The sequence below is a fragment of the Carcharodon carcharias genome, chromosome 1, assembly GCF_017639515.1.
Source record: "Carcharodon carcharias isolate sCarCar2 chromosome 1, sCarCar2.pri, whole genome shotgun sequence".
Classification (NCBI taxonomy): Eukaryota; Metazoa; Chordata; class Chondrichthyes; order Lamniformes; family Lamnidae; genus Carcharodon; species Carcharodon carcharias.
The window spans coordinates 64,629,844-65,124,152 of NC_054467.1; the positions used below are offsets into that span (position 1 = coordinate 64,629,844).

Sequence of the window (494,309 nt, forward strand, 5' to 3'; positions counted from 1 at the left end):
CATGGTCACCAGATCCAGGAGGGGGATCTCCTTCTAGGAGGCTGCAGATATCCAACATCAATTGACATGACAATCCTAGCTTCTAGAGATGATAAGGAGGATGTACTTCTGCCTGCACACATTATCCAGATATTGCCTCCCACAATCTCAATCCATCTCTGCCATTCCCCTCTCTTACCCAACAACTCACCACTTACAAGTCCCTCAAAAGCAATTTGTTGCTGGTGGTCATCTTGGTCCTCATTTAACACTCAATGTAAGGCAGCCATGGCACTGCCCATCCTGATCTTGAATCTCAAATTTTTTAACATGCACCAATTACCTTCCCAATACAAGTACAGGTGTTCTCAACAGACCCATTCCCATAGCAGCCATACGAACACTGACTATTTATTGTTCTCTTATACAAAAATAAAAATACCTGGAAAAACTCAGCAGGCCTGACAGCATCTGCAGAGTTAACACTTCAAGTCCGTATGACTCTTCAACAGAACTAAAGAAAAGTAGAAAAGAGGTTAAATATAAGCTGGTTTGGTGGGGGGGGGGGGGGGGGGGGGGGGCACAGGTAAAGCTGGATAGAGGGCCAGTGATAGGTGGAGATTGCCAAAAGATGTCATAGACAAAAGGACAAAGAGGTGTTGAAGGTGGTAATATTATCTAAGGAATGTGCTAATAGGTGACACTAAGGGTAGAAAGCAGGATGAGTAAGGTACAGATAGCCTTAGTGGGGGTGGGGTGGGGGGAAGGGATCGAAATAGGCTAAAAGGTAGAGATAAAACAACGGATGGACACACATTTAAAAATAATGGAAATAGGTGGGAAAAGAAAAATCTATATAAATTATCTCGTCTTCCAACTAGGCACTTCACAGCTTTCTGGATTGAATATTGAGTTCAACAATTTTAGATCATGGACTCTCTCTTCCATCCCCATCCCCTTTCCAATCCCCCTTTTTTCCTTTAATTTATATAGATTTTTCTTTTCTAAACCAGCTTATATTTAACCTCTTTTCTATTTTCCTTGGTTCTGCTGAAGAATCATACTGACTCGAAATGTTAACTGTGTTCCTCTCCACAGATGCTATCAGACCTGCTGAGTTTTTCCAGGTATTTTTATTTTTGTTTTGGATTTCCAGCATCCGCAGTTTTTTGCTTTTATCTCATTGTTCTCTTATGTCTGACTTTAAAGGAGCCCCATGAAGTGTCTTTCATCTTTCTCACCTTGGTTTCAATGGCTAATTTCAAGAAGACTGAGATATCTGTGTATGTTAAGTTTAAATACCAGTCAAAATCTAATCAAGAGTAGCTCATTTAAATCTTAAACGGTAGCCTGTGGGAGTTACAAAAACACACTGAAATGCACCTAAGTTAAACTCAGAAGCTGTGAAGTTAAAGCCAACCGCCAGAGATACTGACATCAACCCACTCAAACCCAGTGCACTTAACAATTGAAAGTTCCCCCGATCTTCACTGATTAGACCGAAGATGCGTTGTTGACTATATTCGAAAGCCAGGAGAGCCTTTCACTCAATCTGGGCCTGTGCGCGTGACGACTTCCGGTCGTCAAACAATCTGACCAATCAGAGCGCAGATGATACTGGACCGTGTGGGCTGAGCACCAATGGGAGTGGTGAGGTGGGAGGGTGAGTTTCTGGAAGGAGTGGTTGGCAGCTGTTTACGAGGTGGTGCCGGTTTAGAAAACGTTTGGAGAGTTCAGTCAGTTTGAGAAGATTTTGGATTTTGTGCGGGGAGAAGTGAGATAGTAGTCGCCGTGGCCATGTGTGAATTCGTACCGAGCGGCTGAGACCTAAGCCGAGATTTGTTAGCGACTCGGTCTGTTTGGTTGCGAGAGGCCCGGGCTCTAGCTGACAGCATCAACACCCTGCACGTTCCCTGGAGAGTAGGGGTGCCCATTGCAGTGAGGGTGTCCAGGGAGCGGGGTGGCAATTACCGTGAGGGTGTCCAGGGGGCTCGTTGCGGTGAGGTTGTCCAGGGAGCAGGGTGACAATTACAGTCAGAGTGCCCAGGGGGCATGGTGTCCATTGCAGTGAGGGTGTCGAGGGAGCATGGTGCCCATTGCAGTGAGGGTGTCCAGGGGGCAGGGTGCCTATTGCAGTGAGGGTGTCCAGGGGGCAGGGTGCCTATTGCAGTGAGGGTGTCCAGGGGGCAGGGTGCCTATTGCAGTGAGGGTGTCCAGGGGGCAGGGTGCCTATTGCAGTGAGGGTGTCCAGGGGGCAGGGTGCCTATTGCAGTGAGGGTGTCCAGGGGGCAGGGTGCCTATTGCAGTGAGGGTGTCCAGGGGGCAGGGTGCCTATTGCAGTGAGGGTGTCCAGAGGGCAGGGTGCCTATTGCAGTGAGGGTGTCCAGGGGGCAGGGTGCCCATTGCAGTGAGGGTGTCCAGGGGGCAGGGTGCCCATTGCAGTGAGGGTGTCCAGGGGGCAGGGTGCCCATTGCAGTGAGGGTGTCCAGGGGGCAGGGTGCCCATTGCAGTGAGGGTGTCCAGGGGGCAGGGTGCCCATTGCAGTGAGGGTGTCCAGGGGGCAGGGTGCCCATTGCAGTGAGGGTGTCCAGGGGGCAGGGTGCCCATTGCAGTGAGGGTGTCCAGGGGGCAGGGTGCCCATTGCAGTGAGGGTGTCCAGGGGGCAGGGTGCCCATTGCAGTAAGGGTGGTCCAGGGGGCAAGGTGCCCATTGCAGTTAAGGTGTCCAGGGGGCAAGGTGCCCTTTGCAGTTAAGGTGTCCAGGGGGCAGGGTGCCCATTGCAGTTAAGGTGTCCAGGGGTCAGGGTGCCCATTGCAGTGAGGGTGTCCAGGGGACAGGGTGCCCATTGCAGTGAGGGTGTCCAGGGAGCAAGGGGCCCATTGCAGTGAGAGTGCCCTGGGGGCCCATTACAGTGAGGGTGCCCAAGGAGCAGGGTTCTCATTGCTGTGAGGGTGTCCAGGGGATGGAGTGCCCCTTGCTGTGAGTGTGCTCATTTTAATGAGTGTCCAGGTTGGTCAGAGGACATGTAGTAAAGATATCCATGAATTGTTGTGAAGTCCATTGCCTGGGAAACACTTTTTAACACTCAGGAAAATTATATAATTGGGGTGGTTGAGAAAGTGTAGTATATTTTCCTGCCATATGTGGTTTTAGTAGGATCTGATTAACTGAAGTACATTGGCTGACAGAAGCATACTCATATCCTGGAACATGCCGTGCACCTGTGGAAACTGGAGACGGTGGATCCGGCCTTTGGTGGTATTCCTGTATATAGTGGGTGTTGTGGTTGCTGTTCCTCTCTGTGTCTGGGAGCTGCAAAAATCTGAGGTACCATGGCAGTCTCATTCTATTTCAGTGTGAGCCATTTCTGTTTTTGAAAGCTGGTGTATTTAAATCAGAAGTCTTTACTTGAAAGTGTCATAATGTTATTTTAATTTGCATCCAGAAATTCCTGTAAGCAAATGTACTCTTCCTATTCAAGAAGGCAGCAGGTCACACCTGGAAGTTTGTTTCAATTTTTGAAAAACAGTATTTTTCTATTAATGGAGTTTCTGGAGCATTGTTTATGGTATGTTGGAGGGTGCACTCTCTTTTCTTAGCTGAGTGATTTTCTGTCTCCTATCCTGCATGTCTTTCACCTTCTAGGTCTCCCATTTTCCTTTTCTCTTTTCTATTGCTCTTTGTTTCCTGATAGGAGATGGTGTGGTGGTGAAGGCAGCATTTTGTGGAGCTGACTAGATTGCTAGGCATGGAAGTGATGGCAGGTCATGGATGCATTTTAGGCTGCAAGTTGTAGGCTGGGGAAGAGATCCAGGCAGAAGGCTGCATTTTCTCTTTATGAATGCAGGGTGTGGTAACGAGGGGAATCTGTTCAGAAATAGGAGGAGGAGGAGATGAGAGTTGATAGGCAAGGAAGGCAGAGACATAAAAGGGCTGGGATGCAAAGGCTGTGTACTCTCAGGCTAATGGGAAGGAGAGGGCAAGGAAGAAGGATGCTCTGCCTTCAGGACTGAATTTGGTGGAAGGGAGAGGGAAGGGTTTAGAAGGGGCATGTGCTTATTCTTAAATTGGGAAGTACCAAAATGAAGAGGGGAAGAAGTGAGGAATGCATGCTTGGAATTGGAAATAGAAAGAAGGGGCACTCTGGATGATGCAGTCAGAGGAAAAGGACAAGAAGAGAGCCTGGGAAAACTCGGTTTCCCTTTGTGTTCAATTTGGTCCTGTTATTTAAATAATAGTGATTTGGTTACAACACAGAAGGAAGGCATTTCAGCCCGTGTCAGCTCTCTGCAGGGATAATTTATCTAGTCCCACTCCCATGTTCTTTCCCTGTAGCCTTTCAAATTCTTTCCCTTCAGGTGCTTGAGCAGTTTGCATTTGAAAGCCGTGATTGAATCTGCATCCAGCACCCTTTCAGGCAGTGCATTCCTGAATGTAACCACTCTGTAGGAAAAGTTTTTGTCACTTTTGGTCCTTTTGCCAATTCTTAAAATTTCTATCCTGATTCTTGACCTTCCTGCTGATGGGATCAGCTTCTCTTACCTACTCTGTCTAGACCCCTCATGATTGTTCACATCTTTATTGAATCTCCTCTCAATCTTCTCGTCTATAAGCAGAACAATCCCAGTTTCTCCAATCTATCAATGTAACTGAAGTCCTTCATCCCTGTCACAATTCTCATAGATCTTTTCTGTACCCTCTCTAAATTCTTCACATCCTTCCTGAAGTGTGGTGACCAAAACCAGTGCTTTATAAAGGTTCATTGTAACTTCCTTGCTTTTGTATTCCATGCCTCAATTTATAAATCCCAGGATCCTGCATTCTGAGCATGCCATGCCATCTTCCAGTGATTTGTGTACATATACCCCACCCAAATCTCTCTGTTCTTAACACCCTCTTCAGAATTGTATCCTTTATTTCCTATTGCTTCTTCTCATTACTTCTACCAAAATGTATCAATTTGTACTTCTGTGCATTAAATTTCATCTGCCACATGCCTGTCTATTCCACCAACCTATCTGCCCTCTTGAAATCGGTCACTACACTCTTCACAGTACACTATACTTCCAAGTTTTGTGTCATCTGCAGATTTTGAAATTGTGCCATCTACATCCAAGTAAAAGTCATTATCATATATCAAGAAAAGCAGTGGCCCTAGTACTGGCCCCTGGGGAACCCCACTGTATACCTGCCTCCAGCCCAAGAAACAATCATTTACTACTACTTTCTCTGTTTCCTATTACTCTCCCAATTTTATATCCATGCTGCCATTGTCACTTTTGTTCCACGGATTTCAACTTTGCTGGTAAGCCTGTTATTGTAGCACTTCATCAAACATCTTTTGCAAGTCCATAGAAACCACATCAATTGCATTATCTTCATCTGCCTTCTCTGTTAACCTCATCAAAACCTCATTCAAGTTACTTAAATTATTGTGCCCACTTTGTGTTTATAATGGAAAAAGTTGACAAAGTGCACAGACATCAACTCAAACTGCCAGTGATTGATTAGCAGTTATTAATACTTAATGAATATGTCCACTTAACACAACAACTTGCCTGATGATGCAGGCTGCCAGCAACAGAAAAATAGTTAGACAGTACTAGGAAATATTCCCACACTCTACATGGTCATTTTGCATAGTTCCCAAAATCAAATTCTTTAAGATAATCTAACTCAAGATTTTTATGCAGCTTAATTACAGGTAACAAAAATGCAACTTTATGTATCCATGATAGTTTGTTGTTTCCAGTAATGTTTTGTTTCTATTTTTAAATTAAGGTTGGAACTCACAATAAAGCATGGTTCACGGCTGGAATTTTTGTATTTATGACAATTCCAATATCACTTTGGGGTATCTTGCAGCATCTAGTGCATTATACTCAACCAGAATTACAGAAGCCAATAATAAGGTACTCAGTGCACCTTTTCTTTTACTAATTACAATATCAGTTGTACATCTAGAAAAATCAGTAAATGTAGACTATTTAGAAATCTTAATTTTCTGTCAATTTTCTGTCTACAGGATCCTATGGATGGTACCTATTTACAGTTTAGACAGTGTAAGTTGATTTAATATTATGAATAATTTGTGTTGCTATGAAGCCTTGAATTAAAATATATTATTCATGTACCAGACAATTAGTTAAATGTGGAGTTGTGGAGTGCCTTATACCACAGGAAATGTTATAGTAATGTCCCCTCTTGTGGGGGAATCTAAAACTAGGGGGCACAGTTTCAAAATAAGCTGTCTCCTATTTAAGATAGAGATGAGGAGGAATTTCTTCTCCCAAAGGGTCATTTGTGTTTTGAGTTCCCTTCCTTGGTGAGCAGTGGAGGCTGAGTCATTGAATATATTTAAGGCTGAATTAAACAGATTTTCATTTGACAAGGGAGTCAAGGGTTATGGGGGCAGGCAGGAAAGTGGAGGTAAGGCCACAATAAGATCAGCACAATCTTATCAAATGGCACAGCAGGCTTGAGGTGCTGAATGGCCTCCTCCTGCTCCTATGTTCTTAGGTTCTTGTGTTATTGTACTTGCTGTCAGAGTAGCTGTTGCTTTTGCTCATCTGTTTTCAATAATCACTTATTTGTGTTAAGGATAAGAGTAAAGACCTAGTATTTGTGCGTCTCAGATAAATTAATACTGTTAAAAAGATAGATTACTGACTTTGACATTGATTCTTTTGTTGATTTCAACCTGAGATCTTGAGTGTTGTTTACAGTCAACAAACCCAGAGTAAACTGACACAAAAGTAAAAATACCTGGAAAAACTCAGCAGGTTTGGCAGCATCTGCGGAGAGGAACACAGTTAACGTTTCGAGTCTGTATGACTCTTCAAGATGCGGACTCGAAACGTTAACTGTGTTCCTCTCTGCAGATGCTGCCAGACCTGCTGAGTTTTTCCAGGTTTTTTTTTGGATTTCCAGCATCCACAGTTTTTTGCTTTTATCAGAGTAAACTGAGTTTTCGTATATAAAAAAAGCCAAATTGCCTTACTGCAGGTTCCTTTAGATCGATCCTTGCATTAACAATTTGAGAAACATATTTCTTTTCAATAATGTCCAAAAGTAAAACAACTGGACTTGAAATTGGTCCGCATTTGAGGAATCCAAGTATAGCTCCTTTTAGTGTCGCAATATACATAAGAGCATTGTTCACAATACTGGAGAGATTTTAATGGTTAAGTTGAAAATTGGCCGGGTATGAATATCAGAGTAAAGAACACAGAATTGTTTTATCATTTGATACAATATTTAAGATAGATATAACAAATAACATTGTGCACATCAAAGCAATATTCTCTTTGTGATGATTCAATTGCACTCTACTTTTCATCAAAGATAGACACCAGCATGTGACATTTAAAATGAACTTCAGTGCAATTAAGATAATTCATTAGGCAGTTGAAATAAACAATCTGTGACAAGAAAACAATGTGATCACAGTGTAGCCAATAACCCTGAAAAAAGATATGTATATGTCTCACAGGATTGGCAAAATACAAGGCTAACAAAAACATGGCAATGCTTGTAGTGGCAGGTGTTCTGGAGCGTAAGAACTGTTATCAGGATTGACTAAAAATGAAAGTGAACTCCCGACTTCCTGTTTATTTTCCTTTTGAGGTAGTGTGTCTGGTCATCCTTTTAAAGCATTTCCATTCAGATGATTACAATAGGAGATGATTAAAGTTCAGTTCGTTTAATATTTTTTGCATGGTGTCCTTAACATCTTGGACATTTCTATTGCATGAATATAACATTTTCATCGCAAACTTTGAGGTCAATTTATGGGAATTTGTTTTTTACAATGGAAAATCTGGCACTATTTACTCTCAAGCTCTTTCTCCCTAACTCTGTCTATTGTTATGAGGTTGTTGAAGAATTAAATAAAAACCTTGCCTGTTTGTTTTAATGACTGTGAATTTTGATCATCTTTGTCACATTATATACACAAACAGGTTGTTCAGCCATTCAGTTAGATTATGGCTGATTTGTATCTTGGCTCCATATCCCTTGATATCCATACCCAGAAAATCTATCAATCTCAATCTTGAAAATTTCAATTGACCTAGCAGTCACAGCCGCTTGGGGGACATGTTGCATATTTACTCTATCCTTAGTGTGGAAAAAATCCTTCCTGGTGTTGGTCTTAAATAACCTAGTTGTAATAAAGCCATGCTTTATATCGAAAATGATTTTGTGATGGGCTGAAACCACTGGTTGAGTTTTAAAAAACTGAGCAGCAGCATTTCAGTGACGTAAAATAGCAGCTTCTAAGATGGCCGAATATTTGCATAACGGTACGCTACAAATTACAAAGCCATTAAAATGGAGTCAAACTGTCTAGAAGAACCCAACAGAGACCTTGGAGGAATGTGAATGACCCCATCTCCTGAACCATTTGCAAAACATCCAGACAATCACCTGTGTATTATCTGGGCATGGAACAAGCCATTACATGTAATCACCTTCGACAATGGACCATGGCTGAGAAGGGAAGTCCTCCTGCCATAATCCAATCATGTTAAAACCATGGATTTTGAATCAACGTGCTTGAACAGTTTGGGTAACTGGCCAGTTGGTATCATGTGATGAGCCAACTAGCGCTCCTTGTGTTTAAGAAACTTTTTCTCCAGACCAGTCAGAAACAAAAGAAGATGACACAGAAGAAGGTCCCTGAGTGGACTCGCGTTTGCTCTCTCGCACGCGCTCTCTCCATCCATCCTGAAAGCTCAAGTCCTGCTTGTTGACTGTAGGAAACCAAATACAAATTGTCCGTTAAAATCTTTAAATCGCTCTATCACATAATTCGGAAAGACCCTTGAGCCCAGTCTGAAACCTTTCAAGGCATTGAAGTACTGAATGCATATATATAACTGACTTTTTTTGTACTTTTAAACTATTTAATCTATCTTCCCACTTTGTAGTGTGTGTGTGTGTCCATTTTTATTGTTTTTATTTAAATTGGGTGTTAAGTGTAATACATACTATTCTTTTTAAAAAAACTTAAAAGAAAACCTGCATCTTTTACAGTCACAGCCCTTAAACACTTTAACACTCACTGAATTGGCAAGCGTATTTTTTTTTAAAATTGTTGTAGTCAAACAAGGAATGGAAAGAGAGGGGAGCCATTCTACCATTTATCACCTGACTAACAGCAGCTCTAATTTTAACGTTATATCAATTTACTTTGGACTGCCATATAGGAAGTAATTTCATTGTATCATATATCTATCTACCGCTTTAAAACTGTTGAATTTTAATAGTTTCATCTGAAGTTGAAAATGTTCGTAAATCACCAAATGCTGCAAGCATGGGTGATGTGATAACATATTTTTAAACTATACTTCAGGTGAAGAGAGGTATACAACAAAGTGGTGTTCTGTGCCAAAGTTATTTAATCTGTACACAGAACAAATATTCAGAGCCAGATGTACTTCCAGAGATAAGAATTGGAGGCAAGAATATAACAAACTTGCAGTATGCTGATGACAGTGTTATTTGCAGAATTAGAAGAGGCCCTACAAAATATCGTAATGAGTAAAATCTAGAAGCTTGGTTATTGATTGAGTATGCACACCAAAAGGACAAAAAACAATGGTAGAAGGAATATATTAGAAGAAACGAGAGTGAAGATTGATGTGGATGGTGTCATGCTGGAACAAGTTTACCTACTTTGGACAAATAATAACAGAAGATAGTAGGTGTGATGCCGAAGTCAGAAGAAGGATGGATATAGCCATAAGTAATTTTACGAAGATGAAGAACGTGTTGACAATAAGAAAATTCAAGTTTGTAACAAGGAAAATCTCTAGATGCTACATTCCATCCACTTTCCTTTATACCTCAGAAACCTAGACACTAGCTGTGGAAGAAAATCAGACCTTTGAAATATTGATGTTTAGACTTGAGCTTAAAGTTTCATATACAGACCATAAGACAAATGAAGAGGTGCTTGAAATTGCAAGAGCAAAAGGACTCTGTCTTCCAGAAAAAAGAGTGTCGGTATTTCAGCTATTTGGTCAGAGCTGAAAAGCTGCAGAGATCTCTGGAGGGCAGTAGCAAGAGGGGTCGACCTAGGCATAGTTGAATGACAGATGTCACAGAGCAATTGCAGATGAGCAGCAATGGATGACTGAGGATGGCACAAGACATAGGTGTGGCATACCATGACAGCAGATCTCCTGGTAGGAGTAGACAGCAGCTGATGCATTCAAACTACTAACTGCCTATCCTTTGGCCTTCCAGTTGCCACTTCTGTAGCTATCACCACTTGAGACAACTTTCCATTTGTAAGGGCATCCATCAAACATTAGTCTTTGTTTCCTGTTACAAAGCCAACCTTTTATCCAGTTTGCCACATTACCCTGAATCCCATGGGCTTTTACTTTCCTGACCAATCTGCCATGTGGGACCTTGTCAAATGCCTTGCTAAAATCCATGTACGCAACATCCACTGCTCTACCTTCATCAACCCTTCTTGTCACTTCCTCAAAGAATTCAATCTTTGTGAATTCAAATTTGTGAGGCAAGACCTTCCTTTAACAAATCCATGCTGACCATCCCTGACTAGTCCATGCCTTTCCACATGACAGTTAATCCTATCTCTCAGGATTGATTCTACTAATTTGCTCACCACCTATGTAAGACTAACTGGCCTATAATTGTTTGGCATTTCCTTTGATCCCTTTTTAAACAATGGAAATACGTTTGCATTTCTCCAGTACCTCCCCTGTGAAGATTGGAAAATCATCCTCAGTATCTGCTATCTCCTCCCTGATTTCCTTCTGCCTTGGAAGCAATCCATCTGGCCCTGGCGACTGATCAACTTTCAAGGATTTCAACCTTTTGAGTACGTCCTCTCTCCTTATGACTATCCCGTCCAATATCTCGCAGTGTTCCTCCTGGACTACTTTATCTACATCCTCCCTTTCCTTTGTAAACACGGAGACAACATATTCATTCAAAACCCTCCCCACAGCCTCTGCAGCTACACACGAGTTTCCATCATCATCTCTGATAGGTCACACTTTTTCCTTAACTAACCTTTTAGCATTAATGTATTGGTAAAACATCTTTGGGTTATCTTTAAGTTTACATGAAAAATCTTTTTTCATGCCCTCTCTTTTGATTTCCTTATTTCCTTTTTTACTTCATCCCTGCACTTCCTACATTCGTCTAGGCTATCTGCAGTGCTTAGTTCTTTGTGCCTATCGTACGCTTTCTTTTTCTGTTTGATCTTCCTCTGTATTCCTCAAGACAACCAGGGAGGTCTAGATTTGGCAGTATTACTCTTATTTTCGTAGGGGGCATGTCTGCTTTGTACAATTAGGATCTCGCTTTTTAGGGCTTCCCACTGGCTTTCCACTGTTTTATCCTCCAGCTGTGCTGTCCAGTCCACCTCAGCCAAGTCCCTCCTCATTTCTGCTAAATTTGCCTTCCCCCAGTTCAAGACTTTTACTCCTGCCTTATCTCTGTCCTTTTCCATGGTAATGCTAAATCTAATTGAATTGTGATCACTGTCCCCGATATGGTCGCCAACTGTCACTTCACCCACTTGCCCTTCTTCGTTCCCCAAGACTAGGTCTAGAATTGCATCTCCTCTCGTTGGGTTTGTCACTAATTGGTTGAAAAAATTTTCCTGGACACACTGCATGAATTTTTCTCCCTCAGTGCCCCTTATATTGTTTGAATCCCAGTTGATATTAGGATAGTTGAAGTCTCCTACTATTATTGCCCTCTTGGTCTTTCAAGCAGAAATTTGCCTACATATTTGTTCTCTATCTTCCTTTCACTATTTGGGGGTCTGTAGTATACTCCCAGTAGTGTGACTGCCCCTTTTTTATTTCTAAGTTCAATCCATAAAGCCTTGTTTGTTGACCCATTTAGTATATCATCCCTTCTCACAACTGGAATTGATTCTTCAACCATTAGTGCTACCCGCCCCCCTTTTTGTATTTCCTACTCTATCGTGTCTGAAGATTCTATAACCAGGGATATTTAGCTGCCAGTTTTGTCCCTCCTTTAGCCAGATCTCCGTTATAGCAATGACATGTTGCTGCCATGTGTATACCTGTGCCCTTAACTCATCTACCTTGTTTGTAATACTCCTTGCATTGAAGTATAAACAGTTTAACCCCGTCAATTTCCCTTGCTGGACACTTTTTAAACTTTGCTTCTCCTGTAACTCCATGTCTATCACAACGTCCCTAGCTAATGTTCTACCTCCATTTCTCTGATCTGAATCTGACCTATCTGATCCTACTCCTGGGATTCCATCCCCCTGCCACACTAGTTTAAATACTCCCCAACAGAACTAACTAAAGCCCCCACAAGGACACTGGTCCCAGCCCTGCCTGGATGCAGCCCATCAGGTTTGTACAGGTTCCACCTTCCCTAGAACTGGTCCCAATGCCTCAAGAATCCCTCCCGGCTACACCATCTCTCCAGCCACGTGTTCATTTGGTCTGTCCTCTTATTCCTGCTCTCGCACGTGGAACTGGGAGTAATCCTGAGATTACTACGTTTGATGTCCTGCATTTTAATTTATCTCCTAACTCCCTGTACTGAGCTTGCAGGTCCTCATCCCTTAGCTTACCTATGTCGTTGGTACCAATGTGTACCGCGACCACTCGCTGCTTACCTTCCCTCCCCAGAATGTCCTGCAGCTGCTCCGTGACATCCTGGACCCTGGCACCAGGGAGGCAACATCCCATCCTTGATTCACGTTTGCAGCCACAGAAGCGTCCGTCTGTGCCCCTAACTATTGAATCCCCTATCACTATAGCCTTGCCACTTGTTTTCCTCCCACCCCTCTGAGCAGCAGAGCCACCCACGGTGCCGTGAACTTGACTGTTGCTGCTTTCCCCTGAGAGGCCATCCCCACCCAACAGTATCCAAAGCGGTATACCTGTTAGAGAGGGGGGTGATCACAAGGGACTCCTGCACTACCTTCCTGAGTCTTTTACTATTCCTGATGGTCACCCATTCCCTTTCTGCCTGCGTAATCTTCACCTGCAGTGTGACCACCTCGCTAAACGTGCTATCCACGACTTGCTCAGCATTGCAGATGCTCCACAATGAGTCCACCCGCAGCTCCAGCTCCGAAATCTTGTTAGCTAGAAGCTGCATTTGGACACACCTTCCGCACACGTGGTCAACAGGGACGCTGGAAGCGTCCCTCATTTCCCACATCCTGCAGGAGGAGCATATCACGGATCTGAGATCTCCTGCCATGACGTCCCTCTCGATTAAGCTAGTTACTCCCTTAAAAAAAATACGCTAGGTCGTGGCCTTATTTATGTTAGCTAGGAACCTTGTTTCTTGACTAATTATACTTGTACAGTACTACTCTGTACTTTTTTTTAAGCTCTTACCTCAGTAACTTTAATAGATTGAAAAAAAAAATCACAAATTACTCACCAATCAGCTGCTTTTTAAAATAATCCACTTTCAGAAGTGTCTGTCGCAAGTCTGGTGCACTCTTGAAGGCACTTCCTCTTCCTCTCTTTTTTGGTCTGAGGAGGAGGGAGGGATGGAAACACTACAGCAATGTAATGTTTGGGGTTATTCCGTTCTTTGACAGTGGGTCCTCCTCGATTTCCTTCTGTGTCTGCGGTGACTTCTCCCAGAATGCTTCAGTCACTTCTCTCTGCGCCCTCTGGATGCTCTTCCTCCTGTTGAGTGCAAGAGTCCTTCTCCTCGATTCCCTTCTGAGTCGCCGTATCCACACTGACTTCTCCCAGAATGCTTCAGTCACTTCTCACTAGCGCCCTCTGTTGGATCTGTTTCGTTACCTCATGACCATAAACTAGTCCAAAAGGACTAAAACCAACTGATGCATTAGGAGCATCTCTAATAGCAAATAACAAGACTAGAACTTCCCAATCCTGTGGATAATCCTGACAGTACACTCTCATCACAGCTTTTAAAGTTTGATGCCATCTTGCTCCTTGTGACTCCGGATGATAAGCTGTTCACCTAAATTCTTTTATCCCCAAACTTCCTTCATTACTTCCTTAAACAATCGTGACATAAAATTTGAACACTGATCTGATTGTATTTTTTTAAGTAAATTATATCTTGTAAAAATATTTAGTTAACTCTTCCACAATCTTCTTAGTTGTAATATTTCTTAAAGGTATCACTTCAGGAAACCTGGTAGACACATCCATTATTGTCAATAACTACTGATTTCCACTTTTAATCTTAGAGAGGGGTCCTACATAATCAATCATGACTCTAGTAAAAGGTTCTTCAAATGCTGGTATTGGGATTAAAGGTGCCGACTTAATCACTGTTTGTGGTTTCCCTATAACCTGCCATGTTCTACAGAATTTGACTACATCCCTATGCAATCCTGGCCAATGAAAATGTTTCTGTACTTTTGCCTGTGTCTTTCTAATTCCTAATTGTCCCTCCATTGGAATTTCATGATCAATCCTTAGAATCTCATTTCTATACCCTAATGGGACAACAATCTGATATACCTCCCTCCAGCTTTCATTTACTGGAACATGATCTGGTCCCCATTTTCTCATTAAAATATCACATTAAGTTAGAAAAATTCAGGAATACATGTTGCTCCTGTTTCAGAGTAAGCTTTCTGATATAACTCTTTTAATTGCAAATCCTCCTGCTGCAACTTAATTAATTGTCTTGAGTTAAACACTTCAGCTAAATTGTCCCCTCCTGTCTCTTTCTGAACAATGGTATCAAACACAGTGCCTGCTAATTGGATTTCAATACCCTCTTCCTGCCTTTGAACTTCCTGTCCTTCTTGTTTTTCTAGTTTCAACCTGTGTGCCCGTGATCTCGTTATCACACAATCTGGAAACAATCCAGGATGCTCCTCCTGTAACATCTCTGTTGAAAACACTTCTACAGGCTGCTCAACTACCATAGGCATCACCCACATTTGTGATCCAGCTATATCATTACCCAGAATAAATTGAACCCCTGCAATGGGCAATTTTTGCACCATCCCAACAGTTACTTCACCAGTTTTCCATTTATTCTTTAAATTTACCTTCTACAAGGGAATAGGTTTAGCATCTCCATGAACCCCACTTATTATCACCTGTTCCTGCAATACTGCCTCTAAACAACAAATGTCACTATCCCACAACATTAAGGATTGACTAGCCCTCGTGTCTCTTAAAATTTTAACATCTTTACCTACTCCACCTGTACACATGGAAAGACTTTCCCTTCACACAAAAAAATCTTTGAACATTTCTGCAGCCTGCTCCTCAGAATTCTCTTGGGTAAACTGTGAACACATTCCCACTTATTTACCTATCACTGATTCTCCTTGTTTTACTTGTACATAAACCACTGGTTTCTCCTGTGCCTGAACCTCAGAACTCTCAGCACTTTTACTTCCAGAACTTTTCTGCATCCCAATAATTCCACAGATTTTCCCTGCAATGTTCAAAACATTGACTTCATTAGTGCCCCCTTTGTTACAATGAAAACACCTCAATTTTTGAATGTTACTTCTACCCTCAGCACCTTCCTTTTCATTCTGAGAACAAATTTCCTGAGAATTTCCAGCTACTCCTCTTCCTTGACTACCCACTTTCTATCCTTTTCGGATTTAAAAGGGCAACGAGAAAAATGTTTAGCTCTATGAACTAACTCATAATCATTAGTTATCCCTGCTGCTTGCCTTACAGAATGAACCCTCTGTTCCTCCACATGAGTTCTAACTATTGAAGGGATTGAATCTTTAAATTCTTCCCAAAGAATTACTTTGCTAAAAGCTGCATATGTTGTCTCTCTTTTTAATGCCCGTATTGATCGTTCAAAATTTTTTTGTTTTACTCTTTCCCCACCATTTGTATTTTGGAGCATGTTCATTCAATGGCAAATGGATTAAGCTAAATCATGAGATTGTTATGTTTTATTTATTCATTCATGGGATGTGTGTTGCTGGCTAGGCCAGCATTTATTGCCCATTCCGAATTGCCCTTGAGAAAGTGGTAGTGAGCTGCCTTCTTGAACCGCTACACTCCAGGTGATGTAGGTACACCCACAGTGCTGTTAAGGAGGGAGTTCTGGGATTTTGACCCAGCGACTGTGAAGGAGTGGCAATATATTTCCAAGTCAGGATGGTGAGTGACTTGGAGGGGAACTTCCAGGTGTTTGCTGTCTAGGTCCTTCTAGATGGTAGCAATTGTGGGTTTAGAAGGTGCTGTCTGTCTATAGCGCCTTGGAGAGTTGCTGCAACGTATCTTGTAGATGGTACACAGTGTTGCTATTGTGTGTCAGTGATGGAGGCAGTGAATGTTTGTAGATGTGCCAATCAAGCAAGCTGTTTTGACCTGGATGGTGTCAAGCTTCTGAATGTTGTGAGAGCTGCAGTCATCCAGACAAATGGAGAATATGCCATCACACTCCTGACTTGCATCTTGTAGATGGTGGACAGGTTTTGGGGAGTCGGGATGTGAGTTACTCACCGTAGGGTCCCTAGCCTCTGACGTGCTCTTGTAGCCACAAGATTTATATGGCTAGTTCAGTTCAGTTTCTGGACAATGGTAACCCCCAATATGTTGATGGTGGGAGATTCAGCAATGGTAATGCCATTGAATGTCAAGGGGTGATGGATAGACGTTTTCTTGTTGGAGATGGTCATTGCTTGGCACTTGTGTGGTGCAAATGTTACTTGCCACTTGTCAGCCCAAGCCTGGATATCGGCCATGTCTTGCTGCATTTGGAATGGACTGTTTCAGTATGCAAAGAGTCGTGAATGTTGCTGAACATTGTACAATCATCAGCGCGCATCACCACTTCTAACCTTATGATGGAGGCAAGGTCATCAATGAAGTAGCTGAAGCTGGTTGGCCTAGGACACTATCCTGAGGAACTCCTGCAGTGATGTCATGGAACTGTGATGATTGACCTCCCAACAACCACAACAATCATCCTTTGTGCTAAGTATGACTCCAATCAATGGAAAGATTCCCGCTGATTCCCACTGATTCCTGTTTTGCTAGGGCTTCTTGATGCCACACTCTGTCAAGTGCTGCCTTGATGTCAAGCACTCTCACCTCACCTCGGGAGTTCAGTTCTTTTGTCTGTGTTTGAACCAAGGCTGTAATGAGGTCAGGTGTTGAGTGGCCTTGGTGGATCCCAAACTGGGCATCAGTGAGCAGATTATTGCAAAGCAAGTGCCGCTTGATAGCACTGTTGATGACCCCTCCCATTATTTTACTGATGATGGAGAGTAGACTGGGGTGGCAATTGGCCGGGTTGGATTTGTCCTGTTCTTTATGTGCAGGACAAACCTGGGCAATTTTTGACATTGCCGGGTAGATGCCAGTGTTGTAGCTTTACTGGAACAGCTTGGCTAGGGGCGCGGCAAGTTTTGGAACACTATTGCTGGAATGTTGTCAGTGTCCAATAGCCTTTGCAGTATACAGTGCCATCAGCCATTGCTTGATATCGCGTGGAGTGAATCAAATTGGCTGAAGACTGGCATCTGTGATACTGGGCACCTCCGGAGGAGGCAGAGATGGATCATCCACTTGGCTCTTATGGCTAAAACTGGCTGCAAATGTTTCATCCTTATCTTTTGCATTGATGTGCTGGGCTCCTCCCATTATTGAGGATGGGGATATTTGTGGAGCCTCATCCTCCAGTGAGTTGTTTGATTGTCCACCACCATTCGTGACTGGATATGGCAGGACTGCAGAGCTTAGATCTGATCTCTTGGTTGTGGGTTTTTAGCTCTGTCTGTCGCATGCTGCGTACGCTGTTTGTCACATGTAGTCTTGTGTTATAGCTTCACCAGGTTAACATCTCATTTTTAGGTATACCTGGTGCTTTCCTGGCATGGCCTCCTGCACTCTTCTTTGAACCAGGGCTGATCCCCTGACTTGGTGGTAATGGTAGAATGAGGGATATGCTGGGTCATGAGGTTACAGATTATGGTTGAGTAAATTCTGCTGCTGCTGGTGATGCACAGTGCCTCATGGATGCACAGTCTTGAGTTGCTAGATCTGTTGGAAATATATGTAACATGGTGGTAGTGCCACACAACACGATGGAGGGCATCTTCAGTGTGAAGATGGAACTGTCTCCACAAGGACTGTGTGGTGGTCACCTACAAATACTCTCATGTCAGATGCATCTGCAGCAGGCAGATCAGTGAGGATGAGGTCAAGTATGTTTTTCCCTCTTGTTGGTTTCCTCACCACCTACTGCAGACCCAGTCTAGCGGCTATGTCCTTTAGGATTCGACCAGCTCGGTCAGTAGTGGCGCTACTGAGCCACTCTTGGTAATGGACATTGAAGTCCCCCGCTCAGAGTACATTTTGCGCTCTTGCCACCCTCAGTGCTTCCTCCAAGTGGTGTTCAGCATGGAGGAGCACTGATTCATCAGCTGAGACGGGGTGGGGGAACAGTATGTGGTAATCAGCGGGAGGTTTCTTTGCCTATGTTTGACCTGGTACCATGAGACCTGATGGGTCTGGAGTCGATGTTGAGGATTCCCAGGGCAACTTCCTCCCGACAGTATACCACTGTGCTGCCATCTCTGCTGCATCTGTCCTGCCGGTGGGACAGGACATACCCAGTGATGGTGTCTGGGACATTTTCTGTAAGGTATAATTCCGTGAGTATGACTATGTCAGGCTGTTGCTTGACTAGTCTGTGGGATAGTTCTCCCAATTTAATGCATCCATCTTTTTGCACATGATCTGGGTCCCTATGATGCATGCACCAAAAAACAAAAATTAGGATTTAGAAAAAAGTAACTTTTATGCTAAATATTTGGCATATACAAAAATATTGTTGGTGCTAACAATCTACAACAGCTATGTACCAACCTGAATTTTAACTGAGCATTTGTGTTGACTTGAATGGGCAGAACTGGAAAGTCGACTTACTGGGCAACAAAGTATTAAGACAGATTAGAGAGGAGGTGGGTGGGCAGTTTATAATATCAGTTAAAGAAACAATCTCAGTCTTTAGAAGGGTGATATGCTAGAAGGACCTTCAAATGAGGCCATATGGATTGAACTGAGGAATAAAAATTTGGCATTCATACCACTGGGATTTCTTAAGGGAAGGTCTTGTCTGATTGAATTTTTTTGAGGTAGCATTTGACATAGTCCAAGTGAATTTTTGACAAGGTTTCACTTGCCACAATGGTCAGAAAAGTAAGAGTCCGTAGGATCCAAAGGCAAGTGGTAAATTGGGTCTAAAATCGGCTAGGAGATGAAAGCAAAAGGTAATAGTTCTGTCGAAGGGTCATGAGGACTCGAAACGTCAACTCTTTTCTTCTCCGCCGATGCTGCCAGACCTGCTGAGTTTTTCCAGGTAATTCTGTTTTTGTTTTGGTAATAATTGATGGGTGGTTTTGTGACTGGAAGGCCCATTTTTGTGACAGAAAGGCTGATTCCAGTGGATTCCACAGGGCTCGGTAGTAGGTCCCTTGCTTCAATGATTTAGACTTAAAAGTAGGAGGCATAAATAGGAAGTTACCAGATATACAAAATATGGCCATGCAATTGATAGGAAAAAAGCTGTAGACTGGAGGAAGATATCATTGACAGGTAGGTGGACAGAAAAGAGGCAACTGGAATTCAATTTAGAGAAGTATGAGGTAATGCATTTAGGGAAAGTAAACAAGAGAATACACAATAAATGGTAGGACAATTTCAAGTGTAGAGCCACAAGGGAGATCTTGGAATGAATGTCCACAGATCCTTTTAGGTAGCAGGGCAGGTAGATAAGGTGATTAAGGACAAACATGGGATTCTTTCCTTTAATGGCCAAGGTATAGAATATAAGAGCAGGGAAGTTATGCTGCTTAGGCACAGTTAAAATGCTAAGTACAGTTCTGGTCACTGCACTATAGGAAAGATGTGATTGCATGAGAAAGAGTACAGAGGAAATCTGCAAGAATGTTCCTAGGAGTGGAGAATTTTAGCTACGAGGAAAATTTGATGTGCAGGCATTTTTTTTGGAATATAGGGGACTAAGGGGAAGCTTTATTAAGTTGTATTACATTATAAGCGACCTAAATAGAGTGAGAAATATTACCACTCAGGGAATGGGGTTCTGCAACTTACTGCCTGAAAGAGTGGTAGAGGTAGAAACTCTCTTTGCATTTAAAGAATTCTTGGATATACACTTGAAGTGCTGTAACCACTATGAACGAAGAGTTGGAAAGTAGGATTAGGCTGGATAATCCGTAGACACAATGGGCTGAATGGCCTGTGCTGTAAATTTTTTATGTTTTGAATACATTGACATGGAAGGTGATTGATATGTATTTCATGTTCATTATTCATGTCTGATTATGATAAATTCACGACTTTTATTGCTTTGGTTTGGTGTTTGGAGTGGTGTTTTAAAAAAAAGGCAAATCCAAAGTACTCATTATACAACAATTTAGCATCCAGATGCTGAAGTTTGTGCAATACGACAAAGTCCAGCTACTTATTTTCACATGAAACCATTTTTTTTCTTACCAGTGGATAGCCCTGAAATATCCTCATATCGCTATATATGTCGATACATGTCGAGAATGCTATGAAGCATATGTCATCTATAACTTCATGATCTTCCTACTGAGCTATTTGACGTATCAGTACCCAAATTTGGTGATACTACTCGAAGCTAAAGATCAACAGAAACATCTGCCTCCTCTCTGCTGCTGTCCTTCTTGGCATATGGGAGAGTAAGTAGTAATGTTCAACTGTTGATGCTATGCTTAAATGCAGCTAACTTCCCTGCAGAGCTTTAAACTATTTTACATGGTTGGCTTGTACCCTTTCTACAGTACTGTTTTGTGTTAAATTCTAACCTTGGTTTATGTAATATTCCAAAACCTGTACCATGTAATGTACTAACCAGTATGTGAAGATTTTATTAACCATTTTATTTTAGTATTATCTGCAATGTTGCAAGTTTAAAAATAAGCACTGTTCTAGTGATAAATGCAAATGAGTAAGACCATTCTACCCATCTTGGCTCATTCATTTGAAAATTTCAGCATGTGTTGTATCACAGGTTTGAATCAGTTTACTGCAGATGTTTCCGGTCCAATCACATTAGGAGCAGAAATAAGCCCAGAAACAACTTTGCATGGCTATGAGCTGCATGAGCTTTTAGGTCATGTGAACAAAAGCTTTTTTAAAAAGTAAGTTTTAAGGAACGTCCTAAAGGAAAAGAGAGAAAGCTAGAGAGACAAGTTTAGGGAGGAAATTCCAGAGCTTAGGGCCAAGGCAGCTGAAGGCACGGCTGCCAATGATATTCAAGTAAAATCAGGAATGCTTGAGGACTTGGAGGCTTTCAAGGCTAGAGGAAGATGGAGGTAGGGAGGAACGAGGTCATGAAGAAATATGAAAACAACAATGAAAATTTTTAAATTTAGGCCTTGCTGAATCAGGAGCCGCCAAAGTCAGCAAATACAGGGCTGATGGGCAAATGGAACTTGGCATGAGTTAGGATAAGGGCAGCAGAACATTGAATTAACTAAAGTTTACAGAGTGCAAAGTGGGATGAACACAGGAAATAGGAGCAGGAGTAGGCTATTTAGTCTCTCAAACCTTTTCTGCTATTTAACTAGATTATGGCTGATCATCTACCTCAATGCTACTTCTAGCACTATCCCCATATCCCTTGATATATTTAATATCTAGAAATCTAAACGATCTCTGTCTTGAGCATACTCAATTACTGAGCCCCTGAAGCCCCCTAGGGTAGAGAATTCCAAAGATTCACTACCCTCTGTGTGAAGAAATTCCTCCTCATCTCAATCCTAAAGGGCCCAACTCTTATTCTGAGACCATGTCCCCTGGTCCCAGACTCCCCCAGCCAGAGGAAACATCATTCCTGCATCTACCCTATCGAGCCCTGTTTTATTTTAAAAAAAAAATTTTGTACTTTTCAATGAGATCATCTCTCACTCTTCTAAACTCTAGAGAATATAGGCCCAGCCTCCTCAATCTCTTCTCATATGAAAATCCTACTATCCCAGGAATCAGTCTGCTGAACCTTTGTTGTGCTCCCTCTGTGAATATGCCCTTCCTTAAGGAGACCATAAGTGTGCACAACATTCCAGGTATGGTCTCACCAAAGCTCCAAACAATTTCAGCAAAACATCTTTACTTCTGTACTCAAATCCTCTTGTAATAAAGGCAAACATACAATTTGCCTTCCAAATTGCTTGCTGTACCTACATATTAGTTTTCAGTGACTCATGAACATGGATACCCAGGTCCTTTTGGACATCAACACTTACCATCTCTCACCATTTAGGAAATACTCTGCATTTCTGTTTTTCCTACCAAAGTGGATAACTTCACATTTTTCCACATTATATTGCATCTGCAATGGTCTTGCCCACTCACTTAGCCTGTCTAAATCCTCTTGAAGCCTCTTTGTATCCTCCTCACAGCTTCCCACCAAGTTTTGTGTCATCAGCAAACTTAGTAATACTATATTTCATCCCCTCATCCAAATCGTTGATCTAGATTGTGAATAGCTGGAGCCCAAGCACTGATGCTTGTGGTATCCCATTAGTTACAGCCTGCCAACCTGAGAATGACCCATTTATTCCTACCATTTGTTTCTGTCTGTTAACCAATTCTCAATCCATGCCAGTATATTACCCCTAATGCCATGTGTTCTAATTTTGTTTACTAACCTCTTGTGTGGGACTTTATTTAAAGCCTCCTGAAAATCCAAATACACCACATCCACTGTTTCTCCTTTATCTATGCTACAAGAAACATTCTCAAAAATCTCCAACAGGTTTATCAAACATTATTTCCCTTGCTACATCCATGTTGACTCTGCCTTGAATTCATTAGTAATAAGACCACTGAGTCTTATAGATTTCTTACAAAACTAAATTGAACCTTTATTAATAGAAGAAATGATTTTAAGTACATGCATAGATCTACAAATTACTACTATGATAACTTCTCAATCCCATCATTAATCTAAACCCCCCCCCCCAGTTACACCTTTGTTAAGGCAATAGTAGGACACATTTTAAAAGACTCAGGCAAAGTAGCACAATACCCTGAAACAGTTGAATTCAAAGTGAGTTTTCTTAACTTCAGTTCTTTGCAGACAGCAGCTTGAGGCTTACATGCTGAAGGCTTTTCACATTTGTTAGATCTTAGAATGCCTACCCTTACACACAACCTTCGCTCCTTTATACATATTTTCCCCTTTGAATACCCTTTGTTTCACTATGTCTTTGGACTTTACCTCTCTAATAATAAAAATCTCAGTACTAATTTTATCAATAATCTTTGGGAAAAATAAACACACTGTTTCTTAACTTCTGGCTAGGTGAAGTTTCTCGCACACTTTTGAATTTGAGCTAGTCTGGTTAATATAAAAATACAAATATTCCCTTTACACCCACGTCTACCTACTCAACAGTTCAAACCTCGCTTATCTTATACATCAAAGCCTTCAGACCAGCTGCCTTTAATTCAATTAAGACACACACACATCCCATTATTACTCTACAATAAATTCCAATAACATTATGAAAATTATGATATCTTCCTGATACCCACCAATGCATTCATTATCTCTACAGCCACCTCTTTTTCAAGACTCTGGGTAAGTAGATCATCAGATCCAGGGATGTACCATCTTTCAGTCCCATTAATTTCTCTAAAGTACTACCACTTTTACTAATACTAATTTCTTTCAGTTCCTCATTCTTGCTAATCCCTCATTCCTGCTAGTCCCTTAGTTCTTTGGTATTTCTGAGAGGCTTTTTGCATTTTTCTCCGTGAAGGTAGACGCAGTATTTGTTTAGCTTCTCTGCCATTTCTTTATTCCCCATTATAAATTCTACTGACTCCACTTGTAACGGGTCCACATTTATCTTTGCTAATCTTTTCCTTTTTACATACCTGTAGAAGCTTTTACAGTCTGTTTTTATGTTTCTCACTAGTTTACTTTCATATTCTATTTCCCCTTTCTTTATCAGTTTCTTGGTTCCCTCTTTGATGAATTCTAAAATGGTCCTAATCCTCAGGCTTACTGCTTTTTTGGCAGCTTTATAAGCCTCTTTCTTTGATCTAAAACAATCATTAACTTCGCTTGTTAGCCACGTTTGAATCACTTTTCCTGCTGGGTTTTTATGCCTCAAAGGAATGTAAATCTATTGTAAGCCATGTATTAATTCATTAAATGCTAGCCATTGCCTGTCTACCATCATACATTTTAATATAGTTGCCCAAGCTACCACAGCCAACTTGTCCCTTGTACCTTTGCAGCTTCTTTTGTTAAGAGCGTAGTTTCGGACTGAACTAAATCACTTTCAAACTTACTGTAAAATTCTGTTGTCATATGATCACTGTTCACTAAAGGCTCCTTTACGATGAGATTACTAATTAGCCTTTTCTCACTGCACAATACTAGATCTAGGTTTACCCAGTCTGTATGTAGATTGAAGTCCCCCATGATTACTGTATCACCTTTGTTACGTGCAACTTTAATTTCCTGATTTACATCATTTCCCACATTACCATTACTGTTTGGTAGCCTATAAACAATTCCCACCAATGTTTGCTGCCCTCTGCTGGTTCTTAGCTCCACCCAAACAGATTCTGCATCTTGATCTTCTGATCTAAGATCCTCTCTCACTAATGCACTGATTTCATCCTTTATTAACAGCACTACCCCACATCCTTTTCCTTTGTGCCTGACCTTCTCTCATAGCCGATATCCTTGATTTTCAGTTCCCAGCCCTGATGACCCTGCAGCCACTTCTCTGTAATGGCTGTTAGATGGTGCCCTTTTACTCCTATTGTGCCATTTATTCATCCACCTTGTTGCAAATGTTGCGCACAGTCAAAAAGAGTGCCTTTAATTTTGCCTTTTTAACATTCTCCTGTATTTTGACCCTACTTGATGCTGGCTTTGTTTCTGCTACCTTTCAATTTCACTTACTATTTTCCTTCCTACCTATACCAGCTTTGTTTCTCTCATATCTGAATTACCTCTTGGGATCCTACACCTTTGCCAAGCTTGTTTAAACCCTCTGGCTAGAAAAAAGTTACAGCTACGAAATGCATAGTTGAGGGTTTCAGTAAAAGATGAGGGAGAAGCAGCTTATGATATGCCAGTGGAAATAGACAGTCTTTGGTGATTGGGGGGGGATATAGGGTTGTCAGCTCAGTTTGGGGTCCAAGTGGTTGCTAAGATTGCGAATGGTCTGATTGAGCCTCAGATACTGGCCAGGGAGAGGGATGGAGTCTGTGCGTGGGGAATGGTGTTTGTGGTGGTTACTGAATACAATAGTTTTGGTCTTTCCAATGTTTCTTGTAATAAGTATTAACCTTAGTTCTTGCTTCAGAGTCAGAAAGTTGTGGGTTCAAGTCCCACTCCAGAGACATGAGCATGTAATCAAGGCTCACACTCCATCCAATTCTGAGGACACAGTATTGAGGTCGGAGGTGCTGTGTTTGAACTGAGATATTAAAATGAGGCACCGCCCACTCATGATCTCATGCTACTTTTTGAAAAAAGCTGGAGAATTTCCCCATTGTCTTCCCAATATTTATTTTTCAACCAAAATCACTAATAAGAACACATGATCTAGTCATTTATCTCACTTCCGTTTTGGGGATCTTACTGTGCATAAATTGGTTGTTCTGTTTCTTGCATTACAAAGGTGACTACAAAATACATAAAAGCCTGAGGTGAAAAGCACTATTTTTCTTTCCTTTAAAACTTGAATTAAGTGGGTTTAGCCTGAGCTAGGTGACCTGTCAGTGTATTTATTACATACTGTATTAAAGAAATCAAGATTATATGAAGGGTTGCCCAGTACTGTTTTCTGTATTTCCACCCCAGTGCTATAATGGTGGTTTATGAACAGATGCACTTTTTTTGATGAGTTCACTTATCTGGCTGAATTTTGATTCATACAAGATGCAGTTTATGAAAGTTGCCTTGAAATGAGCATGTATGAAGAGCATTAAGGAAGACCTTGTATCCTTAGACTGTTGCTCTAAGTTGTAGCATGTAAGATCGTATCTTTTGTGCATCGTGAAAAGTAGCTCTTAGCTGTGAGAATTTATTTGTTCTGTGAATGATCCTGGCAGAACCCAAGCAAATCATTGGTGAACAGGTTATTGGTGAGCGGGTTATTGGTGAGTATTAATGTGTCCAGCTTTTTGTGGACAGGACATATTTCATCATTTTTCCACATTGTCAATGAATGCCAGTGTTGTAGCTGTATAATTGAGAAGGCTTTTTTTTTAAAAAAAAAGCATTTGAATCCTTGGCTTTATAAATAGAGGCATAGTGCATAAAAGCAAAAAAGTTACAATAAACTTTTCTAAAACACCAGTCAGGCCTTGGCAGGAGTATTGCGTTCAATTCTAGTTATCTTACATGAGGAAAGATGTCAAGACCTTGGAGAGGGTGTTGAAGAGATTTACCAGAACTTTGCCAAAGATGTAGTGACTAAAAAGGCTGAAATTTTTCTTAGAGCAGAGAAGGTTAAGAGAAAATTCGATAGTAGTGTGAAAATCTCAGTGTTTTGATAGAGTAAATAAAAAGGAACTGTTTCCAGTAACCAGTGGACACAGATTTAAGTTAACTGACAAACAAATCAGAGGCAACATGAAGAAAAAACGCTAAGCAACGAGATATGATGTGGAGTGCAATGCCTGAAGGGGCGGTGGGAGCAAATTCAACAATAACCCTCAAAGGTTATTGTAAAAATTTCCCAAACTCCTCCATCACTATCCCTGGGTATGTCCTTACCCACCAGCAAGACAGACCCAGCAGAGGTGGTGGCACAGTGGTATACTGCAAAGGCTATGGGCCCTGACAATATTCTGGCAATAGTACTGAAGACTTATGCTCCGGAACTTGCCACGCCCCTAGCCAAGCTGTTCCAGTTCAGTTACAACACTGGCATCTACCCGGCTACGTGGAAGATTCCCCAGGTTTGTCCTGTACACAAAAAGCAGGACAAATCCAACCAGGCCAATTACCGCCCCATCAGTCTACTTTCCATCATCAGTAAAGTAATGAAAGGGGTCATCAACAGTGCTATCAAGCAGCACTTGCTTAGCAAAATCCTGCTCACTGATGCCCAGTTTGGGTTCCGTCAGGGCCACTCAACACCTGACCTCCTTACACATTTGGTTCAAACATGGACAAAAGAGCTGAACTCCCGAAGTGAGGTGAGAGTGACTGCCCTTGACATCAAGGCAGCATTTGACTGAGTGTGGCATCAAGGAGCCCTAGCAAAACTGGTGTCAGTCGGAATCAGGGGAAAACTCTCCACTGGTTGGAGTCATACCTAGCACAAAGGAAGATGGTTGTGGTCGTTGGAGGTCAGTCATCTCAGCTCCAGGACATCACCGCAGGAGTTCCTCGGGATAGTGTCGGCCCAACCATCTTCAGCTGCTTCATCAATGACCTTCCTTCCATCATAAGGTCAGAAGTGGGAATGTTCACTGATTGCACGATGTTCAACACCATTCGTGACTCCTCAACTACTGAAGCAATCCATGTCCAATTGCAGCAAGACCTGGACAATATCAAGGCTTGGGCTGACAAGTGGCAAGTAACATTTGCGCCACACAAGTGTCAGGCATTGACCACCTCCAACAAGAGAGAACCCAACCATCGCCCTTTGATGTTCAATGGCATTACCATCACTGAATCCCCCACTCCCAACATCCTGGGGGGTTACCATTGACCAGAAACTGAACTGGCCTAGCCATGTAAATACTGTGGCTACAAGAGCAGGTCAGAGGCTAGGAATCGTGTGATGAGTAACTCACCTCTTGACTCCCCTGTCCACCATCAACAAGGCACAAGTCAGGAGTGTGATGGAATCCTCCCCACTTGTCTGGATGAGTGCAGCTTCCACAACACTGAAGCAGCTGGACACCGTCCAGGACAAAGCAGTGCGTTGGATTGGCACCTCATCCACAAACATTCACTCCCTCCACCACTGACGTACGGTGGCAGCATTGTGTACCATCTACAAGATGCGCTGCAGGAATTCACCAAGGCTCCTTAGACAGCACCTTCCAAACCCATGACCACTACCATCTAGAAGGACAAAGGCAGCAGATAGTTGGGAACACCACCACCTGGAAGTTCCCCTCCAAGTCACTCACCATCCTGACTTGGAAGTATATCACCGTTCCTTCACTGTCGCTGAGTCAAAATGCTGGAACTCCCTTCCTAACAGTTTTCTGGATGTACCTACACCACATGGACTGCACTGTTCAAGAAGGCAGCTCACCACCACCTTCTCAAGGGCCATTAAGGATGGGCAATAAATGCTGGCCCAGCCAGTGAAGCCCATATCCCATGAATGAATTTTTTTTTTAAATTGCTTGAAGGGCAAAATATTTGCAGGGCTTGGGGAAAGAGACTAACTGGATAGCTGTTCCAAAGCACAATGGACCAAATGGTCTCTTGTGCTGTATCAATATATCATCCTATGATTGGATGGTTATGTTAAACCGAGAAGCAGTCTTCCCATTTTCTGTAAGTATTGCCGGCTGCTCTTTTCAGTTATGCTAAAATACTTGTATATTCAGTACTTGAGATGTCAATGTCAGTACCTAAAGGTCATATGTCTTCAATTTCAAAAATTTACATGAAATGCTGATGGCAGCTTGACAACATGGTGGAATTACTTCTAATCCTTTCAAAAATTTTGCTATACATATTTTGTGATCTGGCTTTTTAAAAAGTAGCAAATCACATCATTTTCTTATCCATTTTTTGAGACAAAACTGAAAAATGAAAATCTTTTACTCTATATACAATGTTCGTGCCTCTATTCATCTACATTAACTCATTATTTAATACGAAAGCAAACTACTGCGGACACTGGAAGTTTGAAATAAAAAGAGAAACTGTTGAAAATATTCAGGCCAGGCAGCATCTGTGGTGAAAGAAGCAGAGTTAACAATTCAGGTCAAGGATCTTTCATCAGATCAGAACTTACCATCTGACATCAACATCCCACAATTGATACGTAGCTTGTTCTCAGTAGATTGTGTTCGTTGTCTTTAGGAGAAAATGGCAATTGAGAACAGTCTGTGGATATATCTACAAATACTGAATTATTAAGAAACGTCCTGAATTTGATTTGAATTGTATTGCTCTGTTGTATATTTTTCTATTGCTGTGAATTCCAGTGTATAAGTTTTTATTTTTTTATGATCCAGAAATAAGGCATTTGTAAATTATATAATATCTGCCTTTGTTACAGCATTTTAATTGGCTTATAGTATACATAAGTGTCTTAGAGTGTTTATAATTACAAGTTCATTTTCCAGATTTCATATTTATTGAAAATGCTAATTTAATAATGTCTCACTATAGGCTGCTGAAGTTTTCAAGGTAGCGTTTTCTACTACCTTCTAAATATTGCTCATTCTAATAATCTTTTGGTTTGTGCTTTCTTTGATAGGGTGTTGCTGTTTAGGTGCAAGCTTGGAGTTTTGCAGTATACCGTTGTCAGACCATTTACAACAATAATTGCATTGTAAGTAATATTGTTTCACAGCAATGAATGGAAATATGTTTTCCTACCTTTTCTCAGGGGCTTCAAACACTTGCACAACAATCTGTATTTTCTCCAATTTAGTATGCTGCATTTGCTTCCTCATGGCGTCGTCTCTTTATTGGGGATACCTAGTGTAGATAGATGACCACTTCGCTGAGCATTACTCTTTTGCACATCAGCATTATCCTGACCTTCTGTGAATCTCCTGCAAAGAGCACCACCACCTTGTCCAAGCCACCCCAACTTTAACCTTTCCACCTTTTTGGTCTGTTGTGCAGTTCCAGCTGAGCTCAACACTGATTCACAGAATATCATTTCATTTTCATGTTCTTCAGCCTTTAGTTTCCTTCCTGGTTTTTCTGGTGGATTCTCCCAGTGGTCTAACTTACTATTTTTAATAATGGTATGTAACTTGATCCATTGTCTTTTCTATAATCTTTGGCTTACAGGTTCCATGGTATCCAAAACCCCTTGCATGTTGAATCACAAAGCACAGAAGAAGGTATATTGTGCCTGTGCCAGAAAACTTTCCTTTTTCAAGTGTGCATCCAGTTCCCTTTTGAAAGTTATTATTGAAACTGCTTCTGCCACTCCTTCACGCAATGCATTCCAGATCACAAGTCATTGCATAAAAAAATTTACCTCATCTCCCCTCTGCTTCATTTGCCGATTATCTTAAATCTGTGTCCTCTGGGTAGGAGGCAGGGGAAGGTAAATTAGGGCCATCGAGTTAATCCTGTCGGTGGGACACAGTTTTGCTTTATTTTCTCAATCAAAACCCTTGATAACTTTGAACATTATTCTTAACTCTCCACGTAACATTGTCTGCTCTAAAGACAAACAATCCCAGCTCTACATACATCAAGTCCCTTATCCCTGGCACCAATCTAGTAAATTTCTTCTGCACCTTTTCCAAGACTATTGTATGATAGAAAGCCTTTTGCATTTCTTTCCGGCATCTTAATTTCTGTTGTTTCTTACTGAAAGTAGCTGTCACATTTGAACTATAAATCTGTACCTCTTGTTCCCACATCTTCTTGAATACATTCTGACTTGCTGATTTTAAAAAAACCCTTTTATATTTGTCCTCCAGCTTTTCTATTAGTTCTGAGGAAGGATCATTCCTTATATGTAATCCTATCTTAATCTTTCATTTTCTATTTAACTCCATTGTTCATTTCCAACATTTGCATCTATAAATATCTACCTTGGCTATAAATAGACACCCTAACTCATTTAATGACTTATTTATTTCCCCCCCCATGTGCACAAGTTATTAGCAGTAAAGTTAATGTGTGTGGTTAGCTAACCACTGCTTTCTTTCCATTGACAGAAAATGCTTGTAAATGCTTGCTGTACCCTGTTTGAGGCACTTGAGGTGATTCTGAAATTACAGTGCTTCATTGTCACAAAAATCTTTCAAATGCCAGTTTTTATACTGCATGTTATCTTTTCCCCTAATAATGAACAACAAATGTCCCATCATGTGTGATGGCTAATATATGTACCACTCCCTGTTCCTCTTAATAGACAGTAAAACTTGCACAAGGAGGAACTTGCTATGAATAAGTTTCTCAATACAACATAGTAATTCACATTAGACAATATGAACACAAAGGTAAATTATTTTGCCATTGGCAGTGACTGATGTTAAATCTTGTTGGCAATGCCCACTACAAACCCTGCAACAAAATCTAGTAGCCAAAAATTCAGGCTTGTATTCCAAAATACAAATGAGAAGGAGATGATTATATGCATTATAAGAGTACTTGGGAGTATGTGGCATGGAAATTAACTATGGTTACAATGAAAGTGTTGATATTTTCTCAATTGCAAAGTATCTCATGAACTACTACTGAATTCCAAATTTTTGCAACTTGTGCACATAACAGGGACACAAAACAACAACAACAACTTATTGATATAATGCCATTCACATAGTCAAATCACCTTAGGATGTTTTACTATGTCCCACCATAGCCTCAAGGAGGGGAAGCCTCCCTGCTTCCGTTTCCAGATGGCCCAGAAGTGATGGAACGAGACCCAGAACCGCTCGTCCTCCAGGAGCAGATTGTTAGAGTTGCCAGTATGTGGACCCCATCCAAGTGCAGAATGGAGCAAGTTCCACCCACACTATAGACGGTGGTCCAAACATGGCACCTACTGCACAGAAACCACTGGAACACACGACACGAACGCCTTAGGATTGTAAAGGCGCTCAAGTTTGGATACTCTGACTCCAGGCCTCTCAAAAGTGAAGATGTTGGAGTCAGGATGGAGGTATGGTCCCTCGTCTCGGGAGTGCAGTTGAAATCCCCCCCCCCCCCCCCACCCAAGACCCCCCGAGGAAAATGCACTTGCCCACATCAATGAAGCTGAGAATAGTGGACATTTCGTCAAAGAAGCTTGTTTGCTGTGGCCCAGCCTGAGGAATGTATTACATTCACAAAGTGAAGTGTCATGTCCCCCAAGCAGATGGTGAGATGGAACAAACGGCTTAGCAAAGGCCTCTTGACCCCCAAGATCTCCAGCTGAAAATGTGGGGCCAACAAGACAGCCACCCCGCCAGAAATTGAAGCCAGGTGACTCATGGGCCCCTCCTTGCCACTCCAGGAGCCTTGTAGCTTTGTCTCCCAGAATGGTTGGGTTTCCTGCAGGAACCACACTGCATACTTCCCCCTCAAGGAGTGAGAAGATCTGAAACCTGCGCTGTGCTTCTCTGCTGCTGTTGATGTTGAGGCTGCCTATGGTTATCCTCATGACAAAGCAAATTGACACCACCACTATCACCTTACTGTGCAGAGGGGTTTGTAGCCCTCCACTCAGGAGCCCAGCAAGGAACATCTTCAGTCTGCGCTGCTCATTCTGGTCCATGCCCAAGGCTTTTTGGGCCAAGCGCACAGATCGAACAAGCAGCGCCAAGCCCGACTAACGGTTGAAGGCCAGTTGGACTCTGGCACGGTGATTGAGAGTGGTTTCCAGAAAATCCCAGAGTTCTTCAAAGGGGAATGAAGGGGGACTCTGGAGGGCACGAGGGCATCCACCGCCTCACTGACAATGGATTCCAAATTGTCCCCAGTGCCCTTCACCGAGCCACTGTCGTCCTCCTGGCAGTCGCTATCTGAGTCCAAAGCCCCAGGATCAACAACTGAGGGGTCCTCTCTGGGCTCCTTGGGGGACCTCTGGGTCAGAGGGCAGCAGCAGTTTGGAGCCCAGCTCCACCAGGCACCAGGTCACCCGGCATGTGTGGAAAGAGTTCCAAACTAATGGCCGAGGCACCCAGTCTAAAAGGTTGGGACAGAGTGAGGGGGACCTTCCCCATCGTTCCCTCTGCCCAGTGACCCAACGTCTAGGGATTTGACAGCGCAGACCGGAAGGGCAGGAACCCGGAGTTGTTGCTGGGTGGGTTCAGCCTCTTGTACCTCACCCGCATCTGCCTCCAGCCCGTCTGACTTGATTGCAGGAGACTGTGGTGGTCTGTTGGGACACTCCCTCCCAAGTTGGGCAGAGTGGAAGGTCCCTCGGGCACGAACACCTCTTCTGCAGGGGTCAGATCTTCCCTTTAGCCTCGCCTATTTCAGAGGAATGGTGTCTCCCCCTCCTTTACTGGGAAGGGTGCCGAGGGAGGGAGACCTCCATTTCATAAGAGGCATTCCCTCTTGTGCACTGCACCCTTCCATGTATCAGGGTCGGAACCCTGTGATGTAGCAGGCTCGGGCTCCGCCACGGTTGCGACATTGAGGAGGTGACCACAGGCTCGGGGTTGGGTACTCTCTCTACTAGTCTCGGGGTCACGTGCACTTTTGGGGTCACATGGAGAATCAGTTTGGGCACTCAACTCTGTTTTTGCTCTTGCACTGCCTTCCACGTGAGCGTTTTCCCTCTCTCTTCACCCCCCTGCCATCTTGCTGGCAGCTGAGATGGCATTGGTTGCTGGCATTGACCCCCCTTGCAGGATTTGGGATGGAGTGGTGGAGATGTGGCAGCGCCAGCCGTGGCCACCTGGGTTTTGCTGGCAGCCTTCGAGGCAAGGCAGTTCTTCCTCACATGCACCACCTCCTTGCAGGCATGGCATTGAACACCATCCACTGTCCAGAAGACACAGTAAGTTGCGCCCTCATATTCTATATTAAATCCCCCCTCAGTGTATTCTCCTGGCGACAGGTTTTTAAAATCAGGCTGGCCCGGGAGGAAGTATACATGGTGGAGACAAGCCTCCCTGAGGCCAAATGGGATTGGCACTACCCCTGACCTCACCTCCCCCAGTTGGGGTAGGAGGAACTCGCCCAAAACGAAGGACAGGACATTTGAGATTACAACTCGCTGTGCGGTAGCCTTGAGAGGATCCACCGGCAGGAATGTCCCGCACACTGTGAGTCCCTTTGAGGGCCAGTTGCACAGCCTGTTTGGACCTCAGGATAAACAATTGGCCTTGCCGTACATTTTTGAAGCTGCAACAGTGGCTGATGGGCTGACAACTCCAGCCATGGCCCTTACGCAGGCCTCAATTGTCATGTTGGGGTGGGTGTAGCTCTTCATCCAATGTTTTTTAGACAGAATTGGTGACAGGGCCGCAGGAGTAGCAGTTAAAGAAGCAGCTGCCCCCACATAGGTCTTGGTGGACCCTGTCACTGACGCACGTGGTGACGCCACTTAGTATGAGCTACACCACCCCAAGTTTTCTGGGTGAAACAATGTAATGAGCGGAGAAACAAAAATGGAAAGATAAGTAGTCACCCCCAAATATATATATAAAATTATAAAAAGCAAGAGAGAGACAGACAGGAGGAAGGATGAAAGGGCACAGGATGGGTGGGTGCCACTGAGTTGGGAGTAGGGGGGGGGCGGCGGGCTCTTGATGGATGAAGTCGTCTTTTGGTCTTCCTGCAGTGGGAGGACAATATCTTCACCCAGGCAGCTGGTACAGCCCAGGCACAGTCCTTCAAACAGGATTTTGATGACAAGGTCAATTGATTCTTCACTGGACAGCACCCGTTATCCCACATTTGGACAAAGAGGGAGGGCAGGATCTTCAATTGGGCTCAAGTTATTGTTCAGTCACAAGTCCCTGAGCTCACATAACACCCCTCCCTCTCGAGGTCTAGTAGTGTCTTCTCTCCTCCCCCTGCCAAAACAGTTCACAGCCCCTCAAATTTCCCCAGTCACCCAACTCTAGATTTTTTTGAGAAAAATGTCCTTTAGTGGTGTTGCAGTCCTCCCTCCTGGAGTGGTCTTGTCATCCCTCCCTCTATCCCTCTGCACCACCCCCCCACCCCCCCCAAAAAAAAAATTCAAAGGTCCTTAGGCCTCAGGCACCAGGTCTTGTAGTAAGGGCAGCAACAGAATCAGGAACAGCAGTACTTGGCCCGACACAGAGCGCCTCCTGGTGAATGTTGTTAAACAAATTGATTGAAGAAATGGCTTGTAGGGAGAGTTACAGGTCAGCAACTCCCAATTTTTATCCTCCTTGGTGAAGCCTGCAGAACTCAGCCTCCTAAATACAGAGACTTTTCCTCTCCTTGCTGTGAGGGAGTGTTAATTGACTGAGTTTAGGGTCAACAATCCTTGCTCACACCTTGTCCCATCTATCCCCTATTCATGTGTTCAAATACCCATCACCTGTTTCCCTTAGCAATGTAATTGACATTAAGAAACCATAACAATGTATTTGAAAAGGCATTCAGATTCTCTTTTCTTTACATTAAAGCATTTGAAAACACAAAAACAATCTTGCAAACTAATCAAAAAGAAACAAGATTACAATTTTATCTGTCTCATTATAATACAACCAATTATTAATAGATTCTATAGTCCCCTTTTAAACTTTTTCTTCTTCTTTCTCATATAATTACAAAGCAATCAAAGAAAATATTGGCCTTAATATTCTCATTATAATACTAGACATTCCTCTTCTAGTACATCTAGTAATTTCTTAGAACAAGTGCCTCTCTTTGTAAACAGTCTGACAATTCATGACTTGCATGTACCCATTTTATTTTGGAATTCTCCCTTCTTTCCAACATTTCCTTTATGCTAGCAAGGTCAATCTTCAACCTTTTTTCCAGTGACATCCTTTGTCGAAATGAACATTGTTCCAAAGACAGTGGTTATCGACATAACATTCTAAAGACAAACATTTATCCAATTGCCCCTTGTATAATATTTCCTTCAGTATATTAGATAGGTACATCTATTGCTTCTACTGATGCCAGTGTTTCAGCAGCTAAGGTGTTTTTTAACTACTCATTTTATTTTCTTCACTTCCCAGGCCAATGGACAACATTTATTATTCTTTCCCACCAAGAATATGATAAATCCTGCTGTGCTAGAATATCCATCTGGAAGATTGGCATGTGAAGCATTGGTAAAAATGACTAACCTCATATCTTCTGGATCACCCAAAGCTGAAAATTTGAGTGTGCATTTCTCCAAATTTAATTTATTTCATGTTTTATTTGGTTTGAGAACTTCAACCATAGCATGTTTCATCATAGTACTCAGTTTCAATATGTTATAACTGGCATTAGGTCTAGTCTGGGTGCACAACCAGTTTGACTGTCCAATCAAACTTCATAATTGGTCTGTTTCTTCCTTGGATGCAATGTCCTCTCTGTCAGGACCCGACCCAACCTATTGGGATGCAGTTGAATTTTTCTAAGTAAGATTGTTGATTCACTACTGACTTCTTCCGCTTAATGTCTACCCCTATACATTTAAAGGCCCCCGAAACCTGACTTCCAAATTCCTTCTTTATTTTATCTGTCACCCATTGTTCAAATTCTGCAGAACCTCTCTACAGAAAATCATCAACATCCATTATGAAGATGCCTGCTAGTTTCTCCTTGTGATACCAATACAGCATTGCTGGGTTTGTCTTTAGCTAAATACAGTCTGTTTTCAGCAGGATGGACCTAACTGAGAAATACCATACCCTTGATGCCTCATTTAGCCCAAAAGCACACTGTTTAATTTCCACAGTTTCCCTTTTATATCGCAGGCTTCTTTAGGTGGTTTCAAGAACACTTCCTTTTCATATTTCTCGCCCTGCAAAAATGCACCTTTTTATATCAGTCGATTTACATTCCCAGGAATATGTTGCTAAGAGCTAAGAAAATCTTCAAGCTCACTCTTCTTGCAGTAAGGGGGTCCACCCTGACATCCTGATTACCCAGCCTTTCTTCTAAACCCAGAGCTACTAGTCTAGCTTTAGCTTTATACGTGCCATTAGGAAGTACCTTTTCTGTGCATATCCACCTGTAAGACAAGGTTGGTGTCCCGTCTAGTATTTGTGTATAAACCAAATTCTTTCCAACTCTTTTTGTTTGGCTTCATTTATCAACTTATCTTCTAATTTGTTAGTAGTCACTAAAACATCTCAATCATAAGGGCTTCTGATTCTCATGGCATTCCTAGCCTGTTCTAAGGTCCTTGTTCTTGTCAAACTATGATCTCTCTTCGCCTTCCTACCTCTTTCTGGACTACTGCTACATGATCTCTCCCTACTACGATCAGATCTGTGATCTTTTCCTAGGACCGTGATCACTCCTGGTCCACTTCCAGAACACTCACTGCATTTTTTACATCAATTTGCCAATCCATGGGTCTTAACTTTCAGTCCCTCATCTTGCACATTCAGCCAGTGTTTGTATTTGCCAGTGGCTTTTCCTTTTCTCCAATAATGGTGGCATCGCTCCATTCACTGGCCCTAATGGATATGTTACTCTAGTGCCAGCTTTGGGTAATTGTTGTTTGGGATGACAGGCATCCTGCACTTTGGTGTCACCTTGTTCATGTTCAGTCATCTGTTTATCTGCCATAATCTGCTCCTCGTAATTGTCCAACATGTGTATGTGAAGCGTGTGGTGCCCCTTCACTTTGTTACATGTCAGATTCTGTAAATGTATAATCGGTGCCATTTAGCCTAGAGGAATGTACCCTTACAGTTTGATTGCCATGTTGCAAAATTACTGTTTTTCCTTCACTGCCTTACCCAGACCTTTCCATTCGTTCTGCTTTTCTGTTTTGTAATATACCATGTCCCCTGGATTAAAATTTATTTCTGATGACTTTTTGTGGTGCTGTAAGATTCGCTGAATTTTCTCTGAAACCTCAGCATTGATAAATGCCTTTTGCCTGCATGCACAGCATTCAAGTGCTCAGAAAAATATGAACTAATCGTATTTAGTTCCAAAGCAGGGCAATAATAATCCCACATCACCATAATTTTTTTTTTATTCATTCATGGTGTGTGGGTGCCACTGGCTGGGCCAGCATTTATTGCCCATCCCTAGTTGCCCTTGAGAAGGTGGTGGTGAGCTGCCTTCTTGAACCGCTGCAGTCCCATGTGGTGTAGGTACACCCAGTGCTGTTAAGGAGGGAGTTCCAGGATTTTGACCCAGTGACGGTAAAGGAATGGCGATGTATTTCCAAGTCAGGATGTTGAGTGACTTAGAGGGGAACTTCCAGGTGGTGGTATTCCCATCTATCTGCTGCCCTTGTCCTTCTAGATGGTAGTGGCCATGGGTTTGGATGGTGCTGTCTAAGAGGCCTTGGTGAATTCCTGCAGTGCATCTTGTAGATAGTACACACTTCTGCCACTGTGTGTTGGTGGTGGAGGGAGTGAATGTTTGTGGATGTGGTGCCAATCAAAACTTTGTCCTGGATGATGTCCAGCTTCTCGACTATTGTGGGAGTTGCACTCATCCAGGCAAGTGGGGAGTATTCCATCACACTCCTGACTTGTGCCTGGTCGATGGTGGATAGGCTTTGGAGAGTCAGGAGGCGAGTTACTCCCTGCAGGACTCCTAACCTCTGACCTGCACTTGCAGCCACAGTATTTATATGGCTACGCCAGTTCAGTTTCTGGTCAATGGTAACCCCCAGGACGTTGGGAGTGGGGGGATTCAGTGATGGTAATGCCATTGAACATCAAGGAATGATGGTTGGATTCTCTCTTGTTGGAGATGGTCATTGCCTGACACTTGTGTGACACGAATGTTACTTGCCACTTGTCAGCCCAAGCCTGGATATTGTCCAGGTCTTGCTGCATTTGGACATGGACTGCTTCAGTATCTAAGGAGTCGCAAATGGTGCTTAACATTGTGCAATCATCAGTGAACATCCCCACTTATGATGGAAGGAAGGTCATTGATGAAGCAGCTGAAGATGGTTGGGCCTAGGACACTACCCTGAGGAACTCCTGCAGTGATGTCCTGGAGCTGAGATTACTGACCTCCCAGCAGCCACCACCATCTTCCTTTGTGCTAGATATGACTCTAATCAGTTTTCCCCCTGATTCCCATGGACTCCAGTTTTGCTAGGGCTCCTTGATGCCACACTCTGTCAAATGCGGCCTTCATGTCAAGGGCAGTCACTCCCACCTCACCTCGGGAGTTCAGCTCTTTTGTCCATGTTTGAACCAAGGCTGTAACGAGGTCAGGAGCTGTCTGGCCCTGGTGGAACCCAAACTGGGCATCTGTGAGCAGGTTATTGCTATGTAAGTACTGTTTGATAGCACTGTTGATGACTCCTTCCATTACTTTGATGATGGAGAGTTGACTGGTGGGGCAGTAATTGACAAGGTTGGATTTGTCCTACTTTTTGTGTACAGGACAAACCTGGGCAATTTTTCACAGTTGGGTAGATGCCAGTGTATTAGCTGTACTGGAACAGCTTGACTAGGGTCGCGCCAAGTTGTGGAGCACAAGTCTTTAGTACTATTGCCAGAATGTTGTCAGGGCCCATAGCCTTTGCAGTATCCAGTGCCTTCAACCATTTCTTGATATCATGTGGAGTGAATCGAACTGGCTGAAGACTGGCATCTGTGATGCTAGGGACCCTGAAGTAGGCCGAGATGGATCATCCACTCGGCAATTCTGGCTGAAGATTGTAGCAAATGCTTCAGCCTTAACTTTTGCATTGCTGTGCTGGGCTCCTCCATCATTGAGGATGGGGATATTTGTGGAACCACCTCCTTCAGTGGGTTGTTCAATTGTCCACCACCATTCACGACTGGAAGAGGCAGGATTACAGAACTTGGATCTGGTCCATTGGTTGTGGGATCGCTTAGCCCTCACACCTGCCGCAGACCCAGTCTAGCAGCTATGTCATTTAGGACTCAGCCAGCTCGGTCAGCAGTGGTGCTACTAAGCCACTCTTGGTGATGGACATTCAAGTCCCCCACCCAGAAAACATTCTGCGCCCTTGCCACCCTCAGTGCTTCCTCCAAGTGATGTTCAACATAGAGGAGCACTGATTCATCAGCTGAGGGAGGGTGGTACGTGGTAATCAGCAGGAGGTTTTCTTGCCCATGTTTGAACTGATGCCATGAGACTTCATGGGGTCCGGAGTCGATGTTGATGACTCCCAGGGCAACTCTCTCCCGACTGTGTATCACTGTGCCACCACCTCTGCCAGGTCTGTCCTGTCGGTGGGACAGGACATAGCCAGGGATGGTGATGGTGGAGTCTGGGATGTTACCTGTAAGGTATGATTCCGTGAGGATGACTATGTCAGGCTGTTGCTTGACTAGTGTGTGAGAAAGCTCTCCCAATTTTGGCACTAGCCCCCAGATGTTACTAAGAAGGACTTTGCAGGGTCTACAGGGCTGCAATTACCGTTGTTGTTTCCGGTGCCTAGGTCGATGCCGGTTGGTCCAATAGGTTTCATTCCTTTTTTGTGTCTAATTGATAACGACTGTTGCCCCCAACCATGTGAAGTCAGTTCTTCGCATTGACTGCCCATGCCAGTTGGCAGCACAGCCAGATGTCTGTTTACAGCTGGGTTGGTCGGCTAAGATTTTGTGAAGCATCTCATCAATTACTGCGTGATTTATTTCATAAACCCCATTACTAAAGGGATTGTCAGCTGCTGTGTTCATTACTATGATGTTCATATTTTCACACAACGTCTGTTAAGAATTTAGCCGGTGCACTTAGCCTAGTTCCAATCCATTTTCCCATTATCTTGTCCACAATTACCTTTTTGTCTTTGCTACATATTCCTGTTAACAGATTGAATCTAGTTGCCATGTCTAAGAAGTGTAAAAGAAAAATGTTTTTGTCCTTATTCCATGCCTTCAGGTCCATTGCTACAATTTCATTGAAGTCCCAAGACTCACTATGGACCTTGATGGTGTTCTCCTTTTTTTTTTACATATAATCACATTTCTCACTTATCTCTTCTATAAGTTCATTATTTACCCCTGAATGCCTTAGTAGAATTTTTAACCTATGACAAGATGGAAGGGCAAACTGCCAATGTAGTTTTAAAACAATTTGCCTTTTTTCCTTTAAACTCCTACCCCCCCCTGATGTTGTCAACACTTCTTTAACGTTGTGATGAGAAACGTTAGGTCTTGTTGAGGGGGTACATTAATGTCCCGATTGTGTAACCTGTCAATATACAGATTTCACAAAAACAATTGCCTTATCGTGTTCCATATCTAATTTCATTTGAGCCTTTCATAGATGGTTTACTCATCAAAAGTATTTCACTGGATACTACATCTGAGCTGATAAAATGGTTTACCCCGGCTATTTTACACTGAATCGTCACTCACTTTAGTGACATTAACATGTTATTGTCCCCGAACTGAAGTAGGTAGGACTTTCATATTCCTTAACCTTACTTTGGTCTTTACTATTTAGAGAATCCAGGTAACATTTTAACCAAAACAAAAACAGAATTACCTGGAAAAACTCAGCAGGTCTGGCAGCATCGGCGGAGAAGAAAAGAGTTGACGTTTCGAGTCCTCATGACCCTTCGACAGAACTTCAAACCAATCCACTCCACATACAGTGGACATGCATGCACTATCTAACACAACACAATTGAATGAGTCTACAACTAGAACACGCATTACTGGACTAAAGCTTTCTGGTGACCAGTACAATTCCTTCTGACTGATAAGTGTCATTGTTATCTCCTTGCGATCCTTCTATGTCATGTATCATTTCAAAAACCTGCTATTCTATTTTGGACAGTTCATTGCATAATGATATTTTGAGTCACACCTGAAGCAGCTGTTTGCCATTCCTCTGTTTTCCTGAGGTACATTCTCCTGCCATAGTTACCCAAATCCTGTTGTCTGTTAGAGCTTCCAAAAGAGTCTCTATCCTCATTTCTTTTGTTTGTGGTTCTTTCATATTGATGATTGTGCCCCATATCTAAATAGTCTAGAAATGCTGCCAGCATTAAATGTTCAATCTTTTGTGTTACCTCTGAATGTACCATTGGTGTCTGGAAATGAATGTTGCCAAAATTTATTTTTTTTTTAAAAGCTTCAGACATCTGTTGCAAAAGCATCTCTTTTTGACAATCTAACTCCAGTCAAGACCAGGTGTCTATCCATGTTCAATACTTTAGCACAATCTAACACTTTGAAAGCAAGCACTGAATTTCTGAATTGAATTTCTGCAATCTGTATAATTTGTTAAGTTCCATAATATCTTCTTCTATGGAATAACTGTCCACCCTTCTAAGTTTATTAAGATCTGACCATGCCTCATATGCATTTAACAGATCATCTTTCTTATAAATTTTGTCCATAAATTTTAAGAAATTATCCAAACCATCCTCAGTGTCTAAATGAATAGCTTCTAGCTCTGAAAATACTTTGCACCTGATCCTGTTTCTGGTGGGAAGTGAAAGTACCAAGGCCATACCTTACTTTTCCTTTGGTAAGAATGTAACCCGTGTCCATATATCCACTTCATTCTTCCACTGGCCATAAAGTTCAGTTTCACAGAACAGAAGTGGAAAATCATACCCTGATGCTCTATACTTTGTTTCAGCCATTCTTTTCCAAAATAACTCCAATTACAATCTCCTGTCTGAAAAGGTATGTTAGTTTTCAATCTTCACATTTAGGCCAACCATTCTCTGCTACCAATGTTAACAGGATCCACACCATTTGTTGAAGTCAAAATTAAGACACAGCCTTTCATTGTTGAGAGAATTTATTGACTTTGTTCAGTGTCAACTCTCCTCACTCACACCCAGTGTCCCACCTATCCCATATTTGTGTATTCAAATATCCATCACCTGTTTCCCTTAACAATGTAATTGACATTAACAAACCTTCATAATGTAATTGACAACATCCAGGCTTAGCTGACAAATGCCGGCAATGATTATTTTCTCCCTGACATCCCCCTGACCATCAGCAGCACTGTTGCTAGGTATCTCACCTTCAACATTTCAACCTTTTTCCAGCATTTTCTGTTTTTATATTGGATCTAACTGCTGGATCGAACAAACATCACCATGGCTAAAAGAGCAGGGCAGAGGCTGAGGACTTTGTGACGAGTGAAATGGAAAGGCAATATAAAATAAAAAGGGTACAACTCTAAAGGGGGTGCCAGAGTAGAGCGACCTGGACTTTTATGTGCATAAGGCACTGAAGGTGGCAAGACAGGATGAGAGGGCAGTTAATAAAGCATACAGTATCCTAGGCTTTATTAATAGAGAGAGAGAGTACAAGAGCAAGGAGGTTATGTTGAACTTGTATAAGACACTACTTCAGCCTCAGCTGGAGTATTGCGTCCAGTTCTGGGCACCACACTTTAGGAAAGATGTGAAGGCATTAGAGGTTGGTTCCAGGATGAGGAATTTCAATTTTGAAGATAGATTGGAGAAGTTGGGACTGTTTTCCTTTTAGAAGAGCAGGCTGAGAGGAGATTTGGTAAAGCTATTCAAAATCATGAGGGATCTGGACAGAGTAGATAGGGAGAAACTGTTCCTACTGGTGGAAGCATCAAGAACAAGATTTAAAGTAATTGTTTAAAGGAAGCAAAAGCAGCACAAGGAAAAGCTTTTTCACGCAGTGCGTGGTTAAGGTGTGGAATGCACTGCCTGAGTGTATGGAATGCACTGCCTGAGTGTGTGGAGGCAGATTCAGTTGAAGCATTCAAAAGGGAGCTAGACTGTTATTTGAAGAGGAACAATGTGGGAGAAGGTGGGGAATGACATTAGAATTCTGTGACTTGCCTGTCTCAATGTGTCTCCTGCAATAAAGATCGCTGGATCATGGAATTCATTACCTATTGGTTCTGGAGAGCACCATAACCATGTGGATTAGAGTTGCTTCCATAGAAGGCCCACTACCATTTTCTCAGGCCAACCAGGATAGGGAACAAATCCCCAAGAAAAATGTTTTAAAAATTTAAAGTGATTGCTCCATCATTATGCATCAAATATTTGCCATCCATTATACGTGTGTACTTCTAATGTGCTCACATTGAGAAATGTTTTTTAGCTACTGAAAATAATTTTCATCATATTAAGCTTTTTTAAAAAAAATCTTATGGAGTTCAGCACCATATAGGTGAGTTGAATTTTATGCCACCCCTGGGAGCGGACTGGCAGATTGAAGTCCTTAAGTGGCTAATTAATGATCGATTACTGCTTGTTCCTGCTGCCGCTGGTATTTTACCAGTGATGCATGGTGCCTAAGCCACTTAGCGAGGCCAACAGCTAAACCCTTAGCAGCCAGGCTGTGGGCTTGGGTGGGGGTGCCTCTTATTTGGGCATCCTGTGACACCTATCACATCCTCCTACCCCTCATCGGACCTGTTTGGCTGGCCACTGTGAAACCACTGTACCTTGTTGTCCGATCTCCAAAAACACACTTCTGGACTGACTGCAGTGTCAGCAGAAGCAACTGTATCCTCTGATTGGCCGGCAGCTTTCAGAAGTGGGATTTCGTCCCAGATGGGGACAGAAGATACGACCTGAGCCACTTAATAGAAATCGGGCCGTTGTTTCCCAGTGCTGCACAGAACTTTTAAACTGGGGGTGGGACTGTCGCCTCAGTGAAAAAATTCTGTGACTGCAAGTTAGACTGGACAGAAGGAAATATACAAGAACCTGGTGTAAATGTATACTTTCTCAACACCTTATTTTTTCTCTTCTCCCAGTGTGCCCCCTCCTACATTGTTAGTTATTCTCTCTAGCCACTTTTCAGTGCACTTAATCTTTTGGCATGGGATAACAGGACATTGTGCCCAGACTGCTTTCTCTAGATGGAGTTCCATGATTAACCAACAGAAGGTATGGTATAGTGGGATGAGATTTCTATTACAGTTTTTTTTTCTTCCTCTCTTGAGCAGTGTTGCTATGATATATTTCATCTGGCAATCTTGGCAAGGGCTACTAAGGTTTGGGAGATGATGGCAGGAGGCAATTAAGTGCTGTTTGATAATTGGCATTTAAACTGTGGCTCTTTGAAAGTAGGTACAGTAATAGAGCAATCAGTCTGTCCAATATCATCCATTTCTTTAAAACTAAATAGGTATTCACTGTCTGAAAATTGGAGTTTCCCAGTTGTGACAAGTAATATAAGCAAAATGGTTAGGATTATTCAAGGAACTACCCAGAGGATTCAGCAGGGCACTCTGGAATAAACATAAAAATGTTTTTCATAGTTATGCTTTAGAATTTCAGCATTCAAGCTTGGACAGGCAAACAAGTATGTTGTCAGTTGGTACATATACTAATAGATAGATGATCTAAAAGTAATTTTTCCTTTTCCCAAAGAATCTGCGAACTCGTTGGAGTTTATGATGAGGGGAATTTCAGCTTCAAAAATGCTTGGACGTACTTGGTTATAATTAACAATCTTTCACAAATAGTAAGTTTTACGAAGTATACATCTGTCTATAAAATATGTAAGTTTTATGCTCTTAGTTTGTTTCGTTTGTATCAAATATTTTGAGCTGTGTTGGTCTTAAATTTAACATTGGATATACCATGAAATGTAGCTGAATTCTCTCTTCACACCTCCCTATATTGACAACTGAAACTATAATCTCTAACTATGTTCGCTACAGGATATCTACACATTTTACATTCATAATTATGAAATCAAGTGTACCTGTGTTTATCCCTCGACATTTTTTTTTAACTTGAATCTAGTATTTATGTTACATAAGGTTATCAAGTATAGGGCATTTTTATAATAAGTATTGTCTTGTTCTAAGTATTAAAGAAAGCTTACACTCTGTTATAAATATTCAGAAAAAATTCTTAGTTATACCAAAAGTGTAAATCTAAGCATATGAATTGGATGCAAAATAATTGCTGTTTTTTTATATATAAAAACAAGCATCTATTTTGAATTGAACACTATTTCTTATGAACTCAAAATTGTATTCACATTCAGTTATATTTTTTCTTCATTAATGGCGCTATATATTTGCAAGCTATTGTTTATTTTTCCTGTCTTTGGGATTCAGCTTTGCTTTGTTCTTGTAGTTTGCCATGTATTGCCTTGTGCTGTTCTATAAAGTACTGCGAAATGAATTGAACCCCATCCAACCAGTGGGCAAGTTTCTCTGTGTGAAACTGGTTGTATTTGTATCCTTCTGGTAAGTTTAAAATTAAAATTGTTAATTTTTTAAAAAAGCTTTATCTCATTTCATGTTACTGACAGATGGTTTAGACATGGCTGGAATAAACATTTAGAACTATGTTCTATTTTATATTTTGATAAATAAGAATACTACAATTCTCAAAAACTAAAACCTGGTAACTTATAACTGTTGAATACCTTATGCAAAATCTGAATCTAGTTTACTAAATAGCTATGCTTGTCCTCCTATTGTTTAAAAAATGATTTGTCAATTCATTATAGGCAAGCTGCTTTGATTGCAGTACTTGTGAAAGTTGGCATAATTTCTGAGAAACGTACATGGGACTGGGAAAGTGTAGAAGCTGTCGCTACTGGTCTACAGGTAAATTTAACAATTGCAAGTCCACAGTAATCTATCTGAAAACTTGTATTCCTTGCAGGTGTTTTTTTAAATAGGGTTCATTTCTGGTCTTCAAAATTAATTTTTCAAAGTCTTAGAAATGAATATATATTTACTAGTATTTAGTATCTGTGCAAACAATGAAAAATGTCCAATAGAAGTACCTCCAAAATGGAAGCTATTTGCTCACTAGCTGTGCTATCTTGGTGGGTATCTATATTTTAACTACATGGGCAAGGGAGAGAAAGTTAGCGGACACAATCTCTACATTAGTTACAATTTTCCAAAGCTAGTTAGTTTTGTGGATAGTGTTGGGAGATTTGAAGGTAGCAGAAAAAAGAGACAAGCAAGGTAACTTTAGGTGAGTAAAGTTAATATCAGAAATGTGGGAAATTGTGAGAATGCACCAGATAAGTGAGGTCTTGTGGGAGGGAAAAATAACTGGGGAGGGAGAGTCAGCAGTGTTTTGTGAAATATAAGTTATCTCTCGCCTAGTAAAGCTGTTTGATAGCATTGACGTGACACACAGAGGAGGGTAAGAGAATGGCATAAATGTTAACGGCATTTAATTAGGTTCTGCAAAATAAAATTGAATTGGATAGAGTTGGAGGTAACTATACGGTCTTTGTTAGGAAATTAGTTGGGAAGTTGTTTTAAAATAAGAGGGGAAATAAAATTGACTAAGTGATAATTATAAATACTGAATTGTGGTGCTACTTAGTGAGTCAGAGGATGCACTGTTTATTAGGAATGGAATATTTGCGTGTAAAACATACTGGCCTAAAATTCCTAAAATTATTTGCCCGGTCCCCATTCCCCACCCCATGTCAATGGGACCTGTTAGGGAGTAATAGAAATTGATTTCCTTGGCGAGTATGCAACAGATTTCATTGACGACTAAGAAATGACATGAATTTCAATAATAATCAAGGAAAGGCACAAGAACTTTTGCAACTTAAGGTAGCCAGAACTGGAGTGGATACATAATTATGCAGAATCTACAGTGCAGAAGCACACCATTCAGACCAATTTGTCTTTGTCAGCATTTATGCTGCACACAAACCTCCTCCCACCCACTTCACCTAATCCTATCAGCATATCCTTATAATTACATCCAGCTAAATGTATTTAGTTGCATACAGTTAAATGATTTAATGAAAGCAAAATTGTTCCCACAAGTCTGAGTTTTTTGATAATGTAACTAGCAGGGTGACAGAGGGAAACCAGTGAATGTGCATGTTTGGATTTTCAAAAGACATTTGATAAGGTGCTACACGAAAGGCTGCATAAGAATAGGTCTAATAGGGTTGTGATAATATATTAGTGTGAATAGAGGACTGGTTAATGGATAGAAAGTAGAGAATATGATTAAGTAGGTTATAGAAACATAGAGAGTCATACTGCACAGAAGGAGGCTATATGGCGCATCAAGTCCATGCTGTCTCTCCCTAAAGCAATCTAGCCAGTCCCATTTCCTCACTCTATCCCTGTAGCCCTGCAAGATTATTTCTCAGTACTATTTAATTTCCTTTTGAAATCATTGATTGTCTCTTGCGTCCACTACCCTTATAGGCCACTAGTTCCAGGTCGTTATCTCTCGCTGCATTTTTTTAAAAAAAGTTCTTCCTCACATATTCCCTGCATCTCTTGCCCAAAATCTGAAATCTGTGCCCCTTGTCTTTGTACCATCAACTAATAGGAACAGCTTTTCTTTGTCTATATTTTCTAAATCTGACATAATTTTGTGCACTTCTATCAAATCTCTCCTCAATGTCTTTTGTTCCAAGAGAACAATTTGAGCTTCTCCAAGCTAACCTTGTAACTAAAATGCTTCATTCCTGGAACCATCCTCGTAAATCTCCTCTGCACTCTCTCGAGGACCCTCACATCCTTCCTAAACTATTTTTAGGTTAACATGCTGTTCCTAGATGGGTGCCACAAAGGTCAGTGCTGGTGGCTCAGCTATTTAAAATCTATATTAATGACTTAGATGAAGGGATCGAGTGTAATTTACTTGGGTATGCTAATAATACAAAGCTAAATGGAAAAGTAAGTTGTGAGGAGAATACAAAGAGTCTGCAAAGGAATGTAGAGAATAGATAAGAGATTGGCAGGTGGAATATAATGTGGAGGGAAGAAACATTTTTTTAAATGGTGAGAAATTGTTAAATGTTCAGAGGGATTTGGCTGTTCTTGTACAGTACATGAAGCGCAAGGTAACATGCTGGGTACAGCAAACAATTAGGAAGCAAATGGCCTTTATTACAAGGAATTTAGAGTAGAGGAGAAAGGACATGTTGCTGCAAATGTACAAAGCTTTGGTGAGACCACGCCTGGAGTTTTGGTCTCCATACCCAAGGAAGGATGTACTTGCTTTAGAGGGGTGCAACTGTGGTTCACTGGATTGATTCCGGGGATAACTGGGTTGTCTCCAAGGAAAGATTGAGTAGAATGGGCCTGTGCTTTATGGAGTTTAGAAGAATGAGATGAGATTAAACCCCCACTTAGGTTTCTGAGAGGGATTGATAGGATAGATGCTGAGAGGCTGGAGAATCTAGGATCACAGTTTCAGGATGAGGGGTGTTGGCTATTTAGGACTGTTGTGGAGAAATTTCTGTTCGTTCAGCTGGTTGTAAATCTTTGGAATTCTCGACCCCAAAAGGCTGTTGGATGCTCAGTTGTTGAGTACATTCAAGAGGAAGATTGATAGATTTTTGGTGTCTCAGAATCAAGGGATATGGGGTATAGAAGTGAAAGTCGAGTTTAGACCTAAGATTAGCCATCACCTTATTGAATTGAGACACAAGCTCAAAGGGCTATACAGCCTATTCCTGTTTCTATGTCTTATGTTCTAAAAATATATAATTAAAATGTGGAAACTGGCTTGTTTTGTGCAACCAAATTGCGTAACCAAAGACAAAGTAATTTCACCAAATGCTTCTTGTATTTTCCCCAGGACTTTGTGATTTGTATTGAAATGTTCTTTGCTGCGATTGGTCATCATTATAGCTTTTCCTACAAGCCATATGTACAGGAAGCTGAGGAAGGCTCCTGCTTGGATTCTTTTCTTGCCATGTGGGATATCTCTGACATCAGAGCAGATATATCGGAGCAAGTACGGAATGTTGGTAAGGAAGTCAAGTTTTAGTGAGATGGAGCTCATTTCATTTGAAATTTATTCATAAACACAACTTTTTATTCCAAATATCAGTATTCACTTCATGTTTTTGATCTAGGTGTCAACTTTGAAATATTATCTAGAGTCATAGAATCATTTATGGCACAGTAGGAGGCCATTTGGCTTACTGATTCCATGCCAGCTCTCCATAGAGCAATCCAGTCAGTCCCATTCTCTCACTCTATCCCCGTAACCCTTCATGTGCCCATCCAATTTCCTTTTGAAATTATTATTTGCTTCCACCACCTTGGTCAATGAGTTCAAGGTATTTACTGCTCGCTGTGTAAAAATAAGTTTTTCCTCACATTTCCCTGCTTCTCTTGAGCAAAACCTTATATCTGAGTTCCCTAGTCCTCGTACCATCAGCTAATGCTAACAGTTTTTCCTTGTCTATATCCAAAACAAAAACGGAATTACCTGGAAAAACTCAGCAGGTCTGGCAGCATCGGCGGAGAAGAAAAGAGTTGACGTTTCTAGTCCTCATGACCCTTCAACAGAACTGAATATTAGGAGAGGGGTGAAATATAAGCTGGTTTAAGGTGAATGGGGGGAGAGAAGCTGGGGGGGGTGGGGTTGGTTGTCGGGACAAGCAAGCAGTGATAGGAGCAGATAATCAGAAGATGTCACAGACAGAAGAACAAAGAGGTGTTGACGGTTGTGATATTATCTAAACGAATGTGCTAATTAAGAATGGATGGCAGGACACACAAGATACAGCTCTAGTGGGGGTGGGGTGGAAAGATTAGCAGGGCATAAAAGATATAGATTTAAAAATAATGGAAATAGGCAGGAAAAGAAAAATGTATATAAATTATTGGAAAAAACAAAAGGAAGGGGGAAGAAATGGAAAGGGGATGGGGATGGAGGAGGGAGTTCAAGATCTAAAGTTGTTGAACTCAATATTCAGTCCGAAAGGCTGTAAAGTGCCTAGTCGGAAGATAAGGTGCTGTTCCTCCAGTTTGCATTGGGCTTCACTGGAACGATGCAGCAAGCCAAGGACAGACATGTGGGCAAGAGAGCAGGGTGGAGTATTAAAATAGCAAGCGAGATAGAGGTTTGGGTCTTTCTTGCGGACAGACCGCAGGTGTTCTGCAAAGTGGTCACCCAGTTTACGTCTCCTCTATATTGGAGAGACCAAACATAAACTGAGTGACCTCTTTGCAGAACACCTGCGGTCTGTCCGCAAGAATGACCCAAACCTCCCTGTCGCTTGCCATTTTAACACTCCACCCTGCTCTCTTGCCCACATGTCTGTCCTTGGCTTGCTGCATCGTTCCAGTGAAGCCCAACGCAAACTGGAGGAGCAGCACCTTATCTTCTGACTAGGCACTTTACAGCCTTTCGGACTGAATATTGAGTTCAACAACTTTAGATCTTGAACTCCCTCCTCCATCCCCACCCCCTTTCCGTTTCTTCCCCCTTCCTTTTGTTTTTTGCAATAATTTATAGATTTTTCTTTTCCTGCCTATTTCCATTATTTTGAAATCTATATCTTTTATGCCCTGCTAGTCTTTCCACCCCATCCCCACTAGAGCTATACCTTGAGTGTCCTGCCATCCATTCTTAATTAGCACATTCGTTTAGATAATATCACCACCTTCAACACCTCTTTGTTCTTCTGTCTGTGACATCTTTTGATTATCTGCTCCTATCACTGCTTGCTTGTCCCTACAACCAGCCCCCCCACTTCTCTCCACCCCCCCCCCCCCCCCCCCCCCCCCCGCCAAAACCTTAAACCAGCTTATATTTCACCCCTCTCCTAATATTCACTCAGTTCTGTTGAAGGATCATGAGGACTCGAAACGTCAACTCTTTTCTTCTCCACCGATGCTGCCAGACCTGCTGAATTTTTCCAGGTAATTCTGTTTTTGTTTTGGATTTCCAGCATGCGCAGTTTTTTGTTTTTATCTCTATATCCATCCTGTCAATTTTGTACACAACCAACAAATCTTCCCTCAATTTCCTTTGCTCCAACAAAAACAACCTCAGCCCCTCCACTTAAAAGTAACCAAAATCCCCTATCTCTGGAACCATTCTGGTAAATCTCCTCTGCACCCTTTCAAGTACCCATACATCCTTTCTAAAGAGTGGTGACCAAAACTGGACGCAAACTCCACTTGTGGCCTAACCAGAGTTTTTTTTTTATAAAGGTTCAGCATAAATTCCCCTGCTTTTGTACTCAATAGCTATATTTATGAAGCCAAGATCTGTATGCTTTGATAACCATGCTCTCAGTATGTCCTGCCACCTTCAAAAATTCATGCACATGAACCCCAAGGTCCCTCTGTTCCTGCGCACACCTTAGAATTGTGCCAGTGAGTCCAAAATGCCTCCTTAGCCCCTCTGCCAAATGATTCACCTCACACTTCTTTGTATTAAATTCCATCTGCCACTTGTCTGCCCATTCTGCAAACCTATCTATGTTCTACTGCAGCTGATTAATAGCTTCAGTTTTCTACTTCATTAAGTTTGGTGTCATCAGCAAATTTTGAAATTTTATTGTATTTCAAAATCCAACTCATTTATATATGTCAAAAAAATGGTCCTAGCATTGACTCTTGGGGAACACCAATGCACCATCTTCCAGTCTGAAAAATATCCATTTACTACAACTTGCTCTTTTCTGTCCTTAAGCTACTTTTCAAAATCCAATTTGATACTGACCCTCATATTCCACGAACCTCAATTTTGTTAACCAGCCTTTTATGTGGAACTTCATCAAACACTTTTTAAAAAATCCATATAGATAACATCCACTTCATCAACCCAAAAAATTGACTTGGATTAGTCAAGCATGAACTCCCTTTGAAATTAGCCCTTTTCCAATTGAGAGGTGATTTGATAGAGGTGTACAAGATAATATAAGGTTTAGAACAGGTGGATGAAGAAAAGCTGTTCCCATTAGCTGATGGTACAAGGACTGGGGGAACTCAGATGTGAGGAAGAATGTTTTTACCCAGTGAGTGGTAATGACCTGGAACTCGCTGCTTACAAGGTGATAGAAATGGAGACGATAAATAGTTACAAAAGGAAATTGGATGGGCATTTGAGGGAAATAAACTTGCAGAGCTGCAGGGATAGAGTGGTGGAATGGTACTGACTGAATTGCTCGACAGAGAGCTGGCATGGATTTGATGCGACAAACATTGTCTTCCTGTGCCATAGCGACATTGATTCAAAATCTCTTTTCCAATCTGTTTGGGGTCTTTTGAAATTTTAACCAGTTGGGTAGATGAGGTGGAGCCAGTATATGTTGTATATTCGCATTTTCAAAATATACTTAATGTGCCACATAAGAGGTTATTGCACAAAATTGGAGGTAATGTATTAGCATGGATTGAGAGGATTGGTTAACAGACAGAAAATACTAGGAATAAACTGGTCATTTTTGGGTTTGCAAGCTGTAACTAGTGGCATACCACAAGAGTCAGCAATTGGGACTCTGCTGTTTATAATCCATAGAAATGCCTTGTGTGAGGGGTTCAAGTGTAACGTATCCTAGTTTGTTGATGATTCAAAGCTAAGTGAGAATCTAAGTTGTGAGTAGGACACAAAGAAGTCTCGGGGATATTGCCATTTGAATGATTGGGAAAGAATGTGGCAGAATATATTGTGGGGAGAACTTTCATAGTGACACACCAAATGTTATACTACTTTGTTGCTGTTTTGTTTTTGCTGGTGTCTGGGGTCATGTTAATTTTTGAGTTTTTTAATATACATATTTATATATGCAATGTGGGCATCGCTTTGCCCATTCCTAGTTGCCCATTCCTAGTTGCCCATTCCTAGTTGCCCATTCCTAGTTGCCCATTCCTAGTTGCCCATTCCTAGTTGCCCATTCCTAATTGCCCTTGAGAAGGTGGTGGTGAGTTAAAATGGGATCACTTTGGAAAATAGTTTGCAAAATACTGTCATAGTCCTTTGCTTATACATAATCCATCAAGATCACGTTCTGTTGTTAGTGTGGACTTCATCCTGTATTGGTCCACACTCTTGACGGTAATAGAAGGTAAGCAAAGGGAAAACTAATGATTCCACCCATTTGAAATGGCCATGAAGCATTCATATTTCATAAAAAGTCCTATAATTACATAATTCCTTGTCAGAAAATTTTTTAAAGAACTTTTGTCTTCCGCCACAATCACCCTGGTATTTTGCCTGTCATGTGGCATTTTAATCAAACACTTTTTGGTAGTCCATGTACATCACATCAACCGCAATATCCTCAGCTATTTCATCAAAAAACTCAATCAACTTAGTTAAACATGATTTACTCTTAATAAAGCCTTGTTTCATAAAACCTAAGGCAAAATACTGTATTACTGCTGTTCCACGATCAATCACAAGGTGGCCTCCTTTGTCTCAAATTGCTTATAAAAACTACAATTATTCTGCTAGCCACAAAAGATTTAACTGCTAACAGAAAAAATGACAGCCTTTTAGCACTGTTGATTCTCTAATGTACAGTTCATATTTCTAAATGGATTGCGTAGCAAATAAAGCTATGTATAATTGAAGACTGATCAACCACAATCTATAAGCAGCAGTTTGAGCTGGCAGGTTCTCATGCTAGCTGTTTTTCAAGGTGTGTAGAGGGTAATTATATTGCTAAGAGGAATACAAGTAATGTTATGTGTAGAGCTGACATGTTACTAGTTGTTGGATCAAAATCTGCCCTGCACTAAAGCTTGTCCTGACTTGAGGATTCTGGACTATATTATAATAGCTAATCTTCAAACACTGCAGCAGCTGTACTAATGAGCTTTATCTCCTTTGTTTCTTAATGATGCAATTCTGCTACAAGTTTAGCATTAAACTTGCTGCATAAATTCAGAGCCAGGACCCAACTTGACTGCAAATAGTGTGGATAGGTAGGCTTGTGCTGTGACAGTTTGACAACACGTGGACTGGAAATCTATTGCTGCGGCAAACTTGGTATTCAAAATACTCAGGTGATCTGTTCAACCTCGTGGACATTCTTCAGATCTACCTCATTTTAAATTTAAAAGTTTAGAGCACTAGGATTGTCCCTTTGCTGCTCTCTTTAAAAACTTGTTGCTGGTGGGAAAGCGTTCTGAAGGAATGCATTCAGTCAAGCGGAATGCCCTCCTGGGCAACACAGTTAAAGTTCCAGTCAATTAATGTAAGTAGAGTTCTATGTAAGTTGGAAACTAAACTACTCATCTGAGGTGATAGCTGCAGGGCAAATGCATTCTAACTAGAACAACTGAATTTAGTGAATGGCATGTAAATATAGGGGACCCTGCTTCATCAAAATGCTGCTTTTATGGATCTGACTTATAGAAACAAGCTGTTAAGAGTTGAAAATGAATGACGTTCAATGTCTAAATTTTATAGGTAGGACAGTGTTGGGTCGACCAAGGAAAACAAATATTGTGGTAGAAGAGGAGCACAATGAACACACCAGCCTTCTGTCTTCAGCAAGCCAGGACCTGAATTCTGACACTCCATCTCTCCCACCATCTCCAATGGGATACTACCAAGGATTTGGACAAACACATGCAGCTCTTGCACCCCATCCTACAACAACTTTCCCAGCAACAAATGAACCTATTGACAATTTAGCCAAAGAGCAAGAGATTGAAGACTCCTTAAATCCTGTGCCTAATGATTCAGCATGAGTCTGGTAAAGACATGTGTATTGTAACTTCAGCTTCTGACTTGGAGGTCATATCTTTTATTGGTACTTTGAATAATGACTCAATTTGAAACTTGGATAAAACTTAGAAATCTAATTCTGTAAATTAAGAAAGCTAAATAGGAGGAAAGGGAAATATTGATCAAATAGATGCACAAAATTCTAGAATTCATAGAACTAGCATACTGTATATTATGCAAGTAATGTTAAAATATTGGCCAGAGCATTACAGGGTCTTTCAACATGCAATAGTCTCTGAAATTACTAATTAACGAGCAATTTTAGCATCCAAAGTGGCTTATATATACTGAACATTAATAGTCCTGTGATACCTTGGCAACCAACACTACTTAAATACTATTCATTTCCATTCTACTTTAAATTGCTGGAACATTTCTTAGCCCTTTTTGATACAATGCTCATTTAGTCAAAGTGACTAAGCAATTATATTGTATTTCCTATTTATCAGTTTAATTTTATTACTGAGAATTTTGTTTGGAAGTGATATGAAGAGAAACGAGCCTTGCACAAAAGTTGCCCCGATAAAGCTTGCTATTAAATTTAAGAGGAAAATGTGACAGCTGGAAAAAGTGAGACTGTGTGCTGTTAACAGAGGAATAAGTGCAGAAGTGGTGCATAGTAGTTAAGTCAGGTGGAAGGAAGCATGGCCACTGGTGTGAGGGGTCAGTTTAGTTTTTTTAAATAATGGTAATTCATTTTTCCTGAGCCAGCTAGTTGCAGTTCCATATCTTCCCAGCTTACCATGTTTTACTGAAATTCAATCGGAATTCTAATATGCAAGAAACTTGTGCTGGCTAGTAATCTGAAATGCAGGGCGGTGGAGCAGAGAAGGCAGTGGAATCCCAATACTGTTAACAGGCAGGATATTTTAGTACATCTGAGCCACTTTAGTTCCAATAACATGCCAAAATTGTTACAATGCTGAGTTGCTGCTCAGATTTAATTAAATGGAGACTTTTGCATTTCTTACATTGCTGTAACTTGGAAAAGGCATAGTGAAAGTTCAGAGTGTACCAGGGAGACAGTGGACTAGTATTCCAGAGACCCAGGGTAATGCCCTGGGGACCACGGCAGATGGTGAAATTAGAATTCAATAAAAATCTGGAATTAAAAGTCTGACCATCAACAAAACCATTGCTGATTTGTCATAAAAACCCATCCGGTTCACTAATGCCCTTTAGGGAAGGAAATCTGCTGTGCTTACCTGGTCTGGCCTACATGTGACTCCAGACCTACAGCAATGTAGTTGACTCTTAAATGTTGAAGAAGGGCAATTAGGGATGGGCAATAAGTGCTGGCCTAGCCAACGATGCCCACATTCATGAATGAATTTTTAAAAATCTATTCTGGTACAATAGTATTTTAATCGTAAGGTTTATTCCACTGTCCCAAATGCAAATTAAAATGGAATTATGGTTACAAATATTAAGCTGTCAGGCTCATGACTAGTTGAACAAATAACTGACCTTTTGTGTAAATCAAATTGCAATAAGTTGGTGATCTCTACAATATATGTTGGGCATACTGTTCAGAAATGAGTGGGAAATTTCCTGAATTCTGCCTGTTAAACTGTAAGACAGTAATTAAACTTGGCACTTAAGTTACCAATTGCTTAATAAAACATATGGATCATGTGAAACTAATTCTTTAATAACTCCAGTACTTGTTTTGATTCCTTTGTGGATCAAGTTTTTCTTTTAAAATCGATCCTGTTTAGATCAGTATACTATCTGTAAAACCAACTTCAACCAGTAACCAAAGATTCGGATACAGAGGCTTCCTGGAAGTGGTATAATTTTGTTAAATGTTTATGCTACTGAATGTACTTAATATCTGAAAAGAATGAATCTTCAAGGTTATGGGAAAAGGCAGGAGTGGAACTAGGTTGAATGCTCTTTCAGAGATCCAGTGCAGACTTGGAGGGAATGGCCTCCTGCACTCTAAAGATTCTGTGATTCTGCATCAATTTTAAAAAGGGATCAATTAGTTTACAACAGCACACCTCTAAGTTACTTTGTCAAATCTGCAGGCAGTTCTGTGGTTCCACTGCATGATGTAATTCCCTTTCTATCTTAATCTCTGTATTCTCTCCATTTGAACCCCTTGTGTAACTCCTGTCTTCTCTATTTCAAGTATTCACTTCTTTCTTATGCCGAGTGTCTTAAAATTTTAATTTTCCCATCTTATTTCCCACATTGAACAATATATTTCTTTATCTTTGGGAAAAGATTGGCTCGAAATACATTCATTTTTTTGTTCAGCTGACATTTAATTACTTTCTAAGCCTTCATTAAATTGATTTTGATTTTCCTCCTATTCTCTTCATTCCTTATGCTTAATATTGTTTTCCTTTGTTATTTATGATTGTTTTTATTTTTTTTACTTATTACCTCTCCTTCCTAGTTTAAACTACACACTGCTGAATAGCTGTTCTGCCAGTTACATTTATTTGGATGTAGCCCATCCTTCCAAAATAGCTCTCATCTTAACCAGAATGCTGCATAAAATGGAAACTTTCTTTCTAACACCACCCCTTTAGCCATGCAGTGAGCTCTTTCATCATCTTACCCTTCCCTATTTTAGTTTGTAGCTGAGAAAATAATTCTGAGATTACCACCTTTTGAAGTCCTGCTTCCTAAACTCTTATTTGGACAATGAGTAGATGCTGTTTTCCGCAATGCCCTAGCACTGGAAAGCATCTGGAACTCTGGTTGGACTACAACATATAGGGCAGAATTTTCCGGCCCGGTCACAGCGGGGCTGGGGCCAGAAAATGTGGCAAGCCATTCAAACGTCCATTTACTTTGGCAGGGCCGGAAAATTCCGGCCATAGCGTCCACTCTTACCAGCCTCCCAAAATGACTGCATTTGTCTTTTTAATGACTTCAGTAAAATAGTTGATTGTATACGGTGGAGATTTGCATCCAATGGTCATTTTTATCAGTGACAATTTTAGGGTAAATCCCTGCTGAATTAACTTTCTGCTCTGTACGGCTCCAAAATATTGTAGCACTAGTAAAGTCTTGTTTTGAGAATGATTACTTCCAACAAATAAGCACCAAAGAACGGTTTTCTTCCAAATAAGTTGGCTTTATAAGTAACATTAATAATTTGACAAATTGGTAATATAGATAGGAAAGCCTTGATTACAGTAAAGAGGCACAGATGCATGCTTGTACAAATATACATGTAACTATCCAAAAGTGTATTTAAGATATTCAAACATGTGGTCACTTAAATACAGTGGTTGTTGCATTGTTGAAAGTGCAAATTTTCAAATGAGATGTTAAATAAAAGTCCCATCTGCCAGTTTTGGTGAAATGAGTGGACTTTGAAGATTTTATGGCACTATTTGAAGAAAGGCAGGGGATTCTTTTGATGTCTGGTCATCATTTCTCCCTCACCAAAAAGACTAAATTGGAACTTAAACTCATTGCTGTTTGTTGGTTATTAAATTATCTGCCACTTTTGCCTACATAAATAAGTGACTCCCGTGCACATGCAAGAAGGACTAAGTACAATGGGATGCCTGAGGATATGATGTGACTAAATGGAGGCAAATTACTTTATTCCTCTTGGTTTGTGTTTGCAGATGGTAGATCGCAAGTTTCTCATTTGAGTTCTCTTCTGCTTAATGTTTCAGATTGATTGCCTTTCATGAACTCTGATGAAAGGTCATCGACCTGAAATGTTAACTCTGTTTCTCTCTCCACAGATGCTACCTGACCTGCTGAGTATCTTCTCAGCATATTCTGTTTTAATTTCAAATTTCCAACATATTGGTAGAATTTTGCTTTTGTATTGTTCTTTCTCCCCATTTAACATTGCTGATTCTTGGGTACTCCTATCATTGGTGCTATAAAATAGATTAGCTGTACTAAATTTACTATTTTTCCTGAACCTGACTTTAAAATTAACTATCCATGGTTTACAATCATTGAGATATTACTTTTGTGATAGTGAATTTTCAGTATAAGTTCATCTCCTGCATTAACTTGGACTGGATTATCCAAAACAAAGGCAGCCTGCTTCCAATGAGAAGTATCACTCCAAGTATTCAGACTGATTTCTGTGTCCAGATAAATTTCATACCAAAACGGGACTGCAGTTATTCTTCCAGAGGAATATACTTGAACCTATATGTTCAAACAGAAGAACAGAAATGATATTGTAGTTCTGTAAAGATATCCAAAAGAACATGTAATGACCAAGGCTGAAGAAATTAATATTTTAAATTAATGTTGCACTCTCCATAGCACTGGTGACATTTGAGTAATTTCCATAAATGTATTATCTTCATTTCAAATTATTCTGTAAATTTACTTGAAACCAACCAGAAAAACCTTAATAAAAACAAAAAAACTGCGGATGCTGGAAATCCAAAACAAAAACAGAATTACCTGGAAAAACTCAGCAGGTCTGGCAGCATCGGCGGAGAAAAAAAGAGTTGACGTTTCGAGTCCTCATGACCCTTCGACAGAACTTGAGTTCGAGTCCAAGAAAGAGTTGAAATATAAGCTGGTTTAAGGCGGGGGGGAGAGAGACCCCCACAGCACCCCCACCCCCCCCCCCCCCCCCCCCCACCTTAAACCAGCTTATATTTCAACTCTTTCTTGGACTCGAACTCAAGTTCTGTCGAAGGGTCATGAGGACTCGAAACGTCAACTCTTTTCTTCTCCGCCGATGCTGCCAGACCTGCTGAGTTTTTCCAGGTAATTCTGTTTTTGTTTCAGAAAAAACTTAAGTTTTGTAGAGAAATTTATGGAGGGATTCCAGAGCTTAAGTGCAGACAACTGCAAGTATGACAGCCAATGGTGGGCAAAGGAATGGCAGGGGGGGTGGTGGTGGGTGCTAAATACCAGAATTGGGAGAACACCAAGTTCTTGAAGAATTGTGGGCTGGATCAGGTTACAGACATGGGCAGAGGTGGGACCATAGAGGGATTTAAACACAAGGATGAGAATTTTAAATTTCTGCAGCATTGGTAAATGACTAAGGTGCAGGTTATGTCCTCAATTAGGGAACAATCTAAGGCTTTCAGATAAAGTTTACTGTAATGGGGGTGAGGCAGGAGGTGAAATATGTCTCCATACTGTTTCAACTGTCAAATAAGTCTATTGACAAGTGTAGTGAAGTTTCCAATATTTTCCTTCAAAGTTACCCCTCCCCAAAAAAATTTCACTGGATAAAGACATGCATTGATGTTGAAAAATAATGACACTTAATATTTACACTTCATTCTCTTTGTCTTGATGAATTAACAATTTTTCTTATTTGTATTTAACTTTCCTTTATTCCCATGTCCAGAAAACTCTTGTATCATGTACAAAATCAACATTTGGGGATTCTTAATTTCCATTAACATCTTCTGGATTGGATTCACAGTTATTATGGATAATGGAGGGTCAACTGCACTTTATATTCCACAAAAAACAATGCATAGTAAGATCTCTAATTAGCAGTAAAAGATCAGAACTGATTTTAGTTTACTTGTTTGAAGTTTAATGATTCCAAAATCATAATGTTTAAAAAGTAAAACAAAACAAAGGCCTACAGTCTGCACACTGGATGACTTAACTTTTGAAAAATTGTCTTACCCTGATTTCATTGCACAAATCATCAGTGACCACACTCATCAGATCCAGCTTTAATAGTTCCACTGGCTCACTTAATCGGACATGAGGCAATGTTGATAAATGCAAGAATACGTGGACAGGTACCTGTAGGGGAAAAGCAGCTTAATTAAATGCTCTGTGTATTAATTTATAACATGAACCTGTAAGTCTAATATTTACACTATAAAAATATATAAGGAACCTTGAATTGATTGATGAAAGGTGCAATATTGAACCCCAGCGTGGCTTCTTTTCCTTGGACAGCACTTTCTTGCTGTAATGTTTCAGATTCGATGAGCATCCCATATATTTTTATGCACTGAGGCATCAACCTTCCCTCAGGTCGAAGCAAGCATCTAAAAACAAAATACAAAAATACTAGCAGTCCCAGCATTTAAGTCGATTCACCGATAAACTTTAAACTTTGTGTGTCTTCCCAAGATCGATGGAATGCATCAATGTGCTTTGCTCTACTATCTTGTACTTTTCACAGCCAGAAATAATACTGATTTAAAAGAAACAAGGATTCATATAGTGCCTTTAATGTAGTAAAACTTCCCAAAGCATTTTAGAGAGAGAGTCAAGATTGGATACTGAGCCAAAGTGGGATGAATGAAAAGTAACCACAAACAATTGGTTTTAAGGAGGTTATTAAAGGATGAAATGGAGAGGTTTAGGCAGATAATTTCAGAGTGCGGGGCCTACACTGTTGAAGGCACAGATGGTAATAGTGGGGCAAAGAGAGGGAAATGCACAAGAGGACAGAGTCAGAGGAACAGATGGGAATTGTAGAGCTGGAAGAACTTATGGATATAGGGAGAAGCAAAACCATGAGATTTAAATAGAAGTATGGAAAATTTAAATTTGAAGCATTGATGAGTAACAGTCAATGTAGAATGACAAGGACAGGAGGGATTGGCTAGCAGGATTTAATGCAACGGATACAGGCAGCAGAGTTTTGAATGAGCTGAAGGGTCAAAGATGGAAGGGCAGCTAAGAAATAATTGGAATAGTCAAATCTGGAGAGGATAAAGGCATAGATGAGGGTATGAGCGGTAAAGAAGCTGAGGAAGAGGAGGATGATGGTATAAAGGAGTAAATAAGCAATCTTTGCATCAAAGAGAATATAGAATCCTTAAGGTACGGAGTTTGTAGTGGATGCCAGAGTACCTGGCTTAGGTGTACCCAAGAAAACATTTTAAAGAAAAACTGCTAGTCTCAAATTTAGCAAAAGGATTACACAAACATTTAGTATTCTTCCTGGTTGATACTAGTCTGTAAATGGTCGATTTAGTTTAAAAGCTTGTTTTTAGATTTGCCAAAGTAATGTTCATTCAATGCCTTACCTACATTTGTTGAACTTCATAAAGACAGGATTTGTAGGTTAAGTTTTTACAGAATATAATTATAAAAAAGCTTATGTAAATTAAAATTATCATAACTGCAGTAACAGAAGCGTTGTGATGCAGTGTAATATAAGTAAATTAGAATAATTTCTAAATTTAAACTTTCACATGCAAAAACAAATTCTAACCATTTAATATATATGGGAGCAAGAATGGCAATAATTTATAAGAGTTGCAGTTCTGATCTTCACTTTCACAAGGCAACAGTACCCAGCCTATTGGCCAGCCTTTTCCATAGCTCGCTGCATCTCTAACACCAACGTTCTGTGACAGGGTTGCCCAATCAACTCTCCTTTATATCTGGCAATCTAGTGCAAAAGCCTTAAATGGTTCTAAATGCATTCATGGTCATTATTCATTTGCTTGTTCTGTTTGAAAATTGTGGACCTTAGGATTGGAAAGGACTGTTTTAATGCTGTTGCCTAACTGCTGGATAAATATTAAATCAGTACACCAAGTTTGTTAGCAACAGCAAGTTAAGATATATGCAAATTAATGGGAATGTGGATTTAAGCGCTCCATCTGCCCCCGCCCCATCACAGGCCCTATTGTACACACAGATATAGTCCAGAAGAACAAAAGCTCAGGGAATCCCACTACCTCAGGTGAAATGTTACAGATTAGGTCAAATTTAAGTTACCTATTGATTTCCCTTCCCTTTCACCATTGCTCCAACAAGTGATTTTACTAGACTTGGGGTTCAGTTGCTTTTTAAACAATTAAAGAGAAGCTGACATACCTGGCTAGAGCTGCTTTCTCCACCAAACCTTGTCGTATGAGTCCACACATCTCTATAGCATCAAGAATAATCACGCTCCATAGTTTGCCTGCCTGAGGCCTTTGTAATAGTGTAGAGTCATCCTCCAGATAATTATGCCAAAATTCCAACACATCTTTTGAAATTTCATTAGATTCTGCTAAAGCATTTAACGCAACTTGCTGCTGTACTTTTTCCAAGGAACTAAAAACTTTAACAGATCCCAACTTGGCAGTGATCAAGGGCAAAATGGAAAAACCCTCCGATACATCCAACACGCACAACATGTCAGAGGTTAGATCTGAAGAACTTTGGCTGTTAGTATTTTCACAATTCATATTTGAACTCCTGTCATTTATGGTCTGTGAGAAATAGATTTCACCATCCACTGACGTTAATGAAAACAATATACTACTTAAGGCAGATTTGAAATGGTCATTATATTGTGTGTTATTGAGACGAGCTATTTCTGAAGATTCAAGCATACAGTGTAGAAGGGTCGTTCTGGGTTCACTTGTAGTCTGAAGGTTGGCCAAAGCATCACAAAGTTCAGCTTCACTTGCAAGATGATTGCTCATGGTATTCACTTCAATTTCCATTTTGTGTTCGTGGCTCAATACAGCAATGCTGTGAAAAACCAGGTATGAGTTCTTGCAGGAAACGTCAACTACTACAGTATTACCAGGCTTTACTGTCTGGCCTAAATTGGAAAAAAATAGAAGTAAGGAAAATATAAATAAAGAGTACTGCATTTGAATTGAATGACTTAAAAAAACAAAGTTCACGTATTAATTGAGAAGTTTGGATGATATATGCCATAATTCACATGGAATGTTGAATAATTTATAGGAGTCAATAGAATCACTGGAATTATAGCTTTTTTTCAAAACACACACATTCGACTCAATAAAAAATCTTGAAAGTTTACTTTATAATCAATCCACTCTCCCAATACAACTGGTACTCATTTGTACCATTCCTTTACCCATGACACTGAATGAAGACAGGTCTGTGCATTCAATTTACAGTACTCCTAATTTCTGATCAGGCACAGTGATCTCCATATCTTGTCTGATCTGCATTGCTGTTGAACAGGAGCGCAGTTTCCTAATTTTATCACTATGGTCTGCAGGCTCAATTCTGAAAACTTGACTCCCTATGAGAAGTGATACTTGGAGCAAAACCATGCTGTGTTCAAGGAAAATGTCTCACAATAGAACATGCAAAATTTGAAGCCTGCTCCAAGAACTTCCCCTCCTTACCTATTTATAGCTCAATATTCATACTTAAATGTTGAAAGCCCTGTAGCCAAATCAAGTAGCAATATAAACTTCCTCCAATTAAATACTGAGAAGAATGAAAGCATTGTCTTCAGCCTTCATCTTCTTAGCCACGACTTCATCCTTCTTCCTGACCATTGGCTGAGGGTGAACCAGACCATATGCAACCTTGGTGTTCAAGTTGACCTTGAACTGAGCTTCAGCCCCTTATCTTCTCTGTCTCCAGCTCAGCCTACTTCTACATTCATAACAGCACTGTCTCTGCCCTCAACTCAGCCTATTTACAACTGAAACTCTCAAGCATGCTTTTGTTACCTCTTGATTATTCCAATGCTCTATTGAACTGCTCCCATCTTCCACCCTCCAAAACTTCAGTTCATCCAAAACTCTGGTTCCCCTTATCCTAAGCTGCACCAAACCTAGTTCACCCATCATCCTTTTGCTCATTGGCCTATATTGACTCCAGGTCCAAAAATACCTGGAATTTAAAGTTCTCATCCTGGTCTTCAAATCCTGTCATAACCTTGCCCCCTCCCTATCTTTTCTGATTGTGAACCTCTTGTACATCCAAGTTCCTTTGTCCCACCACTGACAGCTGTGCCATTGGCTGACTAAACCCTAAGCTCTGGAATTTTCTCCCCAAACCTCTCTGCCTCTCTCTTCTCTTTAAAGCTACCTCTTTGAACAAGCTTTTGATATTACCTATCCTAATATTTCCTTAAGTAACTTGGTGTCAAATTTTGTCTGATAACCTTGGGATGACTCACTATTTTAAAGGGTGATATATAAATACACACTCTTGTTATATCAGGGATAAATGCCTAATGCTGCTGCTTTTATTCCCTAACATAAAAGGCAATAGATTTCATATCTGATTTGAACAACAAACTTTCACTAAACAGGTTCTGTACCTTACAGCACAGAAGGAGGCCATTCAGCCCATTATGCTTGTGCTGTCTGGTTGAAAGAGCTGTCTGATTTCCATAACCTAGGTTTTCACATAACCCTGCAAATTAGTACTCAAGTTCCTTTGGAATCTGATTCATCATACCTCAGGTGCTGCACCCCAGAATTAACATCCTCTTATGTGAAAAAAATTCTACTCCTTTCCTCTCTAGTTCTTCTTCCAATTATTTTAAATCTATGACCTCTGGTTACCAACTCATTTCTCAGAGGAGAGTTTCTCCTTCCTTGCTCCATCAAAACCCTAATTATTATGAATACTTATGTTTTTGAGTTTTTGTAAATTTCAAGGACTTAAAATTCAACTAATTGCTTCCTTTAAATTAATGGCAACTCCACCATTTACATTATTTCACACTTACCAAGCACGCCCTGTATAGGATACACAGCCTGTTCCCAACAGGTCTCTTCATCAGGACCAGTGGAAAGACTTGTATCTTCATCTAGCTGCAGAACAAACCAGGCTACAATAGCATCCAGCACACCTTCCTTAACTACTGGGAGACAAAGTCGACAAGGATTCCTGGTGGTCAATTCCTCCAATTCCTAACACAATGTACACAAATGATGGTCACAAATTGCTGCAGAGTTCATATCATACTTTGTGCGCAGTATTTTCAAAATAATGAGCAAAATTTTACTTTTTAGAGGCCTTTTAAAATCTTAAGGTTAAATTAAGGTGTTTTTTAAACTAAGAAAATTATTTACAGACCCAGTTACAATGTAGTGAAACAGCGCAGAAGTAGTTACTTTTTAAAACGCCTGCATCCTAGAAAATTTCTTACCACTAACAGAGATTAATATTAAAGGGCTAGCATCATATTTTCAGGAGAAGCCTTGCTTGCTACAAGCACATATTGGAAGTTTGCACATTCATAGTCCAAAATCTTCTGATCATAATGGTCAGAAAAACTTGCAGAGTTTCAGTGAGGCTGTCTATCAGAAAGGCAAAGACCTTGTCTTCTCAACCTCTATAATAATCTATTATTCTACCAATACCCCTGTAACACTTGGAAAATTTACTGTTTCTACCACATTTAACATCCTACAGACATTAGTGTATGTTCACATCCCTCACTACCAGTAGACAGCCATGCTCAAAGAGAGCACAAACTGGGGCTAATTCTATAAAAACTACAAGACCAAGCATGTGACCCAGATTCCCTTCAACTGTGGCAACCCAGTGACTTTTGTATGGGATCAGTGAACTTAGGTATATACTTTGACCTTATAGTTATCTCACCCTGGGAGACAGTGAATTCACAGTGAAACAATGTAAAACTTATCAAGACATCCATGCTCTTGTGCCCAATTCTCCAAACACATACCTTTGTGTAGCTCTGACCTTTCAAGAAAATTGTAAGACAGTTGGCATAATCATGACAACAATGTTAATCTGCCTCATTTGCCGCAAGTAACAAGCAAGATTTAAACAATGAATATGCTTTGTGGGTATGCCTTCATGGAGTTAGTTCTCATACCCGTGGATTGTTGAAATCAATGGTCATGGCCTGGAAGTGGTCAGTCAACGTTGTGTATCCGCCAGGAACTTGTCTCATCCTCTCAGTGGTGTAAGGTTCAGCAGCATCGTCAATACAGGATTCATTGCTAACAGGGCTGTACCACATTACTGCTTCATTCAAACGCAATCCACCAACCTCGTTGAAGCAAACTCTGCCAAACAGGATAAGAAAAACTGTGATACCAGATTTTCATTAACCATTCTACAATTAATTTTGCTCAACATTGTTTTATAAGTTTGTGCATCATTTTAAAACTCCTTTAACGCTGTGAGAACTAGAGTCGTAACACCAGACTGAAACAATCCAAAAAAAGTGTTTTATTTCAAACAGGACAAGTAATTTGGTGCAGAATATTACTGAAAATCACCAATAATTGCTAGTAGAATGGTCCTGGCATGTCTCTCCTTGCACCACTTGTTCTCTTGCTGCACTCTCCATGTTGATCCTTTGATGGTGGGCGTTTTCCGTGACAATGTTTATTTTAATGTTCCACACAGAGCATGCAGTCACTCATTTCCCATGTATGCAATGGCTGGAAACCTCGTAATGACTAGTTCTAGGACTTTAAATCAAAGTTACAGCACATATGCCAAGTGAAATAGTTATGAATTGTTATGGCACAACAAATTGCTTGCCCTAACGATAAATTAGTATTTCTTTAATCCTAGTTTATTCAGCACATTGGAAAATTATATCACAATCCTTTTAATTAGATTACTGGATGCTGTTTAATAAAAATGAAAACTTACCATTGATTAAACCAATTAACCAAAATGCCCAAATTTCTTATTAACTCTAAACCATGCATACATCAAGTTAATAGTAATTACCACCATTATGCATGCTCTAAATGTTATTTTGAACATAGTAATCTGATGATATTGCAACAACTTGCAATTCTTCCCAGCTAATGGGAAGAAGCGCAGTGATCAGGGGATGTTGGCACTGCCATTGTAGATAATCATTTCAACGTGGTGTGTTAAACAACAATCATAAAAATCAATATAGTAGTGGAGTTAACTCATTATTGGGGAGATTAACTGTTCAACTAGATGTAGTTTTTCACTTACTTTCAAACAAGTCAACCTGCAGTGCTCCTTTAAGGAATTCCTCAAGATTGGGTGAGAAAGGATCAAAAATGTTTTCAAAAGCATGATCAGGTTATTTACTACATCTAACCTTTCCTTACCCATGAGTTGCTAAAATCCAAGCAGAGACTTAGAGATCATTTTATCTCTGGTTAACTACAAAGTTTGCTTTCAAAGCCAGCTGTTCATTTGTCCATTTAGATTAGTTACAAAGAAATTGGTATTGGGATAGCATTCTGTCATGCCACATAACTTTGATTCAAAGACAAGCCAAACTGTTGGGATGAAAGTTAATACTCTCTGGATAAATGCAATGAGGTTGGGTAATCTTATAAAGTTGCTAGTCCACAACACAAATCTATTCTCCAGTAGCAAAGTGACAGTCAAACTTGCAGAATATCCATATATAGTTGGTGTGAAAACTATACTGGTTCAACAGAAAATGCCATTAAAAGATGGGATTAAGGGATATTTTATGTCAACTGCACAGCTTTCACTTCAAACCAATAAAAGAAACTCAGTTAAAATAAATTGGTGAGCTTAATCATATAATGCAGCCCTTTCATTTTTGTCTCCAAACTAGGTATGTACACAAACATTGTCCAGAAACTAACCTGTGATGTCTGCGGATCTCTTGACACTCCACTACCATGCCAAACACAACAGCATGCAATGGGATGACACGGCCAAATCCTTCAGTGGGACCTTCCTGTCCTGCTGGCTGAGAAACAAAAAATGAAACGCCATATTTCCAAGAGGAAAATAAAGCTAAATTAAAAGTGAAAGGATGGTACTTGTAGCTCTACATTCCCAAATATACTTCTGCAGATTTTCTTCCCAAATCTAGAATCATTTGGCAGTTGTGGTCAATCTGCAAAACTGTATGGTACAGTGAATTAGAACATTGGACATGGGTTCAAATCCAAGAAGATCTTCTCTCTTGAAAATGAGAAGCTTAAATTAAACAAGTAGTCCCAAGCCATTATTAGTAGGGGGTGTTGGCGTAGCACAACCTATCCATAATCTGGCATTAATTATCCATCTTGCTCAGCGGGTACATAAAATTGGCTGATAGAAGAAATGGAAAAGACTCTGTAAATGCCTAGGGCCTCTTTTTGGGTTGTAGATAATGAATGATAGAAAAGTCCTGAAAGCTTTTATTCTTCATCCAGTAATTACAATACCCACAAGGAAAGAATTCCATTATCCAGTAATAAGGGGCCTCTAAGCTTGATGAGGGCAAAAAAAAACTACCCACCATGAAATCACTGAGTAAATCCAAAAAAAAAACCCCACTTTCAAAATTCCAGAAGCATAGAATGATCACAACACAGCTGGCCATATGGCCCGTTGTGTCCATGCTGCCTCTCGGTAAGAGCAACTCACCTTGTACCACTAACCTGCCTTTTCCCCATAACCCTGCAAATTTTTTCTCTTCAGGTAATTATCCAATTCACTTTTCAAAGCAACAGTTGATTCTACCTATGATGCACTCCTAAGCAGTACATTCCAGATCTTAGCCACTAGCAGCTAAGAATGTTTTTCCTCATGGCACTGTTGCTTCTTTTGCAAATCACCTTAAATCAATACCCTCTGGTTCTTGATCCTTTCGCCAACAGGAAAAGTTTCTCCCTATCTACTCTATCCAGACCCCTTATGGCTATGAATAGCTTTATCAAATCTCGTCTTAATCTTCTCTTCTCTATGGTGAACAGGACCAGCTTCTCCAATCTATCAAATGTAATGGAAGCTCCTCATCCCTGGAACTATTCTCATAAATCTGTTCCATATCCTCTCTAATGCCTTAATTTCCTTTCTAAAGTATAGTGCTTATAATGGGACTCAACACTCTAGTTGAGGCTGAACCAGTGTTTCATAAATGTTTATCATAACTTCCTTGTTTTGGTACTCTAAGCCTTTAGTCCAAGATCCCATTTGCTCTATGAACTGCTTTCTCAACCTGTCCTGTCCCCTTCAATGATTTGAGCACATATACCCCCAGGTCCCTCTGCCCTGCACCCCCTTTAGAATTGTATCCTTTATTTCATATTGCCCCTTCTCTTTCTACCAAAATGAATCACTTCACTTCTCTGCATTAAAGTTCATCTGCCGCTTTTCTGTTCATTCCACCAGCCTGCCTACATCTTCTTGAAGTCTATCACTGTCCTCCTCACAGTTCACAATACTTACACATTTTGTGTCATCCATAAGTTCTGAAATTTTGCCCTGTACACCCAAGTCTAGGTCATCAATATATATCAGGAAAAGCAGAGGTCCTTTTCCTGATCCCTGAGGAATCCCACATATGTCTTCATCCAGATTGAAAAACAATGGTTCACAATTTCTCTCTATTTATTTTCACTTAGCCAATTTCGTATACATCCTGCTACTGTCCCTTTTATTCCATGGGCACCAACTTTTCTGATGACCCTGTTGTCTGGCACGTCGTCAAATACTTTTTGGAAGTCCGTGTATACCACATCAGCCACATTATCCTCATTAACCCTCTGTTACCTTATCAAAACCACAAGCAAGTTAGTTAAACATGACTTGCTTTTAACAAATAAATGCTGGCTTTCCTTAATTAATCAACATTTATCCAAGTGACTGTTAATTTTGTCCTGAGTTTTTGTTTTTAAAAGGCTTCCCACCAACGAGGTTAAACTGACTGGTCTGTAATTGCTGAGCTTATTCTTGCACCATTTTTTCAACAAGGGTCTAACATTTGCAATTCTCTAGTCCTCTGGCACCACCCCTGTACCTAAGGACGATTGGAAGATTATGGCCAATGCCTCTGCTATTTTCACCCTCAGTTCCCACAGTATCCATGGATGCATCTCATCCAATTCTGGTGACTTATCCACTTTAAGAACCACCAGCCTTTCTAATGCCTCCTCTTCAGCACTTTTTAGCCCCTCCAGTGTCTCAACTATCTCCTCTTTCACTGTGACTTTGGTAGTTTCTTATTCCTTGGTGAAGACAATGCAAAGTACTCATTTAGCACATCAGCCATGCCCCCTGCCTCCATTTGCAAATCCCCTTTAAGGTCCCTTCTTTTACCACCTTTTTACCATGTATATGCATTAAGATGGCTTTTGGATTCCCTTTTATGTTAGCTACCAGTTTCTTCTCATACTCCCTCTTTATTTTTCTTATTTCTTTTTACACTTCCCCTTTGAACCTTCATATTCACCCTGGTACCCACTTGCATTATCAACCTGGCATCTGTCATACGCACCCTTTTTCTGTTTCATATTACTCTCTATCTCATTTGTCATCCAGAGTGCTCTGAATTTGTTTGCTCTACCTTTTCCCCTTGAGGAAATGTGCCTTGGCTATACCTGAATTATCTTCCCTTTCAAAGCAGTCCACTGTTGTGTTAACATTTTTGCCTGCCAAACTCTGATTCCAATTTATGACATATTTTACAATCTCTCCTTTGCCTACACCTATCACTGGCCTGCTACCCAGCTTCATCTGTCCCACCCCCTTGTACACTATATATTTCACCACATTTCTATTTCTCTTTGGCTTTGAAGAAGAGTCATCTGGACTCGAAACGTTAACTCTTTCTCTCCACAGATGCTGTCAGACCTGAGTTTTTCCAGAAATGTTTGTTTTTGTTTCAGATTTCCAGCATCTGCAATATTTTGCTTTTATCTGATTCCAATTTATCTGGGCCAGATCTGTTGTTATCCTATTGAAGTTGGACCAGCTGTGATTACCCCAGTGTTTTTGAGGAGGTGGGGTGGGGGGGGCCTATATCTTATCTTGCAGTGATGGTCCCTTTAAGAACCAGGATCTGTTTTCTGATTTTAAAAAATACAGCTGGGTTCCAGTAAATGATTATGTGACCAGGTTGCCTGGGAAATGAACAAAAGGATCAACAAATTAATTGTAGGGATGAGTAGGTTCCTAGAGGTGTTTCTCTGGTCAAGCAGCTTTGTTTCAGAGTTTAGAATAAGCTGGAGTGAAGGAAACAACTCTGTCCGCAGAATTTGGTTAATATTCTGGATATTACCTAAAAGTTAAAATTCTTGTTAGCCGACGGACTCTACTAACAGGAGTTAAATTTTTGGTGCAGCCAAGCTGAGGGGGGAGAAAGAGCAAGAGAGAGAGAGAGAGGGTGAGGGAGAGAGAGAGAGAGAGAGAGATAAACAGACAGGGAGAGTTTTAGATACCGAACTCCATAACTAAAGAATATCAGAACCAGGTGAGTTCTGACCCAAGGTATCTATGCCTTAGCCATGTATGTTGAAGGGGCAGTTTGCAACCTTAGGATGGTTGGAGCAGATGGAAAGAACAACCTTGCCAGAAGTAGCTAGAAGGTTCAAGAAATCTCAGCCTGTAAACAAATTGTTGACATACCATCCAGACCAAGCAGTTAATCTTTTGAGTTTTGACAAGTATCTGACTTAAGGGTGTTGGGGTGTAAGTCTATTGGGTGTAGAAGGAAAGAGTATAGCTAATTGTGTTCATTGTACTGTTATTATCTTTAACATAGCTGACTATTTAAGATAAAATGTAACCATTATTGTTCTTGTTCTTTGATTTTTGTGTAGTAAAATCCTTTTGTTTATAACTGTGAACCTTGTAGCTTAATTCTTTTAGCAAATATCTGGGTTTTCAGATTCTAAGAAAAAACTAAAAACACTACTGGTCTCGACTGAGGTCATAACACAACCCCAATTAACTATTTTTACCCGGAATTGCTCCTTGTCCTTTTCCATAGCCAGTCAAAACCTGACGATATTTTGATCACTGTCCCCTAAATGTTCCCCTATAGACATTTGATTCAATTGACCCACCTCATTCCCCAGAACCAGATCCAGCAACGCCTTCTTCCTCACTGGACTGGAAACATATTGATGTAGAAAATGTTCCTGAGCACACTCTAGAAACTCTAGCCCCTCTCTTATCCCAGTACACTCCAACATAACTATATAATTCTTGCGCCTCTCTGCAATTTCCTTGTAAATTTGTTTCTCTACATCAAAAATACTCCAAAATCTTCATGACAATGCCAGGTTCTTTACAAAATGGCATCTTTCCACTTAAATAATATTGAATAACAAACCTATAGTGTACACACACATTAAGTACTACCAATTAGAAGAGCATAATTAAAACAAAGGAAATTTCATAGACCTGAATGAAAATCTGATTTCATAGACCATCTTCTCCCCATCACCCAGCAGATAATTTTTCAATTCCCTGCTGAAGGCCTCAATTGAATCTGCCTCCACCACACTCTCAGGCAGTGCATTCCAGATCCAAACCACTTGTTGCGTAAAAACATTTTTCCTCATGTCACTGTTGCTTCTTTTGTCAATCACCTTAGATCCATGTCCTCTGGTTCTCGATTCTTCCATCAACAGAAACAGTTTCTCCTTATCTACCATGTCCAGGCCCCTCATGATTTTCAATACTTCTATCAAATCTCCTCTTAATCTTCTCTTCTGCAAAGCAAACAGGCCTAGCTTCTCCAATCTATCCACATAACTGAAGTTCCTCATCCCCGGAACCATGCTTGTGAATCTTTTCTGCACCATCTCTAATGCTTTCACATTCTTCCTAAAGTGTGATGCCCAGAACTGGACACAATACTCCAGTTGAGGCCAAACTAGCGTTTAGTTCACCATAAGTTTCTTGCTTTTGCACTCAATGCCTCTATTTATAAAGCCCAGGATCCCGTATGCTTTATTAACCACTTTCTCAACCTGTCCTGCTACATTCAATGATTTGTGCACATGTATCACCAGGTCCCTCTGCTCCTGCATCCCCTTTAAATTTGTATCCTTTATTTTATATTGCCTCTCCTTAGTCTTCCTACCAAAATAAATCATTTCAAAGTCCTTCAAACCTAACTACTGAGAAAACTACCTCTGAAAAGTTCCTGCTCTGAAGAAGTCATACCGACTCGAAACGTTAACTCTGTTTCTCTCTCCACAGATGCTGCCAGACCTGCTGAGTTTTTCCAGCATTTCCTGTTTTTATTTCTGAAAAATTCCTGTCTGCTGACAGATTGTACACTCTCTCCCTGTAGAGGCACTTACTTAATTCCAGAGAATTTACATGCAGGTTGGCAATAGGCTTAGGGACTCCCCACGTGTGCATCAATGGCACTGGTGGAGTTTAAACTCCTATGGAGGAATGCCAAGCTATTTCTTGCTTGCTTGCAGGGTTGCAAACTTGCCTGGTACAATTTAATTTAATTTGGAAAGCTTCTATTGGTTCTCATCTCCATTCTTACTACCTTGGGAAAGATTTCAGGCTAGATTTTCAATTGATCATAACTGCAAATTCAGTTGTGGGTGTGTATTGAAAATAGCGTTCTCAGATGGCATCACTGGATCTGGCATCTCTGGAACGCCATGCAACTTTCAAAGTGAGGGTGGGAAGGGGGAGCCAGCAACCCGCTCACCTCCCAATTATTGGTTGTTGAACTTGTTGTGGAGCTCATTAACAGGCTTATGAGTAGCAGTTTTATAATTTTAATCAGGAGGCACAGGGAACATGCAATGTCTGGGACACATCATGAAGCAGTTGTTGTGAACACAGCGGAAAACTATTAGTGCTAATGGGTGCACTGGTCAACATATTTAAGAAACAGCTTAGTAGGGGAAGCCCTGGTGAACAAACAAGTGACAGCTGAGAGAGCGAAAATTGGACCCTGACATTGGACACAGTGAGAAGGAACTTCAGCAATGGCATCCTCTGGGTCAGGATGATGGCAGGGAAGAATGTGCTACCCAAGATATCGTGTGTGCTATCCAATAGTCGGCAACCTGCAGATGACAGATTGCCAATGACATAGGAGACTACTTGTCTAGACAAGTTGTCTTAGACATTTGCATTGTGGTCCACCATGACCAGAGGCCTCTTGACTGGCCCCCATGGTGGTCTCCTACCTGAAGCCATCAAGGTCACCATCATCCTGAATTTTTCACTGCTACTGGCACAACATGGGAACAGGACCCGGAAATGATTTGGACGTTGGGTTCCCAACCATGCATTGAAAATCCAGCTCCTCAATTCCAAAGAGAACAAATTTTTTTCACCAGCCTTTCTCCCTACCTAAACGAAGATAAATCACTATGAATATGTTTTAAAAGCATTTCCTTCACTATAAGGTGGATTGGGAAATCCTGAGAACATGAAAGGATTTATAGGTAATACAAGTTCTTTCTCCCTTTCAGACAGTATGAACAACAACTTGTGTAGCAGAACATCCCAAGCCACATCACAGGAGCATTATCAAACAAAATTTGATAGCAAGCCTCAAAAGAAGATATTAGGTCAGCTGATCAAAAGCTTACTCTGAGAGATAGATTTTAAGGAGTGACTTAAAGGAGAGCGAGCTTGGTAGCTGAAGGCATGGTCACCAGTAGTGGAGCAAGACTGAATTGGAGGAGCACAGGGATCTCAATAGTGTGGCTTGGAGTCTTCACATGATGAACAGGAAATACTAGGAGCTCCTCACAAGTGACATGGTGATCAATACAACTTCATATAAGTGAACTGCCACCATTGTCCTGATCACAACATGGACACAACCCACAGCCTGTTGAATGGTGGCTCTAGTACTTCGGGACGTAGAGCTCTGGTATCTGGTGCTTGCTGCTATGCAACTCAATCTGGTAGGCATCACCCCCTGGATATATAAGCACATGTTCTCATATCTGGCCTCAGACAATGCCTACCAGCAGCTATCATCTTGCAACTTAGTGTTTCATCACTTGTTATACGATGGTTATCTCTTTCATGCATGGTGAAAAGACTGACAAAAAAAGCCTGTGTTGTGATAGCTACTTTACTGTTCTAGACGCTCGAGTCCACTGCCACACACCAGATGCACTCATCATTGAATGCTTAATCTAGTCCCTTTGTGAGAGGATTTGGCAACAAAACACATCATTATGAGACTGACTCCCCCACCACTCCCAGAGGGAATCAGTGACAGGTCGGTATAAGCCACATCCCATCTTCCCTCTAGCCAAATCTTCTTTTCCCAGAAACTCATCTCACAAGTTATTCCTGAACCTTACACATAGAATGGAAGAGGCTTTTCTACTGCGTGCCTAGGAGTTATGAACAATGATGGTGTTGGGCATGTCTTATATGCCACTAGTTTGATTTGCTTTGAGATTTTGTATGCATTGAAAAGACAAGACCATTGAAAAAAAGACAAGACCAAAGTGCATTTTTCCCCTTGATCCGGGATGTGTCAGTTGAAGACAGCCACCCGTCAGGACCCACAGATACTGATGATCGATAATTCGAAAAGATATCCCTACATTTTCCAACAATAAGGTTACATCTTGGGCTGAGCACAGCCATAAAAGGTGCAGGGCACTTTCCATTATATCCTAAAAGTTAGCCAAACGTAGATCCTCAGATCAACATAATATTATTAGTGAAAATTGGCACCACGAAAGTCCATGGGCTTCCACAACTTCCAGCTTCTTCACAAGGGCTGAATATTACATTAAATCAAAGTCTTATAGAATCAAATAAATTAAGTGGGTGTCTCTGAGCCTTACAAGCAACGCTCCCACTAAATTTTGTGTGTGCACAGCCATGCAGCAGCCTGGAAGATACTGCGCAAGCCTTGCTCCATCTAAACTACGTTGGTCACACACAACAAAATTTTAAAGAGAGCATTGCTTACAAGCGATCTTGAATCAAGACTACAGGTTTTCCATGAGAGTAGAATCCAGTCTGTTTCCTTGGGATTAGTTTCCTCTGGATTACCTTCAGAGTATCTAATATCCACCATAATAACTGAAAAACCCCCTTAAGGATCACTCATATTCAGAAGATTCTTAGTAGTTTTCAGGCTCATAAGGATCCTCCTTCTCATGGGTAGAGGCCACAAATATGCTCTAGAATACAGGGACTGCATGCTTCAAATGGAATCTTATTCTTCAGCCTTGCATTGAACTAGCTGATTAAAGCCTTCTACCTGTGCAGCAATTCCACCAATTTTTATACACTCCAAACAGATGGGTCACTGATATGGCCTGCTGGGTAAGACATTAATGCAATGTGGTTCCCTTACCAGCCCCATATGATACTGTTACAAATTGGTTGGTTAGCACTGGACTTGTCATTCATCAACATCAACCTAAAGAAATCCTTTTGATCACACTGGCAACAAACCTGATTCAAAAGAAAAATTATAATTTTATTTAATTGGGTGCTCTTGTAGGTTAATGTAACCCACTGATCTCATCTCCTTAATCTCATATCCTCCTGGCCTCACAAATTGCTTTATTATAATCTATCTTTATAGCTCAGCCATGGTTCAGTTAGTAGCACACTTGCCTCTGAATTACAAGGGGCAGAATCTTCTCCTTCTGGGATCTGAAAGTTGGAGTGATTCCTGTTGTGGATGGGGGGGTGGGCTTTTACTCATAATTGTCTGCTCCCCGCCTCATTAGTTATGCATGTGCGCAGTTCGCGTTGAGTCTTGTGACGGGGCTGGCAGAAAGTCAGCTACATTTAAAAGGCACCCGGACAAGCCTTCACTAATGGTGCAGGGACCCTGGAAGAAGGATGAACAGCAGAAGGCAACAAGCCACAGCTCCCCATTTCAGCGATGCATACCTGGAGCATCTCCTCGAGATAGTGCAGGGAAGGCGTCTTCCCCCATGGTTGGTCACACCCAACTGACCACTCCAGCCTGGGAGAGGATTGCCAGGGCGGTGGTTGCCAGGGCAGTCAGTGCTTGTGGGGTGCAGAAGAGGACCGTCCTGCAGTGCAGGAAATAGTCTAATGCACAATACTAGGGTAAGTTAACCTTCTGCTCTCCCAACCCACATCACTACTCATTTGTATTTCTGACATGGGACGTGGGCATCACTGGCAAGGCCAGCATTTCTGTTGCCCAGCCCTAAATGCCCTTGAGAAGGTGGGCTGCTGCCTTACTGAACTCCTGCAGTCCAAGGCAACTGCAGGATTTTCGTCCAGCCACAGTGAAGGCACAGCCATGGGGTAGAGTGCAAGGCAACTTGCAGGTGCTGCTGTTCCTATATGTCTGCTGCCCATGTCCTTCTAGTATGGTACGTCGCAGGGTTGGAGGGTGTTGTTGAAGGAGCCTTGGTGACTTACTGCAGTGCATGTTGTACATGGTACACACCGCTGCCAATCTGCCTTGGTGTTCAAGGGAGTGTTGAGGATGCTAGATGGGGTGTCAATCAAGCAGGCTCCTTTGTCCTGGATGTTGTCCAATTTCCTGAGTGTTGTTGGAGCTGCACTCATCCAGGCAAGTGGAGAGTATTCCATCACACTCCTGACTTGTGCCATGTGCATGGCGGTCAGGTTTTGGGGAGTCACAAGGTCAGTTACTAGCCACAGAATTAACAGCCTGCAACCTGCTCTTTCATCATGCAACCTGCTCTTTCATCATGCATGCTCACAATCCACCTATATATCTTTATGCAGGAGAAGGCAGCCCACAACAGGAGGGAGAGAGAGAAGATGGGAGGGGGGATGCCTGAGCTGAGGCCACTCACCCAACCTGAGCAGCAGACTGCCAAACTGGCAGGCAGGGCCATGATGGTGTCTGTGCTGACAGCGAGGTCGGCATTCCCCAAGCATCTAGTGAGGAAACATGCATAATTCAGACAACCTCAAAAAATGAAAGTGATTGATGAGTGTCCTGTTTGAGCCAGCCTAGGCAGACACTCATTCTCTCTTCTCTCCATTCTAGGTGCCAGTCAGAAGAGGGTGAAGCCAGTCCCCGTACATGAAGTAAGCCCCAGCCCCAGGATACCTCGGAGGACGACAAGGACGACTTCACACCTGTACAGCCATCACAACAATCACCTACACCCTCCATCAGTCCAGAGACACACATCTCGGTGGATCATATTTAGGCTCAGGCTCACAATTTGCTGGTCACCTCACAGACATGTGCCCACAGCAGGAGGAGGCAGTGACAGCCAAGGCACTCAGAGGACTGCTGGAGAAGAGGCCTCTGCTAAGTCTCAGACGATGAGCCTCTGGAAGCGGCCACTGAGGGGATGCTGGAGTATCAAAGGGACGCAGGGGAACATCAGACAGGGATGTAAGAAACCATCAACAGTGGCACGAGAGGCAGAGGAGTCCATCTGCATGCTCTCTGATGTCGTGGCTCTGACATGTGAACACACCAAAGTCTCCATGGGGAGGATGGCTGATTCCATGGAGAACCTGGTCCAGTAGAATGTGAAGTTTCTGCCGGAGATACACTTGGACCTGCACTCTATCGCTAAAGCCATGGGTAAGCTTCTGTAGTGGCTATGCGAAAGGGGAATGGGGCACCTCGACCTCCCTCCAGGTTCTCCTTCTCCTTAAAGAGTCAGAGAGGGGCCCTCAGGCATCTAAAGGGATAAGGAATATCAGGTGAACAGCCAGGGGGCATCCACCCAGGACATCTCCATGGGTGTCCAGGTGTTCCCAATCCCTGTGCCTGTGACCCCCATCAGCTCCAGGCCAAGAATGGTGCACCCAGCAGGAGACACAGAGCAGGCCGGAGCCCACCAGGCCTCGGACCTCCAGGGGACATCCACCGAAGTCATCACAGACAACAGGGCATAATAGTCAGCAGCCTGAGGGCCCCTCCCTGACTCTCAGACTCTTTAAGGAGAAGGGGAACCTGGAGGGAGGTCGAGGTGCCCCATTCCCCTCTCACGTAGCCACTTCAGAAGCTTAGCCATGGTGATCTCTGCTGCGGATGTCAGGGATGCACCTAGGCATAGTGGTAGAGTTAGGAAAATTTAGTATTGAATTAACACTGGTGGCACGGGTGTACAATCTCTGCATATGGTTTTTGCATTTCTAAATATATATCTTGCACTCTCCTGGCGTCATTCTTGCTGCTAGTTGTTTTAATGGTTGCACGCACTCCATCACTTCCAGGGGTCTTCCTACCCCTAATACATCATTCTTTGACAAGGGTGATGACTGCCATGTGCGAGAGGCCTCCTACTCACACAATTATGCTTGCCTTCATTGCCCTCAAGACTCTATGGAGAGACCTTGTCATAAAGGAAAGACTAACTACATGAGCTCTTGTCAGGAAGGTCCATTCCCCCGGGAGGATGGAGGTTTGCAGTGGCGACTTGGCTGTCATTCACCTGTATGTCCCTTGTAGTCATCTCCCTCCCTCCCTTCCCCCACTTCTTGCCTAACTCTGCCTGAGCTGATGGCAATTGACTCAGAGTAAATGGCAGCTCTACACCGTGCTGGGATTTCATTGAGTGAGAACTCCCTGGACCAGATCTGCTGTCATGTGGGCTCCAACAGGCAGTGAAGATTTGCAAAGCAAAGAGCTCTCATACAGTCTCCACATGATCATTAATGTTTCCCTTTAGCTGTCCAGTTTTGCTGACCTTCAGTTCCATCCACCTGAGAAGACCCTCCCTCCACCTCAATGTTTTGCAGTTGGACATCGAGGGCATTGCTTTGCTCTGGAGCTACCTCTTTCTCAGGATGTTGCATGTCTCATATCAGACTGTCTCCTCGACTGCTAATGCTCTCCAAGTCACTAACCAACTTCCTCCCACCACCATCAACCCCCCCAGTGTCACCTTCATTCTCCCCTCGATAACATTTGAGCCTCCCCCCATCACCCCAAACCCTATCATAGTCAATTTGGACATGCCTTCCCTCCCTGCTGAGCCCACACCAGTCACTGTTCTTAGGTCCACCTTGATCCTCCCCACTCCCATAATCCTTGCCAACATCTTTGTCCCCTCAATGACCCCCCTGATGAGAACTACACCCGCCATACACAGACCCTGACCCTACTACCCTGCAGCATCCCACTTCTCCCTCTCAGTCACCGTCCCCTTCTATCACCAGCACCCCTAAGATTCCAACAAGATTCCAACATTGACCCGACTGACCCCGCCCTCTGAAACACTCTGTCTCCAAGTCACCCACCCACCCTACTCTCTTTCCCTCCATGCTTTCCTCCCTCCCCCTTCCCATCCATGTCTTCCTCCCTCCCCTTCCCCTTCATGCCTTCCTCCCTCCCCCCTCCCCTTTATGGCTTTCTTTCCCCCCTCACTCCACCCATACACTCCTTTTCTCATCCATTCCCCACCCACTTCTTCTTATCCACACCCCTGACCTTCTCCTATGGACACCTGTTCCCCCCCCACCCCCCTTCTTGTCTTACACCCAGCACCCTCCTTCGTGCTTTACACCCACCACCCCACTTCATGTCTTAGACATGTCTTTCATGTCTTACACCTAACCTCCCCTAAGTGTCTTCCACCCAAAACCCACTTCATCTCCTCCGGACATCCCCTTCGTGTCTTCCACCCACTCTCCCATCATCTCCTCCAGATCTCCCCCTCACTTTATGCCTTTGCACGCACCATACCTGTGGTGAGCTCCAGTGGTGCAGCCAGCTTTGACTGCAGGGTAAGTGTTCTAAAATTCTCCCTCACCACATGTGTACTTGGGTAACAGAATAGCATGAATTCTCGCTGGCGAGTCAGAAGATTTAACAGTGGCACACAATTGTGGTAGCTGGGGTTTTAATGAGCATGCATGCGATGCAAAATGGGTTCCCACTGAGCTTCAGCAGGAAACCCGCCCGCCATCAACCCACCATGAACACAGGGAACGGAGGAACACAACCTTATTTCCCGGTGTTGGGAAACTGATTTTTTGCATCCCGTCATATCTTCTGCCCCCGCCTGCCATGAATCCTGCTGATGGCAGGAGGGAAAGACTCCGCACAAGGTCCTGGGTTCAAGTTCCACTCCAGCGCTTGGGTGCAAAAGTCAAGGCTGACACTCCAGTGAAGTACTGAGGGAGTGCTGTGCTGTGAGATGTTAAACTGAATCCCCATGATGAAAGGTCATCAACCTGAAATGTTAACTCTGTTTCTCTCCACAGATGCTGCTTGATTTGCTGAGTTTTCCCAGCTTTTTTTGTTCCCCTCCATCTCCTTTGCTTCAAGGAGAACAACCCCTGCTTCCCCAACCTAACTTATGCTAAAATTCTTCATCCCTGGAGCCATTCTGGTAAATCTCCTGTCATGATTTTAAAATAACACAGCTGAAATGGTGTTACTGTACTTCACAAAATATGTTTCATAGCTAACAGCATTACTGCCAGCTGTTGGTAGAATTCTGTTAGAACAAGCTGCACAACCAGAAGCTGTGACCACCAAAACTAATTTCAGTTTCCTTTATGAAAAAGTTTTGTGATGTCTTGACATGGTCTTTATAGTCCATTTGTAAGAAGGAAACTGATGGAAGAACAATTTCACCTTGTGTCCTAAGCAACTTATACCTTCCCAACCAGCACCACTGAAAACAGGTTAACCAATTATTCACCTCATCTGTTGTTTGTGGGACTTTGCTGTGTGCAAATTATGTGTCATATTTACATTTCAATTAAATAATTTATTTGTGAAGTACTGATGATATGAAAGGTGCTATGAAAGTGCAAATGAACTTTATCACATAGTTCATACTTTGGCATAAAATTGCTGTATTCTGAATTATTGCAGACAATTTTACAAAATATAAAACAGGACACTTAAAAAAAAATCATTACATGCTTTCTCTATGCCCGCTGCCTACTGCCTATCCCTTTACCAAGTACAAGGTTCTCAGTTGTAGTATACTGTCTTGGCAATAATATTCTGCTAATCTCTTAATATTTTACTATTATGGTCTGCACTACACCATGGTAATGTTATTGCATTAAAGTGTGTAAAATGCCTGGTTCTGAATGACTATTATAAAAGCAGAGAATACTTTATGTGTGCTTCTAAAAACTTTGGGAAAACTAAATAATTAACCCAGGTAATTCCGGCTGGCACCCAACTACACTGGGAATAAATAAAAGTTACTTTGTCAGAAACGACATACGACATAAATATAACTATTGTCAATCATATCATATTCAAAATGTAATACCATCAAAACATACCCACTTAACAGAAAAAGGAAGTAAATAAGTATGATGTTTCAGGGCTGAATATGATATTGGAGCATCAAAACATTTCTGTTCAAATATTAGATTACTATTGTATAAAACACTCACCCTCGGCGGTAGAAGAAGGTGTTGCCACGCATGTATTAAACTCTCCACAATTCCTTCACCAAATAGCCCTGCATCCACAGTCTCTGTGACAACAAGCGACACCCTGAGAACAAAATAGGAAAGCTTTGGAACGTATTTATAAGTCACAGGGCCCAAAATCCCTGTCTTTTCTAATTTTATTAAATGCATTGATATGGCTATAAAGTTAACGCAAAATACTGCGGATGCTGGAAATCTGAATTAAAAACAGGAAATGCTGGAAAAACACAGCAGGTCTGGCAGCATTTGTGGAGAAACAGAGATAACATTTCGAGTCCACATGACTTTTTCATACAGAGTCAAAATGTTAGCTGTTTCTCTCTCCAGAGATGCTGCCAGACCTGCAAAGTTTTTCTAGCATTTCCTGTTTTTATTACTATAAAGTGATATTATGGCACATTTTACTCCAATCTGCTTTTTCACAAAAATTAATGAAAGTAGGAACTTCAGTCCCACAGTTTACCAAATATATTTATCATAAAAATATTAAATTATAATAATGTTCAATGATCTGTGTGTGAATATTGTGATTATTAAACTGTTGTATTCTGCTTCAATGGTGTGCTGCAAATCCATTCTGCAGTATTGCCAATGGCTCTGAATGGAGTAGGTATTTGTTTACATGTCATATTTTACATAACTTTTCCCAACATTTTTAACAGAAGAAAATAGTAAGCTATGTTGTTATTTTGCCTTTAAAATAGTAAACATCTCTCTTTGCAATTTTCTTTGTATTGACAAAAGATTTGTTTAAAATTAAGACTTTAGCCAAGTACAGAAGCAAAACTACATTTCAAAGCAAAGTTAAGACTACAGAAAAATAACAATTTCTCACATGCAGAACTTATGTAAAAAACTTCAAATTACACTATTTGCAAATGTAAACACTGATTGAACATCCTTTCTATTATGCAGAGAAAAATTCAGGAATGCTACTCCACTGCTAACAAAACAAAGATGTTACAGTCATGTCTTATGCCTATAAAGCTCATTGGGAGATAGACACTTTAGTTATAAAAAGCAACATGGCATGTGAATACTGTATCTTCATGAAATGGACCCCAGAGAGTCAGGTTCTTCTTCTGTGGTTTCTGTACAGTGACAAACATGTCTCAACATATCTCTGAGAAGTTGCTTAAAATGCAAATGACCTTCGCAGGTGCTGATTGACTACCCATCACCATTTCAATGGAAGAGACTTAAAATGACAATGTTGCTCATCCTGAGATCCACACTCAGTGCCACGCGCCGCTGTATGAACACACTCAACCTCTCCCTCCAGCAGCACCGACTCACCCTATATCTAAGCTGTCCTTGCCCCCACTTTCATTTTATTCTTCGTCTCATCCGATGCCTTACAAGAAACTTTGTCTCTTTTTTTCAGATGCTAAGGAAGGCAATCTCATCGACACCAACGCCCATCCAGGAACTTCCACCCCTTCCCGTCCCTCTGACTTCATCCTATCTTTAAATCCCAGCCCCGGCCGTGTATTCACCATACCCCCGATCTTCCCCTCTCTAATGCTGAACGTTCAGTACTCAGCAAGGGACTCAGTTTCATACCCTTGCGCTCTCACCTCATTGAATCCCGGGCTCAGCATGATGCTGAACTCTTCTTCCGCCACCTTCCTCTCCATGCTCACTTCTTCGGGCAGGAGTCCAGCCCCCCCCCCGTTCCACGGATCCTTTCACCTGCCTCCAGTATTCTCCCTCTACCGGCCCCCTCCCTCTGGCCTCTTACCTGCCCTCGATCTTTTCATCGACCGTCTCAATTGCTCTGTTCCTCTCACCCACTCTAACCTGTCTCCTTCTGAACTTGCCGCACACCATTCTCTCAGCTCCAACCCTGACTTTGTTATCAAACTGGCTGACAAGGTTGGTGCTCCTGTTGTCTGGCTCACTGACCTCTACGTCACAGAGGCTGAGTGCCAACTCACAGACACTTCCTCTTACCTCCCTCTGGACCATGACTCCATCATCGAACATCAAGCCATTGTTTCCAGGACTGTCACTAACCTCATCTCTTCTGGAGATCTTCCCTCCTCAGCTTCAAACCTCAGTCTCCCAACCTCAGACAGCCCGCTTCTACCTCCTCCCCAAAATCCACAAACAGGACTGTTCCGGTAGACCAATCGTGTCAGCCTGTTCCTGCCCCACGGAACTCATTTCTTATCTTGACTCCGTTCTCTCTCCCCTTGTTCAGTCTCTTCCCACCTACATCTGCGATTCCCCTGATGCCCTACATCATATCAACGATTTCCAGTTCCCTGGCCCCCAACTGCCTCCTCCTCACCATGGACGTCCAATCCCTCGACACCTCCATCCCCACTGGGATGGTCTAAGGGCTCTCCACTTCTTCCTTGAACAGAGGCCTGAACAATCCCCACTCACCACTACTCTGGCTGAACTTGTTCTCACACTGAACAATTTCTCCTTAAACTCCTCTCACTTCCTCCAAATAAAAAGTGTGGCTTTGGGTACCCGCATGGGCCCCAGTTATGCCTGTCTCTTTATAGGGTATGTGGAACATTCCTTGTTCCAGTCCTACTCATGCCCCCTCCCACAAGTCTTTCTCCGGTACATCGATGACTGTTTTGGTGCCGCGTCATGCTCTCGTCTGGACCTGGAAAATTTATTAATTTTGCTTCCAATTTCCACCCCTCCATCACTTTCACATGGTCCATGACACATCACTTCCCTTCCTTGACCTCTCTGTCTCAATCTCTGGTGATAGACTGTCCACCAATATTCATTACAAGCCTACCGAATCCCACAGCTACTTCGACTACAACTCTTCACACCCTGCTTCCTGTAAGGACTCCATCCCATTCTCTCAGTTCCTTTGCCTCCGTTGCATCTGTTCCAATGATCCCAATTTCCTAAACAGTGCTTCTGACAGATCTTCCTTAACCAAGGTTTCCCCCCTACGATGGTTGACGGGGCCTCAAACGTGTCCGACCCATCTCCCGCGCCTCTACCCTAGCTCCTTCCTCTCCCTCCCAGAGCCATGATAGGGTGCCCCTTGTCCTCACTTTTCACCCCACCAGCCACCGAATTCAAAGGATCATCCTCCGCCATTTCCGCCAACTCCAGCATGATGCCACCACCGAATACAGAGACTTCTTCATTTGGATTTGACCAGAGATGTTTTTTCCCCATGTACTGAGGTCCAATATACAGGCTCTGAGATTGGTTTTCAGAATGTCTTTGTGTCTAAGTTTGGGACATCCTACAGTGCAGGTACCCTAGCTCATCTGGCTGTAGAATACCTCCTGAGGCAGAGAATTCCAAAGTTGCACAGCCCTCTGAGAGAAAGAATTTCTTCTCATCTCTGTCCTAAAAGGGCGACCCCTAATTTTAAAACAGTGGCCCCCCTCCCCCCCCAACCCAAGCTTTGGACTCTCCCAAAAGAGGAAGCATCCGTTCAACATCCACTTTGTCAAGGCCATTCAGGATCTTGTATACTTCAGTCAAATCACCCCTCACTCTTCTAAACTCCTGTAAACAAGCCCAGACTGTCCAACTTTTCTTCATAAGACAACACACTCATTCCAGGTATCAATCTAGTAAAGCTCCTTTGAACCATCTCCAATGCATTTACATCTTTCCTTAAATAAGGAGGCCAAAACTGCACACAGTATTTGAGGTGCGGTCTCACCAATGCCCTGTATAACTGAAGCATAACATCCTTACTTTTATGTTTGATCCTCTCGAAATAAAGGATAGCATTCCATTAGCTTTCTTAATTACTTGCTGTACCTGCATACTAACTTTTTGTGACTCGTGTACTAGAACACCTTGATCCCTCTGCACCTCAGAATTATACAGCCGTTCTCCATTTAAGTAGTACTCTGCTTTTTTGTTCTTCCTGCCTAAGTGACATTTTCCCACATTAAACTCCATTTGCCAGATCTTTGCCCACTCACTCAACCTATCTATATCCATCTGCAACCTCCCAATATCCTCTTCACAACATACCTTCCTACCTATCTCTGTCATCTGCAAATTTAGCTATTATGTCTTCATTCCCCTCATCTAAGTCATTGATGTAAATCGTAAAAAGTTGAAGTCACAGTACAGACCCCTGTGGGACGCCACTCATCACATCCTGCCAATCAGAAAAATACCCATTTATGCATACTCTGCTTTCTGCCAGTCAGCCAGCCAATCTTCTATCCATGCTAATATGTTACCCACTACACCATGCGCTTTTATTTTCCATAATAATCTTTGATGTAGCATCTTATCAAATGCCTTCTGGAAATCCAAGTACAGTACGTCTACAGGCTCTCCTTTATCCACTGTGCATGTTCCTCCTTCAAAAAACTCCAATAAATTGGTTAAACATGATTTTCCTTTCATTAAACCATGCTGACTCTTCAGTGGAAGAGTTCAACATGAACTCAACAGCCATGAGGGCAACTAAGCAAAGCATTGTGGGGTGCTAAGAGAGTGGTCAGAAACTTAAAGTACCATGGTCATCCATCGCATCTAGAGTCAGCTCCAGCCGTGTCAACTTTGTCTTGCCTCTGTACTCAGCTGTACATGGGTGAGAGAGCAAGGTTGATATAGTGTAACTCTCCCTCATTGTAATACATTTCACGTGCATGTCATAACATGCAACAATTCATCATCTTACAGTCTTCAAGTCGTGAGACAATGGGGAAGTGGGAAAGCAGCAGATAAGGATATATTGGAAACTGTAGCCACAACGCTGCAAACAAACCAAGGGGTTGTCTTTCATCGTATAGAAGTGGCGGGGGACTTCAGCAGCTCTGGAATGACTGAGCAACCCTCTCCAAGATGGCACTGCTCACTTCTATGGCATGAAGGCATGAGGAGGTGGCTAAACGTTGCCTGTTTTACCTACCCTGAGCAGTTTACCACAATTGACAGGGATCCCATTACAACGGATGTACAAGTGTAAAGGAAGACAAAGGAAACACCACTTACCAACAGCACATGGAACATTTTAACGCTCATGGATTGTGCCAGAGCAGATAGGCCAGAGAGACGAACAGCACTAATGCAAAAGCAAAATACTGCGGATGCTGGAAATCTGAAATAAAAACAAAAGATGCTGGAAATACTCAGGTTAGGCAGCATATGTGGAAAGAAACAGAGTTAACTTTTCAGGTTGATGTATTTTCAGCATTTTCTGTTTTTATTTCAGAGAGATGAGGAGCCCTATTTAGGACAGAGCTTGTCAGGTACAACATCCACATAGCAGTATTAAGTGAGACTCATTTAGTTGATGAAGTGCAAATCACAAAAGCTGGAGCTGGACACACCTTTTGGAGTGGTCACAGTACAGAAGAGCTTTGTGAAGCAGGAGTAGTGTTTGTTAACAAATCCAATCTAGTCCCCAAACTTTCCAGCCTCCCAAAAGGCAAAAACGACCAGGTCATGACATTGTGACTTTCCCTCACAGGGAAAAGTCACACCACCATTGTCAGTGCTTATGCACATCTGATGACAAATTCTGAAGGGGTGAAAGATAAATTATATGAACAGCTAAAATCTTTGATTGCCAAAATCAGACAAACTCATGAACCTTGGTGATTTCAATGCCAGGGTTGACACAGGCCATCAGTCCTGACAGGGAGTTATAGGGAGGAAACGGAGTTGGTAACAATGATGGCCTTCTTCCGCTGAAAATGTGTGTAAAGCATTATCTCATTTCCAATTCTGGATTCCAACTTTCAAACCGAAACAGGACATCCTGGATTCATCTCGTTCTAAGTACTGGCACCTAATTGACTACATTATTGTCAGAAGGAAAGACAGTGACCAAAACCATGTTTGGAGCAGATAGTTGGACCAACCACAGGCTCATTGCCTCAAAGCTCAACATCCATATTCAGCCCAAGAAACTCCCACAAGGAAAATAAGTCAGCAAGAAACTCAAGATCTCAAGACTTAAAATGGCTACTGTGGGGCAATGCTTCTCAAAAGATTTGTATTGCCAGCTAGATGGTCTTAAATTTGTCTCTTCCAGAGCAGAGGATGACTGGATAGCCTTCAGAAACCTTGTGTGCTCCACTGCCTAGAACATCTGGAACCTACCACTCATAAGCACCAGGCCTGGTTTGATGAAAACAATGAGGAGATTCAAACTTGGTTAGATGAGAAACACCGCCTCCTTAAATCTGACCAAAACGACCATTTATCTACTTCAAAGAAAGTCACTTTCAACAACATTCAATCAAAGCTTAGCCAGATGCATAATCTCTGGCGAAGCAAAAAGGGCAGAAGAAATACAATTATACAAACAGAAAGAACACTAAATGCTTCAAAGATGCTCTGAAGACAACGTAGGGTCTGCAGGCTTCTGGAAACTCCCCCCTCCTTAGAGCTAATGTAACCACACTGATTACAGACAAGACCAAAATCCTGCAGAGACGGGCAGAACACTTCAACAATGTTCTGAACCGATCCTCAACAATCAATGATGATGAGGTGATTGCTCACTTGCCCCAAAATTGAAATCAACATGTCACTTACTGACACCCCCAACAAAGCTGAAATCATGAAAGTAATCAGTCTTCTATCAAGCAGCAAGGTACCAGGATCACATGCACAATCAGGTCAAGTATACAAGACAGGAGGCATTATACACTCTGACAAACTCACCAAACTATTCTAGGTAACGTGGAACCAGGAAGCCATGCCTCAGGAATTCAAAGATGCATCAATTGTCCACCTTTACAAAAGGAACGGAAATTGTCGAGCTTGCAACAATTGTCAACAAATCTCCATACTGTTCATTGTGGGGAACAAGCTTGCAAGAGTCCTGTTAAACTGCTTGACACTACATCTTGAACAGGACCTCCTACCAGAGAGTCAATGTGGCTTCAGAGAAAAGTTGTGGTACAGTTGACATGATCTTTGCTGCACAGTAGCTCCAGGGGAAATACCAAGCGCAGAACTGCAATTTGTACTCAATACTTGTTAATCTGACAAAAGCCTTCGACACAGTTAACCGTGAGGGCCAATGGAAGATCATGGCAAAATATAGCTACCCAGCAAAATGCATCACTACGGTATGGCATTTCCATGACGACACGCTAGCTCGTGTCCTGGACAGTGGAGTGTCTTCTGATTGATTCCCAATCACAAATGGAGTGAAGCAGGACTGTGTGTTGGCTCCTATCCTGTCTAGCATGATGCTCTCTGCCATGCTTTCTGAAGCATTCTGTGTTAGCAAAAGTTAGATATCGCACAGAAGACAAAGTCTTCAAGTTGAGGAGACAACAAGCTAAAACCAAAATGCGTGAAGCTGTGGGTCGTAACTTTCTCTTCACTAATGACTGTGTCTTAAATGCCTATGCAGAACAAGAAATGCAACACAGTATGACCCTTCCTTCATTAACCTGAAATGTTGACTCTCCTTCTGTCTACAGATGCTGGCTGATCTGCTGAGTATTTCCAGCATTTCTGTTTTTATTTTTAAAAGGTTTTGTCACTGGGCCTGAGTTTAAAATTGTTCTTTTCTTTAATGTAGTTCCTTGTCCATAGTTTATCATGGGTAATTTCTGCCCTGGAATTAGGCCAAGCTATTGCAACCTCCAAATATTCAGGTTAACATTCTCGCTAATAATTGTCATAAGATCTACTAAGTGAAACATTTTGTAAGATCATTGAGCATTATTCAAAACTTTTAATTCAACACATTAATCATATTACTGTAGTGTCAGTTGTTCATGTTTGACCTTGTGGTCAAAACTTGTACTTTAGATCAAGATAGAGTGAAACCATCCCAAGGTATCATTTTGGTAACTAGACAAATGCTGTTTATTAATTCATTCTGCTTTTGGGGATGTCATCAAATGAGTAGATCATTCAGTAATGGGGCTAACACTATCAGCCACAATTTGTCTGGATAAATAAGGTGCAATTGCTTCTCAAAACAGGAAGAATGGAATACCTTCCTTTAATGTTCTCATGACATTATAATTGGAGGTGGTAACATCATAACTGGAGGTGATAACATCATCAGCTGTATCCTCAGGTTTTTTTTATTTTCTATGAACTAATATGTAATCATAAATGAACAGAGTGTACCTGTGGTCAAAAATGTTATATTTTTTCTCGTTTTGTTCAGTTTTTAATACCTTCATTTAAGCACCGCCATTTTAGCTCAGTGATGGGATGTCTAATGCAAGTACTTCTTTGAAAAAAAAACAAAGTATTTTGTCATGCTAATATTTATTGTATACCCCAAGAAAATTTTCTGCAACACTGCAAGAAAGGTGCTTGCTTCTTATCAGAAAAATAATTAAGTTAAAGGTCTTTTCTGTTTGTTTGATTAACTTCTTAACAATAATTTTTAAGACTTCTAACACCATTTTAGATTGTTCAATATTGTACCGATTCATTGTGCATTTATCAATAATTCAACCATAAGTCTGCCTAATAATTTAATCTATTGAAAAAAATTATGACTGATATTGCCAGTTTTATGAAATGACTCGAGATGCAGTGAAATTTCCTGTAAAATCAATATAAAATTTATAATAAACGGAATTTTCTGTAGTATGCAACCTTCCATATTTTACCTGACTATAGCTACATTTCAGGAAAAAAGCACTGGGCATAAGCCTACATGGCAACAGGCCCGAACTGTTAAACATTATGGAAAGTTGAACTTAAATTCCAACGATCCATTAAACTCAGGTTGCAGAGGAGAAAACAATGGCAACCTTACCCCATATACCTCTGCACCAGTCCCAAGCTAGATTCTGTTTGGTTGTGTTAAAAGCACAATATAAGTTGTTGTCTCTGCTTCTCTAAATTTCTTTGACTCATCTTTGTTGTAAAGACAGTGATTTTAAAAAAATTGTCAAGTATGTAATGAAATATATGATGAAATAGGAAAGTATATGTTGAAAATTCAATGTATATATTGTAATCAAAGGACCAATTCCCAATTCTGGAGTAGAAGCTCCTTGCTAAATGTCACTTCCACAAATATTTCAACAAAAGCTGAGGCACAAAGGTTATAATTTCAGTATTTTACTGAAAGACTAGTAAACACAGCTAAAATCATTTTCTCCTTTATGGATTTTGGCTAGAGGATGAATTCATCAATTTAGAAACAAAGTTTTAAGAGAATGTATTATAGCTAGCATATATTTTTGTTAGGCTGTGATAGACTGTACCTGCTGGAGAGATCTTTAGGTACTTCCATGTCTAATGATTTCATGTGCAGAATCTTGATCTCTCCTGCCATTTGATTGGAAGCTACTACTTCACAGGCAAGTTCATACATGGTCTTGGACAGCTCACAAGCATACACATGAGAAGCTCCAGCCTCTCTTGCAAACATGCTGAATGGTAGAGAGAAGAAAAACAAACATAGATTTTAAGGTGAGCAAGGAAAAATATGGCTAACAATTTTATTTGTTTATCTTTAGTCTACCACCTGATAAAACTGTAGAATTAAACAAATTTTGTTATTTCATATTTTTCTTCAATTCCAACCTTGAGACTGACAATTAGGATCCCAGAAATTATTTTCTGTGGATATGAAGATGCAAATTACATTAGGGAAGTAGCTAAACTCTGCAAGGTACTTTCCCCAAAAGCATTAATTGCATATTTAAGGGCCTCAATTGGTGGTGAGGCAGTAAGTCATCCACAAGCCTTCCCATCTTCCCACTACAGACTTAATCGGGACAGAGGCGAGAAGGCAGCAGGATCAACACCTGCCACACCCCTGCCCGATTAAATGTCTCCTGCCGCCAAACTCACCATGGGATAGGGCATTAAGTTCCACCAATTGTCTTCAATCGTCACCACAAACTCCATTCCCTAGCCATCAACTCTATACCACTCCCTGCCCACTATCTGAGGCTGAACCAGACTGTTTGTAATCTTGGCATCCTAATGACCGTGAGATAAAGTTCCGACCCAATATATTCAGATTTTAAGAAAGCGTTTGACAAAGTACCATATAAAAGGCTGGCTAACAAAATTGAGGCTCATGGATTAGGAGGGTCAATGTCAGCTTGGATAAAAAAAAATGGCTTAAGGGCAAAGACAGTGTATCATGGTAAATGGTTGTTTTTCAAAATTGAGGATGACTGACAGTGGTGTTCCCCAAGGGTCTGTGCGAGGGCCACAGCTTTTTTTGATAAATATAAATAACTTGGATATTGGAATACAGAGTAAAATTTCAAAATTTGCTAATAATACCAAGGTGTGTAGTAAGGTGTGGTAAACTCCCTTCTCTTCCTCAGTGTATAGTTGTACACTTTCACATTGTTGATAATGTTAAACAATCAGTTAAAGAATGGGTAGGCAATTGGGTGGAGACGTCTAGACCAAGAACCTATGAAAGAGTCCGACCTCTACATCGATTCCTTATCACACTGTTGCTTTGGCATCTGTTACTGAGTTTCTTCAAAGAAAAGACAAGGATGTATGTTTGGGCGGGGTGGGGTGGGTGGGGGGGGAGAGAGAGAGAGAGAGAGAGAGAAATGATAGTTACTTTACATTGCAACACTGCTACTTCCAACCATGTAAGACTTAAAATCCTTTATGTCTGGATTTTATGGTTCTCAGCGGGGTGATGGAAGGGGAATGGAAATTGAGCGGTTCACTCACTCCTGCCATCTCAGCACGGTGAATCAAGCATCAAGAACCAAGGCCAATTAGCAACCGCCTGGCAGGAAGGCAGCCAATTAATGGTACAAAGCAGGGCTCTGCGCCCAATTGGGCTTCTAGACCGGGACATCATACGGGAGAAGGGTTATGCTGTGAATGTGAAGTCATTCACGGCCATCAACTTAAAGGCTCCCATGCGCTCAATATTTCCTTATTTCTTATGGCAGGCTCAAAACAGTGAAAAATGAAGTCAAAAAGCATACAAACACTGCCACCTTCACCAGCAGATTCAGCTGCTACATGCAGCCATAGTTCCGTTGGCAGGGCATTTCTTCTGCCCTTGTGCTGCCTCCTCTCACCTGGTGAAAAGCATTCCCAAACTTTCTCCCGTCTGTCGCCCCAAAAAATGGAGCAGAGAACGAAAAATGACAGTCAATTGCCTCTTTAACAGGTTCAATAGCTTGTTAATTAGTTGTTTCAAAATGGCAGGTGGGCTTCTGATTTCTGCAGCTGCTCGCCTTCCATAGAATTGGAGACTGGCACGATGGCATCAGATTGCTGACCTGATGTCATCATGTCATATTTTACATATGTGTGGGGGATAGCCTGCCCGATTTGCGACTGTAAAATCCAGCCCATATCGTGAGACATATTTTATTAATGAAATTATCCAAATTAACCAGTTAACTGAATTACCTGCCAACAATATACAATTATTTTGTTGCATTGTTTAGCTGATTCTGAGCTGAATTAATATAGTTTATGACATCAGTGCTCTAAAATTAATATGCAGCTGTTTGAATTATTCAGTTATCAGGACTGCTTTATAAACACACCACAGTATGTTGTGTTACAATTCAAGTGCCTGTCTTTATGTGGAGAAGCAGACAACTAAGCTGATGTCACTCAGCACTTACTAAGGTATCAGACTGACTGACATTCTTTCCCATCACAGTCCAAGCAACAAACATATTTTTAGCCAAGTACTCCTATGTACTTTCAACCAGTCTCAAGTGGCTAATTACTAAGGATCATTAAAGTTGTTTTCTTTTAACTGTTGATTTAAAAGCCCATGGTTTTTTTTTTAAGATTCCAAGCGGAGAGAAATAAAAGGGTCCAAAATACTAGATAAATTTAGAGAAAATAAGCAACAAAATTTTTCACATTGGTCAGATCCCACTTTATGAGGTTCAATAAAGAGCTACAGTATACCCAAGTTCATTGTAACTTCCCCATACCATTAACATATGGTCAGTTAAGTTAAAGTTACCAGGTGTCTAGGGTGCACAGGTAAATAATGGGAGCTCTGTTACAGTAGCTACATATAGGGCTCAGAATTCTAAGCCTGATGAACTGCATTAGGACAAATGGTGGATCAATTTCCTCATGCCATAATTGACTCTCTCAAGTTTATCACCTGGAAGTATCACCTTGTGTAAATTTCTTGGAATACAATGCTTTACTGACCAATTTAAAATGTTTCACCTTCACCATAAAACGATCTTTGGGTTCTGTCCAAACACAATGGCAGTAGTTGTTTTCTCCTCATTTTGTAAAGTTGGAATAATCATACTACTTTATATCATAATCTGAAAACTTCCATTGGTGTTGGTCTTCTGTTTCACTTTGTGCAAAAAAAATTGGATTCAGAGATGATTGCACATTGCATATATGAAATTACCATGGCACAGATGGCACATATTGTGCATACTGATGTCATTGTTGCGATTCACCACATCTCTGGTTCTGATTTTTGGTAATGAAAAAGGGCACAGGGAATTTAGGGAGTTTTCTTCAAATCAGAAGACAAAAATCCAATACTTGGAAAAAGAGAGAATTTACAGTCAAAATATACAAATATAATTTTAATGATCCTCACCAAAGCTGCCTTGAATTTTTTTGGAGGGTGCAGGTGATTTATTTAAGTGCAAGGCCCCTTTAATTATTTTCTCTACTGCAGTGCATGCACAGTAACTTAGGGGGGCTGACTTGTGCACAGCCTGCTTGGAGAGTTTTGGGTTCTTTAGAGGGAACATTGATCCTCACTGATGATTTATTAAAAGACATGAACTTAAGGCTTCCCTGAGAGCTCTGCAAGTTTATCCAGTAAGTAATTAAGCCATACAAGCCAGTAAGGTACAGGTTCAATCTCCAGTCTCTGCTGAATTAGATAATCTCCCCTGAGGCCTAAAAATCAGTCTGGTTTCTCATTTTTGACCACTGTTCAATGACCACTGCCTTACAGCTACACGTACATGAATTATGTATGTGTCCAAGATCAAGCTTAGCTTTGATTCCATCTCCCTAACTTTGCCTTTGATTCCTGCTGACATTCACTATCCAGTTAACAATTGCTCATCATTGTTTGCTGGACTGTTGTTGAACTGCTGTACCTCCTGATCTACAGCTGCTCTTCAGACCAGTTTCGTCATCAGCACTAATTCTCTGAGTTTACATTTTATCTTCCCTTGGCTTCTTGGACTTTACTGCATTTGGTCCTTAGGTTTCACCCCCACTTTTCCTTGTTCATCTGCTGATATAATATGACTTACTTATGTGCATTGGTGACTTCTGAGGCCATTTCCCATCTCCTGGACCAACCTCACCTAGCACTGCAGTTGACCATGCTATTCCTAACAGCCCTTAGATCCCACCAGACAACCTCCAGGGGAGTGTTCCAATACTCTGAACCTCAAATGGCCCCTGCATCCACACCCTCCCTGTAACTGTCTTTGAGCTTGAGCGCTGGTTCCTGGACGTCTTAAGCCCGCTCCATGCAGTCTACAAATCAACATCTCACCGCACTGGCCATGCCCCCACCAATAGGTCTCAGACCTTTGTTTTAGTCCTGATAGCCAGTTGATGAAGAAACCAGAGCAGGTCTTTACTTGGAATAGATTTATTCACAGAATATAACACCAGATATATACCTCCCCACACACTGGGCAGAATTTAAGCAGAAGACTGAGGCTCCCAACAGTGGGACCAGTAGTGGTTGCCATTTCCGCTCATGTGTTGGAAGCCACAATGTACACAATTACAATGCCCCATGGGCAATTATGTGGCGGGGACAGGGCAAGAAGTACCCAACCCCGCCATTGGCTGACTCAATTTCAGGTTGGGACGGGCTATAAAAGGCCTACCTCAGCAAGCAACCAGACTCTGCAGGCAGGGAGAACTAGTTCCAAATTTGAATTCAGATCCCCCACCTGCAGGGTCATTTAGAATGTTTTTCTGCGACTCACAGACTCCCTGGACACCTTCCGTCAATTAACCCCATCACTCCTCACTTTCATTTGGCAATTCACCTTCTTGGATTCCCATCACTCCCTCCCCATTCAGTAACATGTCTGCATACGAACAAAGTGAGGCACACGGTGCCTTCCAGCAGGTTCTCCTCCAGGCTGCCTGGGAACAATGGGAAGTGCTCTTCCCCAGAGGTGGCAATAGAAAACCCTCCTGCTTGACCAAAGCATCCTGGAGAGAGAAAACAGAAGAAGTGAGCAGCCATGGGCTTCAGCCATGAACTCATGTGCAGTGCTGCAAAAGGATGAATGATCTCCTCTGAACAGCCAGGGTAAGTGGCAACATGGCATTGCATCAAAGGGCCTCTCACGAGGGTAGAAAGCAAAGAGACTTTGCAAGCAGGGAGAGAGGCCAGGCTGGGAAATGTGTGGTCATCATCAGAACTACGTGCCAGAAGAGGCCATTCCGTGTGGCAGTTGTGCATGATGAAGCGATTAGGTACCAGTTGGAGCATGGGGCCAGTAGGTGGCATGAGGATACATGAGACAAGGAAGTTAAGTGTCTCTTGACATGTCACTAAGTCTCCACTTTGTCATGCAGGATAAGGAGACCTACAATGCCAAGGAGAGGACCAAGGCCAGAGGAGTGGTTGACCTAAAAGTGCTAACATCTTGTGAACAGGAAGCCTTGGAGATTGCAAGCGAGCAGGGCGGCCAGTACTTTGAACACAGAGAGGCTGTACCAGTCAGCCAGAAGAGTAAGAATGTCTCTAACCTGGTGACTAGGCATCAGCACGGGTTGACAGACTGAGCTTCTCTTTAATGGGCAGGATTTTCAAGTCATCAGGCTGGTCCGGAAGTGGCTGGGAAATGACCCACGCCCGCAATCAGCCCCCGAGCACAATTTCATGCTGGATGGCCAATTAACAGCCAGATAGCGTGAAAGGCGCGATGAAGAGCTCAGCGCTGCCAGAGAGGGGGCAAGAGGGGTGTGAATGCTAAAGTCTGCATATGTGCGTGGGAGCGTGCACTGAAAGCTCCCTGACGGCACAGGGCTGCCTCAGGAAGCTGAAGAATTGCAGAAACAAAAATAAAGATTTCAAAAATGAGAGAAACACGTCCCCACATGTGACTCAGTCACATGAACAGGGACATATCAAAAATTGTGTTCAAAATTTTTTTTTTTTAATTATTGTTGGAAACCTCATTCTGCCCATGGATGAGGTTTCATAAAAAATCCAAAGTCCGCCTGGCTGATTCGCCCACCTGCCATCCGTAAGGTTAAGACGGGCAGCGAAAAATGTGTTCCAATTATTTGATTAAGGGCCTTAATAGGCCTCTTAATTGTCATGGGTCACGTTTCCAACTCCTGTGCGCACCCGCCGACCGAAATACTGCGCAAGTGCGTGATGACGTTAGGACCCTTGCCTGACGTCATCGCGTGCTATTTTACGCCCAATCAGGTCGGGCACCATCCACCTGCAGGACGTAAAATCCTGCCCAATGTCTTTCTTGGTGTTGGCCACTTCAGATTATCGCCATAGACAAAGGTCAAAACTCAGTGAAAACTGATGACTCCACCTCTGATGAAAACCAAGGACACCCAGAAGATGCACCATCATCTGTTTCTCCCTCATTTTCCACTGGCAGAGATATATTCATGCAGATTTCAGAAAGGGGCACATGCTGGTGATCACTTCACGGACACATTCCAGCAGCTGAGGGAGGCCGTGTCAGCCAAGGTAACTGAGGGCGGGAGGATAGTTGGGGATCAGATCCATGCCAAACCTCAGGCAGATGATGGGCCTCTGATCTCAGCCACAATAAGCCTGCTGGAAATGCAGAGGCAGGCAAGGGAAAATCTGGCAGAGGTGCTGGAGTTCAGAACATTGCATGGATTTTGGAGGAGTGCATCCATGCTTGACTTCTGCCATGGTTCCGACATGTGAATGCATGGCTTTCTCCATGGAGAGATGGCGACCGCCATGGAGAGCTAGGTCTATCATATGATCCAAATGCATGAGAACCTGTATTCTGTCGTTCTGGCCATGGGCTTCTTTATTCGTTCATGGGATGTGGGCGTCACTGGCTAGGCCAGCATTTATTGCCTATCCCCAGGGATCTGGAGTCACATGTAGGCCAGACCAGGTAAGAATGGCAGATTTCCTTCCCCAAAGGACATTAGTGAATCAGATGGGTTTTACAACAATCAACAATTGATGGTCATCATTAGGCTTTTAATTCCAGATTTTTACTGTATTCAAATTCCACCATCTGCCGTGGGGGATTTGATCCTGATAATCCAAATCATGACTCTGGGTCTCTGGATTACCAGCCCAGTGATAATACCACTACGCCACTGCCCTAGCAGTGGCTAGGCTAGAGAGGAACAAGGCACCTGAACCTCCCTCCAGGTGCCCCTTCTCCTCAGGGATACAGGGAGGTGACATTGCACACCAAGAGGGAGGAGCAGTGCCAGTCAGCCACCCTGGAGATGGCCTCAGGGTACAGGGTAAGCAGGCACTCCTCATCCCCGCTGGAAATGATACCAGAGCCTCGAGTAGACGACAGCACCCTGTACCTGTGCAGGAGACCCCCACTAGGCCAAGGCCCTCGAGGTCTTGGACCACACAAAGACATCACATGCAGTGGGGCATTGGTCTTAGCAGCCTGCCTTCTCATTAGCTGGAGTCGGGGTCGCAACAAGGTTTAGTGGGCGTGGAAGAAAAATTAAGACCTAAAGAGAACAAAATGGTGGCACGAGTGTTCAGTCACTGCAAAGTTATGCATATGTGTATACCTATATAATATCATCTTATATTTTGCTCACTTGGTATTATGTGCATTTGCTGGAATGACCTCCTTCAGAGGGCATATTGCACTGTTAAGCATCATGGTTGGCAGTCATTATTGAATGAAGGCTACTGAGGGAAATCTGACTTATTCAGGCAATAATGTAGCAGTTTGTTAGAGGTCAGTCTTTACTGGATGGTAATGTGTGTGGCCTGAATGTATTCTCAGGGCAATGCAACATGATGGAGCATGCAGCATTTGCTGGCCTTCACATAAATGATGTGCCAAGGAGATTAGCCAAGGTTATGTACAAGTGCAAGAAGTGATGTGCTGCTGGCTCACAACTTCAGTGACTTATATACTATCATAAAGCCTTTATCTGTGGAGGCAGGGAATCACACACTTCATCCTGTGTGATAAAGGTCTGCTCCTCCTGGCCTTCTGGGGTGTTCTATGGGGTTGAGGACATGAATTGTGAGGTAGCTCCGGATGGAGGCTGGCAGAGGTGGGCACACATTCAGAACAGGCAAAGATTTGGAGACGAGGTAATGATGCTCTTAGACCATAAGACTTAGGAGCAGGAGTAGGTCATTCGGCCCATCGAGTCTGCTGTGCCATTCAATGAGATCATGGCTGATCTAATAATCCTCAACTCCACTTTCCTGCCTTTTTCCCATAACCCTTAATTCCCTTACTGATTAAAAATCTTTGCCTTGAATATATTTAACGACCCAGCTTCTACAGCCCTCTGCAGTAAAGAATTCCACAGATTGACTACTCTCTGGGAGAAGAAATTCCTCCTCATCTCTGTTTTAAATGGGCGCCCCCTTACTCTGAGATTATGCCCTCTGGTCCCAGGCTCTCCCACAAGGGGAAACAACCTCTCAGCATCTACCCTGTCAAGCCCCTTAAGAATTTTATATATTCCAATAAGGTCACCTCTCATTCTTCTCAATTCCAATGAGTACAGGTCCAATCTACTCAACCTCTCTTCATAAGAAAATCCCTCCATACCTGGGATCAACCTGGTGAACCTTGTCTGGACTGCCTCCAATGCCAGTATATCGTTCCTTAGAGAACGGACTAAAATTGTTCACAGTTTTCTGAGCATGGTCTATCTAGTGCCTTGTGTAGCTTTAGCAAGACTCCTCTATTTTTATACTACATTCCCTTTGAAATAAAGGCCAACATTCCATTTGCCTTCCCTATTACCTGTTGAACTTGTCTGTTAGCTTTTTGGGATTCATGCACAAGGACTTCCAAATCCCTCTGTGCTGTAGCCTTCTGCAGTCTTTCTCCATTTGAATAATATTCAGTTCCTCTATTCTTCCTGCCAAAGTCCATAACCTCACATTTCCCCACATTATATTCCATCTGTCAAGTTTTTACACACTCACTTAACCTGTCTATATCCCTCTGTAGACTCCTTATGTCATCCTCACCTTCCCCTCTATTTTTGTGTCATCCGCAAACTTGGCGATAGTACATTCACTTCCCTCATCTGAATCATTAATATATATTGTAAATAAATTGAGGCTCCAGCACTGATCCCTGTGGCACTCCACTAGTTACAGGTTGCCATCCCGAATATGCCCCCCTTATCCCAGCTCTCTGTCTTCTATTAGTTAGCCAATCTCCTATCTATGCTAATATACTACCCCCAACACCATGGGCTCTTATCTTATTAAGTAGCCTTACGTGCAGTACCTTATTGAACGCCTTTTGGAAATCCAAATATATTATGTCTACTGGTTTCCCTTTATCTATCCTGCTTGTTACATCCTCAGAGTTCCAATAAATTTGTTAGGCATGGTTTCCCCTTCATGAAGCTATGCTAACTCTGCTTGATTAGATTATGTAATTCTAAATGCTCTGCTATTACATCCTTTATAATAGACTCCAACATTTTCCCAATGACAGATGTTAAGCCAACTGACCGATAGTTACCTGTTTGTGTCCCTCCCTTTTTGAATAAGGGTGTTACATTGGCTGTTCTCCAATCCTTTAAGGATTCTTGGAAGATTACTACCAGTGCATCCACTATCTCTGTAGCTACTTCCTTTAATACCCTAGGATGCAACCCATCAGGTCTAGGGGAATTATTGGCCTTTAGCCCCATTAGTTTCCCTAGTACTTTTTCTCTAGAGATAGTTATCGTATTTATTTCCTCCGCCACTTTTGCCCCTTGATTATTTAGTATTTTTGGAATGCTATTAGTATCTTCCACCATGAAGACTGAAGCAAAGTATTTATTCAACTCCTCTGCCATTTCCTGGTTCCCCATTGTAACTTCCCCAGTCTCATTCTCTAAGGGGCCTAGGTTCACTTTGGCCTCTCTCTTCCTTTTTATATATTTAACGAAGATCTTACTGTCCGTTTTTATATTACTTGCTAGTTTACCCTCGAAGTTTATTTTCTCCCTCTTTATTTTTTTTTGGTCATCTTTTGTTGGTTTTTAAAACTTTCCCAATCCTCTGGCTTACCATTAATCTTTATACATTGTATGTTTTTTCTTTCAATTTGACACTGTCCTTAACTTCCTTGGTTAACCATAGTTGGTTTATCCCCTTCCTTGCATCCTTCTTCCTCACTGGGATATATCTTTGTTGAAAGTCATGAGCTATTTTCTGAAACACCTGCCATTGTTCATCAATCGTCTTTTCTGCTAAACTCCTTTCCCAGTCCACTCCAGCCAAATCTGCCCTCATTCCATTGTAATTATCCTTATTTAAGTGTAACACAGTTGTTTCTCAAGTTTCTCACTCTCAAACTGAAAGCTAAATTCTACCATTTTATGGACACTGTTTCCAAGGGGATCCTTCACTCTGAGATCATTTATTAAACCTGCCTCATTACGCATTACCAGATCCAAAATAGCCTGATCCCAAGTTGGATTCATAACATATTGTTCTAAGAAACTGTCCCGAATACACTCTTATGAATTCTTGCTTGAGTCTACCTCTGCCAATTTGCTTTTCCCAATCTACATGAAGATTAAAGTCACCCATGATTAATGTACTGCTTTTTTTACATGCTCTCATTATCTCCTGATTTATTCTCTGTCCTAAAGTATAGCGACTGTCAGGAGGACTATAGACTATTCCCACCAGTGTCTTCTTCCCTTTGTTATTTCCTACCTCCACCATATGGATTCTACATTTTCCAATCCAAGATCCTTTCTTGCTCTGGTACTTATTACATCTCATACTAACAAAGCTACCCCACCACCCTTTCCTTCCTGCCTGTCCTTTCAAAAAGTCACACACCCCTGAATATTTAGTTCCCAGCTTTGATCTCCTTGTAACCACGTCTCCGTAATGGCTGTAAGATCATACCCATTAACCTCTATTTGTGCCGTTAATTCATTTATTTTGTTCCGAATGCTATGTACGTTTAAGTAAAGGGCCATTAATTTTGCCTTTTTACTATTTTTTCCCCCTTTGACCCTATTTGCTGCTGTTTTTTTTATGTTTGTACACTCTGTCCCTTCCTGTCACACTCTGGGTATCATTACCTAAATAGCTGCCCTGCAAGGCTGCCAAGTCATTTTGCTTTGTAAGCCTACATATCCTCTTTCCTGTCCCCTCCCTCTATTTAGCTTAAAGCCCTCTCTACAGCCCTAGTTATTCAGTTCACCAGGATACTGGTCCCAGTACGGTTCAAGTGAAGCCTGTCCCACTGGAACAGCTCCCTTCTGCCCCAGTACTGATGCCAGTGCCCCATGAACTGAAACCCAGCCCTCCCACACCAATCTCTGAGCCACACATTTAACTCCTTGACTTTATTTACCCTATGCTAGTTTGCTCGTGGCTTATGTAGCAATCTTGTGGAAGCACATGATGGCCCCTGATGCCAAGTGCTCTAGCAACCTGGCTATGAACATTTGTTGTGAATCGAATGAATTTATTAGCCTTTCTGAACAGGACATTGGTCACCTACGATGCTAGTGTTTGCTTTATTGTGTATTCTTAAATATTAAAAAAAGGTTGTTTTTGTTTAAAAACATGAAATTTTGTGGGGTAATTTCTTTCAGTTAATCACTGGGTGTTCAAATTTCTCTTTAAACATTTATGGTCCCAACTGGGATCGTATTGATACAATTAACAACTTCAACTCTGGATTCTCTCATAATGTCTCTTCCCTGAACTCTTTTAATTAACAGGACTGTGTTCATTTGCATGCATATTTTGGCAGTTGCTGCAAACCTAGGCTTATCATCGCCATCTCCCTTTGTTTTTCTCTTAGCCCTTTCTCACCTGTCTTCTCCCCTTCCTTTCACCTAGTCATGCCACTTTTCATTTCTCCCATTTGGAGCTTTGCCCCTCCAAATCCCATCTTTATAATATGCAGACGCAGATATATATTTGCTGTAGAAACACACACATTTCCTTTACAAACAGACATTGCAATCAGGACAACCACATGCAGGGAAATTGTACAGACCTGAGAATGCCAGTTCCTGTTCCAATATCCAGAACAGATGTGCAACCAGACTGCACTGCTTTCCGGATTGCTCTCTGATAGGCAACGTTCCTCTTCTTATCATTCAGCATTAAAAAGTGCCAGCGTTCCACTAACCAGTTGGCAACACGATAAAAATTCTCTCTTGCGTCTGCACAGTCAGGATTGAGCTTAACAGCTTTATGGAAGTAGCCAGCCGCTTCATCTCGGAACCCCATACTGCTCGTAGAGCAAAGAAGATAGCTCAGAATTAACTTTAATTTTTGGATATACTGACTTTCAAAACATAGATATTTGCTTAATTGCTATTACATTTACAATTTTCATAAGAAAGTAATGATTTCTATTAGCTATTATCCATGTGTAGAATCAATTAACAATGCTTTAACTGGCTGGACAGATCAGCTGTTATGTAGAGTACTACAGTAATTTCAATTTGATTGTTGCTGCCTGAAAGTAGTTTGTCTATACTCTGTACAATATACACTACCTGGTCTCGCATTTAGGAAGTGGTTCAAATAGAGTTGTTTTCACCTGTTATTTGGTTTGCTCATAAACAAGTCTTATATAAGTTGGCTAGACACCTAAGACATGGTTGTGAAGGCAGCCAGGGCTATTAACTTTTGATTGTCAGAGCCATTAACTTTGAATGCCTGTCCCAGTAGGATGGAATTCTGTTCACCAGATGTTCAGTTCTATGTTGTCTTAAAAGATGAATGGCCTGAGGCTGGGTCTCATGTAGCCTCTTGTGATAATTTGACTAACAAGTGTGCCATGGCAAGAAGTGATTTCCTGTGGATCAGCTTTGAATGCTTGTGAACAATTGCAGTATTGTATAGTACCATATACAAATCAAGCCAATAGCACAGATTCTTTAGTGAATAAGCAAATAGGAATACTCAAAGTGAAAGAATTTCCTTACCGTTATATTTACAGAGTTAATTTTTATTATTGGTAAGTGGCAATTAACTTATGTGCTACAGAAGAGTCAGGCAATGACCATCTGCAATAGGAAATCTGAACACCTACCCTTGAGGTTCAACAGCATTGCCATCACTGAGTCCCCTACCATCAGTATCCTGAGAGTCACCATTGACCAGAAACTGACTAGCCATTTTATTCTTTTACAGGATGTATCTGTTTCCCATCCCTAATTGCCCTTGAGCAGGTGGTGGTGAGCTGCCTTCTTGAACTGAAGTCCATGTGATGCTGGTAAATTCACAGTGCTGCTGTGAAGGGAGTTCCAGGATCTTAATTCCAAAACTATGAAATACAGCATTATAGTTTCAAGCTGGGATGGTGTGTGACTTGGAGGGGAACTTGCAAGTGGTAGTCGCCCAATGTGTCTGCTGCCCTTATCATTCTAGGTGGTAAGAGGCTGTGGGATTGGAAGGTGCTGTCAAAGAATCCTTGGTGAGTTGGTGCATCTTATAGATGGTACACACTGCTGCCACTGTGCACTGGTGGTGGAGGAGAAGTGAAAGTTAGTGGAGGAGGGTGCAGATCAAGCAGGCTGCTTTGTCATGGATGATATCGAGCTTCTTGAGTGTTGTTAGAGCTGTACTCATTCAGGCAAGCGGAGAGTATACCATCACATTACTGACTTATGCCTTGTAGATGGTGGACAGGCTTTGGGAAGTCAGGAGGTCAGTTATTCAGTTATTCACCTCAGAATTCTCAGCCTCTGATCTGCTCTTGCAGCCAAAGTATGTATATGGCAGGTCTAGTTCAGTTTCTGGTTCATAGTAACCCCCCATGATGTTGATTGCAGGGAATTAAGAAATGATAATGCCATTGAATGTCATGGGGAGATGGTTAGATTCTCTCTTGTTGGAGTTGGTCATTGCCTGGCATTCATGTGGCGCACATGTTACTTGTCCCTTATTAATCCAAGCCTAAATGTTGTCCAGGTCCTGCTGCATATGGGCACTGACTGCTTCAGTATTTGAGGAGTTGCGATGTGGTACTGAACATGGTGCAATCATCAGCAGAATCCCCACTTTCTGATCTCATGATGGAGGGAAGGTCATTGATGAAGCAGCTGAAGATGGTTGGGCCTAGGACGCTACCCTGAGGAACTCCTGCAGCAATGTACTGGGATTGAGGTGGCTGTCCTCCAAAAACTACAACCATCTTCCTTTGTGCTAGGCATGAGTCCAATCAGTGAACCGTCTTCCCCCAGATATCCGTTGACGTTAGATTTGCCCAGGCTGCTTGATGCCACACTCGGTCAAATGTTGCCTTGATGTAAAGGCAGTGACTCTCACCTCCCTTTGGATACAAGAGCAGGTCAGAGGTTGAGAATTCTGCAGCAAGTGACTCATTCTCCCGAACCCACAAAGCCTTTCCACCATTTACAAGGCACAAGTCAGGAGCGTGATGGATTACTGTCTCCTTGCGTGGATGAGTGCAACTCCTAACAACGTTCAAGAAGTTCAAAATCATCCAAGACAAAGTAGCTCGTTTAAATGAAACTCCATCCACCATCTTCAGCATTCACTCCCTTCGTCACTGTGTCTGCAGTGTGTCCCATTTACAATATGCACTGCAGTAACAGTGAGACTTCTTCAACAGCACCTTCCAAATCCACAACAATTACTACCTAAAAGGACAAGGGCAGCAAGCACGTGGGAATACCTGTCACTGAAAGTTTTCCTCTATGTCACACACCAACCTGACCTGAAAATATATTGTCGTCCCTTCATTGTCACAGGATCAAAATCCTGGAACAAGCTCCATAACAGCACTGTGGATGTACATACACTACATGGACCACAGCAGTTTGAGAAGGTGGTGCCCAAATCCCATGAGCAAATTTTTAAAAAGTATTATTTTTATGTAATTTGATATGTTGGGTTTGTTTAAAATCCTCTTTAATTTACGTTTTAATAAACCTGATTTTTAGTTTATAGACTGAGAGATTATACAGTCACAGAGTCAAAATGGCACAGAAGGAAGCCATGCAGCCGATCGAATCCATGCCACCGCCCTGTAGAATAATCCAGTCAGTCTCATTCCCTCACTCTATTCCAAGTTCTTTGCCCTCAAGTGCCCATCCAATTTCCTCTGAAATTATTGATCGTCTCCAGTCGCACCATTCTCATAGGCAGCTCATTACCATTTGCTGCATTAAAAAAAATTCCTCACCTCCCCCCTGCATTTCTTGCCCAAAACCTTAAATTGATGTAGCCTTGCAACACCGGCTAGTGGGAACAGCTTTTCTCTGTCGATCATATCTAAATCTGTCGTAACTTGTACACACCCAGAAAATTTCCCTTCAACCTCCTTTGCTCCAAGCAGAACAACCCCAACTTCTTGGAGTATTTTGTGTCCTTTCAGATGGACGTGTCCAGAGATACTTTTGAATTTTTAAAAAACTTTCACCAGGTTGGATGACAGGTAGTTGCAGATAGACCACCTGTTATACCTAACTAATTTCCACTGGAGTCCATTGAAAGGAAAAAACAGTAGGGTGTATAATGAGTGGAAATCCACAATTGCCATGTCAAAAATTAAAAATGCCCCCACTGTTTCCAGCAAATTAGTTTACTAATCACCCTATGTACACTTGGGTGTATTAGATTATTTAGTATGCAAGATAAGCTATTTGTTCACTAAAAGTATGGGTCCACTTTTGGAAGTAGTCCTACAAACTAGGCGTGAGCAAACATGAGTATTAAAAAATCTCTGTTCGTTCAAAGCTGATTTTAGAATTTCAAAAGATCCTTATATCTGCATACCAGTCAGGCCTCGACATTTACAAGGTGGCAGAGAGGGTGATCATAGTGGCTAAGAAACCTGGAAATGCAGGTAACACAGAGGTCTCGTCAAATTTAAAACAGGACCTCACTTGAATTTTCTTTTTCTATTTCCTGGCTGGCAGTCAGCCCTATCAGGAGGTAGGGTGACTTCTGAGTCTGGCTGGCTGATGGAAGACGTGTGCTGCCAGGCTGCAACCTGGGAGTAGAGAATCTGGCGGGTCAGGGGAAGTTGAACATATCATGTCAAGGGGAGATCATGGGTTGGGGGGAGATCGCTGGGGGTCTTTAGATCATGGGTGTAAGGAGGCTTCAGATCGTATTGCGCGGGAGAGGGGGAGAGGAGTAAAGCAGGTTTATTTGGGGGACAGGGGGAAGGAAGCACTCCTGCCTCCTCCTGGCCCATGAACATTGCTAGAAAGACTCTTACCTATTCGATCAGGTCTTTCTCACCTCCCTACTGGGTTTCCCGAGACCCAAATAACGCAGCCCCCAGGAGTTAAAATTAAAAGTCTGTTCAAATTTGTGCCACATTGCCTTATTAGTACGTTTAGATTACTAACCCATTTCTCAAGAGCAAGGAAGTCATCTCTGCCTCTATTAAAAATGTTCAAAGAATGTTGGGGTCAGGTTTCAAACTTGAAATTTTAACACCCCTCCCAGAAATCAATCCAGCATGCTGTGGAGGGCTAATTTTCCCCCCAAGTTTCTTGTTGGTGAGACAGTTACTTTACATTCTATCTGATAACAGACTTGACTTCTTTGCTTCTCCAGTGGGTACAATTTATAAATGTCAGAAGCAAGCACCATGAAATCATTGGCTCTCCCATGATTTACTTTTAACAGTTGGAAAATCATGAGGACTGTACCTTGCAATTTCCTAATATATATCCCTGGAAGGCAAGGCTCTGTACCAGGAATGCAGTGTATGCCACTGCATACCGTTTTACTTTGCAGTGCAGCAGTAGCCCACATTGATCAGAAGGCTCTAGATTCTGTCTCTAGTCCATCTGCATTGCTGCTGTCAGCCAGGACTGCAGGGCAGACTATTATTTATCTCCATGCCCTATGAAGGCAGGGGGCTTATCTCTGGTTGCTGCCCAGAGATCCATGCTGGAAAGTTCAATAATGAAAATATCGGGAGATGATGGAAATGAATTCAGTTGCCGTGTCAATACTTACTACCTAGACGCTCAGTAGTCACTTGGATAACATAGTACATGTTTGCCAGTATCCCAGGGATAGAATAGAGATGGGAAATTTAAAAAAAACAATTATTTATTGTTAAGCAGCTTATATAGTTAATGTTTTCTTTTTAAACAATGATTGATTTATTTCATACTGAAGGGAATAACAATAATAAATAAGAAGTCATACATATATCTGCATTACTACTATCCCGGCCATGTTTAATACCAGAATCTTTGGAAGGTAAATCTCAATAAAAACACATTTTCTCATTCACTATGACTCAAATACAACATTGCAATGTACCTCAGACTATTGATAAGGGCAAGAACCCACAATGAGCAATGGGATAATGATCATATCTGTTTCAGTGATGTTGGCTGAAGGCTAAATATTGGCCTGGACCCTGGAGAGAACTACCCTGTTTTTCTTCAAAATGGTTATCTTTTTACACTTACCTGAAAAAGGAGATGGGGTACTAGGTCAAAACACAAGGAAATGGGTGACTGTAAATTGTTGTGCATTGGCACAAGCTTAGTAAGATGGATGACCTTCTGCACTGCTTTCTTGATTATATCTGGAAAAGCTGCTTCTCCCAAGTGAAACTCAGTATTGCAGACTGAGGAAGTCCCAAGTTCAATCCTGCTCTGTGCTGAATTAGCTGATTTCAACTGGGGTGAGAAGAGGACTCCTCCAATGGCTCAGTAAATTTGTCCACGTAATCAACGAGAGTCCCAGGTTCAATTATTGATCTGTGCTGAGATAGTTGATTTCAGTTAAAGTAATGGTAGAGAGCCCACCATTGAAATCAGCACATTTTGGTTAAGAGTCCTCTTGATTACCTTCTTGCAATCCATGCTAATGCATCCATATAGTAAGGACATCAGATGAGGAAGGGGTCAGGTTTAGCTGTGATACTCACTTAACAAAACACAGCCAAGGATTAAGTGTTAATAATGCCACTTGGGCAAAATACTGGGGGTCAATTATCACCCATAGAACCATTCAATAGGAAGAATCTTCTTTTGAAGCTCTCTCCAAGGATTTACTGGAAAGTTGATGTCTGTGAATCTTAGATGAAGACTGGATTGGACTTCATTGTTATGACGTTTATGACTGAACTCATCAATACTCAGTTCAAGTTCACTAAATTTTATGTGGTTCTTGGGCGGACCTTGAGGAATATGGGAGGTCACAGTAACAGCTGTTAAGGAGTTATATAAAAGTGGTAACTTATGGCCATTCGATATAACAGATATTCAAATGTAATTGGAAAATACTTTCACAAACCTAAATAAATGTTCTCCCATACTGTTCCATATTACTTCATTATTGGGGTAGAGTTCCAAGGCCTGTTCATAACAGTCAAATATATCCTGAATCCGACTTAAAGAATCAAGTTCTTCTGCCCATTTAAAAAGTGTGTGTTGGAACGATTCCTGTGGTTTCAGAGGTAAAGACAACTAAAGTAAAACTCATGATGAAGAAAAAACATTAAAGCAAAGCCAAATGCAATAAGTCAGATTGAACACGAGGATTCGAATCTTCCTGATCAGGTATTAAACTATCCATGACTTGGCAAGCACGTTAACATTCAGAACAAAAGTTGCATCCCTATTTCATGACGGTCAATTTGACAAAATCCATTGTTGTCGCATTATGTCACTACTAGGATGATAGAAGGCAAACTAGTTGGAGTTGATAGAAAAACAGAAAATGCTGGAAAGACTCAGCAGGTCTGACAGCATCTGTGGAGAGAAAAACAGAGTTGACATTTCGAGTCCATATGGCCCTTCTTCTGACCCTTCTTCAGAGCCCTGAAGGAGGGTCATACGGACTCGAAACGTCAACTCTGTTTTTCTTTCCACAGATGCTGTCAGACCTGCTGAGTCTTTCCAGCATTTTCTGTTTTTCTTCCAGATTTCCAGCATCCACAGTATTTTGCTTTTATCTTAGTTGGAATTGATGTTTTACAATCTAACAATTCCCATGTTCCAAAGAAGGAGCCATCTTACTCTGTGTTTTGTTGAGAGTTGGAACTACCTATTGCATCTGAAAATATCAGTTTGATCAAAAAGCCTTTGAAAGCTCACTTTCTGGGCTAAAACATAATGGGCTGGGTTTTTCTGTAAAAATAATGATAAAGCTAACAGCATTCACTGTTATTGACATGAAAATCAGACAGCAACATCCGATGACCCCACATGCGAAGTTAAATGTGGAAATCTGGAAGTTACTGGGTAGGAGATACGCTAGTCCTGAAAAAGATTCATGAGAGCAGCATCTCGTTGTCTGTCTCACCTTTCAAATACATTGAACAGCTTGTTCCTGTAGTTACCTCATAGATACCAACTAAACTCACCAGAAAATGTAAGGGTTTGTTCATTCCAGTGTAAGCACCCTTTTAATGGTGTGATTAGTCACAACTACTGTCAACAACCTCTCTGACACTGAAAATGAACTTATACAAGCCTGCAGTCTCCTTTCAGATTAATTAATTGTTAGAATTTTTAAGAATGTAAAAAGTACTGTGTCTTTTATTGCTCTTTCTTAATCCAATCTTTTTCCATCTCTATTTCTTTCTGCAACTGATTTGACTTTGAATTCCATCTTCTTATTGGCATTTTCTCGTTCAGACTCAGTGCTGCTTGTTAACGATTGTTCAATCAGTGGTTAAGGACATGCCTTGTTCACATGTCGCAAATGTCCTGCGCTTTTAAGACAGCTGCTGAAAGGAACTTGACAGTGCAAAATAGTTGCTCCAGCCCAATGTTAAACTCCTAGTTGTAAATATTTTTACTATTTGTGCCAGACATAACGAGTTAATAAGTAATTTCTTTCTAGTTTCTTCTTTAATTTGAGGATTCCAATAAAGAACCAGCATCAAATTCAACAGCATGCAGTAGCCTGGTTTTCAATCGTTTTCTTAATTCTTTAAATTATCCAGCACTGCACATGTATATTGCATTTTGCAGATGCTGCATTACAGAAAATATGTGCAACCATGAAAGCTGCTTTCAGTATGCAAAAGGTTAACACATATTTTACATAAAACCTCAAACTGTCTTCTGTCTGGAGTAGAACATTGTTGAAGAACAAAGTATATATATTTTTATAAGTCTTTCGATTTCTGACAGTCCCACATTACAGCTTTGAAAATGCAGACATATATCTATTTTCAGTCTTGACAACTGTAAAAGGATATTTTGTTACCCTCTCCTACAAAATAAAGCAAACTTAAAAAGAGCAATAAAGTAGCAGAATACTTACTTAATTCAAACAATGCTCAGAAACCATTACTGAAGAATAAAGGTTATTTTGAACGAGACAGAAACATAGAACTACAGCACAGAGGTCATTTGGCCCATTGTCCACTACATCTGCTAGTTCTTCAGCTGCGATAGAATCTACCACTTCCCTGGCATAAATGAAGTATTCAAAGTGTAAATAAAATAAGAAACTGGATAAAAACAAGTGCAAAATTAAATTTGTGTTCTGAAGATGTATACCTGCAATATATTCCCTCTGTAAAAACAGTGCACAACTTACTCAATTTAAATAAATAGAATTTAGTTTACCAAGGATGAAACAAGAGGGTACACTACTCAAAGCAGTGAGCACTCAAATAGGTGCAAGTAACATTTGCTTGGAATTTTCATCTCCTGTCTGGAAAGGCAATATACTGAATATCTAATAGGAAATCACAGGCTGAATGACATGCTCTCTCTTTCTGGTCGCTGGGGGTCATTAGCAAGCTATCTTTTCTAATTGAAACGTATGTAAAGAGTTGCATGGAATTATCAAGTGGGATGGAATTGGCTTAACAACCTAATTTTACACAATACTGCAGCATACCACAAAAATATTTGCCCAAGTAAATGAAACATGTAATTTTATAATCCTATAAGTTTAAAGAGGGTTCAAGAACAGAGTCTCCTGGGGATGTTTGTACACAAATCTGTGAAGATGGCAACACAGGTTAACAAAGTAGTTAATAAAGGATATAGGATCCTGGGTTCTATAAATAGAGGCAGAGAATGCAAAAGCCAGGAAGTTAAATACATACATATTAAATGTATATAAATGTATATTAAATGTACATTAAATGTATATAAAACACCAGTTTGGCCCCAGCTGGAGCACTGTGTCCAATTCTGGACACCATTCTTTAGGACGGGTGTGAAGTGCCCTGGACAAAGGTACAGAAGATGTTTACTAGAATGGCTCCAGTGATGAGTGACTCGTTATATGGATTGACTGAAGTTGTTCTCCTTAGAGCAAAGAAGCCCAAAAGCAGCTCTGAAAGAGGTGTTTAAAATCAAGAAGGATTTATAGAGTAAATAAGGAGAAACTGTTTCCATTGGCTGAAGAGTCGATAACTAGAAAGCTCAGATTTAAGGTGAATGGCAAAAGAATCAGAAGTGACATAAGGAAAAACATTTTTATGCAATGAGTAGTTAGGATTTGGAATGCATTAGATGATAGGATGGTGGATACAAGGTCAATAGAGGCCTTTAAAAGGGAATTGGATAAATACTTGAAGGAGAAAAATTGCAAGAATATGGGGAAAGGGTATGGGAGTGAGACTGAAACTAATTGGATTACTCTTCTAAAGAGAGTAGTGTTACAAATGTGAGAATTCAAGTTGGCCAAATGGTGTTCTTCTGTGCTGTACTATTCTAGGAGCAAGAATTTTGTTCCCAGATCCCGATCAGCTGTCAGTACGAAATGTGGGTCAGGACCCACAAATGCCGATGGCAGGACCCAGTGGGAGAGTTTGGAGAAGGCAGCAAGCCAATAGGAGGCGATCCAGCACTGAAAGACCAGCAGCCTCAACGTCAGAGTGGGCGCTGCAAGATGGAGGTGCCCTCCGAGGAATTTAACTCCTCCAGAGAACTGCCTGTGGCCGCAGCTGTGGCCCTCTGACAACCCTGACTACTGGGGAGGCAGAGGGAGTGGGGTAATGGTGGTGGTGCAGGGGAGTGAAAGGGGGTTTTAGCTGAATGAAGCATTGGTGGCGTCCCCTGCCCACCCCACTCCCCACACTTGGCTGCTGAAAGGCTGCTCCCATTCATTGGGGCCAGACTTTGGGGAACCTGCATGCCATCTGGAAAATTCCAGATGGCTTTTGATCAGTGACTCAAATGGACAATTCAATCAGCCTAATTGGCTACCCACCGCTGGGAGGCCATTAGCCATCCTCCCCACCCCCACCGATGCAACCTACTGCAAAGTAGCCCAGAGGCAGGGCCGTGGCAACAAAGCAGCACACTAGCCAGTAGCTGGAAATTGCAGCCTTAGGTGCCTCTGTTCCCGTTGCCCCAGCCTAATGAAAATCCAGCCCAATGACTCTATTCTATCATTCCACGCTACATATCAGGTGTCAGGTTTGATCCTGCTCCATGCTAAGATTTTTGCTATCAGTTGTGGTCCATCTGCATTGCTTCCCTCAAAGTTAAATAACCTGCCATCGCTCACTGTATAAGTTCAAACAAAAGCAGTGGCTAAAACAAAAACAGAATTACCTGGAAAAACTCAGCAGGTCTGGCAGCATCGGCAAAGAAGAAAAGAGTTGACATTTCGAGTCCTCATGACCCTTCAAAAGAACTAACTGAATATTAGAAGAGGGGTGAAATGTAAGCTGGTTTAAGGTGGAGGGCGGGGGGGGGGGTGGTGGTGGGCGAGAGAAGTGGGGTGGGGGGGTGGTGTGGTTGCAGGGAGAAGCAAGCAGTGATAGGAACAGATCATCAAAAGATGTCACAGACAAAGGAACAAGGAGGTGTTGAAGGTGGTGATATTATCTAAACGAATGCGCTAATTAAGAATGGATGGTAGGGCACTCAAGGTATAGCTCGAGTGGGGGTGGGGGGGGGGATAAAAGATTTAAAAATAATGGAAATAGGTGGGAAAAGAAAATCTATATAAATTATTAGGAAAAAAACAAAAGGAAGGGGGAGAAAACAGAAAGGGAGTGGGGATGGAGGAGGGAGCTCATGACCTAAAGTTGTTGAATTCAATATTCAGTCCGGAAGGCTGTAAAGTGCCTGGTCGGAAGATGAGGTGCTGTTCCTCCAGTTTGCATTGGGCTTCACTGGAACAATGCAGCAAGCCAAGGACAGACATGTGGGCAAGAGAGCAGGGTGGAGTGTTAAAATGGCAAGCAACAGGGAGGTTTGGGTCATTCTTGCTGGACAGACCACAGGTGTTCTGCAAAGTGGTCGCCCAGTTTACGTTTGGTCTCTCCAATGTAGAGGAGACCACATTGGGAGCAATGAATACAGTAGACTAAGTTGGGGGAAATGCAAGTGAAATGCTGCTTCACTGGAAATGAGTGTTTGGGCACTTGGCCGGTGAGGAGAGAGGAAGTGAAGGGGCAGGTGTTACATCTTTTGAGTGGGCATGGGGAGGTGCCATAGGTGGGGGTTGAGGAGCACCGGGTGATGGAAGAGTGGACCAGGGTGTCCCGGAGGGAACGATCCCTACGGAATGCCGACGGGGGGGGTGAAGGGAAGATGTGTTTGGTGGTGGCATCATGCTAGAGTTGGCGGAAATGGCAGAGGATGATCCTTTGAATGCGGAGGCTGGTGGGGTGATAAGTGAGGACAAGGGGGACCCTATCGTGTTTCTGGGAGGGAGGAGGAGGCATGAGGGCGGATGCACGGGAGATGGGCTGGACAAGGTTGAGGGCCCTGTCAACGACCGTGGGTGGAAAACCTCGGTTAAGGAAGAAGGAGGACGTGTCAGAGGAACTGTTTTTGAAGGTAGCATCATCGGAACAGATGTGACGGAGGCGAAGGAACTGAAAGAATGGGATGGAGTTCTTACAGGAAGCGGGGTGTGAGGAGCTGTAGTCAAGGTAGCTGTGGGAGTCGGTAGGCTTGTAATGGATATTGGTGGACAATCTATCACCAGAGATTGAGACAGAGAGGTCAAGGAAGGGAAGGGAAGTGTCAGAGATGGACCACGTGAAAATGATGGAGGGGTGGAGATTGGAAGCAAAATTAATAAATTTTTCCAAGTCCTGACGAGAGGATGAAGCAGCACCGAAGTAATCATCGATGTACCGGAGAAAGAGTTGTGGAAGGGGGCCGGAGTAGGACTGCAACAAGGAATGTTCCACATACCCCATAAAGAGACAGGCATAGCTGGGGCCCATGTGGGTACCCATAGCCACACCTTTTATTTGGAGGAAGTGAGAGGAGTCGAAGGAGAAATTGTTCAGTGTGAGATCAAGTTCAGCCAGACGGAGGAGAGTAGTGGTGGATGGGGATTGTTCGGGCCTCTGTTCGAGGAAGAAGCTAAGGGCCCTCAGACCATCCTGGTGGGGGATGGAGGTGTAGAGGGATTGGACGTCCATGGTGAAGAGGAATCGGTTGGGGCCAGGGAACTGGAAATTGTTGATGTGACGTAAGGTGTCAGAGGAATCACGGATGTAGGTGGGAAGGGACTGGACAAGGGGAGAGAGAAGGGAGTCAAGATAACGAGAAATGAGTTCCGTGGGGCAGGAGCAAGCTGACACTATCGGTCTACTGGGACAGTTCTGTTTGTGGATTTTGGGTAGGAGGTAGAAGCGGGCCGTCCGAGGTTGGGCCATCCCACACTACTCTCCTCCGTCTGACTGAACTTGTTCTCACACTGAACAATTTCTCCTTCAACTCCTCTCACTTCCTCCAAATAAAAGGTGTGGCTATGGGTACCTGCATGGGCCCCAGCTATGCCTGTCTCTTTATGGGGTATGTGGAACATTCCTTGTTCCAGTACTACTCCGGACCCCCTTCCACAACTCTTTCTCCGGTACATCGATGATTACTTCGGTGCTGCTTCCTGCTCTCGTCAGGACTTGGAAAAATTTATTAATTTTGCTTCCAATCTCCACCCCTCCATCATTTTCACGTGGTCCATCTCTGACACTCCCCTTCCCTTCCTTGACCTCTCTGTCTCAATCTCTGGTGATAGATTGTCCACCAATATCCATTACAAGCCTACCGACTCCCACAGCTACCTCAACTACAGCTCCTCACACCCCGCTTCCTGTAAGGACTGCATCCCATTCTCTCAGTTCCTTCGCCTCCGTCACATCTGTTCTGATGATGCTACCTTCAAAAACAGTTCCTCTGACACGTCCTCCTTCTTCCTTAACCGAGGTTTTCCACCCACGGTCACTGACAGGGCCCTCAACCGTGTCCGGCCCATCTTCCGCGCATCCGCCCTCACGCCTTCTCCTGCCTCCCAGAAACATGATAGGGTCCCCCTTGTCCTCACTTATCACACCACCAGCCTCCGCATTCAAAGAATCATCCTCCGCCATTTCCGCCAACTCCAGCATGATGCCACCACCAAACACATCTTCCCTTCACCCCCCCGTCGGCATTCCGTAGGGATCGTTCCCTCCAGGACACCCTGGTCCACTCCTCCATCACCACCTACTCCTCAACCCCCACCTATGGCACCTCCCCATGCCCACGCAAAAGATTAACACCTGCCCCTTCACTTCCTCTCTCCTCACCGTCCAAAGGCCCAAACACTCCTTTCAAGTGAAGCAGCATTTCACTTGCATTTCCCCCAACTTAGTCCACTGTATTCGTTGCTCCCAATGCGATCTCCTCTACATTGGAGAGACCAAACGTAAACTGGGCAACCGCTTTGCAGAACACCTGTGGTCTGTCCACAAGAATGACCCAAACCTCCCTGTCGCTTGCCATTTTAACACTCCACCCTGCTCTCTTGCCCACATATCCATCCTTGGCCTGCTGCATTGTTCCAGTGAAGCCCAACGCAAACTGGAGGAACAGCACCTCATCTTCCGACCAGGCACTTTACAGCCTTCCGGACTGAATATTGAATTCAACAACTTTAGGTCATGAGCTCCCTCCTCCATCCCCACCCCCTTTCTGTTTCTTCCCCCTTCCTTTTGTTTTTTTTTCCAATAATTAATATAGATTTTTCTTTTCCCACCTATTTCCATTATTTTTAAAACTTTTCTGCCCCCCCCCACTAGAGCTATACCTTGAGTGCCCTACCATCCATTCTTAATTAGCACATTCGTTTAGATAATATCACCAACTTCAACACCTCTGTGTTCTTTTGTTCCTTTGTCTGTGACATCTTTTGATGATCTGCTCCTATCACTGCTTGCTTGTCCCTACAACAACACCCCCCCTCCACTTCTCTCCACCCCCCCCCACCTTCAACCAGCTTATATTTCACCCCTCTCATTGTAAAGAAAAATCAGTTCTGTTGAAGGGTCATGAGGACTCGAAACATCAACTCTTTTCTTCTCCGCCGATGCTGCCAGACCTGCTGAGTTTTTCCAGGTAATTCTGTTTTTGTTTTGGATTTCCAGCATCCGCAGTTTTTTATTTTTATAAAAGCAGTGACTACTTGGGTAATATACAGGCACTTTGCCAGAACCTTAACTATACAATGGCACATGACTACCTGCAGGAAAGAAAAGAGCAAAACTGGGAGCCAGGGAAAGAAATGCAAGTCATCCCATAATGCCAAAACAAAAGTACATTTCAGCAAGTATCACCAAATGATATTGCCATTCTCCAACAAGATTAACAGCACACTCATTACACATCTAGTCAACCACCAATCAAAACCTCTAACAGTTGCTTCAAGAAAATTAAACCATCTATTCTGACTTTCGGGCAATTACCTTGTGCTGTACGTCAAGGCCTGTAAATTAGCTCATTGTTTAACAACTGAAATGTGCCTTATGCAAAATTTAATGCAGGGAAGTGTCAGAAATATATCCCAGTGAGAAAGCCAGGCTCTTTGATGAGGATGCATCATCCATAGCTGAAGAAGGAAGTTAAGGATAGTATTAAATTGAAAGAAACAGTACAAATCTGCAAAGATTCATGGTAGATCAGCGGATTGGACAGATTGTAAGAACCAGCAAAGAATGACTAAAAAGATTATAAAGAGGCAGAAAGCAGAGTATGAGAGAAAGCTAAGTAATATAAAAACAGTAAAAGTTTCTATAAGTATTTGAATAGGAAAAGAGTAACCAAAGCGAGTGTTGGTAAATTGAGTCTGGGGAATTGATAATGGAAAACAAAGAAATGGTTGAACAGCTATTTTGTGTCTGTCTTCATGGTAGAGGACTTAGAAAACTTCTCAAAGAATCTCAAAAATCAAGAGGCGATAGAGAGGGACGAACTTAATATAATCACCATCACCAGGAAAAGGGTGCTAGGAAAACTATTAGACCTAAAGGCTGACAAGTCCCTGAGACTGGATGGCCTGCATCATAGGGTCTTAAAAGTGGCGACACAGATAACAGATGCATTGGTTATAATCTTCCAAAATTCCTTAGATTCTGGAAAGGTTCCAGCAGATTGGAAAATAGCTAATGTAACACCTTTATTCAAGAGAGGGAGGCGGAAAGCAGGAATCTATAGGTCAGTGAGCCTAATATCTGTCATAGGGAAAGTGCTAGAATCCATTATTAAGAAGATTATAGCAGGATACTTAAATAATCACAATTTGATCAGGCAGAACAAACATGGCTTTGTGAAAGGGAAACCGTGTTTAACTAATGATAGACTCATAGAAACTTTACAGCACAGAAAGAGGCCACTTGGCCCATCGGTCAGAGTTTTTTGATAAATTAACATTCAAGATGGATAAAGGGGACACGATGGATGTGGTATACTTGGATTTCCAAAAAGTATTTAATAAGGTACCACATCAAAAGTTACAGCACAAAGTAAGAGCACATGGTTTGGTTCGCTTACAGGAAGCAGAGTAGGGATGAATGAGTCTTTTTGGATTGGACTGTAACTAGCGGAGTGCCACAGGGATCAGTGCTGGGTCCTCAACTATTTACAATCAATGACTTGGACAAAAGGAGCAAATGTACGGAAGCTAACTTTGCCCATGGTAGGAAGATAGGTAGGAGAGTAAGTTGTCTAAAGGAGGTAGAGCATTTACAAAGGGATATTGACAGGTTAAGCGAGTGGCAAAAATTTGACAGCTGGAGTATAATGTGGGTAAATGTGAACTTGTTCACTTTGGCAGGAAGAATAGAAAAGCAGTATACTATTTAAATAGAGAACAACCGCAGAACTCAGTAGTATGGAGGGATCTGGGTGTCCTGGTACATGAATCAAAAAGTTAGGTACAGCAAGTGACTAGGAAGGCACATGGAATGTTAGCTTTTTTTTTGCAAGAGGAATGGAATATAAAAGTAGGAAAGTTTTATTACAACTGTACAGGGCCTTGGTGAGGCCATATCTGGAGTACTGTGTGCAGTTTATAATCGCGTTAGAAGCAGTTCAGAGATGGTTCACTGGACCCGTTCCTGGGAAGAAGGGGGTTGTCTTATGGAGAAAGTTTGAACATGTTAGGCCTATACTTATTGGGAGTTCAAAAAAATGAGAGGTGATCTTATTAAAACATATAAGATCCCAAGGGGACATGATAGGGTAAATATTTGGAGAATGTTTCCTCTTATGGGGAGACTAAAATTATGGGGCATAGTTTAAAAGTAAGAGGTCTCACTTTTAGGAAGGGATGAGGAGAAACTTTTCCTCCCAAAGGGTCGTTGGTGTGTGGAATTCTCTTCCCCAGAAAGTAGTGGAGGCTAGGTCTTTGAATCCATTCAAGACAGAGTTAGACAGATTTTTGATAGGTAAGGGAGTCCAGGGTTACGGGGGGTAGACAGGAAAGTGGAGCTGAGACCACAACCAGATCAGCCATGATCTTATTGAATGCTGGAGTAGGCACAAAGGGCCAAATGGCCTACTCCTGCATCTATGTTCCTCAGTGATACATTTTGGTAAGAAGGCAGAGGAGAGGAAATGTAAAAGAGAGTGTAATTCTGAAGTGGGTACAGGAACTGAGAGACTTGGCTGGGTAGGGGGTGTAGTTGTGTGCATAAATTGTTGAAGACGGCATGGTAGGTTGAGCAAGCGATTAAAAAGCTATACGGATGGGATCCTGTGTTTTATAACAGAGGCATGAAGTACAAAAGCAAGAAAGTTGTGATGAACCTTTATAAAGTACTGGTTCAGTCTCAACTGCAATAGTGTGTCTAATTCTGGGCACCACACTTTAAGAATGGTGTGAAGACTTTAGAGAGGGAAAGACTTACAAAATGGTTCTGGGGATGAGGGACTTTAGTTTTGTGAACAGAGTGGCGAAGCTGGGATTGTTGTCTGTAGAAAAGTTTGAGAGGAGTGTTCAAAATCATGGGGGTGAAGAACAGTTAGGGAGAAACTGTTCCCAGTTGCAGAAGGGTCAAGAATAAGAGGACACTGATTTAAGGTGATTGGCAAAAGAACCAGAGCAAACATGAGGAAAAATGTTTTTTTCCCAGTGAGTAGTTAGGACCTGGAATGCACTATCTGAAAGTATGGTGGAGGTAGATTCAATCATGGCTTTTAAAAGGGGATTGGATAAGCACCTGGAGAGAAAAAAAACAATTTCAAGACTACAGGGAAAGTTTGGGAGAGTGGAACGAGCCGATTTGTCCTTGCAGGCAGCAGCATGGACATGGCGGCCCAAATAGCCTCCTCAGTACTGGGACCTATGATTATATGAAATGTCTCGTAATAGTGCAAAGGATCAAACAGAATACTGCTACTGCTGTAATTTGATTACTAGACCTCTTGTGTTCTCCTAGTCTTCATTCAGTGGAAGAATAACCATCTATCAAATCATCAGATTTAGCCAAGAATCAGTTCTGAAGAGGAGTCATGGGCCAGAATTTTCTGCCCCAGTTGGCAACGGGCATCATAACGAGCGTGAGCGGACAATATGATGAGAAGACAAAAAAATCAGTTTCATGCCATCATGAAACCTATTTGTGATCGTCTGCTCCGCCCATCAATGGCAGGCCGCCTTTTCCAACGTTGGCAACCGTCAGAATCATCCCCCAACACTGGATAATCTGGGCACATTGGCGTGCAATGTGTTTCACAGTTGAACATAAGCGACGTACACCTGGCGGGCTGCACTTCACTTGGGGCTTTGAGGTTTGTTTGCCTACCTTGCTTTGGCAGCATTCACTGTCCTCAGTGTCAGGCTTCCTAGGCAGCACCACATCACTTTCGGGGGGCTTATGGGCAGGTCACTACTTACCATAAGATCAGCCATAAGGGGTGGCTTTTCAATGGCTGCAAGGCTAGGACTTGCTTGGGAAGGGGGAGAAGTGGCCTCAGGCAATGGAAGAGGCTGCAGGGCTAGGGTTGTACTGGGAAGAGGGGTATCCAGGGTGTGTGTAGGGACACATGTTGATCTGTGCAAGTGGCCTCAAGAGGGTGAAGGCTGAGGAGGCAGTCTCCAGAGGAGATGAGGCCAAATGGAGATGTGAGGGTGTGTGTGAGAGAATGGGTGGTGATGTCCCTTGAGCTAGCAGTGAGTGAGATGCCAGTAAGTGTGTGATGGCCTTGTGAGTGTGAGAGTTTAGAGTGATGAGATGGTTGCCTTACCCTGGCGTCACAGATGAGATCATTCATCCTCTTTCTGCACTGAATGGCGAACCTCATTTGCGCAGCATTGGCACTGACCACCATTGCAACCACCTGCCAAGCCAGAGTGGTGACACTGATGGGCCTCCTGCAGTCAGAGGATATCATGGCGGCCCTCCACGGCATCCAAAAGGCATTCCAGGGAGGTGTCAGAAAAATGATGGGCTGCCGTCTTCTTGCCTTTCGGGGCCATGTTTTCTGTGCAGCAGTCCTGGGCTCAAGCATTCAGAGCTGTGCACACAGCTGCAGTTCAAATATGACACCTGGTGTGAGGAAGTGGTGAGGTGACGGCATGATGAGCAAATTGGAGGAAGCTCACCAGCGAAGCAGCACATTTCCCGTTACTGTATAAATAACGAGACAGGAAGGGGACAGCAAGGCGTGAAAACCCGCCATTGAGGCCGGTCGTAAAGATAGTGGGCAGAATCATCCCAAAATGATGTTTTACCCACTGACTGCAATGGCAGCTTCCCACGCCATATCATCCCAAACCCACCACATTAATTATGCATCCCCGAGAAAAACACCATTTTGATGGTGGATGGGTGCCAACTCACCTGCCAGGCCATCACGTGACCGCTTCATCACGCCAGACACCACATCTCTCAGTGCTTCCAGTCCAGGACTGCTGCAACTAAGACATGGCCCCGAAAGGCAAAGAAGACTGCAGCCTCCAGGTTTAGTGACGTGACCCTCAAGTGCCTTTTAGATGCTGTGGAGCCTCACTGTAATGTCCTCTAGCCCTGCTCTGGCTGCAGGAGGAGCAGCAACATTACCACTCTGGCTTGGTGGCAATAGCAGTGGTGATCAGTGCCAATGCTGCACAGAAGAGGTTGGCCATCCAATGCAGATAGAGGATGAATGATCTCATCCATGCCTCCAAGGTAGAGCAACCATCTCATCACTCTAAACTCACACACTCAAGCCCATCATACATTCACTGGCATCTCATTCACTGCCAGCTCAAGTGACATCACCATTCACTCTCTCACACACAATCTCACATCTCCATCTCCTCTGGAGACTACCTCCTCAGCCCTCACCATCTTGATGCCACTTGCACAGATCAACATGTGCCCCCACACAAACCCTGGGATACCCCCCACTTCCTCAGTACGGTCCTCACCCTGCAGCCGTACAAAGCCACCCCCACATTATGGCTGGTCTAGTAGATAGAGACCTGCCTGTGAGCCCCTCTGCAAGTGCTGTCTGCGAAGCCTGGCACTGATGACTGCAAGTGCTCCCCGAAGCAAGATACAGACAAACAAACCTTGAAGTCCTGAGCGACGTGCAGCCCGCCAGGTGCACATCACTTATGTGCATTTGTGAAATATGTCGGTGTGATTTTTGGCAGATGATCCAGTGTGGGGGGGCGGATGAGTCCAGCAGGCTGGCCTTACAATGACACACAGGTGTATTACAATGAGCTTCCCGATGTCCGATGGCAGAAAACGCAGCCCACCATCACCAGGCTGAGCGGATGATCACAAAATGGTTTCATAACGTCATGAAACTGATTTTTGGCCTTCTCGCCATATTGTCTGCTCACACCATAAAGCGCACCCAATGCCAGCAGGCATGGAAAATTCCGCCCATTGTTTTACACTCCTGCTACTACACTTAGTACAATCCCGCCCATAAGAAGAGTCGCATTCAAGTTGAAACATTAACTCTTGTTTCTCACTTCACAATGCTGCCTGACTTGCTAATTATTTCCAGCCCTTTCTGTTGTTATTTATTGATGAATGGTTAGACCGCACCTGGAGTACGGTGTAGTTTTGGTCCCCTTACCTAAGGAAGGATATTTTTTCCATAGAGGAAGTGCAGTGGAGGTTCACCAGATCAATGGAGATTGAAGAGACTGGGACTGTATTCTCTAGACTTTGGAAGAATGAGAGGTGATCTCATTGAAACATACAAAATTCTTAAGGGAATAGACAGGGTAGATGCAGAAAAGATGTTTCCCCTGGCTGGGGGTGGTGGCGGTGTGTGTGTGTGTGTCTAGAACCAGGGGACACAGTCTCAGAATAAGGGGCAAGCCATTTAGGTCTAAGATTAGGAGGAATTTCTCGGATGACCTTTGGAATTCTCTACTCCAAAGTCTTTTAGAGGCTCAGTCATTGAGTATGTTCAAGACAGGGATCAATAAATTTCTAGACATCAAGGGATATGGGGATAGCGCTGGAAGATAGCATTGAGGCAGACAATCAGCCATGATCTAGTTGAATGATGGAGCAGGCTTGAGAGGCCAAATCGCCTATTCCTGCTCCTATGTTTCTAAGAATCAAGTTTATTAAAAAGTGAAATTGAAAAACACAAGATCTACATAACAGATTTCATTGATTTCAGTACAGTAATTATTGCTCAATGAAAGTTTGTAGGCTCAAGTCCCACTCCAGGACTTGAGCTCAAAATATCAAGGCTGATGCTCCAGTGCAGTATTAAGGACTATTGCAATGCTATCTTTCAGATGAGCCATTAAACCAAGGCCCTGCCTGTCCTCTCAGGTGAGAGTAAAAGATCCTATGGCACTATTTCAAAAAGAACAGTCTCCTGGCCAATATTTATCCCTCAATCAGCATCACTAAAACAGATCATTGCTCATTATCACATTGCTGTTTGTGGCAGTTTGCTGTACTGTAGACAAATTAGCTATTGTGTTTCCTACATCGCAACAGTGGCAACACTTCAAAAGTACTTCATTGGCTGTAAAGTGCTTTGGGAAATCCTGTAGTTTTGGAAAGCACTATATAAATGCAAAACTTTCTTTTTATGTATATCTCACATCTATTATGAAGCTCAAACTGGACAAAGGAAATCAAAAAGACATTCTGACAATTAAAATAAAGCTGCCAATTGTCCATCAGAATAGAACGCAGGGAAAGCCAGGTGCAACAATTGCGCACCCTCTGGTATGTCGGCAACACCCAATGATTAACTTCTTCTACCAGACATTGCACATTTAATGCACAGTATGTCTTTCTTCATTACCAAAAAATAGGACATTAGAGATTCCTTTCTATCTGACTAGACCTAATCTTACATAGCGACTCAAATGCAATTAACAAAGTCTGAGAAGAAATAGACTTCACAGTCTCAATTTACATAGCTACAAACCATAGGTGGTTGAGTACAGGTTGCGAAGTCTCCTACATTCCAATTAACCAGTCTATGCACAATCAGCAGAAAACAAATTAAAATAGTTAGCGGAATCACATTACACAAACATTTGAAAAATGAGGATAAAAATTCCTGTGGGATAATTCCCTTTCTCAGGTCCAAGGATGCTGAAACCGCCACACAAATTATTTCACCATCCATCACTAAATTTGAGTAAGCAGCCTCATTCTCCTATGCCAAAATCAACCATAATTCCAGGGTCATCCTGAAGAAAAAAGGCAATCTCTGCTTTCTTTCTTTCACATTCAACCACCTCCTTAAACCCCTCTACTTTCATCACCAGCAACAGGTGCAAGAAGCTTGGACTTCTTTGGGAAAAAAATTAAGACTCTGTTCATCTGCCTTTAACTCCTCCTTTCCCTTGCCCGCAAAGCTAAAACTGGCCCCATTTACCATGCTGCAGCCTTAACACTGTGGGAAATTTCATGGCTTGATGGACCCACATCGGTAAAATATACCCCAAATTGCACAGTTTTCGCTCCAGGGGTGTGGAATGGAGTCGGGCCTGCTGATCATGGAAGCAGAGCGTAGGTGGTCATGGGGGCGGGCAAGTGCTGGTCCCAGATATTTCAGAAACTGTTATACCCTCTAGCCCTCACCCCTCACACTCCTCACCTCCCCTCATAGCCTCCATGCTACCTCCACAGCCACTCACCCAGTATCCAACATGGGTAGACTCAGGAGCCATGTGGGGATGAAAAAAAAAACTTCTAACAATCTAATACTCTTCTTACTCCTACACACTTGGTAGTGAAAACAACTCACATTCATAAAACCCATTCAAAGCTTTTAAAACTTAAATGGTTAATCTCTTATAAAAGCAAACAAACTTCTATTCAGGTCCTACATCAAAGGCATGAATCCTTTAATAGCCTCTTTAAACTGTCAACCAAATGATGAAATCAGAACCCCTGCTGAGATAATTATAGCTTTTGAAACTCAGCAAACATTCATAAAGATATAATAATAGGCCCTGCAGAAATGACAGCAAAGAATTCTATTGAAGCTGCATGACCAGATGCTGTATTTTTTCTGACCTGCAGAAAAGGCCTCTCAATCAAAGCACTCTAGGAGAGGGTTTTTAACTCTCAGCACACCTACAGCCTGTTTTTCTTTAAAGTTTAAAGAGCTTGGGATTTATCGCATGCTATATCCACTGTTTGGCATGGAAGTGGTCCTGTGTTGTAGCTTCACCAGGTCGACACTTCATGTTTAGGTATGCCTGGTGCTGCTCCTGGCATACTCTCCTGAACTCGTCATTGAACCAGGGTTGATCTCTGGATTTGATGGTAATGATAAAGTGAGGGATTTGCCAGGCCAGGAGGTTACAGATTGTGGTCGAATACAAATCAGAAGCTAATGATGGCCCACAACCTTATTGTCCATTTGTATCGATCAGATGATAGCCATAGAATCTCTAGAAATGGCTTCTCTTCCCATCCCACAAAATTAACTCCTGAGTCGACCAAATATCCACCATTGGCCCCTCTTCTTCATCTACGTCCTGTCCAACAGCATCTGCAGCCATGGCGTCAGCTACACAAGTATGCTGATGACAACCAGCTCAAACGCTTCACCAGGTGCCACAAATGCTGGATTTTTGCCACTGATTCCAACCCCTATTCACCAATTTCTCAGGCTAAACCAGACTGTTTTCAATCCCGGCATCCTACGTGACTACAAGCTGAGCTTCCAACCCCATATTCTCTCCGTTCTTAACTCTGTAATGTTGTCTGACTTCACAGCCGCCCATCAGCTACTGAAAGCCTCATCCATGGGTCGGATTTTCACCGAGCTGGGCCAACTCGACAGCCCTCAAAGAATGGCTGATGGGACCAAATTCCAGGATTCCCATCCCTTCTTCCCATTTCCAGCAATTTTCGAAGGCAGGAGATAAAGGTGTGGATAGCTCGCTCACATGCAGCACTCGCCCCCTTGCCAGCCATTGCAGATGCAAGCAGTTTAACCTACCCCCAATTTAGTGGAGTCAGGCCCCTTCAGTAAGTGGGCATGTATCAAGGCTTCTCAGAGAAAGCGTAAAACATGGGGAGCCCCAGTCCAAAGTAGGGAACCAAAAAAAAGTCACCTTCCCCTGGAATTCTTTCACTGACAGGCTTTGAAATATAAAAAAAAATATTTTTTCTATCAGTTACAATGCAGCATCAAACTATTGAAAGTCAGATGTGTAATTACTGCAGTGATTAATTATGGAGCTCTATCCTGCAAAGGCAAATTTACTATTACATTGAACAGCATTGTCTAAGTGCTGGGGTGTATTAGAAGAATTTCCCCATTAGGAAAAGTACTCTAATGCATTCAAAACTTAAGAAAATCCTGTTTGGGATATCAAGTGTAATGATCTGAAGTAATTGAAATGCCCATTGTCCTTTTAAAATGAAAAGAAAATACCTTCAGGAGCGTTCAATTAGAGAAAAAAGCCCCTCACCTGTACCTGTACTGAACTGATTGACAGGACAACTAGTGTAGCTTAAAAATAATCTGCTTTTTCAGCTTCAATAACATTGATTACACATTTCCTAGGGTTCCTAATTACATCTGATGAATGCTTGGCTGAGTTTAAAAAGCTCCTGAACAACTTCTCAGTAGGGGTTGAGTTCCATTTTGATTACTGATTTTAAGGGGTTATTAAAGGATTATCTTTCTTTGATGTGGTTCGTGAAATGTGGCTTGTTTGTTTTTACACCAGATCGACCACTTGAGGAGATTTAAAATTTCTGAATACGTTTTATCGATGTAAGTCTTTTTTCAGTATGAAACATGTTTGAGTTTTTTTTATTCATTCACGGGATGTGGGCTTCGCTGGTTGGGCCAGCAATTATTGCCCATCCCTAGTTGCCCTTGAGAAGGTGATGGTCAGCTGCCTTCTTGAACCACGAAAGTCCATGTGGTATAGGTACACCCACAGTGCTGTTGGCAAGGGAGTTGCAGGATTTTGACACAGCGACAGTGAAGGAACGGCGATATATTTCCAAGTCAGGATGGTGAGTGACTTGAAGCAGAACTTCCAGGTGGTGACGTTCCCACCGATCTGCTGCCCTTGTCCTTCTAGATGGTAGTGGTCATGGGTTTGGAAGGTACTGTCTAAGGAGCCTTGGTGAATTCCTGCAGTGCATCCTGTAGATGGGACACACTGCTGTTACTGTGTGTCGGTGGTGCAGTGAGAGAATGTTTGAGGATGTGGTGCCAATAAAGCAGGCTGCTTTGTCCTGGATGGGGTCAAGCTTCTTGAATGTTGTTGGAGCTGCACTCATTCAGGCAAGTGGGGAGTATTCCATCACACTCCTGACTTCTGCCTTGTAGATGGTTGACAGGCTTTGGGGAGTCAGAAGGTGAGTTACTCCTTGCAGAATTCCTAGCCTCTGACCTGCTCTTGCAGACACACTATTTATACGGTTGTCCAGTTCAGTTTCTGGTCAATGGTAACCCCCCCAGGAAGTTGATAGTGGGGGATTCAGTGACAGTAATGCCATTGAACATCAAGGCTTAGATTTTGTCTTGTTGGAGATGATACTTGTGTGGCACAAATGTTACTTGCCGCTTGTCCGTCTAAGCCTGGATATTGTCCAAGTCTTGCTACATTTGGACATGGACTGCATCAGTATTTGAGGAGTTGCGAATGGTGCTGAACATTGTGCATTCATCAGCGTACATCCCTGCTTCTGACCTTATAATGGAAGAAAAGATCATTGATGAAGCAGCTGAAGATGGTTGGGCCAAAGACACTATCCTGAGGAACTCGTGCAGTGATGTCCTGGAACTGAGATGACTGACCTCTGAAAACCACAATCATTTTCCTTTATGCTAGATATGACTGCAACCAGTGTAGAGTTTTACCCCTGATTCCCACCGGCTCTAGTTTTGCTAGGGCTCCTTGATACCACATTCGGTCAAATGTGGACTTGATGTCAAGGGCAGTCACTCTCATCTCACCTCAGGAGTTCAGCTCTTTTGTCCATGTTTGAACCAAGGCTGTAATGAGGTCAGGAGCTGAGTGGTCCTGGCAGAACCCAAACTGGGCGACAGTAAGCAGGTTATTGCTAAGCAAGTGCCACTTGATAGCAGTGTTGATAGCCCCTTCCGTCACCTTACTGATGATCGAAAGTAGACTGATGGGGCAGTAACTGGCCAGATTGGATTTGTCCTGCTTTTTGAGTACAGGATGTAACTGGGCAATTTTCCACATTGTTGGGTAGATGCCAGTGTTATAGCTGTAATGTAACAGCTTGGCTTAGAGGTGCGACAAGTTCTGGAGCACAAGTCTTCAGTACTATTGCCAGAATATTGTCAGGACCCATAGCCATTGCATTATCCACTGCCTTCAGCCGTCTCTTGATATCACATGCAGTGAATCGAATTAACTGAAGACCGGCATCTGTGATGTTGGGGTCCTAGATGATCACCCACTTGTCACTTCTGGCTGAAGAATGTAGTAAATGCTTCAGCCTTATCAGTTGCACTGGTATGCTGGTCTCTCCCATCATTGTGGATGGGGATATTTCTAGAGCCTCCTCCTCCAGTGAGTTGTTTAAAATTGTCCACCACAATTCACAAATGGATGTTGCAAGACCACAGAGCTTAGATCTGATCCGTTGGTTTTGGGTCGCTTAGTTCTGACTATCACTTGCTGCTTATGCTGTTTGGCATGCAAGTAGTCCTGAGATATAGCTTCACCAGGTTGACATCTCATTTTTAGGTATGCCTGGTGCTGCTTCTGGCATGCCCTCCTGCACTCTTCATTGAACCAGGGTTGATCGCCTGACTTGATGGAAATGGTAGAGTGGGGGCTATGCTGGTCCATGAGGTGTTCGAGTACAATTCTGCTGCTGATGGCCCACAGCGCCTCATGGATGCCCAGTCTTGAGCTGCTAAATCTGTTCGAAATCCATCCCATTCAGCACGATGGTAGTGCCACACAATGCAATGGAGGGTATCCTCAATGTGAACGTGGGACTCTGTATCCACAACGGCTGCGCAGTGGTCACTCCTACCGATACTGTCATGGACAGATGCGTCTGTGGCAGGCAGGTTGATGAGGATGGGGTCAAGTATGTTTTTCCCTCTTGTTGGTTCCCTCATCATCTGCCACAGGCTCAGTCTAGCACTTAGGTACTTTAGGACTCAGCCAGCTTGGTCAGTAGTGGTGCTACCGAGCCACTCTTGGTGATGAACATTGAAGTCCCCCACCCAGAGTACATTCTGTGCCCTTGCCACCCTCAGTGCATCCTCCAAGAGGTGTTCAATATGGATGATTCATCAGCTGAGGGCAGTACGTGGTAATCAACAGGAGGTTTCCTTGCCCATGTTTGACCTGGTGCCATGAGACTTCATGGAGTCCGGAGTCGATGTTGCAGGTTCCCAGAGCAACTCCCTCCCAAGTGTACACCACTGGTGCTACCACAGGACATACCAAGAGAGGGTGATGGTGGCGTCTGGGAGATTATAAGGTATGATTTCCATGAGGATGACTATGTCAAGCTGTTGCTTGAAAAATCTGAGAGGCAGATCTCCCAATTTTACTAAGGAGGACTTTGCAGGGTCAACAGGGCTGAGTTTGCCGTTGTCAGTTCTGGTATCTAGGTTGATGCCGGGTGGTCTGTCTAGTTTCATTCTTTTTTGAGGCTTTGTAGCAGTTTGATAGAACTGAGTGGCTTGCTCGGACTTTTCAGAGGGCATTTAAGAGTCAACCACTTTCCAGACCAGGTAAGGATGGCAGATTTTCTTCCCTAAAGGACATTAGTGAATCAGATGGGTTTTTTACAACTATCGACAATGGTTTCATGGTCGTCATTAGACTTTTAATTCCAGATTTTAATTGAATTCCACCATTTGCCAAGGCGGGATTCGAAGCCAGGTCCCCAGAGCATTACTCTGGGTCTCTGGATTACTAGTTCAGCAGCAATACCACTATATCATCGCCTACCTATGAGTGAGAGATCTATGTGATATAACATTTTTTCATCTCCATTTCAAAGACATGACTCCAGAAGTCTTCCCATTGTGGATACTGGGTGAGTGGACGTGGAGGATACATATGTGGGGCATGAAGGGATGTGAGGGGGCATGAGGAGTGAGTGGGGATGGGTGAGGTTTTAAGGGCCTGACATTCATCCTTAAAACTGGGGCAATGCCCTAGTAAACAGAGGCAAACATTCTAGTCTGCAGACCTGGCCAACCACCCTCCTCTGCTGCTGACACAGGCCTGCTTCTGGAACTAGGGGCTGGGCTCCATCTCGCCGCACCTCTCTGTAATGAAAATATGGCAGGAGGGGCCCTTTTAAAGAAGGCAGGTTTGTCAAGTCAGGAACCTTCCCAACTCAACCTGTCCATTTCCTCCAAGAAAATCCTTTCCCATGACCTGTCGCCTCCAGACTCAACTATTCCAGCTTCCCATCCCTCTTTCCCACTCAGTTCGTTCAACACTGTCCACATGCTATCCTGTCCCACATCTTACCCATACATAGCCCTGCCCTTGCTGAGCTATTTTGCCTCTCAACTCACAATGTTCTAACTTAAAATATATCTCTTCATAACCTTTCTTCTATTAGGTGTTTATTAGTCAGCAGGAAATTGAGGAGCAAATATGTGTACAATTTGCAGAGGTGTGTAAAAACAATAGCAATAGGGTAATTATATTAGGTGATTTCAACTTTCCCAACTTTAATTGGGATAGAAATAGTATTAAGGGCTTGGATGGAGTGGATTTCTTGAAATATGTACAGGAGAGCTTTTTAGGTCAATATGTAGAGGATCCAGCAAGGGACGGCGCAGTGATGGATCTAATTCTAGGGAATGAAGCCGAACAGGTGGCTGAGGTGTTGGTGGGGGAGCATTTTAGTGATAGCGACCACAATATGGTACATTTAAGCTTGTTATGGACAAAGAAATAGACAAGTTGCAAAAAAATGTTTTGGACTGGGGGACAGTGGATTTTAGTAAAATAAGGCAGGATCTGGCCAAGGTAGACTGGGAACAGCTACTTATGGGAAAATCTACAGAAGAGCAGTGGGGGGGGGGGGGGGGGGTCATTCAAAAAGGAAATGGGGAGGGTACAGGCTCAACATGTTCCCTCTAGGGTGATAGGAAGGAGTAACAAGCCCAGAGAACCATGGATGACCAAAGATATTCAGGTTACGATGAGAAGGAAAAGAGAGGCTTTTAGCAGGTACAAGGGGAGCAAATCAGCGGAGGCATTAGCGGAGTACAGAAGGTGCAGGGTGGAGCTTAAGAAAGCAATTAGGAGAGCAAAGAGGGCATATGAGAAAGCTCTGGCTGGTAAAAGTAGGGAAGATCCCAAGATATTCTATAAGTATATCAATGGGAAGAGGATAACCAGGGAAAGAATAGGTCCCATTAGGGACCAAGGGGGCAATCTATGGGTGGAACCAGAGGACATCAGTAGAGTGTTGAATCCTTCACATCCATCTTCACCCAAGAGAATGAGGATGAAGGTATAGAACTCAGGGAGAGAGACTGCGAAGTTCTTGAGCAAATTGAAATAGGGAGTGAGAAGGTATTGGAGGTGTTGGCAGGTTGAAAGGTAGACAAGTCTCCAGGTCCAGATGATTTGTGTCCCAGACTGCTGCGGGAAGCAAGGGAGGAGATCTCAGGGGCTCTGACCCAAATTTTTAATTCCTGTCTGGCCACGGGGGAGGTGCCAAAGGACTGGAGAACAGCTAATGTGGTTCCGCTAGTTAAGAAGGGTTGTAGAGATAAGCCAGGGAACTACAGACCAGTGAGTTTCACGTCAGTGGTAGGGAAACTATTGGAGAAAATTCTGAAGGAGAGAATCCTATTTACTCGGAGAGGCAAGGTTTGATCAGGGATAGTCAGCATGGATTTGTCAGAGGGAGGTCATGCCTAACAAATTTGATTGAATTTTTTGAGGAGGTGACCAGGTGTGTAGATGAGGGTAGTGCAGTTGATGTAGATTATTTGGATTTCAGCAAAGTCTTTGACAAGTTCCCACATGGCAGACTTATAAAGAAGGCAAATGCACATGGGTAATTTGATAAGGTGGATTCAAAATTGGCTTAGTTGTAGGAGACAGAAGGTGATGACAGAAGGATGTTTTTGTGACTGGAGACCCGTGTCCAATGGCGTACCACAGGGATCTGCGCTGGGTCCCCTATTATTTGTCATTTATATAAATGACATAGATGACTATGTGGGGGGTAGGATTAGTAAGTTAGTGGATGACACAAAAATTGGCTTCGTGGTTAACAGTGAGGTTGAGTGTCTTGGACAACAGGAAGGTAATAGACTGGATGGTCAAATAGGCAGATAAGTAGCAGATGGAATTTAACCCTGAAAAGTGTGAGCTGAGACACTTTGGAAGGAGTAATTTGACAAGGAAGTATTCAAGAACAGCATCACACTAGGAAGTTCTGAGGCACAAAGGGACATTGGCGTTTGTGTCCATAGATCTCCGAAGGCGGAGGGGCATGTTAGTGGGGTGGTGAAAAAGGCATATGGGACACTTGCCTTTATCAATCGAGGCATAGATTACAAAAGTAGGGAGGTCATGTTGGAGTTGTATAGAACCTTGGTGGGGCCACAGCTGGAGTACTGTGTGCAGTTCTGGTTGCTACATTATAGGAAGGATTGCACTAGACGGGGTGCAGGGGAGATTCACCAGAATGTTGCCTGGGATGAAACATTTAAGTTAAGAAGAGAGGTTGGATAGGCTTGGGTTGTTTTCGTTGGAGCAGAGAAGACTGAGGGGCGACCTGTTCGAGGTATACAAGATTATGAGGGACGTGGACAGGATGGATAGGGAGCAGCTGTTCCCCTTAGTTGAAGGGTCAGTCACGAGGGGACACAAGTTCAAGGTGAGGGGCAGGAGGTTTAGGGGAGGATGTGAGGAAAACTTTTTTACCCAGAGGATGGTGAAGGTCTAGAATGCGCTGCCTGGGAGGGTGGTGGAAGCGGGTTGCCTTACATCCTTTAAAAAGTACCTGGATGAGCACTTGGCACATCATAACATTCAAAGCTATGAGCCAAGTGCTGGTAAATGGGATTAGGTAGGTAGCTCAGATGATTCTCACGTGTTGGTGCACACTCGATGGGCCGAAAGGCCTCTCCTGCACTGTGTGATTCGAACTATCTGAGATCTCCTCCAGGCCTACAACCACCACAACCCACAAACTGTACATGGCCTCATGCGCTCCCTTCCTTCGACTTACCTTTGGGGCAGCCATGCTTTAAAACATTTAGCCCCACCGTCAGAATTCCCTCCACAAATCTTTCTATCTCCTTCTCTTTCTCAATTATGCTGCTTAAAACCCACCTCTTCGACCAAGCTATCGGTTATCTTTCCTAAAATCTTCTTTGCCTTGGCATTTATCTTTGTCCAATTACACTTCTGTGAAATGGCTGGGGGCATTTTTGTGTTCCAGTCACATAATAAATGCAAGTTGTTGTAGTGACTTTGCCAGAAGATCAGGGAAAATTCCAGAGAAATGGAATAACCAATTGGTTGATGTTCCACCACTATTTCTGTGACCTTCTGAAGTAATAATCATGGCTAATAAGCATGTCAAATCAACTGACACTAAATCTAGTACATGCTCCAGGTTAAAAGTCAGGTTATTCCACCATGTCCTACAATATTTCTCACCCTTCTAGTCAGATGACAGGCAGCCTGACACTGATGTTAACCACTCATTCACCAGCCAAAATGAAAAAGGATCAACCTGTCATGTACGCACATGTTACCATTTATCTAGCTGAGGCATCTGAGCAGGATACATCATTAATATATTTAAATCCATCACCTACATTGTAATTAGGAGGCCAATTTCAATTTTACAGTTGCTGCGTGGATTTTCCAGAAGTTTTCTGCAATACTCCTTACGGGCCAGGAGTAGCAAGGGTTCTTCATCCAGACCCTCCAGGAAGTCTTTGGCTTCTCTCTGCCCAATCGCAGCTACTTCTCCTCCCACTGTGAACTACAGACCTCTAAGCCCGATTGTAGATGACCTCTTCCTTCAGCCCCTAGCCCTGAATAATGACTGGCCCCCCACTCCAGGTCGCTGGGGGCTGTCGGCCAGGCTGGAAACAAAAGAAATAAGTGCCAGCCGTGGCTCAGTTGATAGCAATCTCGCCTCATCGTCAAGGGTCAGGGTTCAAATCCCACTCCAGGGTTTGAGCACAAAAATCATGACTAACACTGCTGTGTCGTACTGAGAGTGTGCTACATTGTCAGGGGTGCCAGCTTTTGGATGAGACATTAAAAAGAGGCTCCGTCTACCTGCTCAGGTGGATGTAAAAGATCCCATGGCACCATTTCAAAGAAGAGCAAGGGAGCTATCCCCAGTGTTCTGGCCAATATTTACCATCAAGCAACATTGCAAAACAGATTACCTGGTCATTACCACCTTGCTCTTTGTAGGAGTTTGCTGTGCGCAAAGTGGTTGTCATGTTTCCTACAACAGTGGCTACACTTCAATAGTATTTCATTGGCTGTCAAGTACTTCAAGGTGTCTGGTGAGCATGAAAGGCGATATATAAGTGTATGCCATTCTTCCTTTTAAAAGAGGTCCTGCCAAATTTCCACAGTCCCAGCCTTGCTGAGTTTATCTCAAGGTACCTTGCTCCCCGAAACCTCTCATTAAATGTTGGATCCATGTATCAGCACTTCAATGTCAGAAGGTGAACTAATAATCATTTTGAACCTATTTACCTTCAGTGCTGATATCCTGATCTTCAGAAACATTACATCAATTTGCTCAGTTGGAAGGGCTCTCACTGTTGTGTCAGAGATTATTGGTCGGAGCCCCACTTGGCATTCCAGGGAATGTTGCACCTTAAGAGCTCCAGAGCCTTGAGACACGTGGTAAACCAAGGCCCGGTGCCACTCCACCCGCCACCCACTCCCACCCCCAAAACAGTTCTGTGACATAATAGATATTTTTGTCTTCTTTTGGTTTGGTGGCTACTCCTTTAATCTAGCAAGAAACTGTTTAAAAATACCAACTTCAATTCAGATATTGTGGCATGCTCATTGTCACAGTGCAAATTTTGTCAGTTACAGGAGAGAGAATTAATTCTAATCTAAATAATACCACTTGATGTACAGGATTTTTAATTTTATATACATACACCTCAGGGAAGAGCAGAGTAATTGACCACTTAATAATTTTAATAAATTTTCATAAATATGGTTCACTTCCATGGGCATCTGTCAGCAATGTAATGAGAATCTGATTAAATAAAACTGTCTTGCCTAGAAATGCATAACTGATATAAAAGCAGTGGCCGTTTGATTGTAATGTAGTTGGCCATTTAGTCCACTGGGTTTGTACAAATTTCCATAAATACTATCAGTGGCAATTTTTGCAAGGATGGAGCAAAACAACGAAAGTAGCAACTTTAATTTTACCTCTCCCACAATTTATTATTAAACAACAGCAATAAATGTTACAGAGAAGAATAAATAAAATAGGGCTGCCTAAAGTTAATGAAATAATAACAGTGGCTATTTAACCAGGATTGGTCTGGTCTACATATGACTTCAATCCTACACCATTGTGGTGGCTCATGCCCTCTGAAGTGGCAAGCCATTCAGTTATATCAAGTCAACACCAGGGCAACTAAGGATTGAAAATGAATGCCAGTCTTGTCAGTAAAGCACACATCTCGAAGTGAAGTCCAAATATGTTGCCAGAAGGGTGGGCCACAATTGCTGCCAATCAATTAAATCGGTGCATGGGCAGTGGGTGAAGAATAAATAAATGGAAAGATAATGAAAAAATTAAATAGAAAGTATTAAAATATAATTAATTCCTGAACTTAAGATAGCAGCCATTGATTAAATTTAAAAGCTATGTAGTTGGGAGCAAGGGGCTTCAAATCCAGCCATGGAGCAGATGGTGGGGGGATGCATCCATATGTACGATGACTAATGCTGAAATGAAAATAGAAGGCATAATTTTTTTAAAAATCTCAAATGGCATTAGGAGTAGGGCTGCAATTTCCGTGAAATTAATTGTCACTGCAGCAAGACCAGCAGTAACAGTGGCTAAGACATGCAGGGAAGCTGGGCAGGAGCGCAACAGGGTGCTAAAACAGGACTGTGGGCAGTAGAAGAGAGAGAAGAACAAGAAGCAGCAGGAGAGGCCCAGGGGAGAGGTTGCAACAAGACTTAGAACAGGTGGGGCTGTGGCAGAAGGAGCGAGAAAAAAAGGCTGAAAGATTCCAACAAGAAAAGTAATATAAGCATATATAACACTGTCTACCAAAAATAGTGTACATACGAAATAGGAGCAGCAGTACGCCATTCGGCCCCTTGAGCCTGCTCCGCCATTTAATAAGATCATGGTTGATCTGCTTGTGTTTCAAGTTCTACATTCCCATCTACCCCTGATAACCTTTGATTCACTTGTCTATCTACCTCTGCCTTAAAAATATTCAGTGACCCTGCCTCCACCACCTTCTGAGGCAGAGAGTTCCAAAGTTGCACAACCCTCTAGGAGAAAAAAATTCTCCTCATCTCTGTCCTATAAGGGCGACCCCTAATTCTGGACTTACTCACAAGGGGAAACATCCTTTCCACATCCACCTTGTCAAGACCATTCAGAATCTTATATACTTCAATCAAATCACCCCTCATTTTTCTAAACTCCAGTGAGAACAAACTCGTTCTGTCTAACCTATCCTTTAAGATAACCCACTTTTCCAGGTATCAATCTAGTAAAGTTCCTCTGAACTGCCTAACGCATTTACATCCCTCTATAAATAAAGAGACCAAAACCGCACATAGTACTCAAGATGCAGTCTCACCAATGCTCTGTATAACTGAAGCATAACATCCTTACTTTTATGTTCAATTCCTCTCATAATAGAGAATAGCATTCCATTAGCCTTATTTTTTTATATGCTGTATGTGCACACTAACCTTTTGTGACTCATACACAAGAACACCTAGATCCCCTTGCACCTGGAATTCTGCAGTCATTTTCCATTTAAGTAATACTCTGCATTTTTATTCTTCCTGCCAAAGTGAACAACTTCACATTTTCCCACATTATACTCCATCTTCCAGATTTTTGCCCACTCACTAAACTTATCTATATCTGTCTTCAAACTCCTTATGTCCTCCTCACAACATACTTTCCTACCTATCTTTGTGTCATCTGCAAATTTAGCTACCTCCCCTCATCCAAGTCATTGAAATAAATTGTAACAAGTTGAGGCGCCAGTACAGACCCTTGCGGGGTTTCACACGTCACATCCTGCCAGTCAGAAAAAGATCTATTTATGCATATTCTCCCTTTTCTGCCAGCCAGCCAATCCTCTATCCATGGTAATATGTTACCCTCGGCATCATGAGCTTTTATTTTCCACAATAAACTTTGATGTGGCACCTTATCAAATGCCTTCTAGAAATCCAAGAACAGTACATCTACAGGCTCCCCTTTAATCAGCACATGTTACTCCTTCAAAGAACTCTAATAAGTTTGTTAAACATGATTTCCTTTTCATAAAATGTTGCTGACTCTTCCCAATTACCTTGCGTTTTCCTAAGTGCCCAACTATGATCTCTTTAATGATCAACTCCAACACCTTCTCCACGACAGACATCAAGCTAACTGGTCTATTGTTTCCTGTTTTCTGTCTCCCTCCCTTCTTGAATAGAGGGGTTATATTTCCTACTTTCCAGTCTGATGGAACCTTTTCAGAATCTAGCAAATTTTGGAAAATTAACACCAATGCATCAACTACCTCATTAGCCACCTCTTTTAAGACCCTAGGATGAAATAATCTGGACTCGGAGACTTGTCAGCCCATAGCTTCATCAGTTTGCTCAGCACCACTTCTCTAGTGTTTGTAATTTCACCAAGTCCCTCTCTCCCTTCCACTTCCTGATTTACAGCTATTATTGCCAGACAAAGCCACCTAAAAGACACCACTGGATTTTTCATTCTGGACTCACATGAAACTATCACTCTTATTTTTATTGGGGTCTTGCCCTGTACCCCTTTCTTTCCTTTATCCCTCTTTATTGTATGAGTGTAAAAAGGGAAGACTTTGCGAAACCCCCTTCCCACACTTTGTGTGTGTGTGTAAAATAATCCAACCCTCTTATTTTAGTTTGCTGTGGGGTTATTATTAGAGGATTGGATAACTCCAAAACTGAAGGATTGGGGAAAATACACCACCACTTTTAAAGGGGGAAATCAAAAATCAAAAACACCTTTCTGTTTACAGATGGATAGTGAGTGGAGAAATCAGGGCTGTTTAAAGTAATCCCGCTCTGGTCTGTAACATTATACAGGATATTCCCAAGGGAGGTACACTTTTATTTTTTCCCACAGCTAATATATTACTTTCTTGTCCCTGGGCATAAATAGCAATTTCAAGTCTTGCCCAACTCACGGCACATTAGCATTAAGACGCAGCCAGCTGACTCAGGATTCTACATCTGTTACAGATTTAGCTGGAGCCTGTAAAATATGGACCATTGAGAAATGTGACAAAATAAATGAAGCATATTACAAACACAACTCCCTTAAACTATGCACCAAACAACTTTAAAAGGCTCAACTTCGTTGCAGCAGCAGTGGGGATGGGCAACAGTTAAAAAACTTGCGCTTACAATAAATGGAATGCCTTTAATGAAATGTTATTTAGCATGTAGATAAGTTCATTTTTCAAGGAGATAGCTAATGTGGTACATATGGGAATGTCAATGGATGTCATGACTTTCAACAAGGTTCCACATTGTTAACAAAATTGAGAGCAAATGGAACTGGAGGCAACCTACTGACTTGGATAGGGATAAAAGCAAAATACTGCAGATGCTGGAAATCTGAAATAAAAACAGGAAATGCTGGAAAGACTCAACAGTCTGACAGCATCTGTGGAGAGGGAAATAGAGTTAACGTTTTGAGTCCATACAACTCTTCTTCAGACTTGGATAGGTAATTGGTTTGGTGGTAGCAAATAGAGAGTAGGGATAATGGGAATGTACTCAAGTTGGTAGGATATTACTAGTAGTGGCCCCAAGGATCTGTACTGGGGCCTTAGTGATCCATTACATTTATAACTGGGATGAAAGAATAAAGGGCTTCTATTTAAGTTTATTGAAGACACAAGTTGGGTGGCACGCAGTTGTTTTGCTTTTATTTAGGTTAATTGCAAGAGAATGGTAAGAAAAGCCTGCATTACTACAACATCAATTTTATACCCTTAAATTCTAAAATAATTTATTAGGAACAACTCTGAGGATCAACTAATGTGTGACATGCAAATTGACTTCAGAATAAACAGATCTACTCTGATAGGCAGCCAAAGAGTTGAAGAAACCCACAAACACATTGGATTATGCATTGAGAGGTGATTGTGGAGTGACTGGGGAAGATAAAAGGTCTATGGGGATGATTTATTATGGAGAAAAAGAGCCTTGTTTTGGAACTCATCTTTCAAGATGATCCTGTAATAGTAGAAGGATTTAGCTGAAGAGAATGAGGAGCAATTGACTCAAATCTAATGATGAAAAAATAATATAAAAGCAAAAAAACTGCGAATGCTGGAAATCCAAAACAAAAATAAAAATACTTGGAAAAACTCAGCAGGTCTGACAGCATCTGAGGAGAGGAACACAATTAACGTTTTGAGTCCATATGACTCTTCAACAGAACTAAGGAAAAATAGAAGAGAGGTGAAATATAAACTGGTTTAAGGTGGGGTGGGACAAGTAGAGCTGGATAGAGGATCAGCGATAGGTGGAGATTGCCAAAAGATGTCATAGACAAAAGGACAAAGAGGTGTTGACGGTGGTATTACCTAAGAAATGTGCTAATAAGTGACATTAAGGGTAGAAAGCAGGACGAGCAAGGTACAGATAATCCGAGTGGGGGTGGGGCAGGGGGAAGGGATTGAAATAGGCTAAAAGGTAGAATTAAAACAATGGATGGAAATATATTTAAAAATAATGGAAATAGGTGGGAAAAGAAACATCTATATAATTTATAGGAAACAAGGGGGATTGGAAAGGGGGTGGGGATGGAGGAGAGTGTTCATGAGCTAAAATTGTTGAACTCAATATTCAGTTCGGAAGGCTGTAAAGTGCCTAGTTGGAAGGTGAGGTGCTGTTCCTCCAGTTTGCGTTGAGCTTCACTGGAACATTGCAGCAGGCCAAGGACGGACATGTAGGCATGAGAGCAGGGTGGACTGTTGAAATGGTAAGCGACAGGGAGGTCTGGCTCATGCTTGTGGACAAAGGAACTGTTTTTGTCGCATCTGTTCTGATGATGCCACTTTCAAAAACAGTTCCTCTGACATGTCTTCCTTCTTCCTTAACTGAGATTTTCCACCCACGGTGGTTGACAGGGCCCTCAACCGTGTCCGGCCTATCTCCCGCGCATCCGCCCACACACCTTCCTCTCCCTCCCAGAACCATAATAGGGTCCCCCTTGTCCTCACTTATCACCCCACCAGCCTCCACATTCAAAGGATCATCCTCCGCCATTTCCACCAACTCCAGCATGATGCCACCACCAAACACATCTTCCCTTCACCCCCAGGTGGCATTCTGCAGGGATCATTCCCTCCGGGACACCCTGGTCCACTCCTCCATCACCCCCTACACCTCAACCCCCTCCCATGGCACCTTCCCATACAATCGCAGAAGGTGCAACACCTGCCCCTTTACTTCCCCTCTCCTCACTGTCCAAGAGCCAAACACTCCTTTCAAGTGAAGCAGCATTTCACTTGCACGTACCTTAATTTAGTCTACTGCATTCGCTGCTCCCAATGTGGTTTCCTCTACATTGGAGAGACCAAACGCAGACTGGTTGACCTCTTTGCGGAACACCTTCCGTCTGTCCGCAAGCATGACCCAGACCTCCCTGTTGCTTACCATTTCAACACTTCGCCCTGCTCTCATGCCCACATGTCCATCCTTGGCCTGCTGCAACGTTTCAGTGAAGCTCAACACAAACTGGAGGAACAGCACCTCATCTTCCGACTAGGCACTTTACAGCCTTCCGGACTGAATATTGAGTTCAACAATTTTAGATCATAAACACTCTCCTCCAACCCCACCCCCTTTCCAATCCCCCTTGTTTCCTATAATTTATATAGATTTTTCTTTTCTCACCTATTTCCATTATTTTTAAATGTATTTCCATCCATTGTTTTATCTCTACCTTTTAGCCTATTTCGATCCCTTCTCCCCACCCCACCCCCACTCAAGTTATCTGTACCTTGCTCGTCCTGCTTTCTACCCTTAATGTCACTTATTAGCACATTTCTTAGATAATATCACCACCGTCAACACCTCTTTGTCCTTTTGTCTATGACATCTTTTGGCAATCTCCACCTATCGCTGATCCTCTATCCAGCTCTACTTGTCCCCCCCCCCAACCCCTCCCAACCCTCCCCCCCAACCCCTCTCAACCCTCCCCCCCAACGCCCCCCCACCGCCGCCGCCCGCACCCCCCCCCCCCACCACCCACCCCACCACCACCACCACCACCACCACCACCATTAAACCAGCTTATGTTTCACCTCTCTTCTATTTTTCCTTAGTTCTGCTGAAGAGTCATACGGACTCGAAACGTTAACGTTGAAAAAATAATGTTGAGTCTAGTTCTTGGTGTCTATAATTCTTGCTATAAACTTAAAGTATTAATCTATTTGTTCAGATCTTTTTATGAACAAGCAAAACACCACTAAAAGCAGGAAAGTTCTTTATCAGAACACCAACATTTGATAATTAGGTGTACTCACTTAGATAGCAGTGATAATGCTTCAAATGGCCTTGGGCTGAAGACTAAATAAATTGCTCAGGTTACCTATTCCTGATAACTACAGTCACTGCTGTTAAAAATGACACTCAAGTGGAGAGACACCGGGCAAACAAGACAGGGGTTATCTGTGATATCCCAATCATGATTAATCCAACATTTCTAGGCCACTTGGACAAGATGGTAAAGAATTACATCACAGCAAGAGTTGACATTCCTTTCTCTAACAGAGCAGGAGAAACAAGGGAAAGAAATCTGAGAGAAAACTCAGGGGAAACCACATAAATTTTAAAAAAAGGAAATAAATTACATAATTTTCCAGTTTTCAATGGGGTTTTCATTTCTTTGGTGAGCGAAATTGATTTAGCTCTGCAGACACACTTAACTGAAGGTGTAGTTCAAAATCAATGCTGATCAGTACAGGGAATAATTGAAGTGTTAAATGCATCAGAACAGGGAAAGTGGATGCATGGCCATCGGAAGTGCAACAACCCAATACTGACATTTTCGGCTTTTAACTGAGTTTAATCCAAGCTTGGTTATTCATCTTTTGTACCTTTAGCTGTCTAGAAGCAAACCTCAATATTTCTCTCCTTAATCCAGTCTCTTTGTATCCCTGATTTCTTTAAGACCCTCCTTAAAACCCAAACTATGGCCATCCCTCCTAATATCTTCTTCTTCGATTCAGTCTATTTTTGTTTGATTGCGCTTTTGTGAAGCACCTTGAGACATTTTGTACATTAAAGGCATGAGACAAATGTAAATGATATTGTTGTTTCAAGGTAGTTATAGGGTACAATCCTAAAATCAGTAGTCACGTATACTATCAAAAACATGAGCAATAACAAATTTGTTTTTATATGGGTAATGAGTGAAGAAGACTTGATGCAAGCTATGATATGGGCAGCAGACTTTTCGATGAGCTCAAGTTTATGAAGGTGTTAGCTGGGAGGCTAGCTAGGAGAGCACTGGAATAATCAGGTCTAGAGGTAATGGAGGCATGGATAAGGGTTTCAGCAGCAGATGAGCTATGGCAGAGGCAGTAACAGGTGATGTTAGGGAGGAACAAGTGATGGATCCATCTTGGTGATGGATCAGATATGTGACCAGAAGCTCAGCTTAAGTGATGGGAACTGAAGACATAGAAACAATGATAGGTCATTTAGTCCCTTGAGCTTGTTACGTCATTCAAGGAGATCATGACTGATCTGTAACCTAACTCCATGTATACACCTTTGTGCCATATCCCTTGATACCTTGTGGTTAACAAATTCTATCTAGCTATCAATTTCAGTTTTAAAATTAAGAATTGATCTATCATCAATTGCCAGTTGCAGAAGTGAATTCCAAACTTCTGCCTTCCGGGATGAGAGGAGTCGGACCTGCGTGGGAGCACCCTTCCTGAGCTGCTCAGTAGGTTTAGAAAAAAGTGAGAGTGGCATCACAGGAAAGCCATGAGTTGATTGGTCATTGAGCAGCTGTTTTTAGGGACTGTGTTTCAACCCCAGTAATTTTAAAAAACATCAATTTCGAAACTAGGGAAAATAAGAATTTATAGGCACAGGAGAGGGAGCTGATATGTGAGTAAGAGTGAAGAATTTCTACTTTCTACTAATCCCCAGTTTATAGTTATTGTAATAAGAGTAAGGTTAAAGTAAATAAAAGTAACTAAACTTAAAGTAAATGAAGTGATTTAAAAGTTTAAGGCATGGCAGGACAGCTCAGCCAAGTGGAATGCCCATCCTGTGGCATGTGGGAGTCCTGGACACTTCTCGTGACCCAGATGAGCCCATGTGCAGGAAGTGTCACCAGCTGCACAAGCTTGAGCTCTGTGTTTTAGAGCTTGAGCAGTGGCTGGAGTCACTGTGGTGCATCCGTGAGGCAGAGAACTACGTGGATAGCAAGTTCAAAGAGGTGGTCATACTGCAAGTCAGGGGCAAGCAGGCAGAAAGGGAATGGGTGACCGCCAGGCAGTCCAAGAGTCCCCAGAGGTCTCGCTCACTAACCAGCTTTCCAGTCTGGATATTGGTGAGGGCGATGGATCCTTGGAGGAGTACAGCAAAAGCCAAGCCTATGGCACCATGGGTGGTCCAGCTGTACACGAGGGGAGGAAGAAGAGCGGAAGGGCTGTACTGATAGGGGATTCTTTAGTTAGAGGAGCAGACAGGCGTTTCTGCACCATCAACGTGACTCCAGGATGGTTTGTTGCCTCCCTGGTGTTAGGGTCAAGGATGACACAGAACAGCTGCAGGACATTCTTGTCAAGAAGACAAACAGCCAGAGGTCGTGATCCACATTGGTACTAACAACATGGGTAGGAAGGGGATGTGGTCCTGCAATCAGAATTTAGGGAGCTACGTAGAAAAGTAGGAAGCAGAACCTCTAAAGTAGTAAGCTTCAGATTACTCTCAGTGCCACATGCAAGTGAGTACAGTAATAGGAAGATAAGACAGATGAATGTGTGGCTGGAAAGATGGTGCAGGAGGGAGGGCTTTAGACTCCTGGGACACTGGAACTGGATCTGGGGGCATGGCACCTGTACAAGCAGGACGGGTTGCATCTGAAGAGAGCCAGGACTGGGTTCCGTGAAGGGCGTTGTGCTCATGCTGTTGGGGAGGGTTTAAACTAATCAGCAGGGGGTGGGAGCCAGGAGAGAATATTAGAAAGTAGTACCAGGATGCACGAAATGCTGGGAGAAGCAGATAGCACTAAAATAGAGAATAGTAAGTTAATAGATGGAGTCAGAGAAAGGAGCAAGTAATGAAGTCTAAATCAGGGTTACATTGCATGTAAATGGATGCACGGAGTATGGTTAATAAAATTGAGGACTTACAGGCACATACTGCCTTGTCGGATTATGATGTTTTGGCAATAACGGAGACCGAGCTTAAGGAAGGGCAAATCTGGGTGTTAAATATTTCTGATTACAAGGTATTCAGAAAAGATGGGAAAGGGAAAAAGGAAGAGGGGTGCTTTTTTGGTTAAGGAGAGTATTGCAGTACTGGAAAAAGAGAATGTGTCAGAGGGTTCAAGGACAGAATTGATTTGACTAGAGCTAAGGAACAGGATGGGTGAAATTACATTGCTCAGTGTAATATCCTGAAGGGGGTTGAGTGAGAAGGCAGAGGTCATGGTACTTGTTGGTACCAATGACATAGGTAGAAAGAGGGATGAGATCTTGCATCAAGAATTTAGAGAGTTAGGCAGTAGACTAAAAAGCAAGACCTTTCGGGTTGTAATCTCTGGATTACCCCCAGTGCCACGTGCTAGTGAGCTCAGAAATAGGAGAATAGTACAGATGAATACGTGGCTTAAAAGTTGGTGCAGGAGGGAGGGTTTTAGATTCTTGGATCACTGGGACCATTTCTGGGGAAGGTGGGACCTGTACAAGCGGGACAGTCTACATCTGAACCAGAGCGGGACTAACATCCTTGCGGGTTTGCTAATGCTATTGGGAGGAGTTTAAACTAATTCGGCAGGGGACACAGAATGTTCGCAGAATAGTGACACATCATAATAGTGAAACAATCAAGTCAGAGGGAGTACAGATGCATTAAATTTCAAGGGAGTAAGGCAAGGCTGGATGGCCTCTACTTTAATGCCAGGAGTATTACAGGAAAAACGGATGAATTAAGGGTGAGGATTGACACGTGGAATTGTGATATAGTAGCCATCACTGAGAAGTGGTTGAGGGAGCGGCAGGATTGGCAGCTCAACATTCCGGGATATAGAATCTTCAAGCGAAACGGGTAGGGGGTAAAAGAGGAGCAGGCATTGCATCATTAGTTAAGGAGTCAGTTACTGCAAGAAGGAGAGATGATATCATGCAGGGGGCATCGAATGAAGCTTTGTAGGTAGAGCTTAGGAATAAAAAAGGGGCAGCCATATTGTTAGGTGTTTATTATAGACCTCCAGATATTAAGCGGGAAATTGAGGAGCAAATATGTGCACAATTTGTGGAGGTGTGTAAAAACAATAACAATAGGATAATTATATTAAGTGATTTCAACTTTCCCAACATTAATTGAGATAAACATAGTGTTAAGAGCTTGGATGGAGTGGATTTCTTGAAATGTGTACAGGAGAGCTTTTTAGGTCAATATGTAGAGGGTCCAGCAAGGGACGGTGCAGTGCTGGACCTAATTCTGGGGAATGAAGCCAGACAGGTGGCTGAAGTGGTGGTGGGGGAGCATTTTAGTGATATCGACCACAACATGGTACACTTTAAGTTTGTTATGGACAAAGAAATCGATAAGTTGCAAAAAAATGTGTTGGATTGAGGGAGAATGGATTTCAGTAAAATAAGGCAGGATCTGGCCAAGGTAGACTGGGAACAGCTACTTGTGGGAAAATCTACAGAAGAGCAGTTGGGCGGGGGGGAACATTCAAAAAGGAAATGGGGAGGGTACAGGCTCAACATGTTCCCTCTAGGGTGATAGGAAGGAGTAACAAGCCCAGAGAACCATGGATGACCAAAGATATTCAGGTTACGATGAGAAGGAAAAGAGAGGCTTTTAGCAGGTACAAAGGAAGCAAATCAACAGAGGCATTAGTGGAGTACAGAAAGTGCCTGGGTGGAGCTTAAGAAAGCAATTAGGAGAGCACAGAGGGGATAAGAGAAAGCTCTGACTGGTAAAGGTAGGGAAGATTCCAAGATATTCTATAAGTATATCAATGGGAAGAGGATAACCAGGGAAAGAGTAGGGCCCATAAGGGACAAGGGAGCAATCTATGGGTGAAGCCAGAGGACATCACTAGAATGTTGAATGAATACTTCACATCCGTCTTCACCCAAGAGAATGAGGATGAAGGTATCAAACTCAGGGAGAGAGACTGCGAGGTTCTTAAGCAAATTGATATAGGGAGTGAGAAGGTATTGGAGGTGTTGGCAGGCTTAAAAGTGGAAAAATCTCCAGGTCCAGATGATTTGTGTCCCAGACTGCTGAAGGAGGCAAGGGAGGAGATCTCAGGGGCTCTGACCCAAATTTTTAATTCCTATCGGGGGAGGTGCCAGAGGCCTGGAGAATAGCTAATGTGGTTCCGCTATTTAAGAAAGGTTGCAGAGATAAGCCAGGGAGCTACAAGCCAGTGAGTCTCACGTCAGTGGTAGGGAAACTATTGGAGAAAATTCTGAAGGAGAGGATCTATCTCCACTTGGAGAGGCAAGGTTTGATCAGGGATAGTCAGCATGGCTTTGTCAGAGGGAGATCATGCCTAACAAATATGTTTGAATTTTTTGAGGAGGTGACCAGGTTTGTAAATGACAGTAGTGCAGTTGATGTAGTTTACATGGATTTCAGCAAAGTCTTCAACAAGATCCCACATGGCAGACTTATAAAGAAGGCAAATGCACAAGGGATACAGGGTAATTTGATAAGGTGGATTCAAAATTGGCTTAGTTGTAGGAGACAGAGGGTGATGACAGAAGGATGTTTTTGTGACTGGAGACCCGTGTCCAATGGCGTACCACAGGGATCTGTGCTGGGTCCCCTATTATTTGTCATTTATATAAATGATATAGATGACTATGTGGGGGGTAGGATTAGTAAATTGGCAGATGATACAAAGATTGGCCAGGTGTTTACCAGTGAGGTTGCGTGTCTTAGACTACAGGAGGATATAGATGGGATGGTCAAATGGGCAGATAAGTAGCATATGGAATTTAACCCTGAAAAGTGTGAGGTGAGACGCTTTGGAAGGAGTAATTTGACAAGGAAGTATTCAATGAACGACACAACACTAGAAAGTTCTGAGGAACAAAGAGACATTGGCGTGTGTGTCCCTGGATCTCTGAAGACGGAGGGGCATGTTAGTGTGGTGGTGAAAAAGGCATCTGGGACACTTGCCTTTATCAATCGAGGCATAGATTACAAAAGTAGAGAGGTCATGTTGGAGTTGTATAGAACCTTGGTGAGGCCATAGCTGGAGTACTGCGTGCAGTTCTGGTCGCCACATGATAGGAAGGATGTGAATGCACTGGAGGGGGTGCTGAGGAGATTCACCAGGATGTTGCCTGGGATGAAATATTTAAGTTAAGAAGTGAGGTTGGATAGGCTTGGGTTGTTTTCGTTAGAGCAGAGAAGACTGACGGGTGACCTGATCAAGGTGTACAAGATTATGAGGGGCATGGACAGGGTGGATAGGGAGCAGCTGTTCCCCTTAGTTGAAGGGTCAGTCATGAAGGGTCATAAGTTCAAGGTGATGGTCAGGTTTAGGGGGAATGTGAGGAAAAGATTTTTTACCCAAAGGGTGGTGATGGTCTGGAATGCACTGCCTAGGAGGGTGGTGGAAGCAGGTTGCCTCACATCATTTAAAAAGTACCTGGATGAGCACTTGGCACGTCATAACATTCAAGGCTATGGGCCAAGTACTGGTAAATGGGATTAGGTAGGTAGCTCAGGTGTTTCTTATGTGTTGGTGCAGACTTAATGGGCCGAAAGGCCTCTTATGCACTGTGTGATTCTGTGAATATATAGACCACCAGCTAGTGGGAAGGATACAGACGAACAAATCTGCAAGGAAATTACAGAGAGGTGTAAACATTATAGAGTAATTATAATGGGAGACTTTAATTACCTATATATAGACTGGGATAGTGGTAGTGTAAGGGGCAGTGAGGGATTGTGTTCAGGAGAATTTCCTACAGCAGTATGTGTCCAGTCCAACAAGAAAGGAGGCACTGCTAGACCTGATTCTTGGGAATGAGGTAGACCAAGTAGATCAAGTGACAGTGGGGAAACATTAAGGGGACAGTGATCATTGTATAATAAGGTTTAATTAGGATGACGGTGGAAAATGACATTGGTCAATCCAGAGTAAGAATAATCAACTGGCAGAGAGCGGACTTCAATGGGGCAAGAACAGAACTGGACCAGATAGACTGGAACCAAAGGCTGGCTGAACAATGGGCTACCTTCAAAGAGGAGATGGTTTGGGCACAGTCACAGCCATGTTCCCTCAAAAGGGAAGGGTAGGACAAACAAATCCAGAATTCCCTGGATGACAAAGGAGATAGAAATTAAGTTAAAGAAAAAAAAGTGTGCTTACGACAGGTGTCAGGTAGCAAATACAATTGAGAACCAAGCTGAATACAGAAGGTTCAGAAGGGATATGAAAAAGCAAATACAAGAAGCAAAGAGGGATTATGAAAAAAGACTGGCAGCTAACATAAAAGGAAATCCCAAAGTATTCTATAAGCACATCAATAGTAAAATGGTGATAAAAGGAGGGGTAGGACCGATTAGGGACCAAAAGGGGATTTACACATAGAGGCAAGAGGCGTGGCTAAGGTGTTAAATGAATACTTTGCATCTGTTTTTACCTATGAGGCAGATGCTGCCCAGGCCATGGTGACAGAAGAGGAAACTCAGTCACTAGAGGGTCTAAAATTGATAAGGAGGAGGTATTGGATAAGCTATCAGCACTTAAAGTTGTTAAGGCACCGGGGCCGGGTGAGATGCACCCAAGAACATTGAAGGAAGTGAGAATGGAAATGGCAGAGACACCGGCAGTAATCTTTCAATGTTTCCTGGATTCAGGGGGAGGTGCTAGAGGACTGGACAATTCAAACATTACGCCCTTGTTCAAAAAAGGTTGTAAAGATCTGCCCTGCAATTACAGACCAGTCAGTTTAACTTCAGTGGTGGGGAAACTTCTAGAAACAATTATTCAGGATAGAATAGTTACATGGAAAAATGTGGATTGATTCGGAAGAGTCAGCATGGATTGTTAAAGGGAAACCGTGTCTAACTAACTTGCTGGAGTTTTTTGAAGAGGTAACAGAGATAGTTGATGAGGGCAATTGATGTGGTGTATATGGACTTCCAAAAGGTGTTTGATACTGAGCCACACAACAAACTTGTGAGGAAAGTTATAGGTCATGGAATAAAAGGGACAGTAGCAACGTGGATACAAAATTGGCTGAGGGATAGGAAATGGAGTAATGGTTAATGGGTATTTTTAGGGCTGGAAGAAGATTTGTTGTTGAATTCCCACGGGGCTTTTCCATATATATAAGTATATATATATAAACTTGGGAGAATTGTAAACTGTAAAAGTGTAGAATTTCAAAAGGGCATTGACACATTAGTGGAGTGGGCAGATAAGTGGCAGCCGACGTTCAATGCAGAGAAGTTGTAAGATGATGCACTTTGGCACAAAGAATGTAGACAGACAGTACAAAATAAAGAATATTATTCTAAAGGGTGTGCAGAGAGAGGGACCTGGGTGCATGTATACATAAGTCATTAAAGGTGGCAGGACAGGTAGAGAGAGCTGTTTCTAAAGCATACAGTATTCTAGGCTTCATTTATAGGGGCATAGAATACAAGAGAGGGAGGTTATGATGAACTTATATGAGACACTGGTTAAACGTCAGCTGGAGTATTGTGTACAGTTCTGTGCGCCACACTGTAGGAAGAATGTGAACGCACTGGACAGTGCAGAAGAGGTTTACAAGAATGGTTCCAGGGATGAGACACTTCAGTTATGAGGAAAGATTGGAGAAGTTGGGACTGTTTTCCTTGGAGACGAGAAGGCTAAGATGAGACTTGAGAGAAATTTTCAAAATCATGAGGGGTCTGGACAGGGTAGATAGGGAGAAACTGTTCCCGCTTAGAAATGGATCGAGAACCAGAGGGCACAGTTTTAAAGTGTTTTACAAAAGAAGCAAATGTGAGGTAAGAAAAAACTTTTTCACACAGCAAGTAGTTAGGGTTTGGAATACACTGCCTGGAAGGGTTGTGGAGGCAGGTTTGATTGAGGCATTCAGGAGGCCATTGGATGATTATTTGAAAAGAAACAATGTGCAAGGTCACGGGGAAAAGGCAGAAGATAGGCACTAAGTTAAAATGCTGAGAGAGCCAGTGCAACGATGGGCCGAATGGCCTCTTTCTACACCGCAACAATTCTGTGATTCTACCACTGTTTGCATGAAGAAATATTTTCTAATTTCAAGGTCTGGCTCTGATTTTTTTGATTATGTTCCTAATCCCAGACTCCCCAACCAGCAGAAATGATTTCTCTCTACCTGTTCCCCTTAATATCTTGAAACTTTCAATCAACTCACCCCTTACCTTTCTAAGTTCCAAAAATGTGATCCTAGTTTGGGTAATCTCCCCTTATAATTCAACCCCCCCAAGAGTCCAGGTATCTTACTGCTAAATCTACACTGCATTCCATCCAAAGTCAATATATTCTTCCTGAGATGTGAAGCCCAGAACTGCTAACAGTACTCCAGATATGGTCTGACCAAAACTTTGGAAGCTAGATGAAGCATTACTTCCATTCTAGTCCTCTAAATATAAAGGCTAGCATTCTATTTGCCTTTTTGGTTATTTTCTGTATCTGTTCATGACATTTCAATGGGCCTCCAAGTCTCTTTATACTTTGACTGATTCTAGTTTTTCACCATTTAGGAAGTACTCTGTTCTATTCTTTTTTGAGGTCCAAAATGGATGACTTCACATTTGCCTGCATGGAAATTCATTTACCACAGTTTTGCCCATTCACTTAATGTATCAAATCTCTTTGTAATTTTATGCTTCCATCTACACTGCATCTTTGTGTCATCTGCAAATTAGGATTTGATGGCCTTCTATCCCATCATCTAAGTCATTAATGAATTCAGTGAACAGTGCTGGCCCCAACACTGATCCTAGTCACATCCTATCAGTTAGAGTGCCTGTCTATTATCCTTACTCTGTCACCTTTCACTCAGCCAATTTCCTAACCAGGTTAATAATTTGCATCAATTCCAGGAACTTCAAGTTTAGTTAACAGTTTCTTATGGGGAACTTTATCCAATGCCTACAGGAAGTCCACATAAATAGCAACCAAAAACATTCCCCTGTCCAATAATTTAATCAGGTCTTCAGAAAAAAGTTCAATCAGATGTGTCAGGAATGACCTACCCTTTATAAAGTCATGCTGGCACTCTCTGATCAGCTGAAAATTCTCAATGTATTCAGTCACCCTATCCTTAATTATAGGCCTAGGCAATTTACTGACAACAGATTTGGGCTAAATGGTCTATAATTCCCTAGTTTCCCTTTGTTATTTTTCTTCAATAGCGATTGACATGCACAATTTTCTAATCCAAAGGAACTGTTTCCAAATCAAGAGAACTGTAGAAGATTATGGTTAGGGTATCTGCAATATTCCCAAAAGGACTAAAGGTAACATGAGGGAAAAATGTATGCAGTAAGTTATTAACATCTGGAATGCATTGCCTAAAAGAGTGGAGGAAGCAGATTTGGTAGTAACTTTCAAAAGGAAACTGTATAAATACTTTGAGGGGAAAAACATTTACATGGTTGTGAGGACAAAGACAGAACTAATTGGATAGCTCTGTCAAAGAGCTGACACAGGTGCGATGGGTTGAACAGCTTCCTTCTGCGATGCATTATTCTATGATTCTTTGAAAGACTCAAATAGGTGGGGAAGAATGAGGAGGATTTATATGCTATGGGCACATTCATACAGGATATCATTTGTGAATTTGGTAAGGGCCATCTCAGTGTTGAGCAGGACCAGAAATCTGTTTGGAAGAGCTCAAATGTGGAGCTGCAGGACAGGTGGGCAGAATTTGGGATGCAACATTTTCAAGGATTTTGAAAAGGACAAACCAGGAAAGTGGGAAAAAATATTTTTTGAAGATGGGTGTGTTCATCAAGATAAAGAAGGCCACTGATGGAAATGAAAATTTTTCTCCCACTTTGATATAGTCAGCTTTCAGGTTAGGCACAGGATAGAGATTCCAGTACACTAACCTATCAATCCTCAAAGGGTTAAAAAAAAGTCTACAAGAAAGCACATGTTTAAAGGAATAGCTGAGAGGATCCAAAAAAAAAACTTTTTAAAAACTAGAAACAGAAAAATATTAGTTGCTAGTTTTCAAAAAATTGGTAAATGTTGATGAGTTCCACTCTGAGAATGTGGAATTTAGATATCACAAGGAATAGCTAGGCAAATTATATAACCTATAGATGATGTTAAGAGGAACCTAGATAATAAGCATATGAGGGAGAAGGGAGTAGAGGATTATGCTGATAGTTAGATGAGGAAGGGAAGAGGCTTGAGTGGGGGATAAACAGCTGCAATGGACTGACTGGTTGCGCCAAACAGCCTCTGTTTTATATATTCTAGGTAATTCAAAATAATTCAGGTCTTCTTCCCTGAAAACTACTTCAGTGATGCCACTAACAACCAGCAGCCTGTAGCCCAAAACATCTCCATTCGTCTTTAATGGAATTGTAACATTGGACCAGACTTAATCACGTGTAACCGCCCAGCCATGGGAAAATACTATAATCAGCAAAGAATGCAGCATCCTCCCTACATGTTTTGACAGCGCCAGGCGACACTGGATTACACAGAGTCCAATCTGAAGTTTCGTATTCTCAATTCAAAGCAAAACACTAATTGTGATCGAAAAACTTCACATTGTGTTTTACAATCGAGATTTGGTAAAATACAAAGCTGTTAATATTTGGGAAATTTTAAACTTGTCATTTGTGATTCGCAAGATTGTTTCATTTTAATTTGAATTTCCAGTCAGATATCCTGCTGAAATGTTGAGATTGAAGTGAAGTGATTCTGATTAAATGTTGCTTTCCATGCCCGTGTTTGGTTTGCCACAATCTAGGGAAATCTCCTGGTCTCAGGGCAAGACGGGAAAATTACTATAAATATAACACTGCGGATGCGGGAAATCTGAAATCAGACCAGAAAATGCTGGATCCTCTCAGCGGCTCTGCCGACTAGTTCCAGGATTTTCAATTCAAATTAGATCAACGGATCATCCGAACTAAACGGAGTAACTGTGGTTTGTTAAGGAGCGATCAGCAGAACTGGTACCGGCTCGAAGTCAGGCCGAGCTCCTCAGCCGCGGCCTCGGGTTCCGGGCCCGGAGCCCGCGGCTGTGGGCTGGACTCGGCCCCGGGACTCACCCTGATGATGTCCTTCAGCTCCGGCGCCAAGTTGAGCAGCAGCAGGTAATGGGCGAAGGCGGTGCCGAAATCTTCCCGCTCCAGGTAATCCTGGGCGCTCTGTAAGGAGCGGTAAACGAGGCGAACACGGCCCCGGCTCCCACCCCGAGCACGGCGCCCAGGCCTCCGGGCCGACATGAAGCAGAGCAGCGAGGAGACCGAGACCGAGTCAGAGCAGGATCCGCTCCCCGGCAAACACAGGCGGAAACGGTGCAGCGCTGAAGGAAGGTGCTGGAACAACAACAGCCCGTATCATAGTTCCTCCCTCCGTCCAGCATTACCCCTCCGCCCCCTGCCCTAGTTCCCCCTCCGCACCCCCCCCTCCTCCTCCTGCCCCCGTGCTACACCCCCCTGCCACCGTTCCTCCCCTTCAACCTGCCTCCATTCCACCCCAAGTCCCCGGTTTCCCCCGGCCGCCGTTCCCCCCCCCCCCCCCCGTTCCCCCCCCCCCCCCCGTTTCCCCCGTTCCACCCCCCAATTTCCCCCCCCGTTTCCCCGTTCCCCCCCCCCGTTTCCCCGTTCCCCCCCCCGTTTCCTCCCGTTCCCCCCCCCCCGTTTCCCCGTTCCCCCCCAATTTCCCCCCCCGTTTCCCCGTTCCCCCCCCCGTTTCCCCGTTCCCCCCCCCCAGTTTCCCCCCCCGTTCCCCCCCCCCGTTTCCCCGTCCCCCCCCCCCCGTTTCCCCGTTCCCCCCCCCGTTTCCCCGTTCCCCCTCCCGTTTCCCTGTTCTCCCCCCCCCACTGTTGCCCCCTCTCCCCACCCCCCTGGCCCCACCTGCCCCCGTTTCTCCCCCCCCCCCCCCCCCGGCCCCTCCTGCCTCAATTTCTCTCCCCACCCACCCCCCCGCCCCCGTTCTCCACCCCACCCCCGGCCCATCCTGCCCCCGTTCTCCACCTTTCCCCCCCCCCCAAGCTTCTCCTGCCCCCGTTTGACCCCCCAGCACCTCCGGCCCCCGTTTCCCCCCCCCCCTTGGCCCTTCCAGCCCCCGTTTGCCCCCCCCCAAGCTTCTCCTGCCACGGTTCCCCCCCCCCTTCTGCCCCCGTTTCCCCCGGCCCCCATTTCTCCCCCCCCCCCCCCGGCCCCTATTTCTCCCCCCCTCCGGCCCCTCCTGCCCCCGTTTTCCCCCCCCCGCCCCCGTTTTCCCCCCCCCCGCCCCTCCTGCCCCCGTTTTCCCCCCCCGCCCCTCCTGCCCCCGTTTTCCCCCCCCGCCCCTCCTGCCCCCGTTTTCCCCCCCCGCCCCTCCTGCCCCCGTTTTCCCCCCCGCCCCTCCTGCCCCCGTTTTCCCCCCCGCCCCTCCTGCCCCCGTTTTCCCCCCCGCCCCTCCTGCCCCCCGTTTTCCCCCCCGCCCCTCCTGCCCCCGTTTTCCCCCCCGCCCCTCCTGCCCCCGTTTTCCCCCCCGCCCCTCCTGCCCCCGTTTTCCCCCCCGCCCCTCCTGCCCCCGTTTTCCCCCCCCGCCCCTCCTGCCCCCCGTTTTCCCCCCCGCCCCTCCTGCCCCCGTTTTCCCCCCCCGCCCCTCCTGCCCCCGTTTTCCCCCCCGCCCCTCCTGCCCCCGTTTTCCCCCCCGCCCCTCCTGCCCCCGTTTTCCCCCCCGCCCCTCCTGCCCCCGTTTTCCCCCCCGCCCCTCCTGCCCCCGTTTTCCCCCCCCGCCCCTCCTGCCCCCGTTTTCCCCCCCGCCCCTCCTGCCCCCGTTTTCCCCCCCCGCCCCTCCTGCCCCCGTTTTCCCCCCCCGCCCCTCCTGCCCCCGTTTTCCCCCCCCGCCCCTCCTGCCCCCGTTTTCCCCCCCCGCCCCTCCTGCCCCCGTTTTCCCCCCCGCCCCTCCTGCCCCCGTTTTCCCCCCCCGCCCCTCCTGCCCCCGTTTTCCCCCCCGCCCCTCCTGCCCCCGTTTTCCCCCCCGCCCCTCCTGCCCCCGTTTTCCCCCCCGCCCCTCCTGCCCCCGTTTTCCCCCCCGCCCCTCCTGCCCCCGTTTTCCCCCCCGCCCCTCCTGCCCCCGTTTTCCCCCCCGCCCCTCCTGCCCCCGTTTTCCCCCCCGCCCCTCCTGCCCCCGTTTTCCCCCCCGCCCCTCCTGCCCCCGTTTCCCCCCCGCCCCTCCTGCCCCCGTTTTCCCCCCCGCCCCTCCTGCCCCCGTTTTCCCCCCCGCCCCTCCTGCCCCCGTTTTCCCCCCCGCCCCTCCTGCCCCCGTTTTCCCCCCCGCCCCTCCTGCCCCCGTTTTCCCCCCCCGCCCCTCCTGCCCCCGTTTTCCCCCCCGCCCCTCCTGCCCCCGTTTTCCCCCCCGCCCCTCCTGCCCCCGTTTTCCCCCCCCGCCCCTCCTGCCCCCGTTTTCCCCCCCCGCCCCTCCTGCCCCCGTTTTCCCCCCCCGCCCCTCCTGCCCCCGTTTTCCCCCCCGCCCCTCCTGCCCCCGTTTTCCCCCCCGCCCCTCCTGCCCCCGTTTTCCCCCCCGCCCCTCCTGCCCCCGTTTTCCCCCCCCGCCCCTCCTGCCCCCGTTTTCCCCCCCGCCCCTCCTGCCCCCGTTTTCCCCCCCGCCCCTCCTGCCCCCGTTTTCCCCCCCGCCCCTCCTGCCCCCGTTTTCCCCCCCGCCCCTCCTGCCCCCGTTTTCCCCCCCGCCCCTCCTGCCCCCGTTTTCCCCCCCCGCCCCTCCTGCCCCCGTTTTCCCCCCCCGCCCCTCCTGCCCCCGTTTTCCCCCCCCGCCCCTCCTGCCCCCCGTTTTCCCCCCCCGCCCCTCCTGCCCCCGTTTTCCCCCCCCGCCCCTCCTGCCCCCGTTTTCCCCCCCGCCCCTCCTGCCCCCGTTTTCCCCCCCCCGCCCCTCCTGCCCCCGTTTTCCCCCCCCGCCCCTCCTGCCCCCGTTTTCCCCCCCGCCCCTCCTGCCCCCGTTTTCCCCCCCGCCCCTCCTGCCCCCGTTTTCCCCCCCGCCCCTCCTGCCCCCGTTTTCCCCCCCGCCCCTCCTGCCCCCGTTTTCCCCCCCGCCCCTCCTGCCCCCGTTTTCCTCCCCCCCGCCCCTCCTGCCCCCGTTTTCCCCCCCCGCCCCTCCTGCCCCCGTTTTCCCCCCCGCCCCTCCTGCCCCCGTTTTCCCCCCCGCCCCTCCTGCCCCCGTTTTCCCCCCCGCCCCTCCTGCCCCCGTTTTCCCCCCCGCCCCTCCTGCCCCCGTTTTCCCCCCCGCCCCTCCTGCCCCCGTTTCCCCCCCGCCCCTCCTGCCCCCGTTTTCCCCCCCGCCCCTCCTGCCCCCGTTTTCCCCCCCGCCCCTCCTGCCCCCGTTTTCCCCCCCCGCCCCTCCTGCCCCCGTTTTCCCCCCCCGCCCCTCCTGCCCCCGTTTTCCCCCCCGCCCCTCCTGCCCCCGTTTTCCCCCCCGCCCCTCCTGCCCCCGTTTTCCCCCCCGCCCCTCCTGCCCCCGTTTTCCCCCCCGCCCCTCCTGCCCCCGTTTTCCCCCCCGCCCCTCCTGCCCCCGTTTTCCCCCCCGCCCCTCCTGCCCCCGTTTTCCCCCCCGCCCCTCCTGCCCCCGTTTTCCCCCCCGCCCCTCCTGCCCCCGTTTTCCCCCCCCGCCCCTCCTGCCCCCGTTTTCCCCCCCCGCCCCTCCTGCCCCCGTTTTCCCCCCCCGCCCCTCCTGCCCCCGTTTTCCCCCCCGCCCCTCCTGCCCCCGTTTTCCCCCCCGCCCCTCCTGCCCCCGTTTTCCCCCCCGCCCCTCCTGCCCCCGTTTTCCCCCCCGCCCCTCCTGCCCCCGTTTTCCCCCCCGCCCCTCCTGCCCCCCGTTTTCCCCCCCCGCCCCTCCTGCCCCCGTTTTCCCCCCCCGCCCCTCCTGCCCCCGTTTTCCCCCCCGCCCCTCCTGCCCCCGTTTTCCCCCCCGCCCCTCCTGCCCCCGTTTTCCCCCCCCGCCCCTCCTGCCCCCGTTTCCCCCCCGCCCCTCCTGCCCCCGTTTTCCCCCCCCGCCCCTCCTGCCCCCGTTTTCCCCCCCCGCCCCTCCTGCCCCCGTTTTCCCCCCCCGCCCCTCCTGCCCCCGTTTTCCCCCCCCCGCCCCTCCTGCCCCCGTTTTCCCCCCCCGCCCCTCCTGCCCCCGTTTTCCCCCCCGCCCCTCCTGCCCCCGTTTTCCCCCCCCGCCCCTCCTGCCCCCGTTTCCCCCCCGCCCCTCCTGCCCCCGTTTTCCCCCCCGCCCCTCCTGCCCCCGTTTTCCCCCCCCGCCCCTCCTGCCCCCGTTTTCCCCCCCCGCCCCTCCTGCCCCCGTTTTCCCCCCCCGCCCCTCCTGCCCCCGTTTTCCCCCCCCGCCCCTCCTGCCCCCGTTTTCCCCCCCGCCCCTCCTGCCCCCGTTTTCCCCCCCGCCCCTCCTGCCCCCGTTTCCCCCCCCGCCCCTCCTGCCCCCGTTTTCCCCCCCCGCCCCTCCTGCCCCCGTTTTCCCCCCCCGCCCCTCCTGCCCCCGTTTTCCCCCCCGCCCCTCCTGCCCCCGTTTTCCCCCCCCGCCCCTCCTGCCCCCGTTTTCCCCCCCCGCCCCTCCTGCCCCCGTTTTCCCCCCCGCCCCTCCTGCCCCCGTTTTCCCCCCCCGCCCCTCCTGCCCCCGTTTTCCCCCCCGCCCCTCCTGCCCCCGTTTTCCCCCCCGCCCCTCCTGCCCCCGTTTTCCCCCCCGCCCCTCCTGCCCCCGTTTTCCCCCCCGCCCCTCCTGCCCCCGTTTCCCCCCCGCCCCTCCTGCCCCCGTTTCCCCCCGCCCCTCCTGCCCCCGTTTTCCCCCCCGCCCCTCCTGCCCCCGTTTTCCCCCCCCGCCCCTCCTGCCCCCGTTTTCCCCCCCCGCCCCTCCTGCCCCCGTTTTCCCCCCCCGCCCCTCCTGCCCCCGTTTTCCCCCCCGCCCCTCCTGCCCCCGTTTTCCCCCCCCGCCCCTCCTGCCCCCGTTTTCCCCCCCCGCCCCTCCTGCCCCCGTTTTCCCCCCCGCCCCTCCTGCCCCCGTTTTCCCCCCCCGCCCCTCCTGCCCCCGTTTTCCCCCCCGCCCCTCCTGCCCCCGTTTTCCCCCCCGCCCCTCCTGCCCCCGTTTTCCCCCCCGCCCCTCCTGCCCCCGTTTTCCCCCCCCGCCCCTCCTGCCCCCGTTTTCCCCCCCGCCCCTCCTGCCCCCGTTTTCCCCCCCGCCCCTCCTGCCCCCGTTTTCCCCCCCGCCCCTCCTGCCCCCGTTTTCCCCCCCTCCCCCCGCCCCTCCTGCCCCCCGCCCCTCCTGCCCCCGTTTCCCCCCCCGCCCCTCCTGCCCCCGTTTCCCCCCCCGCCCCTCCTGCCCCCGTTTCCCCCCCCGCCCCTCCTGCCCCCGTTTCCCCCCCCGCCCCTCCTGCCCCCCGTTCCCCCCCCGCCCCTCCTGCCCCCGTTTCCCCCCCCGCCCCTCCTGCCCCCGTTCGCCCCCCCGCCCCTCCTGCCCCCGTTCTCCCCCCGCCCCTCCTGCCCCCCGTTCACCCCCGCCCCTCCTGCCCCCGTTTCTCCCCCCGCCCCTCCTGCCCCCGTTTCCCCCCCAGCCCCTCCTGCCCCCGTTTCCCCCCCCGCCCCTCCTGCCTCCGTTTTCCCCCCCCCCCGGCCCCTCCTGCCCTCCGTTTCCCCCCCCGGCCCCTCCTGCCTCCGTTTTCCCCCCCCCCGGCCCCTCCTGCCTCCGTTTCCCCCCCCCCGGCCCCTCCTGCCTCCGTTTCCCCCCCCCCGGCCCCTCCTGCCTCCGTTTCCCCCCCCCCGGCCCCTCCTGCCTCCGTTTCCCCCCCCCGGCCCCTCCTGCCCCCGTTTCCCCTCCCCCCCCAGCCCCTCCTGCCCCCGTTTCCCCTCCCCCTCCTGCCCCCATTTCCCCTCCCCCCCCAGCCCCTCCTGCCCGCGTATCTCCCCTCCCACCCTGCCCGCGTATCTCCCCTCCCACCCTGCCCGCGTATCTCCCCTCCCATCCTGCCCCTGTTCCCCTCCTGCTCCCCTCCTCACCACCCTGCTCCCCCCTTCCCCCCCGCTCCTCCTCCCTCCCCCCGGTTCCTCCTCCCTCCCCCCCATTCCTCCTCCCTCCCCCCGTTCCTCCTCCCTCCACCCCGTTCTTCCTCCCTCCCCCCCCCCGTTCCTCCTCCCTCCCCCCCATTCCTCCTCCCTCCCCCCGTTCCTCCTCCCTCCACCCCGTTCTTCCTCCCTCCCCCCCCGTTCTTCCTCCCTCCCCCCCCGTTCTTCCTCCCTCCCCCCCGTTCTTCCTCCCTCCCCCCCCGTTCTTCCTCCCTCCCCCCCCGTTCTTCCTCCCTCCCCCCCCGTTCTTCCTCCCTCCCCCCCCGTTCTTCCTCCCTCCCCCCCCGTTCTTCCTCCCTCCCCCCCCGTTCTTCCTCCCTCCCCCCCCGTTCTTCCTCCCTCCACCCCGTTCTTCCTCCCCCCCCCCGTTCTTTCCTCCCTCCCCCCCCGTTCTTCCTCCCTCCCCCCCCGTTCCTCCTCCCTCCCTCCCCCCGTTCTTCCTCCCTCCCCCCCCCGTTCTTCCTCCCTCCCCCCCCCCGTTCTTCCTCCCTCCCCCCCCGTTCTTCCTCCCTCCCCCCCCGTTCTTCCTCCCTCCCCCCCCGTTCTTCTCCCTCCCCCCCCCGTTCTTCCTCCCTCCCCCCCCCCGTTCCTCCTCCCTCCCCCCCCGTTCTTCCTCCCTCCCCCCCGTTCTTCCTCCCTCCCCCCCCGTTCTTCCTCCCTCCCCCCCGTTCTCCTCCTCCCCCCCGTTCTTCCTCCCCCCCCGTTCTTCCTCCCTCCCCCCCCGTTCTTCCTCCCTCCCCCCCGTTCCTCCTCCCTCCCCCCGTTCTTTCCTCCCTCCCCCCCCCGTTTTTCCTCCCTCCCCCCCCCGTTTTTCCTCCCTCCCCCCCCGTTCTTCCTCCCTCCCCCCCCGTTCTTCCTCCCTCCCCCCCGTTCTTCCTCCCTCCCCCCCCGTTCTTCCTCCCTCCCCCCCCGTTCTTCCTCCCTCCCCCCCCGTTCTTCCTCCCTCCCCCCCGTTCTTCCTCCCCTCCCCCCCCGTTCTTCCTCCCTCCCCCCCCGTTCTTCCCTCCCTTCCCCCCCCGTTCTTCTCCTCCCTCCCCCCCCGTCTTCCTCCTCCCCCCCCGTTCTTCCTCCCTCCCCCCCCGTTCTTCCTCCCTCCCCCCCGTTCTTCCTCCCTCCCCCCCGTTCTTTCCTCCCTCCCCCCCGTTCTTCCTCCCTCCCCCCCCGTTCTTCCTCCCTCCCCCCCCGTTCTTCCTCCTCCCCCCCCGTTCTTTCCTCCCTCCCCCCCGTTCTTCCTCCCTCCCCCCCCGTTCTTCCTCCCTCCCCCCCCCGTTCTTCCTCCCTCCCCCCCCGTTCTTCTCCTCCCTCCCCCCCCCCGTTCTTTCCTCCCTCCCCCCCCGTTCTTCCTCCTCCCCCCCCCGTTCTTCCTCCCTCCCCCCCCGTTCTTCCTCCCTCCCCCCCCCGTTCTTTCTCCCTCCCCCTCCCGTTCTTCCTCCCTCCCCCCCCGTTCTTCCTCCCTCCCCCCCCGTTCTTCCTCCCTCCCCCCCCGTTCTTCCTCCCTCCCCCCCCGTTCTTCCTCCCTCCCCCCCGTTCTTCCTCCCTCCCCCCCCGTTCTTCCTCCCTCCCCCCCCGTTCTTCCTCCCTCCCCCCCCGTTCTTCCTCCCTCCCCCCCGTTCTTCTCCCTCCCCCCCCGTTCTTCCTCCCTCCCCCCCCGTTCTTCCTCCCTCCCCCCCCGTTCTTCCTCCCTCCCCCCCCGTTCTTCCTCCTCCCCCCCCGTTCTTCTCCCTCCCCCCCCGTTCTTCCTCCCTCCCCCCCCGTTCTTCCTCCTCCCCCCCCGTTCTTTTTCCTCCCCCCCCCCCCGTTCTTTCCTCCCTCCCCCCCCGTTCTTCCTCCTCCCCCCCCGTTCTTCCTCCCTCCCCCCCCGTTCTTCCTCCCTCCCCCCCCGTTCTTCCTCCCTCCCCCCCCGTTCTTCCTCCCTCCCCCCCCCGTTCTTCCTCCCTCCCCCCCGTTCTTCCTCCTCCCCCCCCGTTCTTCCTCCCTCCCCCCCCCCGTTCTTCCTCCCTCCCCCCCCGTTCTTTCCTCCCTCCCCCCCCCTTCTTCCTCCCGCCCCCCCCCGTTCTTCCTCCCTCCCCCCCGTTCTTCCTCCCTCCCCCCCCGTTCTTCCTCCCTCCCCCCCCGTTCTTCCTCCTCCCCCCCCGTTCTTCCTCCCTCCCCCCCCGTTCTTCCTCCCTCCCCCCCCGTTCTTCCTCCCTCCCCCCCCGTTCTTCCTCCCTCCCCCCCCGTTCTTCCTCCTCCCCCCCGTTCTCCTCCCGCCCCCCCCCGTTCTTCCTCCTCCCCCCCCCCCCGTTCTTCCTCCTCCCCCCCCCGTTCTTCCTCCCTCCCCCCCCCGTTCTTCCTCCCTCCCCCCCCGTTCTTCTCCCTCCCCCCCCGTTCTTCCTCCCTCCCCCCCCGTTCTTCCTCCCTCCCCCCCGTTCTTCCTCCCTCCCCCCCCGTTCTTCCTCCCTCCCCCCCCGTTCTTCCTCCCTCCCCCCCCCGTCCTCCTCCCTCCCCCCCCGCTCCTCCTCCCTCCTCCCCCCGCTCCTCCTCCTCCTCCCCCGCTCCTCCTCCCTCCTCCCCCGCTCCTCCTCCCTCCTCCCCCGCTCCTCCTCCCTCCTCCCCCTGCTCCTCCTCCCTCCTCCCCCTGCTCCTCCTCCCTCCTCCCCCTGCTCCTCCTCCCTCCTCCCCTGCTCCTCCTCCCTCCTCCCCCTGCTCCTCCTCCCTCCTCCCCCTGCTCCTCCTCCCTCCTCCCCCTGCTCCTCCTCCCTCCTCCCCCTGCTCCTCCTCCCTCCTCCCCCTGCTCCTCCTCCCTCCTCCCCCTGCTCCTCCTCCCTCCTCCCCCTGCTCCTCCTCCCTCCTCCCCCTGCTCCTCCTCCCTCCTCCCCCTGCTCCTCCTCCCTCCTCCCCCTGCTCCTCCTCCCTCCTCCCCCTGCTCCTCCTCCCTCCTCCCCCTGCTCCTCCTCCCTCCTCCCCCTGCTCCTCCTCCCTCCTCCCCCTGCTCCTCCTCCCTCCTCCCCCTGCTCCTCCTCCCTCCTCCCCCTGCTCCTCCTCCCTCCTCCCCCTGCTCCTCCTCCCTCCTCCCCCTGCTCCTCCTCCCTCCTCCCCCTGCTCCTCCTCCCTCCTCCCCCTGCTCCTCCTCCCTCCTCCCCCTGCTCCTCCTCCCTCCTCCCCCTGCTCCTCCTCCCTCCTCCCCCTGCTCCTCCTCCCTCCTCCCCCTGCTCCTCCTCCCTCCTCCCCCTGCTCCTCCTCCCTCCTCCCCCTGCTCCTCCTCCCTCCTCCCCCTGCTCCTCCTCCCTCCTCCCCCTGCTCCTCCTCCCTCCTCCCCCTGCTCCTCCTCCCTCCTCCCCCTGCTCCTCCTCCCTCCTCCCCTGCTCCTCCTCCCTCCTCCCCCTGCTCCTCCTCCCTCCTCCCCCTGCTCCTCCTCCCTCCTCCCCCTGCTCCTCCTCCCTCCTCCCCCTGCTCCTCCTCCCTCCTCCCCCTGCTCCTCCTCCCTCCTCCCCCTGCTCCTCCTCCCTCCTCCCCCTGCTCCTCCTCCCTCCTCCCCCTGCTCCTCCTCCCTCCTCCCCCTGCTCCTCCTCCCTCCTCCCCCTGCTCCTCCTCCCTCCTCCCCCTGCTCCTCCTCCCTCCTCCCCCTGCTCCTCCTCCCTCCTCCCCCTGCTCCTCCTCCCTCCTCCCCCTGCTCCTCCTCCCTCCTCCCCCTGCTCCTCCTCCCTCCTCCCCCTGCTCCTCCTCCCTCCTCCCCCTGCTCCTCCTCCCTCCTCCCCCTGCTCCTCCTCCCTCCTCCCCCTGCTCCTCCTCCCTCCTCCCCCTGCTCCTCCTCCCTCCTCCCCCTGCTCCTCCTCCCTCCTCCCCCTGCTCCTCCTCCCTCCTCCCCCTGCTCCTCCTCCCTCCTCCCCCTGCTCCTCCTCCCTCCTCCCCCTGCTCCTCCTCCCTCCTCCCCCTGCTCCTCCTCCCTCCTCCCCCTGCTCCTCCTCCCTCCTCCCCCTGCTCCTCCTCCCTCCTCCCCCTGCTCCTCCTCCCTCCTCCCCCTGCTCCTCCTCCCTCCTCCCCCTGCTCCTCCTCCCTCCTCCCCCTGCTCCTCCTCCCTCCTCCCCCTGCTCCTCCTCCCTCCTCCCCCTGCTCCTCCTCCCTCCTCCCCCTGCTCCTCCTCCCTCCTCCCCCTGCTCCTCCTCCCTCCTCCCCCTGCTCCTCCTCCTCCTCCCCCTGCTCCTCCTCCCTCCTCCCCCTGCTCCTCCTCCCTCCTCCCCCTGCTCCTCCTCCCTCCTCCCCCTGCTCCTCCTCCCTCCTCCCCCTGCTCCTCCTCCCTCCTCCCCCTGCTCCTCCTCCCTCCTCCCCCTGCTCCTCCTCCCTCCTCCCCCTGCTCCTCCTCCCTCCTCCCCCTGCTCCTCCTCCCTCCTCCCCCTGCTCCTCCTCCCTCCTCCCCCTGCTCCTCCTCCCTCCTCCCCCTGCTCCTCCTCCCTCCTCCCCCTGCTCCTCCTCCCTCCTCCCCCTGCTCCTCCTCCCTCCTCCCCCTGCTCCTCCTCCCTCCTCCCCCTGCTCCTCCTCCCTCCTCCCCCTGCTCCTCCTCCCTCCTCCCCCTGCTCCTCCTCCCTCCTCCCCCTGCTCCTCCTCCCTCCTCCCCCTGCTCCTCCTCCCTCCTCCCCCTGCTCCTCCTCCCTCCTCCCCCTGCTCCTCCTCCCTCCTCCCCCTGCTCCTCCTCCCTCCTCCCCCTGCTCCTCCTCCCTCCTCCCCCTGCTCCTCCTCCCTCCTCCCCCTGCTCCTCCTCCCTCCTCCCCCTGCTCCTCCTCCCTCCTCCCCCTGCTCCTCCTCCCTCCTCCCCCTGCTCCTCCTCCCTCCTCCCCCTGCTCCTCCTCCCTCCTCCCCCTGCTCCTCCTCCCTCCTCCCCCTGCTCCTCCTCCCTCCTCCCCCTGCTCCTCCTCCCTCCTCCCCCTGCTCCTCCTCCCTCCTCCCCCTGCTCCTCCTCCCTCCTCCCCCCTGCTCCTCCTCCCTCCTCCCCCTGCTCCTCCTCCCTCCCCCCCCGCTCCTCCTCCCTCCTCCCCCGCTCCTCCTCCCTCCTCCCCCCGCTCCTCCTCCCTCCTCCCCCCGCTCCTCCTCCCTCCTCCCCCCGCTCCTCCTCCCTCCTCCCCCTGCTCCTCCTCCCTGATCCCCCTGCTCCTCCCCCCCCCTCCCTCCTGCTCCCCCCCCCTGCTCCCCCCCCCTGCTCCCCCCCCCCCTGCTCCTCCCCCCTGCTCCCTCCTCCTCCCTCCTGCTCCCCCCTCCTCCCTCCTGCTCTCCCCTCCTCCTTGCTCCCCCCTCTCCTGCTCCTCTCCCTCCCCCTCCCCTACCGTCCACTCCCTTCTCCCCCAACCCCTCCTCCACACCATGGCCCTCCTCCACGGCCCTCGTGCTGCCCCTCCCCCTGCCCTCATCCCACCCCTCTCTCATCCCCACCCCCCCTCCCTCTACCCCACCTTCTCTCAACCTCCACCTTCTCTCAACCTCCACCTTCTCTCAACCTCCACCTTCTCTCAACCTCCACCTTCTCTCATCCTCCACTTCCCCCCACCTTTCTCCTCCCCATCCCCCCTTCTATCCCCCACCCCCCCACCTTCTCTCCTCCCCACCCCCCTTCTACTCCCCCACTTTCTCTCCCCCCCACCCCCCCTTCTATCCCCCCCACACCCCCTTCTATTCCCCCACTTCCCCCCACCTTCTCTCCCTTCCCACCCTCCCCCTCTCCTCCCCCCCCCACAGCCTCCTACACCCTCCTCCCCCACCCCTCTACTACCCCCCCCACTTGCAAGTGATTTCCGAAGCACAAAACATAGAAACTAGGAGCAGAAGTAGACCATTCGGCCCTTCGAGCCTGCTTCACCATTCATTATGATCATGGTTGATCATCCAACGCCATAGCCTGCTCCTGCTTTCTCCCCATGTCCTTTGAACCCTTTCGCCCCAAGAGCTATATCTAACTCCTTCTTGAAAACATACAATGTTTTGGTCTCAACTACTTTCTGTGGTAACGAATTCCAGAGGCTCACCATTCTCTGGGTGAAGAAATTTCTCCTCATCTCAGTCCTAAATGGTCTAACCTATATCCTCAGACTGTGACCCCTGGTTCTGGACTCCCCCACCTTCCTGCATTTACCCTGTCTCGTCCTGTTAGAATTTTATAGGTTTCTATGAGATCCCCTCTCATTCTTCTGAACTCCAGCGAATATAATCCTAATCGACTCAATCTCTCCTCATATTTCAGTCCCGCCATCCCAGGAATCAGTCGGGTAAACCTTTGCTGTACTCCCTCTATAGCAAGAACATCCTTCCTCAGATAAGGAGACCAAAACTGCACACAATATTCCAGGTGTAGTCTCACCAAGGCCCTATACAATTGCAGCAAGACATCCCTGCTTCTGTACTCAAATCCTCTGGCTATAAAGGCCAACATACCATTTGCCTTCTTTACTGCCTGCTGCACCTGCATGCTTACCTTCAGCGACTGGTGTACAAGGACACCCAGGTCTCGTTGCACATTCCCCTCTCTCAATTTTCAACAGAGTTTCTAACACACTAACTTTGGCAAATGGATACTGGTAGGTTTAGATATGTGGCTTTGGGGTCACTTTTTATCTGTTGGGAGCAAGAAACGAGCAACAGAATGCCTGCAATTAAATTACAGATAACTGTTCATATTGTAAAGTTCAAATCTAAACATTCACATTGGAAGTTTCAACAATAACTGTTGACAAAAAAGTGTGAAAAAATTATGACAATAGAAAATAAAGTTTTGTGGACTGAAAGCCCGTATGTATATGGTTTTTAATAATAGACCTAAATTTCCTATGCTATTATGCATGGAACGTCCAAGAATAAGGTCGCTCTTTCTTGCCTGTCTATGCTTCTTGTTGCTTTACTACTCTTCTACTCCTGTCTCTTTCTCTTTACTTCTGCTTATCTTTCCCTGACACGTTTTCCTTCTTGCACTTGTCTTTTTTGTATTTTTTACTTTGTGTTTGGGTAGAAGATGGTAGATGATTTGTTCTATGTGAGACAGGGAAAGGAGAGTCAACAGCTGCAAGCTGCATACAAGATAGAGTTACAGAATTTTTTTGTGGTCCCAGTGGCTCCTTTCTCATTCCTCATCTATAAATTGTGTTTCTCCCCAACTTCTTTCACATCCCACCATTCAACTTCCTTCTTCCCCCCCACTTCCTTCCCACATATTCCCAATTTTACTCCTGCATTTTGAATATTCACTCGTATCCTACCATTCCCTTTGCTCTTAATTGATTCTATTACTTTCTTCTGCTGAAATTATCATCTTTGACATTATCTAGCTTGCAGGAACACACCCTTTGGGAAATTGAGGTTGTAAACATTCCAATAATTCCGAGTAATACTTGGTTGAAATTTACCGAGTTCCTGAGCTCTCTGCAGGTATTATAATCTTGGTAATACTTAGAAATACTCCCCTTCTCCTGCACAATGAAGCAGAAGCACATAGAACATTTTCATGCTTTGAAAATTCAAGTGAGTCATGCAGTTTTCTCTCAAGGTGACCCGCTTTGAATATAGACAAAATAACTGAGCTGAGGCGAGTTGTCACAGAATAACACTCTGCACCTATTACAAACTATTACTAGTTTGCTTTTCCTTATCACAATCATCCCAGCAGGTTGAACATTTTGTTCCATTGTCTTTGTTTACAAGGATTTCCTGTGTCAGGACTCTTAAGATTTCTACCATACTGCAGTATGAAATTGCATGCTAAGCAAGTAGTAAGTTGTTCCTCTAATGTCAATACTGCACTTTGATAAGCTTCTTGAATAGTTCAGCCTAATATATATCACTGCTTATGAAGTGACAAATCATAACATATCTAATTGCAGCAGATACTTGGAATTGACAGCTGCATTTTCGTTTACCATTACAGTATTCTTCAGGTAAGCTATGTTTTTCCTGACCTGTACCCAGGATCTGGTGGATACTGAAAAGATTTTAATGGATCTGTGCCCAGGTACAATGGATCACCAGTGAATATTGGAAAATCATGGAATGGATATCTTTACATTGTGTTGTCAGATCCGTCCAGTTTTCCTGTATTTGCTCTGCACAGGCGACACTCTACACTTGAGTGCAGACCCAGGAAAACCTCAGAGTATTTGCTCTTTCGAAAATCTGCTCTCAGGCTTGCTGGACCATTGTTTTTTTGGGAGAGTGTCCTTCTGTACCATATCGGATAATCCTCACTTCTTAAGAAGTACTTCCCTTGCTTTGTTATCCAAACTGGTCATTTGTGCTTTTGGAACCTACATTTTCCTACTCTCATCTGTGAAGTTAGAAGGTTAAATGTCTTGACAAACCATTTTAATCAGTTCTGAAGCTCTGGTGGTCAGGTATGATGCAAAGTCCCATGCCCCTTTTCTGACTGATCCCATTTTTGCTTGGAGGGGAAAGGGGATGGTACATGAAATACATGAACCATTTGAAATTAATGCTGAGTTCAAACAGACCCAATGTTTGCTGTTCTAAGGGCCTTAAACTGTAGTGTGGGAGTCACAAATTTAGAGAGTTGACGTAAATGCTTTTGAAGGGTGGATAAGGTCTCTTTAAATGTCATTATCTGAAAGTTTTTTTTAAATCCTAGCCCTTTAAACATGAAAAAAACTGGCCAAAGCTTTCAGAATTTTTTTTAAAAACACCCTCTGCTGGACTGCTTTGATTGAAAGGCCATTACCATCTTTCTTGCAATTTCAATAGATTTCTTTATTGACATTTCCCTATAGCTGAGATCATTATGAATGTTTGGCTGAGTATCAAAATTTACAAAAGCAGTAATCTCAGCTGGGAGGACTAAGTTCATATTTTTGACATTTTAGAGGATTATCTGTCTTTGATGTGGCCACTGAATAGAAGTTGTTTTTGTGACAGATTGAACACTTGGGGATTTAAAATCTTTTAATGGGTTTCATGAGAACTTTTTCAGTTTCAAGTGTGTATGAGTGAGAGTTCTTTAGATTGTTAGAAGTTTAATTTTTTTCATCTCTACATAGCTCCTGAAGTCTACTCATTATGGATACTAGATGTGTGGCTGTGCAGGTGGGATGGGGGTATGAGGTGGCATGGAAGAGGTATAAGTTGGGATGGAGGATATAAGAGGGCATGTGGGTGGGAGGGCATGGCAAGTAGGTGGGTGATGAGGCGGTGTAAAGGGATAAGGGCTAGAGAGCTAAACAGCTTCTAAAACAACTTGTACAAAATCCTGGAGAATTGAGGCAGCCTTTCTAAACAGCCTGCCTCAGCACTGTCCCACCTCCATGGGCAACTAAGGTCTGCTTCTGAGGTTGGATTTTTGAACTCGAGCTACCCGCCTCCATAATGAAAATCCGGCCCAAACTCTTTAAAAAAAATCAAGATTTTTGGTATCAAAATCATGAGTTGCTTTTTATTCAAATATAGATTGACAGTTGGTTTATTAATCTTTTTTAAAAGAATGCATCTCGTGACAAAGGAGTTGTTGATAACTCATTCTCTGTATTCCTCCAATTCCAGCCTCTTGTACGTTCCTGACTTTAATTGGTCCAGAGTTGGCTCTGTGCCTTCAGTTGCCTATGGCCTTAAACTCTGGAATTCTCCTTGCAGTTTCAGATTTGAGGCAGAAGGTTGTGGGTTCAAACCGCATTCCAAAGACTTGAACATGTAATCCAGACTGGCACTTCAGTGTAATATTAAAAGAGTGCTGCACTGGCATAGGCGCTACATTTCAGATGAAACATGAAACCAAAGCCCCACCTACCCTTACAGAAGAATGTTGAAAATACCATAAGACATAGGAGCAGAATTAGGCCATTTGGCCCATTGCTGATCTGATAATCCTCAACTCCACTTTCCTGCCTTTTCCCCATAACCCTTAATTCTCTTCCTGATCAAGAATCTGTCTATCTCTGCCTTGAATATACTTAGTGACCCAGCTCCTATAGCCCTCTGCGGCAAAGAATTCCACAGATTAACCACCCTCTGAGAGAAGAAATTCTTCCTCATCTCTGTTTTAAATGGGTGACCCCTCACTCTGAGGTTATGCCCCCCTGGTCCTAGACTCTCCCACAAGGGGAAACAACCTCTCAGCATCTACCCTGGCAAGCACCCTAAGAATCTTATATATTTCAATAAGGTCGCCTCTCATTCTTCTAAACCCCAATGAGTACAGACCCAACCTACTCAACCTCTTCTCATCATAAAATCCCTCCATACCTGGAATTAACCTGGTGAACATTCTCTGGACTGCCTCCAATGCCAATATATCTTTCCTTAGGTAAGGGGACCAAAACTATTCACAGTATTCTAGATGTGGTCTAACTATTGCCTTGTATAGTTTTAGCAAGAGTTCCCTATTTTTATACTCCATTCCCTTTGAAATAGAGGCCAACATTCAATTTGCCTTACCTATTACCTGTTGAACTTGTCTGTTAGTTTTTTGGGATTCATGCACAAGGACTCCCAAATCCCTCTGCTGCAGCTTCCTTCTGTCTTTCTCTATTTAAATAAAATTCAACTCCTCTATTCTTCCGGCCAAAGAGCAAAACCTTATATTTTCTCATATTATATTCCATCTGCCACTTTTTTGCCCACTCACTTAACCTGTCTATATCCTTCTGTAGACTCCTTGTGCCATCCTCACCACTTGCCCACCCACCTATTTTTGTATCATTCGCAAATTTGACGTTAGTACATTCACTTCCATCATCTAGGTCATTAACATATATTGTAAATAATTGAGGCTCCAGCACTGATCCCTGTGGCACTCCACTGGTTACAGGTTGCCATCCCGAATATGCCCCCTTTAGACAATTCTCTATCCATAATATACACTACCCCCAACACCATGGGCTCTTTTCTTATTAAGTAGCCTTACGGGTGATACCTTATCAAAGGCCTTTTGGAAATCCACATAAATTTCATCTCCTGGTTTCCCGTTATCTATCCTGCTTCTTACCTCCTCAAAGAATTATAATAAATTTGGCAGACATGATTTCCCTTTCATGAAGCCATGCTGACTCTGCTTGATTAGATTATGTCATTCTAAACGATCTGCTATTACATCCTTTAAATAGACTCTAACATTTTTCCAATGACAGATGTTAAACTAACTGGCCTGTAGTTACCTGTTTTTGTCTCCTTCCCTTTTTGAATAAGGGTGTTACATTGGCAGTTTTCCAATCCTCTGGGACTTTTCCAGAATCTAAGGATTCTTGGAAGATTACTACCAGTGCACCCACTGTTTCTGTAGCTACTTCCTTTAATATTCTAGGATGCAACCTATCAGGTCCAGGGGACTTATTGGCCTTTAGCCCCACTAGTTTCAAGAAGAGCAGGAGAATTCTCCCCAGTGTCCTGGCCAATATTTATTCCTCAACCAACATCATTAACAAAGATTACCTGATCATTATTTAACACAAATTTTCGCTGCTACACTGGCTTCCTATAGTACAACAGACTATATTTCAAAAGTACTTTATTGGCTGTGAAGCAGTTTACATTGACTCCCTAAATTTGTGCCTCCTGAGGTAAAAAAAGATGCTACATAAGCGTAAATTCTTTTTTTCCCCACAAACTCATAGAGGGGACAGAATCATCCCAGATTTGCACTAAGTGCAGTAGCAGGCAGACAAAACAATATTTTACCCACCAGCTTCTCACACTGCATCATCTCAAACCCACTGCATTGATTATGCATTCCTGGGAAATATGCCAATTTGATGGCCAGCAGGCTCTAATTTGCCTGCCACGCTGTCAACTCATCACTGCATCTCGCCAGGCGCCACATTTAACAAACAGCCGCTCTGGCCGCAGGAGGGGCAGCAACATTACTACTCCGGCTAGTAGGCAATGGCAGCGGCGATCAGTGCCAATGGTGCACATAAGAGGTTGGCCATCCAATGCAGAAAGAGGATGAATGATCTCATCCATGCTGCCAGGGTAAGGAAATCATCTCATCACTCTAAACTCACACACTCACAAGCCCATCACGCATTCACTAGCTTCTCCACTACCAGCTCAAGGGACATCACCAGTCATTCTTTCACACATACCCTCTCATCTCCATCTCCTCTGGAGACTGCCTCCTCAGCCCTTACCATCTTGAAGCTACTTACACAGATCAACTTGTGGCCCCACATACACCCTGGGATACTCCTCCCCCTTCCTTAGTACAGCCTTCACCCTGCAGCCTCTTCCCTTGCCTGAGGACACTTCTCCCCCTTCCCCAAGCAAGCCTTAGCCTTGCAACTGTTGAGAAGCCACCCCCGCCATATGGCTAGTGTGGTAGGCAGAGACCTGCCCATGAGCCCCCTAAAAGTGATGTGGTGCTGTCTGTAATGCTTGACGCTGATGACTGCGAGTGCTGCCTGAAGCAAGATAGGCAAACAAACCTCAAGTCCTGAGCGAAGTGCAGTTCGCCAGGTGCACGTCAATTATTTGCCATTGTGAAACACATCAGCGTGATTTTGGGCAAATGATCCAGCATGGGAGGATGAGTTGAGCAGGCTAGTTTTATAATGATATGCGGATGTATTACCATGAGGTTCCCAACGTCCAACGGTGGGAAACACTGCCTGCCATCGATGGGCTGAGTGGACGATCGCAAACTGGTTTCACAACGTCTTGAAACTGATTTTTGGCCTTCTTGCCATATTGTCCACTCATGCTGCCGAGCAAGCCTGATGCCAGTGGCTATGGAAAATTCCACCTAGGGTATTCTTAACTAAATCATATCTTTTTAAGTGAGTCTACTTTATAGCCTCCTTACCTACCATTGGTTTTGGGATGATTGGTGTGTAGTAAACTGGTTTATCCCTTTCTAACTGAGGTATTATTTTGGTAACTCTCCATCCCTCTGGCACAACTTCCATATCCAAGATTGTGGTCAGAACCTCTGCTCTTCCCTCTGACTTGCCAGATCATTCTGCGATGTAACCATCAGAGATCAGAATCTCACTCGTCTTTAGTTCCATTTTCTCAGTGCTACATCCTTATCTAATTACTGCACTTCCTCTGTACCCTTTTATTGCTGTTGCCAACTCTTTGAAAAGTGAAACCAAGTCTTCATTCATTATCTCTGTCATCCCTTCCTCCTTCATAAGATATTCTTTTGCATTTCAAATCAGACCTCTGCTTTTTTTCAACTATTCTTTTACATCTTTATAAAATTCTTTTTATCATTTCCTTTTGTCCCCTGTCAATTATCCTTCAAACCCTTCCACTTTTCTAATTGTTTTTTTCCTTCGCTCCAATATTTGGCTTGATTTTATTTTGTAGCATTAACGGTAGACTTCTCAATTTAATTTTAATTTCTCTTCTCATCCAATGAATTTCAGCTTTTGCAGCTCCCCTTTTGGCTAATAGAAATGTATCTGGTCATTTCCTATGGTGTGTGCACTGTCCTGTTTGCCATATTTTCTTTCAAACATATCCAAGCTACTTCCCTTTTTAACTTGTTGAAATTGGCCATAGTTGTCGTCATTGGCTATCCCTCAATTCGAGGATAACATCTATTCAGGGTCGCGAGTTTCTGCCATGGGTCTTAATGTGGCTGAACAGACCGATTCTTAATCCACAGATCTTTGAGCACATGGAAGGTAATGGGATCCAGAGTGCAGAATTTACTTCCTTTTCATTCCTTCCCTGCCACTGCTCTGCCTCATCATTAAGAAATCGGGACTCAAAGAGTGATGCAGCTCATTGGACAAGCTGTTGTCATTCTGGATGATTGGCAGCAACTGCTCCCAGTTATTAATGTCAGTGCTGCCACACTTCAAGGAGAGCTTCAGAGTGTCTTTGAAGCGTTTTCTTTGTCCTCCACTGGAACGTTGGCCATTTGCAAGTTGAGAAAATAGGACCTGGCTGAGAAGAAGGCCTTCAGCCATCTGGATACAGTGCCCAGTCCTTTGAAGTTGATTTTATAGGAGCTTTGCTCAAGGACCTGGCTTCAAGAAGGACACTAACATTTATTTAATTGTTCCATTGTCTGTGACATCTTTTGATCATCTGCTCCTATCACTGCTTGCTTGTCCCTACAACCACACACCACCCCCCCCACTTCTCTTCTCCCCACCCCCCCCACCTTAAACCAGCATATATTTCATCCCTCTTCTAACATTCAATCAGTTCTGTCGAAGGGTCATGAGGACTCAAAACGTCAACTCTTTTCTTCTCCGCGGATGCTGCCAGTTCTGCTGAGTTTTTCCAGGTAATTCTGTTTTTGTTTTGGACTAGCATTTGTTTAATGGTCCTCCCATTGAATCTGGAGGATGTAGTGTGTGGTCCTTGAGCAATGTGGAGTAGACAGGAGTCTGTCACTGTACAGAAAGGGCCTGCATAAGACACATCTTATGATTGCTGATTTAAAAGAGAAAGCTGTGAATTCTGATTCTGCTGAAAGAGATTTGGTGCCAGTGTTGTGTTGCAGCAGAGCACTAGGTGTTTAAACATTAAGGATCCAGTAGATCCCTATCCACACAGCACCCAACTCCAGGCCACCACCTCCCATGTTCCCCATATGTCCAGTCCAATGCTTCCAAGCTGAAGTGGAAAGCAGCCTTATGGTCATTTGATCCATCTGGGGCTGGAATAGGATGCAGCAGCCTACCATTTTTGAACATCTATGAAAAATCTGAGATTTTAGAGTCCTTTTGCAAGATCGCACGTATGGTTTTGTTTTACTGAAAAATCATATCTTCCACGATAAACTCACAAGAGTTGGCATGTCTGCCCACTGCAAGTTAAATTCCACTCAAAATCCTGAGCAGATAAATACCCTGTAATTAGAGTCTCAAAAAGAGGCACACCTCAGTATGAAATCATTCTGCTTGAGCCTCAAATTTCAGCAGCTACTACCCAAGAACTGGTTAGAACATGCTTCACCTTCAGGCAGTGCATTCCTCAGTACATTTATGGCCTGGAAACCATAGAATGAGGCTTTGACGTGTAAAGAGACTTTTGAAAAAACTGTAGTAAACTCAGATAACAAGTTTACTAGCTTCATTTATCGATGATCCATATTTGGATATTCAATGAGAGAATAAATATGCTATTATGCTGAATTTTCCTGCAGGTATTGAGAAACCCAAAGTCGGGACCATTTCCAGGCCTCCATCCCACTAGTTTCTGAAGTCCCCCTCCCCCACGTCCTCAACACCAGCCAGTGCAATCTGAAAGGAGGTGTTAATTAAGAGGCCACCTCTGCATTCAACATCCAATTAAGGAAGGTGGGCAGAACAGAAACATGGAAGGCTGAATCAGGGCCTGCAGCACTGGATGGTGAGCAGGCCCATTGGGAAAGGTGGGTGCTAATGAAGCAGAAAGGGGAGCTCAAAATAGCAGCGCTCTCAGATGTCTGCAGAGTTTCAAAATAAGGAAGGCCCACAGTTTTCATGGCCATCCATGTAAAGCAGAAGCCCATCCACAAGACTGATTGTGGCCGTTTCATCCTTATGGCTCCTTCATTGGGTTTTTGGGAGAAGGCACCAATGGTTCACTCACCTGCCACTGGGAGGCTGGCACCAAGTTTCTGCCAGGCTTTAAGCTCAATGGTTTGGGCCACTCATCAGATGTTGAGAAAATGCTGGCGGGTTCGGAAAACAGCCTTAATTGGCTGCCTTTCTCTGTGGGGCGTGTTTCCAATTCCCATGGCAGCCTGCCCCTGGAAAACTCACCCAGAGATGGAATGTGTTGGGGAGCTGTCTTGACATCTATCTGAATTTCTCTCCCCAGTTCCAAAGCTGCCTCCATAGAACAGGGAAGATTCTACCCAATGTATCTGTATTATATGCTGATACCCAATATAAACAATATTCAATGTGTACCACTGTACTGAATGAGCTGAGATGAATTAGTTGGTAGATTCCTACCACAGCACTATAAAAATCAGTCAAAGTCACAATCACAACGTGATATTATGAAAAATATGATATTGTTCCTTGATAATGCAATCCTCTTTTAAATCAGGGTACTAGATCAAATTTCACCAAGACTGATGGAATGAAAAGTTCATCTCTTAACAGTCATAGATTAGGTATGTTTGGTCAGTTGCAATTCAGTTCCTTTTTAAGCTTGTGTGCAAAGCATAAAATTCACCAAATTGCTTTTTTTTAATATGTACATTAAATTAATCTCTTTCATGCTGTCTTCATAGGTACTTTCAATCTTGTCTTGTTCAGCAAATCAACAGTATTTTGCAATGCCAGATTACTATAATTTAGAATAGACTATACCCTACGTCATCAATAATTTCATGAGGTTTTGAGAGCAGAGATTGCAGGCTTGTAAAATCAAATACCTTTCTCTAAAAGGGCATTTGTGGTACACAGAGGCAATAAACAGGGGAGAATAAAACTGAAGGTTACACATATCCTCCTGGGTATCACTCTCTTGGAACCTCAATAGCTGTATAAAATTGCAAATGTAATCAATCTCCTATTAAGCCTTTATATTTAATACTTCCAGACAGGCATCTGTGTTCTAGTTCCCTGTGTTTAAGTTACTCAAATTGGCTTTTCTAGCCTGATGGCAGACTTGAAAACACACGGAATATATTGATACAGGGAGGCAGTACATAAATTTGGTCTCATGTGGTACATAATATAGAAACGCTACGTATAAAATATAAGTGCTCCTGCAGTTACTTTACCCATTTATGTCACTGAATGGTGTTACGGCCCACCACCAGGTGAGGTTTCCCGAAGTTATTGATCCAGGTGAGACCCCTCAATTTGTCACTGTCTGCTGGGACACCCCCATATGTTAATGCCCCAGGTGAGGAGAGATGAACTGGCTTCCTGTCTTTATTCACCACCCCCACCCTTTTTGTTAGTCGCAACAAGATTTAATCTAAAAAGGATCCCTTTCGCGGATACCTTTCTCCCAGACACAATCATTCTGGTTTTGAAGGAGCCAATTTGATCAGACTTTCTTGAGTTAAAGGCAAGCTTATTAAGTACTAAAGGCAAGAAAGGATAAAACACATGCCAATACGGTCATGCAGGTTAAAAATAAGAATTTAACTTGAAGTAAGTGAATATGTATAATTGACTCGTGAGGAGTAGGCGATTGCATTGTGGCCATTACGATTTGAGATTCCAGTAGAATTGACTCCAGTACACGAATAGTAGATTTTGAGGTTTCAGTAGTGTTGAATTTGGTAAGAGGGGGAGAGATCAGGATACCTGCAAAAAGCCGATTTGTAGGGGTACTGTGTGTGGATGAGTCAAGCTTCCAGCATCTGCTCTCTCTCAGAACACCCATGAACAGACAGACACCAGGGCAGCGTTTCAGCTCACTTTTAACTCCTCCTTTGTATGCTCCAAGTGGGAAGCAAATTCACAAATCTGTCTGGGCATTGTTCACAGGATTTCTTGATGAGATGATGCTCATCTCCCTTTATATCCTATTGTCTCTATCAGAGGGAGCAATTAGTTTCTGGATGTCTTTAGAAGTACCCTGTCTAGCAATATGGTTGGGTTCCATTGCCTCTTAGGGAGTCACCCTGCAGCATTCCAGCCAGTGGCTTGTGTGCATTTTTAAAACCCAGGTCTTATTTTTAAAAGTCCAATATTTCTGAGCGCAATTTGTTATTTGTTCCTTCATTATTGTGACAATGGGAAATGGGTAGCTTTCAGCATGCAAAAGGCCACCTGGAACAATGGTTTCCAGTCTAGAAATCTGGTGAGTTTTTACCCAATCCTTCATTACAACAGTGGCTGCACTTCAAAAGTGTTTCTGTAAAACACTTTGGGCATCTGGTGGTTATGAAAGATATTACATAAATGCAAGTCTTTATTTTAATTGATAATAGCTGAGGAGATAGAAATGTAGAGGCAGTCTGCTATGAACATATCCTTTTAAAGACATTTTAAAAATACATTTCCTACACTTTTATTGCCACCAGTGCTATGTGGAAAAAAGCAAAACCATGCCTTGAAGCTGGTGTGAATTCTTCTAGCATTAACATGTAAAAGAGAGGATAGTCTCCTTCTCATAAAACTATGCTAGCTCACTCTCATAATTCTGTATTTCTCCAGATGGTTCATCATTTGCTACTTCAGGATAGTTGTCAGTAATTTCCCAAAATATATGTTAGTCTGATTGCCTGTAGGTCTGTGAGTTAACTTTTTCCCCTTTTTTATAGATTGACCTTATATACCCTTTTTTCTAATCCTTGGGAACAGTCCCCGTTTCCAACAATTTCTTAAAAATACCCAATATGATGTATGCAATTTCATAAACTACTCTAGGGTGCAAGAATCTTGACCTGGGTAGCTCCCTTGAATGCCTTCAACTTCTCCTTAACCTCACCCATCATTTCTATATCAGTTATATCTATTTTCTTTGGAATCTCAGTTTCTCCAGAAATTCTACTCCTAAAGTACAAAGGCTCTCTTGAGGTTTCTTCTATAAGCACAAAGAAATAATTTGTATTTGTAGTGTGCCTTTTCTGATCTTCAGATGCCCAAAGCACTGCAGTCCATGAAAGTGTATCACTTTGTCATGCAGGGAAACATGGCTGCAAATTTGCATATGGCAAAGAGGTAAATCTGTTTTAGTGATGTTGGCTGAGGGATAGTTAAATGGCAGGACACCCTTGCATTTCTTTCAATCATTTCATGGGATCTTTTGTGCCTCAACTGAAAGATAGTGCCTCCAACATTGTAGCACTCTCTTTGTACTGCAATGAAGTATGTTTCCAGATTATTTGTTCTAGTCTTTGGAATGGGGTTTAAGCTTTTTGACTTCTGAATAAAAAGAGCTACCCGCTACAGTTAGCAGAAAGAATTAATTTAGAATTGTTGTCACTTTTTGATTGTTTTTTTAAGATGTTTATTCAGAAAGAGTTCCGTTGTTTCCATGACTGTCTACTTGCTACAAATCTATGTGTTTTATTGTCCAGTCCTAATCTTGTTGTTTATATCAGTTATCCTGACCAGTTATGTAGCCCCTGTAACCTTATTATCTTACTTTTTTCTCCTCTCGTCTATGCAAGGCATTATACTTGAAGAAGGCCCCTTTTTATATTATCTTTTTTGCCCTGGTGCAGCACAAAGTGTATTAAGGCTACAATATGATAGAATTAGTAACACAAGGAACTTATAAGATGTGGTATGAAATATTTTCCTCTCTCCACAACAACTTGCATTACTATGGCACCTTTAGCATAGTAAAATGGCTGGGCATTTCAGAGGAATGTTATCAAACAAAAATTAACACTGAGCTACAATAAGGATACATTAGGACAGGTGACCAAAAGCTTTTTCAGAGAGATAGGTTTGAAAGAGTGACTTAAAGAAGGGGAAAGAGGTGGAGAGAAATTTCAGAGCTAAGAACTGTTGTAATATGGGTTTTTTAGATGTTTCAATTATGAGATCTTGAAGCTTGTATACTTAACATGAACTGTTTGTTGTTAACCTTTAACTATTTACAGATCCAAGGTATGGTCATGCATGGTACTGTTACTTCCATGCAGGCTAGTTCCAGAGTGTTCTTTTTAGACTGTTCTCTGAGTCTATTACTGTGTGACTCTATGCATCATGCCATGGGTGATGCTATTCTCCAGTCCCACAATAACCCTTGCTCTGCAGGCACATCATACAACATCCCCCTTTCTTCTCCCAAGAGTACTTTCCTCCCTTCCAATGAAGTATAACTGTTTGTAAAACAATTGTTACTTGCAATCCCTGCTCCCCCATCTCAGGTCTCTGACTTTATAAATTCAGACGGTCTGTCATGTTTGGAGGAATGGTAGCAGTACTCTGTGTTTCTGGTATTTGGCTATCACGGTTTGATTCACTTTTTGTGCTCCTTTGAGTTGTGATTCTCTTTATTAACAACTGGTCTGCTTTTTTCAGACACTGTGGGTTTGTCCTGTTCCTTCCGAGGGGAATGTGCACTCTGTTCATTCCTAGAGTGTACTTGAATTTTCTTTTTCCATGATGTCTGCCATATTCTTGCTGGATGTATATATTTCGCAAATAGGATCTTCATTTCCACTTGTTTCACAATTTCAGCTAAAAATTTGTTTATTGTTTTATTTGCAATTCATTTTGCAAGCTTATGATTTTTTTCATTCAGCTGAATGGTTCTCAGTATGCCTAAGACATCCAGTGCTCTTTCTTCTTCTAGTTCCTTGCACTTCAGTGTTGGATTTACATTTTCCAATCTTATTTCTATCTTTTCTTTCTCTGTCTGCAACAGAACTTTGTCCTTGTCCATCATTTTGGTTTCACTGTTGGCTAGGTCTGTCTCTGGTGAAGTCGGAACTTGTTTCAGTTCTGAAATGGTGCTACTCCTGGCTTCATTATCCACTCGCAGTTTGGAAAGTTCTATGGCTTTTCTTTTCAATGTCTCCTCTATCCATTCAACTGCTTCATCGGCTCTTCGGTCTGTTTCTTGTACCTTTTGGCTTCTTCCTGGAATATAGAACATTGCTGAGTCTTCTCTATCAACTGTTCAGTTTGTTCAGAGTGACATTAAATTCATTTTGCTTCTCTTCGTAATTTTCCAGAGGAACAAATTTTGACTTGAGGGATTCTTATAGCATGTGAAGGTCTTTCAATAGGTTTTCCTTTTCTTTGTGAAACTCCACTTGTTTCATCTTGTGCTTTCTGGTAATTTAGTGGAGTCTCTTAGATTTCTTCTGCCATGCTTTCATTCTGCTGTTTAAAACAATCTTCATTTCTTCATGTTGCTGAATGGTTACACGTTCCTTTTGCTTTTACTCTTGAAGGACAATTAACTATTCTTTCAACTGTTTAGTTTCTTGTTGACCTCTGGCCAACTCACTCTGGGCTTCAGTGCAACATTTTGTTGCTACTGATAATTCCAATGCAACTTTTTCTGAAGTAATATTCAACAAACTTTGTATCTCCCCATGTCTTTCCATGGCTATACATTGATTCTTTCAGGGTCGCGACTTCTTTGCATGCCTTTTCTGTCTGCTGTTTTGTCTAGCTGCACATCTGGTGGAGTTTTCCCAACTCCCACTTTGATTGCAAACTATAGAATTGAGGGTCATGATTTCTTCCTGATAACTTTGTGTTGTCTCTGAAATTTGTCGGATCTCGAACAGCTTGGCTCATTGAAGACTTCAGTTTATTGTGTGTTTTCAAAGGTATAGACCCAGCTTGAATCTTGAGCTTCAAACCTCCCTTTTCAGGCCTAATGCGAACATTTTCCTATAGAACAGCTTCATTTACCTTTTGCACATTTAGCTTCTTTCGAGTTACCTCAGTTTTTCTTCATGCATAGCCATCAGCTCACTCTGTATTGCCATCTGATCCTTCACTCTGGGGTAATTTGGCTCCCTCCCTCTGGGGTTTTCTGTTGCCCTCAGTCTTGAGTCTTTTGTTGCCCTCGCTCTGGGGTCTTTTGATACTCTTGGCACTTTATTGGGAGTTGACTACTCTCTGGCGTCTCTTGTTGCCCTTGGTAGAATTGCCCTCTCTCTGGGGTATCTTGTTGCCCTTGGTGGAGTTGCCCTCTCTCTCTGTCTTCCAATTTTATGTTCATGGCTGTTTTTTTTTGTAGTTACAGATTTAAATTTTGTTACCTCTTTAAGACAGAGTGCAGTAACCTTTTTTTGCAGCCATTGGCTTTCTTTGTTGTGAGTTTCCCGCACTTTTGGGCTTGTACTGGGCTCTCCGGCAATCAGCCACATTGTTTTTTTTAAACTTCAGTGCAGCATGACCATCACTGCTGCAATCTGCTGAGCCCTGGGACCACCACCTATTCTAATATGTAAGTGCAGCTACTTTTTTTTGTATTTCGCTCACCACCTAATGAACTGTATCACTCAAGGTTCTTGCAATTTTCTGTAATGGACTTCCACTTACTCCAGTGGATTCCTCACTTGCAAGTCTGTAGTGAAGCTTCTTTAACTTTTTCTTCAAGTTTTCTTCTTAGGTGGGTGTCTCTTTAGTTAGACTTCAGTTGCTTTTAGGTTTTCGTACATGGTGCCATTCTGGCTTCGTGCATTTAGCTGTTGCCTTTCATATCACCGAGGATCACCATGTCAGATTATGGTACTATCTCTGATGTGATACCTTGTAGAAGTGATCACCACTGTCAACCGTGTTGTACTATGCTGATAGCACTGATCTTGCACACTGTCTATCATGTTGTAATATGGGTTCTTTAGATGTCTCAATGATGAGATCTTGAGACTTGTACACTTAAATATGAACCGTTTATTGTAACCTTTAACTAATTACAGATCCAAGGTATGGTCATACATGGTGCTGTTACCTCAATGCAGACTGGTTCCAGTGTAATCTTTTTAGACTGTTCTCTGAGTCTGTTATCATGTGATTCTATACATCATACTGTAGACGGTGCTATTCTCCAGTCCCACATTAACCCTTGCTCTGCGGAGCACCTTTACATTACAATAGCATGCAGGCACATACTACAACATACGAGGGCTAGAGCAACTGAATGCATGCTCATCAGTAAGGCAGCAAAGAAAATCAAGGACATGCAGGGGCCAGAATTTGAGGCATGTGGGGCTGAAAAAGGTTACAGAGATAGAGAGGGACAATGACATGGAGGGATTTGAAAACAAAGATGAGAATTTTAAAATAGAGGCATTGTGAACTAGGAGCGAACATAGGTCATCAAGCACAGAGATAATGGGTGAACATAGCTTAGCGCAAGTTAAGATTGACCATCTCCATTAGATTTAAATTGCGGATGAACTTTTGGAACAGCTGGGCTCTAATCACATAATTTATAATATTATGTTTGAAAATCTCAATTCAGTTTTGGTACTTAAAACTTACAAACAATTGTTTGAACAAGGATTCTGTGCCAGCTGTAAAGCATTGAGTACAAGATAAACAGCTAACATTTCACAATAAAAAATATCTCCCTTTGAAATAGTATTGGGTGAGACTTTAAGCAAAATGTAGACGTGTTGTCATTAGTCCATACTAAATAATATCTATAGTTCAGTAAACTATTTTAAAGTGGAAGTTAATAGAAATAATTGTATAATTTATAAAATGTATTTCTTGCTTTGTGAATCATTTTTTTCTGAAAAATGTATTTCAAGCATTGAAACCAATGACTAAGAGTTGCCAAATATGCATAGTCAGCTCCTTTAGCTGGTTTTGTTTATCTGCAGAAGCAGTCAGGCAGTATCGGGTAACAGTAAGATAAAAGCAAAAAGCGGATGCTGGAAATCCAAAACAAAAATAAAAATACCTGGAAAAACTCAGCACGTCTGACAGCATCTGCGGAGAAAAACAGTTAACGTTTCGAGTCTGCATGACTCTTCAACAGAACTAAGGAAAAATAGAAAAGAGGTGAAATATAAGCAGGTTTAAAGGGTGGGGGGGTGGTAGTGGGGGTGGGACAGGTAGAGCTGGATAGAGGGCCAGTGATAGGTGGAGATAGCCAAAATATGTCATAGACAAAAGGACAAAGAGGTGTTGAAGGTGGTGATATTATCTAAGAAATGTGCTAATAGGTGACATTAGGGTAGAAAACAGGACGAGCAAGGTACACATAGCCCTAGTGGGAGTGGGAGTGGGGTGGGCGGAAGGGATCGAGAAAGGCTAAAGGGTAGAGATAAAACAATGGATGGAAATACATTTAAAAATATTGGAAATAGGTGGGAAAAGAAAAATCTATATAAATTATTGGAAAAAAGGCGGATTGGAAATGGGGTGGGGATGGAGGAGAGAGTTCATAATCTAAAATTGTTGAACTCAATATTCAGTCCAGAAGGCTGTAAAATGCCTAGTCGGAAGATGAGGTGCTGTTCCTCCAGTTTGCGTGAGCTTCACTGGAACAATGTAGCAGGCCAAGGATGGACATGTGGGCATGAGAGCAGGGTGGAGTGTTGAAATGGCGACAGGGATGTCTGGGTCATGCTTGCGGACAGACCAAAGGTGTTCCAGAAAGCGGTCAGACAAGTATTTTTATTTTTGTATTGGGTAACAGTTTTGGTCTTGGTGATGAACTTGTATGTTTTTGTTTCTAGGAAGTTTAATTTCTGCAAACATCCCACAAATGTCCAGTAATGGTCATGTGGTAACCACCCATTTGTTTATAAATATGCTTCTCAAGATGAAGAGTATTTGTGTTGCAGGATGGAAGTCTTCATAATCCAGACACAGCATCATCATAAAGCACTCTGGCATCAGGTACAGCAATGTTACACATTTTGGGTGTGCACTGGATGTTCTCTTTAGCATCACTGATCACTCCCATAAGTGGTAAAGTACCTTTAGCGACCAAAATCTTTTTAAATGGTACCATCACCTGAGAACTGTAACAGTAAGGCCATTTCATGCATGTATTAAATATGATCTTGTGTTTGCCACCATGTACATTCTCCTATCTTTTCAGAAACCAGACCAAAAGACATTCTAGTAAGATAAAGCACGATTGTAAGCCAGTAATATGATTTATTTCATGAAATACATGAATTAATAGAATGCAGTCTTATGATGAAATACATCTATGACATGTTGCACCATTGAAAACAGTAAAGTATATTAATGGGCTAACCACAATGCACAAGTTAGCAATCCCTAAGCTAGCCAGTGCTAATTTTTCTTTTAGAGGACAAAAGTATTCATATTATAGTCAGCAGATTCCTAGGCCCAGATTTTTGCCAAGTTGAGACAACTTGGGAGACCTTTAAAAACGGCGGGCAGGACCCTGATGTCGAAGTCCCGCTCCCATTTCTGGCAGATACCATTTTTGCCAGCAGGGAGATGGAGGTGGGATGTGAAGCGCACAGACAGGAAACCTAAACTCAGCAGGGCTGTTTGAAATTAGTGCTGATTTCAAACAGACCCAATTTTTGTTGTTCGAAGGTCCTTAACCCACAATATGAGGACCACAATTTTAAAGAGGAAACATAAACACGCCTGAAGGGAAGATTTAAGGTCTGTTTAAATGTCATGATCGGAAGTGATTTAAATATCCAGCCCTTTAAAAATGAAAAAAAAACAGGCTGCAGTTTTCAGTTAGTGTAAAAATGCAAACAGCTGCTGGAATGCATAGATTGACAGACCATCTGGTGTAGCTGAGGAAGTTTCAAAGGAGTTAAATGTTTACATTTCTCATGGGTTATTACAGCTGAGCCCATTATGAATGCATCGCCAAGTTTCAAAAGCTCCAAAGCTACTTATCTCCGCAAGGAACTGAGTTCACATTTTGATTACCAGTTTAAAGAGGTTATTAAAGGATTAATTGTCTTTGATGTGGTTAGTGAATAGAAGTGTGTTTCCACAACAGATTGACCACCTGAGGGGATTTAAATCTTTTTAATAGGTTTCGTAAATGAGAGGTTTTTTTCAGTATCAAGTGTGTTATGAGTGAGATCGCTCTTAGGTTGTTAGATTTTAATCTCCATATGGCTCCTGAGGTCTACCCAATGTGGATACTGAATGAGTGGCTATTGAGGGGGCATGGAGAAATGGAGGTGGCATGGGGAATGGGTGGAAGGGATGAGAGGGTGTGAGAAGTGAGATCTTGAGGGCATAACAGCTTTTAATACAACTGGGATGAAGTCCCAGAGAACTGAGGTAGGCCTTCTAAGCAGCTCACCTCCTTGGCTGCCTCCAAACTGCCTCCAGAGGTGGTGGGCCTGATTTTATCCCGTCTTCACCTCCCTGGAACAAAGATATGGCAGGCAAGGGCCTTTTTAAAGGAGACAGATCTGCAAGTTAGGAATTTTCCTAATTGAGCTTCCCGCCTCAATGGCATAACATTTCTCTGGGGCTGATGAGATAGCAAGGCACTTCTGTCTTTATCACTGTTTCAAGCTCAAACTATCGATAAATACTTTTTTTTTCCCCTGGAGAAAAAGACAAAAGCTGATTCTGGTCCCATCAGGATTGGGTCACTAAGCAGCCAATCAAATGCACCACCTCGAATGTGAAACTCCTCTCCCCACCCCACTTTGCTGTGGCAGCCATGGCAACCACATTATTTGTTTAGCTATGCGACCTGAAGCACCCCTGAATGAAAACCAATCTAATTTTAAAAGTGGAAACATCTCTGGAACAGGTTTCCATTGTCTCTCACTGATCCAGTATGGGATAATATATAATTCTCAGATAAGTGTTTTATCTTGTATTCTAACTAAATTAACATTGCAGATAGTCTTTGTCTCCCTGGGAGAAATGAATCTAATTTGATAGTAACATCATTATATAAATTAAGCCAAACTTGTTCCAGGCCAAAAATGTAGAAAAATTACTTGCCCCTGGAGTCTGAATCCAGCTTATTTGCAAATACTCTGCATCTTACACTGCACTCACCAATATAGCTGCTGATGCTCCTGGACACCAGGATCAAATAAGGTCAGATGTCAACCAAATTATTCGTTCCCCTGCCCCAGCATCAAGTGTCAGCACAAACTCTCAGAGAGCTCCTGTTATGGTACCACTATGGCATTTATTTTCCATTTCCCACACCAGACATCCATCCTGTGGCTTTTCTGACTGAGATTGTAATTCAGAGGAGGGACATTTTTGTGCTATATGCTTATACAAAACTGCATTGTGGCTGCCCAGATTCATTTCACATAGAACCCTAACAGTCAAGTATAAGGAGAATTCCTCCATATCAATCTGGACTGGATTTGAGCCCAGAGTCTAGCGATGAGAGGTCAACATCTATTCCCTGTGCCATCTATTTCCTCATGGTGATTATTTTAAGGGGAAAGCTTTAATGAAAGGTAAATAAATCAATGGGTCCCCTTGCTTTTTTTTCCCAGAAATTACAGCATAAAATTAAATTCGAATCTTTTTGATAGATTGAGTTAGTAGCTTTGTCATTTATATTTGTGTGGACCACAGGATCTTGTAATGGGAATCTAATGGTTTAAATGGATCAGTTTTTCTCCCCTGTATATGATGGAGTAACAGGTATATCAGTGTAGCCATATACTGAGCACATAAGAAAAAATTGTCATGATGCTGCATGTAGGTGGGGCTGGTTATGATCTTGTATCATTTCAAGCCCCAGTGGGCCATTATACCAGTTAATTTTTAACTGGCTGATGACTATTTGCTTCTTGGGTTGGACCTCTCAAGCATTTAAAGGACAGGGCAAAGTCTCCTACCTCTCTACAAGAGCAGATTAGATCAGATAAAATTGTGAGCATCAAATATTTGTTTACTTATCTTCCCTACCAGAATTTCTCTTTCATCCAGAAAATATTATACTCTGCCTTTTTTTTAGTATAAAACAGAAGTTATATGCGTTAGGTCAAATGGCAAGACCAGCAATCAATGCTATGCTCCCTAAACATACAAGAAAATGAAGAGAAAAAATTTGTTATGTGGAAATGGGCTGCTAAATTTGTCCACATAACAGTAGTGATTGTACTTTACAAGTAATTAATTGGATGTAAAGCATTTTGAGACACCCTGAAGACCTGATAATGTGCTGCACATTTGTAAGATTTTTTTAATAATCAAGGACTTAAGAACAATTTTACACTTAGCAGTGTGATTGTCTCCCAATGGGACTTATGCGTAGTGGATAATGGGGAGCATGTAGATGTACTGTACTTGTATTTCCAGAAGGCATTTGATAAGGTGCCAAATCAAAGGTTATTACGGAAAATAAAAGTGCTTGGTGTAGTGGGTAACATATTAGCATGGATAGAAGATTGGCTGGCTGGCAGAAAGCAAAGAGTATGCATAAATGGGTCTTTTACAGATTGTCAGAATGTGATAAGTGGAGTCCCACAGGGGTCTGTACTGGGGTCTCAGCTTTTTATGATTTACATCAATGACTTAGATTAAGGGAGTGAAGACATGGTAGCTAAATTTACAGATGACACAAAGATTAGTATAGTATGCTGTGAAGACGGCATGAGGAGGCTGCAAATGGATATAGATAGGTTGAATGAGTGGGCAAAGATCTGGCAAATGGAGTTTAATGTGGGAAAATGTGAAGTTGTTCACTTTGGCAGGAAGAACAAAAAGCAGAATATTACTTAAATGGAGAACTGCTGCATAATTCTGAGGCGCAGAGGGATCTAGGTGCTCTAGTATGAGTCACAAAATGTTTGTACACAGGTACAGCAAGCAACTAAGAAGGCTATTGGAATGCTATCTTTTATTCCGAGAGGAATTGAACATAAAAGTAAGGATCTTATGTTTCAGTTATACAGGGCATTGGTGAGACCCCACCTTGAATACTGTGAGCAGTTTTGGTTTCCTTATTTAAGGGATAATGTAAATGCATTGGAGGCAGTTCAAAGGAGGTTTACTAGATTGATACCTGGAATGAGTGGGTTGTCTTATGAGGATGGACAGACTGGGCTTGTTTCCGCAGGAGTTTAGAAGAGTGAGGGGGGATTTGTATGAAGTATACAAGATCCTGAATGGAATTGCTACACCATGTTTCCTAAATCATTCAGAACAAAAAAGAGGAAAGAAAGCTGAGAAAATCAAGCAATGCCCAGTCAGGCTTCATTGAACACACATCTGAATTGATTGTTGCTGAGGAAACAAAAATATAAGATGGTACCAATGACACAGTGACTTCAGTTAATGCCAAGGATGCACCAGTGTCAATTAAAGTTGTGATAGTAACTGACACTGGGAACCCTATTTTGCCCTTGTGCTAAAAGTTCACTGATGCCAACTAACATCAAGAAAATGCTAGTTAATACTGGATGCCCCTCAGATTATGTGTCCTCAACAAGAATCAGAACAAAGTGTCAATGTCATCTGGAGCAACTCGTAGGAGTTCTGAATCCTAATCCAAGGAAGAATCTTGAAATGAGCCTGACCATCGGGAATCCACCTCTACTTCTGTTGACATGGTTCCTGTCCATATTTTCACTAGGAGCAATTCAAGGAAGTAGAATCTGGTACCACTTCATAATTGATTTAATCCCTGAAGAAGACTGGCAATGCCTTAATGGAGTTATTCATAATTGTGATACCAGGCACAAAGGGGTCAGCAAGAATCATACAGATAGTGGAACACTACAGGCTGCTTTTGAAAGTTCCCATTTACTCACAAGCTATGGAATTAGAACTCCCTTAAAATAGAGCAGGAAGACAGTGATGAATTACTCCAGGACATATTGCCACATCACAAATCAAAATAGACAGATATTTGATGAAGAAGTCACCCAAGCCTTCATGTACCAACTCCAAAGAGAAGCTTTCTTCTGAATAGCAGTTATGGTTGAAGGTTATCATTCTGAATGATTCGGAAATGTCTCAGCTGACCGATGTGATTTGTTCCAAATTTAATCCAAAAGCAGATCAAACGTATAGCATTCATGGAGACTCAGTGGAATGCATTGTATAGTACACTTGCAGCATAGTTATATTTAAGGCCCTCTCCCAGCACAGGTAATTCATCATGCAAAAGACAAGCGCCTAGAAATTGATCCGTAGCACATTTTTCAGATGTTGCACAATTGCTACCTAAGGACCCAAATTGTGGCTTTGACAAAATGCCCACTCCCCACTGGAGGTATGTATAGCCTGCCATTTTGGTATGGGAGGTAACACTTATGTTAGGTTCACATGCTGGCAAGATTTAAAGCAGCCAGATAATTGGAGGCTTTAGAGAAGGTGCAGAAAAGATTTATGAAGATTGTTCCAGGGATGAGGAACTTCAGTTACAAGGATAAATTGGAAATACTGGGAATGTTCTTTTAGGGAAAAGAAAGTTGAGAGGAGTTTTGATAGAAATTGTCAAACCATAAGGAATCTGAGCAAGGTAGATAGAAAGAAACTGTCCCTCTTGGTGGAAGGGCCAAGACCCAAAAGACAATGACTTAAAGTGATTGGCAAAAGAACGAATATCGACATGAGGAATTTTTTTCGCAGTGAGTGTTGAGGGTCTGGAAAGCACTATCTCAGAGTGTAGTGGGGGAAGATTCAATCATGGCTTTCAAAAGGAAAATAGGTAAGCACCTGAAGAGTGAAGATTTGCAAGGCTATGGAGAAAAGAGCAGGAGAGTGGGACCAGCTGTGTTGCCCTAGCAGAGGGCCAGTATGGACGCAATGGGAGGAATGGGTCTCCTTCTGTGCTGTAACCATTTAATGATTTTTAATTATGCAGATGAGGTGCACCTGCTGCATGCAGAACTCATTCACCATTTTGGACTACCCAGCTACTCAGACACCACACGCTGACTTCATTGAGCACAATGGGATGCTAACCAGCGTGAAGAACACCTTCACTAATGAAAGCTAAAGGGATCATGCAGTACTTACAGTTTAGTTGCTGGCTCACTGCTTCTGGCTACTGTTTGATTCCTAACATTTATAGCTGTGTTCTACCACTGTTCAGATTCACTTTCTCTGCTTAGAGAGACCTTTTCCGGCTTTTGCACTACTTTTGTTTGAAAGAAAGGAAGACTTGCACTAATACAATGCCTTTCACAATGACTGAAAGCACTTTATACAAACCATTAAATACTCTTGACGTGTAGTCACTGTTGTAATTCAGGAAACAAGGCTTCACAGATTTGCATGCCAGCAAACATGGATGGTCTAATAGGACTTTCTCTGGGCACAGAGCATGGTTAGGAGCATCAATGAAAACACCACAGGACAGGACAAGCTACCAAAAGAGATAGAAAAGGAGGAAGAGCAGTTAGCAGGATATCATATCCATGAATGGTCTTAAGGAAGCTTCCTTGGGGAGGAATGCATGAGGCACTTCCTCTTTACCATGCAATTTGTCATCGAGCTATGTCAAGTAATGCAGCCACAACTGCAGCCTCAAAATGGGGCATAGACAGCACTGGCTTTGGTTGTCAAGGTCACCATCATACTCAACTTCTATGCCATGGTCTCCTTTCAGGCTGCAACAGGTAACATTAACAGCATCTTACAACTTACAGAGCCACCGATGTATCAGGGAGATCACTGAGGGTCTCTACACCAATATCTCCTACTAGCAGAGGAAAGTGAGATGAGTGAGCATGTAGTTTTGCCCACATGGCAGATGTCTTCATGGAGCAAGGTGCCATTGTCTTGAGTGTACCAAACCAGCACTGTGGAATATTTTTCAATTGAAAGGGATTAAGAACATAAGAAATAGGAGCAGGAGTAGACCAGGGAGCCCGTCAAGCCTGCTCCACCATTCAGTTTGATTATGGCTGACCTTCAACTCCAATTTCCTGCCCACTCTCCATATCCTTTGATTCCATAAGAGACCAAAAATCTCAGTACATATTCAATGATGGAGCATTCATAATCCGCTGGGATAGAGAATTACAAAGATTCATAATGTTTTGGGGGAAGAAATTTCTCCTTATCTCATGATTGTCCCCATATCCTTTTCTTTATTATTCATTCACAGGACATGGGCTTCACTGGCTGGACCAGCATTTATTGCCCATCCCTAGTTGCCCTTGTCAACTGAGTAGCCTGCTTGTTCATTTCAGAGGGGATTTAAGAGTCAACCACATTGTCAGTCTGGACCAGGTAAGGACAAAAGATTTCCTTCCCTAAAGGGCATTAGTAAACCAGGTGGGTTTTTACAACAATCGACAACAGTTTCATAGTCATCATTAGACTTTTAATTCCAGATTTTTATTTAATTCGAATTCCACCATCTGTTGTGACAGGATTTGAACCCCAATCCCCAGAGCATTACCCTAGGTCTCTGGATTACTAGTTCAGCAATAATACCACTATGCCATCACCTCCCTGACACTGTGTCCCCTTGTTCTAGATTCCACAGCCAGGGGAAACAACCTTGCAGTTTCTACCCTGTTAAGCCCTTTCAGAATTTTGTAGGTTTCAATGAGATCTCCTCTTATTCTTCTAAACTCCAGAGAGTATAAGCCCTATTTACTCAATGTCTCGACCCAAGGTTCAAAATGGTGAACCATAACTTTCCTGCCTCCAATGCAATTAAATCCTTCCTTAGATACAGAGACCAAAACTGCACACAGTAGTCCAGCTGTGGTCTCATCAAAGCCCTATATAATTGCAGCAAGGCTTCTTTATTCTTGTATTCCAATCCCCTTGTAACAAAGGCCAGCATGCTATTTTTCTTCCTAATTGCTTGCTGTACCTGCATGCTAGCTTTTTGTATTCCTGGTAGGAGTACACCAAGTCTCTCTGAACATCAACATTTATAAGTTTCAAGCCTTTTAAAAAATATTCTGCTTTTCTATTCTTACAACCAAAATGAATAACCTCATACTTCTCCACATTATTCTCCATCTGCCACCTTGTCTCCCTCAATACACAGCTGGTTAGCGATGACAGATAACAGTGCTATCCCAGCAGCAGTCATGACTGTATAATTCTGCGACAGTCCTCTGTCGCTTTTTTTGAACTCGGCCTCCAAGCCATAGGCTGGGTCCTTGCAAGGCTCACGATTCTAGTTCAGAGCCTGTGCACATTATACACAGTAGGGTCACAATGAAAGCTATGCTGCTACATGGAACCTTGTCAAGCAAACAATTGTCATGCACAAGCGAAGCTTCTGCAGTCTGAACTGGTCCGGAGGAGCTATTCGTATACCCTGAGCCAGTATCCAGACCTGTGGTCATCTGCTGCATGCTCTGTAACTTTGCCTTGATGAGACAGCAGCCCTTTTTACCTGTAAACCAACAAGATCAGGAAGAAGAGTTGGTAGAGCAGGAGGTGAGACAAAAACCAAGAGAGCCTTGATCTGTCTGATTTGAGACTATCTTATCCAGGAGCTGTTCAACCAAGCTGGATTGCCCTTCTCCACTCACCAACATTCCCACAATCATTATCTCCCCACTCCCCACCTGCCAACCACTAGCCCTTATCCTTCATTCACTCTACACATAGATCTCGCCCTCACTTCAGTACAAACGTAAATCATCCACTAATTCAAATCCAAATCTAAAACCAATCTTATCAATTAAATAATCTTAGTATTTACAGAAAATATTACTATTCACTTCTGTGTATACACTTGGTCCTCTCTTTTGTGTTATTTTATCTACATCACTCCTCTGAGGCACTTCCCCAGTGCCTACAGCTTGGGAAGTGGAAGGCTCCTAAGATTCCATTGAGAAAATTCCAGACTGCCTTTGAGGGTAACCTCAAGCAATTCTGAGCCTAGACCACTGGCTGCAGACTGCACCATTGGACTGTTTTATATATAACAAATAGCACAGATAACTCCAGGACGTTAATGCAATGTAAATGATGAAAAAGGTCAAGGGACACAAGTTCAAACTGGCAAAGTGCAAACTTAAGACTGATTCCAGAAAGCTCTTCTTCAACCAAAAGTGCTGAACACATAGAACTGACCTTTAAAAAGGGTAATGAAGACAATTGAAATTTTTTTTTCATGGGATGTGGGCATCACTAGCTAGGCTAGCATTTATTACCCATTCCTAATTGCCCTTGAGAAGGTGGTGGTGAGCTGCCTTCTTGAACCACTGCAATCCATGTGGTGTAGGAATACCCAAAGTGCTGTTAGGGAGAGAGTTCCAGGATTTTGACCCAGTGACAGTAAAGGAACAGCGATTTATTTCCAAGTCAGGATGGCGTGTGACTTGGAGGGGAACTCGCAGGTGGTGGTGTTCCCATGCATCTGGTGCCATTGTCTTTCTTCGTGGTAGAGGTCACAGGTTTGGAAGGTGCTGTTAAAGGAACCTTGGTGAATTCCTGCATTGCATCTCGTAAGTGGTACACACTGCTGCTACTGTGCATTGGTGGTGGTGGGAGTGAATGTTTGTGGATGCGGTGCCTATCAAATGGGCTGCTTTGTCATGGATGGTGTCAACCTTCTTGAGTGTTGTTGGCGCTGCACTCATCCAGGAAAGTGGAGAGTATTCCATCACACTCTTGAATTGTGTCTTGTAGATGGTGTACAGGCTTTGGGGAGTCAGGAGGTGAATTAGTCAATGCAGGATTTCTAGCCTTTGACCTGCTCTTGTAGCCATAGTATTTATTTGGCTGGTCCAGTTCAGTTTCTGGTCAATGGTAACCCTCAGGATGTTGATAGTGGGGGATTTAGTGATGGTAATGCCATTCAATGTCAAAGGGAGGTTGTTGGATTCTCTCTAGTTGGAGTGGCCTGACACTTGTGTGGCAGGAATATTACTTGCCACTTATCAACCCAGTCCTGAATGTTGCCCAGGTCTTGTTGCATATGGGCATGGACTGCTTTAGTATCTGAGGAGTCGCAAATGGTGCTGAACAATGTGCAATCATCAGTGAACATCACCACTTCTGACTTTATGAAGGAGGGAAGGCCATTGATGTAGCAGCTGAAGATGGTTGGGCCTAGGACACTACCCTGAGGAACTCCTGCAGTGATATCCTGGAGCTGAGATGATTGACCTCCAACAACCACAACCATCTTCCTTTGTACTCAGAATGACTCCAACCAGCAGAGTTTCCCCCCTGGATTCCCATTGACTCCAGTTATGCTAGTGCTCCTTGATGCCACACTTAGTCAAATGCTGCTTTGATGTCAAGTGCAGTTACTCTCACCTCACCTCTTTTGTACTTATTTGGACTAAGTCTGTAATGAGATCAGGAGCTGAGTGGCCTGGCAAAACCCAAACTGAGCAGGTTATTGCTGAGTAGCACTGTCGAGGACCCTTCTCATCACTTTGCTAATGATCGAGAATAGATTGATGGGGCGGTAATTGGCTGGGTTGGATTTGTCTTGTTTTTTTGTGGAGAGGACGTACCTGGGTAGTTTTCCACATTGCCAGGTAGATGCCAGTGTTGTAGCTGTACCGGAACATCTTGGCTAGGGGCACAGCTAATTCTGGAGTACAAGTCGATGGTACTATTGCTGGAATGGTGTAATGGCCCATAGCCTTTGCTGAATCTAATGCCTTCAGCTGTTTCTTGACATCACATGAAGTGAATCGAATTGGCTAATTAAGAAACAGTTGTCTGGTGTTATTAGGGGTAAGTAAGTCAATATGTTTGAATGAACGAGTTAGGGTGGCTCAAGTAACATTCTTCATTCACTTCCATTTTGTCATACAGTGAATCATTGTATTTGTCAATTGAGAAAATGTTTCACTTCTTTAACTTAGGTCCTCACTTAGGTTGGTTTTCTTGAATTTTCCAACTTCTGTACTTAGATTTATGTGGTAAGGCATCATTTAACTAGAACTGCACCATTTTCTTGCCAGTTTATAGTCTTGAGCACGGATTAAACTATCAAATCTCAACATGCCTGACGTTAACAAGGTAAATTTTGAGTTCGCGTGCAAGACCCTCGACTGAGGTTTCCCACTGAGAACAGAATCCCATAGAATTTACTTTAAGGATTACATTTTTAATGCCTCGTTGTTTATTTTTCTTCCTAATTTCCCCACTTACCCACCATCTGAAGGCAGTAACTTATGCTTCCACGTGCTGCAGTTGGCCTTCCTGTACCTTACCCAAGTGGCCATACTTTATGATATATCCTTAAAAGTTACTGGCAGTAGCCTGATTGACCATAGAGGCCATTACAGCCAAACCTAATCCTTTTTTTTCTGCGCATGTTGACATACAAACTTTCAACAGAGGCCAAGTAAAAATGATTGCAGATACTAGAAATCTTAAAAAAATGCTGGAGGAGCAGAGCAAGTCGGTCAGCATCTGTGGAGAGAACAGACAAGTTTCCCATTCGGTACAAACTTTTCGTTGAGCTCAGAACAAAAAAAACTTCTTGCATTTGTATTGCGCCTTTAACGCGAAGAGCCTTTACACAAAATGTAAATTTGTCTGTTCTCTTCATAGAAATGACTGACTTGGCGTGCATTTTCCAGCATTTTCTGTTTTTTTGTTCCAACAGCAGTCACTGGATATACATCAAAGCTGGGTGGTTCCAGAACCTAGTTCAGGGATGCTGAATGAAATATCAATGCACGTTGTCTCTTGGCTGTGATCAGTTGAATCGACAGTGGACCATGGCTCCAATCTAGCATATTATGGTTAAGTCCCGCACTAAGCAGTATGTTTACCGACTGAACCACCTCTTTATATGGCAATTTATTTTTAAAGTACTTCAAACGGGTTGCTTTCGATATTACCGTGATTATTTTTGTTAAATTCATCTCTTTATTCCCACGAATATTTCGGATATAACAAACATTTTGTTCAATATTCATCTTCGTTTAGAGGGAGAGGGAGTGGGGGTGGGTGGTATCAAGGGGTCTACAGTAAAGCAGTGATTCCGACAGTTTTGGTGTGGCTATAGCGACAACTATTTGGCTTCTCATCTTCAACGAAACCCACAGTATTTGAAAAAAAACAAAAACTAACTTCTGTGATTTTTGAAGTGGTTTGGGTGTCGTTCCCTTCTGCTTTCTACCAAAAAATTTCACAATAATCGTCGCTTTCCTCCAGAGGCTCTTCCCACAGGGTGTGAAAGCTCCGCCCTTGGCTCCGCGCGGGGCGGGGCGCGGCGCAGGGGGACCGGTCGCTCCAGCCACAGAAACATTGGAAGTATCGCCTGAATACTTTGTCGCGGCGACCTTGTTCCTTGCAGTCTCAGATTTTCTTTCGTCTTCTTGTCCTTCCTCGCACAGCTCCCAAAAAAGAGTTGCTGTCTTCCTGGAACAGTTTGTGCGAGGTTTGGGATTTCCCGGTGTGGTGAATTTTCCTGATTCCCCCCCCGGGTTGTTGCCGTCTCTGTGAGGATTTCAAGGCGGGAAATAATGGGACTGCAGCCTTTAGAATTTAGTGACTGTTACGAGGAGAGACCCCACTTTCGGGAAAGGTTGAGAGCGCACGAAGCCGAGTTGGAAAAGACCAACAAGTTCATTAAAGAGTTGCTGAAGGATGGGAAAGCGCTGGTTGCAGCCACGGATGGTGAGTGAAGTTCGGCAGGGCTCCCGGTGGCGGGTTCGGATTGAGGGTGAACTGTGTCAGTTCCTGGCCAGGAGGCCGGGCCTGGGGATACATTGGTGCTGGTGTGAATTTATAAAGGTTTTCACTGTTGAATGAAGCCCCCCTCCTCCTCTTCCTCCTCCTCCCCCCTCGCGACCTATTGATCACTGTGATTTAAACGCCTACAGTTGTCAGTTGATTTAGATTGCTTCAGTTCAAAGGACATTATGGATCTTGAAAATATTCTGAAGCAGATCGTGTGGAAAAATCGCGTTTGTGTTTGTTTATTTCCTTTTCAATCAGCTTTCTTGTTGCTGCTCATTGTGACTGCAGACTGTATGTTTCCCATCCACTGGAAATGCTTTAAATGTGCCAAAGATTTCAGGATTTCTTGCTGAAATCGTACAGTGCACTTGGCAAACTGCACTTTAAGTACTGTGCATTTTTTGGTCATGGACGGAAATATTCAAACCTTGCATCTAAGTATCTCAAAGAAAGACTAGCATTTGCAAAGTGCTTTTCACGACCACGGGACGTCTAAAAGCGCTTTACAACCACTGATAATGTTTTGTGGAAGAAGATTGAGTTATGAGGAAAGAATGGGAAAAACTGGAATACTCCAGCCTGGGAAGAAGGAGGGAGACTTTGTACCTGATAGACATGTACAACATACTAAACATAACAGAAAAAGTAACTCTACAGTGTGTAATTCAGCCATCACACCGTGCACTCCGGGATTTTTCTAAACCCTCTCAGCATTGTTATCACCCCCACCTTCAAAAACCTCCTTTAAACCAACTCTTTTTAAATGTGCCTTTGTTCTCTTGTAAGCTTTTTTTTCTAAATTCTTGTGTGAAGTGACTCTCAGTCCCTGTAAAGCAGATGTTTTCTTATTTTAAAGGCATGATATAAATGCAACTTATAGTTTTAGTCAAACAGAGTATGGGTTAAAGGCCACCTGAACACTGGACATTCCTCATACAAGCAGTAACTGATAGTTGGCATAGACTTTCAGATAAAGTTTGAGGCAAAATCTCTTATTTAAGAGACTGCTGGTTGTAAGTATCTTGGGGTCAGATATTTTTCCTCGAGGGATGAGGTCAGGTGGGTTGAATTGCCTCCCTCAATTGTGTATCTTATATTCTGATGGAACCACCCCCTTTTCCTCCACTAGTTATGTAAAGTGCTTTGTGCACCCTCTCTTCATGCTTTTAAGACCCTCTTTCATACCCACTTCTATGATTAAGATTTTAAACTTTATTTCTAATATCATCTTTAGTTTGATGTCAATTTTTGACTGATTATATTTCTCTTAACCTAAAATTAATGTACACTAGAGCCTAGAATAGGAGAGCCCAATATTTTTCTACTGAGAAATTGATTTGTAAATGCTTTTGTGAGCAGTTCACTTTTCTCTCCCACTTTTTTTGGAGCTAGAGACGTGGGGGGAAGAAACCTCTAATATGTTCTTATTACAAATATTGTAAAAATTATTGACTTTTCTGAATTTAAATATTTGTAGGTAATTAGAAGTTTTGTATATTACCAATAATGTATACATTACTAGTAATGGCAAAAGCATTGGAAAAATAGAATTTGGTCATTGATTACTGAATAGCTGAGAGTAGGGAAATAAGTAATTGGCTTGAGCATTATGCAGAATGAAAACCTTGTTAGGTGACTCACTAAAACAATTAGTTTTACATCAGCACTATGGTGATGTTTAATGATATGAACAAAGTTCCTTTTTGGTTGAAACATTGCACTGTAGGTTTATTAGGAGACCTGAACTGCACTTTGTCCTTCCAAATGCTATTCTGGCTAGGTTTAAGCTAAATGTTAGAAGGTATTTTTCCTGGGGCTGATGCTTATTACTTTGCATTTAAAAATTAAGTTTTATTGTGTGCAGGATCAATAGTCCAGAGTTTTTTGGTTTAGCGGGGTGAGGATGCAGCGGCCACAACACAAAGGTGACCAGTCATCCACTTCAGGATTATTAGCGCATTTCTTGTAGATTCCTTTGCCTTGTGAGTTTTCCAGCGTGAGGAAGGTATCTGGCTACAGGAAGTCTTGGGAATCCATGGTGTGTCATTGTTCTTGGTGGTTTGAGATATGATGGTGAATCCTTGAATTAGCAAAAATAAAATCAAAATCTGCAGGTCTGATATTTGTAATTGATTGCTCTGTGAAAGCTTGCATAGGGCTTTTTGATTTCTAAAATTCAAAATCTCCCTTCACTAAAGCAACACTGGGCACCAAGAGCCTACAGACATCCCTGACTTGCAGTGGTGCTCTGGTGCAAATGATGGAATCCATGATGGATGGAGTATTTAATTGCAATAGAAATGACCAGTATATGTTGAGAGTGGCATTTAGAGTTGGGTTAGGTTTGATGAAGAGGACCTTCCAAACCCACGACCATTATCATCTAGAAGGACATGGGCAGCAGTCACATGGGAACACCACCACCTTGGTGTTTCCCTCCAAGCCACCATCCTGACTTGGAAATAGATTGCCGTTCCTCCATTGTCACTGGGACAAAATCCTGGAACTCCCTTCCTAACGGCACTCTAGGTGTACCAACACCACATGGACCGCAGCGGTTCAAGAAGGCAGCTCACCACCACCTTCTCAAGGGCAGCTAGGGATGGGCAATAAATGCTGGCCCAGCCAGTGAAGCCCACATCTCGTGAATGAATAAAAAATATGTTTTAAAAGTTAATTTATTAGAATATCGTTTCCTCAGCAGTTTTTTTGCTCCACTTTTTGCAGATATTGACACCTTGCTGGCCCATTATTCCACAGGCACTATGTGCATTTAATACTTCATCCATTGTTAGATTTGACCTTTTAATAATGTCGTCTGATTTTTCATCTGCGTAGGACATAAGTACTGATCTCAATCTTGTCATCACATGGACTATCAACAGAATCTGCTGGATTGCATTCAGGAGATGGATGCCTCGCTGATATTCCCCCCCACCCCACCCCCTCGTTTTAGCTTAGTGGTGCTAATTAAAATGTCCCAAAAATTGGTAAGACTCTTTGCAATGCCTTCATTGCTGCTCTGACTTAAGACTAGCTAACTCAGCATTTTTGAACAGTGTATTTGAGAATTTTGTGGCTCAGCTACTCAGATGGATAAACTTGGAGTTCTTCCTGGAAGAATCATTTGATGTTGTGACCAGCAGAATGAAAGCAATTTGATACACTAACTCGACACATTTCATGAGTAGTTAATGCAATTGTAAGGTTTATAAGATTTTGATAGCCATGATTTTCCAAAATTCCTTAGATTCGGAAATGGTCCCTCTAGATTGGAAGTTGTCAAATGTTATACCGTGTTTCAAGAAAAAAGGGAGAGAGAAAACAGCTAAATGCCAGTTAGCCCAATGTCAGTTGTTGGGAAAATGCTGGATTCTATTATTAAGGATGTCTTAACAATGCACTTTGAAAAACATAGTATGATCAGACAAAGTCAACATGGTTTTACTAAAGGGGAATCCTGTTTGACAAATTTATCAGAATGTTTTGAGGATGTAACTAGGAGGGTAGGTAAAGGGGAATCAGTAGATGTAGCATACTTGGATTTTCAAAGGGCATTCAGTAAGATGCCTTGCAAAAGATTAGTAGGCAAGGTAAGGGTTCATGCAGTTGGGGGGTAGTATACTAACATGGATGTAAGATTGGTTAACAGATAGCGAGCAGAGAGTGGGTGTAAACAAGGTTTTTTCAAGTTGGCAGGCAGTGAATAGTGGAGTGCTGCAAGGATCAACACTGGGTCTCAGATATTTACGACCTATATTAATGATTTAGGTGACGAGACAGAGTAATATGTCTAGGTTTGCTGATGATACCAAGCTAGGTGGAAAAGTAAGCTGTAGAGAGGCCACAGAGAGGCTGCAAAGAGATATAGACAGGTTAGGTTGGGGGGGCAACAAGATGGCAAATGGAGTATAATCTATGGTAGTGTGAAGTTATTCATTTTGGTTGTAAAAATAAAAAAGAATATTTTTTAAAAGGTGAGAAACTTCTAAGTGTTGATCTTTAAAGAGACTTGGGTGTGCTTGCACAAGAAATGCAGAAAGTTAGCATACAGATGCGGCAAGCAATTAGGAAGGCAAATGGCATGTTGGCCTTTATCACAATGGGATTGGAATAAAAGAGTAAAGAAGTCTTGTGATAGGGTTTTGGTGAGGCTGCATCCAGAGTAGTGTGCGCAGTTTTAGTCTCCACATTTAAGAACTGATATACTTGCGTTGGAGGCAGTACACTAAATGTTCACTAAATTGGTACCTGAGATGAGGGGGGTTGTCCAATGATAAGAGGCTGAGTAAATTGAGCTTATATTCTCTGGAGTTTAGAAGAATGAGAGGTGATCTCATTGAAACTTACAAAATTCTGAAGGGGCCTGATAAGGTAGATGCTGAGAGATTGTTTACATTGGTTGAGGACTCTGTGCTTCCATGTTTTAGTCTCAGGATAAGGGGCCAATCATTTAGGACTGTGATGAGAGGAAATAACTTTACTCAAAGAGTTATGAATATTTGGAATTCTCTATCCCAGAAGGCTGGGATGGACAGATTTTTGGTGTCTCAGGGAATTAAGGGATAATGGGGACTGGGTGGGAAAATGGAGTTGAAGTCAAGATTAGCCATGGTTGTATTGAATGGCAGAGCAGGCTTGGTGGCCCTTGTGGTTTACTCCTCCTATTTTTTTGTGTGTTTATGTTATGTTTTGGACCTGTGCCTATAATGAAGTCTGGCTTGACAGGAAGCCTGAATGGTTTGATTGTTAGAGATTAAAAGGGGACTAGATTGTTTTACTTGAAGAGTTCTTCAGGGCATTGTCCTAGGCCTATTGGTTCACCAATGACCTTTTGTCCATCTGAAGATCGGAAATGTGGGTGTTTGTTGGTTGCGGTGTTTGAATCCATTTGTAACACCTCATAATGAAGCCATCCATGCCTGCATCCAAGAAGACGTAGACACATTCAGACTTGGGCCAATAAGCGGCAAAAACACTCTTGTCACGCAACTAACAGGCAATGATCATCTACAACAAGAGAGCATCTAACCACCTCCCTTTGACATTCAATTGCATTACCATCCCCCACCATCACACTAGGGGATCACCATTGACCAGAAACTTAACTGATGAGCCACATAAATACAGTGGCTGCAAGAGCAGGTCAGAAGCTAGTTATTCTGTAGTGAGTAACTTGCCTCCTGACTTCCCAAAGCCATTCCATCTTCTCCAAAACACAAATCAGGAATACTGTCCACTTGTTTGGATGAGTGCAGCTCCAAAAGTGCTCAAGAAGCTCAACACCATTTAGGACAAAGTAGCCTGCTTGATTAGAATCCAATCTACCACCTTAACCTTTCATGCACTGTGGCTGCGGTGTATACCATCTACAAGATGCAGTGCAGCAACTGCCAAACTATTTCAATAGCACCTTCCAAACCCGCAACCTATACTCACTAGAAGAACACGGCAACAGGCACAGAAGAACACCACCATCTGCAGGTTCCCCATCAAAGCATTGTACCTTCCTGACTTGGAGCTATATCACTGTTCCTTTGTTGCTGGGTCAAAACCCTGGAACCCCCTACCTAAAGCACCCTAGGTTTACATGGACCACAGTGGTTGAAGAAAGCAGCTTCCCAGCATCTTTTCAAGGGTAATTAGTGATGGACAATAAATGCTGGCCCTGCTAACAATGCCCACATCCCTTGAACAGAACTTGAATATTGCTAAAAAGAGATATGTTGCCCCAGTGCTTCTTCATGCACTCACCAAGGCAAATGCAAGAATGCCAAATTTCAAATAATCATAACAATTTACACAAAAGGAGTGGCATCACACTGGCACTGAAAGACTTAATTTCATTGGTTATGAAGAATTATGTGCCAGTATTTTAGAAAATACCTGAAGTCTCCAACCTTTTTTTGTTAAAAGGGTGTGTTTGGCTGACAGGTTTAGAAACAGATGTTTTAGATGAGCAGCAACATGACTCATTTGAACACTAATAGTGGGTGTGTATTGCATAAAAACAGTAATTCCAAACATTGTGTTGGCAGATTAAGTGAAACATGGGTGAGTTTAACGATGAGGCACGAGTAAATGACTCAGTGTTACAGACAGGAAGTATGTGGAATTTAATGATAACCAATTGGGTGTTGTAGCAAATGATACGCACAAATTTAAAAGGACCTTGATCACTTTGATCAGCGGGCAGAGAAATGACTGATATGCTTTAAGTAAATGTAAGGTTATGAAATTGAGCAGTAGGAAGGTTGATATGGATTATGCACTAAATGAGAATGTACTCAAAGCATTGGAAAGAACATTTTCAGAGGACAAGTCACTGAAACCTTCAGTACGTTGTTTTCAGGCTGTTTTTCAAACAGAATGTTGGGTTACTTAGTGGGGATTTAACACAAATCCAGAGAGGTAATTTTAAAACTGTATCTGGCCCTTGCATTTGATATGTATTTGAGCCACATTTGGAGAACTTGATGCAATTTTAATACATTGATTTAAGAAGCAGTGCAGGAAGAGACTTCATGGCCAATTTCATAATACTGCATGAGGAAAAATTGGGCCTTTTGAATATGGAGCAGGGATGTGATAGAAATGTTTGCAATAATTAAAGATTTTGAGAAAATAATTCCAAGTAAGCTTTCCTTCCATGCACAAAGGGTCATGTTTTCACATTAAGGATAGAAATAGGAAATGTCTAAGGAACTTTCATTTTTAAGTAACATATGCTCAGTATGCAGAATAGATTAACAGTATAGATGGTGGAACAGTACACTTCAATGGCTTTCAAGAAGGAGATGGACAAGTTATTGCCAACAATTGAGGTACTTAGAAAATCACCTTGGAACACTGTAGATGGGCCACAGGTCTTCTGCCCAAAAGTGTTGCTATGTTGTATTTGCAATGGTAACTAATTAACCATGGAGTACCTGCAATGCAGATTCCAAATGTGTGTAAATGCAAAATTCAATGCTGTTATGAGGACCAGCAAGTAAAATCAGAGGTTTACAGTATTCATAAAGTTGCTTGGCGAACTTGATTTTGCTTAAAATTTTGTTGTAAACACAGCCACATGAAAATTTCACCTGAAGACATCTATGCATCACTCTGCATTATTTCTGTGACAAAAATGATTTGCTATCTCTCTTTGTTTTCTTCTCATGAAAGGTGTCTTTCTATGCTGCATTTTTGACATGCTGGTGACATCAGCACAATAACATTTCATAAGAACATCAGAAATCCGATTATGACTGACCTTCTACATCACCTAAACCTGCCTGCACTATCCTCATATCCCTTGATTCCCTGAGTATCCAAAACTCTATCATCCTTGATCTTGAAGATGCTCAATGACTGAGCACCATAGCTCTCTGGGGTAGAAATACCCAAAGGTGCACAATCTTTTGAGTGAAAAAATTTCACCTCATCTCAGTCCTAAACAGCTGAACCCTTATTATGAAACTCTGATTCCTAATTCTCGATTTCCCCTTACGCAAGGCATGGATATAAATTATAATTATGATTGGATATAGAGGGTCAAGTACTGATCCTTGCACCATCCTACCAGTTCAGTTGTAACCTGCCAACCTAATAATGACCTCAGGGACTGCAGAGAGGATGGGAAAACTGACCATAGCACTGTGGTCAGGGCAAGGCAATAGTGGAGGGTAACGATGCGAGTAATGATAACTAGAATGTGATAAGAGGGAACAGAGTGTACGAATATAAGAGAGCACCAGCAAATAAGGTAAGAGTAGGGAAATGGTAAAAAGACAGAATTAAAGGCTCTGTATCTGAACACATGAAGCATTTGTAACAAAATGGATGAATCAATAGCACAAATAGAAAAAAATGAGTACGATGTGATAGTTATTGCAGAGACATGGTTGCAAAGTGACCAAGGCTTGGACCTGAATATTCAAGGGTGTTTGACATTTTGGAAGGACTGGCTGAAAGGAAATGGAGACGGGGTAAAGGATGAGATCAGTACAGTTTTGAGAAATGATCTTGGTTCAGAGGATCAAAATACAGAATCAGTTTGGGTGGAGATAAGAAATAGCAAAGGAAAGAAGTTACTGATGGGAATGGCTTATGGTCCCCCCTGGCAGTAGTTGCACTGGAGGACAGAGTTTAAATCAAGAAATAATGGGGGCTTGTAAGAATGGTGTTGCAATAATTGTGGGGAATTGTAATCTTCATACAGATGGCACAAATCAAATTGGCAAAGATAGCCTGGAGGATGAGTTCATAGAATATACTCTGGTCAGTGTCTTGGAACAAGACATTCTCGGATCAACCAGGGAACAGGCTATTTTAGACTTGGTAATGTGCAATGAGACAGGATTAACAAATGACCTCATAGAAAAGGGTGATCATATCATGATAAAATTTCACTTTCGGTTTCACAGTGAGAAATTTGTGTTTGAAATTACAAGGGTGTGAACACTGAGTTGATTGAAGTGGACTTGGAAAATGGGATAAAAAGGAAGACAGAGAAGCAGTGGCAGACATTTTAAGGAGATATTTCATAACTCTCGACAAAAAAATATTTCATTACGAAAGAAAGAGATTCTACGAGAAGGATGCACCATCTGTGGCTAACTAAGGAAATTGAAAGAAAAGATGTACAATGCTGCATGGATTAGTGATCGGCCAGATGATTGAGAAAATTTTAGAAACCAGCAAAGGATGACTTTTAAAAAAAAAAAGGGTGAAAATTGGAGTATAAGAGAAAACTAGGAAGAAATATAAAAACACAGTAAAAGCTTCTACAAGTATGTAAAAAGGAAAAGAATAGCTAAAGTGAGCAATAGCCCCTTACAGGGTAGAGTGGGAATAAATAATGGAAAATGGCAGACACTGAACATTATTTTGTATCTGCCTTAACATAATACCACACAAAAAGCATCCTAAGAATAGTAGGAAAGCAATGGGCAATAGGGAGGTGGGGGGGGAACTTAAAGCAATCACAATCATGAGAGAGAAAGTACTAGGAAAGCTAATGGGGTTAAAAACTGACAAGTTACCGGGACCTGATGATCTGCATTCTTAGGGGTCTTCAAGAAGTGGCTGGACAGATAGTTTATGCATTGGTTGTAATCTTCCAAAATTCCCTAGATTCTGGAAAGTGGATTGGAAAGTCGCAAATGTAGCACCGCTTTTCAAGAAAGGAGGGAGATAGAAAGCAAGAAACTATAGGCCAGTTAGCCCAACATCTGTCATTGGGAAATGTTGGAATCCATTATTAAGGAAGTAGTGGCAGGTCATTTATAATCCTAATACAACCAGGCAGAGTCAATATGGTTTTGTGAAAGGGAAATAGTACTTGACAATTTTATTAGAGTTCTTTGTGGACATAACAAGAAGGGTGTATAAAGGAGAACCAGTAGATGGAGTGTATTTGGATTTTCAAAAGGCATTCGATAAGGTGCCATATAATAGGTTTCTGCACAACAGTTCATGGTGTTAGGATTGATATATTAGCAGCAATAGAGGATTGGCTAACTGACAGGAAATAGTCAGAATAAATGGATTATTTTCAAGTTGGCAAACTAGTAACTAGTGGAGTGCCACAGGCATCAGTGCTGGGACCTCAAGTATTTATGATCTACATTAATGAATTGGATCAAGGGACTGAGTGTATTGTAGTGAAATTTGTTGATGATACAAAGATATGTAGGAATGCAAGTTGTGAGGAGGATCCCAAGAGCCTGCAAAAGGATTTAGATAGGTTATGTGAGAGGGCAAACATTTGGCTGGTGGAGTATAATGTGGGAAAATGAGAGGTTGTCCCCTTTGGCAGGAAGAGTAGAAAAACAGCATATTATTTAAATGGAGAGAGACTGCAGAATGTTGCAATACAGAGGGACCTGGGTGTCCTTGTACATGAATCACAAAAAGTTAGCATGCAGGTAAAGCAAGTAATTAGGAAGGCAAATACAGTGTTGTCCTTTTACAAGTGGAATGGTGGATAACAGTAGGGAAGTCTAGCTACACAGGGCGTTGGTGAGATTGCACCTGGCGTACTCTGTACAGTATTGGTCTCCTTACTTAAGGAGGGATATACTTGTAATGGAAGCAGCTTAGAGAAGGTTCACTAGGTTGATTCCTGGGATGAAGGGGTTGTCTTATGAAGAAAGTTGAGCAGGTTTGACCTATACTGATATGAAGAATAAGAATTGATCTGATTGAAACCCATATGATTCTGGGGGGGCTTGACAATGTAGATTCTGATAGGATATTTCCCCTCTTGTGGGGAATCTAGGACTCGGGTGACATTTAAAAATAAGTGGCCTCTCATTTAAAATGGGTATGAGGAAGAATTTCTTTTGAGGGTTGTTGGTGTTTGGAATTCTTTCCCCAGAGAGCAGTAGAGGCTGGGTCATTGAATATATTCAAGGCTGAGTTTGACAGATATTTGATTCTCAAGGGAGTCCAGGGTTGTGGGGGTGGTGTAGGTGGAGCTAAGGCCACAATCGCATCAGTCATGATCTTATTGAATAGTGGAATAGGCTGGATATGCCGAATGGGCTACTGCTGCTCCTACTTATGATCTTCTGAAATTCTGATATATTTCTAAGTCAGGATGATATGTGACTTGAAGAGCAGTTTGGAAGTGATGCTCTTCTCATGGTCTTGTTGCTCTTGTCATCTTTAGTGGTATTAGCTACACAGCTTGAAACGTGTTGTCAAAGCAAGCATGATGAGTTGCTGCAGTGTACCCTCCAGGTCATGAATTTGTAAATAATGTAATCCAGTGGGTAGATATTGAGTTCAGTGACATGAATACCAACCAGGCGGACTCCTTTATCGTGGATGCTGTCAGATTTCTTGAATTTTGTCATGGCTGACTTCAACTAAGTGAATGATGGGCATCCTATCATGATCATGGCTTAAACCATGTCGATGATGGAGAGGTTTGAGAGATCGTGAAGTGAACCATTCATTGCAAATTATGCAGCTGTTCTTTTGCTCTTGTAATCATTTTGTTGAGGTTACTGGTCCAGTTTAGCTTCTGGTCAGTGGTGACCTGCAAAATATTGGTGGTGAAGTCTTACTGGTAATGGTGCTTTGAATGTCAGGAGCAGTGCTTCAGTTTACTCTTGTTCGAGATGGTCATTACTTCTCATTACAAACCTTAATGATATAGAAACCTTAAAGAGGATTGGCAATGGCTGCTTAATTTTGGAAGATCTTAACAGTGAAATCATCAGTATTTTATGTTGGAGGGGGATCAGTGTTGAAGCAGCTGAAGAGATTTCTCTGAAGGGAATTCATGCAATGATTTCCTGGGAATTTAATAAATGGCCTTCCATAACTGCGAGCAACATCCTGTATAACAATTGTCTGCACTGACCTTAGCTTTGCTTGGGTTTCTTTGGGTCATACTCAGTCAAATGCTGCCTTGACCTTGAGGGCAGCTACTGTCACCACTCTCCTGACATTCAGCTCCTGCATCCATCTTTGGATTAAAGCTGTGACAAGGTCTGAAATTAAGTGCTTCTGATAGAGCCCAAAATGTGCTTTAGTATGCAGGCGAATGGCACAAAAACATAAAATGAGGGAAACACCCTCCAAGGTGGACAAATTCTGTAAAGGTAGGGAAAAAATGTTTCAGTTGTAACCCTTAATCAAAATGAAGCTTCTGGTGGCATTTTAATTGTAAACATTGGCATCTACTTGAGGTTTTCTCAAAGTGAAGGACAACATTTTTGGTGGTAGAGTTAACTTGGCCATGTGCCTGCTCACAGGCATTTGACAGCGCTGTTCCATAAGGAACCAAACTGGCACAGTGCTTTGGCGTTGCTAAGATTGAATTGGCACTATTTGTCTGTAGCATGATACATTGGAATTACACACCATTTGAAAATGTGCTGCTTTGGAATTCTCTTGACATTAGCATCAGTAAGAAGTTTAAATTGATCATGTTATCTATGATTCTGATGTGACTAATGTGGATGGCTGCACTTCAATGGGATTTTAGATACCTGACCTTGAATTTTAGACAGTTCAGTAAATGTGATGTAGAACAACTATTTTATCCACAGAGGGGTGACTCCTGATTTTTCCTTTCAAATGGGAAATAATGGCATGAGAATAGCTACTAACCCATGACCAATGTTCTTGCTGATCTGTGTGGATATGTGGCTGCAGAGCAGCCTGGAAGGTACTGCAGAGGCCTTGTTCCATGCTAACTAATGCATGGGCTTGGCCATGGCCATGCAGAAGTTTTATAGAGACTATACACTGATAAGGTCTGGTCATGAACAGCAACTAAATCTTAAAGGGAACATTGTCCATTGCTCAATTTCCTTCAAGGAGATACTGGATGTGAATCTTGTCTAATGCAGTAAATTACTGATGAAAAGCAGTTAAGGCAATTTAAAGTTACATCCTACAATTTTCTGTGTTCTTATGTTCTGGGTTTCTAACGCTTTTGTATTGATCTATTGTTGAAACTCATGGAGGGTACATTAATACTAATGATCTGTTAACCAAAATGTCAAACAAATTTACAAGAAAATTAATTTGCTGGTATGTACTATATTTGGATCTCATTTCTGGTGGGATTTTGGCAGGTCATATGCTTTGTCAGTTTAACATGGTTGTGAGGATGAAAGGGATACCCTCAGCATCATCAAAATCTAATTATAATCCAAAACAATAATTGTTCAAAAGGCATTTGTGGATGTTGAATGAGGAGAGGACTGAGCTTAGCTGTGAAGTTGTGCACAATCGCCTGTTGCTATATGAAGAATGGTCATTTTGCTGAGCTCCTGAAGGACTATCCTCATTCTAACATTGGAATTATAATGCAGTATACTTTCAGGTAGAACATTATGTGGAACATTCCTTGTTCCATTCCTACTTGTGCCTCCTCCCTCAACTCTTTCTGGTACATTAATTGGGGCCATGTGGGGCCCTGAATTGGAAAATGTAATCAACTTTGCTTCCATCCCTGACTCTTACCTTCCCTTGACTTCTCTGTCTCCATTTCTGGCAATAGGTTATCAACTAACATTCATTATAAGCCCACTGACACCTACAGCTATCTGGGTTACACTTTATTACAGCATATATCCTAGAAGGATATATCTCCCAGTTCCTCCATTTCCGTCGCCTGATGATGCAATCTTCCACTTTGTCCCAGTTGTATTAAAGGGTGTTAGGCCCTCTTGCCCTCACCATCTACCCACTCTTCATGAGAAAAAAATGGAGCTAAGGTAGGTTTCTGAGATTTATTTTCCTCAACCGAGGATTCCCTCGCATTGTGGTTGACAGGGCCCTCAAACTAGCCCTCCACATTTCACTCACTGCTGATCACACCTCTTGCCCTTGCTCCCAGAGCCACAATAGGGTTCCTCCTGTCTGTATCGCCCACCTGACCGGCATCTGTATTGAAGGAATCATTTTCCTCCACCTCCAGTGTGATGCCACTACCAAGCACATCTTCCCCTCCCCTCCCAGCATTCCAAAAGGGACAGTTCCCTCAGTGATGCCCTGATACACTCCTCAGTCGCCCACCCTGTGCCCTTCCCACAGCACTTTTCCACGGATAAGCAGAAGATGTAACACCTGTTCTTTTACCTCCTCTCCGTCCAAGGGCACATACATTCCCTCCAAGTGAAGCAGTGATTTACCTGTACTACTTTTAATTTAAACTACTGTGGGCTCTACACTGGGGAAACCAAATGCAAATTGGGTGACCACTTTGCACAGCACCTCAGTTCTGTCCACAAATATGACCCTGAGCTTCTGGTGGCCTGTCATTTTAATCCTCCACTTGCTGAAATGCTGACATCTCTGTCCTTGGCCTGCTGCACTGTTTCTGTGAAGCCCAGCCTAAGCTTGGGGAAAGCATCTCATCTTTCAGTTAGACACTTTACAGCCTTCTGGACTCAACATTGAGTTGAACAACTTCAGAACATAAACTCTGTCCACTAATTTTTTGTCCTTTTTCCATTTTTTGGCTTTTCTCTTATTTTCACTTTCAGATAGCAGGGCACTTGGTCTAGGCACATCTTTTGTTTCTTTTCTTGCCCCACCACTATTCCCTTTGGCTCTATATAGATCTATATATTTATATATTGGCTTTATATGGCTCCTTTGGCTCTTCTGTCATTCAATCTTTCCTGTCTTCTACCCTATCCCAGACATTCTTCTTGTCCTTACCCCGCTCGCCCCTTGCTGAAAACCTATTACTTTCTAACTTATCCCAGTTCTGATGAAAAGCTATTGACCTGAAACATTCACACTATTTCTCTGCCCACAGATGCTGCCTGACATTTTATGTATTTCCAGCGTTTTTTGTTTTTATTTCAGATTCCCAGCATTTACAATATTGTGTGTTTTGATTCTTATATTTTCCATTACTTTTATATTCTTTGGGCACAACATTGCCATGTGTTACATATCAGCTTAAGGCTAGTTATATGTTCAACATTATCTCTTCATATTTGTATCCTGTGCATTTTTACGCCCTTATATGCATGTGCTGCCTCTTATGATTCTCTGTGCCTTACTAATTAAGATAAAAACAAAAAACTGCAGATGCTGGAAATCCAAAACAAAAACAGAAATACCTGGAAAAACTCAGCAGGTCTGGCAGCATCGGCGGAGAAGAACAAAGTTGATGTTTCAAATCCTCATGACCCTTCAACAGAACTACGTAAAAATAGGAGAGGGGTGAAATATAAGCTGGTTTAAGGTGGGGGGGGGCGGGGGCGGCGGTGGTGGGAGGAGAAGTGGGGGTGGGGTGGTTGTAGGGACAAGCAAGCAGTGATAGGAGCAGATAACCAAAAGATGTCACAGACAAAAGAACAAAGAGGTGTTGAAGGTGATGATATTATCTAAAACAATGTGCTAATTAAGAATGGGTGGCAGGACACGCAAGGTACAGATAGCTCTAGTGGGGGTGGGGTGAAGTAAGCCTAAAAGGGCATAAAAGATATAGATTTAAAAATAATGGAAACAAGTGGGAAAAGAAAAATCTATATAAATTATTGGAAAAAACAAAAGGGAGGGGGAAGAAACGGAAAGGGGGTGGGGATGGAGGAGGGAGTTCAAGATCTAAAGTTGTTGAACTCAATATTCAGTCCGGAAGGCTGTAAAGTGCCTAATCGGAAGATGAGGTGCTGTTCCTCCAGTTTGCATTGAGCTTCACTGGAACAATGCAGCAAGCCAAGGACAGATATGTGGGCAAGAGAGCAGGGTGGAGTGTTAAAATGGCAAGCGACAGGGAGGTCTGGGTTATTCTTGCGGACAGACCGAAGGTGTTCTGCAAAGCGGTTGCCAAGTCTGCGTTTGGTCTCTCCAGTGTAGAGGAAACCGCATTGGGAGCAACGAATGCAGTAGACTAAGTTGGGGGAAATGCAAGTGAAATGCTGCTTCACTTGAAAGGAGTGTTTGGGCCCTTGGATGGTGAGGAGAGAGGAAGTGAAGGGGCAGGTGTTGTATCTTTTGCGTGGGCATGGGGAGATGCCGTAGGTGGGGGTTGAGGAGTAGGGGGTGATGGAGGAGTGGACCAGGGTGTCCCGGAGGGAACGATCCCTACGGAATGCCGCCAGGGGGTGTAAAGAGAAGATGTGTTTGATGGTGGCATCATGCTGGAGTTGGCGGAAATGGCGGAGGATGATCCTTTGAATGTAGAGGCTGGTGGTGTGATAAGTGAGGACAAGGGGGACCCTATCATGTTTCTGGGAGGGAGGAGAAGGCGTGAGGGCGGATGCGCGGGAGATGGGCCAGATACGGTTGAGGGCCCTGTCAACAACAGTGGGTGGAAACCCTCGGTTAAGGAAGAAGGAGGACATGTCAGAGGAACTGTTTTTGAAGGTAGCATCATCAGAACAGAAGCGACCGAGGCGAAGGAACTGAGAGAATGGGATGGAGTCCTTACAGGAAGCGGAGTGTGAGGAGCTGTAGTTGAGGTAGCTGTGGGAGTCAGTAGGCTTGTATTGGATATTGATGGACAGTCTATCACCAGAGATTGAGACAGAGAGGTCAAGGAAGGGAAGGGAAGTGTCAGAGATGGACCACGTGAAAATGATGGAGGGGTGGAGATTGGAAGCAAAATTAATTAATTTTTCCAGGTCGTAACGAGAGCATGAAGCAGCACCGAAGTAATCATCGATGTGCCGGAGAAAGAGTTGTGGAAGGGGGCCGGAGTAGGACTGGAACAAGGAATGTTCCACGTACCCCATAAAGAAACAGGCATAGCTGTGGCCCGTGCAGGTACCCATAGCCACACCTTTTATTTGGAGGAAGTGAGAGGAGTTGAAGGAGAAATTGTTCAGTGTGCGAACAAGTTCAGCGAGACGGAGGAGAGTAGTGGTGGATGGGGAATGTTCGGGCCTCTGGTCGAGGAAGAAGCTAAGGGCCCTCAGACCATCCTGGTGGGGGATGGAAGTGTAGAGGGATTGGATGTCCATGGTGAAGAGGAAGCGGTTGGGGCCAGGGAACTGGAAATTGTTGATGTGACGTAAGGTGTCAGAGGAATCACGGATGTAGGTGGGAAGGGACTGGACAAGGGGAGAGAGAAGGGAGTCAAGATAACGAGAAATGAGTTCCATGGGGCAGGAACAGGCTGACATGATTGGTCTGCCGGGACACTCCTGTTTGTGGATTTTGGGTAGGAGGTAGAAGCGAGCCGTCCGAGATTGGGCGACTATCAAGTTGGAAGCTGTGGGAGGGAGATCCCCAGAGGAGATGAGGTCAGTGACAGTCCTGGAAACAATGGCTTGATGTTCAGTGGTGGGATCATGGTCCAGGGAGAGGTAGGAGGAAGTGTCTGCCAGTTGGCGTTCAGCCTCTGCGAGGTAGAGATCAGTACTCCAGACAACAACAGCACCACCCTTGTCAGCGGGTTTGATGACAATGTTAAGGCTGGACCTGAGAGAACGGAGTGCAGTAAGTTCAGAGAGGGACAGGTTAGAATGGGTGAGAGGAGCAGAAAAATTGAGACGACTAATATCACGCCGACAGTTCTCAATGAAAAGATCAAGAGAAGGTAAGAATCCAGAGGGAGGGGTCCAGGTGGAGGGAGAATATTGGAGATGTGTAAAAGGATCCGTTGAACAGGGAGAGGACTGCTGCCCAAAGAAGTGAACACGGAGACCTTGGCGGAAGAAGCATTCAGCATCGTGCCGGGCCCGAAATTCATTGAGATGAAGGCGTAAGGGTATGAAACTAAGTCCTTTGCTGAGCACTGAATGTTCAGCATCAGAAAGGGGAAGGTCAGGGGGTATAGTGAATACACGGCCGGGGCTGGGATTGGAAGATGGGGTCGGGATGGAGGGACAGGCAGGGGTGGAGGGTCCTAGACGGGTGTTGGGGTCGATGAGTTGTTGGAGCTTGCATTCCTTAGCACTTGAGAGAAAGAGAAAAAGTTTCTTGTTGAGGCGTCGGATGAGACAAAGAATAAAATGAAACTTGGGGCACGCACAGCTTTGAAAAAGGGTGCGGCGGTGCTGCTGGAGGGAGAGGTCGAGTGTGTTCATTTGGCGGCGCATGGCACTGAGTGTGGATCTCGGAATGTGACGGGAACAGCAATCTGAGAAACGTTTCATGTCCCAGAGATACCTGTAATCCTGGGTGGGTTCAAAACATGAGGGATGGAATTTCAGTTGAAATCCCCATGGGGTAAGCCGGAGTCGGAGACAGTCACTGAGAAGGGAAAGATGGCTGTGAAAGCGGGTTTTAGTAAACGCCTTGTCAAACACCAGGAGAGAAATGGAAAGCAATGAAGGTGAACAAGGCAAGAGAGTGATTCGAAAATCCTGATGGAGAGTAGTACAAAACTTCTTCAGGGTAGGCATTTCTTGAAGAGAAGTGACAGTCAATTAAACACAGAGATAAAAACAAAAAACTGCGGATGCTGGAAATCCAAAACAAAAACAGAAATACCCGGAAAAACTCAGCAGGTCTGGCAACATCGGTGGAGAAGAACAAAGTTGACGTTTCGAGTCCTCATGACCCTTCAACAGAACTACGTAAAAGTAGGAGAGGGGTGAAAGATAAGCTGGTTTCAGGTGGGGGTGGGGGGTGGTGGGGGGGTGGGAAGGAGGAGAAGTGGGGGGTTGTTGTTGTAGGGACAAGCAGTGATAGGAGCAGATAACCAAAAGATGTCACAGACAAAAGAACAATGAGATGTTGAATGTGGTGATATTATCTAAAAGAATGTGCTAATTAAGAATGGCTAGTAGGACACGCAAGGTACAAATAGCTCTAGTGGGGGTGGGGTGAACTAAGGCTAAAAGTGCATAAAAGATATAGATTTAAAAATAATGGAAATAGGTGGGAAAAAAATCTATATAAATTATTGGAAAAAACAAAAGGGAGGGGAAAGAAATGGAAAGGGGGTGGGGATGGAGGAGGGAGTTCAAGATCTAAAGTTGTTGAACTCAATATTCAGTCTGGAAGGCTGTAAAGTGCCTACTCGGAAGATGAAGTGCTGTTTTTCCAGTTTGTGTTGAGGTTCACTGGAACAATGCAGCAAGCCAAGGACAGACATGTGGGCAAGAGAGCAGGGTGGAGTGTTAAAATGGCAAGCGACAGGGAGGTCTGGGTCATTCTTGCAGACAGACCGCAGGTGTTCTGCAAAGCGGTCGCCCACTTTACGTTTGGTCTCTCCAGTGTAGAGGAAACCGCATTGGGAGCAATGAATGCAGTAGACTAAGTTGGGGGAAATGCAAGTGAAACGATGTTTCACTTGAAAGGAGTGTTTGGGCCCTTGGACGGTGAGGAGAGAGGAAGTGAAGGGGCAGGTGTTGCATATTTTGCATATGCATGGGGAGGTGGTGGAGGTGGGGATTGAGGAGTAGGTGGTGTTGGAGGAATGGACCAGGGTGTCACGGACCGAACGATCCCTATGGAATGCCCCCGGGGGTGTGAAGGGAAGATGTGTTTGGTGGTGGCATCATGCTGGAGGTGGCAGCAATGGCGGAGGATGATCCTTTGAATGCGGAGGCTGGTGGGGTGATAAGTGAGGACAAGGGGGACCTTATCATGTTTCTGGAAGGGAGGAGAAGGCATGAGGGTGGATGCGCGGGAGATGGGCCGGATACGGTTGAGGGCCCTGTCAACTACCGTGGGTGGAAACCCTCGGTTAAGGAAGAAGGAGGACATGTCAGAGGAACTGTTTTTGAAGGTAGCATCATCAGAACAGATGCGATGGAGGCGACGCAGCTGAGAGTATAGGATGGAGTCCTTACAGGAAGCGGGGTGTGAGGAGCTGTCGTTGAGGTAGCTGTGGGAGTCGGTAGGATTGTAATGGATATTGATGGACAGTCTATCACCAGATGTCACCAGTCTATCACTACTAGCATTCCCAATGCGGTTTCCTCTACATTGGAGAGACCAAACGCAGACTGGGTGACCGCTTTGCAGAACACCTTCGGTCTGTCTGCAAGAATGACCCAGACTTCCCTGTCGCTTGCCATTTTAACACTCCACCCTGCTCCCTTGCCCACATGTCTGTCCTTGGCTTGCTGCATTGTTCCAGTGAAGCTCAACGCAAACTGGAGGAACAACACCTCATCTTCCGATTAGGCACTTTACAGTCTTCCGGACTGAATATTGAGTTCAACGACTTTAGATTTTGAACTCCCTCCTCCATCCCAACCAGCTTTCTGTTTTTCCCCCTCCCTTTTGTTTTTTCCAATAATTTATATAGATTTTTCTCTTCCCACCTATTTCCATTATTTTTAAATCTATACCTTTTATGCCCTTTTAGTCTTATTTCACCCCACCCCCACTAGAGCTATCTATACCTTGCATGTCCTGCTAGCCATTCTTAATTAGCGCATTCTTTTAGATAATATCACCACCTTCAACACTTCTTTGTTCTTTTGTCTGTGACATCTTTTGGTTATCTGCTCCTATCACTGCTTGCTTGTCCCTACAACCAAACCCCCCCCCCCCCACAAACTTCTCCCCCCACCTTCAACCAGCTTATATTTCACCTCTCTCCTATTTTTACTTAGTTCTGTTGAAGGGTCATGAGGACTCGAAATGTCAACTTTGTTCTTCTCTGTCGATGCTGCCAGACCTGCTGAGTTTTTCCAGGTATTTCTGTTTTTTGCCTTGCCATATAAGATCTGTTTTCCTTTCCTTTTATTTCCAAAATGTATTACTTCACATGTTTCTGCAGTAGACATTATTTCTATCTGCCTGCCCATCCTCCTAGTAGCCTATTTATGTCACCCAATCTTCCAAAGTCCTAGTTGCAATTTGCTAAATCTACCAATTTGGCGTTATTAGCAAGTTTTGTGAATAGTCCTTTAATGTTGGACATCATTAGGAGTAAAAATGACATAACTACTGATTTCCTCCCCGTTTGCTGTCCTGCCAGGGCTGCCACGTATAGAAATGCATTAACCTCTAAAACAAAAGTGGGATTTGGGAAAGTGAAACTGGAAAACAAAAGCCCAATGCAACAGATAGTGATTTTAATCTGAAACAGAGTTGAGTACATAATATTCAGCAGCGTAAAGTAAAGATGTTGACAAACCAGATGGATGCCACGCAACCTGAATTAATGATTTTAAAAGTTGAAGAAAATTTGTGACAACTAGAACGGATTTGCAAAAACCAGCAAATAGACATTTAGTTACTTGTGAAACTGTATGGAGTGGAATATATTTAAGCTGTCATTAGTTAGTTAGACTCCGTTATTGAAATTGTTCTGTAGTATTTAACATGAAGCTCCATTTTAAGAAAGACTTTTTTCTTCTCTTATACCTGGAATACTTACCGCAAAAAACAACCTTGAACAGAACATACCAGTAGCCTTAAAGCATTACCTACTTCATCAATAATCCAGGGTAGCATGAGTGTAAACAGAAGTGCAGCACTGTACTAATAATCTTTCTGTTATATAATTTGTGTGTTGGGAATGGAGGTACCAACAGTCAGTGCCTAGATGTTTTTGAGATTTGATTGCAAATAAAATGAACAGGATGTGTTGCCTTTTGAGATTAAGACTAAATGTTCCTGTTTCAACAATAATCCTTAATTTTCCCAACCCATAAAGATGATGTTTCTCTTTGCTGTTTCTTTTGTACACTCTAATATTTAGGAAGTAATATTTTTGTATGTATGTCTTGGGCAACGGGCCTGGGGTTGTGGGTGGTAGAGGTGCCTCCTCAAGCCTTGCGTCAGCAGTACATAGAATGAGTTATTACTGAAGTTAACAAAACCAACAACTTATATGGACTCTAATGTAGTAAAATGGCCTAACGCGCTTCACTGGAGTGTCAGCAAATAAAATTTCACACTGAGCCATATAAGGTGATATTAGGACAAAGAGGTAGATTTTAAGGTGAGTCTTAAAGGAGAAGGGAGAGGTACAGAGGCAGAGAAGTTTAAGGAGGACTTTCGAGCGTTGAAGGCCGAGGCAGCTGAAGGCAGAGTCGGCAGTAGTGGAACAATTTAAAATTGGGGATGGGCATGGGGCCAGAATTGGAGGAGCACAGAGACCTACGAGAGTTGTAGAGCTGGAGGAGGGTTCAAGAGATGGGAGGGGGGAGATAATAGAGAAATTTGAAAACCAGGAAAAAAAATTTAAATCAAGATGTTGCCAGATTCAAAATAAGAGCAAGGATGATGGATGAACAGGGCTTGATGTGAGTTAGGAACTGGACAGCAGAGTTTAAATGAACTCAAGTTGAAGTCATTTGAAAGGTGGAAGGCCCCCCAGGAGAGCATTGGAATAGTCAAGACTCGGGGCTGCAGAAGTGCGGATGTGGATTTTGTCTGCCTGAGTTGGGGCAAGGGTGAAGTCGGCTAATGTTATGGTGCTAAAAGTGGCTTTGGTGACATGGTTGTTATGTGGTCAGGAGCTCATCTTGGGGCCAAATGTGAGACCAAAAGGAGAACAGTCTAGTTCAACTTCAGACTGTTGTCAGCTGGAGGGATGGAGTCAGTAGTGAGGAAACAAAGTTTGTAGGAGGAACTGAAGTCAATGGCTGGGTTTTTCTGTGCCCTCTGGTGCGGGCGTATTCGATGTTGTGAGCGGACAATATGGCAACAAGGCCAAAAATTGGTTTCACGACATCATTTGCGATCGTCTGCTCAGCCTGTTGATGGCAGGCTGCGTTCCCCACCATTGGACATTGGGAACCTCATTTTATTACATCATATCACAAAAAGGCCAACCCGCTGAACTCATCCACCCATGTCAGCAGGGAAACAGGCCGAAGTGTTTCACAACAGCATATATAAGACATGCACTTGGCGGGCTGTACTTCCCTCAGGGCTTCAAGGTTTGTTTGCCAACCTTCCTTCGGTCAACACTCAGTCACCAGTGCCAGGCTTCGCAGACAGCACCACATCACTCTTAGGGGGGCTCACGGGTAGGTCTCTACCTACCAGATCAGTCACATGTGGGTGGCTTTTCAATGGCTGCAGGGCGAGGGCTTGCTTGGGGAAGGGGGAGAAATGGCCTCAGGCAAGGAAAGAGGCTGCAGGTTGAGGGCCGTACTGGGGAAGAAGGGTATCCCAGGGAGTGTGTGGGGGGCACATGTTGCTCTGTGAAAGTGGCCCCAAGATGGTTAGGGTTGAGGAGGCAGTCTCCAGAGGAGATGAGTCCAGGTGGGAATGGGTAGTGATATCCCTTGAGCTGGCAGGGGAGTGAGATGCCAGTGCATGTGTGATGGGCTTCAGTGTGTGAGTTTAAAGTGATGAGATGGTTGCCATACCCTGGCTGCGCAGGGGTAGAGGACATCACAGTGGGCCCCTCCATGATGTTCAAAAGGTGTTTGAGGGCTGCAGTCTTCTTGCCTTTTCGGGCCACATCTTTGCTGGAAGCACTGAGCGTGGTTGTACTTTAAATGTGGTGCCTGGCGTGATGAAACAGCGAGGTGACGGTGTGGCAGGCGAATTGGAGCCTGCTCACCATGGAAACGAAGTGTATCCCAGGAATGCATAATTAATGTGGCTGCTTTGGAACGATACAACGCGAAAAACCGCCTTTGCGGCTGGCAGGTAAAGCCCGCTACCGCACTTAGTGCAAATCTGGGATGATTCTACCCAATGGCTTTGATATTCCCAATATTTAATTGGTTGTAGAAATGACTCCAGCCTTGAATTCAAAAATTAGATTCTGCTGCTAATTTGTTAACTGCTTGCAATTAGACATTGAGTTAATTATGGCTGATAGTATGAACTTAAAATATTGCATTTTGTTTGAAACCCTACTAAATTTTTACATTAGATTTAGCAATATGTAATGGTGCAAAATATGACATTGTGAAATTTTCTTCTTCAGTACCTCTACCAACTGAAATAGGGTGGCCAGGTATGCACATTGCTGTAATCAAACTCTTCTTATCCTCAGGTTCAGATGTTCAGCTGCTAAAGGTACCTGGCTGTCACTTAAGGTTTTTCATACACATGATAGGGATAGTCTTAATGAACACACAGAAATTGAATAATCTGGTCATGTGTGACTGATCTAATAAATTTCTTAGGTGGGATTGATGAGTGTACAAAAAAAGGATGTGGTATATTTGGACTTTCGGAATATTTGAGAAAGTGCTGTAGAAGCATTTTACCATCAAAATTAATGTGGAAGCATTGGAAAAATGTGCAAAGTAGAATCATAGAATGGTTACAGCACAGAAGGAGTCCATTTGGCCTGTCATATTTGTGTTGGCTCTCTGCAAGAGTCTCAGCTAATCCTACCCATCCAGCCTTTTCCTGTACCCTAATAATTATCTGATAATTTGAAAGGATTTAAAAGTGTAAATTGCAAAATATTTTCTTCCTTGATTGGTGTGTCAATTAACAAAAAGGGCTAAACTTGCTTAGTACTTGAAACATCATTGTTAGAATGATTGCATCACTACATGTAGACATTAACTCTGAGTCAGTTAGAAAATTTAAAAGAATTGTGAAAGACCTGGAGGTAGTTATTAAAGACCACTGGTAAGGAGCAGAGAAATGGGATGAAGTAGATGGTTCCAGCAAGCACTAACACCAGCATAAGCATGATGGGCTGAATAGCCTCCTGTGTAGCAATTTAGAATGCAAATGAAATATATCTCAGTGAATGGTATTATATTGATCTTCAAAGTTACAGTGAAAGGGGAAAACAATTTTATTCAGAAAGGATGATTGCCTGGTACAAAAAGACAAAATGATTTTCATCTACAATATACAATCAGCACTCTTGGAAAATGTAATTGTAGAACAGAATTAAGTATTATTATATGAACTCCAGATGTGCATCACTTAATTTTCTGCTAACTGGAGCTTTGTGGAAAAAATGTCCAACAGAAACTGGGCTTTATGCCTTTCCCAGTAGCCAAGTAAAACGCACAAAACCTAAGCAGAACCAGATTACATCTTCACCAATGTTATGCACGTGTTCATTATATTAGAAAAGTGAAACTTCAGCTTACATTATTTATTCCAAAGGTTTTGTTTAGATTACAATTTTTATTTCTAGGAATTGGAAATGTAATTTAAACCTCTAACTTAAATGTAATCCTTTCAACTGTAATAGATTCTGGAAAGAATAAATATATCTGTTATCTTTATGAATGCTAATCTAGGGGGTTGCAGTTAACTATGAAATCTGGAGTAATCTGGCAAATTGATCAGGTGAGTAGTACAAATAGTTGGTGTTTTTGAGTGCTGGAACATATTCAAAATAAAACGCCGAGAAGGTTGAGTTCCATGAAGTTGAATTTTCCACTTGTTAAAAGCAGTATAATGCAGATATATATTTTGCTGATATATTTGTTCTCTATCTGCTAGTGTCTATTTATGGGATGGGGTGAAGGAAACATGGGGCAGTAAGCACCAACTTGCAAGTTTGTTTTAGCACAGTCAACGCAACTTTGGCCGGCAGTGTCGATGGATAAAATGGATTAAACTTGCATGTAATCTTTGTATTTCGCTTTTTGTTTTGTGTTTAGTTTTTTGCTTTGCACACAGTTAGGTACAAAAGGTCTACTCAGCATATGCATGTTGTGTTTTTAGCTGCCAGGAACAGAATAAAAGCTTACATTGTTGATATGGACTGCAAGCCAGTGAAGACTTGGAGCTTGGGGTCTCATTGGCGTGGCTTTGTGTTGCTAAGAGAAGGGAAATATGTTTTGAGTGGTTCTGGCCTAGAATGTAAATTGTGACATGATTCCTGTTGTTTTTCTTGATCTCGATGCAACATGAGAACAATATCATATGGTTGGATGCTTTATGATAGTTACTGAGTTTCTATGACAACAAACTGCAGCCACCTATTGAATAAACTTAATTTTGCACATGACTTTTCATGCTACATAATTCTGATCAGGAATTTATTTTGGTGAGTAATTTTTCTTAATCTTGTTCTTGGGTTTGGCATTTTTGAAACCTTTTAAGGAATGTATGTTTTTTTTTAATCTGTGCTGGAGAAAATTTAAGCAATGATCTGAACTGTAATGCATCCAAGGCTCTTTATATTCCAGGTACTGATTTAAAATTGCTATGTATTGCGCAGTGGTGCTGTTAATAATGTTTAGAATGTTAAATTAAATGTTGGTCCTTTAGGGTATAAGACTGGAGGATGAGACTGGGGAATTAATAATAGGAAACAAGAAAATGGCAAAGACTTTGAACAAATATTTTGAATGTATCTTCACTGAAGATGCAAAGCATCCAGATAATAGTAGAAAATCAGGGGCGAAAGGGACGTAGGAACTTAAAATGGTTATCATTTGAGAAAAAGTAGTAAGCAAACTAATGGGACTAAAGGCTGACAAGACCCTGAATCTGATGGCCTGGATCCTAGGATCTTAAAAGAAGAGACGGCAGAGAAAGTGGGGGCATTGGCTATAATCTTCCAATCCTCTAGGTTCTGGAAAGGCCCCAGCAAATTGGAAAACCATAAGTTTAATGTGAAGACGGGTTTCACATTTTGAATCCCTTTCATTTAAAATTAGGACCACTGGCCTATGCTGTGTTTTTAAATTGATGATGTGGAAATCAATGATGTTGATCACTTACCCCTTGCTCACCCTATCTCTATTCAAGCGGGGGGGAGAAAAGAGAAATGTAGTTGTAATCGGGGGTAGTATAGTTAGGGAAATAGATACTGTTCTCTGTAGCCAGGATCGAGAGTCCCGAAAGCTGTTTTGCCTACCTGGTGCCAGGGTTAAGGATATCTCATCTGGGCTGCAGAGGAACTTGGAGTGAGAGGGGAAAGATCCAATTGTTATGGTCCATGTAGGTACCAACGATATAGGTAGAGCGAAGAAAGAGGTTCTGCTGAGGGAATATGAGCAGCTAGGGGCTAAATTAAAAAGCAGAACGAAAAAGGTCATAATCTCTAGATTACTACCTGGGCCACGAGCTAATTGGCACAGGGTCAATAAAATTAAAGAGGTAGATGCGTGGCTCAAAGACTGGGGTGGGAGAAATGAGTTTGAATTCATGGGACATTGGCACCAGTACTGCGGAAAGAGGGAACTACTCCATTCGGATGGGCTCCACTTGAATCATGCTGGGACCAATGTCCTGACGAATCGCATAACCAGGATTATAGATAGGGCTTTAAACTAAATCATGGGGGGGAGGAGGGTTCAGTTGCAAGGAAATATAAAAAATCAAAGTTTAAGGAGAGGATAAGAGTGCAGGTTGATGAGACTGATTGTTACCAAAAAGTGAAAGGAAGGGACAGAGTGTGTGAATGCCATATTGCACCAAAGAATCATACAAGAGTAGGGAAAATTGACAATAGGGCAAACTTAAAGGCTTTGTATCTGAATGCTCGTAGCATTCGGAATAAAACTAATGAGTTAACAGTGCAAATGGAGATAAATAGGTATGATTTGGTGGCTGTTACTAAGACGTGGTTACAGGAAGAACAGGTACGGGAGTTGAGTATCTAAGGGTACTCAGTGTTTGGAAGGATAGGCAGGAAGGAAAAGGAGGTGGCGTAGCTTTGTTTGTAAAGGAAGAGATCAGTGCTATAGTGAGGAATGATTAGGCACTGGAGAGCAAGACGTATAGTCAGTTTGGGTAGAAATAAGAAATAGCAAGGGAAAGAAGTCCCTGGTGGGAGTAGTCGAAAGGTCCCGAAACAGTAGTTCAGCAGTAGGGCACAGTATAAACCAAGAAATACTGGGAGCATGTAAGAAAGGCATGGCAATAATCATGGGTGATTTTAATATTCATATAGCCTGGACTTATCAAATTGGCAAGGGTAGCCTTGAGGGAGAGTTCACAGAGTGTATTAGAGCTTGTTTCTTGGAGCAATATGTTGTGGAACCAACCAGGGAGCAGGCTATTCTGGATTTGGTTTTGTGTAATGAGCTGGGATTAATTAATGATCTCATGGTAAAGGATCCTGTAGGGAAGAGTGATCATAGCATGATAGAATTTCAAGTTCAGTTTGAGAGTGAGAAAGCTGACCCCCCCACGCTAATGTTCTGGAGTTAAACAAAGGTAACTACATAGGCATGAGGACAGATTTGGCCGTAGTGGACTGGGCAGGAAGACTACAAGATAGGACAGTTGATGAGCAGTGGCTGATATTAAAAGAGATATTCAATTCCTCTCAATTAAAATACTTTCCAAAGAGGAAGAAAGATGGTAAGAGGGGGAAAAAGCATCCATGGCTAAGCAAGGGAGTTAAAGATAACATAAAGGCAAAAAGTAAGGCATACCAAATTGCAAAGGTCAGTGACAGGCTGGAAGATTTGTAAACTTTTAACGATCAACAAAGGGTTATTTAAAAAAAAAATAAAAAGAGCAAAGGTAAATTGTGAAAGGAAACTAGCACAAAATGTAAAAAACTGATAGCAAAAGCTTCTACAAGTATATAAAAAGAGAGTAGCTAAAGTGAATGTAGGTCCCTTGGAGGATGAGACTGGGGAGTTAATATTGGGGAACGCAGAAATGGCAGAGATGCTTAATCAATATTTTTCAGTTTTCATGGTAGAGGACACGGGTACCACACCAATAGTAACAGTTAGTGCAGAGGGCATAGAGAAGGAGGAACTTAGAACAATCGCCATCACTAGAGAAAAAGTACTGAGCAAACTGTTGGGATTAAAGGGTGACAAGTCCCCAGGACCTGATGGCCTACATCCCAAGGTCTTAAACGAAGTGGCAGCGGAGATAATGGAAGCATTGGTTATAATATTCCAAAATTCCCTGGATTCTGGAAAGGTTCCAGTGAATTGGAAAAATGCTAATATAACACCCTTATTCAAAAAAAAGGGGGGGGTTGCAGAAAATAGGAAACTACAGACCAGTTAGTTTAACGTCTGTCGTTGGGAAATTGCTGGAATCCATTATTAAGGAAGTAGTAACAAAAACAAAAACAGAATTACCTGGAAAAACTCAGCAGGTCTGGCAGCATCGGCGGAGAAGAAAAGAGTTGACGTTTCGAGTCCTCATGACCCTTCGACAGAACTTGAGCTCGAGTCCAAGAAAGAGTTGAAATATAAGCTAGTTTAAGGTGTGTGTGTGGGGGGCGGAGAGAGAGAGAGAGAGAGAGGTGGAGTGGGGGTGTGGTTGTAGGGACAAACAAGCAGTGATAGAAGCAGATCATCAAAAGATTTCAACAACAATAATACAAAAGAACACATAGGTGTTAAAGTTAAAGTTGGTGATATTATCTAAACGAATGTGCTAATTAAGAATGGATGGTAGGGCACTCAAGGTATAGTTCTAGTGGGGGTGGGGAGAGCATAAAAGATGTAAAAAAAAAAAACAACAACAAATAAATAATTTTTTTTTCTTTTTCTCTTTTTATAATGGAAATAGGTGGGAAAAGGAAAATCTATATAATTTATTGGAAAAAAAAAAGAAAAGGAAGGGGGAAACAGAAAGGGGGTAGGGATGGGGGAGGGAGCTCACAACCTAAAGTTGTTGAATTCAATATTCAGTCCGGATGGCTGTAAAGTGCCTAGTCGGAAGATGAGGTGTTGTTCCTCCAGTTTGCTTTGGGCTTCACTGGAACAATGCAGCAAGCCAAGGACAGACATGTGGGCAAGAGAGCAGGGTGGAGTGTGAAAATGGCAAGCGACAGGGAGGTTTGGGTCATTCTTGCGAACAGACCGCAGGTGTTCTGCAAAGCGGTCGCTCAGTTTACGTTTGGTCTCTCCAATGTAGAGGAGACCACATTGGGAGCAACGAATGCAGTAGACTAAGTTGGGGGAAATGCAAGTGAAATGCTGCTTCACTTGAGAGGAGTATTTGGGTCCTTGGACGGTGAGGAGAGAGGAAGTGAAGGGGCAGGTATTGCATCTTTTGCGTGGGCATGGGGTGGTGCCATAGAAGGGGGTTGAGGAGTAGGGGGTGATGGAGGAGTGGACCAGGGTGTCCTGGAGGGAGCGATCCCTACGGAATGCCGATAGGGGGGGTGAAGGGAAGATGTGTTTGGTGGTGGCGTCATGCTGGAGTTGGCAGAAATGGCGGAGGATGATCCTTTGAATGCGGAGGCTGGTGGGGTGATAAGTGAGGACAAGGGGGACCCTATCATGTTTCTGGGAGGGAAGAGAAGGCGTGAGGGCGGATGCGCGGGAGATGGGCTGGACACGGTTGAGGGCTCTGTCAACAACCGTGGGTGGAAAACCTCGGTTAAGGAAGGAGGAGGACATGTCAGAGGAACTGTTTTTGAAGGTAGCATCATCGGAACAGATGCGACGGAGGCGAAGGAACTGAGAGAATGGGATGGAGTCCTTACAGGAAGCGGGGTGTGAGGAGCTGTAGTCGAGATAGCTGTGGGAGTCAGTGGGTTTGTAATGGATATTGGTGGACAGTCTATTACCAGAGATTGAGACAGAGAGGTCAAGGAAGGGAAGGGAAGTGTCAGAGATGGACCACGTGAAAATGATGGAGGGGTGGAGATTGGAAGCAAAATTAATAAATTCTTCCAAGTCCCGATGAGAGCATGAAGCAGCACCGAAGTAATCATCGATGTACCGGAGAAAGAGTTGTGGAAGGGGGCCGGAGTAGGACTGGAACAAGGAATGTTCCACATACCCCATAAAGAGACAGGCATAGCTGGGGCCCATGCGGGTACCCATAGCCACACCTTTTATTTGGAGGAAGTGAGAGGAGTTGAAGGAGAAATTGTTCAGCGTGAGAACAAGTTCAGCCAGACGGAGGTGAGTAGTGGTGGATGGGGATTGTTCGGGCCTCTGTTCGAGGAAGAAGCTAAGGGCCCTCAGACCATCCTGGTGGGGGATGGAGGTGTAGAGGGATTGGACGTCCATGGTGAAGAGGAAGCGGTAGGGGCCAGGGAACTGGAAATTGTTGATGTGACGTAAGCTGTCAGAGGAATCACGGATGTAGGTGGGAAGGGACTGGACAAGGGGAGAGAGAAGGGAGTCAAGATAACGAGAAATGAGTTCTGTGGGGCAGGAGCAAGCTGAGACGATCGGTCTACCGGGGCAGTTCTGTTTGTGGATTTTGGGTAGGAGGTAGAAGCGAGCCGTCCGAGGTTGGGCGACTATCAGGTTGGAAGCTGTGGGAGGGAGATCCCCAGAGGAGATGAGGTCAGTGACAGTCCTGGAAACAATGGCTTGATGTTCAGTGGTGGGATCATGGTCCAGGGAGAGGTAGGAGGAAGTGTCTGCGAGTTGACGCTCAGTCTCCGCGAGGTAGAGGTCAGTGCGCCAGACAACAACAGCACCACCCTTGTCAGCGGGTTTGATGACAATGTCAGGGTTGGACCTGAGAGAATGGAGTGCAGTAAGTTCAGAGAGAGACAGGTTAGAATGGGTGAGAGGAGCAGAAAAATTGAGACGACTAATGTCGCGCCGACAGTTCTCAATGAAAAGATCAAGAGAAGGTAAGAATCCAGAGGGAGGGGTCCAGGTGAGGAGAGAGGAAGTGAAGGGGCAGGTATTGCATCTTTTGCGTGGGCATGGGGTGGTGCCATAGGAGGGGGTTGCATTTGTTGCTCCCAATGTGGTCTCCTCTACATTGGAGAGACCAAACGTAAACTGGGCGACCGCTTTGCAGAACACCTGCGGTCTGTCTGCAAGAATGACCCAAACCTCCCTGTCGCTTGCCATTTTAACACTCCACCCTGCTCTCTTGCCCACATGTCTGTCCTTGGCTTGCTGCATTGTTCCAGTGAAGCCCAACGCAAACTGGAGGAACAACACCTCATCTTCCGACTAGGCACTTTACAGCCATCCGGACTGAATATTGAATTCAACAACTTTAGGTCATGAGCTCCCTCCCCCATCCCCACCCCCTTTCTGTTTCCCCTTCCTTTTCTTTTTTTTCCAATAAATTATATAGATTTTCCTTTTCCCACCTATTTCCATTATAAAAAGAGAAAAAGAAAAAAAAAAAATTATTTATTTATTTGTTTTTTTTTACATCTTTTATGCTCTCCCCACCCCCACTAGAGCTATACCTTGAGTGCCCTACCATCCATTCTTAATTAGCACATTCGATTAGATAATATTACCAACTTTAACTTTAACACCTATGTGTTCTTTTGTATTATTGTTGTTGACATCTTTTGATGATCTGCTTCTATCACTGCTTGTTTGTCCCTACAACCACACCCCCACTCCACCTCTCTCTCTCTCTCTCTCTCTCCGCCCCCCACGCACACACCTTAAACCAGCTTATATTTCAACTCTTTCTTGGACTCGAACTCAAGTTCCGTTGAAGGGTCATGAGGACTCGAAACGTCAACTCTTTTCTTCTCCGCCGATGCTGCCAGACCTGCTGAGTTTTTCCAGGTAATTCTGTTTTTGTTTTTGTTTTGGATTTCCAGCATCCGCAGTTTTTTTGGTTTTATTAAGGAAGTAGTAATGGGGCGTTTGGAAAGTCAAAATGCAAACCATCAGAGTCAGCATGGTTATATGAAGAGTAAATTGTGTTTGACTAATTTGTTAGAGTTCTTTCAAGATGTGACAAGCAAAGTGGATAACGGGGATCCTGTAGATGTAGTATATCTGGACTTCCAGAAGGCCTTTGATATGGTGCCGCACAAAAGATTAATACACAAGATAAGATCACACGGAGTTAGGGGTAATATATTAGCTTGGACAGAGGATTGGCTAACCAGCAGAAAGCAGAGAGTTGGGATAAATGGGTCTTTTTCTGGATGGCAAGCTGTAACTAGTGGGGTGCCACAGGGCTCGGTCCTTGGGCCCCAACTATTTATAATCTATATTAATGACTTGGATTCAGGGATAGAAGGCACTATAGCTAAATTTGCATATGACACCAAAATAGGTGGGAAAGTAAGCTGCAATGAAGAAATAAGAAATTTACAAATGGATATGGACAGGTTAGGTGAATGGGCCAAAATTTGGCAGATGGAGTTTAATGTGGATAAGTGTGAGGTTATCCATTTTGGTTGGAAGAATAAAAAAACGACTTATTATTTAAATGGAGAGAAACTTTAGAATGCTTCAGTACAGAGAGACCTGAGTGTCCTCGTGCATGAATCGCTGAAAGCTAATATGCAGGTACAGCATGTAATAAGGAAGGCAAATGGAATTTTGGCATTTATTGCTAAGGGGATAGAGTATAAAAATAGGGTAGTGTTGTTGCAACTGTATAAGGCATTGGTGAGACCGCACCTGGAGTACTGTGCACAGTTTTGGTCCCCTTACCTGAGGAACGATATAGCTGCACTGGAGGCAGTTCAGAGGAGTTTCACTGGATTGATTCCAGAGATGCGGGGCTTGTCTTATGAGGAGAGATTAAGCGGTTTAGGCCTATACTTGCTAGAGTTTAGAAGGATGAGAGGAGATCTAATTGAGGTATATAAGATGCTAAAGGGGATAGACAAAGTAGACGTGGAGTGGATGTTTCCCCTTGTGGGGCATTCTCAAACGAAAGGCCATAGTTTTAGGCCAAGGGGTGGTAGATTTAAATCAGAGATGAGGAGGAATTACTTTTCTCAAAGGGTCGTGAATCTATGGAATTTACTACCTCAAAGTGCAGTGGATGTCGGGACACTGAATAAAGTTAAGGCAGAGATAGACAGATTTTTAATTAGTAACGGGTTGAAAGGTTATGGGGAGAGGGCGGGAAATTGGAGTTGAGGCCAAAATGAGATCAGCCATGATCGTATTGAATGGCGGTGCAGGCTCGAAAGGCCGAATTGCCTACTCCTCCTAGTTCTTATGTTCTCCTTCTACGTCATCTTCTTTCACTCCTTGAGACTTAATGTATAGGTGATTCTTGTTGTAATGATAATTATGGGAGACAAATTCAGAAACCTGCATGCTTTAATATGCTGAGAGTAGTTACTGTTTAACATGTTTTAAATGACCTATATGGACTTTAAAAAAATGTTTGAATGTGGCACATATTAGGCTTAATAGCAAAATTGAAGCACATGGGATTAAAATAAGCGCAGTATCAGCATAAATACGGAATTGACTAAGATAGAAAACAAAGTTGAATGGCTGCTTTTTGGACAGGAGGGAGGAATACAGTGGCGATCTCTTGGATTCAGTACTAGGATAACTGCTGTTTTTGATATCTGTTAATGATTGGAGTTGGTACAGGACACCATTTTGAAGTTTGCAGATGACACACAACTTAGAAGCACAATGAACAGCGAGGAAGATAGTAACAGATTTCAAGAGAACATTAATAAATGGGTGCAATGAGTGACACACAGCAGATGAAATTCAAGGAAGGAAAGTATGAACGATACATTTTGGTGGAAACAATGAAAGACAATACATGTTAATTGCTACAATTTTAGGTGTATCTAAAGTGGGTGCAAGATAAGAGAGTTGGGAGCGTTTGTGCAAATCTTTGAAGGAGGTGGGACAGGTTAATAAAGCAAATAAAGTATATGGGATCTTGAACTTTATAAATAGAAGGATAAGAGTACAAAAGCCAGGAAGCTATGATAAACCTATATTTAAAAAATAGCTTGGTCTCAGCTCTGGAGTATTATGTCCAGTGTTTCCTCTTGCCTGGGCGAGTGCAACACCCAACAATGCTCAAGAACAAAGCAGCCCACTTAATTGGCACCCCATCCACCAACTTAAACATTCTCCACTGGCACATCATGGGTGCAGTGTGTACCATCTACATGATTCACTGCCACAACTCACCAAGACTCTTTCAATAGCACCTTCCAAACCCTACCTCTAGCACCTAGATGGACATGGGCAATAGACACATGGGAATGCCACCGTTTGCAAGCTCCCCTCCAAGCGATGCACCATCTTGACTTGGAACGATATCACTGTTCCTTCACAGTCAAAATCTTGCAACCCTCTTCCTAACAGCATTGTGGGTGTATTTGCACCAGATTAGCAGTGGTTCAAGAAGGCAGCTCACCACCACCTTCTTGAGGGTAACCAGGGATGGGCAACAAATGCTGGCATAGCCAGACATGTTCACATCCTAGGAATTAATTAAAATAAAAAGGTGCAGCCAGGGAATCACCTACAATGGCTTTTCCTCCTGCAGCCACGCTGTTATCTGTGGGTGTCCCTCAAGGATCTATCCTTGGCCTCTTATTTCTCATTAACATTAACAAAAACACATCCGTTTCCACTTGTATGCTGATGGCACCTAGCTCTACCCGCTACCACCTCTCTTGATGTTGCCATTATCTTTAAATTATCAGGCTGCTTATCTATTATCCAGTATTTGATAAGCAGAAATTCCCTCCAACTAAATATTGTGAACATTGAAGCCATTGTCTTTGGTCCCTACTACAAACTTTGTTCCCTAGGCTACAATTCCATCCCTCTTCCTGGCACTTTTTTGAGGCTGAACTAGACTGTTAGAACCCCTGGCATCATGTTTGACCCTGAGATGAGCCTCTGACCACATCATTTAGACCACCTATTTTTACTTCCTTAATATTGCCTGACTTTGGCCTGTAGCCTCAGCTTATCTGCTGCTGAAAAACCCTGCCTTATGCCTGTTATCGCTCGATTTGACTATTCCGACACACTTCTGGCCAGTCTCCCACTTTGTATCTTCCGTAAACTTGAGGTTGTCAAAAACTTTGCAACCTGTGTCCTTGCTTGTACCGTGTCCTGTTAATCCATCACCTCTCTACATTGTCTCCCTGATAAGCAATGCTTAATTTTGAAATTCTCATTCTTGTTTTCTAATCTGCCCTTTTCCTACCTCTAATCTCCTCCATCCTCATAGGCCTCTGAAATTCTGTGCTCCTCCAATTCTAGCTTCTTGAGCACCCCTGATTTTAATTGCTCCACCGACAATGATATTCTCAGCTGTCAAGGCTGCATGCTCTGGAATTCCCTCCCTAAACCTCTCTGCCTCCCTATCTCTCTTGCCTCTTTTTAAGAGGCTCCTTAAAGCACACCTCTTTGACCAAGCTTTTAGTCATCTGCCCTAGTGTATTCTTATATGGCTTATAGAGTCATAAGAGTCCTTGCAACACAGAGGAGGCTATTTGGCCCATCGAGTCAATGATAGGGAAGGTGGAATTGAAGCCAAAGATTAGCCATGATTGTGTTGAATGGCAGAGCAGGCTTGATGGGCTGTATGGCCTACTCCTGCTCCTATTTCTTATGTTCCTATTTCTATTTCAAACAGTGCATTCCAGGTCACCACAACAGTTTGACATTAAAAACTTCTCCTCTTCTGCCCTGGCTTGTTTTGCTAATTATCTTTATGCCCTCTGCTGCTGGATTAGATTTCTTCTAACCTACTCTATCAAAACCCTTTACAATTTGCAATGTCTCTATATTAAATCTCCCCCCTGACCATCTCTGCACTAAGGATAACAACCTTTGCTCCTCTAGTCCCAATGGTTCGCAAGCTGGAGCCCATAGAAACTTTCTAAGGAATCTGCGCAATTGCTTGAATGGGACCAGTTGCTGTGAAGGTGAGGGTCAGGGTGCACTGTTGGCCATCCTAGTTATCGGCCACATCCTGATGGTAGGAATGCCAAATACCTATCAGCACTGTTCCAAAACTGATAACAACTGAGAGGGAGACAAAAACTGTGCAGTGAGTAGGTGGAGTATTACACCTGAAATGATGCCAGTGTTCTCAAAGAAACAAGCCTGATCCCACTCCAGGAAGAGCGTGGAGGTCTCATGTGAAGTATTTTGCTAAACCTATAGGGGTGCCTTTCTGGTGAAGAGATCAACGTTTTCACATAACCACTTGTATGAATGTTCAATATATTGGACAGCCCTGGCAAAATTTCAGACAAAAGGATACTGATAAATTTAACATTCAGAAATGTAAATATGCAAGGAGTTTATAGTATTATAGTTTAGATGGAGCACCCATAATTACTAATCCATGTGAAAGATGCGTCCTTAAACCAAAGGAGTTTGAGAGCCATTGTTCTTGTGTCTCCATATGGTTAAAGCCGCCCATCCCTCTACATTTCTGATAAATCTCCTCTGCACACTCTCCAAGACCTTGGCCTTCTTTGGTTAAGTTTGGTGCCCAAAATTGGACACAATACTTAGTTGACGCCTAATCAGTAGTTTATATAGATTTATCAATGCTTCCATGTTTTTGTACTCATTGCCTCTATTTATAAAGCTAAGGATCCTGTGTGGTTTTTTTTGACATTCATAGCATATTTTCTGCCACCTTCAAAGATTTGTGTATGTGAACACCCAGTTTGTGCACCCCCTTTAAAATTGTATTATTTATTTGATATTGCCTCACCTAATTTTTTCTTCCAAAATGCATCACTTCACTATTAATTTCATATTCCATATGCTGGTCCAATTCACTAATCTCTCTCTACTTTAAGCCTGTTACTATTGTTGCTACTCACTGTTTACCACATTTGCAAGCTTTTGTCATCTACAAACTTTTTAAACTGGTGACCTCTTAGTCAAATCCAGTTCATTTAATACAAATCAACAAAACTGTGGTCCTCATACCAACTCCTGTAGGACATCACTGTTTGCTTCCCTCCAAACCGATGAACTGTTTCCAATACTCTCTTCTTTCTGTCTCTTGGTCAATTTTGTATCCATTTTGTCACTGCCACTTTTATCCCCGGTCTTCAGCTTTGTTGATGAATCTTTCACATGGCACTTTATCAAACACCTTCTGAAAATCCATATATGCAACATCATCTGCACCACCCTAATTAAGCCTCTCCCTTACATCTGTTGAAGAACTCAATCAAATTTCTCAGGCACGATTTGTCTTTGACAAATCCGTGGTGGCTGCCATGTTCTTCCAAGTAATGATTAATCTTTTCCTGGATTATGATTTCTAAAACTCTCCCAAGTGACATTAGATTGACCGACCTGTTGTTATTTGCTTTATATCTCTCCCCATTTTGAACGGGGGTGTAACATTTGCAATCCCCTAGTGCTCAGCCAGTATTTTCAATCCTCTTTGGGTATGGAAGATTATGACTAAAGCCTCCACTGTTTCCACCACCATTCCGCTCATCAAATAGTGGTACATCCCATCTGGTCTGGGTGACTTTTCCACTTTGCACACTGCCAACCTTTTAGGTACTGCTATTTTTAGGCAAATTTTAAACTTTTAATTAGTCTAAATTCTCATGGCTAACTACCAGGGCAGGTCAAAATGTCAGGCAAGAAAAATGGAACTATCCTGTTTTGGATCGAAGTTCCAAATTTAGATGATTTCTGTTGTGCAATTTTGTGTTCATCAAGAACACAACTATTTGACAATATCTTTCCAGATCTAGTTCAGCATTGCTAAATACAGACCAAATCTCCAAGATTCTGTACCAGTAATGTGCCTTAGTGTATCCCCTTACCTACTTTCCATATACAAATAATCCTTGTAGCTTCTTGAATTAGATTGCTCATTTGTTGTGCTGTTGACTTAAATGCACCATAGGAATGGTTGAGAATTGTACAGGACCTTCATTGCTGTCAGAAGAATATATTTACTTCCCTCTCTGGACAGGATTTTGACAGCGGTCATAGAGCTGAAGGCTGTTCAATAATTGAAGGGCACTCTGTAGTCCAATCTCCTATTTACCCAACTATATTATGTGTTGTTGTATGGTATTTTGTTTTAAGGGATCTATTGAAGTGGATTCCCATCTTTTCCTCTCAGTGTAGTTAGAACTATAATAAGATCATGTTGTTCAATTCCTTTATGAAGTCCAACACAGCTTCTATTTTTTAACACTATTTATCAAGATCCTCTTTCCTGCTATTTTCTCTTTATTTTTTCCCACTTATTAACTGCTCATTTTCCAATTTGAATAACTTAAACTGACCTGATAGATTGTGTTGTCTCCATAAAAACTTGCAATCTATGGCATGGCTTAAGTGCTTTATCTAGAAAATGTAAAAAAAATATAGTTTGCAAAGGAAAATTAATCAAGTCTGCAGATTACTTTCCCAGAGAATCCATTATATTGGAATGAAGTTACCATAAGGTTTTTATTATATTGCCTTTGGATGCAAGTTGCCATAAAGTTGCTTTTAAGGTAGTCTTGTGGTTCAACCCACGTACAGCGAAATCTGTAGAAACTGACATTCCCGAAAAAAAAACTCCTGAAAAGGACACTTATTGACAGTTCTAAATAGCCTACGTGGTTAGAAGCTGCACCTTGAAACCATGGGCCCTCACAAATTATGAATAATGGACAGTTTCAGCACACCAAGACTGTTTACAACTTAAAACAGGGGATATACCAGCCAACATGTGGTACAGCAGGTGAGAGAAATGACTTTTGTAGAATGTAGAGTTCTTTACCCAGCATCTATGGCAGCAGAGAATCTGGAATTGAATACACATTTGGCTCGATTCTAGGCACAGTGTTTTTTCTGTTAATATGGAGGCTGGGTAAAGAATTCCCCATTTGACAAAACCGCGAACTGTGGTGGCTAACACGGCATCTCATTCCACAAATGTCAGCTGTGGCACAATGGACAGTCCTGTCAGTCAGAAGGTTCAGGTCCTACTGCAGAAAATTGAGCATTAAAATCTAGGTTGACATTCCAGTGCAGTGCGGAGGGAGTGCAGCACTGTTGGAGGTGTTGTCTTTTAGTTGAGTGCTTAAATTGAGGCCTCGTTTGCCCTCAAATTGATGTAAAAGACTCCCATGGTACTATTTTGAAGAAGAACAGGGGAGTTTTCCTTGGTGTCTTGGCTTGGATTGCTATGGCATGGCTTATGGTAAATGCTAAGCTGCCCAGATACCAGAGGGAAACTTAAAACAGCTGCCAAAATGGTTTTTGCGATTTGTATAGTATGAGAGGAGGTTCTGAAATCAGGGAATGATTTCCCCGACGACTTGTGATGATTTTATAGTAAAGTAAACATTTATTAAAAGAATAAAGGAAACAAAAAGACACAATTATGCTTAAACACAAGAATGGCTTTACACAGTAAACAGTACTTTAAAACAGTTCCACAAGATCTGAACTACCTTCAGAGCTAACCTTCCCCTTTCTGTTCAGCAGCTATCCTTATAGATTTTAAAATCTATAGAATTCCAGTAATTTTTACCACACAGTGCCTTTTCCCCTCTGAGGCTGACAGCAACTGACCTTCAGGTCGGGCCTTATTCACACTGTCATCTTGGAATTCTGAGCAGTTGCCCCCATCTAGCATCAATATTTCCTTAAATGCATTCTTTCCCTTTGATCTCCCTATTGTCTCAACCAGTACCTTCAGAAATGCTTTCTTCCCAGAATTGATTAAACTCATTTCTTCACCCTAGCTCTTAGATTTGTAAAAACAAATTTACCCTACCTGTTCCTTACTTGCACCTTTTACAACCTACATATATCTCCGTTTGAACTAAAACAACTCAATTCAGAAGTATACCTGTTATTACTTTATGTAAAACTCTGATTGAAGTTCTTCTTGGTTCATTAAAATATCAAAACCACTTTTTACTGTTGGCTTTAGACCCTTGCAGTCACTCTGGCTCTTAATCCAATTCCCATATTTATGCCCCTAACAGCCTGTCTTCCAAGTACATAAGAAATATGACAGGGTTACTAACAAAAGAGAAATATTACAATATCTTGTTTTCATGACAGTATTTTTTACCTTATTTGGTCATTATCGCATTGTTTGAGGGAGGTTGCTGTACATTATTTTGCTGCTGTGTTTGCTACATCATGACAGTGATTACACTTCAAAGGTATTTCATTGGCTGTAAACCGCTTTGGGATATCCAAAGGTGGTGAAGGATGCTATATATATGCAAGCCTCTTCCTTTTTCTCTTTCCCTCCTTCTTCTTCTCATCCCTCCCTCCTGTACTTTAGGAACGGATGAACTGATTCCACCCCCTAGCACTCGAGACATTAGCAGCTGCAGCAAATGGTGGGAGGGGGTCTGTACAGGCATCTGCAGGGCATAAATCCCCCCAATTTGGCTAGAATCTCTCAGGCACTTGGGCCCTTTAGCAGTCATCGTCCCTGTGAAGGCTGCCAAAATAGCAGATCCCAGGATCAGAACATATCTTCCTCAAAGGAAAAGGACCCTTTAATGGCAACATTGAACTCAGAAATTCAACAAACATAAAGAAGGAATGCTGCAGGAGATGCAACTCATCCTGGAATATTTGGCTTGTTTACTGTGCATAAAATGACCATTTTGAAAATAACGACATCTGATTAGAGTCCATCAGGTATCCCTGATTTACAGATTTCACTGTACTGTCAAACGATAGAAAGTTGGAAATACCGAGATTTTTACTCTCCCTAGAGTTACCAGTTTCTTCAATACCGGTGTAATTTATTATTGCTGTTATTACAAAAAAGCATGTCCATTGCATTCTGAACTGCGAAATGCTATTGACTGCATTGGGTCCTTTTAAACTCTCAACGTCTGTATAGGCTTTCACAATTGCCACTTTAACTGCCAAGCATTGTACTACATTTAGATGCTTGTGTAACCTGAGGTTAGATGTACTGAAAAGTTAAATTAGGAGAAAAGAAAAACAAAGATAATATGTTTTTCAGTGAATTTCCTGGAATTTGTTTAAAAAAAGGATGTGAAGTTCTGTATCTGAGAAATCGGCTGCCTAAGTACATTCTTGCACGGATGAGCAGTGCTCACATTGTTTGAGTAAATGTCATGATATATTGTAGACATTTTATTCAATTAAATGTTTTTTAAATACCAAAATAAGAAATATGTTTACCACAATTTGCTCATAGTGTCTGAGCTGATGGATTAGAAGTTTAGCTTATTCACAGATGCTGCCTGACTTGCTGGGCATTTCCAGCATTTTCTGTGCACGCTTCAGATTTTCAACAGCTGCAATATTTTTTTTTTGTTATAATTGTCTGGAAAATTAAATTTCACTATATCAGAAGGTGATATAAAGTGCCATATAATAGACTTGTTAGCAAAAGTGAAGCCCTTTGGATTAAAGGAGCAGCGTCAGCATGGTTATTAAAATAGCTACGAGAGAAATAGCAGAGGAGTGGCGAATGATTGTTTATCAGACTGGAAGAGAGTATACAATGGTGTCCCCCAGGAGTCAGTATTAGACCACCACTCTTTTTTATATCATTAATAAGTTGGATTTTTTTTTCTTTCCTGGGACGTGAGTGTTGTTAGCAAGGCCAGCATTTGTTGCTCGTCCATAATTGCCATTAAGAAGGTGGTGGTGAGCCATTGTCTTGAACTGCTGCAATCCGTCTGGTGTATGTACACTCTCAATGCTTTTAGGAATGGAGTCCTTGGATTTTGATCCAGTGACAGTGAAAGCAAGTGGTAATAGTTCAAAATCAGTATGCTGTGTGGCTTGGAGGGGAACTTGCAGGTGGTAGTGTTCCCATACATCTACTCCCCTTGTCCTTCTAGGTTGCATAGATCGTGGGTTTGTAATATGTTGCTGAGAGAATAAGGATTGAAGGAAAATTTCAAAGTTTGCAAATGACACAAAACTTAGTAACGTGGAGGACATAGAAGGACCAGTGAAATGTGCAGTTACATGGCAGATGAAATTTCATGTGAAGTGATTCATTTTGGAAAGAAAACTAAGAAGAGACGATATAAACTAAATTCATTTAATTGGTTGTAAAGCATTTTGGGATAGCCTGAGGTTGTGATGGTCACTACATTAATTCGTGTTTTTTTTCCTTTATAAATCATGCCATTTTAAAGGGGGTATAGGAATAGAGAGACCTGGGAGTTCACATGCACAAATCTTTACAGTCATTAAGTTGGTTAAAAAACATGTTTTATAAAGAGAGACATTGAGTAAAAAAGCTAAACCTTTATAAATCACTGGTTAGGCCCCATGTGGAGAGTTGTGTTCATTTCTAGGCACTACACTTTAAGAAGGATATCAAAGCCTTTGAGAAGGTGCAGGGGAGGTTTTCTAGAAGAGTACCAGGGATGAAGAACTTCTGTTATTTAGAGAGACCAGAGAACCTGGGTTGTTCTTAGAGCAGAGAGAATTGAGGAGAGATTTAATGAAGGCATTCGAAATTATGATATTTGTATAAAGCTGCCAGCTAGAATCAACATGTAGATGATGGGCAGCTCAAGGTGATTCTTGTGTGCTTTTAAGAGTCCTTATTGCTACTATTGTTCTTACTTGTACCCCTATCATGCCTCACGCTCCACATGTGGCACATATCCCAGTATGTGAACTGTTGCTTTGGATGGCTATTGAAAGGATTACAAATCTGGCCTACTATATTGGGCGTCTGATCTCTGACCCAAGAATAAATTTTGAAATTTATCTTGGCTTTCACTCCACAGCACACCATGAAGGGGGATACACTTTCTACTGACTATCTTTCAATAGTTAAAAGACTGATTTTCTGTTAGAACTGAGCAGCCATCAGTTTGAATAATATTGTTAGGTTTCCAAGATCTGTACCCCACTAGCTAAACTTGGAAATGGTATAGCAGCGACTATTTGGATTAGGCATTCGGCCGTCTGTTTTTGCTTTCTATATCTTTTAGAAGTTGAGTAAATATTGAATATCAGAGGAAATAACTTGAGAAGACTACACTTATAAATCGAACAAATAAAGCCAGGTTTAGAGATTCATCCCATATCAAAAAGAGCAATTTGCTTTATTTTATTAAGGTGGCCATATGACTTAGTGATTTATGGTTAAAAGAATGAAGGGTAAGGGTATGTTTAGAAGGTTAGGAGAGTGGTTCTGCAGAGGGTTGTTACCAGAAATGATAGTAGAAGCAGAATACCTGCTACAAGGGAGGCGATAGCGTAGTGATATTGTCGCTGGACTAGTAATCCAGAGACCCAGGGTAATGCTCTGGGGACCCGGGTTCGAATCAGAAGGTGAATTTGGAATTAAAAGTCTAATGCTGACCATGAAACCGTTGTCAATTGTTGTCAAAACCCATCTGGTTCACTAATGTCCTTTAGAGAAGGAAATCTGCTATCCTCATTGCCTATGTGTGACCCTCAGCCTATATGTGACTCCAGACCCACAGCAATGTGGTTGACTCTTAAATGCCGTCTGAACAAGGGCATTTAGGGATGGGCAATAAATACTGGCCTAGCCAGTGATGCCCACATCCAATGAATGGTAAAAAAAAACTTTGCAAAGGCAAAATGTAAAACCATATTGGGAAAGGCTAGAGGAATGGGATTAAGTGGCTTGCTCTTTCAGAGAGCTAGCAAAGGCACAAAAGGCTGAATGGCTTCATTTGTACCATAAAATTCTTTAATGATATCAAGCAATCACAGGTTGGATGCTTTACGTGTCAGTTATTTGGGTTAAGAATGCGTAGCGGATCAGGCAGCATCTGTGGACAGAGAAACAGCCAACATTTCAGGTTAATGAAAGGTCATCAACATGAAACGTTAACTCAGTTTCTCGTTCCACAGATACTTCCTGAATGGCTGAATGTTTTCAGCTTTATTTATTGTTGTTTATCAAACACATATGCACACACGTGCACATATTTAAACTGTCTTTCCTCAGCTGGTACTTATGCAATGATGCTTGCTTTTTCATAAAGATTTAGTGCAGAATATTGTCCTAAGGTACTTCATAGAGGAAGAAAGAAATGCTGACCCTATGTGGGATTGTTATGAGAGATAAATAAAAGCTTAGTTGAAGAGATGCTTTTAAAAGAGGCTTTTTAAGAGCATTAGATGGATTTAAGGTGGGAATTCTCAAAATAGATGCAAGAATAAAGGCAATTTAAAACTCTATCACTAATGGGAGGAAGGCAAGAGGTGAAAAAGTGACAGAGTAGAGAAGGTTATGTTTACACAAAAGGCTAGTATGCAGGTACAGCAGGTAATTAGGAAATATTATTGAATGCTATCATTTATTGTGAGGGGAATTGATTACAAAAATAGGGAGGCTATGCTTCAGTTACACAGAGCACTAGTGAGACCAGATCTGGAGTATTGTGTACAGTATTGGTCACCTTATTTAAGGAAGGATGTAAATGTGTTGGAAGCAGTTCAGAGAAGGTTAACCAGACTATTATCTGGAATGGGTGGGTTGTCTTATGAGGGAAGATTGGACAGGTGAGGCTTGTGCCCACTGGAGTTTAGAAGAGTGAGAGGCAACTTAATTGAAACATATAAGATCCTGAGGGATCTTGCCAGGATGTGGAGAGGATTTTCCTCTTGTGGGAGAATCTAGAACAAGGGGTCATTGTTTAAAAATTAAAGGTCGATCATTTAAAATGGAGATGAGGTGAAATTATTTCTGAGGGTGGTTAGTCTTTGGAACTCTCTTCTTGAAAAGGCAGTGGAAGCGGAGTCTTTGAATATTTTTAAGGCAAAGGTGGATAGATTCTTGGTAAGCAAGGGGGTGATAGGTTATTGGGGGTAGGCAGGTTGCAGATTTGAGGTTACTATTGGATCAGCCATGATCTTATTAAGTGGCGCAGCAGGCTCGAGGGGCTGAATGGCCTACTCCTGCTCCTTGTTCATATGTTCATATGACCCTGCCTCCACCACTCTGAGGAAAAGAGTTCCAAAGATTCACGATCCTCTTGGAGAAAAACTTTTTTCTCATCACCATCTTAAAGGGGAGACCCCTTATTATTAAACTGTGTCCCCTAGTTCTAGTCACTCGCACAAGGGGAAACATCCTTTCAGCCTGTCAAGTCCACTCAGGATCTTATATTCTTATGTTTCAATAAGACCACCTCTCAATTTTCTAAACTCCAATGGATATAGACCCAGCCTTTCCAACCTTTCCTCACAAGATAACACCCCCACCCCTTCTCTGAACAACTTCTGAGGCTGCAGAGATAGAGACAGGTTAGGTGAGTGGGTGACAAGATGGCAGATAATATAGGGAAGTGTGAAGTTATTCACTATGGTCCTATGAATAAAAAAGCAGAATGTTTTTAAAAGGTGCGAAACTTGTTAGTGTTGATGTTTAGAGACCTTGGATGTGCTTGTACAAGGAATATAGAAAGTTAGCATGCAGATGCAGCAAGCAATTAGGAAGGCAAATGACATGTTGACCTTTATTATAACAGGATTGGAATACGAGAGTAAAGAAGTCTTGCTACAGTTGCACAGGATTATGGTGAAAGTGCATCTGGAATACTGTGTGTGGTTTTGGTCTCCACATTGAAGAAAGGATATACTTCCATTGGAGGCAGTACAGTGAAGGTTTACTAAATCGGTCCCTAGGATGAGGGAATTGATCTATGATGAGAGGCTGCGTAAACTGGGCTTAAGTTCTCTGCAGTTTAGAAGAATGAGATGTGATCTCATTGAAACCTACAAAACTCTGAAGGGGTTTGATAAGGTGGATGCTGAGAGGTTGTTTCCATTGGTTGGGGAATATAAAACATGGGACACAGATTCAGGATAAGGGGCCAATCATTTAGGACTGAGATTAGGAGAATTGACTTCACTCCAAGATTTGTGAATCCTTGGAATTCTCTACACCAGAGGGTAGTGGATGCTCCATTGTTGAATACATTTAAGGCTGGGAAAGACAGATTTTTGGCCTTTCAGGAATTAAAGGACATGGGGAGTGGGCTGCAAAATGGGGTTGAAGCCCAAAATCAGCCATGATCTTTTTGAATGACTGAGCAGGCTTAACGGGCTGTGTGTTCTACTCCTGTTCCTATTTGTTGTGTTCTTGTGTTGTGACACCAAAACTGTACACAGTACTCCAGATGTGGTCTTAGCAACGCCCTGTACAGCTATAACAAAGGATCCTTACTTTTATATTCCATTCCCCTAGCAATTAAAGACAGCACTACATTTGTCTTCCACAGACCGGATTGGATTGAATAACTCTTCCAGATGCTGCTGACTGCATCCTGGCCCTCTTTGCGCTTGCTCTTTTAAGTAATGGTTACTGCTTCCAGATCCCCTTTTCGCCTCTTCTTCGATGCTCTTCGAAGCAATGGAGGGGTTTGAAGATTTTAAATTTGATGAAGACAAGGAACCAGTAGTCACTGAGGACATCAGTGATGCATGACCAGAGCTTGATTCAGGTCAAGATATGTAAGATTATGTTCTGAATAAGCTTGAGTTTGTGGAGACTGGGGGGATGGTGAGAAGACTCTCCGTGAAATTGTGCCTACAAGTGTATAATAAATCTGACTCTGACCCTTATGGGTGGTGACCAGAAGCTGACACATGACTGGAAATAATATCGTGGAGGGGCTCTGCATAAATTAGGAGCTACCAAAGTTGGATACTTCCATGGCTCTGGAGTTGACTCTGGGCAGTGGGAAGGCAGGCCATTAAGATGTGCTGGCTGTACTGGCTCTGATTGAATCGAACCATGCAAGAATGGAGTCATAGAATTGGACCATGGAGGAGGATGGCATGGTTAGCAGTGTTAAATGCCACGAGAGCCATGAAAAGATGAGCAGGACAAAGAGTTATAACTCACCATGGTCGCGAAGAACATCTTGTGACTTTGACCAGGGTATGCTTGGCATTTTGAGATATAGGGTGCTGAGGGAGTGGTGGGATTTGAAAAAGAAGCAGATTATGCAGCTTTGGGCCAAAATTGAATGTCAAAATCTTCCACATCTGGTAAAGGCAGGTTTGATGTAAAGTAAAACCCCATAGCTCTGTCCCACTATATAGCTTTTAATCCAACTTCACAAAAACACTCATTTCTGCTTCAGTTGTGTGGCATTTCCATATATAAAGCTGCTTTACAGTGAGCCTGGGTACTTGTATTGGTCCAGAGCTGAGACTAGAAAATTTGAGGCTACAGCACGTTGCTTCACAAAAGGTTGATATTTTTATGTATAAGAGCAAATCCCCATAAACATTTGTGAAGGGTCATGAGGACTCGAAATGTCAACTCTTTTCTTCTCCGCCGATGCTGCCAGACCTGCTGAGTTTTTCCAGGTAATTCTGTTTTTGATTTGAAATCTATTGGTACCCATAAAAATCCAAGGGAGGAGGGTTGGAGAGGATCTTTAATTTCACCTACTTAGCCATTCTTCACATTTTTTAGCTTCTGAGCCACAGAAAAACAAACTGAAACAAAACTGATTTCAGTTTCAGAATGTTATAACAGCCAGAAAAGAAGTTTTTTATTGCATCAATTTGTACTGGATTCAAACCCAGGTTCTGAAGCTGAAGAAAGTTGTTAGCTGCTGGTTAACTTCCTGATTTCTAGAATTATTCTGTACTTAGCTGGCTGCGTCAATTAATTCATGACAAGTCACTTGAAATCAGAAAAGCAACATTTTCATATTTTGATTTGATATTATTTGATTTGTCTTGATGTCGTTCACTGAAGTATAATTGGATTGTGCAGTACTTTAAACCTGAGCTTTAGTTTGTTACCGTAGGAATACAGTGGGAAATGGAAATTGGCAGTAGCAAGATAACTGAGAATACGTAGCAGCAGAAAACATGAAAGGCAACGCCATAGTGACTGAATGTATCAAAATACAGTACTGATTTTCTTTGTACCATTAATGACATTAAAAGGAAAATAACGCACATGCGTGCACACACCATAAAGTGCTTCACTACTAATGAAGTACTTTTTGAAGTGTCATCACTGTTGGAATGTAGGGAAATATGGCACCCAAATTGTATACAGCAAGTTCTCACACACAGCAATGAGATAAATGATCAGATAATCTGTTTCTGTGATGTTAGTTGAAGGTTTGAGTTGGTTGGTTGGCCAGAACATTGGGAAGAACTCCCCTATGATTCAGAGAGAGTGCATGTTTTTCATTTAGCCAAATTCTTTTCCTGCAGCTGATGAATTGGTATCCAACAATGTAGTCACTGTGTACTGGAGCAGTTGCAGAAAAGTTGCTTTAGTTCAGTGATTCACATTGTGGAGCGCAGATTGCTGTGACCAGCTGTTAACTGTATGGGACATACATTACTGGAAATAAGCCAGTCTCGTGCAGTTAGTATTTAATTTTATTCTGAGAATTTTAAGTCAGTATCTTGAAACTATGATTTTTCCCTGCTATATGTATCCTACAAATACTTGCAATTTAGGCAACTGTACCAAGACCAAACTAATTTAATCTTTGAGCACCTTCAGTTTCCGAAGGTGGATATTTTCATTTTATACCAGACCGAGTTCAAACAGATGTCCCAGGGGTAAACAGTGAGCCTCCAAGATATTGTTCTGATTCAACTCTCTGAACCGTGTATGGAACATTCATAGCTTATTTTAATGTGCAATTTTTTGGCCTTGCAGGTTTTAACACTAATGAATGGGCGGGTTGCCTTATGAGGAAAGGCTGGACAGGTTAGGCTTGTATCCACTGGAACTGAGAAGAGAAAGAGGCAACTTGATTGAAACCTTTAAGATCCTGAGGGGTCTTGACAGGGTGGATGTGGAGAGGATGTTTCCTCTTGTGGGAGAATCTAGAACTAGGGGGTCACTGTTTAAAAATAAGGGATCACTCATTTTAGACAGATGAAGAGAAATGTTTTCTCTCCGAGGGTTGAGAGTCTTTGGAACTCTCTTCCTCAAAAGGCGGCGGAAGCAGAGTCTTTGAATATTTTTAAGGCAGAGCTAGATAGATCCTTGATTAACAAGGGGGTGAAAGGTTATCGGGGGTAGGCAGGAATGTGGGGTTGAGGTTACATTCCAATCAGCCATGATCTTATTGACTAGCAGAGCAAGCTCGAGTGGCCTACTCCTCCTAATTTGTATGTTATTTCATTTACCAATAGGAATTTAGTAATGTAAAGTATTTCAATTACACTGTATAATGTTTTAATAGGTTTTGAAGGACCTTTCTCATCGAAACAAATTACAGCTACATTGATATTAATGGGGAAAAGCTGATTCGCTTAAAGCTGTTTCTCTTAAAGTTGCACTTTTCAAGAACACAACTACAACTTTAAGTGAGAACTTAAATGTATTTGTTCAGTTTTTGAAAAATTAATAGCTTTGCATGCTTTCACAGATGACGGACCAAAATGAACAATACATGATTCTGGCACATTCCTTAAGTGCTGGTCTTAGCATTCTTGTCTTTAGAACAACAGTTGCATAAAAACATATCCTGTTTGGTGATGTGCCTGAGTAAATTCTGTATTATCTACTGCAGCTGTTGAATTATTTCCTTTCACTGCAGTAGGACATGACTGAAAATATTATATGCATCTAAGCCATATATTCTCAAGTCAAAACCTTGCTGTACAATAGTGTAAAGTGCAACCATTACAATTGGAAATATCAAGATATTAGTTTTATATATGTGTATTTTGAAACCTATGCTGTGGAGAAAAGTTTTTTATACAGGATGAGATTATTGTATTATACTGTGGTGGCAACTGCTTTCTGGCGATCTCATTTTGGCCGCTCGTGACTGATCTTGGCTGCACTTTGAAACTTCTTTTGTGGTAGCAAAGCCTTTCCACAAGATCCCTAGACCTTTGGGTAATGTTAATGCACAGCTGGTTGCAGGGCAGGAGTTGGTTGCTGTAGCATCCATCTTAGAAGCAAGTGAATGAAGAACAATTGTTGGCACCTCCTGATAAGTTACCAGAATTAAAAACCAGAGATATCTTAACAGTATAGCATCTGGCAGAGAATATTATTTGTGAAAGTGTTGGATTTTTACTTTTTAAATTTGGATGTTATCAGGCTATGGAATTCCATATTTGTCCCATAATATAAGCTATTTGTGTGAGTTTGCTATCCATGGGATATATTTAGCTGAATGAATTTTCCTCATCAAAATCTGGACAACTTGGCATGGAAAAGAAATTGGCTTTTTAAAAATTAATTCATGGGATGTTGGGCATTGCTGGCTAGGCCAGCATTTATTGCCCATCCCTAATTGCCCTTGAGAAGGTGGTGATGAGTTGCCTTCTTTGACTGCTGCAGCCTATGTGATGTAGGTTCACCCAAAGTGCTGTTAGGAAGGAAGTTCCAGGATTTTGACCCAGTTAATCCAGTTAAATTGCACTGGTGATTAAGATAGTTTGTTAAATTTGTAATTATCGAATTTTATAGATTCTTACAGCTCTTAAATTTGAAAGGCTTTTGCAATAGAAACTCAACTGTGCTGAATGATAGACAGCTGATGTATTGCATGATGAAATAATTACATTTTGACCCCTCTGGCTCATCTGTCAAGGGACTACGTATGGGTCATTGCTATTCCTGATGGGCACAGAATTAAAAGATGCATTATAAATTCACTTTACATTAGTCAGTTACTACCCATGCAAAAAACAATGCTTCATGCATAAATAATTCATCATAAATCCATTTCTTTTTAGTAGGTGGGGAATTCATTTACACTGAGTAGCCAACTAAAGTTTATTACAGTAATTAAAATAATTTACATTTATGTAATATTTGTAACTTAGAAGAATATCCCAGGCTGCTTCACGGGATTCTAATCAGACAATTGACAGCGCTAAGGAAGGAAATATGGGAGGGATGAGTAAAAGCTTAGTCAAAGAGATGGTTTAGGTAGGGCCCTTACGAGAGAGAGATGGAGAGGCACAAAGGTTTAGGAAGCAAATTCCAATACTGAGGGCCTAGGTAGCTGAAAGCATATATTAGTCGCCAGTGAGGAAGGTGAATGGAGTGGGAGGGTGCTTACGAGGCCAGAGTTCAGGAGAGTTGAAGATCTAGAGACGGTTACAGAGAAAGGGAGGGGTGAGGCCATGAGGGGAAATTTGGACATTTGCATTTTTAAATAAACCAGACTAGATTGTTTTCAAAGGAGGGTTGAAATGTGTCACCTAGCCAGGTGAAGTTTAGAAACTGTGTGTATATTTTTCCCAAAGATTACTGATAAAATTTAGTGCTGTGAGAGATTTTTATTATCAGAATGGTAAAGTCCAAAGACATAGTAAAACAATAGGAATTTGCATTCAAAGGGGAGAATATGTATAAAGGAGCGAAGGCTGTGTGTAAGGGTAGGCATTTTTAAGATCTAACAAGTGTGGAAAGCCTTCAGCATCTATACCTCAAACTGCTGTTTTGAAAGAATTGAAGTTAAGAAAGCTCACTTTGAATTTGACTGGTTCAGGGTATTGCCTGGGTCTTTTAAAATCTGTGTGTCTTACTGTGGCCTTAATGAAAGTGTTAATTGGGAGTCAGATTAAGTAGGGGATTTAGAAGTTATCATAGTAATTTGTAGACCTATGTATATGTTTAAAGTAATTTCTCTTATCAATAAATGTTTAATCTAGTTTTGTAAAAGTCTATAAGACTTGGCGGTCTTATTGCTACTGAATTCAAGGCACACATCTCAAAATTTGTACAAGTTGCAAACAAATAATGGCAGTTGTTTTGAGTTTCCTTTTGGGATTTGAACAACTCAACATTTACCAACTCAGCATGTGCGATAACAATGGGTTTCAGAAAAACAGGGGCTGAGATAGGTGATGCTGCAAGAAAGGAAATGAGTCAGGGTTAAATAAAGTGCTAAGTTTGCAAACAGCCAATTTCATTTTTCTAGGTGGCGGTGAATATTTTGGATTTAATCTGTCCAATGTTTAACTGAAGAAAGTTGTTGCTCATTTAGGACTGGATGCCAGATCAATGGGCTAAACAACACGAGGACAATAGAGAAGTGGTGGCGTTGCCAGAGTACATGTGGAGCTGGATGTCATGTTTGCATGATGTCACTGAGGGCTGCATGTAGTTCAGAAATAACAAAGGACCAAGGATAAATTCTCAGGGACTTGAGGGGCAATGCTGTGGGGACTGTAAGGGAAACTATTGCTGGGGATTCTCTGGTTACAACTGGATAGGTAGAAATGGAGCCAAGTGAGGGCAACCCTGTTCAGCTGGATAGCAGCAAAGAGATGTTGGAGCGGGATGGTGTGGTTGGCCCTATCAAAGGTGGTGGAGAGGTTAAGAAGGATGAGGAGGGCTTGTGTGCCATAGTCACTGAGATTGTCATTCGTGGCTTTGATCAAGGTGGCTCCAGTGCAGGGCAGAAATCTGATTGGAGAGATTTGACCTGGAAGGCAACAACATGTTCAAGGACTTTTGAGAAGAAAGAGAGGCGGTGATTGGATGTTAGAAGAGTTGAGGGTTTTTTTGTTGATGAGGTGGTGTGAAAACAGCCATTTGAAAATCAAGAGGATAGTAATTAAGGAAGTTACATACAATTACACAGAAATTACAACAGAAAAACAGGCCATTCGGCCCAGGTGGTCTATACTGGTATTTATTCACCATACAGTCTCCTTCTCCTGTTTTGTTTCTTTCAACCATATCAGCATAGCATATATTGCTTTCTCCTTCAAGTATGTATCTAGCTTCGTCTTTAATCCAACTACGCTCTTCACCTCAACTCCTCTAGTTAGATGCATTTAAGGAAAAGCTATATATGTTATTTGCCTCAATGGCTTCATGTGGTAGCAAGATCCACATTCTAACAGCTTTCTGGCAAAAAGTATTTCCTGATTTTCTTTTGTATTCATTCATTATTATCTTATAATTATGATGCTTAATTTTGGCCTCCCCAAGTGGAAACATTACATCCACCCTATGGTATCCCTATTGTATCCGGCCCCCTTCCACAACTCTTTCTCCGGTACATCGATGATTACTTCGGTGCCGCTTCATGCTCTCGTCGGGACTTGGAAGAATTTATTAATTTTGCTTCCAATCTCCACCCCTCCATCATTTTCACGTGGTCCATCTCTGACACTTCCCTTCCCTTCCTTGACCTCTCTGTTTCAATCTCTGGTGATAGACTGTCCACCAATATCCATTACAAACCCACCGACTCTCACAGCTACCTCGACTACAGCTCCTCACACCCCGCTTTCTGTAAGGACTCCATCCCATTCTCTCAGTTCCTTTGCCTCCGTCGCATCTGTTCCGATGATGCTACCTTCAAAAACAGTTCCTCTGACATGTCCTCCTTCTTCCTTAACCGAGGTTTTCCACCCACGGTCGTTGACAGGGCCCTCAACCGTGTCCGGCCCATCTCCCATACATCCGCCCTCACGCCTTCTCCTCCCTCCCAGAAACATGATAGGGCCCCCCTTGTCCACACTTATCACCCCACCAGCCTCCGCATTCAAAGGATCATCCTCCGCCATTTCCGCCAACTCCAGCATGATGCCACCACCAAACACATCTTCCCTTCGCCCCCCCTATCGGCATTCCGCAGGGATCGCTCCCTCCGGGACACCCTGGTCCACTCCTCCATCACCCCCTACTCCTCAACCCCCTCCTATGGCACCACCCCATGCCCACGCAAAAGATGCAACACCAGCCCCTTCACTTCCTCTCTCCTCACCGTCCAAGGGCCCAAACACTCCTTTCAAGTGAAGCAGCATTTCACTTGCATTTCCCCCAACTTAGTCTACTGCATTCGTTGCTCCCAATGTGGTCTCCGCTACATTGGAGAGACCAAACGTAAACTGGGCGACCGCTTTGCAGAACACCTGCGGTCTGTCCAGCAAGAATGACCCAAACCTCCCTGTCACTTGCCATTTTAACACTCCACCCTGCTCTCTTGCCCACATGTCTGTCCTGGGCTTGCTGCATTGTTCCAGTGAAGCCCAACGCAAACTGGAGGAACAGCACCTCATCTTCCGACTAGGCACTTTACAGCCATCCGGACTGAATATTGAATTCAACAACTTTAGGTCGTGAGCTCCCTCCCCCATCCCCACCCCCTTTCTGTTTCCCCCTTCCCTTTTTTTTCCAATAAATTATATAGATTTTCCTTTTCCCACCTATTTCCATTATTTTTAAATATTTTAAAATCTTTTATGCTCTCCCCACCCCCACAGAGCTATACCTTGAATGCCCTACCATCCATTCTTAATTAGCAGATTCGTTTAGATAATATCACCAACTTTAACACCTATGTGTTCTTTTGTTCTATTGTTGTTGACATCTTTTGATGATCTGCTTCTATCACTGCTTGTTTGTCCCTATAACCACACCCCCCCCCCTCCACTTCTCTCTCCCTCTCTCTCTCTCCGCCCCCCACACACACCTTAAACCAGCTTATATTTCAACTCTTTCTTGGACTCAAACTCAAGTTCTGTCGAAGGGTCATGAGGACTCGAAACGTCAACTCTTTTCTTCTCCGCCGATGCTACCAGACCTGCTGAGTTTTTCCAGGTAATTCTGTTTTTCTATTGTAGCCCTTCATAGCTTAAAAATCCCTAACATGTTAACCCAGCTTTCATTTTTCTAGAGAAAAGTGCCCCAGCCTGCTGAATCTTTCCTGGCAATTATAGTCTCTTGGTTTCAATATCATCCTTGTAAATAATTTTTTGTACCTTCTCCAGTGCCTCATTATCCTTTTAGTAATATGGAGACCAAAATTGAGCATGGCATTCTAAGTATGGTGTAACCAAGGTTCCATATAACTTTAACATAACTTCTGTGCTTTTCAATTTTTTTCTTCTAGAAGTCAATCACTGCTTAGTTTGCACTTTCTAATGGGCTTGTTAACCTGAGATGGAACCTATCAGCTGGCAAGAGAGCTAGGAAGGGGTGACAAGTAAACTACTGACGGATAAACTGATCGTGGCTTTGACTTAAGTGCCAATGACGGAACAGATTAATTTTGGTGCAGGGAACTGTGTCCAATCTAGGGACCACACTTTGGGAAGGATGTGAAAAGAGGGAATAGAAGAGATTTAGTAGAATGATTCCAGGGATAAGGAATTACTGTTATGTGGATAGACTGTAGAAGATGGAGTTGTTCTTCTTTGAGCAGAGATGACTTAAGAGGAGATTTGATAGAGGTTTTAAAATCATGAGAAATTTAGAGAAAGGAATTTAAGAAAAACTGTTCCCAATGCCTAAAGGGTCAAAAACCAGAGGGCACAGGGAGATGATACAAGAAGAAACTGTTTATGAAACAAGTGGTTATGACTTAAAATAGACTGCCTTATAGGGTGGTAGTAACAGATTGTAGCCTTCGTAATGGAGTTACAGAACTACTTATATGAGAAGAAAATGCAGGGACATGGGGAAAGAGCTGAGATGTGGGTCAAACTGGATTGCTCTTTGAAAGATATTTTGCGGTCTCAGTGGGCTGAATAACCTTTTTTGTGCTATGATTCTATACCCCATGGAAGTTTAACGGTCAGTAGTTCAGTTGGAATGTGGTCCAGAGAGGGTCTCATGGACAGGATGAGCTCAGAGAGGACAAATGGAAGAGAAACCAGAGAAAGAGCTGGTTAGAGGGTTAGGACAGGCACAGCCATGGATGAAGGTTGACTTGTTAGGCAAAGGAAAGTGGGCAGTGTGTCAAAGGGAGCTACACAGATGGTCTCACATTTAGTGATCAAGAAGTCCATGAACTCCTTGTACTTGTTTGAGGTGAGGGTGGAGGGATAGGAGAAAAGGGTTAAAGTATATGATTGGTGGTGGAGAAAAAAATAATGGTGGCTATATTTGGTTTCATGAGGCCTGTATCAAATTCAGGGACTTGGGCCTCATTTAAGTTGAGAATACACAATTCTTGTCATTCTCAAAATAGCAGTCATAATTTTGGCAAACTCCTGAATATTGAAAATTCTCTACCTGGGTTACATCATCCACTTCAGAAAGTTTATTTGTATTCTAGAGTAATAAAACCATGAAATTGTTTGCAAACATCTTCAAGTGAGCATAAAATGGTACAGCACAGAAAGGCCATTCAGTCCGTTGTGCCTGTGCTGGCTCTTTGGCAGAGCTGTTTGTGATCCCATTCCCTACTCTTTCCCCATAGCTCTGTAATTTTTTTTTCTCTGTTGAATGTAACTATTACATCTGCTACTACACCATTTCAGGTAGTGCATTCCAGATGACAACTCACTGCAAAAATAAACGTTTCCTCATGTCACTTCTGGTTGTCTACCTTTCTGTCTCTGGAAACAGTTACTCCTTATTTACTCCATTAAAGGCATTAATTACTTTTGAACATCTGTATCAAATCCCTCTTAACCTTCTCTCTTCTAAGAAAACAACTGCAGCTTCTCCAGTCTCCCCACTGAAGTCCCTCAAACCTAGTACTGAGATACCTTTGCAGGACCAAAAAAGACTGCTGCATCCGCATGGAGTTCAAGTACCCAACTAAACCAGTTTATTTTGGGTCGCATATATACATTCATACAAAAAGGGCCCAAAGAGGGTGATATTACACTCCTCTCTCCTTAATGAAAATATTACACAGTGTTAAAATTTCATACTTATATACACTTGTTTTTAATTTGGTTACAAGTCTATTTTTTACTGCTGATTTCCTATTCCTAAGAGGATGCCTCTTTTCTTGACTCAAACTTTCTGAACTTGAGGAAGGACCTTAACTCAGTTTGGCCTGAGTCTGAGGAGAGATTTTTTCCAACAAAGACTGATCTTGACCATGAGCTTCAGCTAAATTTTCCACTTCAGCAGATATGTCTGTTTGACTTAATCCTGAACTGATGTCAGTCACAACTTGTGTTGGAGTAACTATTGGTAATCTACTTGTATCCCAACTATACAATTCATCAGGTACATTTGATTCTTCCTAATTCCTTCTTCTTCATGAACCTCTGAAGGTAAAACATGATCTATTTGTAAAAACATAACCTGACTACTACCTTGACCAAATAAGTGTGAGGACCACATATTTTCATGGGTCTTCCTGTTAGCCACTTCAACCACTTATGATGATGTTTCTTTCACCTTAACTTTCTGGTTCAACTTCAGATTCCTTTCTCTCACTCTACACCTTTCAAGACTCCTTCTGCTTGTATTGTTTTTCTTCTACTGACTGTGCTAAATGTGGCTTCATCAATGAAAACCCCATTCTAGGCTGTCTCCTGCTGCTAGTAGTGTGAGATGTGTTACAATAAACAAAAAAAAATCGCCATTTTGTGATTCACTAACAACTGACATTTCTTCCAATTTGAATCAAGCATTTTCTTAACAAGAGCATGCATAACAATCTGCACTCTGCACTTTGCTGCTCCATTTGAGTCAGGATGATACAGTGGAACTCTGGTGTGTTTTAGCCCGTTCATTCTCATGAACTTTACAAATGCTTCTAAACATAACTGAGGTCCATTGTCGGACACAATTTCCTCTGGGAACCCAGCAAACAAACTATGCAAAATATCTTGTGTTTTGCTAGTTGTTGTTCCATTCATTGGGAGCCTCTCACACTTTTGTTCAAAAAAAAAGAAATATTCGTAATTCTTTGGCATCGTTCCCATCTTTGAGAAGCTTTGGAAGATTGTAGATGGAGCCTCTTAAGTTTACTTATTACTTGCTTTGCTCAGTACCTATGATGCATCACATCCTGACTGAGTGACTTTGACGAAGGACTGCCAACTTTCTAAGTACAAAGTTGATTGCCTGCTTGTGACTAATATCCTTGTTGACATTTTTATTCAAATAGCCAGTTCAATGTAGTGTAATAAAAAACATTTTAATGCCTTGTTATTATGAAAAGCCTTTGAATAATACTGTAAAATATTGAAGGAAACTGATTTCTGTTACTACTTTCTGGTATAATACTTAGTCAAAAGATTGTGGTCATTTTTAAAGCAGCTGTATATATCCATCCTTTAAATGGTCCTGCTGGGGTGTAATTCCAAAAACACAACATCCCATAAGGAACTATACTGAAGTAGCCAATTGAGCAAGGATATGAGTCATCAGAGAGCATTCCACTTGGTCCTTTATTTAATCTTTCTTATTCAGGATATTCCTGATTTGAAGATCTTCCTGATGCAAAATGGAAGAGGTTCCAATTTTGTCTGAGTGCTCCATTTACTCAGTAATCTGATTGCGTCTCATCATGATCTTGAATCTTAATGAAAACCAGTTCCCTCATGTCTACAATTTTTGGCTTTCACCCACCTTAGGAGAAGCACGTTGTCCATTTATTTTATAGTTACGTATGATTGTGGTGTGTGCAGGTCTGTTTTAACCTGTAGTGACATGATAAATTTCTGTTTGGAAGACAGCATCGCTTTCAGCAATATAGGTTGATGACATTCATAAATGTTAAGACTTAATCATCATGGTTTTAACAATTGTCCTTCCCAATTGTGATAGCCTGCAACTTTCATTTTAGTCAATGTTCGATTGCATTTTTCCTTGCCAGTCTTTGACTCCATTTTATCTGGCCAGATCTGTTCTTACCCTGTTGAAGTTGGCCCTTCCCCGATTAAGTATTCTTATTCTGGATTGCTCCTTTTCGTTTTCAATAGACAACCTAAACCTTATGCCACTATGATCACTGTTCCGTAAATGTTCCCCTACTGACACTTGATCCACATGTCCCATGCCATTCCCCAGAACTAGATTCAGCAATGCCTCCTTGTTCATTGGACTGGAAACATATTGATCAAGAAACCTCTGTTAAACACCCTTCAGAAACTCTTCTCCCTCTCTGTCCTTTATACTACTAATATCCCAATCTATGCTAGGATAATTAAAGTTCCCCTTTACAAATACTATATGATTCTTGCAACTCTGTAATTTCCTTTCACATTTGTTCGTCTATAACTTTCCCTCCAGTTGGTGACCCAAGGATGCAGGACCCAGCAATGTAATACCTCAATTGTTTCTTAGCTCCAACCAAATAGATTCTGTCTTTGACCCTTTGTGGACATTCTCTTTCTCCAGCACTGTAATGTTCTCCTTAATCAACACTGCTACCCTTCCTCCTTTCTTTCCTTTCCTATCCTTACTTTTTTTATTCGTTCATGGGATGCGGGCATCACTGGCTAGGCCAGCATTTATTGTGCTTGAAATGTTGGTGGTGAGCTGCTCCCTTGAACCGCTGTGATTCATATAGTGTAGGTACACCCACGGAGCCTTCGTGGAGAGAGTTCCAGGATTTTGACCCAACGACAGTGAAGGAATGGCAATATATTTTCAAGTCAGGATGGTGAGTGGCTTGGAAGGGAACTTCCAGGTGGTGGTGTTCCCATGTGTCTGCTGCCCTTGTCCTTCTGGATGGTAGTGGTCATAGGTTTGGAAGGTGCTGTCTAAGGAGGTTTGGTGAGTTCCTGCAGTGCATCTTGTAGATGGTACACACTGCTGCTACTGTGCTTCGGTGGTGGAGGGAGCGAATGTTTGTGGATGGGGTACCAATACTGCCATGGACAGATGTATCTGCAGCAGATAGATTGGTGAGGATGAGGTCAAGTATGTTTTTCCCTCTTGGTTCCCTTACCACCTGCCACAGACCTTGTCTAGCAGCTATGTCCTTTAGGGATTGGCCAGCTTGGTCTGTCGTGGTGCTACTGAGCACTCTCGATGGACATTGAAGTCCCCCACCCAGAGTACATTCTGCGCTTTTGTCATCCTTTACTTCCTCCAAGTGGTGTTCAACATAGAGGAGTGCAGATTCATTAGCTGAGGGGGACAGTATGTGATAATCAGCAGCAGGTTTCCTTACCCATGTTTGACTTGATACCATGAGACTTTCTGGGGTCCTGAGCCGCTGTAGAGATTTCCCAGGGCAACTCCCTCCTGACTGTATACCACTGTGCCACCATATCTGCTGAGTCTGTCCTGCCGGTGGGATGGAACATATCGGATGATAGTGGTGTCCAGGACACTGCCTGTAGGGTATTATTGTGAGAGTATAACTGTCAGGCTGTTGCTTGACTAGTCAGTGAGACAGCACTCCCAATTTTGGTACTAGCCCCCACATCCCACGTGTTAATAAGGAGGACTTTGCAGGGTCGACAGGGCTGAGTTTGCTGTTGCTGTTTCCGGTGCCTAGGTTGATGCCAGGTCACCCGGTTTCATTCCTTTTTGACTTGTTTTTAGTAGCTTAATAAAACTGAGTTGCTTGCTAGGCATTTAAGAATCAATCATCAGGAGTCATGGCAGATTTCATTCCCTAAAGAGGCATTAGTGAACCAGATGGGTTTTTACAACAATCAACATGGTTTCTTAATTCTGGATATTTTATTGAATTCAATCTGCTGTGGTGGGAATTGAATCTGGGTCCCCAGCATCATATTTCCTATCTGGTTCAGCTAATCACTGCTGGAACCTGTTGAGCCACGTGGATAGTTAAAAACTATGTTTGTTTATTCATATTATGGTATAGATAAAAGGCAAATCCTAAAGTCAGATTAATTCACGTTTAAAATTTTTAGTTTGCCAAAGCCAACATGATATGGTAAGTGCTCCCTTAAAGTTGTAGTTGTGTTCCTGAAACTTTGTTGCAACTTTAAGTAAAACAACTTTGTGAATCAAATTTTTGCATTAAAACTAATATAACAGCTGTATTGTGCGCTGTGGGACCTTTCCCATCAGAAAAAATAAGAGAAAACATCATACCTTGTAATTTGAAATATTTTACACTGCTAAATTCCTATATTAGTAAATGAAATTTACTATTAATTGCTATTAATTAATTAGGGCGTATTAGTGAGAGGCAGCATGGTTTTGTGAAGGGCAGGACGTGTCTCACTAACTTGATCGAGTTTTTCGAGGAAGTGACAAAGATGATCGACAATGGAAGAGTAGTGGATGTTATATACATGGATTTCAGTAAGGCCTTTGACAAGGTCCCTCATGGCAGACTGGTACAGAAGGTAAAGTCGCACGGGATCAGAGGTGAGCTGACAAGATGGATACAAGTTTGGCTTGGTCATAGAAGACAGAGGGTAGCAGTGGAAGGGTGCTTTTCTGAATGGAGAGCTGTGACTAGTGGAGTTCTGCAGGGACCTTTGCTGTTTGTAGTATACATAAATGATTTGGAGGAAAATGTAACTGGGCTAAGTAAGTTTGCTGATGACACTAAAGTTGGAGGAGTTGCAGATAGTGAAGAGGATTGTCAAAGGATATAACGGGATATAGATCGCTTAGAGACTTGGGCGGAGACATGGCGGATGGAGTTTAATCCAGACAAATGCGAGGTAATGCATTTTGGAAGGTCTAATACAGGCAGGAATTATACAGTAAATGGCAGAACCCTTAAGTGCATTGACGGGCAGAGAGATCTGGGTGAACAGGTCCACAGGTCACTGAAAGTGGCAACGCAGGTGGATAAAGTAGTCAGGAAGGCATTTGGCATGCTTGCCTTCATTGGCAGGGGCATTGAGTATAAAAGCTGGGAAGTCATGCTGCAGCTGTATAGAACCTTGGTTAGGCCACACTTGGAATATTGCGTGCAATTCTGGTCGCCACATTACCAGAAGGATATGGAGGCATTGGAGAGAGGGCAGAGAAGGTTTACCAGGATGCTGCCTGGTCTGGAGGTTATTAGCTATGAGGAGAGGTTGGAGAAATTCGGATTGTTCTCACTACAGCGACGGAGATTGAGGGGCGACTTGATGGAAGTTTACAAAATTATGAATGGCATGGACAAAGTAGATAGTCAGAAGCTTTTTCCCAGGGTGGAAGAGTCAATTACTAGGGGACATAGGTTTAAGGTGAGAGGAGAAAACTATAGAGGAGACATGCAGGGCAAGTTTTTTACGCAGAGGGTAGTGAGTGTCTGGAATTTGCTGCCAGAGGAGGTGGTGGAAGCAGGTACAATAGTGGTGTTTAAGAGGCAGCTTGACAAATTCATGAATAGGATGGGAATAGAGGGATATGGACCCCGGAAGTGCAAAATGTTTTAGTTGACGGACAATATGATCGGCGCAGGCTTGGAGGGCCGAAGGGCCTGTTCCTGTGCTGTACTTTTCTTTGCTTTTTGAAATAACTTTTAAAATAAAATAAATTTAAAAATATAAAAGAAACATGCTGGCCGCCTTCCTTTCTCCCACTCGCTGCCTCTTCTGGTCGGCATTGATTCTGCTTGCCGCACATCCCACTCCCTGACCCTTCCGGTCACGGTGGACCCTTCCTCTCACTGGCAGAGACCACTCCAGAATGGTGCCAATGGGATCATACATCCCTACATCAGGCCCAGCGTTTAACAGCTTTAAAACCAAATTCCCAAAACGAAATGGTAACACAGGCCCCATTAACTAACGTTAAAGCAGAAAGACTGAAAACCTGGCAGCCTAAAACAAGGACTTACTGTATTTACAAAAACAGGATGTGTTGAGTGATAAACCTAGACATTCTGATATTGCTACCTTTGATATTTAAATGAGTACTGATGGATTGTAATAAAAACAAAAAACTGCGGATGCTGGAATCCAAAACAAAAACAGAATTACCTGGAAAAACTCAGGTCTGGCAACATCGGCGGAGAAGAAAAGAGTTGATGTTTCGAGTCCTCATGACCCTTCAACAGAACTGAGTGAATATTAGGAGAGGGGTGAAATATAAGCTGGTTTAAGGTGGGGTGGGGGGGAGAAGTGGGGGGTGGTGGTGTGGTTGTAGGGACAAACAAGCAGTGATAGGAGCAGATAATCAAAAGATGTCACAGCCAAAAGAACAAAGAGGTTTTGAAGGTGGTGATATTATCTAAACGAATGTGCTAATTAAGAATGGATGGCAGGACACTCAAGGTACAGCTCTAGTTGGCTTGGCCTAAATAGCCAAGTGGTTATGGTACTGGGTTTATAACTCCAAGATCAAGAGTTCAAATCTCACAATGGCAAACTATGAAACAATGTAACTTCATCTGAAACAGATGGAAATGGGTTTGTACTCGAAAGAGGTACAGGTCTAGTGGGGGTGGGGTGGAAAGGCTAACAGGGCATAAAAGATATAGATTTAAAAATAATGGAAATAGGTGGGAAAAGAAAAATCTATATAAATTATTGGAAAAAAACAAAAGGAAGGGGGAAGAAACGGAAAGGGGGTGGGGATGGAGGAGGGAGCTCAAGATCTAAAGTTGTTGAATTCAATATTCAGAAGGCTGTAAAGTGCCTAGTCGGAAGATGAGGTGCTGTTCCTCCAGTTTGCATTGGGCTTCCCTGGAACAATGCAGCAAGCCAAGGACAGACGTGGGCAAGAGAGCAGGGTGGAGTGTTAAAATGGCAAGCGACATAGAGGTTTGGGTCTTTCTTGCTGACAGACCACAGGTGTTCTGCAAAGCTGTCGCCCAGTTTATGTTTGGTCTCTCCACTGTAGAGGAGACCGCTTTGGGAGCAACGAATGCAGTAGACTAAGTTGGGGGAAATGCAAGTGAAATGCTGCTTCACTTGAAAGGAGTGTTTGGGCCCTTGGACGGTGAAGAGAGAGGAAGTGAAGCGGCAGGTGTTGTATCTTTTGCATGGGCATGGGGAGGTGCCATAGATGGGGGTTGAGGAGTAGGGGGTGATGGAGGAGTGGACCAGGGTGTCCCGGAGGGAACGATCCCTACGGAATGCCGCCAGCGGGGTGAAGGGAAGATGTGTTTGGTGGTGCTATCATGCTGGAGTTGGCGGAAATGGCGGAGGATGATCCTTTGAATGCGGAGGCTGGTGGGGTGATAAGTGAGGACAAGGGGGACCCTATCATGTCTCTGGGAGGGAGGAGAAGGCGTGAGGGCGGATGCGCGGGAGATGGGCCGGGTGCGGGAGATGGGCCGGACACGGTTGAGGGCCCTGTCAACAACTGTGGGTGGAAAACCTCGGTTAAGGAAGAAGGAGGACATGTCAGAGGAACTGTTTTTGGGTACCCGCATGGGCCCCAGCTATGCCTGTCTCTTTATGGGGTATGTGGAACATTCCTTGTTCCAGTCCTACCCTCCGGCCCCCTCCCACACCTCTTTCTCCGGTACATTGATGATTACTTCGTTGCTGCTTCATGCTCTCGTTACGACCTGGAAAAATTTATTAATTTTGCTTCCAATCTCCACCCCTCCATCATTTTCACATGGTCCATCTCTGACACCTCCCTTCCCTTCCTTGACCCCTCTGTCTCAATTTCTGGTAGATAGACTGTCCACCAATATCCATGACAAGCCTACCGACTCCCACAGCTACCTCGACTACAGCTCCTCACACCCCGCTTCCTGTAAGGACTCCATCCCATTCTCTCAGTTCCTTCGCCTCCGTCGCATCTGTTCTGATGATGCTACCTTCAAAAACAGTTCCTCTGACATGTCCTCCTTCTTCTTTAACCGAGGGTTTCCACCCACGGTCGTTGACAGGGCCCTCAACCGTATCCGGCCCATCTCCCGCGCATCCACCCTCACGCCTTCTCCTCCCTCCCAGAAACATGATAGGGTCCCCCTTGTCCTCACTTATCACCCCACCAGCCTCTGCGTTCAAAGGATCATCCTCTGCCATTTCCGCCAACTCCAGCATGGATGCCACCACGAAACACATCTTCCCTTCACCCCCCACACCGGCGGCATTCCGTAGGGATCGTTCCCTCCGGGACACCCTGGTCCACTCCTCCATCACCCGGTGCTCCTCAACCCCCACCTATGGCACCTCCCCATGCCCACGCAAAAGATGCAACACCTGCCCCTTCACTTTCTCTCTCCTCACCGTCCAAGGGCCCAAACACTCCTTTCAAGTGAAGCAGCATTTCACTTGCATTTCCCCTAACCTAGTCTACTGCATTCGTTGCTCCCAATGCGGTCTCCTCTACATTGGAGAGACCAAACGTAAACTGGGCGACCGCTTTGCAGAACACCTGTGGTCTGTCCGCAAGAAAGATCCAAACCTCCCTGTCGCTTGCCATTTTAACACTCCACCCTGCTCTCTTGCCCACATGTCTGTCCTTGGCTTGCTGCATTGTTCCAGTGAAGCCCACGCAAACTGGAGGAACAGCACCTCATCTTCCGACTAGGCACCTTACAGCCTTCCGGACTGAATATTGAATTCAACAACTTTAGATCTTGAGCTCCCTCCTCCATCCCCACCCCCTTTCCGTTTCTTCCCCCTTCCTTTTTTTTTCTAATAATTTATATAGATTTTTCTTTTCCCACCTATTTCCATTATTTTTAAATCTATATCTTTTATGCCCTGTTAGCTTTTCCACCCCACCCCCACTAGAGCTGTACCTTGAGTGTCCTACCGTCCATTCTTAATTAGCACATTCGTTTAGATAATATCACCACCTTCAACACCTCTTTGTTCTTCTGTCTGTGACATCTTTTGATTAACTGCTCCTATCACTGCTTGCTTGTCCCTACAACCACACCACCACCTCCCACTTCTCTCCCCCCCCACCCACCCCAACACCCACCATCTTAAACCAGCTTATATTTCACCCCTCTCCTAATATTCACTCAGTTCTGTTGAAGGGTCATGAGGACTCGAAACGTCAACTCTTTTCTGTTCCGCCAATGCTGCCAGACCTGCTGAGTTTTTCCAGATAATACTGATGGATTGTAGATGGGCACAGATGGAAGTCTGCCATTTGCCCCAATTCTCCATTATTATTTATTGCGAAAGCTTCAATTGTAGATTTGGGTGGTTGTATGGAGTTCACGAGTAGGTACAGGGAAGGGGAGGTGCAGGTGAGATTCAAAGAATGGGGACAATTGAAGGGCAGTTTCATAGTAGTGTGGCAGAGATTTTGAAAACTGTTAGATTGCGATAACTTTTGAGATTCTCTATTATCAGCTATTGCCAAGACTGAAGGGCTAAAAAGGAATGGAATGAAAACACAAGGTGCAGATGTGTGTAGACAAGTCTGAGCAGCCAGGCACCCAAAGCACTGCCTGAAGGCTGCTGAACTGGAAGGTGGTGCTGAATGAGGTGTTTGCAAGGACAGTGGTGCTCTGTCACTCTGGCACCATCCCCTTGGTGAACACTACTTATCTTAAGTAATGGAACCACTTCTCAGGTCACACCTCGTTGGCGTCATTATACCAGCCTGACTCTCCTCGCATCCTTGCAGCAGATCACACAGCTCTTTACCGTCAGCTGTCCTAGATCTAGTCTGCCATTTTTCAGTGGCCAGTAATCAGTGGATGTGCCAATGTCATCAGAACTGATTGGTGTTACCTTAGCAGCTGCTGCCAATGAGACTGCACTACCTCACTTCCTGCTGTTTCACAAGCTCTTCTTTCATGCCATGCCAGTTAAGCAGGACAATACTGTAATTGGAGTACTGAAGAATTATTACAGTAGCTTATAGGTGCTATCTGGTCTGCTGTCCCAGCCCCTTTTGGAAAGAGGAACCTTCACATACACCAACCATCTGTTAAAGTAAATTAAGTGCATCTGTGCAGGTGCAAATATGAGTTACTGGCTGACGAGGCATCTCTCATGCAGCTTGACCCGCCAACATTTCTGTGCCTCCTCTTCACAACACCTCAAGTGTGTTTTTTTTTAAATTGGGAAAACTGTGGTGTCAGTAACGGTGTTGGAGGGCTGTGGAGAGAGGGTGAGAAGAAATAGGCAACAATTAGCACAAAAGTACAACACCCAAAGCGCCATCAGGAAAAAGAGAAAAACAGTTCTTAAAATTAGTGAAATAAACTTTTTATTACTCTATCCTTTCCCTGCCATATACTCAACTGCTGCCTAGCAACCCCAGACTCCGATTTACGCCCATCGTCTTGCATGTTAGGACTTGGAGGACATTCACATTTAAATGAAGTGCCACCTCTCTGATGCATGTGCTTCTTTGATGCAGTCTATTGGTACTGTATCAGGGCTCAAGGTGGGCAGGTGGCTGCATGAAATCCTGCCCATTTTCTCTACCTACTTCCTGACTTAGGCTGAAACCACGGGCGACCAGTAGTCAAAAACTCAGCCCATGGTGTGTTTAAGATGTTATCATCGATTATTGTTCCTTCTAGACTAGTACAAGTGTCAGGGATGTTTCAGGTGGTAACACTCTTGTCTCTAAGTCACAAGCTTCTGGATTCAAGTCCCACTCCAGTACAAAAATCTACGCTGGCACTTCAGTGCAGTACTAAGACAGTGCTGCACTCTGGGAGGTGCTGTCATTTGCCAGTGATGGAGGGTGCCCATGCCACATGGTGAGGCTGCCAGATATATCATGGCAGCCTGGCTGCAGGCTTTGAGGTGGACGGGGGTTGGGGCGGGGGACATTTTGTTGAGGTGCCCTGTATTCAGCAGAGGACCCCCCCCGCCCCCGACCATTGGAAAAGGTCGCCCATGCTCGCTCCTCCCCCTTCCCTGGCCTCCCGATCACTGCAACCCCCGTCCCCACTTATCTTCTCGTCAGGCCTCATTAGGGACTGATTGCAGTCCAACCAGTTATCACCATTTGGAACCAGAGAGCAACTGGCCCTCTGTTTGGCTGGCAGCTCTGAGGTGTGGCACATTTTCCCTCCTCGGGGGTGGAAGCCACGACTTCAGGCAATTGACTGCCTGATAAAACTGGTCATGGCTTCCTGACCAAGTGGGGGTGGTGTTGCCCACCTGACTTTTCAGCAAATGGATGTGGTTACCACCTCCGTGTGAAATCCAGCACTAGTTATTCAATTTTATAATTTTGCAGAATATTATTTTATATGTAAATGCAGTGTCTTGTGGTAAATATTTGATTTTTTCTGATAGAATGCGAGATTTAAATTGTCATTTAATATGAATGGAGGAACCATTTTTTGCACCATTTGCTAGGCATCTAAGGTTGCTTTGGCCTTTTGGAGTTGAATTCCACCTTTTTAAACATTAACAGCAATGTGTGCATTTAAGATGAGTTGTGAAGATTAACCATTTAATTATGGATTACCTTGTACATTACAGAGGAAGGATGCATGTTGACTCCAAAAAGTTAAGTCAGAAAAGAACTGAATTTTTTTCAGTCTTTCATAGGATGTGGGCCTTGCTGGCTAGGCCAGCATTTGTTGCCCATCCCTAACTGCCCTTGAACTGAGTGGCTTGCTAGGCTATTTCAGAGTCACCCACATTGCTGTGGGTCTAGAGTCACATGTAGGCCAGACCAGGAAGGATGATAGATTTCCTTCCCTGAAGGGCATTAGTGAGCCAGATGGGTCTTTATGACGATCAATGATAATTTCATGGTCACCATTACTGAGAGCAGCTTTATATTCCAGATTTATTAATTGAATTTAAATTCCATAGTTACCATGGTGGGATTTGAATCCGTGTTCCCAGAGCATTAGCCTGGGCCCCTGGATTACTTACCTAGTGACATTGCCACCATGCCATTGTCTCCTTCTTTAGGTTAGTGAACCAGATGACTGTCACATCTCAGGCGGACATAACAACACCCAAGATCACAGATTTAACTGCAAGAACAACATTACTTAAAATGCCATGCTGGTCAGCTCCCTAACATGCGCTAAATGACCTTATACCCCCCAAGTAAGGTGACCCTATATGTAGCACACAGTGTATCTTAGAGTACCTTATCCAAGTACAATATTGTATTTAATACTCTAGCCCATACACACTACCAGCTATCATCATAACATTCATATATAAACAAAAAAACTGCGGATGCTGGTAATCCAAAACAAAAACAAAAACAGAATTACCTGGAAAAACTCAGCAGGTCTGGCAGCATCGGCGGAGAAGAAAAGAGTTGACGTTTCGAGTCCTCATGACCCTTCGACAGAACTCAGTTCTGTCGAAGGGTCATGAGGACTCGAAACGTCAACTCTTTTATTCTCCACCGATGCTGCCAGACCTGCTGAGTTTTTCCAGGTAATTCTGTTTTTGTTTTTGTATCGTAACATTCATCCCTTATTAGGCCAAAAACATGGCCATGATTTTTGGCTTAGTGTATATAGCTTAGATTCCTTCCCTTACTAAATATACACCAATAAATTTTGCAAGCAAACTTAACAAATCATTATTTCCCTAACTCGCTGAGTAAATGAATTTCTTTAATTGGGAAAACTCAGTAGGTTTAACAGCATCTGTGCAGAGAAAAACAAAGTTAATGTTTCAAGCCCTTATGACTCTTCAGAGCTATACAGAAGTAAAATGTGGTGAAATTTACTTTGTTTAAGGGGGGGGTGGTGGAGCAGGTGAAGCTGGATAGAAGGCCAGTGATAGTGGAGGCAAAGGAGAGATTGCCAAAGATGTCATAAACAAAAGGTCAGAGGAGTGTTAATGGTAATTTTTGATCTTTTATCCCACCACCATCCCCTCCTCCTACCCCCGCCCCCACTAGGGCCATCTAGTAACTCGTTCATGTTGTTCTTTCCAGAGTGCTTGCCCTTGTCCAGCTATTATCACATTCTGCTTTCTATCTTTAATGTCACCATCAGCACTTCCTTTAACCAGTACCACCACCATTAACACCCCTTTGACCTTTTGTTTATCACATCAAACTGTTTAGCTCCCTTCCTGTGGTCTATATAAAACGCTGCAGCATCCCTTTTCTCTGCATCATGATCTCAAACCTGGTGATCAACACTGATGTCCCTCAGCTCTGCTGTCTTGATACATATTTTGCATCCAAATGGCAACTCAACTGGGCTCTTGCCCATCGTAGTGTGTGGAGTTGCTCCATGCATGGTCATATATGATAGCAAAGCCTCCTTCCAATCTGTGCCTTCAGCCTGAGCATTCCTCATCTGTTTTTCTAAGGATTGGTGGTCATTCCACTTCCCCATTTGCCTTTGACCATTTAGGGATTACTCTATGATGGTGAATGCCTGTGACCTGTAATCTGTAAAGGTCTGTGAAATGAATTGTAACCCATTATCTGAATATAGAGTGACTGGCAGAACATGCCTCACATACTTCAGCCACTGCAGAATTGTTTTCTCTGCTGTTGTAGGCTTCATCGCAAAATACTCATAGTAGTCACTCACCACTAGCATGGATTCTCTTGGTGGAAAGGGGCTTAAGAAGTCAACTGCTACATCCTCCCATGGTCCACCCAGTAACAATGTACTGTGTACTGGTTCTGGTGGATTGGTTGTGCTGACAAGATGACATCTATGATATGTTTTGACCAACTGCTCCACATCTTTCTCCGTCCCTGGCCATTATACTTTGGTTTGTAAGTTTTGCGTAGTATCAGCCACATCCAAATGACCCTCATGAGCTAGTGTCACCACTCTAGGCCTAAACATTTGTGGCAGTACCATTCTGCCTCAGAGAACACACTTCACAATTGTGTATAATTCATCTCATAGAGTGATGTATGCCTTGAATGGGCAGTTCTCCCAATTTCCAGCTTGGATTCTCTGTCTGATGTAATCAAATTCTAGATCATTATCTCTCTTTCAGTCTCTGTAGGTGTCATTGCTCTGGGTGTAGCATGAACTACCACAAACTGCATGAATGATTTGGCTTCCTTTGCTAGTGAGGATCTGTGTGTTTGATCCTCCCTCAGTAGTCGTGATAGCAGATCAGTGATGTCCACCTCTCCAGCAGTGTGAACCACCTTGTACTTGTTGGAGTCTCAAACCCATCTTTCCATTCTGGCACATGGAATGGAAAGATCAGGGAGAATAAATCATCTCTAATATCTTGTGATCTGTCATTAATTCAAACTCAATGCCAAACAAGTATGCATGTATCTTTCATATACCCACGCCAATCCTGGAGCCTCTTCCTCCATCTGAGAATATCTCTTCATCACTTAAGTCAGAAATCTGCTTGATAGGCAGTGATTCTTTGGCCTTCAGCAGCACTACTCCTAGTGCTACTGGACTAGCATCAGCTGTGACTTTCATTGATGCATTTGGATCATAGTATCCCAGGGTTCAAGCACCTGTCAAATTCTCCTTCAAAGCTGTGAAGGCAGCTTTCTGTTCTTCATCAAATCTGAACCATTCATTCTTTCTGGTCGACTTCTTCAATGGAACAACTGGGGTAGCAAAGTTTGGGATAGTTCACAATGCTTCACAAGTCCTGGAAAACTTCTCACTTTGCTGGCATTTTGTGGTTCATGTGCCTCTGCTATTACTTTATCTTGTCTTTGATTGGATTGACTCGGCCGCTCGTAAGTTTACGCCCTGTAAGCAGTAGCTCTGTCATGCCTAGCAAGCACTTGCCGGCGTTTACCATAAGTCCTGTTGACTGCAATCTAGCCAATTCTAATCTCAACTTCATTATGTTCCTCTTTATTGGCTCCATGAATAATAATTTATGGATTTGGTGTTGATAAATCTCTGGTGCTGTATTGATGCCAAATAGTAACCTCTTGTATCAGTAAAGTCCACAATGAATGATGAAAGATGTCACCTTCCATGAATCTGGATGAAGCTTCAGCTGGTAGTATTCTCACTTTACATCTAATTTGGAAAATAGTTTGCTTGTTGACAATTCTTGAAATAATTCATCCACACTGAAAATTAGGGTGATGTGTTCTCGCTCTTTATCATATCATATCATATATCAAGAGAATGCAGAGTCTGATGTCACCATTTGTTTTAGGTATGATCACAACAGGGCTCACCATGGTGGTGGCCCTTCAACTGGCTTAGTTCCTTGCTCTTTGCCTCAACTTTCTCTCTCAGACCAAAAGGTATCCTGCATACAGACCAAGCTGTAGGCTTCACGTTCTTGTCAATGGTTAATTTCACTTGGCTGTTGTGTAAGTTCCCAATTGTTTGAAACACTGATCCAAACTCCTCACTAAGCCTTGCATTTGATTTCACAAATTCACTTTCAATTGGATGTGTAGCACCGCCCCCCCCACCCCCCACCCCCCCAAGACATGAGCAGTTTCTCTGCTCAAAAGAAGCTCACCATCCTCCTCGATCACTACGAATTCTGCCTCTACGTTCCGATCCCCAGCTTTCACATCTGCAATGAAACACCCAACAGTTTGAAGTGAGATTTTAGATGTGTAAGGATAGAGTTTTTGACACATCTTCAAGATGTGCACTTGATTCTCTTTGTCTTCAGTTCCTCCCACAGTGCTTCTTTGATGACATTATTATCACTGTCTGAATCTACCATAATGCTCACTTCAACACTACCAATAATCACTAGAGTTTTCTCGTGGTTTCTCCTGTTGACAGAAAACATATATTTGTGTCGTCACTCTCTGCATCTTCTTCAACTCATCTCATAGTTGTGTTACTTTCAACTCTCTTTCCTTCACGTGGTTTGCCAGGCTTTCCTCACTGTTCAGCTTTGCTTCTGCATTTCTTGGCAAAATGGTTTTTGCCTCCACATTTTCTGTGTACCTTTCTCTTGGTGGGGCAGCAAGCATCTTTTCCACAGTGCCCCAAGTTGCCACATCTGAAACATCTCTCTGACTTTTGCTGTTCACTTTTCTACAAAGCTGGATTCCAGATTTTGCCACTCTGTTAACCTCAGCTTTTGTCATGCAAATGGCTGAAGTGGGACCAAATTTCATGCCATTAAATTGTCCATCCACTGCTTCCAATGCAACTGCTGTTTTTGAAGTGTCAGCCAATGTTAAGTCAACTCCTCTTTCCAGCAGCTTATGCCTCCGTTTATCCAATTTGTAATGTTGGACCATCTGATCCATTACCTGGTTATTCAGATCCGTCACAACATAATTGCAACCTCCCGACGACGCTGGCCTCAAACGGGTCATAACTTGGGCTAATGTTTCTTACTTTTTCTGTCTCATCTGATGGAAAACATGCCTTTGGGATGTGGCATTTGGTGCCTCCGTCTAATTGTCCTTCAGAGCTTTCATTGCACATTCATAATCTACCTTTACTGCTGTGTCAGGCAACGTCTTGAAAGTCTCCCTCACTGAAGCACCCACATTGAACAACAAAAAGGCCTATCGTTGTGCTTTCTGTGCCACCATCACCTCATCCAAAAGCAGACTGCGACTGTCAGCCTACATTTCAAACTCCTCCAGCCACGCTTTCCATTTTTAACTGATGGTGCAGGTATCGTCCATTGGTTCCAATAGCTCAATTCCCTGGACTACATGACACAATCCTAAAAATTACTGTATTTATTCACATCGCCAATGTCACATCTCTGGCTAAAAGAACAACACTCAAGGGCACAGATTTAACTGCAAGAACAACATCATTTAATCTGCCATGCTGACTAACTCCCTAATAAGTGCTATCTGACCTTCCACCCCCAGGCAGGTGACCCCATATGTAATACAGAGTGTACCTTACAGTATCTTAGCTGAGTGTCATATAGTATCTAATACTCACATTCACGCACACAATCAACTATCTTCATGACAATCACTACCTATGCTCCTTACTGTGCATGAAATCCCCTTTGAAGGTTTCTGAGGGATTTTTACCAACTGTAAATAGTATGTATGAACACTGACACCATTTGGCTTTCATACCGCTCAGGACTGAAACAAAGAGAAATTAAAACTGTTCAACTTAGAATATGTACAAATCAGAATACAGTTTACATTCTTTTTATCCACATATATCTGAGCCGAACAACAATGTGCATGTGTGTTGCATGGGTTAAATTCTGTCTGAGTTCACACATTTATCCTTTGCTCACGAGAGATAAATAAGGCTTTGCCTGGTTCAATCAAAATTTAAGATTTGGTAATGTAAACGAACTCACCTCTTTATCAAAAGTTGGTTAGTGTTTATACTTATTTAGAATCATAGAATGGTTACAGCACAGAAGGAGGCCATTTGGCCTGTTGTTCCCATGCCATTTTACAACCATCTTTAGCCAGAAGCGGCCAATTACCACTCCATCAAACCCCTTTCGATCATCAGCAAAGTGATGGATGGTGTCATTGACAGTCCTATCAAGTGGCACTTACACAGCAATAACCTACTTACTGATGCTCAGTTTGGGTTCTGTCAGGGCCATGTGGCTCCTGACCTCATTACAGCCTTAGTCCAAACATGGACAAAAGAGCTGAATTCCAGAGGTGAGGTGAGAGTGACTGCCCTTGACAACAAGGCAGCATTTGACCATTTGTGTCATCAAGGAGCCCAGCAAAACTGGAGTCAATGGGAACAAGGGGGAAAACTCTGCACTGGTTGGAATCATACCTCGCACAAAGGAAGATGGTTGTGGTTGTTGAAGATCAGTCATCTCAGCATCAGGACTGCAGGAGTTCCTCAGGATAGTGTCCTAGGCCCAACTACCTTCAGCTACTTCATCAATGACCTTTCTTCCATCATAAGGTCAGAAGTGGGGATGCTCGCTGATTTAAAAAAATGTTCAGCACCATTTTTGATTCCTCAGAAGCTGAAGCAGCCTGTGCCCATAAGCAGCAAGATCTGGGCAACATTTAGGCATGGGCTGATATGTGTCACAAGTGTCACTTGCCACTTAAGTTTCAGGCAATGACCATCTCGGGCAAAAGAAATCTAACCATCGCTCCTTGGCATTCAATGGCCTTAACATTGCTGAATCCTCCACTATCAACATCCTGGTGGTAAGTGTTGACTAGAAACTGAACTGAGCTAGCCATTTAAATACTGTGGCTACAAGAGCAGCTCAGAGGCTGGGAATTCTGCAGTGAATAACTTGCCTGACTCTCCAAAACCTGACCACTCCTCACCAAAGCCTGTCTACCATCTATTAACTCTAGGCAGGAGTGTGACTTGCCTTGATGAGTGCAGCTCCAGCAACACTCAAGAGGCTTGACACCATCTAGAACAAAGCAGCCCACTTGATTGACCCCATCCACCAACCTAAACATTCATTCCCTCCACCACTGATGTGTAGTGGCAGCAGTGTTTACCACCCACAAGATGCACTGCAGGAACTCTCAAAGGATCCTTCGTTAGCACCTTCTGAACCCATAACCTCTACCACTTAGAAGGACAAGGGCAGCAGATGCATGGGAACACCTACAAGTTTCCCTCCAAGTCGCACACCATCCTGCCTTGGAAATATATCACCGTTCCTTCACTGTCGCTGGGTCAAAATCCTAGAACTCCCTTCCTAACAGCACTGTGGGTGGTCCTACAACACATGCACTGCACCATCACCTTCTCAAGGGCAACTAGGGATGGGAAATAAATGCTGGCCTTGTCAGTGCTGTCCACGTTTCATAACAGGATAAAAATTAAGTTATCTTCAAGAGGAACATAGCTAGCCTGACTCCCCCACCCTTTTCCTGTAGTTGTGTGAATCTTTCTCTCTTTTTTTAGGTATTTATCCAATTCCCTTTAGCAAGCCTTGATTGAACCTCCCTCCATCACACTCCTCAGGCAGTGCATTCCAGATCCTAACCACGCTGCATAAAAAAATTGTTTGCTCATTTCCCTGTTCCTTCTTTTATCAATCACCTTAAGTTGGTATCCTTTATTTCTCAATCATTCCATCAGTGGGGACAGTTCCACTTTTTTCCCCCTTTTCAATACCTCTATCAAATCTCCTCTAAATCTTCTTTAAGGAGAGCAACCAAAGTTTCTCCGATCTATCCTCTTAATTGAAATTCCTCATCTCTGGAACATGAGTCTTTTCTGTACCCTTCTCTGAAGCTTTCACACTCTTCTGAAAATCTGCTGCCCAGAATTGGAGTTAAGGCCAGCTCACAGCTTTTATTATGATTCATTGTAACTTTTCTTGCTCTGGCACTCTATTTCCCTATTTATAAAGCCCAGGAATCCATAAGTTTTATTAACTGCTTTCTCAACCTGCCATGCCATCTTTAATGATTTGTGCACATATTCCTCCAAATCTCTCTATTCCTGCACCCTCTTTAGAAATGTACCCTGTATTTTGCATTTCTTTTCCTATCAAAATGTATCACTTCAAATTTTTCTGCATTAAATTTCATCGTCTCCTCCCCGCTCCTCTTGCTTCACTTAACTTCTGTTCCTCTTGGTCCCTTCCCTAATCCTTCTACACTTTTCCAACCTCTGCCTCCATACTCCTTACTTTACCCCTCGCATTCTTCCATTCTTCTATTTCCCTTGTTTCCCTTCAAGCTCCTTGGTTCAATTATCTACATCTACCCTTTGGTCTTTACTCTCCAATGCCCTGGGGAAATTTATAATTAATTCTTCCAGAACATTTTTTTTACAGAAATATTGTTTTCTTTCAAATTAGGAAGTTATTTCATAGGTTCTTAAGTCTTTTTTCCCCAAAGAAAAGATACGTGTCCAAAAGAAGAAAAATCTCTCACCGATGCAATGTTTAGAGAGAAAATGGGCTTGATTCCAATGTTTTGATCCTGCACTAACAAGATTAAATGTCTTCCATTGTGTTGAAACTTCCTATGTATAGTTTCAGCTGTCTGCTAAAGTCAATTTAGTTTTTCCATGTTATTTAGAAAAATGCCTCAAGTGCATTCCACATGCTTGCAGAAGATTGTGGGAACCCCAGAAAATAGACACCATTATAGAAAGTAAATCCATCCAAATGTCATGCTAAAGTTGAAAGTTGTACATGAATCCTACGATTAGACAGGTGTGAATATTTTAGGTTGCCTTGGTTCTTTAAAGTGCGGTGCATTAAATGTTGAAAAAAAAAATTCTTGATTCATTTATTTTTGGATTCACTTCACCAAAATGATGGTGCCCCACAGGAAATTTTCTATTTTTCTAAGGTGCTTTTTGATGTGTAATTGGTTACCAAACTCATGAGTACCTTTTAATTGAATGGACTAATATTTCTCAGGATTAACCATGGCAAAATCAAAGCCATGTTCACTTTTCGAAGACAGTAGATTGGGTTAATTGTGACCTGATTGAAGCTGTAGAAGACTTCATCTGACAGTAATATTGCTGGTAATGGAATAATTATCGATGGGTTAACTGATGAGGACTGGGGGTGGACAACCTGTTAGGTTGGTTTTAAATCTCAACTAAAATAAGCTGTGCAAAGAAAAATTTTGCTGATAATGTCGAATCTCTCAATGCAGTATACTGAGTTTTGGATACTCTAGATTTTTTCACTTTTTTATTTTAATAAAACATTTACATTTCAGTTTTTATCAACTTTTGACTGTATGCTGACCTTTTGTAGAAAGTGACAGGAGCCTCGGTCACCAAATTGTAGTTTTATCAAAGAGCCTTCATCCTTCCTGTGTTCTTTGGATAAGCTCACTAATTCAGTATGGAATATTTCTTACATCTTTAACCAGAGTAGTCTTGTTCAGATGAGCATCAATGTGGGTATCAGAATATCTCCTTTTGTAAGGTGTCTCATAGTGTACTTTTTATTACTAGTGTACTAAATGAGACTCATCTGAACACACCTCCACTTTCTAACCTGTGTTTTGCATCTCCCCAAAGAAGACATACATGTACTGTAAGAAAAGCAAAATCCTAATAAATGTTTCATCTTGTGCAAAATTATTGCTCTCTTTTACTCTCCTAAAGCTGAATTATTTAGTGGGTGGAAACTGTAGACTATAAATAATATTCCTGTAATTGAATGTTTAGGGACTTTGGGTGAAATTATGATTCTTTTTCTATAGATCTTCAAAAACACAAATCTGAAGAAATTATTTTGCTGTAATAAATCTACATTTTTCTCAATTGGTTATTCTTGGCAGCTCTTTCAGCAGCGCAGCACAAATTTGCTCGGTCACTTGGGGAGTTTTCGTTTGAATTTATTGGAGATGCTGAGACAGACGATGAGCGATGCATTGGTAAGTGGGTCTCATTATTTCTCATGGTGTTTTTCACTTCACTTTCTTGCTTTTCATACCACAGAAATTGCAGCACAGCTCTGAATACTTAGTTATATCCCTACGATACCTGCATTTTTGAAAAATTGTGAATGATAGATTTAATGTAGCCCAATTGGGGAAGCATTTATGATTTAAAAAATTACTGAACATAATATTCTTAGAGTATGTAGATCTCTCTCTTTGTTAAAGATTTTGCTGAAATACTTCTGTGGACTTTGAAGGTTAGTTCAGAAAAATTTTGATTGTTCCACCTTAGCTCAAAGTCACTATTTAAGTGTCTTGGAACACCAACTTTTTTACTACTTTTGTAGTTACTGTTTACACTATAGTCTGCTTACCCTCTTTGTGTAACTGAGACATGTACATCTTTTACCAAGGAAGAGTTTTCATGTATCAGTTATATAGGCCGAGCATGCTGAATTACATGCATCATGTAACTCATGTTCATGCATCTGATGTTGGTTACAGTAACTCAATGCACTCTCTTATAAAAGGTTAAAAATGATCAAACTCTTAGCAGATCAGCTTTGATATTGTCAGATAGAATTGTTGCATTTGGAAGCAAGTGATGTGATTGTATCAGGGATAAAATTGAGTTCCTAGATAATCTTATCTAAAGATGTGATTTTTGACAGCTATTTTATGAAGTTCCATTGTATCATTTTGCAGGAATAAGCTTTGTTTGCATGGAACTGGTTGTATTTCTTGTCTCCATATGAATTAAGGTTGCCGGCTCTGGATGTATTCCTAGCAGTTTGATCACATGACATTTAACCATGTGATATTTACCTGCAGGTTACAATTGTTTTTTGTATTTCTAAAAGTTGGGTCCCTTGTTGTTGAATGTCTTTGCTTGAGCAGGAAATTATTTAACTCAAGAATAGTTAAAGGATACCCATGTGTAGAAATAGAATGCCACGTGTTTTGCTCTTTTTTTCATAAATGATTATCTTATCTATTGCAAAAGCAAAATTAAGGCATATCAATGTTTTTAGGCTTGCTATTTTGGAAACTTAGAAGTTTAATCAGCCTAAATCATTTTCCTAAATTTAGAAAATATAACTAGATTTTGCAGCAGTTTATTTACTAAAATAAATTGTAGTTTGTTTAGTTTTATCTCCTATTCTCTGTTTCATTTTTGTATGCTGGTATTTGTAGTTATTGAGACATAAAGTTGTCATATTGAATTTTATTTCAAATGAAGCTTCTTTAAGCTAAACAGATATTGGCTGAAGATTCTGAGTTTTAAGTGCTTTTCAATAAAAGAGCTGTGCTCCTGTGGTTATGCCTGTTTTGTATTCTACTTGCTCAACATGACATTAAGAAATATAGTTTGAAGTTAATTCTTTGTTTAAGTCAGTCCTTTGTTTGTGGCCAATCATACTTTGTGAATCCACCTTGACTCTTGTGCCATTTTGGACTTCATTTGAAATGGACAATCGCACTTGTGTTGCCCATGCCGATGCCCTCAATGTGGACTATTCCACTGGCTACTGCATTTCCTGAGTTCTCCTGGGGGCAGAACTCTAAGATGCCACATGATGGGCTCTGTGCAAATGGCAAATTCTACTTGCACATTTTCACCCAGGTTGCCAGAAACAGCATTCAGGAGATCATCATCAAATTCTGCGAAATATACAAATAATTCAGCAGGGTTGGCAACCCCAGGATGACTTTTAAGAATCTAACTTTCTAAATTGCTTTCGTATTGGCCTTGTAACCACGTGAACAATAATACCATGCTGTAACCATAAGTTTTGGTCACTTGGTTATCGAACCAATCAGATCCAATAATTACATTACAAGTTGATGTAACTGACCACTCAAGTTATAGAAACGTAGAAGCGTATAAACTAGGAGCAGGAGTAGGCCATTCGGCCCTTCGAGCCTGCTCCGCCATTCAACATGATCATGGCTGATCCTCTATCTCAATGCCATATTCCTGCTTTCTCTCCATATCCCTTGATGTTCCTGATATCCAAAAAACGATCAATTTCTTTCTTGAATATACTCAGTGACCCGGCCTTCACAGCCTTCTGTGGTAGAGAATTCCACAGCTTGACCACCCTCTAACCGAAGAAATTTTTCCTCATCTTAGTCCTAAATGGCCTGCCCTGTATCCTGAGATAGCTGTAGTTTGTAGTTGTAACTACAAGACAAAGTGCATAAATTGAGGTAACTGTACACATTTAAGAATGCATCTTTTAACTAAAATTTTACTGTGGTTAATCTTCAGCTTAGATTAGCTGCTGAAACCTGCTTAGTTCTAAAGATTTTTCCCCACAGAGATAACTCATTAAAAAATAGTTAAGTCACTTCACTTAATTAAGAAGTAGGATACAATTTCTTAGCTTTCTGATTAACAAGTGAAAGTGCTGAGTTTAATTTCCTGCACTTAACAAAATCTGTTATAATATTTATGGAAATTTGTGAGGCTTTGATGATCATTACGGGAAAGCCAATGGGCACTAGGGAGGTGCCAATAATTTAGAAACAGGTTAATGTGGTGCTTGTGTTCGCAAAGGGGTGATAAAACAACTACAACTGCAAGTGTAAAGTTTTGCACGTAGGGAGGAACAATGGTGGCATGCATTCTACGGATAGTTTTGAAATAACTATGTTTGGAAAACACTTAGTGAGCTCCATGTTCAATGTGTCAACCATTGCAGAGCAGTACTCAATAATATGTAGTCAAATCATTAGAGTGCAAGACTGAGGAAGTTCATGATCAAATTGTACAGTTCCCTTAGGCACACCACACCTTGAGTTCTGTGCTCTGTCTTGGGCAGCAATTATGGAAAAAGTTTAATCTGGAATACTATTTTAGTTAGAAGTTGGAAGAGAGCAAAGGGGCACAGGTTTAAACTAGTAAAAGATGATTTTAAGCTTGATATCAGGAAGCTTTTCATGTGGAGAGTGATCAGTGCTTGGAAGGGATTTTCAGAGAGCATTATGAAAGCAAATGTTCTGCAATCATTTCAGAAACAACAGGATGATGGATTTTGTCCTTCCTCGTCCATGAGGATCATGTATGATTGAGATTGTTTATGCATGCTGATACCCACACTGTTTTGATTTGATTTTAAAATTGACTTCTTTGTATTTTGGATGCTAAAAGATTATAAATGATACAATCACTATAAGTGGCTGGACTATAAAGGATGCCATAAGAGGTGGCTTATACTAGGCTAGTTTGTTTGTACTTTAATTCCCCCAGCACGTTGGGACACTGAAGTGGTTTCATCTAAATGTTCTTTGTAATGGGAACACTACCACTTATACCACTGTAAAATCATTACAGTAATATTATTTCTTAACATGTTTTGGAATTCCATTCCAGATGAGTCACTTCAAGAGTTTGCAGCATTTTTACACAACCTCGAGGAGCAAAGAAAAATGATGGTAAGTAGAAATGTGTTATGTGTTTGGGAGAGGAGAAGGAAATATGTGTTTGCATGCTTCAGCTATGCAGTCTGGCAACTATCATGCCTATTTGCTTAATTTATATACACAGTATCTTAATGAGATCAATTTGTCAAAAACACAATTCATGTTAACAGGAATTTGATTGGACTACACCACAGCATGTACAGTATGTTCTTTATGTGTACACTCTTCCTCTCTCCTTCCTAAATCTTCCAAGAGCCAGAGGTCATTGTAAGTTGCTAGCATCTGTTCCAGTCTGCTTTGTACAGTTCCCACATCCTAATTCTGTCTCAGCTGTTGTTCTCCAGGTGCATTATGGCCTTCATTTTGTTTTTGGCTGATTCTAAATATGAGACCTGTTTTACCATTTGATTTATTTTCCTTGTCTGATCTGTTTAAGTTTGGTGATTTAAAACATGGACTGCTATTTATCTTTGCAGTTTCTTAATATATTTGCCCTGTTTTTATAATTGAGTTTTCCTGCTGCCACATGATTCCAATTTAGCTTTTATGTTGGTGTCCTGTGACTTCCATTTGGAATTAAGATAGCTGCTGTTTTGCAAATTTTATTTTACCTATTTGCTTTAATCATTGTTTATTGGCTACCATATGTGCCAAATTGTTTGTGACTTTGCAGTTTTAAAAAATGTTATTTCTGGACAGAAGGGGAAAAAGATCAGACTTTTAACTGTTAATTAAATAACAGGTTTGATCAGCTTATACTGTAGTATTGTTGCACATGTGTCTGATATAGAAAGGAAAATCAGGGGTTCAGCTGTGTTTGGAACAAAATACATTGACATTTTACTGCTTTATTTCCTGATTTCGCACATATCTACCATCTTATACCTATCCCATCTCAGCCACTCAAGTGATGTATCTTATAGGATGATGTGGCAATGTTCATTTTAATTGTGGCATGCATTTTGGGCCAGTTTGGGAGCTGCCTCAGAACTGCTTCCACACTGAGAAAATACTCTGGCTCTGTATTGTTGGCACAGAGTTTTCTAGGGCAGGCTGTGCTGGTAGGTTCCCAGGCTAATCTACAATTCCAGCCTAAAACTTTCTTGTTCATTCTCGATCTTACTGAATGGATTTCTGTAATTTTTTCACCGATCTTAAGCATTTCAGCAGTAGTTCTGGTAAAAACCTAGAACTCTGTTTCCTCAATGGTTCCCATAATTGGTTAATATGTGTTTCTTTTTAAATTTGTATTTTAATTATTTTTGCATTTTATTTACATAAATCAGCATTTCTTTTAGCAATTTGCCATCATCATCATCTCACTTTTTTCCCCCCTTGTTCCTGAAGGCGCTGACTCTTGCTGGGGCACAACTACATGGTGCTTTATCCATATGTGGGTGTGTGCAGTTAAAATGAGGGCTGCCATTTGCCCCCTCTGATCCTGCGACATCTGCTGTGTCCCAATGTTAACTTGCTCGTTTGATCAGATGAGTGGGACACCTGCAGGAAGGCAGTGGGCTCATCTTTAACTATCCAGATCCGAGCTCAATAATGTCATTGGAGCTTGACTGCAATATTAAGTTAGAAGTCTGAGTAGGGTGAGCAGTGAAGGCTTCCCAGTCGGCCCAGACAGGCTGGGAGGTGGCTCTTAGGTGAGAGAGGCCAAGGCAGGTAATATTTAACTTTAAGTTTCCTTGTGAGGGCAGGAAGAGCATGATTCAGTCAACAGCAAAATGAATATAAATGAAGCTGGGTGTGGCCTCCATGTCCCTGGATTCCCTGGGCTTGCAGTCCAATTCGGGACTTGAGCAAACTGTGTCTAGACCCTCCCCTTTCGCGACCACCACTCCACCCCCCACCCACCCTTGAAAGTACTCAGTGCGCTCATGCCCTTTTGCGAGAGAACCTTGGCTGATTTTATCCCTCAACCCACACCCCAGTTCCCTGCCACCTAAGGGGCTTCCTCTATTTTCTCACTGGCTGAGATCAGCTAACATGGGGAATGAAACCTGAGCTGACTTCTTTGTGTAGTTTAGCCATAGAGGGTGGTACCACAATCTAAAACCCTGAGAAAGCCTTTTTTAAAAATAAAGCTTCTTTAAAATGTTCCATTGCATGGTCTAATGAACTTTGGTTGTTTTGGAGATCGATTTTCGTCTAATATCTGTTCACAAGTTCATTCTAAAATAGTTTTGTGTATTAACAGCTGTGCTTATGGCAGCTCTTTTCTCCTTGTTCTTTTATGGTAATTATTACATAGTTTAGTTGCTGTGAAGAATGTTGCCGCTTTACTTACCAGAATAAAATGGGTGCGGCTTGTGGAATAATGACTACCCTCACTGCATAAAATCTCTGCTGTCCGTTCACTATATGTGCAATCTCAGCAGGCTCCAAAGTTCAAGATTCAGAACAAAGTGTGAATCTGCCTATAGGCATGAGTTTTGCAGTTGTAATAGCTGTCAGCCGTGGCTCAGTCGGTAGCACCCCCACTCCTGAGTCAAAAGATTATGGCCAGAATTTTACCTTCGGTGTGCCTGAACGTAATATGATGCGCGATGATGTCAGGCGTGCGTCCTGACATCATCACGCACTCGTGCGATATTTCATTTGGTGGGTGCACGCTGGAGTAAACTGTGCGCCCGCCGATGATTGAAAGGCCTATTAAGACCATTAACAAGGTAATTAACTTGAAATTTATACTGCCCATCTAACCTAACAGTTGGTGGGCTGGCGAAAAGGCCAAGCGGCCTTTACATTTTTTAGGAAACCTCATCCACGAGCAGGATGAGGTTTCATAAAGCTATTACAAATTAAATAAAAAGTTTCATTTGAATTTAAAAACATGTCCCATCTCATGTGACTCATGAAGGAACATGTTTCATTAAATTTTTATTGTTGTTATTAATTTTTTCAAAAAGCGCTTCAATCTCCGAGGCATGGAGCTGCCTCAGAGATTGAAGCGATTTTTCACACGCATCTGCACACTAGACCCGACTCTCCTTCCTCCCCACACCTGCACAGGTGGCGCTTAGTGCTGCCGCTCATGATCCACGCAGGGCAGGCCTTAATTGGCCGGCCCATGTGAAATCGCGGAGCCGATCGCTGGCAGTAGTCGGCTTCGCGACCGCTCCTGCTGAACCCGTCCGACGAGGGAAAAGTTCTGGCCTATGAGTTTAAGTCTCACTCCAGGACATGAGCACAAAATATCAAGGCCGGCACTTCAGTGTAATGTTAGAGGTGTCATCTTTCAGATGGAAAGTTAAACCAAGGCCCTGTCTGTCCTCTCAGTTGAATATAAAAGATTCCTCAATACCCTTTCAAAGAAGAGTTATCCCTGATGTAATAGCCGATATTTATCCCTCAAGCAGTATCACTAGAACAAATTATCTGGTTTTTGTCACACAATGTTTGTGGAAACCTGTTTGCAAATTGGCTACCACATTTCCTACATTATAACAGTGACTAGAATTCCAAGCTACTTAATTGGCAGAAAAGCACTTTGGGATTTCCTTGTGGCCATTGAAAGGCCCTATTTAAATAAAAGCAAGTCTTCTCTTTTTAATGTAATGATCAATAGACTTGGACAGTTTTAACATGCAATATATTTCAGCAATGTGCATTAAATTCCAAGTGACATGCTTCGTTCAGTTACTATGGACATCCCATACCATTGTTCCACTACCAGGCTAGACCTAGGACCTAAATCAATGAGATTTATCTGCTTTGTAAATTTTGCATGTAGAATTTATGCTAGCATGAATTCAGCATGAAAGTCACCCATAATGAACATTGGAGAGACTTTGATGTGGGAAACTGAAACATCGCACGGGTGCAGTTGGAGCTTCTCTTCTGAGATTCAAGTTAATATGTAGATGCAGAATTTGCTGCCAAAATAACATCGAGTGTAATGGCACTGGCTGTTATTAATATGTAAATTGGCCAGCAACTTGTGGTGAGGAAGTGATAACAGCTGGTTCCTGGACAGTTTACTCAGCTTTGCTATCGGCCTCACAAAAATGGCTCTCACTCTCAACTTTCACATGAGTTCCATGAAGTTGATGCATTTACACATTAATTAACTTTCTGTGACAAGTTTAATTTGTGGAAATTTTTTGAATTACCTAGGAGCTTGGGGAGCCTGTAGTTAACCGTTGCTTTCTCCATGGTAACGTCTTGGCCAATTGGAGTCAACCTGCCAACTAATCAGCACCCTTTTCTCCTGTAATATAAATTGTTGCGATCATTTGAAATTTGGCATTCTTGCATTTGTCCTGATGAGTGCAAGATGCAAAGGTTTGGCAACATGTTTCCCTTTTCAGCAATATTCAAAGTTAGAGCTGCCACTTAATAGTATAAATAGGTTTTCGATAAGGACAGTTGTTTATTCCTGCATTGCCATACAATATCTCCAGCCCAGCAAGGGAATAATTTCAGCTGTCGTGTCCCGTTCTTCCAAGTAGCAAATTTTTATTAGATGTTTTTAAAATTTAAAATTATTTTCTTTTCTTTTCTGTCTTTCTCTCTCTCTCATACTCCAGTCTTTCTTGCCTTCCCTTTTCATTTCTTTTCGCACCTGATTGAACTCGCTTTCACTCCCTCTATCCTCTTCCCTCTCCATCATTCCTCCATTTATTTCAATCCTCAAATCTCATTGCTGAAGAAGATACCCTATTGTTCACTAAGGCGACCAGCAGCTTCGTTGCCCTCACACTTTTGGAAACTCTGACAAAATTGTTTCGACCTTACACTATCTCCAGATATCTCAAATTGCTTTATAGCCAGTTAAGTACTTTTGAAATGTGCTCACTATTGTAATGTAGGAAATACAGCTGCCAATTTGTAGGCAAGCTCTGACAAACAACACCATGATAGTAACCAGATATACTGATTTTGTGATGGTAATTGAGGGATAAGTATTGGCCAGGACATATCACCTAAGAAATAGGGGCAGGTATAGCCCATTTGGCCCCTCGAGTCTGCTCATCCAGGTCATGGCTGACCTGATTGTGGCCTTATTCCACTTCCCTGCCTGCTCGCCATAAGCTTTGACTCCCTGTATGTCAAAATCTGTCCAACTCACAAAGTGGGAATAACTCGCCTGATCTTCTTAATTGTGCCATGGACTCTTTTATATTCACCCGCACAGGCAGTTGGGGCTTTGGTCTAACATCTCATCCAAAAGCCAGCAATTCTGACAATGCAGCACTCCTTTGGTACTGCATTGGAGGTCAGCCTTGATTTTGTGCTCAAGAACTGTAGTTGGACTTCCATCCAGAACCTTGTAACTCAGAGGTGCGAGTGCTACCAACTGAACCATGGCTAATACAAGGGGAAACTAATCGACTAACGTGGCTTGCCAAGTTCTGGTATTATATTGAAGTAGAACTTCATGCTACTGCTGACAGTTGAACTGTGTATTTGATAAAGGCATCTGTGGGAATTAAGCTTAGTACAAAGTAGTTAAAACTACCAAAATAACTGCCTTGGTCAAACATGGGAATTATCTTCAATTTTTTTCTTTGAACACAGCAAATATTCCCATGTGAATCTTGCACTAAATCACATGTCTTTTCAGTAGAGTGACCCAGTGAGGACTAGTTTTATTATTAGTGTCCTCATTGGAAAGGAAAAACACCAGCTTTAAGCAAGAAAACAATGAGAAGAGGTGTGTTTATCAAAGGAATTTCTCTAAAAAGCTGCATTTCTTATATGTTCCCAAATCTGTATAGTAGTCCATAGATTTTTAGTTGAGCCAAACTGCCCTAGTTCCACTGGATAAAAATGTTTAAGCTCATTGGTTATAGTGTTTATGGGAAAGAAGTGGCAAGGTATGAAGGTGTTTTTAAGAGGGGGGTGGGGGGAAGTTAATTAAAAACATTTCAATATGCATAAAAGTGTGTGAGCTTGAAATGTCAATTGTGTCCTTAACCACCGCCGCCCCCCCCAAAAAAAAAACATTGAGTAACAGTTAGTTGGAACATAGATCTGGTGTTTCGACCTGGTTTCCCCACCTGCCCTTGGAAAAATGTCATACCATTTTGCCAATCACAAGTTAAGTGCAGGTATTCACCCAAGCTCATTGGAACACACCTAAACCTAAAGTATGAGTAAATCAGCATAAACAATCATGGAAAATGCTGCATCCACTGCCATATATCATTTATCATTTAAGTATGAAAATGTAAGTTTAAACTTGTGCAATTAATTTATGCCCCAATTATGTGTTGGTGTCTGGGCACAAATGTTGAGGAAACATCAGACTATAGTCATTAGTGACCTGTGTCTCAATTTTTTTTTATATTTGTATATTTATAACCCTATTTGGGATCCATATAGTAAGGATAGAGAAAGATTTGCATTATATAGCAAGTTCAGGAGATAAAACAGTGCAAGTGGAGAGACAGTCAGGAGATTGAAAACAGTGTGAGTACAGAAACATACTTTCTGTGTGCTTGTTTAAAAATTTAAGAAGTTATAGGCACAGGAGAGGGAGCTGATTTGTGAGTAAAGGTGAAGAATTTCGACTTTCAACTAATCTTCAGTTTATAGTTAATAGTACAAGAGTAAGATTCAAGTGAGTAAAAGTAACTAAAGTTTAAGTAAAAAGCGATTTAAGGTTAAGGCATGGTAGGACAGTTCAGCCAAGCAGAATACCCATCCTGTGGCATGTGGGAAGTTGTGGACACTTCTCGTGACTTGGACAATCCCGTGTGCTGGCAGCACAAGCTTGAGCTCCACTTTTCAGAGTTTGAGCAGCGGCTGGAGTCACGGGTAAATCCGTGAGGCAGAGAACTATGTGGATAGAACATTCAGGAGGTGGTCACACCACAAGTTAGGGGCAAGCAGGCAGTCAGGGATGGGTGACCGCCAGACAGACCAAGAGAAACAGGCAGGTAGTGCAGGAGTTCCCAGACATCCCACTCACTAACCAATCAGATTTCCATTCTGGATATCGCTGAAACCGGATGAACCACCCATTGACCTAGGCATCGGAGACGACAACAGTAATCTCGGCTCCATCGACCCTGCTAAGTCCTCCTTATTAAAATCTGGGGGCTAGTGCCAAAGCTGGGAGAGCTGTCTCACAGACTAGTCAAGAAAACAGCCTGTTGTAGCCATCCTTACGGAACTGTTACAGATAATGTCCCAGACACCACCATCACTATCCCTGGGTATGTTCTGTCCCACTAACAGGGCAGACCCAGCAGAGGTGGTGGTACAGTGGAAGTCTCATGGCATCAGGTCAAACATGGGCAAGGAAACCTCCTGCTGACTGCCACGTACCACCCTCCCTCAGCTGATGAATCTGTGCTCCTCCATGTTGAAAACCACTTGGAGGAAGCACTGAGGGTGAGAAGGGCGCAGAATGTACTCCGGGTGGGGGACTTCAATGTCCATCACCAAGAGTGGCTCGGTAGCACCACTACTAACTGAGCTGGCCGAGTTCTAAATGACACAGCTGCTAGACTGGGTCTGTGGCAGGTGGCGAGGGAACCAACAAGAGGGAAAATCGTACTTGACCTCATCCTCACCAATCTGCCTGCCACATAGGCACCTGTCCATGACAGTATTGGTAGGGGTGACCACCGCACAGGCGTTGTGGAGATGAAGTCCCACTTTCACATTGAGGATACACAATATGATGGAGGGCATCACTACCGCCATGCTAAATGGGTTAGATTTTGAACAGATCTACCAACTCAATACTGGGCATCCATGAGGCATTGTGGGCTATCAGCAGCAGCAGAATTGTACTCGAACACAATCTGTAACCTCATAGCTCAGCATATCCCCCACTCTACCATTACCATCAAGCCAAGGGATCAACCCTGGTTCAATGAAGAGTGCAGGAGGGCATGCCAGGAGCAGCACCAAGCATACCTAAAAATGAGGTGTCAACCTGGTGAAGTTATGACACAGGATTATTTGCATGCCAAACAGCATAAGCAGCAAGTGATAGACAGAGCTAAGCGATCCCACAGCCAACGGATCAGATGTAAGCTCTGCAGTCCTGCCACATCCACTCATGAATGGTGGTAGTCAATTAAACAACTCACTGGAGGAGGCGGCCCCACAAGTACCCCCATCCTCAACCCAGCCCAGCACGTCAGTGCAAAAGATGCGGCTGAAGCATTCGCACCAATTTTCAGCCAGAAGTTAAGAGCAGATGATCCATCTCGACCTCTTCCAGACGTCCACAGTGTCATAGATGCCAGTCTTCAGCCGATTTGATTCACTCCACATATCATCAAGAAACGGCTGAAGGCACTGGATAGTGAAAAGGCTACGGGTCCTGACAATATTCCAGCAATAGTACTGAACACCTGTGCTCCAGAACTTGCCCTAGCCAAGCTGTTCCAGTACAGCTACAACACTGGCATCTACCCGGCTAAGTGGAAAATTGCCCAGGGATGTACTGTATACAAAGAGCAGGACAAATCCAATCTAGCCAATTACCATCCCATCAGTCTACTCTCGATCATCAGCAAAGTAATGGAAGGGGTCTTCAACAGTGTAGCACTTGCTTAGCAATAACCTGCTCACTAATGCCCAGTTTGGGTTCCACCAGGGCCACACAGCTCCTGAGCTCATTACAGCCTTGGTTCAAACATAGACAAAAGAGCTGAACTCCTGAGGTGAGGTAGCAGTGAATGTTCTTGACATCAAGGCCATGTTTGACCAAGTATGGCATCAAGGAGCCCTAACAAAACTGGAGTCACTGCAAATCATGAGGAAAACTCTACGCTGGTTGGAGTTATACCTAGCACAAAGGAAGATAGTTGTGGTTATTGGAGGTCAATCATCTCAGCTCCAGGTCATCACTGCAGGAGTTCCTCAGGGTAGTATCCTAGGCGCAACCATCTTCAACTGCTTCCTCAATGAACTTCCTTCCATCATAAGGTCAGAAATGGGGATGTTTGCTGATGATTACACAATGTTAACACCATTCAGATATTGAGGCAGTCCATGTCCAAATGCAGCAAGACCTGGACAATATCCAGGCTTAGGTTGACAAGTGGCAAATAACACACCACACAAGTGCCAGGCACTGACCATCTCCAACAAAAAAGAATCTAACCATTGCCCCTTGACATTCATTGGCATTATCATCACTGAATCCCCTATGATCAACATCCTGGGGGCTTCTATTGACCAGAAACTGATCTGGACTAGCCATATAAATACTGTGGCTATAAGAGCAGGTAAGAGGCTAGGAATCCTGTGGTGAGTAACTTGCCTCCTGACTCCCCAAAGCCTGTCCACCATCTACAAGGCACAAGTCAGGAGTGTGATGGAATACTCCCCACTCGCCTGGATGAGTGCACGTCTCACAACACTCAAGAAGCTTCACACCGTCCAGGACAAAGCAGCCTACATGATTGGTACCACATCCACAAACATTCACTCCCTCCACCACCGACGCACAGTAGCAGCAGTGTGTACCATCTACAAGATGCACTGCAGGAATTCACCAAGGCTCCTTCGACAGCACCTTCCAAACCCACAACCAATACCATCTAGAAGGACAAGGGCAGCAGACTGATGGGAACACCACCACCTGGAAGCTCCCTTCCAATCACTCACCATCCTGACTTAATATATCATCACTCTTTCATTGTCGCTGAATGACAATCCCTGAACTCCTTTCCTAACAGCACTGTGGGTGTACCTACACCACATGGACTGCAGTGATTCCAGACAGCAGCTCACCACAACCTTCTTGAGGGCAACTAGGGATGGGCAATAAATGCTGGCCCAGCCAGTGAAGCCCACATCCCATGAATGAGTTTTTAAAAAATCAATGAGGGCGATAGATCCTTGGAGGAGTGCAGCAAGTGCCAAGCCCATGGCACCACAGGTTGCCCAGCTGTACAGGAAGGGAGGAAGAAGAGCAGCAGGGCAGTATTGAAAGGGGATTCTTTATTTAGGGGAACAGACAGGCATTTCAGCCGCTATCAACGTGCCTCCAGAATGGTTTGTTGCCGCCCTGGCGCTAGGGTCGAGGATGTCACAGAATGGCTGCAGGACTTTGTTGTGGGGGAGGGCGAAGAGCCAGAGGTCGTGGCCCACATTGGTACTAACGACATAGGTAGGAACGGGAATGTGGCCCTGCAATCAGAATTTAGGGAGCTAGGTAGAAATTTACCAAACAGTAGTAATCTCCGGATTACTCCCAGTGCCATATGCAAGTCAGTACAGTAATAGGAAGATAAGACAGATGAATGTGTGGCTGGAAAGATGGTGCAGGAGGGAGGGCTTTAGATTCCTGCGACACTGGGACGGGCTCTGGGGGAGGTGGACCTGTACAAGCCAGATAGGTTGCATCTGATCAGAGCCGGGACTGAGTTTCTTGCAGGGTGTTTTGCTAGTGCTGTTGGGGAGGGTTTAAACTAACTCAGCAGGGGTGTGAAAACCAGGAGAGAATATTAGAAAGTAATACCAGGGTGCACAAAATGCTGGGAGAGGCAGATAGCACTAAAATAGAGAATAGTAAATTAATAGATGGAGTTAGGAGTAAAGGGAACAAGTATGAAGTCTAAATCAGGATTACACTCTATGTATGTGAGTGCATGAGTATAATTAATAAAATTGGGGAGTTACAGGCACAGACTGCCTTGTGGGATTATGATAAGGTGATAATGGAGACCTGGTTTAAGGAAGGGCTGATCTGGGTGTTAAATATTCTTGGTTACAAGGTGTTCAGAAAAGATATGAAAGGAGGAGGGGTGGCATTTTTGGTTAAGGAGAGTATTGCAGCACTGGACAAAGAGGATGTGTCAGAGAATTCAAAGACAGAATCGATTTGGCTAGAGCTCAGGAATAAGAAGGGTGCAATTACATTGCTCAGTGTAATATAGAGACCACCAGCTAGTGGGAAGGATACAGAGGAACAAACCTGCAAGGAAATTACAGAGAGGTGTAAACATCTTGGAGTAGTTACAATGGGGGACTTTAATTACCCTTATATAGACTTGGATTGTGGTAGTTTAAGGAGCAGTGAGGGACAAGCATTCCTAGATTGTGTCTAGGAGAATTTCCTACAGCAGTATGTGTCCAGTCCAACAAGAAAGGAGGCACTGCTAGACCTGGTTCTTGAGAATGAGGTGGGCCAAGTAAATCAAGTGACAGTGGGAGAGCAGTTTGGGGACAGTGATTGTTGTATCATAAGGTTTAGGATGACGGTGGAAAATGGCATTGGTCAATCCAGAGTAAGAATAATAAGCTGGCAGAGAGTGGACTTCAATGGGCCAAGAATGGAGCTGGACTGGATAGACTGGAGCCAAAGGTTGGTGGGAAAAGCTGTGGCTGAACTAAGGGTTACCTTCAAAGAACAAAGAGGAGATAGTTTGGGCACAGTCAAGGTGTGTGCCCTCAAAACGGAAGGGTAGGACAAACAAATCCAGAGTTCCCTGGATGACAAAGGAGATAGAAATTAAGTTAAAGAAGAAAAAATATGCTTACAACAGGTGTCAGGTAGCAACTACATTGACAACCAAGCTGAATACCGAAGGTTCAGAAGGGATGTGAGGAAGCAAACAGGAGAAGTAAAGGGGGATTATGAAAAAAGACTGGCAGCTAACATAAAAGGAAATCCCAAAGTATTCTATAAGTACATCAATAGTAAAAAGGTGGTAAAAGGAAGAGTTGGGCTGATTTAGGGACCAAAAAGGGGATTTATACATAGAGGCAAGAGGCATGGCTGAGCTGTTAAATTAATACTTTGCATCTGTCTTTACCTATGAGGCAGATGCTGCCCAGGCCATGGTGACAGAGGAGGAAACTCAGTCACTAGTACTGGTACTTAAAGTTGATAAGGTGCCGAGACTGGATGAGATGCATCCAAGAATATTGAAGGAAGTGAGAGTGGAAATTGCAGAGACACTGGCAGTAATCTTTCAATGTTCCCTGGATTCGGGGGAGGTGCAGGAGGACTGGAGAATTGCAAACATTATGCCCATTATTCAAAAAAGGTTGTAAAGATCTGCCCAGCAATTACAGACCAGTCAATTCAACTTCAGTGATGGGGAAACTTCTAGAAACAATTATTTGGGATAGAAAAAATGTGAATTGATTTGGAAGAGTCAGCATGAATTTGTTGAAAGAAAACCGTGTCTGTCTAACTTGCTGGAGTTTTTTAAAGAGGTAACAGAGATCGTTGATGAGGGCAGGGCTGTTGATTTGACGTATATGGACTTCCAAAACGCGTTTGACACAGTGCCACACAACAGACTTGTGAGGAAAGTTATAGGTCATGGAATAAAAGAGACAGTTGCAATGTGGATAGAAAATTGGCTGAGGGATTGGAAACAGAGAGTAATGGTTAATGGGTATTTTTCAGGCTGGAAGAAGGTTTGAAGTGGAGTTTCCAGGGTTTGGTATTGGGATTCTTGCTTTTCCTGATTATATATAAATGATCCAGACCTTGATGTGCAGGATACAATTTCAAAGTTTGCGGATGACACAAAACTTGGGAGAACTGTAAACTGTGAGGAGGAGAGAGTACAATTTCAAAAGGGCATTGACACATTGGTGGAGTGGGCAGATAGATGGTAGATGAGGTTCAGTGCAGAGAAGTGTGAGGTGATACACTTTGGTACAAAGAACATGGAGAGGCAGTATAAAATAAAGGGTACTATTCTAAAGGATGTGCAGGAGCAGAGAGACCTGGGTGTTTCTGTACATAAGTCATTAAAGATGGCAGGACAGGCTGAGAGAACTGCTTCTAAAGTATACAGTATTCTAGGCTTCATTAATAGGGGCATAGAGTACATCAGAGGGAGGTTCCAGGGATGAGACGCTTCTGTTATGAGGAAAGACTGAAGAAGTTGGACTGTTTTCCTTGAGGAAGAGAAGGCTAAGAGGAGACTTGAAAGAAGTTTTCAAAATCATAAGGGGTCTGAACAGAGTTGAAAGGGAGAAACCGTTCCCGCTCGTGAACAGGTTGAGAACAAAGGGCACAGTTTTGAAGTGTTTTGCAAAAGAAGCAAATGCAACTTGAGGAAAGACTTTTTCACAAAGTGAGTAGTTAGGGTTTGGAATACAGTGCCTTGGAAGTGTGGTGGAGGCAACTTCAATTGAAGCATTCAAGAGGGCATTGGATGATTATTTAAACTGAAATAATGTACAGGGTTACGGGGAAAAGGCAGGAGATTGGCACTAAGTTAAAATACTCAGAGAGCCGGTGCAGACACGATGGGCCAACTGGCCTCCTCCTACACCGTAATAATTCTATGCTAACATCTTTCATGACTGCAAGATATCCTGTAGGGCTTTGCAGGTAATGAAATACTTGTGAAGTGTAGTCACTTTGTAACAATGTAGATAAGCTAACCTATTATAAAGGTGATGTGTATTAATAAATATAAAACTATTTAGAGAAAATGGGAAATGGCAAATGAATGAAAATATCACTCTAAAATTGGATGTACCAGTAGAAGGGGACACAGAGAATCTAGATAAAATTTACTGACTTTGGAGGGACTTTTTAAGTTTGGAGATCTATTATTCCATTTAATTGTGCAATGCAGTTAAATGTGTTCTGTAAGCAACCATATGCTGCCGCTCTGGTTCTCCATGTGGTTATTGTCCCCACTGACCTTAAGCGCATGTGCACCTTGCTGTGGAATTTTTATAATTCTGATATGAGTGCTACCAAACATTTCAATCTATGATCTGAATACACAAAACCGTTTCCATCTTCCATATAATACGGGAATGTCCAAATTTTGTTTGTCTCAGTTGGCTACATGACTGACCACCATGTAGCTCTATAGGCCACACAGGAAACAATTGAAATACAAAACACCATATTCAAGTGGGATAGTGGAACATTCAATTCTTAAAAAATCTATTTCAAAACCCTTGCAAAGGCATTCTGTTACTTAACGCACTTTACGACTGATGTACAAGTATTCTTACTCGTGTATTCATGTAAATTTCTTTGCTATTTTAATGAAGGAGTTAACCCATGTCTTAATGCCTTAATTAAAATAACAGAGTAAGAATTTAAAGCATAATTATTATTCATGGCATACACGACTTCAGCTGCTTGCCATCACACTCAGTGGAAGAACTGAGCAAATTCGTGTTAATTTGCTTTTATAATATTTATGTATCAAAATGTTAGTTGGAAATCCACTATGCTTATGGATATTTACCAACTTTCTTTAAACAGGTTATAATCTGTTTGTTTTTGTTTACCCACAAAATCCAACACCATACAAAATCTAGTTATAAATAAAATGAATCACTTGGGTTTTGTGGTTCAGATAACATGGGCTTATAGCCAGGTATGACCTACAAGCAGTTTAGACATCCACGTCGTCATCTTTTAAGTGACAAGGTCCAACTGTATAATATTCCAAATTGTACTTTGTACTTCATAAGTTGGCCCTTGGTGTAAATGAGTCAATGAGCTGGCAGGATTAAGCCAGAGGAAATGCTCCATTATTCCGTTACAAAGATGTTTGCGACCTCCTGAAGTAATACATCTGAAAGAGAATGGGAAGCACTTCTGGAGGCGCTCTAATTGTTGGTCTTCCCTAATTGTTTCTTTTCCTCATTATTACCCAATTGCCAGTTTCAATTCGAATGCAATAACAGATAACGTGCTAAAACAGTATTGGTTTTGCTTATTGGTACAGTCCGCAGTAGAAGTTAAAGCCTGATTTTTAACTGGGAGGAAGTAAGACATTTTTGGGGATGTGGCTGGGGTGAGGGAGGTGGGCAGCGGGGGATAAGCTTGCACAGCCCTCCACAGCTTCATTACACTAGGACTGATTTTTCCCAAACTGGGGGCAGTATAGAAGGGAGAGCGGCAGACAGGATCATGAATTTGTGTGGCAGCCGACTGCCGCTGGGAAACGAAGGAAATGGCCCTCAATAGTCAGCGTGTGATCTTGGTCAGGGAAGGGAGGGAGGAGCCCTGGTGCAGGAAAGACTTTCCTGTGGGTTCCAGGAGAGTACCCCTGCTCCTCGCCCACAAAAGAATATTTAAAAAGTAAAATTTTCTTAGCTGCTCAGCCGTCGTCTTGCTGGGTGTGGCCCTGAAGCCTTTTGGGGCATGATACCTGATTGAAACTACTCTTCTTGAATAACCGAGTGAGGAGTAGTTAAAGCATATGCCATCCTTATTGTTTAAATATAATCCAGCAGCATGTTTGTTTTTAAAAAGGCAAATTTTCAAGAGAAACTGCAAATGATGTAAATCTGAAATGCAAAACATGCTGGAACTCTTTGTCCTTCGTGGGGAAAATGCCTGTGTTCACCATCTGGGCTGTTGTGTAGGGTTCCAGTGGGTAGCTAGGTGACTATGAAGGCTGATCTGCACCCAGAATATTCTGCTGCAAATAGGACGGGACCACAAACAATTTGGGTTAAGGATGAGGTTGCTGGCTCGGGATTTTCTCTCTGCCTCTGATATGCACTTGCTTTCGAAGGAGGCTGCACCATTTTTTATTTGGCTATGTTTATTTGGCAGCATTCCTGGGTGAGCTTCTCCTAGGACAGAAAGTCGATATCAAAACTTCTCTGTGAAGCCTTCAGAGTGCCCTTGTAGCGTTTCCTTTGACCATCATGAGAGTGCACCCCAAACTTGAGCACCCCATAAAAGATTCACTTTGGCAAATGAGTGTCAGGCATTCTGGATTCATAACCAGCCCATCTCAGATGTGACTGTCTCAGTATGGTGTGGATGGTTTGGCTTGCCAGTTTGGTTGAGCACCCAAGGTTGGCGATTCTTCCATGCTTCTCAATGTTAATATAGAAAGCTCGAGAGAGAGTGTGCTGCTGTGATAAATTAATTTATCCACTGCTGGTAGGTTCTGGTCATGGACTGAAACCTTGGGCTGGAGATGGGGCTTTTCTAGAGCAGGCTGGTACAGTACTTCTGTTTTCTGTGCTGATTGTAAGGCCAAAGTTGCCGCATGCATTGGTGAACAAATCTATGCTATATTTCACATCCAGCTCTGAATTGGTAATGCACATTCATCAGCAAACAAGAAATCGTGAAGTATGTCCTTGGAGACTTTGATCTTTGTCTGCAGTCGTCTCAGATTGAGCAGCTTCCAGCCCATGCAATATCAGCTTTTGATGCCAGGACCATCATCATGGAAGGCATCGGAGAGCATGGTGGAGAAAATCATGCTGAAGGGAGTTGGTGCTAGTCTGAAGCCCTGTTTACCTCCATTAGTGACTGGAGTGGGTCAGAAGACTCATCATCATTCATGTCATTATGGAACTGTTGAACCATTGTGATGAATTTCTCCTTTACCTTCCAAAGCCCCTCAAGGCTGACTGTGTCAATTTCTTGGTCAGGTCAACAAGTGTGGTGGTAAGGTTCATGTTCTGTTCTTGGCATTTCCCCTGGAGCTGTCTAACTGCTAATACCATATCAGTGGTTCCTCAACCTCTTCTGAAGCCACATTGACTCTCCAGCAGCAGATCCTGGCTGAGGTGTTGCTGTAAATGGTTCAGAAGGATTCTGGTGAAGATTTTGCTGGCAATGGAGAGGAGTGAGATTCCTTTATGATTGTCACAAGATTGACGGGTTCTTTTCTGCTTGTACAGGTTGATAATGGAGGCATCTTTGTATTTTTGAGGGATGCTTCCTTGCTTCAACACCTGAAGGCCAATTGAGAATGTTTCTAGAATTTGGGCTTTTTCTGTGAGCAATGTTGACTTGTTGGCCCTGAGGCTTGGTCATGACCCAATAGACTGGCACCCATAGGCAAATTTCAGAGCATCATTAAATCTCTTCCAGTATTTTATGGCCTGTAGGTGATTGAATTTCTCTGTTTTCTGATTCAGCCAACTGTCTTAGATCTCTCTAAGCTTGCAATGGACAGTCCTGTGGATGTTTCGATAGGCATCATGCTTGGTTAGTGATGACCTGTCACTGAGGTAGTAGTTTCTACATTACCTCATTTAATCTACCTTGGTGCTTAGAAAGGAAGGACCTTTGAAAAGTGGTGTACACTATACCTCTGTACACAGATGACACTCCAGTCTCTGAGAGATTCCTTCATGACTGCCTGTTTGAATTTTGAGATGTTTAATGGGCCAGAACTTCCGTGGAGTAGCAATCATTGTTGGATTACCACTTTGCTCCTATTTACTTACACAATTGCAACCGCAACTTGCTTGTCTGACCTTCTGACTAGGGCTGGCTGAGAAAAGTGCATTGCAGTGAGTTCTCAAGTCCTTTGTCACATGCAGGAGAATTGAGCATGTTCAAGGCAGAAATCAATAGATTTCTGGAGACCAATGACATCAAGGGATATGGAGATTGTGGGGGAAGGTGGCGTTGAGGTAAACGATTAGCCATGATCATGGATTGGATTATCATGAGGGAGAGTTGTGCATCGTCAGCCTCACTATCTCATCCTGACTTGACTTGTCTTGCCACTAGGCCAAAATAAGATGGCTGGAGGTAGATCCGGATGCAGTGGGTTACCAGGACACCGTCTGTGTTTTGTCAAGCTCTATGCATTCCCCATCACATTGTTGACCTGCCTTTAAGACCATTGGAACTTAGATTGGTCTCATCCGCTCAGTCTGCCGGAATCAGACTTCACATGCCAGGGTATACAAATCCTTAAGCTGCTGAGAGTAGGAGACACCAATGGCTACCCTCACATGCTTTGGCTTGTCAGTCAAAGTGGTTTGCTGGGGTCTGGCTACTATCGAATGCTAACAAGTACTTGGAGACACAGATGAGAGTTGGGTGAATGTGAGGACCAATACAGGATTCACCACTCCAAAGAATAGAGTGAACTCACCTGTGAGAGGTGCTACCCCTCCTTACACCCTGCTGGAAATGCACAGAAGGTGCACAGAAGGGCAAGGCAATTATGATTTTATTAGAACACATTATTGGAATTGAAATGACCTGCAGATTGCCTAAAAATATTGAGTGCATCAATCACAGGAAAATAGCATTTTACTATGGTAGGAAAAATAAAGAGGAGGAGGATAAGGGAAGAGGAAAGAATTATCAATGAGGCAGTTCAGATATATAGGAAGGACTGAAAAATGTGCAAATTTTATGTTGGGGTTGAAGAAACATAGGAAATATCCATATACAAAAGGGGAATAACAAAACTTCTCTCTTTAAATTTTTTGCCAGTTGGCTCTTGCCTTGAAAAAGTGATCCTATGCAAAAAAAAAAAATAAAATTCCTTTTATGGTTAATTGTAGGTTACTTAGGGAGTTATATGGATTTATCTTCTCTGGCAAGAGAGACCTTTTCTCATAACGTCTGTTAATTCTAACCTCAACAGCATTTGGCACTGCACCTTTGGAAACTGTAGTATTTCCAAACCAGCTACTCTAATGCCCTTCCAGAATGAGATTATCACTTTTTCTGTGGGATAGTAACCATGTTTACTCTGAACCCACTTTCACCTGGAACTGGGCCATAGCTTGCTGCATTCATTTCACATCGAACACTTGATAGAGATAGCAAACTTTCTTTCCACCCGAATGGGATTGAAACCGAGGCTTCAAAAGTAAATACCTCTCCTTTTCCCCCAAATTGTTTTTTTTTTTTTGTTTCCATCTCCTCCTCTTCTGTGCTACCTATTCCTTACACTGTTCTGTAACCAGGTCAGACAAGGAGCTACTCTCCGAGCCAGAAAGCTTGTGAGACCAGTTTAAGATTATCTATCTTTACTCCATCTCTCTTTCTCCACACAGCCTTTCATTATGAGGAAGGTCTTGAGCTTCAATTTGTTGGTTGCCTTCTTCATTGGCATGACTGATATTGGGAATGTAGTTATGGTAAATTGTGGGTGTGAATTTGTGTTTTACCATTAATTAGAGATTGCTTTAATATGAAAAAAGTAATGGAGAAGAAGGTTATGATGAGGCCCAAATGTTAATGGGTTTTGCAACTTCAAAATGTGTCAAATGTTTAAAATCTAGCTACCCAATTGAAGCTCCAGGTTCCTGAACAAAAAGCTCAATGTGCAGTAAAGCTGCCAGGTGCCAAGACTAGGTTTCAAGCTACAATGTTGCGCATTTGCCAAAAGTCCTGAAATGCATCTTCAAATTAATTTAAGAACCAGAGATAAAAAACTTGTCTCGTTCTAATGTTAAATTCTTAATCATATTTAAGTTTCTTATGGATTTTTCTTAAATATTTCTTACATTGTATTTTAACATTTTCAATGTTGTTTCTTGGGTTGAACTCATACACAACTTACAGGCTAATACGTTCATCCAATATTTGGAGAAATGGGAGAAAAATCAAGTTCTCTGGGGGCTGGTGTAGTGATGTGAAGTTGTCATAATCTACCAGTATAAGTAAAATCTTCATAAGGACCTGTATGAAAGTTGGAGTGCAATGTATGTTTTTTTCTGTTGGAACAGAAATGCTCTTTTGTATGAATGTTCACATTTTCTTTCAGATGCTTAACATCCGTGAAACGTTTATTAAACCACTGGAGAAATTCAGAAAGGATCAGATTGGAGCAGCGAAGGTAACGATTCCATTAAGAATAAATCAAGTACGAAAAAAGCCAATTCTCAAAACTTCACATTTATCTATGTGTGTGGACTTTGGGTTAAAAAGGAACTTTAAATTCTGCAAGTTCATAATCGGTACAATGAAAATGTACATAACAATAACTACTTTCATTTATATAACATGCTTTAAAGTGCTCAAACTTCCCAAGGCGCTTCATAGGCGGGTTATCAAATAAAATCTGACACCAAGCCATGTAAAGAGACACTAGGGCATAAAAGCTTGTTCAAAGAGATGTTTTAAAGGAGGAGAGAGGTGGAGAGGCTTAGAGAAGGAATTCCAAGTTTAGGGCCTGTGCAGCTGAAGACATGGCCACCAATGGTGGGGTGATGAAAATTGGGAACATGCAAGAGGCCAGAGTTGGAAGAGTGGAAGAGATCTCGCAAGGGAGTAGGGTTGGAGATAGGGAGAGGCCTGTATTTTTTAAAATGTTCAGCAACATATTAATTACGGATAAGTTGTTGGGGTAAATGTTTTAATGGCCACTTCATTGAGTTTATTCTGTTTGTCATTGAAGGTCTGAAATTCTGCTTGGATTCTCTTGGTCTCCTGCCATTTCTTTGGTGAGAGACCAGCGGAACACCCTGAGAAATATCACAACTGCAGAAAAATCTGTTTTCTTGAATGTTTTATTGGTCTTATGTTTGACCATAACATAATCTAAGCTGACACTATAGTGTGGAACTGGAGGACTGCTGTATTGTCAGAGCTGCTCTCTTTATGAAAATATAATTTTTTAAATTTGTGACTTGCTGTATTTGTTATCAATCACTAGTTGCCCTTGAGATGGTGTTGGTGAGCCATCTTCTTGAACCACTGTTATCTACTGTTGTAGTTCTACCCTCAATCTTATTAAGAAGGTAATGCCAGGATTTTGACCCAACAACAGTGAAGAAAGTATGATATAGTTCCAAGTCTGGATGGTGTGTGGCTTGGAGGGGAATTTGCAGATGGCAGTGTTCCCATGCATCTGCTGTCTTTGTCCTTCTCAGTGGTAGAGGGCATGGGTCTAGAAGATGCTGTCGAAGGAACCTTGGTGAGTTGCTGTAGTGAATCTTCAGATGGTACATGTTACTGCCATGGTGTGCAGTGGTGGAAGGGATGCCGATCAAGCAGGCTGTCTTGTCCTCGATGGTGTTAAACTTCTTGAATGTTGTTGGAGCTGCACTCATCCAGGCTAGTGAAGATTTCATCACACACCTGACTGGCGCATTGTAGATGCTGGACAGGCGTTGGGGATATGAAGTATACTTTGTGTTTTTGTTTTGGGAGGGAGAACTAAAAACATTCTTTTCATCATGGTTACATACAAGTTAATGATGACTCTGATGTAGGTTATGTTTTATGTAGTGTATTTTACAAACTTTCATCCATTTAGAGTTTTACCATGAAAATAATGCTTCTTTAATATATTTGTAAACAAGATAAAAGGTTACAGTTCTCATACCTTTTTCTATATGGCAATCGCTGTCAAGTGGGCCATCTGTATTTTTGGAAAATAGGAATCTCCATTAATCATTGGAACTGAATTTGATTCATTTGACATTATGAAAGAAAAATGGCTGTTTACGTGCACCATTGACAGAAATGACAGGCTTCCACCTGCGCCAGGAAGTTGCAACCTAGTATAGCAAATAGACTGAATATACTTTGCCTGTCATCCAAGTAGCAACGTTACTGTAAAGAGAGATCTGCAATGCTTGTACACTTGCTCATTTGGACATAACCCAAGACCAAAAAATAAATTGACCTTCTATCCTCATCATGATCAAATGCCTGCAGCATTCTTGCAGCACAGTTTTGTTTACGGTGGCAGCTAAAATATTTTGATGGCTATCAGGAGGAAATGATGGTGTCGTGGTATTGTCACTGAACTAGTAACCCAGATGCTGAGGCTAATGCTGTGGGTTCAGATCCTGCCATGGCAGCTGGTAGAACTTAAATTCAATTAATAAACCTGGAATGTAAAGCTAGTGTCAGTAATGGTGATCATGAAATCATTGTCGATTGTTGTAAAAACCCATCTGGTTCACTAATGTACTTTAGGGGAGGAAATCTGCTGTCCTTACATGGTTTGGCCTACATGTGATTTCAGACCCCACAGCAATGTGGTTGACTCTTAAATGCCCTTTGAACAATGGCAATTAGGGATGGGCAGCAAAAACTGGCTTTGCTAATGACACTGACATTCCATGAAAGAATTTTTAAAAATCTCTGCTGTTTTATTTGTTATATTTACTTGCAGGAAGAAAAGAAAAAGTATGACAAAGAAACTGAGAAATACTACAGCATATTGGAAAAACATGTCAATTTGTCAGCAAAGAAGAAAGAAACATTGCTGTTAGAGGTAAACTTAATATATTTGAATAAAAACAAAAATAAAAACAAAAAAACTGCGGATGCTGGAAATCCAAAACAAAAACAGAATTACCTGGAAAACCTCAGCAGGTCTGGCAGCATCGGCGGAGAAGAAAAGAGTTGACGTTTCGAGTCCTCATGACCCTTCGACAGAACTTGAGTGAGTCCAAGAAAGAGTTGAAATATAAGCTGGTTTAAGGTGTGTGTGTGGGGGGCGGAGAGATAGAGAGACAGAGAAGTGGAGGGGGGGGGGTGTGGTTGTAGGGACAAACAAGCAGTGATAGAAGCAGATCATCAAAAGATGTCAACGACAATAGTGCAATAGAACACATAGGTGTTAAAGTTAAAGTTGGTGATATTATCTAAACGAATGTGCTAATTAAGAATGGATGGTAGGGCACTCAAGGTATAGCTCTAGTGGGTTTTTTTTTATAATGGAAATAGGTGGGAAAAGGAAAATCTTTATAATTTATTGGAAAAAAAAAAGGAAGGGGGAAACAGAAAGGGGGTGGGGATGGGGGAGGGAGCTCACGACCCCATCCCCACCCCCTTTCTGTTTCCCCCTTCCTTTTTTTTTTCCAGTAAATTATAAAGATTTTCCTTTTCCCACCTATTTCCATTATAAAAAAAACCCCACTAGAGCTATACCTTGAGTGCCCTACCATCCATTCTTAATTAGCACATTCGTTTAGATAATATCACCAACTTTAACTTTAACACCTATGTGTTCTATTGTACTATTGTCGTTGACATCTTTTGATGATCTGCTTCTATCACTGCTTGTTTGTCCCTACAACCACACCCCCCCCCCACCTCTCTGTCTCTCTATCTCTCCGCCCCCCACACACACACCTTAAACCAGCTTATATTTCAACTCTTTCTTGGACTCACTCAAGTTCTGTCGAAGGGTCATGAGGACTCGAAACGTCAACTCTTTTCTTCTCCGCCGATGCTGCCAGACCTGCTGAGGTTTTCCAGGTAATTCTGTTTTTGTTTTTAATATATTTGAATGCTGTTACAAAAAAAAACATTTAACTTTACCGTAGGCGTTTGGCTGAGTTTGAAATTTCAAATGTTGTCATTACCTGAAGAAAAGATTCTTGGGATATGATTACTTATGCATTTAACAAAGTGTTTGTGAAAAGCAAGCTAATCTTTGATTGTGTATCTGAGATCCAGTTTGCCTGATCATTGGCAGATATTTTGAACAAAGATCACAGCATAAAGCTCTTTGGTGTAATGCCATATTTGCAGCAATAAAACAATGTCTTCAGTTAAGAACATATAGGCCCAAGTTTTTGCTGAGACAAAAGGGCTCCGTGCCTTAGCCAAAATGGTGCCAGAGGCCTGAATCTGGAAGTCCCATGCCTGGGCCTGGCACCCATTGTTTTCAGTGCACATAATGTGGTTCGCAGAGACAGCGGCACATTTAAAATGCAGCTGCCTTCACTCAGAAGCAATTTTTGTGACCAAGGTTTCTAAAGCCTGATTGGTGGAACTTAAGACTTTGAGGAAAAGGCCTAAACCTAACAGAATTTTTCGGAGAGGTCAGATATCTTTTGGAGAGCTTTAAAAATTTTCACCAAATGCCACAGAACTTTAACAACTTCAATCATAGGTGTGTGCCTGACACCCAGGGAAGTTGGAGGGTTGGGCTTGTGGCCTTGGAAGGGCAGATATTTTGGCCCTCCTGACTCAGGCATCGAAGTGGGAGGAAGGAGAGCATGCCAGATAAGAGGAAGAGTGTACATTGTGGCAAAGAAGCTGCAAAATAGGGATAGCACCTTTGCATATTTGCACCATACAGCCACATGAATGAGAGTAACATGCAGCCTGAGGGAGGGGACAAGACCAGGACTTGGAGGCGGCACAGTGTGTACCAGCCAGGAGGAGGAGGAGAAGGTTTTACCCTAGGTAAGAGTGTACCAACTCCAGAGGTTATACCTGGGTATGACAGGGAACCATGAAGAAGGCAGCTCAGATTAAACCAGGAATTGGTTACCGAGATATGTGCTATGGTGCAACAAGATCTGGCACCACAGTCTGCAGATCCATATGCCCTGTTAGTGGCATTTAACATCACAGTGGTCCTGAATTTTTCTGTTTCCAGCTCTTCCCAGGGGTCAGCCACTGACCTCTGTCATATCACAATCAGCTGCACACAAGTGCATCAACGTATTCACAGATGCACTCTTTGCTTGGGTGGGGAAGCACATAAATTTCCCGAAGGATGTGTGTTGCAGACACCGAGAGCCAGAGGGCTTGCCGAATTAGCAGGTTCCCTTCAAGTACAGGGGGCTATTAACTCGATCCATGTTGTCACAAGGGCACCAAGTCATTAACTTGACACCTTAATAAACAGAAAATCCTTTCACTCCTTGAATGTGCGGGTGGTGTGTGACCACATTAAGATGTTCCTGCACATATGTGCACAGTATCCTGGAAGCTGCCATGGTTCTTATATCCTAAGGAATTTTTAGTTGCATAAGCTTTTTCAGACTCCAACATGGGTCCTTGGTTGGCTTCTAGGTGACAAGGGGCCTCTCTTAAGGAGGTGGCTGATGACTCCTTTAGACAGCAGCAAACGGAGCCTGAAAGGCAGTACAGCAATGACCATGTGATGGCCCACAATACAATAGAATAGCCAATGGCATCTTGAAGATGCTGTTTAGGTGCCTTGACCTTTCTGGAGGAGCACTATAGTATTTCCCAGCAAAGGTCTCCAGAATAGTCACTGTGTGGTGCGTGCTACACAGTATGGCGCAATGGAGGGGCCTACAAACAGAGGGGACAGAAGCCGGGCCAATAGTTATGACATCTGAGGAGGATGACAATGAGGAAGATGAGGAGGCGGCCCCTGTCAAGGGTCATAGATCTGATATGGAGGAATACAGAAATGGGGGAGACCAGCTGAGGGGCAGACCCATATAGCGGTGGCAGATTTATCACAGGGGGGCGGGGTCATCTGCTAATTTAGAGTAGATTTCCCCTTGCTTTGAAAAAGGCACAAATTACATCAGCCAGTCCCCGGTGTGCATCTTCCATATAATAAGCCTTTAACATGGAAGCCCCACTTCTTCAGGGAAATGCCCATTACCAACAAAAGAGAAAACCAACAACACATACTGAAAGTCAGTGCCATCAGCATGGCTGAAACCATGACCATCATCATCCTTGGCCTCAACATGGTGTACAAACCTTGAGAAGTCGTTCACAACCTGGGCCGCTCACATATGTTAGAGGCTGTCAGTGAGCTAGAGAAAATGCTACCTTGTGCCTAGTCAAACCATGCCCACAATGCCAACAGTGCCTATCAGAAACATGACTCTACACCCATGACATTCAGGTATGATTGTATGTGCTAACAGTACTGCAGCGACTACACATTGTGCAGGCTGATGCCACAGTGTCACAACTCCTCCTACCTTCCACATTTTCCATCCACCATTGGCGTCTAGTATCAGGAGTTTGTGACATTTGCAATATGTAATGCCAAACACCTTGACTTCCTGTAACCTCAAGGCCTCTACCACTTGGAAGACAAAGGCTTCAAATGTATCAGTGAAACCATACAAGAATGCTTCTTTGGAACATTGGTATCTTGATATGTGGGAAATGTACTTAAGTCACTGTGTAACAATCACGTGCAGATGCCTTTGACACAGCACTCATGGTTGAAGTGCACCTGATAAATTGGATTTGATCTTTGAGTCGGATCATTGGTCCATCCTTGAAGAGAATCATTGATGGACAAAATATTTTGCAAGATGCATCTCAATCCGCAACCCTTTATCTGAAGGTCAGGAGAAGGAAAGAGGTTCCACTGTCAGACATATGCATGGGCACAAACTTGCCCCTGATGGCGTCAATGAGAGATGGACTTCAGCAGGGAACCTTCTGTGCCAATGGTAAGAATCTCATTCTTTCTGTGAACATTCTCATTGAAGGTATTAGTGTACAAAAGCAGACTGAAAATAGTGATTTTTGCTTAATTGTGATGTTAACAAGTGATATGAAATGATATCACAATGAACCAATCGGTGATGGAAGCAACACAGCATCCTTCACTCGCAAATGCTCCTACGTCGTGCCGTCCCGCCCTGGTGTTGCATTGGAGGAGGTGGAGGCAGGCTGCTCACTTCTTGTGATATATGGCATTGAGGAGTATGGTGCAAGGCATCATGTTGCAGGGGCCTGTTGGGATCCTAACTCAGACTGCAACCTGTGCATTTGTGTAGGGGCAGCTGTTACCACTGGGACAAGCACCACAGGTAGGGGCTGCGGAGTTAGAAAAAGATGAGTGCGTTGAGATGCTCTCAAAAACTTCGCCCTCCTCACTAACCTCCACATCCCTAGTTTGGCTTTCAGGTGGGTTAGGTGGGGCTGGCTGCTGGGGTGCAGCATTCATCCATTGTAGCAACTGTTGTGCTACCAGTATGAACATCGTTTTAAGGAAATGCAGTTCCTCGTTTATTCCAGGAATGCCAGAGCTCATGCTCTGAGAGGTCGGACGGCTGCAGCTTACTGAGTAAGGCTTGTACCCTTTACAGGGAGGTACGATGCTCTTGCATCCATTCTGAGCAATGCTGCATGTGTCTCTCCATGAGATCGACCATTCTCATGAGTGGAACTCATGCAATCGAACCCCTGAGATAAGGATGGATTCTTCCACTTGCATTGCCTCAAGGAACTTGGCCTGATGTCCAACATCTGCTGATGCTCCAAATACTGCACACTATGGTATGGTGCCATTCACCATGTGCTGCTAACTCTTAGACACATGCTGCATCCCTCCATTGTGCTATTTTCTGTGTTGGTGGAGAGTGGGCTAGTCAGATGTGATGCTGCCTCCTTGGACTTCTCTCCCTCTTCCTGATGCCCGAGGCATGAGTTAACGAGGGGTGGTGACCCAAGTGACACTGGGACCCGTGTAAGACACTAAGAGATGTAATTAGCCCTTTACATTGAGAGCCCACTCAGATACACGTCATTCCTTTTAGCCTCTAACCATAATTGGTTATGCGTGCAACCCAGCTGTCGTGCTCCCTCTCATACCAATGTCGTCTCCTGCTCTGAACTAACAAGATCACCTCCATCATCACCACCATGTTCAAAGTGCCTCTAACACTCTTTAGCACCTATTACAGGCAATTCTCCATCCCCAGCAACCAGCCAGATGGGCCCCTTGGCGACTTCCATGGCTGTCTCCTCCGTGTTCCTGATCACCCATAGCCTTGAGGTCCCACCCACAGTCCAGGCCAGCTCCCTGGCGTCATCTTCTCTTGCCCTGCCGATACAACATACAGAGTGATGTTAGCCTAATATGTAATGCTGCCAGGGGCAAACCTCTTGTCTGGAAGTGTATCACAGTGTACATTCACTTCTCTTCTATCTGCATCTACAGAAATGGCTTGGACATACAAGCCTCCATGCTATAGGGGAGTTATGCACCAGGTGTTATGACCCACTATAGGTGCAGCATTCCGATGTGAACCATCGCTAGGATCTCTGTGTGCTTCTGACGAACAACTTGCCTTGCCCAAGGGCAGCAGGTCTTGGAACCACTTCCTACACTAAATGCATGATTAGCCATGGTCCCCTGCTGTGCTTATGGTGGAGGCATCATGGTCGCTGTGGGTGGGTTCTGCCAGCCATTGGGATATAAGGTACTGTGCCATCTCTGGACCTCCTGACCACGACCTTGGGAGTGTGGTCACTGAAGTGGGGCACACCCTCCCTCTCCTTCCACTCTTGTCCTTCTTTGTGATTTGTGACATTCCTGATGTGACATATGGAAAAAGAAAAGGCATGTAAAGCTTCCAGCTTGGAAGGTTCTCATATACACATGCATGCTTACATACATGTTCTCTTTCTCATCAATGCTTGATGTTGGCCAGGGGTGGGGGTGAGGGGATTGTGTGTGTGTGTGTGGGTGGGGGGTGGGGGGGGGGGTTTGGTGTGTGTGTGTGTGTGAGAGAGATGTAGGAAAAGGGGCTGAATGATGCAAGGTGTCCTAGCTTTTGTTCCTGTCATTCCAAGATGGCATGTTGTGCTCCTGAACACACAGTGCCCTGTTGGCCTGTTCCCGCTGAGTCACACTGTACTGCCATTACAGTGTGCGGTTGCAAGGGTCCCCTGCAAGTCTCAATTGCATGGCCGCACCCTGAGAGGTGGGTTGAAAGAAACTCATTTTCTTTGTGGAAGGGCAAAGATTCATGACAAATATGGTGTCTATTAGTCGTCCCCTGAGGCATTATGGTAATCTGGGTCAATACAAAATAATGTGAGCAGCTGATGCTGCCAAGATGCTGTCATCTTCATGGCTGGGTCTTGTGAGGCTTTTCCAGCTTTAACTTTGTAGGGTGTGCTGCTTCATTCTAAGGTGAATAGGCAGCAGCAATGATTGTATTCTCCAATGGAAAGCCCTATGGAACTCTTCCAGTGTCAGCATCCAGCTGGACAACTATTACAGTTACTATTCACTATTGATTGATAACTCCCCTGAGCACCAGCAACACTTGCATCCCCTTCCTGCTTCACAGCAGGAACACCTTACCGGCCATTCTTCTAAATCCCGACCAAGTTGCGTGACCCACACCTCTGCATCTGTAATGTTTCTGGGGTCAGTAGACTGGAAGCCATTACGCACCTGCCCCCTCCAACCATAGTGAAAATGCAACAGATCAGGGCACCTTCTCTGGAGTCGGGTTTAGGGAGTTGGGAAAACCGGGCCTTCGTTACTCTATTGTGGGAGCTTGAAGCAATGGATATTACATCTGAGCATAATATTCCATTTGGGAGCTGATGGAATGCAGGAACTGGTTGTCATTTGTGATTATTAACATTGTTAATCAAGAAAACCCACATTTCATTGGATTTCCAAAATCAGAGGTACTAAACGTGCATTGGTTATGTTTTACTTAGCTCCCTGTACAATTGGCCCACCCCTTCTAGTTTCTAGTCTTTTTAAAAAGAACCTTCTCTCTCCTTTTCTTTGGTGTTTGGGGTTCGATACATGGCTGCTGATAGCCCTGTTTATAACTAGATGGTGAGTATCAATGAGCTTCTTGACAGTGGAAAATATTGCAGGTGAAGCTTTTCTGTGCTCCAAATGGACAATGGCAGCAGGAGGATTAAGCTGTAAACTTATGGAGTGAATCATAAAATAGAAAAAGCCGCATTCTGTGTGTTAATAGAATGGTGTTTGGCAGTGCCAACTTTGTTTCAGAATTTTAAAAAAAACTCCAAGGAAAGTTCTTTTAGTTCTGGAGAAGTACAGGAGTAATTTATTTGGTAGAAATCTCCTCAAATGTAATTTTATTTATTGTGTCTTTTGTGTTGTTAAAAGATAAATATTAAAATTGTTTACATTTACATTGAAGCCTGTAATTGCATAGTTTCTGCTAGGGTTCTCCGAATGCGTTATTGAGAATCACAGATTACCTCAGGCGGGCGAAAACTCATAAGTGATTAAAAGCAACAGTTTAGATAATGATGCTTTAGCTAAACAGACAGGAAAATTTTAAGGTAGTTTATTAAGTTTATTGCAACTCCTGGCTTCACTTAATAGCTACTCCACATGCATTTAACTACAAGCTAAGACTGTTGCTTCTCAAATTTCAAGCCAATGATACCTTGACCACTGTGAATCCTATTGCTGACAGCAATCTGTAAGCTTTTCTGTTCAGGAGTCACAAATACCTCAGAAGGGGCCGAGAATTAATAAGTAATTTTAAGACAGTTTATTAGGAAGCAGTAGTTTAGGTATAATGCATTAGCCAAGCAGTCAGGAAAAGCATGCAACCTGTAACAGTTGAGAGTTGTTCACTGATCCCAGAGGACAGACAGACAGTTTGCAGAGTGTGTTGATCTCAGTAGCTTGTGATGGCAGCATTATGCTTTCTAACCAAGGTGCTTGGGGGCTCTTCCCCCGTCTTCCTCAATCTTTCTTGGTCCATCTTCCACCTTAAGACGACTGCCTGACCAGGACTGCCACCTGATGAAGACAACCCCCTGTAGTGCACCAACCGCAGTACTCTGAAATCTTAGATCAGTCTTGAAACCTGTGCAATCTCCAGCAGCAGTCACTGCAAGTGCCAAGTATGGCTCACTCGCCTGCTAAAAGCAAGAACATTTTACTTCGGTGTTGATGGGAAAGGCTTTTGACATTGTATCAACAGTGTTAAATCACTCCAAGTTTAGGCATGCTGAAATATTCTTGCGCCATGGAGACATTTACATTACATTTTTTCACCTTTTTGATGTCAAAAATTCATTTGTGCGGTCAGTCAGCATGAAAATTTATCCAGTTTTTAAATGAGCTCTGCACATGGTTGCTTCGTATTTATAGCCAGTGCCTTGCTGTATAACTCAGCTTTACCGAATAAGCGTCACGCGCAACAAGTGCTGGCCTCAAACTGACTGCTTTTGTATAACTATGCTGTAGTTGCCATGCATTGGTTTATATTTGTTAGACCATTAGGAAAATTTCCATTAACTTGATATTGTAAATTGACAGTCTGCAACGTGTGGCTTGTGAAGTATTTGTGGTTCGCCCCATGATTGCCTTTGCCCAATTGGTATTAATATCAGAAGCCTTTGTCTGCTTGGCTGAGTGGTTGAAATTTCTTGGGCCTAATGGATTAGAAAAAGTTATTTGCACATTAGTTCTAAAATGCTGCTCCTGCTTTGGTCAGTGAGGAAGCCTCTCGGCCTGAGATGTTTAAACTGGTTGAAAATGCACAAGAATCACCTGTTCAATCCTATGTAAAAAGCAACATGGTGTCAGCCCGTTATCTCAGACTGTACAATACCTGCATCCATCCAATCCTGAAATAGGGCCACCCAGTTTGCTTGTTAGCTGTAGCTTAGGTGGCTGTAAATGATCTAGAATTGAGCAGTACAGGCAGGATATTGTCTCTTGCTAGTTACTAACTTGAAATGTTTTTATAAAAAATCTTGGCTGGATGTTTTACTGTAAAGGAAATGGGACACAGTTAACATTCAATTTGCCCAATTTATTCTATCATTGGTTTTCTTTCTCTTGGCATTCATGTGTTTCTTGAAGTATATTATCAAAATTATTTCACTATGTTTCACATCTTGCTAGGAGTAAAAAGCCAGCATTGCCATGAGAAACCTTTGAGTATTTGTCCTGAGGAGTCAGAATGTACCAGGGCAAAGGTTTTACAAATATTGAGAGAGAATCCCACTCTAAGCGTCATTTTATCTCAAGAAAGTAAAGGTGGTCAAAAGCAGAAAAGTATTTGGCTACCAATTCGAGCAGAAACAATAATATGCAATGATATGAACCAGGTCACCTCCTTTCGGTAGATAGTTGTCAACAGTGGAATAATGGGAGTACTGGTCTGTGTTAAGATAATAGCACTGAGACTGCATTTTCATCCCTTATCCTTATTGGATTCTTGCACCGATAATTAACTGGAAGGGTTTTCACTGCCTTAACGAGCAACTTGTCTGTGACCACCGCCAACAGATCCTGCAGGAGGCGCTCGTTATCCTGAGAGGAGCCATGATGCTTACCTGCTCTGGCTCTGGCACTCCCAACTGCGACAGCTTTTTACCACACCCCTTCACGCCTGCAAGGATAGATTCCTGTCAATATTGATTACCCACTGAAGAGATGGCTGGTGGCACCAGTGAAGAATCCTTGGACGGAGGTGGAGGGTCGCTATAATGTGAGCCACGCTGTGACCAGAGCAACTATCAAAGAGACCATCGGTTGTTTCGAAATGAGATTCAGGTTTTAGGACAGATTGGGTGGAGTACTTCAATATACTCTTTCTCTTGATTTTTGGAGAATTTTCGAACTGACTGCCAGTAGTAAGATCCATTCTGGTGATCTTTGCTCCTGGCCTTGCTAGGGCAAATCTTTAGATTTTCATGGATGTGTCTCTTCGACCAGAGACTGTCCTTCCTTCTGAACTCTGCCTGGTAGCTCTTCGAGAACCTGCAGCATTCTTCTCTCTGCTGACCACACCAGCTGCAGTATTTTGCCTCTGAGAGACCTCTTTCTGTTTTCTGCCCAAAGACTTGGAATTACAAGTCAGTCTGCGTTAGCCCAGGTGCTCTTACCTTTGTTTTCAGGTGTAAACATTTTGCACCTTGCTCCCAGTAAGTCTCAACCTGAGCCCCCCTGCCCCCACGGGAACCAAGGCACACAGGCTTGTCAGGCAGAAATTGTATCCGATCACATGACCCTCTTCACTACTCCAGTTTACCTTGAATTAAAGAGGCAGTGCCAAAACATAATCATCTCATAAAGTCCTGCATTCATAACACAAGGTGATGGCATGCAAATCAGTGCATGTCCCTGGCAGCCACTGAATGGTCTGCTGGGTGTGGCTATCCATGAGAGTCTCAAATCTCTCCATGGAGGAGGCCACATGTGCAGATGAGAGCGAAATCACAGCACTGATGACTTGGATGGATTCCTCAACAGTCCAATTCAGGGCATGCTGGAATCTCCACCAGATCTTTACACACATCATGCTGCACTTCAGCATCTGTCGCCTCTCAGGCGACTCCAGAGACGCATCATCAGAGGCTGCAGCATCCCGTCTTTGCCCTCCCATCTTCCACCAGCGCAGATACTGTCACCACGATGTGTATGTGCTCAGGAGTAGGTTTGGGGTCACAGTCTGGTTTGAGCACTACACATGTGCCTGACCAACTGTTGGAGGCTGTGACTCCTGGGCCTCAGCATAGGTCTCATCTCCCACAGTCCTCTTGAGTATCAGTGGTCTTGGGTGTCACAGTCTTGTGACAGTTGGTCAGGTGCTTGTGTGCTGCTCAAACTACCCCGAATTTACTCCTGAGCACATATCCACCAAAGTATCTGCTTTGGTGAAGGCAAGGGGGCAAAGATGGGATGCTGCACCCTCTGATGCCCTCTCCATCTACTCAGGTAGATTAATGTCCCCTGGAGATGATGGCCATATGGTTCTGCACTTTCTGGTTCTGTCATTGATCTAGCCTGTGTGAAAAAACAGAATGATCACGCCCAAGCGAAACTCCAGACAAGAGACATAAAGTTGACTGCAGCTCAAACCCTGTCTGTTACTTGGATGGGACAAACACCCTCATACTCGCCTGATGCTTCTCCTGTGCCCTTTTTAAGGTGGCTCATCCTCATCTGATTGCACTCTGGCCTCGCCATCACGATGGAGCAGCTGCCCCGATATCCTGCCAGCTCTAACACCACCTCCTCCATTGGGGTCAGGATTCCGATGAACGGAATGCTGTTACTGTCAGTGCTCTCTCCCTGGCATTATGGGCTCTCATCCTGCTAGATACAGTAGAATGAGGTCAATGTGCATTAGACTAAATACAAATCTATTTCAGTTTATGGTTGCTGCAGTGCCTGTAGCCAAAAGCATGCCTGTCGACTGGGCCGTTCTGGAGCGAACTTGTGTGAGTTGGCAGTGCCACTCTCCTATTTGCTGCCCCCTCCCCCTGAAGTTTGTCATTCCCATCGACAGAGTGGTGAAGGTTGTTCACCCACTAGTGGCACTGCCGTCAGGTTCTCTGGACAACCCCATGGCTGCTGACCACCTCTGAGACCTCCATCCAGGTTTGCTTGGTTAGGCAGGGAGGTCTCCTCCTTTTGTTCCTGAGGAAGAGGACTTCTCGCCTTGCCTGAGCAGTTTGACTGAGGGCATGCAGTGAGTCATCACTGAAACTAGTTGCCAGTTTGGTTATGGCTTCTGCCATGCCCACAAACTGGTTCTTCTGTCTCAGGCAGAATGGGTTTCCTTGGTTTGAGGCTGAGGAGGGGCTGGATGAGGAGTGGTCTCAGGGTGAAGAAAGGCTGGCTGCAGGCCCAAGGAGGGGTGGCCTCTGGTAGATGAGGGGTGATCTCAATAGAGCGCCAGATTTGTTTGTCCTATCTTTCCCCCTTGTCGGAACGTACCTTAACCATACACAAACTATCTCCTGCTGAATGGTAGCCCATTGTCCCTTTACTGTTTTGCCTGCCAATCTTTGATTCCAATTTACCTGGCCAGATCTGTTCTCAAATCACTGAAATTTCCCCCCTCCAGTTAATAATTTTTACTCCAGATTGCTCCTTTTCCATAGCCGCTAAACCTTATGATATTTTGATCACTGTTCTGTAAGCGTTCCTTTATTAACTCTTGACTTGTCCCAAGTAATTCCCCAGAACCAGATTCAACAATGCCTCCTTGTTTGTTGGGCTGGCAACGTACTGATCAAGAAAATTTTCCTAAGTATCCTTCAGAAACTCTCTTCCCTCTCTGCTTTTTACACAATTACTGTCCCAACCTATTTTAGGATAATTAAAGTCCTCTATTGCCAAAACTTTCTAGTTTTTACATCTCTCTACTTTCCCTCCTTTATATCTTTACCACTCATTGGTAGCCTATACAATACATAGATTGTGATATTTAGTAGAAGTAGTCTTTGGGACCCTGAGCAGTAGTCTGCACTGATGAAAATGGATACTTGCATGAGAAGGGCAGATAGGGGTAATGGAAAAAAGAACAAAGCTTTCACTGACAGATGGCTTCTCCAGAAAGTAGAGAGGGGCTGGAGGGGAAAGTGTATTTGGTGTTGAGATCTTGGTGTAGGAAGCTGGAAGTATTAGATGATTTTGTGAATATGGGGCTGGTGGAGTGGCAGATGAAGAGAGCTTACTGTTTTGAAAGGACAGGGTCAGTGTAGAGTCCTGGGATATAGGGAGAACCTGGTCATACATCCCTTTTAATGCTCTGGAGGGGAAAACTCAGGTGCAGAAAAAGGAGGAACATTTTAGATGTGCTGATGTGGAAAGTGGAGTCATCAGAACAAATGCAAAAGAGAAACTAGGAAAAAGGGATGGTAAATTACAGTAAGAAAAATGAAAAGAAGAATAAGCCAAGTAATTCTTGGAGATATCAGGCTTGGATAGATGTCATTGGGAAACCCATCACTAAAGATGAAGAGAAATCAAGGAAGTGTAAAGAAGAAGCTGAGATGGACAATGGGAAAGTGTAAGATTGAAATTGGAAGCATAATAATTGAAATTTTTCTGATCAGACTGAGAGCAGGAAGCCACACTAGTGCGCTTGTCAATGTGACTGCAGTAGAGGGCAGGTATGGCTCTGTTTAGGTAAAAAGCTCTACAAATTTTGCAAAATTTGTGGGCTCCAATTATGGTGCCTTTTATTTGGAGCAAGTTCAGCCAGGAGGAGGAGGGTGGTGCATGACAGAGTTGGTTCAGCTATTGTTTTAAAGGAGCAGAAAAAGACCTGAAGACAGTCCTAGGGAGGAATAAAGTTGTAAAAGAATTCTATGTCCATAGTGAAAAGTTGATGATGGGACTGGAGAATTTAAAATAATTAAAATGACGGAGTCCATCAGACAAATCATGGATATGGATAAATGGGGAAATTATTTATTATTTGCCTGTTCTTGTTCCTCTGATCAATCTTATCAGACATTCCTATTTGTATATTTTGGTGAGGAGGTAGAAGCACTGGGTGGAGTTTGGAGAGAGTAAAGGCAGAGGTGGTGGAAGGGTAGGGTGGCAGTGGTGGAAAATAATTCCTTCAGAGGAGATAAAATCAGTGACTGTATAAAATGATAGCATGGTGTTGAGTAATTGGATTGTGGATTATTATTGGTGCTTTTTTCCACTCTAAAATAGAAAATGCTTGATGTTTAGGTCTATTCTGGCTGCATAGAATCATAGTGTCATTTATAGATCAGATGAAGGTCATTTATAAATCAGAAGAAGGTCATTTGGCCCATGAAGTCTTTGCCAGCTCTCCGTAAAGCTATTTAGTCATAATCTTACACTGCTATCAAATCTCCCTTCAACCTCCATTGCTCCATAGAGAACAACCTCAGCTTCTCCAACCTAACCTTGAAACTAAAATCCTCCATCCCTGGAACCAGTCTAGTAAATCACCTTTGCACTCTCTAAAGGACCTTCACGTCCTTCCTAAAGTGTGATGACCAGAACTGAATGTAGCACTCTAATTGTGGCCCAACCAGAGCTTTATAAATAAAAGCAAAATACTGCGGATGCTGGAAAACTGAAACAAGAACAAAAATTGCTGGAAAAACTCAGCAGGTCTGACAGCATCTGAGAGAAAGACAGAGTTAACGTTTCGAGTCCATATGAAGAGTCATACAGACTCGAAATGTTAACCCTGTCTTTCTCTGTACAGATGCTGTCAGACCTGCTGAGTTGTTCCAGCAATTTTTGTTTTTGTATCAGAGCTTTATAAATATTTGGCATATCTTCCTGCTTTTGTATTCAATGTCTCTATTTATGAAGCCCAATATGTTTTTCTAACCACTCTCAATATGTCCTACTACTTTCAAAGATCTATGCATATGAACCCTCAGGTCCCTCTGCCCCTGCACACCTTTTAGAACTGTCGATATTGCACCTACCAATCCCCGCCTCTCACTTCTCTGTATTAAATTACATTTGTCACATGTTTGCCCATTCTGCTTACCTATCTATGTCCTGTTGCAGTTGATTTGTATCACCCTCACTGTTTGCCACTCCTCCAAGTTTGGCATTATTGGCAAAATTTGATATTTTACTCTGTAAGGGAAGCATGTAACCTGATCCCAAAATGGCTTCCTCTACCCTCTTCCCCATGGTAACAGGAAACACATTAGCTTTGTGTCTAAGTAGAAATGTTAATTAGTTATTCTTGATTCCAACCTTAGAAGTAAAGGGATAGTTTACAGCACAACTGTTAACAATTTAATATCTGTCACACCTTTCTGGGACTTTGGAAACCTCAAGGTCTCCTTAGTGTAGACTTAAAACTGTTGTTATTATCCCCAATTGTAAATACCTTGCACCACCCTCTCAATAAAACAATCTGTTATTCCCCCAATCTCTAACAATTAAACAGCCCAGGCTTACTGTCAGACTCCAGCAAAGGCCACATGATCCCTTTCACCTACCCTACATTTAAAGCTGCAGCCCCAAAATATAGTCACCTTACAAACCAGAAGATACAATACTGAAATATATGTGATATACCTCACAATTGTAACAATATATCAAAACAACAGTGATTCTAGCATTGACTTCTGGGGAACACCTCCAACCTGAAAAATAACCATAACATATTAATGAAAAAGAAAGACTTACACATTTATATTATGCCTTTAACAAATGTAGTGTCCCAAAGCACTTTACTTCAAAAGATCTTAATTCGTTTTAAAGTCAGTAGGAAAGCCAGAAATATACTGCTGAAAAGTTAGTGATTTTTTTTTGTCAAAATATGTTTGCCAGAGTTGTCATTATGCACTAACCTACCTCAAAGCTGGCATATAGGGTGCCTTGAAATGTGACTACCCAACCATAACTAAATTATGATTAAACTGCGACAGTAGAATTTTCAGTTTCAAGCATGATTTATTTTAAAATTGTTTTAATAATAGAGGTAATGGTTTAGTTTATTTTGCAGTTCAGTCTTACTTTAAATAATATTTGAACAACAAATTTAGTCCTAATTTTACTTCAGTTATTGGACCGAATCTTCCATGGAGTGGCAATTACAGCTAGATTGGTCACTGCCCCGTTTTACTTAATTTAATCTGGAGTTGCACATTTCTCACCTTGACTTCCGACCCTGCCCTGCCAGGAAATGGGTAGCACAGCAGCAGCTCCTGAAGCCCTTCTGTGCAGTGCATCAGCATCGGGGGGGAATGAAGTCACATCCCTTTTTTTACAGCACCAGCTGCGGTATTCCACCAGGTTTAAATATGCCAGCCGCTTTGACAGCAGAGAACTTAAGTGTGTAAGGTAAGTGGGTAGATGATGGGTCGGGTTGTTGGGTGTGGTGGAGACAGTAGTCAAGGGTTTGGAGGATAGTCAGATTGGTTGCGGGAGTGTGGAGGGCGTCTGGGAGTGGGTTGGGAGGGAAGTTAGGGAGGTTGTGGGGTGGGAGGGGTCAGGAGGGTTATCTGGGGGTTTCCAGAGGGAAGTCAGAGGCTTGGGGAAGATGGGTAGGGGAGTAGCTGAGGTGGGGGTTCATGAGGGCTGGGGGGGTGGGGGGCTCTATTCAGTGGTTGGAGGGGTGGGAATTTTGCTATAAAGATGGTAGTGCATGTGTTCCATTGTAACCTTTATATAGTTTTTGTGACCACATAATTAATTAAATACATGAATTCTAGATGTATGTTTTAATTGAATAATCCTTAAACCAAAACAACATCGAATTAACTATTTAACTTGCATATTTTTCTATAGTTGCTTACAATTCAAATTGATTTTTGTAAATATTTTAAAGCATAACATAGATGTTCAGCAGAGAAACAGGCCATTCAGCCAACCAGTCCATTCTAACATTTATGCTCCACTTGAGACTTCTCCCATCCTTCCTCATAACTCTATCAGAATGACCCTCTATTTTCTTCTCCCTTGTATGTTTATCTAGGCTTTCCTTAAATGCACGGATACTATTTACTTCAACAATTGACCCTGGTAGTGAATTCCACAATCTCACTATTCTGGGTAAAGAATTTCTTTCAAATTCCTTGTTTGATACTCAGTGACTATCTTATATTGATGACCTCAAGTTTTCCTCTTCTCCACAAGTGGAAAGATTGTCCCTGTGGCTATTATATCAAAGCTTTCCAAAGTTTTAAAGACTCTATTAGGTCAGCTCTCAGCCTTCTCTTTTCAAGGGAAAAGAGACTCAGCCTATTTGTCCTTTCTTGATAGCTATAACCTCAGATTTCTGGTATCAACCTTGAAGGTCTTTTTTTTTTTTGCACCCTCTTCAGTGCCTCTGACCATCAGTTGGAACAATTTGAGTTGGGGGAATGAAGGACCAGACTCCAGCAATAGCATCTTAATGTAATAAAACATTTCAATTCCTTAATGTAATAAAACAAAATTTGACACTGAGCCATATAAGGAGATATTAGATCAGATAATCAAAAACTTGGTCAAAGAGGGCTTCTTCTTCCTCTACCTCTTCCTCCTCCTCCTCCACTTCCTCTTCCTCCTCCTCTTTGTTCTCCTCCTTGTCCCCCTTGTCACCCTCATCGTCCTCCTCCTTCTTCCCTCAGAATCGAGGATGACTTGCTTCCACTCAGGTTCGGTGGGCTCTGAAATGGCTGGTAAGTCCAATGCATGATCTGCAGACTCCGCCACGGGCTTGAAAAGTTGAGTAGCTGAATTGTTTGGAAGTTTGTGTGCTCCCTCCAATACCTCCACTTCACCTCTGCATGTTGTTGACCAAGTCTCTTGATGTGTTCGGTGCCTTCCTGACTGAGCCTTCTCCATTTTCCTTGGTCACAGTGTTCTCCCACAAGTTGGCTGGTATGTTTGACCTCGTCAGGGAAGCTTTGAGGACATCCCCAAAGCATTTCCACTGTGCTCTTGGGAGTCTCCTGCCACGACAGAGTTCTGAGTAGAGCAGTTGCTTCGGGAATCTCGTGTTAGGCAGATGAGCAACATGTCCCGTAAATGATTAGCATCTTGATGCTGAGCAAGTTGGTTTGGGAGAGGACGCTGCTGTTTGGACTGTTTTTCTTACCACTGGATTTCACGGAATCTCAGAATTGTTACAGTGCAGGAGGAGGTCATTTGGCCCATTGTGTCTGCACTAGCTCTCCAAATGAGAAACTCACCTAGTGCCATTTCCCCGCCTTCTCCCCTTAACCCTGCACATTCTTCCTTTGCAGATAACGGTCTAAATCCCTTTGCTTCAATTGAACCTTCCTCCACCACACCCTCAGTTTTGTTTATTCTAAACCCTAATCACTCGCTATGTGAAAAAGCTTTTCCTCATATCACTATTGCTTCCTTTACTAATTACTTTAAATCTCTGCCCTCTCATTCTCGATGCTTTCATGAGTGGGCACAATTTCTCCCTATCTACTCTGTCCAAACCCCTCATGATATTGAATACCTCAAAACAAAACCCTCTCATCTTGGAGGGGATTACAGAGATAGGTAGAGGTAAGGCCATATAGGTATTTGAAAACAAGGATGAGAATTTTAAAATCAGGACATTGCTTGACCAGAAGCCAGTGTGGGCCAGTAAGCCCAGAGGTAATATGTGAATGGGACTTGGTGCAAATTATGACATTGGCGGCAGAATTTTGGATGACCTCAAGTTCATGGGGTAGAATGTGGGAGGGCAGCCAGGAGTGCTTTGGAGTAGTTCAGTCTAGAGCAATAAAGGCATGAATGAGCGTTTCAGCAGCAGCTGAGCTGAGGCAGGGGAAAAGTTGGGCGATGTGGAAGTGGAAATAGGTCTTAGTGATGAGGCGAATATAATGTCGAAAGCTCATCCTGGGGTCAAATGTAAGACCAAGGTTACGAGCAGACAGGCTTAGTTTCCGACTGTCGCCAAGGAGAGGGATGTGGTTTGGAGTGTAGACCAAAAACAATGGTTTCAGCCTTCCCAAGATTTAATTGGTGAAAGTTTCTGCTCGCCTACTGGATGTCCGATAAGCAGTCTGATAGTTTTGCAGCAATGGAGGAGTCAAGAGAGGTTAAATACGCTACACGTGAAAGTTGCATGTATGCCTTGCAGTGAAGATAACTTGTCAAACCATCAATTGATCAAACCCTTGAAATAAAGAAATAACTTGCATTGACCATATATACTTGTGTAAAAGGCAATCTCTTTAAAAGTCAACTCCATAACTTTTGTCCTTTTAAAAAAAACTTTTCACATACCTTGTGTGAAAGTCAACCCTGGTTGTTCAGGGATCAAGCCATGCTTATGATTATTAATTACCAGCTATTACTGTGACTCATTTAGGCTTGATCTTCCCTCCGCTGATTTTAGAGGCCATCTCCCAAGCAATCAAAAAGGCAAATGTGTCCCATGTGATCCATCACAATGCATTCGAAAAAGCGTAATAAGTACACATCTCAATTTAAGCTGGAGAAAAAAGTGGCAGAAGGGTTACCGCTCATCGGAAAAATGGTGGTATTATCACCGATGGAGCTCTTTGACTCTGCACCCTTGGAGAAGCCAAGAAGGTGGAAAGGGCCTCTGGTCCACTTGACAATGCAGCACTCCCTCAGTTAACCTAAAATTGGTGCTCAAGTCTTTGGAGCAGAACTTGAGAAAATTTAGAAAAGGGGAGAGTGAAAATGCAGTTTAGATTTAACTAATGGGAGACGGGTGGGGTGGGGGAGTGAAGATGCAGAACGGGCTGCCAAGGAGACAATAGGGGTTGATTGCATCAATAAATTCAGGAGAGAGTTGTACAAGTATCCAATGAAACACTTCAAACAGAAAGGTATAATGAATATTGTGGAATATGTTTTCTGGACATTTCAACCAGCCAGATGGGCTGTACTGGTCTTTTCCTATGTTCTTAATTGTTTCTGAATTACTGAATAAGTGTTACTCCTTTTATAAATTTTCAGCTCAAAACCTATTAATACAGTACAGATCTTGGAAGTATAGCCTGAAGCATTTGCAATTTGAACAAATATTTGTGTTATTAAAAAATAATTTACCTTTTCCATAAAATTGCAATATATCTTTGTGTCTTTTAGGCAGATAGTCAACTAGAGCAGATTCGGCAACACTACTATGAATTATCACTAGAGTATGTGTGTAAGGTGCAAGAAATCCAAGAGCGCAGGAAGTTTGAGTTTGTGGAGCCTGTAAGTAAAATGATCATATTTAGAGAAAAACTTTGATTATTTTTCTCCTTTTTTTAAACCCATGAAGTTACTATCCACTTATTCATAAGTGTTTGCACTGAAATTGAGAGCGTAATAACCTTTTCCTGTTCCCTAAAACTGTCGATATGGACCACCTTCGTGTGGAAATTCCTTTGATCCTAGTTCCAATTTCTGATCTAAACTTGGATTGTATTTTACTGAACTGAATGGTGCATAATTGCAGCTAACAAAAGTGATGGTGGAGAGGATGAGCCTTACCCAATTAATGCCTTATTTACCTGCCGTTATTGAAGGCTGACTGAAACCAGATGTCGGGCTGGATTTTGCCAGTAATGTTGCTGGACTTGTATTCGACAGGCCTGGGTGAATGCTCCAGAGAGAGACATGAGTTCAGATTCCACCACAACAACTAGAGGAATTTAAATTCAACGAATTAATACAAATCTGGGATAAAATGCGGGCCTCATTAATAACAGTCATGAAACTACCGGATTGTTGAAAAAAACTCATCTAGTTCACGCAAGGGCACTTAGGGATGGGCAATAATTGCTGGCCTTGCCAGTGACACTCACATCCCACAAATGAATTGAAAATACATACCATCCAGATCTAGGGTTTTATTCCCTTTTAGCTTTCTTAGTTTGTCAATTGTTTTCGTCCTTTCTGTCTCAAATACAATGGCCTCTAACTTCCAAGCTCCAGGGCAGTGTATCTGGAGCATACCCCATAGATGTGCTGAGGAACCCAACCCCTCCCCCGTCTCCCAGAAGTTCCCAGGTAAGGAGTGCATGGCAATTGCCTGGGAAGTTCAAACTTCCTTTGGGCAAGTACCCTGCACTGGGAACCGCCCAATAATGTGATTTAAATCCGACCCAACCTGTACCCCTTAGGTCCAGCCCAATCCAAACACCCCACCTCCATAAATCCTACTCACTTACCTTATACACTTCTCCCTGGCTTGTCAAAGTGGCTGGATCTTTAAACTTACCCGGTGTACGCAGCTAGTGTAGTAAAACACAGGCTGTGGCTCACTTAACTTCGACTCTCCTGGACTCGACAGTAGGCCACAGGAACACGGTGTTGGAGTGATCTCACTCAGCCCGAGTCAGAAGGTCAGACGAGAGGAGCGGCTTTGGATGGAGGTGGGCACTCTCCTAACTTGTTTCCTGTCCCCTGGAACAGCACTGCTCTCAAGTGGAAGTGCAGCTCCAGCTGTGCTCCCTTGTGGCATTTTAACTGGGGGAGACGTTTTAACTGGGGGAGGCATCTCACTCCCTACCTGCTCGTCCCTATTTAAATTCAGAATGAAGCTTTCTGCCAGCCATACTTCAGGCAATTCCTTAACCTTGGTCATTCCTGGTTAAATAACCTACCTTCCTTCAGGCTCCTAGAGTTTGCAGGGCATCTCCCATACCATCATCTTCCCTATTCTGGGATATTCTCCTGAGTTTATTTTAAATTCTATTGGCCCTTCCTGGACCTCCTTAACTCTACTGGCCTGGCTTTGTTACATTCAAGCTGCTCTTGCTCAATGATTATGGGCTTTATTTCACCCATATGGGCCTCTAAACATTCCCCAGCCTTCTGCACGCCTGCAGATTTCTGCTGGCTGATGTTGGTCACTTTTCTTTCCCTGGCTAACACTTGCTGCCAGCTAACTTGTTTCCAGGAAGGCAATCGATTCCTGCTACTGGTAATTCGAGGACAATCCCTATCATGACAGGGCCTGAAACAAGGTCACACTCCAGATTGACCCTGTGGAGTGGTGGTGGGGGTGGTGGGGGGGTGGGGGGGGGGGGGGAAGGAGGGAAGGAAGCAAACACAGATCCTTCCCCCACTCCACTGACCAGTGTTTGCACCTTCAGGGGGGTCTCAGGGGATCTGGGGGGTGGGAGGAGTAGGTTTAGGTTTTCCTCCAACATTAAGGACTAAGTGGCCCCTGTGTGGTACAATGGACTTGCTCACATCTTGGGATGGGTAGGGGGACACTGTTCCTAAAGGGACAAAACTCCAGAAACTCTGGGAGCTTGTCTGGCTCTGACACACATGGTGCCATGCCCTCCAAGGGATGACTTTCTGCAGCGGGAGTCTCTGCCAACTCTGCCACACTACCCACTGGGGCACGCATGGGGGACTACTCCTGGAACTGTATTAAACCTACAGGCTTTCCTCGCAATCTCAAGGATTCAGGCCTGGAGTGGCCTATTTGTTACAATGGGAACACACCGGTTCCTGGGTGTTCTCCTTACGGGCTGCTGGAGGGTTTCTCGCACCTTCCTTTCTGCTTTCTGGGTGGGTGGCCTTTCTATCTAGTTCACCCTGCTTATCTTTCCAGCGTTTATGGGAATGGTTTGGAAAGGCTCTACCTGAGTGCCAGCCCTACGGGTGAGACCGTAGCTGTCTGTTGTGAATGCTGCATCCTGGGTTGTGAGGATTCCCTGCTTGTCCAAGTTCATCTGCAGGTTGGAGGGTAAGCAATTTTTTTATATGACCCTCAGGGACCTTACCCATTGGTCAGACGTGATTTGCTTCAGCTGTTCAACCTTGATGTAGGTTTGCGTCGGCTTATGAGAGTTGTAGAATTGCTGATGGTGTACGTCTGGGACTAACTTGCGGACACTTAGGATGGCAGCCTTGGTCTGCTCATAATTTATGGACACTTCAGGAGTCGGCATGGAATAGACCTCTTGGGCTCTCCCTGACAGCTGCCCTCGAATTAAAAATCTCCAGATATCTGATGGCCATTTTAGCTTTCCTGCTAATTTCTCAAAAGTGGAAAAAATTACTCCACATCACTCTTCAAATTTGGGACTAAATCTAGCACAATTGAGGATCTCAGAGCGTGGTTCTGGGGTCGGGAAATAGGGATACTACTGGTATAGAGAGATTTTCCTCTGCAATTTCTCTCCCTTTGAGCTGTGAGCTCCATTTCCAATTTTGAAGCTGTTGCTGTCTGCCCGCCCGCCCCGCGCGCTGTCTCTGCCCACCCGCCCCGCACTCTCTGCCCACCCGTCCGCCCTGCACTGTCTGCCCACCCGCCCGCCCCACGCGCTGTCTCTGCCCACCCACCCCGCACTCTCTGCCCGCCCGCCCCGTGCACTGTCTCTGCCCGCCCGCCTCGCGCTCTGCCCGCCCGCCTCGCGCTCTGCCCGCCGGCCCTGCGCGCTGTCTCTGCCCGCCGGCCCTGCGCGCTGTCTCTGCCCGCCGGCCCTGCGCGCTGTCTCTGCCCGCCGGCCCTGCGTGCTGTCTCTGCCCGCCGGCCCTGCGTGCTGTCTCTGCCCGCCGGCCCTGCGTGCTGTCTCTGCCCGCCGGCCCTGCGTGCTGTCTCTGCCCGCCGGCCCTGCGTGCTGTCTCTGCCCGCCGGCCCTGCGCGCTGTCTCTGCCCGCCGGCCCTGCGCGCTGTCTCTGCCCGCCGGCCCTGCGCGCGCGCTACGTGCTTTCCAATAATCATGAGGTTTGGAAGATCATTACATTTTGGGACTGTAGCTTTAAATTTAGGGCAAATGAAATGGGTCATGTGATCTGTTCTGCAATCTACCTGATAGTAAGGTCGGGCAGATTAATTGTTAGAGACCAAAAGAAGGTTTTGATTATTTTACTCAGAAGAAGGTGCACAGTATTTATGCTTGGAGTCAATGGCGGCAGTGTCTGAGTTTACCATGAGTAGACACTGAGTCTTCCAAAATCCCAGAAAGTTGTTATAGGTACTGGGCTGAAACAGTTGTGCTGTGAACTGTCCATTCATTTCTCAACAGCTAATTATCATTCCTACCTAGATACTAGGTTAATGTGTTTCATATTGCCACGGGGAAGAGGGCAGGGGAAGCCACTTTTCAGATCAGGTTACAGGCTTCCCTATAAATTAATGAATATCACATAGACAGCAGGGGTTCTGTGTGGTCAGCAGACTGAAAAGGCTGCTTGACATCATACGCTACTGCAGCCAAATGCTGGAGGGAGAAGGTCTTTAGTCAGAGTTGCATCAAGAAACCACTGAAGGCGCATCCTACAGTCTCTACAGATTCAGGAGATTTGTTCTGGCCAGGCACGGGGGAAGAAGCATCATCAGAACAGGCTTTACTGCTGGTGGTGGATTTAAGAAACTTTCCAAATACTGAGGAAAGCACCTGGAAAAGGTATCTCGTAGCTACTACTCGGCGAAATAGGGATATAGGAACCCATTGTATATGTTGCGGTCCCTGTAGAGACTGATAAATTTTAAAAGAAAGAAATTCCCACACTGCCATCGGAAAGAACACTGCTGGACAAGATTTCATTTTTAAAAACTTTTACTATAACAAAGCAACTAAAACCAACATAGTTCAAACATAAACAGATGAAGTGTATTTCAATCAAAGGTAAATTTCCCTTGAAATAATTGATGCAACAAAGATATAACTCGGGTAGTTACAACATTCTTGTTACTTCCACACAAATGTGGGACCATAGGCAATCTCTCAGTCTTCCAACCCGGCCTCCATTTTGTAGGCTTTCTCACTTCCTATCCAGTCATTTTGGCTCTTGAGTTGCATTCAGCAGCAGCTATATTCCATCCGAAGTCCTTGGACACAGACAAGACGCATGGGTACAAACCCTCACTCTCTTGGTCATGATAGTCTTGATGGTACAGAATCCCAACAAACTCCCTTCTCTGGCCTCTTTAAGTGGTCTAATAGGCCCAATAGGCTCTGGCAACACCGAGATAGTAGCAATAGATCTTTCCAAATCCACAGTCCCTTGCCCTATCTCTTCCCCACTCTCTGTTTTTCCAGCTGTATGACATGCAGTAAAACAGGCTTGCTCTATTCTCAGAGACCTGCTTCAATGCCAGAATCTATTTGAAGAATGTCAAAGAAAAATTGTTCCGTTTGGAGAGAGCCTTGCATGTCTTTTGTTTTGTATTCAAATTCTCTGTGTCTTGAATTGCCAATCAGGAAACACTGATTTACCCAGTACCACTGCAATTTGCTTTCTATTTATCCGTTGCTTCTTAATTGTTCACCCTCATGGCAAACCCAGGTCACATGGACATTTCTTGGAACCTAATGATGTCATCATCAGAAAATGAATCACCCTCTTTAAGAATACACCCCAGCCTGCTTTAGTCTTAAAGGAACATTACACAAAACCTACGTGCTTTCCAAAGCACATGAGTCATCGCACCTTCCATCACTTGCTGATGATTGAGAGCAGACTGATGGTCCGATAATTGGTTGCATTGGATTTGTCCTCTAAGGACCGGACAGACCTGGGCAATTTTTCACATTGTTTGGTAGATGTCACCATTGTAGCTGTACTAGAACAGCTTGGCTAGGATAATGGCTAGTTCTGGAGCACATGTCTTAAGTATTACTGCTGGGCTGTTGTCAACACCCATAGCGTTTGTTGTATCCAGTGTTTTTGATGTCACATTGAGCAAATGGAATTGGCTGAACACTGCAATGCTGGGAAACACATTTGGTACTTCTGGCTGAACCTGGCTGCAAATATTTCATCCTTGAATTCCCTCACTCAGAGTACATTCTGTCCCCTTGTTGGCCTTAATGCTTCGTTCAAGTGGTATTCAACATGGAGGAATACAGATTAATCGTCTGAGGGGGAGGTGGTATTCAGCAGGCTTTCTTGCCCATGTTTGATGTGATACCGTGAAACTTATTCAATGTTGAGGACTCCCAGGCCCACTCGTCCTGACTGTATACCACTGTCTGCCACCTCTGATGGGTCCCTTCTGCTGGTGGGACAGGACATATCAAGGAACGGTAATGGAGGAGTCTTGGCTGTAGGGTATGATTTGGTGAGCATGACTATGTCAGGCTGTTGCTTGACTAGTCTGAGGTACAATTCTCCCAATCTTGGCACAAGATCCCAGATGATCCTAAGGGTCAACTGAGTAGGGTATGCCTTTGTCTTTCCAGTGCCTAGGTTGATGCCAAGTGGCCCATTCAGTTTTATTGGAGTTTAACTTTTCTGTAGCAGTTTGATACAACTGAGAGGCTTGCTAAGCTATTTCAGAGGGTAGTTAAGAGTCAACCCCATCACTGTTCGTCTGGAGTCAATTAGCCAGACGAGGAGGTAAGAGCGGTGGATTTCCTTCCCTAAAGGGCATGAGTGAACCAGATGGGTTTTTATGTCAATCCACTAGTTTCATGATCACCATTATTGAAACTGCTTTTTTTTTCCAGACTTATTAACTAATTGAATGTAAATTCCACCAGCTGCCATGGTAGGATTTGAACTCTAGAGGCCTTGGGCCTCTGGATGACTAGCTAGTAAAATTACCACTACCATTCCTTTAGTGAATATTCCATCCCCCTTCCTTCCTTTTCTTACCTAAATGTATTATATTGAATTAAAAGTAACCTTTTTTTTCCTTTTTCAGATGTTGTCTTTTTTTCAGATGCTTTTCACCTTTTATCATCAGGGCTATGAGCTGGCCAAAGATTTTAACCACTACAAAACAGCACTACACCTCAACATACAAAATGTAAGCTTTGTTTTTCAAAAAGTTGAGTATAAATAGCTCTCGATTGTATGCTTCCATTTTGGATCAAAGTTGGTGAATCTGGTTTCAAAAAAATTGTTCCTGGTTTGATTCTTGTAGAGTTCTTTCTTTCATGTTGAATATTTTTTTAATGACTTTTGGTGCTAAAATCTGGGTAATGATCTGCACATAGCTGGGTGCAATTTTATTTTATAGTATGAGAGCGGAAATTAAATAACTGACAGTGGTAGCCAATTTTCCAAATTCTCCCCGTGTCATGAAACTATTCACTTGCAGCTAAAAATTTGATTGAGACGTATTGAACAACAACTTGTATTTATATAGTGCCATCAATGTAATCAAAGTCCCAAAGTGCCTAATTTCACTATTTGGTGAATTTATTTATTTAGAAACACCTAAGGAATATAATCGAGTGATGGACAGGTAACCTAGGATTTGAAACACACTAAGTTTTCTCGTAGAGACTCGAGCATTTAACCAGGCTGTGGGCTTATTAACCCTTTTGAAAAAGAATTCAGATTTGTATAAAGCTTAACGTTGATCTTCTGCAGTCAAATATACACATCAATATTACAAGGAATAAAAACAAAAAAACTGCGGATGCTGGTAATATTACAAGGAACCATGGTGCTGCCATCTCCTGTCCAAACAGAAATAAATGACTAACTGGATTTTGAAATATCATCTTGTTTGGAAAAAGCTCTTCCCTGATTTTTTTATACTTCATGCAAGAACATAAAAGAAAGGAATAAAGCAGTTGCATTTCTAATAGCGTCGTTCACAACCGCAGGATTTTTTGAAGATTTTTGCAATCAGTTAAGCACTATTTTAACACCGGCCCCTAGGAGGTGGGCTTAGAGGCGATGGGGCCAGTAAAATCATGGAGAGCTGTGGCAGATCAGCTCCCTGACTGCGTCCCACTGTCGGGGAACTTTACTGATGGCAGGACCAAAATTGGCAGGCTGCCTGCCCCAAGGAGATAGGCAGCCAATTTAAATATGCAAGGGGCCTATTAAGGGCCACTTTACTTAGCCGTTGGCATTTTCGGCCTTCCCGCTGTGTGATGAGGCCATCAGATAAATGGAGGCATCCTCTCAGCAGCAGACAGGGGTGGGTGGGGGGGTGTCACCACCACGACGAAGGGAGGATTTTTAAAGCAAAGAAGGGGCCACAAGCTGGGAAGGCAGCCCCATTGGCCCCAACAATATCCCTGGAAGAGTTTCCCCTTCAGCACTTGGTGCTGGAATTTCTTAAAAACATTCTCTTGCCTAACTGCTCTAAGCTGCAGGGCCCTTATCTGACTCAAAACCTTCCACTGCTTCTGGTGGCCCTCTGATTGGGCTGGCAGCTTTAAGGGGAGTGCTTTAGGGAGGGGTGCAGGTTCCTTCTCCCCGAAGCTGCCCTTGCCTCCCTCAGGTGCAGGTTTTCCCGAGACTAGGCCAGCCAGGGTTAACCTACAAAGCTAACCTGCCTCCTGAGAGTGGGTTTACTGCCAGCCTCGTGCTGCCTTCATTCAGGTTGGAGTTGGATTCGAGATTTTTTAAAGTTTTGATATCTTACCTGAGTCCAACTTACCAATATTTTGGGGATTTAAAATTCAGTCCCTATTTATGATTGCAGTATAGGTAATACCACACAAAGGTGCTGCAAATGGCAATGAAACAGTAACCAATAAATGTTGATGTTACATACCCTGTCACTGAGTATTTGTATAACTCCTTTACATTACTCTGTTTTACAGGCAAGAAATCGATTTGAAGGTGCAAGGTCAGAAGTAGAGGAACTGATGAATAAGATTAAGAAAAACCCTCATGAGTTGACCAGAACAACTCCATTTACTATGGAGGGTTACCTTTACCTGCATGAAAAAAGTATGTACGTTTGTTCACATGGCATTCAATCTTTTGTTTGGCTGATTTCATCTAGCAGTTTTCAATTGAATATTATTTATAGAGGCTGTAATTTTTTTTTAAAAACTCTACGAAGCTTTGGTTGTCTGCATATTTTTACTTGTTACTTATCTCCCTCAGCAGTTGAAATAGATTGGTAGAGTTGACAGTGCTGCAACTTGACAACAGGCCTTTGCAGGAAGAGGCTTTATTGACCAAGAGATCGGGACTTTCCATGAACTTTGGGCTTCAGGATCATAAAATCAGCAATAAAAACTGGCTTTAAGAAAGTGTTCTTTAATTTTATTTTTAAAAAGGAAGGAAATAAAAACATAAGAAATAGAAGCAGGAGTGGGCCACAAGGTCCTTCTAGCCTTCTCCACCATTCAATGTCATGTCTGATTTCTACCGCAATTCTACCTCCCCTACTATTTCTATATTTCTTGATTCCCTCAGTATCCAAAAGCAGTTAATCTACGCTTTGAATATGCTCAATGACTGACTGCATCAGTCAATTCCAAAGTTTTGTGCCCTTTGAAAAAATTTTCCTAATCCCAGTTGTGAGTGGCTGACCCCTTATTCTGAGACTATGATCCTTAGTTTTAAATTTTCCAGCTAGGGTGACATCCTCCCAGCATCTGTCAAGCCCGTTACGAATTTTATGATGCGCACAGAATTGTGTTGGCCCTCCCAGAAATGGCTGAGGAGGTGTTGCCCCTGCCTTTTTGGTCTGCCATAGTGGCTGCTCTTATTATTTTGAGTCCCCCATTTCCATCATGATTATTAAATCAAACCTATTTATTTTTATGTGTGCTATTAATTCAACTATTTTGTTATGAATGCTTTGCATGTTCAGATAAAGAGCCTTAAGCTTTAACTTCTTTCTATTTTTCCCTAATATCACCTTAGTCACAAATGCCCCGTTACCTTCATTCAGCTTTTGGCCCTTTTGACCCACTCTGCTTATTTTTATCCAAACTGTTACTGCGCTGTGCAGTCTTAACATTCTGCTCTTAAATTGATTCTTTCCTGAATCCTCTCTGCACCCTCACCCCCCACATTCATTATCTTAAAACCCTATCTGCCACTTCAGTTATTTGATTCGCTGGGACATTGGTTATGATTATTTGATTGTTGTGGCTCAGACTAGTTATTTGCTGACAATGCTGGGATAATTTTAAAAATGTTGGAGATTATGCACATAGAAGCAGTTGCAATTTTACTTTTATTAAATGATGCCTTCATGTATGACCTGAAGCAGCTTTTGATTGATGACCTCAGTCTTCAGGGGATGCTCATTGTGGTAACTTGACCAAGTCCTTACTCTATACCAATACTGCAGTGTGAAATGGCTAGCTTCACCTGCCAAGCTTGCATGAGGAGCAAATGTAAGTAATTAAGCCTTACTTACTCGATGCCAAAATAGGGCACATTAAAGCTATCCTGTGGGATAATGACAACCCCGATCAGACCATTGCTCACTGTGTATTGCGCATGCTTATGGCCCTAAGACAGCCACTTTCGGACTGAAAAGTGCCCAGTCTACCTCAAATTACTCTGGAAGGATAAAGTATCGCAAAAATTTGATCAATAGGTGAAGCTAGCTGTTTGATGCTGTTACTATGCAGTGGCAACACAGTGGTGTTTTCCACTAACAGGCTGTTTCCATCAAACTGAAAAGACGTTCTGCCTACCACACAAGTGAGTAATATGGTACATGAATTTCAGTGCTGGAATCATGCTAGGTATGTAGGCTGTACGTCCCAATAACTGGTGGAGCGAATCAAACAGCACATCCCTGTGGCTTTTCATAATTGGCAGAGTACTGACCATGCTTGACCAGTCCATGCTTAAAAAACATAGAGAATAATGGTATGATAGTTGTGATTCTGCGATTGGACAGCACTTGCTGAACAACCCCGAGTGTGCTAATGACACTAACAGCAAATTTAAGATGATCATTTGGGCTTGCATGTAGGTCACTTATATTGTCAGAAGCTATATGTATTCATATGCAAGGACCTGTCCTCTGCAGGCAAAAGGAACATGTTCTGCATTGCGCCTGTTTTTGGAATAAACAAAAGCATGGTGGGGGGGCGGGGTGCGGAGGGGGCAGTAGTTCCCTGGTGCATTCTCCGTGGCAATGTCTCGATCAGTTAGAGTCAACTAGCCAGCATCCTTTTGAAATTTGGCATTCTTGCATCTATCCTGATGAGTGCAAGATGAAAAGCTTCAACAAAATGTCTCTTTTTCAGCAATGCTAAAATTCAGTTATTTGTGATCTCAACAAGCTCAATTGTCATAACTCAAAATGGGCATGAAAGCCAGTTTTCAAGTGGCGTCTTAATTCAGTGCTTAAAGGTAAATGACTTTATTATTGTGATGGGTAAATGTTTTGTAATAGTGTAATGCATCTGAATGCTTTGCATGTTATAGGAACGGGTCCTTTTGGTTCAAGTTGGGTGAAACATTACTGCTCATATAAAAAGGAGACAAAGAGGTTTACCATGGTGCAGTTTGATCAGAGGTCAGGTGGGAAAATTGTAAGTACTTAATTTAAAATTGTTTGCATTTATTTCTATTTGTGTTCTTTGTCAGTTACCTCCAAAATTGACTTTAGCGATGAAGCTTCAGATTCATGATGGGTGACTGAGGTGCAACACCAAGAACTTGTTGATAAATGTTGTAATGATTATTTTCTTTATTTCCACATGCTCCACAAACTGCAGCTTAGGTTGTTGGGTTTTGGGATAACTATCTATAGAAGACACACATAACAGAGATGCTGCAGATAGACAACAATATGGTAGATTTCACTTGCAACCTAAGAAACATTTTTCACTGAATGAGTGGCTTCATGGCATATTCTTCTTATAACCTTATAGCTTAGCTTTATCTTGCCACTTTGGGCGTCTTTCTTATCTCATCTTACTTTGTCTGCCATCAGTACGATTTGCCCTTGCACTTTAAAGATTTTAAACATTTTGCAGGCAAGTTGCTGAAAGTATGAGCTGTTGGCAACACAGTAAGGGAAATGGACCTGAATTTTCAGTGATACCAACTGGATTTTCAAGCCAGTGCCAGAGACCATCCATTTATTCATGGGGTGTGGACATCACTGGCTAGACTAGCATTTATTGCCCACCCTTGGTGAACTGGCTTGTTAGGCCATTTCAGAGGCAACCACATTGCTGTGGGCCAGGCCAGGTAAGGTAAGAACAATCGACATTGGTTTCATGGTTATCATTATATTTTATTGGATTTAAATCCCACTACCTGCTGTGGTGGGATCTGAACCTGGGTAAGAGCATTACCCTGGGTCCCTGGATTACTAGCCCAGTGACAATACCACTACACCACTGCCTATCCCTAATGGTGGCAGTCTTCTAGTAGCACACCAAGTAGACATCAGAGATGGAATTCAATATGGAAGCCATCACTCTAAACCTCAGCCGCAACCATGGCAGTGCAAGTTACTGTGGGGGCGAGGGGTGGGGCGGGCGGCTTTCCCTTCATGCCTGGTGAGTCCAAGCTTTCTGGCTCTCTTCTTTACCCGTTTTGTGGCTGGCGCCCTCACATTTCCCTACATACTTCCGCAGAAACCAACTCTGACGTTGGGACTGCTGACCTTTGACTGCTATTTTCCCTCCAGGTTCGGGAGCTCACCTGCAGGACTCCTGAAGGTGGCCATTCAATTGGTTGCCTCCTCCAAAATTGCCCTTATGGCTCCACCGCTGGCATTTGCTCCCCATAGCTCCTGCATTTCACCCTGATGCAGGATCGGGACCTGGGAACAGAATTCATGCCCAGGGCATCAGGAACCTGAGTGAAGAGGGCAAATACCTAACCAATCAGATTGAAGGGTTGAGAAATTAACAGAGCAAGGAATGAGAAGGAAGTCTGAAATGGAGTCAGTGAATCCATAATCTGATCAGGCGTAGAAAGAGGAATAAGGACAATGAAAGATGTATTAGATTGAGAGGCTAAAAAATGAAGTTTTAAAAAAAATGACATTTGACTTTTTTGAAATCTCGAATCATTAATAGCTAAAGAAATTAGCCTTAACTTGTAATAGTTAATCTTCAGTGCTAGATAGATTGTTTGGCAGCAATTAATACTTATCACATTCCTAAAAGGGTACTTAGACTTGTAATGAAAAGACAACTTTTTGTGGCAAGTTTATTTCATGTCTACAATGCAAATACTTCAATATTCAAGCCACTTCAGTATATTTCAGCTCAAGAAAATTTTACACCAAAATGGGCTGGAAGTGTGAACAGATAACAGGGTATCTGGGGCCTTAGTTAAGGATAAAGAAAGAAACAGGAATAATGGAAAAGTTGAATGAAATGGATTAGATGAATTAGAGTCAAATCAGGTATGGAAAGGAAGAGTAGTTCATCGAAAATGAAACACAAAGGAAAAGTAGGGAAAAAATTAAAATTTGACACTTTCAAAATCTATAAGAGCAATTGACTACATGCTTAAATGAGACTGAGCGCTTTAAATTGTTTCCATTCTGGTTCAGAAAGGCAGATTATTATTGCATTACAGCATTACAAGGTACTTAAGCTCTTAGTTACCAGACTTAAGTTTCTGTGACAAACTTAATGGGCAAATAATGTGCAGATCCAGCAAGTTCTTAAAAACAATGAGGAGGAGGAGGAAGCGAATGGCAAGCTGCTGTTTGTGCGAAGCAAATGACGGAGCAGTGCAATCAGACTAGCAAGTTCTGAAAATCCACAATCTGTGGCATATCTTTTCTTTCCCTGGTTGATTTGTATATTCATAATAGCATGTATTGTTAACACACTTATTTTTCCAGCAACAGGTGACCCTATGTTTTGCTGAAAGACAGATTTAACTTTGCTTGATCACCAGAGAAACAGATTAACTTGTAATTCTTCATACTACTGATTGTTAGCAAATGGCTGATGTGTACAGTCAATAGTAACAATAATAAGTGGACAATAAATGTATGAAGGATTTTGTGATGTTTGAGTGACATGATCAGATGCCATACAAATTTAAGCAATTTATTTCTCTACATTTAAATGTTTATGAATCTGCTGTATAATACCAAAAACATGCATTTGTTTCAAATATATCCTGAGAATTTATTTTTAAAAGTAAGATTTGTGTGCATTCTTGTTTGTTAGGGCGATGAAGATACATTCGTTCTTAAATCATGCACAAGAAAAAAGTCTGATGCTACAGACAAGAGATTTTGTTTTGATATAGAAGCAGTGGGCAGGTAAAATAGCTTTTCATACTTCACTTGATCACGGGATAGAAAAACAATACTTATATTTTGCTGGAAGTGATTCTTGAACTGCATGTGTTTCTTTATATTTAACACCATGTGAAATAAGGAAATAATACACCATTTTGCAGTTCAGAAATCCAGTGTTCTACACTGACAGGTAGCTTTATGAAAAATGCTTGCATTCTATGAACATACAGCATTGACTGGTCGGAAAGGATCTAGGTCCATCAAGCCTGCCCATACCATGATGGCAGGACCATCGTAATTTAATGTTTCCTGTCTCCCTTGACCTCTCATCTCCACTTCACACCCACCCCACAGCCTTGCAATGTCCTGGGAGAGGCAAAAAAAGGGCAAAGACTCCAAGGCCAATGAGGGAAAAATATTCTGTAAAAGCCCTCTGAGATCCTTTAAGCAATTGAAATCAATCCATGCGGTCGCATGGACCATAAAGATACCTATAAAGGCACATGCCTCCTATATATGATGTAGTCTCTGCCCAATTCTAGCTCCCTCTGTAAGGCACGCAAAAAGTCAACATCACCATACCAGTGGCAATGTATTATAGAGACTCATCTTTCTCTGGAAAAGGAAGAACCACCAAGCATTCAGTCTATTCCTATTATACCATAGTTTAAACTCATGTCCTCAGGTCCTTACCAATCAGTTAAACTGAAATAATCCTTCCAAAGGGATGTTGTCCTTCAATTATTTTGTAGCCCTACATCAGGTCACCTCTAAGTCTATGATGCTGTATCGTAAATAGACAAAGGTTTTTGAGTTTATCTGAATAGCTGAGGTTCTGTAAGATGGGAATGATTCTTGTGGGTCTCCTCTGGGCCTTTTGCAAGACCACTATGTCACCACCCATGTGGGGGAATTTAAACTGGTGAAGTGTCAAAATCATGTCCTTTGATTCATATTGAATGCTAGTGTATTCTCTGTTGGCCTTATCAGCGTACATGACACTACTTTTATTTAAGTTGGCTACCATTGACCATCGTGTGGCCCAGTTCCCCAACACATTTAAATCCTGTGGGATGTGATTACACTTGTCTGTTGCCTTGCAAAGATTTTGATGTCATCTGAAAACTCACTTATGAAACTGCCATCATGGATGTTCAGGTCATTGTGAAGACAGTAAAAAGCAGCAGGCCTAGGACCAAAGTCTTGGGATATCACTAGTAACGTGTATTCAAACAGAACCACATCATTAACCTATAATAGTTTGGCTGTGGTTTGATGCCAGTTCTTCATCCAGAGTTTGAAATTCCTACTAATACGACAAGATTCTAACCTCGTGTGAAGTACCTCTGACGGTCTGGTTAGACACTGACCACCAGGCTTCCCTTATCCATTGCCCCAATGACTTCCTCGAAATTTGTTTTTCAGAAGCTGTGCTGTGAATTTCTTGTGTTTCCTTCCCTTTCCAAGTGATCATAAAGAGCATGTCTTATGGTCCCTTGAGGCATGTTCCCAATGATGGATGTCAGGCTGAAAGGCCTTTAGTTCTCTTGAATTTGTCCCCTTTTTTGTGCATAGAAGTTATATGACCTAGCATCAGTTTAAGAGAACTATTCCTGACTGATTCCCTTGAAGATGGGGCAAAGGGCTCACAGAGCAACTGTTCCATTTCTTTAATCATCTTGGATAGGTATTCTCCAAGGATAACCTTGGATAGATATAATTATTGGAGCCCGATCAATTTTGAGTTTCCTTAATCAACCTAGGATGGCATTTTTCATTATTTTATTACTGATAATGTTATTCAATACTGAGAACCCTCATCTGGAACATGAGTATCATCTCTACAGGAGTACAGACTGATGAAAAATATTTATTTAGTAGCTCTGCCTTAAGTTTGAATCGTTTTAAATTTGCCCTACAGTATCCTTTAGTGCCTTTATACAATCCTTTATGGTCTTCAGTCTTTTGGCACACCAATAAAGCTTTTGCTATTACTGCTGCAGTTATGTTCCATCTCCTTTTCCAGAGATCTCATGGCTAAACCTTTGATTGTTTCTGTCTTCCTGTAAATTCCTCGTCAATCATTTTGTTTTACCATGTACCCTTCTTTTAAGCATTGGGAGATGTGGACAGAATGTGGACATCACTGGCAAGGCCAGTATTTGTTGCCCATCTGTCATTGCAAGCTTGAACTATTGCAGTCCATGTGGTGTAGATACACCTACAGTGCTGTTAGGTAGGGATTCCAAGATTTTGATCCAGCAACAATGAAATAACAACATAATTTCAAGTGAAGATGGTGTATGACTCGAGGGGAAATTGGAAGTGATTGCGCTCCCATGCACCTACTTCCCTTGCCCTTCTAAGTGACAGGTGTAGCAGGTTTGGAAGGCGCTGTTGAAGAAGTCTTGGTGAATTACTGCAGTGTATCTTGTAAGTGGTTCATGCTGCAGCATCAGTGCGACGGGTGGAAGGAGTGAATGTTTAAGGTGGTGGTTGGGGTGCCAATCAAACTGATTGCTTTGTGCTGGATGATGTTGAACTTCTTGAGTGTTTTTGGAGCTGCACTCAGCCAAACAATTCGAGAGTATCCATCACACCCTGACTCGTGCCTTATAGATGCTGGAATTTGGTATTGCAGAAGACTAATTAAGTTTTTAGTCAGTGGTGACCCCAGGATATTGAATATTGAATATGGGAGAATCCAATGATAGTAATGCTGTTGAATTTTAAGGAGGTGGTTAGATGCTTACTTATTGGATATGATCTTTGCATGATGGATTTGTGAAGTGAATGTTAATTGCCACTCATAAGCTCAAGCCTGATGTAGGCCAGGTCTTGCTGCATGTGGACATAGACTGCTTCATTAACTGAGGAGTTGCCATCTAAATGAATACTGTGCAATCTTCAGTGAACATTCCCACTTCTGACCTTATGATAGTGGATAGGTAATTGAAGAAGCAACTGAAGATGGTTGGGTCTAGGAGACTAGGACCCTGAGGAACTACTGCAGCAATATTCTGGGGCTCTGTTGATAAACCTTCAATGACTTTATAACTATTTCCTTTGTGTTTGCGTGTTTATGACTCCAACCAATGGCGAGACTTCCCCTGTTTCCAATTGATTTCAATTTGCTAGGGTCCCTTGGTGTCACACTAGGTCGAATCCTGCCTTGATGTCAAGGGCAGTCAATCTCACCTCAACTCTGGAATTCAGCTCTTTTACTCATATTGTGACCAAGGCTATAATGCCGTCTGAAGCCCAGTGGTCCTGGCAGGACCAAACTGAGCATCGTTGAGCAGATTATTGCTGAATAAGGGCCATTATTAGCACCGTCGACGACACCTTCCATTACTTTGCTGACAGTTGAGAGTAGGATGCTGGGATGATAACTGGCCGGATTGTATTTGTCCTGCATTTTGTGGGCAGGACAAATCTAGGCAACATCCAATTTGTCAGATAGATGCTATTGTTGTAGCTTTGCTTGGCTGGAGGTGTGGCTAGTTCTGCAGCACAAGTCTTCGGCACCATTGCAGGGATGTTGTCAGGCCCCATAGTCTTTGCAACATCCAGTGCATTCAACCGTTTCTTCATATCATGTATAGTGAATGGAATTGGCTGAAGCCTGACATCTATGGTGTTGGAGACCTCACAGAGGAGGCCAAGATGCATCATCCACCCATTACTTCTGCTTGAAGAAGGTTGCAAGTGCTTTAGCCTTTTCTCTTGCACTGATGTGCTGTGTTCACCATCATTGATGATAAGGATGTTTATGGACTCCGCCAGTTAATTATTTAATTGTCCCTTCCAACTGTTTAGCCTTTAGTCCTGTGTTGTAGCTTCACCAAATTGGCACCTCATTTTTAGGTATACTTACTGCTTCTCCCGCTATGCTCTTCTATACCGATCATTGAACAGGGTTGGTTGCCTGGCTTGGTGGTAATGATAGTGAGTGGTAAATGCCAGACCATGAGATTATAGATTGTGATGGGATGAATTCTGCTATTGCTGTTGGCCTAGAGTTACTCGGATGACCAGTTTTGAGCTCCTCACATTGTAGACTGTCAGCATGTATTTGCAGGAATTGGTGTTGCAGCTGACTTTTGACAAATATGATTCCTAAATGTTTGTTTAACAGTTGTTTGCTGTTAAATTTTCCCCCAACCTTTAGAGCAGAGACACCTGGGTGTGTACTCATGAAAATCTTTTGAAGGTGACAGGACTAGTTGAACTGATAAGTGACAAGTAACATTTGCACCAAACACGTGCCGGACAGTGAGCATCTTCAAAAAGAAAGGGGCTAACTGCCTTGTGAGGTAAAAGGAGCACTTTAAGACTGCTGAGGGCAATAAGTCTAAGAATCTTTGATGAGTTGCTCTAAGGTTAAAGTAACAGGGAATGTCAAGGGAGATTCCAAGTTGTTAGCAGTCTATTGGGAGAGGGAACTGCAGAGAGAGTAGATTTCCCCAAAAAACTGAAAGGTCCCAAAGCCAAGGAGTGAGACAGAAAGGAGGGGTCCTAAGAAGACCTTCTAGCCAAAGGAAGAACAGGGGTCTGGAAAAGGTCTTGAGCTGTGGAAGTGACAGTAAGGAGTAGAGAGGAAGGCTCCAACCTTCAAGCTTAAAATGAGAAAGCTGCAGGACACAGATTTAAAGCAGTATAGGCTTGGGAGAAGCCGGAAGTTCCAAAGAGCCAGCTGATGGTCTGTAACTCTTTACTATGGGCATGTGAAGCAGTAGTGTCCTGTTAGCATGGTTGAGTCAAAGAGAGAGTATGTGGAAGAAAGCTTGAATGCACGTGATGATCCAGGAGAGAGGAATATTGGAAGACGAGTTCTAAACCCTGGAGATGGACCCTTGCGGAAGGCATCTGAGAGAAAGTGTCAGTTTGGGAAAAAATTCCAAAGCAAGTTCTTTGAGAGTGAAGATTGGAATCCCTTGTGTGAAAGACGGAGTTCAGTGAGACCGGTTGCTTCAGCGTCTGGGGGGAGTTGATGAGAGATCCATAGCATCTGGTTGGGGTGGCATCTGTCACTTGTTTTCAGAATGTGGTGTGTCTGACCACAGGTCACCTATTGGTTTACAAGGAATGCGTATTTACTGTGAACATTAAAGTATAAGGTAGCTTTTATAATTAGAAATTAGGTTATCCATACAAATCTGTATCCGTAAAGGTATAGTTATGAGTAAAGGAGTATTGTAATATAGTTCATCCTTAATTTAATAAAAATTTTATTATCTTGTTAAAAGTTCATCAGTTGACTCCTGTGACTCTGTTCAGTCATCACTCTTCACCTATCTTTAAAAAAATGTTAGGATCAAACCGGGTTCCACTCTGGGATCAGGCTTGTCCAGTAGTAACACCAGCTGGGACGCATAACAATACCTACACTGGATGGCCTGCAGCTGTTCAAACAGGTGGCTTACCACCAGCACCTTGAGGACAATTAAGGATGGGCAGTAAATGCTGGACTTGCTAGTGATGCCTATTTCCTGTGAATGAATATAAAAAAGAAAAGTTCATGCGGCTGTCAGAAAAACCATATGAGATCCTTAGCTTTGTAAGTAGAATAAGAGTATGAAAACAAGGAAGTTATGCTAAACCTTTATAAATCATAGATTAACCCTCAGCTGGAGTGTTGTCCAATTCTGGGCAGGACATTTTAGGAAAGTTGTCGAGGCCTTGGAGAGATTACAGATTAAATTTGCTAGAACTGTTCTGGGGATGAGGGACATTATTTATGTGGATACACTATAGAAGCTGGAATTGTTCTCCTTAGCACAGAAGTTTAAGACATTTAGTAGAGATGTTCAAAATTCTGAAGGGTTTTGATAGAATAAATAAGGATAAACTGTTAAGAGAGTTGGTAACCAGAGGACACAGGTTTAAGGTAGCTGACAAAAGAATCAAAGGAGAGATGAGAATTATTTTTATGCAGCAAATTGCTATGATCTGAAATGCACTGTCTGGATGGGTGGTGGAGATTTAATACTAATTTTCAGAAAAGAATTGGACAGCTACATGAAGGGGAATGATTTGCAGAGCTATGCAAAAGAGCAGTGGGGTAGGACTAATTAGATAGCTCTTTTCAAGTGTCAACGCAGTCAAGATTGGCTAAATGGTCACCACCTGTGTGGTATGATTATTTGATATCTTATCTAGCATGGTTACTATGAAAGTTTCCTATACACCCAGTTTCCCTGTGGATGCTAGCGAATCCCAAGATGGGGGATTAACTCCGATAGTCCCTATAGTTAAATGGCTCTCATGGTAGATTTTGTGGTTTTGATTCAGTGGCTATTTCATTAAATCAAGCCAGAGTACATTGTTACAATCCCTGTAGAAACCAATAACTTTTAAAAAGATACTTAAAATTCCCAGTGACCGACCTTGAGGAATTGTACAAGATTTCAAGTTTTAAGACTTTTACTGTAACAAATAAATGAAAAGCAAAATCAACTAAAGATTACCTAGTATGCAACTAATAGTCTAAGCCACAAAAGAGTTACCCCTTCTTAATTTTTTGACATAACCGTTAACCCCATGTTGCACACATGTACATTAAAGCACGCTCTCCACAGGATTAAAGTCTTTATAGGGAACAGTCCACATTCAATCCTGCTAATGGAATGTTAGTTGTATTATTAAGGTTAGGGATAAACAGGTTGAGGGCATTGATTGATTAAGTATCTCGAGCACATCTAGAGAGAGACTTCTGGACACTGAGTGTTGGTCAGAGAAGAGGCAGGCATTTGCAATGTTGCATTCTGTAAATAAACCTAGTATTAAGCAAAAGATTAACATCTGGTTTCCTACTTCACCAACTGGCTTTGGAATGAATTAACAACTCCCAGCTTCCAATAGGTTCACATTTCCCCATTTCACTGAGTCATAACATCCCGCGACCATTGAAAGGCACTTTCCTCAGTTTTATGAGAATTCTTGGATTGACTAACAGCAGTAAGACCCACTCCGGTGATTTCTTCTCCCAGCTTTGCCAGTGCAAATCTTCCATAGCCTTCAGAGTGCCACAGGATGTATTTCTTCAACAGAATACATCCGGCCTCCCATGTTCTGCTTGGTGGCTCCCAGAATATCAGCAGTGTTCTAATCTCTGCTGATCACACTGGCTGTAATCTTTTGTCTCTGTGAGACATCGTTCACGCTCACTCTCGCACTCGCTCACACTTGTGATCACTCTCATGCTTGCTCTCTCTTCCTCTCTCTTACTCACTCTGTCTCATTTGCTCCCTCTCACTCGCTCTTTCTCCCTCTCGCTTGCTCTTGCTCTTGCTCAGTCTCTCTCTCTCTCTTTCTGTCCAAAAACTCAGACAGAAAGTCTGTCCACAGTCAGCCCAGATGTTCATGCTTTTGTTTTCAGGTCTAAACATTTTGCACATTACTCAGTAAGTCTCAACTTGGACCCCCGGTCTCCATGGTAACCAAGCCACTGAGGCTTCTTGGGCCGAACTCGACAGATCACATGACCCTCTTCACTGCTTCATTTTGCCTTGAATTAGAGACAGTCCCAAACATAATACTTTTATAAAATCTCACATACAAAACAACATACTCAATTTTAAAACTGACCGTGGTTCAGATTACTACCAAGCTGATATAAACGCTGTATTGCAGGTGTCATGAGCCCAGGCTGAAGTGAGATTTTGTCAGGTATAGGATAATTTAGCAGTGACGGTTTGCAGCTCATTTTGCAGAGATGTGGCCAAAAATGTCAGTTCAAGGATGGACGGTCTTGAGGGGAAGGGGAAAACTGCAGTCAGCCATGAGACTAATGTAAGATACAAGAGCCAAAATAATCTAGGGTACATAAGCTGCAAAAGATGTGACATTGTAATGAAAGTGAAAACAATTTGTTTTGGTCTGCTGCAGTATAATTTTTAACTGCAGAGGACCAAAATTCCTGAATATTATTAAAACACAATGCAACAGATTCAAACTTGAAGGTTATTTTGCCTTTCTGTGTATTTTCCAATTTTTCCACATGATTGTATTCTGTTTCAATAAACACTGCTGTTTCGGAAGAATCCATTCAAATTGCTTATTGTGCTTTCGAAAGCACTTGCTGAATTAGTGAAATGCGGACATTACCCTGCTTTAATGTCCATAAAATTCAAAATATTCTTCCCCTGCGCTCACTGGTGAAATCAGAAAATCCCTTACAGTTAAAGTGCCACAAATGCATTCTGGAAAATTTTTCAGTCTTAGAAACTTTAATGCATGAACTTCAATTTCTAACATCTACTTTCTCGTGTTGGTGTATTTTGTAGGCAAGGTGTGATCACCATGCAGGCTATTACAGAAGATGATCGCAGACAGTGGATGGAAGCTTTGGATGGAAAAGAACCTGTAAGTTATAATGAGAATTCAGTGGACTGATGCTATATGGATGTGAAACCTGGTATTTGACAGTGATTGATATTCTCTACATCCGCAATTTACAGTGCTATAAGTAGTAAATTGGTATACTGTATATTAAATAAGATTTACATTTTTCCTTTTTATTAAACATACTGCTAAAAGTGAAAATGTTTGTACAGTGTGCTTTCTGAAAGCTTGGCTGCATTGGGCTATAGGGGAAATAATGCATAACTGAGTAGTGTGTCTGAAGGCATGCTGCCCAGTTAACAGCCATTTAACTAATGTAAATGGTATACTCTGAGCCAACACAGTTGTTGAGTACTAGTTTTCTGGGAGAAGTGGAGGGAGGTTGTTAGAATCCTATTTTCAAGACTGAAGTTTTCTTTTACAAAATGGAAGGACCTGGCATGATCTAATCATCTGGATGCCAATCTGGGTCTTTTTAAAAGGTCATAAATTCACCTTGGAACTATAAACAAGCAGGCCACTTCCAAGAAATCACCTGACATACACAGTACTCGAGGAGGAGTTGTTTGTGTGTTTGAACTGCAAAGCTCTTTACTTAATAAAACACTGGGAGACATAAAAGGCAGCCACATGGGAGAGAGGGAAGAAACTTAAGTTGTGAACCTGCTTGTTTGGAAGGGAGGCTTGTTGGAGAATAAGCTGAGGAAAGAAATCTACTTTGACTGCCTCCCTCCCTCTCTACCTTACCTAAAATTGTGTGTGGCTATCGAGTTGTAGCCAGAGAATCCTCATCTGAGTGTAACTAGTCTGCACTTGGACCTGCAAAACTGAGAGTTGGTGAGAACTTCCAGGCATCCACAGAGATCACCAGTCTTCACACAAGAGAACTCCAGGTAGACACTATCGAGACCCTGTGGACTTTTGTCCTTTATTTTATAACACCCATCCTCCAAAGCCCATCTCTGCAGAGAGAGACTTATCTGTTTACCCCTTTTTTTTGCCTGTGTGTGTGCTGGTAGAATTCTTTAGGAAGAGATAGATAGTTAACACAACTGTAATTGGGAAGTTTAACCGGTACTTGCAACTTGTTAAAATAAGTTTTGTTTTAAAATAAATGAATCATTCTGAGTTTTTGAAAGAAGCCTGTTCAGAGTCTCTCTTTTTCTGGGTGCTAGAGATATTGGTACACAATTGGCTATTTTGGTGAGAAAATTAAACATTTAAATTGATGGTACAGCCTGCGGAGCAGTGGGGCCTGAATTCACGCACTCCTCCCATCCCAGTCGTGACAAGGTGCAGATCGCAAATCTTCAAATTCATCAATGATTTTCCATCCTTGGCTAAAGGTATAGTGGTGGCAGCATACCAACATGCAAAAAGTGTAAGGAAGAATGGGAAACCATCATCCTGGAAGCCAGCGTGGGATTACAAAACCACAAAAGTGAAGAGTGTAAAGTAAGCATGAATAAACATAGACAGATATATAACTATTGATCTTCATCCAAGTTACCTTTATCTACATGCTTGATCCAATAACCTGGTGAAAATGGGAAGTAATCAAAACAGCTGATAATTGGGAAAACAGTATAAAGGAACTTAGAAAGATGCAGCTGAGAAATATTGAATTAAGCTATAATAATTTAAAATAGAGATGACATTTACAACACACTCAAACACCTGCATTCAGATAATTTTTTAAAAATATTCATTTATGGGATGTGGGCTTCACTGACTGGGCCAGCATTTATTGTCCATCGCTAAATGCCCTTGAGAAGGTGGTGGTGAGCTGCTTTCTTGAACCGCTGCAGTCTGTGTGGAGTAGGTACACTCACAGTGCTGTTAGGAAGGGAGTTCCAGGATGTTGACCCAGCTACAGTGAAGGAATGGCGATATATTTCCAAGTCAGGATGATGAGCTACTTGGAGGGGAACCTCCAGGTGGAGATGTTCCCATCTATCTGGTGCCTTTGTCGTTCCAGGTGGCAGTGCTCATGGGTTTGGAAGGTGCTGTTGAAGGAACCTTGACGATTCCTGCAGTGCATCTTGTAGATGGTACACACAGCTGCTACTGTGCATCAGTGGTGGAGGGAGTGAATGTTTGTAGATGTGGTGCCAATCAAGCAGGCTGCTTTGTCCTGGATGGTGTGAAGCCTCTTGAGTGTTGTTGGAGCTGCACTCATCCAGGCAACTGGGGAGTATTCCTTCACACTCCTGACTTGTGCCTTGTAGATGGTGGACAGGCTTTGGGGAATCAGGAGGCGAGTTACTCGTCGCACGATTCCTAGCCTCTGACTTGCTCTTGTAGCCACAGTATTTATATGGTTAGTCCAGTTCTGTTTCTGGTCAATGGTAACCCTCCAGGATGTTGATAGTGGGGGATTCAGTGATGGTAATGCCATTGAACATCAAGGGGTGATGGTTGGATTCTCTCTTGTTGGAGATGGTCATTGCCTGACACAGTGTGGCACGAATGTTACTTGCCACTTGTCAGCCCAAGCCTGGATATTGTCCAGGTCTTGCTGCATTTGGATATGGACTGTATCAGTACCTGAGGACTCGTGAATGGTGCTGAACATTGTGTAATCATCAGCGAACATCCCCACTTCTGACCTTATGATGGAAAGAAGGTCATTGATGAAGCAGCTGAAGATGGTTAGGCCAAGGATATTACCCTGAGGAACTCCTGCAGTGATGTCCTGGAGCTGAGATGACTGACCTCCAACAACCACAACCATCTTCCTTTGTGCTAGGTATGAGTCCAACCAGCGGAGAGTTTTCCCCATGATTCCCATTGATTCCAGTTTTGCTACAGCTCTCTGATATCACACTTGGTCAAATGTGGCCTTGATGTCAAGGGCAGTCACTCTCTCTTCACCTCAGGAGTTCAGCTGTTTTGTCCATGTTTGAATCAAGGCTGTAATGGGGTCAGGAGCTGAGTGGCCCTGGGGCAACCCAAACTGGGCACCAGTATGCAGGTTATTGCTAAACAAGTGCCACTTGATAGCACTGTTGATGACCTGTTCCGTCACTTTACTGATGATCAAGAGTAGACTGATGGGGCAGTAGTTGGTCAGGTTGGATTTGTCTGCTTTTTGCATACAGGACATACCTGGGCAATTTTCCACATAGCTGACTAGATGCCAATGTTGTAGCTGTACTGGAACAGCTTGGCTAGGGGCGCAGCAAGTTCTGGAGCACAAGTCTTCAGTACTATTGTCGGAATATTGTCAGGGCCCATAGTCTTTGCAGTGCCCAGTACCTCAGCCATTTCTTGATATCACGTGGAGTGAATCAAATTGGCTGAAGACTGGCATCTGGATGCTGGGGACCTTTTGGAGGAGGCTGAGATGGATCATCCGCTCGGCACTTCTGGCTGAAGATTGTTGCAAATGCTTCGGCCTTATCTTTTGCACTGCTGTGCTGGGCTCCTCCATCATTGAGGATGGGGATATTTGTGGAGCTTCCTCCTCCAGTGAGTTGTTTAATTGTCCACCACCATTCACGACTGGATGTGGTAGGACTGCAGAGCTTACATCTGATCCGTTGGCTGTGAGATCGCTTAGCTCTGTCTATCGCTTGCTGCTTATGCTGTTTGGCATGCAAGAGGTCCTGTGTTATAGCTTCACCAGGTTGACTCCTCATTTTTAGGAATGCCTGGTGCTGCTCCTGGCATGCCCTCCTGCATTCTTCATTGAACCAGGGTTGATTCCCTGGCTTGATGGTAATGGTAGAGTGGGAGATGTGCTGGACCATGAGGTTACAGATTGTGTTCAAGTACAATTCTGCTGCTGCTGCTGATGGCCCAGGGCATAAAACTGCTGCTGCCTAAAATATGCAGCACTAAATATCTGCACATTCAAAAGGCATGATTATTTTAAGAAAAGATGCTCCCCTCAACAAAGGGAACTGAAATCAGAAAGTGTTAATTTTGAGCAACTCTCCTTTTGAAAAGGTGACATTGGAGATCATTGGGTTGGGAAGTAGTACACAGCATGTGACAAGTGACTGGGAAAAGAGGGTTATGTTACTGGTTCGTGCAGTTATAATTGCACACCTTCATTGCAGCCGTGCTTCAGTGGGTGTAAAGCAGTGATTCTGCTCTGAAGCCAAATGGGCTAATTACTGTCTATGCAGCAGCAACTGTGTTTCAAATCACAAGCATTGACTTGTCATGCTCTATTCATTCAGACATGCTAGACCCCAGCGACAACATGCTGAGCTCATTCAGCACTCCGTTCTAAAACTAAGCTGAACCGTAGTAAAGTTTTAATGATATTGTAGAGGTAGCATAGCATCAGTGGCTTCTCATGGGTGTGGAAAAGTCAGCTGGTCACTGAGGAAAGGTGGACTGCTACTGAGTGGAAGCAAACCTATCGCCCCGTTAGGCCATTTTGTGATTCCGATCTCACAAAGCCTGTGATCTGTCTAGAGTAAACATTGAGCACGCATAGACATAAATGTTACCTGCCTTTCTGTAAACCATATTGTGACTGGGTTTGGTGCATTCACAGTTGCGACAACCCAGTTAGATTCTCATGAATCAAGTGTTCCAGGATTTTCGTGCTGTCTTTGAGTAGCATAAAGGATCAACAGGGTGTCTCCAGGCATAAAGCCAGCAATTAAAAATTGAAGCATCTCAGGAGCCCTTTACTAGAAAATACCAAGACATTTACTGCCATAGTTCATCACACTTAGGCTCTGATAACTTCAAATAGCATGTGCATGAGCAGTGCAGAGATTAAAGTGAGGACTATGTATACAGCAGGAACTTGTGCCCCGAACACAGGAACAGGTGGGTGGCTGTCGAGGCCCACTTCTTACCTGGAATTGTCTTTACATAATGGACACGAGGCACCAAAACCAAAAAGATCCCTGCAATAGGATAAGACAGGCGACTCCTGGTTTATGGACAGTTCATTCTGAACAACAGCACATTTAAATCAGCTATTCAGAGGCAGGTATACAAGTGCTTTCAGGAGTAGATCTGAATGAGTGTAGGAGAATAAACCCTCTGGAGAGGAGGAAGGGCAGACATGTTGCAATTTATTATCTTGAATAAGAAAGCAACACATAATGAGTATTTTATTCATTGGGGGAATAGTTCCAGATTTGCACTAAGTGCAGTAGTGGGCGCGAACAAAGACATTTTACCTACCAGCTGCAATGGTGGATTTCTGCAATGTATCATCCCCTTCCCGCATCATAAACTATGCACTCATAGGAAACATGCAATCTCACTGGCAGCTAGCCTCCAATTTTCCCACCACACGGTTACTTCACTGCTTCCTCACACTGGGCGCCATATTTAAACTGCAGCCACGCGTACACTTCTCAATGCTTGCAGCCCAGGACTGCTCTGGTGAAGACATGGCCCCAAAAGCCAAGAAGAGTGCAGCCCCCTCGGTTCAGTAACACATCCCTGGGATGCCTTTTGGATGCCGTGGAGGCCCACTGTGATGTCCTCTACCCTGCGCTGGCCACAGGAGGCCCATCAGTGTCACCACGCCGGTTTAGGAGGCAATGGCAGTGGTGGTCAGTGCCAAAGCTGCACACAAGAGGTTGGCCATCCAGTGCAGAAAAAGGACAAATGATCTCACCTATGCTGCCAGGGTAAGCCAACCATCTCATCAATCACAACTCACCCACTTACAAGCCTATCACACATTCACTGGCATCTCGCTCACTGCCAGCTCAAGGGACATCACCACTCACTCTCTCACACACACCCTCACACCTCTGTCTAGCCTCATCTCCTCTGGAGATCATGCTTTCATCCTGTCCATGGCTCCAGTCAGCACATATGCATGCATGGCATCCTTCTCATTTGGCCTGGCATGCGCCTTACTCACACTCTATCTGCCTTTGTGCGATCTTGTCCTGCACAATCAATAGGGGAGGTCCCACACCAGGGGTGGAGTACTGGACATCAAGGCCCTCACTCCGTCTGAGAGTCGTGAGTTGGAGCTGGCCGGAGAGGATGTGGACCATTCCTGAGGTGACAGTGAGGTCAGCGGCAAGCATCCACATGAGGATCCTGCACCACATCATCCCTCTATCAGCGCTACTCTGCGCCCACTGTTCTGTGTGTTATGAGGTTGCCAAGCACTAATAATTTATTACTTCTCTCCAAGGTACATCAGCCACGTCACCCTCAGGCAATCTTGTCCCCAGCTCCAGCACCAAGAGCATCTTGGCTGAGTATGCTGAGGGCAGCACTGTTGAAGACTTGACACAGCGCTCACCCATACCCTCGACCAGCACAGCGACACACACCTCGGAGGGACCTAGATGTCGAGCAGGCTTGGGACCACAATCTGGTGAGCACAGCACAGCAGGCTGAGGCAGGGACCTGTGAGGTTGCCAGCACTTGGTGGACTGCTGTAGGTGAGGAATCTGCTGAGTCCAAGTCAGATGATGAGCTTCTGGATTCGGTCCTCAGTCAGTGTTGGAGCTGTAAAGGCAATCATGGGAACATCAGGAAGGGATGTCTGGTGCACTCCTCAGATTTCAAGGGATGATGAAGGAGTCTGTCCACCTTCAGCCTGAGGCAATAGTGCCAGCATGCCGATGCATCGAGGTCAACGCGGGTAGAATGGCTAACGCCATGGAGACTTTGGTCCAGGACATTGGCTCTGCACTGCTGCATAGGCTGACCCCATAGTTGGCCTCCAACAGTGTCAACACGAGAGGAGTGCAGAGCAGCTCAATCTCACTCCAGCTTCCCCTTCCTCTTGAGGAGTCAGCCAGGGGCCCTTGGGCATCCATAGGGAGGAGGATCAGCAGCTCGACACCCGGGGCCATCCACCCAGGTGACTCCAGGAATGTCTGGTCAATCCAACCCCTCTCTTCCTGTGACCCCATCATCTTCAGCTCCATAGGCTAAGGAGGGCGCACCTAGCCTGCAGCTCCTCAGCCATGGATACCCAAAGCAGGATACCCAGATCTCATCCTCCAGATCTCGGCCTTTCAGAGGACCCCCTGACAGCGTAGCAGTCAGGAGGCTGCCTCCACTTCCACTGTGAATGTTGAGGGGAAAACCATGACATAGCGGCAGGGTTAAGAAGGTTAAGAGGATGTAGTTATACCCCATGGGCACAGTTGTTAATCACTTGTACATAATGTTCACTTTTGTCAATAAACCCCCAGGAATCTCTCCTTTTCTAAGGCTCTTTGTTATGATGAACAGTGTTCCTGCCACTCAGATGTCAAATCTTGGTTCCTACACAAGATAAAGGAAGTTCCTCAGTCCAGGGCCTTGTCCCCTGCAGTGTGTAACCTTCAGACCAAAGTGACGGTCTGGCTTCACACTCACTGGACACATTAGTGATGCCTGCACCTCGAGGGTGCTTGTTATTGCTGCCAGAATGTCGTGGGCAGGTGCTATAGAGTTCCGTCATTCTCTCTGTGTGCTCTCAGCACCTTTTGAGGTGGGGCTGGCCCCCATCTCTTCAGCATCTGTGACCAGTGATGGTACGGTCCTGAAGGGGGCAGCTGCTGAAGGCTGCCAAAGGATTGGATGCATTTAAAGCTTCATGGCTATGTCTCCATGATATGACCCTGACCACTGAGCGTAAGCAAAGTGCCCTCAGTCAGACAGGAGTCAGATATTCACAGAGGCGAGTGTCCTCGCTGTATGTCATCATCATGCTCTTGGAATATAGCGACTGTTAGGGCCTCTGTTGCCTCTCCATGACATCAGCCTGAGCACTGAGGGTATGTGCACTGTCATAAGCCACACAGGAGTCAAATATTCACAGGCGCAAGGTGAGGATGTCAAGACTGCCCTCACTGCATCTCGCCATCATCCTCCATGAATCTTGCGGCTATTAGGGCATCACCAGCGACCCTGCCTCATCTGGCCAGTGTGATGCCCTCATCGCTGGCATTCTTGCCTTCGAGGACCTCATCACCCTCATGCCCTTCGATGCCCTCTTTGGAGGAGACGTGCAGCTTTTCCATCCTCTCCTCAGCCTGGTCTCCTTAAGACGATTCCAGCCAACCTCTTTTTTCTAAGTTAATGCTTTCCACCCAAACCGTTGCAATAAGAAGGTGATTATTTTTAAAAATAAAAGAATTTACAGTCAAACATAAATGTCCTTGGGTAAAAAGCTGTTTCAACAGACTGCCGAATCATGCATACTGCTGTAGTAGCTGCATAGCTTTCAGTAGTTGCTTGATGATATCATTCTCTGCCTTCTGTTGCAGCTTGTCACTGCTCCTCTTCCGTAAATATGGACATGCTTCTTTACTAACATTAAACAATTCAGCTAACATATGGCATACTTTCTGTTAACATGCTCTGGACATGTTATAGAACATCTTTAACAGTAAAACATTCAAAACATTGTTTGAGAATACCATGTTTGCTCCTTAATGCTCCACACCTGCTTTTTTAAGGTTCCTTGCTTGTGTGGAGGGATGAGTATAGAAGTTGTGTAGTAATGTTGCGTGTCATCCTCTCAAGTATCTCCAAATGAGTTCACTGTTCACTCAGTCATTACTGTGGAATTAGTGAGGAAACAACGATTCTCTTAATATATGGGTGACATGGTTAGTTCTTAGAAACAAATGCATTCATATGCATAACTATTTAGAGATGGTCACCAGCCATTTGGATGCACATTGAGTGGTCTATCTTGTGAAGGATTAACTTTTTCTAATCTGCTTACTATCATAAAAATACAAGGCCCCTCTCGTGTCTACTTTCTAGGTTCCCGCCCAAATTTTCTAAGTTTTACTCAAAACAAAATCCTCTGACAGCTGCAATGCCCTTCACTGCACTTTCTCTAGGACTTAAATGTTTCATTTGTGCCTAAGTGACCAGAAATGAACGTTGTTCATGATGCCACCTCATCTCAGTACTATCCAGCTTTAGTATAATTCCCACAGACATGAACTTCCTTGATTCAGCATGCTATTTACTTTGTTTATATGCTGCTCTGCAAGGGATAGATATGGTCAGTGCAGAATCTACTGTTACTTCCAGTTTTTTGCTTGGTTAGTTCAGCACTATTTGGTAAGGAAGTTTCGCATATTTTTTCTTTAAATTGTCGGATGTATTGTCCAGGTCCTTTCATTCCTTTGCAGCTTCACCTACTGCTTCCCTAGTTAGTGTTATTTCTACATTTGACTTTCATTGCACTTCTGAATCCTGGTCATTTATGTAGAACAAAAGCCATATGGAGTGGGGTTTGGGGGAGGTAGAGGGGTGGCGTGCTGTCAAACATTTGCTCTGTTTAGAGTTCTACCAAAAAAGAACAGATAGTCCAAGATATCAATGCAACACTATTTACATCGTGATAAAAACAAAAAACTGCAGATGCTGGACATGGTGCAAGAAACATAGGTTACATGAGTTGGGAGTAATTATACAATATAACTTTACCTTACTTTTCCACTGGATACTGTTTGGTCAATTCCAGTTTGCAAGTGCTTCGCGAGAATTGCTAAAACAAGCAATGTCAAAAAATTCTAGGAGTCTTACAGACATACAAACGTATGAATTATGAGCAGGAGTAGGTCATTAAGCTCCTCGAGTCTGCTCCGCCATTCAATAAGATCACCACTGATTTGATTGCTACCTCCTGCCTACCCCCCCCCTCTAACCTTTCACCCCCCTTGTTTATCAAGAATCCATCTACCACTGCCATAAACATATTCAAAGATTCTGCTTCCATCACATTTTGAGGAAGGGTGTCCAAAGACTCATGACCCCCTGAGAGAAAAACATTTTCCTCATCTCTGTCTTAAGTGGGCCACCTCTTATTTTTAAACAGTGACCTCTAGTTCTATATTCCCCCACAAGCACCGTCTCCACATCCACCCTGTCAATATCCCTCAGGACCTCGAAGGTTTCAATCAAGTCGCCTCTTAATCTTCCAATCTCCAGTTCATACAAGTCTAGCCTGTCCAACCTTTCCTCATAAGACAACCCACCCATTCTTGCTATTAGTCTGGTAAACCTTCTCTGAACTAACGTATTTAAATCTTTCCTTAAGTAAGGAGACCAATACAGTACACAGTACTCCAGATATGGTTTCACCAGTGTCCTGTACCACTGAAGTATTACCTCCTTACTTTTATATTCAATTCCCCTCACAATAAACAATAACATTCTATTAGCTTTCCTAATTACTTGCTGTACCTAATGTACTAGCTTTTTGTGTTTCATGCACCAGGACACCCAGATCCCTCTGAATCTCAGAGCTCTGCAATCTCTCACCATTTAGATTATATGCTTCTATTTTATTCTCCCTGCCAAAATGGATAATTTCACATTTGCCCACATTATACTCCGTTTGCCAGATCTTTGCCCACTCACTTAATTTACCTATGTACCTTTGTAGCCTCCTTATGTCCTCTTCACAACTTTTTAAAAAAAGTAACATGACAAATTACATCTAGATATAATTCCTGTTCTATTATTCAGTTATTATTATATTGATGGACTGGTGTCTAAATATGTCATCTTTCTGGCAACTTCTGCAACCAAGCTGGTGCCAAGAATAGTGCTCTGCATTCCTTTGCACCCAACCAAGGAGGTTGTTTCATTTTGGTGGGGGGAGTAGGGGGTGGAGAGGTGTGGAGGAACCCTGATGTTTGGGCAATCCAGGATCTCCCATTTTGCTGCAGAGCATTATTCAAATGCTCAACTTCTTGCCTTGACTAATGACGGTGATCATGGTTTTACATTCAGTAACAATACAAATGTTTCCAGCTTTCAAAATAAGGCCAATTCCTTAATTGTGGAGGTGGGTTTAGTACATCTTAAATTTCCAAGTGTTTTTCTGTGTAAAACGCTTTAACAATATTTCTTTAAATGACAGGTATATTTAATTACTAGGAGTAATTCCAGGAGAGAAGGAAGTAAGTATATCTGCATATATTTAACTATTAAACTCATATAATTAGTTATTTATAGCTAGCGTTAACTAGTACTTTGTAGTTTCATTTAACCTTTGAACTGATATTCTTCACAATTTTGGAAGTTGCCTGCATTCTGTAATTAAGGTTGGTGTTAGTACACCATATTATTAATTTCTAATGTATTCAAAGAAAAATTAAAGTTTACATTTTTTATTGCCATCATCATGTTGTGCAATCAATTTATTTTTTCTATCTATGCAACAAAGACAACTTTCTTCTTTTCTCCTAAGATGTACAACTGAATGAAATGGGTTTCAATATAATAAAGAAATGCATCCAAGCACTTGAGACACGGGGTAATCCAGTATTTTATTCTACATTTGAAATCAATTCTTATTTATTTAGCTTATTGAAGTGAATAACATGTTAAATATTTTGAATATAAAGGGATTAACACTGTTAATGATCCTTGTCAGCATCTAACTTTTTGCAAAGTAACTCCAAATATTATACCTTGAGTTGTCTTTTCATGTGGGTAATTTATTACATGAAAGGCATATATAGATTGGTATTATTAGTTAATTTTTAAATTATTTTAAAATAATCATACATAAGTAATGCATATTTCATTGGTAGTAATATCAAAGCAGTAATTGCACAGTATTTAATTTTGGGAAAAGAAAACGTTCTTGAAAATCCAAATCCTTAACTATAGAAAGAATTGAAGCAAAACAGGTCAAGGTAAAGTTTCTGTACTATCATTTCACCCCAATTGATGCCAATATAGGAGGTAAACCACACTTCTTTTCTCTTTACAGCAAAACCTAATTACAGCAGATAAATTTTATGTTAAAGTCTTAAGTTGACTGTAAGACTCAGAATATGTGTCCAGATAGAGGAAACTATAGTGCAGCTAGTTCAAGAGTTTGAGCCCTTAAAAAGTACCAGCCAATCATACTATGTTGCTACCACATCCTAATAAAATTGATGTTCATATTGTTCAATAGCAAGAAGCTGCTTCTCTTCATGAAAGATTAGTATATAATTACACTACAAGTTGTATCTACTGCCTATTGTTTTGTTTCATGTTTACTGAGAAGGATTAATAAGTTATATTCTAAGGAGTAAGAGGATAGAACAGGAGGGAGAAAGAAACTATTTGAAGCACAGTAAATCGATGCTGTGTCAGGAGAGAGCCTATTTAAAAACACTGAGTACTCAGAACTAATCTCCTGAGATACTAGTTCAATTACCCCGAATGCTACCAAAAATCAATGGTACTCTGTACAGAAAAATAATTTGCACGCTCATAAATGTGAAGATAAGATTGTTTTGATATGTATTTGTCCATTTTGTAAAAGGTGATGGTGTTACTGTCAATTAATTTTCCAGAAATTAAAATGGCAGTCATTGTTGGCAGTTTTTCTCGATCATTGCTGGTAGTAAGATATTGTTTTTCATCTCAAACAAAAATAAAAATACCTGGAAAAACTCAGCAGGTCTGACAGCATCGGTGGAGAGGAATACATTTAATGTTTCAAGTCCGTATGGCTCTTCAACAGAACAGACTCGAAATGTTAACTGTATTCCTCTCTGCCGATGCTGTCAGACCTGCTGAGTTTTTCCAGGTATTTTTGTTTTTGTTTTGGATTTCCAGCATCCACAGTTTTTTTGCTTTTATCTTATTGTTTTTCATCTGTTTTCCAGGACTCAATGATCAAGGATTATATAGAGTGGTTGGAGTCAGTTCAAAAGTCCAGAGGCTAATGAGTTTGTTGAGTGGTAAGTGTTCTGATAACTAAGCAAGACAAAAATGGCTGTATTCAGGTCAGAACTATTATACATAAGATTTTTAAAATTGGGGAAATTCATAGAATTGCAGAGCACTATTCTTGGCACCAGCTTGGTTGCAGAAGTTGCCAGAAAGATGACATATTTAGACACCAGTCCATCAATATAATAATAACTGAATAATAGAACAGGAATTATATCTAGATGTAATTTGTCATGTTACTTTTTTTAAAAAGTTGTGAAGATAACCCGCTTTGTAAAATAAGGTCTCCTCTGGTTCTTTTTCCAATTATCTTAAATCTGTGTACTCTGGTTGCTGGCCTTCCTACCAGTAAGAATAATTTCTCCCTTACCTACTTTAACAAAAGCTCTCATAATTTTGAATGCCTCTACTAAATCTCCCATAACCCTCTGCTGTAGGGGAATTATTCCTGCTATTTCAGTCCACCCACATTATGGGTTGGATTTTCAGCTTAGAGGCAGGTAGTTGGAGTCAGGAAATTTCCTGACTCTGCGTCCCCACCTCGGAAAAAAATTCCCCGAACGGTGTGATTTTTGCTTCGGGGATGAGGGGGGGTTGTGGGTGGAGGGTGCAGTTGCGCATACAAATTGAAGGTGGCTAAAGGGACTGCTGAGTGCCAAGGTGGGCTGGTTAAATTATGTGCCTTGGTTCTCTGGAGCTTTGTCTCAGTTGTGTTAATAAATATCAAGCCTTCTAGCCCTCACACCCCCTCGCCTACCCAGCCACTCCCCATGTCCCATTCATGTCAACCCATGCCCCCTGCCTGTTCCAATTGGCCCCTCATGCCCTCCATGCCAACCCGTGTCCCCGACCCACCCCAATGGTCCCTCATTCTGCCTATGCCAACCCATACTCCCCCACTCTTCCCCATGGCTCCTTATAGCCCAATGCCAACTCATGCCTCCCCAACCACCACCCTTTGCCCTTACACCCTGCATGCCAACTTAGCTAGTACAGCTATGGGTAAACCTCAGCAGCCATGCTGAGATAAAATAAAACAAAGTCCTAAGTATTGCAGGCTACACTATATATAAAAAAGACACTTTAATTCATGAAAGCCCACAAGAACACGTGAAAAAGGAATGTCGACCATCTGGCCCGTCGAGCTTGCTCTGCCAATCAATACGATCTTGGGCTTCAACCCCAATTTCCTGCCTGGTCCCCATATTCCTTAATTCCCTGAGACACAAAAAACTCTGTCCATCCCAGCCTTAAATGTATTCAGCGATGGAGCATACATAACCCTCTGGAGTAGAGAATTCCAAAGATTCACAACCCTTTCAGTGAAGTAATTTCCCTTCAGCTCTTTCATAAATAATCAGTCCCTTAACCTGAGATGTGCCTCTGTGTTTTAGATTCTCCAACTAGTGGAAGCAACCTTTCAGCATCCATCCTATCAAGCCCCTTGAGAATTTTGTAGGTTTCAATGAGATCGCCTCTCATTCTTCGAAACTCCAAATATAGGCCCATTCAATACATTTAAATCCCCTCATGTACTTAATCCCTTATAAAATAGTCATTTGAACAAACAATTATTGAGAAGAAAGAATGTATAGAAATACTATCCTACAATTAATTAATTGTAATTTTTTAGTGAATTGTATTTATACAAATTATTTGTATTCATAACCCCACATCAAAGGCTGCTGATTCTTTAATAACCTTTTGGAGCTGTCAATCAAACTGTAAACTTACAACTCTTCCCCCCTCAACCCCTCTGATGATGCCAGGTTGTGAAAGCAGTCAAGCAGTGATAATGCTATAATGATACCCCTTGGAGTTATGATGACAGACATCTACTGAAACTGATAGAACAGATTTTTTTCACTCCCACAGTTGCAAGCAATTTTATTCTGAATTTCAAGGGAAGGCAATTTAAATAACTTGACATCTTGATAGTTCTACATGCCTTATCCTCCACCCACAAGCATTTATGCCTCCGCCATAAAGTCATGGAACACACAGTGCTGATGGAGGCCATTTCTGGAGTGAAAATCTGACCTGCTTATCTTGTGCATTGAGTTTCAATAGCCCAGTCAATGCATAATTCATGCCTGTATACTTTACACCCCACCCCATTTCCACTACTGGCGAAAATAGGATCTGCTGGAAATGGGGGTGGAACTTCTGAGTCCGGGTCCTGCCCACCATTTTTAAAGGTTGCTGGAGTCTCCTCAACTGCTTGAAAATCCAGCCCTATGTGCTTTATCTGGGTAAAACTGTGGAAAATATTTCTAACAGCTGAAGTTAGCATTGATTCTGCCAATCAAGTCAATAAATTAGATGCTTAGAATGAAATTTGGTGTTTCATGTAAAGTTAAACTAAAATGCATCCTCCTCAATTATGCATGTATGAAACAGGCAAATTGCATTGAATAAGTGTTGGTGAGCTGCAGGTGCAGTTATCCATAATGGAGAAGGCGATAACTGAGACCCAGCTCAAGAAAGGGCAGAACTGGATGCTAAAAGTTCCTGGATACAAGTTGTTCAGGAAAGATAAGAAAGGAAAGAAAGGGGCAAGGGTAAAAGTATTGACTAAAGAGAGCAATACAGTGCTGAAGAGGATCAATTTGCTTAGAGCTAAGAAACAATAGAGGTATCTTAAACTACTGGGTGTATGCCATATGCAACCAACTATTGGGAAAGTTATAGAGGAACACATTTTCAAGGAGGTTATAGAACAGTGCAAGAATTACAGTGTAGTTACAATGGGGACTTAAATTAGCCCAATATAGACTGGGATAGGAACGGTGTAATGAGCAAAGGGGGGAAGAGTTCAAGATAATTTTATAGATTAGTTTGTTTCTAGCCCAATGAAGGGGGCCTTGCTGGATCTGGTTCTGGGGAATGAGGTGGATCAAGTGTGAGCAGAGGAACATTTGGGGGACAGTGATCATAGTGTGAGGTTTAGGTTGGCTGTGGAAAAGGAGCAGGAACAATCCAGAGTAAAAATAATTAATTGGAGGAGAGCCAACTTCGATGGGGTGAGAACAGATCTAGCAAAAATGAATTGGAAATAGGCAGGCAAAACTATAACAGAACAATGGGCAGCCTTTAAAAAGGAGATACAGTCAAGGCACATTCCCACAGGGGAAAGATAGGACAGACAAAGCCCAAGCTCCCAGGGAGACAAAAGATAATACAGAGTAAGATGGTGCAGAAGGGGGGTCTATATGACATATGTCAGGTGGATAATACAATTGACAACCAGGTTGAATATAAAAAGTTCAGAAAAAGTAATAAGAAGCTTAGAGAGAGTAAGAGAAGAGATGGCAGCTAACATAAAAGGGATACTGGGCTTTATAAAGAGGGAAATAGAATACAAAAACAAGGATGAACAATAAAGCAAGGAAATTATCATGATCAATTATGTAACTGGTTCGGGCTTAATTGGAGTACTGTGTCCAATTCTGTGCACCACATTTTGGGAAGGATGTGAAGGCATAAAGAAGGGTGCAGAAAAGATTTACAGGAATGGTTCCAGGGATGAGGAACTTCAGTTATATGGATAGATTGGAGAAGCTGGGGATATTGTCCTTGGGGAGAAAAGATTAAGAGGAGATTTGATAAAGGTCTTCATGTGGAGTCTGGGCAGATTAGATAGGGAGAGAGAAATCTCAACATCCAGCCACTGGTGGCTCTCATGGTGGGTGGGGGTGGGCAATCCCGTGGGAACATGAAAATCGGTTTCCCAATGGCAGGATTTGTCGATGGAAACTTGCAGAGCCGACTGGTGGCAAGATAATGGCAAATTGCCAATCCTGCCATAGGCTGTTGGAAAGCCCCTGTGCATCCCATTGACGGGATTCAAATTAACCCCCAACTGGAATTCTCCCCAACCCCCCCACCCTCTTGTCAATCATCCTGCACCCCCCACCACCACTGCCCCCCACTTCCCCACCACACCCACCACCGCTGGCATGAAATCACTCCGGCCCGGAACAAGTTCATGCCAACCTGTTGTGGGGTACACATGTCGGGACTTACCTGGATAGAGGATTGAGAGAACTCTCGGACGCTGGGAAAGATCGAGGATTCTGAATCTGGTGGGTTCCCTGAGCACCACGTGGTCCATCACTCGTGGACGCTCCAGCAGCACTTGCATTGGTCGCGTGGTCCCTATTGGAAGCTGTGGCATTGATGGGTGGATTCTACTGGGAGGCATAGCATTGATCGGGCAGACTCTACTAGGTGTGACATCGATCAGGTGGACTTTAGAAGAAGCTGTGGCATCGATCGGGCGGACCCTACTCGAAGATGTGGCATAGATCGGGTGGGCCCTACTGGGAAGCATAGCGTCAATCAGACAGACCCTACTGGGAAGCATGGCATCGATCGGGCGGACCCTACTAGAAGCTGTGGCATTGATCGGGTGGGCCCTTCTGGGAGGTGTAGCATCGATCGGGTGGGCCCTTCTGGGAGGCGTGGCATCAATCTGGTGGATCCTATGAGGTGTGGCATTGATCGGGCAGACTGCTTTACAGGTGAGTGACAGCATGAGGTTGAATGGTGTGGTAATGGCCTGCCTCTTGTGGGGGCAAGAAGATGGGGAAGACCGGGCAGAAGAAGTGGGGCAGGTGCAGAATCCTAGAGAGGGGCAAGGTTGTGAGTGGGGAAAAGAATGAAAAGCAGTAGGGATCTGGGATGGATGATGTTTTTTATGGAGTAGGATCATGGGAAGGGCCCTAGCAGAGTAGGGTATTGTGAGGGGGGTGGGGGTTTGTGGATGGTGTGTGCAGGTGTGAATGGGCTGTGGGAGGGGGGAAAGGTGTGCAGGTGTGAATGGGCAGTGGGGGAAAAGGTGTGCAGGTGTGAATGGGCAGTGGGGGAGAGGTGTGCGGGTGTGAATGGGCAGTGGGGGGAGGTGTGTGCAAGTGTGAATGGGCAGTTTTGGGGGGGTGGGGGGAGGAAGGAGGGGTCTGTGCAGTCTACTGCTGAATGCTGGGGGGCATACTGAGAGAATTGGCGATATGAGGGGATGGTGAGGGTTAAAGGGGGCAGTGGGATCCTGTAGGGTGGGAAGGTGAGGGTCCTATGATGGCAGGCAAAAGCGCACTGAGAGTTGTTGGAGGGCAGTTGGAAATAAATGGGTTTCTGGGGGTTAGCAGGACGATACTGGGGGAGGGCATCTCAACAGGTACTGGGGTGGGCTCCTCTGGAAGGAAGGGGACAGTAACGTTAATCTGCACTGGGCAAAGGGTGATGGGAGGGTGTGGTTCTAGGGTGTCTATGGGGAGGTCAAAGGTAATATCTGGAAGGTGAATGTTTACAGAGGCGGGTGGGCATGTAGGTAATGGGGGGAGGGTGAAAGGTATTGGACTCTGCCTCAAAAGTATCCAGTGCCTCATGGTGGAGATGTCATCACAGGTCACCTGCCATCAAAGGACCCTCATCTTCCCACCTACAGGATCCCACTGCCCCCTTTAACCCTCACCATCCCCTCATATCACCAATTCTCTCAGTATGCCCCCCCAGCACTCATAAGTATCCAGTGCCTCATGATGGAGATGTCAAGATGCTGGATGTGAATTGGTTCATCGGGTGGGCGGAGCTGCAGGTCTGATCAACTGGAGGGGAACACAGCATGTAGCTCTGCTAAAGCAACGGCTTGGGAATCGAGGGTGTGAATGGAGCAGCATGCACGGGAGGCTTCTCACACATGGCTGGCGAGGGCCTTGGCAATGATCAGTGCCTCCCTGTGCGCACATGCTTCCGGGGCACATAGATCCAACCTGGGTTGTCCCCTGAATATAATGGGTGCGCACTGGCTTAACGACTATGAAGGGCAATGAAAAGACATCAGACCTTCTAAAAGAGCAAGTGACCATATATTTACAAAGCTGTATCAACATTGAAAAAAGATGTTGTACCCTTGCAACCACACGTGACATGAGAACTGATTAAATTTTCTTTGCCTTCCATTACATCTAGATGCTACCCCGACATCCACAGCAGGGTTGGAGTCAGCCTGCTGACTGCTATGACCTGCTGTCCTTGATGACTTTGGTGGGTGTCCCCTGTGTCCTTGATGCCTGGAGAGCCTCGGCTTACTTTGGGTCTCCTGCTGTGGTGCAGCTGCACCCACTGCGGTCACAGGGGCTGACGCTGATGGGGTCACAGACAAAGGGCTGCACACCCTCTGAGAGTCCTGAGTGGAGGCCCCAGGGGTGTGCACCTGCTGCTCTCTTTCTTTTGAGTGCCCAAGAGTCCCTTCCCGACTCCTTGAGGAGAAGGGGCACATGGAGATGGAGGTCGAGGTGCCCTGGTCTCCCTCTCGCATTGCCACTACAAAACCTCACCCATGGAAACAGTGATGGAGTGCAGGTCTGCACACATCTCTGTCAAAAACTGGGCGTTCTGATGGACATCGGTCTCCATCCGCCACCCTCCCTATGGAGACCTCAATGTCAGTTCACATGTCAGTACAACTTCATCAGACAGCAGGCGGATGGACTCCTCTGCTTTGCGTGCCACTTTGTTGAATGCCACCAACATCTCTGCCTGATACTCCCCTGCCTCTTGCTGCATCTTAAACGTCTCCCCTGCCTCTTGCTGCATCTTAAACGTCTTGTCTAGGACCAGTCCCAGAGGCTCGTCATCTGACTCGGACTTTACACGGGCCACTTCTCCACCAGCCTTCCGAGTGCAGTGAGCATGGCTACTCCTGTTGCGGAAACGTGTCCGTGCAGTGACCCCCAGCATGTGAGATAAAAACAGAGAATGTTGGAACAACTTAGCAGATCTGGCAGCATCTGTGGAGAGAGAAACAGAGTTAACATTTCAAGCCCATATGACTCTCCCTCAGAGCTAAAGAGAAGCAGAAATGAGATGGATTTTATACTGTTTAACAGGGGTTGGAGCAGGTGGAGCAAAATAGAAGTTCAGGAATAAGTGGGAGCTTGGGAGAGATTGACAAAGATGCCACAGACACAAGACAAAGGGAATGTTAATGGTAGTGTTAAGGACTAGAGGAGGTTCTGATAGTGGTATAAAGGTAAGATAGCAGAATGTGTTAATAACCGAACAAAGTGTCAGTGTTCTGTGAAAGCACTACACTGAAACAAGTGACAGATGGCCCAATGGGGGGCTGGGGAGGTTGGGGAAAAGGGATTTTAAAAAATGAATAAAGAAATAAAAATAAATTAATTAAAAATTAAATTTTAAAAAATGGATTAAAAAAGGGGTAAAGATGGAGGAGTTCATAGTCTGAAATTGTTGAACTCAATGTTAAGCCCGGAAGGCTATAAAGTGCCTAATTGGAAGATTTTAAAAAATATATTTGTTCACGGGATGCGGGCGTCACTGAATAGGCCAGCATTTATTGCCCATCCCTAATTGACCTTGTTCAGAGAGCATTTAAGAGTCAACCGCATTATTTTAGATCTGGAGTCACATGTAGGCCAGACCAGGTAAGGCCAGCAGATTTCCTTCCCTAAATGACATTAGTGAACTAGATGGGTTTTTATGACAATGGGCATCATGGTTTCATGGTCATCATTAGACTTTTAATTCCAGATTTTTATTGAATTCAAACTCTACTATCTGCAGTGGTGGGATTTGAATCCTGTTCCCCAGAGCATTGTCCTGAGTGTCTGGATTACTAGTTCAGTACCACTATCCCATCGCCTTCCCCAGATGAGGTGCTGTTCCTCTAGTTTGTGTTGGGCTTCACTGGAACATTGCAGCAGGCCAAGGACGGACATGTGGGCATGAGAGCAGGATGGTGTGTTGGAATGGCAAGCGACAGGAAGGCCTGGGTCATGCTTGTGGACTGAGTGAAGGTGTTCCACAAAGCAGTCACCCAGTCTGCATTTTAGTCTCTGCAATGTAGAGGAGATCGCATTGGGAGCAGCGAATACAGTAGACTAAATTGAAGGAGGTGCAGGTAAAGCACTGCTTCACCTGAAAGCAGCATTTGGGCTCTTGGGCAATGAGGAAGTAAAGGAGCAGATGTTGTACCTTCTGCGATTGCATGGGAAGGTGGTGTGAGAAGGTGATGGAGGAGTGGACCAGGGAGGTGTTACAGAGGGAAGTCCCTATGGAATGCTGATGGGTAGTGAGGAGATGTTTGGTGGTGGCATCATGCTGGAGTTGGTGGAAATGGCGAAGGATGATCCTTTGAACACAGAGGCTGGTGGGGTGAAAAGTGAGGGCAAGGAGGATCCTATCATGGTTCTGAGAGAGAAGGGAAGGGGTGAGGGCAGAGGTGGGAGAGATGGGTTGATCACAGTTGAGGGCCCTTTCAGCCACAGTAGGGGGAAACCTTGGTTAAGGAAAAAGGAAGACCTGCCAGAAGCACTGTTTTGGAAGGTGGCATCATCGGAACAGATGTGATGGAGGCAGTGGAATTGGAAGAATGGAATGGAGTCCTTACAGGAAGCAGGGTATGAGAAGCTGTAGTCGAGCTGACTGTGGGAGTCGGTGGCCTTAGACTATCTACTAATATTCATTACATCACCAGAAATGGAGACAGAGGTCAAGAGAGGGAAGGGAATTGTCGGAGATAGACCATGTGAAGGTGAGAGAGGGGTAGAAATTGGAAATAAAATTGATAAAATTTTTCCAGGTCTAGATGAGAGCATGAAGCAGCACCAAAACAGTCATCGATGTATCGAGAAAAGAGCTGAGGGAGGGGGCGTGAGTCGGACTGGAACAAGGAATGTTCCACATACCCCAAATAAAGACAGGTATAACTGGAGCCCATGCAGGTACCCGTAGCCATATCTTTTATTTGGGGGAAGTGAGACAAGTCAAAGAAGAAATTGTCCATCGAGAGAACAAGTTCAGTCAGGCGGAGGAGAGTGGTGGTGGAGGATGGGAATTGTTCGGGCCTCTGTTCAAGGAAGAAGTGGAGAGCCCTCAGACCATCCTGATGGGAGATGGAAGTGTAGAGGGATTGGATGTCCATGGTGAAGAGAAGATTAGGGCCAGGGAACTGGAAATTGTTGATATGATGTAGAGCATCAGAGGAATTGCTAATGTAGGTGGGAGGAGACTGGACAAAAGGCAAGAGAATGGAGTCAAGATAGGAAGAAATTAGTTCCTTGGGGCAGGAACAGATGGATCCACCAGTTCTGTTTGTGGATTTTGGGAAGGAGGTAGAAGTGGGCTGTGCGGGGTTAGGAGACTATGAAGTTGGAAGCTGTGGAGGGAAGATCTCCAGAGCAGATGAGGTCAGTGACAGTCCTGAAAACAATGGCTTGATGTTCGGTGGTGGGGTCATAGTCCAGGGGGAGGTAGGAAGAAGTGTCTGAGAGTTGGTGCTCATCCTCTACAAGGTAGGGGTCAGTGCGCCAGACAACAACAGCACCACCCTTGTTGGCAGGTTTGATAACAAAGTCAATGTTGGATCTGAGAGACCCTGTCTGAACTAGTTCTCGTACCCATAGACGTGTGTATCTCTGGGCTGGTAGAGGGTGCAGGTGACTGCTGTGATGGCTCTACAGGTGCAGTCTCATCTTCACCCTCATCAACCTCCTCTGCGGGCTGGAAATGGCAGCGGAATCAGGTTTGGGGTCTGACCTCACTGTCTTCCTGCTGGCACCTGCAATTGTGAGAAGGGAGAGTGAGTGACTGCATGAGCTGCCTCCAACATGACACTACACATGACCCTTGGATTTCTAGATAGAGATATTAAGCATTGTTCCTTACTGGATAGAGGTCGGGCATCTAACTTGTCATCTCCACATATCCAGTCCTGATCCTCTCCTGCCAGCTCGGCAGCCCTATCTTCGCATGGCATTAGCTGCCTTACTTGAGCTATGCCCCCTCCTGTCATCTCTATCTTATGCTTCCTGGTGCACCAACTTGTCCTGTACAAAAAGGAAAGATGATTTGAGAGCACTTGGGATGCAGTTGGTGGACTCAAGCTGCCAGTCAACAGCAGCAACCACTGGCTACAGTATGCCATGTGAAAGAAGCACTGCAGCTAGTCCACTAGGGCACTTAGGCAGCACACTCCAGAGCAGTGAGCTCATGCAGATAAAAGGATAAGTTTCACAAGGAGGCATGGTATCAGCTGTGCTTGCTGGTGGCCTCTACACCAGAACCTTTCCACAATAGGAGCTCTTTCTGTGGCTTGCTGAAGGACCCGCAGTTGCCTCTCTACCTGCAGACTACGTGGACTGCAGTATGACTGAGGCATCGACGCATCATGTTGAGAAGCCCTTTATGCATGAGCAGCACAGATTGTGGCCTGGCCACTGAGGCCCATGTCTCAGTTCCCACTCTGTGAGGTAAGTTTGAGCAGTAGAGGGTTCACTTACCCTGGCGGTGCTTATGAGATTGTTCATCCTTTTCCTGCACTGCAGGGCTGTCCTCTGGTGTGCACTGTTCACCACCCTGGATTGCTTCCCATGAAGGGTTGGTGAGTCTGGTGGGCCTCCTTCCCTGGGTTAGAGGGCACCCCACCTGCCCTCCACTGCATTCAGCAGCACTTGTAGGGATGCGTTGCTGAATCTTGGTGCCGGTGCTGCCTGGGGCTGCCGAGCCATTTCCTTGGACCACAGTTCAGAATTGGATAAAGCTGCAGCTGTCTGGGCACTTATAAATATGGTGCCTTGATACGACGGTGGGGCGCGCAACTTCCTGCCTGTCCCGCTGCTAAGAAGGCTGGAAAACCACCGGCTGCATAATTAATGAGCCCAGCATCGCGTGATTTCCCTCTGGACTCTGGAGGGAAATACTCCCGCTTTCTGCCCTCGCTACAGGACTTGGGCCCGGAGTGGAAAATCCCGGCCAGAGAAACTGTCCCTGTTGGTGGAAGGGTTGAAAACCAGACGACACCAATTTAAGGTGATTACCAAAAGGAGCAATGACAACATGAGGGAAAACGTTTTTACACAGGAATGCACTGCCTGAAAGTGTAGTGAAGGCAGGCTCAATCATGGCTTTCAAAAGGGAATTGGATAATTACCTAAAGGGAAATAATTTGCAGGACTGGAAGAAACAGCAGGGGAGTGGGACTAGATGAGTAGCTCTTTTCGACAGCTGACACAGACAGGACAGGCTGAATAGCCTCCTTTAGTGCTGTAACCATCCTATGATTAACATGGAGCATTTTACAGTTTTGCTGAACTTTAAAATTCCATATTGGGAATACCAGTTGTTAAATTTGACTAAAACAGAATTACCTAGAAAAACTCAGCAGGTCTGGCAGCATCGGCGGAGAAGAAAAGAGTTCTCCGCCAATGCTGCCAGACCTGCTGAGTTTTTCCAGGTAATTCTGTTTTTGTTTTGGATTTCCAGCATCCGTAGTTTTTTGTTTTTATCTTATTTATTTATTTGTTTGTTTGTTTGTTTAGTCAAAAGTCACTTCAAACCCTAAATGGATTTTTCCTGCTTCACAGTTGGATGTTTGGTGCCTTGTGTATAGAATGTATATATACTTTGACAAGAGTTTGGAAGGGTGTATAGACAGGGCAAAGGTTTTCGTCCACTAGCTTTGTTGCTTTCTAGCAATATAGGAATTTGCAAAGGTAGGCAAAAAGAGTTGCAAAAATAACCCAGAAATGAATACAAAATTCAAGTATTAAAGCAATTTTGCAGTAAAAAGCAAAATTTAAACATAAAAATGAATAGTTAGAGTTGTTAAAAGGGATGTGTTTACATATTATTTGTTTTGCATTGACGCTAGTTATAATGTAAATGCAGCACAAACCCAGCAGGAAATGGCACCTGAGTGAGAATTCCTGGAAGGACCAGAACCTTAACGCAAATTGGGATTCCCCTTGAACTGGTACTGAACTTGTAGTGGAAATGGACCCCAACACATTAAAGTAATGGTGAACTTGAAAATAAAATAGTTCCAAAGATTTTTGTGTAATCATTTGCTAGAAGTAGAAAATAGTTAAATTCTCCCAAGACCTTAAGATCTTAGACCTTAAGCCAGAGTATTGATATAGCGCGGGGCTCCACCTCTTGGAACCGTGAACTAATATGTCAATTGGAATGAATGAGTGATTGTAGTTATGAGACTCATAGGTATGTATCAGCAAGTTAACTTGAGGCTGTCTTGCTATGTGGAGTTAATATGGATTTACCAGTTGAGAATTCATCATTCTAAAAATTTGCCTGGATTTTATGGTAGAAATGACAATGGAACTGTCAGCATTCACCACTATTACTCCACTGAAACTAACAGCAACCTTTGCAGTTAAACATGGAAATCCAGAAGTTGTCAGTGATTCTCCATAGGATGCTGAACTGATGAGAACTTGAACGTTTACATTATTAGCCTTGCTGGAAAAGTTCCTGAAAAGTTTACCTTGTTGAATGAAGTGTAACTGGGTTTTTAACAGCATCTTAAATTCATAAATACTGCTGAAAACTGATCTAATACTTGTGGAATGTCAAATTTCACCATTATGATAAAAAGCTTGTTTATTATATTTCAGCTGCACCCTTAATCCCATGTGTATGTCCCAATCATTTATCTGTGAAAATATATTAAAAAGTGAAAGATAATCAGTGCATTTTACTTCCTGGTTTGTGAGAATATTTCAATGTGGTGGGCTGTTTACCCTGCTTGATGATATCACTGTTGTTGACCCTTGGCGATCACCTTGACTTGGTGCAAGATTCAAACTAACGTCAAGTACGGGGAAATCCATGCCACAGAGATATTTGGATCCTTTTGGGCAGCTTCCCTCTATCAACAGTGAGCACCATTGCTTCTCCACTGACAACAAAATCAGGTCTTTGCTTTTAGAGTATGTGACACCATGGGTATCCTGGCCTCTGGATTATTTCTAATCCTATGATTTCCTTACACAGCGACACTGAGATCTTCATATTGGTAAATTTAATAATGTTTTCTAGATTCAAAGGTTTGTGCTGACCTGGATCTGGACAACTCACTAGAATGGGAAACAAAAACTATTACCAGTTCACTGAAACACTATTTGCGGTAAGCAAAGTGTTTTTATTCTCTGCTGTTTTTGGAGAGTTTCAAACTGAGACATAGATATGTCATTTAAGTTCTGTGCCATACTGAAAAGATAAATTTCAGTATTCAGAAGCTAATGAAATGTGTTTTTTTTTTTAATATTGCTGTTAATTCCTGATGAGTTTAAGTTCCAGGCTTTGAAATCTGATGTGACAATTACACCCCTAATTCCTATGTTAATGAATTTTGGTATGTAATGTTTCCAACTGCAGGACATACTCACCAGAGGTGGTGACACAGTATATACACTCAATAGGCAGGGCCTATGGGAGTCCTCAGTATTCACTCCAGACCCTACAAAGTCTTATGGAATCGGGGAAAACATGGACAAGGAAACCCCCTGCTGAGTAACACCTGAGTGCAAAGAACATGTACACACACTGCGCCTGTTTCAGCTAAGCAAAATAAGTGACAGCCATTCACTGACTCATTCCTCGGGGCAATGCCTTGACCAATGAGGATCAAGCTGCCTGGTTTAAATTTCAAAAATTGCTTGGCAGTTAGCTGTCAGTCTCCATCACTGGTGTATCTCCATGGCAATGCAACTTGCCAACCAATCAGCACTCTCTTCACATATAGTACAAATTATTGTTTTCCCCTTATATTGGTATTCATGCGAAGCGTCCTGGTGAGTACAAGATAAAAAGCTTAGACATGTCACTTTTGTTCAACAATACTCAGTGTCAGAGACTGGGCATTCTATGGCAAGTGACTGACCATCTGACTTTCCACATCCTCTTGATGGCCCCCAAGTCAGGAGTGTGATGGAATGCTTCCTGCTTGCCTGATTAGTACAGCTTCAACAACACAAATGAAGCTTGACACCATCCAGGACAAAGCAGTCCACTTGATTGGCACCCCATACACCACCTTAAACCTTCACTTCCCCCATCACTGGTACATGGTGGTTGCAGTATGCAACATCTACAAGATGTACTGCAGCAATTTGCCAAGGCACCTAAACCCTACCACCAAGAAGGACAAGGGTAGTAACTGCATGGGAACACCACCACCTGCAAGTTGCACACCATGTTTATTTGGAAATATATCACCCCCATTCTATCATTGTTGATGGGTCAAAATCCTGCAGTTCCCTGTCTAACAGCATTGTGGGTGCCCCTACACCATATGAACTGTAGTGGTTTAAGAAGTTGTGTCATCACCATCTTCTCAAATGTAATTAAGAATGGGCAAAAGTGCTGACTGCTAGCAGTGTGCGCATCCTATGAATAAATATGTAGGCCTGGATATTTGCAATGACAGAGAGCCTCTCTGTCATTGCAAAAATGGCGCAGGAGGCCAAAATCCAGAAGTCCTGTGCCCTTAGTACTGACCATTTTCAGGGGGCAGGTGAAGATTTGCGCATGTGCATTTTGCTGAAGCAGCTACTATTATAAGACAGTAGCTGCCTCCAATCATGTCTGATTTTCGTTAGCCAGGAATGGGAAACACAAGGTGTGCAGATTAGATCTGGCAGGAGCAGGTCAAAACCTTGTGCGGACTCTTTGAAGAGGTAGGGTACTCCTTTTGGATATGATCCCGGAGATACCTATGTGAGAGGTTAGGTCCTCTTTGAGAGAGGTAAGATGCCCTTTGGGATTTGTAATATTGGATATGAATGGGAGTAAGAAGTGCATAAATTCATTGGAACTGTCAATGAGCTGTCAAAAGGATCGGTCAAACTCCTGCCCTTTAAACCTTTGAAAAATTTGTATGGAGTGTTAAAAGAATCATTGCTTGCTATTTCCCTCTATCTGTTGACGTAAACCTGAGGGTTATCATTACCTGGATTAGTGCTGCATGACTGATTCCACAACCTTCCATTATCACAGTGAGGTGCCTGCCATTTCACAGTTTAATGGACAGCTACAAGTGGTTATAGACTCTTTGGACTGGGACTATGAATTCCAATTCTTTTTTTAAATAATGGAATAAGTGCTTGATTGAAATGTTTGTTTTAATAAGAGATTATATAGTTGAAGGAATGTGAATGGGCTTTTATGAATGAGAGTTTTTTTTAAAAAATAGGCTCTGCAATTGACACTTAGAACTTTATTTAATCTCGGCATGGATCCTAATGGCCGTGGTGGATACTGGCTGAGTTGGCATGGAGGGTGTAAGGGCAAAGGATGGGGGCATAGTTTGCATGAGTTAGTGCTACGTTGGCATAGAAGCTATAAAGGGCCAATGGTGGTGAGTAGAGGGGCATAGGCTGGCATAAAGAGATGAGAATCCTTGGGGCATAGTTTGGAATGGAAGGTATGAGGGGCCATGAGGGTGGTTAGAATGACGAGTTGGCATGAGAGGGTATCGGGGAGTCATGGGAGGTGGGTAGAGAGGGATTTGTCATGGATGTGAGAGGCTATGGGGGTTTGGGTAGTGGGGCATAGGTTGGCAAGGAGAGTATAAGGGGCCATAGGGTTGTGTGGGGGGCATGAGGTGGCATGGGTTAGCATGGATGGGCATGAGTGTGTGGGTTGTGAGGGATGAGGACTGGAGGGATTTTTTTGTTTTATTGTTTTTAAAAAAAAAACTTCTACACAGTTCCTGGTGCACTGAGGCCAGCCTTCCACCCAGCCTGCCTCCATACTTGGCAGCCTCCACACTGTTTCCAGGCTGTCTACCATGACTCGTATTTTCACCGTTCAGGCTGTAATAAAATATTGAAGTATTGCATGGTTAAATATATTAGGACACCAAGACAGCCATTTTTGTATGCATTTTGTTTGGAAAATTCCTGATTCAAATATAAAACATATTAGTTAATTCAATATTTAAAAATCAAGTACTTGAGCGCAGAAGTACACCAAGCTGGGAGCGCTTTAGTTACATACATTAAGAAGCAATTGATTTAATACTATTATTTAATTTATTGTTTGTAAATGTTATAGGAATCTTCCAGAGCCTCTCATGACATACAATTTGCATGAGGAATTCATCTCACTAGCCAGTAAGTATAGTGCCATTCACTGCTCTACATAAAGTTTTCATAAAGGACACGAATATCATGTGGCGGATGTGCAGTTGTTGGTGCAGAAAGCTGTCAGAGCGATACAGCCAGACTTTGTATCCAGGGCCCCACACCTTTAACCATGCCTTTCAGAGAGAAACATCAAACAAGAAGTTCAGAATTAACTGTTAGTGGGGAGGATGTGATGGTGTATCTTGGGGCTAGGACCTCACACTATAAATTTTTACAAAATATACATAGATATCCTCATAGCTAATTTCTAAAATTAATTAGATTTAATTAAAATTAGAATCTAAAATTCTAAAATGGTGGAACTTTAGTACAGAATAACTGAAAGCTGTGGCTCGGGAGGTACAGTTAAAATTACCCAGTAAAGTGAGGGGAAGTGAACTGATCCAGTTATTGGCAGAATATTTGGATCTCTCGTTACTGGTAGAGCAGTTAGCTGTAGAGTTCAACCATGACTCTGAAATCTCCGCCCAGCCCCCACCCCAGCCAGGAAAAGCTCAGATTGCAACTAAAATCTCAGGAGAGGGAACAAGAAAAGGAAAGAGAATTCCAGCTCTGAAAATTGGAAATGGAGCTAGCAGCTCAAAGGGAGAGACCAGATAGCTGGAAGCTGCAAGGGAAAATCTCTCTCTACCTGATAGCACCCCCTATCTCTCTAACCTCAGACTACTCCCTGAGGCCTTCAAGTGCGCTAGATTCATTCCCAAATCTGAAGAGCATGACATAATCATTTTTGCCACTTTTGAGAAAGTAACAGGACAGCTAAAATGGCCATCAGATATCTGGAGATTTTTAATTCGAAGGCAGCTGTGGCCTACTCTATGCTGACTCCTGGAATGTCCATGAATTATAAGCAGACCAAGGCTGCTATCCTAAGTGCCTATGAGTTAGTCCCAAAGGCATGTTGCCAGCAATTCTGGAACACTCATGAGAAACCCACACAAACCTACGTCGCGTTAGAACGTCTGAAGCAAATCACGTTGAACTGATGGGTAAGGTCACTAAGAATCTAAGCATTTATGAGAAATTGTGAGAGTTGATATTGTTGGAGGAATTCAAAAGTTGCCTACCTTCCAACTTGCGGGTATACTTAGAGCAGCAGAGAATTCTCACAGTTAGAGATGCAGCAGACAGCTATGATCTCACCCATAGGCGTGGAAACTCAGGCAGATCCTTTTCAAACCATTCTCAAGAGCATTAGAAAGATCAGCAGGGTGATCTAGATAGGAAAGGCTCCCCCCCAACCCAGAAAAGAAAAAAACAAAGGAGGGTGCAAGAAGCCCCGCCTGCCCCCACAGCCCAAAAAGAGGGAGGATCCCCAGAGATCAGTGTGTTGCAATTGCAGTAAAATAGCCCATTCCAAGCCTGAGTGCTGGAGATTGCGAGGGAGGCCTGTTGATCTAATAGGACTCCACAGGAGTAGTCCCCCAAAGGGCACCCCAATGGGTAATGCAGCAGAGCAGGCAGAGACCTTCACTACCGAAATTTACCTTTTGGAGGGCATGGCACTGTGTGCCTGAGCCGGACAAGATCCCAGAGAGCTTCCAGAGTTCAGAACAAAATGTGAGCAAGTCCATTGTACTGCTCTGGGACACAGGGGCCACTCAGTCCTTAATGTTAGAGGGGAACCTAAACCTACAACCCCCCCCCCCCCCGGTTCCCCCTGAAGGCCAAAACCCTGATCAGTGGAGTGGGAGGAGGATCTGTGTTTGTACTACTCCATAAATCCACCTAAGGTCCTTGTTTCAGGCCCTGTTACAGTAGGAATTGTCCCTGAATTACCAGGAGCAGGAATTGATTTCCTCCTCGGAAACAATTTGGCTGGCAGCAAGGTGTAGCTTAGGAAACGAGGCCCATGTCAGCCAGCAGAAATCTGCAGGAGAGCAGAGAACTGGGGAAGGTCCAGAGGTCCAAAAGGGTTAAATAGCACCCCATAAACCGTGAGTGAGGGCTGCTCGAAGGTGGCAAGGCTGAAGACAGACCAATTAAGTTAAAGGGCCAGTAGATTCACAGAGTATCACAAGATTAATTAGGGACCAGAGAAATCGTAGAGCAGGAAAAGAGATAGTGAGGGAGATTTCCCATGTAGTCGAAGAGGCTGAAGAAAGGCCAGTTATGAAACCAGGAAAGGAAAAGGCTAAGGAATTGTCTGAAGTATGGCTGGCAGAAACCTTCTTTCCAAATTTAATGAGGGACAAAGAGAGCGCCCAAACCGATGAGCAGACAGGGAATGAGATGCCTCCCCCAGTCAAAAAGCCACAAAGGAGTATAGCTGGAGCTGCACCTCCACTTGCTGGCAGTGGTGTTCCAGGGCACATGGAACAAGTTAGGAGAGTGCTCCTTCCAAAGCCAAAGACCCCAGCTAGGAAGCTATTGATTGGTCTAATCGATAGCTTTATGGCACATTTAAATGGGGACCAGCAAAGTTCCCAAATTGGCCCAGAAAGCATGAGGGTGATGTCTCACTTGGTTGAACAGCCACCATTAGGGGCAGTGAGAGTTGGCCATCCACCAGAGGGTAACAGTGCTCCAAAGACATGGAATCTACTACCCAACTGACCAACAGACTGATCCCAACCGGATTGGATCTCATGCTCACCCATCTTGCTACAGAACTATGAGGCAATCTGACAGGGTTACCCATGCATTTGAAATGATCCATAATAACCCATTAGGCTACAGCACTGTAGCTCTACCTGGTATGGATGCGGGAGAGGCCACTTCCAGAAGACGATCTTCCTATCATCCAGGCCAAGAAAGGCTGGCTGTATCAACCTAAAGCACCTAGCAACAGAACTTGGAACACTGAGGGGAGACGGTGGCATAGTGCTATTGTCACTGACTAGCATTCCAGAGACAGCCTAATGCTCTGGGGTTGTGGGTTCAACCTACCATGTGGTGAAATTTGAATTTAGTAAGTCTGATGATGACCATGAAACCATTGCCAATTGTCATAAAAACCCATGTGGCTCATTAATGCCCTTTTAGGGAATGAAATCTGCTGCCCTTACCTACATGTGACTCCAGACCCGCAGCAATGTGATTGACTCTTAATTGCCCTCTGAACAAGAGCAATTAGGCAGGCCTAGCCAGAGGTGCCCACATCCAAAAGAAAACTCCAGTGGTGCTGGCGCCAAGCCGGACACTGAACCGGAATCCCTGAAAGAGGCCTAAGTCACATTAAAACACCCCAATCCCCTGACAATCAGTCTAACCACAGTCCCTGGGTTTGAACCACTGAACCCACAGGTTACCAGGGTGTACAGGCAGGAGCTAAGCTGGCCAAGAGCTGCTCAAATGGCCTGGCACTCCCCTGCGGATAGCCCAGAGCAGCTGGACTATCACTCACCCCTTATGTGCTAACCATCCTGCAAAACCCCCAGACCCTTTAGAGGACACTTTATCAGGAGTTGAACAGGCAGAGTTCTGAAAACAGTGGCCAGCAGCGGAAAATTCAGAACTCTAACCCTGAATAGACTTCCTCAAAGGACAGATTTTGAACCTTCCCAAGTCAACCTACCCATTCCACATCCCAGGAAAGGACAATGATGCACTAACCTAGGTTTAAACCTTGAAAAGGTAAATGCAGCAGGGAACTGCCACTGCCCCTGCCACTGCCTGACATGCCAGTGTGAGTGAGAGAATGAATGTGCTTTACTTCCTATTCTTCCTCCATAAGACCACATATATTAAAAAAAAATTAAATAGAATTCATTTTTGTTTTCTCTGCGGCTACGAGGACTGTCAGGGGACCTCACATTATATATTTTTATAAAATATGTATCAATGTCCTCATGGCTAATTTCTAAAATTTTTAAAACTGAGCAAAGAACTTCTAAAATGGGTGAATCTGAGTCTGTTTGTGACCCTTGAACAGAAGGAGCTTTTTGGCAGTATCACAGAAACTTTCACCTCCTCTCTGAAGAGATACTAGCTACCCTCTGTGGGCTGCAGAGACCAAACTCAAAGAGAAAGACTCAGCTGCATTTCCTAAGCTAGGCTGGCCAACCTGAGTCCATTCGTTTGCTAGGACAAAGGACCCCGCAACCTTCCTTTCATGTCTTAATGGTTGGAACATTTAACCATTTCGCAGACCCAGACGACGGATGCACAGACAATGTAGAGAGGTGGGAGTCAGGTGGCATTAACCTGTAGCTGGTGGAACCAGTTCTATTGCCTTGCTGTACTGCAAAAGTCAGTCTGCCATCTTACCATTTATAAGCAGCAGCACAGAAAAGAGGCTCTGCCCAAATTGCCTACCTGGCCACATCTACACTGTTTCTACTGGAATTTCTGCATTAACTGTACCAGACTACAAGACTGATCATCTCCGCTTGCCTATCTTCATTTGTGAAGTCAACTCCACTGGAAAAATGAATTATACAGAGTCTTTCATTAAATATCTCATTAAATGGACAGCAACCATGACTGGGCTTCAAAAATCAATTTTTAAAAATATATTTTGTGAAAGCGTCAGTTTTCAGCCCGCCGACCTCTATGAAGGAATATCTCATTGGACTCTGCTTCTGGACCCATGTGAAACAATTCTTTTCCCTGTGGTCTTTGCCCTGTAAAACTTCTTTTCTCTACCCCTCTTTGACTGTCTGATTGGACAGGAGGCTACGTTGCGACCCTCCTGCCGTGTTTTTGTGTGTTCAAATACGCTAACCCTTTGAGTTCATCCCATCTTGAGTTTGCTGTGGCATTATTGTTAAAAATTGAATCACACCAAAACTGAGGGTTTGGGAAATACACCACTGCTTATAAAGAGGGAAACAAATCAAAAACCTTTCTGTTTATGGGCAGGTGATGAGAGGGAAATCAGGGCTGTTTTAAGTAGCTCCCCTCCTGTTCGTAACAGGTCTTTATAGAGCTGGAAGACATTGAACAAGAATGAGAATTTTAAATCAGAGGTGTTGTGAACAGTGAACTAATCTAGCTCAGCAAGGCAGGAGCAATGAGTGAGCAGGGCTTGGTGTGTGAATAGGATACAGGCCGCAGAGTTTTAGATGAACTTGCAAGTTTCAGTGGGGCAAATGGAAAGCTGACCAGGAGAGCATTGGAATAGGTGAGTGCGAAAATTCCAAAAGCATGGATGAGGAGCAGATGGCGAAGGCAGGTTATGTTAAGATAGTTGGTTTTCATGATGGAGAAGATATGGGTTTGAAAGCTCAACTCAAGATCACGTCGGATGTCGACTTTGCAAACAGTCTGGCTCAACCTGAGACACCCAAGAAAAGGAGCTGGAATTGGTATCAAGGGTTTGTGATGGGGCCAAACACTATGCCTTCAGTCAATCCAATGTTTAGCTGAAAGAATTTGAAGTTCATCCATGGTTAGATGTTGAACAAGCAATGTGACAACACTGAGGTAGAGAAAGGGGTCAAGAGAAGATGATGTCATCGGGGTTAAATTCTGGGTTTCATAATTTTTGGCATTTTTTGAATTTAAGGGGTTGGAAGGTCATCTATTCAGGCTTTAATTGGGTGAAAACCCTTTCCTTTGGTGAGAGACTCCAGACCAAGAGACCACGGTCTTAAAATTAGAGCTCAACCATTTAGGAATGATATCAGGAAGCGTTTCTTCATGTAAGGGGTAGCGAAATTCTGAAACTCACTTCATCAAAAAGATGTGGAACAGGTGGATATCTGACTTTTGGGGTGAAGACTGAGATCAGTAGATTTTTGTAAGGCTAGGCTATCAAGGCTCAAGGAACAAATGTGGGAAGATGGAGTTGAGTAGTGAACTGAGTGGAATGAATGGTGGAGCAGCTGAATGGCCTACTCCTGTTCCTGTGTCTGATATCTCCATATCTCAGATTGGTGCTTGGGTGGTGGTCAATGAAGATTTTGAAGGAGAGGTGAGAAGGATGTTACAAGGTATGATTTGTTCAAAGAAAGAAATATCATTGGAGTGGGCACTGATTTGGTAAAAGAAGATTGAGAACTAAAGCTCTTGTACACTCTGTGCATGTTCATTTCAGTGATGTGTGTAATGGAGATGAATAGAATATTACACAGCATCCTAATCCAGAGTTTTGCTGCTTATTTTTGCAGAATGTGGTAGTCCAGAATCCAGAATCAAGCCAATTCATTCTCTCATTCATAAACTTCCGGAAAAGAATCAAGAGATGTTGGACCTCCTCATCAAGCATTTAGCTAAGTAAGATGTCTGTGCTGGAGAGTGTACATATAAACCCTGCTACTGCAATTGGCTCTTGATTTTGTAGATTGAAAAAAATTGAACAGGAACAACTGCAATAACCATACTATCCAGTGACTTACTTAATATTGGAACAAAAAACTGCTTATATTGTTTGATCCTCTTTCGCTATATTAGCAACTCCTTGTCAACCTTTATAACCCATAAGCATAATTTCAGAAGCTATCAATACTTTATGTAAAAGCAATGCGGTTTAAAATTAACATTAATACCTATTCACATGAAGATACTGATGTTTGCAAGCACTATTACGCCCCTGTATTTAAATTCACAGCCCAGTTGAAGAATTGGCACTTGATGTCAAGATGGATGTTATTATTTTAATATTTTGGAAATACGGTGGTATTCTTCAAAGAAGGGTGTGTGTGCGCATGCGCGCGTGTCTGAGAGTAAAGACGCTAGATATATGCAATTGTAATGAGAGGCTCTGGTGAAGTGGCTTTACAAGTTTTAAAATTTGCATTAGGTGATAGATAAGGACTTGATTTTTCAGCTGTTAAATTTCAATGAGTTTAGAAGTGACAAGGGACTTCTAAACAAGGGAAAGTTATTACATTTTATTTGGAGGTAATAGAAAAACATGAAATTTTTATATTTTGGAAAAGTTGAGTTCAAAAAGGTGCTTAGGACAATGGAATCTAAGATGAAAGAGGTAAAAGATATTTAAGAAACAATGTTGAGCTGAGTTGTGTGGCTGTGTGGGGGAGATGTCCTGAGACTAGCTCTGTGCTGAGAAAAGGTGCAAAATCTGAAGTAGCCATCCAAAAACTAGGAAAGTCTTGGATGTTCTTGGATTTCCACAGCAGAGTTGAACATAAGAATTAGGAGCCAGGACTAGGCAATTCAGCCCCTCGAGCCTGCCCCACAGTTCGATACAATCATGGCTGATCTCATTTCAGCCTCAACTTCAATTTCCCGCCCTCTCCCCATAACCTTTCAACCCGTTACTAATTAAAAATCTGTCTATCTCCTCCTTAAATTTATTCAGCGTCCCGGCATCCACTGCACTCTGAGGTGGTGAATTCCACAGATTCACGACCCTTTGAGAAAAGTAATTCCTCCTCATCTCTGATTTAAATCTACCACCCCTTAGCCTAAAACTATGGCCTCTCATTCTAGAATGCCCCACAAGGAGAAACTTCCGCACCACATCTACTTTGTCTATCCCCTTTAGCATCTTATATACCTCAATTAGATCTCCTCTCACCCTTCTAAACTCTAGCGAGTATAAGCCTAAACTGCTTAATATCTCCTCATAAGACAAGCCCCACATCTCTGGAATCAATCTAGTGAACCTCCTCCTAACCGCCTCCAATGCAACTACATCCTTCCTTAAGCAAAGGGACCAAAACTGTGCACAGTACTCCAGGTGCGGTCTCACCAATGCCCTGTACAATTGCAACAACACTTCCCTATTTTTATACTCTATTCCTTTAGCAATAAATGCCAAAATTCCATTTGCCTTTCTTATTTCCTGCTGTACCTGCATACTAGCTTTCAGTGATTCATGCACGAGGGCACCCAGATCCCTCTGCACTGAAGCATTCTGAAGTTTCTTTCAATTTAAATAATAAGTCGCCTTTTTATTCTTCCAACCAAAATGGATAACCTCACACTTATCCATGTTAAACTCCATCTGCCAAATTTTGGCCCATTCACCTAACCTGTCCATGTCCATCTGTAAATTTCTTATTTCTTCATTGCAACTTACTTTCCCACCTATTTTGGTGTCATCTGCAAAAGTAGCTATAGGACCCTCTATCCCTGAATCCAAGTCATTAATATAGATTATAAATAGTTGGGGCCCAAGGACCGAACCCTGTGGCACCCCAATAGTTACAGCTTGCCATCCAGAAAAAGACCCATTTATCCCGACACTCTGCTTTCTGTTGGTTAGCCAATCCTCTATCCAAGCTAATATATTACCCCAACTCCATGTGATCTTATCTTGTGTATTAATCTTTAGTGCGGCACCTTATCAAAGACCTTCTGGAAGTCCAGATATACTACATCTACAGGATCCCCTTTATCTACTTTGCTTGTCACATCTTGAAAGAACTCGAGCAAGTTAGCCAAACAAGATTTACTCTTCATTAAACCGTGCTGACTCTGATGGATTGCATTTTGGCTTTCCAAATGCCCCATTACTACTTCCTTAATAATAGATTCCAACAATTTCCCAATGACAGACATTAAACTAACTGGTCTATAGTTTCCTACTTTCTGCACCACCCCCCCCCCCCGACTTTTTTTTGAAGAGAGTAAGATGTGTGTGGTGGTATACCTTTACTAAAGTGACAGCAGTTTTTGCCTTGGGTAATATTAATGGATTTTTATGGTTACAATCTATAAAGATGTTGCCAAATAGTTTACTTGTGTGTTCTGACCAAGTGAGTTTTTTTGGGGATGTTTTGTAAACTGCTTTAACTGTGTAACTTCGGCTGGAATTTTCCAGCCCTCCACGGTGGCAACCCCACGGCAGGGCCAGCGAGCCATTGAAATCTCTGTTCACATCAGCAGGACCGGAAGATCCTGCTGGCATGAAGGGCTAGAAAATTCCACCAGTTAATGTTGTGTACTTAAGTTTTATTTTCTTCTTGTTAATAAATCTTTTAATTTTAAAATCCTGAAAGTGTTACCGGGATTCTATGCTTCTGGGTTCAGTAGCTTTTCCCTTGTTTTCAAAATTCCAAAACAAAGTTTATGATCAGTAAGACAAGTTTCTCTCTGAGATTTGGCTTGCTCAGCGAATAACATTAGCTGAGATTGTAACAATGATGATTAGCAGGCAACAGAAAAAACTTGCATCAGATTCAGATATTGAGTACAACAATTAGTGAGCAAGAGAATTTTAAATGTCGTCTTGTGCGAGTGTTCATGAATTGAAATATGAACTGGAAATGTTTCTCGCTTAAAAACTAATGCTGGTTGAGGCTATAATGAGCATGCATTCGCTGTAATTTTGGGGTATTAATTAGTAACCTGTTGCATCAGTGGCAAAGCTTAGTTTGGCTAAGTGAGGGAGGAGACAGAGAGAGGATTGAGTTCTAAATTTGGCTGGCTTGACAAGAAGTGACTATACTGGACGCTGGGATACCTAATTCTAAAGCCAAGTCAGGAACTGCACAGATCTGCAGGTGTGTGACCAAAGGGTCCTAGGAGCGAATTTGAGGCTGTCCTCCAAAGCTTCGTTGGCCAACCTCTCAATAGTTGGAGAGGGGGAAGGGTTGGGGGTTATGCCTTGCCCCCCCACCTTTCTCACACTTCAACCTCTCACAGGTGACCTTTTGCTTTTGGGCAGTATTTGCCAGCGAATTTCCAGTATTGTTTACAATGACCTTATTGTACTCTTCAATCTCACATTTTCCTTGGGGGCTTGAGCTAATGATTCAGTCTAATGAAATTTTATTTTGCTGTGATTTCATTTTTCTCTAAATTTGTTAAAAGGACAGTGTAGTCAACTTAATATCATTTCCATGAAGTCTTTTTAATTTCCTTTTGTGGACCTGTGCTTATTAAAAGGACCAGTCGTTGCAAAGACATAGCAAGGTTGCAATATAGAATTGTTCTATTATATAGGATTACAATTGAATCAAGATTTTGGTAAATTGTTTTCAAACCATTTAAATGTAAATTTGAAATATTAAAACTGATTTTTATTACACAGCTGTTGATTAATAGTCATCAGAATTCTGGCATGTGTTTCCAATCTGAACAAAGTAGGCAAAGGATTTAAGAAAAGTAATCAAACCATATGACATGATAATTGGAAAAAAATGCTAAAATTCAACATAATGAGATATCTGCTGTAACTAGAGCTCAGTGCTTGGATTGTTGAAAGGATTCATCAGAATTTGACATGTTGAGTTTATTTTGCTTGGCAACAGCTAAAAAGTATTTAAAAATAGAATAGTAATCTTTAATTTTGGATTCGTACTATATTGTCATTTTAATAATTATCCAGAATCATTGTACACAAGAGCAAAGCGTGAAGCCAGACTAGTAGCTACTAAAAGTATATGTTTGCTGCATTCCAATATCCAATAGCATTGATTAAGATCTATAATCAATGGCATTTCTTTGGCAGTAATCTCCAAGAGATTAGCAAAAAGAAGGTGGACCACATCATGAGAGAGTTTGAAAGCGGGTCATCAATGAATGTATTTGTGCACACATCACTTGATGATGATCAATTTTGACAGTCAAAATTGATTATTTTCAATATTGGTAGCTATTGGTAGTCTTTCAAAATGTCTGTCTTGTAAAGTTTTTTTATTGTTATAACAGCCATTTCTTGAACATTATTGTAATTAATTTCTTTGTGTACTAGGAATCTGCATTCCAAACTGAACACACCAACTGTCTAATGGCTGAGACATAGTATTATGGAAGGCTAATTAATGCCCTCTGATAAAATCATTATATTGTCTTAATATTGAAAAATATATATTTAAAATCAGGCCTATGAGTACTAAGCCACTATCTGTTAAATCACTAGATAGTTTATCATCATCTGTGCAACCACAGCATTGTTTGAGTACAATCTATAATCAATGGCTTTCCTCTGACAGTAATATCCAAGAAATGGCTGCTATAGCAAAAATAAGGTAGACCATAGCATACGAGTGTTAGAAAGCAGGTCATCAATGAATATATTTATGCATTCATCACTTGATGTTATTCAATTTGACAGTCAAAATTAATTGTTTTCAATATTGGTGGTTAATCCATGTGTGTTAGAAAGCTTTTGTAGGCATTGGTGCGAAAGCATGACTTTCATTATATTTCACAATAGTCACTTTGGTTAGTGCTATCATTTGGTCAGCATTGATGATCATAAATTGATTTCATTGCACTGTCGTGTGCAGAAAAAGCTTTCAAGTCATTCATGTGGATAATGCCAGGCTTACTATACAAATCGCGTAAAAATTGGAGTGACTTTTACTTTTCCTTCCCTCCAGTGTATCTAATAATGCAAAGCAGAACTTGATGACCATAGCAAATCTTGGAGTAGTGTTTGGTCCGACTCTGATGCGGGCACGGCAGGAAACTGTTGCAGCCATCATGGACCTCAAGTTTCAGAACATCGTTGTGGAAATTCTAATTGAAAACTATGAAAAGGTAAGCTCTTCATTTTATTAGAATGTCGTAGTTGTGAGAAACAGTGAAATATGGTTTGTTCTTATTTGTTTAAGTTCTGCATACAAATAGGATATTGTCATTGACTTAAGAAATTAGCACTGTAGGGATGTTCATCCTCTAACAAAATATTTACTGAAGCATTGTCCCATTGATGTGGAACTAAATGTATTTATGTAAATTCTGAGAGAAACAAGTAATGGCTCAATGCACTATAATAAAATTAGCAGCTGACATGTTAAGAGGCAATAAGTCAGTGAATCTATGTAAACATTAGATAGGTTTCAAAAATTCAACTTCATGTAATAGGAAACTTACTGGGTAGCTAGTATATCCAAAAGATAATTATTTCTGCATTAGAGAAGTATGTCGTCAAGGCGCTATAAGTATACATCTTTCTTTAATGGAAATTGATCCTAGTACAAGAAATTGCATTGCAGACAGGCCATCAGTGCCATTTTGGTTCAGTCTAAGTGGGAAAGCAGATCGAAGCAGTGTATTATGAGCACAGCAGATGTTAATTGTGAAACAAGCCAAATCCCAGAGGGAAACTTGTCTTATGGGCCATACTCTTTTTATTTTGTATTCCGAAAACGAGAAGAAAACATACTGATCTGAGCAGCAGGAAGTCCAGTAATACTTTTGGGATTTTAAAAATTAAAGTTAGAAGTTTTATTAACAAGAAGGAAAGAAAACTTAAGTACACAAGATTGCAGTTACACAGTTAAAATTAGTCTTACAAAACATTCCCCCAAAAGACTCCCTACTAGATCAGACCCACAAATCAACACCTTCCAGGCAACACTCCCTTATAGATATTTAACGATAAAAATTGAGTAACATTACCCAAGGAAAACTGTTGTAGCTTTAATAAAGTCATATCACATGACCTCTTAAATTCTCTTTCACTCTGCTGTGGAAACTCAAGACTTCAGAACAAGACTGCTTTTTTCAGCCCAAGACTTTACTGACTTGACTAGATGGCTGGAAAAAAAACATCGAAGCCTTCGGGACAGAGAGGTTAAAACATCGAGACTTCAGGACAGAGAGGTTAAAGCCATAAAGCAGCATGGAGTTTGGTGGAGAGAGAGCCCATAAGTTAGCACAGAGTTCAGAGAGAGAGAAAGAGCCCATAAGCAGAGCCGACCTGCATGAGAAGGGCAATGGCGGCAGGAGATAAAAACTGGCAGCAGAGAGCCCCTTCAACCTGTTTCTACCTGTCAGAGCTGAAGTGTGATGTCAAAGGAAAACAGGTAGATGATTGGTGGGCATCTCTTCTATGTCTCTTTTGATTGGCCAAGTGACTTAAATCGGGAGACAATATTACAGCTGAAGAGTACAGTTAAGAAATTCACTTTTAAAATATTTAACATCTAAATTAATTAATTAAATAGAATAGAGATTGCTGGGCAGGCGATGTGTTGCAACTGTAGTATGAGGCAGCTGGTGGATGCCGGTGCGATCCATGGTGACCACATCTGCAGCAAGTGTTGGCTGCTCGAGGGACGTCGGCTCAGAGTCGATGAGTTGGATTCCAAACTGCGGACACTGCGACACATCAGGGAGGGGGAGAGTTACTTGGACACTGTTTCAGGAAGCAGTCACACCCCTTAGATTAATTACATCAAATTTGGACTATGATCAGGGATAGGAGGGTGTGACTGCGAATGAGGCAAGTATGGGGATCCAGAATTTAGCTTTGGAGGAGCCCCAGCCAGTGCCCTTGTCCAATAGGTATGAGGTTCTTGCTCCCAGTGTGGACAAGGGCACAGACTGCAGGAAGGATGAGCGAACTGACTACAGCACCGTGGTACAGAGCGCCATTCAAGCGGGTGGAGAAAAGAGAAATGTAGCAGTAATAGAGGATCGCATAGTTAGGGGAATAGATACTGTTCTCTGCAGCAAAGACAGACTTTCCCGAAAACTATGTTGCTACCTGGTTCCAAGGTTAAGGACACCTCTCCTGGGCTTGGAGAGGAGCTTGGAATGGGAGGGGAAGGATCCAGTTGTCATGGTCCACCTAGGTACCAACGACATAGGTTGGACTAAGAAAGAGGTTCTACTGAGAGACTATGAGCATCTCGGGGCTAAGTTTAAAAAGTGGAACCACAAAGGTATTAATCTCCAGATTACAACCTGAGCCACATGCAAATTGGCATAGGGTAAATAACATTAGAGAGGTAAATATGTGGCTCAAAGATTGGTGTGAGAGAAATGGGTTCTGATTCATGGGGCACTGGCACCAGTACTGGTGAAGAAGAGAGCTGTTCCATTGGGGCGGGCTTCATTTGAGCCATGCTAGGACCAATGTCCTGGCAAATCGTATAACTAGAGTTGTAGATAGAACATAAAGTAATTAGTTTGGGGGGGGGGGGGGGGTGTGGGTTCAATTGAAGGAAAGTTTAAAAAATCAAGAAACAAGACAGCAGAGGTGTAGTGTAGTGAAGAAGCAAACAATAATCGAAGTGTGACAGGAAGGAGCAGAAAATACAAGCAGAAGAACGCAGCAGAAATTAGAACCAGAATGAGTAATAATGGTAAAAATCCAAAGCTTAAGGCTCTTTATCTGAAAACATGCATTCAGCATTTATAACAAGATAGATGAGTTGACAGCACAAATAGAATTAAATGAATATGACTTGATAGCTATTACAAAGGCGCGGTTGCAGGGTGACCAAGACTGGGAACTCAATATTCAAGAGTATTCGACATTCCAGAAAAATAGGCAAGAAGGAAAGGGAGGTGGGGTAGCTTTGTTAATAAAGGAAGATATCAGTGCAGTGGTGAGTAGTGCTAACGGTGCAATAGATCGTGATGTGAAATCAGTTTGGGTGGAAATAAAGAATAGCAAGGGGAAGAAGCCACAGGTGGGAGTAGTCTATAGGCCTTCGAAGAATTGCCTTACTGTAGCACAAAGTATAAGTCGGGAAATGTTGGAGGTGTGTAAGAAGGGCGCAACAATTGTCAATATTGCATATTGACTGGACAATTCAGATTGGCAGGAGTATTATGGCAGACGAATTTGTAGAGTGCATCAGGAATTGTTTCTTAGAGTAATACATTGCCGAACCTACCGGGGCACAGGTTATTTTAGATCTAGTAATGCGTAATAAGGTGGGATTAATAAGAGATATTGTAGTTAAGGATCCTCTAGGAGGTAGCAATCACAAAATGATAGAATGTCAAATTCAGTTTGAGGGTGAGCAACTCGGGTCTCAAACCAGTGCCCTCAACTTAAATAAGGGTAATTACAGAGATATCAAGAAAGAGTTGTCTAAAGCAGGCTGGGACAATAGACTAAGGGGAAGGTCAGTGGATGAGCAGTGGCAAACATTTAAGCAGATATTTCATAACGCTCAGCAAAAATTTAACCCAGTCAAAAAGGACTCAATGAAAAGATGAACCACCAGTGGTTAACAAAGATGCTCAAAGAGGATATCCAATCAAAAACTAAGGCATACAGTATGGCAAAAACTAGTGGTGGGCCAGAGGATTGGGAATCTTTTAGGAACAGGCAGTGGATGGCTGAGAAGCTAATGAAGTGGAGAAAATTGATTATGAAAGTAAATTGGCAAGAAATATAAAAACAAGCAGCAAGGGCTTCGATGGGTATATAAAAAGAAAGAGTAGCTAATGTGGGTGTGGAAGCCTTGAAGGATGCGACTGGAGAATTGATAACAGGGAGCAGGGAAATGGCAGATAATTTGAACCAATATTTTGCATTGGTTTTCACTGTGGAGGACACCGTAAACGTTCCAAAGATATCAGAGAAGCAAGGAACTAATGGGAGGAAAGACCTTGTAACAATCTCTATCACAAGGGACAAAGTATTTGACAAACTAATGGGACTAAAGACAGACAAGTTGCCAGGGCCTGATTGCCTGCATCCAAGGGTTTTAAAGGAAGTGGCTGTAGAGATAATGGAGGCATTGACCGAAATATTACAGAACTCACTGGATTCCGGGAGGGGCCTAGCAGATTGGAAAACTGCTTATGTGACCCTCTTGTTAAAGAAGGGGAGGAGACTCAAAGCAAGAAACTATAGGCCATTCAGCCTAACATCTGTCATTAGGAAAATGCTGGTGTCCATTATTAAGGAAGAAAAAGCTTAATGAAATCAAACAGTGTCAACATGGTTTTATGAATGGGAAATCATGTTTGACAAATTTGCTAGAGTTCTTTGAGGATATAACAAGCAGAGTTGATAAAGGGGAACTGGTAGGTGTAGTGTATTTGGATTTCCAGAAGACATTCTACAAGGTGTCACATAAAAGGTTATTGCACAAGATTGGAGCTCACAGTAGCGGGGGTAATGCATTAGCATGGATTGAGGATTGGTTAGCACACAGAAGACAGAGAGTCGAGATTAATGGGTCTTTGTCAGGTTGGGAAGATGGAACTAGTGGAGTGCCACAAGGATCACTCCTAGGGCTTCCACTATTTACTATCTATATTAATGACTTGGAGGGGGCAGAGTGTAATGTATCCAAATTTGCTGACAATACAAAATAGGCACGAGGGCATGTTGTGATGAGGACATAAGGAATCTGCAAGAGGATGTAGATAGGTTGAGTGAGTGGGCAAAATCTTGGCAGATGGAGTTTAATGTAGGAAATAGTGAGGTCACGCACTTTGGTAGGAAGATTCAAAAGGCAGACTATTATTTAAATGGAGAGAAACTCCAAAAAGTGCAGCACAGAAGGATCTTGGTGTTCTTGTGCATGAATCACAAAAAGTTGCTGTGCAGGTGCTGGAAGAAATTAAGAAGGCAAATGGAATTTTGGCCTGTATTGCTAGGGGGTTGGGGTTTAAAAATAGGGAAGTCTTGTTACAACTGTGCAGGGCTGTTGGTGAGGCTGCACCTCAAGTACTGTGTATGGTTTTGGTCCCCGTATTTAAGAAAGGATATACTAGCATTGGAGACAGTTCAAAAGAGATTCACTAGGCTGATTCCTGGGATGAAGGGGTTGACTTATCCAGAACAGTTAAACAGGTTAGGCCTTTATTCATTAGCGTTTAGAAGACTTATTGAAATGTGCAAGATTCTGAGGGGGCTTGACAGGGTAGATGTTGAGAAGATGTTTCTACTAGTGGGGGAATCTTGGACTAGGGGGCATAGTTACAGAATAAGGGGACACTCTTTTAAAACTAAGATGCAAAGGAATTTCTTCTCTCAGAAGGTAGTGAATGTCTGGAATTCTCTACCCCTGAGAGTTGTGGAGGCTAGATCACAAAGTATTTAAAGAGGAAGTCGATAGATTTTTGAAATATTGGGGAGTTAAGGGCTATGAGGAGCTGGCACGAAAGAGAAGTTGAGGCCTGGGGCAGATCAGCCATGACCTTATTGAATGGCGGAGCAGGCTTGAGGGGCCTAATGGCCTACTCCTGCTCCTATTTCTTATGTCCTTATGCATTTTCTATCAGCCTCAAGCTGTTTCCAAGAGATCTTCCTCACACAGCCAACAATCCTCACAGTATCCAGCCCCCCGCCCCACTTCATCGTTCTCGCACGTCTTTGAAATCAAATCCATCCAAATATAAAATCTTTTTTGTTTCTGTTTTGTCTCTGCTTTCGGGTCAATTAAATGTAATATACCCTCTTCTCTTTACCCATGGAACTCCTGTAAGATGCAAAAATGTTTCCTGACACCTCTGACTTCCCTTTGATATTCAAACGAACTGTCAACTTATCTAAGAATGCAGATGCCAGATCCAACCTTTTTCTTGTACCTCAAACCCACCATACTATCATTATTAAAAAAGGGAGGAAGGGATAGACCAGGAAATTACAGGCCAGCCAGTCTAACCTCCGTGGTGGGGATGTTACTTGAAAGAATTCTGAGGGATCGAATATACCTGCACTTGGAGAGACACGGATTAATCAGGGATAGTCAGCATGGATTTGTTAAGGGAAGATTGTGTTTGACAAATTTGATCAAATTTTTCGAGGAGTTAACCAGGAGTGTTGATGAGGGCGATGCATTTGATGTGGTCTACATGGACTTTAGCAAGGCTTTTGATAAGGTCCCTCATGGTAGACTGGTCAAGATAAGAGCCCATGGGACCAAAGACAAAGTGGAACTTTAGTTCCAAAATTGGCTGAGAGGCAGGAAGCAGAGGGTGACGGTAGAGGGATGTTTCTGTGACTGGAAGGCTGTTTTCAGTGGGATTCTGCAGGGCCCTGCGCTGGGGTCATTGCTGTTTGTGGTGCACATAAATGATTTGACTTAAATGTAAGGGATATGATCAAGAAGTTCGCAGATGGCATGTAAATTGGTCAATTAATAAAAAGTGAGGAGGATATCTGTAAACTGCAGGAGGATATCAATGGGCAGAGCAGTGACAAATAGAATTCAATCCGGAAAAGTGTGAGGTAATGCATTTGGGGAGGGCTAACAAGGCAAGGGATTACATTATGAATGGTAGGAGCCTGGAAAGTACTGAAGGTCAGAGGGACCTTGGTGTGCATATCACAGATCCGTGAAGGTAGCAGGGCGGAAAGATAAGGTGGTTAAGAAGACATACAGGATACTTGCCTATATTAATCAAGGCATAGAATACAAGAGCAAGGAGGTAATGCTGGAACTGTATAAAATGCTGGTTAGGCCACAACTGTGTGCAGTTCTGGTCACCACGTTTTGGAAGGATGTGATTGCACTAGAGAGGGTGCGGAGGAGATTTACCAGGATGCTGTCTGAGCTATGAGGAAAGATTGGATATGCTGGGGCTGTTTTCCTTGGAGCAGCAAATGTTTGGAGGGGACCTGATAAAGGCGTATACGTTTATGAGGGGCATAGATAGGGTGGATAGGAAGGCACTTTTTCCACTAGTAGAGAAGTCAATAACCAAGGGCATAGACTTAGGGTAAGAGGTAGAAGGCTAAGAAGGGAGTTGAGAACTTTTATTCATCCAGAAGATGGTGGGAGTCTGGAACTCACTGCCTGAAAGGGTAGTTGAGTCAGAAACACTCATAACATTTAAGAAGTATTTAGATATTCACTTGTGTTGCCATAACCTCCAGGGCTATGGGTCAAGCATTGGAAAATGGAATTAGTTTAGTCAGATCTTTGTTGACCAGCGTGGACACGATGGGCTGAATGGCCACCTCCTGTGCTATAAACATCCATGAGTCGATGAATCTATCTCATTACAAATGCACACCTAATGCATCTATCCTTTCATGTCTTAACCTCCCACACAACCTGTCTTTAGTAACCTTTCCCCAGCTGAATTAAATTATTTGCACACACACACAACCTTCTTCACAGAATAACACAATATTCCCAAAAATATTTTTAAAAATAATAGCATCCATTCTCCCAGGTGTTAATTAGGCATTGCCACTGAGTGTATAGTTGCGACAGAGCTATGATAATGAGACTGTCACTGTTTCAGCGAGGTTCACGGCACAGTGCAAAGGACCTTAGGAAATTTTGGAGCGGCATAAGTAATGGCCTTAGTTTCTGGAAATGATGGTAGCATGGACTGTAAATAGACTGTTCCTATTGTGCAAGTTTCCAGTTATACCTCTGATTGAGAAGTGCAAATAAATGTGGAAACCATAACAATTCATTAAGGTTGCAGAATAAACAAAATTTTTAAATTTTTAAAAATTTATTTGAATACTTAAGCTGCTGTGTATGGTAAAATAATTACCTCTAATTTAGGCCATTTGTCCTGACATTTCTCTTGGGACAGAATTTTGCCCTTGGTGTGTGGGATCAGTGGGACTGGTCAGGAAGCCGCCCGCGATTGATAGCGCTTCGCGATTTTACGTGGACGGGCCAATTAAGGCCCGCCAAGCATGATACGCGAGTGGCAGCGCTGAGCGCTGCCTGTGCAGGCGGGGCGGGGAGAGGGTGGTGCGGGGAAGGGTGAGCTTTGCTCATGCGCATGAGAGAGCATGAGTAATCTCCCTGAGGCACGGAGCTGCCTCGGAGATAAAGGGATATTTTAAAAAATAATAAAGAGCAGAAAAAAAATTATTGAAACATGTCCCCTCATGTGACTCTGTTACTTGAGCAAGATCATGTTTTTAATTAAAAATGAAAGTTTTTATTTTATTTGTATTTGATTTTGGAAACCTTATCTCACCCATTGATGAGGTTTCCAAAACAATGCAAAGGCCGCTTGACCTTTTTGCCTGCCTGCCTAACTTTCGGTTGAACGGGCAGTGAAAATTCAGGACAATTGATTACTTAATAGCCTTAATAGGCCTTTTAATTGTCGGTGGGTTGGTGGGTCCACCGACCAAACTATCTCGCGTCAGCATGCTCAGCTGGTGTCATCGCACGTCATTTCATGCTCGGCCAGGTGGGGCGTGTGTCCACCCACCGAGCTAAAAATCCTGTCCTTGTTTTGAGGCTGGCAAGTTAAAAGACACATCATTTAGTCTGTTTTATGTAAACCCTTGTTCTGAACTGTATGTAGTTTTCCCCCCCACCAACCCCAAATCACTGCCAAAAGCCACATTGATATTGTTCATACATACTGGGGCAGCTTGTTCTTTTGCCACTAATCACTTTGTTCCATACTGGAAATCACTATTGTTCAGTAGCAGACAATTCAAACAGTTGATTGCACCAAACCTTTTAGAAAATGTTTTGTTCAACTTTTTGAAAGCTTCACACGATTGTAATTTTACTTAGTCACAGATGCTATTTTCCTCAGCCAGCACTTGCTGTGCTTCATTAGTGATTCACCTGTGAAATGGGGTTCATTCAGCTTGACTGACCCTCAATCTCTTGTTATAAAATTTGCGTTGTGTGTCACGGACAAAGGGGCTGAATCTCCTGATGAGTGGCAATCGCCATCAGATTGCCATTCCACTCCTATTTACTTACCTTGCACTGGAACCCCACATCTCGCAGCCGGACTTTTGAACCAGGCCTTCTCAGACATGTGGAACCTACCTGTTTTTGGAGTCCTGCCTCGTAGAGCAGGATTGTCAGGGGAAGCCAAGCCACACCCACTTTACAGCAATAACTGCCCTATTCCAGTAGGTTTGAAGATCCCAAAGTCACTTTGAGAAACCACAGAGAGCAGGAAGGTATGTAAGGTAAGTGGGTGAGGGAGTAGGGTGGCAGGTAAGTAGGTGAGGGAGTTGGGTGGCAGGTGGGTGACAGGGTAGGTTGAGTCAAGGGGGGTAGTCGTGTGGTTGGTGGGGGGAGGTGCTCAGGTGCTCGGGCGGTAAGCAGGTGATTGGGGGGGTAGTTAGTGGGATGGATAGTCAGGGGTGGGGTGGGTGGTCCAGTGGGGAGTCGGGGAGTCAGTAGCAGTTACCCAGGAGTTCGAAATGGTTTTAATCCTCCTAACATTTCCTGGGTAATTATTCTGGTAAGTGGGTCAGAACCAGAGTTTCGGAGGGTTCCAGACTCAGGGTAATTGCCCATTAGAAGTCCAAAGTTCCAAGGCAATTCCTGTGCAGTCAGTGTGCGGGGACTTCTGAGGGGTCCCCCAGCAGATCTTGGAGGGGGGGCACCTCCACTGTCTGACCACTTGGAGACTAGGCCAATGATTTATGGCTGACACGGAAAATGCACAAAATTGTGGAACCTTAACAATACTCTAGTTTTAAATAAAAGTTGCTGAGTTTTGAAAATTGAATTTGATTATTTATAAGTCGGATGCTGGTTTGTTGCCTGCAACTGACATACACAACATCTGTTTCAGTAGTACATTTACTGCCATGCAGTCACAGGCTTAATGCAAGGTAGCTAATTTCACAGATGGCACCAAGATAAAGGCAGGGTAAAGGAATGTGACCTCCATAGAGGTAGCCAATAAAAGGGATTTCAATTGAGCTGATCAGCGTCAATCCAAGTTCACAGGTTATTGGAAGTAAAACTACAAAACATGCATATTCCTTAGATGGAAGCAAACTTGTCAAGGATGCCGGGGGATGTTGAAAGAGATCTCTGTTTTTCGACTCGTTCTTCACCATATCTGACAGTGTAAGGTGACAATAAACTAAGCAAGTACTTTCCCAAACTATTTTGCTAAATCATTTGAGTACAATTCTTTAAATCATAGGAAGCTATAATGTGCTTTTATCTGGCCAGACTGGGCCATGCATATAGTCTGGTCATTCTGGTACAAGGGTTATCTCCTGATACTCCAAACAGATGGGAATTATTTAACAAGATAAGTTTCTCTAGGCTCAAAATGTGACATCCTGGAATCTCAATTATTATGGTGCAGAAGGAGGTCATTCAGTCCATCATCTCTGCACCAGCTCTCTATAAACAGCATTATGACTTACATTCTCCTGCCTTTTTGTTGCACATTGTTTCTATGCAAAAAATCATCTAATGCCCTCTTGAATGCCTGGATTGAACCTGCCTCCACCACACTTCCAGGCAGTGCATTCCAGACCCGAACCATTCACTGAGTGAAAAAAAAAATTCTCACTTCACATTTGCTTCTTTTACAAATTACTTCAAATCTGTGTCCTCTCATTCTTGATCCTTTTACGAGCTGGAACAGGTTTTCCCTATCTACTCTGTCCAGCCCCCTCATGATTTTGAACACCTCTGTCAAATCTCCTCTTAGCCTTCTCCACTCTAAGGAGAACAATCCCAACCTCTCCAATCTATCTTCATCCCTGGAACCATTCTTGTAAACTTCTTCTGCACACTCTCCAATGTGGTCACGTCCTCCTTATAGTGTGGCACCCAGAACTGTGCTCAATACTCCAGCTGAGGTCCAGCTAGTGTCTTATATAAGCTCAGAATACCCTCCCTGCTCTTATATGCTGTGCCCTATTGATGAAGCCCAGGATACTGTGTGCTTTATCAACTGCTCTCTCTGCCTGTCCTGCCACCTTCAATGATCTATGCATATATACACCCAGGTCCCTCTGCTCCTGCAACCCCTTTAGAACTGTAACCCTTATTTTATATTCTCTCTCCATGTCCTTCCTACCAAAATGCATCACCTTGCACTTTTCTGCATTGAAGTTCATCTGCCACCTATTTGCCCACTCCACCAACTTGTCTATATCCTTTTGAAGTTCTACACTGTCCTCCTCACAGTTTACAATGCTTCCAAGTTTCATATTATCCACAATCTTTGAAATTGTCCCCTGCACACCAAGATCTAGATCATTTAATATATATCAGGAAAAGCAAGGGTCCCAATACTGTCTCCTGGGGAACTCCACTACAAATCTTTCTCCAGCTGGAAAAATATTCATTGACTATTACTCTCTGTTCCCTATTACTCAGCCAATTTTGTATCCACATTGCTACTGTCCCTTTTGATCCATGAACAATAGTTTTGCCCACAAGTCTATTGTGTGGCACTGTATTGAGAGCCTTTTGAAAGCCCATGTACACACATCAGCAGCATTACTTTCATCAACCCACATTTTTCCGTGTGAATACTAATTCTACCCTGAATAATTGTCTCCAGAAGCTTCCCCACCATTAAAGTTAAACTGACAGGCCTGTAATTGCTGGGCTAAAACTGTTTTTGAACAAGGGTGTAATGTTTGCAATTCTCCAGCCCTCTGGCACCTCCCCTGAGTCTAGGAAAAACTGAAAGATTATGGCCAGTGCCCCTGCAATTTCCACTCTCACTTCTTTCAATATCCTTGGATGCACCTCATCCAGTCCTGGTGCTTTGACAACTTTAAGTACTGATAGTTTATCCAACACTTCTTCCTTATCACTTTTGAACCCTTCTAGTGACAAGTTTCCCCTTTTGTCACCGTGGCCTCATTAACATCTGCCTCCTTGGTAAATTCGGATGCAAAGTACTCACTTAACACCTCAGTCATGCTCCCTGCCTCCATGAGTAAGTCACCTTTTTGGTCCCTAATCGGCCCTACTCCTCCTTTTACCACCCTCTTACAATTTATGTGCCTGTAGAAGACTTTGGGATTCCCCTTTATGTTAGCTGCCAGTCTTTTCTCATAAACCCTCTTTGCTTCGCTTATTTGTTTCTTCGCCACCCCTCTGAATGTACTGTATTCTGTTTGGTTCTCAATTGTATTTTTGACCCGACATCTGTCACAAGCACACTTTTTCTTCTTTATCTTAATTTCTATCTCCTTTTTCACCTAGGGAGCTCTGGATTTGTTTGCCCTACCTTTCCCTTTTGAGGGCGTATACCTTGACTGTTCCCGAACCATTTCTTTTTTGAAGGTAGCCCATTGTTCAGTTTTTCCTGCCAACCTTTGATTCCAATCTATTCGGCACAACTCCGTTCTTGCCCCACTGAAGTTACCTCACCCAGAGTTACTTATTCTTACTCTGGATTGCCCATTGTCCTTTTCTACCGTCATCCTAAACCTTACGATACAATGATCACTGTCTCCTAAATGTTCCCCCACTGACACTTGATCTACTTGGCTCACCTCATTTCCAAGAGCTAAGTCCAACAACGCATCCTTTCTTGTTGGACTGGCCACATATTGCTGTAGAAAACTCTCCTGAACACAATCTAGGAACGCTTGCCCCTCTCCGCCCTTTACACTACCACTGTCCCAGTCTACATTCAGGTAATTAAAGTCCCCCATTATAACTACTCTATAATGTTTGCATCTCTCTGTAATTTCTCTGGTAGATTTGTTCCTCTACATCCTTCCCATTCATTGGCGGTCTATAGACCACAGAGAGCAATGTAATTGCACCCTTTTTGTCCCTTAGCTCTAGCCAAATTGATTCTGTCCTTGAACACTCTGGGGCATCCTCTTTCTCCAGCACTGCAATGCTCTCCTTAACCAATACCGCCACCCCTCTTCCTTTCCTATCTTTTCTGAACACCTTGTACCCAGGAATATTTAACGCCCAGTCCTGTCTTTCCTTGAGCTAGATCTCTGTTAGCGCCACAACATCATAATTCCACATGGCCAATTTGCACCTGTAACTCCCCAATCTTATTTACTATATTCCGTGCATTCACATACATGCACAGTAATCTTGATTTAGACTTCATGATTTTCTCCCTTACTCTGACTCCACCTATTAACTTACTATTCTCTATTTTAGTGCTATCTGTCTCTCCCAGTATTTTGTGCACCCTGGTATTCCTCTCTAATATTCTCTCCTGGTTCCCACATCTCTGCCAAGTTAGTTTAAAGCCCTCCCAACAGCACTAGCAAAATACCCCACAAGGAACTCAGTCCCGGCCCTGTTCAGGTGCAACCCGCCCAGCTTATACAGGTGCCATCTCCCCCAGTGTCCCAGGAATCTGAAGCTATCCCTCCTTCTTCATCCACCCCTCCTGCACCATCTTTCCAGCCACACATTCATCTGCCTTATCCTATTTCTGTACTCACTTGCACATGGCACTGGGGGTACTCCAGAGGTTGCTACATTTGAGGTCCTGCTTGCTAATTTTTGACCTAGCTCCCTAAATTCTAATCCCAGGACCACATCCCCTTCCTACCCAAGTCATCAGCACTAATATGAATCCTGACCTCTGGCTGATCACCCTTCCCCCAGAAGAATGTCCTGCAGCTGAGCTGCTCGTGATGCCCCAAACTTGGTTCTGACTACCCTCCTCTGAGGAGCACACTCCCCCACCAGTAACCAAGATGGAAAACCGATTAGCAAGCAGAACCCCAGGGGTCTCCTGCACTATCTACTTGGTTCGCTTGGACTGCCTGGTGGTCACTCATTCCCTTTCTGACTCCAGGCTCCTAAGCTGCAGTGCGACCACCTCTCTGAGCATGATATCCACGTAGCTCTCAGCCTCGTGGATGTGCCACGGTGATTCCAGCTGCTGCTCGAGGTCTGGAACTCGGAGCTCAAATTCCTGCAGCTGACAGCACTTTTTACACATATGGTTGTCTAGCACACTGGTAGTATCCGTGACTTCCTGCATATTACAGGCCACACATTTCAATCGACTAAGTTGCCCTGCCACGTTATAACTTTATTTTACTTTGGCTTACTTATATTACTTAATTGTACTGGCTCTGACTTTCCCTTATTCCTGATGTTTCTCACTTAAATCCAAGTATAGCTATTTATTTAGAAATAATACGCTTTTCTAATTTACAGCAATCTAAAGACAGTCCCTAACAGTTTCTTACCACCAATGAACTTATGATTTTCCTGCGATGTCATTATTTGTTTTTCTCACTCTCCTTTCGAACTCCGCGTGGGCTGGTTTCAGCAGCTGACTGGTGTACCTCTCCGACTCCCAAGGTAAGCGTAGGGCTCAAGTCTCGGCCCCAATTTATATTACCCCGTTCCGGGCTGCTCCCTCGCAGGTCCGCCACCTGTTGAATTCCCAAGGGAGACCATAGAAGACCTATGTGAGAACATTGAGAAAGTAAGCTTAGAATAAGAGCAGGTCATGGTGAAAGAGGAGGTGATTCAGACACTTGATAGGTTTAAAATTAATAAGGAGGTGATATTGAATAAGATGTCTGCACTTTAAGTTGATAAGCACCAAGACTGGATGGGATACATCCAGGGATACTGAGGGAGGCGAGAGTGGAAATTGCAGAGACACTGGCCATAATTTTCCAGTCTTCCTTAGACTCGGTTCTGGAGGACTGGAGAATTACAAATGTTACATCTTTGTTCAAAAAAGGCTGTAAAGATAAGCCCAGTAACTACAGGCCAGTCAGTTTAACTTCATGATGGGGAAATGATAGTTCGGGTCAACATTGATCATCACTTAGACAAGCGCAAGTTAATTAAGGAAATCCAGCATGGATTTATTAGGCAAGGGAACCGAAGGTTATCGGGGTAGTTGGGAATTTGGAAATCAACACACAAGAAGATCAGCCATGATCTTATTGAATTCCGGAATAAGCTCGAGGGCCCGAATGGTCTCTTTCTTATGTTCTTATTAAGGGCAAATTATGTTTAATTAATATGCTGGGGTTTTCTGATGAGGTAAAAGAGAGAGTTGTTGAGGATATTGTAGTTGATATGGTGTACATGGAATTCCAGAAGACATTTGATAAAGTGTCGCACAACAGACTTGTGAGCAAAGTTATAGCTCATGGAATAAAAGGGACAGTCGCAACATGAATACGAAATTGGCTGACAGGCAGGAAACAGGATAGTGGTTAATAGATGTTTTTCGGACTGGAGGAAGGTTTGTAGTAGAGTTGCCCAAGGGCCAGTGTTAGAACCCCTGCTCTTCCTGATATATATTAATGACCTAGACCTTGGTGTGCAGGGCACCATCTCTTGGTCCCATCTACTATTTATTGTGTAGTGTGATGTGTTCGACCACAGTTGACTTGTTAATTCACATGTACCTGATACCCTGAATTTTAGAGTATAAGTTAGATATTGTAAATTGTTTTATCTTTCTGACCTTGTATGGTAAAGTTTATTTCTGTTTATTCAAAACCTGTAGATTCTTGTGGCTTTATTGTGCTAGCAAGTGTCTTGAATCTCAAACTTTGTCTACTATCAAAATGATACTGGTCTCTAACTGGATATTGCCAACAACTTGGGGGCCTGGCCAAGGATCATAGCACTGTGTATAGAGCATTCACGTCGCTGCACAAGTCTTGGCCACCATATCATACTTGTAGGCCTACCACCATGCCAGCATGCATACCATTCATCTTATCATCCCTTGTTAGGTCCTCTGAAAATAATACCTATCTCCACCTGCAGGAGCACCTCCATGGAAGTGTCACTGAACCATGGAATGACCCCGTCTTGTATTCCAGCCATCCCTCCGCCACTGTCTTCTGTTGCAAGCCGCCTTCAGCTTTCTCTGTGGGCATCTGGTATGAAGGCTGAAGACTGCCCTTTAGAGGTGGTGACCACAAGCCTGCTGCCAGCACTTGCTCTCACTTGCCAACCGATATATTTGGCTTCCCACAGGCCTGCCATTAATTGGCCACATTATGGAGCGAGACCACGCAATTTGCTTTTCCAGACAGCCAGCAAAGACATGATGGGCTGAATGGCCTTCTGTGCTGTTACCATTCTATGATTCCATAAGATACCTTCAGAAGTCCCATACATGGAAGTGAGAGACCAGGAAATGACACCGGCATCAGGATCTGAAGCCAGTCAATAAAATACAGCCTGTTAGCTCTTTCTTTCCCACAGATGCTGCCTGACCTGCTGAGTATTTCCAGCACTTTGTTTATATTTCAGCGGCTGTATTATTTTGCTTTTCTTAGTGTAGTTAAGGTCAAGACAATAGATTTATTTAAGGAACAGTCAGATACTAATGGGGAGATGGTAGGGTTGGTACTTTGCCAGGATGAAATCAAATGAGTTGAAGTGTCTTCTTCATTTGAGTAAATCTTGTGACTTGCAACATAAGGAACCTTTATATTGTCTAGGCTTAATCCTAGTTATAGATACCCCTGACAAGGCACTCACCTCCATACCCAGGTCAGACAGGTATTGTGTTACTGGAGCCCTATCCAAAGGTTTTCCTCACCCAAACAACTATTTGAAATCTTGGACATTTCTGCCATGATTGGAGATGATAAAGAGCATTTTATTATTTGAGGTGAGGGTGTGGGAGATTTGGGGATGGTGGCAGGGAGTTGGTTTCTGTTTAGTTTTCATATTACTCAAAACATTTGAGCTCAAGACTCTTCGTGCTCCCCAACACAGTTCATAGCTATGTTGCAACCTTGCGCAATGCCCGTTTCCCAGCTTGGTATTCGGAGTATTCCATTGATAACTATGTTTAGGCAGACATCTGATTTTAAAAAGTGGTCTAAATTCCTTAAAGGCCATGTTTGGAGAATAGAGATATATTTCCTAGTGGTGTGTGGAGGTTAAAGCTATTACGAGGACTGAGGAAGGTTATGCCGCTGGAAATTATAGTTTGTTATGGTTTTGCACTAACGCTTTACAGTGAGAATGCTGTGTGTAATAACTGGCTATTTTTCATATTTTTCCCATCCTTTTCAGGAGCTGTAATTGCTTTGGAAAATCAAATTGTTTCATTAGGTTTCAATGATGTTTTCTTGCTAAGCTTGTTTAAATTGCTCTGAAGGTATTTCAGATATGAGCAAAACAGACTTGCTTTGAGATTACAGATTCTTACACGCACACAGCTGTATATTTGCAATTTCTGCAGTCACTGATGTTTTCTTATTTATGTGTTGTTTAAATTATGACTGTGACAATAAAAAAGCTAAGATGCTACTTGGTGGCTGATCCTTCATGATCAAATTGCAATTCTGATCTGTCGCAGCTGAATGGCCAGAAATTGAGATGTTAGCATACAGCTGTTCCAAGGCTTGGCCTAAATAACCAAGTGGTTATGGTACTGGGCTTGTAACCCCAAGATCAAGAGTTCAAATCTCACAATGGCAAACTATGAAACAATGTAACTTCATCTGAAACAGATGGAAACAGGTTTACTCAAAAAGAGTATCAAGAGTTCAAATCTCACAATGGCAAACTATGAAACAATATAACTTCATCTGAAACAGATGGAAACAGGTTTACTCAAAAGAGTATCAAGAGTTCAAATCTCACAATGGCAAACTATGAAACAATGTAACTTCATCTGAATAGGAACAGATGGAAACGTGTTTGTACTCGAAAGAGTTACAGCTGTTCCAAGGAGATTGATTGCATTTTCACCTTTTTGCCAGCAGGTGCCTCCCTCAAGTAAAGTTAAACACTGCAGAGAGATGAATTAGCTCAAACCTAACATAATAGGAGCAGACTTAGTTCTGTTGAAGAGTCATACGGACTTGAAACGTTAACCATGTTCCTCTCCGCAGATGCTGCCAGATCTGCTGAGTTTTTCCAGGTATTTTTATTTTTATTTTTGTTTTATAATAGGAGCAGAAGTAGACCATCCGCCCCTTGATGGTCTACTCCACGGTTCAATATGATCATGGCTGATCTTCTGCCTCAACTGCAATTTCCAGCTCACTCCCCATATCCTTTGATTCCCTGAAGGACCAAAATCTGTCTATCTCAACCTTAAATATACTCAATGATGGAACATCCACATCGCCCTGGCATAGAGAATTCCAAAGATTCTAAAGAAGTCTCTCCTTATCTCAGTCCTAAATGATTGATCCCTTATCCTAAGACTGCATCCCTGTATTCTAGACTGCCTGGCTAGTAGAAACAATTCCCATTGTCTACCCTGTCTATCCCCTTCAGAATCTTGTATGTTTCAATACGATCACCATTTATTCTTGTATACTCCAGAGAGTGTACAAGTATATGGATCCAATTTGCTCAGCCTCTCACCTTAGGACAAGCCTCTCAGCGTAGGAACTGATCTAGTGAACCTTGTGATGTACCACATCCAATACAAGTATATCCTTCCTTAGATAAGGAGACCAAAACTACACACAGCACTCCAGATGTGGTCTGAACAAAGCTATGTACAGCTGTAGCAAGACTTTGTTATTCTTGTACTCCAATCCTCTTGCAATAAAGGAAAGCATGCCATTTGCCTTCCTAAATGCTTGCTGTACCTGCATACTAATTTTGTGTTCCTTGTAAGTGTATACTAAAATCTGTCTGAACATCTACTTTAGAAGTTGCATGCTTCTTTTAAAAAAAATCTGCTTTTCTATTTTTGCTACCTAAGTGAATAGCCTCACATAACAAATTAGGTAGATCTGTAAAGAGAGCAACAGAGTTAAAGTTTCAAGTTAATAATGTTTCAACAATTCTGAGCATTTCCAGCATTTTCTGTTTTTATTTCAGATTTCCAACATCCGCAATATTTTGGTTTTGAATAACCCCACACTTTCCCACTTATTCTCTCTTTACCACCTTGTTACCCACCCAGTTAACTTGTCTACATCTCTTTGCAGCCTCTCTCTAACCTTCTTGCAGCTTTCATTCCCACTCAGCTTTGTATCATCACCAAACTTGGATACACTACTTTTGGTTGCTTTATCTAAGTCATTACTATGATATTGCTGAAAAAAAGAGACATGCTGTCGAATCTTTCCGTCTTGAACTCGTTAGGGCAGATCGCAAGAATACCAAACCTCAAAGGGAAGAACAATTTAGAAGAGAAGAGAGTGCTGATTGATTGGCAAGTGTACTCTGATAGATATGTTACCATGGAGACTGCACCAGGGAACAGTTAACCGCTGAGCTTTTGTTTAAATTCACACCAGGCAAGTCGACTCTGATTGGTCAAGGCAGTGCCAAGGGGAATGAACGAGGGAATGGCAGTCTCCCCAAGGCTTTTGTTTAGTTGAAAAAAGGCTTAGTGCATAGACATATTCTTCCTGTTTGCAAAGGACAGGGCTATGTGTATTTATATGTAGCTTTTTGCACGCATAAGTGAGCTACACTGCAAGCTCAATTAATAATCTTAAATTGGTTGTCAGTGTAATTCTTAGCACAATCAAGATTGTCTAGTAAGTATTGCTGAAAAAATGAGAAATTTTTTATCAAAACTTTTCATCTTGCACTCATCAGGACAATTCGCAAGAAAATACCAATGTCAAGGGAAACAGCATATTTATACTGTATGAGAAGAGTGCTGTGTTGGTTAGCAAATGGACTGTGATTGGTAGAGGTATTGCCAATTGAAAATGCACCAATTGATGGTGACTGACAGTTAACTGCAAACATGTTTGAAATTTAAACCAGGCAGCAAAGACATATCAAACAGCGTGTCCCTTCCTCTGTTTTGAGTTTTGCAAGTATGGTCCATACCTTGCCTGTTGCAAACACAGTGTCCAACATTAGTTGTGATTCTGTGATTGGACAACATTTGCTAAATAATCCTCAGTGTGCTCAGAATTGCGCTGACAACCAATTTAAGATTGTCAGTCAGGCTCGCAGTGTGGTTCCGGTACATTTGCCTGTACTGGAAACTACATATATTAATACACAGGGCCTGTTCTTTGCAGACAGAAAGAACATGTACACACATTGCGCCTGTAAACAAAATAAGTGACAGCCATTCGTGGTTCATTCCCTAGAGCAATGTCTTGATCAATCAGAGTCAAGCTGCTTGGCTTAAATTCAAACAATACTTGGCAGTTAACTGACAGTCACCATCAACTGGTGCATTCTCCATGGTACCAATCAGAGACAAACAATCAGTGCATTCTTCTCATACAGTATGTTGTTTCCCCTGACATTGGTGTTTTCTTGAGAATTGTCCTTATGAGTGCAAGATGAAAAGCTTCAACAAAAAATGTCTCTTTTTTCAGCAATACTTAAATAGTCATTTAGTAGCACAGAAATTGTTTAGTGAGCGTTGTCCATTGTGGAAGCCCTTTGAATTCTATGTTCTAAGTTTTGCAAGCACAGGCTTGTTGAGTATGGTCAGTACTTTGCCTGTTGTGAACAGCCAAAGGAACGTACTGTTTGATACGACCTGCCAGCCATTGGGACGAATGGCCTATATACCTGGCATCATATCAGCACTGAAATTCATATACCGCATTGCTCAGTTGTGTGTTAGGCATGACGCCATTTTGGCTTGACAGCAACATCCTGTTAGTGGTGAATACCACTCGTGTTGCTACTGCATAGTAGCAGCGTGAAATTGCTAGCTTCACCTGTTGCTCAAATTTTTGAGACACCTTACTCTTCTGGGGTAATTTGAGGTGGACTGGGCACCCTTCAGGACCTAAAGTGGCAGCCCTAGGTCCGTTCATGAGCTTGCACAATATACAGTGAGCAAAGATCTGATTGGAGGAGCCATTATCCCACAGGATAGCTTTACACCCTATTTTAGCATCAAGCTTGCACAGTGAGCTTGTGTCCTACTCAGGAGGTTGCCGATAAGGCCAATCTTATAACGCGTGGAACTATAGGATCACAATGTGTATATTGACCAATGAGGGTAGGCTTGTCTAAAATTGTAGTAGAGAACCCATTGGCAGATTTCTCAACTAGCTCATCGAGGAAAAGGGGCTCATTTAATTGCTCCATTTCGAAGATGAATTTGAGTCAGGATGGAGCTCATTAAGTTGTGTAAGGAAATTCTTGCATTTACCTGCAGATTTAAATATAGTAAATGTATCATCTACATATTGGAAATATGCAAGGAGTTGGAGGTTAGGGGTCATTCCATCAAAGATGCATTTCTCATGGAAACCAACGAAGAAGTTAGCAAGAGCTGGGCCTAGGTGGGATCCCATGGCAACACCATCTATTTGTGCATACATGGTGTCATTAAAACTGAACTCAGCTGCACGAGTTGCTGAGTTCGTAAGTTCAGTGAATTGTTAAATGAATTCTTTACTATAGATTGTAAATAGCTAAGGCCCCAACACTGATTCTTTGGCACTCCACCAGTGACAGCCTGCGAACTTTAAACTGGCCCATTTATCTGTACTCTCTGCTTCCTGTATGTTAATGAATCTTCCATCCATGCTAATATATTACTCAGCAACTCCATGAGCACTTAGCTTGTATATTAACCTTTTGTGTGGTACTGTCATGTCCACATTTCCTCAAAGTGGTCCTTGTGTGTTTGTATGTGTGTCTGTCCTGTTAATTTGCAAATGATTCATTTTAAAAATACCAGCAGCAAAGCTTCAGTCTTAATAAAGGTTAGTTTATAAAGGAAGCACTGCTGTAAGTTACTTAAGTAAAAATGGCAAAGTAATTAACAAAAATACAGATAGATTCAAATGCCAATAAAGGGAAAAAAGATGCGATTTCAAATCTGACTTTGAGATATTGTTGTGGGCCTGTTGTTTGTACCCCTTTCTGAAATGAAGGGGTTGAAACTTGAGGTTTGGTTCAACAGCTGCAATGACTTCTGCTGTCGGCAAATCGGTGTTTTGCCTTTTTCAGGTGGACTCAACAGGTCAAGCAGATTTTGGGAAAGAACACATGTCTTGTCCTTCACTAGTTCTGCAGTTACACACTTGTCGATTATCTGGACTCTTTTGAGAATAGCATTTGATTTCTTAATACCTTCCTCTTTGACACTCGGTGGCAGAGATGATGCCACTTATGATGCCTCTTGGAGTTCTTCCTGGAGGTTCTGCACACATGGCTTTCGCAGTCTTGTCTTTATCAGAATAAAGAACACATTGACTGCTATGTTAATTTTGATGAATCATTGTTCCACCGGGCAGAGAAGTTAATTACTTTTAGATCCTTTGAAGTCAATTCCTGTCTCTTGTTCTCTCAGAAGCCAAGGGGTATTCACACCTTTTAGAGGATACAGTGGACATCCCTGGAGGAGCCTTTGCATTTTAGTGATCTTTTTAGCCAATTCTAGATTCATGAGCCTGACCAGATTTGAACTAACACAGAAAGATGCCATGTTGTCTGTCAATACTTCCATTGTGAAAAAGGCTTCTAAACACAATTTAAAGGTTTTTAGAAATGTACCTTTAAAACAGTTGTCCTTAAAATCTGTAAGATCATAATTACACGTTTGTGACAGGCACCTTATTGAATGCCTTTTTGAAATTCTAGTATACAATATCTACTAACTCCGCTTAATCTACACTAGTATTTACATCCTCAAAAAGATCTAATGAATTTGTCAACACGATTTCCCTTTTGTCAAACCGTGTTGACTCTGTCTGATCATGCTATGATTTTTTAAGTGCATTGTTAAGGCTTCCTTCATAATAGATTGCAGCATTTTCCTGGTGTTTGTCTAACTGGCCTGTAACCTCCTGTTTTCTCTCTGCCTCCTTTCTTGAATGATAAGGCTACATTTACTAACTTCCAATGCACTGGGACCATTTTAGAATCAAGGGAATTTTGGAAAATCACAACTAGTGCATCCATTGTCTCTACAGCTATATCTTTAAGAATCCTAGTGTGCAGGCCATCAGACCCTGGAGATTTGATGGATTTTAGTTCCTTAAGCTCCACTAATACCTTTTCTTGGCTGATAGTAATTACTTTAACTCACTTAACTATTTGGCTACCCTCTAGTTCTGGGATGTAATTTGTGACTTCTACTGTGAAGGTAGACACACAGAATTTGTTCATCGTTTCTGCCATTTCATCATTTCTCATAATTTCTCCAGTCTCTGCCTCTAAGGGAACAGCATTTACTTTAGCCACTCTCCTTGTTTTTATATATTTGTAAAAGCCCTTACAATCTGCTTTTATATGCCAGGCTTCTTTACTCTTGTTCTATTTTTTCCCTTTTCTTCTGCTTCATTTACATTCTTACATGGGCAGTGGGCGTCATTGGCTAGGCCAGCATTTATTGCCCAATCCTAGTTACCCTTGAGGAGGTGGTGGTGAGCTGCCTTCTTGAACTGTTGCAGTCCATGTGGTGTAGGTACAACCACAGTGCTGTTAGGAAGGGAGTTCCAGAATTTTGATCCAGTGACAGTGAAAGAGCGGCAATATATCTCCAAGTTAATATGGTGAGTGGCTTGGAGGAGAACTTACAAGTGGCGGTGTCCCATGCTTCTGCTGTCCTTGTCGTTCTAGGTAGTAGCACTCACAGGTTTGGAAAGTGCTGTTGAAGGAGCCTTAGTGAGTTGCCAGTGAATTTTGTAGATGGCACACTCTGCTGCCACTGTGTGTTGGTGGTGGAGGGAGGGGATGTTGAAGGTCGTGGATAGGAGACTAATAAAGCAGGCTGCTTTGTCATGGATGGTGTCAAGCTTCTTGAGTGTTGTTGGAGCTGCACTCATCCAGGCAAGTGGAGAGTATTCCATCACACTCCTGACTTGTGCCTTGTAGATGGTGGACAGGCTTTGGGGAGTGAGGAGGGGAGTTACTTACTGCAGAATTCCCAGCATTTGATCTGCTTTTGTAGCCACAGTATTTATATGGCTGACCCAGTTCAGTTTCTGGTCACTGGTAACCCCCAGGGTGTTGATAGTCGGGGGGTTCACCAATGTTAACATCATTAAATGTCATGGGGAGATTCTCTCTTGTTGGAAGTAGTCATTGCCTGACACTTGTGTGGCATGAATGTTACTTGCTACTTATCAGACCACGCCTGAATGTTGTCCAGGTCTTGCTGCCTATAGGGACAAACTTCTTCAGTGTCTGAGGAGTCACGAATGGTGCTGAACATTGTGCAATTTTCAGTGAACATTCCCGCTTCTGACTTCATGATGGAGGGAAGGTCATTGATAAAGGAGCTGCATATAATAGGACCTAGGATACTCCTCTGTGGAACTCCTGCAGTGATGTCCTGGGACTGAGATGATTGACCTCCAACAACCACAACCGTCTTCCTTTATTCTAAGTATGCCTCCAACCTGTAAAGCGTTTTCCCCCTGATTCCCATTGACTCCAGTTTTGCTACGGCTCCTTAATTGCCCTTTATTAGTTTCTAAATCTCTCCCAATCCTCAGATCTGCTATTGTCCTTTACAATATTGAGCCTTTGTTTAATATAATACTGTCCTAACTTCCCCAGTAAGGCATGGATGGATCTTTCTCGCTGAGTTTTTGTTCTTTAATGGACTGTTTATTTACTAACATACCTTTTATCCTATTTGCCCAGTCAACCTTAGCCAGTTCTCCTTTCATACCAAGGCTTTGTTAAGTTTAAGATTCCTGTTTTGGATCAAATTTAATATGGAATTCAATTGTATTATGATCACTTTGCCACAGAGGATCTTTTACAATGAGATTACCAATTAAAAAGCTAGATCTAAAATAGCTTTATATTCCTAGTTGGTTCCACAACATATTGTTCCAGGAAGCTGTCATATTTTCACCTGTATAGAATGGACTACTTGCTGCTTGATGTAGCTGCTAAGACAATGATGGTACCATTTTTATATCCTTGGTAGACACTTTAATAAAAGCATTACAATTAAGCATCCCTTAAGCTTTTTTAAGTGCATGCTGGTTTAAGCATTTTCAGTGCAGCATTCTCCCAGGTAAATTGATCCGCACAACATATGTGATTGAATGATATCAGGAAATTAATCTTCATAGTAACAAGTTACAGTGAATTGTCTTTGTGTTTAAATGGTGTCTTACAATGTATAAGACTCTTGTCAGTTATATGCAGTAAATGGCATTAATTCCCTTTTATTATCCAGTCCAGCTCTTCAGAGGAATATATTAAGAAGAATCTCAGAAATCAAATACGTACACTGTGTACTTCTAGTTAGAGGAAGGTGCATATAATCTGCTCATCAGCATTACGATCATTAGTCTCTCATAAGCCTTATATTATCTGTGCATTAATGTGACATTGTTTTATAAAGAGAATTGAGACCACAAGCAATGAAATCAATTGATCACTATAAAAGCATTACTTTTTTAAGCAGAGCTTATTTTAATTTTCATGAAGTAAGTTCACTGAATTCTAATGGCACTTGAGTTGATCATTACTTTAACCTTAATTAGTTTGGAATCAACATGTCCTTAATAGTGTGATGGCTTAAGTAACAGAATTGACTTTGTATAGCAATATAATTGCAAAGTAGTAAAACTTGGGATAGATTGTCACTCCGATAATCCACAATTTGAAGATTTATCCAAGTTTAGCTTTTGAATCTATTTTCACTCTTTGAGGGCTTTTCATACAAAATCATATTACTCAGACAATTAACAGTGCTGCACATCATGGGCTGAATTTTATGGGGCCTGCAGGAGTGAGACAAGAGGCGGGTGTGCTGAAAAATTGGGAGGAATGGTGGAGGCCTTCATGCTGCCAAGGCAGTCTGCCAGTGATGGGGAAGGTGGAGGATGGCCTTGCTGCGAGGCCAGTGTCCATCCCTATCTCCTAGCTGGATGCAGCCCCAGCAGTGGCCACCACCCTTGGTGGCTCTGCTGAGACTGAAGAGTTGCCAGCCCTCCAAATGGCCAGATTTCCAGCACTTTGTTTTTATTCCAGATTTCCAACACCCCCAGTATTTTGCTTTTATTTTGGCTATTGGAGGTGGGCTTCCAACCCTTAAGGGGACAGGAACCCCCAATTGCAGATCATTAACTGCAAGATGGTTCTGAAATCCAACCAGGGCTCCCCAAAAGGCAGATGCAAGGTTGCCTTCAGCTTTCTGACTCGCAGTTGGGGCCGCTGCCACCCTGACAAATTTCAGCCCCACATGTATGGAAATTTACATGATTTGTTTCAAGATATCAAACAGATTACTTTCCCTAATATGACAATAATATGAAATGTGACATATCTCCAGAGCTCTAGGATATCTTTATACTATCTAAGATTTGATGCATTCATGGAGGAGACATTGGCAAAGTGGTAATGTCATTAGGCTAGTAACCTAGAGACCCAGGTTAATGCTGTTGAGTCCATGGGTTCAAATCCCATCATGGCAGCTGCTGGAATTTAAACTCAATTAATAAAATCTGGAATTGAAATCTAGTCTCAGTAATAGTGGCCATGAAACTGTCATTGTTGTAAGTTATAAAATCCCATATGGTTTTCTAATGTCCTTTAGGGAAGGAAATCGGCTATCCTTACTTGGTCTGGCCTACATGTGACTCCTGACCTACAGTAATGAGGTTGACTCTTAACTGCCCTTTGAAATGGCCTTGCAAGCCACTCTGTTCAAGGGCAATTATGGATGGACAACAAATGATGGCCCGTGAAAGAATAACAGAAAAAATGTGAAGCAAATTACTTCTGGCTTAATTTATGCTTTTGTCATTCAGAACAAGTGTTGATAAAAATGGCTTGATGCTAATTTTGATGTGGGCTTTTGAGCCAAATCTACTCTTTGTTCATTGCAGATATTCAGGACAGTTCCAGATGCCAGTGTGGGCCAATCAGACACTTCGTCAATGCCATCCTCGAATACACTGACCAGGCGGACATTACATGGCCCACGCCATTCAAGGCCCATAGCTGTGTACAATGTTTCTGTGGACCTAAGTAAAGGTAGGAGCAAATTTCACTTTCAGTACATAGAAACATGGCTTTAAAATTTTATTTTGACATTTCTATCTGGTATCATCTGATCTATTATCATTTTATTTGGTTGGTGGGGATGAAGAAAAATGTTGAAACTTATTTTGTTTTCTTATCCACTCTTGCGCTTAACACTCACTGCACTTCTTCTGGTACAGAATCTTGCTTGAGACCAGTTCTCAGCTTTCAACTGTGGCACTCTGTTCTCAACTGTTTGGATGTTGGTGGTGGGACAGGTAGTGCAGACAGTGACCAACATGATTGGACTGTTAACTTTCTTTCCCCCTCTGTGGGGGCTGCCAAGTTTAATGAAGTTTCCAGTTTATTGCTCAGTTGGGTTGAATCGGGCTAGTTTTCTGTTGTGGTGTTGCATTTGTGAGGAAATGAATTAAGAGTACCGTAACTTAAGATCTGTAGAGCCTGTGAAAAGAAAGCGGTTTCATCACATTAGTCTGGATTGGATTCAATCTTGCTCATGGATCATGGTCACCATGTTAAATGAATAGTGTGTCCACCCACTGACCCATGTTATCTTGTGCTAATTTGCAATGTTTCCTTTAGAAAGAAATCCTCATTAAGGCTTTGCAACCACATTTTTATGGTGTAGGTGCCCAGTTTCAATCTGGTTAGTTGCTTTGAGGTTGTGATTTGAAAAATTCAAATAGGTTTTCACACATCCAACCACACTTAATAAAACCTGTCATCATCTGGGCTTTGAGATTTAAACCTGGCTGTGATATATTTGCAAGTTATGGGCTTGCAGTAGTTAGAACAGATGTCTAGAAAAAAAAAACCTAACCATATTCCCGTTTGGTGATTATTTTGACCTCATCTATTGACTTTATTTATTAGAGTATTAAAAGGGCCTAAGCCTTTTAAGTAGACAGGATGACAAATTCAACAAATTGTAAATGCTGATGGTATTGCGTATTATGATGGCATTCTGCAAGCTTGCCATTCAAAATAATATTCTAAGAGTTTTAGTTTGATCTTCACAAGAAGAGAGATTGGCAAGTGGACTCTGATTGTTAGTGGCATTTCCATGGAAAATGCACCAGTTAATGGTGACCGACAGTTAACACAAAGCATTGTTCGAAATTTAAACCAGGTAGACTCTGGTTGGTCAAGGCATTTTCCTGAGGAATTAACCAATGAATGGCTATCACTTATTTTGTTTAGCAGAAACAGGCACAATGTATGTACATGTCCTTTCTGTTTGCAAAGAACGGGGCCCTGTGTATCAATATATGTAACTTCCAGTACACGCAAGTGTGCCACATTGCAAGCCTGACTGACAACCTTAAATAGGTTGTCAGTGTAATTTTTAGCACATTGAGGATTATTTAGCAAATGTTGTCCAATCGCGGAATCACATCTAATGTTGGACACCATGTTTTACAATTTTACAAGCATGGGCTGGTTATACCTTGCCCGTTGTGAACAATGGAAAGGACATGCTGTTTGATACGATCCACCAGTCTTTGGGATGTACGGCCTACACACCATGTGTCACACTGGCACTGGAATTCATTCGCTACATGACACATTTGTGTGATAGCCAGAATGTCTTTTTGGCTTGATGGCAGCAACCTGTTAGTGGTGAATACCACTTGTGTTGCTTTGATCTTCCTATGGAACTTACCCATAAAGAATCGGATGAAATGGGGTTTTTTTAATGAAGCAGATGACTGTGATTTGGAATGCATTGCCTGAAAGAGTGGTGGAAGCAGATTCAACAGTAACTTTCAAAAGAGATTTGAATAAGTACTTGAAGGGGAGAAAGTTGCACGTTTCTGGGAAAAGAGCAGGGTTTGGGAGTAATTGGATAGCTCTTTCAGAGAGTTGACATAGACACGATGGGTTGAATGTCGTCCTTTTGAGCTGTAGGTTTCTATGATAAGGTCACCTTTTGGCTTTTTAAAAAAAAGTATTTTGAACCATCTTGGAAATTTAAGAGGGCTATATCTCCAAGCTTTCCAACTTAAAAGTTGATTTTTTTTTGGTTAATTTTTTTGGCACAATGTATAGGGAAGTTGACATAGAAAGGAAACCATTTCCACTTTTATTAATTTCTCCCCAGTCCCACTTTTTCATCGTTGGGCCCCAGGTTTGCTCCCAGTATCAGCATCACATTTGCAAATCTATTATTATGTGTTAGTTGAAGTGTCCATACTGTTCCAAGGATGTGCCTTAATCCCATACTCAAAAAAGCACTGCCTACAGCCTCAAACTGAATTTCCCCCCTGCCCTCAAAGTATCCATTTGGCCTTTTTGAGTAAGATTCCGAATTTGTATTCAGCCCTTTGCTGTACACTCATGTCTTCCACGAACTCAATTAACATTGCTCAAACCTCATTTTCAATAGACTTTTACAAATGGCATAGAGAGGAAATTTTCATCCCATCAATTTGGGATGCATTTGAATCCAGGCTCCAGTGGTGATAGACTACTTGATTGCAAAATATACCACTCAGTTTCACTATAGCCTTGCGTTGCTTCTTTTGTGGTTAATCCCTTCCAGAGATCTCCTTTACCAGATTTCTGTGAAATGTAGGTCAAAACAACTAAAGGTCATTCAGCTGCCTACTTTTCCCTTGTAATTTAACTATTATAATTTCCTTCCAATCTTAGCACCAAATAAATTTCTACACTTCCATTTAAGCCAGCAATAGCTCCATTTGTTGAATGCTTCCGCTGAGTCAGCATTTAGAGTTGCATCACAGCCTAAGTTAACTTTTAAGCATGAAATAAAAAAAAGTCTTTGATTTATATAGCACCTTTCATTGTGTTTAGAATGCTCCAAAACACTTAACAGCCAGTTAATTATTTTTAAAGTGCAGCCACTTGTTTAAGTAAGCAAAAGTAGCATCCAGTTTGTACGTGATAAGGCCCCACAAGCAACAATGAGATGAATGATCAGTTAATGTGTTTTGTTGGTGGTGTTTAAGGGATCAATCTTGGCTAGGATGCCAGGGGAATTTCCTCCTCTTCTAAAATTACCATGGATTCTCTTATGTTCATCTGAACAGATAGATGACCCTTTGGTCTAATATCTCGAGTACAGCCCCTCTGACAGCGCAACCCTCCTTCTGGACTAAAGTGCCAGCCTAGGTTGTGTTCAAATCCTGGAGCAGGATTTGAAGCCCTAATCATTCCAACTCTGAGCTGAAAATGTACTTCCTCTGAGCTAAGGCTGACACTAAGTGATTACTTGTGTTATATTTACCTCCGATTCCCTTAGCTTTCAATTGTGACATTTACTTTTCTTGATTCAGCACAATAATTATGGGACATTCCCTGTTCTTTCTCCCTGAAAATGACTAAACTTATATTGCAATAAAGAAGGTAGCAATGCCATGCTGACATTTATTTTGTAAAAGATAAATTACTTTAATTATAGTTTATTTCCTTGGATATCATTCCTGCAACTTCTTTTCCCCTAAGCATCCCTGATGAAAATAAATTCTTGCAAGGCATTTCTTGCGTCAGTAAGTGTCTTGTGCTTAATTAATATTTGGTATCCATACTCATGATTAATAAACAAGATGCTAAACCATCACAAGTCAGCTTAGATGATTGGCAGCAGCATCACCTCTGATCCAGATGACACAAACTCTGCTCCAGAACTTGAGCACATAATCTAGATTGACACTTCAGAGTGCAGAACTGAGAGAGTACTGGTTTGTTACCAGTGCTGTTTTTCAGATGAGATGTTAAATAGTGGTGCTGACTGTTCATGTGGATGTCACAGTTCTCTCTGGTGTCAACCAACAGCATAAAAAAAGTTGCAGAATGGTCATTTATCTCATTGCCTTCTGAGAGATCTTGCATTACACAAGTTGTTGATCACATTTGCCTACAGAACTACAGTGACTATGCTTTAAAATATAATGATTAATTTTGAGATATCCTGAGGATATAAAAGGTGTAGTATAAATTTAAGTTATTTTTCTTATTTGAGAGCCTGCTTTTTCTATCATAATCTCCATACAGGGAAAAATGTCTCAAACATCTATTCATCTAATCAAATAAGTGCAAAGCGATTGTGACTAACAGCTGGGTGGAAAACTCTGGCAACAATATTCAATACCTCTCTGGCCACAGGAGATGTGCCAAAGGACTGGAGGACAGCCAATTACATAATAGTACTGTTATTCAAGAAGGGAGGAAGGGGTAAACCAGGGAACTACAGGCCAGTCAGTCTATCCTCAGTGGTGAGGAAACTACTGGAAGCAATTCTGAGGGACTGAATTAATCTACACTTGGAGAGGCAGGGATTAATCAAGGATAGTCAGCATGTTTTTGTTAAGGGGAGGTCATATCTGATCAATTTGATTGAATTTTTCGAAGAGGTGACCAGGTGTCTAGATGAGGGCAATGCATTTGGCGTAATCTACTTGGACTTCAGTAAGGCTTCTGATAAGGTCCCACATGGGAGACTGATAACGAAGGTAAGAGCCCTTGGGATCCAAGGCAGATTGGCAAATTGGATCCGGAATTGGCTGAGTGGCAGGATGCAGAGGGTGATGATTGAGAGATGTTTTTGTGACTGGATGCCTGCGTCCAATGGGGTTCCACAGTGATTGGTGTTGGGTCCCTTGCTCTTTATGGTATATATAAACGATTTAGATTTGAATGTAGGAGGGTTGATCAGTAAGTTTGCGGATGAGACGAAAATTGGTGGGGTGGTAAATAGTGAGGAGGATAGCCTTAGATTACAGGAGGATATAAATGGGCTGGTCAGATGGGCTGATCAGTGGCAAATGGAATTTAATGCAGATAAGTGTGAGGTGATGCACTTGGGCAGGACAAACAAGGCACGGGAATACACGATGAATGGTAGGACCCTGGGAAGTACCAAGGATCAGAGGGATCTTGTTGTGCATGTCCACAGGTCCCTTAAGGTAGCAGGACAGGTAGATAAGGTGGTTAAGAAGGCATATGGGATACTTGCCTTTATTAGCCAAGGCATAGAATATAAGAGCACAGAGGTTATGCTGGAACTGTATAAAACGCTGGTTAGGCCACAGCTAGAGTATTGCGTGCTGTTCTGGAACCCGCATTATAGGAAGGATGTGATTGCACTCGAGAGAGTGCAGAGGAGATTTACCAGGATATTGCCTGGGCTGGAGAGTTGTAATTATGAGGAGAGATTCAATAGACTGGGGTTATTTTCCTTGGAGCAGAGGAGATTGAGGGGGGATATGATTGAAGTGTATAAAATTATGAGGGGCATAGATAGGGTAGACAGTAAGGAGCTTTTCTCTTGGTGGAGAGGTCAATAACCAGGGGGCAAAGATTTAAGGTAAGGGGCAGTAGGTTTCGAGGGGATGTGAGGAAGAGTTTTTTCACCCAGAGGGTGGTGGGAATCTGGAACTCTGCCTGAAAGGGTGGTAGAGGCAGAAACCCTCAACATTTAAGAAGTATTTGGATGTGCACTTGCGATGCCTTGGCATACAAGGCTATGGGCCTAGTGCTGGAAAATGGGATTAGAATAGTTAGGTACTTGTTTGACCGGTGCAGGCTCAATGGGCCGAAGGGCTTTTTTCTGTGCTGTAGACCTCGATGACTATGAATTTGAGTTTCCGTTCAACTCCTAGCAATTGAAAATCGAAACAAATTGCCGTGGCGACTTTCTTTAAAATAAATCCTGTGGGCCATTGGCATAACTGCAAGGATAGATTGCGCAAGAGATGGAAAATGACATTGGAGTACTGATTCAATAATTGGCTTCAGTTGGCCTTAAACGAAAGATGTCAGCATAAAAGGGGCAACATGGAAATGATAATATAGAAAAAGAAAGAAACTAAAAACTTGAATTTATATCGCGCTTTTCATGACCACTGGATGTCTCAAAAGCGCTTTACAGCCAATTAAGTACTTTAGACTTGTAGGGCAGAATAATATGGGAGGGGGTGTTTTTAAAGGAGGGAGCGGGTTGGAAGGAAAGGGGTGTTCGACCTTAGAAGGAGCCACTCCATGATTGGCAAAGGGCAGCCCCCGAAGAGTGATTTATGCCCTTTACACATTTTAAGTGAAAAAGATTGGGCTGCCTACTCCCGTCTGGCCACCCACGCCGAGCACTATATGGCATGGGCAGGATTTTATCCATTGATTATTCAGTTAAATTTGACAGGTGGGCTGCCGATTTCAGCGCCAGCCCACACCCCATATTATGGAGACTGAGCTCGGGGGTGGGTGGGAAGGTGGTGGTGTGGGCACCCACCCTATTTTACATGCACACATCCCCCAGCCGTCCAGGGGTATGTAAAATTCAGCCCGTAGTCACCGCTATAATGTAAGAAAAGTAACAATAAATTAATCACAGGAAAATGGGCCATATTAATAATGATCATGGGCTTAATTTTCTCAGAGTCAGAGAGACTCACATCTGTCATTGGGAAAATGCTGGAGTCCATTATTAAGGAAGAAATAGCAGGGCGTTTAGAAAAGCTTAATGCAATCAAACAGAGTCACCATGGTTTTATGAAAGAGAAATCATATTTGACAAATTTGCTCGGCTTCTTTGAGGATATAAACAGAGTTGATAAAGGGGAACCAGTAGATGTAGCGTATTTGGATTTCCAGAAGGCATTCAGTAAGGTGCCACATAAAAGGTTATTGCACAAGATAGGAGATCACGGTATTAGGGGTAATGTATTAGCATGGATTGAGGATTAACACACACAAGACAGAGAGTCGGGAAAGACGTAAATAGTGGAGTGCCACAAGGATCAGCCCTAGGGCCTCAATTATTTGCTATCTATATTAATGACTTGGATGAGGGAGCAGAGTGTAATGTATCTAAATTTGCTGACAATACACAAATAGGTAGGAAGGCTGTTGTGATGAGGACATAAGGAATCTACAAGAGGATGTGGATAGGTTGAGTGAGTGGGCAAAAACTTGGCAGATGGGGTTTAATGTAGGAAAGTGTGAGATCATGCACTTTGGTAGGAAGAATCAAAAGGCAGACTATTATGTAAGTGGAGAGAGACTCCAAAAAAAAAGTGCAGCACAGAGGGATCTGAGTGTTCTTGTGCATGAAACACAAAAGGTTAGCATGCAGGTGCAGCAAGTAATTAAGAAGGCAAATGGAATTTTGGCTTGTATTGCTAGGGGTTTGGAGTTTCACAATAGGGAAGTTTTGTTACAGCTGTACAGGGTGTTGGTGAGGCCAGAACTGGAGTACTGTGTACAGTTTTTGTCCCTGTATTTAGGAAAGGATATACTGGCATTGCAGGCAGTTCAAAAGAGATTCATTCGGCTGATTCCCGGGATGAAGGTGTTGACTTATCATGAACAGCTAAACAGGCTAGGTTTTTATTCGTTAGGGTTTAGAAGAATTTGAGGTTCTCTTATTGAAATGTACAAAATTCTGAGGGGGCTTGACAGGGTCAATGTTGAGAAGATGTTTCCATAAGTGGGGGAATCTCGAACTAGGGGACATAGTTACGGAATATGGGGACACTCATTTAAAACTTAAATGCAAAGGAATTTCTTCTCTCCGAGGGTAGTGAATGTCTGGAATTCTCTACCCCTGAGAGTTGTGGAGGCTAGATCACTGAAAGTATTTAAAGAGGAGGTAAATAGATTTTTGAAATATCAGGGAGCTGAGGGCTGTGAGGAGCTGTCACGATAGCGAAGTTGAGGCCAGGGGCAGATCAGCCATGACCTTATTGAATGGTGGGGCAGGCTTGAGACTCCTGCTCCTATTTCTTATGTTCTAATGACTCAAGTGTACCTTTAAAAATGGTGGCCAGTGCCCGATTTCAGGATTTCCTGCCCCATTCCCGGTGCCCCCTTTTCATCAAGGCAAGATAAGGGTGCAGATTGCAAACCCACAACCTCCACTCCCCACTTGCCTGGCTCCATTGTGGGGTTAGGTATCTTCTAGCCCTCTGCAATTTTTGTGAAGTCAGGCCAGCTTTTCAAAAAGTCATGGTTCATGGCCCCTCAGTTGTGTCATAGACCATAGCCTGGATGAGAGAACCTTTTGAAAGGTAAGTTCAAAAAGTCTTCCCCATGGCCCCCGTGCCAACCTATGCCCCTCTATCCACCCCGCATGTGCTCTCATACTCTCCATGCTAGGCTATGCTCCTCTACCAACTCCCATGGCCCCTCATACCCTCCATGTCTAGATATGGCACTGCCATGCCCATTCACCCAGTATACAGAACCAATGAACCGTATAGTAACAAAAGCATGTGTGAAAAAGCTTTAAGAAGAACAGTCATTCCTTCATAACTTTCTACTTTCTTTAAAAAAAAAACTGGTTTTACTGCAGTCCTATTAGAGTGTCACTCATCCAGACTTTTAAAATCTCAATAGCAGAAACTACAAGCACTTGACACTATTTTATCTTGATTAAATAAACATTGTGCAATTGACAGAATAGATCACATGGAAAGAGCTGTCAATCACGCAATAGGCTCAGCTCTTTCAACAGGCTAATGGATGACTGGGCTCTCAGGCAATATTGCATAATGAAGCTTGTCATGGGGACGAGGCCATGGTTGGGGAGTGGTTGAACAGAGGGGTGTGGTTTGGCAGGAAGGATATGAAGGGCCATAGCTGGTGGGTAGAAGGGCATGGGGTGGCATGAATTGGCCTAGGGTGTGTGTGGGGAGGTGAGGGAGTGAGAGGGGCAAGGACTAGCAGGCTTCCTTTGTTTTGCTGTTATTATTATGGTTGGGACGAAGCGCCAGAGCAGCGAGATGGACTTTTTAAACAAGCTAACTTTGACCCCGGCAGCCCCTGAACTCATTGGTGGCAGGCCTGACGACCATTATCAGACTCACACTCACACTCACACACACAGGCACACAGACAGACACGCACACACAGACACAGACACCCCCAAAGCCAGAAGCCCCGAAACAGAAATGCCGTCTTTGTGGACACTTTCTCCCGAGGCGGGAGCGCCAAGCCAGGAAATGTTCTGAATCTTGCTACCTGCTTCGAGGATGAAAATCCAGCCCCATATCAAATTCTTAGTGAGAACCTGACGCTGCAAATTGATTTGTACATTCTGGTATCCAAGGCACTGGTTCAGAAGTAGTTCCAGTGTGTGCCATATTGCAGTTATTTCCCACAGCTCACTGGAACCTGTTTAGTATGATCCTTGCCAACCGGTGACAGATTAATTACAGAATATTTTTGAGAAGCAAATTTGAAGATTCTTGACTGACTTGCTTCTTTTGTTTCAACTCAGTGAGGCAAAACTGTTTATCAAAGGTACTGTCAATAGGCAGTGTAGTGTTATGATCTTTAAACCATCAAGTAAGTCCCTGAGGAGGATGCATCTTAAATCTACTTTTGGAGCTATCACTTTTGATATTCATTTACACTTCCATTTATAAATAAATAAATTTATTTATAAATTTGATTTCTTATATCCTCAGGGTATCTTAAATTGCTTTACAGCCACTGAATTACTTCTGAATTGCAGTCACTGTTTATTATTACTTCATTCTCAAGATATGGGAATCACTAGCAAGGCCGTATTTACTGCTGATCCCTAGTTGATGGCAGTTCAACTTCTTGAACCACTGCAGTCCTGTGATATTTTTTGTAGATACAACATAATTGCTTGTTAGGCCACTTCAAAGGGCAGTTAATAGTCAACCGCATTGATGTAGGACTGGATTCACCTTTGTTGACCAGTTCTCAGTAAGAATGGCAGGTTTCTTTACCTAAAGCACATTAATGAACCAGTTATGTTTTTAGAAAAACTTAAGCGTCACCTATATTGACACCAGTGTTTTGTTTCCAGACTTTTTAGAGAATTTGAATTCATTTAACTGCCATGATGTGAATTCAATCTGATTCTCTGGATTATTAGTCCAGACCTCTGGACACTAGTCCGCTAATATAACCGCTACACCATTGTGCCCCATTATATAATAAAACACTGCAGCCAAATGTGTACACAACCAAGGCCTGCATGAGCAGCAATAAGGTGAATCAGTTTTGGTGTTGCTGCCTCATACATGGGTATTTATGGGTTGTTGGGCAAGCGCAGTGGGCGGACCTGGGACCGGCCAGGAAATGGGCCGCCAACCGCAATTGGCCCCCGACCATGATTTCACACTGGCTGGCCAATTAATGGCCATCCAGCATAAAAGGCACATTAAAAGCTTGGTGCTGCCGGGGTGGGAAGAGAGCGAGCGCTGACGTCAGCACGGACACGGGGGAGCGCTTAATGAAAGCTCCCTGAAGGCAGAGAGCTGCTTCAGGGATCTGAAGAATTTTAAAAACAAAAATAAAGATTGCGAAATTCTGAAAAGAATGTCCCCATATCGGACTCCCTCACCTAAACATATAGATAATAAAAATTCTGTCAAAACATTTTAATATTTAAAATTAATATTGGAAACCTCATCCCATCTATGGATGAGGTTTCCTCAAAAATCCAAAGGCCACCTGGCAGACTTGGCCGTCCGCCACCCATAAGGTTGTACAGGCAGCGAAAAATCACTCAATACATTATTGGCGATAACAGGCCTCTTAATTGTTGGCGGGTGGATGTACTGCCAACTCTCGCACACGCCTGCTGACCGAAATATCGCACAAGTGTGCAATGACATCAGGATGCACACCCACCGGTGGGACGTAAAATTCTGCCCTATGTCTACTTGAGCAGGCATATGGAACGTCAGGATAATGTTTCATATGAAGGTCGCACCTAAAGTAAGGCAGCAATCCTTTCATACTGACCTGAGATAGTGGAAATTTAGAAAGGAGAGGAATGATGGGTGCTGGGCCTTTTTGTGAGCGAGATCTCTGGCTGTAATATTCTTGATTAATTTGAAGGTTGCTGTGAAAACTGAACCCTCAGAGAAAGAGTTGGTAATCCATTGAAATCGATAACACCATGAAGTAAGTAGCTGTCAACGAAGAGGTGGTGCTTCGAACTCATAGGCACAACAATTTTTGTTTATTATCCAGTTATGGGGCATATCCACTGGTATAATCTCAACAATTATAAAGATTGTAGGTGGTGCTTATTTGTCTAACCCCAAACTCTCTCCCAAGCTTTTCACACTTGTACTTGCAACAAAAACTTCACATATCCCTAAAACCAAAGTGTTTTTGATAGGACTTTTTAAAATACAGTACAGATCTCTTAATGGAAACAGCCTAGTCATGAACAAAGTGTTCCTTGTAGAATCTCATTTCTATTCAGTAAATATTCTCCAAGGAATGAATGCTGGAGTAATTGTTCTTTCTGAATTAATTAGCATGGTTCCCATTAATTGATCATGTGTCGATTATCCCTGTGAATAGAATAAATCATGTGGCTCTTCTGATAGCTCAGATAGTTAAAGCAGTTAGTAGCTGACTCATACAGGTTACAAAAATCTAGGTTTATCTCTTAACCCATGATCAGTTTGTTGTTTGTAACCAGTGTAGCAGGATGGGTAAAATGCAAAATACTGCTAATGGTGGAAATCTGAAGCAAAAAAACCAGAAAATGCTGGCAATGCAGACATGTTATAATTTGTGTTTGCAAGGGTTAACACCAAAAACATTAATTTCTAACATTTTCTGTTTTTGTAGCAATAAGAGTTTTACAATTAGCCTCAGTCCCCTGAGTTTGGGAGGGAAAATCAGTCAAGGACTCTGCTAAATCCAGTAACCCTACTAGAAATGTGAATACATATAGGTAGGCTGAAGACAGGATCATGTTTGACTTTGTTGTTCTCTGTTAAAATAACCTGAGAATGCTCACTATCTAACCTCAGAGATCAGTTAGACATTTCAGCATACTTGTTGCCCATAGACCCAGGGATTGATGCTTTCAGAGGTTGAGAGAGAAATTTGGCAGGAAAAGAAGGGAAAAATAAAATTCTAGATGGCACTAATGTTATGCATCTCTACTGAAATGAATAGATATTCATTAACTGTCCTTAATTGGAATCTGAATTGATTGGTGCCCAGTAATTTTTTAAGTGTGAGTCTATATGTATTTAATGATTTGTAGAACACAAACTAAATAAGGAGTGTTAATATAAATTTGTCACGATGACAGGAAACTGAGGCTGAGTGAGAGCGACCTACAACATCAGCTAACCACAGACATATTGATCTATCTAAAGAAGACTTTTTAAAAAAAATCAAAAGACATTGATCACAAAATGGCTCCCATGAGTCACTTGATGGCTGTTACTGTAAAGTTGAGTATTTCTCTGGAAAGCCTATATGAATTGCACTGCAGACCTGTCATGCAGTAGCTCACACCTGTGGAGAGTGGTGGCAAGGTCCACTTTGAACAGGGACACTCTTGAAAGGAAAGGCATTAAAGATGCAAAGTGCTGAACTTTGATCAGATACTCATCAGACATTCAAAATCTCTGGGGAGGTCAAAATAACTCACATCTCCTGTTGATCTATATCTTGAAATGTGTCAAAAGTTTCAGAGATACAAAGATCAAAAAATGGGATTATTTGGTCTACACCAATGAATGCAAGTCATGCTAATTGAAATCCCTTCCAGGAATATACCGACGGGAGTTTAAAAACTAGTTCTGCAAAGCAGAATGAGAAATAACAAGCAGGAGGAGAAAGAAACACGACCGTCATCTTAAAAACACTGCTGGAAAAGAGCAGGAGATCTCTCTCCCTCTCCCTCGGTCAGTCTCTCTCTCTCTCTCTCTCGGTCGGTCGGTCTCTCTCTCCCTCTCCCTCTCGGCCAGTCTCTCTCTCCCTCTCGGCCGGTCTCTCTCTCCCTCTCCCTCTCGGCCGGTCTCTCTCTCCCTCTCCCTCTTGGCCGGTCTCTCTCTCCCTCTCCCTCTCCCTCTCGGCCGGTCTCTCTCCCCCTCTCCCTCTCGGCCGGTCTCTCCCTCCCTCTCGGCCGGTCTCTCCCTCCCTCTCGGCCGGTCTCTCCCTCCCTCTCGGCCGGTCCCTCCCTCCCTCTCGGCCGGTCCCTCCCTCCCTCTCGGCCGGTCCCTCCCTCCCTCTCGGCCGGTCCCTCCCTCCCTCTCGGCCGGTCCCTCCCTCCCTCTCGGCCGGTCCCTCCCTCCCTCTCGGCCGGTCCCTCCCTCCCTCTCGGCCGGTCCCTCCCTCCCTCTCGGCCGGTCCCTCCCTCCCTCTCGGCCGGTCTCTCCCTCCCTCTCGGCCGGTCTCTCCCTCCCTCTCGGCCGGTCTCTCCCTCCCTCTCGGCCGGTCTCTCCCTCCCTCTCGGCCGGTCTCTCCCTCCCTCTCGGCCGGTCTCTCCCTCCCTCTCGGCCGGTCTCTCCCTCCCTCTCGGCCGGTCTCTCCCTCCCTCTCGGCCGGTCTCTCCCTCCCTCTCGGCCGGTCTCTCCCTCCCTCTCGGCCGGTCTCTCCCTCCCTCTCGGCCGGTCTCTCCCTCCCTCTCGGCCGGTCTCTCCCTCCCTCTTCTTCTCGGCCGGTCTCTCCCTCCCTCCCTCTTCTTCTCGGCCGGTCTCTCCCTCCCTCCCTCTTCTTCTCGGCCGGTCTCTCCCTCCCTCCCTCTTCTTCTCGGCCGGTCTCTCCCTCCCTCCCTCTTCTTCTCGGCAGGTCTCTCCCTCCCTCCCTCTTCTTCTCGGCCGGTCTCTCCCTCCCTCCCTCTTCTTCTCGGCCGGTCTCTCCCTCCCTCCCTCTTCTTCTCGGCCGGTCTCTCCCTCCCTCCCTCTTCTTCTCGGCCGGTCTCTCCCTCCCTCCCTCTTCTTCTCGGCCGGTCTCTCCCTCCCTCCCTCTTCTTCTCGGCCGGTCTCTCCCTCCCTCCCTCTTCTTCTCGGCCGGTCTCTCCCTCCCTCCCTCTTCTTCTCGGCCGGTCTCTCCCTCCCTCCCTCTTCTTCTCGGCCGGTCTCTCCCTCCCTCCCTCTTCTCCTCGGCCGGTCTCTCCCTCCCTCCCTCTTCTCCTCGGCCGGTCTCTCCCTCCCTCCCTCCCTCTTCTCGGCCGGTCTCTCCCTCCCTCCCTCTTCTCGGCCGGTCTCCCTCTCCCTCTCGGCCGGTCTCTCTCTCTCCCTCTCCCTCTCGGCCGGTCTCTCTCTCTCTCCCTCTCCCTCTCGGCCGGTCTCTCCCTCCCTCCCTCTTCTCGGCCGGTCTCCCTCTCCCTCTCGGCCGGTCTCTCTCTCTCCCTCTCCCTCTCGGCCGGTCTCTCTCTCTCCCTCTCCCTCTCGGCCGGTCTCTCTCTCTCCCTCTCCCTCTCGGCCGGTCTCTCTCTCTCCCTCTCCCTCTCGGCTGGTCTCTCTCTCTCCCTCTCCCTCTCGGCCGGTCTCTCTCTCTCCCTCTCCCTCTCGGCCGGTCTCTCTCTCTCCCTCTTCTTCTCGGCCGGTCTCTCTCTCCCTCTTCTCGGCCGGTCTCTCTCTCCCTCTTCTTCTCGGCCGGTCTCTCTCTCTTCTTCTCAGCCGGTCTCTCTCTCTTCTTCTCGGCCGGTCTCTCTCTCCCTCTCAGCCGGTCTCTCTCTCCCTCTCGGCCGGTCTGCCTCTCCCTCTCGGCCGGTCTCTCTCTCTCCCTCTCGGCCGATCTCTCTCTCTCCCTCTCCCTCTCGGCCAGTCTCTCTCTCTCCCTCTCGGCCGGTCTCTCTCTCTCCCTCTCGGCCGGTCTCTCTCTCTCCCTCTCGGCCGGTCTCTCTCTTTCCCTCTCGGCCAGTCTCTCTCTTTCCCTCTCGGCCAGTCTCTCTCTCCCTCTTCTTCTCGGCCGGTCTCTCTCTCTCCCTCTCGGCCGGTCTCTCTCTCTCCCTCTCGGCCGGTCTCTCTCTCTCCCTCTCGGCCGGTCTCTCTCTCCCTCTCGGCCGGTCTCTCTCTCCCTCTTCTCGGCCGGTCTCTCTCTCCCTCTTCTTCTCGGCCGGTCTCTCTCTCTTCTCAGCCGGTCTCTCTCTCCCTCTCGGCCGGTCTCTCTCTCCCTCTTCTCGGCCGGTCTCTCTCTCCCTCTTCTTCTCGGCCGGTCTCTCTCTCTTCTTCTCAGCCGGTCTCTCTCTCTTCTTCTCGGCCGGTCTCTCTCTCCCTCTCAGCCGGTCTCTCTCTCCCTCTCGGCCGGTCTCTCTCTCCCTCTCGGCCGGTCTCTCTCTCCCTCTCGGCCGGTCTGCCTCTCCCTCTCGGCCGGTCTCTCTCTCTCTCCCTCTCGGCCGGTCTCTCTCTCTCCCTCTCGGCCGGTCTCTCTCTCTCCCTCTCCCTCTCGGCCGGTCTCTCTCTCTCCCTCTCGGCCGGTCTCTCTCTCTCCCTCTCGGCCGGTCTCTCTCTCTCCCTCTCGGCCGGTCTCTCTCTCTCCCTCTCGGCCGGTCTCTCTCTCTCCCTCTCGGCCGGTCTCTCTCTCTCCCTCTCCCTCTCGGCCGGTCTCTCTCTCTCCCTCTCCCTCTCGGCCGGTCTCTCTCTCTCCCTCTCGGCCGGTCTCTCTCTCCCTCTCGGCCGGTCTCTCTCTCCCTCTCGGCCGGTCTCTCTCTCCCTCTCGGCCGGTCTCTCTCTCCCTCTCGGCCGGTCTCTCTCTCCCTCTCGGCCGGTCTCTCTCTCCCTCTCGGCCGGTCTCTCTCTCCCTCTCGGCCGGTCTCTCTCTCCCTCTCGGCCGGTCTCTCTCTCCCTCTCGGCCGGTCTCTCTCTCTCCCTCTCGGCCGGTCTCTCTCTCTCCCTCTCGGCCGGTCTCTCTCTCCCTCTCGGCCGGTCTCTCTCTCCCTCTCGGCCGGTCTCTCTCTCCCTCTCGGCCGGTCTCTCTCTCCCTCTCGGCCGGTCTCTCTCTCCCTCTCGGCCGGTCTCTCTCTCCCTCTCGGCCGGTCTCTCTCTCCCTCTCGGCCGGTCTCTCTCTCCCTCTCGGCCGGTCTCTCTCTCCCTCTCGGCCGGTCTCTCTCTCCCTCTCGGCCGGTCTCTCTCTCCCTCTCGGCCGGTCTCTCTCTCCCTCTCGGCCGGTCTCTCTCTCCCTCTCGGCCGGTCTCTCTCTCCCTCTCGGCCGGTCTCTCTCTCCCTCTCGGCCGGTCTCTCTCTCCCTCTCGGCCGGTCTCTCTCTCCCTCTCGGCCGGTCTCTCTCTCCCTCTCGGCCGGTCTCTCTCTCCCTCTCGGCCGGTCTCTCTCTCCCTCTCGGCCGGTCTCTCTCTCCCTCTCGGCCGGTCTCTCTCTCCCTCTCGGCCGGTCTCTCTCTCCCTCTCGGCCGGTCTCTCTCTCCCTCTCGGCCGGTCTCTCTCTCCCTCTCGGCCGGTCTCTCTCTCCCTCTCGGCCGGTCTCTCTCTCCCTCTCGGCCGGTCTCTCTCTCCCTCTCGGCCGGTCTCTCTCTCCCTCTCGGCCGGTCTCTCTCTCCCTCTCGGCCGGTCTCTCTCTCCCTCTCGGCCGGTCTCTCTCTCCCTCTCGGCCGGTCTCTCTCTCCCTCTCGGCCGGTCTCTCTCTCCCTCTCGGCCGGTCTCTCTCTCCCTCTCGGCCGGTCTCTCTCTCCCTCTCGGCCGGTCTCTCTCTCCCTCTCGGCCGGTCTCTGCCTCTCCCTCTCCCTCCCTCTCCCTCTCGGCCGGTCTCTCTCTCCCTCTCGGCCGGTCTCTCTCTCCCTCTCGGCCGGTCTCTCTCTCCCTCTCGGCCGGTCTCTCTCTCCCTCTCGGCCGGTCTCTCTCTCCCTCTCGGCCGGTCTCTCTCTCCCTCTCGGCCGGTCTCTCTCTCCCTCTCGGCCGGTCCTCTCTCTCCCTCTCGGCCGGTCTCTCTCTCCCTCTCGGCCGGTCTCTCTCTCCCTCTCGGCCGGTCTCTCTCTCCCTCTCGGCCGGTCTCTCTCTCCCTCTCGGCCGGTCTCTCTCTCCCTCTCGGCCGGTCTCTGCCTCTCCCTCTCCCTCCCTCTCCCTCTCGGCCGGTCTCTCTCTCCCTCTCTCTCTCCCTCTCCCTCTCGGCCGGTCTCTCTCTCCCTCTCTCTCTCCCTCTCCCTCTCGGCCGGTCTCTCTCTCCCTCTCTCTCTCCCTCTCCCTCTCGGCCGGTCTCTCTCTCCCTCTCCCTCTCGGCCGGTCTCTCTCTCCCTCTCCCTCTCGGCCGGTCTCTCTCTCCCTCTCCCTCTCGGCCGGTCTCTCTCTCTCTCCCTCTCCCTCTCGGCCGGTCTCTCTCTCCCTCTCCCTCTTGGCCAGTCTCTCTCTCCCTCTCCCTCTCGGCCAGTCTCTCTCTCCCTCTCCCTCTCGGCCAGTCTCTCTCTCCCTCTCCCTCTTGGCCAGTCTCTCTCTCCCTCTCTCTCTCGGCCGGTCTCTCTCTCTCTCTCTCTCTCTCTCTCTCTCTCCCTCTGTCTCTTTCCCTCTCCCTCTCCCTCTCGGCCGGTGTATCCTTTCTATCCATTTATTATTTGAATTTGTTTATACTTATGAGACAATATTTTGAAATCTTGAAGTTCTGACCACTATCAATATTGAAAGTTCAGTTAAACCTCCTGTTTAGATTCTTGGATGGCCTGTAGTACTTCAAAGTATTTGTTATTCTTTAACCATAAGTTATAGTTGCTGCAGTGCACAACTCTGCCTTAAGGGTGCGTAAATGAGTAGGAACTCATGAGTGGGAACCCACAGTAACTCTGCACCTGAATTCAAATGGTGTAGAATATAAGTAGATTCAAATTGCATGTTTATTAAAATCATATTGTTTTGTGTTGAAGTAAAGAATACACACTGATTCTCACTGAAAGCATTTCACCGGACTATAAGGATTGATCAATTTTATTTCACTATCTGTTCCTTTTCTCTTGCCCTTTTTCTAACTTTCCCCATTTCGCCATATCTCTCTTCCCCTTACGTAAAAATGTTAAAAGTTCATTTGCAAAAGTAAAGTATTTTAAAATACACTTGAAAAATGGGAAAAGCAGAGTAGCGCAGATGCTGGAAATCTGAATTAAAGTCAGAAAATGCTGGAAACACTCAGCAGGTCGGGCAGCATCTGTGGCAGAAAATGATCGTTGAATCTGGATGCTAGTGGGGTGGAAGGTGAGGGCAAGAGGTAGGTCTTATTGTAGTTCTGGGAGGGAGGCAACAGGGTGAGAGTAGAAGTGCGGGAAATGTGATGGACACGGTCGTGGGCCCTGTCAGTCATGGTGGGAGGGGAAATCTTCAGTTGAGGAGAAAGGATGAGATCTTATAAGTGCTTGTATGGAAGGCTGCATCATCAGAACAAATGCAATGGGGATGGAGGAGTCTGGAGGATGGAATGAAATCCTTACAGGGTGTGAGGAAGTGTAGCTAGCCTAGGAAGCTGTGGGAGCCTGGGCTTATAATGAATATTAGTTGATAGCCTATCACCAGAAGTGGAGAGAGAGAAGTTAAGGAAAGAGTGAGAGATTGGACCATTTGAAACTGAGAAAAGGGTGGAAATTGAAAGCAGAGTTGATGAGGTTTTCCAGTTTGCGGTGAGAGAGGGACATGTAACTGACAGTTGTTAACATACCAAAAAAAGAGTTGTGTGAGGGGGCCCCCGAGTAGGACTGGAATGAGAAATGTTCAACGTATCCTACATAAAAAAAAACTAAAAGTACCTATAGCAACAGCTTTTATTTGGAGAAAGTGAGATGAGTTAAAAGCAAAGTTGTTCAATGTCCCACCCACCCCTTCCTCAACTTTTCCCAGTTCTGATGAAAGGTCCTTGACTTGAAACACTGACTGTTTCTCTCTCCAAGTGCTGCCTTACCTATTTCCAGCATTTTATGTTTTTTCTCTTGAAAAATGGGCTTTGTTCCAAGATTTTGTAACAGTTGCGATTTCCTTTGGGCCTGTTTTTTTCCTTCGCTCCTGAAGGCATTGAGTTTTATTTGTGGTGTAGACACTAGCTGCCCTCAACTGCCTCATCGAACTGGCCATTGTGGATTGAGAAAAAGGACTGAATTTAAATGAAACCATCCAGCTTGCTTAAGTGAGGGGTGGGGAGGGGAGAACTGGCAGCAAGTCTCAAACCCTGTTTTTCTATTGGCAACATTTATTGTAGCTGTTTAACTCAGCTACAATGTTAACATCCCGTGTCAGGGTTTCCTGACCAATTACTGTATGGGCCTGCTGATGACCCACATCTGTCTAAGGAAAGGTTTTTAGTGATGAGTGGTTCCGTTGCATATCTATTGATGAATATACAGCAACCAGAAGAATGGAATCAGAATGTGGAAAGGCTGCCTCCCAGTTCAGATTCTTCCCTGGAGGTCATGATGTGGACTGTAAAATGAGCAAAGGGTGTTAATAAGATGGAGGGATTTTGACTGGGAATGATTTGTGTTTGGGTTGGGGGAAGTGGGTGTTGAGGCAGTGGGTTCAGCATTAGTGTGTCATAAGGCTTCACACACTTGGGTTATCTGAACTGCCCCTGAATGAGTCAGTTGAGGCCTTCTCTGGCAGCCAGGTGAGCAGCCCAGACTCCTTGGGCTCCTCCTCATCCTGTTGCTCCTCTGAGGAAGCAGAGAGGTTCTTGCCTTTCTCCTCCTGCTTATCCAGTTCTTTCTGCTGTGTTATGTTGTGCAAGGTGTAGCAGACCACTGCCATTCTGAACAACCATGCTGATATATGTGAAGGGTGCTCCCAGATTTGTCTAGACATCTGAATCACACCTTCAACAACCCAATCACTTGCTCAATAATCGCCCATGTGATCAAATGGCTCCAGTTGTACATTTCCTCTGCATCAGTGTAGGATTCCTCATAGGTGTCATCAGCCAAGAGTAGCCCTCATCTCCAAGGAGCCACCTGCTGACTCTGCTTTGAGGTGTAAAAACCTCTGGGAGATGTGACTGGAGCAAAATGAAGACATCATAGCAGCAACAAGGATATCTTGCATAGACATGCATGAAAACCTTCCAGTGCTCACATACAAACTGACGGAGTGGAATCCCTTTTGATTGATGAAGACTTCTGGTTGATGTGAGGGTGGCTTTATTGCCACATATTTGCAGTTGATGATTCCCTGGACCTCCTGGGAATCCAGCCACTACAGCAAATGTGAGATCCCTGTTGTTCTCACTGACTTTATCAGTGTCAAAGTGGACACAGGTGGTGGCTCTGGCAAGCATGGTATCGTCACCTGGGGCATACACTTGCAGCAGCAGATTGTGAAACCCTGCAGATGTCACCAGCAGATCCCTGGAAGGAGCCACAGGTGAAGAAATTTAGAGCTGTGTGACCTTGACGACCACTGGCAATGCGTGGCCCTCTTGGAAGGAGGTCATTTTCCAGGAGGCTGCAGGTGTCAGCAGTGGCGTGCTGCAAGAGTCTCCTGAAGTACGGGTTGCTCCATCATGCAAACTAGCTGATTCTCTGGACACCCTGTGTTAGGATATCACCTCTTTTGAGCTGGAGCTTTGTGCACCTTCCCCCTTTTCTGTGGAGCAACGTGTGGCTGAGGAGAAGGCAGCTGCTGCTGATGCTGCACCTGCTGGTGTTCTTGATGCTTCTTCTCTTGTTCCTCATCAGAAGAATAAGGCTGAACTGCATGAACTGCTCCCATGTTGCAGTGAAGGTGAACAGCAGCGGAGTGCAATTCAAGGTGAGTAAAGACCAGTATAGCAGAGAAAACTTCCAAAGTGTTGGAAATCACCTGTAAAACAGTGAAAGCACAATCTCAGGAGAAGTCCTGTAAGCAAAGCCCTTTCACCTAGGCAAACAAACTGTTGTGCTATTCCATTATTTAGAGGTTTTCTAGCCTGTTAATTTCACATAACCATCAATTCCCATTCTACTCGCTTACTTTTTTAAAAAAAGTAATTTTCAGTCATTTCAAAGCCAGGTATTCACAGTAAAGGTCTGAACATCCTTTTAAAATGCTAATTTTTGGTGATCTTTTCAGCTGTATTAATAAAGATGTACCAGATTACCATTCTTAAATATATCAAGGAATACTTCTTAATGGAAAGAAAATAAAAGAAACAGCTAGAATCTGTTAACCTGCCCAATTGTACAGGTGCATGGAAGATTTTAGATTTATGATTTCCGAATGAATTTTAACAGAAACTTGAAGCCTAACCTAACTAGTGTAATTGTAAACGTTGTTTGGCCACAATTTCTTGATTTTGCCCAAACTCACCTCAATGAATTTTACAAAGAACTCAGTGTGAGAAGCTTTGAAGCATCAAGTGATTCTAGTTCTGCTAAAAACTGACATACAACCTTGATTACAAAAAAATTATATGCAGTGAAAATGGAGGCATAAACAAGCATGGTGCTGACGTATGGACTGAGGAGGTGTTGCTGAACTTGTTTGCCAAGTACCTATATGACGACATGTATAATTGCGGAGACATCTATCACACACTATCTGATCAGATCTATGCAAAGAAACTGAGATGAGTGGTGGCAAATTGAGAATAGAACACCTTACATTGTTGCTGTGTGCTATATTCTCACTTCACCCTATCTCTGTAACCTCTTCCAGCCCTACAACCCTCCAATATCTCTGCATTCCTCCAATTTTAGTCTCTTGAAAATTCTTGATTTCCTTCACTCCAATGTTGGGTGGTTGTGCTTTCTCCTGCCTAGGCCCTAGGCTCTAGAATTCCCTCCTTTAAACCTCTGTACCACTATCTCCTATAATTCCATAAAACCTATGTAAGTAACCAAACTTTTGGTCACCTGTCCTGATATGTGACTTGGTGTCAAATATTTTCCTACATTAAAATCACAATATAAATGCAAGTTGTTGTTTGCACCACATGGGTTTGCACAGTGTGAAACCTCGTAATCGAAAAAAAAGAAAAGCCTCGTTACTTTAAAAAAAATTCCAACTGACTAGCACATGCTAAGATGATGCATACGATTTTCAGAAAATGTTGGGGGTCTTTCAGTGCCAGGATGAGAAAGAAATCAACAGTGTAGGTGTTTTTGACAAATAATGTCACTTGCTATGATGTGACTCTTAATCTTTCGCACGTTTAGGGTACAATTTTTGCCAACTTTTTTAAGAAGTTGGAGTGTATTCATCTTTGAAAGACTGTCGTACAAGTTAACATGTTATCTTATATTCATTGTTGTTGCAAGTGAGTTAGAAAAACCAAGGCTGTGAACCAGACCAGCCTTAATTTTTGTTGTTTCTCACTTTATAAAAATTCCCTTTTAATCTCAATTTGCACGGGTAGGCTGAGTAGAATTCCATGAATATTTTCTTGCAAATTGTTCAAACAATATCCATACACTCAGTTAAATTTTGATGTGCTGTTGTCAGTATTTTGTACTATGATTTGTAACTTAATGAAAACATATATGTTTTATGGGATCAGTAGTGGTCAGGAGAATTGGGTAGTAATTTGTGACATTATTTAAAAATAGTCCATTTTTATTGCAGTTTAGTTTTTAAGAAATGTATTCAGATACATTTATTTTCCTTCTTTTCCTATGGCATTCAGCTGTACTTATGCAATAATGTGCAATGCATTGTTTCTTTCATGGAGTTATTTTCATTTTAGCTGAGAATCCTAACAGTGGCGTCGATAATACTCCAAGTGGAAGCATGGAATCCATTTCTTCCCACTCCTCGGTAACAACAACATCCTCCAACTCCAACAGCCCCCCAGAACAAGCCAGGAATCGTGTCCATCCTGGCAACATAGATGCCGCTGATTGCACATCTTCTCCGTAAGTTTGATTCTCAATTTATCAAATGAGAACTTGGTGAAATTCTTTGCATGACCTGATATGGTTCTTTTTATACCCTTCTCAGATCCTAATCAACTCTCTGCTGATTGCTCTTGAGCCAGAACTGGTCCATTGGGTTGGTTCTTAAGATTGAGTAACTGTCTTAATGTGACTGTGTATGCAAATTTTTTTATTCATTCGTGGTATGTGGGTGTTGCTGACTAGGCCAGCATTTATTGCCCTTGAGAGGGTGGTGATGAGCTGGCTTCTTGAACTGCTGCAGGTCCTGTGGTGTAGGTACACCCACAGTACTATTAGGGAGGGAGTTTCAGGATCTTGACCCAGCGACGGTGAAGCAAAGGATAATGAGTAGCTTGGAGGGGAACTTGTAGATGGTGCTGTTCCCATGTATCTGCTACCCTTGTCCTTCTAGATGGTAGCAGTCGTGGGTTTGGAAGGTGCTGCCTAAGGAGCCTTGGTGAGTTCCTGCAGTGCACCTTGTAGATGGTATACACTGCTGCTACTGTGTGTCGGTGGTGGAGGGAGTGAATGTTTGTGGATAGAGTGCCAATCAAGTGGGCTGTATTATCCTGGATGGTGTCAAGCTTCTTGAGTGTTGTTGGAGCTGCACTCATCCAGGCAAGTGGAGAGTATTCCATCACACTCCTGACTTGTGTCTTGTAGATGGTGGACAGGCTTTGGGGAGTCAGGAGGTGAGTTACCTTTCTTTCATTCTCAAGATTATGAATAATGCTGAAATGTGTACCCTCAGTGAAATATGAAAATTCTATTTGGAGCATAACCAATTAAACTTTCAGAAATGCTCAGTAGTTTAAAAATGCACAATTTTTTTTTAATATCCCCTTTTATGTAGCATTCCCTTTCAACAGCAGCATGGGTGGTTACCATATATTTTAACCTGGTTTCCTTGGCTGACAGGCAAACACTCGTGGAATATGATTTTTCTCATTGCCTCCATTCCTAACTATTACTCTGGCTAACAAGCAGAACTCACATGCAATGGAGTACACCGTTTTGGGACATGATCATTGTTGGCATAAGCTGCCAGTCTGCCCGTGTCAGCCAGCAATCTGCTTTCAGCATTTCATCTTAGTGGACTGGGTACCAACATAACTATTGAAGTACTTCCAATAGAAGTAATATCATAGATTTGTAAGCGAAATTGAAACTGATGAGATTGAAGAGACAGTGGCAACTTTGATACAAGATTGCTTTCTGCCCCTTACCCAGAGTAGATGGTAACAGACTGTTTTTCGGACTGGAGGGTGACATAGGTTGGCCCCCCAGGTGCTGGTATGAGGACCACTGTTCTTTTTGAGGTATTAATGATCTGAACCTGGGTATGCAGGGCATAATTTCAAAGTTTGAAGATGAAACAATATTTAGAAATGTAGAAGGAAATAGACTGGTGAAGTGGGGAGACAATAATGAAATGTAATGCAGAGATATGTGAAGTCATATATTTTGGTAAGAATGGGGAGAGACAGTATGAATTAAATTGTACAATTTTAAAGAGGCTGCAGGAACAGAGACTTCCTAGAGGTATATATGTACAAAAATCTTTGAAAGCGGCAGGACAAGTAAGAGTCATCGAGGTCTATTGTACAGAAAAAGACCCTTCAGTGCATCGCGTCTTAGCTGGTCAAACAAGTTCCTAACTATCCTAATCCCATTTTCCAGCACTAGGCCCATAGCCTTGTATGCCATGGCATTGCAAGCGCACATCCAAATACTTCTTAAATGTTATGAAGGTTTCTACCTCTACCACCCTTTCAGGCAGTGAGTTTCAGATTCCCACCACCCTCTGGGTGCAATAATTCTTCCTCATATCCCCTCTTAACCTCCTGCCCCTTACCTTAAATCTATGCCCCTTGGTTATTGATCCCTCTACCAAGGGGAAAAGTTCCTTCCTGTCTACCCTGTCTGTGCCCCTCATAATTTTATACACCTCAATCATGTTCCCCCTCAATCTCCTCTGCTCCAAGGAAAACAACCCCAGTCTATCCAATCTCACCTCATAACTAAAACTCTCCATCCCAGGCAACATCCTAATAAATCTCCTCTGCACTCCTCTCTAGTGCAATCACATCCTTCCTATAATGCAGATTTCAGAACTGCATGCAATACTCTAGCTGTGGCCTAACCAGCGTTTTATACAGTTCCAGCATAACTTCCCTGCTCTTATATTCTGTGCCTCGGCTAATAAAGGCAAGTATCCCATATGCCGCCTTAACCACCTTATCTACTTGTCCCACTACCTTAATGTGTTTACATGCACAACAAGATCCCTCTGATCCTTGGCACTTCCCAGGGTCTTACCATTCATCGTGTATTCCCATGCCTTGTTTGTCCTGCCCAAGTGCATCACCTCACACTTTTCTGCGTTAAATTCCATTTGCCACTGATCAACCCATCTGACCAGCCCATCTATATTTTCCTGTAATCTAAGGCTATCCTCCTCACTATTTACCATCCCACCAGTTTTTGTGACAACTGCAAACTTACGGATGAAACCTCCTACATTCAAGTCTAAATAATTTATATATACCGCAAACAGCAAGGGATCCAACACCGGTCCTGTGGAACCCCACTGGACACAGGTATCCAGTTACAAAAACATCCCTCAACCATCACCCTCTGCTTCCTGCCACTCAGCCAATTCTGGATCCAATTTGCCAACTTGCCTTGGATCCCATGGGCTCTTACCTTCATTATCAGTCTCCCATGTGGGACCTTATCAGAAGCCTTGCTGAAGTCCAAGTAGATTACGTCAAATGCATTGCCCTCATCTAGACACCTGGTCACCTCTTCGAAAAATTCAATCAAATTGGTCAGACATGACCTCCCCTTAACAAAACCATGCTGACTGTCCTTGATTAATCCCTGCCTCTCCAAGTGTAGATTAATTCTTTCCCTCAAGAATTGCTTCCAATAGTTTCCCCACCACTGAGGTTAGACTGACTGGCCTGTAGTTCCCTGGTTTATCCCTTCCTCCCTTCTTGAATAATGGTACCACATTGGCTGTCCTCCAGTCCTCTGGCACCTCTCCTGTGGTCAGAGAAGTATTGAAAATTACTGCCAGCGCCCCTGCTATCTCCTCCCTTGCCTCACTTAACAGCCTGGGATACATTTCATCCAGGCCTGGAGATTTATCTACTTTTAAGCCTACCAGACCACTTAAAACCTCCTCCCTTTCTGTGTTAATTTATTTAATTATATCACAGTCCTTCTGCCTGATTTCCATACCCACGTCATCCCCCTCACTTGTGAACATTGACACAAAGTATTCATTTAGAACCCTACCTATGTCTTCCGGCTCCACACACACATTACCACTATGGTCCTTAATGGGCCCTACTCTTTCCCTAGTTATCCTCTTACTCTTAATGAACTTGTAAAATAACTTTGGATTTTCCTTTATTTTACCTGCCAATGTTTTTTCATGCCCCTTTTTTGCTCTCCTAATTTCCTTTTTAAGTTCCCCTCTACACATTCTATACTCCTCCAGGGCTTCTGCTGTTTTGAGCCCTTGGTATCGGCCATATGCTTCCCTTTTTCTCTTTATCCAATCCTGTATATCCCTTGACATCCAGGGTTCCCTGGATTTGTTGGTCTTTACTGGAATATGTTGGCTCTGTACTCTCCCTTTTTCCTTCTTGAATGAGTCCCACTGCTCTGACGCAGATTTACCTAAAAGTAGGTAAAAGTAGGACTGCTCCCAGTCCACAAGGCCAAATCATATCTGATCTTATTAAAATCGGCCTTCCCCTAATTTAGAACTCTGATTTCTGGCCCATTCTTGCCCTTTTCCGTAACAACCTTGGATCTAACGGAGCTATGATCACTATCTGCAACATGCTCCCCCACTGATACCTCTACTACTTGCCTGGCTTCATTCCCTAAAATTAAGTCCAGGACTACCCCTTCTCTTGTAGGACATACTGGCTTAAAAAGCTCTCCTGGATGCATTTTAGGAATTCCGCTCCCTCTAAACCTATCACACTATGACTAACCCAGTTAATGTTGGGGAAGTTGAAATCCCCCACTATTACTACGCTATTATTTTTGCACTTCTCTGAAATTTGCCTACATATCTGCTCTGGGTTGAGAAGGCTGTTTTAAAAAAAAACGGAACCTTTGACTTTATCGAGGTATAATAGTACAAAAGCAATAAAGCTATATTAAACCTTTATAAATCATTGGTTAGGCTCCATTTTAGTATAATTGCCAGTTCTGGTCACCACATTTTAGGGAGGACAACAAGGCTTTAGAGAAGCTGTAAAAGAAATTCACTAGAATGGTACCAGGGAGATGGGACTTGAAACTAGAGAAACTCGGGTTGCTCTTCTTAAAGCAGAGAAGGCAAAGAACAAATTTAACAAAGGTGTTCAAAATCATGAATGGGTTTGACAGATTACATAAGGAGAAACTGCTTACTGGGGCAGAAGAGTCGGTAACCACAGGATGCAGTTATAAGATGATTGGCGAAAGAACCAGAGGCGACATGAGGAAAAGCTTTTTTTCATTCAACATGTTATTATGATCTGGGATGCTTTGCCTGAAATGGTGGTGGGAGCAAATTCAATAATAACTTGCAAAAGGGAATTGGAAAATAGGTGAAGGGAAAAAAGATTGCACGAGTATGGCGAAGGAGCCTTGCCAGTGACACTCACATCCCAAGAGCAGTGGAATGGGACTAACTCTTTCACAGGCATGTAAGGTCAAATGGCTGCCTTCTGTGCTGTATCATTCTATGATTCTACAGTACAAAATGCATGAAATTCATGTTCAGGAAAATTTTGTTGCTTCTGACAATGGGAAGATTAGGCAATTTTAGGTTTAATGGTAATGCAATTGTGGTATACACCACACTAAATAATGTGGTGTACAATCATTTTAGCATTTGGAAATCTCTTTCTAATTGTGGTAAACAATAGACACAGTTATCAACACTCTGAAAGCAGTCATGTCAGAAACCACATTACAGGCAAACTAGTTAAAATAAAAACAGCAAGGGCTGGAAAAACTCAGGAGGTCTGGCAGCATCTGTGGAGAGAGAAACAGAGTTAATGTTTCGAGTCCAACTTGACTTTTCTTTGGAACTCTGGAGTTCGTTATTGCTTAAGTCTTTGTGGTGCAGAATGTTTGAGTTGAGTTATCTCATGCATGTGGTGAGTGGAATTCAAAGAATTTTCTCCCTTTTCTGTCTTTTCTGTCTGCACCCAACAATGGGTAGATTCAAAAAGGTTTAGAAGGATAGCTAGATGGCGTTACTGTTCCTACATATATCTTGGGGGCTGTTTGTTGTATGACAAAAGGCAAATCCAGATCACTTCCTTACCTGTTGAGTTAGGGAATTGTGCAAGGCGTATAAAAACTTTAATGAAGAAGGAAAGGGCAGAGAATTTGAAAGTTGTTTTTGGTATAGACATATTGTAGTTAACTACTTTGATTCTTCACAGGTGAAGATCATGGGAAGGCTTGTCTCTACGGTAATTAAAAACAGGCAACACTAGAAATATTCAATGGGTCAGGCAGCATCTGTGGAGAGCAACAGTTAACATTTCAGGTCAATAATCTTTCATCATAACTGAGAAAAAAATTTATGAAGTTTTATCTGTGGTCTAACCAGAACTTTACAGTGTAGCACATTTAGTTCTAGTCACCACATTTTAGGAAGAATGTGAAGGTCCTTGAGGGAGGGAAAGGTAGATTATCAGAATGGTTCCAAAGACGAGGGGTTTTAGCTACATGGTTAAATTGGAGAAGCTGGGGTTGTTCTTGGAGCAGTGGAAATTGAGAGGCGCTTTGATTGAGTTGTACAAGATTATGACGGGTGTGGATAAGGTAAACAAAAAACATGGTTCCCAATTGCTGATGGTACAAGGATTATAGGATATCAATTTACGGCTTTGGGCAAGAGATGTGGGGGGAATGTGAGGAAGAACTTTTTATTTATGCAGCCAGTGGTAATGAGTTGGAACTTGCTGCCCACAAGGGTGATGGAAGCAGAAACGATTAATAATTTCAAAAGGAAATTGAATGAGCACTCGAAGGAAACAAATATGCAGGGCTACAGGGATAGAGCAGGTGAGTGGGACCGACTGGATTGTACCATGGCAAGCTGGCATTGACTTAATAGGCCAAATGGTCTCCTGTGATGTAAATGACTCCATGGAACTAAACTAGAAATATAATAAGTTTTCAGCAAGTGATAGGGAGGAGGGTGGAAGGAAGAACAAAAGGGATGATCTGTGATAGAGTGGAGGGCAGGACAGATTAAATGACAAAAAGTTTCACAGTACAGGAGAGGCGATGGCATAGTAGTATTGTTGCTGGACTAGTAATCCAGAGACCCAGAGTAATGCTCTGGAGACCCGGGTTTGAATCCCACCATGGCAGATGGTGGAACTTAAATTCAGTAAAAATCTGGAACTAGAAGTCTAATAATGAACCATTATTGATTGTTGTAAAAGCCGAACCAGTTCACTAATGTCCGTTCGACAGATTTCCTTCCTTGATTTGGCCTACATGTGACTCCAGACCCACAGCAATGTGGTTGACTCTTAAATGTCCTCTGAAATAGCCTAGCAAGCCACTCAGTTGTAACAAACAGTTACAGTTGCTACAAAGTCACAAAAAAGGAATGAAACCGGATGGACCGCCCAGCATTGACCTGGGCACCGGAAATGACAAAGGCAACCACAGCTTTGCAAAGTCCTCCTTACTAACATCTGGAGGCTAGTGCCAAAATTGGGAGAGCTGTCTCACAGACTAGTCAAGCAACTGCCTGACATAATCATCCTCATGGAATCGTACCTTACGGATAATGTCCCAGCATCACCATCCCAGCAGTGGTGGCAGCACAGTGGTATACCGTCGGGAGGGAATTGCCCTGGGAGTCCTCAACATAGACTCCAGATCCCATGAAGTCTCATGGCATCAGGTCAAACATGGGCAAGGAAACCTTCTGCTGATTACCACATACTGCCCTCCCTCAGCTAATGAACACCAGTTGGAAGAAACACTGAGGATGGCAAGGGCGCAGAATGTACTCTGGGTGGGGGACTTCAATGTCCAACACCAAGTGTGGCTTGGTAGCACCGCTACTGACTGAGCTGGCCGAGTCCTAAATGACATATATGCTAAACTAGGTCAGCGGCAGGTGGGGAGGAAACCAACAAGAGGAAAAAACATACTTGACCTCATCCTCACCAACCTGCCTGCCGTAGATGCATCTGTCCATGACAGTATTGGTAGGAGTGACCACTGCACAGTCATTGTGGAGACGAAGTCCCGCCTTCACGTTGAGGATATCGTGTTGTGTGGCACTACCACTGTGCTAAATGGGATAGATTTCGAACAGATCTAGCAACTCAAGACTGGACATCCATGAGGCGCTGTGGGCCATCAGCAGGAGCAGAATTGTACTCAAACACAATTTGTAACCTCCTAGCTTGGCATATGCCCCACTTTACAATTACCATCAAGCCAGGGGATCAACCCTGGTTCAGCGAAGAGTTCAGGAGGGCATGCCAGGAGCAGCACCAAGCATACCTAAAAATGAGGTGTCAACCTGGTAAAGCTATAACACAGGACGACTTGCCTGCCAAACAGCGTAAGCAGCAAGTAATAGACAGAGCTAAGAGATTCCACAACCAATGGAGCAGATCTAAGCTCTGCAATCCTGCCACATCCAGCCGTGACTGGTGGTGGACAATTAAACAACTCACTGGAGGAGGAGGCCCCTCAAATATCCCCATCCTCAATGATGGAGGAGCCCAGCACATCAGTGCAAAAGATAATTCTGAAGTATTTACAACAACCTTGAGCCAGAAGTGCCGAGTGGATGGTCCATTTCGGCCTCCTCCAGAGCTCCCCAGCATCGCAGATACCAGTCTACAGCCAGTTCAAATCACTCCACGCGATATCAAGAAACTGCTGAAGGCACTGGATACTGCAAAGGCTATGGGCCCTGACAATATTCCGGCCTTAGTACTGAAGATTTGTGCTCCAGAACTTGCCGCACCCTTAGCCAAGCTGTTCCAGTAAAGCTACAACACTGGCATCTACCCGGCTACGTGGAAAATTGTCCAGGTATGTCCTGTACGCAAAAAGCAGGACAAATCCATCCCGGCCAATTACCGCTCCATCAGTCTACTCTCCGTCATCAGTAAAGTTATGGAAGGGGTCATCAACAGTGTTATCAAGCAGCACTTGCTTAGCAGTAACCTGCTCACGGACACCCAGTTTGGATTCCGCCAGGGCCACTCAGCTCCTGACCTCATTACAGCCTTGGTTCCAGGAGTTCCTCAGGGTAGTGTCCTCGGCCCAACCATATTCAGATGCCTCATCAATGACCTTTCTTCTATTAATAGGTCAGAAGTGGGGATGTTCATTGATAGTTGCACAATGTTCAGCATTATTCTCGATTCCTTAGATACTGAAGCAGTCCATGTCCAAATGCAGCAAGACCTGGACAATATCCAGGCTTGTGCTGACAAGTGGCAAATAACATTCGTGTCACACAAGTGTCAGGCAATGACCATCTCCAACAAGAGAGAATCCAACCATCGCCCCTTGATGCTCAATGGCATTACCATCATTGAATCCCTCACTATCAACATCCTGTGGGGGGTTACCATTGACCAGAAACTGAACTGGACTAGCCACATAAATACAGTGGCCACAACAACTGGTCAGAGGCTAAGAATCGTGCGATGAGTAACTCACCACCTGACTCTCCAAAGCCTGTCCACCGTTTACAAGGCACAAGTCAGGAATGTGATGGAATACTCCCCACTTGCCTGCGTGAGTGCAGGTCCCACAACACTGAAGAAGCTGGATACCGTCCAAGACAAAGAAGCCTGCTTGATTGGCACCACCTCCACAAACATTCACTCCCTCCGCCACCAATGCACAGTAGCAGCAATGTGTACCATCTACAAGATGCACTGCAGGAATTCACCAAGGCTCCTTAGACAGCACCTTCCAAACCCACGACAACTACCATCTAGAAGGACAAGGGCAGGAGATAGATGGGAACACCACCACTTGGAAGTTCCCTTCCAAGTCACTTACCATCCTGACTTGGAAATATATCACCGTTCCTTTGCTGTCGCTGGGTCAATATCCTGGAACTCCCTCCCTAACAGCACTGGGTGTACCTACACCACATGGACTGCAGCGGTTCAAGAAGGCAGCTCACCACCTCTGAAGGGCCATTGGGAAGGGCAATAAATGCTGGCCCAGCCAACGAATCCTACATCCTGTGAATGAAAAAAAAATCCAAAGGGTACAGGACGTCCTTGTTTAACATTACTCCATTTAACATTGTTTTGTTTTAACATCAGTAAGTTAATGGGGCCTGATATCTTGTTGAACATCATGAGATTTATTTTAACATAGTTCCCCGCCTTGAGCTGATTGGTGCCATTTGGAGTGGCCTCTCCCCACTCCCAGAGCTCCTTAATATTGGCTGGGCCACCTGAAGGTATTAAGCAAAGTTAAAGCACTTCTGCAAAGAGTTTGCCTTTGGTGGGCAGGGAGAGGTGCATTGCAGATGGTACCTGCCCACAAGTTGATCTGTATATTTTGTCCAGTCCTCCTGATTTAAAAACCAAAGAGTAGAGCTTGGTGTGGAGGATAACCTGATGAGTTGGCAGAAGGATAACTTTCCTTTTCTCTCCAAACTCCCCTCCCTCCACTGAAAATGAGCACTGCTTTTTTTCGACGGAGAAAGTTTGCAATATCACCACTATTTACAATAGGGTTTCGTATTTGTTCCTCAGGGTTTATTAGTGCAGACACTAAAATTATAAACTTGTAGCTCCTGACATAGGCACTACACCACATTATCATTGTGACATCACACCTTAAAAAGATGGTGCATTGTGTTGTTACATAGCCACACTGTACCATAGAATGGACAGATATATGTTTCAGGCCTTCTTGCTGAAGTTAAGCTGCTTCATACTCCAAAATATCCAGATCTGTCAGTGGGTTCTTCACAATTTTTCAGTAGGTTTCCCGGTAACCTTGAAAAAACTTAGCAGGTCTGGCAGCATCGGCGGAGAAGAAAAGAGTTGACGTTTCGAGTCCTCATGACCCTTCGACAGAACTTGAGTTCGAGTCCAAGAAAGAGTTGAAATATAAGCTGGTTTAAGGTGGGGGGGTTGGAGGGGGAGAGAGAGAGAGAAGTGGAGGGGGGGGTGTGGTTGTAGGGACAAACAAGCAGTGATAGAAGCAGATCATCAAAAGATTTCAACAACAATAGAACAAAAGAACACATAAGTGTTAAAGTTGGTGATATTATCTAAACGAATGTGATAATTAAGAATGGATGGTAGGGCACTCAAGGTATAGCTCTAGTGGGGGTGGGGAGAGCATAAAAGATTTTAAGATATTTAAAAATAATGGAAATAGGTGGGAAAAGAAAAATCTATATAATTTATTGGAAAAAACAAAGGAAGGGGGAAACAGAAAGGGGGTGGGGATGGGGGAGGGAGCTCATGACCTAAAGTTGTTGAATTCAATATTCAGTCCGGAAGGCTGTAAAGTGCCTAGTCAGAAGATGAGGTGTTGTTCCTCCAGTTTGCGTTGGGCTTCACTGGAACAATGCAGCAAGCCAAGGACAGACATGTGGGCAAGAGAGCAGGGTGGAGTGTTAAAATGGCAAGCGACAGGGAGGTTTGGGTCATTCTTGCGGACAGACCGCAGGTGTTCTGCAAAGCGGTTGCCCAGTTTACGTTTGGTCTCTCCATCCTCTACATTGGAGAGACCAAATGTAAACTGGGCGACCGCTTTGCAGAACACCTGCGGTCTGTCCGCAAGAATGACCCAAACCTCCCTGTCGCTTGCCATTTTAACATTCCACCCTGCTCTCTTGCCCACATGTCTGTCCTTGGCTTGCTGCATTGTTCCAGTGAAGCCCAACGCAAACTGGAGGAACAACACCTCATCTTCCGACTAGGCACTTTACAGCCTTCCGGACTGAATATTGAATTCAACAACTTTAGGTCTTGAGCTCCCTCCCCCATCCCCACCCCCTTTCTGTTTCCCCCTTCCTTTTGTTTTTTCCAATAAATTATATAGATTTTTCTTTTCCCACCTATTTCCATTATTTTTAAATATCTTAAAATCTTTTACGCTCTCCCCACCCCCACTAGAGCTATACCTTGAGTGCCCTACCATCCATTCTTAGTTAGCACATTTGTTTAGATAATATCACCAACTTTAACACCTATGTGTTCTATTGTTGTTGAAATCTTTTGATGATCTGCTTCTATCACTGCTTGTTTGTCCCTACAACCACACCCCCCCTCCACTTCTCTCTCTCTCTCCCCCTCCAACCCCCCCACACACCTTAAACCAGCTTATATTTCAACTCTTTCTTGGACTCGAACTCAAGTTCTGTCGAAGGGTCATGAGGACTCAAAACGTCAACTCTTTTCTTCTCCACCGATGCTGCCAGACCTGCTGAGTTTTTCTAGGTAATTCTGGTTTTGTTTTGGATTTCCAGAATCCGCAGTTTTTTTGTTTTTATTCCCGGTAACCTTGTTGAATGGGAAACCAAGTGAGGAGCAGATGGCAGAGGATGGGGGAGTAATTGGTGTGTAAAAAGTGTAACTTTGCTGCTGAAAACAAAGATATGAGTGGGTGTATTTTCAATTAACTATTGGTGCCGTCATAATCAGCATTATTTGCCTGGATCATTAATGAGTTATGGAGCATTTTCCAATTATTTTTGTGGAAGTGCCTCAAGAATATGATGTTGAAAGCTTTTGAAACATCTTATTTCAATGATATGTTCTTGCTGCTTTGTTGATATTTCTCCTGCTCGAGCTCTTGCAGCAGTGCTTATGTGGGGGAGTTTGTGCACACAGCAGTCTCCACAGAATAACTTCTGCTTTCTGTGACACTGGCATAATCTTGCCAGTTTTGCAAAAATGTCTAATTTCATGATTCATTTGGTTTAGGAGTATAACGTTTAGTTTAGGGATTGATATTTTTAAACATAAGGTAATGAAAGCATCTGGTTTGAGAAGCTGGTAAACAGACCCTGGCCAGGAATTTTTGACCCCGGCGTGGCATGTGTCCCCGCAGTGGATGCTGCAAGCCATTTAAATCTCCATTCAGTTTGTCAAGATCATAATATCCTGCTGGGCTGAGGGGCCGTAAAATCCTAGTCCTTGAGTATTTACAATTCAGAAGGTGGTCCACGGTTAGGTCAGAGTTGGAAGTGTGAAACCACTAAACAATGAGTTCTCTCTTTCTGACTATCATGGTGGAGACAGGATGCCTACAGTTGTCTCAATAAGGGGCTTAAATTATTCATATGGTTTCCCAGATCAAAGAAAGTTTTGGAAACAACTGGTAAACGAGGGAAGGTCATAAAGTATTCATATACTTTTCAGATCAAAGGAGAGGTTTCAGAATTGGCGATAATTAGTTTGAATCTCCAATTTGGGACACCCCAGGTATGCCAAGTTGCCATGGAGATAGGTTACTGGGAGGTTTTTTTGGGGTTTAGGGTTTATCTATGCGTTTTCTCACAGAAGCAGGCAGTTGGAAACTAGAAGCAGCCTTGAGGTGAGCATAGAGAGAGAATCTGCCAGAGGCTGTAGACCAGGAGCAGAGCCCTATCAGAAACCAAGCGTGTTTTCTGATTTTGGAGCGACTGAGCAGGAAAGTAGTGAGACCCATGCTTGAGCTGGGGTGTCCAAAATCAAGAGGTGCTCAGAGAGAGTTGGAGGATTGCCTAACTGAAGGACACCGAGCTATCTCACAAATCAGAGAATAGCGGGAATACTAAGTGGAATCAAAGCGAATTCCTGAGAGCTGTGGCACACCTTGGTTTGATCCCAGGAGAAATGAAGTAATCCTCGAAATCCTGTAAATTATAAGGGATGGATGGAAATAAAAGCAGAATGCGAAATATCCTGTTGAAATTTTTGGGCTTATGGTATTTACAAAATGTAGCATTAAATTAGTACTTTACTTAACTCTTGTATAGTAAATATTTTTGTTTAAAACATGAAGTCATGTGGCATAATTCTTTCGGTTAATAGCTGGGAGTTCGAATTTTTTTTAAACTTCACCAGTCTCCACTGAGATCGTAACACTGGTTAAATGCAAAGACAAGTATCTGATTTTAAAGCTATAATATTTGTTGAAATTGTAAGCTAAATTTAACAATGCATCATCAATATGCTTTGACAAAATCGATGTTAAACTCATTTTATTTTGTCTCACCAGTTCATTAATATCAATGGCTTCCTGCTTCAATTCTTCACCGACTTCACTGCCATCCTTCCAGTTTCCATCTGAGACTGCCAGTGGTGACAAACCTCCCAATGGGTATGGAAAACTCTTATTTCGTAATATAATAGTTGGCACTGAATAAAATCTCTTTTCCTTACCCATTATTGCCATTGAGATAATGGACAGATCTATTTGATAATCTTCTCACCAGTTTATGACCCAAATTCAGTGCAGGTCAATGGATCAAAGCCCAAAGAATAAATTTTGCTTGGTTGACATTGTCAATAACAAGTGGAGGAGAAAATATACTCTGACCTGGCATGTGAAGTCACATTAGAAAAGCATTCAAGTGAACACATCAAAGTTCTTCAGAAGCATTATGCGACAATTTCTATAGCCACTTCTTTAAGGAAAAGCACAAACTAGACCACTCTATTACAGTACAGAATTACCGTGCAACTTTCACTCCTCAATAAATCTTGAATCTCAATATTTACAGCAGACCCACCCATGTGCAGCGGTTATTTGAGACCTGACTTACTTTTTATAAGTTGTGAGAATGGGTGTCCTTTTATTCAATATTTTGGGGAATAGTGTGTCATTCTGTAAAGAAGGCTGGATGCCTGTCTCTATCTGTGTGCGATTTAATTAAGCTGGGCAGAGTTGATAGGAGTTGGGTTGTCTGTGTGTTTGGAAACATGGAAAGATTGAAGTTGTAAGTTTGAGATACAAGTAAATAAGTTAGATCTAACATTTGTATTTTTAGATAAATTGAGAGGTTGTTTGAATTTCAAAGGGGAATTGGAGGTAACAAGGAAAATGTTTGCATCTTGCAGGAGTCCATAGGTAAATAGTAGCGGGGATATTATATTTTTATTGACCCAAAAGTAAAGGCAAGATGGAAATAGGAAAGATCTTATATTTAGAAGGGTTAGAATTTCAAAGGGCTGTGAGAACAATGGGACTGAGAGGAAGGGGGAAAAAGGCATATTAGAGTTACTATGGATAGCTTTTTTAGCAATTGAGCTGGATAGCTGTCGACCCATTAAGCTGGAGATAGCTGGCCCTTTTTGAGCTGTTGAGAGGTCTTGGGCTACAGCAAGCAGTTTCGAAGTGAATTCAGTAGCAAAGTGGAAGAGGGTAAAGGTCATGTGGTACATCTTTATCGAAGTTACAGCAGTCTGCCTTGTGTGACATTGCTGGATTCCATATTTAAATATCTATAAGGAAGTGTTGCCTGTTTACTTGTGGGTTTGACCAAGTAGAGATTTTTTGGGGGAATGTTTTGTAACCTTAATTTAAGTACACAAGATTACAGAAACAAATTTTCTTCTTTTTTCGTTAATAAAACTTCTATTGGACCTCTTACTGATGAGATTGGTACGTTGCCTTCTCGTTATTAGAATACAAATAAAAGGTTGTGGCCCGTTAGCCAAGTTTCCCTCTGGGATTTGGTTTGTGCAGCAACTAACACCGGCTGTGGCCATAACAAAGTGCACTCTCAGACTTGATGTGGTAGGGCTACAAAGCTTTGTTTTGATTCATTGGTTGTGGAGCCATTTGGTTCTGTTATAACCTGCTCCTTTTGATGTTTAGCATATAAATAGCTTCACTAATTTGGTGCCATGATACAAGGTATGCCTGATGCTGACTCTGGCCTACCCTTCTGCACTTGACATTGAACTAAGCTGGCTTGATAGTGGACAAAGAGTGAGAGATGTGCTGGGCCACTCTGTCCTTAATCTTTCCTGCTTAACACAGTCTCACTGCATCTAAAGAGTATCATTTTTGTAAAAGCATGGTATAATGGGCTGACATGACTGTGATGGGCAGGCTGATGAGTATAAGATCAAATATGTTATATTCTGATGTTCGCATCACCCGATGCAGTTACAGTCTGGTAACCTTATTCATTAGGGCTTGGCCAATTTATACAATATTGGCACTACTGACAAATTCTTGGCGGTGGACATTGAAATCCAACTCCCAAACACTCCCATTTTGTTCCGTTGCTTCCCTCAGTATGCCAAGCGATGTTCAACAGGAAGGTGCACAAATTTGTCAGTTCAGGTAGGTGGCAATCAGCAGGATGTTTCCCTGACTTGTTTGGCCTGGAACCATGAGATCCAGTGCAAGACCTACCCAACTGTACAGCACCCCACACCACCTCTGGTGAATCTATTCTTAAGTTTTCCCAAATTCACTTGAGTACTCTCAGAAATGAGATGGAAATTGGAGTCCTGACCAAAGATCAGTACCATTAAAGAGCAAGCATTTTAAAATTTATTTCCATTAAGATTATAAGGCCATTAGAAATAGGATCAGGAGTAGGCCACCCAGACCCTTGAGCCTGCCCCATCATTCAATTAAATCATGGCTAATTGTGGCCTTAACTCCACTTTCCTGTCTGTCCCCCATAATGCACGACTCCCTTGTAGATCAAAAATCTGTCCAACTCAGCCTTGAATATATTCAATGACCCAGCCTCCACTTTTCTTTGGGGAAGAGAATTCCAAAGATTAACGATCCACTGAGAGAAGAAATTTCTCCTTATTTCAGTCTTAAATGGGAGACCCTTTTTTTTTAAGCTGTGTCCCCAGTTCCATATTCCCCTTTAAGAGGAAACATCCTCTCAGCATCTACCCTGTCGAGCCCTTTCAGAATCGCGTATGTTTCAATAAGATCACCTCTTGTTCTCCTAAACCCCAGTGAGTATAGGCCCAACCTGTTCAACCTTTCCACATAAGACAATCCCTTCGTCCCAGGAATCAGTCTAGAGAACCTTCTGTGATCTGCTTCCAATGCAAAATCAGGAGACCAAAATTGTTCACAGTATTCTATGTGCAGCTTTACCAATGCCATGTGCAGTTGTAGCAAGGTTTTCTTATTTATATACTCCATCCCCTTGCAATAAAGGCCAACATTCCTTTTGCCCTCCTAATTACTTGTTGTATCTGCATGCTAACTTTTTGTGATTCATATGCAAGAGCATCCAGATCCCTCGGTACCACAGCATTCTGCAGTCTCTCTACATTTAACTAACACACTGCTTTTATATTCTTCCTGCTAAAGTGGGCAACCTTACATTATAAAAACAGAATTACCTGGAAAAACTCAGCAGGTCTGGCAGCATCGGCGGAGAAGAAAAGAGTTGACGTTTCGAGTCCTCATGACCCTTCGACAGAACTTGAGTTCGAGTCCAGGAAAGAGCTGAAATATAAGCTGGTTTAAGGTGTGTGTGTGGGGGGCGGAGAGATAGAGAGACAGAGAGGTGGAGGGGGTTGGTGTGGTTGTAGCGACAAACAAGCAGTGATAGAAGCAGATCATCAAAAGATGTCAACAACAATAGTACAATAGAACACATAGGTGTTAAAGTTAAAGTTGGTGATATTATCTAAACGAATGTGCTAATTAAGAATGGATGGTAGGGCACTCAAGGTATAGCTCTAGTGGGTTTTTTTTTATATAATGGAAATAGGTGGGAAAAGGAAAATCTTTATAATTTATTGGGAAAAAAAAAGAAGGGGGAAACAGAAAGGGGGTGGGGATGGGGGAGGGGACTCACGACCTAAAGTTGTTGAATTCAATATTCAGTCCGGAAGGCTGTAAAGTCCCTAGTCGGAAGATGAGGTGTTGTTCCTCCAGTTTGCGTTGGGCTTCACTGGAACAATGCAGCAAGCCAAGGACAGACATGTGGGCAAGAGAGCAGGGTGGAGTGTTAAAATGGCAAGCGACAGGGAGGTTTGGGTCATTCTTGCGGACAGACCGCAGGTGTTCTGCAAAGCGGTCGCCCAGTTTACGTTTGGTCTCTCCAATGTAGAGGAGACCACATTGGGAGCAACGAATGCAGTAGACTAAGTTGGGGGAAATGCAAGTGAAATGCTGCTTCACTTGAAAGGAGTGTTTGGGTCCTTGGACGGTGAGGAGAGAGGAAGTGAAGGGGCAGGTGTTGCATCTTTTGCGTGGGCAAGGGGTTGTGCCATAGGAGGGGGTTGAGGAGTAGGGGGTGATGGAGGAGTGGACCAGGGTGTCCCGGAGGGAGCGATCCCTACGGAATGCCGATAAGGGGGGTGAAGGGAAGATGTGTTTGGTAGTGGCATCATGCTGGAGTTGGCAGAAATGGCGGAGGATGATCCTTTGAATGCGGAGGCTGGTGGGGTGATAAGTGAGGACAAGGGGGACCCTATCATGTTTCTGGGAGGGAGGAGAAGGAGTGAGGGCGGATGCGCGGGAGATGGGCCGGACACGGTTGAGGGCCCTGTCAACGACCGTGGGTGGAAAACCTCGGTTAAGGAAGAAGGAGGACATGTCAGAGGAACTGTTTTTGAATGTAGCATCATCGGAACAGATGCGACGGAGGCGAAGGAACTGAGAGAATGGGATGGAGTCCTTACAGGAAGTGGGGTGTGAGGAGCTGTAGTCGAGATAGCTGTGGGTGTCGGTGGGTTTGTAATGGATATTGGTGGACAGTCTATCACCAGAGATTGAGACAGAGAGGTCAAGGAAGGGAAGGGAAGTGTCAGAGATGGACCACGTGAAAATGATGGAGGGGTGGAGATTGGAAGCAAAATTAATAAATTTTTCCAAGTCCTGACGAGAGCATGAAGCAGCACCGAAATAATCATCGATGTACCGGAGAAAGAGTTGTGGAAGGGGGCCGGAGTAGGACTGCAACAAGGAATGTTCCACATACCCCATAAAGAGACAGGCTCTTTATGGGGTATGTGGAACATTCCTTGTTGCAGTCCTACTCCGGCCCCCTTCCACAACTCTTTCTCCGGTACATCGATGATTATTTCGGTGCTGCTTCATGCTCTCGTCAGGACTTGGAAAAATTTATTAATTTTGCTTCCAATCTCCACCCCTCCATCATTTTCACGTGGTCCATCTCTGACACTTCCCTTCCCTTCCTTGACCTCTCTGTCTCAATCTCTGGTGATAGACTGTCCACCAATATCCATTACAAACCCACCGACACCCACAGCTATCTCGACTACAGCTCCTCACACCCCACTTCCTGTAAGGACTCCATCCCATTCTCTCAGTTCCTTCGCCTCCGTCGCATCTGTTCCGATGATGCTACATTCAAAAACAGTTCCTCTGACATGTCCTCCTTCTTCCTTAACCGAGGTTTTCCACCCACGGTCGTTGACAGGGCCCTCAACCGTGTCCGGCCCATCTCCCGCGCATCCGCCCTCACTCCTTCTCCTCCCTCCCAGAAACATGATAGGGTCCCCCTTGTCCTCACTTATCACCCCACCAGCCTCCGCATTCAAAGGATCATCCTCCGCCATTTCTGCCAACTCCAGCATGATGCCACTACCAAACACATCTTCCCTTCACCCCCCTTATCGGCATTCCGTAGGGATCGCTCCCTCCGGGACACCCTGGTCCACTCCTCCATCACCCCCTACTCCTCAACCCCCTCCTATGGCACAACCCCTTGCCCACGCAAAAGATGCAACACCTGCCCCTTCACTTCCTCTCTCCTCACCGTCCAAGGACCCAAACACTCCTTTCAAGTGAAGCAGCATTTCACTTGCATTTCCCCCAACTTAGTCTACTGCATTCGTTGCTCCCAATGTGGTCTCCTCTACATTGGAGAGACCAAACGTAAACTGGGCGACCGCTTTGCAGAACACCTGCGGTCTGTCCGCAAGAATGACCCAAACCTCCCTGTCGCTTGCCATTTTAACACTCCACCCTGCTCTCTTGCCCACATGTCTGTCCTTGGCTTGCTGCATTGTTCCAGTGAAGCCCAACGCAAACTGGAGGAACAACACCTCATCTTCCGACTAGGGACTTTACAGCCTTCCGGACTGAATATTGAATTCAACAACTTTAGGTCGTGAGTCCCCTCCCCCATCCCCACCCCCTTTCTGTTTCCCCCTTCTTTTTTTTTCCCAATAAATTATAAAGATTTTCCTTTTCCCACCTATTTCCATTATATAAAAAAAAACCCACTAGAGCTATACCTTGAGTGCCCTACCATCCATTCTTAATTAGCACATTCGTTTAGATAATATCACCAACTTTAACTTTAACACCTATGTGTTCTATTGTACTATTGTTGTTGACATCTTTTGATGATCTGCTTCTATCACTGCTTGTTTGTCGCTACAACCACACCAACCCCCTCCACCTCTCTGTCTCTCTATCTCTCCGCCCCCCACACACACACCTTAAACCAGCTTATATTTCAGCTCTTTCCTGGACTCGAACTCAAGTTCTGTCGAAGGGTCATGAGGACTCGAAACGTCAACTCTTTTCTTCTCCGCCGATGCTGCCAGACCTGCTGAGTTTTTCCAGGTAATTCTGTTTTTGTTTTGGATTTCCAGCATCCGCAGTTTTTTTGTTTTTAACCTTACATTATACTCCATTGACCAAACTTTTACCGACTCACTTGACCTATCTGTATTCCTTTGCAAACTCTTTATGTCCTCCCCACAGCTTGCTTTCCTACCTATCTTTGTATCGTCAACAAATTTGGCTACAATATAATAAGTCCCTTCATGCAAGACTTTAAACTTATTAGATTATAAATAGTTAAGGCCCCAGCACTGATCCCTGTGCCACCCCACTAGTTACAGTTTGCCAACCTGAAAATGGGTGACTTTATTCTGACTCTTTGGCTCAGAGCTTCTGATCTCCAAGGGGGTTGTGCCCTGGAGGTACTGCAGAGGATGCGCTGCACGCAAGTCCACACGCAAGGACTGACGGGAATTGCCCGGGAAGTTCATCCGATGAACAATTACTCTGCACTGGGAACCATCCAATATTCCAATTTAAATCGGAAACTTTGGATGGTTCTGACTCGCTTAGCAGAATAGCTACCCAGGAAAATTAGAAGGATTAAAACCACTTCTAACCCCTCAGTAACTATGGTGGTGATGCGCCCCTCATGACTACCCTCCCGAACTGCCCTCCACAACTACCTACCAACCTGACTATCCCCGGCACTCCCTGACTGCCCAACTGAACCCTGACACACCCTTCTCGCCACCCCCCCCCCCCCACCCCCCCGCCATACCCACAGCTGACCACCAGATCCCCCCCGACCCATCCTACTCCCCTTGCCGTCCCACTCCCCCAGCCGTCCCATCCTACACACCCGACCCATCGTCCTCCCCCACCGCCAACCCTTCCTCCTTCCCCCCCCCCAACCTGTCCTCTTCCACCCCGCCAACCTCCAAGATCCGTTGTCCTCTCCCAACACCCCGCCCCCGCCACCAACCCATCCTCCTTCTCTCCAATCCATCCTACTTCCCCCACCAATCCGTTCTATTTCCTCCTGACCCACCCTACTTTCCCTTGACCCGCCCTCCTTTACCCTCGACCTGCCCTATTCCCCCGCCCCATCCTACTCTCCCATTGACCCATCCTATTACCCTCCCAACCCATCCTACTCCCCTCCCGTCCCCCAACTCATCCTACTTCTCCCCCCCACCAACCATTCGACTCTGCACTCCCCAAAACCAACCCCCAACCCATCCTACTCCTCTTTCCCCCAACGTCCTATATCCTCATACTAGCCCCTACCCCCCTCCCATCTTGCCTCCGCCCCCACCCACTTATCTTACACACTCACCTTCTTCCTGGTTTCTCACAGTAGCTAGGATGTAAAAAGGAGGTGAAGCTTCACTTCCCCTGATGCTGATGCCCCAGATTGAAGGCCTCAGCTACACTATACTTTCTTCACCAGGCCCAAGTTGGAAGGTCAGGTGAGAAATGTGCAGGCCCCAACTAAGGAAAGTAGTAAGGAGCGGAGCGGCAATCCGACTGTGATTGTCATTCCATGGAAGTTCTGACCCTTTATTTCTTTTAGTTAACCAATTTTCTTTTCATGCTAATATACCACCCCCAACATTCGAAGCAGTAACCTTTTATGTGGCATCTTATCAAATGCCTTTTCGAAATCCAAGCACACTACATCTATTGGTTCCTCTTATTCACCGTACTTGTTACATCTTCAAAGAACTCAAGTAAGTTTTCCCTTTCACAAAACCATATTGACTCTGCCTAAATGTATTATGATGTTCTAAATGTCCTGCTACTACCTCCTTAATAATGGACCCTAGCATTTTCCCAATGTCAGGCATTAAGCTAACTGGCCTATAGTTTCCTGCTTTCTGTTTCGCACCTCTCTTGAATACAGATGTTACATTTGCGGTTTTCCAATCTGCTGGGACCTTTCCAGAATCTAGGGCATTTTGGAAAATTATAACCAATACATCCATTACCTCTGCAACCACTTCCTTTAAGACCCTTGGATGCAGGCCATCAGGTCCAGGGGACTTGTTAGTCTTTTAGCCCCACTAGTTTTCCCAGTACTTTTTCTTGGTATGATTGTTTTAAGTTACACCCATCCCCTTGCCTCTTGATTTTCTACTGTTCTTGGGATGCATTTTGTGTAGAAGCACTTAGAAGACAGATGCAAGAGACTTGTTCAATATCTCTGCCATTTACTTTTTCCTATAATTAATTATTTTGTAAGTACATGTAGAAGCTTTTACTGTTTTTATATATCCTGCTAGTTTTCTCGTGTACTTTACTTTCTCCCTCTTTACTTTTTTAGTCATTCTTTGCTGAATTCTAAAATATTTCCAATTTTCTGGCCTACCACTAATCTTGTGCATCATTTTACGTCTTTTCTTTCAATTGGATACCATCCTTAACTTACTTAGTTAACCATGGATGGTGCATCCTTCCAGTAGAGTCTTTCCTTCTCAATGGAATATACCTTTGCTGAGAGTTATGAAATATCTGCTAAGATAATCCTATAATAGTTTTATTTTAAATCCCAGAGTGCTGTTCTGTAGCCTCTGAATTTTCATGTGCTCACTATATCAGAACAGTCTTTTTATAATCTCCCTCCCACTCCAGAGGCAGCTGTGTTTTCAGCATATACTCCTTCATTTCTTTAAAAATGTACATTGGCTTGGTGCTAATTATTGATCTTCTATTTTATAAAAAAGCATTCCTGTTCAGAGACAAATATCTAAAGGAGTGGAGCGTGATGATCCATTCCAAACTATACACAAAACCCTTTAGTGAAAATATTGTCCTGTCCTCTCAACTCTTCCATTGTATATAACTGCTGCCAGTAAAATTAGATCAATTACATAATCATCACTGACATTGGTAGAAGTCACTTTAATAACAAGTTTAGAAAATGTCCTGGGGCAGAATCTTGCCCTTGGTGGGCTCTGCGGGGGCGGGGGAAGCTGACCAGTGCCCATGATCGGGGCCGGAAGGCAATTTCACACTGGCGGGCTGATTAAGGCCCACCCAGCGTGAAACGCGAGCAGCAGCACCCAGCACGGAGCTGCCTCAGGGAGATGAAGACTTACATTTTTAATGTCTTTATTACTTTTTATACATAATAAGTTCCCTCATGTGACTCTGTCACATGAGCAAGGACATGTTATTAATTAAGTTTTAAAATTTTTATTTTATTTTTATTTGCTTTGGGAAACCTCATCCCGCCCGTGGATGAAGTTCCTTAAAAAGTGCAAAGGCCGCTTGGAACTTTTTGCCTGCCCACCAGCCACAAGATTGGACGGGTAGTGAAAAATTTCATTTAATTGATAATTTAATAGCCTTAACAGGCCTTTTCATTGTTGGCTGGCCAACTCTGGCGCGTGCCCACCGAACGAAATATCACGCGACTGCGTGTTGATGTCAGGATGTACAGTGCCCGCCAAACTAAAGATTTTGCCCCCGGTTTTTAGGTATATTGTACTCTGAATCTTTTTTAGATTATTTATGCAGCAACCACAATTGCTATTTTATTTGCTATTTAATAGTTCATAAAATAAAGTTGCTAGAATTGTTTGCAATGAGGTAATGACTCCATTTTTTTTAGGGTTCCAAACCATAAAGCCAAGGCTGTTTACTCATGTGAAGCAGAGCATTACTCAGAGTTATCCTTCAAAGTGGGAGCAATATTTGAAAATGGTGAGTGTAACCAGAGATGTTAGATAATTTTCCCCTGCTGTGAAATGTATTGTACTCCTTACTTCATAGAAACATAGTTACCCCAAAGCTATTTGCTAAATTGCAAACATCCTCCACTCAATATAGGAGTTAAGCCTATATTGATTTCTACCAAGGAACCACATATTTGCATATTACTGAAAAAAGAGACATGCAGATTTGCAAGAAAACTAAATCACAAAGAGAACAATAACTTCTACTACATGAGAAGGTGCTGATTGTTTGGCAAGTGGATTCTGATTGGTCGATGTGCTGACGCAGAGAATGCACCAGAGAACAATTAACTGCCAAGCTTTTGTTTAAATTCAAACAATTCTGATAGGTCAAGGCATTATCATGGATAATGAACCAGGGAATGGCTGACCCCCAAACCTTTGTTTAGTTGAAAAAGGTGCAATGTGTGGACATGTTCTTTCTGTCTGCAAAGGACAGGGCCCTGTGTGTGAATATATGTATTTTCTAGCATGCATAATTGAGCCGAACTGGTTGTTTATGTAATTCCTAGCACAATCGGGAATGTTTAGTAAATGTTGCTCAATTGCAAAATCACATAAGACCATAAGATGCAGGAGCAGAAGTAGGTGAGGCTGGATAGAAGGCCAGTGATAGGTGGAGGCAAAGGAGAGGTTGCAAAAGATGTCATAAACAAAAGGTCAAAGGGGTGTTGATGTTGGTAATACTGGCTAAAGGAGGTGCTAATGGTGACACTTGCTCATCCTGCTTTCTACTCTTAATGTCACCATTAACACCTCCTTTAGCCAGTATCACCACCATCAACGCCCCTTCGACCTTTTGTTTATGACATCTTTTGCAATCTCTCCTTTGCCTCCACCTATCACTGGCCTTCTATCCAGCTTCACTTGTCCCACCCCCCTTAAACACTATATATTTCACCACACTTCTGCTTCTCTTTACTTCTGAAGAAGACTCGTACGGACTCAAAAAGTTAACTGTCTTTCTCTCCACAGATCCTGTCAGACTTGCTGAGTTGTTCCAGCAATTTTTCTTTTTGTTCCAACATTCTATTTGCCTTCCCTATTATCTGTTGAACCTGTATGCTAGCTTATTGGAATTCATACATGAGGACCCCCAAAATCCCTCTGTGCTGCAGCTTTCTGCAGTCTTTCTCCATTTAAATAATATTCAGCTCTTCTATCTTCCTGCCAAAGTGCATAACCTCTCATTTTCCCACATTATAATCCATCAGCCAAGTTTTTGCCCACTCACTTAACCTGTCTATATCCCTCTGGTTGACTCTTTGTGTCATCCTCATCACTTGCTCTCCCATCTATTTTTGTGTCATCCGCAAACTTGGCGATAGTACATTCATTTCCCTCATACAAGCCATTAATATATATTGTAAATAATTGTGGCCCCAGCACTGATCCTTGTGGCACTCCACTAGTTACAGGCTGCCATCCTGAAAATGCCCCCCTTATCCCAACCCTGTCTTCTATTAGTTAGTCAATCCTCTATCCATGCTAATACACTACCCCTAACACCATGGGCTCTTATCTTATTAAGTAGCCTTATGTGCAGTACCTTATTGAACACCTTTTGGAAATCCAAATATATTACATCTACTGGTTCCCTTTTATCTATCTTGCTTGCTACCTCCTCAAAGAATTCTAATAAACTTCTCGGGCATGATTTCCCTTTCGTGAAGCCATGCTGATTCTGCTTGATTATATTATGCATTTCTAAATGCTCTGCTGTTACATCCTTTGTAATAGACTCTAACATTTTCCCAACGATGGATGTTAAGCTAACTGGTCTATGATTACCTGTCTTTTTTTGTCTCTCTCCCTATTTGAATAAGGGTGTTACATTGGCAGTTTTCCAATCCTCTGGGACTTTTCCAGAATCTTAAGGATTCTTGGAAGATTACTACCACTATACCTGCAGCTACTTCCTTTAATATCCTAGGATGCAACCCATCAGGTCCAGGGGACTTATTGGCCTTTAGCCCCGTTAATTTCCCTCGTGCTTTTTCTCCAGTGATAGTTATTGTATTTATTTCCTCCCCCCACCCCCTTTTGCTCCTTGATTATTTAGTATTTTTGGAATGCTATTAGCATCTTCTACAGTAACATCCAGTGTTACACACTATGTTCTGAATTTTGAAAGCACGGGCTGGTTGAATATGGTCAATACTTTCCTTGTTGCAAACAGCTGAAGGGATACAACCCACCGCTATAATTGGTATTCTTGCAAATCTGTCCTGATGAGTGCAAGACAAAAATAATTTTTGTCTCTTTTCTGTAATTTCCAAGTTGTGCACTATCAAGCAACAATATTTGCTTGATATAAAGTATTGTGATATTCTGGATAGACAGCGATCCCATATTCTGTTTCTGTAAAGCCCTATATTCTTCACATTGCACAAATTCTTTTTTACCTAGCTGATGGTTTGTGAGGACACATTCACATCCTGCTGTTGGATTGGACCAAAGTTTTAGCCTCCCCTCAGGTGTAGGCTAGATTTGATAATCCTTATTGTTTTCACAATTTGACTTTTTAGGCAACCAGCCTGTAATTTTTCTTTCTTTCTAGATTTTCACTCTGGAAATTGGAGCACCATCTGCTAAAGTAACAGGCAGTGGTATTGTCCTTATAACAGTATGTTGCATGCTTAACACATAATTTTTTCACTTGAATGGAGGATCAACCTAGAGGTAATTCCAGAAATATTCAGGATTTGGGAAACCCAGAGATTACTTGGGCAGCTACTGACTTCTGTGTTTCTGCTTGGACGTAAAGTTCATGCCAACTTAGAGGTTAGATAGTATTTTTATGCATTTCTTCCATTTTCCTGGTCCCACAAATGAAGTTGCACTGCCTAAGATTTGCTCCTCTCACTGGAGATTGGGGAGTGCTCAATGTTGCAAATCCCCTCAGAAATGTTCTGCTTGACTTGCCAGTTAATAATAAACAATGACTGTTAGAGCACCGTCTCCCATATTCAGTGGTAAATATCTTGGTCAATCCACTAATGGAGCTTGCAATGCAGTGCAAAATACTTTTTGCAGTAACGTCTCGATGCCTTTCATGTTCTAGACCATTTCTAGCATTTGGTTAAACTTACCTTAAGGCCCAGTTGTATTCAGATTCACATTGCAGCTGTTTTGATCTTTTGCAACAAATTTTTGTTCAGTTCATTAGGTAATCAATTGTTATCTAGCTTTACGAAAGTGATTAAGGAATTGTGCTCGGAAAGACCACCTTTGATTTTGAATTGGGATCTTTTAATCTTTTAAAAGTTAACATTTCCACTATTTGAACCCCTTGAATGTGTCATCCTCAGTTTCTTTGGGAATCTAAGCTTTTAGATTCAGCATGCATTTAGTGAACTGGAAGCCCTTTTTGTTGCAGCCTGTTTGGAATTCTGAGTGAGAATTGCTCATGACACACTCCAAAAAGAAATTGCTGTCCAGTTTCACTTAGACCAAGAATTACCCTTTGTTGTTTGATCTCAAGTGAAGCATTCTTTTCTCTGCTTACATGCTCACAGAACTATGTTGCCGTGTCTCTTATAGGAAGTAATTCAGGAAGTCACGATGATTATTTGTTTCCTATGGTACAAAAGCCCAAAGCAAAAAGGTGACTGACCAGTGATTGCTACATAGATGATAGCAGTCCTTCTGCATTGTTACCTTCTTTTTGTTTGTTCTTAGGATGTGTGCATCACTGGCAAAGTTAACTTTTATTGCCTATCCCCAATTGCTCTTGAGAAGTGGTGATGAACCTTTTGATCCACTACAGTCTTTGTGATATGGGTACACCCACAGTGCCCTTAGGGAGGGACTTCTAGGATTTTGGTCCAGTGATGTCGAAGGAACAATGATATAGTTCCAAATCAGGATTGTGTAACTTAGAAGTGAACTTGCAAGTGATTGTGTTCCTATTCGCCTGCTGCCATTGCCCTTCTAAGCAGTAGAAGTCATGGGTTTGGAAGGTACTGTCGAAGGAGTCTTAGCAAGTTTGCAGGAAAAAAGCTGAAGAGGCAGTTAAAGTTCATTCTATCAGTTCTATGATTTGGTGCACTCTCTTGTGCGGACTCTTCTTTGACAATATAAGAAGAGATTATATGCTTGTTGTGTATTGGTATTGATGCTTATTATAAAAAGGGATGGTTGCTATGTCTATTTGATTTTGCTGCTTAAATTAAACTTCATATTCTTTATTTTCTTCATTCCCCAGTTCACTCTTCACGGGAACCTGGTTGGCTAGAAGGAACCCTCAATGGCAAAACAGGACTTATTCCAGAAAATTATGTTGAATTCCTGTAGCACTGAGCCATTGAAATTTATAGAAAATACTATTCATGGTATCCATGGCCGTTCTTGACAAGACCGAACTATCATTCGTTCTACCTTAACTTCACGACTGAGATTTCTCAACTGGAATCAAGGGGAATATTGATTTCTATAACTAACACACAACTAACCTCTGGTATCTGTAAACTTGTGTGCTTTTTAAAATTAAATATAGCCTGAAGTGCTACTGTCACTTCTTCATGCCATTTTAATTATTACAAGCTTTTATCATAGGATTCAACAGATTGGTGCAGTATTAGCAAGTTTTATTGGAATAACCTGAAACAACACTTGCTAGCTTTGGACTTAATTTTTTCTATCTACTTTGAATTCACAGTGTGATTCTATGAATCCCCTTATCTTCACTATGCCTTTGAAGCAAATTAATAAAAGGGTCACAATAAAAGATTGGGGGAGGGGGCATTGTTTCTATGCAGTTTTGCTTATTCATTGCTGATCATGTCAAATGATTAGATGTTTCAGTTTTAAGAAACATTAGAAATGCTTTTTTTAAAAAAAAAAATCTTGTGCATTTGTGCAACATTTGATGTAATTTGGTGCATTTTAGCCTTCAATATAAAATAACAGGCCTGATGACTGCAGTGGACTTCCATTTTTACACTGTTAATGAATATTGCAATAGGATTTTCATCAATTCATGAATAATTTGGAAATTCCATTCAATTTTTAAGAACAGATATTTACAAACTCTTCAGTTGCTATATATTTGTATTCATTTTAACTGTACAACTGTTATTTCCAGTTTAATGATTTATTATACTTATGAAAACTGTCATAACTTTAATCGTAATGTGTGCACAAATGTGGTCAACAATGTCACAAATTTAAAGCCTTCCAAAATCTGCAGAACATGATCCTGTAACTACATTTGGAAATAAAGATCACTGTCAGTAATAGTTCCAAGATTTTATTATTAATTTGATTGAAGCACATGATTCTTAACATTTAACTTGATTTTAAGTATTCACTGAAGTGTTCTTGTTAAATTATTTCAAATTCAGTCTTGTTTTTACAGTAGTTAAATTGGGTCACTTCCAGTTTGACATGATTTAAATAAGTGATTTTTGAATTTCACATTTTCTAATGCTCATTTATTTTTGCATTATTTTAAAATTCTGCAAATCATTCAGATTTGGGCACGGTAACTTTCCTAACATTATTCATCAAGACTGTAGATCACTTGATTTGATATAAAAAAATGAGCAATCTCTCAGCTATGGAGACTATGCCATTTGCCTTGATGCTCTAGGATTAAGAAAATGAAAATTAACCAGGATTCCTGCTCCTAATAGCTATCCTATGGAAGTTAAGCCAAGTCAAGATCAAAAATAGCCATCATGTTCCTGCAGTTATAATCCTATAATCTGCGTTTATAATCTAGACTCCCAAGTGAAGAATGATCAGTTAAAAACGTACCAAAGGCTGACAGGCATCTGTAGAACCATAACAGCCCAGAGAGAAAAGAAAATGGGTAGGGAAAAAATGAACTTGCCTACTGGCAAGTTATAAATCAATTTATAATCTGTGTCACTCTTGGTAAAATTCATGTGATTCTATACACAGCTGGGAGGAAGCAGAATATGAGGCAGCAGCCAACAAATTACAAAAGGACATAGACAATATTTTCAGTTGGTTTGAAATACAAATAAATATCATTTGCACATTGTGAGAAAAATAAGATACGTTAGTAAGTGGTGTTGAACTATCTGAAGAAGAGGCTGAAATCAATCCAGAAGTGATAATAGATTCTACACAATGCCTAGTCCTTGCAAAGCAGCAATAAATAAGGCAAATGGAATGTTGAGCTACGTTATCATTTCTAAAGTTTTAGGTCTGACATAACATTAATTTGTAATTCTGAAGCATGGTAAGTGTAGGAAAGTGTCCCAGGGCACTTCACAAGTGTAATCGGACAAAGATTGAAACTGACCCAAAGAAGGAAATATTAGGGGAGAAGACTAACAACTTGGCCAAAAAAATAGTTTTTAAGGAGAGCCTTTAAAGGGTGAGAGGTGAAGAAGAGAATTTGAAGGAGGGTTTTCTAAAATTTGGGGCCTAGACAGTAGTACACACCATTGTGCCTAAGGTCTATTGGGTTGTAATTAAACACGGGTGGAATTTTCCGTGCCCACTAGCGTTGGATATGTTCGGTGGCATGAGCGGACAATATGGCAAGAAGGCCAAAGATCAATTTTAAGACGTTGTGAAACCAGTTTGCAATCATCCGCTCAGCCCGTCAATGACAGGCCGCATTTCCTGCCATCGGATGTCAGGAACCTCATTGTAATATATCTGCATATCATTATAAGGCCAACCCACTGGAATCATTCCCCCACGCCAGGTCATCCGAGCGCTGATGTGTTTCACACAGCATATATAAGGTGTGCACTTGGCAGGCTGCACTTCAAGGGGAATACGGAGGTGAGTGCACAGTAACATTGGGGTTCGCGAGGGTTAACTGCTGGCCTTCAGCTTGAGCTGCGTTTGGGGTGGTGGGTGCCAAGGGCTGATCTGCGGTTAAGGCGACTTTGGGTGCAGGGGGAAGGCAAGTGCTGCCCAGTGATTGAAGGTAGTGAACAAGTACGAATGGGATGGTGGGAAGTGAAGCGGCCACGCATTAAGGAAACCTTGGAAATAATGACCATTCCTTACAGCTGAGACAATTCAAGCGTGGAGCCAGGCCTCTAGTTTATCTGTCCACTCAAGCAATGCAGCGGCATGAAAGTGCCACCAAGTGCTCCAAAGCTTTTCACCCCTTGGGTACATTCTGCAAACTACTGGGTGTTTTAGTGGACTGCAGAACAGTTGGATGATTGGGCATGTTGTACAATCTCCTTGCTAAAGCTGGCCAGGGAGCAGTCAGTGGTGGAGGTGCTCATCGTCATCCCAGTTTGGACCAGTCTCCCCCATGGTTCAAGCTAACAATGCAGCCTTGCAGTGTGGGTTAGGGGAATGCCTGAGCTGAGAGCACAGCTTGCAGTCCAGTGGGTGAAGCTGCTCCAATTGGTCAGGTGGAGTGGGGCAGAGGTTGGCGGGGTTTCAGGCTGCCATGCAGCACAATAATCCCTCCCATCCAACTGGTGGTCAGCACTCTCTGGAATGTGTTAAGGGGCCTTCAGACTTAACCAAGGGAGATTCTTAGAACACCCAAGCTAATCCACACATCCCCCTCTTTCATCCTGCATCAGAAGTACATCAGGAGCATGGAGCCTGGTGAACTAGTTGTATGTCTCGTGGCGTACAGAGAATGAAGATGACAGAGAAGAGAGCAGCAGAGGTTCCTGGCTGGGCAGAGGGAGGAGCGACACCCTCAGGAAGGAGCAGCTGGGGCTCCTGCACACACCACTGAAGAGCCATAGCGAGCTGTCGCTGGTCAATGCCTAGCCAGATCCAGGGTCTATAGTCGCCGCCTTTCGTTCCTGCAGGTGACTGTGAACCAGTCTCGCCGAAGACTGCACATGTCTAGTGAACTGATAGATCACATCTGCCAGCTGCTGCAGGATTTGGCACCACGGGGACATGGAGGGCATCCTCTGCCATTGGCCATGAAAGTGACCACGGTACTCAATTTCTATGCCAGTGGCTACTTTCAGGGCTCCACAGGTAACCTCTGTGGGATATCACAATCCACCACCCACAAATATGTCCATTATATCACGGAAGCTATCATCGTGAGAGCACACAACTTTGTGCATTTCACCTGGGACCAGGACAGTCACGATGCAAGAGCAATTGGATTTGCCCAGATCTCGAGTTTTCCACAGGTGCAGGGTGCCATCGACTGCACTCACATGGTGCTCAGATCTCCATGGCATCAAGCAGGCAACTATGTCAACCACAAGGGCTTCCACTCGCTGTATGTGCAGCTGGTGTGCGACCACCACAAACACATCCTGCAGGCCTGTGCTCGGTTTCCAGGGAGTGTCAACAACTCCTACATTCCCAGTCATAGATTTCTGACGTCTTCCAGGGGCCACAGAAGCTGCAGGGGTGACTCCGCGGGACAGGGGCTACCTACAGAGGATGTGGCTGATGATACCAGTGTACTGGCCTCAGACAGCAGCAGAGCAAAGGTATTATGAAGTTCATGCTGCAACTTACATCTTGGTGGAGCAAACCGTGGATGCTGAAAATGAGGTTCCGGTGCCTGGACTGGTCTGGTGGAGCGCTGCAATATAGTCCACAGAGGGTGTCACTCATCGTCGGGTCCTATTGCTCCCTTTACCACCTGGTGCTGCAATGGGGAGACAAGCTGGCTGAGGAGGAGATGCAGGAGCTGCACGAGATCTCCAAACAGGAGGACGTCGACAGGGATGAGGTGAGGAGGTCCTTGAAGGCGGCGATGAGGCTCTTGCACTGGCCAGATGAGGCAGGTACACTTGAGAGGCCCTCATAGCTGCTAGATTTGTGGAGGATGATGACGACATGCCCCATGGATCTTCACATTGCATTTGTGAACTTTTGACTCCAGTATGGCTGATGGCAGCCCATATACCCTCTGTGATAATGCTCCTGTCATGGAGATGCAGTGGAGGCCCTATTGGTCGCTTGGTTCCAGGAGGATGATGACGACATGCAGTGAGGACACTCCATAGATCCTCACATAGAACCTGAGAATGTCTGGCTGAGGACAGCTCGCTTGAGCTCTGTGATCAGGGTCATATCACAGACACGTGTGCGATCGACCCCGGGAATGGCCAGAATAGCAGCCGGAGTGGTGAGTCTGGGGGAGTAACAGTTGGTGAGGCACCTGGGTGTGTGAGGAGACAGGTAACTGCGCCGGAGGGAAATGGAGTCAGAGAACTTTGCCATGGTTTCTCCTGAAACAGCCAGGAACTTACAACTTCCATTGTCTCCAGTGAACCAAGAGAGAATCCTTCAGGCCTGTGACTTTTCATCCACCATCTTGAAGACCGGAAGCAGGAATCAATACCTGGTAGTTACTGCCTGGAGGGACGCAGCACTGGCCAACAACAAGACCACGAGGCCACCACTGCTCTTTTGGAGTCCCAGGGAGAGAGGTCCTGTGCAAAGGAGAAAAGAGGACAATATGAGTATCTGTGTCTCCAGCTGTCTCAGATCCCCTTGCCACTGCACCAAGTCCTTAATCTGTCAAGCCCATGTGATAGCTGGCGTGCCAAGGCCACCCCATGTTAAAATAATTCAGGCACAGGCATCTTCCACCCCCCCAACCCCCTTAAAATGAAGTTCAGGACCTGGAATGGGCCCTTGTGGACAACCCCAACATTGACAAACTGGAATAGCGTATTACTATCATTGCCCAGGAACTCAGACATTTCGACATTGACAACGCCACCCTAAAGTGAGACCCGGCAGGCAGGGGAAGGCCAGCTCAAGGAACAAGGTGGCAGTAACATCACCTTTGGAAAGGTAAACCGGTAGAAGATCGCCACCTCCACGGGGTTGGCTTTGCCATTGAAAACAAACTAGTTGTTCATTGTTGGCCATCTTAAAGACATTCCTTGCAGCTTGAACAAGCGCCACATGAGCCTTCGGCTCACCCTGGCCCAGAACGAATGCACTTAAGTCCTCAGCGCGTACACCCCAACTACAAACGAATCCAAAGACGCACTTTACTCCAGCTTCAAACAATCCTTGACCCAAGTCGCAGTGGGCAATAAGCTGATCCTCCTTGGCGACATCAACACCAGAGTTGGGAAGGACACAGACCCCTGGGGAGATGTATTCAGCAGAGGGGATAGAGAAATCCAACACCAACTGTACCCTGCTCCTGCCAAAATGCCTAGAATATGACCTTGTCATAGTTAACATCTTGTTCTGTCAGAGAGACAAGCACAAGGTCTCATGGCAACACCCTCGCTCCAAGCACTGGCATCTGCTCAACCGCATCATTGTCTGAGCGTGGGACCACAAGGACGTGTGTATCACCCATTCCATGACAGGAGACGACAGCTGCTGGATGGGCCACCACCTAATTCACTCTGTCATCAACATCAATGTAGCCCCAAAGCAGCGATGGCAACAGAAACAATGCCTCAGGAAAATCAACACTGAGGCTCTCAAGGACCCTGAGAAGAGAGCCTGATTCAGCCAGCGTCTCACTGCCAATCTGGTGACTCCTGGTGACCCAGAGATGCAGTGTCCACGTGCCTGGTCTGCCCTCGAGGCTTCCAAAATCAGCACCTGTGAAGAGACGCTTGGTCACTCGATCAGGAAACACCGAGACTGGTTCGATGGGAATGCCCAGGGGATCCAGGAGCTGATAAGCAGCAAGCACAAGGCATTCCTGAATCTGAAAGGGTAACCCAACTCGACAGCAAGAAAGCAGCTCTATTGAAGGCCAAAGTCCAGCAAAAAACCTGCGACCTAAAGAACAGATGGGTGGAGGAAGCGTGGGAGATCCAGTTAGCAACAACCATGATGGGCGAGATTTCTTTAGCACAGCCAATACTACCTACAGCCCAAACATCAAGGCCCCACTCCACTGCTGGCCAAAGACGGAGAGGTGCTCATCAAGGACAGAGAGGCAGTCAGCATCTGCTGGCAGGAAAACCTCTACGATCATCTTAATAGAGACCTGGTCTTCAACGCGAGCCCCCTTGACTCCATCCCGCAGCATGTCACCTGCCACCATCACAGCGCAGCTCCAACCCTGCACAAGGTAGAAAGGCCATTCGACAGCCAAAGAGCAACAAGGCATCAGGAGTAGATGGGACCCCTGCTGAAGCACTAAAGCATAGCGGAGAAGCATTATAGGCGCAAATACATGGCCTCATCTTCCTTATCTGGAAGGAGGAGAACATGCCAGGAGATCTCAGAGACGCCGTAATCGTGACCATCTTCAAGAAGGTGACAGGTCCAACTGCAGTAACAATAGAGGAATCTCCCTGCTGTCAGCCACAGGGAAGGTCATCGCAAGAATCCTCCTCAATCGCCTTCTCCCTGTAGCTGAAGATCTCCTCCCAGAGGAGCAGCAATGTGAATTCCTTAGGGACACAACACTCATGATCGTCACCGTGCAGCAACTGCAAGCGAAATACAGGGAGCAGCACCAACCCTTGTATATGGCCGCCTTTGATCTCACTAAAGCCTTTGACACTTAACCATGAAGGATTATAGAGCATCGTTCTCCGTTCCGTTTGTCACCATCTTCTGCCTGCTCCACGATGACATGCAAGCCGTGATCCTGACCAACGGATCCACCACAGTCCCATTCCACATTCAGACCTGGGTCAAGAAAGACTGTGTCATCACACTGACGCTCTTCTTGATCTTCCTTGCTGCAATGCTCCATCTCACCCTCAGCAAGCTCCCCGCTGCAGTCGAGCTAAACTACAGAACAAACGGGAACCTGTTCAACCTCTGCTGCCTACAGGTCAGATCCAAGGTCGTCCCACCCTCTGTCGTTGAACTACTGTATGCAGACTGTGTCTGTGCACACTCAGAGGCTGAGCTCCAAGCCATCGTCAATACCTTCACTGAGGCATATGAGAGCATGGGCCTGACACTAAACATCTGTAAGACAAAGATCCTCTACCAACCTGCCCCCTCCAGACTGCACTGCTCCCTGGTTATCAAAATCCACAACTGAGCCTTGGACAACATGGATCACTTTCCATATTTTGGGAGCCCACGGTCAACAAGGGCAGACATGGACGACGAGTTCAACACCGCCTGAGTATACCAGAGCCGTCTCGGGACACCTGAGGAAGAGAGTGTTTGCAGACCAGGACCTCAAACCTGGCACCAAGTTCAAGGCCTACAGAGCAGTAGTGATACCCACTCTCCTAAATAACTCAGAGACGTGGACCAAGTACAGCACGCACCTCAAAAATCTGGAGAAGTACCACCAGCACTGCCTCCAAGATCCTGCAAACCCATTGGCAGGATAGGGGTACCAACCATCAGAGTTCTTGCTTGGGCCAACATCCCCAGCATTGAAGCATTGACCATGCTCGATCAGCTCCGCTGGATGGACCACATAGTCCACATGCTTGACATGAGACTCCCGAAATAAATGCTCTACCTGGAGCTTTGACACAGCAAGTGAGCCCCAGGAAGGCAGAGGAAACACTTCAAGTGCACCCTCAAAGCCTCCTTGAAAAAGTGCAACATCCCCACTGACACCTGGGAATCCCTGGCCCAAGACTGTCCGAAGTGGAGGGAAAGCATCCGGGAAGGCGCTGAACTCCTCGAGCCTCATTGCCAAGAGCTAGGTGAAGCCAAGCGTCAATAGCGAAAAGAGTGCGTGGCAACCTGGGTACCCCACCCATCCATTCCCCCTATCGCCATCTGCTCCACCTGTGACAAAGACTCTAGGTTGCACATTGGACTCTTCAGTCACCTGAGAACTCATTTTTAATGTGGAAGCAAGTCATCCTCGACCCTGAGGGACTGCCTAAGAGAGATCATAGAGACACAGCCATCGAACTTTAAAAGCATCTGATCCTTTGTCTGCCTTCAGCACCTGAGCCATTCAGGAGCACAGTGTTGCTGGGCACAGATGCTAAAGAGACGGGCCAGCCCCACCATAAAGGTGCTGAGAGCACACAGAGAGAATGATGGAACTCTGTGATACCTACACTTGACATTCTGGCAGCAATGACAAACACCATTGAGGCGCAGTCATCAGTAATATGTCCATTGAGTGTGAGGCTGGACCATTACTTTGGTCTGAAGGTTACACATTGCACAGGAAAGAGACCCTGGACTGAGATACCTGCCTTTATCGTGAGCAGGAATCAAGGTTTCACATCTGAATGACACAAACACTGCTCATCAGAACAAGGAGCCATAGGCAGGGAGTTTATTGAAATTAGTAAACAGTATGTACAAGTGATCAACACCTCTGGCCAGGCTGTGTAGCTACATAATCTTAATCTTCCTAACCCTGCCACTACGTCTTGGTGCTGCCCGGACATCCACAGTGGAGGTGGAGGCAGCCTGCTGACTGCTATGCCCTGTCTGTGATGACTTTGGCCAGTGTCCTCTGGAGGGCTGAGACCTGGAGGGTCCCGGCCTATTTTTGGAGTCCTGCTGTGTGGTGGTGGCACCCTCCTTGGCCTGTGGAGCTAGATCTGCTGGGATCACAGGACGAGGGGATTTGGATGGGCCGGACACTCCTGGAGTTGCCTGGGTGGTTGGCCCTGGGGCGTGCACCTGCTGATTCTCCTCCCTAGGGGTTCCCAGGGGCCCCAGGCTGATTCCTTGCAGAGAAGGGGTAGCTGGAGTGAGATCGGGCTGCCCGGCACCCCTCTCGCATACACATCATAGGAGGCCAACTATGGTATCAGGAGTTCAGCCTGCACAGCAGTGGAGAAGCAACATCCTGGACCAAGGTCTCCATGGCAGCCGTCATCCTACCAGTCTTCACCTTGGTGTGTTGGCATGCCAATGCTATCACCCCAGCCTGAAGGTGGGCAAACACCTCCATCTTACCTTGCAATCTGAGGAGTGCAGCGGACATCCCTTCCTGATGTTCCGGAGCTTGCCTTTGTAGCTCCAGCGACTATGACTTGACTGAGTCCAGAGGCTCGTCATCTGACTCGGATTCAGCAGATTTCTGGCTTCCAGCAGTCGTCTGAGTGCCGGAGACCTGAGAAGCCCATGTCGCCGCCTGCTGTGGATCAGAAAGTTTGATGTGCTCACCAGATTATGATCCCGAAGCTACTCTAAAGCTAATTCCCACAAAGGTGTGTGTCTCTGCGCTGGTGGAGGGTGTGGGTGAGCGCTGTGACGGGACTTCAGGGTGGGTGCCTGCAGATTCCTCACCAGAGGTTTCTTCAGGGCTTGATTGGAAGCTCTGGGTCATAGACTCTGTTGGCTGTTTCCCATATGTGCCTGCGGGAGCAAGGGGAGATAATTAGTGCACGGTAGTGGCCTGCGAAACAGGACATATCACTCACGGCATGGTTGTCTGGTGGATGTTGCACTGCTAGATCCTCACTTGGTAGAGCAGTGCCAACCTCACAGTCAGCACAGGGCTGGTCCAGATCCTCGCCAGCTGGATGGCTCTGTTTTCAAAATCAGTGAGGACCTTGATTTCAGACATTCCTCCACCAGTCTGCAGCCTCCCTCTCTTGTTGTGTGCCAGCTTGTCCTGCATGGATAGAGATGGAGAGAGTGTAAGCAGGATGACTGCCAGGTCAGATGTTAAGTATGTCTGGCCTGTGTGGGTGGTAAGTGGTCTCATGGACGGGATGAGGACAATGAAGGTGTGTGTGAGAGAGTGAATGGTGATGTCCCTTGAACTGGCAGTGAGTGAGGGCCCTGTGTGAGATGGGTTTGAGGGTTGAGTGTGGTGAGAAGAGTGACTTACCCTGGCGGAACAGAGGAGATCATTCATCCTTTTTCGGCACTGGGTGGCTGTCCTCCTTTGCAGGGTGTTGGCGCTGACCACTGCTCCCACCGCCTCCCATGCTGGATTGATGGTGTTGCTGCCCATCCTGCGGCCAAAGTGGAAGTACAGGACATCCTGGTGGGCTTCCAAAGCGTCCAAAAGGTGCTCAAGGGACATGTCATTAAACCTTACCTTTCAGGGCCATGCCTTCTGTGCAACGGTCCTGGGCTGGAAGCACTGAGATGTGTGCACGCACCTGCACTTTAAATATGGTACCCGGCATGAGGAAGCGGCGAAGTATTGGCGTGATGGGTGAATGTGAGCCCACCAGCTATCGAAACTGTTTTTCCCAGGAATGTATAATTAATGCGGCGGGATTGGGACGATACAGCGTGAGGAAACCACCATTGCGGCCAGTGGGTAAAACATCATTTTTCCCACACTTAGTGCCAATCTGGGACGATTCCACCCAACATCACGAATGCATTGCTGAGGTTTAATTACACAATAAACTTTGGTGGAAACCTGAGGATGTGCCCTCAGCAGTGGGTTAACACAATTTATTTGACATCTTAATTCCTTTGAGATGTACTCCAGAACTTGACCAGGCTTGCAACAAACACATGATCATTGCATGCCTATTTGACCTAAACTGTTCCATCATTATTTCTCTAAATGTAGCTGTTTAAAAAAATTCACCCAGCATTTCTTAGCCATTCACTTAATTTATGCAAACCCCTCCCACTGTTATCAATCATAAGCTAGTCACATAAGTCAAGACAGTTAATACATTTTTCTTTATCACAAATACCCTCCTCAACATAGTTAATGCTTAGCATTAGCAACAGTGAATTCAGAGCTTTAAACCTAAGTTATAATTAATCCTGAGAACTTTATGGTTCTTCGATTGTCTTGCATCCAGAACATTATCAAATGCCTTTTGAAATTCAAATACACAATGAATAACCTTCACCTATAACATAATTACTTTCCCAAATAATGCCAATGGTTTCTGTGGAATAATTTATTGCTTCTAAATCTACATAATTGTATGCCCTTTGTGCTCTGTAGATAGGCATTGATAGCATACTGGAATAGCAAAGGACGCTGTCTCAGTAGTATTCTGAAAAGAAGAATGTGAATTGCAGGTTAAGTGAAGGTGTCTGTCCATGAGGAGAACTCCATGCATTACAACACAATCTGAATTTCCTGAAGAAGTTTCTTCATTACTTAATGATGCTTGATGGAAACCAGTTATTTGAATGGTTTTAAACTGCTCTTCCTTTGAGTTGCTAAGAAACATAGAGCAGCAAACATACAGCTCTCAGCTTTGAGAATGAATGGGTTTTTGGTTTAACTATTAGTTTCACAACAGCAATTTCCAGCTGTTTTGTAAATTATATGAGCAATATTATATTTGTTGTCATGACAGCAGATCACAGCCCAAATTACTCATATTGAATTTTTTGAGGAAGACTTTTTTTTAAAAGGGCATACAAGCAAAAGCTGACTGAGACTAAAGTAACCACTTTCTGGAAAATTCCTATGTGGATTATACTTGACCAACTTGTCCAGAGAGCCCCTGGAATGTTGTACCTGAAAGGTTGTCAAGGCCTACTTCAGACAGAGGTACTTGAAAGGGAGAGATGCAATGCATTTTAATTTCCTGTGGCTGAGGAGACAATGGAGACTGACTACCATCTCAGAAATGATCTCCTGTTGAGTTATAGCTCAGAATGTGGACATGATCTGAGTTGAAAGAAAGCCGATTCTGGGCAAAAGACATGTTTGTTTTTTCCTTTCTAGGAGCACACAAGAAAAGGGTTTAAAAAGCCAGCTACAAACCTGTTTGGCATGTTCTAGATGTGTGTGTGTGTGCTGTGAAGGTCACAGCAGAAGAACAGCAACTGGGCATCCCTGCAGCTTGCGGATAAAAGTATCTCTCTGTTGTTGGAGGCAAGTCACACGTCAGCAAAACCACGGTCAAAAAGGAAGCAGGACAACATTTTCAGCTAACCTGCAGAACCAAGTGTCTCCAAACCAACTGCTCAACTGCCAAAGTCAGCTCTACCCTAATCACCCAACTTAACGGCCATAACATTTTGCTACCTACTGCATAAGGACAAGCCAAAGACTGCTTTGTGTATCTTTTTTAGCTTTTATTTTTGGACTCAGCTTCTTATTTCTAATCTGTGTGTATGTGTGTTCCGTTTTTATTATTTTTTATTAGGTGTTTTAGTAACTAATAAACTAACTCTTTCTTTGACTCAAGAAAGCCTGGTTAACTTGGCTCCTTCTAAAACATAAATACATTTGGACTAGGAAAAGGTATCCACGAGGGAAGGAATCTTCTTTAAAATTAACCTTGTTGTGACCAACCGAAGGGTTTGAATAAAGAAGGGGAGCCAGTTCATTCCCCCTCACTGAGGAGCATAACAAAATTGGGGTCCCATTCAGGAAGTTAACAATTCTAGGTATCCCATCCAGGATCATAACAAATTGGGGGACCTTGCCCTATTATTCTGAGGGTTTGGAGTGGTACAGTGGAAGATCTTTTTGAATTGTGCTGTTGTGCTTCACAGATGTTATCTATCATTGCATTGTCAGACATAAAAGAATCCAAAATTTCCCTGATTGAGCCTTATGCAATCGATTGCACCAGTCCTTGAACCTCTGTATCCTCAATGATCACTAGTTCTCCCTGTTAACTGCACTTTTTTTCTGGAGACCAAACTACAATGGGATTTAGATAATGTCAGCCCAGAAGACTAATGTCAAGGAGAAGATGGAAGAGGCTTGTGGTTGTGTCAGTGACATCGAGGATTGCTGTTTCTTTTCCACTGTGTACAGATCCTTTTCTACAGGAGAATTGTGACTGTGATCTTTCAGATTAGAAGAAAGAAGACAAGGAATCAAACTCATTAAATGTTTTGAAGTTTCCAGTAAAGAGAAATGCATGTTGAAGAAAACTGATTTACTCACTCTCTCTCCAACTTGTACAAATTGTCTTCTACTTCGACTAAGGATGCTCTCTATTCATTCATGGGATGGGGGCATCACTGGCTAGGCCAGCATTTATCGCCCATCACTAATTCCTCATGAGAAGCTGGTGATGAGCTACTACCTTGAACCGCTGCAGTCCCTGTGGTGTATGTACACCCACAGTGCTGTTAGGAAGGGAGTTCCAGGATTTTGATCCAGTGACAGTGAAGGAACGGCTATATATTTCCAAGCCAGGATTGTGAGTGGCTTGGACAGGAACTTCCAGATGGTGGTGTTCCCATACGTTTGCAGCTCTTATCCTTCGAGGTGGAAGCAGTCGTGCGTTTGGAAGTTGTTGACGAAGAAGCCTTGGTGAGTTCCTGCAGTGCATCTTGTAGATGGTATACACTGCTGCCACTGTATATTGGTGGTGCAGGGAATAAATGTCTGTGGATGGAGTGCCAATCAAGCAGACTGCTTTGTCTTGGATGGTGTCAAACTTCATGAATGTCACGGGAGCTGGATTCATGCAGGCAGTGGAGGGTATTACATCACACTCCTGACTTGTGCCTTGTAGATGGTGGACAGGCTTTGGGGACTCAGGAGGTGAGTTACTCGCTACAGGATTCTTAGCTTCTGACCTACTCTTGTAGCTACAGTGTTTATATGGCTAGTCCAGTTCAGTTTCTGGTCAATGGTAACCACCAGGATGTGATAGTGGGGGACTCAGTGATGGTAATACTTTTGACTGTCAAGGGGAAATGGTTAGATTCTCTGTTCTTGGAGATGGTTATTGCCTGGCACTTGTGTGGCACGAATGTTACTTGCCACTTGTCAGCCCAAGCCTGGATGTTGTCCAGGTCTTGCTGCATTTGGACATGGACTGCTTCAGTATCTGAGAAGTCACAAATGGTGCTGAACATTGTGCAATCATCAGTGAACATACCCACTCCTGACCTTATGATGGAAGGAAGGTCATTGATGAAGCAGCTGAAAATGGTTGGGCCAAGAACACTACCCTGAGGAACTCCTGCAGTGATGTCCTGGAACTGAGATGACTGATCTCCAACAACCACAACAATCTTCCTTTGTGCCAACTAGTGAAGCGTTTTCCCCCAATTCCCATTGACTCCAGTTTTGCTAAGGCTCCTTGATGCTACATTCTGTCAAATGCGGCCTTGATGTCAAGGGCAGTCACTCTCACCTCACCTCAGGAGTTCAGCTCTTTTGTTCATGTTTGAACCAAGGCTGTAATGAGGTCAGGAGCTGAGTGACCTTGATGGAACACATACTGAGTGTCAGTGAGCAGGTTATTGCTAAGCAAGTGCCCCTTGATAGCACTGTTGATGGCCCCTTCCAGCACTTTTGAAGATTGAGAGTAGACTGATGGGGTAGTATTTGGCTGGGTTGCATTTGTCCTGTTTTTTGTGGACGGGACATACTTGGGCAATTTTTCACATTGCTGGGTAGATGCCAGTGTTGTAGTTGTACTGGAACAGCTTGACTAGGGGTGCGGCAAGTTCTGGAGCACAAGTCTTCAGTACTATTGCCAGAATACTGTCAGGGCCCACAGCCTTTGCAGCATCTAGTGCCTTCAGCCGTTTCTTGATATCACGTGGAGTGAATCGAATTGGCTGAAGACTGGCAACTGTGATGCTGGGGACCTCAGGAGGAGGCTGAGATGGATCATCCACTTGGCACTTCTGGCTGAAGATTATTGCAAATACTTCTACAAAAGATAAGGCTGATGTACTGGTATCTTCCATCATTGAAGATGAGGATATTTGTGGAACCTCCTCCCTCAGTGAGTTGTTTAGTTACCCACCACCATTCACAACTGAATGTGGCAGTTCTGCAGAGCTTAGATTTGATCCATTGGTTGTGGAATCGCTCAGCTCTGCCTATCACTTGCTGTTTATGCTGTTTGTCACACAAGTAGAGCTTCACTAAGTTGACAGCTCATTTTTATATATGCCTGGTGCTGCTCCTGACATGCCCTCCTGAACTCTTCATTGAAGCACGGTTGATCCCCTGGCTTGGTGGTAATGGCATATTGGGGGCTAGGCCAGGCCATGAGGTTACTGTTATGATCCCAGCTGATGTTACTACTCGACAAAACTTGGCTTGATAGATCCTAACTTTTAGTTTTTATTTAGAAACTTGGAGGGCGGCTACTGAACAGAGTCATAGGAGTCTGCTGATGAACTTTTAACAAAAAAATAAAACATTTATTAAACAACAAAAAAAGCTATATTACACTAGGCAAAAAGGTTTCAATACAAACACCAGTAAATGAATCAATTTACACTACTCCTTCACCCCAACTATACCTTTAATAGATACGTACAAAAGACAACATGAATATCTATCTTAATCTCTAATATTAATGGTAAGCATGCAGTACATGTCAACTAATAGGTGAACTGCAGTCGACACATCACACTCCAAAACCAAGTTCCTATGGATTTCTCATCAAACCCCCAGACGCTCATCACACTCTGAGCCAACTGGCTTCACTGAAATTCTGCCTCTCTCATGAGGGTTTCAAATCTCCACGCTTAAAGAACTCACTTTAGAATTCTCTCCCAAATGACGCTTTCATATGGACATCTCCAGCAAGGATCCACCTCCAGGGTTTCAACCTCTCTTTCCAAGGTTCCTTTCCACTGGATCTCTAAGTCCATTCAAGATTCAAACATCACCTTCCACACGCACACTCTCAGATATTCGGCTGTACCAAGCAGAACACCACTGCTCCAAAGGCTCGTGGTGAGGAGTCACCAAACTTCTCAGATCTTCTAGCTTCTTGCAAGCCCAGCTCATTCCAAGTCTGCTCCCTGCAGCTCTGCCTCTTTAATTCAGAGCGTTTTCTTCTGCTCCTACATATGAATGTATGAAATAGGAGCAGAAGTAGGCCATTTGGCCCCTCGAGCTTGCTCCGCCATTCAATAAGATCATGGCTGATCTGTTTGAGCTTCGAATTCTACATTCCCATCTTTGTCTGGTAACCTTTCATTCCCTTGCCTAACTAGAATCTATCTACATAAATATAAAAGCAAAATACTGCAGATGCTGGAAATCTGAAACAAAAACAAAAATTGCTGGAAAAACTCTGCAGGTCTGACAGCATCTGTGGAGAGAATGACAGAGTTAACATTTCGAGTCCGTATGACTCTTCTACATCAATCTAGCTCTGCCTTAAAAATATTCAATGCCCTTCCTCCACCACCTTTGGATGTAGAGAGTTCCAAAGTTGCACAACCCTTTGAGAGAAAAAAATTCTTCTCAAATCTGTCCTAAAAGGGCAACCCCTAATTTTAAAACAGTACCCCTTAGTTTTGGACTTACCCACAAGGGGAAACATCCTTTCCACATCTGCCTTGTTAAGACCATTCAGGATCTTATATATTTCAATCAAGTCACCCCTCACTCTTCTAAACTCCAGTGGAACCAAGCCCAGCCTGTCTAACATTTCCTCATAGGACAACCCACTCACTTCAGGTATCAATCTAATAAATCTCCTCTGAACTACCTTGAACACATTTATATCTTTAAATAAGGAGAGCAAAACTACAGACAATATTCAAGATGTGGCCTTACCAATGCCCTTGACAACTGAAGTATAACATTCTTACGTTTATGTTCAATTCTTCTCATAATAAAGGATAGCATTCCATTAGCCTCTTAATTACTAGCTGTACCTGCATACTAATTTTTTGTCACTCATGAACTAGAACACATAGATCCCTTTGCATCTTGGAATTCTGTAGCCATTCTCCATTTAATTAATACTCAGCTTTTTTATTCTTCCTGCCAAAGTGAACAACTTTACATTTTCCCACATTATACTCCATCTTCCAGATTTTTTGCCCATTCACTCAACTTATCTATATCTGTCTTCAAACTCCCTATATCTTTCTTCACAACTTACTTTCCTACCTATCTTTGTGTCATCTACAAATTTAGCTATTATGCCTTCACTCACTTCATCTAAGTTATTGATATAAATTGTTAAAGGTTGAGGCCCCAGCATAGATCCTTGTGGGATTTACACGTCACATCCTGCCAATCAGAAAAAGATCCAATTATACAGACTCTGCTTTCTGCCAGCCAGCCAATCCTCTGTCCATGCTAATATGTTACCCCCTACACCATGCACTTTTATTTTCCACAAAAACCTTTGATGCAGCACCTTATAAATGCTTTCTGGAAATCCAAGTACAGCACATCTACAGGCTCCCCTTTATCCACAGCATGTTACTCCCTCAAAGAACTCTAATAAATTGGTCAAGCATGATTTCCCTTTCACAAAATCATGCTGACTCTTCCTGATTACCTTGCGCTTCTCTAAGTGCCCAGCTATAACATCCTTAATGATCAATTCTAACAACTCCCTCACAACAAATGTCAAGCTAACTGGCCTATAGTTTCCCATTTTCTGCCACCTTTCCATCTTGAATAGAGGGGTTATATTTGCTACTTTGCAATCGGATGGAAACTTTCCAGAAGCTAGGGTATTTTGGAAAATTAACACCAATGCATCTACTACCTCATTAGCCACCTCTTTTAAGACCGTAGGATGAAATCCATCAGCACCAGGAGATTTGTTGGCCCATAGCTTCATCAGTGTGTTCAGTACCACTTCCCTAGTGATTGTAATTTCATCAAGTTCCTCTCCCCTTCCAGGTCCTGATTTACAACTATCTCTGGAACATTTTCCTCTATAGTGAAGACAGAAGCAAAATGTTTGTTCATTTCATCCACCATTTCCTTATAATCTACTATTAACTCCCCACTGTAACTCTCTAGAGGACCAACACTCACTTTACTTACTCTTTTCCTTTTTAAATACCTGTAGAAACTCTGTTTTTACATTTCTAGCTAGCTTCCTCTCATAACCCAATTTCTTTCTCCTGATTAACCTTTTAGCCATTCTCTGCTGTTCTCCATATTCTGACCAATCATCTGGCCTGCCATTCATTTTTGCACGGTTATATACTTTTTCCTTAAGTTTGATGCTTTCCTTAACTTCTTTATGCCCATGTGTGGCTCCTCACACTTAACTTCATTTAACAGGATCTGTTTCAGGTTCCTGTCCTTGTTCCTTAACTTGACTGTCTTCTTGGGACCTCTTTCTGTCCCACTGCTTGGTTTTGAACGACTTCTTTGTTTTGGGACCTGCTTCCAGTCCCTCCCCTGTGTCCAGCTTTTTCTGGCACTTTCTTTCAAGTGGCATTTCTCTGTGGGGATGTTGAATGTCATCTGATCTTTTCACACTTTCTTCCTTGTTTTCTCTTCTGTGCAGGTGCACAGGAACAGTTCCCAGCTGGAAAAACAAAAGAAACAAACTGGGCATGTGCACAGGGTTGTTTACTGGTTTATAACTGAGAAGATACACCAATTGTGCATGTTCGGCCAATCTCCAGCTGACATATGCACAGAAGCCAAAGATCGTAAAAAAGAATGATCTGCACATGTGCGGCCCTTTCAGAGCTGGCGCATGCGCAGAGACTGCTGGGAACTGTAGTTCTCAGCCTCGTAAGCCTGATCTCCGTCTTGAAATACAAGGCTCTTTTTCTTCTGGTGTCTGTCACATTACAGATTGTGTTCAAGTACAATTCTGCTGTTGCTGATGCGCCTCATGGATGCCCAGTCTTGAGTTGCTAGATCTGTTCAAAATGTATCCCATTTTGCACAGTGGTAGTGCCACACATCACGATGGAGGGTATCCTCAATGTGAAGGTGGGTCTTCATCTCCATAATGACTGTGTAGTGGTCACTCCTACCGATACTGTCATGGATAGATGCATCTGCAGCAGGCAGGTTGGTGAGGATGAGGTCACATATGTTTTTCTCTCTTGATAGTTCCCTCACCACCTGCCACAGACCCAGTCTAGCAGCTGTATTCTTTAGGACTCAGGCAGCTTGGTCAGTAGTGGTGTTACTGAGCCAATTTTGCTGATGGACATTGAAGTATCCCACCCAGAGAACATTCTACGCCCTTGCCACCCTCAGTGCTTCCTCTAAGTGATGTTCAACATAGAGGAGCACTGATTCATCAGCTGAAGGAGGGCGATACGTGGTAATCAGCAGGAGGTTTCCTTGCCCATGTTTGACCTGATGCCATGAGACATCATGGGGTCCAGAGTCGATGTTGAGGACTCCCAGGGCAACTCCTTCCTGACTGTATACCACTGTGCTGCCACCTCTGCTGGGCCTGTCCTATCGTTGGGACAGGACATACCCAGGAATGGTGATGGTGATGGTGATGCCTGGGACATTATCTATAAGGTATGATTCTGTGAGCTTGACTATGTCAGGCTGTTGCTTGACTAGTCTGTGAAACAGCTCTCCCAATTTTGGCACAAGCTCCCACATGCTAGCAAGGAGGACGTTGCAGGGTCGACAGGGCTGAATTTGCCATTGTAGTTTCTCGTGTCTAGGACAGATGCATGTGCAGCGGCAGGTTGGTGAGGATGAGGTCAAGTTTTTCTCTCTTGCTGGGTGGTCCATCCGGTTTCAGTACTATTGACTTCCCAGCAGTTTGATATAACTGAGTGACTTGCGAGTTTACTTCAGAGGGCATTTAAGAGTCAACCACTTATTAAACAATATTACGGTGAACATTAGTGGTAATTATGAGAAAGAATGGGTTTGACCAGGATGACAGCGATTTCCAACCAATCCTGGGGCGGAATCATCCTAGATTTTTTTTTATTCATTCACAGGATGTGGGCTTTGCTGGCTGGGCCAGCATTTATTGCCCATCCCTAATTGCCCTTCAGAAGGCGGTGTTGAGCTGCCTTCTTGAATCGCTGCAGTCCAGGTGCACTAAGGGGGGTGGGGGGGCGAGGATAAAATTACATTTTACCTGCCAGCAGCAATAGCGGGTTTTCACGCTGCATTATCCCAAACCCGCTGCATGAGTTATGCATTCCCAGGAAACACACCGTTTCAACGGTGGGTGGGCTCTCATTCGCCCGCCATGACATCACCTCACTGCTTCATCATGCCGGGTGCCATATTTAGAGTCCAGACGCACACACACATCTCAGTGCTTCCAGCCCAGGACTGCCGCAGGGAAGATGTCCATGAAAGACAAACAGACTGCAACCTCAAGTTTAATGATGCGTCATTGGAATTGGAATTTTGGACACCGTGGGGACCCGCCTTGATGTCCTGTACCACTGCTCTGAATTCAGGGTGGGCAGAGGCATGACCAACCAGGCTTGGAATACAAGTGTTTGGCAATCGATTGCAGATAGAGGATGAATGATCTCATCTGTACAACCAGGGTAAGGCAACCATCTCATCAATCTCAACTCTCACACTCAAGCCCATCACACCTTCACTGCATCTCACTCACTGCCAGCTCAAGGGACATCACCACTCACTCTCTCGAACACTCCCTCACATCTCTATCTGCCCTCATCTCCTCTGGAGACTACCTCCTCAGGCATCACCATCTTGAGGCCACTTGCACAGATCAACATGTGCCCCCACACACACCCTGGGATACCCTCCTTCCCCAGTACAGCCCTTGCCCTGCAGCCTCTTCCCTTGCCTGAGGCCACTTCTCCCCCTTCCCCAAGCAAGCCCTAGCCCTGCAGCCATTGAAAAGCCACCCACATATGGCTAAATTGGTAGATAGAAACCTACCTGTGAGCCCCTCTAAAAGTGATGTGTTGCTGTCTGTGAAGCCTGGTGCTGATGACTGTAAGTGCTGACTGAAGCAAGGTAGGCAAACAAACCTTGAATTCCCAAGAGAAGTACAGCTCACCAAGTGCATGTCGTTTATGTGCTGTTGTGAAACATGTCGGCGTGTTTTCCCACTGACATGGGCGGATGATCCAGCGTTGGGGGAGGGGGAACGATTCTGGCTGGCAGGCCTAATAATAATATGCAAATGTATTATAATGAGGTTCCTGATGTCCGATGGCGGGAAATGTAGCCCATCATTGGCGGACTGAATCGACGATCACAAACTGGTGTCACGTCATTGTGAAACCAATCGCGCCATATCGTCCGCTCACACCACCAAACACGCCCAACGCCAGCTAGCACAGAAATTCCCAGCCCTAGTCTTTCACAGTGTCTCTGTACAGCTTCTAGTGGTTGTGTTTAGTTTAAAAATCTTCAACTTACTTCTCTGGTGGATCTAGGATTCTGCGTGTTTAGACTTTGGTGTGATCAGCTCTTGGTGCTCAAATAATTTGAGTGATACATTTAAGTAGCACTGAGGATTATTATGGAATGATGAAAGACATGTTTACTTCCCAATTTATTGAAATATTTATTTGATCAGTAAGAAGGTACGGAGTAAAGCACGTGGGAAGATGGAGCAGAAGGCAGAGAGAACTGCCCCGAGACATACATTTCTTCTTCTGATTCAGATTGAGAATGACAGAGACTGAGGATTGGCTCAGCTAGAATTTGATGTGCTGTCTAAAGAGAACAGGGTTATGCCTTCCACTAAATTAACAAATAGGAAAATAGAGTCCAGTGAAGTAAAAGAGAAGTTTCTTTTAAAAAAAATGAAATGTTTAAAAATAGCACAAAAAAACAGAAAAGTGAGAATGCAGTGTTTAGGAAGAACCAAGTGATTTTTAAAGATACACAGACACAAGGACTGGAGCAGTAGATTGTACAAGGGTGAGTGAAGTTCTGATGCACTTATATCACTGTCTTTTATGTCTGACTCAGCTAGGATAAATAATGAGGATGAATAATGTCTGAAGCAAGTGAACACAATCGAAAAGTAAAAATGTTTCATTGTACTACTCTAGATCATCAAAATAATAGGGTGACGCCAGTTAGATAGAATAATATTGCTTCTGTAATTTAAGAAACAACTGGAAATTGCTGCTGTTAACTTCCATATAATGGCTGTTAGTTCAATTTTGAATTGTTTGAAGTGCTCTCTGAGTTAGTGTCAGCACTGCTGTTAACAGAAACATGGAACTAATTTAAAATTAAAACCAAACTGAACTGAAAGAGCAGTCCTAATTAAAATAACTAATGAGAGTTGAGGTTGTCCTATAATCTCAAGTTTCAAATAACCATTTTTAAAATGGCTGATCTTCACTTATCCTTTATGATGTTGTTATTCAGATAATTGATCACTTAAAAATGTAATGAAGGAATGTAAGCAATTGATCCTCAATGTAGTAACAACTCATTTGATTCAGTCCAATGCCCTCCACAGATGTGTAGCATTACTAGTGTGACAATGAAATCGCTGACAGTTATTTTTGCTCTCTAAAAGCTGCACCCTAGATTTTGGTTTCGTGTCACTCCTTAGGCTATATTTATAGGGAGCTTTTTTTTACTCATTCATGGAATGGGTGCATTGCTGGCTAGGCCAGCATTTGTTGCCCATCCCTAATTGCCCTTGAGAACTGAATGGTTTGCTAGGCCATTTCAGAGGGCATTGAAGAATCAACTACATTGTTGTGGGTCTGGAGTCACATGTAGGACAGACCAGGTTAGGACGGCAGATTTCCTTTCCTAAAGGACACTAGTGAACTAGATGGGTTTTTACAACAATTGACTCATGGTCATCATTAGACTTTTAATTGCAGGTTTTTATGGATCTGCCATGGTGACATTCGAGCCCAGAGCTTTACCCTGGGGTCTCTGGATTACTAACCCAGTGATAATAGCACTACGCCATCGCCTCCCCATGAGCCACCAATTTCAGCCAGATATGCATCACATGGAGACATGAAAACCAGCAAATTGTCAGCAAATGTTCCACGTGGCAGTCAGGAATAACTTATCTTGATATCGTGCCTTTACAGCAGAAACCTAGCACAGGATACTTCACAGAGTCGTAATCAAAAATATGGAAGCAAAGAAGTGGGTTTTCAGGAGGAGATGAAGGCAGAGGGGCTTGGGAGAAGTTCCAGAGTGGCTGAAAATGCTGGAAGTGAAGGAAGTGAGGTATGCATCGAAAATCAGAGGCAAAGAAATAGTATATTCTGAAGAGGCGAGGGCTACAAAGATGGGGACAGGAGAAGCAAAGCCATAAAGATTTAAGCCAAGGGTGAGAATTTTAAATATGAGATGTTGATTTCTGGTCCACCAATGTAGATCGGCAAGGACAGGGGCGATGGCTGAACATGCCTTCCTATAGAATGGAATACTGGTGGCAGCAGAGTTGTGAATGAGTTGCTGTTTATGGAAGGTGGATGATGAGATGGCAGATGGAACGTGTATAATTGGAGCAGTCACATCATGGGGTGTCAAAGGCATTGGGTTTTAGCAACAGACTGGGATAGAGACTGAGGCGGGTTGTATTTTGGAGATAGAAGTGAGTGGTCTTTGATATGGAGAAGATATTGGGTCAGAAGCTCAGCTTAGGTTAATAGGTTGTGAACAGTCTGCTTTAGCCTAATGGCGTGGCTGGATTGGGGGGCGGAATTAATGACAAGGAAATGGAATGTGTGCGGGGGCAAAGGCTTTTTAACTGGAGAAAATCCAGCTAATCCAGGACTGGATGTCAGGTAGTCTGGCAATGCAGAAGCAGTGAAGATGTTGAGAGATATAGAGCTGGGTGTTGTCAACGTACCCATGGAAGTTGACCCATGTTTTCAGATGATGTTGCCAAGGGATAACATGTTGATGAAACAGAGAAAGGGGGCCAATGAGAAATTCCTGGTGAGCTTTAGCAGTGTTGGTGTGTGGGGCAGAAAGTGAAGCTATTGATGGAGATGCTCTGACAATCGATTTGATGGGAAAAAGTGGAACCAGTTGAGGACATGTTCCACTGAGCATGACAACGGAGACAAATAATGTGAGAGGCTGAGCAGGATGAGGAGGAAAAGTTTGCAATGGGTCATAGTTAGAAGGGATGTAATTTGTGTGTTTGATAATGGCCATTTCAGTGCTGTAGCTGAGGTGAAAACCTAATGGGATTGATTCAGTTAGAGTTGTGGGAAACATGCTGGAATGTAGGTAATGTGGCAGGAAGCCCTTACAGATAGCATTGCGATAATGACCAGATAATATGTTTGAGCACTTAACTTCAGGGAGAGAGGTGGAGAGGAGTGGACCGGGGGGTGAAACACAGACCGGGAAACATATAAAGCAGAAGAGCGAAGCCTGCAGCATCTTGGAGAGAAGTCCAGGAGCGCCTTGAGTTTGAACAAAAAGGAAACAATGACATTGCAGCAAAGCTATAAGTTGATTGGCTGGTGAGTGTTGCTGATTGGGTGGAATCGTCCCAGATTTGCACTAAGTGTGGTAGCGGGCAAGTTTTACCCGCCAGCTGTGATGGTGAGTTTTCATGCCATATCGTCCCAAATCTGCCACATTACTTATGAATTCCTGGGGAAAAAAATGTTTCCATGGTGGGTGGGTTCCGATTTTCTGCCACACCATCACCTCACTGCTTCATCTCACCAGGCATCACATTTAAAGTATAGCCGCACTCAGTGCTTCCAGCCCAGGACTGCAGCAAGAAAGACATGGCCCCAAAAGGCAAGAAGACTGCAGCCCTCGAATGCCTACTGGACACAGTAGAGGCCCGCTGTGATGTCATCTACCCCAGCTCTGGCTGCAGGAGGGTCAGTAACATTACCACTCCAGCTTGGTAGACGATGGCAGTGGTGATCAGTGCCAATGCTGCAACAAAGAGGTTGGCCATCCAATGCAGATAAAGGATGAATGATCTCATCCATGCAGCTTGGATATGGCAACCATCTCATCACTCTAAACTCACACACTCAAGCCCATCACACATTCACTGGCATCTCACTCACTGACAGCTCAAGGGACATCACCACCCATTCTCACACACTGGGCTACTTTCACAGATCAACCTGTGCCCCTACACACCCTGGGATACCCCCATTCCCCAGTACAGCTCTCCTCCTGCAGCTTCTTCCCTTGCCTGAGGCCACTTCTCCCCTTTCCCCAAGCAAGCCCTAACCCTGCAGCCATTGATCTGGTAGGTAGAGACCTGCCTGTGAGACCGCTAAAAGTGATGCGATGATGTCTGTGAAACCTGGTGCTGATGACTGCAAGTGCTGCCCGAAGCAGGTAGGCAAACAAACCTTGAAATCCCAAGCGAAGTCCAGACCAACATGTGCATGTCATTTATGTGCTATTGTGAAACACGTCGGCACATTTTGCTGCTAGCATGGGCGGCTGAGCCAGTTGTGGGGGGATGAGTCTGGTGGGCAGGCCTTATAATGATTCGCTGATGTATTACAATGAAGTTCCTGACATCCGATGGCAGGGAACGTGACCCACCATTGACCGGCTGAGCAGACAATCACAAACTAGTTTTGCGCTGTTGTAAAACCAATTTCGCCATTTTGTCTGCTCGTGCCACTGGTCATGCCCGATGAATTTGACAAATTTTAAAAATGTTAAATATTAATAACAAATATCTGATATCTGGTGAGTCTTCTATTTTTAAGTAAGATTTGTATTAATTATTAGCAGGGCTTATCGGTATTAGTGAGATTTATTAATAGCAGTAAGGCTTACTGGTATTGATAAAGCTTAATTAAAGAGATGCAAATGAAGGGAATAAGAAGCTGGAGAGTCTACCATTTTATTTTTAATTGTTAATGTTTATTATATTACTTTAAGTGGTGATGAGGAGAGGCATTAATTAAAAAATCTTTAATAAAATAAGTAATCAGCTTACTGGGGAGTGACAGGAAGGAGCAAGAGTTTAGCAGCCAATAAAAGGGGCTCGAGGGAGCAGAGCACGGGCAGAGTTCAAAACATGATGTTAGGAATAAAAAGTGGCACTGGGGAAGGAGCTGATTGGTAATTCTACTTTCTACTCTCCAGTTTATAATAAACTGCAATGTAAAGTCTGTAAAGTAGAGTTAAGGCATGGCAGGGCAGCTCGGCCATGTGAAATGCACATCCTGTGATGTGTGGAAAGTTGTGGATGCTTCCTGTGGCCTAGACGAGCACATGTGTAGGAAGTGTCAGCAGCTGCGGAAACTTGATGTCCAGGTTTCAGAACTCAAGTGACAGCCAGAGTCACTCTGGTTCATCCGTGAGGCTGAAAACTACATGGATAGCATTGGGGAGGTGATCACATTGCAATTTAAGAGAGTGCAGGCAGAGAGGGAATGGGTGACTGCCAGATAATCTAGGAGGACTAGGCAGGTAGTGCAGGAGTCCCCTAAGTCCATCTTGTTCACTAGCCGGTTTTCCACTTTGCAAGGGTACAAAATTTGGGAAGATGTGGTGAATCAAAGAGTAGAGACAAGGCAAAAGAGGTATTATTACAGGAAATGAAAAAAACAGACCGTGACAGTAGGGGATAGAGAATACAAATTTAACAGTAAATCAACAGATGAGACTAGAGGTTACAAAAAGTATGAAAGGATAAAACTAAAGGCTTTGTATCTGAATGCACGAAGCATTCAAAACAAAACAGATTAAATGAGAGCGCACATAGAAATAAATAAGTAGGATTTGATAGCCATCACAGAGACATGGCTGCAGGAGGACATGGATTGGGACCTGAATATTAGAGGCTATAGGATATCTTGGAAGGTCAAGAAGCGAGGAAAAGGTGGAGGTGTGGCTCTGTTAGTTAATAATGGTATTAGCACAATGGAGAGGGATGACCTAAGTTCAGGAAATCAGGATATGGAAATGGTAAAGGCAAGAAGTCATTTGTGGGAGTCGTGTACAGGCCCCCTAATAGTAACCTCATGGTAGGATGGAGCATAAAGTAAGAAATAATGGGAGTTTTTCAGAAAGGCATGACAATGATCATGGGAGATTTTAATCTACAGAAAGACTGGAAAAGTCAGATGGGCAAAGGTAGCCTTGATGAAGAGTTCATAGAATGTTTCAGGGATAGTTTCTTAAAGCAGCATGTTCTGGAGACCAGGCCATACTAGACCTGATATTGTGCAACAGGATGGGATTAATTCATGATCTGATAGTGAAGGTGCCCCTAGTGACCGTAATATGATTGAATTTTACATTCAGTTTGAAGGACAGAGGAGTGGGTCCGAGACTATCTTTTTAAACTTAAATAAAGTGAAAGTTGCCATAGTCCCAGAGGACCATAGGCTGCTCTCTCATAGTGAGCTTAACCTGAGAGTCACCACACCCCAGGTGAGGGGTGAGGTTGAGAAGGCAGAGCCTTCATGGATGACCTCAGCTGGTACAGGAATTGAACCCATACTGTTGCCATCACCCTGCATCACAAACTAGCCAACTGAGCTAACCAACCTCTGAGCTTAAATAAGGTCAATTATGAGGGCATGAAAGCAAAGCTGGCTAAAGTAATTTGGCAAATTAGGTTAAGGGATAGGTCAATAGAGATGCAGTGGCAAACATTTAAAAGAAAATTTCAGAATACACAGGATAGATACATTCCAACGAGTAAGAAAAAGTTCAAGGGACGGACACCATCCATGGTTAACTAGAAAGGGTAAAGATAGTATCAAACTTAAAGAAAAAGTATCTAATTGTGCAAAGCTAGGTGGAAGGCCAGAAGATTGGACAGAATATAAGGAACAGCAAAAGATGACAAAGATTAATAAGGAGAGAAAAATTAGAGTACGAGAGAAATCTAGCTAGAAATATAAAAACAGATAGTAAGAGTTTCTATAAATATTTTAAAAAGAAACAATGTAACAAAGTGGGCATTGGTCCTATAGAAAGTGAGTCTGGAGAATTGATAATGGAAAACAAGGAAATGGCAGATAAATTGAACAGGTTTTTTGCATCAGTCTTCACTATAAAGGATACAAGTAACATGCCAAAAGCAGCAATAAATCAGGAAAGGGAAGGGAGGAACTCAGGAAAATTACAATCACCAAAGAAGTGGTACCAGGTAAATTGTTGGAGCTGCGGGCTAACAAGAGTCCGGGTCCTAATGGACTTTATCCTCAGTTCTTAAAAGAAATGGCTAGTGAAATAGTTAATGCATTAATTTTAATTTTCCAAAAGTCCCTAGATTTGGGAAAGGCCCCATTAGATTGTAAGATAGCAAATATAACTTAATTATTCAAAAAGAGAGGGAGACAAAAAGCAGGAAGCTACAACCAATTACCTTAATATGTGTTATAGGGAAAATGTTAGAAGCTATTATTAAAGAAGCTATAGCAGGGCACTTAGACAAGTTCAAGTTGATAAGGCAGAGTCAACATGGTTTTGTGAAAGGGGAATCATGTTTAACCGACTTATTGGAATTGTTTGAGGAAGTAACATGTGCTGTGGATAAAGGGGAACCAGTGGGTGTACTGTACCTAGCTTTCAAGAAGGCATTTGATAAAGTGCCACATCAAAGGTTATTGTGGAAAATAAAAGCTCATGGTATAGGGGGTAACATTTTGGCATGGATAGAAAATTGGCTAACTAACAGGAAGCAGAGAGTTGGCGTAAATGGGTCTTTTTCATGTTGGCAAGGTGTAACAATTGGTGTGCCACAAGGATCAGTGCTGGGATCTGGGAGTCTCAGTGCATGAATCACAAAAGGTTAGTAAGCAGGCACATCAAGTAATTAGGAAAGCTGATAGAATGTAATCATTTATTGTGAGGGAAATTGAATGCACAAGTAGGAAGGTTATCCTTCAGTTATACAGAGCATTAGTAAGACCATGTCTGGAGCATTGTGTACAGTATTGGTTACCTTTTTAAAGAAAGGACGTAAATGCATTGGAAGCAGTTCAGAGAAGGTTTACCAGATTAATACCTGGAATGGGCGGGTTGTCTTATGAGGAAAGGATGAACCAGCTAGGCTTGATCTACTGGAGTTTAGAAAAGTAAGAGGCAACTTGATTGAAACATATAAGATCCCGAGGGGTCTTGACATGTGGAGAGGATATTTCCTCTTGTGGGATAATCTAGATCTAGGGATCACTGTTTAAAAATAAGGGATCGCCCATTTAAACCAGAGATGAGGCAAATTGTTTTCACTCAAAGAGTCATGAGTCTTTGGAACGGCCTTCCTGAATAAGCGGTGGAAGCAGAGCCTTTGAATATTTTTAAAGCAGAGGTGGATAGATTCTTGGTAAGCAGGGGGGGTGATAGGTTACCTGGGGTAGGCAAAATGCAGATTTGAAGTTACTATCAGAGCAACCATGATCTTATTAAATGGCAGAGCAGGCTCGAAGGGCCAAAAGGCCTACTCCTGCTCTTTGTTCGTATGTATGTTCATATGATACTGGTGAGGGGGATGGTTCCTCTGTGGAGTGCAGCCAAAATCAAGTCCATGGTATCACAGGTAGCTCAGCTGCACAGGAGGAGAGGAAGAAGACTGGGAAAGAAATAGTGATATGGGATTCAATAGTTAGAGGAACAAACAGGCATTTCTGCAGCTGTAGACATATGGTATGTTGTCTTCCTGGTGTCAGGGTTAAGGATGTAACTGGACGGCTGCAGGCATTCTTCTGGGCTCTGTAGACAGCCTGAGGTTGTGGTCCACTGAGAATAGGGTCCTGCAAGCATATTTTTGAGAGCTGGGAAAGAGATTAAAAAGGAAGACCTCAAAAGCAGTAATCTCAGGAATACTCCCAGTGGCATATGCTAGTGAGAATGGGAGATTTGAGCAAATGAACGCATGGCTGGAGAGATGATGTAGGAGGAGGGCTTTAGATTTCTGGGCACTGAGATGGGTTCTGGGGCAGGTTGAACCTGTACCAGGAGGACAGGTTACATCTTACCAGGGCCTGGACCAATATCCTCACAGGAAGATTTGCTAGTGCTGTTGGAGGGGGTTTAAACTAGCTTAGCAGGGGGAATTCAGATCGGAGCGAAACAAAGCTGGTAATGGTAGGAAGAAAAGTAGTGAGCAAAATTGGAAGACAACGGAAACAAATGCCAGCATCAAATAGGGTCAAAATATGGAAAAATGTTTACAAGGTAAAATTAAAGGTATTCTGGGCAGGAAATACCGGTCGGTGAGTGGAGGCGAGGCCCGCTTGCCTATGCATAAAATGACATGGGATGATGTCAGATGGAACTCCCGGCATCATCCTGCATCATTTCTATTTTCAGGTCAGCGGGGGCGTAGCCGAGTCAGCTGTGCGCCCGCCCACCTGTCAATGGCCTATTGAGGCCATTGAAAAACTAATTAAGGTCGTTAATGGACCTGCCAGTCCAACCTTAAGGATGAAATTTCATCCACGGGCGGGATGAGGTTTCATGAGGGTATTTAAATTTTTAAGCAAGGTTTCAATAAAACTTATGGCCATGTGACACTGTCACATGAGTTGGGACATGAGGGGACATGGCAGGGAAAATTTTTAAACATGCTTAATAAAAGTTTTAACTTGGAGCTGATCTCCTTGAGGCAGCACTTAGCGTCAGGGAGTTGAGTGCGCTCTTTTGCACACATGCATGAAAAAGCGCACTCCCGGCTAAGGGATTCCCCCCACCCGCACAGGGAGCGCATAGCACTTCCTGGCAGACATCACGCTGGGCGGGCCTTAATTGGCCCCCCCACGTAAAATGGTGGCGTGCCCCCAATCGGGGGCACCGATCGGAGGTGCGCCCACCCACACCCGCTCCCACACTTCTTCCCTAATGGGGGAAAACATTTTCCCAAGTGTCCGCAATAAGGTAGATAAATTGGTGGCATAAATAGAAGTAAATGGGTATGAGCCAACTGCCATTACAGAGACGTGGCTGCAGGGTGACCAAGGCTGGGAACAGAATATTCAAGAGAAATTGATACTTAGAAAGGACAGGTAAAAGGTGAGGTAGTATTGTTAATAAAGGATGAGATCAGTACATTAATGACAAAAGATCTTTGATCAGAAGATCAAGATATAGAATCAGTTTGTTTGGAGCTAAGAACCAGCAAAAAGCTGCAAACGTTGGTCAGAGTTATTTATAGGAAATGTGGAAAATGATATAAATCAGGAAATTAGAGGTGCATGTAACAAGGGTAATACAGTAATCATGGGGGGTTTCAATCTACATATAGACTGGGTAAACATAATTAGCACTCTTGCTGTGTAGGATGAATTCCTGGAGTGTATACGAGATGGTTTTCTAGAACAATATGTTGAGGAATCAACTAGAGACAGGCTATTTTAGATCTATTATTGTGCAATGAGAAAGACATAATTAATCTCTTTGTAAAGGAGTCTTTAGGGAAGAGTGACCATAATAAGATGGAACTTTACATTAAGTTTGAAAGTGAAAGTTCAATTAGGGTCTTAAATCTGAACAAAAAATAATGAAAGTATGGGGCCAAGTTGGCTGTGGTAGACTGGGAAACTACATTAAAATGTATGACAACAGACAGGCAATGGCTAGTATTTAAAGAATTAATACATGGTTTACAACAAATATACATTCCTCTGAGGCACAAAAACCCAGCAGGAAAGGTGATCCAGCTATCATTAGCAAGAGAAGTTAAAGACTGTATTAGAACAAACAAAGAGGCTCATAAAGTTGCCAAAAAAAGTGGTAAGCCTGAGGATTGGGAGCATTTAAAAACTCAGCAACGGAGGACCAAGAAACTGATAAAGGGAAAATAGAATGTTATATTGGCCTACATTGCAAGAGGATTTGAGTACAGGAATAAAGATGTCTTGCTGAAATTGTATAGAGCCTTGGTGAGACCACACGTAGAGTACTAGTGAATAGTTTTGGTCTCCTTATCTAAGGAAAGATGCACTTGCCATATAGATAGTGCAATGAAGTTTCACCAGATTGCTTTTTGGGTTGACTGGATTTTCCTATGAGGAGTGAATGGGGAGTCTGGACCTGTATTCTCCAGAGTTTGGAAGAATGAGAGGTGATCTCATTGAAGCATTTAAAATTTTTAAGGGCTCGACAGGGTAGATGCAGGATATTTCCCCTGGCTGGGGGAAGGGAGGTGTCGGCAGTGGGGTCCACAACCAGGGACAAAGTCTCAGGCTAAGGGTATGCCATTTAAGATTGAAATGAGGAGGAACTCCTTCATTCAGATGGTGGTGAATCTTTGGATTTCTCTACCTCAGAGAGCTGTGGATGCCCAGTCATATGTTCAAGACAGAGATCAATAGATTTCTAGATATTAAAGACATCAAGGAATATGGAAAATGGTGTTCTCGTAGAAGATCAATCATGATCAACTTGAATGGCAGAGCAGGCTTGAGGGACTGAATGGCCTACTCCTGTTCCTATTTCCTATGTTCCCTTGCTCGCAGGGTTAGGAGAAAACATGTTACAGGACTTTGGAGAGGAAAGGTAGGTTGGAGATGGGGAGGTATTTCGCAAGCACAGCGAGATCTCGGGACGGAGGGGTGACATGGATTTACAGTTAAAATAATGAAGCCGGTTGAGATATCAACGTTTGTCCATCTGTCATCTGAGCTGCTGTCCAGAATATTCTTTATCAATGGGAGAAACGAATAAGAACGTACAAGAATAGTTACATTATTTAAAATAGTGTTTATTGGCTGAAAAAGTTACCTAAATCAGCCTCTGCTCTTTCAATGGCACATTAATATATTACTGGAGAAGATGCCTGACAGGCAAGTAATTACCAAGGCAAATGTACCAGTAAAATGTGATCAACAGCGACCTTCTAATACTGTTTCTGATCTATTCTCAGATAATCAGTTAAAGCTGTGAAATGAGTTTTATTAAAGTGGCACTAAATATCATTACATATTTCTTCTTGATAAATATTAAATGAATATTCCAAATACATTCATGAAATAAAAGTAAAATTCTAGACATGTTATGTATCAATAAGGCGTACAGTTTTTTCTAAATGTTCATTGACAGGATCACAAGAAAGGCAAATAAGGAGTCATTCAGAATATTTTAGTTCATTCGGGCACAAACATTTTGTAGCTTCCCCCCCACCCCACTCCCCAGACACCCACCCCCCAAGAATTTTGGCATTTTGCCTCCACTACTCTGCCCTGCAGTTTATTCCACATATCGATCACTCTTTAGGAAGGTATCCTAATTTTATGATTGGATCGCCGTGTGTGAACAGTGTACATTCGGGCAGCTAGACCCAAGCATAACAAGCACCGCAATCCTAATTCAGTGTGTTGATTTTTTTTAGGCAAAGCAGCAAACGTATGTGAACCTCATAGCCTCAAAGATTATTTAGATACCTGTTAATAGATCCCACAGTGACTTCTTCATGTTTGCTCACTCTCTGCTTACCTGTTTGAAAAGGATGCTTCTTGGCTTTCAGGACTTCTTCACTTTGCCCCTTTTATTTTTACGTGTCTCAAGTGATCTATTTTTAATTTAGCTTCACTTGCTGCTCCACTTTAACTTCTCACAGTTGCTCCTTTTAATTTTGCTTCATTTAGTTGTTTGTCTTCCTGTGCCTGATTTCATGTAAATTAAGATAGCAAAAGTGCTGGAACGCAGCGTGAACACCCCCCGCCCACCCCTGCTGCACCAGTTGCACAGGACCGTTGGGTTAAAAATAACCCTGCTGTTCCTGTGTTGTCCATTATAATATATTGAGAAAATATTGTCCTTAGGTGAATTTTTATTTTTATCACTATTTTGTTTGGAACAGTCCTGGGTGTTCTAATTTTTGACAACAAAAGAAAAATGCCCGCTTGAAGTGGCATCACTCACTAAATACAAAAACAGTGTCAGTACTTTAAAGACTCCATTTTCGTCAATAGGTATAATTTAATTCTAAACGATTAGGAACTGGTGAAAATGCTCCCTAAAAGTCTGTGCTGCTCTTAAACCATCTGCTATAAAACATGAGACTAGCACAGGCAAATTCACCCTTACATTTGCTTCTGTTTATCTGTGAAGTCCCCTGCTTCCTTATATGATCAGACTGAAATCAGGTGCTAAGTGACAAGGCATAAAGCCACTAATGTGTGGTGTGTGGAATACTCTCTTTAGCTAGAATTCCAAGGCCGCCTATTCAATTGTATTTCAGCACACAAGCCTATACCATGTATTTGTGCTTAATTTTCTGATAGTGTGTCATCTTTGAATGGCATCACCAATCATGTGTGAGAGGCAGGACCTTTTGTAATAAAGTTGGAGAAATGGGAGAGAACCAACTAACTTGAGAGGGATTCAAAAACTGATATTTAGATCCCTTGTGTATTCAGAGACATCGGCACAAAAGGGGGAAGTTCTTGTCTGTGCCACCTCCCAGAAAGACTTTAATTTTCCAGCTCTTTCCATGTATCCTTTATTATTTTCCATAAAAGGGTTATTAATTCCTTCTGCAACTGCCACTCTTGGTCAAATGTTCCATTTTTATTAGACTTTTGAATGAAAAAGCACTCATGTTCCTTACTTAATGCTGCTGGTGTTAATCAATAAAAAGAAAGACAATTGGTATTTATATAATGCCTTTAATATTGTAAAAATGTCACAAAGCATTTCACAGGAGCATTATTAAACAAAATTTGACACTGAGCCACATAAAGCTATTTTAGGGAAGTTGACCAAAAAACTTGGTTAAAGGTAAGTTTTAAGGAGCAACTTAAAGGAGGAAAAGAGAGGATTAGGGACGGAATTTTAGAACAGAAGGACACGGGTAGTTGAAGGCAAGGCCACCAATGTTGGAGCAATGCAAATCAGGGATGTGCAAGAGGCTAGGATTGGAAGAGCACAGAGCTCCAAGTTGTATGGCAAGAGAAAGTTACAGAGATAGAGAAGGTGGAAGCCATGGAGGAATTTGAAAACAAGGAAGAGAATTCAAAAGGAGAATTTTAAATTTGAGGTGTTGCGAGAGCC

General features: G+C 43.4%; 3 protein-coding genes across 12 annotated transcripts; 2 read left to right on the top strand and 1 right to left on the bottom strand.

The window, feature by feature from the left end:
• The first annotated feature begins 2,565 nt into the window (after nucleotides 1-2,565).
• tmem184c (transmembrane protein 184C) lies at nucleotides 2,566-56,281 on the top strand. The gene is made up of 10 exons (XM_041192681.1): nucleotides 2,566-3,306; nucleotides 5,761-5,891; nucleotides 6,005-6,041; nucleotides 20,466-20,671; nucleotides 29,426-29,500; nucleotides 45,059-45,152; nucleotides 45,776-45,888; nucleotides 46,155-46,254; nucleotides 49,229-49,400; nucleotides 54,809-56,281. The coding sequence occupies exons 1-10, from the start codon at nucleotides 3,190-3,192 to the stop codon at nucleotides 55,090-55,092; spliced, it is 1,329 nt and encodes a 442-aa protein (XP_041048615.1). The 5' UTR covers nucleotides 2,566-3,189; the 3' UTR covers nucleotides 55,093-56,281.
• A 1,918-nt stretch (nucleotides 56,282-58,199) lies between these two features.
• On the bottom strand, nucleotides 58,200-155,542 carry prmt9 (protein arginine methyltransferase 9). Of its 6 annotated transcripts, XM_041193907.1 has the most exons (12): nucleotides 155,289-155,542; nucleotides 110,199-110,347; nucleotides 103,945-104,181; nucleotides 92,017-92,184; nucleotides 82,817-82,919; nucleotides 68,377-68,483; nucleotides 66,633-66,825; nucleotides 65,514-65,697; nucleotides 62,891-63,608; nucleotides 60,948-61,101; nucleotides 60,728-60,850; nucleotides 58,200-59,266 (listed from the first exon to the last, which is right to left on the bottom strand). In XM_041193907.1, exons 1-12 carry the CDS (start codon nucleotides 155,463-155,465, stop codon nucleotides 59,048-59,050), a joined length of 2,532 nt encoding a protein of 843 aa, XP_041049841.1. In that variant the 5' UTR covers nucleotides 155,466-155,542; the 3' UTR covers nucleotides 58,200-59,047. The 6 variants fall into 6 exon arrangements, with proteins under 6 accessions (XP_041049841.1, XP_041049851.1, XP_041049861.1 ...); XM_041193917.1 differs by lacking the exon at nucleotides 103,945-104,181; XM_041193927.1 differs by lacking the exons at nucleotides 110,199-110,347; nucleotides 155,289-155,542 and adding an exon at nucleotides 93,053-93,257 and having other exon boundaries at nucleotides 103,945-104,050.
• Nucleotides 155,070-460,231, top strand: arhgap10 (Rho GTPase activating protein 10). Of its 5 annotated transcripts, XM_041193989.1 has the most exons (25): nucleotides 155,070-155,333; nucleotides 185,386-185,440; nucleotides 192,600-192,724; nucleotides 275,519-275,614; nucleotides 278,997-279,058; nucleotides 298,456-298,527; nucleotides 300,817-300,918; nucleotides 320,452-320,562; nucleotides 326,963-327,067; nucleotides 328,827-328,956; nucleotides 331,411-331,517; nucleotides 334,134-334,228; nucleotides 342,496-342,574; nucleotides 353,379-353,418; nucleotides 353,709-353,774; nucleotides 355,126-355,200; nucleotides 368,051-368,138; nucleotides 371,069-371,127; nucleotides 377,214-377,319; nucleotides 382,341-382,500; nucleotides 409,064-409,211; nucleotides 431,552-431,720; nucleotides 444,999-445,100; nucleotides 454,870-454,961; nucleotides 459,201-460,231. In XM_041193989.1, exons 5-25 carry the CDS (start codon nucleotides 279,053-279,055, stop codon nucleotides 459,287-459,289), a joined length of 2,001 nt encoding a protein of 666 aa, XP_041049923.1. In that variant the 5' UTR covers nucleotides 155,070-155,333; nucleotides 185,386-185,440; nucleotides 192,600-192,724; nucleotides 275,519-275,614; nucleotides 278,997-279,052; the 3' UTR covers nucleotides 459,290-460,231. The 5 variants fall into 5 exon arrangements, with proteins under 5 accessions (XP_041049923.1, XP_041049932.1, XP_041049898.1 ...); XM_041193998.1 differs by lacking the exons at nucleotides 185,386-185,440; nucleotides 192,600-192,724; XM_041193964.1 differs by lacking the exons at nucleotides 155,070-155,333; nucleotides 185,386-185,440; nucleotides 192,600-192,724 and adding an exon at nucleotides 197,651-198,058.
• The last annotated feature ends 34,078 nt before the right edge of the window (nucleotides 460,232-494,309 follow it).

Bases quoted from the DNA above. Each gene is read 5' to 3' on its own strand.
- tmem184c (XM_041192681.1), top strand. From the start codon at position 3,190: ATGCCGTGCACCTGTGGAAACTGGAGACGGTGGATCCGGCCTTTGGTG. The intron at 29,501-45,058 runs GTAAGTAATATT...CTTTTCCCAAAG, and splicing joins TTTACAACAATAATTGCATT to AATCTGCGAACTCGTTGGAG. The intron at 49,401-54,808 runs GTAAGGAAGTCA...TAAATTTTATAG, and splicing joins GGAGCAAGTACGGAATGTTG to GTAGGACAGTGTTGGGTCGA.
- prmt9 (XM_041193907.1), bottom strand. From the start codon at position 155,465: ATGTCGGCCCGGAGGCCTGGGCGCCGTGCTCGGGGTGGGAGCCGGGGC. The intron at 104,182-110,198 runs GTTTGTGAAAGT...CTCTACGAGCAG, and splicing joins ATGGGAGAACATTTATTTAG to TATGGGGTTCCGAGATGAAG. The intron at 65,698-66,632 runs GTATGAGAACTA...ACATTGTGTTAG, and splicing joins TTGATTTCAACAATCCACGG to GAATTGGAGGAATTGACCAC.
- arhgap10 (XM_041193964.1), top strand. From the start codon at position 197,905: ATGGGACTGCAGCCTTTAGAATTTAGTGACTGTTACGAGGAGAGACCC. The intron at 371,128-377,213 runs GTAAGTATAGTG...TTATTTTTGCAG, and splicing joins GGAATTCATCTCACTAGCCA to AATGTGGTAGTCCAGAATCC. The intron at 409,212-431,551 runs GTAGGAGCAAAT...TTTTCATTTTAG, and splicing joins TTCTGTGGACCTAAGTAAAG to CTGAGAATCCTAACAGTGGC.